At 45.1% G+C, this 576,716-nt stretch overlaps 1 protein-coding gene across 1 annotated transcript; it reads right to left on the reverse strand.

The window, feature by feature from the left end:
* Positions 1 to 172,016: 172,016 nt before the first annotated feature.
* Positions 172,017 to 465,270, reverse strand: GAB3 (GRB2 associated binding protein 3). Its single transcript, XM_069211804.1, has 10 exons — positions 464,998 to 465,270; positions 282,398 to 282,701; positions 239,520 to 239,736; positions 228,505 to 228,971; positions 227,046 to 227,101; positions 222,352 to 222,604; positions 222,010 to 222,091; positions 216,674 to 216,776; positions 198,233 to 198,343; positions 172,017 to 176,191 (listed from the first exon to the last, which is right to left on the reverse strand). Exons 1-10 carry the CDS (start codon positions 465,067 to 465,069, stop codon positions 176,075 to 176,077), a joined length of 1,782 nt encoding a protein of 593 aa, XP_069067905.1. The 5' UTR covers positions 465,070 to 465,270; the 3' UTR covers positions 172,017 to 176,074.
* Between the last annotated feature and the right edge of the window lie 111,446 nt (positions 465,271 to 576,716).

The raw sequence follows: 576,716 nt of genomic DNA on the forward strand, positions 1-576,716 counted from the left end.
ACCCTACACACAGAAATGACAGTCTCACAGTTGCAAAACTACTCTTGAGAGAACTAATACCACGTTTCGGATTCCCGATCTCTTTAGAATCAGATAGGGGAAGTCACTTCAATAACGAAGTAATCAAATTACAGTGTGCAGCACTGAACATTGAGCAAAAATTGCATTGTAGCTACCGCAGGAAGACGCAGTCGATCCTTTTGAGGACAACAGAGAAGAAGCCTCAGGAAGCGACAAAGATCCTGAAGGCGACAAATATCCTGTCACAGGTGAAGAAGCAGGAGAGCCTAATAAGAGGAGGGCTTTCCCAGAAGCAGACGATACAGGCAAAGAAAAGGAAAACCTGATTGACCTCCTAGGTGAAGGAAACAAAACAGAACAGAGTGAAATCGTTCAAATTCTTCCAGAACCGGTTGCAGGTCCATCAGGTGAAAGCAGCGCGAAACGAAGACAAAGCATATCGCCAGTGAAATCAAAGACTAAAGAAATATTACAAGAAAGTGAAGGGCCAAAGTTGAAGGAGAAAAGAAAAGAAGTGTCTATCGTAATAACATCACCGAGTGAAGAAAAAGACACAGCCAAAGAACAAGACATCAGCGAGAGAGAGTCAAAAGGAGATGCAAAATTGCAAAGGAAAAGAACACCGAGCAGAAGATATTCTGGTCTAGAGTGGGCATACACAGCCACTAACGATTGGTCAGACTAATTTCTATCTCTCAGTCTTGAAAACGAAGAAGCAGAACGACACTTTGGTACTTGAAAAGTGAAATTTCATGAACATTACCGAATAAGACATTGATAACCTGATTGACTTTTAAACTGAATAAGACATTGCTAACTTGATTGACTTTGAAACCAATTTTGAGACAAAGCTGCTAAACCGATAAGAGACTAAGCTGCTAAAGAAAACTGAGTGAACATTTAACTCGTTTAGCTATGTGTATATATATATGCAAATTTGATTTGATAGAGTATCTTCAACTTTCTGATTCTATATAGATCATGACAGGCTACACTACAAAAGGACACAAAATGAAATGTTGTAAATACATTTGTATAGGTCTAATAACTGCATGTGTACTAATAATTATAGCAATAGTTCTTGGAATGCATGGAGAGAATGAAAGAGATGCGAATGATGCTTCTACTTCTAAACCTACTACTGAATTAACTCCTTTGCAGAAGCTCGAACAAGACGAGAAATATTTACACAACAAGAAAGAATTATCTTCGAACGTCTTCTATCGCTTGCTGAATGAGTATGTTGAGACAATGGATGCGAAAGATTGTTATGTGTGCACACAAATACCTACCTCAGTAATAGAAGGAGTGACATATTATAGCATGCCTCTCACGTATGGAATTTCATGTAGTTTGTTACTAACCAGATTTTATGGCCAGGAGTCTATTCAATACTTCTATTCCAATCATGATGTCATGTTTTCATATGTCCCCATAATAGAGTACTTGAGAAAAGTAGCAAGAAATTATGATATAAAAATAGTTAGGGGTTTCTTTGAACCATTATCACCTTTTTCCACAGCTCAAGCTCATAGAGAAAACCTTACATGCTTGCTTTCACCTGTAGAGAAAAGCTTTTTAGATCACACTGAAGATAGAAGGAAAGTGGGGAAGGAGAAATTAGAAAGGGAATTACACAAAAGGACATCTGTAGATAACTATGCTTTTGCCGCGATAAGGACACAAGGGAAATTAGCTTTAGATGCAGTACATCTAGGAAAGCTTTGCATATATAGACCTAAATCATATTATGACACAATCTTTGTGGGAACGAGTGAATGTAAACACGCGTTTTTGTTTCAGGCTAAATGGACGTTCATGTTAAATGGCCTAGATCCAGCTACTCCAGGAGTATACTATATTTGTGTACTCAATGCCTATTATCGTCTTCCAAAAGGATGGTATGGGAGATGTTATTTGGGAATAGTATTTCCCAAGATTTTCCAACTAGACAATTTAAAGACATTTCCAAAGCTGTCTGAATTACATCGTATTCAGAAGAGGGAGACAGCTTCTGGTGTGGTAGGAGATATATTTGGAGCGATGATTCCTTCAGTAGGAGTCATATTGAATCCAATCAAAATACGAAAGTTGTCTACTATTGTGGATACCATGCTGACAAAATTCTCAGGAGCCATGATCCTGATTGATGCTGAACTTGCTGCAGAAAGAGCTATGACTCTTCAAAATCGGCTTGCTTTAGACATTGTTTTAGCAAAGAATGGAGGCGTTTGCAAAATGCTTAGTGCACGTCACTGTTGTTCTTATATTCCAGACAACAGTGGGCAAATTAGAAAAATGCTTACAAATTTAACTAACGAGAGTGCAGATTTGAAAGAATTGAAAGAACCAGGAGTATGGGAAAAGGTTGGAAAAGGATTTGCTTCCGTGGGAAATTGGCTCAGCAACATTTGGAACGGACTATTATTGAAAATAGTAAAAGGAATAGTAATATTATTAATCTGCTTATTAGGTATTTGGGGAATATGGAAAGATATTAAAATATTGAAATCAAGAAGCAAGAGGAGAAGAGAAGAGAAAGAACAAAATAAAATAGTAGAAATATACAGAGAAAAATCAAAGGGAACAAAAAGGAAGAGGGAATTGACTGAAGTGCCAAATTACTAAAACAGAATTTTAATTAAATAAAATTTGTGGTGGAAGATTTGATGTGATGACATAATTAGTCATCAGAGGAGGGATTGATGACGCAGAAAAAGAAAGGCTAACAAATATTCATATATCATGTAAAAAAATCGTATAAGGTAGTGTGATTTTAGCAAAGAAAAATAATGTACGTGGGAAATTGTGCCCACGAGGTAGTTCGCCATTATTATAAACAAGCTTAATTAATCATGAAGAATTGACAAATGTAGTAAATCCGTCATAATTGCAAATGTATTCTATGATTTTCTTGTTGGAACTGTTATATGCTTCGCTTAAATTTTGCAGAGGCTTTGGCCTAGTTTCCTGGTTTCAAATTTAACTGCGTGGTTTTCACTTGTATTAACAAAGACATATTCTTTTACTTTAAGGTTGTATTTTTCCAGAAGAAATGACTAATACACTTATCTCAAGGTTTCGTGCTAGGCTAGTTTCATCCTCTTTGAAGCAAGGTCAGTTTCTGCAGGTGCAGACAATAAAAGCTCTGATATAGAATTAATTGGCAAATTTTGTTGCAACTTGTGTTCCAAGGCTCCAAGGACACCTTATGCATAAATGAGTACTAGGAGAAAGACACTATTCATTGGTCAAAAGGAAGCCACCCTATGAACCCTCCAATGGAAGACCCTGAAGAATTTGGAACGTTTCTTACTTAAACCCACCGGACAAAGAGAAGTCAGCCATTTTCTACGATGCCATTTTGAAGCCTGATTCAAGACGCCATTTTGGAACGAACCCTTTGATGCCTTTTCTCTGTCGCAGAGAAAGAGACTTTAAGAATTCTCACCCTAGAGACTTTAACTTTATTTTTGCCCCGTCCTGCCCATGCAGTAACTTTTGCCCTATTCTCCTTGCTGCTGCAAGGAAAACTTGCTTTAACTTTGCCCCTTTGAAATCTGCCCAAGCTGACCGAACCGATACCTGAAGGACGAAGACTTTTCTTGAATGCTGATTGAATTTGGTAATTATAAAAGGATAATTGTATTATGCATTGTGTTTTTCTTCTTAGGTACAAACTGCTTATTTTGATAGGGCCCAAGCTAGAAGTTTTCTAAATTTGTGTTAACTAAATTTGTTTTGCATGAAGTCCCACATGCCAATGCTAATTAGAGGTTATTTGAGGTATTCACTTGATGCACCATGCTACATTGAAATCTTGTTATGCTGACCGATGTATGCAATTAGTCAAATTCAGTTGCTTGTACTAGTGATTTGTATTGCTATAACCGAGTGCATTATAATCCAGATTTTGCGTAGATTGCATTTCTTCCGTCGCTATGGACAGCTAGTAATGTTCGTATATGTATATCATTTGATTTTGAGACTTACTTATATCGTGCTAGCTTTGTTAATATAGGGAAATAAACTCATTAACTTTTAATAAACTGGTGTGGTTATTCATGACTGAAAGGTCATGGTGCGTCAAAATACTGATTGTTATTGATTCTTAAATGTGTTGTTTGATCTATAAATTGAGTATTGGGTATTGATTATAATGGTTATTGATTATTGATTCAAGTGATCCGACTATTCTTGGATGAGGAGAAACCCAACTCGGTTAAAAGGTTCACCGACCTGCGGCGTGTCCAAATATAAGTAATTTATAAAGACTGGACGCGCTATCACAAGCTACTCTATGAGGATCGGATGCAATGCTAAGGTCCAATTGCCTCTCATCATTCATGCTGGGAAGGTTGCAACTTATCCATATTGACTCCTCCGGTTATTCCTTCCTTCTCTTCTGATTTTTTGTCCCTAGGTTTGAACACATTGCAAATGCAATGTAATAACTACATGAAATCACTGGGTGTCTTGGTATTCGAGTTGGATGTTGAAATCCAGCATTTTGTTCGTTGTTGCTAGACATGTTCCTGTGCCAGGTGGCTCCCTTGGTAAAAACTAATTGTTTTGGCTCTGATTTTCTCTTTTCTTACAGTGAGTAAACCCTTTATGTAATTGAATGACATGGGTTCTGGTCCCATGGCAAGTGGACTATGTGCTATGTGTAAGGAGGAGACATGGAGGGCAGGATTAAATTTGCTTTGGATCTTCTCCCCGCATTCCTCCTGTCTCTTACATATTGATGAATCAAGTAGTCCTCCCATCACCTTCTCATGCTCTTCTGATTGGGGTTTGGTCATCAAAACATGTCCTTTGCATGTTTAAGAAAGGGCATTTCTTCATATAGCAATCATGCCTTCAAACTCATTCACAAACACTACAATCCGGCAATATGTAGTCATTACTGCTGGCAAAGGCGTAGTCCAGGCTAATTGTTTGTTTAAGCATTCCTACAGAGAAAAACACTGTATACTCCCTGAGACTGATTCATTTACCAAAGGTCTGGAAAACGTTTTAGAGAGAATTCTCTAGTGTCTCCAAAGTGTGTGTTGACTCCTTGGATAGACCACTCTGGCCCTATTCAAAGGTCGATTGACTAATCGAAAAAGGCATAGATGAATGGGCACTGAAATCGTGGGTGAGTCAGCTATGGGTTTCAACCCTTTGACAGATAAAGTGATTCTTGTGGCAAAAAAGCAGCTGTTTCTACCCATGATGTCTGCACTGGGATGACTAACTCTTCGATTGCAATCTCCATAGTGTTAGAGGGCTTTGAACTGACCAGACCATATACCCGAGCTGTATAAATATTTATTAATTCCATTCCAAAGTAATTTGATTCCTTCCTTCAGTTGTCCAGGACCTACTATATCTAAAAAGTGAAGTGAACTGGGGAACATTTCAAACATCACCGCTTAAGAGAAATTCCACTCTGAGGTCAAGGAGTAACGACAGTAGAAGAGTACAGGAGCTGAAACAGAACAATCAATGCGACGAGTGCCACTCCAAGGGCGCTGAGCTGGGGAGTTCTGCATTTTTAAATATCTTATGGGTTAAAAACACCTGCTGTAGAGTTACTTGTGTGTCCACCAGTTTGCAGGTAAATTTAAAAATGTCAAGCTAACTCTAGTAATTACTGTACCTACTGGAGAGAACTGAGTGATGTCTTTTTGCAGTTTTGGCTCATCTTAAAGTATTGCTGAAGAATAGTGTGCCTGCTGCAAAACGTGTAACATGCAGATCACAGAATTTTATTTTATGTATGTAGCTCAGTGGGATACTGCTTTTGTCACAAAGACCCTTTTGTAACTAGCAGTTCATAAGTAAAATACCTTCTACTATTGCCAAGTGATCTCTGAGCTAGCATGAAAGAGTTGCAAGCAAACTGCAAGGCACAGATTTATATATGTTGTATAAAGGTTGCTAATTTGGGTAGAATTATTTGGGTAGAAATACATTCTTATTAGTAAACCCAACCCTAACCATGTTGTTATGTTTTAAATCCCTAGTTTGTGCTTCTCCAGACCAAACATTCTTACGACATACTGCCTACCAGTATCGATGTCAGGTGTCACCTTCAAAATGTAGTCCTCATTGTCTTATGTAATATTTCCTATACATTGATTTGCACACTTGTATGAGCTCAGCTTTGGTCCCAGTTCTAGCGCAAGCTCAGTTTGTAATGATCTAATTAATCCGATGGATTTACCTGTTGTTGACTTTTCACCTCCAGCACTGGCAGTCAAAAGGGAAAAAGAGAAGCATGGTTGAGGGGCCCAGATAAAAGAAATTATATTCGGGCAGCCACCTCTTGACAAGGCAGGGCAGATGGCGAGGCGGATTCTCGACTGCTTGAGCAACACTGTAGCAAGTTTAATGTGATTCTTCAAGCACAGCTACAGCCTACTATCCCCAAATTAGAGCATATTGTCATTAGTGAACCCTACCTGTTCATGGCTGATTGAAACTTGTTCTTCTCCACCTCACCTTGCCCCAACCCCCTCTTGGCTCAGGTACTTTCAGTATAGCAGCTGCAGCTTCCTCTAGTGGCCTACAGTCTTCATCACCTGACTTTTTCCTTATGGATATGGCAGCTTCTGTGGGTTCACAGTGACTGACTTGTAATGATTGCAGGCCTGATTCCAGAGCAACTGGTATTTACTGACCCATATCTGGCTCAGGATCAGTGCCAGTGGCCGGCGCCCAGACTATAACGGGCTCTGATGCAACGCCCAATACTATGCTGAATCTCCCACCATCTGCATGTCCATACGTCTTGGTCCTGGAGGGAGTCCAATGAGATTCTATTGATTAGGTGGGTTGGCTAGTTTGGCACAGGGATACACCCAGACAGGGTCCCACAAAGTAGCCCCTGGCTCAACTCCTGGAAGCTTAGCGACGAGCAGTTAGGCTTAACTCAGGAGACAGGTATGTAAAGCATTTAAATACACCAATACAGTAACTAAGTCAGACACAACACAGAATAAAAATCAAACACCAATTGATAAAGATAGGAAATATTTCTATCTTCAAAATGACACCAATATGATAAAAATCCAATGTAGGGAACCAGAGATAGGTATTTTTAAAGATTAAAAGTCAACTAGCGCTTAAAACCAAATAGCACTCAAAGGGAGGAATGCACTGGACCAGGACACAGTCAAGAGTTCCAGCCGTCCATATTATAACACTTTTACACTTACTTCCAGAAGTGTTTCTTGATGCAGGAAAGTGATCCACAACCCCAATCCAAAGTTCCATAATCTCTGAGTTGCTCCTTTGGACGTTGGGACTACAATCTCTACAATGCACCTCGCCAAATCCTTGCAAGTCCACTGAACACGCTCCAGGCTGGGGACTTTTGTGGAAGTTTGATACAGGAAAGTGATCCACAACCCCAATCCAAAGTTCCAGCATCCCTGAGTGGCTCCTTGGGATGTTGGGACTACAAGTCCCACAATGCATCTGGTCAAATCCTTGAATGTGAACAGGACGCATTCCAGGCTGGGGACTTTTGTGGAACTTGCTGCAGGGAAGCTCTTTTAACCTGTTGCTTCAGTGGGTCCACTCCTGAGTACTTTTTGAAGCAAGGGAAAGTCCTTTGGGCTCTAGTTCCAGTGTGCAACAGGCAGTCCTTAAGTGAACAGGGCCCTGGGTTGCAAAACAGGGTTTCAGCAGGGCAGTCCTTCTTCTTGTGGTTTCAGGCACCAGTTCTGAATTCCAATGCAGATCAGCCACCTTTATTTCATCATCTTGGGGGATAATCAGTGGGCACTCCTGTCCAATGAGCTACTGGCTGCTACCCAGGGGTGTGACAACTTCCTCCACAGTGTGGCATCTTCTTGTCGCATAAAACACTGCCCTTTAACATTCCAAGATGGTAGATTTCTCTCTAGAGGAACAAGACCTGTCTGAACCAACCTCAGGTGTAGCTTATTTCCATCAACTCCTCCTCTGGACATCTGGAAATTCCTTTCTTAAGCCTATCGTATATCTATGGAGTACAGGGGTGAGAGGGCAGGCGTGGTTACATTACTTTCTGACTGGTATCCTTTTGAAGCTTCATCTTGCTTCACCCCGCCCCTTTCCTTGCCTGGTTCACCATCTGCCTACCACCCCCTATCAGATAACCTCTGCTCAGAGCAGGCCACTTATCACCTAAGCCTGGCTAATCCGGTTAGGGCTACCCAATCAGGTGAGACCCCTAGCAGGCTGGAATGTGGCTTACAGAAAATAAAGTCTTATAACTTCTTTTCAGTATATGCTATGATAAATTCAACAATGGTAAATTGTTGCATTTATCATTACCATTCATTTGAGTCCACTCATGACACTTTTATGTTTTTCCTAGCTATACTTAGGCTTATGAAACATATTTCAATTACAGCCTATGGAGCTGACTGTCTACAATGGAGGGAAATCAAAAGGCACAGTTTTCCCTCATCAGAGCATTGAAAACAACATATTTTATAATGGTCCTGCTTATAGTTACATGGCGGCCCACCCCTGGGTCACCTAGGGGAGACCTTGGGGTGATATATGTAAAAATAAGGTAGATTAATACTGTGGAAGTATCTTTAATTTCAAAGTCGAATTTGCATATATTTTACTTTTTAAAGACAGTCTGCAAAGCAGTGCTGCCTCTACAAAGGACAGCAGGCACACAGCAGCGCACTCTCCAGTGAAGAAAATCTAATGGGCCTCTAAACCTCCAGGCCCTATTATATACTAAGGACTTATAGGTAGTTTGAATCCCCTGTAACTTATTGTCTACTAGGGACATACAGGGTCTGTCACTGCCAATAGGAATTATAACATTATCATTTGACCATATACCGTTTATTCAGAGCACTGGGCCTGTTAAGCAGAGCCAACGGCACAGTCAGGGTCAGTTACCATCAGTATCAGTCATAAATATTGGGGTGACCATGCTAAAAGGATGACTTCCTCACAGGCCCAGTTGTTAAGGCTCAAACTGATGACTTTATTGTTGTGAACTTCAGGAACTTTTATCGTTCCCCTGGACTTTTGCTATAAAAAAAAAAAAAGAAGTATTACCACTTTAATCCTTGGCTATTTTTTACTCATCATTCAAGGTCAATAGGTAACTTTCCACTCAGGAATAGATTTGAAGTTCTGTATATCCTAGAATTGAATGACTGACTTCACCAAACCATGATGGTTGGTGTAATGGAAGCTGGATCTTAACATGTCCCTACCTACTGTCATTTTAAAACCCAGGTCAAGGACAATTATTTTCCATCCCTTTCCTCCTTAATGAGCTGGAACATTGCACGGATCAGAACTATGTTGTCATTGCGGACTGGAACATTTTGAATAAAAAATATGATATTATCCTTTTTCAGGAAACCTGGGCTCTTTCACCATTATACTATGATGACCGTGCATGTTACTCCGTTCCCGCTATTTCATCCCAGCACGGTCATGCCAAAGGGGGCTTGATGTTATGGATTAAATTTACCCTGAAAGTGGGATTTGAGTTTATGGAAATAAGTAGTAACGAAATCCAGGTTGTTCTTGTTAAAGGAATGTGTAACTTTAAACTATACCTAATCAATTTTGAGAACAATGAGTTTGTAAGCTCAGCTCCTGTTAACCTTTCCGAATTATACAACCTTGTTGGAAATATAAAAAGGATGCATGGCTGCTCTGTGGGGGGAATGAGGTATAATTATTCCTGCGGATTTTAATGTCAAACTGTCAGAAAAAACTGTTAATGCAAACAAATTGGTTACTTCCTTTCCTGACCACACAGGTGCAGGTAAGGGTATTCAGCTGGGCACGCACTTATCTTAGCATGCAACCTTGTTCATCTACAAGAGCGTGTGGGGACAATTCTATACCACTTTCCATTGGGGAAGATGTGCCTCGGTGATTGACTGTATCTTTCTGATGAAAGGCTTATTAAAATGTTTAAAGTGCAGTGCAGTCTTGGAGTTGTTTCTATTTAAAATCTTTATTTGGTTTTGATATAAAACCATTAAAGAGCAAATAACAGTTCACAAGGTACTAAGGCCCTGATTTATACTTTTTGAAGCAAACCTGTGTTAGCGCAGGTTTGCATCAGAAATTATAGCGCCGGCTAGCACCATTCCAGATCTCCACCTGGGTGACATATTTAGGTATGGCGCAAGCCGACACTAAGACCCGGTTAGCGTCAAAATACATGACGCTAACCGGGTGGGGGAGGCATAGGGAAAACTGGAGGTTGTGCGTGAAAGAATGGCAGTAGACTTAAGTCCCCTGGGCATAGCCATTGGGCACAGTGCCATGTAAGGGGGCCTAAGTTAGGCCCCCTTATGGCACTTAAAAAAATAAAAAGGTCAATACTTATCTCTAGTTACCTGTACTTACCTGGGATGGGTTCTCCCATCCTCCGCTGTCCCTGGGGCCTGGGGAGGGCACCTGTGGACTTATTCCAGGGTGTCCACCATGGAAATGGGCCCACAGGTCATCTAAACCCTGCCCTGACCCAGGCTTTAAATAATGGTGCTAAGCAAGCTTAGTGCCATTATTTATGCCCGCCTCCCTCCTGTTTTTGTACAGGGGGGATAACTGAGGCGCTAGGGCCTTTGAGTCAGTTTTAGCCCGGGAACGCCTACCTTACATCTCATTGATGCAAGGTAGTTTTCCGCAGGCAAATAATGATTTTAACTCCAATAATTTGGCGCTAGACATATCTAGCGCCAAATTATAAATATGGAGTTAAGTTTGCTCTGAATTAGTGTAAAAAAAATTACGTTAGTTCAGCGCAAACAGGGTATAAATATGCCCCTAAAAAGATTCCTTGCCAGATCAGTGTTACATCTGACATGAAGAATACCAAATATGACATGGTGTATTTGAATATTTTGAAACTCTTAGTCTAAGGATGACAACATATAAAATACAAAATGTACAGTGCAGAGTATAAGGCAAGGAGGCAAAGTGAAAACAGTTAAAAACAAAATAAAAACAAAATATCACACAAGTCGTAACATGTTCCTATACTCATCGGCTGTAACAAAACAACGATAAACTAGCATTTGAAAAATGTGAAGCCAGGCAAATCCTTGTAAAGTGCAAATGCAATCTGTTGAGTTTAGATTGAACCTATAAGGTTGCAAAGTGCTTATGCTGCTTAGTGCATTGATATAGGGCTGATTAAAACCTGACAGCAGGTAATAAGTTCCTGTGTTGAGGTGACCCCTGGTTTGCCACTGACCTCTATAAAGACAAAGGCCCTCATTATGACATTGGTGGTATGTCCCACTTACCACCATGCTGACTGCCGCCAACATACCGCCGGCGTGGTGGATTACCGCTTTCCATATTATGACACACATATAGCAATCCATCACTATACAGCCACACACACAAATCCGCCAGCCCAAAGGTTAGTGATAAACTGGCGGTACAAAAACCCACACCGTTACGCCAACAGAACTACGCCCACAGCATTATGACCCACGAATCACTGTGGCAGACTTTCAACCGCGGTAAACCATTGGCGGTACATACTGCCGCGCTCAAAATACACATACTCAAACAAAACAACACTTCATTGGACAATTCAAACTACACACACCTGACACACATACACACACCACACCCACGCCCCTTACAGCACACACCCCAACACATCACCCCACACACCCTCACACACACCACTCACACTACACCCATGGCACCACAAAGACACCCCAGGTTCAGAGGATGAGCTAAGGGTCATGGTGGAGGAAATCATCCACGTAGAGCCACAGCTATTCGGATCACAGGTGCAGCAGACATCCATCGCTAGGAAGATGGAGCTATGGCGGAGAATCGTGGACAGGGTCAACGCCGTGGGACAGCACCCAAGAACAAGGGATGACATCAGGAAGAGGTGGAACGACCTACAGGGGAAGGTGCGTTCCGTGGTAGCAAGACACCAAGGGGGTCATTCTGACCCCTGCCGGCGGCGGAAGCCGCCCGCCTGGCGGGAACCGCCAGAAGACCGTACCGCGGTCAAAAGACCGCGGCGGTCATTCTGACTTTCCCGCTGGGCTGGCGGGCGACCACCAAAAGGCCGCCCGCCCGCCCAGCGGGAAAGCACCAGCAACGAGGAAGCCGGCTCCGAATGGAGCCGGCGGAGTTGCTGGTGTGCGACGGGTGCAGTTGCACCCGGCGCGATTTTCAGTGTCTGCTAGGCAGACACTGAAAATCAATGTGGGGCCCTGTTAGGGGGCCCCTACAACACCTATTCCCGCCAGCCTGGTTCTGGCGGTGAAAACCGCCAGAACCAGGCTGGCGGGAAGGGGGTCGGAATCCCCATGGCGGCGCTGCTTGCAGCGCCGCCGAGGAGGATTCACAGGGGCAGGGGAAAACGGCGGGAAACCGCCGTTTTCCCTTTTCTGACCGTGGCCAGAATTGCCCTTGATGCACCGCCAGCCTGTTGGCGGTGCATCCTCCAACCCCGGCCCTGGCGGTCCATGACCGCCAGGGTCGGAATGACCCCCCAAATAGCAATACAGAGGATTGGCGGTGGACCCCCACCGCCGCCCCCACAACTAGCAACATGGGAGGAGCAAGTCTTGGCAGTCATGCACCCTGAGGGCCTGGCAGGAGTAGCAGGAGGACTGGACTCTGGTAAGTCAAATCTTTATTACTAACACTCCCCCACCTGCATGCCATCACATACCCCCGCCCCTACCCTCACCCCCATCACTCCACAACCTCACATACACCCCACCATCACAACCCACCCATCCCAATACCAAGCCCTGCACGTAACACCAATGCACAGTCCCCCATCACAGACCTGTATGGACACCCTTCACTAAAGCATGCACACTAGAGACAATCACCTAGCCCACCAAATGACTACTCACACAAGTCAAAGCTTCTAGGGCAATCACAACCATAGAGGGCAACACACCCACGCACAAGATGTCACATGCAGAAACAATAACACTGCATTTACATCCCCACAGGTCCCCCACCCAACGTCATCAGAGAGGAGGTGCCAGCATCATCCAGCCCCCCTCCCCCCCACAGAAGAGGCCCACAGTGATGACAGCAGCTCTGGACGCTTGGATCTGGATGGCCAACCTGGCCCATCAGGGACCTCCGGACAGTCGGTTACCCAGCCACAGTCCCATACAACCACAGAGCCTCCCCCCTCAGGACACCAGCACAGCACCCACCCAGCGGGCCCATACCTCTGTCCCCAGGACATGTCAATCAGCAGTGTGTCCACCACTACAGGGACTCCAGGACACCCCACAAACACAGGACAATCAGGGACCTGGGGTCAGTGGCAGTGGGCACACAGTTCAGGGGACAGAGGCACAGGACAACAGGGAGGACTGCTGTGCGACAGGGGGAGGACAGGCCCAGGGAACCGACTCTCCAGGAGGCACTTGCAGGGATCCTGGGAGCATACCCCCATTCCCAGGAGACGATGGGCCAGATACTGAGTTGCAGGAGACCCAGCGGCTGCAGGAGGGACAGTACCTGGGGATCAGGGAGGACCTGAAGGACATCAACACCACCCTGGTCACCATTACAGGGGTGCTGGCAGACATGGCCAACACCATGAGGGAGGCAGTGGTACACCACCGGGCACCTGACACTAGCCACACCGATGAACAGCCCTCCACCTCTGCTGCCGTAAGTGAACAGGAGTCCCCGCCACAGGAACAACAGGCCACCAGCACTTCACCCCCAACAGAAGGAGAACCACCCCGCAAACGGTCCCTGCGATCCAGGCAGAAGCCAGAGAACATTGCCAAGACCCCCACCAGGAAATAGGACTCTCCTGATTGTCACCCTTGTGTCCCACTCTGTCACCCTGTCCACCTTGAACTGCCATTTCTCCACTTCCTATGCCCCCTTGGACAATGCACCTGAAATACAAATAGACTGGACTCTATCCTGGACTTTCCTCCACCATCACCCCAGCCCATTGCACATACCCCTCTACTTATTGGCATTTAAATAAACACCATTTAAAAACATACAAGTATGGAGTCTGGCAAATGATTGAACTATGTATTTGTTTAACAAGCGTTAAACACTGCAATACAACTGTACATGAATGTATACATAGGAATGACCTGTAGTAGGCTGCAGTCAACACACCAGGAGCCAGAGTGGGGCACAGATATCTGAAAATAGAGATGCCAAAGGGTACAGTAAGTGGCCATAGAATTGGGAGAATCTGCCTGCCATGTACAATGTCAAACACAAAACTGTCAATGTAAAGTGAAGTTACAGTGTCTTACCTGTGTGTCACTGGAAGTACTGTCGTATTATTGCTGTTCTGTTGACGTCATCCTCGGCCTCCTCATCTTCACTGTCCACAGGGTCCACTGCTGCCACACATCAATCTCCAGCCTCATCCTCCTGCAGAAAAGGCACCTGGCGTCTCAAGGCAAGGTTATGCAACATGCAGCATGCCATGATGATCTAGCAGACCTTCTTGGGTGAGTAGTATAGGGATCCACCAGTTAGATGGAGGCAATGAAACCTGGCCTTCAGGAGGCCAAAGGTACTCTTGATAATCCTTCTTGTCCGCCCATGTGCCTCATTGTAACGTTCCTCTGCCCTTGTCCTGGCATTCCTCACTGGGGTCAGTAGCCATGAGAGGTTGAGGTAACCAGAGTCACTTGCAAATATCGAGGGACACCTGTTAGACACACACACTAACCCTTAGGACCCACATCATAACCATACACCAACATCCACTGGGTGGGAACCAGGGCTCACCTATTAGCCACACCCGGTGCCTCTGGAGTTGAGCCATCACATTTGGGATGCTGCTATTCCGCAGGATAAAGGCATCATGCACAGACCCAGGATACTTTGCATTGACATGGGAGATGTACTGGTCTGCCAGGCACACTATCTGCACATTCATGGAGTGAAAGCTCTTTCGATATCTGAACACCTGTTCATTTCTCTAAGGGGGGACAAATGCAATATGTGTACCATCAGTAGCCCCAATTATTTTGGGGATATGTCCCATTGCATAGAAGTCAGCTTTCACTGTGGCCAAATCCTCCACCTGGGGGAAGACGATGTAGCTGCGCATGTGTTTAATCAGGGCAGACAACACTCTGGTCAGCACTATTGAGAACATTGGCTGTGACATTTCTTCTGTCAAGCCCACTGTCACTTGGAAGGAGCCAGTTGCCAAGAAATGGAGCACAGATAGGACTTGCACAAGAGGGGGGATCCCGGTGGGGTGACGGATAGCAGATATCAGGTCAGGCTCCAACTGGGCAAACAGCTCTGTGATTGTGGCCCTGTCAAGTCTATAGGTGAGAATAATGTGCCTGTCCTCCACTGTTGCCAAGTCCACCAGGGGTCTGTACACGGGGGGATGTCTCCATCTCCTATTCATCCACAGCGGTTGTAATCTAGGGGGCAAAACAAGGAGCAGCTGATCAGTATTCCACATTTCCAAACACTACACTGCATTGCATGTTGTGACTGTAACACAATATTGTTGGATAGGCCCAAATGGTGCATATGTGTACTGTGACGCAGTTAGGTGCCATGGCCTGCCCCCCCCTCCCTGAAATGGCGTCCGCCTGTCCTGTGTGGATGGACATGTAGATATGAGGTAATTCCGCTGACGTTGTGCGCCGTTGCATAAGGCGGTTGAGTTCCGCCGAGCAACTCCTCATTGGTTGTCATTGGGCCCTATGGGTTACAAGTGGCCAATGGTGATGTACACCAGCAGTGAAGGTACGCACTGCCGCGGATGTGACCGCCATTTTCTATCTGTTCACTCACTTGCTACCTGACCTTCAACAGGAGAGGACCTACACTGCAAGTGCTGCTGTGACCTGTGTCTGGAAGCGACCATGGCTCGTGTCACTGGAGAAAGGGCCCTTGCCTTCACCGCTACAGAGTTGGAGAGACTGGTGGGTGGAGTCCTACCCCAATACCGAAAGCTGTATGGGCCTCCAGACCAACAGGTGAGTGCACTGTGAGCACGATGCATGGGGCATGAATGCATGGAGTGCTGTGTGTGAGGGCCTCGTGTAAGTGGGGGGGTTGGTGGAAGGGTCCTGGGCAGCGTGCTACATGTATGGTGGGCAATGTCTGTGCGTAAGAGGATGTGAGGGCTATGGTTGGACATGAGTGTAACAGGCCAGACAGTCTGACTGATACCTTTTTCTATGTGTATTTTTCTGCAGTCAGTGCCCATCAGAAAAAGGGTATATGGCATACCATCAGCAAGGAGGTGCGGACCCTGGGGGTCTACGGCAGGCCTGAGCACCCACTGTCGCAAACAGTGGGAGGACCTGAGGCACTGGGCAAGGAAGACGGCAGAGGCCCAGCTGGGGATGGCCTCCCAACGAGGAAGGGGTGCCCGTCGAACCCTGACCCCCCCCCGATGGCCCGCATACTGGCGGTGGCCTATCAGGAGCTGGATGGGCGCTTGAGGGCATCACAGCAGCCACAAGGGGGTGAGTACGGTTTCCCAATAGACTGCTTGCGCATGGTAAGGTGGTCTCCGGGTGGGGGATGTGGGCCTGTGGGTGCCCCCAGGCCAGGCCGGACATTCCAGGGTAGGTCCCATGTTGGGCAGGGTATGATGTAAACCACCTCCAACCAAGCTAGTAGGCATCTACTACTGGGCAGGGGTCTGTGGGTCTCATGTATGCTGCTATTGGCATAAGGTATTCCTTTCCATGGCCTGGTGACTAACATTGTGACTGGTAGTGCATTGCCTAGTGCGTAGGGCTGTTCCCTGTGTGTGTGTGTGTGTGTGTGTGTCGTGTACGCCAACGGTGGTGTTGGAGCAGACATTGACCAAGTGTATCCTTTGTCTCTTCCCCCACCCCCGTTTTGTTTTGTCACCCTGTCCTTCTGTGCATTAGCATCATCTGGCGGAGAAGCAGAGGCACCGGCGATGGGGGGAGCTGCATCCCACATGGCCCTGGAGGCTGAACCAACCGACGGTGAGGGCACCAGTGGGACGGAGGGTGAGGTGAGCACCACACCCAACTACAGGTACAGCCGCCACCCCCGTACCAGCACTGCCCTCCCAGCAGCCCCTCAGCGTGTTTCCCGTGCCCCCTCACCCAGGAGGGTGGGCATCTCCTTCGCCCCAGGCACCTCAGGCCCTGCCCCAGTCTTCACTCTGGCATAGTGGCCCAACAGAGATCAATCCAGGCTCTGGCCTCCTCTCTGATGGCAGTCATTGTCCCTGTTACTAGCCTCCCCCCTCCAACTTCCTCTACCCAGTCCCATTCCCCTCAACCTCAACCTATCCCAAGCTCACGGGCAGACCAGCAGGCACCCAGGACAACACACAGGAGTGGCTCAGGCAAACACAAGCACCACATATCATCCCACAGGCGCTCACACAAACAGGCAGGAAGGACAGGAGGCCTGGTGCTGGGACTCATTCAGAGCCCCTACCACCAACCATGGCGGTTCAGCCGTCCGAGGCTGCAGGGGATGGGTTGGAGCCTCCCCCCACCACTGGCAGCACTGCCAGCAGCACCGCCAGCAGCAGCAGCCCCAGTGGGCAGCCGTCCGAGGCTGCAGGGGAAGGGCTGGAGCCTCCCCCCGTGACTGCCAGCACCGCCACCAGCACCACTGCCAGCAGCAGCAGACCCAGTGGGCAGCCGTCCGAGGCTGCAGGGGATGGGCTGGAGCCTCCCCCCACCACTGCCAGCCCTGACACCAGCCCCGCCACTGCCACCACTGAGCAGCCGTCACCGCCGGCGCACAGTGTGTAGTCCTGCCTCCATGGGCTGTAGTGCGTCCTGGACCCTGCAAATCCTGTAGGTGTGACACCCAGGTGAGAGACTGGGACCTTGCACTCCCCAAGATTTGCATCACAGGGCACAATGCCCCCTCCAGAACCAGTGGAAGAAGCCATCCATTCACCCCATCCTTTCCAGGATGAAGCACACTGGGCACAAGGCCCCCTCCGGAGCCAGTGGAAAAAGCCATCCACTCACCCCATCCTTCCCAGGATGAAGCACACTGGGCACAAGGCCCCCTCCAGAACTAGTAGAGAAGCCATCCACTAGAGAGACTGTGGCCTTGCACTCCCCAGGACCAAGGAGTGGGCAAACCACCCACTTGAGAGACTGTGGCCTTGCACTTCCCAGGACCAAGCAGTGGGCAAACCACCCACTTGAGAGACTGTGGCCTTGCACTCCCCAGGACCAAACAGTGACTGTGGCCTTGCACTCCCCCAGACCAAGCAGTGGGCAAACCACCCACTAGAGAGACTGTGGCCTTACACTTCCCAGGACCAAGCAGTGGGCAAACCACCCACTTGAGAGACTGTGGCCTTGCACTCCCCAGGACCAAGCACAGGGCATGTTGCCCCCTCCAGGACCAGTGGCGTTGTATCATCTTCCGGCTGAGGTGGCCCCCCCCCATTCCCCGTCCCCCTGAGGTGCCTGTGTTTTTTCGACCTGATGCCCCTGCAGTGTTCTCTCCATGTTGTTGCAGGAGTGAGGTGGGGCCTTGGCCTATGTGTTGTGGCCCTTTGGCCCATGGACATTGAGGACTGGGCAGAGTCCCTCCATTTGTAAATATGTAAATGCATTTGAATATTGATGCACTTATTCATGTTCTTAAATGGTATTACACTCACTTTCTTCCTATCGTTTTGTCCTTGCATTATTCCTGAAGGAAACGGGTGGATATGTAATGTTAGTGCATCTGGTTGTGTGTATGGTGTTGGGGGTGGGGGTTTGCGTGTGTGTGTCACTCTCTTTTTCCTCCCCACCCCTGTAGGCAGCAGTACTCACTGTGGTTGTCTTCAAAGGCGTTGATGTTCGTAACGCAGGAAAAGGTAGACAAGCATGGGGAAAATGTGCAAATTGGGCTCCATGGTGTTTTGGTTGTTCCCCGAGTCTCCAGAGGTGAGTCCTTTGACTTCTGTGTTCTGTTTCCTCTGTGCTTTTGATGTCGTGGGTACCGCCCCGGAAAAGGTAGCGGATAGGTGTGTCGTAATAGTGTGGGCGGTACATTGTCTTCCGCCTGGCTGTTGCCGGTTACCACCGTAGTGCTTGTTGCTTCCGCCGTGGCGGTAGGTGTGTTAAATTGGCTGTCTGACTGAGAGGTTTCCGCCGTATTCATAATTCCATTTTTGTTACCGCCGGCCTGTTGGAGGTATTACTGCTGTTACATCACCGACCGCCAGGGTTGTAATGAGGGCCAAAATCCTCTCTCCATGGTCTGCTATGTTAATATAAAAAAAGGTGCAAATTTACTGAAGCATCACTTTCAAACCATCACTGCAGCACTATGAGCCTTGAGTCCCACTACCTCATGCTGGTGCCTTGGAGTCAACATTTGGGGATCACAAACACACTAGAGTCTAGAGTTAACAGTCCCACCAAGCTTGTAGCACAGCCCCAACCAAAACATAATGGTGTCAGGTTGTTCTGGAATACTCCGAATCCTAATCAGTTTTTGGTTTTCTAGCTTATGAAAAATCTTGATCTTTTTAATAACCGTTTTTCTGAACGAGGAAGGGATGAACTAATAGTGCAATAATTTGTGGGTTTATCTAATTGTAAAATAACCGCGTTGCTAAAGTCTGTGAAGAAATTCCCAGATACTCCTCGTTGGTTTGATTCAGGATGCTCTTTAACAAATAGGCAGTTACGAGGAGCATTAACAGCTACCCCTAGATATCCAAATGAGGTGGTCTTGTCCCAACACATGTACAAAGTGGCACTAAAGCAAAGGAAGAGGGAGGTGAATAGTGACAACTGGGACAGGCTAGTTTTAGCCCCTACCCATAAGAGCACTAAGGTTTTGGAGTCACGGTAAACTCGATTAAGGCATGTGGTAACTGCACTTCATTGATGACTAGTCACATCACTGGTGACCAATGGGTTTCTTATTTCTCAGCCTTCCATTGTGACCTCGCTTCGAGCCTCCCACCAATTGAATTAGAGTCTTACTTTAAGTTGGGAATAAAGCTAGCTTTTTCATTAGAGGAGGTAACCAAAGCAATAAGTCAGAGGGCGGCAGGTAAGGCTCCTGACCTAGACGGGCTTCCAATTGGTTTGGTAAAATGTAATCTGCATTTGTGGGCATCACTGCTATTTAATGCTTTCAATAATGTGGCTAGTAGGGGGGTCCTGGCTTGGTGCCTAGAAGGATGGCCACTTAGTGACGAGGTTCCGTGGCAGCCAAGGACAGTTGTCAGTTTTCCGTCAGACTTCTCAGCCTTACGGCACGTTTCTCCAGCACCTGTTGTTAAAGAACCTCCATATTCCCTAATAAAAGGCTTCCTGACACCAGGTGAGCGGTGATAGTCCACATTTCATATTCTTCAGCGGGCACGCTGCATGCCAGAAATGGCACCCATCATTTTGTTTTTGTTTTCTCTTGCCAATATTTTTAATGACTGCCTGCCTTTTACAGACCCTGCATTTTGTTCTCCCTGGTGAGCAGCTTGTTGAGTATTGGTTGTGTGATTAGCTCTACACAAGGATCACTCACTCGTCTTATAAGCTTTGAAACTATACTTTTTGTCTGAATTCGACAACAATAACAATGTAAAATAATTCTGCATGTCAATATTTTTTTTTTTATGGAGAAAACTCAGAATTTTTAATTCGATTCTCCTTCCACAGTGTTGCAACACAAACCGCTCACTTTCATAGATCCTAATCCTTTCTCCATTCAAATGGACAACATGGAGGACTCATGTAACACACTTTAAGCCTCTCAACAACTACCATCGACTTTGTCAAATATACCTTATTTCCAAAGCAAGTTCTTTCAAGCCTCCCTTGAAATCCAGTAGCAACTCCACTCATAAAAGGGTGAAAAAAGACCCTACTCAGGCTGTGAAATATGCTCCTCCCATTTCTATGGAACTTGCTCTCCACAAAATACATGCTCTTAGACCAGATGTAGAGGAGACAAATAGAAACATGCAAAGCCTGGATGACAAGTGGTTCATCGTAGAAAACAGAGTTGTACTGATGGAACAAAAGATTGACACAATGGAGGTTGTTTCACAGCTGTAACTGTTTACTAACTCAGGGTTGTCAACTCAAAAAACAAGTGTAAGACCTTACGAGAATCGTAGTCAACAAAACAATCTTCAAGCCTATGGCCTAGTAGAAGGTCTGGAAGGACCCAACCCTATTGCCTTTTTTCAAACCTTCTTTCCTAAGGTTCTTGGTTTGCCCAAAACAACTTACTTAAATATTCACAGAGCTCACAGACTTGGTCATAATTCTCATACTGTTTCTTCCTCATAAAAACCTAGAGGTGTTATTATGATCTTTTTGAAATACACTGAAATTATGAAGCTCCAGCTCTCCTTCAGAAATTTTTGGATAGTTGCAGCGAACAAACAATAGATATGACTAGATTTTCTACTACTTGTATATTCTGTTACACACTTGTATTGCTAAGTTATGTACTTTTAATGTGCTATAACATAATTCATTGGTGCTTCTAAACTGATTTTGGTTTTCATATTCTTTTTCCCATGTTGGATATTGTGTCATAATTCCCCGCATTGTTCCAATGTCCGGCTGGATGGCCGCCATCCTCGTCTTCCTCATGTGGCTTCACCGTCCTCGATATTATGTTTGTCTATCAGGTATGTAATTTCTGTGATTCTATATATGTACTCTTTCTATCTCTATTTTCTTGTCTCCTTTTCTTTCTCTTTTCTCTATATTCTTTCCCTTATGCAGTGGCCATTTTTCGACAACTATCCAGGAGTGATTTCTTTTGTTTCCATATTGTATTTGCTGAAAGGCTAGGCTTGCCTATTAAAAGACAATTGGGTATACTTATACTTGTTTTGCGCCGAATTTGCGTCATTTTTGTAACGCAAATTCAGTGCAAAACTAACTCCATATTTATACTTTGGCGCTAGACCCGTCTAACACCAAATTTATGGAGTTAAAGTCATTTTTGGGACGTGGAAACCTAGGGGCATAATCATAGGACCTAGCGCCACCTTGCGCCACATTAACGTCATTTATTTTGACGTTAATGTGGCCCAGTGAGGCTAAAATCCTCGCACAATATTTACATCGTGGCGCAATGCATGCATTTCGCTACCCTGTAACCCTTTGCGCTACATTGTGCCTGCGCCAGGCTTAATGTGTGCAAAGGGGGCATTCCACCACTAGGGGAGCTGCTAAAATGGTGCAAGGAAATCTATGGGATTTTCTTGAGCAATTTATTACGGCACTTTTAACGCCTGCTCAAGAGCAGGCATTAAAATGGGGCTTCCATTCTTTAGAATGGGCCCCTCTGTACTCGACACAACAGTTTGGCGCTACTCCTGCAGAGTACATCAAGAGAGTCATTAAAAATGACTCTATTGCCCCTTATCCTGTGCCATAGTGCGCCATATTATAAATATGGCGCACACATGGTGGCGGTAGGGAGGGTGCTAAGGGGCGCTGCACTCGGTGCAGTGGCACTTTCCATAAATCTGCCCCCTACTTTGTGTTAATTAGATGCAAAGTAGGAGTTCCCATGCAAAAAACAATTCTATGGCCTTAGCGCCGTATTTATCCCCTGTGCTAAAATCACACACGGAGGGAGGGGGCAAATAATGGTGAAAAGCTTGCTTTGCACCATTATTTAACACCTGGGTCAGGACAGACGTTAGGGGACCTGTGGGCCTATTTCTGTGGTGGAACACTATGAAATAAGCCCACAAGTGCCCTCCTCAGGCCCCAGGGTCACCCCCACCCACACTAGAGGGACAGCGGAGGATGGGGGACCCCATCCCAGATAAGTATAGGTAAATATTTTGTTTTTTTAAAGTGCCATTGGGGGCCCTGAAGTGGACCACCTACATGGCACTGGGTGCAATGGCCATGCCCAGGGGACCATGGTCTCCTGTGCTGGCCATTGGGGTGGTGGGCATGATTCCTGTCTATCTGGTATGGATGGTTTTGCGTCAGAAAATGACCCTAGGCTGGTTAGAGTCATTTTTATTTAACTCAAACTGCCTAACATCATTTTTTGGTGCAAAACCCCCTTCTTCCATACCACCAGCCCCACCTGGCTACCGTCATTTTTTTTAAAGCTAGCCTACCCTTTGCACCGGCTTGCAACATTCCATAAATATGGTGCCTGGCTGGTGCTCACAAATGGTGCAAGCCGGTGCTAAACTTTGTGGTGCAAAACTGCGTTAGTGCAGTTTTGCACCAAAAAGTATAAATCAGGACCAATCAGTTCTCACCCACTTGTCAAAAGTAACATAAGAAACACATGTTATTGCTTCAGAGGTTCAAAAACTTAAACAACACATGCTGGGTAATGTATTGTCTTCCTCAGGTTCAGGGAATAGGTATGGAGTCATCATACCATGGCCCTCATCACGACTTCAGACCGCCGAAGCTGCCGGCACCAAAATACCGCCAGTGCTGGCGGTCTTAAGACCGCCCTAATTCTGCCTGAAATTGGGTGGAATTCCGTATCCAATTGTGCTGGCAGTGCAGAGGCTGTACCCCCACTGTTACCGCCATGCCAGAAAGAGGCCACACACCATATTACAACCCGCAATACAGTGTGGGCGTGTCCAGATGGCGAGGTGCTGCAGGTTGTGGAAGTGCCAGGACCAGAAACCTCCAGGATGACCTCCTCGACTGTCAAGGTAAGTGGGTCATCTGACAGGGGAGGTATGTGTGTGTGCGTGTCTGCATGTGCGAGTGCGTTTGTGAATGTTGTGAAAGGAGGGGGAGGGTGTGTGTGTGTCTGCGTGTGTGAGTGCGTGTGTCAATGTTGTGAAAGCAGGGAAGTGGGGATATTTGTGGGTTCGTGTCTGCGTGATTGTGGATGGGGTGGGGGTAAGTGAGTGTTTGTGGATGAGGTGAGTGAATGTTTGTGGATGGGGTGGGGGTTAGTGAGTGTTTGTGGATGGGGTGGGGGTGAGTGAGTGTTTGTGGATGGGGTGTGGGTGAATGAATGTTTGTGGATGGGGTGGGGATGAGTGAGTGTGGATGGGGTGGGGTGGGGTGAGTGAGTGTAGATAGGGGTAGGTGCATGAGTTCATGGGTGCGGGTATGAGTGCTTGGGTGCATGACTTTGTGTGAGCGATTGGGTGCCTGAGTTCATGAGTGTGTGTGTGTGTGCGGATGTGAACGATTGAGTGCGTGAGTGCTATTGAGCAGATGGAAGGGGTGAGGTCATGTATGCATGTGCATGTGTTTGTAAGTGGACGAGGAGGGGTTGAGTGTTTGTGTAAGTGGACTGGGATGGAGTTGAGTGTTGTAAGTGGACAGGGAAGGGGTTAAGTGTGTGAGTGGGCGGGGGAGGGGGCTGTGTCTTTGTGTGAGTGGATGGGGAGGAGGGTGTTTGTGTGAGTGGACGTGGGAGGGGGTGAGTGTTTGTGTAAGTGGACGGGTAGGGGGGTGAGTGTGTGAGTGGACAAGGGGAGGGGGGTGCGTGTTTGTGTGAGTGAACAGGGAGAGCAGGTGAGTGTATGTATGCAGTGCAGGGTGCGTGAATGTATGTATGCGGTGCAGGGGGAGTGAATGTATGTGGTGCGTGGGAGTGGGGAGTGAATGTATGTATGCGGTGCGGGGAGAGTGAATGTATGTAGTGCAAGGGGCAGGGGGATGTGAATGTATGTATGCGGTGCAGGGGGTAGAGAGGTGGGGGAGTGAATGTATGTATGCCGTGCAGGGGGAAAGGGGGAGTGAGTGTATGAATGTGGTGCAGGGGGAGTGAATGTATGTATGTGCTTGGGAGGGGGAAGGGGGAGTGAATGCATGCATGAGTGTGGTGTTTGTGTATGTATGTTAGTGTGAATGGGGGTGTATGACAAGAGTGCGTGGGTGAGTGAGGGTGTGTTTGTGTATGGGGGTATGTGAGTGTGTGTGTACGGGTATGTGGATTTGTGGGCGAGTGTTTCCTGGCAGCAGGAATGCTATTCCTGTCACCAGGGTGCAAGACTGCCAGCTTTTTCTGGCAGTGTGACCGGCAGTAAAATGCTGGTGGTCTTCCGCCTCGTGATTCCACTAGCGGTATCACGCCTTTCACCAAGGTGGAGGTGCTCACCTCCAGCCCGGTGGAATGCTGTAATGTGGCAGGACAGGTGGAGGCTCTGCGGTTTGGCTTTGGCCAAACTCCTAATTTGGCAGTATTCACTGCTGGCCCATCGACGGTGACACCGCCACTGTGGCCCTGGCGGTCTCATGACTGCCAGGGTCGTAATGAGGCCCTATGTCATAAAGCTTTGGATAGTATATTAGTTTCACAAAATTCTGACACAGAGGGTAGATGGGTGGAAATAAAAATTGCATATTAACAAAATACCTATCATTTTATTCAACATTTATGCTTCTACCAAGCCAGACACTGCTTTCTGGCCTCACCTTTCTTGTAAATTGATGTCTATATCAGATGATTGCATTATTTTGGGAGTGACTGGAACCTAGTTATGGATCCTTACGTCGATGGAAATTCTAAAGTTAATTTTATTCCTTCCTCCATGCACAAGCAATTTACTACAGCTATAATACAATGCTCCCTTGTTGATGTTTGGAAACTCTGTAATCCATTATTAAGAGAATACACCTTTTTCTCCCCAGCACTTTTCTCTCAATCCAGAGTTGATTACTTTTTTGTCTCCAAACCCTAAAACATCATACTGTACATGCTGATAATGGTTCCATTTTGATCGCTGATCACACTCCTGTTATTTTAGATTTGGATTACTTTCCTGCCAATCCACAGAACGTTTGCAACATATCAAGACTTTAGAAAATCTATATTTCAATACCAAATTTAAAATTTATTTAGATAACTTAATTCAAGAAAAAATTCAATATAATAAACGCTCTACAGAACATGCTGCTGCATATTTACTTAAAGCTAGTGCTAAGTACTCTGGAGGAAAAAATAAATCGGACGAGTGACAAGCTAATTACCTCAGAATTAAAAAAGAACAAATTTAAGTTAATTCTATTTTATGAGCAAATTACTCACCCGTTCTCAAAGATTTTGAAATATTAGATGGATTTACAAATTGTTATCACAATGTCTACAGTCCTGAACAGATTTCTTCTTCAGAAGATATACCTCCATACTTATCATCCATTCCTAAAGGCTTTGATGCTCATATTGATTTTACCTCATTAGAAGTAGATGTCACCCCTAAAGTTATTATTTCAACAATAAGACTGATTCAAACAGGGAAAGCCTCGGTCCAGATGGTTCTCCAAATGAATTTTGTCTTAATTTTTCCAAGCTTCTGCTCTCTGCATTCATTAATTGTTTTCATATTCTATCATAAACAAATCAGCTAACCATATGTATCAGGAGGCATTGATGTGTCTCATACCTAAAGATAGTCAAGATCCCAAGCTCTGTTCAAATTATAAATTGATTTCTCTGGTTAATACTGATTACAAAATCTTTGCCGAAATAATTTCCCTTTGTCTTGATTCCTTTCTCCTAGATATCATAGGTAAGGAACAATCAGGTTTTATCAAGGGTAGACAGATTTCTGATAATACTAGAACATCCTTCAATATTTTAAGTAAGTCCAAAAGATATAAATACTCATTGGCTGTTGTTTCTCTTGATGCATAGGAAAACATTTGACCGCATAGCTTGGAACTTTACTTTTCACACTCTTTCCTGGTTTTGTTTTTATTAACTTGATTTTTTTACTTTATTTGGCACCTACAGATTCCATTTTTGGTAATTGACTAATTTCATCTCCCTTTTCCTTACCTAGAGGTGTTAGACAAGGTAGTCCTCTTTCCCCTTTACCTTTTATTCCTGCATTGAAACCCTTTCTCACAAAAATATGACAAAATTCTGAAATATTTCATTGTTGCTATGGAGATAAACAAGTTAAGCTTTCTGTTCATGCGGAGGTCACTCTTCTATATTTAGCTAAGCCAGACTACTGACTTCCAACATTTTCTTTCAGAAGTTGCTTCTTTCGCTGCCCTTTCCGGTTATAAACTGAATCCAGACAATGTGAAATCCTTCCTCTGAATCTTTTATGCTTCAGACAAGATTTTGCCCAATCTAACTTTTCATGGAGCCCAGTGCAGTGAACTACTTCAACACCCCTACCTGGCTGCAGAGTGAATTTACAGTACACCAAGACCGCATAGAAGACCGTACAAACTATACTTGAAGAGCCATGACAACAACTATCCTTACTATAAGCCGTGAGATGTCCTCGGACGTATGGTAACACAGGGCGAAACACATGTTGGCCTGGTTCTCAACAGCGCTCATCACGTAATATTCTTGCGTGAAAGAAATAACTAAAGTTCAGATCAAGTCATAAATAATTGTTTTTGTACATAATAATCACTTTTGAACTTTTTTTGTACACCTTTGTTACTTTTGTACATATTAATCATATAAATTATGTGCCCTTTGTGCTCAAGCACAGCTCTGAATGTACCATTTCCAACTTATAACATATGAAGCTATACCCGTATCTTCTGGAGTCAAGACATTTTACCCTAGCTAGACATTCCTGAATTACCAGTAATTGAACAGAGGTTGTATGTTTTGGGGCCCATCACACTCTTTATGCTATGTTTGCACATAGAACTCACAATGGCACGTTCGCCACAGCAGCCACAGACAATGGCATGTGGGTGTCTACTTGCGAAACCAGATCTTGGTGTGACTCACTAGGTCCTCCGTAGAACATCATGTCATCAATATGTACAGCACGGTGCTACACATGGGACTCAACAGTTTAAAATGATTAAGTCAGCATCTGTAGACTGCATGCAGATGCTAGCGGTAGGTCTGTGGGAATAGAGCGGCTGCTTTCAGCCCACACTCCCTGCACTCTGGAAAAGGTGACACATCACCAACCTCATGCTTACAGCTGCAATTGCTATGTGTCTTGAAATATTAAGCATTCTTCTTCCAGTTAAACACTACCCAAGTTAGATGTGAGAAGTTTTACTGTCCATTGAGAGTAAAATTAGAATCAATATCCAATACTGTGGGGGGTTCTTTGTAATTTTTCCATGAAAAGAGCACATATCCAATGAAACATGGATGTGTAACTTACGTTTTTTTTCTTCTTTTAGGATTTGAGCTTTCTACCTGTCCATTTTGCTGTTCCTTTTATTTTAATGAGTTTCTTATTACTCCTTTCTCTTTTTTAATTTTTTTTATTTTAGCACCTCTAAACTTAATCCAATTCTCCCTGTTTACTTTTTGCTCATGTTGAATTATTCCATTTTGTGTTCTTCGAAAAGGAGGCACTGTAACTCTACATGCATTGTGTTTTTTGTGTGTTGATGGAGTGTTTTTAGTGCTACCCAGACCTACATCCACCTTATTAGGGCGGTGCTTAATAATAATAATAATAATAATAATGTTTATTATATTTGTATTATTTTTATTCTTATTGTTATTATCATCATTATTTACACTTATAATACCTAATTTGATAATATATTGTTGAAGTGGCAAACCGAGCAAGATTGACTGATCTTAATTGCATTATTCATTGAACCTCTTTCGATGCTAGTCTTTCACCCCAGTAAGGTATATGCCTCCCAGTACACCTGAGGCAGAAGACTTGCCCTCTTCCTGAAGGCCGACCACTGACCATTCGACATTTGATTTTGTACAATAATTTATCAATTTTTGCTGGAAATGGAAGATCATGTTATTTAATACATAGATGAACCTCTGTCTCACCCCATCTCTGAAACTTAAGTAGGATCAGCATCCAAAGAGATATTGAGGTGTTTACCTTTTTGAAGACCCAGCTGATACGCATGCATCTAATCACACCCCCTTAAATTGAAAGGCGAATATGTTGGATTGTTTGAACTCTATAACTCGTTCCATATTAGGTCTCATAGACCTTGTCAAGATTTATCATTTTACTGCTTTTCTGCTTTTCTTTTGTCCCTCTCTTTGGTGTTCATCATCGAACTTCTTCCAGAAGGTGGAGAGCCCAGAAACCAGTTTGATGTCAGCAACTAGACAACAGTGACTCAGCCTGCAAAGAATAACAAACATTGCCAAAGCCAATATGTCTGACAGTATCTGCCAGCCTTTTACCTATGTCAATGCATGTTTTGTTATATCACGTTTTTTGCAAAATGTTATTGTTAGTGGAGATGCTGACCTTCAACAATATAAAAAAATATATTGGCTAAAAGCACAAATATTGATGGTCACAAAAATCTCTGGAAATAAATGAACTGCTTTACATGTGGTTGTGGTCCTTGTAAAAAAGTGGAGTGCTGTCACTCACATCGAAGGTAACCAGTTACCGAAGTGGGTTGACCCACTGCGCCATGCTGTATGTTGGGCAGAAGTAACATGTGAATGACACGACAACAGACCAATGGATCAAGAGAAATGGCTGAAATCCACTATACACAAGCATAATACAACACAATTTTAGTAAAATCAAATGGTCTTGGCTAAATCCAGTCCTAAAAACGCCCGCCCTAGAGGCCTATTTGGGATTTCCTGATTAAAACTTAGGTTACAGTAATTCTTTTTTTTTGCCATTTGTATGTCTTACAGATACCGAAAGCTGTTTTGACAATGAGCCAGTCAAGACAATGCTGACATTTGTATCCACTTCATACCTTCCGTTTTCCTTGCTATTCCTCGCACAGTTAAAACTGTTCATTTTAAGAGCTTGGGCCATTTAGTGAAACAATGAACCATGCCCATTAGTCACATTCCAAAACCATGCATCTGGACTGCGTTACTCTGGACATGTTCCCAGGTCTTTGTCCATTAGACGTGCAATTCTTCCTGTTAGAAAGGTTGGGGATTTCTTTTATTTCGGTCGCTGAAGGTTTTTTAGAAGCTGAGAGCTACTGATCCTGTGGACAAAATGTGTTTTTTTTGTTTTCGTACTGTCATTCCAGGGTATACCTTGCTCTCGCTCAGGCCCGAAATCGTTTGCTCTTATGGAAGCTGCAGTAAATTATTTTGGCCAGATTGGTTAATTGGGTCTTGGCTACAGGATCACAACTTAAATCTGGAATTCCAGACATTATTTAACTGGCAAGAGGAATGCAGGATTGCCATTACGTAAGAGACTTTTTTCCTTAATTTCACCTACATTCTGGGAAGTAATGTGTAGAGAATGAATTTTTACAGGATGTGGCTGATTTATTACACTCACCTTATTCAAATAAAGTTAATGACAGCCCTTTACATACGGTACTTGTCCTAGATGTTGTGGCAAGCAGGCCCGATACTGGATGCATATGTGTTGGCCCTGTGGCCATCTGCTGAACTATTGGCAGGAGCACCCCAGAGTTACCGATTTTCCCCACGGAAAAACAGACTGTTGGGTTTAGGTGCATCTTAAACACCACTGTCAAGTTTTCCATCAGACTTTCAAGTTTGGTGACACCACTGTCAAGTTTTCCACCAGACTTTCAAGTTTGGTGAAACAAGCTTAAAAAATATAAACTTTGGAGCATATATAGCTCTCCCGGAATTTATTGTTAAGAAATTTACACAAATACGGTATCTATAAGATGATTATGCTGAGCAGGAATCAAGTGTAAAATTGACTGGTAATTTATGAATATTCGGTCTCTGTTATGTTTATTTTGAATTTATTTTAGATTTGTTGTTTATATACATAGCAGGGGCGGCTCTTACATTAGGGTGGAGGAGCATTGCCCCACCACCAGCAACGGCAGCTGCAAAACTTTTACCAAAAAACGATAATAAACTATGGGGCCATATTTAAGAAAAGTGGCGCTGCACTGTGTGCAGCAACACTTTTTTTGCGCCCTTTATCGTCCCGCTACCACCACCATGTGTGTGCCTTATTCAAAATATGGTGCAGCATGGCGCAGGGTAGGGGGCAATAGTGTAATTTTTCATGACGCTATTGATTAACTCTGCAGGAGTAGTGGCAAAATATTGCAGAGTACATAGGGGCCCATTGTAAATAATGGAAGCCCCCTTTTAATGCCTTCTCTGAGCACGCAATAGAAGTGCTGTAAAAAATGCTGCAAGGAAAACTGTGAGATTTCCTTGTGCCATTTTCTCAGCCCCCTAATGTGGGAACGCCCCGTTTGAATACATTATGCCTGGCACACGTATAACGTAGCGCAAAGTGTTACAAAGTAGCGTAAGGCATGCATTGCACCACTTTGTAAATATGGTGTGAGGGTTTTGCCTCGTTGGGTCACATTAGCAAAATAAAAATGACGCTCATGTGGCATAAGGTGGCACTAGGGGCTAATAAATATGCCCCCATGTTTATTAGTGTGTTTTGGTAAAAGGAGTGGGCCACAGGCTGTGACGTGCATTGAGGCGGAGTGCACTGCGCATGTATGTTTAGCCGGCTGTCTCGGGCCGGCCAAACACACATATTCAATGGGCTCTCTCCAAGCCGGCACTGTGTTGCCGGGCTGAAGAGAGCATGCACAGCCTCTCAGTCTGCCTGGGAGCGCCCTGGCTGGGCGCTTCTAGCCAATCCTAACGCTGCTCCAAACAGCGAGCAGGGCAGGCTGGGAGCCTGTGTCTGCTGAGGAGAAGCAGAGTGGTGGGGTGCCGGTGAGCAAGGTAAGTGTTTATTTTTTAATTTAATTTTTATTCACCCCACCACCCCTTCCCATGCACCACCCCGCCCCTGCCATTCTCCACGAGCCGCGACTGAAACATGGTGGTATTTGTTCCTAGGTAATCTTTTTTTCACCTTTTAAAAGGAGTAAGGCGAGGCATAAGGGATTGATTTTTATGTTGTCATTTCATTAATGTTCTTCTTTGAAGTAATTTATCTCATAAAGGTTGTATTGTATCAATTTTATAATTCTGCCTCTTAAATGGACAATGGGGGGGAGAAGAAATCACCTATCAGTGGTCTACAGACAAACCGAAGGACCTTTAAGAAGAGAGATTTTTAAAGTAATGTCTGAGAGCTCCCATCCAGACTGTCTCTCTCCCAAATCCCAGCATCAACATCAGTCTGCGAGGATCTCACCAACTTCTTCTTTAAAATAGAAACATGTGACATTATCTGTGCAATTTGCACAGCAACTTGTTTGCGAATAGGAATGCAAAATGCAAAGGGACCTCTGTACTAATTCATCACACTGTAAATTACCAATCTGCAGGGGGTTGCAAAACAAGCTCCTTAATGATTAGTGATTAGGCAGGTGGCAATTTGTAACCCCATGTAATTGAGTGTGAATGCTTGGATGGAGACCTCAAGGGACAGCAGACCTTCGTCCCTGCGTTTGCTTTCCCAAATTTAAAACATTTTTAAAGCAGCCGGTGTCCATTATAGGTACAGGTTCAAATTAAAAAAAAATAATAATTAATGTTTCCATGTGTGGGAAGACTAAGGCCCATATTTATACTTTTTTTGCGCTGCATTTGCGTCATTGTTTGACACAAAAGCGGCACAAACTTACAAAATATAATTGTATTTTGTAAGTTTGCACCACTTTTGCGTCAAAACGTGACGCAAATGCGGTGCAAAAAAAGTATAAATATGGGCCTAAGATGGCAGAAAGCAGTGATCCCCTGGCCCATTGCCTACTCCGTGTGATGTCACTGACATGATTACCAAAGTGAAAGCTATCTCACGGGACAACTTTGTGACTCAGTTACCACAAGCGGGTCCTGCCCATACGACCCCACTGCACCCCCATTTGCGATTTCTAAAGGTTCAAAAAAGCATTTTGACAAGTCAGAAAGACATTTCGGACTCAAAAAAGGGCTTTTGTACATTGTGAAAAGTATTTTTTGCCAGTGCAAATCCTATGATTGGTACATGGTAAAGTTTTTGACTGCAAAACGATTTTGTAGTCTTGGCCATGGATGGTTAAGGGGGGGGGGGGTGGCCATGTCTAGCGGAAAGCAAGATCTACACTTACATAGAGCGCCACAAGCCGGAGGAGCAGGTTTCCCCTACAAGCAACAAATATAACCAGTTGAAGGGGACCATGGTGACCGAGTATCACTTCATATAGTGCAGCAAGGACACCATCCCAGAATCTGCAAAATATATCTTAACACTTAAATATTCAAAGGTGGGACAGTTTAGATCCAGAAATGTAGAATGACCCTACCCTATTGAAAGGCAGTACAGTGGTCATCATTTAGGGGTAGTAGGGATAGCAGCCTCTACACTCGTTCTAACCCTGGTGCCAGGGTCCATGAGGGCAGTGGCAGGAAACAAATAGAAAAGAGGGCTCTTGGACTAAAGGACCAAAGAAAGTAAACAAGGATCTTAGCAGGAAATGAGAGGTATTGATTGGCTGTGATGTCATTGAAGGTCAAAGGGCGTGTGATGTCACGTCTGCTGTCCATGGTACTTTAGCAAATCAAAGTGCTTGGGTAACAGGGGGATTCGATCTTAAAAGCATCCCAGCAAGACATGGCAAGTGCACAAAAGGGGATTGTTTTTTATAGAGTCTGAGTTAAGTAGCAAAAAAGTCGTCTCAAATGGACGTATTCCATGTCGTGTGCCACTTCCAGTTGTAGGCTGAAGCCTGCACACAGTTCTAGTTTCATCACTGCCAGAGGGTTGACGTGTATACATCTGTGGTCCAGTTTGGGCTCGAGACCCAAGAAAAATGCCCATCCTTTGAGGCTTCCTGGGCCCACACCAAAAGGAATGTCATTACAACGTGGCATTGTCCGAACACCAGTGATGCTCGGACGCCCCTGCAGTGTGGCCGCTGCGCCAGAGATCTCCGGCGTTAGCAGGCAGGTACGATTAAGAATGTATCCGAGCATTTACAGGCGTGTTGTTTTACATTATTAAAGGTCTCACAGCTGCGTCATCCAATCGAGGTCATTATAGGTCATCAGTTGAATTATTTATGCCTCTGAGCGAACAGTCAAGGACCGTAGTCCCGTCTGTCCTTGGCAATCCAGATGGACCCAGCTTTCATGTGCTTTCATTTTCATGGAAGACATGGGGCCGTTTTCAGAAAGAGAGAACCTCCCTATCTCATGTTGGCCTCTTCTCTCTATTTGTTTTTAATTAGAGTTAAACATATTTTAAAAGGAAAGTAGAGAATGAAAACTGAAAATAAACTTCGCCTTTCAGGCGGACTTCTGTAAAGAGTGACTGATTGTCACGGGGAGAGGGAGAGACATCCTGTCACACGCGGGTCCGAAGTGGCAGAGAGAAGGAACCGCTGTGGCACTGTGTTCCTGCAGAGGCAGAGTGAAGGACATGCTGTGGCACCCCCCCCCCCTTCTTTGTGCGACATAGAGAACATGATTCCGCACACTGTCCGGCAGCAGCAGAGAGAAAGATATGCTGTGGCACCTTGCACCTGGAGAGGCAAAATGAAGGACATGCTGTAGCTCCCTGCTTCTGGCGAGGTAGAGTGAAGGACATGCTGTGGCACGCTGCCTCCGCAGCATCAGAGTAAAGCACGTGTGGCACTCTGCCTCTAGGGAGACAGGGTGAAGGACACTGTGACACGTTGCCTCTGGAGAGGCGGAGTGACGGACATGCTGTGCCACATTGCCCCTGATGTGACAGAGAGGCAAAGTGAAGAGCATGCTGTGGCACCCCACCCCGCACCTCCCCCACCTTGTGTGGCAGAGAACATGATTTAGCACACTGCCTCTAGGGCAGCAGTGAGAAAGACATGCTGTGGAACACTATCCCTGGTGGGGCAGAGAAAAGGACCTGCTGTGGCACACTGCCTCCGATGTAGCAAAGAGAAGACATGTTGTAGCACACTGTCCCTGGTGTGGGCGAGAGAAGAACATGCGGTAGCACACTGTCCCTGGTGTGGCAGAGAGAAGGGCATGCTGTGGCTCACTGTCCCTGGTGTGGGCGAGAGAAGAACGTGCGGTAGCACACTGTCCCTGGTGTGGCAGAGAGAAGGGCATGCTGTGGCTCACTGTCTCTGGTGTGGCAGAGAGAAGGACATGCTGTAGCACACTGTCCCTGTTGTGGCAGAGAGAAGGACATGCTGTGGCACACTGTCTCTGGTGTGGAAGAGAGAAGGACATGCGGTAGCACACTGTCCCTGGTGTGGCAGAGAGAAGGGCATGCTGTGGCACGTTGCCTCTGGTGTGGCAGAGAGAAGGACATGCTGTAGCACACTGTCCCTGGTGTGGCAGAGAGAAGGACATGCTGTGGCACACTGTCTCTGGTGTGGAAGAGAGAAGGACATGCGGTAGCACACTGTCCCTGGTGTGGCAGAGAGAAGGGCATGCTGTGGCACGTTGCCTCTGGTGTGGCAGAGAGAAGGGCATGCAGCAGCACACTGTCCCTGGTGTGGCAAACAGAAGGGCATGCTGTGGCACACTGTCTCTGGTGTGGCAGAGAGAAGGACATGCTGTGGCACACTACCTTTGGTGTGGCAGAGAGAAACACATGTTGTATCACACTGCCCCTGGAGTAGCAGATAGTAGGATATACTGTGGCACACTACCTCTGGTGTGGCAGAGAGTAGGACATGCTGTGGCACACTGCCTCTGGTGTGGCGGAGAGAAAGACATGCTGTGGCACACTGCCTCTGGTATGGCAGATAGAAAGACATGCTGTGGCACACTGCCTCTGGGGTGGCAGAGAGAAGGAAATGCTGTGGCACGTTGCCTCTGGTGTGTCAGAGAGAGGGACATGCTGCGGCGCACTGCCTCTGGTGTGGCAGAGGGAAAGACATGCTGTGGCACACTGCCTCTGGTGTGGCAGAGAGAAAGACATGTTGTAGGACACTGCCCCTAGAGTAGAAGAGAGTAGGACATACTGTGGCACACTACCTCTAGTATGACACAGGGGCAGACTGAAGGACGTGCTGTGGCACACTGCCTCTGGAGTAGCTGAGAGGCAAAGAGAAGGGCATGCAGTAGCACACTGCCCTTGGCGTAGCGGAGTGCTGTGGCACACTGCCCCTGGGGCAGAAGACAGCAGGATATACTGTGGCATGCTGTTCCTTAGCAGGGGAGACAGAGCAGGGCTTAGTGGAAGGATATTTTCATTGTAACCGACCTGCTGTCAAGAATACTTGTTATACAGTTATTTCAAAGCATAATCTCACTAAACCGGTGTCCAGATACCATCAGTCACCCAAAGCATCGTCCCAACAGGCCAGTGATATCCAGTGCTTAACTCATAAAAAATAAAATAAAAGTTAAGTTCAGCACTCACGTCTTATTTAGGAGCCGCTGACGGTGTTGCTGAATGACAGACTGAGGAATGCCAAGGTGCAACATCACAAACTCCTTTAAGCCAAGCTCCTCCAGTGAAGCAGGAGCTGCGAATGTGATAAAGAACAATTAAGTAGGTGAACTCAGTTGATGATGACTACATTGACCATAATAAAACTGGAGATGCGAATGCAGAAGAGGTCAGTTAGGAACAGGCTCACTGGAGGCTCATGCCTGAAACCCTTTGGGGTTGCTGGTTTCTGTGAGTGCGGTTGTGCTCTCTCTGTGTTTTATTTAATCAGTTGGGTATTCTCATTTCTAAGGCTGAGCACCAGAGGAGATGTTCTTTGCATGCAAAGAGGTTAAAGCAGCAGATCTAGATCAAATCACACTTGTGAATAATTGAGCACCACTTTCGGCGACAATTCCAGAGAACATTTTGGTCACCCTTTTTATGTATAGGGACAATGAAGGTTTCCAAAGAAGTCTCTTTTTCCGTGAACACAAGATAGCCTGAAAAAGAATCAGTAAAACTGGGTTCCTTATCTGACAATTGGCCCAAAAGTTGATGGGGCACAGTCCAAGCCGGGTGCTGTGTTGGGCTTCTGGGCAGTTCAAGCTTCTAAAATCTCTACAAGTGTGAGTTACCTCTTCAAAGGTAAGATCCAGAAACACGTCCACATAAATGCACTGGAGACTCAAAACTTCCCTTCCCTTGTCCTAGCAACGTATACCCATCAAATGGATAGTAATGGAGGTCACATTTACTCATCTTCTTGTTCCAATTGGTGGCAACATCTGTCAAGCAGAAAGGAAGTTTTCCTTGTTTTAGAGCCTGAGAGTGGAGCAGCAAAAAGTGTATGATACTTTGCCATTCGCGGTACGGTTAAAAGAAGCTGAGAAAATTCAGAGGAGTCCTTTAACTTACTCTTGTGTTCTGTTCACAGCTACTTACATCAAAATCTGAATCAGGCCCTTTGTGCTGAATCTAAATTAACGATTTTAAAAGCATGATCAGCAGATGTATAAACCAAATTAGACTTAGTTGCTAGACTTACTTTACTCCTGTATTTGGATCTATGGCTTTGTTTGAAGCGGGTAAACCAACAAGTTCAGTCCGATCAACAGTTCAACATCAGCTGCTGCCTCTCAGCAATGGTTTGCTGGTTGTCTCTGATTCTTTTTGTGAAAAGTTCAGAAAATGTTTTTAAGTGTCCAGTCTTGCAATCTTGTAGTGGATACCCAAGGATCCAGGATGTTTTGCGCACCACTTGGGGGTTAAGACTCCTTCTCCCCAAAGCCACTAGCAGAGTCGAGGGCAAATCCAGTTGGAATTGCTCAGCTCACCAGTCTTGTGCTTCTTGCAGCTTTAGTGATCCTGGAGTTTCACAGGAGGGTAGCCAACTAGCCCTTGGAGTCTACTCTTCTGTCCTTGGTTCAAGTGGGAACTGGTCCTGCCCCTGAAGTTTCTCACCACAGGTTACAATAGGAGCAGTCGTCTTTCTGAAGTCCTCGGAGTTCAGCAGGTGTAGTCCTTCTTCTGTCCAGCAGTGTTCTGAAGAGGGTATCCCGAGATGCCACTTTTATTCTTGGTAGTAGCTTGTGGATGAAGGAAAATCCCTGTCTACTAGGGAAAAAGTTTTCAGGGGTAACTCTCCCCACTTGAACATCACTTCCTTGGCAGGGAGGGGGTGTTGCCCTAAACAAATCCCACAGTGTCCCTCTGTTCCAAAATCCAACATGGCAGAATCTTTCATCTCTTGGTGAATGCTCTGGGCACACCACTGAGGAGGTGAGAAGGAAATTAAGCAAATCAGTTCTGCAACAGGTTGTCCCTCCACTGGGATTGTTGCCACTCTGGCTACTTAAACAGTGACAGGAGCAGGCCTAGGTGTGAGCTATATTTGCAGATGGTGGGCTCATTCCCTTCGCCAGCCTCTCAGGAGGAGGTTACACCACCTCCCAACCAAGGCCCTTTTGTTCCCTTTCCTAGGATCCATTCACAACTCCCAGCAGACTGCAAGGTAACTCTGAAAAAGCTACTGGACACTTTAAGTAGGAAAATTCCAACTTTCTAAAAGTGACATTTTCAAAATAGTAATTAAAAATCTGACTTGATTATCAGATTGGATTGTAAATGTCTAACCGTGGGTCTAGCTGTTCAGAAACTGGAGTTATGCATTTTAAGATGTTATAATATAACCTATTGCTTTTTCTATTGGAGAGCCAACCTTGCCACTTTGAAAAACAACTTTGGAGGTTTTTCATTCACAGGATATGTAAAGTTTAAGAACACATATTCTACTTTCTAAATACCATGGACCCTGCCCTACGTGCATTTAGAGCTTAAGTTCGGAGAGACTTACCAGTATTAAAATAGCGCAGGCCTAGCAAAAGGTTGATTTATCAGGTTGAATTTGCAGTTTCAAAACTGCACACTCAGGCTGCAGAGGCAAGCCTGAAAACATGTTTTACTTTAATACTTTAGTAGTGGCAAAATAGGTGCTGCAGTCTACTAGTGATATTTATCTTACAGGCCTTTGGAACCCAAGGTACCATATACTAGGGGCTTACAGGTAAGTTAAATATGCCAATCACGGGTTAGAGCACCTGCACTGGGGCCTGGTTAGCATGCCCCCAGCGCAGAACAGTCAAAAACCAGCAGCATCAGTCCAAAGACTGGCAATGGGAGAGGGGTGGGGGTATCCATGAAAAAGGGTCTTTCCCTATAAATAGAATATCAAGATGATATCCTTGTCTGTGGTGGTAAGACAGAACAGGCAATGGAAGTATTTTCTTGTGTGATAAACGTACACTGAAGGAGAATATTGAGATGAACCCCAATCATGTGACTGCCCTTACGAAAACACCATGATTGAATGGCAGTTAGGAACCTGCTTCATTTTCAGAAAGAGCTGAGTATTATCTAAAGGTTTTACCAGCTGTTGCCATAGAAACGGAACCCAATCAAAATTGCTTCAGAAGTAGGTGCTGGTTTGTGGCAAGAACATTGGCAAGAGCTTAGCTAGTAAAGTTTTGATCGTGTGAAGAAATACATTTTGCCAGCACAAGGTCTTCAATAATTTCATTTGGCCTTGACATGTGGTTATTGTTGATTCAAGTGCATGTTTTCTCTGTGTTGTTCTTACTCAGGTGATGGTGAAGGTAAATATACTGTACCTTTTATGTCACGTCCTCTGCCTATGCTTGGGGTGCAGAACATTGTAATGCCTCTGGTATTAGAGTGTGTTGGGGCTGCTGAAATGACTGCTGGTTCACTGAGGGTGCCAGTGTGTGCCAGGGCTACTTCCTCCTGAATATGTTCCAGATTGTTGCATTTTTCTTGCAGTTTGATTATCCATATTGCCTCTCGAGGCACAAGAGAATGTCAGGGATGAGAATAATTTTCTGTTCATGTTGTCTGGTGGGGACTGGGAATGCATCACTGATGTCTTTGTGATAGCAAGTGCACGAGGGAAGTGGTGGATCAGGTAAAGGTTTCTTCAAGTTATGTGACTTTGTGATGTCTTGGCTGTTCAAGGAATAATCGTTGGCTGGGGATTTGCAGGTTTTTTAATGTTATGGAAGAACTCGTCACTAAGGAAGTTTGGTTGAGTAGAACACATAAGTTGGTAGCACAACATAAAGTATATGCTGTGCTGTGGAAATGTCCTACAACGGCCATAAAGGCATGACTGACAAAGAAAAAGTTCAAAGAGTGGTTTAGCAGCTTGGCACGAAGGCATCATCAAAACTGAGCCTCACTGAGGGTTGCCCTGTGTGTTGCTTGGTGCAAACATTGTTCAGTGCAGATGTTAACCCACTTACAATTGTGGAGGCTCACGATGGTGTCTGGAGGCACTGGCCAGTGACTCCTTGGGTCTGTTTGATGCTTTGCCAGCCAGATACCATGCCACCATTGTGCCATCACAATGAAGAATTATTTCTCCAAAGGAATAGAAATCCGCATTCTAGACCACCCTACTGCTGCTAGTGTTTTCAAGTTCCTACAAGTTTTGGAAGGCAAAGCTTTCTAGCAGTGCAAATAGGTGACATTGGCATGGAATTTAGTTCTTTGGAGATGGTGACACTTCTACGTAAGGTTGTCACGGTGCACCACTGCACAGCTTTACCTTCTTTAACGGCAACAGCCATCCAGCGAGAAACAAATATTGTTAAGGAGAGTGTACAATTGGCCCTGGAGTGATATAGTAGTTCTACTTATATTGTACCCCCACATTATAACCGTGAATTACTCTATTTAGGTGATAACACGCTTCATCGATTTAATGTGCCGCATGGATTTAAAATAAATAAGTCAGTATCTACCCCCTGCAAGCTTCTGCTCAGTACCATAAGTCATTGGAGACTGTAACATCCAGCTAAATAGCCTTCACGTTTACACTTAATCCTCTTAAAATCCCTTTCCACACAACTGGTCAGTGGCCTCAGGAAGTTTGACCATAAAATCCCCATCATATGATACCTACACTAGATATTCTTCACAGCGCTCACAAAACTAAAAGTTTGCAATGGCATCTATAAAGCTCACGGTACCCCCGAGCCTGATTATTGTGCCTGCCAGGTCACTATATTTTAGTTCACAGAACCCTTTTGTATTCCAGAAGGTAAAAGAATCAGGGACAAAGCAGAAACAAAACTGGCTAGCAAGATCTGCAATAGATTTACATACACCACGTGGAACTACGAGATCCAGAGGATTAGTTGGTGATCTGTTCTTTAATTTGTATTTGGGACAGTTGTTTCAGGGCGAGTAAAGTACTGATTTACCTTGAACATGGCTCAACATTTAGGGCCATATTTATACTTTTTGATGCAAAACTGCGCTAACGCAGTTTTGCATCAAAAAAATTTGCGCCGGCTAACGCCATTCTGAAGCACCATGCGGGCGCCGTATTTATTAAATGACGTTAGCCGGCGTTAGCCGCCGGCGCTGCCTGGTGTGCGTGAAAAAAAACGACGTACACCAGGCAGCGCCGGCGTAGGGGGATATGGAGCTTGGGCGCCAAAAAATGGGGCAAGTCAGGCTGAGGCAAATTTTTCGCCTTAACCCAATTTGCGCCATTTTTTTCGACTCCCAACCCCCATAGAAATGACTCCTGTCTTAGTCAATTTTTTAGACGGGAACGCCTACCTTGCATATCATTAACGCAAAGTAGGTGTCCACGCTAAAAAATTATGCAAACTCCATGGACTTTGGCGCTAGACGCGTCTAACGCCAAAGTATAAATATGGAGTTAGTTTTGCGTCGGAATTGCGTCAAAAAAAACGACGCAATTCCGGCGCAAACAGAGTATAAATATGCCCCTTAGTGTCTTCTTTCTGCTGCTCTCCACCTACCAGTGGCTGGAACTAATGGACCGTGACCGGCCCAATAAAGAACCCGCATAGGTGAGCAATGACTGTGCATATCTATTTAGGCCTGTCAGCCATGGGAAGGTATGATGTTACCAGGCCAGCCATTTGAATGTTTTTTATTATATATAATTCTTTCATGATGCCTTTTTTGCTCTTCGTCTAAAGACATTTTGGACCTGATTTGCCCTAACAATTGTTTTCTTGCTGGTCCACGGGCCGTTTTTTGTCACAAGTTCAGAGTGACTTATAATGGATACACTCACCAGCATTTAGGTTAATCTTGGCTAAAAAGATAGACCCGGGCTTACAAATACGTTGTGTGGAGTTTGCATTACCTTTTTAACACATACCTTATCCAAAGTGTTGGGTTGGTATTTACAATTTAGTGCAAATCACGATTTGTGTTGGAGTGTAATCCAAAGTAACGTAAAATAGCACAATGTGCTGCCAGGCATCACTTTGCATCAATGAGGTGTTCCATGACTGGTGCATGGGACTTGAGGGGCTTATTTTTAAATTTCCAATTAAAGAAGCTGTCAGTGACATTTGACTGGTTACAATGAAGGTGACTCAGAATGGAAAGTGTCCGTAGTGGACAAAATTGGGTGGCTATAATTCAGAATCTTTTTTTGGATGACTGCAGCATTTCCCTTGACCCTCAATAGGCGAAGGTGCACAAAGCAGTCCTTGCATTGCAAGTAGAACTCTGACTGGCCCTTAGAAATAGCGAGTTATCTCAGGAATTGGTGCTATTGCACATGATTGCTGCACAAATCTGTCATTTTCAGCACATTTCAGTTGAACGTATGGCGGGATCACTGGCAATTCAATATTTATGAATCTCTTGCAATTTCAGATCTTGACAGTAACTTGGTTACCAGCCGAATTGACAATTCCTTGGGGCGAGGGCCTAAGAGATAATGGGCCTGATTACAACTTTGGAGGACGGTGTTAAACCGTCCCAAAAGTGGCGGATATACCACCTACCGTATTACGAGTCCATTATATCCTATGGAACTCGTAATACGGTAGGTGGTATATCCGTCACTTTTGGGACGGTTTAACACCGTCCTCCAAAGTTGTAATCAGGCCCAATGTCTTAGTCTGACCTCTACTACCCAAAAAGCAAGTATCATATGGAAGACGTGTCCACTACAGTTCCTGTGAACCAGAACGTTGTCTTTAGATAGTGGGGAGGTGGACTTTGTATTTATCTGCAAAATGTTATTTGACTCCAGCCAGTTTCTATGGATGATGGTCAAAGTCATCCTCATGATGGATGGTCTCTACAACATAGTCCCAGAGAACTACATCTTAGGAGCTGTAGGCATTACTCTACCAATAGTGGTAAGCTCCTAGCTGAGGTGCAATTGCAGATCAAAGATAAGGTATTAATTGTAGTGATTGAGATACTTAGTAGAAATTGTAGTAATTGAGATACTTAGTTATTGCAGCCACACCTTATTTGACAGGAGATTTGAAGTAATTTTGCTAACATCTAGAGTTATCAAAGACTTATTGTACACAGAGAAGTATTCTGGGATAAACCTATAGAACAAGGATCGTATTTCGAACTACAAACTTTAATTTGCACTTATTAAGAGGAATTCTCAGCTTATAAGACTTTGTGGTTATTATCACCCCGGCGGTAGGTGATAATGTGACGGTAGTACCGCCAACAGGCTGGCGGTACATACCACCAAATTATGACATTGGCCGGTTGGCTGCAGCCAACTCGCCAATTTACCGGTCCTACCGCCATGGCAGTTCGCAACGCCAGGAAAACCATGGCGGTAGGCCCTACCAGTGACAGGGAATTCCTTCCCTGTCACTGGTAGGATGCTCAATCACACCCCAAACACTCCCCAGACACCCCCCACTTCCCCTGCATCCACACTGCCCCATTCTCATCCCCCACCCCTCCATTCACGCACACTCACAAACATGCACCACGCATACACACACTCACACTCACACTCACACTGGCATACACGCATTCATTCATGCATGCATCCATTCATTCTGGCACACATCCGTACACACATTCACACTGACACGCAGACATATATTCACATTTCCATTCATACATACATTCACACACATGCATACACCCATGCAAACAACACTACACACACAGATGCATTCCGGAACACACTCACAAATTCAAGTACACAACACCCCCTGCCCTGTCGGAAGCCCAGGTTACCTGCATCCAGGGGTTCTTCCAGCAGGGAACGGGACGAGGCGCTGCTGCTGCCAGCAGCGCCCCCCAGCAGACCACTGCCAGGCCGTACTATTTGTCATAATACGGCTGGCGGTGGTCTACTGGCATAGTGCTGCTGGTGGTAGCAGCGGCACCTTACCACCATCCGCCAGTATGGCCACAGCCAGATTTCTGCCCTTCTTGTGGCGGAAGTCCGGCTGTGGTCATAATTTGGCGGACGGATGGTAGCCACGGCGACGATCTTTTGACGGCCGTCGCCGCGGTGGTAGGCGGCTTTTACCGCCAATGTTAATACGAGGGCCTTTGTTACTGTGTGTCACCTATGGCATTAAAGTGGAGGGAAAGCAAATATATATGGTAAGGAAGAAAAGTACAACGCTAATGTGTACTGATTATGCTATGTCTAATGAACTTGGTAACCCCTTCGCTGCTAGGCCTTTTCCCCTCCTGTGGCGAGCCTTATTTTGGCTAATTGGGAAAGTTCGCGCTGAGGCCCTCATAACTTTTTGTCCACATAAGCTATCCACACCAAATTTGCATCCTTTTTTCCAAAATCCTAGGAATTCTAAAGGTATCCAGAGTTTGTGGGTTCCCATGGAGGAGACCAAGAAATTTGCCAAAATACTGCTAACATTTCATTTAAAAAAACAAAATGGGACAAAAGGGCTGCAGAAGAAAGCATGTGTTTTTTTCCACTGAAAATTGCATCAACAAAGGGTTTGCAGTGCTAAAATCACCATCTTCCCAGCTTTCAGGAACAGATAGACTTGAATCAGAAAACCACATTTTTCAACACAATTTGGGCATTTTACTGGGACATAAGCCATTTTTACTAATTTTTTTTGCAATCACCCTCCTTCCAGTTAGTGACAGAAATCGGTGTGAAGCCAATGCTGGGTCCCTGACAGCTAAAAATATCTGAAAAGTAGACAAAATTCTGAATTCAGAAAGGGGTCATTTGTGTAGATCCTTCAAGGTTTCCCTAAGAAAGTAACAGCTAAAATAAAAATAAATTGAAATTGAGGTGAAAAAAGAGCCATTTCTGTCCATGTTTTCTTCTATAACTTTTTCCAGCTATGGAAGATTTTTTAAAGCAATATACCATTACTTCTGCTAGACTCTTCTGGTTGCGGGGATATATAGGGCTTGTAGGATCATCAAGAACCCTCGGTACCCAGAGCCAATAAATGAGCTGCACCTTGCAGTGGGTTTTCATTGTATACCGGGTATACAGCAATTCATTTGGTGAAATATAAAGAGTGAACAATAGGTATCAATAAAACCTTTGTATTTCCGAAATGGGCACAAGACAAGGTGTTGAGAAGCAGTGGTTATTTGCACATCTCTGAACTCCTGGGTCCCCTTACTAGCATGTGAATTACAGGGCATTTCTGAAAAAGACGTCTTTTTCACACACTGTCTTACATTTGGAAGAAAAATATGTAGAGAAAGACAAGGGCAGTAACACTTGTTCTTCTATTCTGTGTTCCCCCAAGTCTCCTGATAAAAATGGTACCCCACTTGTGTGGGTAGGCCTAGTGCTGGCAACAGGAAATGCAACATGGACACATCACATTTTTACATTGAAATCTGATGTGTTTTTTTGGAAAGTGCCTAGCTGTGGATTTTGGCCTCTAGCTCAGCCGGCACCTGGGGAAACCTACCAAATCTGTGCATTCATTTTTAAAATCTAGACACCCAGGGGAATCTAGGATGGGTGACTTGTGGGGCTCTCACCAGGTTCTGTTACCCAGAATCCTTTGCAAAAAAAAAAACTTTTCCCTCACATTTCGGTGATAGAAAGTTCTGGAATCTGAGAGGAGCCACAAATTTCCTCCCACTCAGCATTCCCCAAAGTGTCCCGATAAAAATGGTACCTCACTTGTGTGGGTAGTCCTAGTGCTCGCAACAGGAAATGCTCCAAAACACTACAAAGACACATCAACATTTTCAATTACAAAACTACCTGTTTTTGCAGGGAGGGGGATCCTGTGTTTTTGGTCTTGGGCTTATCAGCCATCTAGGGAAACCTACCAAACCCAGACATTTCTGAAAACTAGACACCCGAGGGAGTCCAGGGAGATGTGACTTGTGTGGATCCCCAGTGTTTTCTTACCCATGACAGGGAAGAACCACAAACATGTCTAAATTGAGGGGGAACCAAAGCGGGTCCAAAAGGGCAGTTTGAAAAAAAAAAATTTTTAGGCTGACAAGTGGGGCAGAATTTTTATCGGTGTATCTGCAACAATGCTGCGTGGTAGGTATTTTGTGGATTTCTGCAGATTCCGGAAGATTCCATCACAAAACTGTGGGGAAAATGTGCGATTTCAAGTAAAATTGGAGGTTTGCAGGGCATTGTGGGTATGAAAATGGTGTGGGGTGCATGTGAAGCACACCACCCTGGATTCACCCAGATGTTTAGTTTTCAGATGTGTCTAGATCTTGTAGATTTTTCTAGATGGCAGCGTCCCAAAGTCCAAAAAGTGCAGCCCTCACCATTCCAAGTGGGGCGATTTTGAGAGTTAACCAAGCTCTCGTGGCCCAAATGTAAAACCACAACCCAAAATAATCAAATGTCCTCTTGCTTGCCATTAGGATTAGGATTTAGTGTGGGGGGAGAGCTGAAAAGTACCCCCTTCAGTTTGGGGTGGGGGCATACCCATGCCCACCCCACTATTTTCATTTTGTTTTAATTCCCTGGCATCTAGTAGGCTTTCTGCCCCCACCCGCAGAGTGGATCGGGGGTAATTGCCCCATCTGCCCCCCCCGGTGGGAAGAACAACTTTGCCCACATTTATTTGGGGTGGGGGTGTGGCCATACTACACCCTCTTTTTAAAATAAAAAAAATATTCCCTGGTATTTAGTGGGATTTCTGCCCCCCCACCCCTTGGCTGCAGATGAGCCTTACAAAAATAGACCGATCTGCCCCCAAGGGGGACAGAAATGGCCAAGAATAATGTGACCCATGGGGATCGACCCTTGCCCAAGGGGCTGCCCCCCAAATAAAACACGCACACCAATTCCTGGTGCCTTAGTGGTTTCTGCCCCCCTTTGGGGCAGATGGGCCTAATTGAAATAGCTACCAAAACAATAATAGACTCAAAATGCCAAGGAATAAGACTCCTGAATTGATTTATAATAAAAATGAGTAAAAGTTAGTAAACAAATGCCACCAAAATGAAAACAACTCAATAAAGGTAATCAAAGATTTGACTTTTCAAAGATTTAAGTAAAAATAGTGCACAAAAGCACAAAGCACCAATGATAATCAATGGTTGCAGTGGACTGGGGTCTAGCAACGATTTGAGACCAACCGTGAGGGAGTGCGGGTGGGATACACCAACCAGGTTTGTCCTGGTCGAAGATTTTACTTTTGGATTCAGTCTTTTAGGTCCCAATCAACAACAGAAATACACTTCTAAGGCCACTGTGCCCTCAGGGGAGGCACTTTGAGACTCGCACAGTGTCAAGCAGAGATCAACACAAGTGTTCAGTCCAGTTCCAGTTGGTAGCTGAGTAGCTGCAGGAAAATGACTCTTGCTGCTTGTTGTGCTCCTATAGATTATACAGGAGGTCAGCCTTATGAACCTTGGAGTCCACTTCTTTGTCCTGGGTACAAGAGGGAGAGCAGGTCCAGTTTTCTTAGGTCGCAGACAGCAGGTTCAGTCTTCTTCTGATTTTCCACAGGTCCAGTAGTGTTCTGAAGTGGGTACCTGGAGGTGCCGGATTTATTCCGGGCTTGGGCTGGTGGGTGGGAATGACTCCTGAGTGCGTCTTAAGCAATGGGGTACAGGTTCCCAGGGCCAACCTTATACACTTTGGGCATTTTCACGTTTTAAAAGGGGGAGCTCAGGCACTTTACTACTGGTTACCAGAGATAAAGAGGTCTAAAGCTTGCAAAAAATATAGGGTCCAGTAAAAAGCAAAAAATCCAGGTTGACCACGCAGAAAAGGCAGATTTCCTTCAGGAGTGGGATAAGCAAGCGAAACAGCCCCTTGACTTCTTCACTGTGCCTGTTTTTACTGTTGGGTTCAATCTGCTGGCAAAAGCACTGATATTTAAATTAAGAAATCATTCTTTAAGTATTTCACCTTTTACGTTATAAATCCTTGACCCTAATATGACATATGATACAGCAGGTGACAGTGTCTGTTTTCCTGACTTTCTGTAGGAGGTCTCTGGGACTTTGCAGAGCTGAAGCATATATAGATTCTCTATCACAGATGCAAAATAATTCTAGCACTACAATACTTGTTTCTATGTCGATAATTACCTTCTTTGATTGGAAAGTGAATGTGTTTTCTGAATGGTTCTTTAGGTAACCAGTTTCATCATCTGTAATACAAGGAATATGCATTCTTTATGAACATTCACTGGTAACCATCATTTTCCCGTCGTTGTCAATACTGTAATACCATAATGTGACTAAAGCTAAAGGAAATATAAGCAGGTCTCTACAATTGAGGATCCTTCTTGCTCCTCCTATTGATGGCTGGTTAGAGGTAATATCTTGGGAAATGATGATTCACAAAAAAATTTGATAACATCAGAGTCTAAATCCATGAAACCACTGCTATTACAGAATACCTCTTTAAGTGTGAAACTCTACGATAACTCTAGGCATAGCATTTGTATTCCAACTAAGTATCTTGATTGCCTATTAAAGAAAGCTCTGAAAAATAGATCCAAGTTGGCTGCCATAGTTGCAAGCCTTTTGAGATGTGTGTGGTGCACTGGGACTTGAAGTCTGTTCTGATCCTATCCATGTTTCTCTGCAGTACATGTGTCACACATGAGAAGCCTCTCACCAAGCGGCTCTGACTCATTGCAAGCACTACTGAACTCTCCTGCCTCCGAAGAACTGTGCACTCTTGAAGTTCATCAAAGTGTATTTACGTGCCTGTCCTGTTATCACAGGGTGTTATTACTTGACGTAAACTAAAATGCCATCTTTTACTTAGTCATTTTTGTTTTTATGGGTGTGTTAAAGGCTGTATGATGGTGATAATAATTTATTGAAGTTATGTTATATGTTGTTATGTTATGTTATGCTATTCTATGCTATGTTAACTATGCTTGTATTGTGCAATGTCACACTCCCAGAGGAGTATCCTGGCGCTAATTCCACAGACTCTAAAAAGGCAGCTGCTGAAATTTAGAAGAGCCATCTTTTCAGCGATTACCTAACCCTACTGAAATCTTGAAAGGATCGAATTTGAGGGGGTAGCTGTTCCAGTGATGAGGGGCTAGGTAAGAAAACGAGCAGCCCCCATTTCAGGTTATACATACGTGTTGTGGGGTTAGCAGTACCTATCCTTAGACCTCAGGTTTCTACCCGGGTGCTACCATGAGAGACTTGCGCATAAGTAGGCAGGGCTATTGTCAAAAAATTCTCTATTTGTGAGGCACATGAATTTAAACAAATTGCATTTCCTTACGGGTAGCCAGTGCAAGGCTCTTAAGTTGTGTTCAGAGGGAGAACTGCAAGTGAGTTTACAGACCGAACAGGCTGCTGCATTTGGTGGCACCTGTATTTTTGACAGGAGAGTTTTGTTTACCAATACCGTAAGTGTGTTACCTTAGTCCAGGCGACTTATTGTGAGGGGCTGGACCATCATTTTCCTTGAGCTGATAGAAAGCCAAGGGAACACTCCCCTGAGTAGTCGCAGGGTGCCAAAACAGATACCACAGATGGAATTCACATATTCCTTCAAGAGGAACTTGTTGTCTACCAGAAAACCCAGATTTGTAACCACTCCCTTAGGACAAGGGTGAGTGCCAAGCTCTTTTGACCACCAGTCGTCTGACTGCCTTACTGAACAGGAGGATTTCAGTCCCTTCCTCAAGTTGAAGGTAGCTCAGATTCATCAATAAGCAACTTTCCTCATGTAATCAATAAATCTGGCTTTGGAGGCTTCTGGGTCTTGTTCTTTTGAGATCATGAATTAGGTGTCGTCCACATCGGATATTTTTTAAAACCTGCAGGATTTAACAATGTTCGCAAGTGGGGCTGCATACATATTAAAAGGCGTAGGGCTAAGGGAAGACCCTTACGGGAACACCTACCCCCCTCCAGTTATTAGTGACTGTCCTGGATATTAAAGGATAGACCCAGACCACGTGTTCTCTCTTCCAGGTAGTCCCTGAATCACAATAGGTCTTTCCACGCACACCTATATCGTACAGTCTCTGAATGAGGATGGGATGGATGGGAGGCTATATCAAAGGCAGATGACAGATTTAAGTGACATTCTAGAGCACTGTTAAATAATGGCTGTGTTGATGCATGAGATTTGATTTGGCATATTATAGTGGTGGTGTGCATGTATAATGGTAGATGTGTGTTTGTGTGTGCTGTTGCATGTTTGTGCAATGGTGTGAGTTTGTATGTTGGTTGTTGAGTCATATAAGTGTATAAATTAGTTTCTGTGTGTATACGTTGATGCCTGTGTCACCCCTATTATTACTTGACTAAGGTTATTCTATGAAGCCTTAGAAGAAATTATTCATTATGTTTTTTCATTATGGGTAGCTATATTTTTGTAGAGACACAGTTTTGGATTGTTAAATGCTTGCAATTGTGGCAGCCAACTTGGATTGTTAAAAAGGTGCTTATGTTGGTGAATCATGGTTATTGTGTTCACATTGATATTGGATGTGTTGGTGTATTATGGCTATTGTAAGTGTGGACTATAGTTTGTGCTTGACTGCAGCAGGTGGGTGTGTTGACATACGATTGTCCTTGTGCAGGTGTAGGATGATGGTGTGTGTGTGGAAATTTGATGGTTGGTGCAGAGACTTATATTGTTGGTTGTGAGTGAATGAACATGACTGCGAGGTTGTGTTAGGCAGTGTGTGGTTTACAGTGCTTGTGTAGGTATATAATAGTAGTTGTCCTCTCATATATGTTGTTGGGTGGATGGCTCTATGATGTGGGTGTGTTGGGATTTGATGTTGGGTGGATACACATGTTAAGGTGGGTGTGTTTGCACCTTATAGTGTGTTTCTTGATGTATGATATGTATTATGCAGATGTATACGTGATCATTTCCTGTGTATTGTAATTTTAACATGAAATCTGTGAAGCTGTAAACAATGTTTTTCTTCTGATATTTTGCTCTCCTGTATTTAGTGAATGTGTGCTTAACAATGCACATGTTCTAAACAACATGCACTATTTTTTTGCACGCGCATTTACACACACACATATATATGTATATATATTATCCAGTGGTAGTCGCAATAACTGGATAGTTATAGTTAGATCTGCGTTGTTCCTTAGGAAAAGCATTTTTTGTTTTCCAAATAACTTTGGCTCCACTTGATGAATATTCATGAAACTTTCCACCAAAAATTATCATTCACCTCAGCTCCTTCCTGGAAAGGTTTGGGGTGATAAGTCAAGCGGGGCAGAGAAAAGGAAGGGTCCCAAATTGTGTTTTCCCTATTCATTTTTCCATAGGAAAATTGAATATGAATACCGCAAAAACCACAGGCCGAAACAGAATTACACAAATTTGGCAGAAAGCGAGATCTCCCTCCTGACAACATGTTTTTTGTGATTTAAAAAAAAAAATATTTCATTTTATTAACAATAAATATGAATACTCAGGCCCTTCGCCAAACCTCCTATGGGGGACAATCTTGGTGCATGCAGCCCTTGGCTAGGCACCGCACTGCCACAGACTGCCAACCTCCACTCACATTTCCTTTTGGACTTGTGCAGAGAGTTAAGCGCAGGGCCAGACATGAGACTGATGCACGAGAAGTGGCTTTTGGGATGCCTTTAATTTTTTTACATTTTGTTTTCCGATTTAAGGATCCTAACTAGGATTCAGGAATCCAATGCAAGCTACAGCTTCTCAAGTTCTGAGGTAAGAATCCTTTCTTTTCCATCACAGGATAACCTTAACTTTAAACAACAAACCTAGTTTAAGTTAAATGTTTAAGAATAGTGCAAGTGCATTTTCCTAAGAGGACTCAACCTTGGAAATACTTTTTTTTCCTCTGTTTCAAATGTTATTTTATCAATACCAAAAGAAAGCAACAGATCTTTGTGAGAAAGTCCTTGATCTATATTTGCAAGATTCCGGCTGCAGCAACACAATATCACGATTGGCTAGCAAAGATGCTGAGAGCCACAAGGAAAGTTCTACCCAGAAATTCAAAATGGCATTCACATCGCCAGAATATGTGGGAGTCAATGGACTGCTGCAAAAAAGGTAGTTTGTCAACGCAGAACTGTCACATAGTGCCTTCTCCAGGCATGCATAGCCTCTTTCCAAACATCGTAGAACTCCAAAAATGACTGCCTGCCTTTCCTTCCATAAGATGGTTTGAGTAGTAATCCATATCTGCGGCCATGCTTCTTGACAGTATGATCCCAGCTCTTTTCTTTTACCAACTGATTCCAGGAATATATGAGATAATAAGCATTGCATTTTCAAGTCATATATATATATATATATATATATATATATATATATTTTGTTTTTGTTTTTTTCACACCAACTTGACACTTCTGTTAACAACGCGGCACTCACAGGATTTCACAAATCTTCATTTAATAAATGGAAGTGATACCAGACAAACAAACACCAACGCGTTTCGACCTTCACGGTCTTGATCACGGTAATTATCCAATCCATTAAGTGCCCTATTTATACTCTCCTTCTCACTATGCCTTTATGTGGCATTATGGGATATGTAGTTTTAAAAGTGTATATACAACATTTAAATACAATCAATCAGATTTAACTCACCAAATACCACAAATTATTTTAACCCCACCACATTACCATACCAACAGAAACATAGAAAAATACACAACAATCAATAATTAAAAATAAGATCACAAATAACTCTACACATTTCTCAGATTGTTCACAATTATCAATGTCACCCATATCTGAATTCAAATCCACAAGTATATATATATGGTTGTATCTTTATCAATTTCTGAATCCACAAGGGCTTTTTTTGCTGCAAAAAGTGCAAAGCATGTAAAATTGGTTGCAACAAAAAGGCAATAACAGATTTTCAGGGTAAAGAGATTGTGATTAGAGATAGAATCACATGTGAAACAACTTTTGTGGTTTATGTCATAGAATGTCGGTGTGGTCTCAGATACGTTGGCAGTACTATATGCCCTCTAAAAAAGCGTATTCTAGAACACATTAGAGCAGTGCAAAATGATGACAATACCTATGTCATGACTAAACATTTAAAGACCCATCCAGAATCAAACTGGTTATATATGAAGTATTATGGCATTGCGACAATAGTAAAACATGAACGAGGAGGTGATAGAGGTAAAAAATTGAGACGCTTAGAGTCCATATATATCATCAGATTAAAAACTAAGATTACATTTGGGATTACCTGTGACGAGGAATTATATTGTCATCTGTAAATATGAATTCATCAAATGAATTGAGATTTATTATTAGAAAGAAAAAAAGAAAAAAGGAAATGTAAATACTACATGTAGAAAATTGGATAATAATAAGTGTAAGAAACTGGGGCACTAGACCCACAAAGAGGTATAAACACACAATCCAAAATTATATATGTGGATTTAGAAATTGATAAAGATACAACCATATATATATATACTTGTGGAATTGGAATTCAGATAAGGGTGACATTGATAATTGTGAACAATCTGAGAAATGTGTAGAGTTATTTGTGATTTTATTTTTAATTATTGATTGTTGTGTATTTTTCTATGTTTCTGTTGGTATGGTAATGTGGTGGGGTTAAAATAATTTGTGGTATTTGGTGAGTTACATCTGAATGATTGTATTTAAATGTTGTATATACACTTTTAAAACTACATATCCCATAATGCCACATAAAGGCATGGTGAGATGGAGATTATAAATAGGGCACTTATTGGATTGGATAATTACCGTGATCAAGACCGTGAAGGTTGAAACACGTTGGTGTTTGTTTGTCTGGTATCACTTTCATTTATTAAATGAAGATTTGTGAAATCCTGTGAGGGCCGCGTCGTTGACAGAAGTGTCAAGTTGGTGTGGAAATAAATTAATGGAAAGGTCCTTCCCTGGCGCAGGCACCGACATTAAGGATGCACAACCTAATTGGACCTTTTGGAACTAATGTATATATATTTATATATTATTTATATATATATTTATATATATATATATATATACACACACACAACGGGTGCAACACCAATATGGTGAACACCCAAAAATTGCACTCCTCCCCTCAGTTCATAAAAAATGCTTTATTGGCAACGCGTTTGGATCAACAAGATCTTCATTTGCAATGTTGCAAGCCTGTGCCCAGTCTCCTTTAAACAAATGCTTCCTTGCACCAAAGATGGAAAGGGACAACAGACTACTAAGTTCCATACTGTGAAAAACAGACCATTCACATTTCATGTTCAAAACATACATAATATTAAATTCCTATCACACCAAAAAATGTTTGTCTGTTTACAACAAATATACACATAACATATACGTTTATTCTTCTAAAAAAAAAAAAAAAAAATTATTTAAAGGCTGAGTGGCCCTACTTCATGGTCCTGACTCTCACTTACATCCCATATACAAGCCAAATGGCTTTTTTTAGTCCCCTATTCTGTTCAAATTGCCATGTCTGAGTTCAAGATATTATCAAGAAAGAGAATAAAGGAATTGGAGAAATCTCTACTATAGCAATGATCATGAATCCTTATTAAATTTTTCAAGTCTCCCTATATACATAATCTCACCAAAAGTTTAAATATGTACAAAAAGTTCTTCATCCAAATTCAAACCTCCTGGAACACGGCTATCAGACGGATAATATATTCGGACTCCATAATTCTGAGTCTCCTCTTTCTGTTTCCACCTCTCCTGTTCAAAATAACCTTGTCAATTTCATAAAAAGAAGGCATATCAACATTACAGCCATGTACCTGAGACCAATGTCGTGCCACAGCATAATTCGTATCTAGATTTCTGATGGTTCTCATATGTTCTAAAATTCGTTTCTTCACGGAAAAATGGTACTCCCTACATATATTAATCCACAAGGACAATTCAATACATCCACACAATAGTCACTGTTGGATGTTATGAGCTTGTTTATGCTCCCTTTTCTCCCATTGGGCAGATAAAAACTATTTACATTATTGCTGGTTTTAAAGACCTTACAGTGTCCACATTTATAAAACCCTTTTTGATCTTTCAACCAACCTCCAAGTTCCCTTTGTGTCGTAAAGTAACTGTGTACCAGTCTGTCCTTCAGGGGTAATGGCTTCCTATAAGTTATTAAAGTTATTAAAGGTCATATATTTATATATATAGTCGCTGAAAAAACAAAGGTTCAAAGTTAGTTATAGTTAGGTGAAGTTGTTGAAACATACCTTTTTAAACAAACAAAGCCATTGAAATTCACCAGTTATAGTTATCTCAAATATCTAGAACTTGTGCCCTAAAGTAACTACAACTCATGCCCTGCCATGTGTTGTCATCAATTATGTCATTTCAAATGCTGCAATTATGTTATCAATGATGTCATAGAAGATGCCATGAGTGATGTAATATGTGAGGTAATTAGCAGTCTATAATAAGGGTGGGGGTTAGTTACATTAGGGCACAAGGGGGCACACAAACCCCACCGCACATAGCCTTTGGCACGAGGGGCCACTCAACACCCCGCAGGTGATAAATGGTTTAATTTTGAGAAAGGCAGACCTACTGGCTTTGCAAAAGGGTCAAACCACCAAAGTATAAAAAGCAGGGGCCTATTGGCTGTATCAAGGGGTCAGTACATCATCATATATAAAGGAGACCTATTGGCTTTGTCAAAAAATCATCAATCACTATAAGAAAATGTATATTTGCACAAACTGTGATGCTAGAGCAGCAAAGCACAGGGAGGCCCATAGGTTACTATGGGTGTGTTACTTTAACATTAAAAATGACTGAAAAAATGGTGCAGTGAAATGTTGTAAATTTCATTGCAGGCATATTGTGGAGCAAGGGGTTGCAAAGTGGCGCAATGCAAGCATTGTGCCACTTTGTAAATCTGGCAAGGTGAAAAGACCATCTTATTGAAAAAAAAAATTAAGCTAGGGCGACGCAAGGTGGCGCAAGGGGCTTGTAAATATTCCCCTAACATTCATTGTCCATGCTCTTGGTACAGAGGCTGTTGTCTATGGGGGGGCCATTTTGTGTTTTTCGAGTCCGACCCCATCACATAGACATTTGTTTTTTAACTATTAATGTTTTGGATGTGCTTTTGAGGGCCCCACAACCTGGGAGTCAGAAGATGTACACCCTCCCCTTTATGTGGCCATCAATTATTTATTTCTTTGGCGGGATGCTGTTTGTGTACAATGCAGTGCTTAATTTGTAAATAAAAAGGTGCCGGTGCTCAAAGCCCTCCTCTTAAACACGCGGCTGCTGCAACTAAATGTGGGAACACGGAATACTGAGGCGGCATAATCCTGGCCCCATCTCGGGCCTGTTTAATCCATATAAAGCTGCTCCCTGCCCCTTCAACCCACTCTTGCACTCCTCCCCTCAGTTCACTCTTGCAGCTTTCTACTTTCTCCCTTTGTAACACTTTTTCGTTTTTCCCTTCCTCCATCTTTCCCATATGTGTCTTTTGCTCGCAGCAAATGCTTGAGGCAGAAGAATAAGCCCCGGCCCTCCAAAATAAGTGCTGGTGCTCAGCACCGGAAACAACAAGCACAAATTAAGCACTGGTACAATGCCAGTCCTTCCGATTTTAATATTCTTCCAAAAAGCATTCAAAGGGGTAAGAAAGTGGCACTCAATGTCAACATAAGTTGCTCCACCCAGATAATTATTATGAAAGTTGGTACAAAATTCATTAAAAAAAAACATGAGTTTACACTCTCACATCTTCATTTCCTCTGACAGCGTGATCTTCGCTATGAAGGTTGTGCTGCGGAGTTTCCAGCTGTCTCTGTACTTGTACGTGAAACCAGCGGAAACATTACCTTCATTGACACATTCCTGTCACCAGTGAACTAAGGGCGCCTTTGTCACAGCAGCGCAGATGCAGCACGTCCCGCTCCACGCTGCTAAGAGACCAGACACGTCCTTGTAGCTGTTTATGAAAAGCATAGTTGTGTGGACTGTTCAGTCAGACAGACACCTCATGGCCTATGAAAATGAGCAAATAATTGAGTGTTGCTTTCATGTCTTTCAGATTAAGGAAACATAATGGTAAGGCTGCCAACTGCAGATTTACGAACTACAAAGAATATATTGTACTCCTGCATGTGTTAAAAAACTTACGAATTTTGGCTGGTGAATAAAATATCAATAAAGGTTTCACAAGGGCGTTCCATTTTATAGTTGTACTGTGTTTTTATTGGCTACATTAGAATATTGCCCCAGGTTTAAGGCATTTAGGGCCTCATTTACAAGGCCACTGCACCACCGTTGCATAATTGTTTTTATGCAACGGTGGCGCAAGCAGTACTCTACACTGCTCCACATTTACAAACTGACGCATTGGGCCCCGTGCGTCAGTTTGTAAACCCCTGCGTCGCATTATACCTACTCCACGGTATAATGCGACGCAAGATAGGCTTTCCCATGGGAAAATCCACGCAGAAGTGACGCAGTGACATTTACATTTCACTGCATCATTCTGAGACTTCACTGCGTCAGAATTTTACCACCTGTTCAGATCAGGTGTAAAACGGACGTAGGGCTTTTCTCGAAGGGGGTCTCCTGGTATTGCTTGAGCAGCACAATTTTTTTGATGTTAGTCCAGTAATGCGTGAATTTAGCGCCACAGATGTGTAAGAATTTCTGATGCATATGTGAAAACTTGTGCAATGAGCTCTGTATTGTAAATACAGCGCATCCATGGCATCGTTAGGGGATGGTGGTGATAACGCGTCCAGCCCTTATAAATTTACCTTTATCTGGACACGTTGGAGGTCGGTGAATCTTTTAACTGAGTCGGGCTCTCCTCATCCTCAATAGTCGAGTCACTCAGATCAATAATCAATGACTATTGTAATCGGTAATCAATACTCAATTAATAGGTCAATATAGCACATCAGAAATCAATAACAGTTGGTATTTCGGTGCACCATGACCTTTCAGTCATGAATAACCACACCAGTTTATTAAAAGTTAGTGAATTTATTTCCCTATATTAACAAAGCTAGCACGATATATATATGTCTCAAAACCAATTGATATATGTATATGAACATTACTAGCTGTCCATAACGGCGGAAGAAACGCAATCTACGCAAAATCTGAATGATGATACACTCTGTTATAGCGATGCAAATTACCAATGTGACTAACTGTATTTGACTAATTGCATACATTCGGTCAGCATAACAAGATTTCAATTCTTCATGATACATTGAATGAATACCTCAACTAACCTCTAATTAGCATTGGCATGTGGGACTTCATGCAAAACGAATTTAGTCAACACAAATTTGGAAAAGTTCTAGCTAGGACCCTATCAAAATAGCAGTTGGTACCTAAAAGGAAAAACACAATGCATAATACATTTATCCTTTCATATTTACCAAATACAATCAGCATTCAAGAAAAGTCTTCGTCCTTCAGGTACCGGTTCGATCAGCATGGGGCAAGTTCAAAGGGGCAAAGTTAAGGGCAAGCTTCCTTGCAACGGCAAGGAGAATAGGGCAAAGTTATTGCATGGGCAAGACGGGGGCAAATCAAAGTTAAAGTCTCTAGGGTGAGAATTGTCAAAGTCTCTTTCTCTCGGATAGAGAAAAGGGCATCAGGGTGTCGTCCCAAAATGGAGTCTGGCATCAGGCTTCAAACTGGCATCGAGGAAAATGGCTGATTTCTCTTTGTCCGGTGGGTTTAAGTAAGAAACATTCCGAATTCTGCAGGGTCCTCCATTGGAGGGTTCATAGGTTGGCTTCAAATTGTACAATAAAAATTGTCTTTCACTAGAACTTATTTGTGCATACATTAGCCTTGGAACACAAGTTGTATCATGGTTTGCCAATTATTTTTGGTATCTGTACCTTCATTGTCCGCACCTGCAGAGACTGACCTTGTATCAAAGGGGATGTAACCGGCCTAGCACGAAACCTTGGAGATAAGTGTACCAGCCAGTTTCTACTGGAAAAATACAACTTCAAGCAAGAATATATGTTTCATTAGTTCAAGGAAAAAAGAATCACGCAGTTAGAATTTGAAGCCAGGCAACTAGGCCAAAGCCTGTACTAAATTTAAGCTAAGCAAAACAGTTTTCAAACAAGAAATCATGGCATACATTTGCGATTATGACGGATTACTACAATTTTAATACTTCGTGATTAATAACGCTCGTTTATAATGATGGCGAACTAACCTGAGGGCACAATTCCCCTCGTACATTATTTCTTTTACTAAAATCATACTACATTACACGTATTAATCACACGGTATACATGAATATATGTCGGACCTTCTTTTTCTGCGTCATCAATCCCTCCTCTGATGACTAATTATGTCATCACATCAAATCCACCCACAAATTTTATTCCATTAAAATTCTGTATAGTAATTTGGCACTTCAGTCAATTCCCTTTTTCTTTTAGTCCCTTTTGATTTTTCTCTATATATTTCCACCATTTTGTTTTCTATTTTCTCCTCTCTCTTTCTTTTGTTCCTTGCTTTTATTATTTTAATAGTTTTCCATATTCCCCAAGGACCTAATAAACAAATTAACACTATTAATATTCCCTTTATTATCTTTAATAACAATCCGTTCCAAACGTTGCTGAGCCAATTTCCCACGGAAGCAAATCCCTTTCCAACCTTCTCCCAAACTCCGGGCTCTTTCAATTCCTTCAAATCTACACTTTCTTTGGGTAAGTTCATAAGCATTGTTCTAATCTTTCCACTATTATCTGGTATATAGGTACAGCAGTGACGTGTACCAAGCATTTTGCAAACTCCGCCATCCTTTGCTAAAAGAATGTCTAAGGCAAGCCGATTTTGAAGAGTCATAGCTCTTTCTGCAGCAAGTTCAGCATCCATCAGGATTATAGCTCCTGAAAACTTTGTCAGCATGTTATCCACAATAGTAGACAACTTTCGTATTTTGATTGAATTCAATATGACTCCTACTGAAGGAATCAATGCTCCAAATATGTCTCCTACCACACCAGAAGCTGTCTCCCTTTTCTGAACACGGTGTGATTCAGACAGCTTTGGAAATTTCTTTAAGTCATCTAGTTGATAAACTTTTGGGAACACTATTCCCAAATAACACCTCCCATACCATCCTTTGGGAAGACGATAATAGGCGTTGAGTCCACAAATATAATATACTCCAGGAATAACTGGATCTTGTCCATTCAGCATGAACGTCCACTTAGATTTAAATGCATATGTATGTTTACACTCACTCGTTCCCACAAAAACTGTGTCATAATATGATGGAAATCTATGTATACAAAATCTGCCTACATGCAATGTATCTAAAGCTATTTTCCCTTGTGTCTTTATTGCAGCAAAAGCATAATTATCTACAGACGTCCTTTCGTGTAATTCCCTCTCTAATTTCTCCTTCATTTCATTCTTCCTATCATCAGTGCGATCTAAAAATTCTATTTCTACTGGTGAAAGCAAGCATGTAAGGTTCTCCCTATGTGCGTGAGCTGTGTGAAAAGGTGACATTGGTTCAAAGAATTCCCTCATTAATTTGGCATAACAATCTCGAGCTATCTTACTTAGGTGCCCTATTATGGGGACATATGCAAAAGTAACATCATAATTAGTATAGAAATAGTGAATGTCCTTTTGAGCATAAAATCTGGAAGCTACTATACTACATGTAATTCCATATGTAAGAGGCATGCTGTGATACGTTACCCCCTCCACTACTGAGGTAGGTATTTGTGTACACACATAACAATCTTTCGCATCCATGGTCTCAACATACTCACTCAGTAAGCGATAGAAAACGTTAGATGAAAGTTCCTTCTTATCATGCAAGTGTCTCTCGTCTTGCTCGAGTCTCTTGAGAGCTGTTAGTTCAGTAACGATAATAGGTTTAGAAGTGGAAGCATCATTCGTCTCACTCTCACTTTTACCATGCATTCCAAGAATTATTGCTACAATTATTAGTACGCATGCGGTTAGTAACCCTATACACATGTATTTACAATACTTCATTCTACGCCCCTGTGTAGTGAAACTAGTCATGATCTGTATAGAATCAGAAAGTTGAAGACACTCTATCAAAGCGGTTTTGCAAGTATTTACAAAGCTGAACGAGTTCAATGTTCACACAGTTTTCTTTAGCAGCTCAGTCTCTTATCGGTTAGCAGCGTTGTCTCAAAATCGGTTTCAAAGTCAATCAAGTTAGCAATGTCTTAGCCGGTTGAAAAGTCAATCAGGTTATCAATGTTTCAATCAACAGAGTCCATAGAACTTTTATTTCCAAAGTGTAGCTCTGCTTCTTCGTTCTCGAGACTGAGGGATACAAATTCGTCTGACCAGTCGTTATTGGCTATGTATGCCCACTCCGGACCGGAATACCTTCTGCTTGGTATCCTTTTTCTTTTCAATTTTGCATCTCTCTTTGATTCTTTCTCACTCGTACTTTCTTCTTTGGCCAAGTCTTTTTCTTCACTTGGTGTTGGTACTATGACAGACACTTCCTTTCTTTTCTCTTTCACTCTTGGCCCTTCACTGTCATTCAACGTTTCTCTAGTTCTTAGTTTTACTGGTGATATGCTTTGTCTACGTTTTGCACTGGGTCCACTTGACGGACCTGCAACCTCTTCCGAAGGAGTTTGAACAGTTTCACTCTGTCTGGTTTTGTCTTCTCCTTCTGGGAAATCAATCAGGTTCTCCTGTTCCCTTCCTGTATCGTCTGCTTCTGGGAAAGCCCTCCTCTGATCAGACTTTCCTGCTTCTTCACCTGTCTCGAGCCCTTTGTCACCGTTACTTTCTTCAGGCTCTTTGTCACTCTCAGCTGCTTCAGGCTCTTTGTTACCTTCAGCTGCTTCGTCGCTGTCTGAGGCTTCTCCTTGGTCTTCCCCAAGTGAATCAGTTGCTTCGTCCTCAGAGAATATTTCTCCCTCCTCTATTTCTGCCTGTTCGCTTCTAGTCCTTGTTCGCTCTGTCTCAGCGCTTGGCACTTTGTTATCAGGTACTGTTAATTTCAGCGCTTCAACTTCCTCATCTGTGGGACACAACACCCTCTTTGTGTGACTGGCGTGAATCCAGTTGGGAACTCCCGCACACTTCACAGCAGTGGTAGTCGTCAGAATCACTTGGAAAGGTCCTTTCCAACGGGGTTCCAGACATGACTTCCTCACGTGCTTCTTTATCACGACCCAGTCACCTGCTTTCAGGGTGTGTCCTGGACCTTGGATCGGTGGCAAGGTGGTTGCCTCCACCTGGTGAGAGAAAGAGCGAACCACATCAGCTAGACCTTTGCAGTAGTCTAACACCATATCATCTGTAATATTCAAAAGTGCATTTGCAGGAACTGCTGGAAGTCTCATAGCTCTGCCCATGAGAATCTCGTGTGGAGACAGTCCAGTCTTTCGGTCAGGGGTGTTTCTCATTGACATTAACACCAAAGGCAATGCGTCGGGCCATTTCAAGTTTGTTGATGCGCATATTTTCGCCATTCTTGATTTCAATGTGCCATTCATTTGTTCCACTAAACCTGATGCTTCAGGGCGGTAGCTACAATGCAGCTTTTGCTCAATGTTCAGTGCTGCACAAAGCAATTTTATCACTTCATTATTGAAGTGACTTCCCCTATCTGATTCTAAAGAGATCGGGAATCCGAAACGTGGTATTAACTCTCTCAAGAGTAGTTTTGCAACTGTGAGACTGTCATTTCTGCGTGTAGGGCATGCTTCAATCCAGTGACTAAAAATGCACACAATCACCAACACATATTTCAAGCCTCCATGCACAGGCATCTCAATGAAATCCATTTGCATCCTGCTGAATGGACCCCCTGCTCTTCCAATGTGGCTCAAGTTTACTACGGTTCCCTTCCCTGCGTTCATCTGTTGGCAAATGACGCAACAGTGGCAAACTGCTTCAGCAACCTGACGGAATTTGGGGTTAAACCAATCAGTTTTAAATAACCTAATCATGGCATCCCTCCCAAGATGAGCTTGTCCATGGTAAAATCTGGCTATCTGTGTCAAAAGGCTATTTGGAAGAACGAATTTCCCTTCACTTGAAACCCATAATTCATCTAGTCTCTTTACACATTGTGATTTAGTCCACGAGAGTTTTTCATCCTCACTGACACCATTCTGTAGGGATTTCAATTTGTCCATTGTATCTATAACTTTTAGAGCAAATATTTCGCTTTGTTCAAGTTCTGGTTCACTTATCAAATTCCATTCATCCCTGAGCAATATACAGTTCAATGCGCAAAACCTTGCGACTTGATCCACATATCCATTTCCTAGGGAAACAGAGTCTTGTCCCTTCGAGTGTGCACTGCACTTCACCACTGCTACTTCCCCTGGTAACTGAATGGCATGTAACAATTCTCTTATTCTTTCACCATTTTTCACTGGTGATCCTGAAGAGGTCATGAAGCCTCTCTGTGACCACAATTGTCCAAAATCATGCACTATTCCAAACCCGTATTGGCTGTCAGTGTAAATGGTAACTTTCATTAGTGCAGAAAGTTGGCATGCTCTAGTAAGAGCTACCAATTCTGCTACTTGTGCAGAGTAAACCCCTTGAAGCCAAGAGGCTTCCAGAACACCTGTTACAGTACATACAGCATACCCTGCTTTCAATACACCCAGTGCATCTCTTAAACATGAACCATCAACAAAAATGATTTGATCATTTTCTTCTAATTTGGTATCTTTGATATCAGGCCTTGGTTTGGTGCAAAATTCAGTCACCTGAAGACAGTCGTGCTCAATGTCTTCAGCGTTCTCAATTTCAGCATTTTCACTGGGAAACAAGGTTGCTGGATTCAACGTAGTGCACCTTTTCAGCTGCACATTAGGTGATCCCAGAATTATTGTTTCGTACCTTGTGAGTCTAGCACCAGTCATGTGCTGTGTTCGGGAACGTGTCAAAAGTATCTCGACTGAGTGAGGGACCATGACTGTTAATGGGTGTCCCATCACTATTCCTTCACTCTGAGTGAGGCTGATACCAACTGCGGCTACGGCGCGCAAGCACCCTGGCAGTGCTGCTGCGACCGGATCCAAAGTAGCTGAAAAATACGCTACTGGTCTGTTTATGCCACCATGGGCTTGGGTCAAGACAGACAAGGAACATGCATCACGTTCATGACAAAACAATGTGAAAGGCTTTGTGTAATCAGGCATACCTAAAGCTGGAGCCCTGCACATGCATTCTTTCAATTCAATAAAATCATCCATCTCATCTCCTTTCAGCTCAATTTCATCCAATGCATCCTTCTGGGTCAGTTTCAGTAAAGGTTTTGCGAGGGTGGAGAAGTTGGGAATCCATTGGCGACAGTAGCTCACCATTCCCAAAAACTTCCTCACTTCCCTCCTCGTCTTTGGGGGACATATTTGAAGTACACTTGTTATTCTTTCCTTCATTATCCTCCGTGACCCTTTCTCTATTTGGTGACCCAAATATTTCACTTTCTTCTGGCAGAATTGTAATTTTGAAGGAGACACTTTGGGCCTGATTCTAACTTTGGAGGACGGTGTTAAACCGTCCCAAAAGTGGCGGATATACCACCTACCCTATTACGAGTTCCATAGGATATAATGGACTCGTAATACGGTAGGTGGTATATCCGCCACTTTTGGGACGGTTTAACACCGTCCTCCAAAGTTAGAATCAGGCCCTTTGTGTCCATTTCTTCCCAAATGGTTCAATAGAGCAATGGTGTCAGCTGTGCAGTCACTTTCTGTCTTGGATGCAATCAGTAAGTCATCAATGTACTGTACAAGGGTTGACTCGAACGGCAACTCTAACGCTTCCAAGTCTTTCTTTAGAATCTGATTGAAAATTGACGGTGACTCCGAAAACCCTTGAGGAATTCGACACCAACTGTAAACTCTGTCTAAGAATTTGAAACAAAAGAGAAATTGGCTGTCCTCATGAAGAGGCACCGAAAAGAATGCTTGTGACAAATCGATGACTGAGAACCACTCGGCATCGCAAGGGACTTGAAACATTATCACAGCTGGATTTGGTACTACAGGGCAACATTTAATTATTATGTCATTTATTTTCCTCAAGTCCTGCACAATTCGGACCTTTCCACTTGGCTTTATTAGCCCCATAATTGGTGAATTACATGGACTGCTTATCACTTCTTTCAGTACTCCCTGCTTTACAAACTCATCAATGAGTTGGGCGACTTTCATGAGGGTGTCTTGTGCCATATGGTACTGTGGAGTCTGGGGAAAGGTTACATTGGGTTTTACAGTCACTTTCACTGGTTCCACTCCTTTCACCAGTCCCACCTCTTTTCCTGTCATATCCCACACTTCTTTTCCGACTGTTTCCTGTAACTCAGCTGGAATATCTGCTTCAGTGATCATCGGAAAAAGGGTAATCAGAGGATACTCTTCATCGACAGTCTCCATCTCATCCCCTTCTACACTGTCCTCTTCTTCCCCATCACTGCTCGTCTGAATTCTAATTCCATTGTTCGAACACATGATCGAACATCCCAATTTGCACAATAGGTCTCTCCCTAACAGTGATATCGGGCTTGAGTCACATACCACAAAATTATGTGACCCTTGATAGTTACCAATTCTGACTTGTACTGGATCTGTGATTGGGTTCGTCAGGTACCTGTTTGCTACTCCCACTACTTGAACTGTTCTCCCTGAGAGTGGCAAATTTGGTACTTCAATGCTCCTAACAGTGGAACGTGTAGCTCCTGTGTCAACCAAGAATGAAACACGATGACCCATAACTCTTTCCTCCACATACGGACCCTTTTGATCAACTTCCAAGGATGCTGCAAGCACACAATTTCCCTCCTCATCTGAACTTCCACTCTCCCATACATCGTTTATTCCATTCTCGCTGTGTAGTGGGAATTGGTGTACTGTGTCATTTTGACTCATTCCCTGACCCGTGACCTGTTGAGGAAGCATTGCTTGCTGCTGATTCATTGGTGCTAAGGGTATTTGCATTTGCTGATTAGGTACCATGGGAAACTGCTGTTGCATTGGCTGCAATTGTGTCATTTGCACACAGGGCATTTGCACCTGTTGCGGTTGCATGGGTTGTAGACCCTGCATCTGATTCATATTGTTTTGAAAATTTGGGTTCGGACCTCTCAGTTTCGGTCCTCTCATAGTTTGAAATGCATTGACATCATTGTTTTGCTGACCTACACCTTCCTGCACCATCATTGGGCACTCCCGTTTCCAATGCCCGACAATTCCGCACGTGTGACATGGCATCACCTTCTTCATTGCCTGTACACCATTTGGAATCATAACGGTATTTAAATCAGGACCATTATTCACAAAACCTCCTTGGCCTCTGCCTCTCATCTGCGGCTGAAACATAGCATTTCCCTGTTGCTGCGGCATCTGTTGTTGAAAACCTTGCAAACCTTGTAAACCTGTCTGAGCTGCTCTGAGCTGCATCACCATCACCTTTTCCTTCAATCTTTTCTGCTTTGTCTCAATCTCATCACTGCAGTATTTTGCATAGTTCAACACTTCATCGATCGACTTTGACTGCCAACAAATCAAATGCTATTTAATCATCTGGCTAATTTCAGGTCTCAGCCCTTCCACAAACCTGAACACAAAATGAAGCATGTCCTTTGGCTCAATCGTTTCTGTGCCACTGTAATTTTTAAACGCCTTCAACAATCTCTCGTAGTACGCATGTATAGACTCTTTAACCTCTTGGGCTGTTCTGTCAATTCTCTGCCAATCCACATTTTTCGACGCAACCTTGGTTTTCAAGTGCTCGATCACCTTGTGGTACAAACTCATTACCGTAGGTGATGGCGCACCTGTGTCCCTATCTCTCTCTGGTTCACTCGTCGGCCAACCTACAGCCCTTTTACAATCTTCCCACAAATCAGCCGGAACCACAATCTCAAATAAGGTATTCAGGTCTTCCCAGAGACACTTCGCGAGTTTCACAAATCTATCTGTTTGTTGATACCACTCGATCGGTTTTTCTCTCAATTTGGGAAAGTCGTCCGTAAAGGATTGAATATCGCACCTGTGCCATGGTACATGCACAAGTTTTCCCCCTGCTGTCTCTCTCATTGGTAACATGGTTATCAGATCGTCATTCTGTTTTTTTTTCTCACTTCGTTCTGAAGTATTTTCCTTCTTTTTATCCTTTTTCTTGACCCACCTGCTTTCCCACTTGTCTAAACATCTCCAGACCTGTGCACTCTGCAGTATCTCTTTAAGGTGTGTTTTCATCCCTGCGGATCTCATGTGTTCGAAGTCTTTTGTGTCGAAATCTAACCTGTAACTTCTACTCAGGTGTTTAGTCTTACCTATATCAATCTCGTGTCTGTCTGCAATTTCTTGTAATTTCTTATGTATGCTGCTCACTTCTCTTGTAATCCTAGGGCACATGTATCTTAGTTCTTCCTCCGTGTATGATTCTAATCTGTTCAAACCCATTGTTCCCTCAACCAGTTCATCTGCCTCCATACCCAACCTTATTTTATTCAGGTATTCTTCTCCCTTTCCGCTAGATACACTCTGTGGGGAGTTCAGGCTGTTGAACCATTGTGTTAGCTGTTGCGCGTTCAGTCCCATCAATGTAGCAGTTACGTCAACTGCCATTGACGGTTTCTGTAATGTTTCAGTCTGTGATGTTAACGGTACTAATAGTGGTGGATGTGACCTTACCACGGTTGACGGAGCACAAATTGGAATTGGACTAAATTCCGACAAGGACCCAGATCCATTTGGCAGTGCCGCTATCGGAGTTGTCTCTGGAGTGGTTTCTATGCATCTTCTCCCTGTCCCATTCTGTATCATTAACCCTTGGTCGCTGGTGCTTGAATTTGCCTGTATGTACAGTGGTACTGGTGGACCTACAGTGATAGGTAGAGATATCGCATCTGGATTCTGTCTGTTCCCCGAATTCTGTGGCATATTAATCCCCACATTGTGGTTCATCATTGCTGGCATACCTAACTGGCTTTCTACTACTCGCACTTCTTGTGTCTGCTGTGGGGGCATCGAGAACTGTGTTGATTCCGCTTGAATCAAGGTCGGTCTTTGATAGTTTTGTCCTCCCTGCGCCATTGAATCGGAAGTCATTCCCACATTATGCTCATCACAACAATGCCTTTAAACCTGTGGCTGATAGTTATCAGCAGGTTTCAATGTTGGCATGTCTGGGTACATCCTCTGAACCCGCGGTATTCGTGGTGAGAAAAGCATGTCAGAACTGCTCGGCCTCTGAGATCTTCTCAAATTTGGCGTCACATTACCCTGTATTGGTTCTGGAGGGGCAGTACTAATGCTTGAGCCTTTTTCGCTTTCCACATATGGTGGTGGGCGATCATTCAGTAATTGTATAATGAACTCCTCATCATCTGACTCGTCTCCCCTTTTCGAGTTTCTATTGCTCTCTCCCTCCCTGGACTGACTCCTGTTTGTCTTACAGGTGGCTTTCCTTCCTTCCGTCTCCTCTTCCTCGGCAATCGCTGGAAACAATTTAATTCCCTGCAATACGTCTGATCTCCAAACCTTTTGTGTGCTGTCCCATCTAGCATCCGCTAGGGTCTTTTCTACTTTCCTTATTCTTGTCTCAAATTTCTTTTGTTGTTGATTTCTAGCTATTAGCTCCCAAATTGCCAATGCCTCAAACTGTGCTGGCCTTGGGGGTACTTTCATGTCGTATAGCGCAAACCTCAGATTTTCTAAAACCCTTAGGTTAAACAACCCGTGGATAGGGAACGCTACACTTCCATGTTTTTCTGTTAATTTGCACCATTGCTTTAGCCAAAGACACAGCGCTACACCCTTTTCTTCAATGACGATGTAAGCTGGTGTACCCTCAGGCGGTGTTTCTTCTCCTACATTTGCTTTAATTTAAACATCTCCCCTCATGGCACTCTTAAATGCTTTGAAAAATTTCATCTTTCCGTCTTTTGTTTTTCTAAAAATATGTAATCAATAAGTGACTTTAATTCCCGGAATACTCTTCGCTGGCCTTTCCCCTTCCACTTGCGCTTCACGGACTGCGTCCAATCCGTGCGCGACCCTTCTCACCAACCGACCTATCCCAGCGCGGCTCCTAGTGACGTCACACTCACACACTGCGGCTGACAAAGTCCTGCGGCTTGTCCTCTTTTCATTCGGCTTCACTCATAAACTAATTTCTGCAATATAACGCGAGCACTTAACCAAAAGAATAAAACATATCTGTCGGTTTACTACAGGAAAGGTAATACAATCGCTTCAGAAACCTTAGGGATTTTTCACTAGCCTCGGCAGTTATTCCATCTTTCTCGGTTTCCCACTTTCGCAAGCAAAATTTGACCTGCAAACTTTACTCTCGACTGATCAATGAACTATTCTAGTGCACTTTAGAATTCGTCAAATCTCAAAGTCGAAGTTTTCTTTCACTCTGCAACATTCATACCGACTTGTTGACCACGCCCGATCAACCTATTAAACCTGACCAGATCACAACATCAAATAAGTGTCACATACACTTTTCAACATACTCCGGAGTCTCTTGACCTCGCAGGGCCCGTCTCAACATCAACAACCACGTGGACAATTTTTCTGCTCAAAGCGCTACACACACATGAAGTTCGACGACTTCCCTACTCTCACACCTTTGGAGGAACACTCCTCTAATATCTTTTAACTCCTTAAATCCTCACAGACTTCTCAATTAATCTGTGTCGATAAGCTGTGCAAGGGCGAAACCCTAACTTCACTCATACCGTCACTAGAAATGCTGAGACCATTCTCATACCTTCATGTTCCTCATTCGCAAGCTCCGAGATCCCGGGAAAGTCATTGGGGACTTAGGGCATCATCATCTCTCCGACTTGTTTTATCAAAGAAAATTCTAACCTGACTCTGTCTATTGTTCGGATGGGGTCCCAAAGGGCTAAACCATCCTCTGCTACCATCTACTGATAACGCGTCCAGCCCTTATAAATTTACCTTTATCTGGACACGTTGGAGGTCGGTGAATCTTTTAACCGAGTCGGGCTCTCCTCATCCTCAATAGTCGAGTCACTCAGATCAATAATCAATGACTATTGTAATCGGTAATCAATACTCAATTAATAGGTCAATATAGCACATCAGAAATCAATAACAGTTGGTATTTCGGCGCACCATGACCTTTCAGTCATGAATAACCACACCAGTTTATTAAAAGTTAGTGAATTTATTTCCCTATATTAACAAAGCTAGCACGATATATATATGTCTCAAAACCAATTGATATATGTATATGAACATTACTAGCTGTCCATAACGGCGGAAGAAACGCAATCTACGCAAAATCTGAATGATGATACACTCTGTTATAGCGATGCAAATTACCAATGTGACTAACTGTATTTGACTAATTGCATTCATTCGGTCAGCATAACAAGATTTAAATTCTTCATGATACATTGAATGAATACCTCAACTAACCTCTAATTAGCATTGGCATGTGGGACTTCATGCAAAACGAATTTAGTCAACACAAATTTGGAAAAGTTCTAGCTAGGACCCTATCAAAATAGCAGTTGGTACCTAAAAGGAAAAACACAATGCATAATACATTTATCCTTTCAAATTTACCAAATACAATCAGCATTCAAGAAAAGTCTTCGTCCTTCAGGTACCGGTTCGATCAGCATGGGGCAAGTTCAAAGGGGCAAAGTTAAGGGCAAGCTTCCTTGCAACGGCAAGGAGAATAGGGCAAAGTTATTGCATGGGCAAGACGGGGGCAAATCAAAGTTAAAGTCTCTAGGGTGAGAATTGTCAAAGTCTCTTTCTCTCGGATAGAGAAAAGGGCATCAGGGTGTCGTCCCAAAATGGAGTCTGGCATCAGGCTTCAAACTGGCATCGAGGAAAATGGCTGATTTCTCTTTGTCCGGTGGGTTAAAGTAAGAAACATTCCGAATTCTGCAGGGTCCTCCATTGGAGGGTTCATAGGTTGGCTTCAAATTGTCCAATAAAAATTGTCTTTCACTAGAACTTATTTGTGCATACATTAGCCTTGGAGCCTTGGAACACAAGTTGTATCATGGTTTGCCAATTATTTTTGGTATCTGTACCTTCATTGTCCGCACCTGCAGAGACTGACCTTGTATCAAAGGGGATGTAACCGGCCTAGCACGAAACCTTGGAGATAAGTGTACCAGTCAGTTTCTACTGGAAAAATACAACTTCAAGCAAGAATATATGTTTCATTGGTTCAAGGAAAAAAGAATCACGCAGTTAGAATTTGAAGCCAGGCAACTAGGCCAAAGCCTGTACTACATTTAAGCTAAGCAAAACAGTTTTCAAACAAGAAATCATGGCATACATTTGCGATTATGACGGATTACTACAATTTTAATACTTCGTGATTAATAACGCTCGTTTATAATGATGGCGAACTAACCTGAGGGCACAATTCCCCTCGTACATTATTTCTTTTACTAAAATCATACTACATTACACGTATTAATCACACGGTATACATGAATATATGTCGGACCTTCTTTTTCTGCGTCATCAGTGGTTCAGCGCAAGAAATGCTTGTAAATGTTTTGACATTGCCGTTTGTTGTCTGTATTTATTTATTGTTTTCATTATATTGCCCCTTAATTAGGAAATCTTATCGATTTTTGTTACCCCCTATGTTGTCAATACACAAAGCTACTGGCCTGGCAGCATTGAGTGGCAGTATAGATAAACAATCTTGTGAGCACTATTCTAATTTCTGTATTTTACATTTTCTTTGTTAAAGTAGACAGGAATATATGCAGCCTTATTTTTAGGATAATTTAAGCGGTATGGGAATATAATAAAGTGTGTAATCTTTAACGTCATCACAAATAATTTTGTTTGTTTTACAATGTGTATGTTTACAGCATGTTTAGAGTATAAAGCCTGGTGAGACTGCAGGATGTCAAGGAATCTTTAAATCTTTTTAATGACGTCCATCAAAAAGATGACTACAAAAAACAAGTTTTTGGTGAGTTTGGGAAAAATATCCCACCACTAGGATGGCAGCCACCAGGGAGCTGACTCACCTTGAAAATATAGTGATGGAAAATGGACAGCTGCAAGTGAGAGGTACCTAAATACAATATAAAAGTGGACTTATATGAAGAAGTGGAAGAAAATGACAGATACGCCCACATGAGGCAGGGCATCAATATACATTTGGAAGGACATAACATTGATTAATAAACATATTCTCCATATGGAATCCACTGTTAGAATAATTAAGAATTGGTACTTAACCCAGATAAACTTAGCAAAATGTAGAAGGGAGTGAGAAATAGTTGCTGGAGGGACTATGGTGCAAGAGGGGCCCCACTACGTATATGGTGGGAATGCCCAAGTTATATATGGTTTGGAATGAGGTGCTAGCAGCAATACAAGAAGTAACAGGATTCCTGAAACCAATGGATCCAGTTGCTTTGGATATTAAGCTAGAGGGATAGGAGGGCCTGAGGAGAAGCATGGCAGTAAAAATAGTCATAGCCAGCTTTGGAAACAGAGAACATCGCCTTCCCTGAAATTGGTGTAAATTTATGTATGGGACATCATGATGATGGAACACCTATTGGGACATCTAACATAGGACAGGGGTGGCTTTATCTAAGACTGGCAACCAATGCTTGAATACATGGACAATGACTTCCGAGAAGTCACATGCCTCCCAAGATGTAAGAACTGTGCTTGTTGGACTGATTTCTAACTTAGCAACTAGTTAATGAATGAAAGGAAACCTCTTGATAATGACTTAGAAGGAGACCACTATGGCCTCCTTGATAGACAATGTCAAGTCTTCTGACTTCAAGATCCTGTCAAATGCGCACAACACTCAAATTGTCGTTACCATTGCCAACTACTACGAGGCTACTAAACTGGCTTTTGTTCAATGAATATCAGCAATTGCACACTGTATTTGTGACAATCGTCTGCAACTTAATACCTACATGACAAAAATCTTACTATACAGGGAACAATCAGCTAATTGTTCTTCCCAGTGGTGGCTTGAAGAATTAAGGGCACTCTCCATTCCGGTGTTCTCTGCCAAGAATCTTGGGGCGTGATTTAAGAAAAGTGGCGCTGTACCCAGTGCAGAGCCACTTTTCTTGCGTCCCTTAGCACCCCACCAACGCCACCACGTGTGTGCTGTATCTAAAATTTTTGACATTAGTTCTGAGCTTTGCAGGATTAGCATAAATAATTGTACGCTTATCCTGCAAAGCCCATTGAGGCCCATTGTAAATAATGGTGTGCCTCCTTTTAACACCTGCTATGAGCAGGCGTTAAAAGTGCCGTAAAAAATGACGCTGAGAAATCTCTTAGATTTCTTTCTGCTATTGTTTCAGCCCACCAATGGTGGAACGTCCCCTTTGCATACATAAATCCTGGTGCAGGCATAATGTAGCACAAGGGGTTACAAAGTGGCGCAATACATGCATTGCGCCACTTTGTAAATATGGCATGGCGTTTTGGCCATCTAATGCCACATTAGCATAAGAAGTAGTTATCTTTTGACACCTATAATGATAAGACCTCTGCCACATGCTTCCTGATTATAAGGATGCTGCAAAAATATTTTCTTTAGTCCATTTGAACTCTCCTAAAACGGTAGCGCAAGTCCTCATTATGTCCCCACCCCCCCTTATTCCTGGGAGTACAACAATATTTTATCCAACGTCTGCATATTATCCGGAACTCTTCAGCTCGGCTTGTTCTTAATATTCCTCGAGTAGAGTTTGTCTCCAGACATTGAAAGGGCCTACACTGGGTAGCTTTTACCAAACGAATTATCTTTAAAACAGTCTGTCTGTCGGTCTTACTCATAGAGGAGTTTGGAAGACATTTCCTATGCATATCAGGAAAAAATCATTTGCTACACTCTGGGGCGTGCTTTGCATCTGTCTGCCTTCTAAAACATAACAGTACTCAAAATCAAGTGATTGATTTTTAATCACTGCATAGTATGTAAGGGTAATTGTAATCACTACATGCACTGATAAAAAATACATACAATCACTGCAGAGTATGCAAGGGTGCCCAGTGGTATGCACTGGTTTCTAAACTTTAGAAACCACCTCATAATTTGATTCCGCCAGCGGAGTAGCAGTATTTGAAGTACTCACTAATTCCGTGTTACAAGAGTAACAAGGAATTACCCAAATTCCTCTGATACCGCAAGTGGAACTGAAACCTCTGCCCTGGCCTACACTCTATGCCAAGGGACTCTCCAGGAGAGAGCATGCTTGTCGGAACCATACAAGCTACAATGACCTAAGGCTACTGTAGCATTAAAATCTTGAAAAAGTATAAATAATGCCTACTTTAACTGCCCATTCCTCATATCTGGTGGTAAAAATATGGTCCAAAAAACAGATCCACCAGATACCATGCGATAATTCCTCAAGTTCTGTATAAGGATATTGCAAGTTACTAAGAAGTTCTGTGACAATAGAGAAGAATGAGGCCAAAACCAAGTTCATTTATAAGCCCATGGAACTTCAAGTTGACTTGCAACATCCTTAAAAAGTACAGAAGAGAGTATTTATCCCTAAAATAATTGGTCACACAATCACCTTTCCTGCAAAGCATTTAAATCCTTGGTGTCTTTCTTCTTCATATGAACGGGGTAGTATGGTTGAAGACATGAAGAATAAAAGTGTACTACGATGTCAAATTAAGCACATCAGGAAAGTATTTAGTAATTTGTTGCAAATCCATCTTAAAATAAGTTTAATGTAAATCACATTTAAAAAGTGCTGATACTCAGAATGTGAAGAAAAAGACAGAGACAGTCAGTTTTTCTTATAATGATCTTGGGTGTGCAAAATATAAATATGTTGCTATAAATATCTTCTTTCTGGTCATCGCTGTTTGTTTTAGAAAAACAGACCATAAGAATGCAAAGCCACTTTTTGTTTAAACTGCAGTTGCAATTATGCTGCATGGTCTGTGTAGGAAAATGCCACTGGCGGCATGGTTACCCCATAACTCTTTGCCTTTTGTTGATCCAGCTTAGATCGAAAGTGTGCTGGGACCCTGCCGACCAGGCCCAAACACCAGTGTTCTTTCCCTAAAACTGTACCTTTGTCCCCACAATTGGCACAGCCCTGGCACACAGTTAAGTCCCTTGTAAAATGTACCCCTGGTACCAAGGTCCCTGTGGCCATGGAAGGTCTCTAAGGGCTGCAGCATGTATTGTGCCACCCTGGGGACCCCTCACTCAGCACATGCACACTGCCTCATAGCTTGTGTGTGCTGGTGGGGAGAAAAAGACTAAGTTGACATGACACTCCCCTCAGAGTGCCATGCCCACACCCCACTGCCTGTGACATAGGTAAGTCACCCCTCTAACAGGTCTTACAGCCCTAAGGCAGGGTGCACTATACCACAGGTGAGAGTATAGCTGCATAAGCACTATGCCCTTACAGTGTCTAAGTCAATTCTTAGACATTGTAGGTGCAGGGTAGCCACACTGAGTATATGGTCTGGGAGTTTGTAAAAAACGAACTCCACAGTTCTAGGACAGAAACAAAGCCTGTCCTGGGTGGAGGTGTTTCACACCTCTCCCTGCAAGAACTGTAACACCTGGCAGTGAGCCTCAAAGGCTCAAGCCTGGTGTTACAATGTCCCAGGGCACTCCAGCTAGTGGAGGTGCCTGCCCCCCCCCCCGGATGCAGCCCCCACTTTTGGCGAGTCCGGGGAGATAATAAGAAAAACAAGGAGGAGTCACCTCCTCAGCCAGGTCCATCCCTAAGGTGACCAGAGCTGAAGTGACCACCTCCTTGGAAAATCCTCCTTGTTATGGAGGGTTTAGCCCAATAGGGATAGGGATGTGCTCCCCTGCCCAAAGGGAGGAAGCACAAGGAGGGTGTAGCCACCCTCAAGGACAGTAGCCATTGGCCACTGTCCTGTGACCCTAACACACCCCTAAATTCAGTATTCAGGGGTGACCCTGACCCCAGGATTTTAGATTCCTGATGACCTACAAAGAAGAAGGACTGCTTAGCTGAAAAACCCAGCAGAGAAGAAGGGAGGCGACAACTGCTTTGGCCCCAGCCCTACCAGCCTGTCTCCTGCTTCAGAGAACCTGCACCAGTGACGCATCCTGCGGGCCCAGCGACCTCTGCCAACTCAAAGGACTGCCCTGCAACTACAAAGGATCAAGAACTCCTGTGGACAGCGGACCTGTCTAACTAAAGGAAGAAGAAACCATCTTTAAAGGGACTCACCTCACTCCAGAAGCGTGAGCCCACCACTCTGCACCTGACGCCCCTGGCCCGTGTCCAGAGAATCCAACGACCCAGAGAGGATCCCCATGTGACTCTGATGACGTGTCCACCCTGGGCTGACCTCTATGCACCCCCACGACGACGCCTGCAGAGGGAATCCTGAGGACCCCCCTGACCGCGACTGCCCGGGACGAAGATATCTGACGCCTGGAGAAGCACTGCACCCGCAGCCCCCAGGCCTGTGAGAAACCGACCACCAGTGCAGCAGTGACCAGCAGGCAGCCCTCACCCTTGCCCAGTCAGTAGCTGGCCCGAGAAGCCCCCCTGTGCCCTGCCTGCAACGTCTGAATGACCCCCGGGTCCCTCCATTGAATCCTACTGAAAACCCGACTCCCAGTTTGCCCACAGCACCCGGCCGCCCCTGTGCCGCTGAGGGTGTGTTTTGTGTGCCTACTTGAGCCCCCCACCAGTGCTCTACTAAACACCCCTGGTCTGCCCCCCGAGGACACGGGTACTTACCTGCCAGCAGACCGTGACCGGAGCACCCCCTGTCTCCATAGGCACCCTTATTATTTTGGCTCCTCTTTGATCTCTGCACCTGAACAGCCCTATGTTGCTGGTGCTGGGTGTTTGGGGATGACTTGAACCCCCAACGGTGGGCTACCTATGCCCCGGAGACTGTACTTAGCGTATTAACTAAACTGCACATACCTCCCCCAGGAACTGTTGAATATTGAAGTGTCCACTTTTAAAATAGCTTATGGCCATTTATGAAAAACTGTGCACATTCCTGTTTTGGGTCAAAGTTCTAACTATACCAATGCAAAGTACCTTACATTTAATGTACTTACCTGTAATCTGAATCTTGTGGTTCTAAAAATAAATTAACAAAAGAATATTATTCCATATAAAAACCTATTGGTCTGGAGGTAAGTCATTGAGTGAGTGTTTTTACTTATTGCTTGTGTGTGTACACAAATGCTTAACACTACCCTCTGATAAGCCTAACTGCTCAACCACACTACCACAAATAGAGCATTAGTATTATCTATTATTGCCTCTGTCAAGCCTCTCGGGGAACCCCTGGACTCTGTGCACACTATGGGGGTTATTCTAACTTTGGAGGAGTGTTAATCCGTCCCAAAAGTGACGGTAAAGTGACGGATATACCACCAGCCGTATTACGAGTTCCATAGGATATAATGGACTCGTAATACGGCTGGTGGTAAATCCATCACTTTTCCGTCACTTTTGGGACGGATTAACACCTCCTCCAAAGTTAGAATAACCCCCTATATCTCATTTTGATATAGTGTATACAGAGACAGCTTCCTACAGTCTAACTTTCACTTTGGCTGTTGGCCCTTATAGGAGGTATTGTGATAGCAGAATTCAACAATATTAAGTTATTACAGTTGAGTACCTATATTATTTCATTACTACAGGCAAGTAGAGATGCCAGAAGTTGCCTGTAATCAGAAAATTAGAGACAGGATTTTATGTAGATATTGCAGGCTATGATAGGCAATAATAGTTTATTTTAAAAAGTGGAGCCTCATTATAGAACTTCAGTGGCTATTGACTATTTGTTGTCGTTTTTTGAGTAGCGTGTACATGGTAAATTGACTGATAGTAGCCACCTGATGGGTGAGCCACAATCATCTATAATAGCAGGACGGAAAAAAGGAACAATTGCCATCTATGTTGCAGAGTTCTGTTAACCTGGTCTCTTGCAAATTATTGGCATCAAGTAGTTGCACGTAAGGGACCCAATCATCATCTACATTTTGTCTTTAATATCTGCAATGTGTCACGGGTCATCAGAAATGTGCATGGGGACTCTCTAATATCATGAGTTAGTGCTGGCTCACCATCATTGTCTTCTCCACATTTTCCCTAAAGTACCAAGTAGTCTTTCAGAGTTAAAGCCAGCAACTGTCTTCTCCAACACATTCCATATGCCTTGTACCATCCTGAAGCTAGAACACTGAAATCACACTAACCTTAGATATGTTGTAACATTTTCATCTTTCACAAGAATCAATGCTCAACGAGTCTGATGGATCTTTTGACCCAGCTATAGAGTGTAGGAGAACCATTAAACAATATTCATTTTCATTTTCATTCTTCGCAGGAATCAATGGGCAACGAGATGGCTGGACCTTTTGACCCAGCAATAGAGTGTAGTAGAACCAGTAAACAAAATACAATTTCAATGCAATAAACCTAAACGGTATAACCCATTTGGCCACAGAAGGAAAACTCCATTCAGGAATAAAGTTAAGGGGATTGATTACAAACTCAGGATTAAGATGATGTAGATTATTCTCAATACGAAATTATAAACATACAGTATCATAAAGGGTTGCCCAAGGTGATGAAAGAAATTTAGTTGAACTAACAACACCAAAACTAAACATTTGATAACCAAAATACAAAACACTGACATAATCAAATGCTACAGGGATAATAAGTGTTGCTCAGGTTGGGCAAACATGAATCACCTTCAATAGCCATTTACAACTTTCAATGATTCAAAGAGAAAACTCTAAAATGGCTGAATCTGGGACTAACGTGTGGGACAAGAACACATGCGGGCAAAAGGCAAAAGGAACAAAACGGAAAAAAAGGATTTAGAAAAAAAAAATCAGACAACTACAATCTAACTAAAGTGGGCAAAAGATAAGTAAAAGGGGAAAGTATCAGCATGTCAGTCGCTCAATTAAGAGTCACCTGAAAGGGCTTTCAACAGAAAATTCTAAGTCTCAATAGGGCATCTCAAATGGGCAGGGGCAAAGCACAGAGGAATATACTCCTCGAAAGGGCTCAGCATACAGGTGTTCTTCAGCAGCAAAGGTTCAGATTGAAAGGCACCCGGGAATCTACAGCATCTTCTGTCTCATCTCTGACATCTGATATCTGACCAAAGTCCCACTGAACTCTGCAATATTAAAGTTTCTAAAATGATTTGATTCGACAGGGGAATCAGTCCAAGTTATGTTAGAGGGGCATCATCCAATAATAATTGATCATGGGAACATTTTCCATCAATGAGACTCCATGCAGGTTTGAAACATTAGTATAAAATGGCAGTCCATGTTCAACAATGTTCCAGTTCCAATGCCACTGAAATACAACTTCTCTACATTTACACAATGAGTCTATAACCAAAAGAAAGGTGTCTCAAGGAAACAAAATCTAAAAGAACAACTTGTGTTATCCAAAAAATAATTCAGCATTCCTGCACAGTCATGAAATACAACTTACAGTACTCAGAGCTAACACAAAAAAAATCCAACAATACATTTAATTGATAAGATTTAACAAAGCACATTTACTATCACACTCATAAATTCATCATTAATAATGCTTCAATAATGCACATGTCACATCCAGGATAAATGTGCAAGAGTTCTGTTAATACATTTCAATAGATATGACAGAATAATACATTTCTTCTATTTTTCACACTTATTTTAATCAATAATCATTAGAAATTCAATATTGTTTCAATATATTCTATTACTCTAGAGTCTAAATTACATTTTAATACCACTTTAGTCTTATAAACATTTGATTTAATACAGATACCACCTAAGTCGAACTCTGCATTACACAGAAAAGCACATTCATAAACGTGTCAGTGCATTTCTCTACGTTTTCACCTGTTAGTGCTCAGTCTTAAGACATAACTGTTACATTCTGAAGATTTCGTGACATGAAGGGCACCACTAAATTTCAGGCTTTATCACCTTGAAGCCCAATCACTGGCTCTCATTTCAGGAAAGAAAGCAGTTCAGTTCTGGTTAATCTGCACTATCACCTTAAGAAGATTGTCATTCCATCTGTAGGGATAAAGGTCCAGGTGTCGTTCCCACTATTTGTTCATTGGCCTCGAATTTATACTTTTTGATGCAATTTGTGTGGATCCCAGTCCGTAGGTGCTTCTCAGGGGCATCCTAGGGTATTCTCTGAGAATTAACCAATGCTATATTGGTCTGCTGGCTTTGTATTCTTAAAGGGACCAGCCCCCTTGAACTGCTCTGAACAAGTTCTGGCCGGTGGCAGTTGAATGTAGTTTTAGAAGACCCTGAGTGAGTTGTCTACTGGCCTCCCCGTGTAAATTGAAGCCTGGAGGCAGACATGGTCCCCTTCCAGCTTACGTTTTTTTGGTCATAATAAGTTAAGTTTTATTATGTTTTATTTATCAGCGCAGGTTCACCAAGATTTCTTGGCACAACAGAAGAGATAGGTTAAATTTGGAAAGACATGATAGCAAAAAGAACGTTGTTTAAATGTGTACTTAAACTGATGGGTTTTCATGGAATTAATTAACTCGTGTTTGTGTTTTAATTTAATGGATGTAATGGCTGTGAACGTTGCACAAAGCTATTGCCAGCACAAGCCCTTCATGAACATTAGAGTGAGTGAGCAAAGATAGAAGGCTTTGCAAACCTTACTGGTGCACCTGTCCTTGGAGTTACCCATAAACATGTGTGATGGATTACATTAGGGTACACATGGCGTTTGCAAACATGGAGGGTCAGTGCTGGTTGCTTACAGGGAGCAACCCCATTGCACACTTTCTCTTTCTGTTCTTCTTTGTTTAGATGCTGCAGTACATGGCGGAAAACTGTCCTGACCTGGACTCCTCTCTGAGGGGGTAGACTGTGTCTTAGTGTGATGCTCTCAAAGTTTGACCTGCAAGGATGCATTGTACAGTGATTGGAAGGGAGCCTCTGCCCAACTTACTGGCTTTATATGTCCTGCCGTTCATTGAACATATTCAGGACATGGACCTTTGTGATCATGTGCTACTGGTGAATTCTAAATGTAGACATGCAGACGCCCACTTCATCCTAGAAGAAACAAAATTATAGGCTCTGTCCTGCTGCTGTTGCCTTTCCTGCCTGGAGCTCCCAAACAGCCGAAGGAGATGAGTGAACTAACCCTGCACCTTTAAATCTGCTCTACCCCTCACCACAAGAAGAGCCAGGCTGCTAAGAATTGACTTAATTGACAACAAATGTTCATCAGCATCTGCTAAGCCCTTAAATGCATCACCAGAGATTGAGTCGGATTACCTAAGGGATTGACTGCACCCTGAGCAGGTCAGATGGACTGTGACCTTGCCTGGTGAGCACTCCCCTTTCTGCAATGAAATGTGGTATTTTAATCCTTTTCTTTACTCCATTGATCCATTAAGGGCTCTTAGTCGGCTAGCCAGCCTAAACATGCAGTTAGATCCAGAAAACACTTCTAGTCTTTTGGAGCCCTATTCTTTCTGACCTTGTAGCCTGTGTCCATTTCGCCGCCACCCCGATGTTGGCATACTACCATAGTGTCCCTAGCAAACAAAGTCTGTGATACTGTGACCCTTCTCTACTGGTACCTTTGCCATGGTATGGAGCCTTTTTTGCAGTTTTACAATGCAGTACTTTACCATGCAGGTAAGTCACTTTTTTAATGGCTTTAAGTTACTCTATCTATCTATCTATCTATCTATCTATCTATCTATCTATCTATCTATCTATCTATCTATCTATCTATCTATCTGATATAAACATATATTTCCATGTATTATACTTTTATAGGTTAGCATATATGTATGAGGAAGTGTGTAGCCGATATATTTTATTTAAAAAAATCAATGTAATTTCTTGTTGATCTCTCGTATCCTCGTTTTCAGTCCTATCAACTTGAAGTAAAGTTTTGGGAGAATAATGAGCTCAATACTGTTTTGTTGAATTACATCTTCCCTTCAAAGAAATGTGACGTGGCCAACCAATGCAAGACGGCGGATGTGGTCTAGAGTTGCTTCGCTCCTCTGACCCACGATCCTGAGCCATCCACCCACCATCCTGCATCACTGAGCCCCACAGATGCCTGCAAGGGAAGCCGAGGTGCCCGTCAGCCCCTGTGCCTGTCCGGGCTGACCAGAACGGTGGTGCAGTACTTGGGTTGGCTTTGGAGCGGCAGGGTCGAGGCGACCGTCACAACATATGCGGACCGTTGTACCCACATCCTGAAGGCAGAGGACTATTCTCCCCCTTCTCTCTCGCTGACTGGGGATGGTGACCGGCGTGGGACAGGTGACTGACCCCACCTACTCCCCCCTCCTGGTGACCAGATAGGGTACGAAGCCCTGAGGTGAGCGGGCCTGTGGCGGCAGCTGCGCCGGGGGATGCAATGTAGTTAGGCCCATGAAGTGCTAAGGCCTTGTAAACAGAGACCTTCATGAGGTCCGTCCACAAAAATTGCGGCCTGCGTCACTCTTAGAGCTGAGAGGTGCGGGGCAACATGCCAGTGAGCTTTCTTCCCACCCCCTCCTTCGACTGACCACTCCACGCCAGCCCAAGGCCAGGTCACGGTAGCACTCACAGCTGAAACCCACTGAAGACCAGAGGGACAGAAACATATGGAGGAAGCATGCAATGGCCGGTGAGACAGCGGGGAGTCCTCTGGCCCTGTTGCTAGATTGCCGCTAGGTATGAGCCTTGCGCTGGGACATTTGGCTTCAATGAAGGAAGACAGAGAGTGTGTGATCTGTAAGTGGCAGCAAGGGTTTCCCCGCCTTCCCCTCCATAACACTATGGACTGCTTGTGTCCACTGCATTAGCATTACTGGCTTCACTGATGGGTGGTGATGCCAGTCCGCACCAAAGACACAAGGGCAGGGGGAATCTACTACCCTCACCGAGCTTGAGGGCCCAGAATAATGCTGCACTCCTGTGGGATAGCCCTAATGTGTATAGTGATTAGATATTCGCTTGGCACCCTTTGAAGGTCCGACACACTACGTGAGGCATTATTTGATTCCAATGCAGCCAAACTGGGAGCCTACTGACACAAGTATAAAGAGCCCAGCAGCACGACTAGGCCTAATGCTTACACTGGGCTGCGAAACAGTGTGGGGAGCGAGGCACTCCCACCATACCAGTGGCCACAGTGCTCACCATGGCCTGGACTGCTCGTGCCACCCTGGTGAACAGTGAGCTGCATTAAGCCCCGGGGCAATGCGAGTCCATGCACGACTCCAAACACTTGCCCTTCCCCAATAAACTATCACCCACTGCGGACCGCGCCAGAGAAAGTCTCTGACACTTACAATGGGGAAGTGAGAGGGCACTCAACCAGCCAAATGCTCGAGCACGGGACACCAAAATCCAGAGTGCACCAGGGAAATTCAGACTGGCTGCGGACATCAAACTGGACCAAGTCCTAACTGCGCTCTCAGACACCATGCAAGACCTTGGAGGTAGAATAGAGACCTTCGCAGTGGAGCTCAGCTTGCTCCGAGATGTCAGAAGAAGCTGGCTGCATGGGTAACACAGACTGAGACCACAAAGCGAGTGTTCCAACCAATAGTGAAGGAGCATGAAGGTAAAATCAAGGATCTAGCATCAAAGGTGCAGAAGCTGGAGCGCAGAGCGGAAGCCTCAGAGCGGAGAGCGCAGCATAAAAATAGGAGGTTTCCCTGAGGTTGGGAAGGAAGCGGTTCTAGTGACATTTGTTTAAATATGGTTGGCACACAAGGTATCAGGCTGAACTGTCGGCTCACTATTTGGTTGAACAGGCGCATCGACCGTAGGGCAAAGCTGTATAGAAACGGCTGCAAACTGTTAGCCTCACATATTCTTTACTATTTCCAGCTAAAGGTCATTGCAAACCACACCAGCTACTTCTTCAAAGAGCCTGTGGACCCCTGGGGCTGAGTGGAACAGTGCAGATATGAGACCTCGGAGGCACCCTCACCATAGGCACGGATATGATTGCAGAAAACACAGCGGAACTCATAACGATGTGGATGAGGAGGCAAAACTGCAGCCATTCCTGGAGCCCCTACCCCAGCACAGGCTCGAGAAGAAGAGTTGCAGGCGATGTTTACTGCTAACAATATTTGGCTGGAGCGGAGATTCTCTCTGGAGCACACTCAGGACGATACGCCATCTGCTGCAAGCTCCAATGTGTCTGATGTCTTAAGGGACATATCAATGATCAAAACGCAGACAGCAGATACTACAATCTGACTTCCTGCTTGGAAAGACACCAGTAGCATGTATGAAGTGGTTACAGATGGGGAACTGTGACGAATGGGATCTCTTCCAGCTCAACCTCACCATGAAACCAGTGGTAACCTAACGGTAACAATGGGATGAAGACGATGCAGGCTGGTTCGGATGGCCCGAGATATTCTTATGTGCACAAAGTTAAGGAGGGTCAGTAACCCAGTAATTGTCCAATCTCATTTTCTTTTTTCTTTTTCTTTTCTATTTACATCTTGGAACATAATGCCCGTCAGCCCTGAGCGAGTTGGAAATGGTAGAATGGCAGCCACACCCTCCATACTCCAGTCGGGACACACCGCACTGTAATGTACAGACTGGAGGGCCCTCCACTTGGGACTGATTGTTCTTTGTTTGGACGGTCAGATGTTACACTGCCACCCTGATTAAGGGAGTTGGGTGTTCTGTTTTTAGACTGAGTTTAATCAAGCTGCACATCAAGGTTTTTGCCTACTCCTTACCCTTGCGCATTACACCGCAACTAATGGGTAGGCTGTTGGCCCCTTAGCCTCTCACTCTAGAGTACAGTGCAAATGACTAGACTAAATGTTGTCACCTGGAACGTCTGGGGCATGGCCCATAAACAGCATGCAGTGCAACAATACCTCAAACGACGTCACGTTCAGATAGCAATTATCCAAGAAGCACACCTGTTTAAAGGGGAAGATGTGCACTTGCAAAAACGGTGGAGAGGTCAGTGCTACGCTACTACATTATCAGGATATGCCCGTGGGGTCCTTATGTAGGTAAGGCCAATGGTGCCCTTTAAAAGCATAGCCACAGAGATAGACCCTGAAGGGAGATACGTATTTGTAGTGGGGCAATTGGATGAACGACCTCTATTATTGGGCTGCGTTTATGCTTCAAATGTAGCACAGCAACCGTACTGGGCAAACACTTTCTACCTTGTTGACCAGATGGGCATACATACCGTGGGTAGTAGGAGTTAATTTTAATTGTGTATTGAATCCTCTCCTGGACCGGTCACACCTGCCCCTGTCCTCCCCAGTGCTCACAGCGACGACCCACCTGACCCAATGGCTGAAACCCTAGTCATTAGTGGACAGTTGGGGCGTATTGTACGTGCATGTTAAAGGCTATTCTTACTACTCGCCACCGCACGATGTTAATGTGCGGCTTGATCGTATTGTTTGCCATCATACAATACATCTACAGGTAATGGGAGCTGAACATGTAGGAAGAACTCTATCAGACCATAATCCTTTACTACTCCACATGACATGGGGCACGCAGATTCCGCCCCAATGCCAACATGGCGGATGTTAGAAATGGGGTTTTTGGTTGGCAGTCAGGTTACCCTCTGTCCAAGCAAAAGCCCTCACTCTAGTCAGGGTAAGTCACACACTATCCAAGATTATCCTGTGCCCACCCTCTGGTAGCTTGGCACGAGCAGTCAGGCTTAACTTAGAAGGCAATGTGTAAAGTATTTGTGCAATAAATCATACAATACCACCATATAGCACCACAAAAATACACCACACAGTGTTTAGAAAAATATATAATATTTATCAGGATAATTGTAGGTCAAAAAGAATAAAGTTGCAATGGGAAATTGTAGTAATATCACAGGGAAGTGATATAAAGTGTCTTAAGTCTTTAGAATGCAATAAAGTGTCTTTCAAGCACAAAGTACCTGGTTTCTGGTGGAAAATCTCCTCAGAGGGCCACAGGAAAAGAGATGCGTGGAAAAAGGGTGTGTGCGTCGATTTCTCCTCAGCACACAAAGACTTGCGTCGTTCTTTTCCACGCGGGGAAGTCGGGCGTCGTTTTCCGGCGCGCAGACAGTCTCTTTTCGTGGATCGTGGGGATTACCAGATGTCCCGGGTCTGTGCGTGGATTCTCCTACTTGTTTTCCGGCTGCGCGTCGTTCTGCGGGACTGCGCGTCGAAGTTTCGATCTCACGGTAGGCGTCGCGTCGATTTCTCCTTGGAAGTCGGGTGGCGTTGTCCTTGCGAGGCCGTGCGTCAAAGTTTCGCACTCACGGTAGGCGTCGCGTCGATTTCTCCTGGAAAGTCGGGCGGCTTTGTCCTTGCGAGGTTGTGCGTCGAAGTCTCGATCGTCCCGAGGGCGTCGCGTCGATCAGCGTCGGTGTGCGGCGTTTTTCTCGCCGCGAAACAAGCTGTGCACGGAGCGTCCAAGTGAAAGGAAGAAGTCTTTTTGGTCCTGAGACTTCAAGGAACAGGAGGCAAGCTCTATCCAAGCCCTTGGAGAGCACTTTCACAGCCAGACAAGAGTTCAGCAAGGCAGCAGGGCAACAGCAAGACAGCAGTCCTTTGTAGAAAGCAGACAGGTGAGTCCTTTGAGCAGCCAGGCAGTTCTTCTTGGCAGGATGTAGTTTCTGGTTCAGGTTTCTTCTCCAGCAAGTGTCTGATGAGGTAGGGCAGAGGCCCTGTTTTATACCCAAATGTGCCTTTGAAGTGGGGGAGACTTCAAAGAGTGGCTAAGAAGTGCACCAGGTCCCCTTTCAGTTTACTCCTGTCTGCCAGGGTCCCAGTAGGGGGTGTGGCAGTCCTTTGTGTGAGAGCAGACCCTCCACCCTCCCAGCCCAGGAAGACCCATTCAAAATGCAGATGTATGCAAGTGAGGCTGAGTACCCTGTGTTTGGGGTGTGTCTGAGTGAATGCACAAGGAGCTGTCAACCAAGCACAGCCAGACGTGGATTGTAAGGCACAGAAGGATTTAAGTGCAAAGAAATGCTCACTTTCTAAAAGTGGCATTTCTAGAATAGTAATATTAAATCCGACTTCACCAGTCAGTAGGACTTTGTATTACCATTCTGGCCATACTAAATATGACCTCCCTGCTCCTTTCAGATCAGCAGCTGCCACTTCAACAGTGTATGAGGGCAGCCCTAATGTTAGCCTATGAAGGGAGCAGGCCCCTCAGTAGTGTGAAAACGAATTTAGGAGTTTTACACTACCAGGACATATAACTACACAGGTACATGTCCTGCCTTTTACCTACACAGCACCCTGCCCTAGGGGTTACCTAGGGCACACCTTAAGGGTGACTTATATGTAGAAAAAGGGGAGTTCTAGGCTTGGCAAGTACTTTTAAATGCCAAGTCGAGGTGGCAGTGAAACTGCACACACAGGCCTTGCAATGGCAGGCCTGAGACAAGGAAAAAGGGGCTACTTAAGTGGGTGGCACAACCAGTGCTGCAGGCCCACTAGTAGCATTTAATTTACCAGCCCTATGCACATAAAGTGCACCTTACTAGGGACTTATAAGTAAATTAATAGTCCAATCAGGTAGGATTCCAGGTTACCATGTTTTAAGGGAGAGAGCATATGCACTTTAGCACTGGTTAGCAGTGGTAAAGTGCGCAGAGTCTATAAACCAGCAAAAACAGTGTCCAAAAAAATGGAGGGAGGCAGGCAAAAAGTTAGGGGTGACTACCCTAAGGCTGTCAGGTCTAACATGTGTCCCCCCCAGCTGAAAGTGGGGAGAGCTACCCGACCTCCTGGGAGCTCTCATCGCTAAGGCGGAAGTACCTGGAGAGACCATCAGCATTGGCGTGGTCAACCCCTGGGCGATGTTCCACCGTAAAGTCCATCCCCTGTAGGGAAATGGACCACCTCAAGAGTTTTGGATTCTCACCCCTCATCTGCATGAGCCATCTGAGGGGCCTGTGGTCTGTCTGAACCAGGAAGTGAGTCCCAAACAGGTAGGGTCTTAGCTTCTTCAGTGCCCAGACCACAGCAAAAGCTTCTTGTTCAATAGCACTCCACCTCTGTTCCCGTGGTAATAGCCTTCTGCTAATAAAGACTACCGGTTGATCTCTGCCCTCCTCATTCAGCTGTGCTAGGACTGCCCCTATGCCATGCTCTGAAGCGTCTGTCTGCACGATAAATTCCTGGGAGTAGTCAGGGGCCATGAGTACGGGGGCCGTGCACATGGCTTCCTTCAGGGCGTCAAAGGCTTTCTGACAAGCCTCTGTCCAATTCACCAACTTAGGTTGCTTCTTGGAAGTGAGTTCTGTCAAGGGTGTTACAATGGTACCATAGCCCTTGACAAATCGGCGGTAGTATCCTGTGAGGCCTAGAAAGGCTCTCACCTCCGTCTGTGTTCGGGGTGGTTGCCAGGCCTTGATAGTTTCAATCTTGGCCTGGAGTGGCTGCACCTTGCCACCACCCACTAGGTGTCCTAAGTACACCACGGAACCCTGCCCAATCTGGCACTTACTGGCCTTGATGGTCAGGCCTGCCTGTTGCAGGGCCTGAAGCACCTCCTTGAGGTGAAGCAGGTGTTCCTCCCAGCTGGAACTGTAGACAGCTATGTCATCCAGGTAGGCTGCACAGAAGGCATCCTTGCCAGCTAGGACCCCGTTAACCAACCGTTGGAAGGTAGCGGGGGCATTTTTCAACCCAAACGGCATCACCCGGAACTGGTAATGGCCATCCGGGGTTGAAAATGCGGATCTTTCCTTGGCCCCCTCAGTTAGGCCGATCTGCCAGTACCCTGAAGTAAGATCAAACGTACTCAGGAACTTGGCAGCGCCTAGCCTGTCCACGAGCTCATCAGCTCGGGGGATGGGGTGAGCATCAGTCCGTGTGACTGAGTTGAGACCCCGGTAGTCCACACAGAACCGGAGTTCTGGCTTTGCACCTGGGGCAGTAGCCTTAGGGACCAATACCACTGGGCTGGCCCAGGGACTACTGGATTTCTCAATGACCCCTAGAGTCAACATCTTGGAGACCTCCTCCTTGATGCTGGCCTTCACCTTATCCGACAACCTGTAAATTTTGTTTTTCACAGGGAGACTGTCACCGGTGTCAATATCATGAACACAGAGGTGGGTCAGCCCAGGAGTAAGGGAGAACAGGGGGGAGAACTGCTCCAACAGCTCATAACAGTCTCCTTTCTGATTTAGAGTCAGGGAGTCAGACAGAATGACCCCGCTTACTGACCCATCACCTTCTTGGGCAGAGAGGAGGTCGGGGAGAGGTTCACTCTCCTCTTCCGTTCCTTCATCTGTGACCAGAAGCATGTTGATCTCCGACCTCTCAAAATGAGCTTTTAGTCGGTTCACATGGAGCACCCTTAGGGGATTCCTAGGGGTTTTGAGGTCCACTAGGTAAGTGGCCTCCCCTTTCCGCTCCTTTATTTCAAATGGGCCAGACCAGCGGTCCTGGAGAGCTCTGGGCTCTACTGGCTCCATTACCCACACTTTGTCTCCAGGTTGAAACTCTACCAGGGTGGCCTTCTGGTCATACCATTGTTTCATCACCTCTTGACTGGCCTCAAGGTTATCTTGGGCTTCTTTCCAGAAGCGGGTCATCTGGTTGCGGAGGGCCAACATATAGCTGACCACATCCTGAGGGGGTGTCTTTGGAGCTTTCTCCAATCCCTCCTGGACAATGCTTAAGGGTCCCCTGACAGGGTACCCATAGAGAAGTTCAAAGGGACTGAACCCTACCCCTCTCTGGGGGACCTCTCTGTAAGCAAAGAGAAGGCATGGTAAGAGGACGTCCCACTTACGCCTCATGGCCTCAGGGAGGCCACCAATCATGCCTTTCAGGGTCTTGTTGAATCTCTCCACAAGACCGTTCGTCTGGGGGTGATAGGGTGTGGTGAACTTGTAAGTTACACCACACGCATCCCACAGAGACTTCATGTATGCAGACATGAAGTTAGTGCCTCTGTCAGACACTATTTCCTTGGGGAATCCCACACGGGTAAATATCCCCATCAGGGTTCTGGCCACCACCGGTGCAGTTACTGTCCTTAGAGGGATTGCCTCTGGGTAACGGGTGGCATGGTCCACCAAAACTAGGATGAACCTGTTGCCTAAGGCAGTTTTGGGGTCCAAGGGACCAACAATGTCGATGCCCACCCTTTCAAAGGGGGTGCCAACGACAGGAAGTGGAATCAGGGGGGTTTTAACCCTTTTTCCTGCTTTACCACTGGCCTGGCAGGTAGGACAGGATCTGCAGAACTTGTCTGAGTGTGTCCTCATTTTGGGCCAATAAAAGTGGGTGACAAGCCTTTCCTGCCCCAAATGTCCTGCCAGGGGAATGTTGTGAGCCAGACCCAGTAGGAAGGTTCGGTAACATTGGGGGACCACCAGCATACGTGCTGCCCCAAAGCCCGGAACCTTAGGCTCACTGTAGAGGAGATCATTCTCCCAATATAGGTGGTGATCGCCAGAGGCGTCGCCGGCTGCCTGGTTTGAGGCTTGTTTCCTCAAACCTTCTAGAGTGGGACATTCTTTCTGCGCCTTGCAGAATTCCTCCCTGGTGGGTCCACCCTCAACTTGCCAGCCAGCAAGCTCAGGTAAGTCACCTAGGGCGGCGATGTCTTCCCCAGTTGGCTCGGAAGCCTCCTCCTCAGGAGCCCCGTCAGCCACTGTGGGAACAGCGGGGGCCGGTTTCCCGCACCCCTGGTCCCTCCTCCTGGCAGCGCTCTGGGCCATCGTTCCAGGCTCCAGATGCCCTTGACTTCCCTCTCGGTCAGCCATGGACCGTGTGGTCATGCAGACCCACTCAGGTAACCCTAACATCTCCAGGTGAGACCTGAGCTCCACTTCTTTCCAAGCCGTGTGCTCAAGGTCATTGCCTAACAGACAATCTACAGGCATGGCAGGACTCACAGCTACTTTCAGAGTACCAGAGACCCCCCCCCACTCAAAGGGAACCAGAGCCACCGGTAGGTGACTCTCGCGATTGTCAGCGACTCTGACCTGGTGGAATGTATTAGGTACTATCTGCTCTGCTGACACCAGCTGACTCTTGATAGTAGTCATACTGGCTCCTGTGTCACGCAGAGCCTCCACCCTCTGCCCATCAATGGTGACCCACTGCCGGTACTTGGAAGTATTTCTGGGCATGTGGGCCTTGGGCACCATTTCTCCTTCTCCCAGGGACACTAGGGAAATCTCTACCTGCTCCCCAAAGCTAGTTGGATCCATCTCCCCCCGAGTGCTACACTAGTCAACCCAGGTGCCTGTCCGGTATTGGACGGTGCCCTCTTGGGGCACTGTGGATCGCCTTTGTAGTGACCATATTGGTAACACTCCATGCATTTGGGGCTAGATTTTCCTGACCTGTCAAATGTCCCTGGCTTTTTCCCAAATTTGGAAAAGGAAGGGTTGCCACCCCCTCCCTGGGAATTCTTTTGGGGGCCTTTAGAGAGTTCCTTATCTGTAAGTTTATCTCCCCCCTCTTTCTTCTGTTGGGAACCCTGACCACCTTTGTGGGAGTCCCCCCCAGGTACCTTTTTGGACACTCTGGTGCTAACCCAGAGGTCCGCCTCCTCAGCAAGCTTCCTGGGATCAGTCAGCTTACTATCCACTAGGTGCTGGCGCAAATCGGTATAAGTAACATTAAGCATATGCTCTCTCAGGATCAAGTCATATAACCCTTTATAATCTGCTACTTTGTTGCCCCGCACCCATCCATTCAGTGCCTTACTAGAGAAATCAAAGAAATCTACCCATGTTTGTGTGGTTTGTTTGGTGCTGTCCCTGAACCTCTGACGGTATCCCTCAGGGGTCAGCCCAAACTTGGCAAGTAAAGTGGCTTTCTGGAGTGGGTATGTGTTTTGATCCGGTGGATCCAATGTGAGAAGTGTGTCCCTCCCCAATGGCGGCACATAACCCCACATAGCTACCCCCCATTGCCCTTCAGGAACCTCATGAGCCCTTAGTGCAACTTCATAAGCAGCTAACCATTTATCTATGTCATCTCCCACCACAAAACTGGGCACCACATTTTTGGGTATACGAACCTTCTTTTCTCCAGCAGGTCCTGTCTGTATGCTGCCACCATTATTGCTGGATTCAGACTGTCTTGCCTTGATCTCCAGCTCCTTGAGACTCAGTTCATGAGCCAACAATAGTTTCTTTTCAGCCAAAGCTCTTTCAGCTTCCACTTGTTTGGCTGCTCTTTCAGCTTCTGCTTGTTTGGCTGCCCTTTCAGCTTCTGCTTGAATCTGTTTGGCTGTTCTTTCAGCTTCAATCTGTTTGGCTGCTCTTTCAGCCTCAGCTTGTTTGGCTTCTCTTTCTGCCCTCCTCTCCTCCTGTTGCGCCTCAATTTTCAGTTTTGCCATTTGCAATTGGAACTCCCTTTCCTCTCTCCTTTCCTCTGCGGTCAGGCTTTGCATGGAGACACTGCTCCCTGGTCTGGAAGGGTGCACAATTGCAGTGGTAACACCATCCATAGATAGTGAAAATCCTTCTGATGGGCCATTTTATGGCTCCTCTTCCTCATCATCCTCTAAATGGGCTTCTGCCCAGGCCCTCAGCGCCACTTGAAAGTCCTCCTTTCTGGAGGCCCCTTGGGTGGGTACCCTTAATGCCCTGCAGAATCCTCTTAGTTGTTTGACCGTGTATGTATCCAACTGGACTAGGTCAAAGTCCCCTGTCTGAGACCCAGTCAGAGACATGTTGAGTGAGGATTTAGTTTTTGAAAATTGTCAGGAAAAAACGGATTTTCAAAAAGAGATAAAAACCAAGTTGACCTTCAACTGTGGGTAGGTAGTGAAATACTTAGCTACTGTATGTCACTGCACAAATACAAGTCCTATCCTCACCGCTGATCACCAATGTTAGAAATGGGGTTTTTGGTTGGCAGTCAGGTTACCCTCTGTCCAAGCAAAAGCCCTCACTCTAGTCAGGGTAAGTCACACACTATCCAAGATTATCCTGTGCCCACCCTCTGGTAGCTTGGCACGAGCAGTCAGGCTTAACTTAGAAGGCAATGTGTAAAGTATTTGTGCAATAAATCATACAATACCACCATATAGCACCACAAAAATACACCACACAGTGTTTAGAAAAATATATAATATTTATCAGGATAATTGTAGGTCAAAAAGAATAAAGTTGCAATGGGAAATTGTAGTAATATCACAGGGAAGTGATATGAAGTGTCTTAAGTCTTTAGAATGCAATAAAGTGTCTTTCAAGCACAAAGTACCTGGTTTCTGGTGGAAAATCTCCTCAGAGGGCCACAGGAAAAGAGATGCGTGGAAAAAGGGTGTGTGCGTCGATTTCTCCTCAGCACACAAAGACTTGCGTCGTTCTTTTCCACGCGGGGAAGTCGGGCGTCGTTTTCCGGCGCGCAGACAGTCTCTTTTCGTGGATCGCGGGGATTACCAGATGTCCCGGGTCTGTGCGTGGATTCTCCTACTTGTTTTCCGGCTGCGCGTCGTTCTGCGGGACTGCGCGTCGAAGTTTCGATCTCACGGTAGGCGTCGCGTCGATTTCTCCTTGGAAGTCGGGCGGCGTTGTCCTTGCGAGGCCGTGCGTCGAAATCTTGGTCTCACGGCAGGCGTCGCGTCGATTTCTCCTGGAAAGTCGGGCGGCTTTGTCCTTGCGAGGTTGTGCGTCGAAGTCTCGATCGTCCCGAGGGCGTCGCGTCGATCAGCGTCGGTGTGCGGCGTTTTTCTCGCCGCGAAACAAGCTGTGCGTCGAAATTTTTCGGCGCACGGAGCGTCCAAGTGAAAGGAAGAAGTCTTTTTGGTCCTGAGACTTCAAGGAACAGGAGGCAAGCTCTATCCAAGCCCTTGGAGAGCACTTTCACAGCCAGACAAGAGTTCAGCAAGGCAGCAGGGCAACAGCAAGACAGCAGTCCTTTGTAGAAAGCAGACAGGTGAGTCCTTTGAGCAGCCAGGCAGTTCTTCTTGGCAGGATGTAGTTTCTGGTTCAGGTTTCTTCTCCAGCAAGTGTCTGATGAGGTAGGGCAGAGGCCCTGTTTTATACCCAAATGTGCCTTTGAAGTGGGGGAGACTTCAAAGAGTGGCTAAGAAGTGCACCAGGTCCCCTTTCAGTTTACTCCTGTCTGCCAGGGTCCCAGTAGGGGGTGTGGCAGTCCTTTGTGTGAGAGCAGACCCTCCACCCTCCCAGCCCAGGAAGACCCATTCAAAATGCAGATGTATGCAAGTGAGGCTGAGTACCCTGTGTTTGGGGTGTGTCTGAGTGAATGCACAAGGAGCTGTCAACCAAGCCCAGCCAGACGTGGATTGTAAGGCACAGAAGGATTTAAGTGCAAAGAAATGCTCACTTTCTAAAAGTGGCATTTCTAGAATAGTAATATTAAATCCGACTTCACCAGTCAGTAGGACTTTGTATTACCATTCTGGCCATACTAAATATGACCTCCCTGCTCCTTTCAGATCAGCAGCTGCCACTTCAACAGTGTATGAGGGCAGCCCTAATGTTAGCCTGTGAAGGGAGCAGGCCCCTCAGTAGTGTGAAAACGAATTTAGGAGTTTTACACTACCAGGACATATAACTACACAGGTACATGTCCTGCCTTTTACCTACACAGCACCCTGCCCTAGGGGTTACCTAGGGCACACCTTAAGGGTGACTTATATGTAGAAAAAGGGGAGTTCTAGGCTTGGCAAGTACTTTTAAATGCCAAGTCGAGGTGGCAGTGAAACTGCACACACAGGCCTTGCAATGGCAGGCCTGAGACAAGGAAAAAGGGGCTACTTAAGTGGGTGGCACAACCAGTGCTGCAGGCCCACTAGTAGCATTTAATTTACCAGCCCTATGCACATAAAGTGCACCTTACTAGGGACTTATAAGTAAATTAATAGTCCAATCAGGTAGGATTCCAGGTTACCATGTTTTAAGGGAGAGAGCATATGCACTTTAGCACTGGTTAGCAGTGGTAAAGTGCGCAGAGTCTATAAACCAGCAAAAACAGTGTCCAAAAAAATGGAGGGAGGCAGGCAAAAAGTTAGGGGTGACTACCCTAAGGCTGTCAGGTCTAACAGGCGGTTACAACCAGTCACGCTGGAGGATTCAGCATTTCAAGATTTGACTCATACTGCACTCATGCACGACTTCACAGAAAAATGGGGGACTGCTGATTCCACACTAATGGAATGGGATGCCATGAAGGTGGTTATACGTGGCCACTGCATTCATGTCGGGGTGGGCGCAAAGGCTTCATTGCAGTGAGACTTGCTTAAGCTGGAGGCCTCACTTGGAGCCCTAGAGCCTGCCCTATGTACGGCACGTCTCACCCTCATGTAGTCGTGATGCCTTGACTATAGGCCATCCCATGCCAGAATGCATAAGGAGGGCAATAAACCAGGTCGATTGCTAGCAGGGTTATTGAGGAACCTAGCCCCATCACCACCATGCTAGTGTCCCCTACACAATTAGCTGTTAACCAGGTAGACATCCATGCGCCGTTCACTGCCCACTATTGGTCGCTATTTGACCCTCCTGCTTGCTAGTTCATCAAAAACCAATCCACAGTTTTCTCAGTGCTGTCACCCTTCCTACTGTGGCATTGCTGGCGAGGGAGGAGCTCAGCTTGACTGTCACAGAGCAAGAGGTTAGGGGAGCTATTAGGGGAGCTGAGACATGTAAGACCCTAGGGCTCAATGGCCTACCGGTATACTTTCACAAGGCATGTGAGCAGTGGTGACTACCACTGAATGGGGTGACAGGGCAGGACGGGGCGAGAGTTAAAAAAAAAAAAAAAAAACATCTTCTTGGGGAGACGTGTTTGTCTCCCCTCTGTCCTCTTTCTGGCTGCACACAGGATCCCAGCCAATCACGGGCCTGCTGTCACCAGCATGACAGCAGCAGCATGATTGGTCTGAATGGCCTGCTTCGCCGCTCAGACTGGAAGTGGGAGCCTGTGCATGTTCTCCACTCGTATGTGCAATACAGACGGGTAGAGAACATGCAAATTGCGCACATCTGTTTGGCTGCCCAACATGGCCGGCCAAACAGACATGCGCACTTTGTGGTGCACATACCCCTCCTCCAGCCCTCTTCCAGCCCACTCCAGCCCAGCCCCGCCCGCCCCGCCCCTTACTCACAGGAAAAATAAAATTATAAAAACATAGGGGGTCATTCTGACCTCGGCGGTAAAAGGCGCCTACCGCCGGTCAGAAATCCTCCATAATCCCGCCGCGGTCGCGGAAACCCGCCACGGTCATTCTGACCCGCAGAAGGCAAACCTCCGAAAATCCGACCGCCACAACAGACCGCCAGACCAGCGGTCGGCGGAAAGGTGGAGGTGACCAAACCTCCACCGCCACGCCAACAGAAATACGCCCATGCCATTACGACCCACGAATCCACGCGGCGGTCATTCAAACGCGGTATTCCATTGGCGGGACACACCGGCGCGGTCAGAATACACACAAACGAACAAAACTCAGCCACATTGGACGATTTGAATCCCACACAACTGATACACATACACACACCACTCCCACACACACAATACAATATAAAACACACACCCACATCACCCACAAACCCCTACGCTTAAAAATTCGTAAAGAAGACAAGAGCGAGACACCAGCATCCAAAACATAACAGCCACAGCCACTCAACACCATCACCCACACACTATCCACACACAAAACAACACACACCACCACACTCAACTCACTTAAATACACATACTCCACCCCACACATCATACACACCACCCCATGGCACCCCAAAGACAACCCCGCTTCACAGACGAAGAACTCAGGGTCATGGTGGAGGAAATCGTTCGGGTAGAGCCCCAGCTGTTCGGCACACAGATACAATACACCAGTATTGCCCGGAGGACGGAGCTATGGCAGAGGATTGTCGACAGGGTGAACGCAGTGGGACAGCACCCCAGAAATCGGGAAGACATCAGGAAGCGATGGAACGACCTACGGGGGAAGGTGCGTTCCATGGTATCCAGGCACAACATCGCCGTGCAGAAGACTGGCGGAGGACCCCCACCTCAACCCCCACAATTCACATCATGGGAGGAGGAAGTCTTGAACATCCTGCATCCTGACGGCCTCGCAGGAGTCGGCGGAGGAATGGATACTGGTAAGTTGAAGCTTCAATACTGCTTCCCCCCCACCTGCATGACAAATCAGACCCCAACCCTCACCCCCATCCTCGAACCCCACCCTCACCCCCACCCCCATCCTCACACCCACCCTCACCCCCACCACCATCCTCACCCCCACCACCATCCTCACCCCCACCACCATCCTCACCCCCACCACCATCCTCACCCCCACCCCCAGCACACCTATTCCCCGCCAATGTCTCACCATCACAACCCACACATCCCAAAACCTAGGCCTGCATGCGTCCACTAAGCATGGACACCCATCACCAAAGCATGCCCAATGCATATACACATCCCCCCCACAAGCCACCCTCACCAAAGCCCCCACACACGAATGCCAGCACTTGGGGACACGAGAACCCACAGATACACCCATATGCCACACATTGAAACTATAACCATACCTCTATACCCCTGCAGGACCCGACCGTCAACACACCGCGGCGGAGGGGCCAGAATTATCCACACCCCCCACCCAAGAGGCCGTCAGCGATGACAGCAGCTCTGTCGATCTGGACACCGATGACCAGCCCGGACCATCGGGGACCTCTGGACAGTCGGTTCCCCTCACACAGGCACAGGCCACTACAGACCCTAACCCCTCTGGGAACACCAGCACAGCTCCCACCCAGCGGGCCCATGCCTCTGTCTCCAGGGCGCGTCAATCTGCGGTGTGTCTACCACTACAGGGCACCCAGGATAACCCACCACCCCAACAACAACAGGGACCTGGGGGCAGTGGTAGTGGGCACACCGGCCAGGGGGCAGAGGCCCAGGGAAACAGGGCAACTCGGCGGGCAGCTGTGCGACAGGGGGGGGAGGAGAGGCCCAGGGAACCCACTCTCCACGAGGTCCTCACCACCATCATGGGAGCATACAACCGCTCCCAGGAGACGATGGCGACGGTACTGGCCCGGTTCCAGGAGATCCAGGTGCTGCAGGAGGAACACTATCGGGGGTACAGGGAGGACATCAGAGCCATCAACACCACCCTGGTTACCATGGTAGGGCTGCTGCAGGACCTCGTAAACAGCAGGGCGGACACTGAATAACACCCAAGGGCCCCTGCCACTAGCCTGGACCAAGAACAGCCATCCACCTCCGCCGGCGCTAGTGGACAGGAGGCCCCCGCACAGCAGCAGCCCACCAGACCCCCACCTCCTGCAGGAGAAGAACCACCCCGCAAGAGGGCCCTGAGATCTCGCAAGAAGACAGAGTAGGATGTCAAGACCCCCGCCAGCAATGGATACCACCTGATGTCATCCCACTGTCCCACATTGTCACCCTGTCCATCCTTGAACTGCCCATGCTCCATCTCTCCACAGGCCTCTGGACAATGCACCTGTGTGACTGTTACTCTGGACTCTGCCATGGACATTCCTTCACTATAGCCCCCACCCACTTGAAACCACCCATCCCATTTTGAGCACTTCAATAAACACCTATTTTGCACCAAAATATCAGGAGTCTGGCTGTGATTTCAATAGATTGTAATTGACATGACAGTGCAAATATGTCCTTGTACATGGTGAAGTCAACAAACAGCTGCCACAAAGCTGTAGTCCATGGGGAAACGAAGCACAGGACTCGTAGTGGGGACCCCAGATCTGAAATAGGGAGGGAAAAGCCAAAACTCAGTCATCATACACTGGGGCAAATAGACAGGCAGCAGAGATGCTGCAGAGTAGTTAACATTTACTAAATTATCTTTGAAATGTTACCTGTGTCCTATTGGAAGTACTGTTCAATGATTCTGTCCCTGTTGTCTGTTTCAGCCCCGTCGTCTTCCTCCTCGTCACTCTCCTCAGGTTCCACCGCTGCCACAACACCACCGTCTCGACCATCCTCCTGCAGGAAAGGCACCTGGCGGCGCAAAGCCAGGTTGTGAAGCATGCAGCAGGCCACGATGATGTGACACACCTTCTTAGGTGAGTACATTAGGGATCCACCGGTCATATGCAGGCACCTAAACCTGGCCTTTAGGAGGCCAAAGGTGCGTTCGATCACCCTCCTAGTACGCCCATGGGCCTCATTGTACCGTTCCTCTGCCCTGGTCCGGGGATTCCTTACTGGGGTCAGTAGCCACGACAGGTTGGGGTACCCAGAGTCCCCCACTAGCCATACACGGTGTCTCTGTAGCTGTTCCATCACGTAAGGGATGCTGCTATTCCTGAGGATGTAGGCGTCATGCACTGACCCTGGGAATTTGGCATTTACATGCGAGATGTACTGGTCAGCCAAACACACCACCTGGATGTTCATTGAATGGTAATTTTTTCTGTTCCTGTACACCTGCTCCCTGTCTCTTGGGGGAACCAAAGCCACATGGGTCCCATCAATGGCACCAATTACGTTGGGAATATGTCCAAGGGCGTAGAAATCACCCTTCACTGTAGCCAATTCGCCCACCTCAGGGAAAATGATGTAGTTCCTCACGGATTTCATCAGGGCAGACAACACTCTGGATAACACCTTCGAAAACATGGGCTGAGACATCCCGGAAGCAATTCCCACGGTTGTCTGAAATGACCCACTTGCCAAGAAAGAAGTACTGACATGACCTGCACCAGAGGGGGAATCCCTGTGGGTTGGCGGATGGGGGACATCAGGTCGGGCTCCAGCTGGGCACACAGTTCATGGATAGTGGCACGGTTAAGACGGTAGGTCAGGATAATGTGGCGTTCTTCCATTGTCGACAGGTCCACCAGCGGTCGGTACACGGGAGGATTCATCCGTCTCCTCGCCCAACCCAGCGGACGGTGCCTAGGAAGGACAACATGGAGCACACAGTCAAGCAACCCACAGGTACGTACTCACAGCTAGCACAGTATACGATTCTCTATGCAGTGAATGGCGTGTCTGAGTGGCTATGCAAGGCCTAGGCCTGTGTGACGCAGTTGAAATTGAGCCATGTGGGCCCTGGAAATGACGGCTGCCTGACCTGTGAAGTGTGACAATGGGATGTGAGGTCAATGCGCTGGCGTGGCACACCGCGGCGGGCGGCGGGCGAAGACCGCGGCGCGAAGCCGCATTGGTTAACATTGAAGCCTATGGGTTTCAGGAGCCAATGGCGAAGGGCGCCGGCGGTGGCGGGACGCACCGCCGCGGTACGCACCGCCGCGGACGTGACCGCCATTTTCTATCTACTTATCCACTTGCGACTTGAACTTTCACAGGAGAGGACCTATACTGCAAGTGTTGCTGTGACCTCGGTCTGGAAGGGACAATGGCTGCTGCGACTGGGGAAAGGGCCCCTGCCTTCACTGGAGAGGAGTTGGAGAAACTTGTGGATGGGGTCCTCCCCCAGTATGCGCTACTCTACGGTCCTCCAGACCAACAAGTGAGTTTAATTCAATATGGATTTGGGGCCACTGGCTGGCTTGGGGGCCTGGCGGGGATGGGGGGCATGTTGGGCATGGCGGGGGGCCTGGCGGGGATGGGGGGCATGTTGGGCATGGCGGGGGGCCTGGCGGGGATGGGGGGCATGTTGGGCATGGCGGGGGGCCTGGCGGGGGGCCTGGCGGGGATGGGGGGCATGTTGGGCATGGCGGGGGGCATGGCGGGGATGGGGGGCATGTTGGGCATGGCGGGGGGCCTGGCGGGGATGGGGGGCAAGTTGGGCATGGCGGGGGGCATGGCGGGGATGGGGGGCATGTTGGGCATGGCGGGGGGCATGGCGGGGGGCCTGGCGGGGATGGGGGGCATGTTGGGCATGGCGGGGGGCCTGGCGGGGATGGGGGGCATGTTGGGCATGGCGGGGGGCCTGGCGGGGATGGGGGGCATGTTGGGCATGGCGGGGGGCATGGCGGGGGGCCTGGCGGGGATGGGGGGCGTTGGGCCACTGGAAAGGAAAATGCTGAGAAACTTGAACGTGGTATTTCTCCCTCCCTGTACGTGTCACATAGGTCCGCGCCCATGAGAAGATCGGGATTTGGCGTGCCATCGCCAAGGAAGTCCGGGCCCTGGGGGTCCACCATCGACGGGGCACCCACTGCCGCAAGAGGTGGGAGGACATCCGCCGCGGGACCAAGAAGACCGCCGAGTCTCTGCTGGGGATGGCCTCCCAACGTAGGCGGGGTGCCTGCCGTCAACTGAGCCCCCTGATGTTCCGGATCCTGGCAGTGGCCTACCCTGAATTGGATGGGCGCGTGAGGGCAGCACAGCAGACACAAGGGGGTGAGTACAAGCATTATCTACTCTGTTGTCGCGCAGTGGAGGTGTCTGGGTGGGGGAGGAGGGCTGGGGGTCCCCCTAGGCCAGGGCGATATCTGTAGGCTGGGCACCCCCGTAAGCCCCTGTGTCCCCAGCCACCACCCTCAGTAGTTTGTCAGTACAGCCATCCCTGGGCCGTGTCATCCATGGGTGCAGTTGTCAACTCTAGGCGTGTAGGCCATGTTCCACGGAATGCGTAGCGTACCCCAAGTGCGCAACTTAGTGCAGGGGGCATCTGTGTCTGTCATGTCCGCTAACTGTACCGGAGATCCATGTACTCAATATCCCTTTATTTCTCTCTCCCCCCCCCTTTTTGTTTGTCTTTCTGTGCTTGTGTGCATCAGCATCATCAGGCGGAGGAGAAGTGGCATCGGGGCAGGAGGGAGCTGCATCTCACATGGCCCAGGAGGGCCATGCCACAGAGTCAGACTGGACCAGTGAGACGGAGGGCGAGGGGAGCTCCACGACGGGGACGACTGGAGCCTGCAGCGACACGGACACGTCCTCGGAAGGGGGCTCCCTTGCGGGGGTGGCACCATCCGTGCCCCCCGCCATTACAGGTACAGCCGCCACCCAGCGCACCATCTCCGCCCTCCCAGCAGCCCCTCCGCGTTCGCCCCGTGCCCGCTCTGCCAGGAAGCCGGGCATCTCCTTCGCCCCAGGCACCTCAGGCCCTGCCCCTGTTACCCCCGCTGCCCTCAGTGAGGAGGTCATTGACCTCCTCCGAACGCTCATTGTTGGGCAGACTACCCTTTTGAATGCCATCCAGGGGGTGGAGAGGGAGGTTCATCGCAGCAATGCGTACCTGGAGGGCATTCATTCGGGTCAGGCTGCCCATCAGCGATCGTTCCAGGCTCTGGCCTCAGCACTGACGGCAGCCATTGTCCCTGTCTCCTGCCTGCCTCTACTAACTCCCTCCTCCCAGTCTCCTGTTCCTCTGCCTGTCCCACCCACACCATCAGACCAGCCTGCACACACCTCAACACCCAAAAGAAGCTCATCCAAACATAAGCACCACAGATCACGCAGACATTCACACACGCAACATTCCGATGCAGACATGCCAACAGTCACTACCACCTCTGTGACCCCCACCTCCTCGTCTCCCTCCTCCCTCCCTGTGACGTCTACACTCACACCTCCATTCACCTCACCATCAGCCAGTGTTTCCATCACCAGCACACCCTCCACTCCAGTCCGCACACGTGCAGTCACCACCCCCACTGCCATTTACACGTCCCCTGTGTCCTCTCCCACTGTGTCTGTCACCCCCTCTTCCACACCACACAAACGCAGCCACCCACCCACCCAACAGCCATCCACCTCACGACAGCCTATCCCTCCTGCACCTGCACCCAAAGACAGCAAACGTGACTCACCTACAACCACATCCTCTCCCTCCACTCCCATTCCCACTGTACCTACCACTCTCCATTGTCCCAAGAAGCTCTTCCTCGCCACTACTAACTTCTTTCCTGACCCTGAGCCCCCCCCTCCTTCTCGTCGGGGTAAGAAGAGCACCTCAGCCACCACCAGCCCTGCAGCCCCCTTGACAAGGGTGCAGGGGTATTGGAGCCCGCCAGCCCGCATGTCTGGATCTTCGCCCAGCAGCAAGGGGACAGCCAGCCCACCCCCTGGGAAGAGGAGCAGAAGGCGGAAGGGGCGCCGCAGGAGCCCGCCTTCTACATCCCCCCCGGACACCACCCAGAGACAGTCACCAGCCACAGCTCCAAAGGGAGGAAAGGGCCACAGGCCGACGACTAAGGAGGGCAAGGGCAGCAAGTTGGAGAGGTCAGGCAGCAGGCCTGCTGCCCAGGAGGAGCCCACAACCCCCATAGCCGCTGCCCCGGGAGGAACCGGCACAGCTGCCCCGGGAGAGCCCACCACCCCCATAGCCGCTGCCCAGGGAGGACCCAGCCCAGCTGGCCAGGAGGGCCCCACCACCCACAGCCCAGGTGGGCAGTGAAGGAGCACCATCCCCGCTACCCAGGAGGGCACCACCAGGCAATTAGCAGTTGGCCATAGACCGTCCGCCGTCTCAAGAACCGCTGAACTGGGCCCTTCAAGGCAAGGACCGCTGAACTGGGCCCCGCCGTCTCAAGAACCGCTGAACTGGGCCCTTCAAGGCAAGGAGCGCTGAACTGGGCCCCGCCGTCTCAAGAACCGCTGAACTGGGCCCCGCCGTCTCAAGAACCGCTGAACTGGGCCCTTCAAGGCAAGGAGCGCTGAACTGGGCCCCGCCGTCTCAAGAACCGCTGAACTGGGCCCCGCCGTCTCAAGAACCGCTGAACTGGGCCCCGCCGTCTCAAGAACCGCTGAACTGGGCCCTTCAAGGCAAGAAGCGCTGAACTGGGCCCCGCCGTCTCAAGAACCGCTGAACTGGGCCCTTCAAGGCAAGAACCGCTGAACTGGGCCCCGCCGTCTCAAGAACCGCTGAACTGGGCCCCGCCGTCTCAAGAACCGCTGAACTGGGCCCTTCAAGGCAAGAAGCGCTGAACTGGGCCCCGCCGTCTCAAGAACCGCTGAACTGGGCCCTTCAAGGCAAGAAGCGCTGAACTGGGCCCCGCCGTCTCAAGAACCGCTGAACTGGGCCCTTCAAGCCAAGAAGCGCTGAACTGGGCCCCGCCGTCTCAAGAACCGCTGAACTGGGCCCTTCAAGGCAAGGAGCGCTGAACTGGGCCCCGCCGTCTCAAGAACCGCTGAACTGGGCCCCGCCGTCTCAAGAACCGCTGAACTGGGCCCTTCAAGGCAAGGAGCGCTGAACTGGGCCCCGCCGTCTCAAGAACCGCTGAACTGGGCCCCGCCGTCTCAAGAACCGCTGAACTGGGCCCTTCAAGGCAAGGAGCGCTGAACTGGGCCCCGCCGTCTCAAGAACCGCTGAACTGGGCCCTTCAGGGCAAGAACCGCTGGCCCTTTGGCAGACGTGGCAGGGCAGGATCTATCTCGGGCAGGGCTGCAGGATGTCCTCTGGCCAACTTGCCTCCTCCAGTGGCAGTGGGGTCTGTTATGGACTGTATGGACTGTGGCTTTGCTCTCCCCAGGATGGCCCAGTGGGCAGGCCACCCACTGTATGGACTGTATGGACTGTGGCTTTGCTCTCCCCAGGATGGCCCAGTGGGCAGGCCACCCACTGTATGGACTGTATGGACTGTGGCTTTGCTCTCCCCAGGATGGCCCAGTGGGCAGGCCACCCACTGTATGGACTGTATGGACTGTGGCTTTGCTCTCCCCAGGATGGCCCAGTGGGCAGGCCACCCACTGTATGGACTGTTTGGACTGTGGCTTTGCTCTCCCCAGGATGGGCCAGTGGTCATGGAGTCCCCTCGTGGATCTGGCGTCGTGTACTCAAGTGGCTGAGGTGCCCCCCCTTCCCTTCCCCCTGAGGTGCCTGTCCTATGTTCTTTCTGATGCCCCTGCAGTGTTCTCTCCGTGGAGTTCTTGTCGGGGACTGGGCCTTGCCCCTTTGCACAGGACCCCTGTGATCCACGGACAGTGGTTGGACTACATTTAGTAGCTGTATATATTTTGTACATAGTTTATTTATTTATTGGGATTAATGGTGTACATATTTCAATATATCTGCCCGTTTATGATCTCTTCTTTTGGTCTTTGCATTATTTCGGAGGGGGGTGGTTTGTGGGTTGTGACAGTGATCTGTGGGAATGCATTGATGTGTGTGTTGTAGTGGGTGTGGGTGGGTGGGTGTGTGCCGGTAATCTTTTCCCTCCCCTGTGTCGTAGGTGCCGTACTCACCGATGTCTTCCGCGCCGCCGGGCGTGCTCCTGGTATATGAGGAGGAATAGGAGTGCGGGGATGACCTGCAACTCTGGCTCCATACTGCCGGAATCTCGCGTGGAGTGCGTAGAGGTGAGCGTTTTCCCGTTCGTAGTCTGTTTCCGCCGTGTTCTTATCGGCGGTGCTCCCGCCCCGGAAAAGGTGGCAGATTGGTGGGTCGTAATAGGGTGGGCGGTACTTTGTCTGCCGCCGGGCTGTTGGCGGGAACCGCCGCGCTGTTTGTTTGTACCGCTGTGGCGGTCGGAGTGTTAAGTTGGCGGGCTGTGTTGGTGGTTCCCGCCAGGGTCAGAATTGCATATTTTAGACCGCCGGCCTGTTGGCGGCTTGGCCGCCGCTTTATCACCGACCGCCAGGGTCAGAATGAGGGCCATAGTCTTAATATAATTTTATTTTTCCTTTTTTTACAATCCAGTGGGGCGAAGCTCCTTCACCTTAGAGGAGGAGCCGCCCCTGCATATGAGGCCCTACAAACTAATAGCGGTGTACAATGCTGCCATCAGCTTTTTACTTTTTGAGCGTGCGCAGTGGTGCCTGTGACCTCAATTCCAAGAGAATCTAGCCTGACACCATACTAGCCTACCAGGCACCTAATGTTGGCAGCCAGTAACCTTTTTCCTATTTGATTCACAAGTTACTGACTTATTGTTCCACAAACACTGCCCATTCCGCTTCATTTCCCTTCTTCTCCGACTTGAGGAAACCTCCTGCGTTTTAGGACAGAAAACTTTCTGTGTGCTCCGGAAAGAAGTTCTCCTCTGCCTATGACCTGTGTGATCAAGACAGAATATGGTGGACCCATAAAAAGGAACCTATGGCATTGCTTCCTGCAAGCATCTAAGAGACATATGGCCTCATTACGACCCTGTCGGTCTAATGACTGGCAGGATCGCGGTGGTGGTCAGACTGTCGCCAATGCGGCGGTCCGAGCACCATATTACCACTGCGGTGGTAGCGCTGGGGTCAGACCGCCAGCACCGCCAGATTTTGACTACACTGCTGTCTGGTGGTCCTAATCCACCAGGGCAGCGCTGACCTGGGGATTACAACCCCCTTCTCCACCAGCAATTTCATGGCAGTAACCCCGCCATGAAAAGGCTGGCGGGAGGCAGGGGCCCCCCAGGCAAGCCCCATTGCAATACTGCGACTGGTGCTGGTGCATCCTATGCACTACAACATTGCCGCCGGCTCTATTATGAGCCGGAGACAATGCTGTAGGCCATTTTCCACTGGGAAGGCGGAAGGAAACTAAAGTTATGCCCGCTGACCCAGTAATGGGCCAAGCGGAGAGGCTGCCACACTGATGGCAACCTACCCGTCTGGACTTCGGCAGACAGGCTTTTCCATCCGCCAAAGTCACAGTAAGCCCCATAGTAAGCCGCAAACAAAACCCTAAATACAATAATAAAAATCTATCAACCAGAGAAAAAACACTCCATATTAGTCCACCCGTTTATATATCAATGCAGGGTCATAGCCATGAGAGGACGAGAGCAGGTCCAAGCCAACCTATTTTTGTAGCTTGCCAGGGCCGTAGCTTCTGGGAGGGTGTTTGGGTGGTACACCCCCCAATAAATGTATTTTCTGATGAAAAGTCGGGTACAGGTGCTTTCAGTCGGGTATGGTGAGGTGTCTGTCCGATTTCACCTGTGGTTTTGCCTTGCTTACACTGACAATAACACACCCACACACTCACTCGTCTCTGTTTTGAAAGTCCTAAAAAATGCTGATTATTTAACAAAATATTGTGTTTCTCTCACTTAATAGTCCTACAAATCTGCATTCCTCTCTCTTTCCACTGCCCCTTAGGCACCTTTCATGCACCCTGCTTGTCGTGTAATAGATTTAAAATTATGTTCCAGGCTGATTGTCTGGATATCTGAAGCTCACACCCCCAACCTTACTGACAAAGCTACGCCCCTGTAGCTGGCCCATGTAAATGAAAGCCTTCAGAAATTGTGTAATGTTGTTTATTTTGTGACTTTTTTTTCATAGCCACCCTAGGGCCTGCGTTTGTTGCCTGCTGCTGCAGACTGCTGTTTGAACTGGGTGAGGTAGGTGTCGGTAGCATTAGGGTGACCAGGGTCATATGTGAGGTGATAGCCGAACAGGGGCACATGTACAGGGCGGGGTCCTCGTCTTGATGCCTCTCTGGAACCCAAAACTGGCAGAAGGGAGGAAGGAGGGAGCTGAGACAAGGAGAAGTCTGCACATTACTGAATTGCTTGATGAGTCATCATTCAGGAATGGGACAGTCACTACTTAGCTGGACTAGTGCAATTTTAAGTGTACACTACAAGGGGAGACTGAAGCAGGGATGGACTGGGAGCCTACTGAAGCCCTGGCAAAAAGTTCAAACTGGCTCAGCTCCATTCATCCTCTTTCTCTCACTCTCCAAAAGCTTGTGTTGTGCTTGCTGTGATTAACCAGGGGTAGCTGGGGATGTGGCAGAGGTTCAGCAACAGCTCTCTGCCTTCAAACACCGACCTGCAATGGCTCCAGCCCACGAAGAAATACCCGATGGAAGAAATGGTTAGTCCCGCCCTGCAAAGAAGGGCCTCCTCTGATTGACAGGACACCCCACTGGTACTACCTTTGTGAGTGGCACTTGAACCTGGCAGGTGAGGTGACTGGGTGCAACCAGGTTTGCTAAAGTGGCTAGAGCAAAGATGACCAGCTCTGCGCTGCCATCAGAGTGGTTAGGGCATAAAAGGCCAATGCCACACTACCATCAGACGGCCAGCTGGAGCCGGACTGAGAGCCAAAACAGCCATGGCAAAAGTGTTCTAACCAGCCTCTCTCTCTCTCCGTCTCCTTCTCTCTCCTTTATATTTTCTCTCTCTTTCCACTGTCTTCCTAAAGCACGTGTTCTGCTAGCTGCCATTAACCTAGGGGGAACTGGGTAAAGTAGAAGAAGTGCCAGCAGCAGTCAAAAAGATTCAAAATCTAGCATCCAAAAGCTCCAACCTACCGAGAAAATCTCCTGTGGAAACAAGCATTGGCAAAGCCAATAGGACTCGCCTATGCAAGAGCTATTGGCTTTGCCAATATGTTTTAGCCATTTTGTACACCAGTGTGACTGCTGTTCAGCAAGGCTAAATTTAAGTGGGGTAAAGAAAAGTGGTGTGGAGTGACATAAAGTGGAGTAGAGTGGAGTGTAATGGAGTAGCTTGGAGTGGCATAGAGTGGTGTAGAATATAAATGAATGTAGTGACATGTCACAGAGTGGCGTGGAGTGGTGTAGAGTGTTATGGAGTGTTGTGGAGGGAGTAGAGTGTCGTAGAGTGGAAGGGCATAGAGTGGATTAGAGTTGAATGGAGTTGAATGTCAGAGTGGAATAGAATGTGGTAGAGTGGAGTGGCATAGAGTGTTGTGGAGTGGGGTAGGGCAGAGCAAGTGGCGCAAAGAGTTGCATACATTTTAGTAGAGTGTTGTAGGGTGGTGTAGAGCAGAGTAGATTGCATAGAGTAGAGTGCATAGAGTGGATTAGTGTAGGCGAGTGGAATGGCATAGAGTGGGGCAGAATGTTGTAGAGTGGAGTGGCCTAGAGTGGAGTAGCATAGAATGTCATATAGTGGAGTGGCATAGAGTGGAGTGGCATAGAGTGGAGGAGTGGAGGAGTGTGTTGTAGCGGTGTAGAATACAGTGGAGTAAGGTAGAATGGAGTGGCATAGAGGGAGTTGCGTAGAGCATAATAGAGTAGAGCGGCATAGAGTAGAGTTTAATGGAGTAGAGCATCACTGAGTGGAGTATCATAGAGTGTAGAGTTGAGTGTCATAGAGTGGCCTAGAGTGAAGTGGCATAAAGTAGATTGACGTAGAGTGCAGTGGCACAGAATGCACTGGTTTTCCGTAAAATGTGTAGAGTGTGGTGGAGTAGCACGCAGTAACATATAGTGGCATAGAGTGCAGTGGCATAGAGTACAGTGGTGCAGAGTAGCTTGTGGTGGCGTACAGTGCAGTGGTGTAGAGTAGTTTGTTTTAGAGTACAGTGAAGTGGTATAGAGTGGAGTAGTGCACGGTAGAGTGGAGTGGTGCATGATAGAGTGCAGAGGTACAAAGTGAAGTGATGCAGAGTGTAGTAGCGCCGAGTATGGTGGTGTAGAGTGTATTGGAGTAGAGTGCAGGAGAGTGGCATTGAGCTGAGTAGTGCAGAGTAGAGTGCAGTGGCATAGAGTACATTGCTGTAGGGAGGTACAGAGTAGAGTGGCATAGAGTACAATGGTGCAGAATAGAATAGAGTGGCATATAGTGCATTGACATGGAGTGCAATGGTGTACAGTGGTGTAGCATGCAGTGGCAGAGTGCAGTGGTACAGAGTAGAGTGGCAATGAGTTCAGTAGTGAGGAGTGCAGTATTGCAGAGTAGAGAGTCAGTGTCATAGAAAGCAGTGGCGTAGAGTGCAGTGGCATAGAGTTCAGAATAGAGTAGTGCAGAGTACAGTGATGCAGAGAGTAGTGGTATGGAGTACAGTGCGCAGAGAAAAACAGAGTGGAGTAGAGCGCAGTGATGTAGACCACAATGGTGTAGGGTGCGGTAACGTAGAGTGTTGCAGAGTAGAGTATAGTGGTATAGAGTGCAGCTGTGCAGAGTAGTTGGCAGACAGTGCAGTGTGCAGTATAGAGTGCTGTACAGCACAGTAGCATAGATGAGAGTGGAGTAGAGTGGCACAGTGTAGGGTGCAGTGGCATAGTATGCAGTGGCATACAGTGGAGTGGCACAGAGTGGAGTGAAGTGGCATAGAGTGCAGTGGCATAGAGTAGATTATTTCAGAGTAGAGTGAGGTGGGGTAGTGTGGAGTGGTGCAGGGTAGAGTGCAGTGGCATAGAGTGGTGCAAAGTAGAGTAGAGTGGGGTAGAGGTAAATGGTGTAAAGTAGAATGGCATAAAGTGTTGCAGAGTATAGTGACGTGCAGTGCAGTGATACAGAGTAGATTGGCATAGAGTGTGCTGGCGTAGAATTTACAGGTTTTGAGTAGTGGTGTAGAGTGCACTGGCATTGTGTGCCATGGTGTAGAGTGCAGTGACATAGAATATAGTGGTGTGGAGTGGTGTAGGGTAGATTGTAGAGACGTGGAGTGGCATAGAGTGGAATAGAGAAGAGTACAGTGGCGTAGATTGTTTGAGAGTAGAGTGCAGTGGTGTAGAGTGCAGTGTTGTACAATTAAGTGTTGTAGGGTGCAGTGTCAGAGTGCAGTGGTGCAGAGTAGATTACAGTGGCTTAGAGTGTATCGGCGTAGAGTGCAGTGGCATAGAGCAAAGTGGAGTACAGTGCATTGACATAGAGTGCAGTAGAGTGGCATAGAGTAGAGTGATGCAGAGTAGAGTGCAGTGGCATAGAGTGCAGTGGTGCAAAGAGGAGTAGCAGAGTTCAAGGGTGGAGAGAGCAGTTTTACAGAGTAGAGTGGTTTAGAGTGAAATGGCATAGAGTGGAGTAGTGTAGAGTGGAGTGGTGTAAGGTAGAGTGCAGAGGCATAAAGTGGAGTGATGCAGAGTGGAGTGGCATAGAGTGTAGTGGCATAGAGTGCATTGGCATAGAGTAGCATAGAGTACAGTGGTGCTGAGTAGAGTGCAGTGGCGTAGAGTGCAGTGTTGCAGAGTAGACTGTCAGTGTGCAGTGGTGTATAGTAGAGTGGCATAGAGTGCAATGGTGTGGATTGCAGTGGCATAGAGTTGTGCAGAGTAGAGTGGAGTGGAGTAAAGAACAACAGCGTTGAGTACAGTGGTGCACAGTAGAATAGAGTGGTGTAGAGTGCAGAGGCATAGGGTACAATGGCATAGATTGCAGTGGTGTGTAGTGCAGTGCAGTAAAGTGTTTCAAAGTAGAGTATAGTCGCATAAAGTGCAATGTTGCAGAGTAGATTGGCATAGAGTGTAGTGGCATAGAGTGCCTGGGTTTTGAGTAAAGTTGTGTAGATTACATTGGCGTAGAGTGCAGTGATACAGAATAGAGTGGAGTGGCACACAGTGCAGTGGCGCCGAGTGCTGTAACGCTGACTGTGCTATCACTAAGTGCAGTAGTGCCGAGTGCAGTGACGTGGAGTAGATTGTCTCAGAGCAGTAGTGCACTGTAGAGTACATTGACGTAGACTTTAGTGGTATAGAGTGCAGAGTAGATTAGTGGCAAAAAGTGGATTGGCATAGAGTGCACTAGTGTAGAGTATAGTGGCACAGATTAGAATGCAATGGCGTAACGTGCAGTGTTACAGAGTGGATTGGTGTTGAGTGCAGTAGCAAAGAGTGCAATGCTGGATAGTAGAGTAGTGCTAAGTACAATGCAGTGGCATAGCGTAGAGTGATTCAGAGCAGTGATCCATAGAGTGAAGTGGCATGGAGTGGAGTGACGCAGAGTAGAATGCAGTGACACAGTGCGGAGTGACATGGAGTGGCATAGTGGTGCACCATAGACTGCAGTGGTGTGGAGTGGTGCAAAGTAATGTCGTCGTCGGTGTACTAGAAAAATACTGGAGAAAGCAATCAGCGCACAGCTACGGAATTTCATCGAGGCCAACAACTCCCTGGACAGCTCCCAGTCTGGTTTCGGCAGTAACCACAGCACTTACACAGCCCTCCTGGCAGCCACCAATAACATCTGATTATTTCTAGACTGCGGTAACACCGCAGCGCTCATACTCCTCGACCTCTCAGCAGTCTTCGACACGGTCTCCCACAGCACTCTACGCACCAGACCCGACGACATAGGAATCCGTGGAAGAGCCCTGGAATGGATCCACTCCTTCTTCTCCAGGAGGACTCAGAGGGTCAGACTCCCGCCCTACACATCCAGACTCACAGGAGTCAACTGCGGAGTTCCTCAAGGATCCTCACTGAGTCCCACACTGTTCAACATATACATGGCCCCTCTCACAGCCATCGTCAGAAGCCATGGTATGAATATGCCAATGCCACACAACTCATCATTTCCCTCACTGAAGACTAGGACACAGCCAAAAGGAACTTCCACTCAGGAATGGAAGCCATTGCCACTTGGATGGGAGAAAGCTGCCTCAAGCTCACCTCCAACAAGACTGAGCTCATCATCTTCAGAAACGCCACCTCTGCTTGGGACGACTCCTGGTGGCCCACATCCCTCAGTGCCCCCCTTGCACCGACGAAGCATGCCCGCAACCTAGGCATCATCCTCGACTCCTCCCTATCCATGACCCGCCAGGTAAACTCAGTTGCCTCCTCCTGCTGGCACACACTCCGCAAACTTCAGAAGATCTTAAGATGGATCCCAGCAGACTGACGCAGGACAGTCACCCATGCCTTAGTCACAAGCAAGCTCCACTATGGCAACTCCCTCTAAGCCGGCACCTCAACTAGAAACATAAAAAAACTACAACTCATCCAGAACGCCGCAGCCAGACTCATCCTGGACCTCCCACGCTGAGAACATATCTCCCAACACATGAGGACCCTCCACTGGCTCCCTGTCGAGAAAAAATCACCTTCAAGCTACTTACCCACACGTACAAAGCCATACACAATGCAGGACCAGCCAACCTGAACCACAGCGTCTCCTTCTACACCCCCACCAGATCCCTCTGCTCCGCCCAGCTGGCCCTGGCCACCATTCCTTGCATTCATAAAACCACCACCGGAGGACGATCCTTCACCTACATTGCAGCAAAGATCTGGAACAAACTCCCCCTGCACCTCAGACAAAGCCCTCACCATCTTCAGGAAGAACCTCAAAACGTGGCTGTTCGGATGAGGCCCATCCCCTCCTCTCTAGTGCCTTGAGACCCTCACGGGTGAATAGCCACGCTTTATAAAAACTGATTGATTGATTGAAAGTACAGTTGAGTGGGGTAAAGTGAAGTATGCATGGTGTTATAGTGTACTGCCATTACAGACAAAACATCTTCAATTGAAATTACCATTACATTTGCACAGACATAGGCCCTCATTACGACCCTGGCAGTCGGTGATAAAGTGGCGGTAATACAGCCAACAGGTTGGCGGTAAGTACCGCCAAATTATGACCATGGCGGTGATATCTCCACAAGACAGCCAATGTACCACACCGACCGCCAGGGAGGAAACAACAGGTACCAGAATGGTAGCCACCTACAGCCAGTTGAAAGTCAGAGCTCCGCCCACCATATTATGACATGCCAAACCGCCACCTTTTCCGGGTTGGTACCAATGCCTTCAAAAACCTGGCGGAAACAGAGCTCAGAAATCAAAGGACTCACTATCGGAGACACAGAACCATGCCGCAATGGAACCAGAAATGCAAGTCTTTCCGATGATCTTCCACGTTATGCTCCACCACGAACACCAACGCGGTGAAGACGACAACGGTGAGTACAGCCGCCTAGCACACAAGGGAGGGGGGGAGGAAAACGAGACACACACACGTGCACCACTCACACCATACACACATCCAGCTGCACCAAAAAAACAATTGATCCCTGTAAATCGGCTGAATAATGCAAGGACAACAGGAAATGACTAAAGTGATTGTAATAAGATCAACATCAAAAATAATAAGTCGATGTGGCAATGCAACAGATATGTACAAATGTATAAAAAGGGGACACTGCCCCATCCACAGTTCACAGGGGCCACATGGCCACAGGGCAAAGTCAAAGGCCCCACTCGATCCCTGCACCAATACGGAGAGAACGCTGCAAGGGCATCAGTTGACAAATAGGCAGGCACCTCAGGGGGAGGGGAGGGCACCTCAGCCAGATGCGGAAACAAGACCACTGGTTATGGAGGGGGCAACATGCCCATTACTCTGTCCTGGAGAGTGCAAGGCCACAGTCTCTCAGGTGGGTGACTTGCCCACTGGTTCTGGAAGGGGCAACATGCCATGTGCTTGGTCCTGGGGAGTGCAAGGCCACAGTTTCTGGAGTGGGTGGCTTGCCCAGTGGTTCTGGAGGGGGCAACATGCCCTGTGCTTGCTCCTGGGGAGTGCAAGACCATAGTCTCTGGAGTGGGTGACTTGCCCACTGGTTCTGGTGGGGGCAACATGCCCTGTGCTTGGTCCTGGGGAGTGCAAGGTCACAGTCTCTCTGGTGGGTGACTTGCCCACTGGTTCTGGAGGGGGCAACATGCCCTGTGCTTGGTCCTGGGGAGTGATGGGCCACAGTTTCTAGAGTGGGTGACTTGCCCAGTAGTCCTGGTGGGGGCAACATGCCCTTTGCTTGGTCCTGGGGAGTGCAAGGCCACAGTCTCTCGAGTGAGTGACTTGCCCACTGGTTATGGTGGGGGCAACATGCCCTGTGCTTGGCCCTGGGGAGTGCAAGGCCACAGTCTCAGGTGGGTGACTTGCCCACTGGTTATGGTGGGGGCAACATGCCCTGTGCTTGGCCCTGGGGAGTGCAAGGCCACAGTCTCAGGTGGGTGACTTGCCCACTGGTTCTGGAGAGGGCAACATCCCCTGTGCTTGATCCTGGGGAGTGATGGGCCACAGTTTCTGGAGTGGGTGGCTTGCCCACTGGTTATGCAGAGGGCAATATGCCCTGTGCTTGGTCCTGGGGAGTGCAAGGCCACAGTCTCTCAGGTGGGTGACTTGCCCACTGGTTCTGAAGGGGGGGCAACATGCCCTGTGCTTGGTCCTGGGGAGTGATGGGCCACAGTTTCTGGAGTGGGTGACTTGCCCACTGGTTCTGGAAGAGGCAATTTGCCCTGTGCTGGGTCCTGGGGAGTGCAAGGCCACTGTCTCTCGAGTGGATGACTTGCCCACTAGTTCTGGTGGGCGCAGGGTGCACAGCAGCCCATGGAGACTGGATCATATGGCGTCCGCCGGCGGTGACGGCTGCACTGTTATGGTGGTAGCGGGAGGCTCCTGCTCATCCCCTGCACCCTCCGATGGCTGTACTGTGGTGGTGGTGGTAGTGGGGGGCTCCTGCTCAGCCCCTGTACCCTCTAATGGCTGCACTGTGATGGTGGTGGTTGTGGGAGGCTCCTGCTCAGTCCCTCTACCCCCCAAATGGCTGCACTGTTGTGGTGGTAGTGGGAGGCTCCTGCTCAGCCCCTGCACCCTCCGATGGCTGCACTGTGGTGGTGGTAGTGGGAGGCTCCTGCACAGCCCTTGCACCCTGTGATGGCTGCATTGTGGTGGTGGTGGTTGTGGGAGGCTCCTGCTCAGCTCCTGCACTCACTGATGGGTGCACAACCACGGCTGGCTTTGGGGGCTCTGTGACAGCTGCTGGTGCAGGCTCCTTCCCCTTTTTGCTGGCTGGTGCAGGCTCCTTCCCCTTCTTGCTGGTTGGTGCAGGCTCCTTCCCCTTCTTGCTGGCTGGTGCAAGCTCCTTCCCCTTCTTGCTGGCTGGTGCAAGCTCCTTCCCCTTTTTGCTGGCTGGTGCAGGCTCCTTCCTCTTTTTGCTGGCTGGTGCAGGCTCTTTCCCCTTTTTTTTTTATGGCTGGTGCAGGCTCATTCCCCTTTTTGCTGGCAGGCTCCTTCCGCTACAGTGTTTGTGGCCTGGAATAATTTCTGCTACGAGTAGGTGCTGATGAAACTGGGCCGGTGGACTGTTTGGCTGAGGTGCTTGGCTGGGTTCTTGATACCCTGGCCATATGTGCAGGACATGGGTGGGGGGGAGAAAGGGGTAGGGAAGAGGTCAATGGTGGAAAAGAAAAGCTTTTTAGGGACTTTGGGGCGGGAAGAGGTAATGGGAGGCGAGGGTGATGGAGTGGTTGTTTGAGGTGTTTGCTGGATTTGGGTGCAGGTGTTGTGAGGTGGATGGCCGTTGGGTGTCTGAGTGCATGTGTTTGTGTACTTTAGGGGGGGGACAGACACAGTGGGAGAGGCCACAGGGAATGTGTGCATGGATGTAGTGGAGGTGTCTGCCAGTGAGGTGTGTATTCTGCTTGGTGTGGTGATGATGCAGGTAGTGGATGATGATGTAGTGCATGCATGTGTGAGTGTAGACGTAACTGCCTGGGAGGTGGAGGAGGAGGAGGGGTGAGACAGTGGAAATAGTGGATGTTGTGTCTGCAACTGGATGGTGTTTGGGTGAGTGCCTGTGGGATGAAGTGTGTTGCTTGTGTTTGCCTGTGACATTCTTGGGTGTTGTCTTGTGTGCATGCTCATCTGGCTGTGTGCTTGGGATGGGTTGGGGTTGAGGAGAATGGGACTGGGAAGTGGGAGTTGGAGGGGGGACGGTTGAAACAGGGACAATGGCTGCCATCAGAGAGGAGGCCAGAGCCTGGATCGATCTCTATTGGGCCGCCAATCCACTGTGAATGCCCTCTAGGAATGCATTAGATTGCTGCATCTGGGCTGCCAGCCCCTGGATGGCATTCACAATAGTTGATTGCACTACAGAGATGGATTTCAGGAGGTCAATAGCCTCCTCACTCAGGGCAGCAGGGTTCACTGGGGCAGGGTCTGAGGTGCCTGGGGCGAAGGAGATGCCCCCCTTCCTGGGTAAGCGGGCATGGGCAACTCCCTTAGGGGCTGCTGGGAGGGCGGTGCTGGCACGGGGTGGGGGCTGTACCTGTAGGTGGGGTGGTCACAGAGGTGTCTGCCACCACCAGGGAGCTCCCATCAGAGGAGGTATTAGAGTCTGGATTGTCCCCTCCAGTCTCTGCCGTGGTGCTCCCCTTGCCATCCGTCCCACTGGTGCCCTCAGCATCGGTGGGCTCTGCCTCCAGGGTCCTGTGAGATGCAGCTCCCCACATCGCCGGTCCCTCTGCTCCTCCACCAGATTTTTTTTTTTTAAATCTGTTTATTAAGCATAACATTCACATACCGGTACATTGGCTGTTAATAATTTATCGAATTATTTGCTTACATATGTAACCTTGCACAGCCTCGTTGCATATTAACTGGTATGAAGGGGAGAGAACAGAAATCAAATTATAGACAAACATAAGATATTGCTAACAGAGCAGAAAAAAAAGAAACATACAGCTTAAATACTGTGCGACAACTACTTGCCGAATAACAATGCAGCTAAGCACGACTAATGTCATTGATAATATTTGCTGCCTCAGACAGAGGTAAGGAGTGGTTAGAGGAAGGAATGCAGCTTATATATGTAAGTATGTGTAGAACGGGGGACAGAAGTGGGGCAAGGATTTATGTTTTGCGGTGTTCAACGGGATGCTGAGCAGAATTGGCATTGAACGAGCTGGGTTTGACCTGCGTAAAGTCTTGTACGCAGTGAAAACAGCCTGGTATGTTAGGTTAATACTTTGAGGATAATAATGAGAATGTCAGCAATGTCAATAAATGAGATTGAGGCAGTACGAGTATCCTGCTGACCGTATCCACCTGGCTGTAAGAGTTGTGTATGGTGCGCTATTCACGGGGGGTGTAAGTCATCGCGCGCTTCTATTGCCACCACAAAGGTGTTCCAGACTTCGGGGCCCACCTCAATGAGACCTTTGCGTTGCAATAGGTTGAGTGTCTGCGCCTCAGCCTGTGAGCGACTATGTAAGTCACGTAGCCAAACCAAGTGGGATGGAACATGTGGAGCCTTCCAATGTGTTGCGATCAGACGTTTAAAGACAGCAAACGCTAAGTCTATGAATCTGTGTGTCTGTTTATCTCCCTTAGTACGGTGACGTATGCCTAATAAGCAGGATTCTGGTGTGGGGGATAATGCGAGGGATGAGATGTCTGCTGTGACGTCTGTGACTCGGTGCCAGGCTGAGTTTATTGAGTGACAACTCCAAACCATGTGGTAAAAGTCGGCTGCCGGGATAGCACATCTTGGGCATGACGGAGTTGTGTTCGGGTAAATTCTTAGAATGCGGGCTGGGGATAAATAAGACTGGTGAATATAATTGAATTGGGTGTAGCGTAGGCGAGGATTTCGGGATATTGATTTGATCGTTGCAAGAGCTGCGGTCCAGGTTTTTTGTGGTAATGGTGTAGGAAGGACCATGTCCCAACGTGCCTTAGCATGCGGCAGGGTGGTACAGACTGCTGCTAATAGTATATTGTATATTTTGGTTATGGTTCCTTTTGCGCTACCTATTGTAAGGATAGTAGTGAGCAATGGGGACTCAGGAGGTTCGTCATTGCCGAGGCCCCAAATCTTGTTTAGTAGCCGTTTAATGGCGCTGTATGTCAAAAAGGCCCCCTTGTGCATCACCCCGGCAGACACCAGTTCCGTAAAGGGGTACAACGCGGAATTGGAGTATAGATCACCCACCTTCAGTGTATTTATGTCACGTGTATTATGATGTGTTGAAATAATTTGGGTGCCCGGTAATTGAAACAGTGGTAGCAAGGGTGAGTAAGGGGGGAAGGTGGTCCTGCCATGGACATATCTATGCCAACAAAAGCGAGCTGCCTCCATCAGTATGTGTTTCGAGGGTAGGGAATGAGGGGTAGATAACAATGTGAGCAGCAGCCCCTTTGGGGCCATACATGACCGCAGCATTACACCCTCGGTGGAAGGGGCATCACGCAGCCATGCAGTCAGCCACGACAATTGAGCGGCCGCGTAGTATCTTTCGAGGTTAGGCATGCCCAGCCCGCCCATTTCCTGCGGATGTTGTGTTATGGTCAACGCTACTCTGCGTCTATCTTTGCCCCAGAGTAGGTCGGTCAATATTGAATGTAATTTACTAAAGAAGGAGCGTGGCAGGCATACTGGAAGGGCAGAGAAATAATATAGGAACCTTGGGAGGATAAGCATCTTGGCAATTGCTACCCGGCCCATTGGGGATAAGGGGAGTGAGCTCCAGAATGGTATCGAGCTGCGAGTGGATCTCACTACTCTGTCAATGTTGCCCTCTTTTAGATCTATAACAGAGTGGTAAATCTGCACCCCGAGGTATTTAATGGTTGTATGTGACCACGGTGGTTTATACTGCGGTAGTGTTGTATGTGTATCAGCCGGGATGGGGACAAGAGGGAAGATACTGGACTTGGACCAGTTGACGTGTAGACCAGAGGCGAGGGCAAAGGAGTCCAGCAATTTCAGCACCTCTGACATGGAGGTAGAATGATTACTCAGATAAATCAGGGCATCATCTGCATATAGAGATATGATATGATAGGTGTTAGATTCCGGGATGCCCCACATATGCGCGCAGCTACGTAGTTTGATCGCCAGTGGCTCCATGGCAATAGCAAACAGCAAGGGGGACAATGGGCAGCCTTGTCTGGTGCCTCTGCTTATGGAAAATGCTTCGGAGATAATGCGACCATTTTTTACCCGTGCTGTGGGCCTAGAGTACAGCGTTTTGATCCAGTTTATGAAGCCAGGTCCAAAACCGAACGCCCTGAGTGTGCAAAGAAGATAATTCCAGCTTAGTGTGTCAAACGCTTTTTCAATATCTAAGGAGAGGGCGACCGCTTCGGTGTTTGTGCATTATATGGAGCAGCCTCCTAATATTTAGGAAGGTGCTCCTACCAGGAATAAAGCCGGACTGGTCTTGATGTATCAGACTCGGTAGGTAGGGGAGGAGCCTATTCGCCTGCTCCTCCACCAGATGATGCTAATACACATAAGGACAGGATGACAAAACAAGAAAGGGGGGGGGAGAGAGACAAAGGATACACTGGGTCAATGACTGCACCAACACCACAGTTGGTGTACACAGCACCCTAACACACAGGGTGCAGGCCTATGCACTATGCCTTGCACTACCAGTGATATTGCTAGCCACCAAGACATGAGGAGCAGCACACACCACCAACTGCAGCACACCTGGGACCCAGGCAGCCTTGACCAGTAGTGGAAGCTAACAAGCTAGGTTGGCAGTATTTCCCCTTAGCCACCACAGGACCTACGCTGCTATGTCTGGCCTGGCCTAGGGGCACCCACTTACACACACCCATCACCCGGATACCACCCCTCCAGCCGTGAGCTTCAATAATGGCCACTGTACTCACCCCCTTGTGGCTGCTGTGATGCCCTCAAGCGCCCATCCAGCTCTGGATAGGCCACCGCCAGTATGTGGGCCATCAGGGGGGCCAGGGTTCAATGGGCACCCATTCCTTGTTGCGAGGCCATCACCAGCTGGGCATCCGCGGTCTTCCATGCCCAGCGTCTCAGGTCCTCCCACCGTTTCCGTCAGTTGGTGCTCCACCTGCCATAGACCCCCAGGACCCGCACTTCCTTGGCGATGGCACACTTTATACCCTTCTTTTGATAGGCGCTGACCTGCAGAGGCAATGCAGACAGGAGAACACCATTAGCCAAACAGTCCAGCCTGTAGCACGAATGACCCACCATACCTGTTTCCATCACTATTGGCACACACATAGCCCAGCACTCAACGTGTACCCAGCCAAGAGAACATCCCTCCACTTTACACGATGCCTTCACACACACCTCCTTACATTCATGCCACATGCATCGTGCCCACAGTGTACTCACCTGTTGGTCTGGAGGCCCATACAGCAGTCCGTACTGGGGTCTGACCCCATCCACCAGTCTCTCCAATTCCTCTGAAGTGAAGGCTGGGTCCCTTTCCACGATCACACGGGCCATGGTAGGTTCCAGACACAGGTCACAGCAGCACATGCAGTGTAGGTCCTCTCCTATGGCAAGTCAGGAAGCAAGTGAGGAATCAGATCGAAAATGGCGGTCACGTCCGAGGCGGTGCATACCGTCCCCACTGGCATAGATCACCATTGGCCAGTGTACCCCATAGGGCCCAATATTAACCAATTAGGAATGGCACAGCGGTTCTCGACGCCTCCCGCCACGGCGCACAACATCAGCGCCATTACCTCACTTCCATCTGTCCCTCCACACAGGCGGATGCCATTTCAGGGAGGGGCAGGCCTATGGAATAATGTTACGTCACAGGATAAATAGGCACATACTTGACAAATCACTCTGTCCCATAACATGTTTACAGATACAGACTAGTGTTGTGGCTCCATTGTTCAGTTTGTGACAGCCTCCTCAGTCTTTTGTTCCTTAGATTCCCACCGCTGCGGATGAATTGGAGATGGAGACATATCCCTGTGTACAGACCCCTAGTGGACTTGGCTACACTGGAGGACAGGCACATTATCCTCACCTATAGACTGGACAGGACCACAATCACAGAGCTGTGTGCCCAATTGGAGCCTGACCTGATATCTGCTATCTGTCATCCTCCTGGGATTCCCCCACTCTTGTGCAAGTGCTATAAGTACTCCATTTCCTGGCAACTGATTCTTTCCAAGTGACAGTGGGCTTGGCAGCAGGAATGTCACAGCCAATGTTCTCAATAGTGCTGGCAAGAGTCTTGTCCGCCCTGATAAAACACATGTGCAGCTACATTGCATTCCCCCAGGTTGAGGATTTGGCCACTGTGAAGGCCGAGTTTTATGCAATGGGGCATATCCCCAATATAATTGGGGCGACTGACAGAACACATATTACATTTGTTCCCCCCCCCCCAGAATGAACAGGTGTTCAGGAATCGTAAGAGTTTCCACTCTGTGAATGTGAAGATGGTGTGCCTGGCGGACCAGTATATCTCCCACGTCAGTGTTAAGTATCCTGGCTCGGTGCATGATGCCTTTGTCCTAAGGAATAGCAGCATCCCAAATGTGATGGCCCAACTACAGAGGCACAGGGTGTGGCTAATAGGTGAGCCCTGGTTCCCACCCAGTATATGTTGGTGTATGGCTATGGTGTTGGCCATATGGGATAGTGTGGGGCTAAATGTTGTCCCTCAATATTTGCAGGTGACTGGTTTGCCAACCTTATCATGGCTGCTGACCCCTGTGAGGAATGCCAGAACAAGGGCAGAAGAACATTATAATGAGGCACAAGGGCGAACCAGAAGGATCATTCAAAGGACCTTTGGCCTCCTGAAGGCCAGGTTCCAGTGCCTCCATCTAACAGGTGGATCCCTGTGCTACTCACCCAAGATGGTCTGCCAGATAGTGGTGGCATGCTGCCTGTTGCACAACCTGGCCCTGAGATGCCATGTCCCTTTTCTGCAGGAGGAGGAGACTGGAGATGCCCCTGTGGCAGCAGTGGACCCTGTGGACAGTGAGGATGAGGAGGAAGAGGATGAGGACAACAGAACATCTGTAATCCATCAGTACTTCCAATGACACAGGTGAGACAGTGCAACTTTACATTTCAATTACTTTGATTGTATTCTGTGTGTCATTGGCATGCTGGTATTTCCCACTTCTATGCCCACTTGATGTTACCTCTGGATATTCATTTTGCAGATGTTGGTGATTTGACAAATACTCCTGGTGTGTTCACAACAGCCAGCTACAGGTCTTTAATTCTATGCTCATTCTATGTATAGTTCATTTGCAATGGTTGTGCCTGTTTCAATTAGTACATTTTTGAAATACATGATATACTCAAAATCGACTTTTATCAAAGAGTGTTTATTATAGTGCTAGTATATAGAGGGGAAATTGCAATGGAATGGGGTGATGATGGAGGGAGGTCCAGGGTATTGTTCCAGTCTGTTTGTAGCACAGGTGCATTGTCCATGGGGACATAGGAAGGGGACCAATGGCAGTTCAAGGTGGACAAGGTGACTAAGTGGGACACAAGGGGGACAATCAGGAGAGTTTCATTTCCCGGCAGGGTCTTGGCAAGTGTCTCTGGCTTCTGTCTGGTTCACAGGGAACGTTTGCGGGGTGGTTCACCTTCTGCAGGGGGAGGGGTGCTGGTGGCCTGTGAGTCCTGTGGCGGGGCCTCCTGGCTACTAGCGGCAGCGGAAGCGGAGGGCTGTTCAGATGACTGGCTAGTGGCAGGGGCCCGCTGGTATGACACTGCCTCCCTCATAATGTTGGCCATGTCTGTCAGCACCCCTGCTATGGAAGTCAGGGTGTTGTTGATGGCCTGCAAGTCCTCCCTGATCCTCTGGTACTGTCCCTCCTGCAGCCGCCTGTTCTCCTGCACGTTGTCTAGGATCTGGCCCATCGTGTCCTGGGAATGTTGATAGGCTCCCAGGATCTCGGAGAGTGCCTCCTGGAGAGTTGGTTCCCTGGTCCTGTCCTCCCCATGGCGCACAGCAGCCCTCCCAGTTTCCCTGTTGCCCTGTGCCTCTGTCCCCTGAACGGTGTGCCCATTGCCACCGACCCCAGGTCCCTGATTGTCTTGTGTGTGAGGTGTGGCCTGGGGTCACTGTACAGGTGGGCACACTGCTGATTGACGTGTCCTGGGGACAAAGGTATGGGGATGCTGGGTGGGTGCTGTGGTGTTGTTTCCTGATGGGGAGGCTCTGTGACTGGGCTTGGGTAACCGGCTGTCCAGTGGTTCCTGATGGGCCAGGTAGATCGTCCAGCTCCTGAAGTCAAGAGTTACTGTCATCACTGTGGGCCTCCTCATTTGACGGACTGGATAGTGCTGGCACCTCCTCTCCGGTGACATTGGCTGGGGTACCTGTGGGGATGTAAATGATGTGTTATAGCTAATGTGTATGACATATTGTACATCCCTGGCTTCCCCTCTATGGTTGGTGTTGCCCTGCCAGCTTTTACTTGTGTATGTTGGTGTATGGTGGGATTGTTAGTTCTCTATGCTGTGCGTGCTTTAGTGATGAGTGTCCATGCAGGGCTGTGAGTGTCCATGCATTGGTACAGCATGCAGGGCTTGGCATTGGGATTGAAGAGATGTGATGGTGGAGTGTGTGGGATGTGGTGGAGTGATGGGAGTGAGGTTGAGGGTATGTGATGGCATGCAGGTAGGGGGATGATAATAGTAGAGAGTTGACTTACCAGAGTCCAGCCCTCCTTCGACTCCGGCCCTCAGGATGCTGTATTGCCAAGACTTGCTCCTCCCATGCTGTGAGTTGTGGGGGAGGATGTAGGGGTCCACCGCCAGTTCTCTGTATAGAAAGCTGGTGTCTTGCTGCTATGGAAAGTACCTTCCCCCGTAGGTCATTCCACCTCTTCCTGATGTCGTCCCTTGTTCTGGGGTGCTGTCCCATGGCGTTGACCCTGTCCACGATTCTCCGCCATAGCTCCATCTTCCTGGCTATTGATATCTGCTGCACCTGTGCTCCAACTAGCTGTGGCTCTACCCTGACGATTTCCTCCACCATGACCCTTATCTCCTCCTCAGTGAAACGGGGGTGCCTTTGTGGTGCTATGGGTGTTATGTGATGTGTTTTGGTGAGGGTGTGTTGGGTAATGTGTTGGGGTGTGTGAAGTGGGTGCGTGGGGGATGTATGGGTGTATGTGGTGTGCGTATGTAGTTGTGTCAGTGGTCTTGGTGTCAGTCTTGTACCAATGATTTGTAATTGTAAAGGGTTGTGGGTAATGCGGGTGTGTGTTTTATAGTGGTGTGGGTGTGGTGTGTATGGGTGTCAGGTGTGTGTTGTTTGACTTGTCCACTGTGGTGTTGTTTTGTCTGTGGGTGTCCATTGTGAGCGCGGTGGTATGTACCGCCAATGGTTTACCACCGTTGTATGTCCGCCGTGGTGATTCGTAGGTCATAATGTGGTGGGCGTTGTTCTGTCGGAGTAACGGTGTGGGTTTTGATACCACCAGTTTATCACTGACCTTTGGGCTGGCGGATTTGTGTATGTGACAGTATTCTGTCGGATTGGTGTGTGTGTGTGTCATAATATGGTGAACGGATATCCGGTGCTGCAGTGGTAAGTTGGCGGCCATCAGCGTGGCGGTAAGCGGGATTTACCACCAGGGTCATAATGAGGACCATAGTGTTTTACTGATAAAAGTATCCAGCGCACAAACGATAATGTGCGGAAAGGCCATCAGCTAGTGTATTGATTTGTTTTGTTCGTATTCAAATATTTGTTTCCACCACACTTCAGAATTACCCAAAATGTACTTCATTTGTGTTTTTCTAATTCTGCTATATTCTGAAATATCTGCACAGTTCAGTTACAGACATTTAAATGTTGTGGTGTGCTAGAGAAAAATAACATTGTACAGCCTTCCTCAAGCACAACCCCACTAGCCAGCATGATTGTAACATAAATCTGCTCACATAGAAGTCAGAAAAAAAAAGTAACCACCAAGCTCCCTGAAAGACACAACCTGACATTAAACATCTATCTTTGAATACACAGCAAATTTAAAGGCCTGTTTGCAGAAATCGAGCACTGGTGGAAGAATACAGTAAATAGGATTTGAGCAATGGAAGGGACAAGCTCAAGCTGGACAGCCTAAAACCAATAGAGACAGGAAATAGAAAGCAAATAAATGTGAGTTACAAACCACAAGGCCAATGGTAAGCAATGGGCGGAATCCATTCCCAGAGAAGCTTTTCAGATGTCCCCAAGATGTCATTAGCTGTGCTGTTTGGTAGACCTCAACCTAAAAAGGGCATTCTGGTCCTGCAGCCAGACATCCAGCTGTGTCAGTAACTGTAGCTGGATGATACTAAATACCAATGCCCATATTGATACTTTTTAGCGCTGCATTTGTGCCGCTTTTTGGCACAAAAGCGGCGCAAACTTACAAAATGCATTTTCTAAGTTTGCACCGCTTTTGCGTCAAAAAGTGGCGCAAATGCAGCGCTAAAAAAGTATAAATATGGGCCCAAGTAAGACAGAAGATCTTCTCATGGTGCACTGAGAGTGTGGCATGCAAACAGTTCCCCCAAAAAATTCACTTAACTTAAAAATGCATTATGCTCCACATGCTGCCTTCACTACAGTTTTTGTGCAGTTGTAGATCTAAAGGGCCAGGGTAGCCCTACAGTTGCATTATCATGCACTATTTCGAAGGATGCTTTTCGTTAGGTATTCTGAAGGCCACATACTTAAAGTCATAGCGCCTTTCATGCCTATACACCCCGTAGATGATGGGGTTGAAATATCAGGGTCCTGCAGGTATGTAGTATGAGAGGTGACGTCTGGGTGTGACATCCAAGTTGGATTAAATGTAAATAGGATCTGTGACACAACATACATCAACGCATCTAATTTACTCTCACCTCTCCATAGTAATTGGATTGTGATGTCTCCTGTGCACAGATTCATCAAAAAATGAGACAAAATGTAATGGAAGAGAGTTTATGCCAGGAGCTTTAAATTATACATACTGTATTTGAGCAGACCATCCCCGAGGAAGTCAGTCTCATGACTTTGTTTTCCTGTCTGTAAAGACTGTGAGCTATCTCGAATTTGCTATACCCATACACATCACAAGTTGAAATCAGTGGCAGCCTTTCATCCTTCTAAGGTTGAGCACTGAAGCATCATTAAATTGGGAAACAGGAACATCAATTATTTCTAGCACTTTTTATCTACCTTTTTTGGTGGGCTTTAAAAAAAGCATTATTAAAAAAGTTATTATCCCGGTTGCGAAATCTGAAATCACCCTGCTTGTTAAGGAATTTCAATATGTTCATTCCCTATGGCGTCATGCAGGTGTTTTGGGTCAATATACAGTAGGAGCCTGTATTGACCCATAACATATTGTGTATCAGTAAATCATTCAGCACAATGGTCATCGGTGCAACGTAATAGGTGTTTACTGCTACCCATCTCAATGGCAGTCATTCTGTTGATAAAGAGAGGTAGAGTGGAATTGCTTGAGTTGGAACCTATGACATGGAAGTCAATCACAAATGCCAGGCGTTGATGCATTAATCTACTGGGGCATCAGACACAGATGTGTTTTAGGGCCACATATACAAAGCTTTTTAGCACCCTCCAAAGGTCCAATTCGCAGAATCGGACCATTTGCAACCCCTAAAAAGGATTTTGATATGTACCACCGCCAAAATGCAATTCGGTAACCTGTTCAGTAACTATCATTACTGTGATTTTTGTGATTACCAATGGGTTGCAAAGCAAGACCTACCTCATGAATATTAATGAGGTACGTCTAGTTGCGACCCACTGGGAATCGCAAATAAAACTCAAAAGAGTTTCATACATTGTGATATTCTAATTGCAATTTGCATTAAATCGCAATTAGGAACTCCCAATTTCAAAATTTCGTACTTGTGGCCCTTGGTTACATGTTTGAATTCAGTAAGGTCAACCCAGCCTTTTGTTCTTCCAGGTATGATAAAATGAGCCCAGATGGGTTGGGTAACAATACACATCTGTCATCATCATCAAGATACAAGTTTGGTTGTCAACGAGTACTTTGTAAATAGGAGTTACGCTCCACAGCCCTCAGCCTAATTTCTTGATTGTATTGACAGAAGCCTCAAAGCCTCAATGCTAAAATCATTTGTTTAGACATTTGCAGTTTTTATTGCTCTCGTTAAAATAATTTCTCTTCCCACAGTAGACAAAAACGAGCACGCTAAACCAGTGGTTTAGTGGACCTACTTGCTGCTAATTTCCTCATAAATTTCATGAGAAGAACCCAACCCATGACCTCCTGTAAAAATTTACTTAACGTGGGCCTAGTTTTCACAAGATTTACAGGTGCAATGTTTTCCATACATATGTAGTATTTGTTACTAATTTGCTACAGTTTTTCTTGCGGAAGAACTCTCATTTTATCTTTTAGTCCTATATGCCACCCTTGTTTGGCTTCCTTAGCCTTAAAATCTACCATTACCATTAAATTGTATCAGAGCCACATGTAAAAAAAAAAATCAAAATGTTTTAGGTTTTTTCCCATGTTTACACCTTACCATAATCTTTTTGCTATTTTTGCTAGAAAGGTCATTTCAAACATGGAGAATGTGGAGGGGAGTGCCCTTTCGAAACATAGGTAAAATAGGTATTTGAGCTCATCTCCTAATGCGAGCTTGAGCAACAAACCGTGCCGCGTCACTTTGTGTCTACTTCAGAATGAGGTCACCCTTAAGGGAACCTGAAATTTCTTCTGGTGAGAAATTATGTGGGTTCACAATGTCCACCCAATTCTGAGTGGTAAAACTTTCACTATGGGGTTACATGCAAATTGTACACTTACTCCCAAGTCCAAAGTGCACAAAAGGAGAATTTGCAATGCTTTTCTAAACATTTTAACAGATTTTGCTTGACACAAATCTTGTAGGTAAGTAGCATGGTTGCACAAATTTTGTGTGCTCAGTTACTTGCAGTCCCATTTGGGGCACAAAAAAGAACTTATGCCCAAAATGGTGCTGTCAAAAATCATGATCCTACAAACTCACTGAATAAAAAATTATTCCTAACATTGGCTTTTGCATATCGCTCTGTGTGTAAGATGCTGCGGAATCCGCAGACCTCAAGCATGACATCAACACACAGCACTCACTGTCGGGACCGCAACCAACAGATTTACTCAACCATGTGCATCAAAACACTTAGGGCCAGATTTATGCTGGCCTTGCGCCGTTCCAACACCACATTAGCGTCAAATTTTTGATGCTAATGTGGCATTGAAAGGGGAAAAACACTGCGCCATATTAACAAAGTGGAACAATGCTTGCATTGCGCCACTTTGTAACCCCTTGCGCCAGATTATGTCTGCACCAGGCATAATGTATGCAAGGGGGGCGTTCCGGCGTTAAACAGAGGGTCCCATTGATTACAATGGGCCTCTGGGTGCTTTGCAGGATGAGCATCATAATTTTTTACGTTAATCCTGCAAAGCACCGGACTAGCGTACAAAATTATGACACTAACTACCGCCATGGTGCGCCGTATTTTAAAAATTGCACTACGATGGTGGCATTGGGGGGGACGATAAGAAGCGCAAGAAAAGTGGCGCTGCACTAGGTGGAGCGCTACTTTTCTTGAATATGCCCCTTATTTACTCAATCATCTGTAAAGTGCTTTGAGCCCCCACCCTCACAAGCAGTAGGAAGGTGATATAAAAATTCTGCAATACAATATATTGTGTGCTTTAAAGTCTCACTAATATTGCATATTGTTTTAGATGACCTCTTGCCCCGGGGACTACACCTTCTCTTCAGTTTGGAATTGCAGGATGCATCCTTCTCATCCGCTCAAATACGCCCCCCCCTCCAAAAACAAAAACAATAAAACTCCTGGATACAGGTCTGTATTAATGTTGTGCAACAAGGTGTGAGACTATAACCTCAAGAGGTCTGCCGTGATTCTGCCACAACGCTCTACCTGGTGGCAGCATGATGTTGAGCCAATCTGCTTGTTTCTTCCCACAATTCCTGTGAGAATTACAAAAGCGAGCACTTTCCTGAAGTTGTGAAGACAGAAATAGTTAATCAATGATCTGCTGTGCAGTGGGCCGTGGCATCCAATTAACAGCCTTAAAACAGGCTGAGTAAACAAATAATCATCTGCTCTCCTTATGCGCCATCGACTTGAAAGCTAATTACACACTGGCCACCGCCGCCGAACGCGCCAACACAGAGGAGCTCTGTGTTTCATTTTACGTCCTTCACGTTCGCCACATAAAATGGCGGCAACAGCAGGCAGACCAAATAAAGCTCCACATGGCAGAAGGGCCTATTCAAATATAGTTTATTGTATTCCCCGGGGTGCTGACAAACTCGGGATGTCTGAAGGACGTGTCTGCCAATAGCTAAAATAGACACTTCCAGGAAGAGAGGCGCTCACCAGCAAGAGGAATGTGTAAGTTGACTGTGAGACCCTATTTGTCGAGGATTTGTTGGTTGGGTTCGTGGTAATTTTATTGCAGGTAGAAGTTATGTCGAAGTGTTCATACGGTAAACAATTCACTTTTTAAGATTGCTGTAGAAAAGAAAGTAATGTGAAAAGGCATTTGGTGCAATGCATGGTCATTGGTTCCCAACACAATACATCTTAAACAAAATCTTTAGGAGACAAGTGATTAGCATCCCTCGGGTAACTGTTATGCTTGGTACAACGATTGATTGTGGGTAGTGCTCTCTTTCATCCCACCATGTGTTTGAGTGTAACTTTTATATTATTTTTTTGATTTCTATGCAGCTCAGGGTTAACACAGACAAAACAGAAGTGGTGATCTTTGGGAACAACACCTCCCCCGTGGACCCCTGGAGGCTTTCCAGACTAGGACCCCCCACACCCTGACATATTATTCCCACAACCTTGGCATTATTCAGGACAGGAGGCTCACCATGAAAATCCAGATCAAAGCCTGCTTCCTCACTCTTCACACGTTCTGTAAGATCTTCTAGAATTCAGGAGAGGACTCAAGATCTGGTTTTCAACTGAACCCACAGTAGGCAGCAAGGTTCTCAGTGCCTGGATACCCTTGCAGGTAATTAGCTGCGTTATACAAATCCCTATTGATTAATTGATTGTATGCTTCGCCATGTTATGCAAAAAAAAAGTATCATGAGACTTGGCTGATGCTGCAGCCAAAGGTTCATGGAACTTTTCCATCCAGTTTTTACAGCCAGAAAAATCCACTCAGATTCTTCCACTACCAGAAAACCCAGGTGCAGAAAATCGTAATTGCTAATAAATAGGTGTCCATTAATTTCTTTCCGTCTGACTTGTAAATAGGCCCACAGAGTGGGCTTGGGCTACAATCAGAGAAGTATTTCTTTCTAATCTTCCACTATTGGTTGTTTGGAGTATCATTCTACCTCCTCTGGAGTGAGAGCATTGCAATGCAAGAGAGACTATTTCAAATCTTAAAACTACACTGAAGTAAGACAAATTAACTTCTTTATCACATTGCTGAATTGCATATATAAAATAATCGTTTTTGTTTTGTTTTTTCAATACTGAAGTTTAAAAAAAATATATTTTAGCCAGCACTCAAAATACAAACCCGACCTATTGGCCTTACCAGTGTTTGTTCAGTGTGATCTTGGGTATGCACAGGTACAGCTGGACAGGCAGCAATTCCTAGATCTGTAGTGCAGGTTAGAAGATTGTCAAAAGAGCGCTCACTGCTTTTTGAAGCTGGGAACTCCAAGATGGAGGATATTTTTGCTGTGCGATGCTCGTTCTCCCTCCAACATGTTGATAGGCTGGCTAGGTAATCAGGCATATTGTGGTGGATTGCGTTATTAACCATATATGATGATTTGAAAAAAATTATCTGCTTTCTATGGGGCCAGTTCAATGGTTTGAGGATTGGTGTTATGTGGTCATAGTAAGTGAACTGTTCTGCCAAGAGCTTGCTATCAGCTGGGATGATATATGTGATATTACCTTAAGAGGAGGATAACAGAGGTTTTAATGTCTACCACCAAGCATTAAGAGGTGGGGGAAACACTAGGGCTAGTTTAGTTTGCATGTCTTTGAGTCCCTATCAATGAGGGCTAAACCACCATGTTTTCTTTCATTGTACTGTAATTATAGTACAAAGATACTCTGAGGGGGGAGGAAGTTCATGGTGGAATGGAAGGGTTTATTTTGCCGCACCTACGAGTTAATCAAGCTTTTAAGACCATGGTGCTTGATTTTATCATGAGTTCCGACCTGATTTTCTAAGGCAGGTGTTGGAATTGTTCTGGAGTGTCCAGGGCATTTATGGCAAGGTGGTTGAGGGTGTGTTACAATATGTCCTGTCCTCACTTTTTCCGGTTACTGAAAACGGGGAACCAAGTACACCCTTTAGGCATGTTGTGAGGGAAACACTCCAAAACATTTCAAGGGGAAGTCATCTGGAACAGAAAAATTGCATGAAAGAACGCAGTAATGACTGCCCGGCTGAGCGCTTTAGCTTTATGAGAAAGTATGTTGTTACACCAGCTACACAATACAAGACAAAATATGCAGGCGAACCCCAGTATTCTCACAAGGTGCTACATATAAGGCAATAGCTATTTATGAAGGTAAATTGCAGGTGCATGCTCACAGTGGGAAGTGTGAGCAGGTTAATGTATCTGCTAACGCGCCTGGTTCTTAGTAAGTAAACTTACAAGGGGACGCGTATAGGTTGATGAATCTTTTGAATCGCATGGAGTATCCTAGTCTTGCGGTGACCATTGAATCAATAGCTAACATCAATAATCAGGAAAACACTCTATGAAAACACAACGTTAAACCATAGTAATCAAGAAAAACCACTACTAAAAAAAGGGTTAACAAGTTTTATTTCCCTATTGCTTACAATTCTAAATCGTCTGTTAGTTCAACCTTTATTTAAATCAACTCTTTATTAATTCATTAGTTAAAGACATTATTTCTTAAAGAAAACATATGCGACAATGCAATACCTTAAGCTATGAATACCAGCATTAATAATGTCAATCAGCAATTAGGTTTGTCAGTCATTTGTCACCGTCAACGTCACCCCAACAGCCTACCTAACCAAGATTAGCATTAGCATGTGGGCCTTCATGCGAAAACAATTTAGAGAAAACATTAATTTGGAAAAATCTACCTAAGTAAGAATCTCTATAAACAGCGCAGTTGGTATCTGGAAGAAAAGGTATAAAAATCATCAGTCACATTTTCATAGCTACCTATCCAGGATGGATCAGCAACAAGTCAGTCTTCGTCTTCAGGTCATCCATCAGTCAGCTACGAATCAGGCTCACAGGGTATGAACCCAATATCAGCACCTCGTACAGCGTCTCCTGACGTCATCAATTTTCTCCCCGCAATTCTGAATTCTCGCCCCTTGTCATGACTTTTTATTAGGGTCTCCAGTCCACCCCCCTAATTGCTAATTGGCCAGTCAGTCAGTAGATATGATTTTAACCTATAGTTTTTGTTTACCGAATCTACTAATTTTCATAAATTCCAAGTCACAAGTAACGGTTTGGTTCTTCATGCGATGCCCTCATCATCCGGCCCTTCAGGTATCAAAATTATTGCATATGGTTCTCCAGTCAGTAGCTCTATTGTTCAAGTCCTGGGAAAGTACATTTAGCCTGCTCTAAACATAATTGTATCAAATTGTCTTCACCATCTCCTATCTGCTGGTACATTGTAGAAAATTCTAGCTAAGTAACTTGAACTTCGAACGGGTCAAGGCTGCAGTCCACGTTTTCCAGTGCTTTGGAAGGCGTCCGGTTTCTCCATGTTCAGAATATGCAAGGCCCAGTGGATAGGCCGTTAGTTCAGCTAACTTAATAATACAAAACAGAGGTTATGCGTCTCATTATGACATATTACTACATTTTTCTTATATAGTTTCATTATTTTGCAAATTTTCAGTCGTTTTAGTACACATGGTGACCATACCCTGAGGGCACATTTTTCAAACATGTACATTATTTTTCTACGATTAATATCTCTATGCATTTTCTCATTAGTAACAACATACAAATCATTAATAATTTTCTTAATTAGCATATCTGCTTCAACATATCTATCACCCACAAGCGAGTCTCCTACCTCTACCCGGTTTCTAAGCAGTTAGAAATGAGGCCCACAATTTCATTTCCTAGCCCAGCATGCTTCTAAGACAGTGTTCAGTTAATGCTGACTTTATCTGATGCAGCAGAACCCCAGTGTGAGGACCTTGCTGGATGTGATGCTTGCGTGTAGTCCATGCCTTCTCACATGTCTCTTGGCACTGCTGGTGGAGAAACAGATGCACAGGCATGTAGCAGGGGCAGCTACAATTTCTGATTATGGAATTCAGGTTCAAACACAAACTTTCACACAGACACTGATGAGAGCCCAGTCACAGATCACTGATGAATTTGTTGGGGGACTGGGTGGGTCAGAGATTACAGGTGGTGCCAACATGTTCTTGATGGTATAGAACGAGGAGGAGGCAGTCTTGCTTTTTTAATCGGCACAAGTCAACAGGGTCACAAGGGGCAACAGGGAAACCAGATCCAGCACTTGGGTCCTCCTTCTCAGGTGTGACCACATACAGCAGTCACTCTTAGGATCTTCCGTGCATCGCTCCAGGCTCAAACGGGGGGCATTAGGGAGACCTATTTCAACACTTAGATCTGCTCCTGCGTTATCCTTCCAGCCAGTCCTTTTCCTAAAAGGTTCCCTGTTCTTTGTGAATTCATCTGAATGTCTCCTTGAGACAGACGTCCTCCTATAGCAGTGCCCTCTATTCTCCCCTGAGAGGTGGTTTCCCTACCTCATAACTGTGCCTTGCTTTACCGGGGGAAATCCAAAACGCATCCTACTGGTGTCATGACACACACTTGAGTGCCATACAGATTCATAATACCAGTCACCAGGTCCTCATTTCACAAATACTATACATTCAGGATGTCAGCAAATGGCCCAGGGCATGACACTTTAGCAGGCAATTGGGGAGCTTAGGCATTAGGATTCTTGTTTGCTACCAGGGGCAGGGAAAGAAGACTGCATGGCAATGGATTTGATGTGCTTTTGAGTGGTAGCTTAGACTTGTTGTACTTAATCTGATATGAACTCCGAACATCGTCTCCAATTTGTAGCCATGATTTCCATTGACTACACTGTATAAAGTGACTCCATGCTGCATTTTTGACTCCTTGTATCCTTGGACTAATCTCTGCACCAATGCATACCATGATAGCAGAGGAAAATCAGGTAGCTTTCTCCCTGCACCATATCTAGTAGGACATACAATTCTAACTTTGGCAGTGTGTCATGTTGATGAATGGAAGGCCATCCCATCACCGAAAAAGACTCAGATCAAAATGTCCCTTCCTGGGGCAATGATGATGAATTTCCCAGAGGAAAATCAATCCTAAAGTGTCTCATTGTTACCAGCAAACACATGATTTCTGGACAGCCTTCAGGTTAGGTCGGATTGGTTCTTTATCTCTTGGAAATGCACACTGGATAAATGAATTCTGATTATAAAAGTAAAAGAAATGTATGCTATGAATTTGGACAATGTTTTGGTGCAGAATACAATATCATATGGGACTAAACATTTTAGGGTTTTGACAGATGTGAACAGCTAAAAGAAGCAGTCCTGGGATCCTATGGTCTCAATCATTACCTCTATTGTGTTTCTTGCAGATAAAGGTACTGCAGCAAACTGAATTTTCAAACAAGAAGTTGAGTTATTGAAAATGACAATCCCAGAAACCCATACTTTTATTTCTTTCCTAAGTACAGAAGAAAGGTCAACGTCCCTTGGCACTGTCTCTTTTTTGGAACCATTATACCAGTTAGTTGATTTTTCCTATGCGTGGAGTGTATACCCTCCTTTCTTAAGGAAACTAAGGGAACCCTTAAACTACATTAGCTTTGACTCTATCATACAGATTCTGGTTATCATGGATTTGGAGGGTATCTATATGAGTATTGTACAATAAGATATGCTATTGGAAAGATGCTAAATCAAGAAAATGGATTTAGCATATGCCAATTCAATTTGTGATGTCATGTGCATAGTCAGCATTAACTAAAAACTTTTTAAGTTTGAAAACATTCTACCTCCAGGTTGGCTGGTCATCCATGGACAGTTTTATGGCACATAGCATGGAGAACCTGTATGTTCATTTCTTTGGAAATATTACTATTTTTTCTGATACTAATCTTTACTGATAAAATCTATTAAGAAAAGATATAGTTATGCTATATTAATCATTTGGACAGGAAATAAGATCTAGGTTAAGGAATGTATGAACTGGAGCCATAGAAAAAATTAACACCAACTCTACACCATCACCATGAAGAGACGTAGTCTATCGTTTTTAGATACATCAGTCACCACACAAGAAAAGTTACTCAAAACCAACAGATAAAAATGAACTGGTGAGTATTGAAAACCACCTTCTAAGATTATTTGGAGAGAACCTTTCTTTTGGGCAGCTTCTAAGAATCAGGAAGAACTATTCAGACACAGACACTATAAAAAAGCAAGCAGGTTATTTTAGTACTAGATTCCAACAAAAACTTATTCTACAAATTTGATTCACAGAGTTAAAAAAACAAGCACTTAACAGCAAAAGGGAAACCCAAAAGACAAAATAATAGACTCACTTGTGTAACAACAGTATCCATTCTTTCAATCACATAAAACACAATAATAAACGGAATTCAAGATTCTTACAATTAGGGCCTAACACCGCTGAAAAACATTTATTTGGCTTTAAAAGAGAAACAAGTGTTTGTGACAAAGTAATTCATAGCATACCTAGACCATCCACCAATCCACAGGCAGAGATGACCCTGTGTAACCCCTCTTAAGTAAGTTGTCATTTTTCCTGTAGACAATGTAATGCCTGTAACCAGAGCAAACCAATTATAACTATTGATCTAGGACTAGGTACCTCTGTGAAAATTGAAAACACACTATCCATAGTAGAACTAATTTAGTTTACACATTCAGTAAGCTGTATGTAGGGATGACATCAACGAAAATGAAGCTAAGAATTCAAGAGCACATGAGCAGCATAGTCTGTGCAAGGCTGACAACTAAACTAGTCACCCAACTCACGTTAAGCCTTCCACCAAACTTCCATCCATTCCCATCCCCTGGTTTGTTGGTCACATCATGATCTTCCTTTCAAGTGGAGTACCCTTACACTAGACACCTTTTTACGCTAAAGGGTACCACATAGTCTTCTGGGCCCCTCTGCATCATATTAAGCGTCCCTACCCTAATCTTTTTTCCCACGAAGAGAGCTCCCTGGGCTCCCTCAGAGATGGTCCAGAAGGACATACTCATTTTCTAACCTGCCTTTTTGGAAAAAAAGAAGAAAAGATTCTGTGCACGCAACCAATGATTAATTTACTAATTCTTTGAGAAGAAAGATATCCATATTTTAAGAGACAACCTGACACTGGGCAAATGTATAGCCAGGCTAGACTTGAAGAACAGTTATTTTCGCATTCCTATATTTGAAGGTCACCAATGATGTCTAAAATTTTAATGTCAGGGAGAGATGTTGCATTTTTGCTGCCTTCCTTTTCTTCTACCCCTTGACGTTCATCAAGGTTCACTGGTAGCTCACTCACCATCTCAAAATGTCTGCCTCATGACTTACCTGGGCAATATTCTTCCATTACATCATCATCTTGTCCTGCTTTTGACCTGACAAGCTGTGTCTTATACAACCTAAGAGACCCACCTCCTTGTCTTCAATGAGGTCTCATATTTTCTCTGCTTGGACATTCATCATTATAGGTGGAGGATGCAACAGCAATTACCCAGATTGAAGAATGTATCTTTATTCTTAGGCTGGGGTATTTCTTTTCCCAACCTACCCTTATAATTAATTTAAGCATTGGCTCGATATTCATAAGGCAAGGTTGGCACCTTAAATAATAGTTAAAAATATGAAATGTATGTTTTTGCTATATAATATAAAACAAGTGTGTAGACCTAAAGAGGGTTTTAGGAAACTATTTTATAGAACTAGTATGTAAACAATTCTGGTCTGTAATACCTTCCTAAACATCACAAAGGTTGAAATTCCGCTCAGTAGTAAAATGTTCACAAGAAGACTCTAACATTGCATCAAAAGCATATTTTGAGGCTTTTATTACAGAAATGTTGCAAACATCACTGTTACAGGAGGCAAGAAGAAGCATTACATGCACCATATCTGACCACATTGTAGACCTGTGCTCTGCGCCGGGGTGAATGTTTTCATCATTCTATTATTTTCACCTGAATGAAAGTACTTAGTGGCTAGAGCTGATGACCTTGGAACTTGGGGATCCAGGTTCGAATCCCAGCCTGTGCCGTTGACTTACTATTGTGTGATCTTAGGAAATCACTTAATCCCCCTATGTCTAAAAAAGAAATGTAATGTAATTCTCACGTGCTGTAACTGGTATGGTATTGATCATCACCCAACCCCCTACATGTTGTGCAGTGCTCCATTACCCCCAGCTAGGTTTGAGCTATACAAATACATATACACACATCGAACAATTGTAACTAAAAGAACAGCTTTGGGGGAGCAGTTGTGTTGAAATGTATCTCCATAACATAAAATAGGTTAGTTGTTTGGACATTTGTATTTAAGAACAACTGTTCTAAAAATCCCAGAGGAGGCACCTAAGAAAATCGAGAATGAAATTCCATATTCTTAAAATTAATTTTATTAGTTACAATATGTCAGTCTCATTAATACCATAACAATGTTTGTGTAGTCATCATGCACTAAATATTTGATTCACATTTATCATTATTCTTTGAATAGCATTATTTGTATTGATTTGTATAAGAAAGAAACAATAAACCATGAAATGAACAAACAGAAAAATACTGCCAACACATGTTTTGCGACACCCGTTGCTTTTTATAAATAAAAAATAAAAAAATAAAGGTATAATTGCAAGAAAATTCACTTTTCTCCACAAACATATACCACGGTCAAACAAAGTGATCAGACCTAACAAAACACTAGTATGTATAACAGAAATAGGAAACACAAAAAGAACTGTTCAGAGTTTTTCAAAAGACTCTTCAGAGTTTTTAAATACCATTCCTTTGGGTTTCTAGGCATATAAATTCTTACTATATAGCACAATACATATAAAAACTTGAAGAGATAGCAGTTTTACCAACTAGTCGGAAAAACAGCACTATTTCATTACAAAATGGTCAGTTATATGATTCACATAAGTGTTCAAAAGGTTTCCAGGCAAACTGAAGGTCCGAAAAAGGATTTCTTAGAAAACATATTTAATGTTTAGGAATTGTATTAACATATCTACATTGCTATTTCATAATGATATAAATAATAGGTATATATTTATACAAGTAATATGTAATTCATGTAAATGAAAACAACAGGTGTATTTCAACGATTACATTATTTATAGTCATGTGTACAACTGACTACCATAATACAATCAGAAAGAAACGCAAAGAAACAAGAATGGAGAAAGGGGAAAAGAGAGAACAGAAAAGAAAAAAATATGTACTACACTTCCAATTCTTAAATTGAAATTCAAAAACTCCAACTACAAAAGAGTGACAAGAAAAACAAATGTGTAACACTAGATCAGATATCGATTCACACCAAACAATGTTGCTAAAGTTACTCAATAATTCCCAAAACAATCAAATACTTACAGATTATCTGCAATGTCTTTGATAATTACTGAATTACACCGTTCAAATCAGATACACACTTTATTTTCATTAGAAACGTTATGATTTATATCCCCACATGTAGGTAGTCATATTTAAATCACAATCGAGGAAATTATAAAAGCTGTAAGAACCAAGGGAATAAATATCTATGGTAATAAAGTAGTCTAAAACCTAAACCACATATATGAAAGGTAAGGAGTACTCACATCTTATGGAGCAGATATTTCTTCATCCATGGAACAAACATTCAATTTTTACCAAAGTGATCAATTGACCCAAAATATGTTCTGAAACAACATATGTACAGCCTTTAGCCCAAGTTGATTACATTTAAATTTTGAACTAATTATGGAATACCCCCACTGTTAAAAATCACCTAAAACAATGATAGTTGTACAAAACCTTACATGCATTCCAATTACAGCTTTAGTATATTTGAAAAACTCATATTAAGGTCTGAAAGAAAGCACCAAACAGCGACCATCAAATTCACTAAGCTCTAACAACAATTACAGTTCCATCCTCATGGTTTTTGTACAGGAAATTACCAGAAAGATGACCAGTTGAACATCACACAAAAAGCAGCAACCATAGTGATTCATAGGTCTTCATTTTATAAAACATGCTAATTGAAAAAATGCACTGAATTACAACTAGACCGCTAAGTGCTTTCACCATGTAGGTGTAACAGCAAAAAAAATTGCAGTTCTAAAATTAAAAAATTAAGGAAACATAAAACCATATGACAATTGTACTGATATGGAAAAAACTAAAAATTGTAGTGAATATAGTAAAACAGTAATTTAATTTAAAAATTGTTCAATTTCAAACCCTAATCCCTGCCAGTTCAAGACTTTAAACAAAATCCAAAGATACCATCAGCTATCTTAATAACAAAGAAAAGTAGTAGGCAAGTTATCCACTGTTTTTCTAAGATGTTGCCTACGACTTGAGTAAAGAGTGACTGGCGTAAGGAATGCCAATCATATCTTAATGTAACCCAAGTAGTGGATAAATGGAAATTAAAGAGTACTCATTACGTACAGAAACAAATGAATAATTTTTACCAAAGTGATCAATAGGACCAGAATTCATTCTAAAACAACATATGTAGAGCCATTAGCCCACATTACTTATATTTCAATTATGAAGGTCTGATTATTAGGTGTGAAAGAAAACACAGAATAACCCCCATCAACATCCCAAAATTTTAACAGCAGTTAAGGTCTCATTTTGAAGGTTGTTCCTGTCTACTAATTTTATCACATTGAACTTTGGCTTCTTACAAAATCTTATCTAGATGTCCTCTTTCTTTGAATCTCATCAGGGTTTTATTTGACTCCTCCTGATATGTTTCGGTGGAACTACAATTTATTTTTTCCCTCAATAGTTCTCCAAAGGGAATGTTATTAAGTTGATGCCTGTGGCGACATGATGTGGAATGTAATAAACTATTACCCACTGATGCTTTTCTATGAATTCTTCTCTGTGACCTGTCCTCACTGATATATACTGTAATATCCAAAAAGAGCATTTCATCAGGATGATATACAAAGGTTAGGCTTATATTATACTCATTCTAAAAATGTATGGTACTCCATGAGTTCATCACGGTGCCATTCCAAATCATCAAGATATTGTTGACGTATCTTCCTCAAAAGACAATGTTATCTTCCGTGTCATACAGAGCCTAATTCAAAGGATATGTGTTTTTTCAACCCACTTCATGAAAATATTTCCATATGAAGGCGCACATTAAGAATGCATTGCAATTCCTTTCTTTAGGTACTACAGCTGGTCTTGATAGAATTTTTTTTTTCATAATACAAATTTTATCAAATCTATAAGCAACTGTGTATGTTCCTAATGACTGGCTGATCTCTTACACAAAAATCTTGTTAATAATTTGATTCCCTCATCATGATCAGTAATCACATCTAGACTCTGCACATCCATGGTAACCACAATGTAATTTGGAGTCCATAGAATTTAATACATTTTCTGAAGTAGATCATTTGTGTCTTTAAGGTACTGAAAATGTTGAAATATGTATATCTATGTGTTCTGAAACCTTTTCTGTTTCCGAAACAATCCCTAAATCATCAGCGGCAAAGAAGAAACCTCCCATTGTTATGTACATTTGGTGAAAAATAAAGGTTTGGAATTTTAGGGCTAGTAACACATGGATATTTGTATGCATCATCATCTAATAGATCTTTATCATGGTATCTCTTTGATGTGCTCAATAGTACACTCTGAGAATCAGAAATCACATGTCTACATACTGCCTTCCTATCAGTATATGCGTGTAACAGTTTCAGCACTTCCCATTATAATCCTCAAAATCCACCACCACAGCATTTCTTCCCTTATCAGCTTTCCTGATAATTATATCTTTATTAATCCTCAATTCCATCAAAGTTTTCATTTCTGCTTCTTTTAAATGTTTTCTCTTATGTGACAGAGTGACATTTTCAATATCATTAAGCATACCTTAAAAAACATATTAATAATTAAAATATCTATTATAGGTTGATTACGAGACAAACATTGGTTTAGTAATGGTACTCGAAGAATAATGTAAAGGTTTACTACATGTTGATGTTTGCATAAACATTCGTTTTCTGTTATTGACAATGATATTTTGTAACTAATACAATTAATTTTGAGAATACGGAATTGCATTCTCGATTTTCTTAGGTGCCTCTTACGGAATTTTGGTAATAGCTACATGTGTCATTATAAGAGGGTAAGTATTAGTTAGAGAGCACCTAGTGCCGGACATAAGTTCTTTACCCCTTTATCCTTGCTATATCAACAGATAACAATAACCATGCTTATATTTGTATGGACACAGTATCCTACACATCTTTTATCTGCTGTTACCCACAGAAGAACAGGATCAAAATCTGTTGAAAGCATATGGTCATCTTGATCGTCATAGTAAAACCAAAAATGACTTACGGTTTATTCATAACCATAAATCTTTATACAATAATCTTCTACTGATCACATTTAAGGTCTCGAAACGATGGGTTGTAAGGTGCCTATGGCATTATAAGGCAGGGTGTAGTAATGAACCCCTTATATTTTTGCTAAGTGTTCAAATCTTGTTGTTTTTCTGGAATCATTTATCTTGGACCACAATGGCCATGGGCTTTATTAATTGGGAAGAGAAAGGGCCCATTTTTCTTTAGCACCTACAATATCCAAGAAAAAGTAGCACGAAGTTGCATGTGTAGCCAATAGATGCTATGTTATTTGCATTTATAACGCTAACCATAGTTGTAATTGCATAAAAGCACATTATCTGGGTATGATTGTTGGTTCGGCCTGATGTGTGGTCAAACTACTGGAAAAAAGTTGGTACTAATTCCATACGTTTGAATGCAGAAAACATCTATTTCTCTGTCACTCTCCAGTCCAAGCTAAATGTGTTGTAACATTGAAGTGACCGAAAATGCAATTATGGGCATCATAGCATTACCACAAAAGACCTAACTTTCTTTAAATGGAGGCCTACATCTTGAAATAATTCATCATATATTTTATGGTGCAGGTAAATCCTATAAGTATATGTACAATATAATTTACAGTTTTACAGTCAAAAATATGATTTCCTTTGTATTACATGAAATCAGATCCTAGCTCCTTCTTTAGCTATAGAAAGCTTTAGTTGTGTGCCGAGCTCATGTCAACACAACAACAACAATATACGAAGCGGGACTTTGGTTAGCCCACATCAGCCATTGGTTGCTTCGGGTCGGCCTCATCAACTATTTAGATTTTGTGAAATTATGTTTGCATTTTGTATCAGCTCACATTTTGTGGATGAATATATTTTCTGTATTTACATTTTGCTTGTTGATTAACAGCAAAGAATTAATTTTTCAAGCTGCCCTGGAGGGATGATGCACCACTGGGGGTGTTATATCTTCTGCATGCTTCGCAGCAGATGAACAGGATTACCCCTCCACAGAGATTTATTTCTGTTCTGAATTTGCCAATGAGCATTTGATGAGCGCCTGCTGCCCCATCCCCATGCCAAGCCTTGCTCTCTTTAGAGCTCCTCCCCCCAACCCCTCATGAACAGCCTGGACTTCTTTGCTTAGCTTGAAATGTTGTGTCATCAAAGAGCTGGACACCCTAAGTGAGCCGGACACCTGAGAGTTTCACCAAGTCTAATGCTTTACTGCTGTTTGTCTGAGGGGCCTGCGAGAAACAGAGGTGAATTCGGGGCCTAACAATGGAAAACTATATAACTTAATGACTATTGACAAAATACATTTGGGTCTAGTGGCTGTAGTTCTATGGTGAAGTGCTTGATCTGCATATCTGAAGCACTTAGCCCAGTGTTTTCTTCTTTACCATTATTATTTTTTTTTTTTTAAACACAGTTTTATATATTTGATGCTTCTTAGTATATTATCCTGGAAAGAATTACATTTGGACCAATGGGCAGTGCCTTGAAATTGTGCCTTTGCATCTCTTTCATTGATATTCATCTAAGTAGGCTTGTACAACAGAAACAGCCAACAGGACTGATTTGAAGTCTGGCCAAACAAAACAAATGTCAAAAAGTTGGCGGACGGTCTTGAAAACTGAAGGCGGCCATAAATCAGACTTATAGTACATTGAAAGGAACCGCCTTGGCGGTGATTCCCTTCAATATACAGAAATGACCACTAGTGGCCGAAGTGCTGCTGAGGCGGAGGAGGTAATGTCTTCCGCCAACCATACGGGCACTACTTTGTCTGTCAAACATTAAATCATGCTTCTGCTCCTCTCTTCTGGCTCAGCCTGTCTTAATACAGTCACTACAATTCTGTCAATGTCAAATGTATGTGGGCAAACAATCACACAAGCTTTTGGGGAGCTAGAAGTTTCTGAATCTCTTCTCACTATATTTTTTTGTTACCAGCGTTGTGGTGTATTTGGGTAAATGCTCATCGGAGTACAAATACAATGCAGTCGGTCTCTGTTTCAAAATAATAATCTTCGACATGTGTCTGCTGCTATCTGATACATATAGCACAGGCTGTTTTTGTAATTTACAGTAAAAATTAGCAAAAGCGATAAGTCTGACTTTAATGTGCTAAAGCATGTAAACACCACTATGCACAAATGCACACTTCTGACGCCTGTGTTTGGTGCTTTAGCCAAAAACCTTAAGTCATGTGTATGTCATTGCACGCCTAATCACACCCATCAATGGAGAGGAACTTTCAATTATATGCCAGGCCTATTGGCTTTGCCTGTGCTTAGTCTGTCAGTAGTTCATGCACAAAGCGAACTTTTATTTAGCGACAAGTGACCTAGAATAAAAAGGGGTTTCGATGTGTGCATAAGGGTCCCCCTTTCAGGAAAGTAGCATTATTCGAGGAGAAAATATGTAAACCAATTCCTCGATTAGTCTTACGAATGGAAAACCGTGGAGCAGAATCATTATACTGGAGAACCTCTGCAGCTGTTCTTGTTGATGTCAGCACACACCGCGGTGTCACTGCTGCTGAGCGCGGGAAAGGGATGTGGGAAAGCCCTCGCTCAGCAGTAAGCGTCGAGCTGATAATTCATAGTGATGCCGGGACAGTTCCCCCGAGGGCACCTTGTCCTAACGCGGGGCACGTGCAGGATGAGCTAAAAACGAGCACCACTAATAGAGGCAGAAATCACATTCCTGCTAACTTATCCTGACCCTGCATGATTTCTTTGAAACAACTGAAAGGCAATATTCCTTGATCTATGTCACTCAGAATACTATTAAAGTGGATAATGGAAACCCCTATTATTGAAAGCTCTTAGAAGAGGCAGAAGACAGGTTTCTAGCGCTATACAAAAACATAGATTATCATAATTACTAATATTATTATGTAGAAGATAGAGATATCACATTATGGATAGTTTACATGTGGCTCAAATTAATAGTATGGCTTGACATAGCGGTAGAAATAAGTCAGTATCTACCTTAAACATCTTCTAAAGAGAAGCTGTAAGGCACACAATGATGACATTTGTAGAGTGTCCACTACAAGAATGTTTCTTGGCGCTGTGGTAGTATACCGCCCAGATGAGAAGGCTGGCTGGGTGCTGAGGGGACCCCGTAAGAATGTAAGTGGACCTAAAGACTGTTACTAGAAAAGGAGAGTTCTAATCAGGAGAGGAACCATAGGTGGTTATCTTCAAGACTAAATCCTTCCAAGTGTGCATTCCAGAACTCATGTTCCAGGTAAGAGATGCTACTGACTCTCTAGTCATTGTTTTTGGTGTCTGTTGGTAATAAGACGTCTTTTACCTACAGTTCTTTATGGTCTCTGGTGAACCAGGTGCAGGACTATGAAGCCAACCCGATCCTCCATTTTGGGCCAGTGGATGGATTGACATCTGTCCACTACATAGTGGTACTGCCACTGGTAATCGTGGTGTAAGTCTTGATGCTCACACAGTCTGTTTGGGCTGTGGGTGTGTGTGTGTGTGTGTAAAAATCCAATCCAATCATATATTAAGCTCAACTGTAATTATTCTGCAGATGTGGTAAAGCTGATGATTCCATAAAAATGTATTTAATGCCTGTCTGTGATGGGTTTGACAAACCCACATGGACTAAGCCACAAGCCTATAAATATGCACACTTTAATGAGGTGCAGCATATACACATGTTCTGCCTGTGCCGGAAATGTAGCTTGACTCCTCTTGCTAAAGCTTTTGGGTGGTGAGTGGGTTCTTGCGCCTTTCCCTCCATCGCTTTTAGGTGCAATATCTGTGACATGCTTATATACACAGTGTGAAGCCTGGTCCTGCCTCAAGCTGCCTATGACGTGGCACAGCCTCAGTGTCCAGGAGTAGGTGTGGACCTCGCTGCAAGGGGCAGCTCCACATCTGAGGCCATGTTTGCCATAACCAAGGCCAGTGGAATTATGTGGCAATGATGGACCAAATGTGCAACTAGCTTGATTAAATTATATGGCAAGAAGAGGCACATTATGCTGCATATTGCAACACATTCTATGGCAGTATTATTTCACTAATTTGTTATTTTAACAAACATCAGCACCGTCTAAGCAAAAGGTAACCACGTAAGTGTTAGTTTAATATCTGAATCCAGCAACAGGAACTAAAAGGTGACTAGAACCTTTGTAAAGCGTTTCCCACTAGATGCTGTAGTGCAGGCCGAATAACCATGCATGCACCCTGGTGAGGTGTGATAAATCTGTTTTATTGTCCTCCGTAACACCCTGTCTTACTGATCCCCCTCCCACTTCTGTCCGTTCAGTTATCACCTATGATAACGCGTCCCCATGGGCGCAGCATCAGGAGAAAGCCACAGGGGGTTTGGCTCACTCCCCTGCAGGCATCCTCACAAACGATGGCGTTCTCGAATGATGATACTACAGGTTCCACAATGGGTAGAGGATGTGGTCTAACGACCTGAGCTGCGTACTTGGAGCTGGTGAACTCTGTTCCAGTCTCGGCATCGGCTCAACATCCTGTGATACTGGGCAAATCGCTCAATCTCCCTGAACCTACCAAAAATGAATGTGTCCTTGTGTAATGTAACTGGTGCTCATGTAAAGCACTCCAATACATTTGGGTCGAGTTTGCGCTATATAATACTGGAAAACAAAAAAAAAAACAGGTGGTAATTTTGAAGCAGATTTTGATATTTTTTAGCTGAAAACACATTTTTGTGGAACTCTTCCAATTACAATGCAGGCAGTGGATTATTGTGTCAAGTGCAGGAGGAGCAGGGAGTCAATACCCCCTAAATGACTCCTGCCACTCTGTGACCGCCTATAGCAAACCCACTTCCTGCCCCCAGTGCAGTAGTGTGAGCTGGAGTACCTTAGGCTAGGCCCAAGGAGCATGGGCTTGGCAGCTGCAAAGACCAGTATTTTCTGCACAACATAGTGGAGCTGAGAGCTCCAGGCAGGAGGAAACATGCTGAAAGCAATCAATGGATCTCGAGTTAGTAAATATTAAAAAGACTCAAATATCCGTCATATTACTGAAAACAAATAAATAATGTTACTTAGAGGAAGAGTTGTGAAGACATTTCCACACATTTTTGTAACTAATGTGAACAGATCTAGCACAAAAGATGCATTTTCTAGAAGACCGCCAGATTGCTCAGTGGGTCAAACCCTCTACGATCATCCGGGTAGTATTCTGTACAAAAAGTGGATGCTATTTGGAGTGGGCAACACTAAAACCTGTTGTTCGCAGCTCATTGTAGCTAAACACCCCTAGAGGAGGCAATCTGTAGATAATGAATGCATATTATATGGCAGGGGAATTTTGGAAGGATCCTAGGGTATGAGGTGGTTTGAGGCATGGTGTGTGGCACAGATTAATTGGAGTAGAAACCTATGAGGAGCCAGTATAGCGTGGGCTACAGATCTCTCTTTTTTTTACCATTTCATGTATGACTAGCACATCCAATACAGTTTTTGTTAAAAAAAAAGAAATTGGGATTTGTAGCCCTATTTATTTAATTGTTAGATGAGGACTAGAAGAATACAAAGAAAATATTGCCCTGCATAAGCCTGTAATGCATCAAACTCACACTTGAGAGCTCTGGGGTGCAAAATGACCCCATGTCACCATGTCTCAACTTTTCCAAGCCTGGGCTTTCCTTTCACATGTCATTGTTTCCAGGTGTCCCAGACCAAGTGCTTTGATAGAACTGAATCAAAACTACAACTCCCACTAAGCAATGATTTCTTAGCTAAAAAGCCCAAGACTGAAAACGGCGTATCCTGGTGTCATTGAGTCATCTATTGACATTAATGACCATACTTATGACCCCAGTTGTGCCGCATTAGCACCACGCAACATGGTGCATGTGTGACGCAATTCAAAAATGAGATTTATGAAGCTACGCAAGGCCACCTTGCGTGGCCCTAAGTACCTTCATAAATCTCAAAGCAACACAGCACAAATCGCTGCCTTGCCTTACTCTGCGCTAGGGAGGCGTTTCATGGGTGTTGTGTGGGTGTTCCCCTGCAACATCCATAGATTTTGACACATTCCTAGATTTACCAGAAGTGGTAGACCTGGTAATGTGCAAAAAACCTACGTCTCCCCAGGTGAGGCGTAACATGGAGAAATATCTTTATTTCGCCCGCTTTTTTTCCTCTTTCTGTGTGTGCAGCATTCTGCAGCACACATAGAAAGTGGAAAAAAACATCAGGGAATTGTTTTTGTGCAGGCAGGGCCCCTTCCTACACAAAAACAATCCTACATGCTAGGCAGCCAATTGTGTGCCAGCACTGCGATCTGTGACTGGCCATAAGTATCCCACATTTAGACATCACAGTCACAGATGGGTTAGTGTGAATGCATCACGCCCCTGGACCTCTGTCTTTTTTAACAAACTTTGCTTAAGGTATCTGAATGACTAAGCGGTCCCAGTTTTGAATTTTCAGAATAAATATGGCGGGAAGTGCTGAGGCAGTGATATAATTATGGCAGCCCTATTGCTTAAATTTAAACTGGGGAAACTCATTTGAGGACTAGCTTGTGGAAAAAAATTGTTTTCGCCTGTAATTGTGAAACCTTTCTCTAGCAGCAAAAACATCTAGAATAATATCCTTCAATTGCTGAAAGATGCACTTAACATGATGGCTCGTGGTATTACTACTGCAACTCGTGGAAATATCAAAGATATTTTCAAAATGATGCCCACCCTAAGCAAAATGTTGGAAAGGGTATATTGGTGGCAGTTCTTGTAATTGGCAAACACTGCACGATGGTGCCCATTTCTGGTACTGATGGTCATGGCATATTCGTTGTAGATCTTGGCATACTGGGTTCAGTGGTAAGCACGTGCCCCTCTTGTCCTTGCCACCAGTGAGTTTAGTTTATCAAACAGTTTGAGCACTAATGTGTCTGTTGGAAAGGGCCTTTTGCGTGGTCATCCCCAAATTTTTTAATTCTTCCTCATATTTTTTTCAGATCTGTTTTTGCTGGTTTATTGTCTCTGCACACTTTACCATTGCAGATCAGAGCTAAAGTGCAAGTGCTCTCTGTAAACTGTATCGGTGATTGGTTTATCCATGATTGGCATATTTGATCTACTAATAAGTCCCTAGTAAAGTGCACTAGAGGTGTCCAGGGCCTGTAAATCAGATGCTACTAGTGGGCCTGCAGCACTGATTGTGCCACCCACATGAGTAGCCCTGTAAACATGTCTAAGACCTCCCACAGCAGTGTCTGTGTGTGCAGTTTTAAACTGCCAGGTCGACCTGGTAAGTGCACCCACTTGCCAGGACAAAACCTTCGATTTTACTACATGTAAGTCACCCCTAACGTAGGCCCAAGGAAGCCCCATGGGCAGGGTGCCATGTACTTAAAAGGCAGGACATGCACTGGTGTGTTTTACCTGTCCTGACAGTGAAATACTGCCAATTTCCATTTTCACCATTGCAAGACCTATCTCTTCCATGGGGTGACATGGGGACTACCTTTAAATATCTTTTAAGTGCAGTTTCCCATTGGGAGCAGATAGAGATTAGGAGTTTGGGGTCTCTGAACTCATAATGTGAGAATACATCTTTTGTTAGAGTTAGTTTTTAGACTGTTTTTTAAATGCCACTTTTAGAAAGTGGGCATTTTCTTGCTTAACCATTCTGTGGCTCTGCCTGCCTGTGAACTCCATGTCTGGGTCAGACTGACAGTTGGGCTGCTTGTGAATTCCCTCTAGAAAGTGACACAAAGGGAGCTGAGGAGTGTCCTGCATATCCTGATGAGTCTTCTTAAGCTAGAGTGGGAGGGAGGAGCTGACACCTGCACCTGAAAGGGCTGTGTCTGTTCTCACACAATGGAGTCTCTAACTCCTTGGAGTGTGCCTGGTGCCAGGCCTGGGCAAGGCAGGATCTTGTGAACAACAGAGACTTTCCTTTGAAGTTTGCTTACTTCAAATGCAGAAATGAGTATAAATAGAGGACCCAAAACACCAGACTTTTAGAACACTTCTGGATCAAGAGGGCTGCTGCCAAGGACAAGAGTTTAAGGAGTACTGCCCTTTTGCTGTGTGTGCTTTGTTGGGTTGGCCTGCAGTTGTTGCTTCTGTCTTAAAGCGGACAAAGACTGGACTTCACTGTGTATCCTGCTTGTGAAGTTTCTCCAAGGGTTTGAAGTACAGCTTGCCTACTGTTGACAGTCTCAAAGATATCAAAGGCTTCAGATTAATCTGCCTACATCACCGGGAACTGTGTGTTTTGTGCTGCAACAGAAGAAAAACCACCACAATGCCGTAAACGATGCCGCTGCCTCCACCGTGACCGGATGATGCTGCATGGAGTCGTACCCTGCTTTGCACCACAACAATGGTCCAACCGACGACGCCACCTGACGCCGTCACCGAGCGCTGCTTGCATTGTGACCTGTCGGCCCTGCACTCCACATCGCCTTGCTCACACCGCAGCCTTGGTATACCTGACGCCAACGCTCTACGCTGATACCAACGCTGCTGCATGCACCATGGCCTGCGGACCTCGCTAGTGAGATACACAAAGCACCATCTCGTACCACACTGCAGTCCCAGTCCACCAAAGCCAACGCCATGGACTTCAGCATCGTCAAAAGATGTCCCTGTATTCACCGTGACCCGTGGGTGCTGTACCGAGCCTGCCCCACGTCATACCATCATCTTTGGCCTGTCGAGGACAGCGCTTCAGGTAGGACAACAACGTTGCCTTCACCGCGACCTGGAGTCACCACACGTCACAACTCCCCACTTCATACCAAGCCCTGGTCTCACCGATACCACAGGATGCCATCACTGAGCCATTGCCTGCACCGTGACCTGTGGGCAGCGCATGTCGCATCGTACTGCTTCGCACCACAGCACCGACATCATCAACATCAGCGCTCCTGACTTTGTCATCAGCCCGGAGTTCGATCTGCAATGTGAGTGACTTGAAGGGCCCGACGACCCCTGTATGACCTCCGAAACCGACACCCGCCTACGCCTGCCAACGCCAGTGCCGACACATTCGGGATCTCAGTGCGAGGAGCCCTACATTTCTAAGATACTGCTTGCAGGTCTTACCAACACTGTAGCTGCCCTGCAAACTTTTTCTTAAACTGGTGAGGTGTCCTTTTGTAGTGTTTTCACTGTATTACTGTGTATTATGTGCAAATGCTTTACACATTGCTTCTGAGATAAGCCTGACTGCTTGTGCCAAGCTACCAAGGGGGTGAGCAGGGATTATCTCAGCTGGGCATCTCCCTTACAATAACTAGGGTCCCTACATGGACACAGTGTAAACTGACTGCCAACTAGAGACCCCATTTCTAACCGTGTCCCGCAATGTGATTGAGGCAGATCCCCTCCCCCCCGGTATCCTGCAGTCGCGTGACATGGTGTCCGCTTCCACTAAGGCCCTTGTGTGGGTCACTTTAAGCCAGCACTCCAGCATGGGTGGCTGAGCAGCTTTCCATGCCGTAGCGATGAGTCTCCTGAAAAGGACCAGCACAAAGTCTGTCAGTTTCGTGTGGTACTTGTTGTGTTTGGTCCATTTTCGCATACTGGGTATCAGTGGTAAGCACGTGCCCCTCTTGTCCTTGCCACCAGTGAGTTTAGTTTATCAAACAGTTTGAGCACTAATGTGTCTGTTGGAAAGGGCCTTTTGCGTGGTCATCCCCAAATTTTTGAATTCTTCCTCATATTTTTTTCAGATCTGTTTTTGCTGGTTTATTGTCTCTGCACACTTTACCATTGCAGATCAGAGCTAAAGTGCAAGTGCTCTCTGTAAACTGTATTGGTGATTGGTTTATCCATGATTGGCATATTTGATCTACTAATAAGTCCCTAGTAAAGTGCACTAGAGGTGTCCAGGGCCTGTAAATCAGATGCTACTAGTGGGCCTGCAGCACTGATTGTGCCACCCACATGAGTAGCCCTGTAAACATGTCTAAGACCTCCCACAGCAGTGTCTGTGTGTGCAGTTTTAAAACTGCCAATTCGACCTGGTAAGTGCACCCACTTGCCAGGGCAAAACCTTCGATTTTACTACATGTAAGTCACCCCTAACGTAGGCCCAAGGAAGCCCCATGCGCAGGGTGCCATGTACTTAAAAGGTAGGACATGCACTGGTGTGTTTTACATGTCCTGACAGTGAAATACTGCCAATTTCCATTTTCACTATTGCAAGACCTATCTCTTCCATGGGGTGACATGGGGACTACCTTTAAATATCTTTTAAGTGCAGTTTCCCATTGGGAGCAGATAGAGATTAGGAGTTTGGGGTCTCTGAACTCATAATGTGAGAATACATCTTTTGTTAGAGTTAGTTTTTAGATTGTTTTTTAAATGCCACTTTTAGAAAGTGGGCATTTTCTTTCTTAACCATTCTGTGGCTCTGCCTGCCTGTGAACTCCATGTCTGGGTCAGACTGACAGTTGGGCTGCTTGTGAATTCCCTCTAGAAAGTGACACAAAGGGAGCTGAGGCGTGTCCTGCATATCCTGATGAGTCTTCCTAAGCTAGAGTTGGAGGGAGGAGCTGACACCTGCACCTGAAAGGGCTGTGTCTGTTCTCACACAATGGAGTCTCTAACTCCCTGGAGTGTGCCTGGTGCCAGGCCTGGGCAAGGCAGGATCTTGTGAACAACAGAGACTTTCCTTTGAAGTTTGCTTACTTAAAATGCAGAAATGAGTATAAATAGAGGACCCAAAACACCAGACTTTTAGAACACTTCTGGATCAAGAGGGCTGCTGCCAAGGACAAGAGTTTAAGGAGTACTGCCCTTTTGCTGTGTGTGCTTTGTTGGGTTGGCCTGCAGTTGTTGCTTCTGTCTTAAAGCGGACAAAGACTGGACTTCACTGTGTATCCTGCTTGTGAAGTTTCTCCAAGGGTTTGAAGTACAGCTTGCCTACTGTTGACAGTCTCAGAGATATCAAAGGCTTCAGATTAATCTGCCTACATCACCGGGAACTGTGTGTTTTGTGCTACAACAGAAGAAAAACCACCACAATGCCGTAAACGATGCCGCTGCCTCCACCGTGAACGGATGATGCTGCATGGAGTCGTACCCTGCTTTGCACCACAACAATGGTCCAACCGACGACGCCACCTGACGCCGTCACCGAGCCGCTGCTTGCATTGTGACCTGTCGGCCCTGCACTCCGCATCGCCTTGCTCACACCGCAGCCTTGGTATACCTGACGCCACCGCTCTACGCTGATACCAACGCTGCTGCATGCACCATGGCCTGCGGACCTCGCTAGTGAGATACACGAAGCACCATCTCGTCCCACACTGCAGTCCCAGTCCACCGAAGCCAACGCCATGGACTTCAGCATCGTCAACAGATGTCCCTGTATTCACCGTGACCCGTGGGTGCTGTACGGAGCCTGCCCCACGTCATACCATCATCTTTGGCCTGTCGAGGACAGCGCTTCAGGTAGGACGACAACGTTGCCTTCACCGCGACCTTGAGTCACCACACGTCACAACTCCCCACTTCATACCACAGCCCTGGTCTCACCGATGCCACAGGATGCCATCACTGAGCCATTGCCTGCACCGTGACCTGTGGGCAGCGCATGTCGCATCGTACTGCTTCGCACCACAGCACCGACATCATCAACATCAGCGCTCCTGACTTTGTCATCAGCCCGGAGTTCGATCTGCAATGTGAGTGACTTGAAGGGCCCGACGACCCCTGTATGACCTCCGGAACCGACACCCGCCTACGCCTGCCAACGCTAGTGCCGACACATTCGGGATCTCAGTGCGAGGAGCCCTACATTTCTAAGATATTGCTTGCGGGTCTTACCAACACTGTAGCTGCCCTGCAAACTATTTTTCTTAAACTGGTGAGGTGTCCTTTTGTAGTGTTTTCACTGTATTACTGTGTATTATGTGCAAATGCTTTACACATTGCTTCTGAGATAAGCCTGACTGCTTGTGCCAAGCTACCAAGGGGGTGAGCAGGGGTTATCTCAACTGGGCATCTCCCTTACAATAACTAGGGTCCCTACATGGACACAGTGTAAACTGACTGCCAACTAGAGACCCCATTTCTAACCGTGTCCCGCAATGTGATTGAGGCAGATCCCCCCCCCCCGGTATCCTGCAGTCACGTGACATGGTGTCCGCTTCCACTAAGGCCCTTGTGTGGGTCACTTTAAGCCAGCACTCCAGCATGGGTGGCTGAGCAGCTTTCCATGCCGTAGCGATGAGTCTCCTGAAAAGGACCAGCACAAAGTCTGTCAGTTTTGTGTGGTACTTGTTGTGTTTGGTCCATTTCGTGATCCCTAAGAGGCAGAGGAGAGGATCTGGGGAGAGCCTGACATCAGTAATTTCAGTAAGATTCCATCACCCGGTTCCAAGTGTGCACTAATGGGAGACATTCCCAGACCACATGGTGGAATGTGGCATCAGCGTGACCGCATCTGGGACATGCTACAGATGCTGTTGGAAACATCTTATGCAAGCGGTCTAGTGTATGATAAGTCTGGTGCATATGGTTAAATTGTGTAAACTTTAGTCGTGCGTTTCTGGAAATCTGCTTCACCCTTTCTAATGCCATGGTCCACTGCTTGACAGTTAGTGCTGTATTCAAGCAGGTGCCCCATTTGCATTTGCTGCGGACCGACACTTCATTATCCCCTCCCTGCAGTGCTGCATAGAGGACTGAGACTGTTCGTCGGCCCATCCCGTGTGTCAAAACACATTGCAGGCCAAGATTCACTGGTGGTTCGGTCTGTTCCGACACCCATACCCTTCCCATCGCCTCCCTAATTGCAGTGTACCACAAAAAAGGCCTGGACCAAGTCAGAAAGCTCCTGCAATCCCTGAAAGGGGATTAGTGTTCTGTCAGTGGAAAGATTGCCTAATTGGGCGACACAAGCTTCCCACCAGTGAAATGGGTTGTATGTGGTTAGCAGTTGTTTCATGGTTGGTGCACACCACAGGGGCAATTGTGAGCATAGGTAGTCAGTTCCCGTCTGGGTTGAGTGTGGCAGTTCCAGACTAGTCCATCAGCCAGCTTCCCCAGTGTGAACAACCATTCGAATATATTCATGTCTCCCAAGTCTGCCCGAACCAGATCACCTTTTGTCCTGTCGCCGGCTAGCCACTACATGGGCCACTGCAGCTGAGCTGCAGCAAGTTCCAGGTTTGGGACTGCAATACTCCCCTCTAGCTTAGGGCGCTGAAGCACGTTGATTGTGACCCACTTCCTTGCAGGTCCCTAAACTAGCTCTGATTCCAGACTCCGCAGAGTCTTAAAGTATGACCCAGCTGGTATTACTGGTAAGGGTGGAAAGAAGTAGAGAAGTCACCCATAGACAAGAGAGGGAGCCGGGGCCAGAAGCCCATGGATCGCCAAATTGATGTCAAGGCCTTGCCATGGTTAACGTCAAGCAGATCCTCGTCAGTGTGGTAGATATTAATGCTGAGGTACAGGAAAGTATCTAAGGACCAGGGAGGTCGCCCCCGTTTCCTGCGTTTCTGCATCAAGCCGGCATAAGGGAAAGATACAAGATTTACCCCAGTTGACCTTAAGACCGGGTAACTCTTGAAACGGTCTAGTACATTACAGAGAGCTGGTAACGTAGCAGTCTGACCTCGTAGGTACACAAGCATATCGTGGGCATATAGGGACATGGTGTGCCCCAAGCAGGTCCTCTGGCATGCAATAGGGCAGACAATGGTTCTATGGCTAGTGCGAAAATTACTGGTGATACGGAGCACCTCTGGCGGGTACCTTCGCCAATGGGGAATGAGCGTGAGATCTGATGGCCAGTGTGGACCGACACCTGTGGAGCTGCATAGAGTAGTTTAACCCAACGTGGAAAGTTAGGGCCCATCCCGAACTCCTCAAAGACTTGCATTAGATAGGGCCAGCTGAGCATGTCGAACGATTTCTCAACATCTAAGGAGACCGCCACTGATAGATCAGTCTCCTCAGTCATCGTGTCTATGATGTGACAGAGATGCCGGATGTTGTAGTGCGTTGCCCTATAGGATACAAATTCACATTGGTCTGTGTGGACAAGGGAGTTAAGGATCGGGAGCAGCCTATTTGTGAGAATCTTACTTAATATTTTCTAATCAATGTTCAACATTGAAAGTGGCCGCTAGGGCCAACCTCTAGGGGGGTCCCTTCTTGGTTTCGGAAGCACTACTATGAGCTCCTCACCCAGGGAGCTTGGCAGGATACTGTGCTAATGTGCTTCCTGGAGTACCTCAAGTAACTGCAGGGCCAGGGTGGCTCAGAAGGTAGTATAAAACTCAACAGGGAGCTCGTTGGTACAGGGGTCTTCCCACACGCCATCTGGCAGTCGGCAAGCTTGATCTCCTCAATTTGGAGGGGCTGTTCTAAATCCAATAATTGTAGTGGCATCACGCAGGGAAGTGGCACTGCTCTCAAATACTCAACGTATTTGTCCCAGGTGGGCTCCGAGGTAATTCTTTTATTAATGTCCACTTGAGTGTTTATGTGCCCTTCCCTATCACATATGGCTACGAGTAGTGTCCTTGGGGGGGTCTCTGTTCATAGCAACCATGCCAGAGTAAGTCCCGGCTTGTCAGCATCGGCATGTTGGCGTGCCAGGAATGACTTGTAGTCCAAGGTACATAGCCGCTGCACCTCTTCCCGGTGTTGGCGATGCAAGTTTGCCAAACCATGGCGTGCGTCAGCCACCTCTAACTCTGTGGTCCGTTTCCATCTCTAGCACAGTCGGATTAGAGCCATTGTAGCTTCCTAGGTCATGGAAATGCAGTGGCCCCATATGACCACTTTCATGGTGTCTCATTCAAGCCCACGGGATCCTGCCGAACCCATGTTCTCCCCGATGTACCCGCATAAGTGTTCAGCTACGGTATCTTTGTAGGCCATGTAGTTATTTTGTGAAATCAGGATTGATTCTCCTCCTTACCTTACTTCAACAGTCACTATTGTGCCAGGATAGGATACCAGCTTATGGTCACAGATGCACTTTACAAATGCTATAAATAAAAAGAAATAAAAAAATTTATGCAAGGCAAGGTCACCGCTTTCGGAGGCGATGGCCGAGCCGCTGCCTCTACGTGTGTTCACTTGCGCTTTGGCCAAGGAGGTGGCAGAGGCAGGCTGATGGGTCCGGGAGTGCCCTGGGGACTGGTTTCTTCCTCTCCCCTAGATAGCACCGCTTACCACCAGGCATCCAATCCTCCCAGTCATAGGTTCAAGGCCGCACACTAGGCCTGTTGAGCCCACGGCTCCGCGCAGTCTCCCTCAGTGCAGGCGGTGGCACAAAAACATGACAGATCATGACCAAGCAGTGCAGAAGGGGTTCTAATACATAGTCCAGCGTGTACAGCACTGGATGTATTGCGGAAGAGTAGGATGATTTACGGACCGGACGTGGAGCTAACGATAAGGTGTCTTAAGCGGCCACCATATTGGCCACGCCCCCCTCAACTCTCATTCATGGACTTGTTGATGTGTCCTGCTTAGAAGGTCTGCAAAGTCATTTTTCACCCCCAGCAAATATTCTGCTAAGAGTTTAATAATGTTGTGGATAGTCCAATGCCAAATCTCCAGCAAAAGTGTATGCAGCTGGGGAAATGGGTTACCCCTTGTTTGTAGATGCAATACATAGCGGTCATGTTGTCTGTCTTTAGGAGGACTGGTTTTATATTGCCAAAATTAATTTGGGAGTTTAAAAGAGAATGCACCAGAGTCCAATTGGCTTTGGAATCTAGCCTACATCATTTCTTTGCTTCCCACATCTTGTTCTCTCTCTATGCAGCTCCCGCTAAATACTAAAAAAGCATATAGTGGGAGCCGTGTAGAGAAAGAATGAGAGGCAGAAAGCAAAGGACCTACACTAGATTTCACAACTTTTTGAACCCCCAAACAAATTGGTGGGCAACATGTGGATGCCTGTTGGGATTTCTGCTGTAAGGGTGTGACCCTAAATTTATAGCTAGAAAGCAAGTAATAAAATATAGTTGTCTGGTTTTGACAAATGAGATACATACATATAAAGTGAATGACCTAAATAAAATGAAGATACTGATGGGTATCGTGGTTGCATTCTGAAATGGAGACCGCTCTGAACACTTTTCAGTGTTAAGTAACTTAACCAGATACTGGTCCGTAAAAAGGTGGTCTTATGTGAACAAAAGGAACCAAAATGTACATCAACCATCTGTGTTTTTAGGCTCCCCAGACACAAACCATCAGTAAGGAAAGAATTGAAGCAATATGATGTCAACTGTACTCTGGGGAATGTTGACGCTGTCTGGAACTCATTGTTTTTATTTACAAGCGTGTGTGAGGATGCATTTTTTGAATGAGTTGATTCAAGGGGCCTGGGGCACTTTATGATAATTACTTTTATACAGTAATGTTGGTATTGAAGTATTTTTTCAATACTCAGTAAATAGATATGTAAATAAAAATATTGAAAAGGGATGTAAAGAAGAATAAATAATATGAAATGTGTTATTACAGATCTTGTGATTTTATGTAAGTATAGAAGCAATATAATTCTAGCAGCCTGTGTAATACTGCCACCCTCTCTTGGTTGGGGTATGCCTTCTCTGTAACAAATTTAATGATCATCCCTGAGAGAGCGTAGTTTAAATATTATATATCTAGATGTGAAATGCTTACAATTAACAAAGCTGCATTAATAGTTATAAAATATTATTCATTTGAAATGTTTTCTAACATACCTATAAACGTGAAGAATTATTGTATGCATAAACTAATGTCGACTGTAAGAAATAATTGCTTGTACTATGATTAATTGAATACGTTAACATCTACGAAGATTGCATTTATTAGCATCCATAAGTCTTAAGTTAGCGTGAGTCGAAAACTAGCTGTGTAACTCTCATATTAAAGCATATTTTTCTGTTTCTTCAGTGTGCTGACTCGCAAAAGGCCATGACCCAGCAATTGTTCTTTTCTCCGTTTTATGTAACATTGCTAGTTTTTCTCATCCGCATGCTAGCTGCTTTAGTATAAAATTTATACGCTTTGCAACAAAATATGGAAACTTTCAAGGATATTCAACCACGGAAAAGAGAACTTTTGACCCGAAGAACGTGGCAGAGAATGAAGTAACCCCGGATGTGCCACCTACGAAAAACGTCAATTATGAAGACCAATCAAAATGTTATAAACTATCGTGAAATGACAAGTGCATTACTTAATGTATAATTTGATAGGTTACAGATAGTGGGGTGTAGTGACTATCCAATAGAATTTTGGGGTAATGTATTATGAAAAAGGGATAAAAACCCATGACACAGGAGACTCGAGAGAACTAGGTAGGGAATGATATTGATTGCATCCAGAAACTCTGTCACTTTGTTTGGTAACTTGAGACTTAATAAAACCATCCTCACCCTTAGTCGCCCCATTACACTTTCTTCCTTATGAGGGAAGTGTCCCCTGCCCTTAGACTAGATAGACTGACAGCTATTCAACTGATGTCCTGAAGACGAAGACTGATCCTGTATTCTGACTCATTCCGAGGAGGGTAATTATGACAGTTGCTCTTGTAATTTGTCTATTCGCTTTTCCTTTCTAGGTACCAACTGCTGTATTTTTGATTAGAAACCTTAGTTAGATGTTTTCCAAATTGATGTTCTAAATTGTTTTGCATGAAGCCCAACATGCTGATGCTAATTAGTGGCTAGATGAGGCATTCACCTTGACTGACGTAACTGACGTGACTGACGTGGTGCTATGCTGAACTAAGACATATATGAGGTTCTATGCATTTTGATTTGTTTACCTTCATATTGCTATCTTATGTTTGTGATCTTTGCATTGTTGAAACCTTATCATAGTTGCCGCATTGTGACTATGCTCTTATGCTTCTTGGTTTTGAGATTAATACATCTGCTATTAGATTGTAATCAATAGGGAATAAAATTCACAAAACTTCAATAAGGTGTGGTTATTCATTACTGAAAGGTCATGGTTGCGTTAACGATCTTAACTAATGTCTAAATTGAGATATATTGTGGTGATATATGTTGACAATATTATTGATATATTGCTTGATATATTGATCAGTTACCTCGTCTTATGGTGTCTCACCACTGGGTCCAAAGATTCATCGGCCTAAAACGAGTCCTAAAATGTATAAATTAACATAGAAGGACGCGTTATCATCCCTAAACCTGGTTAGATCTTTCTGGTCTGGAGATGGGATTTCCACACATCAATGGTGAACCTTAGCCTATGGAGTAAGAGCACTGCTTTTCAAGTGCGTGCTAGGCATTGTAACCTCCAGAAGCTCTTAACAGGCCAGTTGTCTAAATAGGTAACAATGTAAATGACGTTACTCCACAGATGCACGGCCACCTCCACCCAGATGCTTGGGGCTGTGGTGACTCCAAAGTGGAGTACTTTGGATTCATAGTGTTGTTCACTTAGCAGAAAGTGGAGGCACTGATGATGAGCTTAATGGATGGGAGTGTGGATGTAGGTGTATTTTAGGCTTAACGCTGGCTCGAAAAAGGTGTTTAAGCGTCCTGAAGATGTCCTGTAGAGTGGTCTTATGGAAAATGTTGGATGTACGCATTGAGAGGCCTTAGGTCGAGAGTTTTTCTGAGGGAGCTGTCTTTTTTGAAGTTAAGAAAGTATAGGGAGAGCACTCCTTTACCATTACCTTTCAGTAATAGAGCATTTTATGCAGTGGAAAGCATGACAGGCGTCACAGAGGTTCTTACATTTAGTATTCAGACAAAGATTGCAAACTGTGCTGTTCAGACCGGGCATTCTTGGACATGCAGGCCACATCATTCCCCTACAGTAATTCTCCAAGATATGGCCTGAGATTTCAAGTCATAGACCAACAGGAGTCCCCAGTTGAAATGCATCATGAAAGGGCAGTGCATCATACAGAAGTTCTCTTGGCCGGTGAAGTAGGCACAGTGTTGTAATTCACTGTAGAATAATTTTGAAGAATTACCGGAAAATTATGTGAGATTCTATGTCATTATGCAGGAAGAGTAATTCTTCATTTAGCTCTATTTTCTTGGTGTAAAAAAGCACCTTTGCATCCTAAATGGACAAAAAGACCTAGGGATGCATTTTCTGCTATGAAATACTAAATGAAGCAGAACATGAATAGCAGCATGATTTTTCTGCCTAACTTACTACTGCCATTTAGTGCTATTTTCTTAGTTCATAATCCCCCTCACATCCAAAATCGCTGTGAGGGTGCCTTTTGCACTAAAAACTCAATCGGCAGTGTGAACAGCTGCTCGCGCTTGCTAAATTCATTGTTAGTATGCTTATATTCCCCCCAAATTACGCAAGCAGGCATAATTGCGTAATTGTTGGTAATTCTGCATTAAAGAGTAACGCAGAATTATCGAAATTGTGCTGATTACTCCAGCATAATTTAAATTACTCCCAAGTGTACTTAAAATCACGGAGTACAAAAATGAATATGCTGGTTTGAAGAATCCAGAAAGGAACACATCAGTCCCGGAGCTGGACCTCAAATGTCTGAACCCAAAAGTGGAAGAAAACAATGTGAGGTGAAGCCATTGTACTGGTGTAGTGGGGACCAAGGCAGGAGTGGTAACAAATGAAGTGACTAAAGACTTCTTTGAAGGAAAACAAATTGCAAACGTTTGGGCCCAACATTAGATGACAAGAGTATGCAGAGCATTGGTACTGACAGCCACACATGCGTCAAACATATAAAAACCACATATGTCTATATATATTCACTGAAAAAATAAAGGTTAAAGCGACATTGTATTTACGTGTGGTAATAAGGTAGTTGATCATGTTAAAAAAAAAAGCCATAAACGCACTAAAGCTGGGAAAAGAAGCAGTGTCCCAGGTCTATGAAAGGTTAAAGTGACATTATAGTTAGGTGTTAAAATGAGATAAAAACTAATGCAAAGACAAAAACTCCATTACATTGAACAGTTATAGGTTATTGAGCTAAGTATAACTTGTGCAACCTGTAGGAGTCCGGCCTGGTTTGTAGTGGGTACCAAAGGTACTTACACCTTATACCAGGTTCAGTTATCCCTTATTAGTGAAATGTAGTCAGTGTCAAGAAGCCAGGCTGTCTAGGGGGTAGCTGTAGCTGAGCGGCCAAGGCTTATCTAGGAAACATGCAAAGCTCTTGCAATACCACTGTAGTCACACAGTACTGACAAACATAAAATAAAATACTCAGTGTTACAAAAATAAAGGTACTTTATTTTTAGTGACACAATGCCAAAAATACCTTGGAGACCATACTCCCTTAGGAGGTAAGTAGTATACACTGTATATACACTAGAATGTAGAAATAGCTGTAAAAACAGTTAGAAAACAGTGCAAATAGTGAAAATCACAACAGGTTGCAATGGGCCTGGGGGGGGGAACACAAACCATATACCAAAATAGTGGAATTCGAAAGTCGGTCTCCCACCTAGGCAAGTGTAGTGTGTAGAGGGGCACTGGGAGTGTAAGAAAACACCAAAGGTAAGTCATAGAACCCATCCCAGAGCCCAGGAAAACAGGAGTAAATTACAGTAAGTTTCCTGAAACACACAAGAAGTTGTGCTAGAACATTATGCAAGAACCAGAAGAGACTGCACGACACCAACAATGGATTCCTGGACCTAAAGACCTGTGGAAGAAGGGGGACCAAGTCCAAGAAGCACTGAAGAGTCCAGGGAGAACAGGAGCCCCTGCTAACCCGGATGAAGGTGCAAAATAAGAACCACTGGTGAGAAGACAAAGTCAGTTATGCACCCAAGAAGAAAGATGTGGGTTCCTGGTTGGTGCAGAAGATGTCCCACGCAGAATGAATGATTGCAGTCTGGTTTGGGTCGCTGGATTCCGCCAACAAGCCTTGGCACATGCAATGCTCCTGCTTAGCGGAAAATGGCGCTGCCCGGGACCAGGAGGGACCTGGTAGCCCGTACCCAGGAGGGGGAGAAATAGGGGGATGTCAGCAACTCAGAGAGCTCTCAGAAGACCAGGCAGCGCACACAGGAGTCCCACAGCACAGGGACAAAGAAGGTGCAAATGGAGGCCCACACACCACGACACAAAGGGATCCCACGCCGCCGGAGAACCACTCTGGAAGCTGTGTGGCGAGGCAAGCCCTTACCTCCACCAAAGTTGGATAGCTGGACCTTGGGACTGTCAGTGTCACTTTAGTCCACCATCTGTGTTGCTGGATCCACGTTCATCGTCTGGAGAGGGGACCCACATCACCGGTCGTTGCTGCAGAGAGGTGCCTGCTGAAGCAGGGAAGTGACTACGTCACTCCACGGGAGATTCCTTTGGTTCTTCTGGGGCAGGCTGAAGACAGGCAGTCCTCAAGAGGATCCACGACCTGGAAACAGTTCTAGTTGCCAGCAGAAGCTGAAGATATAATGTTGCAGAAGTTGTCTTGGCTTCTTTGTTGCAGTTTGTAGATTTCCTGTTGGGTTCAGCTGCGGTTCTGTCGGTAGAAGATGAAGTAAAGGATACAGAGGATTCCTGCTGGAGTCTTGCAATCCGAATCTGAGGAACACCCAGAAGAGAGACCCTAAATAGCCCTGAAAGGGGGATTGGGTAGCTATACAGGTAAGCACCTATCAGGTGAGGGCTCCGACGTCACCTGCTGGCACTGGCGAGTCATGCTCCAACAATGCCCCACCACCTTGGACTCCAAGATAGCAAAACCAAGGGACACTCTGAAGAAGCTCTGGGCACCAACCCTGGGGTGGTGATGGACAGGGGAGTGGTCACTCCCTTTCCTTTGTCCAGTTTCACGCCAGAGCAGGGACTGGGGGTCCCTTAACCGGTGTGGGTCGCTTTATGCCTGCTGGGAGAGCCTCTGTAGTGAACGTCAACACCCCATCCTAGACAATATCCCACTGGCATCACTTTCCCGGGCAGACAGCATATCCCATGACAGTTCAATCACAAAGGAAGAAATAAGCGATGCGATACACACATTAAACTCCGGCAGGACACCATGTCCTGATGGCTTCCTTCGCAGAAAACTGTCACAGATCCTCCCCCAGTTAAACCCCTATCTCCTCTACCTTTACTAAGAAGCAGCCAACAGGGTTACATTTTCCCCAGACATCGACACAGCCACCATAGAGGTCTTGCCTAAACCCCGGGGACCAGTGTGCCTACATCTTACGCAGACAATACCCAGCTCCTTCTTTCAATGGACAATGATACCTCAGAGTCCTGTGAAGCTTTTAAGAATTTTTTGGAAGCTGTTTTTAAGTGGAATGGGGCCAGCAATTTTTAGTTCAATACTGGAAAAACAAAAATTATGCTATTTGGGTCTCCTGTGCCAAGTTCGGACAAGGAATGCTTACCCCTCCTACTACCATTCTGGCACGAAACCTAGAGGTTAAGTTTGATTCTAACTTGTCCATGCGCTTTTAATTCTTTACTGTAGGTGGGTCATGTTTTGCCATACTAGGATTGTTGAAAACGTTTTGAGACTGCTTCCTTTCCAGGCACAGAGGACAGTGATCCATGCTGTAATCCCGTCACTGATAGATTATGCTAATATCCTGTACTATCTGTTCAAGCGATTGCAGATTGTTCAGAACACGGCAGCTGAATTACTCTTGAAAATGTGCCTACATGTCTGCCAATTGCTCCTCATCTGAAGGAGCTACACTGGCTTCTTGTTAAGGAGAGAATCCAATTTAAGACCTTAATCTTGGCTCACAGAGCTTTCTATAGCACAGGCTAAACAGCATTATCACCCATCGAGAGCCATCCGTTAGTCTGATGCCAACTATCGGTGCCAAAGATCACAAAAAAAGAAAAGGGGAGGGGTGTCATTCTCCTACCTTAAAACTTAAGCATGAAACCAACTCCTGCTCCACTGCCGCAAGATCAGGAGGAAATATCTCTTTAGGAAATCTGAGAAAAAATGGTTATTCAACCGGGCCTTTTGAGGGCTTTACTCTGTGGATGGGGTGAATTGTTGCAGTTTATTTAGCGTTGGGACACTACGTCCATATTGTTTATAAGTGATTGCCTTGGGAACACGTTTTCTGATAATGGCCAATCAGGAGGCCATACTATGTGAATTTTTGGTACCACAGGAATCCCGAGGGACCAACCATCCATATATACCTAACTTGTTACCCCTTTATGCCCATCCCTAGAATCTCTTCCAATGTTTTCTTGGAATTGTCTCAACATAATTATACCAAATCACAAAAAGCACAATTTCTGAGTAAAGTTCTAACTTTCTGGCAAATTTGATGTAATTTCACTCAGCCATTTTTAGGGTCGAGCCTGCGTTGCATGCGCTCGCGCATGCGTATCGCAGCGAGACGCTTTAGTATTTAGAAAAGGGCTCGGAGCCCTGTCAACTTCACGTCAGTTTTTTTTTATTGGTTCGTGGGCTTGCCGAATAAACTCTGCTTGCTTTGATTAGTTGAAGGCACGCATATGTCATGCCTTTTCCGGTAGCTAGCCCTCCTTGAGCGCAGCGACCAAGTACAGAAAACATGCGAGGCTCGTTGTTTTACATCGGGCTTGTGGACTTCTTTTTCTCTAATTTACGAGCGCGATCTCGCTTGGCAGAAGTCGAGTGCATTACATAGTTAATTTCACTTTTTGGGTTATGTACATAAATGCACTTTTGCCCGATAGGTGAAAAGTCGGGTTAGGAGTTTACAACGCGATCAGCTCTAACATGAGCAAACGCGAGACCCGTTGCATTGTAAATGCTTGTTTTCTTTATAGGTGATTAAAGTTTCCTGTGGGAATTCACATGGGAGATAAATGTTTTGGATTCCCTTCCCCATCCCATTTTTCTTTTTCTCTGCTGATTTCATTGAGTGATCATCACCGGTGCTGTCTGAATCCCAAATCTTTGAGATTAGTGCAGCCTGCCTGACCATTGAAAATGAAAAGCCACTGTCTGTAGATGGATGCACGTCATTTGAGCCAGTAGAATCTGCTGGAGGATGTTGGTTTTGCTCACTTATTTCCTGAATTCAGGGACAGGTAATACACCTGCCACATTTACAGATCAACAGTAAATGTAAAATTACCATTGAATATGGTTAAAATCAGCTCAACTAATCAAATTATTTATTTTAAAATAATATATTTAATAGAAAAACACTAAAACATGTTTTTGGTACCAGATAGTGTTGAGGGTCATAGACAAAATAGTGCATTTTATCTTTATTTTATAAAACACTCTTAAATTAAAACACATTCATATTTAAAAAGGGTAGGGTTAGTTTGGGGGTCAAAGCTATGGTTAGCACAAGGGTGAGGGTAGGGTATCTTTTTTTTATTTAACTGATTAAATATATATTAACAACTATTACAATGGCTTGTAAAGACGAAACTTAAGACTTGAGTATTAATAAAGAGGTTACGTTTTTGTAACAAGAAAGTAGGGAAGGTACATGTTAAATGTAGGCTTACAAGGCAATGGAAGACAGTGCAAACTTGCCTCAGTGTTTGTAGGCGTGGTCTTAGGAGGAGAGGAAATGGGATGAATCTCTGCATCCATCCACCCCAAGGAGCACTGGGACAGAGCGCCTCAAGGACAGGAACTCCTTTGAGACTGTGAGCCATGGAACAGGGAGTCTAGGAAACAGGATTTCACGTGGTCATCAACTCTAGTGAGATAAGGATAACAAGGGGTTGCGGATCATTGAGTACAAGGAACTCCGAAAAGAGAGAATATCACACGGAGTACAATTGAGCTGGTAAATTCCAGACAAAGGGACAGCAGACAAGAGAACAAGAAAAACAGGGCAAACAAGGGGAATATATACACAGCTACAAGGAGTCAGTGAATCAAGAAATCACAGGGACTGCACCCATTAGAATCCAGCTATCAAAACATAGTAATAGTATTTATAGGGCTCATGTTCATTCTGCTGGGTCTCTTATCACTACTGACAGATATTGGATGCTTACTCAATGGTACACAATATATTGTCCTCAATGGAATGAAAGGCGAAGTAGATCTTCTGGGATTTGAACCAATGACCAGGGTGTTAAACACAAATCACTGCAGCACATTAATTAGTTAATTGAAGAGCATAAAATCCATTGTCCGTATGAGAAAAACACTGGAACAGCTGACATTGGTTAGATGGAAGGCCGTAAGACCTAAGCGCCTGACCTGCATAGCAGCTCATGGGGTGACCACAGGCACAATTTTCATTCAGATGGTTTGGATTAGACAGACACAAGATCAGATGCACCTACAAAACACCACCATGGGGGAAACCTGACTCACTATTCCTCAAGCCAGCGAAGAGCGCATGTGCTCACTATACCCACCTTAGGATAAACTCATAGCAGCAGACCTCGGTTTGCCTAGGGGCAGGGGAATTAGTGAATGCTGTATTGCACAAAGACCATGCAAAAAACAAATGTACGTTGTTATATCAATATACATGATGGAATGTGCAATGCATCAATCTATACAAAAACAGGAAAATCAAATCACAGTTCATCAAATTTATTAGAAAAAAAATGACATAATACAATGTGCAAATATATACAGTAACATTATATTACTACAGTGAATAAGCGGCTCTAATCGGCTGACATGTACAAATTCATTAAAGATCAGAGATGAATATTTAATAAAATTCCAGTGCTCTATATACAACGAAGTGTTGTTGACAATATACAAGAAAAAGGCATAATAAAACATTTCTTTTAAAAACAGGTACTTCTAAAAATGACAAATTAGTATCCTGGCTTGTGGTTTTTTGCTATGAACCTGAGTATTTCTGCAGATCAGTGCAACTAGGAGGCTTCACGCGCCCCATCTCACCTGAAGCACACAAGAGAGCTAGATTCCACTGAATTATTTAAAGGGGTAATAAAAATGCACTTGCACTTATTGCATAGCTGAGAAAGATCTGCTCTCCTGCGGGAAAAGCTTGTTCTAAAATTGCACGTCTGCACGTGTTGGTCAGCTGAGCACAAACTATCCACATGGTTTCCGGTGTTTTTATTTTACTGCGCCTGTTGTTGGCAATCAGGGATTCGGGGTATTTCTTTGAGTATATGACTTGTTGACAGCTTCTTAGGGAAGAGGAAATAATGCCACAATGTTTGATTTTAGCATGATGTGTGGTAACTAATGCTATATTATTTGGGGTGGATGTAGGTACCCCTTCATTATTCCCGAAGCCTCGCCCCCTCTTCACTGTTTTATCAATACCCTTCTAACCTCCATGGGAAAACTTATTGTGAAAATAGTCATCATGCTCTCCGTGTGACAAAAAGAGGATCAACAATTTTAACAAGTGTTTATGACATTCTTTTTTAACGTTAATAATTACAGCTAGTAATAAAAACAAAAAAATAGAATTATTTTATAAATTAAATGTTCGAAATCACAAGGTTTACCGAGGGGTTTCGCATTCTACCAGGACAGCAGATGCAAGCACATCATGTCATCAGTACTATTCCCAGGGGGCCTCATTAGTGAGCGTTGTGCACAAATGACATATGGTGTGTGTTTGTCACCATCAGAAGATGATCTTTTATTGGTGGAATATAAGAGGACACCATTGAAAAACTATACGCCTTCTGCCCGTGTTTCATCAAGAAAAGGAATCGCGCTGACCTGGACCCTGGATTAGCAGGGGGAGCATATGAATTGCAATAAAACTGGCTGATTGCTCAACGCAGAGAACGTGCTCTTGGTTTGTAGTGTCCAGGTTAAACTTCCTGTATTTTGAATGGTCGTAATATATTCCAACTGGATTCTACATTTGGCAGGCTGACAACCACATTATGGACTTCCATTTATGGCTCATGAGCGAGGTTCAACTGAACATTTGTTTCACAGCGCAAAATATCACACATTGTCCAATATTACTTGGGTTATGAGGTACACCTCGCGTGCCAGACACATCCTCAAACACAAGTACCGCAGCTATCCTCTTAAACCGGAAGTCACTGTGTAGATTCAGAATGTCTTGACTAAGTGGAAAAGGGCAAAAGGCTGTTTTTCCTGTAATGTTTCATTCCAGTTCTCTGCTGCTTTAGGCAGTTGCAGCTCACAGGAGGAAAAAGAGGTGGGAGGGGGGGACACACACAAAAAATTAATAATAATAAATTTTTTTTTTAACTTACCTTTCTCGCCACGCAATTCCGATGCTCCTCTGGCTGGCAGAAGTTGCAGGCACAGGCTCCCAGCCTGCCCTGCGGCCAATCCTAAAGCTGCTTTCATTCATGAAAGCAGCTTTAGGATTGGACGGAGCGCCCTGACTGGGGCACAGTGGAAGTCTTTGCCTACTGCCTCCAACCCGGCAACACAGTGACGGGCTGGAGAAAGCCTAGTGCGCATGTCTGTTTGGGCAGCACGAGACGGCCGGCCAAACATACATGCGCACTGAGGGGAGTGCTGTGCACTCCCCCTAGCTCCCTGTCATGACCCATTGCCCTGCCCCTTTTAACAACAAAATCATAATAAACATAGTTTTTTATGATTTTGTTGTAAAAGTTTTGCAGCTGCTGCTGTTGGCACGAGGGGAGGGGGTGACGCTCCTCCCCTATAGTGGAGGATCCGCCCTTGGCTTTAGGGGTCCAATATTTGCTCTGTTTCAAGTAGTGGCTGGAGAAATCTAAATCAGAGGTTGTCCAGTAGAAGTACAATACTGCACATAGTGGTGCACAAACCCACTAAAGGGGGATGAGTCCACATATGTGAACAGTGACAACAGGAGAAGATGGTGGTAGGAGAAATGAGTTTGGATGTAATGCAAACCAAACCATCCTGATAATCTACCTTAAAGCCACACATTTTCCAAGGCTCTTATACATTCCTGAAAAGTTAATAAAGGATATCCCTTTGACCGATTTAGATCCTAGGTGCCCTTCCCTGTCGCTTGCAGTACCTACCCTACAGTGGTAAGTAACATTAGACATTATTGACTTTTCTGGTTAGCATGATGTTACTGGTGACCTCGTATGATTATTCACAGATCCTTTTTAGGGGTGTCGGGTCACCTCACTAAAATCTTCACACTAATGAGACCGTCTGACTGCACAAAGTTGAGTCAAATTAGACATCACATGTATGAAAAGCTGCTTTAGTTGCAGTCTAGAAATGTACATTGAAAATGTTTTTTTTTTTTAATGTGTTATAATCTCTCCAGCCCAAAATCAATAAAATCAATATGCACATTCCTGAGAGTCCCTCAATTCTTCTGTGGTAAATGTATCTTTGGCCACTGCAGTGAGAGGGAATCCTTTTGTAAGCATTATTCACTGGAACATTTCCAGCACGCTGCAGTATAATTACTAGATCTTAAGTATACATGTAGCATATTTATCTTCAACCTACTGCACATCCACTCAATGTGCAGTCTGACGGCGAATGGGTTTTAAGAAGGCACAGTTTTCTCTTTTACTAAGGTAGCTTTGATTGTATTTTCAATTAAAGCTGAAAAGTAAGTCTTCAGAAGCAAGAAGAAACCTTCCAATACCCAGATCACACACCACTCCACACTGTGTTTTGGGCTGGAAGGTGTGTCCCGTTTAATCTATTCAAGTTAACACAGTTGTTGCATGAAGAAGCATTCAACTGATCAGCCATCTGCCACAGTACACCCACCCATGCAGTGTGCTATGCACGTCATAGTGGGCATAAATATATCAGACTCATTTTGGAACTTTTTCCACACACTAGAAATAAAGTTGACTCCTTCTCTGAAGTTATCGCCTAGCTCTAGACATAGAACTGCTAGCACACGTACCCTGTTCCAAGCCCTCTTTAGAAAGCAATGACAATCATGAAAAATAAAGTGACCCCACTTTTGCCCATCTCATTGGGTGATATACATGCAGACTCAGGTAATCTCTGGCTGGTTAAAGCGTCTGTATGCCCAAATTGAAGTGGGGAGGTTGGAGGCACTGTGGCAATGCTGGGACTGACGTCAGTTTGCCCTACGCTATTGAAAAAATGATAGAATCCTGTATAGCGCTCAGCAACCCGGGAGAGCTTCCCGCCGCTGGATCCCCATCTTAGTAAAGAAGCAGTTCAACTTATTGTGGAAGAGCAGAAGAGTCAGGTCTTCAGAAGCTTATGGAACAAGTTGTGGTTGGTCGGGGAGTGAAGCAAGAGAGGCTTCACTTAAGGGTAAGGAAAGAAGAGTGTCTATCACTCAGTCTTGAGCGGCATCTGGTTTTCCAGAAGATAGCTGTCAGAGCATCGAAGTCGGCTTTCCATGCGCCATATGGGTGTAATCGTCTAGGCATCTTTACCTCCATTTATCTTTTTTAAAGTTTTATTGTCACTATCAACCTGCAATCATTTTGAGGCACCCTTGACATAGGCAAGAACAACTTTTCAATTTTCCCTTTCCAAAATCTTCATATCGAATTGAATATAAATTGGCTGATGGACAATTAATTATTATAAACATGAAACTCTTGCTTTTCTTAGACTAATGCTAAGACCTGGTGGTAGAATGCCTTGACTGCAGCGTGTGGAATGTATAGATAAGGCGTTTGATCGTTCACCTCAATAAAGAGTTCCCATGTTTAAAAAAAAGAAAAGTGCTCTAGCTACTCTGGACCTGTTACATTGCACGGTGCGCTAAAGTGGGAGAGAGAGGAGAATCTATCCAAGGATGAAGCCAGGTTGGGGACATTCTCCCATATAGTTCTATCCTCTCTCCCTCTCTTTGCAGTCCATTTCCTGCTAGCTTGGGTAAAACCTGTATTCACCTGAAGGGGTGGGGGGGTAGAAGGATAATCAAAAAGGCCGCGGCCACTCATTTTAAGGTACTGCTGACCTTGTGGTAGTCTTTGCCTAGTCTTCCTTCCAGAGCACTGAGTGGAAGCGAAGGGCATGCTGGATAGTAAACGCAGAAACAACTAGTCTTAAGTAGGGGGCTTCTTTTGAGCTGTCAATAGGTATTGTCTTGCAAGCTTTGTGTACAGCGTATTTTATGGTTTTAAAGTTTGCATGATTTTAAATATTTTGGTATTTTTTTAAGGTTTTACATTGTAATGTAGATTTATTTTATGATTGTTCTTTGTGTTTACTAACCATGATAGACTTAACATTGCAGGGGAGAAAAAGAACTTCCAAAAGTCAGGTTATCTCTGCTTCATAGGGCCAGTCTGCTTAATGCTAGTCCTGCCTTAACTACGCTTAAAGTAAAACGTGGGGCAGAAGGGGCGGGTTCAGAATATCACACGCCCAGCCCTGTCCATTACTGACGTGATCAGTGGTCGGCATGACTAAAGCAAGTTGATGTCAGTCTGGCCGCACACACCTTCCACAACTACTCCTGGACGGCCATACACAAGGGTTTGTGTGTTGGCTAGTCTCCTAACTGAGTTCTCAGGCAACGTCACTACAGGATGCACAGACACTGGGAACATGTGGCCTTAAAATTATTTATTTTGTTTCTGTTTTGATATTTGACTAATCTGGAGACGGGTATTACAACAGCATATGTCAAAGCCAGATAAGGCAATGATCTGCTGAAATATTCTCTATTATGTAGAATTAAGGGCCCACATAAAGCGTAAAGGTTTTTTTTGTTACCACTTAACGAGTTAATAAAATGTGTATTCAGTTTAGGAACTATCACAGTTTGCATAAACATTTTTCAAGAATATAATTTTCTAGTCCAACAGAGCACAACGTATATTACTTTCACAATAAATATCGATTTAAAGTCACAGGCAAAACTGGCAAAAAGATGTATTCACATACAGTTTCTGGTGTGCTCAGGCCCCTTTACAGGAATATAATAGCGGACTGCACGAATCAATTTTGGCTTTGCATTACTAGGTTCATTGTGTAAATGGGAGTAAATCATTATCGGTTTGATTAAATGTCACAACCGTGATATGCACATTACACCTCGGTTTTTCCGCTCTTGGTTACTACTGGTTTATTAAGGTTTATAGAAAAGGCCTTCGTTGCCACCGACGAGAATCACACTCACCCAGTAAGGCACATATCACATGCCTGGTACTGCAGGCGTGTAACAGTCTAACTATTACTTAAATTTAAAATGAAACAAGACCCACTTGTACAAGCATGTGTAGTGAAATGGGTAATAAATGCAGTAGTCACAAATACTGCACTTAATTGCAGTATTCCCGGAAAGGCAACGCAGTACCATTAAAGCCATCTCTTTGCCTCTGCAAGGAACCCAAAATGAAACTTTTTTCCTAGTTTGAAGAACACATTTATACATGCGATGAAGTTGTTCCTTCTCATTCCTGTAGAGCTCTCTAAATTCAATCTACTTTCATCCTCAAATTAAATAATTGTTTAAAATGTCTCTTAATTGGTGTCTGCGGATGAGATAATTAACTGTTGCTGCTCACACTCTAATCATCATTGCAGTAGGTGATTGGTGTTCTGTGCTACACCTAAGCCATAAACAATAAAGACTGAAGATAACATTCTAATGTTTCTTGGGTTCTCAGAACCAAAAGGGGTGTGATCCACCTAAAATAACCTTACTGGGGTTTCTGGCAAGTCTGCGCAGTCTCCAAACTGACCTTCTCCTGCAATCACCCATAAGTGGGTCAGTGAGACCCCTGTCGGTTCTCTCTGCTGTTACCTGTTCCCTGGCGGCCAGCTACCCAAGTTCTGGAATCAAGAGAGATCTATGGAAAGGCCAGAAATCCCCAGCTTACATCACCCCAATAGCACATGGACAGCATCCTCCATCTCCCTAATGTCATCCACAACTGGTAGAAAAAAAGCCAAGCTGTCTCTTGCTATGTCTGTTTTTGCTTCTCACTCTCACTGAACCTAAAGTTAAGGTAAACAGCATCACGGGATCATGGCTGAGTCATTATTCCACATAGAGTGATAATAAGCACTATGTTCTGGATCTGTGCTGGTCAGGATGCCCAAACATGTTAAAAATAAAAAATCCAGGACAATCGGGCATTCGACTAATGTACGGCACCTACAGCTCTTTCAGTTGAAGATGTTGTACTTGCAATAACCAGAGGACAGAGGGTACCGCTATTCCAGGGAGGCTTGGCCAGCATTCTACAGCCAAGAAAATAAACTGAATTTTCTGGACTTAGAGAAGAGTAATGAAATGATCGAGCCTGTTAAATCTCACGGATTCTCAGTAGACAGAGTATCAGGAACATCTTGTGCATGAGTTGCCTGTGGTCCGGCTGAGATCGAGCTATCCAAACCAGAAGGTGAGTGGCAAAGGTGGAAACATGTAACGTGGACAGTACTCGATAACACACTGTACAGTTAGTCTATACATATTTACAGTCGAATTATTTTCAAACTACTTATGAAGCAACTCGAAGAACTAAATTGCTCAGTGCGCAGGGCTACTTAGTGCAGATGACACACTGTCTTAGCTTGAAAACTCAGTCAATGCCAAAAAGCACATTAAAATTAAATATACAATGTAAATACGTAGAACAACCACTGAGAAAGTACGAAAGAGATTATATTCCTCCTGTCTACCATAAAAGTGTGACAGAGTCACAAACATAATCTGGAATCACATTCCTAACACCAGAACATCATGCAATAACTTTAAAACTTGTCTACACAATGTGTGGATGAACCCAAGATCACGCTGAGTGTCGACAGAGGGGTCGCATAAGCATCGCTGGTGGTTTTTCAAGGAGCAAACACCGGAGGAGTTGACTGAGTGGCAATGCCCAAGGCATCACAAATATAGGTTGTGAGGAATAACCCCTTAGCACAAATGTCAAAAAACATTTTCATTGGGGTTTGCTTACGACGCAGGGAAGCTAACTAAACCCCGTGAACAATTTAAGATGAAGGGAATGTGCATCGTCGGCTCACAGTGTAGGCAGGGAGCAGGCTCGGGCTCCTTTACGGTGCAGTGGTTGCTAACACAGATGTGATGAAGGATACAGCTTGCTGTCTGTGCGGCAGCACCTATGCAGCAACGCCAATGGCCACTGGTAAGAGGATGGGGTGCTGGCCAGGAGCTACACATCCGGTCGGAAGGCTGATAGGCACAAGAGCACATTTCACAGTCTGAGCACAGCTCTGCGGGAACCAGTTCCTGTATGTCAGACCAAGGAAGGGGTGTTTCAGCCACCGTGCCATGCAGAGGGGTGAACTAGTCTCCCATTTTAGAACAGACTTTCCTGCTTCAAGATGGTGATAGTTCAAAATCCGGAAATAACAGACAAGGATGCAGGAAGAATTTAACTTAAAAAATCACATGTACAGAAGAATCATTAAAGAAAAACATGTTAATCTTGTATTTTATGTTTCGTGAGTTGGTTGGTCAGACTTTAATGAATTATATTAAGTGGAAAAACTATATTGTCAGGTGTTTCAAGAAAAAAACACAATGGTATATAGTCCATCAGGTCTGTTGTATTCCAGAAGCCAACATCTCGCTTTGTTCCGGGTTCGTTCGATTTGTACCACTGAGATACATGTGCTGATTAAGAAAACTTATGTGCACAGTTTACATAGGTAACACTGGTCCACCTTAATAAATTATTCACTTAGTCACCAGGTATCATAAACACCGCCAGTTTGTGTTAAGGCTTTTTACTTATAGCCTACAAATGTCATTCAATAATCAACATACAGTAAGTAATAACAACGTTATGACTCTTGGCTGCTAGAAGATGTCCCCTTTTGCTTGATAAGAGGTTATGTCTACTGATCATGACTACAATTGCCAGTCTCAGTCTGAAGAATAAACTTCCAGCTGGCCACTGATCATTAGTTATCAGGATGACTATTTTAGGAGAATTCTGAGTAACAAACATTGCCCCATACTAAAATATATACAGCATACCAGATTATTTTAGACCAACGTGGGGGTCTCTCCTCGATTATTAGGAAGCTGATTAGGGAATATGTAGTAAAAAAAAAGTAAATTATTGTGGTGGAGCTTTAACAGCGGTAACTTTGCCCATAGCTGCGCACCATATCAGCCACTGAACAGTCACCAAATACCAACGCCTTAAAACCACTGCTGACCTGAGATAAATTCAGCCAGGTACACTAGTAACAGTCGATTAAAGGTTACATTGTGGAGCTTCTGTGCAGTGTAAGCCCTGACTTCTTCGCTTGCTGTTGAGTATAAAATAATCAATAGATTGCCATTCAAAACGTATCAATATTTAGTGCAGCCTGTTCTCAGGATCTTAAAAATGTTGCCTGTCCAGTGGGATGCACATCCTGTACACAAGTACAAATTTTGCCATAAATATCTGTGTGGTCATTTCCTTTTATATACACATATATTACATACTTGTAAAGCACACCGAGGCGGTATCAGCTCTCCTAAAACTGATGAGAACACATTTGCTATGCAGGTGGGATGAGCCGGACCTGGGGCTGTTTCTGCAGCTCATCGGAAGCTCACATCCTGCTCAGATGTTCCAAAAGTCGTGTTCTGTTTTAGCTGCATCATGAGTAGTTCTGTCCTAGTGCAAAAAATTCATAGTGACGCAAGGTTAACTGCTCGCGTCGGCTGGTCACACTTTCCACTGGCGCTCGTCCGTCCACTCCTGCTTAGTGCTCTGGAGGGCCTGGGTCTTCTGCTCGTCCACCTGGACATAGTCCACTCTCTGCTCCTCAGAGAAGAAGGGCTTCTGCAAAGAGGAACAGCATATCTCAGTGATAAAGACAACAACTCCCTTATTATGGAATGACTGCAGCTGCAAGGGGTTCGAATCCTGGTCCATCCCCACCACACACTGGAGTAAAAGTTATGACACACAAGTATTAACCAGAGGTCTGCTGTAGAGGGTCTTCTGAGGAGAAACCAAGTGCCAAGGGCTAACAGACAACTGTAAGTAAAGAATATCTCACTTCAACGTGGAACAGCATTGAAAAGTTACAGTAGGCCGTGGGTTTCAAAATGCTGCACAGTCAGACAGGGAGGCAAAGAGGAAGTTGGCACAGACCCAATAGGATAAAAGCAAGCATGTACATCCTGGCCACAGCGGCAAGGTAATGACTTCCATTCAGTTCGCTTTCTCTTAGCATAAAGGAAAAGGAAGGAAAATGCCATAAACTGGGTAATGATAACATCCGTTACGAGAAATGCAATATATTGCACTATATAAGTCTATTATTTAAAAAAGGCGTAATACACAGAGGATAACTATGTGTCAGAGATTAAGTGTAAACTGGGGGTCACCAGTTGAAACTCTGAAAAGACTGCTCAGTAGGTTCTGGTCTCCTGCAAACTGCAAAAAACATCCCAGTATTCCTAAGGGCATAATTTTGAATTCTCGTAGTTCCAGCTCAAACTTTCACTCTTCTGAGGGTTACAAAATGAGCACTCCTTGGTGCATGATGTTCAACTTGTCAGTTTGAATACAACTTGCTTTCACGCTTATGATTGCTTCCAGTGTCTTAAAGCGCTCTGCATCGGCTATAAGGTAACATGTAAGCGCTATAGGAAACAAATATGGAACACAAAATGTTTCTCCGCAGCCTCACCGGAAAGACATATTGTTGTATGCAACACACCAAACTTAAAATACATTTGTGAAAATAATAAAGACATCTGATGTGATTACAAATACAAAAACAGCTATTCTGATGTGGTTTCATAATGGGAAGAAAAATATCGTTTAGTTATATTTGTTTATTGCTCACTCTCCATATTCTATTCACTACATATAACAGTTTCATATTTGATATATATTTGCCATTGTACTATATCACAATATATTATGTATGTGACTAAATTATGCCTTCCAGAGTATGTACAATACTGCTTCTTGTAAAGCACCGGTCTCCCCAGTGACTAAAGAGAAGTACGTGTTTGTGATGCGCATACAATGTGATACAAGAAAGAGCATTTACAAGAATACTAGTGGCTGAAAGACCAGCTGGAGATCCGATTTTCCATCTCGACTCTCGCGCGCCACCTAAAGGCTGGGTTTGTGCTGACAAGTTACTCAATTAAAACATATCGATGGCACCATGAATCTATTGGAAATCCGAATGCCAAGAGATCACTCCTTCTGATCTTAGCAGCAACTCAACACACGTGTCCATCACTACTGACAGGATCTAGGGATTTGGCGCTGCCACAAAAGCAGTGGCTGCAAAAAAACATGCTTTTGGAAATGATTTGTGGCAAACCACTTTCAGATGTCCAAAGTGAACCCCTAACTGCTTACTACACACTGGCCTCAGCCCCTCACAGTGTACCGTACTCACAGCAGAACAAAAACCGCAGACGGAAGCCTGCACTTTGAGGATGAGTTCATTGGAGTGTTTAAACGGTGGGTAATGTTGGTGACCGAAGTAAAATAAGTTGTCACTTAGTGTAATTAATTAGGGGTTCTGTTAAATGATGTATTTCTGTAGCGGCGGGGACACATGAAGTCACAGTAAGTCCTGGTGTCTTGATGATGGTCTCAAGCACTAAAGGCATAGGCGAGACTGAAGCATCCTGTATCCCAGTTGTTCTTTGCTTAGACTAATGTCACATTTTATCTAGTGGTCCAGTAGACTCAGGATTCTATGCACACTGGTATTTTTCAGGAGTACATAGATTCTTATGACTTATTTGTTGTGTTGATGTGCATATGGTGTTGTGAATGGTTTCAATTAATCTGTCCTCACAGATTTCTTTACCAGATTTTTAAAGTTTTCAAACAATGTTCTTATTTATTTTTTCATACTAATTTGTTACCATCTAATTGTTTCAAATCTATCGCTTCAGTTACTGGATTTTTTTTTTTTTCATATTTATAAGACAGGTGGCACTAGTTTTGTTTTGCCTTCTTTTTCTAGTAGCAAAAATTAATGCCATGACTATTACGGAGCAAAAAGTATATCAGTGATAACATTATCTTTAGGAAGTAAGTCATCTAGGAGTTCTATTGGGTGGTGTCATATTTACCTATGCTGCTCGATGGTGATCGGGTGGCCATGTCTCTAGAAAACTGTCCCCACCAAGGGGTCATATTGCTCATCATATGTTAGGCAGAACAGTAGCACTGCAAATGAGTTTGACTAGTTGAAGCACTATGCCGGTATATGCCACCCAGACTGTGGGCACATGCTCTAGCACAACGGGCCTTAGTAGGATGGCATGAAGAATGGGCATGAACTCACCACATCCACTGAGTGGGCATATGGTATCAGCAGGTTGGCATATGATACCTGACTACACACCACATGTCACTATCCTGATGCTCTTATTAAAGGTGGGTTACCAGGCAACTGGCCTTCTACTTGAAGGTCTACTTTGCTTCCAGCACCAATTTCCAATGCCTTAGACACTGACTGCACATCATCCAGAACTGAATCTCAGGTACCCAGCTGAAGCTCACCCCAACCAAGATAGAATTCCTGTTAGTTGCCAAGAGCAACAAACACAAAACAGTACAAACCTGACTCAATATTAACGTTGACAGCTTCTACTTCACTTCAACTGGACACCAACCCCACCCACAAGGAATACATTGTTGAAAATAAGGTGTCCTGGTACCAGCTTTGTTGTCGTAAGAAAGAAACACTGTTTCTTCCAGAAAGTGACGTCAGAAGTGTCGATCGAGACCTTATATTCTCATGTCTGACCTACTCCATGGCCTCCCAGCCTCCACATTGGCACACCCTAAAGTCATCCTACACACATCAGCACCACTCGTACTGGGCCTGAAGAAATGTGATCAGATCAGCCTCATCCTGATTAAACTCTATTGGCTCCCCTTATAGCCCACACCATCTTCGAAACCAGCAGCATAATTCCAAAGTGATTATGACCAGCACACCTGCTTGTCTTGTAGACAAGCTCACCATCTCTGGTGATTCTCGACACACCAGCAGCCAGGACACCATCGGACTGCAGACTGAGAATTATACAAAAGAAAAGAGAAGACAGCAGGCCTTTTCAATCTATGTGCCCTGGATCTAAAACAATATCCCTGTATCCATCGGGACCACCCCAACGTGGCTCCAATTTAGGAAAAAGTTGAAGACTCACTTCTTTAAAGAACACTACGTCACAATGCATTAACTAACCACAACCCAGCTACCTTTCCTAACACTTGTTAAATCTATGCCGGTCTTTGAACTGCACACCACCCGAATCCTTCTGGCTATGTCTGTGCTATAGAAATACCATAAACATATACATACATAATATACATAAATGTATATAGAGCCCGATGAGAGTTATGACAGAACATGGAATCCCACCCATACCCCAGAGAGGAGTGGTAACCTAAGTAGTGGCCATAGTTTTTTAACCAACCAGAAAGTGGTTTGCAGAGGCAGGCTGGCAGACAGTATCAGTCTGGCACCTTGTGGCACAAATGACTATCCATGTTGCAACAAATTAAATAGATGCTCTCAGTTTGATACAGAAGGGGGTCAGAGTGCAGATCCTAACTGGACAGCTAGTAGCAGATTTCAGGGACAAGGTAATTAATTTAATGTGGCATAAACATCTTTTCCACATAAGGGCGTAGTACAAATGCCATGGAGCCACTTTCACAGCTCTAAGCACTGTCCTACCAGGCTCCACCCCTCCCTGTGGTATTGAACTAAGCCTGGAGCAGCAAAGTTACAGCAGAAATCACATGGCGTCTGTTACACTCTCGCTTTTAAAAAGGAAACAGAGAAAGGTAATTGGAAGTCAAGTTACAGCCAAGCTACTGACACATGCCCAGATTATGAAGGGAGGGGGCACTTTCTAAGGGTTTAAGGGCCAGATGTATCAAAGGGTTTTACCTATTCTATGTCTATGGGAAAATGTGTTCGTACATATACCCTAAGTACTGTAAGTGTACCATGGTTGTCAGGTCCTAGCAAATGAATGGAGGAAGAGGCCTGTACCGTGACAGGTCAGCCTGTCCCAAAAATGCTCTGCATAATGCTGTGCCAGTATCTCCGCGAACATCTTGGTACATGACTGGAAATACAGACTGATACCTTATGTGGAGCAAACTGAGCCTATCTTCAGCAATGCTAACAAACTCTGATGCTGATAAACCAAAAGGAAGCAAAAAAAGTTGGACGAAGGAATCGGGAAAGACTCTGAAAAGGAGTCTCAGTTTGATCTGACAACAGCAATAATATCAGCTAACAGATATCTGCACCATGCTGCAATGAGACATAAAGGTAACAAGGCACAGAATAGGCTGGTGTTGGCTTTTTTTAATCATTCACTGAGGATGACGCACTTTTTAGGTCTGGTGTTAGCCAAGACCTGTGTTAATTAAAATTGCTTGTATAACATTTTTACTAATAATGGTTTAGCCAGTCCTTTTCATCCACTGTTTAGCTGTGTCCTTCACATTTTAGTTCTGCCCACTACTGCATACAGCACAAAGCCAAAGGCCAGCCAACGTCAGCCACTGACTGTCTTCACTGGTGACAGCATTCTGCTCTTTCACAACAGCACACCCACACATAAAGTAGTTCCCTTCAGAGCTAGGGATTACTAAAGCACTGTGCGCTTTTTGAGAACAAAAAAATATTTTTGCTTTTAGCCAATGGTTTCGTCAATATTGGTGAGAATTCAGAAAATCCCTCCAAAATAAAGTTTTACTAATACCAAGATATAGGTATGAACGTGTGCACCAAGTTCTTGTTTGTAGGGAGACACCTCAGTACAAATTTCATCTCAGTGAAGTTATGCAGTTTGTCATTGTTTGAATTTCCTGCTCTTTGTTCTGCTTCTTCATCCTCCTCGCTTCACTGCTGAGGATGTGCACCTGGCTTCATTACATTTCTATAAGATACAGCTCCTCTCCAGTGAGCGATAGTGTGGCCATAATTCGTGGTTTTGTACCTCCGTGCAGGTGTAGGGTGTATCATGGTGGGTGTACATGCAGTGCTACCTGGTTAAATACATTTGGGTTTTTGCAGTTATAGATAGCCAACATATAATGACAAGCTCAGGAGAATTTTTTCTTTGGGTTTTACGTCCTCAATGCAAACCACCCAGAGCATGTGCTGTGCACGGGGATGATAGTTTCTCCTAAGTGGGCAGGAACGTTTTCTAAATTGTTTAGCAGTGAATTGAATGCCTGAAGAAATTCCATCATTGTATTAGCTTGAAAAAATGCATTACCCAAAGAGCAAAAAAGTAAGTTATGTCTCAGCATTTAGAGCAGTGCTAAGGCACAAGTTAGAGAGTTTGTGCAAGAGCAGTGTCATTGAGCCAACTGAAGCATTCCTGAGGAAGTGTTGACACACGGTTCCTAGCAATGTGTGTCAATGAAATTTGAAACATTTTGAAACACTTTGCGTCAGGAAGGCATAAAACAATATAGGATGGCCTTGTACCACCCCTGTGAAAATGGTCTGGTAGAATGCTTCAATTGAGTGTCAAGCTAATTTGTGCAGTTGGCTGTGCATAGAGTGTTAGAGTGGAGGGGACAAAGAAAGTAAATTGCAATGGAGCTACCAGGCTACATCCAGCAGCCAGAAGACCCAAGATTATGTGTGTGCAATGCATTTTGTAGTTGCTGTGCTGCATGCCTTGTGGCATTATACGTTCTTTTCGTATTTTTCCTATTTCACCATTTTTGTCCACCCCTGTACGCCATGTTATTAACAGTCCCATTACAGTTAGGGTACTTTAGATACCCGGATGAGCCTTGAATGAGGTATTTAATCCACATTTTTATTATTACTGATTCTTCTGATTTTTCATGCGATTACCTTGGCATTTCTGTGGATGTGGTTTTTTTTTTAAAGAAATGAAAATGTTGGAACGCTGTGTTTTGAGGATATAGAAGGGAGTCCTGTCCACAGCTGAAATGCTTGTCTCTGAAAGGTGTTGGATTGTGCAGTCCTCTCTGTCCTGCCTTTAATTTCCCCGGATGGGATTCATGTATTTCCGTAGGATGGTGAGGTTTCTCATATGCCCCATTGCTGTAAATGCTAGCAGATGTAGATATGGTCATACAAAAGTGCCATCACTCACTGAGCACAGCCTCCAAGTGATTTCTGTAGAATTATCTTCTTGTTGTCAGTCGGCCTGATGCAATCTTTGCATGAAGTGGTGATTATGTACATTTGCTGGCTTATGTTCCATTAGGTGAAATCATAATTTCATTTTGCCGTTCTTCATGCTTTAATGCTCAGTCAGCCCCCACATCTGTATCACTTCCGGGGTTGGGAATTGTTTTAGCTGAACCCAAACCAAAGTGTCTTGGCTTTAAGTTTAATATTTGAATGATGAAGTACGGAAACATTGTAAGTCTCTTCATAGATGTTACAAAGACTTTCTAGAGGCAGACACACAATGGGGACACAATATCTTACCCTACTTATGTGACATGCTACTACTTCATTAGAGCATCACTTGCTCTTTCAGAGCCTACAATGGAAGGAGGGAGAGGGGAAAGGGAATGGTGGAGCCCCTCACATGGCTGCATTACCATGGATATAACTTGTCATTCATCATTGGGGGTTTAGTAAAGGAACTTAGCCAAACAATGCACTATTGTGTTTAGTCCGGACCCCCTTCACAGCTGCCTTACAGTTACGACAATTTAGAGAATTTAAATATTTTTTTAAATGATCAGTACCCTATCATTTAGCAGTTTGTGACGATTTGTGCCAGAAGTTGCAGGCAGAGAGAGCCAGGACTTCTGTTTTTTTGCCGTCACACTGACCAAGAGAAAGAGAAAAGCAGAAAAGGGAGTAAGGAGCGGAGTGAGAGAAAGATATGAAAACTGCGATCAATGGAGAACGCAGGGATGGAAAGGAATCTGCAAGAGTGAGATGAACAGAAAGTGCTGGGAAGACGAAGAAAGAGGCATGAGGTGGATCCACGATTGTGCAGCCTGAGTATTCAGCAACCCTGGAATTTTTCAGCACAAGCAGCGCAGAAAAACGCTGGGCCCCAGCAAACTTTTTATTTTAACACATTAAGCACTGTTGGCTGATAGCTTCATGTTGGCCAACTTCACCAAAACCCACAACTGCTACGGCCTGGATTGTTTGCCAAAACCTTTTCACTTTTGAGGGATCAATACTAATAAAACCATATTGAGTACTGTATGTTCTTATCACATATGTTTTCTATTGATCATACTGTGCTTTATTTTCTAGAAGGCTGTACACAATTTCAGGCTTTTCAGTTTCAAATTCCTCTGGATACTACAGCAAAATTAAAAGGCTAGGTAAAATTTAACACCATGGTCCCCTCCAAAAGACGCTGCATCAAGGCTATTTAATATAAGTTGTTATGTAAAGGTTGCTGCAGGGAACATTTGTGAATATATACTCTATTATTCATTGTGCAAAGGATTTACTTAAACATGTTTTATTTTTAGTGGATTTTGAATAGTTCAATGTGAGCTGATAATTAATGTAATCAGTGCTTCCAGTATGGTACAAGCAAACATGGCGAAGAGCAAATTGAACTTTGCGAGTCGTGAGTTGCTGTTTAATTGAATAAATGAATTAGCTGTTTGGATTTTATAATTTCACTGCAGAATAAAACTGATATTTCATTTATAGCATGAGCTTTGAGAGTCCCTAATTGACCCTTATGGACAGCCTTGTCGAAGCACAATCTGACTGAAACCCCGATTCTCCGTTTTGATCTTCTATGTTTGTTGCCATAAGGACTAGGCTGATTCAGCCTTTGGGATGGGGGCTCTGTTTAATCGGAAATACAAAAAACAGCAAACATTTAGGATATCAGCTTTGTCCACTTTTCCACTCTGTGGACGCCTAGAAATAAGAACATCACATAAGAAATAGCTACCCGGAGTCTGGTGTGACTTCAATCTGTCCTATTTTGCCATTAGCCCTGTCCAGGCTGAGCACCAACTATGGTCCCTGGGTGCACACAAACTCAAGCAAAGCTATATCTGCTGGTGCTCACTGGTGGCGTCAGTGGTATGTCTGTTGGAACATGGGTATTCTCGGATTAACTGTGGCGCTTGGGGGTTTCTGTCATGTGCCACTGCGCGCCTGCCATCTCGAGAGACGGTCTTCGCTTCCATCACAGTACTGAGTCTTGAACAAGGCACCAAGCAGCAGCACAGTATATCTTCTGGTGGTACAACTCGGGAGACAAACCATTACATTTGTGTTTCATAGATGGCTTTAGGTTTTGGGTCTCTTCTTGTACAATATGTTGCAGCGCCATTACCTTCAGTGGTCCAGCTCATTTTTTCCTAACCACACCGCTTGGGTTCTTAAGCTGCATTTTAAGGTGGCTCAATTAAGGTTGCATGGTTTTTAAGAAAGAGGCGAGATTCCAGGCCTACAGCATTCCCACTCCACACCTTTTGGAAACATCCGAGGTGGTGGCAGCGTGCGAGAACTCAAAGACAGCAGATGCCGTGGCTAGAAGGCCCACTGGGTGCAGTGCAAGAACCATTCGCGCCAGATGAAGTATTCCATCAGAGGGTGTCTTTCTCTTTCCTCTGTCGAGAACAATTGACTTTATTTCAAATAAATCTTAGCCTGTGTAACGGGAATTGTGAGTGGATGGGGTAAAAGAAGCTTTTATCGGAGCACAGGGAAAAAAAACACACAGGCGTCATTCAGCGGGTGAATATCTTTACATTCTCTCAGCGCATCTATGTCTCTTCCACTCTGCGCCTTATAGATCATTAAAGGCTCTGGAAATGACTCGCCTTCCAGGAGTCCATGTTTATAGATTCGAGAAACTACATGAAGATCTCTGGATTCATGCACGCGCAACAATATTTTCAGCATAAGGACACCAGAAAAGGGGCATCATATTTGGTGGCAAAATACCTGAAGTATACATAAGCTAGTGGACTGACATGATGAGCTCAGAGAGGCACAGAAGAAGTGCCCAGAGGGCCTAAGGATACGGGCTACTCTGCAACGAATTTGTTTTTTTATTATTGAATACAACTTTACATATGACTAGCGAATGACCAACCCTATCGCAGCACGGATACAATATCCAGGCGTAGCCTTTCAAGAACTTTTGGAAGCAGTTTTGCCAGACTGAATAGTAACTTGTTTTCATAGCGCTCAGCGTGGCACTTGTGCTGAATCTAGGTATGTAAGCAACACAACCTAAAACGAGATTTACGGCCTCAGAAGGATGAAGGGCTGAAGCAGCTTGTCTTGGTTTCCAACTCGAGACCTGCAGATGACAAGGATTAACTCACTGAGTTATCTGCAAGAGATAAAGGGAGTTTTAATTGTGCTGCCTCTTAATTCAGCTGCTTCTGGGGCGTTCACATTCATTTTCCTAGTGAGAAGTACCACCAGGCCTAGAGAGCACAAGAAGGGCAGCTTTGCCGGATGAGGGCTGCCAGCATCGATTGTTTTCCCTATGACAGGGAACCTTCTCTACTTTGGCGGTGGTGGCTGCAACAGGGAGCCGTCCCTACTCTGGTGATGCTGGTTAGATGTCAAAGAATGTTCATTTGGATGCAGATAAACTCAGCAGTCGCCGTGTATCATCTTGGGGGAAACTTACTGAGAAACCTGTAGCGCTCCAGCAACGAGCCCACACTGCTGGCAAGATGGCTTGGTGAGTTAATCATTCACTACTGGTATCTGCTGTGGTCAGCAGGTCACATGCTCGGATTCAGGCAAGGCCAATTCACTCTACCAGACTTCCAAAGCCGGTAATTTGAGTACCATTAAACTTGATGATTTCCTGCATTCAGTTTTGTAACAATCACCTATTCTAATGCGCTAATTATTATCAAATAGAGCAGTGTCCAGTAAGTATTTGTAACTACACTGCTGTGGTGCGCTTTGGTTTCTCAGGACTAAGTCAGGGACTAACTTCAACAGATAACCAAGCTGAGGTCTCTACCAAGCCTGGCGCAGTCGTCATGCTGAGCAGTACCTGTGACCAGGGTCGGCTTTAGCATTGGTGGTTCCCGTGTGTTAGACTTTTCATCCTTGGCGTGGTCTCCCTTAACTTTTTGCCTCTGTTCCCCAGGTTGTTGATGTGTGCTGGACTCTGATTTTGCTGTTTTTGTTACTCTGGGCACTTTACCACTGCTATCCAGTGCTAAAGTGCAAGTGCTCCTGTTTAAATTATATGTAAGTGGTTCATCCATGATTGGCATATTTGAATTACTAGTAAGTCCCTAGTAATGTGCACTAGAGGTGCCAGGGCCTGTAAATCAAATGCTACTAGTGGGCCTGCAGCACTGGTTGTGCCACCCACATAAGTAGCTCTGTAATCATGTCTCAGACCTGCCACTGCAGTGTCTGTGTGTGTATTCTTACACTGTAAATTCGACTTGGCAAGTGTACCCACTTGCCAGGCCTAAACCTTCCCCTTCCTTACATGTAAGGCACCCCTAAGGTAGGCCCTAGGTAGCCCCAAGGGCAGGGTGCAGTGTATGGATAAGGTAGGACATATAGTAATGTGGTTTATATGTCCTGACAGTGAAATACTGCCAATTTCGTTTTCACTGTTGCAAGGTCTGTCTCTCTCTCATAGGATAATATGGGGGCTACCTTTAAATATGATTAAAGTGTAGATTCCCCTAGAGAGTAGATGGACATGTGGAGTTTGGGATCCCTGAACTCACAATTTAAAAATACATCTTTTAGTAAAGTTGATTTTAAGATTGTGAGTTTGGAAATGCCACTTTTAGAAAGTGAGCATTTTCTTGCTTAAACCATTCTGTGACTCTGCCTTGTTTGAGGATTCCCTGTCTGGGTCAGTTTGACAGTTGGGTTGTTTTTCACCTCACACCAGACAGTGACACAAAGGGAGCTGGGGTGTGATCTGCATTTCCTGATTAGCCATCTCTGCTAGGAGGGAGGGGTGGAGTGGTCACTCTCATCTGAAAGGACTGTGCCTGCCTCTGACAATGCTGTCTCCAGCCCCCTGGTGTGTGTCTGAGGCCTTGCCTGGGCAAGGCAGGATTTCACAAGAAGGTGTGAGTCCCCTTTGAAGGAAGGTGACTTCAAAGACTAAAATGGGTATAAGAAGGGCACCCAAACTTACAAACTGTAGAAACACTTCTGGAATCAAGGGGAACCTCTGCCTGGAGAAGAGCTGATCGCTGAGGAACAAGTGCTGCCCTGCCTGTGACTGTGCTTTGTGGAGCTTTCCTGCAGTGCTGCTTCTGCCAGAGTAAGAGGGCAAAGACTGGACTTTGTGTGCCTTCCATCTTGAAGAAGAAATCTCCAAGGGCTTGATGTAGAGCTTGCCTCCTGTTATTGAAGTCTCAGGGATAGCAAAGACTTCTTCCTGCCAGCACCTGGAGTCTCTGGAGAGACCCCTACTCTGCTCTGTGGTGCCCTTCCAGTTCCTGGGACCCTGAAAGGAGAGGCTGGCAGCCTAAGGACAAAAATACACGCACCGAGCGCCGTGCGGAGAAAAGATCGACGCGAATCCGATGGCGGCTGAGAAAACGACGCGACGCCGGCTCCGCAGCTGAGAAACGACGCCGCAGGAAACGCGACCGGAGAATCGACGCCCGGAGCAGGAGAAACGACGCGCAGCATCGCTGCCGAAGGCTGAGAGATCGCAACCAGCGCCGCGGGACTTTCGGACCGTCGCGTGGCTGGCTTTTTCGACGCGCCTCGCCGTGCCGAGCTGTTTTCGACGCATACGCCCGTGCAGGGTTATTTTCGACGCACACCGCCCGTGCGGGGTTATTTTTGCCGCAAACCAGGTACATTTTCACGCTAGCAGCGCTAGTGTGTTGTTACAACTACCTAAAGACTCTTTTTATTTTAAACCTTTAAAAAATCATAACTTGACTTGTGTATGTTGGATTTTTGTCGTTTTGGTCTTGTTTTGTCTAGATAAATATTTCCTATTTTTCTAAACTGGTGTTGTGTCATTTTGTAGTGTTTTCATTAAGTTACTGTGTGTGTTGGTACAAATACTTTACGCCCAGCACTCTGAGGTTAAGCCTACTGCTCTGCCAAGCTACCAAGGGGGTAAGCAGGGGTTAGCTGAGGGTGATTCTCTTTTATCCTAACTAGAGTGAGGGTCCTTGCTTGAACAGGGGGTAACCTGACTGTCAACCAAAGACCCCATTTCTAACATTGGTGACCAGCGGTCGGGATTTGGACTTGTATTTGTACTTGACATACAGTAATTAAGTGTACACTACTGTTTTGATCTCAGACCACTACGTGACCACATACTACTAGTCTTGTGATTTTTGTTTTTTACTTGGACTGTTTTTCTCTGCATTCAGTTTCTTTTTTTTCGCTGATCCCGGGATTGACTTTGCTGAAACTTCATTTGAGAACTTGCTTTTCTGTTTTTGGAACTGTGCATATTTTTTTTAACCTCTCATCATGTCTCAGTCTGGAGATGCCCTAGCTGAAGCTGCTTTTGACTTGGAGAAATTGGAGAGCTACAAGGTGGCTCAGTTGAAGCAGTTTTGTAGTAATGTTGGCTGTCCCATTAAGAGCTCATCCAAGAAGGATGAGCTGCAAAAGGCGCTGAGGGCCTGGGTGACAGCCAAAGCAGCTGAGGGGCACACAGATGAGGAGCCAGAGGGGGAAGAGGAGTTGCAAGTCACTCACACTGATGTAGTGGGTGGGCCTGCTATGTCTCAGGGGAGAATCTCTAGGGCAAGTAGCAGTGTATCCTCCAAGGGTCTGACACCTGAAGAGTTACAGGACAGACAGGCAGAAAGGGAGTACCAATTGGAGCAGAGAAGGCTAGCCCTTGAGGAGAAGAAGATAACAATGGCTCATGAGCTTAGCTTGAAAGAGATAGATCATAGAAACCAGTCCAGTAGGGATGGTGGCAGCAATTCTACAGTGCAGCCTGAGAGAAGGGTACACATCCCAAAAGACCTTGTGAGGGATTATAAGAGGGAGGATGATATCTACTTGTGGTTCAAGGGTTATGAGTCAGCTCTCCACATGAACCTGGTCCCTGAAGCTCATTGGGGGGCAGCCCTGTGGAAGCATTTTGAGGCAGAGGGGAGGGACACACTGACGGCCTTAGGGGATGCTCAGAGTCTCACCTACCCTGCCATGAAGGAGGCCTTACTTACCAGGTATGGTCTCACCCCTGAGCAGTACAAAGAGAAGTTTAGATCCTACAAGAGAAAGGAATCCCAAACATGGTTGGAATGTGTTGATTCTTGTTGCAGGTCACTGGATGGTTGGGTGAAGGGCAGTAAGGTAAACACGTATGAGGGGCTTTACAATTTAATTGCTTGGGAGCACTTGTACAGTTTATGTTTTCCAGAGCTGCGCCAGCACCTCATTGACAGCAAGCTGACTGACCCCAGGAAGCTTGCACAGGAAGCGGACCGCTGGGAGAGCACCAGGGTCCAAAAGAGGTATGGGGGAGACCACGCCAAGGGTGGGCAGGGTCCCTCTCAGAAGAAAGGGGGGGGTAAGGGCAAACAGGATGAGTTCTCTAAAGGGCCCCAAACTGATTCCCAGGGTAAGGATTCCCAACCCCCCAGTGAAAAGAGGCCATGGTTCTCCAAAGGGAAGCCAATGGCAGGTGGTCCCCTACGTAAGTGCTATTCATGTGACCAGGTGGGTCATGTGAGGGGGGACCCCAAATGCCCCAAAAGTACACCGGCACCCACTGGTGCACCGTCCCAGGGTTTGGCCAGTGTAGCGCTTGGGGAGGAGTTGGTTTCAGGTGGGTGGGAACCAGCAGAAATGACCCTTGTCTCACTAGGGGACAGTGAGATGGTCCAGAGAAACCTAGTGCCTGATAACACTAAGAAGTACAGGCAATGGGTGACCATCAATGGACAGAGGGTGGAGGCTCTAAGAGACACTGGAGCCAGTGTGACTACAGTGAGGAGTCACCTGGTGTCTGAAGAGCAGATTGATCCCCGGGTACTTCACCAAGTAGTTGCAGTAGACAACTCTGAGCGCCTCTGCAGAGTGGCGCAGGTTCCCTTTGAATGGGGGGGGGTCTCAGGTTCCTGGAAAGTAGCTGTGAGTCCAACCATGCCTGTTGATTGTTTGCTAGGCAACGACCTGGAGGATTCCCCTTGGAAGGAGGTGGAACACAGGTCTCACTTGGAGATGTTGGGTCTGCCTGGGTGGGTATGCGTATCCACCCGGTCTATGGCAGCCAATCAGGGTAGTCAAGAGCCCCTGGAGCCTGAAACAGTGGCCCAGGGGACCGCCAAGAAGAGGAAAGGCAGGAGGCGCGGGAAACCCGCCCCAGAAGTTCCCACGGTCCGGGAGGAGGCAGAGCCTGAGGGTGATGCCCCGGAACCTACAGGGGAACAGGTGGCTGAACTGGGGGAGGTCCCTGAGCTGTCGCAGTGGCAGCAGGAAGGGGGACCCACCAGGGAAGTATTCTGCACAGCGCAGAAGGAATGCCCTACTCTTGAGGGACTGCGGCAGCAGGCTGCAGCCCAGGCGGCTGGCGGGGCGCCAGGTACTCACCTGATTTATTGGGAGGATGGCCTCCTGTATAGTGAGCCTAAGGTTCCTGAGCCGGGGTCAGCTCGTATGCTGGTGGTACCCCAGGGCTTCAGGACCTTCCTACTGGGTTTGGCTCATGATGTGCCTTTGGCAGGACATCTAGGGCAGGACAAGACCTATAAGAGGCTTGTCTCCCACTTTTACTGGCCCTTGATGAACAAGCAGTCAGCTGCTTATTGTAGATCTTGTCAGACTTGTCAGGCAAGTGGCAAGAGTGGGGGGAAATGCAAAGCTCCCCTCCAACCGTTACCGGTAGTCAGTACTCCCTTTGAAAGGGTAGGAATTGACATTGTGGGGCCTCTGGATCCCAAGACAGCCATGGGCAACAGGTTCATCCTGGTCTTGGTGGACCATGCCACACGGTACCCAGAAGCTATTCCTCTAAGGACGGTCACCGCCCCCGTGGTGGGACGTGCCTTGATGGGGGTTTTTACCCGCATGGGGTTCCCCAAGGAGGTAGTATCTGATAGGGGTACAAACTTCATATCCACTTATATGAAGTCTCTGTGGAAGGTGTGTGGGGTAACCTACAAGTTCACCACCCCTTACCACCCCCAAAGTAATGGTCTGGTTGAGAGATTCAACCGCACCTTGAAAGGCATGATTCAGGGCCTGTCAGAGCCCTTGAGGCGTAAGTGGGACGTCCTCTTGCCATGCCTTCTGTTCGCTTACAGGGAGGTGCCTCAAAAGGGACTTGGCTTTAGCCCCTTTGAGCTCATCTATGGCCACCCTGTGAGGGGACCGCTCAGTCTGGTGAAGGAGGCTTTGGAGAAAGCTCCTAGTAAACCACCCCAGGATGTATTTAGCTACATGCTGGCACTAAGAAACCAGACTGGCCGCTTCAGGCGTCTCGCTCAGGAGAACCTGGAAGCAAGCCAGGAGGACATGAAACGGTGGTACGACCAGAATGCCACTCTGGTTGAGTTTCAGCCTGGACAAAAAGTGTGGGTCATGGCACCAGTAGAGCCTAGGGCTCTCCAAGATAAGTGGACTGGGCCTTTTGAGGTGGTGGAAAGAAAGAGCGAGGTCACCTATCTGGTAGACTTGCAATCCCCCAGGAACCCCTTGAGGGTCCTACATGTCAACCGCCTCAAACCACACTTTGAGCGAACTGAGCTATCCATGCTCCTAGCGACAGATGACGGGGTGGAGGAAGAGAGTGAGCCTCTTCCTGACCTCCTGTCTGCAGGAGAGAAAGATGGGTCTGTGGAGGGAGTGATCCTCTCCCCCTCCCTGACTGAGGAACAGCAGAGGGACTGTCGCCACGTGCTGGGACAGTTCGCCTCACTGTTTTCCCTGATCCCAGGAGTCCCACACCTGTGCACACATGATGTGGACACTGGGGACAGTACACCTGTTAAACATAAGGTTTACAGGGTGACTGACAGGGTGAGGGCTTGCATTAAGGAGGAAGTCTCCAAAATGTTAGCCCTAAGGGTTATTGAGCACTCCAGCAGTCCTTGGGCCAGCCCAGTGGTCTTGGTCCCAAAGGCTACTGCTCCTGGTGCCACTCCAGAACTTAGGTTCTGTGTGGACTACCGGGGTCTCAATGCGGTCAGCAAGACTGACGCACACCCCATCCCCCGAGCTGATGAGCTCATTGATCGGTTAGGAGCTGCCCAGTACCTCAGTACGTTTGATTTAACATCTGGGTACTGGCAGATTGCCTTAACTGAAGGGGCAAAGGAGAGGTCAGCATTCTCTACCCCCGATGGGCACTTCCACTTCAATGTGATGCCCTTTGGAATGAAGAATGCCCCTGCCACCTTTCAGAGGTTGGTCAACCAGGTGTTGGCAGGACTGGATGAGTTCAGTGCCGCCTACCTGGATGACATTGCTGTGTTTAGTTCCACATGGGAGGAACACCTGCAACACCTCTGGAGAGTGTTAGAGGCCCTGCAGAAGGCAGGCCTCACTATTAAGGCGAGCAAGTGCCAAATAGGGCAGGGTTCTGTTGTGTACTTAGGACACCAGGTGGGGAGTGGCCAGGTGGCACCCCTACAGCCTAAGATTGACACGATTCTGGCTTGGGAGCCTCCCAAGACCCAGACTGAAGTGAGAGCCTTTTTAGGTCTCACAGGATACTATCGGAGGTTCGTTAAGGGATATGGTACCATTGTTACCCCCTTAACTGAGTTGACTTCTAAGAAGCAACCCAAGAAAGTGATCTGGACAGAGGCTTGCCAGAACGCTTTTGATGCCCTGAAGGCTGCCATGTGCACAGCACCGGTGCTGAAGGCACCTGACTACTCCACGGAGTTTGTTGTACAGACAGACGCCTCAGAGCATGGTATTGGAGCAGTACTCTCACAGCTGAATGAAGAGGGCCTAGATCAACCCGTAGCCTTCATTAGCAGAAGGTTACTACCCAGGGAACGTAGGTGGAGTGCCATAGAACGTGAAGCGTTTGCTGTGGTCTGGGCACTGAAGAAGCTAAGACCCTACTTGTTTGGGACTCACTTCCGAGTTCAGACCGACCACAGACCCCTCAGATGGTTAATGCAGATGAGGGGTGAGAACCCAAAACTGTTGAGGTGGTCCATTTCCCTACAGGGGATGGACTTTACGGTGGAACATCGACCCGGTACAGAGCACGCCAATGCTGATGGTCTGTCCAGGTTCTTCCGCCTTAGTGATGAGAACTCCCATGAGGTTGGGTAGTTGCTCCCCACTTTTAGCTGGGGGGGACACGTGTTAGACTTTTCATCCTTGGCGTGGTCTCCCTTAACTTTTTGCCTCTGTTCCCCAGGTTGTTGATGTGTGCTGGACTCTGATTTTGCTGTTTTTGTTACTCTGGGCACTTTACCACTGCTATCCAGTGCTAAAGTGCAAGTGCTCCTGTTTAAATTATATGTAAGTGGTTCATCCATGATTGGCATATTTGAATTACTAGTAAGTCCCTAGTAATGTGCACTAGAGGTGCCAGGGCCTGTAAATCAAATGCTACTAGTGGGCCTGCAGCACTGGTTGTGCCACCCACATAAGTAGCTCTGTAATCATGTCTCAGACCTGCCACTGCAGTGTCTGTGTGTGTATTCTTACACTGTAAATTCGACTTGGCAAGTGTACCCACTTGCCAGGCCTAAACCTTCCCCTTCCTTACATGTAAGGCACCCCTAAGGTAGGCCCTAGGTAGCCCCAAGGGCAGGGTGCAGTGTATGGATAAGGTAGGACATATAGTAATGTGGTTTATATGTCCTGACAGTGAAATACTGCCAATTTCGTTTTCACTGTTGCAAGGTCTGTCTCTCTCTCATAGGATAATATGGGGGCTACCTTTAAATATGATTAAAGTGTAGATTCCCCTAGAGAGTAGATGGACATGTGGAGTTTGGGATCCCTGAACTCACAATTTAAAAATACATCTTTTAGTAAAGTTGATTTTAAGATTGTGAGTTTGGAAATGCCACTTTTAGAAAGTGAGCATTTTCTTGCTTAAACCATTCTGTGACTCTGCCTTGTTTGTGGATTCCCTGTCTGGGTCAGTTTGACAGTTGGGTTGTTTTTCACCTCACACCAGACAGTGACACAAAGGGAGCTGGGGTGTGATCTGCATTTCCTGATTAGCCATCTCTGCTAGGAGGGAGGGGTGGAGTGGTCACTCTCATCTGAAAGGACTGTGCCTGCCTCTGACAATGCTGTCTCCAGCCCCCTGGTGTGTGTCTGAGGCCTTGCCTGGGCAAGGCAGGATTTCACAAGAAGGTGTGAGTCCCCTTTGAAGGAAGGTGACTTCAAAGACTAAAATGGGTATAAGAAGGGCACCCAAACTTACAAACTGTAGAAACACTTCTGGAATCAAGGGGAACCTCTGCCTGGAGAAGAGCTGATCGCTGAGGAACAAGTGCTGCCCTGCCTGTGACTGTGCTTTGTGGAGCTTTCCTGCAGTGCTGCTTCTGCCAGAGTAAGAGGGCAAAGACTGGACTTTGTGTGCCTTCCATCTTGAAGAAGAAATCTCCAAGGGCTTGATGTAGAGCTTGCCTCCTGTTATTGAAGTCTCAGGGATAGCAAAGACTTCTTCCTGCCAGCACCTGGAGTCTCTGGAGAGACCCCTACTCTGCTCTGTGGTGCCCTTCCAGTTCCTGGGACCCTGAAAGGAGAGGCTGGCAGCCTAAGGACAAAAATACACGCACCGAGCGCCGTGCGGAGAAAAGATCGACGCGAATCCGATCGCGGCTGAGAAAACGACGCGACGCCGGCTCCGCAGCTGAGAAACGACGCCGCAGGAAACGCGACCGGAGAATCGACGCCCGGAGCAGGAGAAACGACGCGCAGCATCGCTGACGAAGGCTGAGAGATCGCAACCAGCGCCGCGGGACTTTCGGACCGTCGCGTGGCTGGCTTTTTCGACGCGCCTCGCCGTGCCGAGCTGTTTTCGACGCATACGCCCGTGCAGGGTTATTTTCGACGCACACCGCCCGTGCGGGGTTATTTTTGCCGCAAACCAGGTACATTTTCACGCTAGCAGCGCTAGTGTGTTGTTACAACTACCTAAAGACTCTTTTTATTTTAAACCTTTAAAAAATCATAACTTGACTTGTGTATGTTGGATTTTTGTCGTTTTGGTCTTGTTTTGTCTAGATAAATATTTCCTATTTTTCTAAACTGGTGTTGTGTCATTTTGTAGTGTTTTCATTAAGTTACTGTGTGTGTTGGTACAAATACTTTACGCCCAGCACTCTGAGGTTAAGCCTACTGCTCTGCCAAGCTACCAAGGGGGTAAGCAGGGGTTAGCTGAGGGTGATTCTCTTTTATCCTAACTAGAGTGAGGGTCCTTGCTTGAACAGGGGGTAACCTGACTGTCAACCAAAGACCCCATTTCTAACACCGTGCAACAATCTTTTTTGGCGCCCGCCTCCCCCTGACCCCCTCCTCGGATTCCCTCACTACCACCTGGCAAAAGTGCCCCTCATTTCTCCACAGCCGTCCCTCACATACATTTGTTTTAAAGCGCTGGTAAAGTCTGGCTATACTAATTAACCCAGTTTCCACATAAAATACAGGTCTGTTTTTTTGCAGCAGGGATATTAACCCTCTGCGCTACTTTATAGGGAGTCAAAGCTGTCACTACACAAAATTTCAATCTCTGTCTCTAGGAGGAACATTAATCACAAGAGTTATTTTGACATTTTTATTGCTGCCTGAAAGTTGGATGCACAAGGAACTGCAGCAGGTGCTTTTAAATCATATGGTATTGCTCGATACAGCGCCCCCACTGGGTCCGTGCCCCCCTCCAGGTCAGCACCCAGTGTGGCCACACCAGTCGCTCCACCCTAAAGCCAGCCCTGCCTGTGACGTAGCCCACCGTTGGCCCTTTGAGAGCCCTGGCTCTTCCCACTCTGCAGGTCCACTGTCCACCCATACAGGTTTGGCTGCTAAGGGACTGGAGCTAGCGATAAATTCGGGTGCACTACTTGGGCCATTGACACCACTTTGTTGTTCTGGCGCTGGCCGCGATCCTCCTCTTCTTTTCAGGCTAACATTAGCATGAAGAAAAAAAAATAAGTTATGTGTTGTAGTTGCATGAAGTTGGATATATGGCTTTCTTTTCCTGCTACATGTCTTTTCCTACTATAAGGTGGAGAGCACAAAAGGCCATACTTTTAGTAGAGTCCAGGCTTCTTTTACTCACAATACAGCCTGAATCTCTAGGAATGGGCTTCATTGTATGACTGTATGTGGTACATACCAGATTCCCCTTTGGGTCAGGCTCGGATAGAACAAACTGAGTCTACATAGATCAAGTGAGAACTGTTTCCTGCATGTTTGAACCGCTCAGATACAACAAACAAGGCACACCTTACAGCTAAAGACAAGAGATCCCAAGCACTCCGCGAGTGTTTCACAGAAGATACTGTTATGTGTTCTTCAAATGTTGTTTTATTCTTGCGTCACAAGGTTAATATCATTCTCTGTACTGGTTCCTTCACAAGAGTAGCATCAACAGCCAACACGTTTTGTCCGCATTGCTGGTGTAGAAAGTAGACGTCATCATGGCTGCAATATCAAAGAACACTTCATCAGGAACACTCCATAAGGCAGAATCCATACCGTCACTAAAAGCTGACATGTTGGCTATTGATGCCATTCTTGTGCCCCTAGCATGTTGCCACTGCTGCCAGAGATGCAGAAGACCGCACCTGGCACTGTTTGTTAAGTTTTCAGCCTCCCCACTAGGTTGTGGGTTGCATGGCTGTTCCCCTGAGCTCAACTGGTCTAGCAAAGTTAACCAGATGTTCTCACTGTGTTTATCAAGTTTGTTTCCCAGCGTGACCAATGCTGTATTATGCAGTCAGGCCGGATTTGAGAAGTCTTAGCGAGCAGAGTTTCAATTTTGAGAGTTTTTCTGTATGCATTCTGTGTTTGTGTCCACTACGATCTCGAAAGCTCTTGTTCCTGTCTGAGAAGATTTCCGTGTACATTTGAATTATGTTTATGTTAACTCTAGATCCCAAAAGCCAATGGCGCTTTCTGAAAGATTTCCTTTGTGCATTCTGCCTGTGGCTATATTCTCCACACACCTCTAGAATCCACTGGTCCTTAGATTTTGCTTGCCTGTCCCTCGGTTACTGAAGCATCAATGCATTCAAAGACTGAACCTCAAAAGAGTTTTTTATTTTATTGTGACTCTTTGTGCTACCTCACAGTCCAGTGATGATATGAGTGTACTTTTTTGTATGGCGTTCAAAGTGTCCGTTTCTAAGCACCTTAAATGCATCAATGGGAATCTTTAGATGCAATTTTATCTGTCTTATACAGTCCTGTTCCACAGTCTGCTAAACACTAAGTGCATGATTACGACTTTGGCGGACGGGATTGCTCCATCCCAAATGTGACAGATATCCCACCCGCCATATTACAAGTTCCATTATATCCTATGGAACTTGTCACACTGCGGACAGGATATCCGTCACATTCAGGACGGAGTAATGCCCTCAGTCAAAGTTGTAATCAGGCCAGAGACTCCAAGATGTATGTGATTGGAAAGTATTGGCTCCTCAGCCCCTGAACTCCTTAACAATGTGTACATATCAGTTAAGGTTTGTGGTCAATGCTCCCCTACAGATGTTTCCTTAGTTCTCCTTGCTGTCGCTATGTTCTGCTTCTGCTGAAGTTTTGTCTGTGTTCTTACTGCTGCTTATCCAGACCTGAGCCTCCATAACTGGCATACATTTTAATTCTCAGCAGGTCACCTCTATTCCTCATAACCTCAATCCTCTTAATGGCAATTTCCAGAAAAGTAGTTCTGAAGGACATGTCCTCAAGGAAATCTGAAAGTAACTAGCAACACCTTCATAAATAGCTCTTACCTTCTGTACAGGTGATGGTGACGCTGAGTTGAAAACCAGTGCTAAATAGTCGAGGTTAAACTTCCGCTGCCAGGGATGAGTTTCCCCGGTCGGTGAATCCTGCTTCTGCACCTGGTGAAACATGGCAAGTTGGAGATACATTAGTGAGACGCTTAAAGCGGGAATGCTTTAAATCTCGTTGTTAGCAACATTAATACTCAGGTACATTAGTAATAGCTTATTTTTATATAAAGCGTCATACCAAACTTTTGTAGTTTCTAAGCACTGTAAATATTAGATGTTAATATTACCCGCTCATGGTACTCAGTCTACCAACCTCTAGCAGGCAACTAATATTTAATATAAATGGGTAATGTTTACAAAGAATATAGAAGGATTCCCTAGACTTTGCAATAACTCAAAAGAGAATCTAAGAGTCATTTGCTCCATAATGTGGGTCACAGCCATTTCATACCCTGGACTAATCCAAGGAACGATTCATAAGCATTTAAAATTAGGAGAGTTAATGCTAATTTATTACATTCATTGCTGAAGAACAGTAGTATAGTAGTGGTATGCAATACATGTGTTCTTTGCTTTCATGACAACTAACCAGTCTCGGTCAGCATGAAAACTAACTAGCGTTAGTTATCTAGCGTCAGAGATTTCATGATAACTGCTTTCATGATAATTAACCAGCACTCTAGCATCACTGCTTTCATGATAATTAACTACTGCTCTAACATCACTACTTTCATGATCACTAACCATCGCTCTAGCATCACTGCTTTAATGCTAATTAACCAGCGCTCTTGCATCAGTGCTTTCATGATCACTAACCACCGCTCTAGCACCACTGCTTTCATAATTAACTACTGCTCTAACATCACTACTTTCATGTTCAATAACCACCGCTTTAGCATCAGTTCTTTCATGATAACTACCTAATTCTCTAGCATCTATGCCTTCATGATCACTAACCGGCGCTCTAGCATCAGTGCTTTCATAATCACTAACCAGCGCTCTAGCATCAGTGCTTTCATGATCACTAACTAGTGCTCTAGCATCGCTGCTTTCATGATCACCAACCAGCACTCTAGCATCACTGCTTTCATGATACCTAACCAATGCTCTAGCATAACTGCCTATATTGATTCAAATACGTTTCTTGCATGTCTCCCACAGATGATGAAATAGGCGCTACTTTACTATACTCCAGTGACCTTGCCAGTGAATATGGGTTTTCTAAACAAATGGATGATTCAACAGCGATCAAGTCACCGAAAAAGACAGATGATCCCAGAAATACATTGAACACAAGCACGAGCCTGGAACAATAAGATAACTACTAGTAAACCTATGTGCATCTACTCAGACCTCACAGCTTCTGGTAAACCACTGCGCTTTTACTCAAACCTCACAGCTACTAGTAAACCTATGTGCATCTACTCAGACCTCACAGCTTTTAGTAAACTACTGCGCTTCTATTCAAACCTCACAGCTACTAGTAAACCACTGTGCCTCTACTCAAACCTCACAGTTTCTAGTAAACCAATGCGCTTCTACTTGAACCTCACAGCTACTAGTAAACCACAATGCTTCTACTCAAACCTCTCAGCTTCTAATTAACCACTGCGCTTCTATTTAAACGTCCACAGGTGATAGTTTCATCAACATGACTTAAACTGAGGAATGCCATACTCAGACCTAAACATAGCTCATGCTATCAATTTAAAACTTTTGTCTTAAACCATCAGAACTTTCCAATTACTGCAAAATATCCAACAGCTCCTGAAGTACTTGCCTCTTTGTAGAAAATGCCCATGGAACAACACCAGGCTCTTCTAGAGGAAGACTACTCTCTGTGTTTGGCAGTCAGGCCTTAGACGGGGTGTGCTCATGCATAGGTCTTACTGCAGGTGTTGAGGGACCTTTTACTGCTGGTAAGGTAGCCCAGAGAGTTAGGCTGTCGCTACCACCATCTGTCTACAACCTGCAGTCACCGGGACAAATTCCAACGAGACCAACCCAGCCCTTCATCTTCAGGGGGGTTGATGTACTCAATAAAGGTGATTAATCAACATTCTTTTTTACAGTGTTTCCCAACAGGTGCAATGACTAAAACCCAAGTCAACTGCAACACCTCTGCCACCATCGCACTGACTGTCATATAAGAACGTTCACACTTTCACGCAAAAACTGAATAAACAAATGTCTTCAATCCCATCTTGTAAACTGTGATCAAGAGGCAAAATTAGGACTGTTCTAAAGGCAACTGAGCCTTCACTAAATTCTTCCTTAGTTGTTTTTTTCTGGCATTAATGTGCTTAAGGTGCACGTTGTACTCAGACCTACTGGCTTTGCCAATGACTGTTTAGAAAAGCAATTAAAACGAGACACAGGGCGAGCAGGGCTGCTCCTGTGCTGAGTCCCAGAAAGGCTCCATTAAGAGGGACCAAAGGGCTGTTGCAGGAATTGGGAATGCCCCAAATAACCAATCACTATTAGGGAAAAGGCTTGGATCGGGTAATAATCCCAAGTTTCCCATGGAGGGTCAGTAGGATGCGAAACCCAGGTTCTTTCAGCTTGCCAACAGCAGTAGCAATCTCAATATAAAATACAAATTGCTATTGGTTTTTTTTTTTTAAAAAGCCGTTTTCGACACCACTTATCCTGTAGAAATAGCTGCTGTTTTTGCTCACACTAGAGACCGCGCTACACTTCAGAGTGCGTGAACCCGTTATACAGGTATCAAGTCTCACGCCACCATTGTCACACATGACGCATACCAGTGTCATTCCATGCTTCCTCTAATTTACTTGTGTTTAGACATGAAGAAGAGGTGGTCAAGCTGAGGATCATCAGGGTTTGACCCTTTGGTTTTTTTTTTTTCGATTGTCCAAAATGCTAATACATTTTTTTGGGGAGATAAAACAAAATGCTAATAAAAAACTTTCTGTATAATTAAAAAAAACTCAAGCTTTGTATCCACCGTAATTCCATACTTGAACATCACACTGCTACCTAAATCAGGTTCAGTGACCAGGCCATTTTTCCGAACCCAGCCCTGTTCTCGTAAACCGAGAAGAAGGTAGTTGAGGGCCGCAGCTGAACACCATGAATCGTGACTACCTTCCCATGTGGGAAGAACGGGCAGGCATGGAATACGAGCAAGAATCCAAAGCATGCAGGAAATGCGAATACATCGAGTTTGTTTAGATGCACCCCGAAATCTTGAGTACAGAATGTGCAATTAAACTTGTTGTGTTTAAAAATAATGGCCTGATTTATTAAAGCTTTTCAGACAAGTGTTAAGGCTGTTGTAAACCAGAAAATGTAGACTCCAGATTGACTTTGCCAAGAAAGATAGTCGTAATCCTGTCTGAAGCAAAAACCAAACCCGGCATAAATCAGAGATGTACTTCTTGGCTCAGGACCCGTACTCAGCAGCCCAGGACCCGAGTCCTTTACTACACCAAAACACATTGCTTTCTGGTTGATCAACTTAGCTTCTGTACGCCTAATGCTGGAATTTATCACAATTTACCTGAAAGGCAAATAGCAACTAAAAATCACTCACAATCTAGCCTCAAAGGTCTCACACAGAACAGTTCAAACAGCCTTTAATGTTAAATAAATCCAAACACAAAAATGCATGAATTTATATGTGTGTATATCAAACGTGTCATTTTACTAGAAATTATCTCTGATTTAGATTTAGTGATAGAGACATTTAGCAGAGAAAGACTATGCTTTCCCTTTTGGCCAAAACAGTCAATATTTTTATACTGTAAATAGCTAATGCAATCGGATAAAGAGACCTGGGTGACAGCTATCTAAAATCCACCGACCTTCTCTTTGTAAAAGTATATTATTCATTAATTATTAATAACCGAGTCCTATCTCTCAATGCTTTAAACCGCACATAAAACTACATCCCACCCCCATCTCACACATACGAATTATGAAGTACAGATGCATATAAATGCATGGGGTGTGGACAATATGTTTCGTTTGTTTATAGAAAACAAAATTATAGAAATACATACTCAGTATATGGTATTACGGCAAATTAGCCTTAGACTGCATAATTGTTCTCAGTTTTTGAGCATGACACTGCTAACAATTTACCTTCACTCTGTATAGATACTTATATTTTACTCAGATATGCCGTTTACTCCTAGAGTTGGCCTGCTACATTTGTTGACTATTAATATACGCGCGATCCCACAACTAGAAGCACTTTTTCAAAAAACATATTTTGCCCAGACGTTATTTGCTAATGCAGCAAATTTGTTAACAAATACAGGAAACCTTGGACCGCTCAAAAAGGTTAAAAGGAAATTGTTTGAGGAAATGTTTTCTAATTCAGGAATCTCTACTATGAAAAAACATGTTCTACTGAACTATTGATCCTAAAGCTAAAAAAGCTGAATCAAAAAATATATTCAGCTGCAAGAGTGCCACCTTTTGTAGTACACAGACGGAAGTCTACCTGGGGCCGGTGAAGCATGCCCCTGCAGGCCATAACCAGGCAGTTCACTGCCACCACCTAGCTGTTCACAGCTCATCTTAGAATGGGGAACCAGATGCACTGTGATCAGCCCCTCCACAGGCCACTCACATCCATTCTTCCCCGCAAAGAGTGGGGAGGTCACGTCTGGCTAGTGAACCCTGTCAGCCTTGCCCGCAGCAGGCGGACAATGTCCCATCCCAAAATAGGTACATCGCTCCTCCTTTGCCGTACATTGGCAGAAAACATACGTAGACCAAGAAAACATCTGTCAATGGTCTGGCTCCCAGCCCCGACAGGTTGTGGCCTCTGCAGTCAGTCTATTTGAATCAGAGGTGTCCAGGGAGTACAGCGGGAGCCAGTGGCATAACAAAACTTAAAGGGGACCCCCTGCAAGTTATATGGAGCCCCCCCCCCTTTTGACTCAATCAGGAGTTCTAAGGCTAGGAGATTGTGTTGAGGGGGCCCCCTGGAGCTCGTGGACCCCGCACACCAAGGAGCATGGGAGGGCCTATGTTACGCCACTGGTGGGAGCTACTAGTATCTCACCAGCACCCTCAAGTAGCCTCAGTTGTGAAACTAAGTCCAGTACCTCATTCAGAGAGTCTATGTATATTAAAGAAGCAGCACTGCTCATCTCAAGATCTTATAGAGCTAGGCGGCCAAACAAATTAGCTGGACCTCATGATAACACATCTCTATGGGTCTGCTACATCACCATCTGTCTCCACTCTCAATCTAGGTAAGTAAGAAGGAGATTGCCCATTTTGTAGGGCCTGCTCTATCCGTTGCACAATAAGTGTGTGAACAATGGGCCATGAAAGAAGAGTGCTGTTAGTAGCCTGAGCAACAACTAGTGGCAGCCACAGAAGTGTGGGACTGCAGAAATCAAAATCAAAATGTGTTGGATGCATGATCAGCCTGAGAGCTGTGTGTGAATCCAGAGCTGAGACAATTCATGTCTCATGTGCATTCATCTGTGTATATGTATATGTATATATATATATATATATATATATATATATATGGCAAATGTCACTTACCTAGTGTACATCTGTTCGTGGCATAATACGCTGCAGATTCACATGCTGTGCACTGTTCCTGCCATCTAGTGTTGGGCTCGGAGTGTTACAAGTTGTTTTTCTTCGAAGAAGTCTTTTCGAGTCACGGGACCGAGTGACTCCTCCCTTTCAGCGCCATTGTGCATGGGCGTCGACTCCATCTTAGATTGTTTTCCCCGCAAAGGGTGAGGTAGGAGTTGGTAGAGTAAGGATACTAGAGGTGCCCATGCAATGGAGTAGAAATGTATGTACATAGTGTGTAGTAAAAGAATATTTATTTACATATTTACAATTTACATGCAAATAAAACGGCTGCAGGCTCCCGGGGAGGTGGGAGGGCGCATGTGAATCTGCAGCGTATCATGCCACGAACAGATGTACACTGGGTAAGTGACATTTTCCGTTCTATGGCATGTGTAGCTGCAGATACACATGCTGTGCATAGACTACAAAGCAGTAATCTCCCCAAAAGCGGTGGTCAGCCTGTAGGACTTGAAGTTGTCTGAAATAATGTTCTTAATACAGCCTGTCCTACTGTGGCTTGTTGTGTTGCTAACACATCTACACAGTAATGCTTAGTGAATGTATGGGGCGTAGACCAGCTGGCTGCCTTACAAATTTCTCTCATTGGTATATTACCAAGAAAAGCCACTGTGGCGCTTTTCTTTCTAGTGGAGTGTGCCCTTGGTGTAATGGGTAATTCACTTTTAGCTTTAAGGTAACAAGTTTGAATGCATTTAACTATCCATCTGGAAATGCCCTGTTTGGATATAGGGTTACCTGCATGAGGATTTTGGAAAGCTATGAACGATTGTTTAGTTTTACAAAATTGTTTAGTTCTGTCAATGTAATACATTAGCGCTCTTTTAATGTTTAATGTATGCAATGCTCTTTTAGCTACTGAGTCTGGTTGTGGAAAGAAGATTGGGAGTTCCACCGTTTGGTTTAGATAGAATGGTGATATGACTTTTGGTAAAATTTTTGGATTTGTACAGAAAACCACTTTATGTTTATGTATTTGTATAAAGGGTTCTTGAATAGTAAATACCTGTATCTCACTAACTCTTCGAAGTGATGTGATGGCTATTAGAAAGGCTACTTTCCAAGTTAGAAATTGGATTTGACAAGAATGTATGGGTTCAAATGGTGGGCCCATGAGTCGTGTTAATACAATATTAAGATTCCACAAAGGTACTGGTGGTGTCCTTGGGGGTATGATTCTTTTTAGTCCTTCCATAAAGGCTTTAATAACTGGGATTCTAAAAAGTGATTTTGTATGTTTAATCTGCAGATATTGAAGTGAGATGGATTTTAACGGCAGAAAAAGCTAGATTTGACTTTTGTAAGTGTAGTAAATAACTTACAATGTTTTGTGTGGAGGCTTCTAGTGGCATAATTTGATTAGCCTGGCAGTAGCAAACAAATATTTTCCATTTGTTCGCGTAACAATGTCTTGTTGTGGGTTTTCTTGCTTGTTTAATGACCTCCATACACTCTTTTGAAAAGTTTAAATATCCGAATTCCAAGTCTTCAGGAGCCAGATTGCTAGGTTGAACGATGCTGGATACGGGTGTCTGATCTGTTGTTTGTGTTGTGTCAACAGATCCGGTTTGTTTGGTAGTTTGATGTGGGGTACTACTGATAAGTCCAACAGTGTGGTGTACCACGGTTGGCGAGCCCACGTTGGTGCTATAAGTATTAGTTTGAGTTTGTTTTGACTTAGTTTGCTGACCAGATAAGGAATGAGCGGGAGAGGGGGAAAAGCGTAAGCAAATATCCCTGACCAGCTGATCCATAGAATATTGCCCTTGGACTGAGGGTGGGGGTACCTGGACGCAAAGTTTTGGCATTTTGCATTTTGTTTTGTTGAAAATAGATCTATGTTTAGTGTCCCCCAGCGGTAGAAGTGATCCTGTAGAATCTGGGGATGTATTTCCCATTTGTGAGTTTGCTGTTGCTCTCGACTGAGATTGTCAGCTAACTGATTTTGAATGCCTGGTATGTATTGTGCTATCAGGCGAATGTTGTTGTGAATTGCCCAATGCCAATTTTTTTGTGCTAAGAGACACAGCTGTGACAAGTGTGTCCCCCCCTGTTTGTTTAGATAATACATTGTTGTCATATTGTCTGTCTTGACAAGAATGGGTTTGTGGGTTAGCAGTGGTTGAGACGCTTTTAATGCTAGAAATACCGCTAGCAGTTCCAAGTGATTTATGTGAAGTAGTTTTTGTTGATTGTCCCATTGACCTTGTATGCTGTGATTGTTGAGGTGTGCTCCCCACCCAACCATGGAAGCGTCTGTTGTGATAATGGCGTGAGGCACTGGGTCTTGAAAAGGCCGCCCTTTGTTTAAATTTACAGGGTTCCACCATTGAAGCGAAGAGTGTGTTTGGCGGTCTATCAACACTAGATCTTGGAGTTAACCCTGTGCCTGCGTCCATTGTTTTGCTAGGCACTGCTGTAAGGGCAGCATGTGTAGTCTTGCGTTTGGGACAATAGCTATGCATGAGGACATCATGCCTAGTAGTTTCCTCACAAACCTTACTGTGTATTGTTGGTTTGGTTGCATGCTTGATTTTACAATTTGGAACGACTGAATTCTTTGTGGACTTGGAGTGGCAAAAGCTTTTTGTGTGTTGAGTGTTGCTCCCAAGTATTGTTGTATTTGGGATGGTTGTAGATGTGATTTTTGGTCATTTATATAAAACCCTAGTTTGTGTAGAGCATCTATGACGTATTGCGTTTGAAATTGACATTGTTGCTGAGTGTTGGCTTTTATTAGCCAATCGTCCAAATATGGGAATACGTGCATGTGCTGTCTCCTTATGTGCGCTGCCACTACGGCTAGGCATTTTGTAAATACTCTGGGGGCTGTTGTTATTTCGAACGGTAGCACTTTGAATTGATAATGTTTGCCTTGTATTACAAACCTTAGGTATTTCCTGTGAGATGGGTGGACGGGTATATGGAAATACGCATCCTTGAGATCCAGTGTTGTCATGTATTCCCCTTTTTTTTAGTAAGGGAACTACGTCCGTAAGTGTTATCATGTGGAAATGATCTGATTTGATGAAGAGATTCAGTGTTCTGAGATCTAAGATAGGCCTTAATGTTTTGTCCTTTTTTGGAATAAGGAAATACAGGGAGTAAACGCTTGTTCCCTTTTGGTGATAAGGTACTAGCTCTATGGCTTGTTTTTGTAGCAGTGCTTGGACCTCTATATGTAATAGGTCTAAGTGTTGTGGAGAAAATCTGCGCGGTTTTGGTGGAACATCTGGAGGGGATGTTGTGAATTCTATGCAATAACCATGTTGGATAATTGATAGGACCCACGTGTCTGTGGTAATGTGTGTCCAATTGTGGTAGTATTTGGTTAGCCCCCCCCCCCCACTGGTGACAAGTGTTGGGGTAGTGTGACATTGAAGTCACTGTTTGCTAGGGCTTGGTTTGGCGGGCTGGAATTTCCCTCTTCCTCTTGGGAATTGTCCTCTATAGGAACCACGAAACCCCCCCCCCCTTAGGTATTGTGACTGGTAGGTGGGTTGTGTTTGGGAGGTGGATGGTTCAGATGTCTGTTGCCGAAACCCCCCTCTAAATTGTGGTTTCCTAAAAGTGCCTCTGAATTGTGGGGAGTAGAGCGCGCCCATGGCTTTGGCTGTGTCTGTGTCTTTTTTCATCTTCTCGATCACTGTATCGACTTCCGGCCCAACAACTGATGTTGGTTAAACGGCATATTTAGTACCGCTTGTTGTATTTCTGGTTTGAATCCAGAACTTCGCAGCCATGCATGCCTTCGAATGGTTACAGCCATGTTGACAGCTCGTGCTGCTGTATCTGCAGAGTCTAATGCAGACCTTATCTGATTGTTTGATATGGCCTGTCCCTCTTTAACTACTTGCTGGGCATGTTTTTGGTGTTCCTTGGGCAAGTGCTGGATGATGTCTTGCAACTCGTCCCAGTGTGCTCTGTCGTAGCGTGCAAGTAGGGCTTGAGAATTTGCAATTCGCCATTGATTGGCTGCTTGTGATGCCACTCTCTTGCCCCGCTTCGTCGAACTTTCGACTTTCTTTGTCAGGTGGTGGGGCATCTCCTGATGATTGTGAGTTTGCCCTTTTTCTTGCAGCCCCCACAACCACTGAGTCCGGGGTGAGCTGTTGTGTCATAAACACTGGGTGGTTTATATTTCTTTTTGACCCTCGGCGTGATAGCTCTTCCCTTTACAGGCTCTTGAAGACCTGTTGTGTGTGCTTGAGCATGCCTGGTAGCATTGGCAGGCTTTGATAGGATGCGTGGGTGGATGCCAGAGTGTTGAAAAGGAAGTCATCCTCCACTGGTTCAGAGTGCATTGTTACGTTGTGGAACGTAGCTGCCCTGGCTAGTACTTGCGTATATGCTGTACTGTCCTCTGGTGGTGAAGGCTTGGTTGGATAACACTCTGGGCTGTTGTCCGATATAGGTGGATCGTATCGATCCCATGCATCAGCATCATCTTGGGTCATCCCAGTATGTGTGGGTGACTGCGTTATCGGTGTACCCACTGGTGACAATTGTGGTGAATGCAGAAGGGATAGTTGTGGTGAGACCTGTGGTGATGGTGACTTGTCTCTAACCACTTTGGCTTTTGGTTGCATTTCTGATTCTTGAAAGGCTAGTTTTCTTTTAGATCTGAGTGGAGGGATGGTCTGTATCTTCCCTGTATCCTTCTGTATTTGTAACCTTTGTTGCGTTTGGTCAGGTTCTTCTACATCCATATCTTGCTCAAATCTATGCCTTTCTTTGAGTTGCATCGAAAGCCCTTGCTCCTCAGTGTATGATGATCGTTTCGGCTCCGAAGCCGTTTTTTTCGGTGCCGAAATTCCTAATGTAATTGTCTTTTTCGGTTCCGAGGAGCTCTTTCGAGGCTTGCTTGATTCGACAACTCGATGCTGAAATTTTTCGGTGCCGGAATCTCGACCGGAGTCGGAAGTCTACGGCAACTCTTTGGCCTTTTTCAGTGCCGATGTAATCTGGTCACCTTCCCTTCTGTGGGTTGAGCCATGGCCTGCTGGCGGTGGCGTCCCCGTGGCCTTGAATTTTTTGGTGTGACCCTGGGTTTTGGTCGGGCAGGTTTACTCACAGTTTGTTGCACCGTTGAGGGTCGTTCACCTTCGGATTCATCCGGCTTCACAAGTATCCTCTCTGTGTTCGGGCGACAAACACAGGTTACAGACCCGGTGCTGGTCTGTAAAAGGATACTTTGCGTGACACTTAGGACAGAAACGGAAGGGGGTCCGGTCCATTAGACTTGGACGACCGGTGTGGTCGGGCCGACCCGGCCTCAATGAAAAGTGGAAGCCCCGAAGCGGTCTTGATGTCGGTGCCGATACCCTAGAACTAAACGGTAACGAACAAGAACAATACCGACGAATTTTCGATACTTAGCTACCTTTCCCGATTCGAAATACTGAGCGAAGAGGAACATGTCCGAACCCGATGGCGGAAAGAAAACAATCTAAGATGGAGTCGACGCCCATGGAGCCGAAAGGGAGGAGTCAATGGGTCCCGTGACTCGAAAAGACTTCTTCGAAGAAAAACAACTTGTAACAGTCCGAGCCCAACACTAGATGGCAGGAACAGTGCACAGCATGTGTATCTGCAGCTACACATGCCATCGAACATATATATATATATATATATATATATATATATATATATATATATATATATATTCTCCTTTATCTGTGTCTTTGACATTACGTCCCTCCCTAACAAACAGTGTCGCTCCCTGGAAACGATATCTGGTCTCAGGAACCACCAAAAGTGTTTGCTACTCCTCATCAAAGGGGTTATTCTCTGGCACAATTCTGTCTGTTCCTGACTTAATATTGCCAATAGCGTAATAATGGTCATCCTTGACTATTTTGGGCACACTTAGTTTAGTTGTGGTATAATGTCAGCCATCACTGACATATTAAGATCATCAATGGCCTACTTTTAGCTATCTGTGACATAACGGTGAGCGCTTCTCGCATAATAATGGCCATGACTGCTATACAGTGCCATCTTTGGTGTTATGGTATATAACCTTGAAAAATGGGGGTGATGACATAAAGGTGGGCCTTATTGTTATATCACAGGCATCCTTTGTGTTATGGTGAGGATTCACAGATTATGATTGTAACACCTGAGAAGTTTAAGCAGAAACTGGCCATACGAGGCATTTGTGCATATGAGTACTTGATGAAAATGATTAGCTGATATTTCAGGATCATGCATTTTCTACAATAAAAACTGATATTTTGAAGGCAACACTTATGTTTTTTAAGAAAATGATTTTCTTCTGAAAACTTAGCTTGTTTGTCCTAAATGGAAAGGGGTATTTGAAATGTGTATATTCAGAAACCTAGATGCTGGTGAAGGCAAAAGGCTGCAATTCCAAAACTCATGTAAAGCCGATATTTGAATGATAATTCAAAATGTGTTGGGGAGACTTACTGCTGTGGTTATGTCCCTTGTGCCAGAAGGCAAGTGATGATTTACCTCCTATTTCATTGGGCGGATGGGGGCATTTAATATAAATAAGCTTTTTCCCTGGCATTTCTGCGGGTAAACTCTCCAAAAATGATTGGGTGGCGGCTACTGACAATTCTGCTTAGGGTGCTTGCAGTGTAAAGTTACATACGTTGTCACTATTTTACCATGATACAATTTGCTAGTAGCTCAGGAGGACTTTGCTTGAGCAGAAGTAGGCCCCACTATGGAAAAAGTCAGAGACCCCTGAATCTTAAATACCGAAACCTCCTCTGTCCCAGCACATTGCTAGGGAGGTAGGAAAGAGTGATTCAGTGGTCCTTGGCAGGTCATTTGGAAGCAGAGACCCCAGCCAGTGGACTCAGCCATGGACCTTATCCAGATGGTACTGTGCTCCCCCAGCTACTGATCCACATACAGGATTTGTAAATCATGGCAAATCACGAGTAAGGGTCTTAAGGTGCTGAATCGTAGGCACAGGGTAGACTAAGTGATTTGCCCAGAATCACAGGATGTTGATCTGACTACGAGACTCAAACCTGGGTCCCCCAGCTCCGAAATCAGCAGCTCAGGGTGTTACGCCACATCCTCTCTCTGCACACAGGCGTCATTTCACCCATGCTTAGGATGGATACCAGGTAGATCAATTTCAAGTGTATCTAGTTATCACTAAGGTAAATATACTGCAATGTAGAGCCCTACTGGATGGATTAATTGTGCACTTAATCGTTTTTCACAGCAAATTTTCTCCACCTGCCCGGCAATAGTTCTATCTAGATCCCAAATACTCAGCAACAAATATAGCCACCTTCCATATACCCAATAACCAGGACAGAAAGCTTCAACATGACAAGTGACTGGTATAGTAAGTTTTCTAATGTCAAGCTGTGATAGGCAGAAATGCATGCCAACTATAATTACATAGAAGGAAAACTCATGGTCGTCAATTAGGGGTCGCCAGGGGTCACAGTTGGAACCCCTTGCTTGCATCTTGCAATCCCTGGCACTGCCTTTGCAACCCCTGGCCTCAGCGGTGGCAAAATCAGTTCCAGGAACAAATAGGCAGCTCGTGCTTATAGACTTCCTGTGGAGCTCTACTTTCCTTGTGTGTTTGTCATTTTTTTTGCACTAATAGTAAATAATGCTACATTATTCACGATTAGTGTAATAAAGAATGGAGTACAATTCGCTGGAACATGACCATCCCTGGCAGCTCAGGCGAGTAAAAAATGCGTGCTTGTGGGTGAGTGTGCTTTTATGTGAGTGACAGTGTACGTATGTGTGGATGCTTGGGTATATGTAAAGTTGTGTCCGCATGAAAGTAAAGGTCAAGTGGTGTGAAATGTCGCTTCCGCTACCCCTGGCATTTTGGTGAATTGATGTTCATGGGCAAACTGAGAATTCCATTTTCATTTTTACCTCCCTCTTCACATATCATTTACTCTGGTGCAAATTACCAACAAACAGAATTCTCTGTCTCTTGCAAAATGTCCTACTTAGATGTTCCTAAATGGTGTCATCTAAGGGTAATCACCTTCTGCATGCCCTGGCCAAGCAGGTAGTGATTCATACCTTACCTGTTTCGGTCTGTCGTAGGGAGATCGATGGGCTGGGTGGCGTTAGAGTGGGTATGCAGTGGCAATGTGCTTGCTGACCTTTGCGGACACCAACTTGTTCTTGGATGGAGCATAGGTTTACAGCTTGCTGGTTTACAGCTGCATCCACCACTGAGCTTTTAATTTACAGGCCTTGGGTACCTGTAGTGCTATTTTACTAGGGACTTACAGGCAAATTATATGTGCCAATCGAGTGTAAGCAAATGTTGCCATGTTTAAAGGAGGGAGTAAAAGCACCTTAGCACTGGTTAGCAGTGGTAACGTGCCCAGTCCTAAAAGCCAACAAACACGGGTGAAGGAGGGTGAAGGCAAAACGTTTGGGGATGACTCTGCGAGAAGGCCAAGTCCAATATTAACATTTTATGGATGTATGATGGACCAACGCATCCATTTATCACGCATGCCTTTTCAATGCAGCCTCTACAACGACCGCATCTTTAACATGCATAATGCCTTTCCAGAAAATTTGCTGTAAAAGCATGTTTGGTAAAGGAACATGCATGGCAAATTCTCCCCCGCACTCCCCCTTACACCTGACACCATACTCTATCCGCCCAAGCCCTTAAAACTGCCCCGTTGCACCCCCTGCCCTGAGCCCTGCCCTGTTCTAAAAACCTACCCCACCCTGTCCTAAAATCCACCTCAACCCCCCACCCTGCCCTAAACCCTAAAACCTACTCTGTTCTAAGAACTACCCTGACCCACCTACCCAACCCTAAATCCTAAAAGCTACCCTGCCCTGTCCTAAAAACTACCCTGAACCCCCGCCATTAACCGTAAAACCTACCATGTCCTAAAAACTACCCCTCCCTGTCCTAAAAACTACCCCGATCCCTGCCCTGAAACCTAAAACCTACCCTGCCCTGTCTTAAAAACTACTCCAACACCCAGCCCTAAACCCTAAAAGCTACCATGCCATCTCCTAAAACCTACCCCACCCTTTCCTAAAAAACTACCCAACCGCTCGCCCTAAACCCTATAACCTACCCTGTCCTAAAAACTACCGCACCCGCTCCTAAAAACTACCCCAACACCCCGGGCCTAAACCCTAAAACATACCCTGCCATAAAAACTATCCCGACCCTCCGCCCCCACCCTAAACCCTAAAAGCGACCCTGTTTTGTCCTAAAACCTACCACGCCCTGTATTGTCCTAAAACCTACCACGCCCTGTATTGTCCTAAAACCTACCACGCCCTGTCCTAAAAACTACCTTGACCCCTGCCCTAAACCATAAACCATACCCTGTCCTAAAAACTACAAACTACCCCTCCCTGTCCTAAAAACTACCCTGACGCCCGCCCTGAAACCTAAAACCTACCCCACCCTGTCCTAAAAATTAACCCGACCCCCAACCTAAACCCTAAAAGCTACACTGCCCTGTCCTAAAACCTACCCCGCCCTGACTTAAAAAAAGCCCAACCCCCCCAACCACACCCTCAACCCTAAAATCTACCCTGCCCTGTCCTAAAAACTACGCAAACAGCCCTAAACCTTAAAAGCTACCCTGTCTTAAAACCTACCCTGCCCTGTCCTAAAAATTACCCCCTGCCCCCAACCTAAACCCTAAAAGCTACCCTGTCCTAAAAACTACCCCGAACCCCCGTCCCCATCCTGAACCCTTAAATCTACCCCACCTTTCCTAAAAACTACCCCGACCCCCAGTCTTTGCCCTAAACACTAAAAGCTACCCTGCCCTGTCCTAAAACCTACCCTGCCCTGTCCTAAAAACTACCCTGACCCCACCCAGTAAATCCTAAAAACTACCCTGCCTGGTCCTAAAAACTACCCCGACCCCCGCCAAAAATCCTAAAAGCTACTCTGCCCTGTCCTAAAACCTACCCCAATCTCCTGCCCCACCAAACCAGGCCCCACTTACCTCTCTTTCCTCTGGTCGCTGCTCCTTCCTGTTCCGCCCGGAATGCTCTCTTTTGTGTTACCACGCATATGCATGGTAAAGGCATGCGTGCTAAACGCATGCGTATTAATAGCAGCGTGGTGAATGCATAGCATTGCATTGACCGTGTTGTTTGTGATGATTCCCACATTTTACTTACACGTAACATTGCTGACAGACTTGTCATTGGGTTTTTGAATACTTTTAAGAAGAGTGTCTGCAGTTTCCTTTTTTCGTGTCCCTTCGTCCCTGTATCCCTTCGGTGCATTAGATGCACCTCTTCGTAGTATCTTGGTGCTGGTATTTGAGGCTCTGGGGAGAAAGTGGACTGGCTGCTGCCCCATTATAGGCTAGGATAGTGAAATGCGTGTTTTGTGCACTATCAAAGGTGGAAAGGTGCAAAAAATGCTTCAATGTCTTGGTCCCAATACTTCCTAGGCCTCGCAAGGTAACAAGAATTAGCAGGACCATGGTGTAAGGGGAGGGCTGAGAGTATTCCTAGACACACCAGCACCGAGCAGCAGCACAGCGCTCCCAGGGAGTGCAAGAGTTGTCCACAGTGCTTAATTTGTAAACAAAAAGGTGCCGGTGCCCAAAGCCTTCCTCTTAAACACGCAGCTGGTGCATTTAAATGTGCGAGCACGGAATACTGAGACAGCGTAATCCTGAAGCCGTCTCGGGCCTCTTCAATCCATTTAAAGCTACTCCCTGTCCCTTCAGCTCACTATGGCAGCTTTCTGCTTTCTCCCTTTGTGACGCTTTTCTCTTCCTCCGTCTTTTCCGTATGTCTTTTGCTCGCAGCAAATGCTCGAGGCAGAAGAATAAACTCCGGCCCTCAAAAACAAGTGCCGGTGCGCAGCACCGGAAACAATAAGCACAAATTAAGCACGTCCCTGCTGCTCAATATCTCACCGTTTCAGATGCATGGCCTGGTTTTCAGAGGCAAGTGTTCTATCAGGCAGTGCTGGTAGTACCGGTGAACGCTGCACTTAGGCGAGCACCTACTTTGCTTAGTGCATGTCCCACACCCAGGACTACTAAATACGCGCACAGCCCCAGGCGGAGCAGGCTGCATGTGCGATAAGTACGAAGAACCTCCCCACGTATCCATGCGCGCTCAGCCCTGCCTGCAATTCGAAAAATGTGTGCACCTGACGTGCAGCTGCTCCGCAAGGGCTCACTGTGCACAGCCTGTTCCACGGAGCAGATCAGACATTAAAGGCCTCCTTTGGAGTTTGGCGGACTTGATACGACATCACAAACGTGGGCGATAATCTGCGCGCCGTTTCACGTGTGCATTATAGACTACGGCCCTTGTAGTACAGTAGACAGGATATGCGCCATGTTTTGACTGAGTAGCCTGTCTGCCAAACTGTAAATACGGCCAAAAGTCTTTTAAATCTGTCATTTCAGTGTTTAGAGCAGAGATCTTCAAACTACGGAGCTGGCATCCCATAGGACATGGTTGGAATCAATTGGGGAACCGTGGTTTTCCAAACAGGAGCATTTTCTTGCGGCCGACGAACGCGGACAAACATTATGCAGAAAAAAAAACAATACTGACAATTTCACACCGAACATTCCCTTTGAACTTACCTTTTAAACTGCCCCTCAACCCGATGATTACACTTGTAGTGTGTGGCCTGCTTGCTTTACAATGTGTGTAGATATATTGTGGCACATTTAAAAGCAAATCAGTCTGTCGGTATTTACTGCAGGTTGTATGTATACCTTTGGGCCCCACATCAATTCTTTAGATTGCTTACGGTATTTAACATTTTAAAGAGTAAACCTTTGTGGGGCGGAGGAGGGTACCACGAAATTATTTTATATGCATGCCTGTCAACCTCATGCCTCAAAAACGTGAGTGAAATCAGGCATTTAAGATGGTGATCCCTTAAGGTCATTTAGAGGGTATATTAACTTGGTCGGTGTTTTATGTATATCTGTGGCCGGCTGGAAGTGAGTTGGAAGACGCTGTTAGAGTCAGTGCAGATGATGGTGTCAGCATCTCCTGGTCCTCTGGATGACGTAACCTATGATGCTTCATGGGGGACTGACAGCCTGCGGCGCACCCCCGGGCTACGAGCAGCCCCCAGTATTTTCCCTGGAGTCACAGGCTCAGCGCTCAACCTGTCAAGGCTCTGACGGGGGCCACAAGACGCAGGAATACGACTCCATCTTATCCTCACCATTGGGATCCATATTTCAGTCTCTAATTGCCTGAGGTGATTTCGTTCTCGACTGCTGCTCCAGCGAGACGACAGACAGACATTGCAAATAATGGCCCAGAGCGGACAAATGAGACTCCTAATGACCGTCATAAACCATCGCCGGGGGCGTAGCTTCTTTTATAGTGCAGCAGGTGCAGTGGCGCCGCGGTCCCACAGCCCCCTGAACCCTGATTATTTCGGTACTGCACAGTTGAAACAGCGGTCAAGGGGGTCGCTTTCTGTCTTGCACTAGGTCCCAGGTGGCCCACTGGCGAAGCCACTGACTTCCCAATGAGAGTCAGTGAATCTTACACTGTCTGACCTCAAAGTCATCGGCCGGCGTGACCCCAGGCTGAGGTAAACAAATTGCTTCTTTTCTTAGCTGTTGTTTTAGTCTCCTCAAGTGCTGTGACATGACTCCCCACTCCCAACACGAGCCTCGCTTTCATCTTTCCAGGAAAAAGGGATTCGTTTTGTTGAATGTATTTTTATCCTTGGCGAGCGTCCCTGACTCGAAACATCTCTGAATTCGGTATGAGACAAAGAAAGTGTACACCCCATAAAACACCATCCCCTGAAAACGCAATTCTATAGTCTTTGCTGCTTGAAGGATTGCGTGTGCGCGCGCAGGTGATGTAGGACTCAAACATTACCATCTGAATGTAGCTCTCGTCCTCCTCTCCAAGGCATGAGTTGGCAAATATTCTGGCAGAGTTCATGCAGTCCCTCTCTGGCGCCATGAAGCTGGTTCGATTGCTAGACACGCACAAAACAGAAAAGACAAACCACTGTGAAGGCTGCATGTTAAGGAATGCGCGGTGATAAGGCCTGGCTCTACCTATAGGCATACACAAATGTTTTTTTTTTTATTGACTGGGGTTATTTAGTCAGCACTGCAGTAGATCACGTCACACAGCATAGGGATTTATGAGCCTGACCGTGTCCGTGGGCACACCACCTTGTTAAAGGTCTAACACGGGTCATACATAAGTCATTTGGCCAACATTGCATGTTTATGTTTGCTGAGCGAGCACTGGTGCATGGGAACCTAATAAGAGTCGGACTGGGACACAAAATAGGACGGGGCAACAAAATAAAAGTGTTCTCCATTAAAGAACCAGGTAGCTAAACAAGCATTTGCAATGCAATGAGTCTCACGTTTGCTCGAGTTAGAGCTATTGGCGGGGTAAATTCCTAACTGGACTTTTCTTGCCACATAAATTGAAAATGAAAAGTAAAACAGTTGACATAAGGGAGCCAATTCAAAGCACCAGGGCGCCATGAGCATGAGCGCAAAGGAGAGACACAAAAGGAAAAAGAAGTTTGCTTGCAGTCAAACGTATCGGCAACCGTGCAATTATCCATGTAACAGGGTCTATGGTCAAGGAGATAAGAAAACTGCCTCAAAGAGGGACAAACGTAAAGCATTTACCAATGACAACAAAGGATTTTTGAAAGGCAAGCCTGGGAACGAGTGACAGTGATTGGTGCGAAGTGGGGGTGGTTGATTACAACAGGCCAGAGCTCTTGCGTGCTCGACCTAAAAAGTATCCCACATTTGCAAATCAGTTTTGAACTTGTACGACATGCTGTATGGGTATTTCGTAATGACTTGGAGACTGCATGCACTTGTGTTTGCTGCAGGCAATATTTGTGGTAAAATCAGGTAAATCAACAGTAAAACCGGCCCAGTAGACCACAAAACAGGCACACAAACAGCCAGAAACCTGGACCACACACTGCCCAGCCCATCGGACACTGTCTAATTGCCCTATATACCAGCCCAACTCTGAACCTAATTGTTCTAGGTGTTCCAGAGTGTGGGCGCAGGTTACATTTGTGAAGAGCCTGGACCCCAGTGACATATACTTTTCCCTGTGGTAGCAGAAGTAAAAGAATACAGGCATGTATGCAGCAACACCTGTATACACATGGCATCCTAGAAGCACCACATCACAGCTGGAAGGGGGATGCGTGGATTGCAGGGATGGATTAATTTACTTAGGGCCCTGTGCTGTGCGAGACTGGAGGGTATTGATGTCCAAGGGGGAGGTTGTTCTTATTTGGTGGGCGTTGGCAGAGAAGGGTCTCTCTCCTCCACTCCTGGATTTAGTTCTGGCCACTGCTAGTAGATTAGCCTGGGTGGAGGGCTGGTGGAGAGGGGTGTGGTATCCCTGGATCTTAACACAGTGCTGTTTGGTGGCAGTGCCTTCCAGGCATTTGGAGGTGTGGAGCAATGGTTTAGAGGCCATTCTGTTCTACCAAAGAATGCCAGCAGAGACAGAGCTCCAAGCTGGAGATGAGAAGGATATATGTTATTTTCAACATGAAGATGGGGCAACCTGCTGCGAACAATTACCAACTGGTAATCTTGCATGCCAGGGGTGATGGAATTGCTAAATTAGAGTAACAACTTAATGTCACTGACTAATGATGGGTGAGGGCAGAAGTTTGGGGCCCTGTATGTAAAAGAAAGACAGGGTTTTTAAAAACACTTGAACTGGTAGGAGTAGTATACATTTACGTCTCCTAGCTAGGCGCATGGAGGTTTAGGACCGCATCGCATACGACACCTAGTTTTATCTCAAGTTCTGATGGGAAACATTCTGCCAGAGGAGGGGGCACAGTATGTGGGTCTGGTGCAAACGCTTTGGAGTTCCTTGAAGGAAAAAATATATTGTTTTATAAGGACAGCAATTATTTCCGGAACTGCTGAATGTTCGGGAATTTTGGAACATTTATACACTTTCTTGCTTACATTACGAACCGACATGCGACACCACCATAGCACTTTAATGGAGGATCTAACACTTATAAACACACCTCGAATATAAACAAATGTCGAGGGACTTAATGAAAAAGTTTGATGCAGTTTAATTCAGGTCACACTACAACAAGCAATACCTGTCTCTTTAACATGGCAACTGGAGATGCAAGTAGACAAAGAAAAATGGAGCACACACATCCTCTATTCAACACTTCAAGAAAATCTATCATACTTGTCATAACAATCTTTTCACATTGCTATCTCCACCAACGTGGGAGCAAAAGGGCCTCTGTAGATTTGACGACTGATTCACTGCCATTTCTGGCAGACTTAGCACAGCACACTAGATCCAGACGGCGGAGCCTGAGAAGTTTCCATTGCCGTAACTCCAAATTATCAGATTCAACCCTTGGAAGCGCAGCAGGGGAAGCTATCTCCAAAGGTGCCCTACTCTTAACAAGGCCTTTAGATAAAAAGGCTAAACAGAGGTGCTAAATGTTCTTCACAAATGCTATGTTTATATGAAGACCGAAAGCTGGTGTTGCCAACAAAGGCTTAGTTATACTAACAGGCCATTTCTCATATTAGGTTTATATTTGTTGAACAAAACATGGCATGTCTGCTAAAAGAAACTGGTATTGTGATAAATTCACATTAACGGCCATAGTTCAATTTCTGTATAATACGAAATATGTCTTTTTTAAAACAGGTCATATTAAAGAAACCCTCAACATCATTCTTTCTCTAGAAATATAATGAAGGAGTGGAAATAAAATAAAAAAAGAGTAGCAAAAAGACAACAAAAAATATCAGGGGAAGTGTTTACTCGTCGTGTTGGCAACCAAGCGTAAATATCCCCCGCAAATCATGGCGGGGTGGGTGGAAACAGGCGGATCAGGTGAAGACTTGACAAACTGTTATGGAGGGCACCCAGGTTTGCTTTATGACAAGGCAACAAATGTTGTATTTCCTACTCATAATCTAGTTTCTTTCTTCTTCCTAATATTTTCTTTACCCGCTTTGGTCCTTTACGTCTGCCCCTAACACCCCTCGCTGTACCACTCCCTTACTTTGATCCTTGGAATGTTCCCAGCTGTGGGTTGACCAGATGAGCAGTGGCTGTTCACAATTCATGATGCACGAGTCTGACAATGAGTCTTAACTGTTTATTCACAAGGAGTTCTTGATTATCAAAAAGACAAAGAGCAATTATCAACACCCAAGAAAGGCCTTGTAGGCTTCTCTTGCATTAAGAGAAATGAATTACCACATGTGATACTTCAAACTGAGCATGGTAGCTAACAGAGGAACGTATCTTCAGACTACTGAACTCTTTCTTGACGCGCAGTGGTGCTCTCCTTCTCTTTAATATCACAGATCAGTAACATATACATCCAGTGTCTGGCATATTTCAATTTCCCCCACTTTGCTAGAGCTCTGTGATTCAGGTTCCTGTGTACAAGCATTTTCAGGACCAGTATCACTATGCCACCACCTTTGTCTCTGACATTGGGTGTTTTTTGTGGGAATGTTACTTCCCTGTAACAGTTTGCAGTCTTTTAGAATCACATACTCTGCACACTCCTGCCATCTAGTGTCCGGCACAGATTCTAGGACACTGCATATTTCTGGCTCTAGAGGTAACCCCACTAGGTTGACCTATGACCCTTGGAGGGTGTTCACTAGAGTTCAAGCTATGTCCCCAGATTTATTGTGGTGTGGACTGTGCAGTCTCTGGCGTCATTCAGTTATTCATAAGCGGGCTCAATCTTGCTGCAGGAGATCTCGAGTGCCAATATGCTCCCCCATTTTGTGTACAGTGTGACCCAAGGACAGCTCTTTGTCAACCCACTTCAGATGGGCTACTGATCCAACTGGCCTCCCACCGAACCCTGCCTCTCAATAAGACACTGAGTTCTTGGATGCAGATAAAAGGCCACAGTTGTATTAGCTGTCAGTCATACACCACAGGGTGGGTTGTAATTCAACAGGACCTGACATAGTTCATGGATAGAAAAACAATAACAGTTCCATGTAGTAAAAAATATGTTCTTTTAACAGATTTCAACAAAGATTAATAGGTAAGATTGTTTTTGAAAATTCCAAAATGTGGCCGCCACAACTGCAGCTTCCTGCCATCTGGACACAGTCACTCTGCGGAGGTGCGCCCGGGGGCTCTGAACCGCCACTTCGTGAGAGTGGTAATAGCCATGCTCTAGAGAACTTGTTCGGATTGACACACTCCAGCGCGGGCACTTGGGACCTATGCAAAGAGCCCTCGTAGAGCTTCTAAGGCTTGAAAGCATTAGTGGGGCCTAGTTTGGATGTCGCCACACATTAATGGGGAATAACCATCGGGCATAAATTTGGAAGTGGGACTGGAAAGCTGACCCGGACAACGTTAGTGGTTAGTGGGCTTGCCTCAAGAAGACTGTCTATATTATTTGCTGTGTGTTGTACTGTACTTTGAGTGAGTAGAAAAAATTCTCCTTTTTACAGAAATCATTTATTTGGGTTGCTGTATGTATTTTGAGTTGTGAGTCTTTACCCGCTTTACATCTCCCTCCTCCCAAGAAGTCTTGGACTGCTCAACCTGCGCTACCACTGAGAGTCCAGTGCTGATGTGGCACTATGGGTCCAAAGCCCTTAGTAGGCCGGGTCCCTGGACATCTGGAGTGAAAAGCCTCAACTGCCACAGTTGGGCGCAGTAACTCCTGCTTGCTCCATGGCCGCGTTGAAGGGATTTTGACACCATGTTAGTTTATAATATCAAAACTGCCAATAGGAGGACAGTCAGAGGATCCATATGTCAACCTCGGATTAAAGTCAAACTCGGATTAGGCGAGCAGGACATCCTGCTCCAGGAAAGGAGCAAAATCTTGATGCATCCAACAGCAGAATATTTATTGCTGGTTCTGTTCAACATGTGCCTTGAGTGATTCCCTTCAGGATAATGCTGACTATCTCAATGTGCAGCTGGTCAAAAATGGTGAACAGCAGGTTAAAGTAAAAGTAACTAAAGTAATATTGGCACATCTAATTTCAGGCATTCTGCACTTTTCCAACACTCACTCGACATACAACATCTCAAATATACTATAGCAGGGTTGCCAGTGTGTGATTCTATAGCCCGATTCATTTAAATCCTCTTTGCTTTTGCAATGCTGGTTTTCCCAAGCAAGCATTTTCAAAACATCGAATTCAGAAAACTTCTACACTTACTAAGGCACAGTCCATGTCCTTGTCAACACAGGGTGTTCTTGAATCGCTGTAAGGTTTCTCAGGTCCAATGGGGGTGGTCGTGCTGCATAGAGAACAGCACAATAGCATTTAGGCACTAAACTGACATAACCTTGCAGATCAAACAAATCAGTATCATGGAATGGTAAATTTAATTCAAAAGATTTTGTGGGATCTAAACTAAAAAAAAAGTGTTAGGGAATTCAAACGAAACACAGAGAAGTAATATGTAGGACTCCTACAGAGTAGAACAGAATGTATCTGTTGAGACAGTTTTAAGATATTTCTGGTATTTCATTTACTACCAGTTTTTCCAGTTCTTACATTTTCTCCGAGGCTTCAAATCACGATTCACTGGAGGCGGTTCAAGTTCAGCTGGCAGTTCTGGTAGTGGACTTGAGACTTTTGAAGTGTTAGCTGCAGGAAGGGCAAATGGTGGTGAAACAGGACTCATGGGAATGTAGCCGTCGGGGGTACAGTCTGATTCAGAAACAGGCGGAGAAGCATTGGACTTCATGGGGACATAACTATCCTCGGAAGGTTCCGTCGTGCATGAGTACAGTGGTGCAAACCTGGGCTAGAATATAAAAGAAGAGTGAGGGACACACTGTGAACAAATGTTAGTGTTACTGCAACCGCAACTGCTACTGTTACACCACACTAAACCCAGTGGACATTGAAGCAGAAGACAGAATCTGGTTAACAGAGCATACATAGAAAAGTCATTTCAAGACTTCACAAAAAGTCAATCAAGTCTTAAAAACAAAAGGAGAAAAGAAAACCATTGAATTTGATTTCTATTAAGCACACCATTCTTCATCTTTTATTATCACTGTTGTAACATCTTTCTGCTTTCTTCTCACAACAGGAATATTTCTAATTGCATAACACTGTAAAATCATACATATCTTAGATGATATTTGACCTTGAAACTTAAATTAATTCAATGTGGTCAAAATGGAAGGGGCAAATATACTGTTGACAAATCTGTGTATTTTTTATTTACAAGTAATGATATTAGATTAAACAACTCCATTATCTGGCTAAATGAGCTTATTGAATTGTTGATGATTAATTGCTTCACATAAGTAATGTCTCTCAAATCCCAATCCTGCCAATAGATCTGCAACAGGTTGTGATTGCTTAACACCTCTGCAAAGACATTTCCGAAACCTCAATAATGCTTTAATATTTGACAAAATTATTGAATCATTTGTCAAGGACCTGAATACTTTCATAGTCAACAGATATTGTAAAAAGAATGGATACAATTTACTGCTTCTTTATTTTGTAACAATGTAACACATCAATCATGGTGGTCATGCTTAGATGATTTTGTCAAAACTGTCGGAGGACTATTTACAAATTCATTTAGTAATACATAAGGTAGTACTGCAGAAAATCTACTCACGTACTACAAAATGTTGTTCACAAACTTGTGTGAGGAGACCTCCACCGCTTCTTTCTTTTGTGTATAGGGACCTCCGCTGCAGTGGAGATCTCTGCACACATAGGTATATGTTTCAGTAGTAAATGTGAGAGGGACAAGGAGGAGTGGCTGGAAAATAGGGAATATGTACGACTAAATGGGGAAAAAGAAATGATGGAGGGGTTTAAGGACACATGCTAATACACACACACACCCACAGAATATTATGATCATTGCTATTCTCAAACAAGATTTCTAAAGTTACAACAGCCAAGAAAGTGTCAAACAAGTGTAAATGTACTCTACATCAGCCTTGTGGTAAGTCAGGCACCACACATAGCCACTCAGTTACTGCAACACAATCTCACAGAAAACAAAAGAGGCAAGGAAATAAAATAATACCCTTCAGGAACTAATGATAAAGGCATAAAAAAGATGTTGGCAATTAAATTATATATTCATACATATAAATATATTTAATGTTAACAATATGTGGAATTATTAAATACTTATTTTACTATTTGTAAAGCTAGTAATAAACCTAATTTTAAAGAAATTAATCTGTTAGACTTATTAAAAATCGAAAATGTAAGCTAATTTCAAATAAACATTTTCTACAGTATGTAATTTATATAAACTAATAATAAAACTGTTAAAATGTTAGTGATATTAGGACATTTTTTAAAGTATTGTTTAAAAATATTATGTATTCATTAAAATATTATATATAAATTAATTATTAATTAATTAATTAATTAATTAATTATTACCTAAATTAATACACCTAAAATGTGTTGAGGTAATGTGCTGTAACACTTTCTTTCATTAGACCTATGTTCAAAAGTGTATTGTTAATTTACATTTTATTGTACAATGAACCTTTTTTTTATTTTTTAAATAATACTAACCGTTAGTAATTTTTCCAACATTTTTCTGTAGGGCACTCTCCACCACAGCAAGGGAGATGTCTACCTAAATGTGCAAAGTTACTGATAGTAACTTTCCATTCGTAAATCCTGTTGTGGGAGACTGCAGCCCCTGATGTTGGGAGCCATAGGCATTTTAAGTCTACGCGCAGATGTAAATACACTCTGGGAAATGGTAAATAAAGGTAACGTAGTAACTGTACACGAGTAAATATACACCTGTATATTTACCTGTGTGAATAGGCCGTGTTGTGATCTTGTTTGTAAATCAGTTTATTAAGCACAGTGTTATGCATCTTGTCAACATTGTTCTTTTCTTTTACTCATCTCTACATATTTTTTCAAAACATAACCTTTTTTCTCATTTTGTTTGCATTTTAGTATGTCATAATAAATCATCCAACGTCATTAAAATACTTTCACAAGAAACTAACAAAAAATGTAGGGTGCTAACACAGTAAAATGCCCTCAGGGTGCAATTGTTCTCTGAGAAGCAGCTTTGCTGCATGAATTATTTCAATCCCACACATAGGAGATGTCTGCACAGGAAAATCAAGGTTTCACTCAAGAACAAATACTTTGTATCACCATGTTAATACAAGCTCTGACAAATGACAATGTAAAGACAGTTTAACTTTAAACATGACTTTTCAGCCGAAGACAAAGGAATGAATTCACAAAGCCATGTGCACTTGTTATGTAGTTTTATAAGAACAAATGGCAAGGTGACTGGTGCTAGGAATTCAAAAAAGTAATTAGCAGCAATAAACCCACTTATTTTCAACTTAATATTAAGTCAAGACAGAACAATATAACGCAGGAGTAAATCCCAAGTAAGAGATGGTCAGTAAAGGTTTCAGGCATGTTCATGTGTACAAGTGGAGTATACAGTTCCTAGAAGAATCAGAACAGGAAACAGGCAGTAGGTCGGGGTAGGTCTGGGCAAGCAGGTTGGGGAGATCTGATTGCTCAGAAGCAAGAGCCCTCACACATCCAGATGGGTGTCATGCTTCATCATTGGGCAGCTCTTCGTAGGGCCGACGCTGCAATGTGCAACGGACCCCTCGAGGGGACTCTTTGCCAGAGGTCTTTTAAAATAAGACGCCTCGATGAAGTGTAAGTAAAGGTGCTGTGTGAGTAGATGGTGTAAATGTGGTATAAAAATAACTAAGAGAGACCCTGAAATGCTAGTACATGGGACCTTTTGTTATAAATAAAAACAAAGGGTGTCTGTGCTGGAGACAATGATCCATTTTACTGCTTCTTATATCATAAGGTATTCCCTACACTTTGAGGGTGACTTTTTAAAATTGGGTATTGTTGCTAACTATTACTATAACCACAATCATTGGTAGATTAGGTGACATGGTCCTGATGAAGTGTTCAGATCCGCAGGGACTTTACATGGCATGAAACATGTTGACTGATGTTCTCGCTTTCCTGTGAGCTGTACCAGATCATAGTCTCTAACACAGCCACCCTCTGTTTTTTATTTATAACAAGAGGTCCCCCATAATAAAACTTTCAGGCTCTCTATTAGATATTATTATGCCACACTTACACAAATATACACTCAAAGCACCTTTACTTAAGCTTCATCACAGGACTTATTTTAAAAGACCTACGGCAAAGAGCCCCCTCAAGAGGTCCACTGAGCACACAGTGCCGGCCCAACGAGGAGCTGCTCAGTGATGAAGCATGACACCCATCTGGGTGTGTGAGGGCTCTTGCTTCTGAGCAATCAGATACCCAGCTTGCCCAGACCCATTCTGACCTACTGCAAATTCTATTTCTTTTCCTGATTCTCTTAGTAACTGCATACGCCACTTGTATACATGTATATTCAAGGAGCTTGAATACTGGACCTAGACGCGTTCCCAGTCCCCCCATTATTGTGCTGTGATTCAAGGTGTGGTCAGCCTTTACAGTTTATCAATGCTCACAAATATGAGAGTACTTTTTCCACTCAAAGACCTCCACAAACAGTTTCTACCCTGGATAAAAATGTACTCTTGGCAAGAGCTGGTTCCAATCCCTTTCCAGGGCAGGAAGGGGTATCCAGGATCCCTAAATGTCATCACAGTTTAGAGAAAGAGGTTTTTATTTTCCACATTGAAAAAAAGATTAATAAACAAATCTGTCATTGCACAGAGAAATGGCTTTTACCACTGTGCAAATGCACCACAATTCTGAACAGGGCAAACAGCAATGGAAAAAAATAAAATACATTACTTTTTCAGGAATATGCTTAAAAACCTGCGACTGGTGCAGCTTTCAATGCTTACTCCTGGAAAAGTTTCTGAATTGCACAAAGTTATAAATCTGCACCCATGCGGTCACATGGAGCGCAGATTTAGAACATTTTCATTAATCACCCCCAAAGTCCGTAGAAGATACTAATTGACAGATGCATTTCTCCAGCTACAAATACAAATGGAAAAAGTATTCAGCGGTATGTATGACGATCTTTTGGCTACATCCTTTATCAAGGCTGGACTCAAAGATTCAAAGGCCAAATACAATCAGCGGGTATGCAAATTGTCTATGAAAAACATCCACTTTTTAGCTTCTGGAACTCATTTAAAAGCAATTGGCAGAGCAAATTCTTGTCTGTCCATCCCTACATTTAACAAGTGATAAAAGGGGGAATAGAGAGCACCTACCAAGTTTAAACTGAGTCTCTTATCCCTGCTTCTTAATGTGCTTCTGTCCAAATCAACTGCAAGAAAAAGCAGTGAACTGATGAGAAAGAACATTGAACAACAGAACAAGCATGGCTGTGGAAAACTCACCTTTACAAGACAAGATGTCAGATTCCCGCACATTTAATGTTATCATCCTCTAAACTATCCCACCACACTTGCATTCCACACAATTGTTTAATTGAATAATTACATTAAGATTAAGGCTTGTCCTGTTTTTCTATAAAGCACCACTAAACATTTAATAAGAGGATTAGATAATGTGCACCCACTTCTTAACACAGAAATACCATGTATAAATGGCTGCTATCTCTGGCTTCTCGCTGCAGTAATGACAGGGGCCACTAAGCCGGAAACAAATAGGAATAGCTTGCCAGCACTGCACCTAAGCAGTTCTTAGCCGAAGGACACATGAGCAACATGTCATTGGCTGGAGGATGCAGAGACATAACATAATATATTAATTTTTTGTGGCTAAGGTCGAGCTTAGAGTGAACATTCGCCCAGCAGAGGTAGCAAAATAAAAATTGTAAATTAATTAAAAAAGTTAAGAGAAAGACACGTTAAGCGCTGGGTACACAAAGTATTTTCATCCTAAGCCTCAGCACTTGATGTCTAAACGAGGCACTGCACCGGGGTTACAGCATGGAAGTCAACACCTTTTATTTGTCATTCTACAACCAAACAACATTCTGTTTCAACACATCATTTGAATGGGCTGCATGGGATCCTGACATCTTTCTGTTCACAGTCAACATTATTTTAAACGAATGTATATTTTACGCTCTATTGTTTTCTTAGACCATATCATCAGTGAGTGAAAAATTGAAACAGACTTTAAAAGTTACTGAACTGCCATCAGTTATGCGTCATGTCTGGCATGACACTTCCCTTGTGCTAGATTGCCATTCCCATACAATATACAGATGTCGTTAGTCAGAGGTGCTTCTTTTGTGAACTACGTGATGTGTCTTATTCTTTGATTGCCTTCGTCCCATCATCCAAGTTTTCCAAAATCATCATCTTGTCACAACTTCGACATCGAAACAGATTATTTTTACCAACCATAGACGTGTACATAATGTTGCACTACAGACCAGGAATAAGACAGAGACAGTATTAGTCTGAGAGAGTGCCCCGCCAGTGGAAACCCCTGCTAGACGAAAATATCAAAAAAGACACCACATAAAGTAAAAAATCTAAACAGAACGTTTAGAGTACATGTGCAAAAATAAGTCACAATGCAGGAAAGCAGAGTAAAGCAATATGAATGTAATAAACAGGAAGCAAATTTAACAGACGGTAAAATGGCAAAAACCTGTAATTGTCATTTAAACGATATAGCATTGTGATTGGAAAAGTTTCTGGAGTTTGTTTCAGTGTTTCATCACCAAGAGAATTTGAAAGTTTAAAAGATTACCTTTCCAGTTCCGTACATTGTCCAGACCAGACAGGGAGATTCTTCGTGGCACAGTTCCAGCTTGAAGCCCACAAGCCCCCATCGAGTTTGGAAAGATTCCACTCGCCTGCAGTTCCGACCTCGCTTCCGAGAAGTGACTAGGCTTGGGTGGCCTGGGTGGTGGAGTGTCCAAGAAAACATCACATTCAGAAACTCCATGTGACTGCCTCTTGTCAGCGAGGAAGGTTCCGGTGAGGTAGGGCCCTAACAAAGGAGAGGACGAAGAGAATCCATCTGCTATCCCATTCACAGGCAGATCCTTGGGCAGGATGGCATTGCTCAAAGATTGGAGAAGGTCCTGGCGCTCATTCCAGCCATAGGAGGATGTTAGCACATTAAGGGACGCCTGGGATTGGACAGCATCGACAAAGACATCATCCGATGATGTCTGCTCCAGCGATTTATCAGAAATTGATAAGCTGTCGCTCCTGGATAACAGATGAGAAAAGCAAATTCTACAGTCATTTAATGTTTCCTCCACTAGACGCGTCATAATCACCCCCTTGTACAATATGGTACCTCATAATTAAACTATGGAAGCTCAATGCTAATTTTGCACAAAATCGGTAATGCATTTCTACTACAACCAACATGTCTAATGTGGTATGCAGCCCTTAAAAAATACATGCCTGATGAGAAGATAAGTTAATGCATCTTTTGTACCAACTGATAAGACACTTGACACACCTAGAACAGTTAAAAAATATACAAACCATGATTCAGTCATCCACTTACCAAAGGTCCTCTAATACTGGGCACACAAGACAGAACTTGGGGTAGTCAAAGTCAAACTTAATTGGCAGAATTAGTATTGGAACCTGGCTAGCATACAGTGGGTACATTGTCAATTTGTTGACAAACAAACATACATGTGCCTCTTAAATATACAGCTAGATAGGTAAAATGACCCTCTTGTGATAATCCTGGTGGAAAATGTCTCGGAATAAATATGAACTTACACGAGACGTTTCTAAATGCAAAAAGATAAGAAAAATAAATGGGAACCGTGTATACCGTGTCAATCAAAACATGTTCAAGTTCATCAGTTACAACTAACCATATCTGCAACAGAAAAATTTTGATTTGCAGTCAATGGGTGTCGCCTCTCAATTTATGCTGTTCTTCTTGGGCCCTTTATCTGGCTATTACAACAAGCCTGGTCCTAGGGCTGCATTGATGGCAAATCCAACCGAGAAGCGAATACACATCTTTCATTTGGTAACAGGTCTCATGCTGTGGGGTCTCCATTCACAGATGGCCTGGCCAATTATTGTGCCTGCTCCAGACATAGAGGAGGGTCACTGACTTTGAGTCTGACGACAGCCGCAGTACTGTCCGCTAACACAAGAAGTGCATTTAAATTAAAGATACACCTTGATGTCAGAGGCGGAGGAGAAAGTGACAGGAAACACAGCATCTGAAAACAGTCTGCAAAAGCCTGGACTGCAAAAGCTAAGCCCCTAAAATATAAACTACCAGACCTTAAACATAAATAGTTCCCTTTGCAAATTTCAGCCTGCACTTAAAGCCAATATCAAACACTAGTCCCCACATATGCGAGCACTGGATGAATACTTGGGTTTTGAGAAACAAGACATACACAAAGGTTAACACTTGATCGAATGACTTTACGAGTCTTGCAATCATAGAAAGAGTTTTTCGCCAGTTGTAACTTGACTCTAAACACGGTAAATGTGTAGCGGTCTGGTTTAGGGAGTGTCACTCACGGCCAAATGTCATGTTTTATGTTTTTTAACATCAAGTGCTGAGCAAATAATAAGCAAATATATGTCCTTTGGTTTTTTGGTTTGGTTTGACTAGGGTGGGTATGATAATTGTTTTATTATTCCCATTGTTCATTAAGAAATATAGAAGGTTCCTTCATAGGTCATTACTAACATGCATTTTAAAATAAGATTAGATTAGAGCTGTCATTTGGATGTACTGATCACTACCATGGGGTAAGTTTCTGCTATTCTGCAATGGCTTCTGTAAGCTTTGTTTCTGTACCCCAAATGTATGCAAATGAAACTATATAATAAAAAGGAAGGAATTAAGAGAACTTGGTTCAATACCAGGGTCGTCCAGTTAGGTGCGTTGTCTTGCGGAAATGTTATTATTATTTTTTTTTAGTGTTACTCGTTTTTGTTTTTTACCTGTCCAACTGATGAGGATATCATATGGATTCAGGTTTTCGTAATACAAACCAGGATGTTTACTAAAATGGAATTTCACCGCAGGTGCACACCCAGCCTGGTGTCAGCGAAACTGCCAACACACAAGGCGCCACTGCGCGTCACTCGATATTGGCTCCGATGACACACACTCCCAGAGAAGAGAGAAAACTTACAAATTGTCAGTAACATCGTTAAGTCAGTAACACCGTGAAGCAGAAAGATCAGCAACCCGGAGCACACAACAATATTTTTTAAACATATTTTATTGGGAGCACATAACAATATTTGTGCCATAGAATATAGAAAAGGCGGCCTCTTCTCAATGTGGACAGCGTGAATTACAGCTTAATAGTTCGACGTCGCGTGTTCTTACTGTAACGCAACTGTTTTGTGTAGCGCCAGCACTATAAAGGACAAGTCATACTGTCTTACCGCATTTGTATATCCAACACACACATTCCAATAATGTTAAGCTATCCAGGCTGCAGTCAGAAACCTGCTTTCACAACGGTACATTTGATATGGCTTTGGTGCCACCTCCTGGTCACTCTATAGATTGCACTCTTTCCACTTCATAATGTTCATTCCTCACCATATTTTCACGGCACGGTGTCCTTGCTTTGCTATGCTGTTTTACAAAGCACGTGGAGGTTATCAGAGCGCCTTACACGTGAACGGTTTTAGAGAGAACAAAATCAAACCACCCAAGAGCAGTTAACATTATACATCTTACAGCGAGGACTCACAAAAAATAAAACGAGGAAAGTTTGTACGAATTTGTACTGATATCTGTAAAACAAAAAAGTGCCAGCTTTACCTTAATAAGTAAGACTTTTTTGGGTGAGGGACTATTGCGGGTGTCCCTGCAGAACATTAGAATACTCTTCCAATTTGGGAAAATGTAGCTCCCAGGAAGGAAAAGTGCCGACCCAGACTTTTATCTCTTTCTGTGGATGAGAGTAATCCAGTCTGATGACCACAAAACATGTATTCTGCATCTCTGTCTTAAATCTACGGAAATTGACTCATATCTCCTTGGAATAGAGAATACATTTGAAACTTCTCTGTACCATTTTAAAGGTACAAGAAAGTGAGCATTGCAGAGAGGGGCGGCTCCTCTGTTAGGGCGGAGGAGTGGCGCACCCCTGCCAGCAGCAGCAAAACCTTTACAAGAAAACAATAATAAACTGCGTTTATTATTGTTTTCTTGTAATGGGGTGAAGCCACGGGGGTGACGAGCAGTGCACAGCACTCCCCCTCAGTGTGCATATATGCTTGGACGGCCATCCGGGGCCAGCCAAACACACAAGTGCAGTGTGCTCTCTCCAGCCCGGCAACACAGGCTCTTACCTGAAAAGCAGAATCTGCTAGCTTGGAAGTGTGGATTGTGCCTTTCTGTATCCAAGGAGATTCTAACTAGAGGAATAGAGGAACAATTACCTCCTCCCTTCCACAGGGGCCTGGGCTTAAGGTAACATGCTCCTTATATAAGTTTCTATTCGTTGTTGCATTTGTTGTTGTGGTTGGTTGTTGAGGCTAGTATTTCCAGTGGCTTAAGCGCTTAGGGTTTGTATGTTGATTGGTTCTAGAGCTATGGTTTCCTACTGAAGTAATATTCTAGGGTTTGTATTGTAATTAGTACTGGGGCTAGGGTTCCTATTGGACAAAGGGTTTAGGGTTACTGTTTTGACTGGCTGTCAGGGCTCTGATTGGTTAGTGGGGCTAGGGATCTTATTGGACTGAGGGTTTAGGGCTACTGGTTTGATTGGCTGCTAGGGCTCTGATTGGTTAGTGGGGCTATTGATCCTATTGGACTGAGGGTTTAGGGTTACAGTTCTTATTGGCTGTTAGGGCTAGGGTTGTGATTGGTTAATATGGCCAGATCTCCTATTGGCTCAAGGGTTTATGGTTAGGATTCTGATTGGTTAGGGCTTAGGTTCCATTGGCGAATAGGGCTACTTAAGCTAGAATTCAGGATTTCACAGCCCGGGCATCAAAGCTAAGGGCAGAGAGGACAAGGGCAGCTGCCTGTTTGGGCCAGGTCAGGCCTAGGGCCAATAATGCTGGCCAATTTTCCTTTTTTAAGCAACCACCTTAATCCTTCCAACACCCAAACACAATATCAGCAAAGGCATTCTACTTACGTACCACAAACAAACCTCATACAGATTTCAATGTCTCAACAACCACTACAAAACCTCACAAACCACACCTATACACCATTCTACCCCAACTACAACACTATGGCACCTTCATTCTCACACAAAACACAACTTTATCCCGTACCACTAACACATACACTCATTACGAACACAATGCAAAGCCATATTACACAAAACTCTAATGCATCCAGACACACGCTCCCTGTTCATACAAAACACCAGCTCTTTCCTCTACTTACTCCTGACAGACCCCTTTTTATCATGACAAAACCTATACTCAGCCTTTCATCACACCATCCTCATTTATCTCTCCTTTGACTCATCCCAAACCCCATTTAACTACTATGAACTCCCTAATCCCTTTCTACAGACTCTTCCATTCTCCACACCTCCTTTACTCATCCCAAACCTCATCTTACTAAAAAGATCTCACAATTAACACTTCTGGATTCTTCAGTCCTCTATCCCTCCATTATTCTATTCAAACCAACAAACAGACTCACATGTACTCCGCTCAAATTAATTTATACCTCCCTATTCTTATACTAATATTGTACTCATATTTCCCTATACTAATCCACCACTAATCCATTTGAGATCTGGAGTAGCTTGCTACTCACCAAAAAGCACTTCAACGCCTCGTCAGGGGTAGTAAGAGCTATATAAATACAATTACAGTACAAAAGGTAACTGTGTATAGTTGTTCACTGGTGGTTAGCGGGTAACTCATCTGACTGCGTGGCATTCAACAGTCAATGTTACAGTGATACATACACTTGGAAAAGATTGATGGATTCTGTACCACAAACCTTTCTATATGCCGCTGTTAATTGTTTCTGACGCCCCATCAGCACACTAAATATTTGGTCAGTTATATATGTCTGACATTTCTGCCCGTCAGTGTGAATGTATTAATTTGGGCACATATTTAAACATTTTATATGCAATGTTGCATTTATTGCTATTTGTTTGTGTTTTTGTGCATTTTAGCATTTTGGTGTGGATTGTAATAATAATAATTTTGTTCATGTCCAATATGAAGCAAGTAAGTGCACCCCAAACCATCCTAAGATGTCTAGATTCTCAGTAACAGTGAAGGAAGCAGAGAGAATAATTTCTAACTTGGAGGTTAGCATGAGCCTGTGGTGGGTAAACTATCAACTTGAGAGTAGCAGTGGGAATGGAAGTGCAGGTAGTAAGGATGTACCACATGTGGATAATAGTCAGAGATGTACAAAAAAATAATTAACACACAGTATGATAAGAGAAGAAGGGTACTGGAGAACAAGTGTTGAACCGGTGACTGCCGCTCCTTTGGTTGCCGGGTTTTTAAAAAAAAAAGATAGTGTAGACTTGAGTCATCCAGCGAAATGATGACATGGGATAGCAATCGGATTGTGCCTTGTTATTGGAGGTTGCAGAGCAAGAAAAATGTGTTCAGTCCTGCAGATTTGCAGGATGACCTCTCTGAAAGGCAAGATGTGTCTCAGAGTGGTTGCAGCAAATAGGAAGTGAGAGAGGGCAAAATGCTTGTAGCCAAGGTGCAAGTGATTTACCACTTTTGGGTGGAGTGGCATATCGGATGTATGGGATGGGAAGAGTTAGAGATGATAGAGGAGTTTCATGAGTGTCCGATGAAGCGTGGTTTTGTTTGGGAATTGCTTGTATCTGGCTTTTGGCAGGCTATTTTTTGGGGAGTGTTTTTTGTCCTCCTATCCATAACTAATCTGTGTGTAGCCAAAACACTACACCATCTGTTTTTTTATGTGTCAAAACATTAAAGGTCCTAAAAGCATAATCACAACAGTGGCCCTAAAATTACAATAGGAGTCGGTCTAGACAAAAACTCAACATTAGTGGAATAATTAGCTCACCCATTAGTATATAAACTAAATTCCACATTTTGTTGCCACTGCAAGCCTGGTGTGGTGCCCATATCTTACTGTTTTGAATCACTGTTTTGTGCACTCAGTACATTAAAATACAAGACACATTCAAGGCAACCATTATACCCCTCAAGTGATGTGCTACCCAATTAATGCAAATTGGGACTAGAGCCAAAAGGGCCATGAAAATATTATAACAGCCCATATTCTTTTTGGTGTCAAATCGGAGAACCAGGGAGTTATTAAATGGGATTTGACTGCCAATAACCTCCCTGGCTGTGCTTCACACTGCTTTCCAGTACTCCAGTAAGACCGGGCAGCTGAAAAGCGTATGGAAATGGTCATGTATGCATCAGGTACATGGTGCACAATTCCCAGAAAAAACAGAGTTGAACCCACTTCTCACGTCTGCTATAGGCTGTTGATAGGGTAGAAATGGTTGTTTTAAATGAGTCGACTGAGTGAAAACATGTATGAGAGAGAGAGAGAGTGTGTGTCTGTGTGTCTGTTTGTGTGTGTGTGTGTCTGTCTGTCTGACTTCCCAGAAATCAGCCAGCTCTTCATCAGAGAACGGGGAGGATCTATAAGTGATTCTTAGACCTTAAACTGTTCCTTCTTGGAGCCAATACCGGAGTAAAGACGTTCTTGTAAACACAGGGTGGCGTTCAACTCCTTCCCCGCCTATAACATCATAATTCAGGATGCTAAATGAATACATTTTAACCTGGAGAGGAGCTCCCGCCGTAGACTATCAAGCAGGTTCACAAAGAGCAGAATTCCTGCATCCTGTAGTGGCCTTGATGGCGGGTTCTTTAAGGAACGAGGAATCCAGAGAGTAACAATTCGTCTGAGACTGCAAATGCTAAGGAAGTGACCATTTCCTGTGTGCATCGTAAGTGCTAAGACAAGAACGAAAGGTCAGAAACGTAATATTCCTAAAGAATGTTATGTTGGCATATTTCTATATGACCCAGCCTTTCTTTACTTGAAATCATGATTTGAAATAACTCATCTCAAGATGCTAGGGAGCCTAATAAAGGAACTAACCAGTTAAGCTGAAGTGCCCAAAAATATATCTGTGAGTCCGGAAAGGTCCGCCCTCCCTTCAGAAAGTTTCTTTTAAACATTCTCCAGGTCATTCTTATTATTTTGTGAGCCAAGATGACCCTAACCAGCATTGATTCTGTTTTTTTAAATCATGGCTTCAACATAAAGAGGGACGTTGTTAAACAAAATGCTGGTGGAGAAAAGGAGATTTTCGAACACGTTAATTCTTGCTATTAGTGTTAACAGGATTGTATTCCATCAATCAACCATCGTCTTCAGATACAGAAGAACAGTTCCTAAACTGTACTGCTCTAATGTGTGGTTACTATAGATACACAGACATTTAAGAGGAAGGTTAATATAACGGGCCACAGCCTGCGCTTCAACAAACTTTCATTTTTAACATTCACAAAGGAAGACCTTTTGGAAAAGTATTACCACCTCTTTTGAAAGGTCAGTAAAACATCAATGTTGTGCAACAGAATTTCGGTCAGAAAACAATGATACATAGGATACCAAGTCAGTATTTGGAAGAAACGCCTACAATACACCACTTCCGGGTGGAGAATCGGTGCTCCATCAGAATCCCATTTCAGGAGTCAGGAAAAACGAATCTGACTCCTTGAATGGGATTAGCACATCAGAAAAAGGATTTGGACAGTCACAAATGCCAAGCTGGTGTGTCTGCTACTGTTAAAACGCTTTGTACATCTGGTCCTAAGTGCCTCAGACGAGTTGGCTGTGTCTATTATCATACTGCCGGCACGGGATGCCCTCTTGCTGTTCCAGTTATTGAAGCACAATGGGTGAGATCCACATGTTGCATAATACTCTGTGCTAACATTTCAATTTACGTAAGTGAAATACCACCTGGGAAAGGGAACACAACTGCCTTGTTACCATTTGAATATGGATTTTATTATTGTGAGGTCTTGCAAGCAGAATGGTGAGTAGTTTATGAGTAACTGCAAAAAACTTTACTGCTGAACCAAAATGTTATCAGTATCTTCCACCAATGCATCCAGTAGACCCTATCTAAAGACTTGGTAGCATCAATTGTCATAACCGCCAGGATCACTCCTTTTTATAAACTAATGCTGTTTGCTCATGTCAAATCAAGGGCAAGATCCATCATACGATGGCTACTGACGGAATCTTTCCGATTCTCGTTAATCAAGGCATAAAAGCAATTAATTAATATGACTAAAATGGCGCTCATGATGAGTTTGATGGCAGAGTTTAATATCAAAATATGTCTGCCGATCTCACGACAAGTGAGATTTTTACTGGGCTGAAAATTTAACAAAATAGTGGCTTCAGCTGAGCGATTGGCTGTTGCCCCCATGCATGGCACCATAAAATAATAAACTCCCTAGCACTTCCTACACAAGGAAATAATATCTGATATCTCTCAGCCGGCATGCGGCATACCGCCGGTACCTGCATCCTTTTTTTGAGGTATTAATGGCTTCATCAATTTCTGGTTCTGCAGTGACATAAACCAATTTCAGGATTTGTTCTGATGCGACCAGTAGGAAAACGTATTATGTAGGCAAAATCATGAGAAATTTGAGTGTTTTACATTACACAAATTTTGCATTTTTTACAATTTAGAGTCACCAGGCTGATTCGAGGGCAGAGTGCCTTTCAAAATTGTAAAAATTATGAATGATGTGAATGAGAAATATTTTCTGCTTGAACCAGTCCCTGCGGGTATCTTGTACGCCTTTGTAAGTAAGCTAGGCATGCCATTTCACTCATTTTTCATGGGAGGTCAAGTACATTTCAGGTAGTACATGTAACTTTCACAAAAATTAAACATATTTAGTTTTTTGAAGGTTCTGCAATTTTGCCCTCTCCAAGTTCTGCAGCGATTGTTAGTATGTGTAACCCGGAAGGCTAGATATCTATACCTGGGCGTAAATACTCCTGTGATTTAGCCTGATAAAAGCCAAAAGTTTTTCAGGATTACAGACCCTGAATCTATTAATAGGTGAGAGAAAATATTTTTTTCAATTGAGTTGCTATTATGTTTACGTATTACCTTACAAACCGGTATATACAGGATTTTCTTTCCTTGCTCCCCTAGCCCTGATGTGTCCCCCTCTATAGAGATATCTGCTGAAAGCATAGTGTGAAACTTTTTTCTCAAGATGAATCCTAATAGGTACCTGGGATTGAATTACTTCAGATAGACTCTCTCTATGCATTAGCTCCTTAATTGCATTTAAGTCTTCTTTCAATTAATATAACCCCTTCTCTGTAATACTAGCAAGTCTCCAAAAAAGGTCATGCGAAAGAAGGATTTAAATGACTGCTTGAAATTTTGACAGTTCTTTCTTTGTGGGAAATGTGTTACAATATTGTACGGGTATGCGTGTAGATGGATTGTGGATGCATGGAATGGAATGTTCTGAGATGAATCAGGATAAAGATCTGATGGTGTCTAGCGAGGATGTAAAGTGGTGTGATGTAATGTGGCCCACCCCCCTGTTCCCAATTTCCCTCTTCTCTTTATGGGCATCTTCACTCCGCCTGATATCTTCTCACAATCCAGTATCATTTCATTGCATTGTTCGCCTATTATGTTAGTGTGTTCCCATACTCCCTTCCCTCCGTCTTCTAGATCTCTTATACTCCCATACCGTTTTTCTGCCCTTACAACCTGCCTTTCAACTCTTATACGTTACTCCAAACTGTCTATTTTGTTCTACTCGTCTGTTCTAACACTCCACTCCTCTACAACTTCGCTTTTTGGTAGTATCTGGTTGTATGGTCTTTGTTCAGCATCTTTGTAAGGAGGGGTCCTGCTCTCCAATGTTATTTTGCTTGTAAACAACCCAGATACCCAGTCTACGTTGAGTTGTGCTATATAACATAATAAATAAATAAACGTAGTGATGATTAGGGACGAGTGTTGGAGCTTCCCTGTGACACAGGAAGTGGACCTTGCTTGTATGACTAGGACCCTGATTACATGTTGGCCGAAATGTTCCGAACTATGCATAAATCCCTGTTTGCATAGGGATCAGAATTCCCAGTTGGGTGGTATTTACCACATCCAGTATTTACAGTGTGTGTTAAATATTGTGACCTTTGTTAAACTTCAGCCGGTCAAGCCTGCCGGAATTTAACAGGGGAAAAATGTTGACTGGTTCTTATACAACCAAGCTGGCCAGTTGGCTTTATGTAAGAAAGTCTTCTACTTGGAAGACACTTAGTGGTAAGAAAAGTAGTACATGTTAACTCTTGCTCGGATTATGGTAAACCGCGGACCGCCCCTAATGCACCTGGGCTTTGGGCCATGAAAACAGTGGCATGAAAAGAAAGCTAGCAGGGCTCCAGGTTCCCTGCATTCTTTCTGTAGTTTTCATGACTTGCCCATCTCCTGGCTCCTCAGCAGCAGACACGTGTATGCTGAAGGGCTAAGGTAGTAAGAAGGAGTCAACCCTGTGATGTCATCAGTTGTCAAAAGGTGAGTGATGTCACTTCTGCCATGGCCTAATGACCATTGTAAAGCAGATCCCAGCACCACATGTCCCTTGACACAGCAGGAATTCTCTCTCTTTGGCCACGAGCTACATTGGCACTTTTGCACTCACAGCTGCTGACATCAGTCACACATGCTGCCCTTTTCGCTTCAGCAGAGGCACTCTTTACCTAAAACCAAGCATTCACCAAAGCCTGCTCCAAAGACGGCATACCTGTTGGTATTGAGTTTGCCGGTCTCACAGTTCGAGAGGAAGAGATAGTCCGGAAGGAAGATGGAGTCCGACTCGCTGGTGTTTTCTTCTGTGGTTGGCGTGCCAGTCGCCGAACTGTCGGTCGAGTAGGAAGGGTCAGCCGTTCTCGACGTGTGGATGGAGACTGCCGGCGACGGCTGAAGAGAGGAGGTGGTATTGGAGACACTGTCAACTGAATCTGGTACAAAAGTGAAAAAAAAGCACTGTTAACATTCTCAGTGTTTGGAATCGCAGCACACACCGTTAATAAAAGTGCAGGGCGAGTGAGCACAAAGTTCCATACTAGGTGTTTACATTTAGCAAGAACACTGTTTCCTCAACTTGATAAACAGAGCTTGGGAAAAAGGGCCAGGAATGTATCCCAAGAAATGCCCTGAAATCTGAAGTGTATACATTAAAGTGTTTCATGGTCAAATGGGCTGACCCCAAAACCCTGCATGCCGCTCTCAGGTTTAAGACATTTCCCAGGGCATACATCTGACGAGGAATAGTAGAGAGCATGGGAGAAGTTTGGCTCACAAAACAAGCACTGTCCAAGCCAACAGGTATTGCTTTAATGTGGTAAAAGGCATTGGCAAATTGTGCCATATCTCTGCTCTGCCTTTCTCTTTTGCTGCTTCTAATGACTGTGTAATGTGTTATCCTTATGTGCAAAATCACAGTTAGGTGTAAAATCACTTCAGATACAAAATACCTTTACATACAAAATCAACCACTGTGCAAAGTAAGCAAGGTTGCTGTATCACATTTAGGAATATAATTAATATTCAGTGAAAATCATAATTAGGTGAAAAATCACACTTAGTGCTATATTAGCATTTATGTGGCAACTCTTTGAGGATCACATTAAGGAGAACATCACACTTATGTACAAAGCTATTCTGGGTGCAACATCGGCAGGGGAGTGGACACACTGATCAGGACAAAATTACATTATGGTGCAAAGTCACATTTTGTTTCAAAATTACACTCAAGTGTAAAATCACCCTTGGTGCAACATCAGTAGTGGAAACTCATGTACTAAAAACGTTCAGGTGTAACAACACCTTCAGGTGCTAAATCCCAAGTAGATGGTATGATATCAACAGGAGTGGGGAACAAAATGTTTAGCACCTAAAAGCCCATTAGAGGCATTGAAACCTGTTTGCGAAATCACCCTTAGTGCAAAGTCAGCAAGACTATACTATCATATCTAGGTGCAAACTCATGTAATAAGGAGAGAAAATGTGAAAGATGTCACATTAATTTAAAAAGGTGTGTATTTGCATGATATAGATTGTTGACAGCACCTTGAGGTGTAAAAATCACCTGGGGCGAAACATCGGCAGGAGTGCTGAAAACCTTGAGAAACATAAATCATATTTAGGAGCTAAATCAAATGTAGGTGCAAAATCACAAAACGTGTATAGCTAGCGTGGTGCAACATCAGCAGAAGTGTGGAATCACTTTTGAAACACAAACCACTTTTAGGAGCAAAAACACACTTAGACATAAAAAATATCCATTCACAAATAATCAATAGGAGTGGAGAAACAGTTTTTGGAGCACACATGCACCGCCATTGCTATGCATGAACAATTCACTTTCCCTTCCAAACAATGGGAAACACTCTCCAGGAAGAGGGACTAACCCACCTAACATTCCATAGGTGAAAAGGGTACTAAAGGGGTGAGACTCTTTCCCCAACAGTGTCTTGAATCTAACAGGTGTTTTCTAGTGAGACCTCCTACATTACACTTATGTATTGCACAAAACTATTGTGCGGCGCTGTTTCTTACAGGAAACAAGCGCACTTAAGTCATTCAGTGTGGACACAGAATAAACCACAAAATGAAAACCAGTTAAAATACATAACAGTCAGTTAAGTCAAGAGAGACAAAGCACATGCCACATTTAGTAAGATCCTTTAACTTAATCTGTAATTGTGGAAACCCCCTAGGAAAATTCTATTTCTGTGCATGTTTTTTTCCTTTCAGAAAGGCCAGCAATCCTATCACAATTGTTGAGGTCAGACAAATGTTCTTGTTCGTCAACAAGATGAAAGAATTTAGGCACCAAGGGAGATTCCCAGGGCTAGAGAAGGCTCCGCTCCTGGTTTAATTGATTACATTTCATGTATAATTCTCTCATGTCCTGCAAAGACATGTTTGTTAAGAGCAGAGAGCAAACAAGTGAGCCAAAGGGAGAGGATGTAGTGCAGTGGTCAGAGCGACCGCCTCAGGAGTTGGAGATCCGGGTCCTGTGATTCTGGGCAAATCACTTAATCTCCCCGTGCCCATGGACAGCGCCTTGAGACCCTCACGGGTGATAAGTCGCGCTATAAAAATCTACATTTGACGTTTCGCAAAGGGATATCACTCTCAAGGTAGAGTGGAAGTGTGCTTAGCCCTCCATTTTTGACGGCTATGGAGGGTAAAGTGCAAAGGCTGCACCAGGTTGAAGAAATCCCAAAAGGGTTCCCTCCTATGGACCTGGGAAGGTGACTTGGACACTAGGTAGCAATGTGAATGTGATTTCAAGTACAGAGGCTCAGTGGAAGATACCTGTATCCTCTTGAAAGACCCATTTATGATAAACTAACATTGTCAACATTCTGGAACAGACAAGAGGAAGACTTAGGAAAAAAGAGGATTTTAAGTACCTTATTTATATGTCATCTAATGGAGAAAGCAAGCATTGTGCAGGAAAAGCTCAAATTAAGCTATTTTGACTTCCAAAAATAGGAAGCGTTTGCAGGTATGCCCTAACTGCAAGCAAAGTGTGCTTCAGGTGGAGGAGATGAAGGAAGGTGCGCGAGATAAGCAGGTGGACAAGACATTGAGGAGAAAGGTGAGAGAGGAGCAGAGGTGCAGGAGGGACACCAGAGAGTAAGAGACAAGAGGTCACCATATCATAACCATGCACAATTCTTTGGCAAGGGTGTGTGATAGCTCTCAGGGTGTCTAAAGTAAAGAAGAAGGTAAACAAGGGCCTTTGAGGAAATAAGCAGGGGACATCATAAACTCCTTGGTAGTTGCCCCACTAGGCTATTGGATTGGCGGAGGCAATTAACTCCAGCTGATCAACCACCACGCCGTAGTGAGACTCACACCCACATTGTGGGCACCTATCTGACGTAAGTACCAACTGATGCAGCAAATGCATTTTCATCACAACTAAATGCATTCTCTGTTGTTTCGAAATCAAACCCCAATGCATGAGGTTGCTTCTGAAAACCAATGAAAAACTTCCCATACACGCATAATTTCTCTCTTTTTCTGCGCTGGTACACCTTGACTCACATGGTCCTCCTGGCCAGGAAAAATCAGTGGCAGGCGCCATGCTATAAACAGGAAGGAGCATCTGCCACTGTGACCATGTGGACCTTGGCACACAGGGCACCAGGCCAATGGCTTTCAATGGCGCTTCCACAGGAGGCTACGCCCTTGGGAACTGTATTATCCCTCCACATCTCAATGAGGTGAGGGAAGCATGGGTTTGACAAAGTGGGAGCTCTGTCAATTTATTATGCTGTTCCTGGTCCTCCAAACCCTTAATGGTCCCCCCGCCCCCTAATGTGTCTGGAACAGACGCAAAACTTAATTGCATTGTGGTGCTGGGGCACCGGGTGGAATATAAATTAAACTGCTGAAGACTACAAGGGGAGGTTACAATTTCTGCAGGTAGGGTGCAGGTGTGAAATGGGTTTCTAGGTTCGGGGACAAGCAGTTATGCAGGACACATCTTTAATGCATGGTGAGTTTGTGAAATATTTAGTGCATTTTCGAAAATATTTCACGATTAACAGGCCACACATTACAGGACGAGCAGAGGCATGACACGTGAGAGGTCACATTTCAAACAACTTGAAATATGTACATGATTGTCAGTCTGACCATCGTCAGTCTCGACAACCGCAGCTCTGTGCTTACTATGAGTGTGTTCGCCTCACTCTCTGAGTGATGGAGGAAAGGCACATTCTGAGCCTCGTAACATAGAGCAGTCTCAGATGCCAAATAGGCTTTAAAGCGGATAAAGAATAAACATGCAGCAGAAAAAGTTGTGCTTAAAAATATTAACGAGTATCCCCACAGCAGAACAACGGGCACTTTCCAGCAATTCGTTTTCTTTTATTTGGTGCTTAGTGCTGATGGTTAAGCATTTATCCAAACACCTCCAAATTTAGCACGTGATGGAGATGAGGCACAGGGTAGAAGCGATCAGCCCACGTTTCTGGTGAAGTGGGGGGGGGGGGGGGGGGAAGGTCAAAAGTTCCAAAGTCTCACTGCAGCACATTTTCATTTTCTTTTATCTCCTGTCCTCCTGTCATCTTTCTTTCTTTCTCTCTTCCAGCTGTCCACTCCAGTATTCTCTTTCCTGGAGGTGATTAAAACTAGACTTTAGCCTGTTCCTAGGGACTCCCACATTACATTTATACAGTGTGTTGCCCAGGATCGCACAGTTTAACCATCTGGGTTGAGGGGATAACAGACCAGCTGTTGTTGTTCCAATGTAACCGCCTTAGAAAAACCAACGGCCCCAGGTAATTACTTTACCCTTCAACTATGCCCTTCGGGTCACACCTACCTCAGTACTCCTTCTAGCTTTTTCATGCACCTAGCCTTATCTCCCCCCTTTTGTGTTGTCTATACTGTCTTTATCTCCCTGCTTTCTCTTATTCTTGCAATATTCTACCACTTTGCATACCTATTGCGTGCACACAGCACTATATAGTGCCTACAATTTTAACTTTCTAAATACTTATGTCTTTTAGACATTATTCACATTACCACGGGGTATTACTTAGTATTTTCATGTTGCCTAATTGGGTTCCCGTCACTACTCACCTTTATAGCCGTGTTTTTCTATTGCTCACCTACACAAACTCGCACCTAATAGTTACGTTCTCTGGTTTTTACACTGAAGTACAATACACAGATATGTATCCAATACTTGTTGTCATTACTGTATTACAGCCTTGATAAAGTCACCTGTGTGACGAAACATGTGTTGTCTGTATCTCCACGATGATTTAATGCTTTCTAAGCATCTACAAATAAAGACAACATCTACAAACCGGATTTGAGACTCATTTCAACACAATTCCTCTCCGAACCTACAGTACCACACCAGCAATATCTTTGCTGGTTTCATTGTTGGACATTACTCTCTGTGTGCTGTGGCCGTTTTTTCCCATCGCCTTAGATACTTGACTAAGTCTCCTGCGTTATCCCATCTCACATTTTCCGCTTTCCCGTTACCTTTATTCCCTTCTGCCTCAACTCTCTTCCCATCGCTTCTCTTTCCTTTCATACCCCTGGATGGATGGTCTGGATGTACCAGTGAAGGCACGGATGGAGGGCTCTGCTACACCTGTGTGCAGGTTGAGGCGTTTACAGTGGGTGTGCTTGTGGTAGGTGACGTCTGGACAGGGGCACGCAGGTCGTGAATTGTAGATGACAAGTGAAGAGGAATTTACTGTGTGGTGAAGGGGCGTAAGCAAGGTGGTATGTAGCTGTGAGGGTCTTCCAGATGAACCAAGCATGATCTTCTCCTACTCCTTCAGGCCTGCCCTACTCAGAACCTGGATACCCTCACAGGTCCACACAGCAGGATGCAGAGTGACGGTGGAGCAGTGCCTTTGATGTAGGATGGGCGTATACATGCGCAAAGCTGAGCAGGGACCTGAGAAACTGACTGCACCTATGGGGAATTGGTGTATAGGGTGGATGGAGGCATCCAAGGATGGATATCACAGAGGTTCCTTTTCAGCCTACTGGATAATAAAGTAGCTATTCCTCCAAAAGAGAGTTTTTATTTATTGAGAGGGTACAGTTGTTGTAAGAAAACAGTGTAAAACCACTCTCTGCAGGGTCAGTATTTCTAATCCTGCATGATGGTCACGAGTGCTAATTCTCTCTGAGGTTGTTATAGCTAAACCTCCCTGAAAGTCTTTGCAGCTGAAAGGCCCGGGGGCTATAGTACCAATCCTGGCCCGCTGTGGCCCGCTGTCATTATCATTCCAGATAATGCACTGCTTGCGGGGCATTACTGTTGAACGTGCTCGAAGATCTCTCTACCTTACCTTGCCAGACTTCATTACTCTCTGTGAGGAGCACAAATGTGAAACTTATTAGCCAACGCAGTAAAGAAGAAACACTGGCAGAGTCAAGGCCCTGGTCTGCCTTTAATACACAAAGTAGGCACCCAGAGGCGTCATTATTCTATGCACGAACATTAAGAAGTTAAATGCATAATGTGTCTGCATCATAAGTGATGTGATCTTGATGTTGATGTTGTCAGTGTCACAGCGTAATGTCCTGCAGGGTGCCTGGGCACTGTACTAGAAAATCCATGTAATTAGAGCTCGCGCAGACAAGAGCTGTATAAGCCACACACTAAAAATGCATTATACAAAAAGAGAGATCTGTGACTTTTGAGTGAGAAATATTCCTAGGTGAGGACTGTGCCTGAGTACAGAGGCAACTGAAAACCTGGTACCAGCCACGTTATGTGCTGCTCACTTTTATGAGACCACTCCTCTTAGATAAAGAATTATAGCCTCACTGGTGCGGTGCAATAGGCTTGGGTCTTTCTCTGAGGTACACGATGTCAAGACAAATGTTGGAGAAAACGCTGTAGTTTCCCCGTGACTCTTGATGAAATACCGGTAACTACAGCAGGAAAAGGAGAGAATGCGGGAATGACAGACCAAAAGTCAGTGGGGGCACGTGACAAATGCTGGTGGGCTTGGGTCAGATACCCAGAGGGTTCTTGGGAGTACTGAGTTAGACTTTTCAAAGTATGGGTTCTCTGAAGTTGCCTTACTTGACTACTGAGTTTATCTTTGGTCATGGGTAAGAGGATTTCACAATTTCTTTAGGCTGGAACAGCTTCCAGGTTTATGGGCAAATGCATGGGATTATATTATCCCTGGAACACTCTTGTGCAGCTGGGCCCAACAATGTTGTACTGGCCTTACTCCCAGTCCTGTTGAACTGTAAGGAATATTTCCTTACCTGGTTACCGCAAGCGTGCAGTGCCACAGCGATTCCCTCTGATGGCTCTGTGCTGCAGGGTACCCTCCTTTTTACGCAGACGCGACAGGGTCCTCGCCCAGCGCCATTTTTCCTCCAGTGTGTCGGGATTTCCGACCACCGCTCACAGGAGTGTGGGGCAGTTTCCTGCATGCAGTTCTTGGCACACAGCACATGCAGGAAAACAATAAAGAATTCAAAATCAGTGTATTATTCACTACACCTTTATATTGGGCATTTTTCTCCTGAGTAGCTGCATTTATATTTTGTAAATGTATGGTTATGATAATTTTGACCTTTTCTTGTCAATTTAAGATGGATCCACCTTATTTTTAGAACGAAGTCATATCCTGTTTCTCCACTATAAAGAGGAGCTCCATTGTGAAGACCACTTGAGAAGATGCTCTCCAGTTCCTCTAGTTTATATCCCGCTCGTCACTCTGCTGCTTGGCCTGGTCAGCAAGAAGGTATTTTCTGGTCTCCAGTTTTTTCCTTCTTGTTGGTTATTTTCTGTCGCAGTCCCAGGCTTCCTGTTCAGCCTAGTGCCTCTGGAAGTAAACAGCCGTTTCTACAAAGTAGACATTGCTTGCATTGCCCAGAAGACCACTGCGATCAGGCTTTTTTTACGTTTTGTGATGCGCTTCTGTTTCATTACATACAGGTTCCACTGTTCACCTGTACATGTTAATAGGAAGGCGCGGAGGTAAGGTCCCTTGGCACACCATAGGGTACACTTTTTCTGGTGAACTTGACTGATCCAGTTTGTTGGCTGTGTTGTGGAAGAAGACTTGGAACAAATGCACTGTAGTCGTTGGGATTTCCATCCATTTCAACCATATAAATAAAGCCATGATGAGGATGAAAGTGGTTTATAAGCACACCGCTCCTTGCAATAAATTATCCACCATTGGAAGGGAAGATAACCAGTGCTGACAGAGACACACAGTTACTTCTTAGCAAATAAAACGTCATCGGCAGAATTCTAAATTATAACCGGCTCATGTGTTATTCTAGGATAAAAGGAAGATTATATCATTTGTTATGTGCCGTGAATACAAAGGATCATCCCCAGTGCGAGCTCACTGTAACCTTGAGCATTAGAAGATGCAGGCCTGAAGAAGGCAGTCAGGCAGTCTTCTCTGGTGGTTGCTAGGGCAGTATTGGTTTATTGCAAATGTCTGAAACCAGCCTTCTGGTTGTGGAACACGCTTTGTAATTCACATACTCCTGCAGTAGTTCCATTACTTGCTTTCTACGATGTTGTAAACGTGTGGTGCGATTGGGGCCTAAATGGAGGACTCAACCGAAACAAGCATTGGTAATGCCAAAATTGGTCTTGTTCACTTCCGCATACAAGAAAGCCCAACTGGCATTGTAAATGCTGCTTGATAGTATTCTTCAGTGTCTCAAGTTTTATGTTGTATCTTCCATATTTCTGCTGTAGTTTTTATATTGACCACTAGGTGGCACTGAAATTCAGTAAATTGGTGTTTCAACTTGGTTTTTTTTTCTTACACGCAATGCTGCGTTCTGAGCAGAACAAGAGACAACTCTACCGATAAAAAAACAAAAAAGCTCCTGTGGGTGAGTCAAACACAGAAAGAGAGGATAGTAACAAATAAGAGCAAAGCAACTGAGTATGACAATCTTGAGCAAGGATTGGCTCTGTGGAGTAATGCTTACAGTGGTGTCTCTGACAGACAGCTGGAGCTGTCTGCAGCTAAACAGCAAAAAGGAGGCTGTGGTTTACTCCAACCATAACCACAAGACAGTGGTAGTTGTTAACAGCTGAAAGTGGTGGGTTAGGCAAATGGGTGAACAAAGTGCTGTGCGACCAGTGGCGGCTGGCAAGTACAGTAACTGTAGCGGGTGGGCAAATGGGTAGGTACTTAAAATAAATAAATAAAATAAATACATAAATGAAATAAATAAAAAAATACTCGCCATGATTGCTGCAGCCATGTCCTCCTCTTTTCGTCACATCACGCCCAAGGCCCCAGCTAACTCCCTTTAACAATCCTGATGCTGCTCTCAGTAAACAGCATGAGAGCAGTGGCAGGATTGGATGGAGCGATCTCTCTCGATGCTCCCAAGGACACTGGAGGCCTGTGCAGGCTCTCAAACCAGCTGGGTTGAGAGGTTTGTAGTGCGCATGCCAGGCTGGCCGTCACAAAACAGCTGGCCAAAGTGACATGCGCACTATAAACTAGTGCACAGGCAGCCCACCAATGCTGCCACTCAGCAGGCCCCACCACCGTCCTGACACTTGATTCAGGATGGGTTGACAAGAAATAAAATGGTAATGAATAAACTTCATTACCATTTTATTTTTCGTCTCTGGGGCTTTTCTGGGGGCATTTAAGTGGGGCGACGCTCCTCCACTCTAATGGAGGAGCCACCCCTGGTGCCGAAAGGGAAAATAAAACTTGGCATGTATGCAATAATTACTAACTAAATTGCCAACATGCATTACATTATTATTTTAAAGTTAAAATGTTTAACTTTAAAACGTTAATGTAATGGATTTCAGCGATTTAGTTTTCCTTGGGAAAAAAAAGTAAAATGAAAAACATGCACTTACCTTGCTGCATGTCCTCCGGTCCTGGTGTTTTCCTCTAGTCATCCACTGGGGGCAACAGCCGCCTCCCCTAACCAGTCCAGACACTGCTCTCATGAGCCGGGATTGGTTGCAGCAGGCTGTTTCAGCACTCCCGAAGGCACTGGAGGCCTGTGCTTGCTCTTGACCCAGCAAAGACAGCTTGGGTTGGAGAGGTTTAAAGTGTGAATGTCTGGCTGGCCATCGCAAGACACCGGCCAAAGTGATATGCACATTTTAAACTTAGGTGCCCACCACTCCTCCCTGCTGCTGCCATTCAGCAGCAATGGCCGACAGAGTAGTGAAAAATAAAATGGTAATAAGTTAACTTTAGAACCATTTTATATTTTCATCCTTGCAGGATTTTATCTAGTGGGGTGGTGCTAGTTTGCCTTCATGGAGGAGCTGTGACTGCCACAAGAATGAGGCAAAGCTTTTTATATCTACCAGATGACAAATCAAAATAAAACAGCACTGTATTTTGTTTGTGGTGTCAACCAACCTTACAACTGCAAGCTACGAGCGTATGCTTTCCTTCTCACCTGGCATGTTTTGATGGTTAAGAATGAGTATATTAATTGTAATAATTGGCTGCATCAGGTTACTCGCAGTACACTCTGCAGTGCACTATGCTGGATGGAAGGTCAGAAAGTATGTGTACAGAAATCCAGCGCTACATCAGCCCGTATGAAAAATGCACTGTATGTGCTACTGAAGGCAGCTAGTCCACCAGCTCCAAAGTCCCTCGCTGGGTGGAGGGGACCGACCGCCTGCACCTATCAAATGGGGAGATTACATTCGGGTTGATTAATATTGAGATCCTACTTTTATTATTGTTTTCACTTTTAGAATATTAATAATAAATCTTTAAATCTTATAGTAATATAATTGGTTTCTTTCAGTTCTTTCACTGTAGTGTGTGTGTGTGTGTGTATATATATATATATATATATATATAATCCACCATCAACCGGTCCACTTTTTGGCACGCAGATTTACGGGTGCATACGTGAGGAAAGGACCATTCCTCCACAATCTCCAACCCAAGCAATTGTCCGGGAGAGTTTATTACTTTATCCAAGGAATATGAAACGACACCACCAACGCGTTTTAACCTCTGGATATATATCTTGTAAAGACTCAGCATCCATTTTGCTTGTTGATTTTCCTCTTATTTTTTGTGACATTTTTAATTACTTATTTATTTATTTAAGACAGGGTTCCGCGAGGTACTCCCTTCCCCCAAACGTACCTTTTTATGATTGCTCCACTCTCTGTCCATTATCTCTACGCTTCCCTCGTACCATCCCTCACCTTTTACCCATTGTATTTACCTGTGTTCTCCTTCCATTTTTTGTTACCTAAGTTTCCGTCTTCACGGTGTTTTATTCCAATATTTTGTGGTTCCCAATTCAACTTAATGCCACCATCCAATATAACCTGAGATTCATACCGCCTGCAACCCAACAGATGTGTGGCAGTCCAATACGTGAATCAGATGTTAGATACTTTGCTGACACACCTGTCAAATGCCACTTACACTGATATATAATCTTCTCTGGCCCACCATACAGCAGCAGATGGGAAACACGGGTTCCAACTACTTCTGGGAAAGGAGAACTGCGCTGTATAATCAGAAACAGTCAAAGAAACAGAGCAGCGAACAATAAGGCATGACAATCACACACGATGAGCGGGAAGAGAAACCATTAAAGCAGCGACAAACGAACAAAGACGAACTAACAAAAAGACAACTTTCTGAAGAGAGCCGAGCGCGCCTAAGGTGAGCACGGTTACGACCTGTTTTTTCTGTTTTCATTATTTTATTTTCTGTGTGCTTTACTCTCTGATTGCACGCTGCCCCTCCGTTTTGTCTCAGTTACATCGTCTGTCTCTAACACTGAACTGTTTGTTCCTAAATCTTCCTTTTAACACTCTTTTAACAGGCAAATAGGAAAGTTAACATGTCGAAAAGAAGGCGGGAAGTTCTTGGCAGCATTCCTCCGTGCCTCCGCATATATTTTCAAAGAAAAGTCTCTGAAGACAGGGTATTTTTCGATTTAGGGGGAAGAATAAATAAAATAATTTTCATACAGAAACACAATAAGAAAGATTGCAAGGCAGGATTTATAAAGCATCCGAGGAGCCTCTATACAAATACATGATCGACACTGCCCAACACTAAACATTATATCTGGGAGAAATTATCCGGGTGTTGGATGTAAACCTCCCTGTAAGCCCCCCAGCAAAGGGCAGCGCGTAAGTCAGACATGTGTAATGTGTTTTACTTAGATTTCTAGAAACAGCATCTGGAGCATTTGGTCCAGGACACAAAGTAATCATCACCCGCCAAGGAAAAGTTTACAGATTGCACTGCATGAGTTCTGTCTCCATAAATGCAGAAAGGGGAAGGCACTAATCTGAAACAAACTATTGAACTGTGGCAGGCTAGTGCACCCACCAGTTGGAGTACATCCTACCACCAGCTGGGTTGGTTTGGCCTCGCCATCCACTCCAAACAGAACAGCTTCTTTTTTAGGTGGAATGTTGCAAACTATTGAGCAAGCCCTGAATTCGAATTTAACACCTGACATTTTTTTCATCCCTATTTTTAACATCTTTATACAGCATCCCTGCCCCAAAGCAGTATTAGGACGTTTAACATTTGAGCAAAACCAAAATACATATTGAGGTAATAACAGAGAACAGGTACTCTGCGGTAGAACCAGGGGTGTACCACAGCCCCCAGCTGGGCAAGGCGACACCCACCACGTTATCCCTCCCCCTTGAAACCCAACCCTTAAGGGGCCACCATTCAAGCCAAGGTCAATGAATATCTGTGAGGTACGAGAGAATCAGGGATCCCTCATTACATTCTGCAGGAGGGCTCCATCCCTCTCAATCAATCAGTCATAGCATTTGTAAAGCGCACTATTCACCCGTGAGGGTCTCAAGGCGCTGAGTGGGTGGGGGTGCTGCTACTGCTCGAACAGCTAGGTCTTGAGGTGTCTCCTGAAGGTTAGCAGGTCCTGTGCCTGTCGCCGGTGGATAGGAAGAGTGTTCCACGTCTTGGCGGCGAGGTGGGAGAATGATCTGCCACCGGCAGTCGTTCTGTGGACTTTGTGTGATGCCACTGGTTATCAGGGCTGGTTTTGTCAGAAATTTCAAGAGCCATCTAGAATAGGACCATATACTCAGGGGTCTGGAAAGGCATATGCAATCCACAGTGCCGGCAGTTGCAATGTGCTCTCTGAACCGCTTACCTTGTTTTGATAATTACACTGCAGAGTCCAGGGAAGGGGATCACACATAGTTACTGGGCAGCAATGGCACGGAAGGGGAACACAACTCCTGGGCAGCAATGACACCAGTATGGCAGGGAAGGGCAACACCCGGGCAGCAATAGCGCCAGCACAGCAGGGAAGGACAACGTTTGACCACCAATGGTGCCAGCGCCAGCAAGGCAGGGGAAGGCAACTCCTGTACAGCAACGGCACCTGCATGGGAGGACAATTCCTGGGCAGCAATGGCGCCAGCACTGCAGGGGAGTTCAGCTCCACAGCTGGGGAGAACCACTCCTGGACAGCAACGACACCCGCACTGCAGGGGAGGATCACTCCTGGACAGCAATCATGCCAACAGAGGAGGAAACGTCTGGACAGCAATGGTGCCACCATCGCATTGGAGGACAACTCCTGGGCAGCAATGACACCAGCAGTAATGGTACAAGCACTATCCAAGAGGAAAACTCCTGGACAGTAATGGTGCAAGCACGGCAGGGGAGGACAACTCTTGGGGAACAATGGCACCAGCAAGAATAGCACTACCACTGCACTAGAGGAAAACTCCTGGACAGCAATGGTGCAAGCACAGCAGGGGAGGACAATTCCTGGACAGCAATGGCACCAGCAGCAATAGCACAAGCACTGCACTAAAGGAAAACTCCCGGGCAGCAATGGTGCAAGCACGGCAGGGGAGGACAACTTCTTGGCAGCAAAGGTGCCAGCAAAGCCGGGGAGAACACCACCTGGGCAGCAATGGTGTTAGCACTGCAGGGGATTTCCGCTCCTGGGCAGCAATGGCACCAGGATGGCAAAGGAGGACAACGTCTGAGCAGCAATGTTGTCAGGACTGCAGTCTCCTGATGCTAAAAACCAATAACTGATGTTTATGCTTACCCGACTCAATGCTACTTATTTTATCAACCTCAAAATGATGAAACACTGAGGTGATCTCAGAATGATGAAAGGCTGGGTTGACATTCCAGGATTTGAACCTGTGTCCTTTGGGTCGAATAGAGAGCGTTGGAATGATTACATTAGTCCACTGAGCCACCAGATATCTTACAGACAACAGGATCCAACAATTATTTGTGGGACCAATTGGGGACTCCAAATCTCTTTAAAATAAATGCTTGGGTGCAAGGCATGATCTATGATATGTCCATAATAGAATGACCCATGTATTATATAAATTGTAAGGTATTCAATTATTCTCTCCATCTACGGCAGGAGATTATGCACAGGATAGATGCCCCTTTTGCCTGTGGATTTCAAGGATCATTGGTGAAATCACATCAAAAGTGAAGTTACTTCTTTATGGTACCGTTCAGTATTTATAGGTAGGTACAGGCCACAGAACCTTTACTGTCTCTCCAGACCAGTTCCAAAATAAGTCTGCTTCCAAAACCTGCCAGTGGATGCGTGCCTGCTCCAAGCTGGCGCACAAAATATTAATATTATCTGTAGCAACATCTCAAAGCTCATTTTAAACTTTTTTAAGAAGGGATTGCATGGTTTGTGCTTACCAGTGCTGCATGCTCACAATTTACCTGGTAGTCATTTGTTTCAGGGTCATTCTTGGTGCCATCTTTGTGAGCATGTGTGTTTTGCAGTTACATACCAACAGGCAGAAATGACAATTTTTAAAACTTTTGACTGAAAACACAACATGGTCATGCCATGGACACCAGATGACAGTTGAAATTGATGTTTCTGGATCACAGAGATTTGTGAATGGCTTCTCGCAGGCAAATTATCAAAGAAAATAATAGTATCTTGGTCAGTAAAATGATAAAAGCTTCATTATCTTAATGGCATGGAGGTTCTCATTGGGCCCGAGTGCCAATTAAGTTGTTCCAATGGGTTTGTATCATTCAAATGTATACAGAGCACATCATGTACACAATCACAGTCTGACCTCAGGAACCTTATCCATGTACAACACACTGTACAAGGGGCTCAGGGCCTGATTTAGATCTTGGCGGATGGAATACTGTGTCACGAAGGAGATGGATACCCCACCCACCGTATTTTGATCTCCATATGATGTAATGGGATCATAATACAGCAGACGGGATATCTGTCACGTTTTTGACAAAGGACTGTCCTTCGCATAGGCCTAAATCAGGCCGTGAATCCTGCTCATTCATGTTATGCTATATTGATTTGTATAGCGCACTAATCACCCAAGAGGGTATCCAGGCGCCTGGGCTCTCCAGCCGCAGGCTAAAATGTGGCATTTCACCCAGTCTAGTACTTAAATAAATTGAAATACACCATCTCAGCTTCGAAACAACTTTATGGATCATCAGTGTGTTGGAGGGAAGCCATTTTATAACATTTCTGGTTCTCCTATCAGGGCATCGTACGCTACCATCCTAAAGATCATGGTGAGAACTATTTATCTCAGATCTGGGCAACTACTCTAGAGCCTGGTCCGGTGGAATGAAAAGCCTTGACTACTAGGATGGTGTGAGTGCTCTGTAATTTAGGCGAGTTCTGACAATGTGGTGGTGTCAGAATCCCATTCCACAGTGAGGAGAGAGCCCCACCTTTCCAACTTTTTTTTTAAAGTCATATAAGTGAGAGCTTGGATTGCTGGTTGAGGGTTGCAGGAGTGAGGGGTGTGAGGCCTTCTCAAGCAGACAAAATCCCTTTTGTCCGAGTGAGCCACAAACGCCAATAAATTAACCTGGGCTTAACCTTTTGGCACTTGGCACAAACTACGTCAGGCTTAACTTAGAGGCAAAGTGTAAAGTATTTTTGCTGCACTTAAAAAGCAATAAATTTAAAACCCAACAGAAGAAAAATCCCACACCAATTTAGAACAAGCATTTGCAATGCAACGGATCTCACATTACGTTAAGTTAGAGCTATTAGCGCTGTAAACTCCTAATCGGACTTTTCTGCCACATGAAATGAAGAAAAAAAACATTAGTGCGATCGCGCTGCGTGTTGCGATATAAAGAGAAAACGTAGTCCAGAAACCATACGGAAAACAAGGAGCCTCGAATGTTTCCAGTAATTTACCTGTGCTCTTGAGGAGGGCTAACACCGGAAAAGGCATGGCGGATGCATGCCTTTCACGAATTAAAAGAAGCAGATTTTAAAAGGCAAGCCCACAAACCAATGAAAGTGACTGAGGCGTGGTTAAAATCCCCCTAAGGAGAGATTAGAAGAGGGACGGAGCGCTTTGTGCTGACCCCTAAAAATGGAGTACATTTTAATGAATTATTTGACACCAAAGCAACAATCCAATCAGTAGAACCGGAGATATGCAATTTTAAAGACTTAAGGTAAGTATAGCACCTAAAAGCATAAAGTGCCACTTGAGGTTATCTGGTTGTGCAAGACCGGAGGAAAGTCACAAGTTCAAGCTGACTGCAATGGAGCATAGGACTGATACAGGGACCTGTTAAGTCCTGCTGAAAAAGTTACCTTCTAAAGTCAAGGGCGAAGAGTCAATTTCGTAATGGAGGAGGCTGTGAGGTGCAGAGAGAGCACTGCAAATGGTCGTTGCTGTGGTGCAAAGATCAGACTGGGCATCACTGTAGTGTAAAGATCCTGTCAGTTTTCACAGATCGTCGTTGCTGGAAGTTCAAGTTGCTGGTCACTGTAGGCTGTTGATGCTGTAGTGTGAAATGCAGATCTCGGTTTTCTGCCGTCGCTGGAAGTCATTGTAGTGCTAAGAGTTGGCTTCACCAGAGCTTCACGTTGGCAGTCAGCACGGGCATAAAGATCTTGGTGCAAACTAATCTGTTTGTGGTTGCAATGAGTCCAAAACTTCAGGATTTCTCCTTCTCTTCTAAGAGGAGCTCAACTGATGCCACAGCAGAGCTCTAAGACCTGAGAGGCACCTCTTGGAGATCAAGAACTCACTGCAGCAGAGACCAGCAGCGCTCAGGTAAGTCCAGTTGCAGGTCCGGTGCAGTAGGTCAGCTGGGCAGTTGCAGAGAGGCCTCTAGACTTACTGTAGCTCCTGTATTGTTCCTGTAGCTCAGAACAGGTGGTCAGTCTTCTGATCTTTGGAGTCACTTAAGTCTGGGATGAAGGGTGCAGGTCCATTGTTCCTTCTCAGACAGAAGGACACAGCAGGGCAGTCCTCTGGCAGCAGGGCAGTCTATAGTATCCAAGGTACAGTAGTGCACTGAAGAGTGGGCATGGGAACCCTATTTGTATACCTGGTGCCCCCTTTGAAGTGGGAGAAACTTCTGGAGTTATCCCCCTACAGAAGTTATTGTAATTTCCTGCCTCACTTCCCTGGTCCCAGTCTGCCTGCAGGCACAATAAGCTAGTGTGAAGTTCTTTGTAGGGGAGCTGAAGCAGAGGATTTTGGGGGGGGGGGGGGCAAGTGGGGCTGTGCACAGCCCCACCCCCAACATGCCTTGGATGGCACATCCCTCCAACACCAAGGCTCTCTATTGTGCGGCTGTCTGGGGGGAACATACAGAGGCCAACTGGTAAATACACCTACTCATGTGACCCAACTTTCGTAAGTGGCATTTTCAGAATTGTGACTTAAATCTGACTTTGTCATTAAAGAGGATTTTAAATTACAATTCCTTCAACACCAAACATGACATTTCTACTCTGAAGAACCGAAGAAGGGTCATGTGATCTTCAAGGGGCAAGAATGTGGCATTATGGGATAGTCAGATGCCACACATCACAGGAGCTTCATCACTAAGTAAGAGGGAACCCAGTAGCCAATTGGCTAATGACCATATAGTACAATCAGAACACGTTCCAGGGATAAATATGGCACCCCTGGCACATTTACCCCGAGTACTCGCTGGACTTGGAAGGACGAGAAGAAGACCACTTTGCACTCGTTGGACGTGCACAGAGAGAGGCTGCGAAGTCAGAGCATATGCACTTGCTGCACTTGTCTAGCAGAATTTGGACCCTACTCTGCATGATTGGCTTAGGCAAAAGCTGATTCCTGGTCCCAGTTCAAAGCTTAGACTTTAAGGATCAGTTGGCTGGCACACCCGAACAGGACTAGGGACATCAAAGCTGAAAGAGCCTAAGATGCACCTCTGGTAGCCAACGCATATGTTTCGCCACTGCTGGATGCCGGGCACCACAAAGGACAATTTGGAGATAGCTAAAGGGTGCAACCATGTCTGCTGGACCCATGGGTATTGGCTGGGACTGGATTTGTCACCCAAGAGGGGCACCAGCCTCCAACAAAGATTTGCAAAAATGACCGCCATGTTGAAAAAGCGCATAGACTGCATCAGCAGCCCCTGGAACCCTCCCCAGAAGACTTCTCAGGACTTCAGAGGACTTAATCTGCATCAACTGCACAACATCAGGAGTATCCTTGAGCATCTTTGAGCCTGCATCCCTCAGCATCAGGACCACACCATTGCCATCCTGTAAAGTTTGGATCTTGCTCTAAAAATGCTCTTTATTATTTTTAAATTCTGTATCTAAGGAACCCTCCAGTAAATTTTGAAGATTAAGATCTCTAAAACTTTATTAAAGTTTGATCATGGTTTGTAAACCAGTGTCTTGTTTCTTAAGTGTCGTGAGACTTTCGTATTCTGTTGTTTGGTGCTGTTAAATACTATACAAATAGTTCCTTTGCTAATCCCTACTGCTTAAAGCTACAGCCACCCAGGGTTGAGCTTAAGGTTAAGCAAACATACCTGACTGGACCCAAGACATTATTTGTGAGTGTACTGCACGGTAAGGCTTCCCAGCCATACCATATAGTACACCCAAATTCCTCATAGTGTGCATGCCGAAAAAGCTTAAATGACAAGGTCTTATTTACTCAGTCATGATTTTGCTGTAGATCACTGTACTGAAAACAGCTCACACAGCAGTTGCCACTATTATCCAAATGCACAAAAGGTGCAAAAAGTGTAATTAACACCTATTGCCAGTGCCTAGAGACAAGACAAATAGTAATAATAGTAATAGTAATAATTATTATTATTCTTTTTCATAGTGGTAGTAGTAGTATTTACAATCTACTATCTGATTGTTGTAAGAGCACAAAAAAGAGACGTCTCCTTCTCCTAAATCCATCCAAGGCGCTGGATTGCCAAGAACATTTACCAATGTTGTTTGATGCCTACTGTTGGGATTTATTCACACAAAACGTCCTAAGAAAATTGTTAGTATAAAAGGAGCAATAATAAATATGGTACAGCACAGAAGTATTAAATAGAAAGAGATTATTGTCTTCCTTGCCAAATAAGATGCCTTGCTTGCCTGAGATCATCAGACAGAAACAAAGCTACTGTGCGACTTCAAAGGATAATCATGGGGCGGTTTTTACCATGATCCTACAGTCATTCTATGCCCCAGGCTCCTGTTTAGTATACAAATTTTGACACTATCATGCACTTGAACAAACATACCCTGCTTGTCCATGTGCACAAGGTCATACACTGTAAGAGGTGGGTAAGGGATTTAAGGCCAGAGAAGGTGACCCTGCGAAAGATAGGATACTGACTTATTGTACTTATGTGCGTGTAGGAAAGACTGCCCACGCAGATATATCTAAATATTTTATAGAGTCATTATCTCTTAACAATCGGTGCCCTAATGGACCCTGTTTCCATTGGGGAAAATTGAAAACAAAATACAAATAAAATATGTATTGACAGATTTTTTTTAATCTAATCTAGTGGTGCAATGATGTTACATCAAAGTGCTAGATGCAACACAGAAGCAAGGGTGAGTACCATTAGATAATCATTGCAAGTTGGAATAGTTTCGTTTTCAAGTTGTCGTGTGTTTCAGCCCTGAGGTCTGGGCTCAGTGAGTCCTTCTGACCCAGGTCTCCCAGAGAGATGTGCTCTTGCAGTACTCAGACTTTTGTTGGTCTAGTGGGTGGCTAGTGTTTTGCAGGTATGGCCTCTACTATGATACCATTGTTTAAACCATACATAAGGCTTGACTTTCAGTCGGATGCATTCAGGGACAGTTTTACGTGGTTACGCTGGCACAGGGTCAGACACATTTTGCCCACTTGGTCCTGCATCCCTTATTGTCTGACAATGGGCATCTTTGGGAGCCTAACATACATGTTGGTAGGGGATGACACGGGCTCCTTTCAGGCTAGGGTGGTAGTCAGCTCAGAGGAGTGGAACGATCTTCCATCCTCCAGAGGGCCCATCAAGGCACCACCTTCTACAGACTCATAGATCGATTCTTAGTCATAAAGTAAGCCAGGACAAGTGATATCTCACAAAATACAGGGCCGACTGTTGCAGGTAACCCTTGTGTTCCATATTCCGTTTAGGATGTGCATTGCATTTCTTTCGGGAATGGAGATATCTGCACTTTATTCACTGTTCTCAGCCCCCTGCAGCCGGTCTTGACTTTGGAAGGAGATGTGGACTGGTGGCTAAATTGCTCACTTACATACATTTAGACCTCGGATCTAAACCTGAATTTGACACTTTGCCATAAAATTCAGTGGTAATGGGGGGAGGCACTGCCCCTAACTCTAAACTGTCAATCTGTATACATTCAAAAAAGTAAAGAAAAAGGAAATATATTTAAGTGAATTGTACAATGTGCTGCCTTCTACCGGCCCAGCATATCCTGATTTTAAGGGTCGAGCGTGCAAGCTCTCTGTGGGCTTTTAACCACGCCCACTCTTCATTGTTCGTGTGCTTGTCTTAAATGCTTCATTTTTATTGGTGCATTTTGTGAAATGTCCCTCCTTTGTGTGCTGAGTACCCTCCCATGCGATTTCACTAAGTGAACATTTTTGTTGGCCATCACACTACGTCACGCTTCTTCCTATTCCAGTGTGTGATGGCCCCTCCTCCGGTTTCAGTTTGCCTTTCATCCCAGCCGCAATCCTTTCTATACATTCACGCAGGGAGCCAATAACTCTCGCGCTCAGGCTCATGACGGCAGTGGCACTTTGAATTGACTTACTTCTGTCAACTGTTTTACTTTTCATTTTCAATTTATGTGGCAAGAAAAGTCCAGTTATGAATTTACAGCGCTAATAGCTCTAACTCGAGCAACGCACGACCCATTGCATTGCAAATGCTTGTTGTTATCTGGTCTCAATCGACCCCACAGTTTATAGTGTTCCACTTAAACTCCCACGTGATCGCAAAACAAATCTTCTTTTGTAAAATGCTCCTCTTCTCATTCGAGCTGGTTCCAGTTATCAAGAAATACTTTAAATAAATACATTGACTGCTTGAGCTCAGAGACCTGTATCAACCTGACAACTAGTCCCACACCAGCCGACAGATATTTTGCATGGGTTTTGGACCAGATACAAAATATACTGCAGCTTGAGAGCAAAAAAGAGTAAAACTAGATGCATATGAATAAACTTTTTTGTGGACGTGCCACATTCCAAAGAGCAGCAGGCTGAAATCTATGAGATTATTACATTTCTGAGCACATAGTCTACTAACACTCACCTCCCTAACCCCAATCGGTTTTGGCACAGCGTTCAGATTGGATTTTACACTTTCCTGTAAGCCTGTTTTAATGTCTGGTATAGGCATATATAATTGTCTCGCCAGGATCATGTATTCCAAAACTTCACAAACAAAAATACTTATGTATTTACCTACACAGAAGTCTTTTCAGCTGGTACTTACATGATGCTTCCACCCACCATAGTATGCAACGACGGGCAAAGAGCAAGACGACTTTGGTCCTTGGCTGTCTTGCACTGGGAATGACGGCATTTTACTGATCACATGTACACATCCACTTACAAAGAAGTGCACTTCTGTATGAGGGCTAATACATTTGTTTGACTATACTTTTTATTTCCATTCTTTGTCCTTCCATTATTTTTTTGTAGTCGTCCTTGTGTTTTTAAGTGATGCCTTCAGATAACAGTAACCAAAAGCTAACAGTAACTTTTCTGTGCCCCAATGGAAATCATGTTTTGCTGTCACGTGGGGAAAAAAAAGAGGTTTCTCCACCTGTCCGAAGTACACCTCCCTGCTCAGCAGCTTTTGTACTGTTCTATTAAAATGATATGCAATTGCATTTACATTTAGAATTTTCATTGCAAGCAAATATATGCCACCTTTAGACTGCAACATATTTGTTGGGCTACATGCCTGCAATATAAGTATTATTGTTAAATATAACAGTTACAGCAGCTGCCTTTGTCAAAGCTTGTTTTCTCTGATGGGATACTAGTGTTTCCTGGCGACCAACACCTTCCCCAGTGCTCTCATTAAATATGGTGGGTCCCCCCCCCCACCCAGGAAGCAAGGGGTATCGTATTGAAGCACCGCTATATCAGTTTAAGTGGGGGTGTCATGGGGCAAATTAAAGTATCTCGTGGCCCTTTCTAACTTTGATCTGTGGCTCGCAGGTCATCAGAAAAAAGAAGAAGAAACTAATAAACAACAATCGTCATAATTCAGCTGTGGAGAGGGGGGCAAAGGGTGCTGACGTAGCCAAAAGCAGCATAAGAAAGCAAAATTATTAAAATGGTAAACCAAAAACAAATTTGAGGCAAATGGAGTGAGAAAGCAAAGGAAGAAAGGAGAATAGGATGCAAACAATGAAAGAAAGCTTAAAAGACAAGAGAAAGATTTAACAACAGCAGGAAGGAAAAGAGGATGATGAAAAGAAAGAAAGGAACAAAAAAGTGTGAAAGAATGGCGTGTGAAAATATGAAAACAACAGAAACGGATCAAACCAAGGGCATTGGAAGAGTTTGCGTGGAGACTCCTATTGACCTCAGTTGGACCCGTTCCTGTCGTTGGCACAAGCCCAGCCACACAAGTGGGGCAGAGTTTTTATCTGCACAGGTGGGGCAATGTTGGGTGGTAGGTTATTTTGTGCATTCCAGCAGATTCCGGAAGTCTCCATCACAGAAATGCAGGGAAAGATTAATGACTTCAGGGAAAGTTTACCCAAGCCCAAAAGGTGCAGCCACTCACCAGTGCAAGTAGGGTGATAATGGGAGTTAGCCCATATGTGAAATCAACACCCAAAAGAGTCAAATTTCCTTTTTCTTGCTATTGGGATGAGATGCGATAGTTAGCGGGGGCAGAAAGACTGTGCCCATTTAGGTGGATGGGGGCATTACCATGACCATTGTGGGCAGCCCCCAACTCAATAGTCCTTGGTGCCTAATAGGCTTTCTGCCCCCTCAGGGGGCAAATGATGGGCTATTGCCCCCATCTACTCCCAAGGGGTGGGGCAGAAAGACTGTGCCCATTTTTTAGAGGATAGGTGGTGCCCTGTGGGGGGGGGGGCATACTGGGAAATATTGCCCCCATCTGCCACCTGGAGGGTGGCAGAGAGACTGTGTCCATTATTTTTGGGGTGGGGCATTGACAGGACCATCATGGCCTGCCCCATTCCTACACTCACTAAATAAAAAAATCCCTGGTGTCCTACAGGCTTTCTGCACCCCTGGGGGTGGGGGAAGGGACAAATCAAGGGCTCTTGCTCCCAACAAAAAAGACTGTATCCAATTTTTTGGGGGGTGGGGGCATTGAAAAGGCCATCCCTACACTAATTATAAAAACAATTCTAGTGGGCTTTCTGCCTCCCCCTGCGAGAAGGGGGGGGGGGAGGTGGCAGAAAAACTGTGCTCACTTTTTTTGGAGTTGGGGCATTGATAGGGCCATCATGGCTTACCTCTACACTGACTAAATAAAAACATTCCTGGTGTATCAGTGAGCTTCCTGACTCCCATGGGGGAGGCTGATCTGGGTCTATTGCCCCCACTTGCCCACCGGGGGGGGGGCAGAAAGACTAAATTGTGCCCTAATAATAATGGGGAGCAAAAGCCATTGCCCAATAAACTGCTCCTCCTCCCTGGGATCTAGTGAGTGGATCCCTGCTTGGCGCTCCCCAGGCATGTATCCATTTGGGGAAAGGTAACAATGGAAATAATTAGATTCTCATGAGATTCTCTCCTTTCTAACTATACCTTTCCCGTCTGGATCGGTGCTCGGTGGCTGAGATAGCCCCATGAGCACCGGTGTGGAGAAAGTGAAATAAGCTGATTGGCTCATTTCACTTTCAGGGCCATTACATCAGCGTGCTGCACATGCTGATGTAATTTCCCTGAAAAGACAAAGGAACAGCATAGAGAGGAAGGAAAGCTGTCTCCCACTTCCAGAGGCTGTTTCTTTTTACAGGAAATCCCTCTGGTGCCTGCACCAGAGGCATTTCTAGTGCTGTGTATGTCAGACGGATGGGAGCCGTCTGATGCACATAAGCACCGATGCATCAAACGGCTCCCGGCAATCCGACGCATCAACGGGGTTAACCAACTGGCCCTTGGACTCCACTTCCTTGTCCTGGGTATGAGAGGGAGCAGGTTCAGTCCTTCAGGGATCCTTTCAGGACACAGACAGCAGTTGTGGTCCTCTTTCAATCTTGTGGAGGTCCAGAAAGTGTTCTGAGGATGTTTCCTTAGGCTGCTATATTTATGATTAGCACTAGCCAGTGGGTGGGGGTGACTCCTGGACATTCCCTAACCAACAGAAAAAAGTTTCTGGGGGCACGCTACCCACTTGTTCAGTAGTTCCTGTTTCCCATACTGCAAACAATCCCCACAGTGCCCCCTGCCTCCTACAATCCAAGATGGAGAAAAGCTTTCTAAACTGTGCAGAGCTTTTGTGTCCACCAAGGGGTGTGGCCGGGGAAATAAGAAGTTCCCTCCTCTATGTCCACTCCCAACCAGTTCTGGGGGTAGCTTCCCTTCCACTGACCTTGGTGCCATCCTAACTAGTGTAGACCTTTGGGTTCAAGGGTTTCCCTTTTTTAGCTCTCCGTTCACACGAAATTATGAATCAGCAGGGCTCAACTCTATCCCTTTTAAGTTGATGAAGGTCCTGAGCCCAGCCCTTACTGTCCTTCCTGAGCTGATAAGGATTAAATGCCCCAGACTCAGTCCATCCTGTCATAAGGCCTAAGCCATTGTCACTTTTGAAACAGTTTTTACACCTCATTTAAGTCAAGCACTTGGCCAAGCAGCTGATGAATAGCTAATATACGTTAGTCTCCAGGAGCTTGAGACAGGGAAAAGTCAAGTCTACAGCTTACTTTTCCTAAATATTTATTCAAAATCCAACGAATTGGACTTTTAGTAAATTGGAAAAATAGTCTTTGAATTACTATTTTAGCTGTTTCCTGTCAAATGTACTCTGGCAATTTTCTAGGATCCAACCACATCCCCGCTAGTGAAAATAATTTTGGGGATCTACTCATTGGCAAAACATACTAACTTTAATTCCACACATGTCCTACTTTTAAATATCAGTAGCTGTACCTTCTTAGCGACAAGGTGTACTTAGGGGTGATTTACTAATATTTAAAAGAAAGGTTTCCCATTTGACAGCAAGTTTTAAGCTGTTGCGGTCAGGTTACACAGGGTAGGCCATGTTTTACATACTCACTCTGTGGATAGGTGGCATTTCACTTTCAGGCATTGGGTGTATTTATTTTACCATTCACTATGGACTTATAGGCAAGTTAAACATGTCAATCAAGGGTACACCAGTTTCACGATGTCTAAAGGGGGAGCACTTTCTTCCTATTTAGCAGGGGTAAAGGGTATAGGGTAAAAAAACAGCAAAAACAGACTGCGGAAAAGGCAAACACTTTGGGGTGACTATGCAGAAATGGCTTATTTGCTACGCTGGGTGAGGTAAGAATATACTCCCAGTATTACCAACACAGCATCATTTAAATGTTTTTAGAAAACATGCTCATGAGATGCAATGGTTTGGGAAAAACTGAAACTTACCAGCAATGCCAAGTACATTTAGTCTCCGTGTTGGAAAATGATTTATGCTGCTAGTAAAGGCTTTTAGTTGCAGAATGTACTGTATTATTCAGATTCACATTAAAGTCTTACGGGCGGTGAAAGCACGAGAGTGCATGCGCGCGGATGCCCTTCCCAACCCTCTAGGTGGTGCGAATGTCTGCGGTGCTCCCCCGGGTGCTGGGCGGCACACACCGAGTCTGCGTAGATGCTGGTAATAGAGTCGGGTGCATTTATGCTAGAGTGCGCCAGCTGGTGCAATAAATAATGCACGAATATATTCCAAAGTGGCGCTAAGGTTTTATTTACTTGCCATGTAGTATGAGTTCACGGCGGATTATTCGCCAGGCAGAATGTAACCCTAACCTTTCATGCTTTCTGTGCAATTTGTGGAAAACAATACAACACAATCATCATAACGTAGATGGTTAAAAGTGAAATGCTGCATACACAATTTTGTTAAAAGTGAGTTCACACAGGGCTTGTAAACAAGCACTAAATAAATAACCTTTTGAGAGAGTGGGAGAAGGGGGCGTTCACGTCTTTTCATATTGCATTGTTTAAATCCTGGAATTACTTGCATTGTTCTGGAAAAGGGATACTTGCACATCTCCAAGAGGAATGTCCGGCTGGTGAACGCACAGACCAGCAGCAGGGTAAAATGAACTATAAAGATGCAGAGACAAGTCCCCAGGGGTGTCAAACTTTACTTTCGGAAACGCCCTCAACTCATCCACAAAGCAAGCAGCCTAACTACTCCGTAAACTGTCAGAGTGGACTTGTGGAATGAAGCTTACGTGGCCACAAGAGATGGCAGCCAAGAAACAGGGTGTGGACTTGTTCCAACTTTTGTCTCACAATCTACTGTTTTCCCTGGTCTGCACAAACACCCTTTCTTAGTTCCCTCGCTTGTTTCTCCTCATCCCACACTTATACCCTCCACGGAAATGTCAAAATATTCTGACCAACCCACATGTGGGGCTGACAATGGCAAACACGACTGTCTAAAATATGAGAGCAGGCCCCCAAGCAAGCTTGGCTGTGTCTCCCACACATCCCGCCTCCTTCCTGCCTCACTGCCGAGGTCCTTTCACACAGCTGGCAGATCACCTGCAGCCACCACGACAGGTGATGCGGGTAATAGACCAGATTGAACAGGCCACGAGAACTGGAGTTATTAGCGAGGAGCTGTTTTCTTTCTCAGACGTCTAGATCTCGCCTACTGTGAACTACTGGGAATTAATTAACATACAGAAAAACAGAACGGCGATGAAAACTTTTACTTAAAACAGCCTTGAAGTGAAATGCTCATGACGAAAAAAACAGCTTGAACAATCTCATCTGGCATCCAGAGAAAATGTTCACAGAAGGCATGTTGAGTAGACCAAATGGCTGCTCTGAATATATCTCCTTAGTTTAGTTTAGTAAAGCCCTACTGCCTGCCTCTGCTCTGTTGAGATAAGCATGAGCATATGGCCCCTTAACATTTCAGACAAACAAAATAAGTGCCAGCTCAAGTTAGCTAATCAGACTTGGATAGAGGTGTTCTTTAATTAAACAAAACGTTGATAGTTATATCATGATCCTTGCTATTGATATTATGTTTGCTTTCCTTTTGTTGTTATTAAAGGAACGGCTGTTATTATCCTCAACCATCATCACTGTTGGTATTACCTTAGTGTTCATTTAGTAGCCTCCCAAGCAGTTAGCTGCTCAGTGTCTCAAAGCCCAGTCCTGCTATTTTAGTCAACATTACCTTTCAAACAGTGACTAGTTAGCCCATGTTTACAATGGGGAATGCATAAAAAAAAGTCTTAACATGTACTATCAGCTGTGCCGTTAGCTAAAGCACCATAGTAGATTTTGGGATCACTTTGAAGCTACACAGTGAAAAAAAATCAGTGACAGTAAAAAATAATCGAGTGAATAAAACAATTCATAAGAAGTACCAAAATTCAGCAGTCCATTAAGGATTAAAGTGACCTAAATGGGCAAAGGTCAGAGATCCTGCCTGTGGATCTACCTCCCCTCAACCCTTTACCTGGCCTGACATCTCAGGTTCATATGCACTCTTCAACAAGGACCTCCTATTCACCTCACAAGAGGTTAGTCACTAGCAATACTTTCCATCACCCAAGTTTGCTACGAGAATAATAACCTTCCTGCTTCTTCTTGATTCTTGCAGTGGTGATTTCCCGCACAACAAATACTGTGACAGTATCGGGACTCCAAGAAAGGTTTTCGCAAGTTGCAAGAGTCGAGAATCATGCAGCTCAGCATATATTCAGTCTACGACACAATGATAACATCAAGCAGGCCCTTGGAATGTTCCACTGAGACAACATGCAAGGCTCTGTGCCTTGTCTCAAGACCTTCCTACAAGACTGTGCTCCTGTCCAACCAGCACACCGTGGGGCGGTTCACAAACTTCACTTTGTAGTAAGTTACGTGGTACTACTCAGCGTACTACAAAATGTAATTCACAAACTACACTTTTATATAAGCTTACACTTTTGAGAAAGTTTACTACTTTTCTGTTTTCACAAACTGCACTTTGTAGTAACTAACACTTTTGTACTAAGTTGTTACCTTCATTATTTTCTTTGGCAGGGCATTGTAGTACCAGTGGTTGGCCTTATGCAGCGTTGGACTTACTACTACAAATGTGCAGTTTGTGAAATTACTCAAAAGTGTAACTGTACTCAAAATTGGAAGTAAACTTTGTAAATCAGGTCCCTAAGTGTCTACGTCTGGCTTCCTTGAAACCAACAACCACCTGGCTGCTCAGGCTAAAATCTCAGTGACACATATTTATATGCAGGGAACTTCTCTGTCAAACTCCCTTCTTGCCTCTCCCAGACTAGATGAAGACTTTCTAAAGTCCAGAGGGGCCTGAATACATACTTCTCCCATCCAACCTTCAGCTTGGTCATATCAGATCAACAGACCCCACACTGTGCTTCACACACACCCTTCTGTCACCCACAGCTCTAACTCATGGCTGATGAGATGCATAAAACTGGTTCACTATACCTTTGCCACAACATTGAAATATGTTGCATTTAACCGTCAACTACAAGTAAACGTATAAAGGAGTAAAAATGGACACTGCAACATTAAATGAAACGCAGCCTAACCCCCAATACCTATAAAGTGTACAAGACACTGGGCCACCTTAGGTACCGTGTACCTTGTCATCAACGTAGTGCTCTGAGGCAGCATAGACGGTCCTGTGTCACTATTCGAAAAATACCCGATGCCTGCGTTGTTGGTGGTAAGTGTGCGCTCAGATCTGTAGAGTTTGAAGCTATTTGCTCTCTTAATTTAATAGAAGTATAAAGTAAAACTATTAAAACTTTTTATACAGATTCCGGAAAGAACTTTTTGTGTCAGACACACAGACCTTGTTGAACATCAGGTCAGGAGTGTGATCAGTGACTCTCCCGTTATCCTAGGTTAGTCAAGCGCAGTACCATACCACATTCGCTAGATGCTTCCCTTGGAGCCGGACTGTCCTTGTTGTTGTTTTTCTAAAACGCATTGGAGGCATTCACAGCAACAATCAAGACTTACTACACTAAAGATCTCCCAGGGACAATGTTATTCAGGGAAATCTCACAGTCCCTTGTGGGCCTGAGACGGAATAAAGATGGTGAACAGCAGCAGGCAGATGGCATTTGCCGTGGCATGATGCAAAATAATGGGGCCCTCCTGCAGAATGTGATGAGGGGGCCCTGAGTCACCCATTATCTCACAGATATACACTGGCCTTGGGCTGAATGCCCCCCCTCGAAAGTTTGGGGGCCCCTTGCAGGTTTGGGAGTGTCCATGCACCCCAGAGGCTGCAGTGATCTGTTACACGTCTCTCTCAGGAGTACAAGGCCTAACATTTTAAAGTGTTTTTTGTTTACACTGGATTCGGATGCCTTTCTGTAAGTGTTAAAATGCATGAGATTGCAGATAAATAGATTCCATGGCTGTTAAACATAGATAAGGATGGCCTTGTCTGTTAAAGACCGATTCTTGGAAGCGTGGTGGTTACCAAACCACCAATATGCTGCAAATAGGGACAGATGTAAGCGCTCATGTGACTTAAAAACAGAGAGCAAACAACCTAACATAGCAGTGAAAGTACTGCAAAAACATTAGGATTGAATTATTTTACATAGATGATGTGCCCATTTTCGCATGATGCTGCAGAGATAAAAACACCACAAAGGTCATGTGCTCCTAGCAAAACAAGATGTTTGTATCTGGAGATGGTGATATTATTTTTGCATGTGTTTGCTGCATGATGGGTAAAGTGATGGATGGCCCATTAGGCACAGCCTCATCACATCTGAGAGTGTGGATGTCACAAACAGTAAGCTGGTTACCAGCTTCCTGTTATTCGGCCTTTCACGTTAATTCACATGCATGTATGGGGTGTACCAAACGCCCTCTTTCCTTCCACATGAAGTTGAGACATAAGGCAGGGGGAGACGTTCTACCAAGAGTGAGGGCGCTGAATGTCCTCATCCTCATCATACCCAAAGCTGTCCCAGATTTCTGCCTCCTCCCTCCACTGAATGGCTCAGTCTGACAGCACACAGTGAGGAAGAGGCATGGACCTGGGAGGAAATCGGCAGAAGGTGTTAATCAGTCGACGCCTGTCCCTTCTGTCTTTTCCTGCACTCCATGGTTGCAGCCAGCTGCCATGCAATGACCAGGAGTTACTCAAAAAGGAAACCTGTACTATATGAAACGATAGTCGCAAATCAATGTTAGTCTACCGGATGTGGCAGACAGAGGCTTAGGTACTCTCTGTTACTGATTAGGGACAGAACAAAGATAAGTAAAGTTCTGTAGTTTGCGATCTGAATTAGAAAAATTATGGAAGTCATAAATCCTCAGCTAGCGAGGCAAAGGTGCTAGCCATAAGGACTCCAAAAAGCTGGATACTTCATTTCCACAGTCCTACTAAAGCCTCAATCTTCAGAGCAACAGCTCAGAGATGGACACTTTGCTAACGTGGCCAGGAAGGATGCACCTTTTACAGGTAAACTTGGGACCTTTCCCCAGTATAAACAGCTCTGTACTTTCTGTCATGCCGCTTCAGTGGTTCCCAAACTTTCAGGAAAGGCCACCTTGACATCAGCCTTTGGGTTAAGTTGCAAGAAGGCTCTATAATGTTGCAGTTCATCTTCACAGCAAAAGGCTTCCTGGCTTCAGTGAGACCACTATGTCCCGGATGTTAGACGAGAGCCTATCACCACTAGCCAGAGAAAAGTTCTCAAAGCAGAGACTCGAAAAATTAAGGCACTCACTTCAATACTCAAGCAGGCGGGTAGTAACAACACTCAAGGGCAGACTATAGGAAAAAACTGATCACCTTCATCCATGCCGGGCTGTTTGCTCCTGAGAGTGGGTAAGTTAAGGTTTTTAAAAGGTGAAACCAGCTGATGATCCGTGTTTTGTTTTCTTTTAGTGGCTGGGAGGTAGGCAGGGAGTGCTGATAGGACAAGCCTACTAACTAGGAGTAAACATGAAGGTAACTTTCTCCTTCTGCTACATCCTGGCTGCTTTCTGCTCTCAGCTTGTGGTTCCACAGCACTGAAAACAAACAGGGATGAGAAGAAGGACGCATAGGACAGTTTCTAGTTCAGTGAAGAGGTTCTGTAACATCTAGCGGCTGTATTGTGCATCCCTTCGAGAGGAATCCTCAAGAGTGTAAACTTCAAGAATGCGTACACACTTGCCAACATAGCTGCCCTTTATTTCTTCAACCCATACATGTCTGGAGAACGTCACCGAAGCTGCCCTTTCTCTCTTGAAATTTGAAAAACGACTATAGCAGTGGAAAGTTTTAGATTTAATACAACTGCAGGCTGGTCTGTATCTGGCTGTGGTGGTGTTAGCAGCTCTCCCATCATCACTGTCTTCCGAGCTCATAAGGAGTGGGTTCAATACTAGTAAAATCAGGGCTGACCTGTGATGAGCTACACAACACACTTTCTGTTGATGTGACAGGCTTTACAGCTGAGAGGCACATGTGGCACCAAGCTCACTAACATGCCTGGACACAGTTATGGAGATAAAGAAGGAAGGCTGACAGAAGAAGAGTGCCTCCACACAAGCACATGGACTCAAAGGGTATGTGCATCTATGTAGCCAAAACTACTTCAGAAAAGTCCATACATACATTCTTCATCCAAACGATTATCATCATAAAGTTTGTGACACATGATAATTAGTTCATTTTATTAGTTAATTCTGTGCTATTATCTGCACACACTTTCATTCCACACAGCATACAGCAATCTGCTCCAGAGGTGTTCTGGGCGCACGCTCACCAGGGAGAGTACACTATGGCATTCCCAGAAACAACAAAGGGACTGTACGTAGGTGATTGATATTTCTGGCTTCTTCCAGACTACCGGGCATGCTTGGGAATCTGGGGCTTTGGTGGGAAAGCCGAGTCTGTCACCGAACATAGATGCTCTTATGCTTTGGCCGGGGCACCAAGGTTTTTATATATAGAGCTTCAAGGGGTTTGGCTAGTACTCAATAGTCCTACCTGTTTGAGTGCACATCCCGGTGCTCACAATTCTCTCCTTTGTGTTAGTATCCAGGTCAGATTCTCATTTGCAGGGACAAGATCTCAGAATATTGTTGGTGCTTCAACACACTCTAACATCAGTCACCATCACTCAGCACCTCAGGTCAACGCAAGCTGTGGATTCCCTTGAGAAATGCTTAAAATATTAGAAAAAGTACTAAATAGCTATGGGAAAGGGTGCTGATTTGTGGCATTAACTAACTTGATTTCCTTGCATTTACTCACACTAAGCTATCTTTTTACATTTCTTTATAAGAGCAATCCATACCCATTAGTTTTCGACCTCCTTTGGGAGTTTGGCTCGATAAGACCGAGTAAACAAAGTACTCATCCTTCAATCCTCAAGGACGCGGCAAAGGTCTGCAGGACCTACATAGCTCATTTTCTTTTCTGTGCGTCCCAAACTCTTTAAAACCACAACCCAATTTTTAGAATGATAAACTTTTGTGGCCCACCTAGCTTTAATGGACATGAGACAGGCAATTTTTTAAAGTAACTAAAGTATTGTGTGATAGCATACTGTCATTTACAGAAAGCATATTTTCCATTGAACTGTCCACTAAATTTGTACAGACATACTGTTTTCCTGATAAAAACTATACTGCACATAAATAATAATGTGTAGAAATCGGGCTTGATTGAATATTTATCATTTGAGCACCATCAAGTAAAGTGGCTTGATTTGTGTTGATCCTATTAAAATCTTTGCTTCCATCATATTTCAGAATTATAAACAAAATAATAACTTTGCTTTTGCTTTCCTAACTGCTGAATGTGCACAGTCCAGATTTTACAGGTATTTACATTTTGTTGCGTGTTGCACAAAAATGACACCCTGCAGCCTTACCTTCATTCTCCTATACCCCAGAAATATTGTCACATAATTCACTTTACTTTTCTTTCTCTGACTGCAATGTGAGTGGAGTACTAAACCCCAATCCCCGTGTCAAAAACATAAGCAGCAATTTGTCAGAAGACACAACCTGGCATTTGACCTCGGTCTTTGAAGCACAGCAAATGCCATTTATTGCTTGGGCTTTTACGACCCGATCGACCAAAAATCAGCTGACGACCCAATAGTGGATTCTCGACCCACAGTTCGGAAAACACTGCCCTATTTCCTTGTTACTAGGTATTTGGTGAACCAAGGTTTCTTGCACTAGGTAACACAATTTCACTCTGAAGAGCAGCACTTTTCTAGAAAACTAAGGGAGATTCTGACCTGGATACAAGCAGCCACGTGGCCCCCGATGAGAGCTGAGGAGCAAACTCTGCATCTGGCATTACAATAAGTGACCAGGCTGACACAGACCTAAATGGATGAGATCAGCCAGTCAACAGAAACTCAGTAAGATCTGAATGAGCTGGATTTAGGTTAATGCAGTTTGCAGACAAAGCTCTGCAGCAGAGTGCTTTTCACAAGGCTCAGAGAGATGCCCTCTAGAGTTTCATGTCCGAGGGACACTGCAACCTGATGGAGAGGCACAGCAAGTATTTCATCAGGTGAGCACAGGTTAAAAGCCTGACTAGCAACAGGAGCTGCATTCTGAAACAGCCGTGCTCATGAGAGCTTTTAAGAAAAGATGCTGGGTCAAGGTATTCTGTAGAGTAACGCCACAGCTAATGCTGCATTATTATCTAAGTTATATATTGTGCATGAAAGCAAGTTTAAACGTAGGAACTGCATTTGCATGGTATGTTGTTATGTACATTGTATCACTTCAGTACCAGGCTCCCATACTTGTTCAAATCGAATCAAATTGTTTGACAGAAACCCAGTTTTAGTACAAAGAGAAGGAATGTCATCCCCAAATTTCTGCCAATAAACCATAGAGATGTGGTTACCAAAACTATGTTGTCCAGGGGTGACTGGAACCCTTCGAAAGTGGTGGGGCGAGTGAAGTGCCCCACTACTTCCCAAAAAAACAAAATAAAACACCCCCTCCCTCTAAAACCCAAAAGTAAATCACCACTCCCCCCAAAAGCCCCAAATAAAATACCCACTTTCTCCAAAAGTCCAAATAAAAACGAAACATTAACTAAAAAATAAAACACAACCACTACACTTACATGCATTACACGTTTCAAATCAACTAAAATAAAATAGCACTTACTCACGGTCTGTGCGTCCTCCTCACTGTTCTTCTGCTGTCTCTGCTGTCCAATGTAAGAAGAGCTCCCCTGACCAATCCAGTCACTTCTCATGCAAAGTGCCTGGATTGGATGGAGAGGGCTGGCTGGATGCTCCTGCAGGTCAGGGAGGCCTGTGCTTGGTCTCCACCCAGCTGTCTAAAGACAACTGGGTGGAGAGCTTCAAAGTGTGCATGTCACTTTGGCTGTTGCAAAACAGCCAGCCAAAGTGACATGCGCACTTTGGAGCGCCCAATCAGCCCTGATTCAGTCCTCACTACTGCCAATCGCAAGAAGAGGACACGCCCAGCATGTTTCTGGACTCAGGGTGGGCATTGCCACAGTGCACACTGCACCAGTAAAAATAAAAAGGTATTGAAATCTTTTCATTGCTATTTTATTTTTTTTCTTCATGGCTTGCAGTGTGTGTGGGGAGGGAGGGAGGTTGGGAGAGGAGGGGAAGGGGTGACGCCCCCCACCCTGGATAAGAAACATCCGCTGATGTTGCCACTTTCTCATACATCCAACTGGGTTTGAACCCACATCCTCAGGTTTTGCATAAATAGTGGAGATGAGACCCTTAGGGTTCACATTTGTAAAAGGCTTCTTAATACTGTTAGAGGCCTAGATGCTGCCTCTTTATTATCAGGGTATACGGTCCAATGCATTAACTGGAAACAACAAACTGCATTGGTTAACCATAGTCCATATTATTGCTTATACTTATTAAAGGATTTGATTTCACCCCTCGGATAATATCTCTTAGCTTTCTGCACCTTCCTTCTAACCATCTCTCAAAGTCACCCTTCACAGTTCCTGGCAAAAACTGTGAATTGTCCATAGGTGGAATGAAGGAAGCTGGCACAATGGTCAATTTCTGTTTTTTGTGACTGAGTCCCATACCTCTAAACTAAACCTCAAAACCTTAGATGAGTAAGGGGCTGAGGTCTAATATTCGAATTAAATCAAAATGTAGGTAAGCCCATAAAAAAGATAGTTAGATCATATCTTGCTTTTCACAGTTCAAATCTAGAATAACGCATCCAATCAGTTTGTGACATCCAGTGGGGGTTTATTTTGATTATAAGGAGAGTAAGGATTCATGTGAGATACAAGGGAGGTGAACAAGCGCCAAAGAAGAGCAAACACCGACACGTGTTTCACCCCCTAGTGGTAGCTGTACCTGGGGCTTTCTCAAGGCTTTCCAAATATTCTTAAGAACAGTTCATATAGAGTCTCATTATCCTTGTTGCTTTCAAAGAAATTATGGCACTGCAACGCAGGATTTATCCCGGATACTCCGAGCCCGATTAACTTGTTAACTGATTGAACAAGGATAATGAGTCTTATCTTGTGGTGTTTAACTGGGGAGTTCAGGCCCCTTGTGTTCCATGTTATAATTTTACCATAAGCTTCACAATTTGTAATGGTGTCGTGGGCTGTTGATGGGTATGGGGCTTTTCCTGATAAGTAAACTTAAAAAAATAACTAAAAAAGCCCATGACTTAAGGCTTTCTCTTGTCGTTCATAGAATTTCCTGAGGTCCATTCAGTGTGCATACCCTGTGGGGCACTGGGCATATCTGAAACTACAGAACAAAGAGAAATGTTCATCTATAACAAATACGCCTCTCAGTCAGTGATGCCAAGGTGTGTCACTTATTCAGGATGTCTTCCAAAAATATCTTAAAATAGGTTGATTGATTGTTCCTGGAAAGTTAAATGCTCAATTTTCCTGGCTTCCCTCATTATTTTGCCTTTTAACTGAGAAGAACCCAACATGGCTATGATATCTCTTGATAATGCATTAGGTGGATTGCTCGCAGTCCCTCTCTATGCTCCAGAACAATGGGCATCTCATAGGTTTGACTTTCCTTAAGCACAAATCAGACCTAAGATTTTCGAAACATCTCCTTCTTCGTCTTCCTGAACATTATAGATTGGCACATTGTCTTGTCTTGATCTATCCGCCAGGCCTATGCATTTCTCCCAGAGCGCCTTGATTTCTTATTGTATTTTCTCAAAGCCCTGACTCATGTTGACGATACCATCTTCATTGGTTTCAACGTGATCCCCAGAGCTTGAAGTTCCTTGGTTACTTCAGACATGCCAAATGCTATATCAGCCTTAAGAGCCTGTATTTGAGATTTTAACATATAATTTCCCCCAAGCAGGTTGGCAAATCTTCCCTTGTAATGTATGCCCTAGTGTCTCCTTTTTTAGGGGTCCCTGTTGTTTGCTTCAGTGCATAAGTCATTGTTTTAGGCGGCGTTGTTGTCAGAGTGCACATTTGTCTGCAAAAGTGACCATTCTTTTGAGCATTTACTCATTAACAAATTATGGTGAAGCCAGAGTACACTTCAGCTTAAAATTAGCTATCCCAAAAGATCCGATTCAATCGGACTATTACAGGGATAAAATTTGGGGTTGACCACCATCTTATTAGCCTCTTTGCTAACAACATAATCTTAGGCATTTCGCACCCACTGTGTCAGGAATAAGGCTGTGCGCGGTCCAGGTCCCGCCCGAAACTCCGCTGCGCGTATTTGCGGTGCTTCATGCGCACCACTTGTCATCCCCTCTTGTTCTAGAAGTGGTTATCAGAGTCGCCTGCCCTGTGGTAAAGCTCATGTAGCTGCAGGGTCAGGACATTGGTGGACAAGAGGCACTTATCAGTGCTATTCTATGAATGGACTACAATTCCCAGTTTTCTAGAGGCAGCAGCCATCTTGGGGTGGGGCAGGCCTATAAAGTCCAGCCACACCCAAGCACATTGCTCACTATTTAGAAGACTTCGATGCAGTCAGACCTCGTGGGGGTTCCTCTGAAGAAAAGCAGATTTCCTGCATGGCAGATTGACAGCAAATCGGAGTATCCTTGTTTCCATGGCGAATTCAGATACGAGCAGGTCGTACTCGTAGAGGTAAGGTCTTGATGAGCCCAATCTTGAAGGGAGTTGTTACTTCCAAAAGTAAAGCGCCCCTTAGCACAACGAGCAACGCGCTTTCAGTACAAAGAGTAAAGCGCTCCTGGCATGACGATAAAATCGCTTTTGACCACATGAGTAAAGCGCCCCTTAGCACAACGAGCAAAGCGCTTCAGGCCACACGTGTAAAGCACCCTTGGCACGATAATCAAAACGCTTAAGTCCACACGAGTAAAGCGTCCTTGGCAAGACAATAAAAAGAGCTTTAGGCCACACGAGTAAAGCGCCCATGGCAGAACAATCAAAAGCGTTTCAGGCCACACAAGTAAAGCGACCTTGGCACGGCGGTCAAAGCGCTTCATGCCACATGAGTAAAGCGCCCTTGGCACAACAATCAAAGTGTTTCAGGCCACATGAGTAAAGCGCCCTTGGCACGACAATCAAAGTGTTTCAGGCCACATGAGTAAAGCGCCCTTGGCACGACAATCAAAGCGTTTCAGGCCACATGAGTAAAGCGGTCTTGGCATGAGGATCAAAACGCTTCAGGCCACCTGAGTAAAATGCCCCTTAGCACAACGAGCGTAGTGCTTCAGACAAAGCAAGTAAAAGCGCTCTCTGGCATAATGAACAAAGCGTTTCATGTATGATGATCAAAGCGCTTCATGAACAACAAACAAGGCACTTCTGCCCACCGAACAAAGCGCTTCAATTTCAATGAGTAAAACTTTCAGGCCTTAGTAGTAAATGTGAAAACGTTCTGGAGATAAGCAAATTATAGTTTCATTGTTTTTTGAGAAGCATAATATGTGAGATATATATTTAAGTCTTTGAGAATTTCTAGGCTGAGATCAAACGTTTATGTTATGAATGCCTAGTTGTTACATGATTGATATTCCGAGTATGGCCATAGTCCAAAGCTCTTGCCATCTCTAGGTTCAGAGGTTGCAGTTTGTTCTTGTTCCAAGATTCAAAGAAGGGGCTACGCCCAATTCACAAAGAGTCTCAATCTGATACCACGGAGACGCCTTTATTCAGGAGTCTATTGGTGAGTTTATACTGTTATGAATGAGTAGATGCATATTTGTTCTAACCGTTTCTTTTTAGATCTCTCTCCCTGCTGTTCCCTACCTTAATTCCCTTCCCCCCGCCTGGCTTCATCATAACTCTGTGCTCTCATAGCTTTCTGAGTTGGTGACGCCAGGAGGTGGGCCTTTTGGTCAGCAGCGTGCAGATCCAGAGGAAAGGGCACTGTGACACACTGTTACCTCTTTCCGCCCTCGTAACAGAACTCCAGGCCTTCTTGGACATATCGGCCCTCAAGGTGAATAGCAAAAATCTATTTTTTTTTACCTTTCGTGCCACCACCCCATGAAGAGACCCTATGCTCTCTGTTCCTGTTTTGAATGGGCGCCAGACTTTATACCTTGCCTGGGGTTCAGCTTTACCTAATCCATATCCCGAAATATCATTCTGAACTACGCAGACCTTACTGCATGGACATTGGCTGATTTGTGTACCTGGCACTGACTTGCTGAGCAGGGTAGTGGTCATTAAAATGACCATACTACCTTGCATCCTGTATCTGTTTCATAGCCTTCTGCTGACCACACCTTCCCCAAAGACAATCTGGGATGGGAAAAAAACTCCACCTCTCGAAACACCTGCTCTAATACCTGACAAGGGAGGGAGAGCTGGCAGTACCCTGCCTACTTTTCTCTTTCCAGTTATTCCAGCTTTGCTTTTAGGCTGAATGGAGCTGGCTGTTCTCGGAGAAACACTGGTGCTTCACGGACCAAGCCGTGGCAGTCTCCCACATCTGGAAAGAACCTTTGATGCAAACATCTGGCATGGGAGCTCTATTCCTCTCCAGTTACTGGCATGGTTTTTCGAGTATGATATGGAGTGGCAACCAGAACGGTTCATTCTTTCACATCCCATATGACTCCAATCCTCTCTAACCCAGACTTTACTCCGGGAATGTAGCAAAACCAGTTCCATTGATGTCAGGTGAGGGGTTGCAAACGGGTTAGGTGCTTGTTTGATACTTAAGGGATTATATTGTTTGAACAACTGAAAGCGAATTATGGGCTGCTGGAAGCTGACCGATTGCAATACCTTCAGGTCCGTCACTCGGTGATGCAATACTCTCTTACGCCTCATGCAGAGAGACCACTTACGCTATTAAAAAAAAGGGTGATCTTAAAAAAGATGACAAACATCTTAGCACTGAGTTGTACATCTTACTAGGTAAAGGAGCTCCATCATTCAGAACAACCGGTCAAGCCAGATGGGAAGCTGAACTAGGGGGGACGTTATCTGACAAAGAGTGGGAAGACATTTATTATAGAACACATCATTCCGCCCACAATATGGCGAGCATTGAACCAGCCTACAAATTAGTATCCTACTGGTATCTAACACCAGCACGGCTCCAGATGTGGAATCAGGCCCATTCCAGAGAGTATTGGAGAGGCTGCAGTGGCACTGGCACCCTGATGATTCAGATCACACTTTTAACACTACAATTCAATGGGTTCCGGCCTATACTAATTTAGGGTTGCCTAACCAATTATCCTTCCCACTCCGCTCCTTGAGAGGGAAACACATGACTCTGGAGTTGGGAATTGTCCACAAAGTGATACTGTCTTTATGGGGCACTGAGAGGATACAGGAATACACCACCTGGCTACACAAGTTGTGGTTTAAACTGGGGATGGACAAATTGTCCTTCGCTGTTGACCACCATAGCAACACTTACCCTGAGATGTGGACTCCTTTAATATGTATACTATCATCCGTACTCAACGGGCTCACCTCCCCCACATACCTTGAAGTGCTTTGTTTGCTTCACCCACCTGATCCTACTAACGACTAACTCCCACCATAAATTTCATGATCAATACATTTTCTCTTAGCTGCTTTGTGCCTACATATATTTCCAATACAGACCACTTATACATCACACAAGAAGTAATCAGAGGGGTGGGTGGTGGTTGTGGGTTATTGTTGTTAATTGCTTCTTTCACCAAATCTTCTCAGCAACGCTGCCAGCCCAAGGATTGTAGACATAAAGCTGTGTTAATCTGACTCTTGAAAATAACTTGATGCTGCCAACCCTATGGGTTGTAGGCAACTAGCTGTGCATCTTTGCAACTTGCTAAGGTTATACAATGAAAATAATTGATCCATAAAATTGGCTATCCTGGGTTAAAAAGAGATGTCAACAGCCAGAGAGGACATCAACATTAGTTTCATGCACCAGTAGAAAGCAATAGCTAATCAATTGTAGGAATCCCCCATGTTGTATGGTGCGCATGGAGAGCGTTTGCTAATCAGGTGGTGCAAAACGTTTGAGCCACTGTCATAGGATGTCACTTCCAATTATATTAATTGGCCCAACACCCTCCTTCTAGGCACTGGCTCAGGACATCCTCATCCTGTGTCTTCCTGTGGAATGAGAGTCAATTTTAAGCCGGGCCTAGTATTTCAATCAACTACCTTCCTACTCATTCTGGAGGTTTCTTATCTCTCTGTCTTTAAAAAGTCTATGGGATGTCCTCAGCACCAACCACTGTACCCTGTCTGCTCAATAGTGATGCTCAGTGTGTCTGCCTACCACCTCCACCCTTGCCAGTCTGTCGACTGTACGCGGTCACCTTCATATCCAGTTTTACGTTCTGTCTGCAGGTCCCAAAATGGTGGCCATTGTCCATCTGCTCACAATTGAATGCAATCCTGGGGGTCCAGCTACTTCTCAGGGGCTGATACCTACACCACTATGGGTCTCTGTAGGTGCTTTGTACGACCCGTGTTTGGAGCTAATCTGTCAGATGCTTTATTTGTTGGGCAACAGTCACACCCCCTTGAGAGTCCCCCCTGTCTGTTTGAATACAAGCAAGCTCCTTATTGTCACGAAGAATCACAACACCTTCTGTCCTTCGTTCTGTTCCATAGTCTCACAATTCATTTTTGACAACAGAAACCTAGTTGCAATGTTGGATTTGTTGCGACTGCAGATGCCCTTTTTAATGTACATTTTGAAGTAGAATTCTATATGTAATGAAGGCAACACACTTGTTGAACCAAATAAAAATACTGGTACATTGAGAGCAAATTCTGAGTATCTAGCAACTGAAATGCTAGAGTAAAGCATGCAAGCTAGTCACACCTTTAGTTTTCTTTTGAAGGCGAGGAGCTCTCACAAGATAAGGGGAAGAGCGGATGATAGTGGGTTCTATATTCTCGGATATATTTTAGGAGAAGGCTTTGCCTCCTATTCAGATGAGTGTGAGGATAGATTATTTGAGCAGGTCAGTGAGGAGGCTACTATTGTAGTCATCTTACTTGAAGTGGCACATTATCTAGAAATACCATCTATGGTTTGAAAATTAGGCACACTACTCTGACAAATGAGAGCGATATGGTTAAAATCAGAAGATGGTACTTTGCACAAGAGACGCAAAAATCAGACGGTGTCTGAGAAGATTACTCACAGGAAACGGTTTGTTACTGACACAGAAAGATAAGAGTAAGATAGTAGTTTTGCTTCAGGTGGTTAGTGTCTATCATGAGGAACTTGGGGCCTGATTTAGAACTTTGCAGAGGGGAATACTCCATCACAAATGTTACGGATTACAATTACAATCCAATTATATCCTATCGAGATTGTGACACGGCAGACGGGCTATCTGTCACCTTTGTGATGGAGTTTCCCATGCTCTAAGTTCTAAATCAGGCCCTTAGTTTTTGTCTACAGTGCGGAAGAACAGTCCATTGATTACAGAAATATTTAGGAAGGGAATTGAGAGAGAGGTGGTATAAATAGAACTGTCAAAACATCTGACATTGCCAGATACAAATAACAATGTGTAGTGTACCGAAAAGGCGCTAATAGGCTGAAGATGGATGTTGCTGCTGGTACTACAGTTCAGAGGGGAGCTGACCTGGCAGTTTGGGATGGACTGGTTCTATTGGAATAGGACCAAGGCTGATTTGCATATGGCTAGTTATTGTCTGAGGCAGCCTGGTGGGCAAAAAAACAATAAACTGGATTGTGGCTCAAAGTAATTGCCATCTGGTGGATGTTAATTCACAGAATCCATTCATGACTTTCTGTTTCCCTTAGTGCAACACCCTATGTGTGATTGGTACACTCAGAGGTGGGTCCCAAGCTCATTATGTCATAGGACTCCATCTGCACTCTACTGACGAGGACCAAATAGGCTGAAAGCAGCCTGGGTTTGCTTTTGATCCTGTTCAGAGGTCCTTTATGGAAGTGATTCCAGGTGTTTACCAAAGCTTCCTTTGTCTGTGTCCTGACCAAAGTCATGGGCGGACAGGTCCAAGAGACTTAGTGACGGGACAAGTAGAAAGGAGAATGTTTGTAAGAGTTCATGCCATTCTGATTTTAACCAAAATATTTGCACTTATTAACTTCAGTCCACTTCTAATCCAAAAATAAAAACACATTTTCAAGTTTAACACCATTTTCAACCAGAAGTTCTATTCAAAGACACTTGTTCAGCACATTGAACCGCTTTTTTAATACCTGTGCCATCCTTAAGGTGTTCAAAGTTGCAGATCTTACTGATGCTGAGAACCCAGTTCTGCATTTCTTCTTCTGTTTTTGCCACAAGATAAAATGTGCGGAACGTCGTTTTCACAACAAAGACATAGTGGTTTTGAAATTCTTTCTTCACAATGTTGAGACCAGTATGCGTCTGCACTTCGCACTCGTTGAGATCTATCACCCGAATGGGCTTCTTTGCGCTGTTGGTTTTGTAGTACTCCAAGACATCTGGGTTCCCGCTCATCCGACCTCTCCGCAACACAAACCAACGTTTTCGCCAAGCCTATAGGATATAAAAATACACACACATTACACACACATTACAGAGAGACTGTTACTTTACATCCTTTATTCACATTTCACTGACCTGCCAAAGAGAAGAACATTTGTATTCTAGAATATTTCGGACCTCGACTTTGAAAATCCAACTACATTTTTGTGCAAAAGGAGCAAATACAGGAGCAATGTGAACCTAGAACCACATGCAAAGAGAAAAAGGTTGACTTTATATTCATTCATGCTGATTGTTATAGACCATTTGAGTAATCATCAGCGATTGGTTGTAGATTAGCCTGCAACAGTCATGACCTTGTGCTGATCAAGAAGGCGTATTTAGTCTCTGGGTCTGATTCAGAGCTTGGCAGAAAGGGTTATTCCATTACAAACGTGACAGATAACCCACCGGCTGCATTTCAATTCTATTACAGCCTATGGAACTTGTAGTACGGCAGACGGGATAACCATCATGCTTGTGAAGGAGTAACCCCTTCAATGAACTCTAAATAAGGTCCCTTATCTTATTAACCACTGATGTCAAATGTCACTGCATCCTTTCAGCACATGTTCTTCTCAGGTTCTGCTAGCATGTGACCATCCAGAAGCAAGGCATGTGCAGTGAATGTTTATGGACTTCAATTAGTACCTCCGAAATTGGATTTTATTCTTGAAATATTCCTCATTATGTGAATCATACACAATTCTAAAATATCACATCAGCTCTTTCTAAGAGAGGACTTCGTTTCAAATACTAGGTCTGGTGTCTATGTGAATTAACACATCTATGTCAGGAGTCTGTGTTTCAACTCATGGTCACAGGTTTCCAACCTAGCGGGTCCACTCAGCCTCTCATTTTTCTTTGGGCAATGACTACCTTGTGTTTGGTAACAATAAACATCTTAGTCTGCACTAATATGCCCTATGTTTTTGATCGTGCTTTATAAATACAAATGCAAATGTTATTTGAAGAACTGCTAGATTTATGCATTCACTGCAAATATGGCTGTGTAACCTGAAAAGCGCAGGTTTGAACACCAGTGTGTCTGCTCAGTGTTTCATCCTGCTAAAGAGGATACAAATTAGTCCTATTTCTACCTTGAGGCCAATTCATTAAAAAAAATTAAAACCTGAAATCTACAAATCTTAGATTAAAGTTTCCTGCAAATTTTGGCTTTCTGGGGCTTTGCTAAAAAAAAAAAAACAATCACACTATCTAGGGAGGTCAAGGCAAATTTTGGAATTTCCTGCAGACGACTCCTCCACTAGATTTACACATGTAGGTCGCCCACTATGTTGGCAATCTGCAAGAACATAGGTAGCAGATTTTGTACATTTTTAAAATCTTCCCATACTTACAGAGAAAATCCTCTGACCACCAAAAAATATGATTTATCTCTTTTTTTTGTGCCCTGAAAAAGAACTTACTCTTGCCTCTTGAAAAACAGTTTTGCTCGTGTTTCCACATTCGCTGCCCTCTGAAGGGTTGGGTGCGATGCACGGGGTGAAGGGTGGGTGGGGTAACACTTAATAAAAATTAAAATAAATAAATAAAAACTTACCTCCACTGCTGCCACCGTGCACTCCTCTGTCCCTCGTTGCTCTAGGCTGCAGGCACAGGCTCCCAGCCTGCCCTGCGGCCAATCCTGACGCTGCGCAAAGCAGCATCAGTATTGGCTGGGAGAGCCCAGCCAGGGCGCTCCCAGGCTAACTGGGAGCCTGTGCAGGCTCTCTGCAGCCCGGCAACTGTGTTGCTGGGCTGGAGAGAGCCTACTGTGCATGTATGTTTGGCTGGCCCGAGACGGCCGACCAAACATACATATGCAGTGAGGGGAGTGCACAGTGCACTCCCCTCATCGTCGTCATCCCCAATGCCCCGACCCATTAGCAAATGAAACAATACTAAACATGGTTTATTATCGTTTTGTTAAAGGTGAGTTGCAACGGCTGCTGCTGGCGGGGAACCGAGGCTCCTCTGCCCTAACGGAGGAGCCACCCCTATTGTGCACCCGCAACTATTCCCATTATTATCAGTAGAAAAGAACTGGGTGCACCAACAATTCTACTACGACATTAAAGAAGGATATTGCTATGCTCTAAGTGTCTTTTTAGGTCTCACCTAGTGACTGCTTTTAGCTATTTATTGTAAAAAGACCTATTATGTAAAATACAGCTACCTAGCGTGGCTTTTGTTCAGTCCAATGCTCACAACTGTTTGGCTTTCTTCTCCAACTCATTTGCTTAGTTCTTCTTCAATGGTTTTCATTTCTCCTTTTCAGTTTCTTCCTCCCCAGGTATACAGTTTCTTTACCATTCTGTTCACTGGATGATTTTTATCCTGATATGGCAGACATCCGGGAACTATGTTATCCTTTGTCTTGCAACACTCCATGATAGTGCATGTGTTTCCATGCTCTCTTCTCCGTGTGCTGCTTTACCCTTCATATCTCTACACCTTCATGCTCTATGTATTTGTTGTCCTCCTCCTCCGTCAGCCTGTCCGTTAATTTCCCCATCTCTTGTGGTTTGTTTTTCTGCCTTTTTTTTAAAGTCTTCTCCCTTCAGTTCCTCTATGGACTGGAGCAGTAAGCTTAAAAACGCAAAAATGGCTGCAGCGGCATCATGGCGTATGCATGCACATACACAGTGACTCAGCCTCACATACACCGTCATGCTCGGGCTCGCTGTTTTAGCTTTTTTGCTTTACAATGTTGTTCAGAATCCATAAGACGCCTCTTTTCCGTTTATTGATGCTTTTCAGTATTTACAATAAGCAGTGGCAAAGTCAAATGGTTATTGGCCAATCCCTTTTAAAGATGCTCACTATGTGCTTAACCAATGTTGTTGCTAGAGAGTGGCCAAAAACCACACTTCAGCCCACACTTTCACATATTGGCCGAAAGCCTTACTTAGCTGAGAACTGTGAATTTGTGGATTTTCTCCACCCAAACTCTCCGTGCTATACCACGTTAGACAGCCTCCTCAAATGTTTTTTAATTGGATTTAGCTGCAATATTTACACTGAAATCATGTCAGCTAAATATTCTTCCTATCGGAAGGGCTCTAAACACCCAAACAAATCTACATGTGTTAGGCTGGAAAGCAAAATATCAACTCTGTACTTAAGTCGATCACTAACGTTTCTTGGAAGTATTTTTTAAATGTGTTGGTTGATTCGCTGACCAGGAAGAGTCCCGTCGTCTGCAGAGGGGCTTAGGGCTTTGAATTTCTGGCTGTCCTGATTTTCTGTGGGTGCATCACAGAATAATTGATTAAAAAAACAAGTCTAATAGAGTGCTGTGCATTACCAAGCAAAATAGCATCTTTCGCCATTACTGGGTGGCACAGTCAAGAAATGAATCAGCCATTTAAACACGAGGCACCTTAAGGGGTTACTGTAAACTTTGAAAAGCCTTGTGGCACAGTCCGATTTCACTATGCAGTGAACATCTTTTTCATGCAAGTGTGGAAGACGCTCTACGGACTTCTCATTGGACCATGCCTTTAACAGTGCTTTCAAGTCTCAGGCTAACGACTAGCAGTGATGGATTAGGAACTGAGAGCAGCTACGAGAAATAAAGGTTCTTACTAGCCCCGTGGGGCACAGAGCTAGGGCAGGAAGTAAGCTCAAAGGGACAGGGCAGAAGTGTACGCAGTAGACAACTGTGTGTCACCTATGTGCCACCAAAGCACCACACCATAAGTACACGTGGCACATATCCCTGCCACAGAAGATGCGGTGCGCATCCGACACGCTGGAAAGATATTACAGAAACCATACACTAAACAATTTAAAATCCGAGCCGCGCGCGGTTCCCGTGTCGTTCAATAGCTTAAAGTACTTTCGTGCTAGAAAAGAAAATACCATCAGAAATGATTCTTCATGTTTGCCAGGTGTTCCTGTTTTATGCTGGATGACTTCTGATATTTTGCTGAGTGTTACTCAAATATCATACGATGTAGATTCTGAGGGTGGTGCGGATGTCATATTAAAGGCAGACTTGTATTTCAGAATACTGCGGATCCTCTAAAGCTCAGTGTGTAAACCGGCTACGCTTCGGCTACACTGGGATTGTGGCCCTGATGTCAGGGTGGGTGAACGTTATGTACTATCCTCAGGTCACAGATGCAACTGACTCAGCCCTCAGACCATGACTATACATCAAGATTGATCATTCTCGGGAGTTCTGCATCATGTTAGAGCTATTGCCATGATGCCAGCGTCCACATCACCCCAGTGAGCGAAGCACACATTACCGGGCCAGTTTTCTCGCCGATCAGCACTATGTATACAAGAATCTGCATGGCATTTAGCATAAGGAAGTTAAAAACCTAGGAATCACCATGGATTCCAAGTTAACTATGAATGCCCAAGTGGACAAATTAGCATGAACAAGCTTCATCACCTTGAAGACTTTACGACGCATCTTCCCCCACCTCGGATTTCCACACAAGGTGCAAGCTACTATCTCGCTTGTACTATCCAAACTGGATTATGCCAATGGCCTCTACCATGGATCATCTCTATCTGTTATGAAAAAACTACAACGTATCCAGAATTCCGCAGCCAGGCTACTATTACATGTAAAGCCGCAAGCCCACATCTCCCCTGTCTTACGAGCACTACACTGGTTACCAGTTGCCAGAAGATGTACTTTCAAGCTGCTTTGTATCACCCACAAAGCTATACATGGAACAGGACCGCTTTTTATCAGAAACAAAATAACCAAATACATCCAACAAAGAAACCTCAGCTCAAGATTGGCACCATACAAGAAAAGGACTATAGGTGGTATATCCTTCTCCGTTCAAGCAGCCAAACTATGGAATTCATTACCCCCAACTATAAGAGCCACAGATAACTTTCTTGTCTTCAGAAAACTACTCAAAAGTTGGCTCTTTCCTTCATAGCCACCATATTCAAACAACTATGGACTGCATATTCCTATGTTGATAAATATTATTTCAGATTATGTGTATATTTCTAGTTATGTATAGTTCTTTAGAAAATATGTATCGCTACTATGTCATAACAATAAAATACACACACGCACACTCTTTAAACCTGTTTGACTAAGTATATTTTACCCATGATTCTAATTATGTATTGTATGTGCATATGTGTGTGTATTCATGTGTGTTTGTATGTGTATGTGTGTATGTATATATATATGTATGTATGTGTGTTTATATGTTGTTTCTGTGCTTGGCATGTTCGTAGGTCATTGCATGGCTCCTGGGTGGGTTGTTATACTAGATATCTATGAATTCCTGCTCTCATCTTCTCACACTTATCTACCCATCATCATATGTCATGTCTCTATCAAACTATCCTCCATTCTCATTCTGACTCATCCCAAGTCCTTTCTACTACTTTAATCTCCTAAATAACTCTGCCTAAGCTCCTCCCTCCGCTTCCACATCTAACTCACCAAACCTCACTCTACTACTGTGACCTCCCACACAACCCTACTAAATTCTCCTGCATTTATCTCACCCTGCTACTATGCTCTCCCTAACCCTTCCACATACTCTTCCCTCCCCCATCCCCCTTTACTCATCCCAAACCTTTGGGTTGAGTAAATTAAGGATATACTCCCAATTAACACTTCTGGATTTCTTTCCTCCTCCACCCCTCCATTACTCCAGTCAATCTAACTAACAAACTCTCATATCCGCGGCTCAATCATTATAATACTAAAACTGTACTCATTACTTCCCGATTCTAATCCATCACTAATTCTTGTTGGGTTCCAGAGTAGCATGCTACTCACCGAAAATCGCTTAGACGCCTCGCCAGGGGTAGTAAGCGCTATATAAATACGATTACAATACAATACAATATGACACAGCATTGCCACTCCAGTAAGAATACACAAACTCACATTGGCTACAAACATGCAAAGCTGCGATTTTGCTAACTACAGTGTTATCATTCAGATATGCATTTCAAGTGTGATTGCCACATCAGTTCTCACAAGGTTCCTGCAGCATTTAAAGGACTTTGGGCCAGATGTACCAAAGGATTTTACCCATTCTGTGTCTATGGGAAAATGCTTTAGTACATATGGCTCTTTATAACAGTATGTTAACTCTCAGCATATAAATCGCCAATGCCATTCAAATACCCGCCTGTGCTAAATTTAAGGTAAGACATAATATCAATTCAATTTTTAGCCATTCCTATTTAAAAGGTATTTTTTTCACAATTACTCCAAATGTCAGATTTTCTGGTAACCCTTAGGGATCTGTACAAACTAAAAAAAAAAGGCCAGAAGGTGTGTTTTTGAAGACCTAATGAACTTTGCTTTAGCAAATATAGTGTTAAGCATCGAAGGTGAAAACCCGGTTCATTGTGTTAATTCGTTTAACAGTAATGCAGTGACCCTTCTTGAGCAGCACGCATTGAGGTTGATCAAGTAGGAAATACCACTGGCTAAAAAAAACTACCTTACAGCAGATCGTGCCACAGAAGAAGTTACAACTAGGCAGTATGAACCAGGCTGGCAATTGTCTTATAAGCAAGGACATCACTCACATGCAATTCCAGTTCTAAATGAGCTGGTTACTTTCTGAGCCTCAAACTCAATTAATGAGGTATTTTGATTAGTAGAGGAATCAGCAGATCCAGGATCCCTTTCAAATACTATTCAAAGTTCTTAATACACATAAATTGCTGGATTTCCAAGTGCTGAAATTTTGATTTCTAGGAACGAAATCTCTCTTCATTGTAAGGCACAGGAAATCTGAGGAAATTATGTCAGTTAGCTTTCTGCTATTGAGGTCTTGTCAAGGATCCTATTACTTTCCAAGGCATACGTTTCTTTATTGATGGATAATTTGAAATCAGAGTCTACAGTGGATCCTTTCCCTGTTTTCATTCTTCTTTCTTTGGAGCAGGCTAGTCATAACCGCCTTGATTAAATACATAACACCTTCAGCTAAAAGTGGAACAGTGCCCCAGGCAAGAGAAGAAAGTACTTCCAGTTCTAAAAATACCTTTCTTTCTTTCTGCAAATCATCCCAACTTTAAACCCATACCTTAACTTCCTACTGGAGATTAACTTGCAAACAATAGCTCTCATTGGCTATCTGAGGGACCACACTGAATTCTTTGGCTTTCTTGAATCAGCATAGGTTCTGCTGGAGGCAATACTATATTATCTCTCTAGGACTGGTAATGTAGGAGATGCTCACCTCTAACACCTCTTACTGACCTTCTACAGATTCAACTGTAGATTATAAACTGAGCATCTAGCAAAAGTGTGTGTGTGAAAGGAAATGCTTTGCGTTGGTTCTGCTCTTTTTGATTGACAATTCCTGACCTTCTTTCTCTACCTTTTACAGCCAAGATTTGTCCCATCATCCGCAGTTAATTAAAAAAAATCTAATCAAATCAAAACATCATGGGAGAGGGAAAATTACACAAGGCCCTTTCACTCTGCAATCTTGGCAATATCTAAGGCATCAGCATAGTTTTCTGTTGTTGTCTCTTGCTATCTTATGCATTCTCCCCACTACTTTAATGTTCCCTGCTGCTCAGCCAGTGAGTGAGGTCATTGTATGGTTGGAACGTTTACAGTGTTTGTAATTGGGTGAGTGGACAATTGGAGTGAGAAGGGCTGAGCGGCAGGGTGCTGCTCCTGGTGGGGCCCTATCTGTAACCTACAACTAAGCTAGTAAATCTACTTCTTTTAAAACCTACGAGCATCCATCATTGATTGAAACAGTTTCACTCAGAAACCAGACTCAAATTATTTTTGTTTATTTTCATATGGAATGAAGAATACATACCTAAGTTAAAAAATCTTCTGTGAATTTCTTTTGCTGAAAATTATGATTAACAGAATTAGGATCTGTAGACAAACATGTTCCATCATTGGACACTCATGTCAGCAGATTACATTTAGTACAGAGGAATATCTGCTAGTATGTCTGAATGATTTCCTGTAGTACTAAGGATAGCAATTGAACAGGAAGATGCCAATTGGGAAGGCAGCGAACACTCACTAAGTCGAAAGTTTAAAGATTGTAACAAAACTTCACAAATCTCTACACCTACTTTAGGTGCATAAAGTTAATGCCATCAACGTCTGGTTTAAATGTGTTAATGCACCATGAAAGGCATATGAACACCCTTCATACTTTATTGGGCTTTTGGAGAGGAAGTTTTTCATTGTCAAAACCTTTTTTTCATTTGGAGGGAAAAATAGAATAACTCTGTACTTCAAAAGCAATAGTAATCATTTACTTTTATATTGGTAGAACATCTACAGCTGTAGAGTTATGCACATGAATATAATTATATTATTTGCATGTGATTTCCCTGTGCAGTGTTTCACATTTTTATACAATTCATGACAAGAGTTGATAAAAAAACTAACTTGGAGTAAAAAACTAACAATTCAGCTCAGAGAAGCAAACTATAAAAAATGAGTAGATTTCTAGACTGAAAATAGAAAACATGCCTAAGCTCAAGCTAAACCGTCCCCCTGTACCTCAAAATATGGTCTAGGGATGAATGGACTGCCTACTGTGATTGATTGTGACTGACTACCATCAACCAATTACAACGGTTCTAACAAGAGGATCCTTTCTGAATAAAGCCATGCCTCAGAACCATTCTGACTGCAGCCAATCGGAACAGCCCATACACTAATCACTGACAAAGCCAATACGTTTTTCCTATGTGAGACCTACTGGGGTTGTCAATCTTTTTTTAAAGATGTTGCACGGCAGCTCAGGCTACTGTGCAACATGGCTAAAAGTAAATAAAAACAAAGCATTATGGCCAGCCCGGGGTTGGCCGCATCATAGCGCTTTTTTTGCTTACTTTACTTACTTTAAGCCATGTTGCACAGCAGCCTTCGCCTAACACAGCCAAATAGTTCTGCACAAACTAGTTGGCTTTGTTAATGCTTCTTTAAAGATGTTGCATAGCAGAGCAGTATGCTATGACACGGGCAGCGCTCGCCACAATATAACTTTTTTTGTTGTTTATTCAGCCAACATAGCTCAAAGAAAATAAAAACAATGCACTATGGTACAGCCAGCGTTGACCACAACACCACGCTTTGTTTTTGTTTACTCTAAAACATGTGCAATATGCCCTAAAGCAGCGCAGGGGATTAGGGTTGGCAACCAACCCTCTCCTCTGTGGAAAGAATGCAGCTGTATGGCCAGAGCTACCGACTGGTAGTGGGGAAAGGATGTGATAGGTGGGTAGGGGTAGGAGGGAAAGGATGTACTAGATGAGCAGGCGTTAGGAGGGAAAGGATGTGATAGGTGGGTAGGGGTGGAGGGAAGGATGAGATAGGTGGGTAGGGGTGGAGGGAAGGATGAGATAGGTGGGTAGGGGTGGGGGGAGGATGTGATAGGTCGGTAGGGGTGGGGGAGGATGTGATAGGTGGGTAGGGGTGGGGGGGAAGGATGTGATAGGTGGGTAGGGATAGGAGTGAAAGGATGTACTGGGTGAGCAGGAGTTAGGAGGGAAAGGATGCGATAGGTGGGTGGGGGAGGATGTGATAGGTGGGTAGGGGTAGGAGGGAAAGGATGTACTAGATGAGCAGGCATTAAAAGGGAAAGGATGTGATAGGCTGGTATGGGTGGGGGGAAGGATGTTATAGGTGGGTAGGGGTGGGGGAGAGATTTGATAGGTGGGCAGGGGTGGGGGGAAGGGTGTGGTAGGTGGGTAGGGGTGAGGGGAGGATGTGATAGGTGGGCAGGGGTGGGGGGGAGGATGTGATAGGTGGGCAGGGGTGGGGGGAAGGATGTGATAGGTGGGCAGGGGTGGGGGGAAGGATGTGATAGGTGGGCAGGAGTTAGGAGGGAAAGGATGTGATTGGTGGGTAGGGGTGGGAGGAGGATGTGATAGGTGGGCAGGGGTGGGGGAAGGATGTGATAGGTGGGCAGGGGTGGGGGAAGGATGTGATAGGTGGGCAGGAGTTAGGAGGGAAAGGATGTGATAGTTGGGTAGGAATGGGGGAAAGGATGTGATAGGCGAGTCTTTGTGAGAGGTGAGGCTGCGTGAGAGGAGTTAAAGCAAAAATGGCGTAAGAGTATGTAAAAAGTAAAATATAAACCCAAGTTTCAGTTTGTAATATTTAGCCTTCAGACTGGGAGCCAATCAAAGATTAAGCTGTGCAGTGGTAAAAGGGCACAGATTATGGGGGTTATTCTAACTTTGGAGGAGTGTTAATCCGTCCCAAAAGTGACGGTAAAGTGACGGATATACCACCAGCCGTATTACGAGTTCCATAGGATATAATGGACTCGTAATACGGCTGGTGGTAAATCCGTCACTTTTCCGTCACTTTTGGGACGGATTAACACCTCCTCCAAAGTTAGAATAACCCCCTATATTTCGTGCAGATGCTGGAGCGCCACCCTGCACTGTATTGTCTTTTTGTATGCCTCTTGAGACGCTGTTGCACACTTTGAATACCAGCGGGTAAGAGAAGTTGAAGTAAAAACAAGCAGATGAAAACTGATCAGTCCATCCCTGAAGGAAGATTGACACACTGCCCCAGCGATGTATGCAATACGTTTTCAATGGGTCACTTCGTTTCAGGATTTAGTGATATGTTTGAAACAATGCAAAAAAATTATCATAAATCCCTGCAGGTAGTCCTCATTACTGTAATGTGATAAAGTATTACATTTGTGTCATTCACTCTTCCAAATGTGTGCACTATAATGACTTACCAATCAGAGTAAAAAATAACAATTACATTTGAAGCATTAAAAGTGCTTCCGCCGACCACTAATTTTCTAGCTGTACCGAAAGCAAGTTTTTAACAATTTTATACCTTGTAACCACTGATTGCGCATTCACACACCTTTAAAGCAATTGGGTCTGTTGAAAACCTTAAGTTTCAGCTCAGTGGAAGATCCATATGGTGTGAGACCTAGCCCTATTGAGGAGATCTGGAGTTACGACCAGAGCAGCCAGCTTTGGAGCTGGGTGACCAGGTACGAGACCCGGTGTCGCCTCAACATCCTGTAATTCTGGGCAAATGACTTAATCCTTCCATGCCTAAAAGAAAAACAAAAATTAATGTGTCCGAGTGTAATGTTATTGGAACTCACGTAAAGCACTCCAATACCTTCGGGTCGAGTTCACGCTATATAAATGTGCAAAAAAAAAGCAACAAGAGGGAGGATGGTGGGAAACAAAAAATGTGTAGCAGCGGGGTGGGTTCAAGAGAAGGACAGCAGGGGGTAATGTTCTAAAAAGAATGGGAAATAAAGAAGGTGTAGTGGGCTTGGCAGGCTAAAAAACAGGATAGGATGGGGGTGGTTTAGTGTTAAAGTAGAGGGACTGCAGAGGCACACACTTTCTGTGTCGGCCGAAAAATTTAAAAAAAGAGTACCTGAAGAAGTCTGCAGCCAGTGGAAGCAAACTGGCCACAGGAAGCAGTACTTGGTGCATGCTCCATGGTGGGGACTAAGACTGAAGCCTAGAAGGAAGCCCAATGCGAGTAGGAGGCACCAACCCACAGGAAGAAAGAAAATGAAAATGAGGGTGAGCTAACCAGTGGTAAGTATAAGTAATGGGTGGGCTCTAAGCCCTTTGAAAGTTTTTTTTTTCCTCACTATAGATTTCACATCGCTGTGCAGGCGAAACCATAAAACTGCCTGCAAATTACCTGGATCATTAATTTCCCTTACCGGATTAGCAAACAAAAAAAGGAGGCTTTCGGCTGGTATTCGCAATTGTTAAGGCAGGCTACAATGAAAAAATCCATAATTGCTAGTCCTCCTTAAGACACAAATCATAGACGATGTGTTAGATTTTCACATGTGATGTGAGCCTTACTCTTTTTTAATAAAACCAATCAAATTTAGCCATTCACATACTGCGTGCGCCTTTGCTTAAATCATAATATGCACGCTGAAATGTAAAAAAACCTTTACATTATCATAGTCAAATGGTGATTATTGCATTATAAAGACATGTTCCTCATCCAGAGAACATAGTGGGTTTTGCAGTCCTCAGACATCTGCTCTGCGATGAGTCAGTGGTATTTATTTAACATGCAGATGTTCTGCATACTGTCGAAGAGAAGTGCAGTCATTATGTGGACGTAAACCAAATTGAACAAGCACTGACAGAGCCAAGAGATCTGCTCTTGTACTGATATAATATAAATACATTGCTCTTTTGGTATCTACACGGAGCATTTTTCATGGCTAGATGTAGGCATCGATGTGGAGATCTTGGCCTTGTGCGAGATCCCCAACTAGTCAGCTTCCTGACCTCCACCCATTTATCCTAAGCCCACTGCACCCCACAACCCACATACACAGCGCTCCCAGGTCTGTTAGCTAGTACAGCTAAATGAAAAAAAAAATCCAATACCATCTATATGGAGACAAGTTGTTTCCAATGGTGCTGCTGAAATCTTTACGGGAAGCTTTAGGGATCTGGGGGCTGGGTTGAAGACATTCTGTTGTACATTCCATGAGGGGGTGTGAAGAATACTGCATAGTCTACGTGTATGTTTTTAGTGGAAAGACATTCTGAACTTGGTTATTGTTTTAGAGACAGCGGGCACAATTGGCAAAGTTTATACAAAGTGACTGAGTCTTGGGGTAGGGGAGCTCCTGGTGATCCTTGTTCCTTACATGAAGGAGGAGGAACCCTTTCATGAGAAGATGTGCAAGTCTACGTCTGTAAGAAGGATAATGGGGCGGAAGCCAATAAGATGGATATGTCTCATGCTAAGCAGGAAATGTCTAATGAAAGACAATAGTTATAGACGTATGCTAGAAGGTGCACTGCTGTGATAAGTAATAACGCGGCGAGGGAGGTGGCACTAGGAGACTAGGCACTAGGAGGGAGTTGAGCTAGCATTTATCTCAGCTAAACTGTAACTCTGCAGTCTCATCCACACCGATTGTGGAAACTGTAACCAGTGAATCTTAGTATTTTGTCCTATTTAAAACACTAGTTTTATATTAATATAAGGCTAAACTGTAGCATTACTTTATCCTTTGTTTTTTTCAGTAAATTTTTTGTTTTTCTTTGTATCTAACCTAATTTCTTAGGAGCTCACCAACTATAATGAACCTTTGTTTTTTTCAGTGAATTTCTGAGGTTTGTTTTTTAACATAAAATAAGATAATATTCTCAGACCTAACTATAATGTCACTTTGACATTTGGGTTATTCAGTGAATTTCAGTTTATTTATTTTTTACGTAAAATAAGATCATATTTCCTTACCATTCTATAACGTCACTTTAAACTTTGTTTTTTTCTCAGTGATTTCATGTTTTTTTCATCATATTTACTCACCTCACTCACTGACCATACCTTTTATCTGTGCACACTATGGAGCTGTAAGGAGCACCTGGCCGTAGGGCTTGGCCCAATCCTCTATAGATGGCCCACCTCCCTCCCAGCCCTGCAGCATACTCCCACACACGTGGCGAATCCGTGTGCAGCATGGGTATGGTAGCATGTTGTTTTTTTTTTTAAATGTCCCCAGTCCTGCATTACTCCCACCAAAGTACAATGGCGGGCCACTCTGGGTCCTTTGGGGTTTCTGCAGGACCTCGCCTGTGAGTACTGAAAGAGGACTGCAAGACTGAAATATAAAATAGTTATTTTGCCTCAGGGGACGGGGCTATAGGGCCCCCACTCAAGGGCCATAGGTGGGGGTCAGCATACACTTAACCTTCCCCCCTTATACCTTATTTTTTGTTTTCAAGACGGGGGACTGTGTCCTGTAATGACAACCACAACATTGCTCTAAAAGTTGAGGCTAGACAATCAGACCACTCGGTACTGTGGGACCAACTTCCAGATATCTCTATTTTGTACCCTAATTTCTTAAAAGGCTGCACAGATTTACATTAAAATAATAAAAAGCACCCTTTCTGGCTAAAGATCTAGCTTTCTATGCGAAACTGCATCAGGAAAATATGTTTTGGGACATCCCACATCCCCATTTCCTCAGCCTCTGCTTGACAGGTCACCTCAACTCTTTCAAAAAAGGAGCCGAGGTCGATAAACTTTTTTTGGTTAAGTTTTGTGAAGATTTTTCAAATGGTGCCAAAGTTATTTGCAAAACAAATAATGTTTTTCTTACTTATACTCTCATCTAACTATAGCTATTAAGTGGTGGTCCATGGGGGCACTTTAGGACAACATCCACCAAATGTGGGTGACTTAACAGATATGCTAGGTGAGGTCATAAGCAATGGATGACGGAGATACCAGTTATAGTTAGTTCACTCAATTTATCTGGGAAGTTGAAGTGGTTTTTCAGTATTTAAAATGTAGTTCTTCCCTCTTTTCAGCACCTAACTATAACATCACTTTAACAATTGTTTCTTCTGTGATTTTTTTTTATGGACGCCTATAATGTCACTTTAACCTCTGATTTTCTCAGTGATAGATAGATAGATAGATAGATAGATAGATAGATAGATAGATAGATAGATAGATAGATAGATAGATGCCACGTGTCCAACTTGATATCACTCTGTTTGTCTTTAACTCTTTAGCCTTCAATCCATCCATTACAAGAAGTGCCCTGGTAACTGGGATGCTCCAGACAGGCAGGCTACAACTCACAGCAGGAGCTTTGATACATGCTGTCCCTTATCTGCAAGCACAGCAGATGGCATCAAGCTCATACCATGTGCAACTCTCAAAAATATGCAGAACTACAGAGAAAGTCTGCACAAGAAAACATGCTTGCAGATTTATAACTGGAAAAACGCATACATCTTGTGAGAATTTGCGAACATGAAGCCAAAATCTTTGTCCTTTGCCAGATGGAAATTAACAAACATTTTTAAGTTTATTGTGTGGTATAAATCAGCATGAAACAACGCAGTCTAATCCTTCGTGCTTTAGATTGATGCTCAGACACGACCTAAATAAAAAAGATACGTTCCGTTATTCTTCATGTTACACAGTGCAGTTACAAAAGCCAGGATTGAGAGTTCTGTAGAACAGGGGAGGTATTTACTGCACTAGGTTAATACCGTCAGCCAGGGAGCGGTATTTCACGTGTGTGATAAATACATGCAAAATGAGGCATAGTAGCCAGAATCGGTATTTGCCGTACTGAATTGGGAATAGTTTGGTTTTTTGAGCGTTTTGCAGTGAGAGGAAGTTATTTAGAAATGGGGAAATTACCTCAGAGTGAGACAGTTATTAAAAGGAGCGTTAATTATTCTATGTGATAAATACCACTCAAGAGAACTCCAACGTATGTGTTGTACCTGGACATTAAGCTGATGAAATCATTTTTTTTGCAAACGTCCAGGCTGTGAACAAGGCTTTGAAAAAAATCTTGCCCTACCTCAACACTGAAAAATCTCATCTCCGCTTCTCCGTGCCCTGTGATGTACTGGGAGAAATTCCAGCCAGTCAGGCTGCTTTCATGTCATACTTTTTATCCCCTTGCACCCCTCGCCCCACCCTAGAACTGGAGGAACGAATGCAAAGAAAGGATGCGTTGTCCTCAAGAGAGAGCCATGCCTGCTCTATTATCCCAGTTTTTATGTTCAGCTGGAACAAATTCTGATGCCCAGGTTTTGCACAGAAGAGCTATGTATACCACACATTGTATGAAATGAAGACGTTCTTTGTTACCGCCTCTGATGTAGTGTAACACTGCAGGCTGCATAGTAGAGTGGGTCTATTTAGAACAGCATGGCAGCAGTGTGGCATATAGCCATGCACGACATGACGCTGATATGGGTTCTTATTATAACATAGCTATAGGACGTGTGAAAATAGATCCCAGCATGCAATGCAGTTTTGGACTTTAAATCTACATATTATGACAGTGAAGCAGATCCTGCATCTGCAGAATTCAGTGATGTTCTTACAGCCTCATACATGTGCCTCTTCAATCAGCATCTGGTGTTGTACACCGCTACTAAGTAACTCTATAGTTCGGTAAACACGCTGTGTAGAACACAGAGTCCTACAGTGTCATGAGGATGTTTAAGTATTGATTCCTGGCCAAGTATAGTATTTCATACCATGTGATACTTGTGGGAGAAACAGAGAGCCAGAAGGAGGAACCAGGAAGGTTTCTGTGCGAGCTGAAGGTAGGGAGGCCTCGGGCGACAGGCAATAGTGGCTGGGCTCCTGGGAGCTGGTCAAGGTGGCCGTGCTGGGAATAGATTTGTTGGTCTCGCGTGTTGCCTGTTCTGCTTCTTTCAGAAAGCGTAAAGATCAGAAACAATTCTGGAGTGAGCGGCAGCAAACAACCACCATAAAGAACTGAAGAAGTATTGTGCAGATCCAGTTAGGTTGCGCGTTAACACAATATGGAAAGACCTAATAGGAAGCCAATGAAGCTGGTGATGCGCGTGAGATGTGCGTAGGTGGGCCACCAGCTTCAAGAGGTGGCTCTGAGTAGCAAATTACTAGCGGAGAGCTGCGTTTAAGATAAAATATTCTAAACACATCTTCTAAAGTAAAGGAAAGCAGTTAAAATGTGATACTTGGTTGACATCTAATTGTGGATATCTTTAAGATTATCACAAGTCAATAACGCTATTTAAAATGTTTTGTTTAATTTATTTTGAAAGTTGATAAATTATTCCCATTCTTATTGTGATGTTTGCCAACATTAGGATGAAGCAAGCTGTATTACACCCATCATGGGTTTAAGGCAGTGGGCCACCGTCTCAAAAGTTTGATTCTTCTTCTGTCCATAAAACATGTGTTTCTGAGGACAATGACTTAGCAAATAAAATAATATATTTTTAGTTGTACTAACAGGAGTTCTATAAATATTGATATGAAAGGACAGCACAAGAGAGTTGTGCCTCTTCTGAGATAAAACAATTCTTGCTGTAAGATGAATTACTCGACCTGACAATCCTTACAGGCTAAAACTATCAGCATTCTGATCAGGGGAGACTTCTATGTGTTCATCGACAGGACAGAATCAGATTCTGCTATTGTGCTCCACCAGAACATGCATGCCCTTTATTTCAAAGAGAAGGTAAGGATCTCGGCTGGTCATCCGGTTGACTTAACATTATCTCACAGATTGCATTCAAAACCATCGCATGTAACATCAGCATTATTCCCGTAACCCGCGTAGGCATATCAGAAATGTAAGCAATGACAAGTTTGTGCCAGCTCATCATATGTTAAAATCAACCTTGTTGACTCAACAGATGCTGAAACCTTTCTCCTTAATCTCTTTCAGGGACTGACATAATTTCATGACAACTGCAAAAAGAACAGATGATGGATGGAATGCGGAACAAATCATTCACCCCCAGTCACAGATCTGGGTTTAATCCATCTGTTATTTTGCTCGCCATGCCCTTCCGGTTTGAACCCAGCCATATGCAAATCAGTCTTGACCCTGCTCCCCATGGGAACAGTCCATCCCGAACTGCCAGGCCAGGTCTTCCCTGGACTTGAAACAAGCATCCTTGAACCAGTTTCATGGTATCACCATCATCAACCAGGATTGCTTGAATTTGTTGGCATAACCAGCGCAGGGCCCACATCTGGGAATACCCTTCCTACTTAGGGTGACAAAAACAAAAAGAACAGATGACGGACAGAATACATAACAAACCAAACATTCACCCTCAGTCACAGATCTGGGTTTAATCCTAGCAGTTCAGGATGGACTGTTCTCATGGGGAGTAGGATGAAGACTGATTTGCATATGGCTGGGTCCAAACTGGGGTGGGCATGGTGATCAAAAGAACGATGGATTCAACCCACTTCTGTGACTGGGGTGAGTGTTTGAAAGGTTTCATCACTCTGTCCATCATCTTTTTGTGTTGCTGAAGCCACACTAAGTGGCCAGGGTATGCCCAGACGTGGGTCGCTTGCTCACTGTGACACTGGATTTATGCTAGCCTGGTTGGGTGATACCCTGAACCTGGTCCCAGGAGGATTGTATCTGGTCCAGGGAGGACCTATCCTGGTAGTTCCAGCAGGACTGTTAACATGGGGAGCAGGGTCAAGACTGATTTGCATATGGCTAGGTCCATACTGGGGTGGCATGGTGAGCAAAAGAACAATTAATTCAACCTAGATCTGTGACAAGTCATGAGTGTTTGAAAATTTTCAGCACTCCATCCATCATCCTTTTGTGTTGATAATTTCATGACATCCTGGACCAAGTTACATTTTGAATACCCAATATAGCTGTCAAAGCAGTCATCAAGGGGCTCAACTGAGACCTAACAGTTCAAACATGCTAACTTAACCTTGAACAATGGTACAAGTCTCAGGCTACAAAATATGAAACCCCATAGAACATACATACAAAAAGTTAGTCACAACAAAACAATTGATAGAACCAGATAAGGCATTATACACTAAATACATCTTTGAGAAACCCAATGAAAATAAGGGCATTTTTAACATCTGCCATGACTTATCCAAATATGAGGCTGTGACAAATAGCCCCTGTGTCAAATAGCACCCCAAAAACCTAGCCAATTTCTTTGAAGAAACAAATCAGCAAGATCTATCGCCAGCTCTGAGAACCATTCTCCCAACCTTCCTATCCCACCACAACAGCTACAGTCAGCTTTCATCTCATTCAGCCTGTTGAGATTGACGAGTTGCCTAGCGTGCCAACAAGATAAAAGCATCCAATGCACATGTGTATCCTTACTCAGGCTCATGCATCAAACAACGGGTTCCCCACCATCGTGGTGAATATATAAAAAATTATTAACTTCACCTTCTGACTTAAGTTGTGCCACGCCCTCTGCAACTCGCTATGATCAACCCCCTCCTGGAAAAATATCCACAGACTGACAACCTGAGGTAACTACTGAGCCTTCCCTTCCTCAGCAGGATCATGTAAAGGGAAATGACTAGCTACTCCCAGGAATATGAGGAATTCAACCACCTTCTCCAGGAAACATTCGACTGAGGCGCTGATCACAAGCTTTCCTAACCAAGGTCAAGGCGAACGGTAACACTTCAGAACATCAAGCAGTACAGTATTGGACACTTCAGAAGAGATTGTGACCCTTAGACTGTATTGTTGAGATAACAAATGTTCAAATCACTGTTTTCTCCGGCATCCTCTGCTAGCACAAACACATACAAGCAATCACATTTACGCAAGTCACTTTAACATCCCACAAAATAGAGTTTCTGTTCTATCCTTCTTTGGTTTCTCCTATATGCTATCCAGGCTCTTGGACCATTGATGTAGGTCTTTGCCAGTGCATTTTTTTACACAACTTGATTTTTGTAAAGTTTAAGATTCAAAAGACATTCTTACACACCTGGGTGCACCTTCCAGTTTTTTTTTTGCAAAAACCTCCAAAGTTATTCTTGCTGTCAACCTGTTACTTTTGAATCGAGGATTGATGAATGGTTCTCGATTGATGCCACTGCTGTTGTACTGTCCAAAGACCAGAGAGAAAGAAAGCAGTCACAGCGCAACTCATGATCATCCACCGGCATCTTCAGTGATGTCATTACCAGATGATACCAGCCCAGCCAGATCATCTGGTCATGAGTGTCACTCGTCTGCAGGCCCCAAAATACCACCCAACTGCCCTTAAATATTGCAAGTGATAAAGAGATTAAAAAATTTAATTGTCCACTGGACAGACATAAAACGAATAAAGGATGGGAAAGATCCACTTGTTTTATGTCCCTAGGTAGGATGTGGCTACAGATATAAAAAGGAGGTAAAGACAAAAGTGAATTGTATGGTCCAAAGATATAGTTTGAGTTAGTCAACCCAAGCCAAAATGATCCATTTCTCAAAGTTTTAATTCCCTGGGCTACTCTGTGAGAGGCATAAGTATCTTATTACAGTCCATGTGAGTTTAGACACTTCCCTGGACCATGATGCAGATAAAGTATACCTGGCTGAGTGTCAAATACGTTTTGGAACAGTCTGCACAGACTTGTGATGGACTCCAGGGTTGCTCCACCCATAACACAGCCATGCAGCCAACAGTCATAATCTTACAACCCTATTATGCATATGCAGTGGCTAGTCCATCATAAGGGGATGAAGCGATGTATAGGAATGCTAAAGATTGCCCCAACCTGTTCACAATAGAGATGAGAAAGGAGAAAAGGAGGCAGACTGGAGCAACCTGGTTAGTCCTGGGCTGACCATGAAGGAAGCAATATTTACTTAACTGCCTTCCTTTCTTTTCCACAGGCAAGTGGAATGAGTTCTTAAAAGAGAGTGACATGGGAGCTGGGCATAGCAGGTGAGGGGCATATTCGACAACCTTCTTTTTTCCATGGCAAGGATTGTCAAGGGTGCTGACAGCTTAGGTCTGATTTAATAAGTTAAATCAGAAGAAATCTATTGATTATGGGCGTTCTTAGACGCAAACTGCTAAAATGGAGGAGAGGAACTATTAGGTAATCGGATATTTATCTGCATAATCTACTTATTCATTAACGTATTTTGCAGTCCTAGCTCCACACTTAGGTTATTTCTATCAGCGTGCCAGAAAAACATCTAAAACATTTTTGACTGGCATATTACATGTCCTTTGTGGTAAGGAAGTCCTCGGTGCAAACACGTTTTCCCACTGCATTATGAAAGCAGGATTGTGGTGGTGGTGGTAATAAACAGAAAGGATATTTGATGTGTTACATTTTGTTGCGACAGTCATGCATTGTTTCTTGTACTTATGTATTTTTGTACTGCAATACAGCACTTTGTTATTGCTGTGTTGTATTGTAGTTGCTCTGTGTTACTTTGACTGTTGTTGCGTTGTGCCCCATTATGTTTCTGTGGTGCTGTTATTTTGCGTTGTGTCATATTAATGTGTTGTGTCCTATGCTACTCTGTAATTACTTTAGAGTTGTCAACAAATGCTACTACATTTCCAGCCAACAGCAGCACATTACTTTAAAACTCTATAACAAACAACCATTTACCACTGTCCAAGGAGGTAAGCTAGCAGTGTTCCAGCTCCTCAATTATTTAAGATAATTTAAGATACCAGTCAGCCCAAAACTGTGGCAGACACCAGTCTTATTTTAGCAATGCTAGCATCCCACGAACAACTCATACATGACCTACAGGATAGAACAGATGTGTTCTTACAAACCTGGTCGCCCTTTCTCTCCGGATCAACGAACTGAGTCCCCCCACGAGAGACCACAACCAACTAACACAGATGAGGATCCCCCTCCCTGAATAAGTCAATGTCGCTCCTTACTGAATTATATCCCCTCCGACACAGTATTGACCTCTACTGAATGCTAACATACAGTCTAATGTGGCTGTGTCGTCCCCCGTCACTACCATTTTCTCTTTCTTCTTCACCCTCACTCTCATTAACCTCTCCCCTCTTACGTGCTACCATCGCTCCGCCTGCCCTACGACCCCAGTTCTACCACTACCTATCCCTCTTTATGTGACTCTTTCCTTCCCCCTCAGTCACTACTACCACTATTACTACTACTAACGCTATTACTACCATCACTCCTATCAATATTAACCTCTCCCTCATATGCATCCCCGCCTTTGTATATGCTCCCCCCTTCTCTCTTTCCTCTATTCTTATTCTTCATCTCTTCCCTTCCTCCCTTATCTTTTCCGCTTTTACATACTTACAGCCTCACTCTTCTCTGTTTACTAGTCTGGTTTGAAAACCCCTCCTACTTTGGATAATACCCGCTCCCCGCCTCTGATTACTCCATATCTGCTCTTCGTAGCATTCCGGGTTGTCCATCCTCATTATTTATACTACTATTACTGAGGAGTTCTTACACGTATGCGCCCCATATCCCTATGTCCCTATATTAAAGTCCTCTCTCAGGCCTCCTCTCCCCATATCAAGGGCAGGACACTACTCCCTTCCACACCATGCTGGAATGTCATCCTTACTCCCCAGCTCATACCCCCTAGCTGGAGGTCATTCGAAATTACCTTCTCCTCACCACCACTCGTCGTCCTCCTATAACATTTAATTGGGACCTGCCCCCACCCCCCGCTTACTTCGCTTATCTAGAGGAGGATTATTTTATTAGTTTATTATTTAATTCTAGAAGGAAACAACTACCTGGTTCCCTTTTGGAGATCTGGGGCAGAGCAGAGAGAGACTATTAGCACGCTATTGAACTCTACAGCTAGTATAACAATAATACACTACAGCTATATCTTAGAGCGGGTGTGCTCTCCCTTCATAGTTCTACTATAATACGTTATTGTCTGAGAATCCTCTTGTACTATTGTACTGTAACTATTTTTCTACTTTTAAAAATATGCTGGTAATAATTGTATGCCATGAACGTAAATATTTGCTTAAATCTGTTTATTAATCTGACTTGTGTACATACGGTAGACCACAGACTGTATATGTCAAGTAAGCCTTGAAGGGCAAATGCTTGTATCTTTATGTACTGTCTAAAGTTATGAAAACAATAAAAAAGTAAAACACAATTTTTTTTTAGCAATTCTAGTGCTCACTTGATGTGACACAATCCTAAGTGTGGTGAATGTCCATTTACCATTTCACAACGGGTGTTAGCAAACAACTGTAAGTGGATTTTACATACTTTTCAGTACAACTATGTGCTCGCATGAACATGTTATCGCTAGTGGTGCGTAGGAAAAATATTTGAAAAGAGAATTCAAGTAAGAGCAATTATATCTGTTTGATGAATCATAGCTGTATCTACTGACTACATACAGCCTTACCCCAGCAACAACCTACATTAAACCTATTTTATTTCCAAGTCACATATGACGTAAGCAATTCTTTTATTTTTTCCTATGTTTAGCTAAAGGTGCTAGGAAAAATCCCTTTTCATAAAATATGTTTGTATATGCTGCACAATGTTAATAAACACATATTTCATGCACTGTCCATTCTGAAAGGGAATTTCAAACGTAGATCATGGTTTGTCACCACTCATTAAACTGACATGGTCTGAGCATTTCTTTGTCTAGTTGGAACAGTTGGTTGAGTATAATAAAAACAACAGGCTTGTGCATCAATTGCTTTTTCCAAAACATGTGCACATAAAAATTGCACCCATAATAAAGTTAGTGAAATGTTTCAACACTTCTTTGGTTGATATCAAAATGCATATTACTCTGTAAACTCCTTGGACAGTTTCTAAACAAACAACTCGAACCAAATTTGGGAACCAAATAATTCAGTAACCCCTGTTCTTTTAAACTATGTGGACTACAGTATCAGTAAACCATTTTGTACTCCCGCCTCACCTGTACTGACAAAGAGCCTGAGTTAGATCTTGGCAGAGGGTCAAAACTGCCCTTAGAAACATGATGGTTATCCCATCCCCGGTATTACGATCCCATTATACCCTATGGAGCAGGGGATAACCATCATGTTTGTGACAGATTATTCCATCCACTGAGATCTAAATCAGGCCCTAGGCCTGCATGCGAGTTAACATTTTGCAATACAGAGGACTAAATTTGGGTTAAAGTGTGAGAATAGCCCTAATAATTAGGATATAGCTACAATTTAAAGATTTCCGACTTACAAAATCTAGGACAAATCAGCCTGTTATTTATGTTTTTCTAGTTGTTTTGGCGTGAAGTGATACAAGTAATTGTTTTAAAACAGGGAAAATATAGTAAGCAGCTTTCTTGTATCCTCAAAATAAAGTTGGGATATCCCAAAAGAATAAGTGAGAAATCCTAAATAACGTGGGGAGGTCAAACATCGCACCTTCCTTCATCAGTCCCAAAACAGTCTTGCCTAGTTTTTAGTAACTAAAAACAACATCTCTCACTTTATTCTCATGACATTTACTGGAAAATCAAAACATTTCTCTTACTTTCCTGCGCAAAAAGACACATTTTGTACAAATGATTTAAAATTCTGAATCCCACGTCATCAAAATACCTACATTTTGATATTTAGGACTTAACCCAGGTGGTGGCATGTGATGATCCTATGTAAATTTAGGAGGTCGCATATTTTTTTCGGAAGAACAATAATAACTAGTTTCTGCCACTCACCGTACTGTGTGGGGGCATTATGAGACTAACTTCACCGAAAATTCTCTTAAAATGTTGATGTTGATTAGATGGTGCAGCCTACATTGCAACGTGTGAAAAGTTTGATTACATTTTAGTGGGGACTATTTTTACATAAAAAAATATTATTAAAGGTGGAATTTTGAGCACCGGCTGAGGCAAGAAAAATGGCAGTAAAATGTATTTCTCCATGTCACAATTGTATATGGCAGTGTAACCCCATGTTAGTGTTAGGAAGCTCACAGAAGGCTAGCGATTCACCAGATCTACTATTCTCTACGTCACTGTAAGTCCCACTGTAGGTCTCATTACTATCCTTCCTTTTGCTTGCGTCCTACATACTTGATGTTCTCTTGAGCTTATGTGCAACATGATCTTTTCATTGTTTGTAGTATTTCCAAGTCAACAGCAAACAAAATGATTTCTTTGATTAAACTGACAACAATCAACCACCAACTTTATGAGAAGTAAAACAAATGGAGTTTCTTAATGGCCAACTTCAATCTGAAAAGCACATTCTTGACCATGGCATTCAATGATTTTCAGTACTTGTTTGAAAAAAAAGTCTCTACTGAAAATTATACCGATTGTCTTTCTCCACTTTCCACACTTCACTTAGCCAAGCTGTTAAACTTTTTTGTGGGTGTATTTCCATCCTTGATGTGAGCTACTTTCATCTAAAAAATCTGAGGTGTTTGGATATGCTCCAAAGATGTTTATATTGCACTTTTATCAGTGGCAGCAGGCGCAAATCTCAAGGGGAGGGGTGGGTGGTGCGGTGGGACGTGGGGGAGCATAAAAAAAATAATTAAAAACAAAAACAAAACGTACCTCTTCCTGTCACCCCCAACTCCTGCCGCCTCGCTCCTCTTCTTCTGGTGTCCCAGCATTCACTGCGACACCAGCACAGGCTCCCCAGCAATCCTGGTGCTGCTTTCATGCTAAAGCTACCATGAAACCAGCGTCAGGATTGGATTGGACAGGATTTGGCCTAAGACGGCCGACCAAACACACATGCGCACTAAGGTGCACTCTCCCCTCCTCCTCTCCATCCCACCTCTCATGGCCCAGCCTCGCCCTTCACATGCCTCTAGCTGAGCCAACAGCTGAAAGATAAAACAATAAAGAAATATTGTTTTATTTTTCAGCTACTGGCTAACCCAGGGGTGACGCTCCTTCGTCATTGCGAAGGAGCTGGCCCTGACTTTTATAAAGGTTTTTTTAAACTTTCAAATCTTCATGAACTTTAGAAAGCGTGGAAAGTTTTGAGAAAACAAATAAACGGAAAACTCTTTGGCTAAAATTGAGCAATGATGTCCCATTTCTCCCATAAAGATCAGTGTTGTCATTTAACACGCCTTGGATGATATATATGATGTCATAAGCAATAGATAGCAGAGGCACAAGCTATAGTTAGCTCAGTAAATTCTACCAGGTGAAATTCAGAGGTTTTTAGGTTGTAAATGTTCGTTTTTTCCTTATTTTAATACCAACTGTAATGCTACAACTGGGGCCGTTGTCTGGTCCATTCTATATTTTATGGTTGAGATGACCCGGCAACTTTATCAATACATTTTTTAAACTCAGTTATGAATAAAAGCATGTTTAAGTTAAAGCAAGATTTAACTTTCAATGACACCTCTGCTCTTTTACACTGGAGGGTAAAAGATAAAAATCATATAAGGGGCAGACTGAGGTCTGACTAGGAAGCATGTGCCAAGTTGCTTCCAGAGTCATGTAAGGCATTGGGACCATCTGAAGATGACAGGAATAGGGATTCCCAAAGGTTTTCATGAAGAGTTATCACCTGCCTCAATGGATGTCTGGGGAAAGGGAGGAGAAAGAGTCAGTGTACCATGTATTCGGGCACCGCCGTGAATGAGCGAGGTTTTGTATCAGCAAAACAAAATTACCTGCGCCCAGGTGGCTGGTAATGCAGCGCCTTCTGGCTGGGTAGGGAGCTACCCTGAAAATCAGGTAAAATGAAAAACAAAGACCTCTCAAAGACCACCAATTCCCTCATGACCGAGACTTCGGGAAGAAAGGAGGCAGGGTCGCTGCATGTAGGAAGGAGGACCCAGTGGGACTTATGCTCTGCCTAAGGCTCACAGGCAGACCGGTAGGCTGGGCCATCCAGCCCTCACATGCCATAACCATCAGGTTGGGATTAAACTCCTTAGTCCTCCCTTGAAGCCAAGGAGACAAATCAGCCAGTAGAGAACAAGCACCTGACTTGATGGACACAGTCCCTCTCTTCTGAATGCAGGCTAGTGAGGAGACTGATCTCTACTAAGTGGAATATTAACAAATGGGATCCAGGAAACTATAAAGGATTCTACGTAGAGCAAGGGGCATGAGGACCATCTGAAGAGGAACTGAAAGTCCCCATATTATAGATAGGGATTTGAAATAATATCCCTTAAGAGCATGTATGAAAGGAAAGTATTTAATTAAAAAAAACAATTATCCCAATAAGCGCATATCTCTCCTGCCTTAAACTGTAACAAATAAATTCAACATTTGTAATATTTTGTGGTAAAATCACTTACAATCACACCTGCCTAGAAGACAGAGATTCCAATGGTATTCCTTCATGTGTTTAGTTTATAGAGCTGCAGAAGTAAAAATACAAATATGTTCTCATTCGTGTTAATTACTTGATTGCTCTCACAGCACTTCGGAGTGTAAAAGATGAGGGTTTGGGTGAACATATTGTTCTACATGTGACACTCCAATTTACATGGTGCTAAAACGAACATTGACCTGAATCAGTCTAATTACACTAAACTCCTGGCTGGTACTATTACAGGGATAAACAATACTTACACCCATTTTCGTACCATGACTGATCTATCAATGTTTTTTTTTCAATATATGTCTGATTTAAATGCACCCCTTGCTCGTTCTAAAAAGCGTCCCCTGTGCTATGCTGAAGCATGTCCAATATGTCGAAATAAATCTGCATTAAATCAGAAATATTTTAGAGCAAGACTTCATTTGAGACTAATTGGATGTTTTCACTGAGTATTTCTATCATTTCATGACCTTTTCAATGAAAGCATTTGATACACCACGACGATATTTATAACCACATTAGTACTTGAAGCAGATATTTTGAGCACCAGAACAGGGTTCTCACACACGAGATGAATATACTGAAGTTAAGACACAGAAGGGAAGTTTGGAATGGCAATGTCTGTCATACAGGGAGACCAGAATAAAAATCTTAGCCACACAAGTGACAACTTCAGAATCTCGGAAACAGAATATTATTAGCTTATGCAGGGCTTGAAAAACACGACGTGTTAGGTGGGAGAGAGACTTCCAATACAAAACAAACATTGGCAAAACAAAGCGTTCTCGCCTTTGGGACCTATTGTCTTTGCCAATGCCGTACAAAAATGGCAAGATGCTGTGCAATATGGCCACATGTAAACAAAAAAAGCAAAAAGTAAAGGTTCAATGACACAGCCGTCTTGTCATTTTGTATGCAAGTACATACGTGATTATGTGTGTGCGTGCACACATAGTAACATGGGTGCTCTTTTTTCGTTTACCGATCCAAGCTGATCTGTAAATTTTTATGTAAATTAAAAAATTAGTGGAAAAGCTTCTTTTTTTTAATTAATGGCAGAGGGGTCAGCAGCAATTTTTTGCCTGATTCCTCCCCCAATTCAGAAAAATAGATAAAGTATTTAACAGAACAAAAGATGGTGGATTTTGAGGCAATGAAGGAGCTGGTGCAGGGAAGCAATGGGGAAGGAGTTGGGGGAGGGAATAGCAGCAAACGAGGGAGAGAAACATGGGGCAGTGAAAGGAGCATATGAGCGAAAAAAGCAACATGGAGCACTGGGAGGTAGAGAATTTGGGGGTGTAGAAGCACAAAAGAGCTTGCAACACGAGGCAGAAAGCAACATGGGAAGTGGGAGCAGGGAGCAAGAGAAACACACAAGGGAGAGGGCTGAAAAACACATGCACTTCTATGGAGCACTTAAGGACAAAGAAAAAATTAGCTCCCTCAAAGTGTTCAATGCTAGAAGCTTGTCTAATATGCAAGACCTGAAAACGTGTTACACTGTAAAACTGCGGAGCTCTTAGACTCCAATATAAAACTTGTGGAGCAGAAAGAACAAGCAGATGCTCCGCTCCTCAGCAGCACTCACTCAGCAGAGTCTCTGGAAGGGCACAAGCGCAGCTCTGCTGCTTGTCTCATATGCAAGACCTGGAAAAGCATGATACTGTAGAACTGTGGAGCTCTTAGACTCAAATATAAAACTTGAGGAGCAGAAAGAACAAGTGCTCAGCACTCACTCGGCAGAGTCTCTGGAAGGCACAAGCACAGCTGTTGTTGCGAGTCAGAGGAGGGAGTCATGCATTTAATTGAGAAGATAGCAGAGGCACTGTGACACCCCAGGTCATGATTGCTGGTCCCAGGGCTCCTGGTGCCACCGCACCCCTTAAGCTGGAACTTTTGCATTTTTTTCCCCCTGTGAACTTGAGTTAAAAGTTGTGCCAGTCATTTAATCCAAATATCCTCAGCTTCCCTGGTAGTCAGATGTCATGTACCTATCTTAAACTTCCCTAGATGTGAAGAGGTAGGCACGGCAGACAAAATATGTGCAAAGCTGACAAGGTCTTGAGAATACCAAGCACATGCTCTGCCACCATGCTACATGCTCTATGCTGAGTTCAGGCTCTCAAAGGGCATCTTTAAAGTAAAAAGATGGCTGAATTTCAGAGAAGGTGAAAGGAACATGTTCTTCTTTAGCAAGCCTGTGCTGTGCATCAGCTAGGCTAGGAGTTGCTTGCTGTCAGCTTTCTAGAACTCATGGTCACAGGCAGCCAGGTATGCACTTACAATGGATGCATGCCTTGCTTAAGAGCGCTCTTGTTAAAGCTTCATAAGAAACCAGAGACAGAGTGTACTACACCAGACAGGCAGTCAGACATCTGACATGTCTCAGAGCACACCTCTTGACAAAAGGTAAAGCCATTATGTCAAGTGATGCTTCAAGGTATGCTCCACTTACTTCATTGTCTTTCAGTCACAAGCTGCCTTGAATTTTTGCAGCTAAATGATTTGTTGAGGTCCCAAGGGGCAACTAAATATAGGCCGAAAACATGAAACCAGCTTTCAACTTTTTGTCCTCCAGTGCAAAAAGAAGAAATTGGGCATTTGTTGACTGACTGCTGATGTTAGCTGGTGCTGTTTTTATGGAAAGATGATCCTGTGTCTTTGAGGGATACATACAATATTTTCAGTTTCTGTTGTGGTCCCCACCAACCCGCCACCGCTGGGATCCGAATAAATATTTTCATTATTCTGTATGTAGGAATACCTCTATACTCCTACACGGAGCACATCACATGCTTTTGGATACTACTGAAATTCACTGTTTACCTGAACGTTTTTCAAAGTATAGCATAATATATCCACAGCAGTATGACGGCTGTGCAGTAAAAGGGAAAAAGCCCACCATGAAAGATACCTATAGAACACCACCTCTTCATTGCAGCAGAGGGAAGAAGAGCTCCAGCTCAAAAAATGTACACCTGGGGGTAGCAGATCTTGCACCGGCTATGAATGCTCAAGTAACCAATGAAGAGTTACTTTGCTTTCCCATGTCGTGGAAAACATTAAGGGAGATAAAATGCATGATGGAGGGACCACTGCCCCATTCTATAGATATGAGCATTTATTCAACAGTGTTGCACGTGCTTACGATAGAACACAGGCCTTTTCTTTTCCTTTTTATATAATGACCCGAGATGAATATATACTTTTAAAAAATTAGTGTGAAAGCTCTTATTTAAATTCTAGCCCGAAATGCTTTTAATTTAAAAAAGAAAATAGTACCCATAACAGATGAGCAGATTGCCGGAGCGGGTTGTGGAGGCGGTAAGGGGTAAAGCAAGACTGACGGCGGGTATGGGAAAAGCAACATGAGGGCGAGAACACATGGGCAAAGAGAGAGAAACAGTTGAAAGTGACCAATGTGGCATGTGAGGGGTAGAAGCATACGAGTCAGAGACAGCAATGCAGATGGTAGAGAGAAGCACATGGCATGGGTGAGAGAGAGCAACGTGGGAGTTTGGGGAAAGCACATGAGGGAGACAGCCAGAAAACACATGCACTCTTTTGGAGCGCTAAAAGAAAAAGGGGAAAAAAGTAGAAAACGAGCAGAGGAAGCATAGACGCCAGAGAATCAAAGAGATGTTAAAGAGGCTATGCTACACTGGAAGGACAAACCCAAGAAGAGGAAGGCAAGCCATCGTTTAAATGCTTCAGAAAATGTGGAAGGTGGGCAAGACGATGCTGATAGAACAATAGTTGGTTTAGCGGAAGCAGTACATATGTGCAAGTAGAGAATGGTCTTGTACCATGCTAGCTATATGGAAGCTAATCACACTACTGCTGTCTATATGTCAACTAGCATTGTCTATATCCTGGCTTATGGACATTGGGCATATGGTTTTTAGGGGCTTATACCATTTGTTTGCATCCATTTAATTGTCATGCCATTTTCTCATGGGTATTTCTGTGAGGACTACACTTTAATCGCAGACCATCTAATCGATTGACATTTCATTGTAAGTAATTAAATGAAATAAAAATATATAAAATGCAAAGGCTTAATGATAAGGGGTTAAATGTCAGAGTAAAGGGCAGGGGAAAAGGGGTAATGGTAAGTGGTTAAGGAAATGGGGCAAGGTGATAAGAGTAAGGGGTTAGTGAGATAAATATTTAAAATATTAGATGCTAACGAGTTTAAAGTAAATAGCAAGGCTAAGTGATTAAGGGTGCAAAGGTAAGGGATTAAGGGTAAACTATGAGCTTAAGGGTCTGGGCATCAGGGGTAAAGATTAGGAATAAGAGCCAAGTGCAGAAGTGTGTAAAGGTAAGGGGTTGAGTATAAGGAAGTACGCTTGAGGGAAGTTAGTACGGTTAAGGCTAACCGTTTAGGAAAAGGGCTTAGGGCAAGGGTAAAAGATTAAGGGCAAAAGGGTAAGAGGTTAAGAATGTAAAGGGGGAATGAGTGTCAATTATGAGTAAGGGATTAGTAGTAAAGGCTTATGGGTTGGGGACAAAGAGGTGAGAGGTTAAGCGAGTAAAATGAAAGGGGTTAAGCATGTACAGGTAAGGGTTTACGGTTGGTTTTAGAGTCACAATGTAAACAAACAATGAATAGACTGGGCGACCTCTTCTCGCGAGAGCAGCTGTGCTCGTTTGGCGAGCTGCAGCAGGACTTCAGGTTGGAGACATGGACGTCCTTAAATATCTGAAGATCAGAGAATCTATGAACAAGTCAATGGGGGAAACTTTTCCGACAGATAGAATTCCCCTTTTAGACACAATCCAGTGCGACACAGTCCAGTGCCAAAGAAGCAAGATTTGCCAGATCTATACATTTCTGATGAATATGATCCCAGGTGATTTAGAATCACAAGAGGCAAGATGGGAAAGTAGGCGGGGGTATAGCTCTGCAGGTTTCAATTAAGTTCAATTGAGATGTGGGAGGCTACAGACACTCAAAGAAGGGATCAATGCCTTTTGGAAGAAGCGGTTTGCAAATGAGGCTCAAGTAAGTCCAGCTATGATGTTGTTTGGTATCAACCAGGGTCTCTCAGGAGAATTGGGGCAGTTGTATTTTGTTTGTAACTCTTAGGTGGAAGCACGCATCCGAATAGCAACAGCGTGAAAAAGTGCCGAACCACCCACTGTACAACAATGGTTTGAATGTCTTCTCAGTATGTATAATCTAGAGCAGTTGTTGCATAACTGTACGGGAAGGGGGCTAGGAAGTGAGGGAGAAGGATCTGGTTACTATTGTTAGATTGGATATCAGGTAATTTGGGCCTTGGTGACTGGGTAGCTCTAGATCCGGGTGGTGTGGGCGATTAGAGGGTGTATTTGCCGGCCCACACTGCTTGTTCATATGACTGTGGGCAAAAGGAAGACATATATAGCCTCCCCCAGGCCTGAGCAAGGAATCATGTGTTCGGCGGGAGGCTGAAACCTTACTTTTACTAACTCAAGAATAGAGATATATTGGTATCTTATATATGATGGATCCATTTTATGAATTTATTAATTACCAATGTCCATGGTCCCTAAATGTCTCAATCTTTGTCACTTGATAATGGACTGTCTGGAATGCCTTATTATAATGATGAGATGGATTTTCTTATGTAGTTCTTCTATTTCTCCTTTTTTGGAAATAAACTGTTTTTTAAAAAAAGGAAATAAAGATGAGATGGTGAAAAATAAAATTGTAAAGAAAGGGGGTATCTACACAATGACGAGGAAATGGTAAACAATGAAAAACCTGCAATTATATGGTAGACAAACAAGCAATTAAACAGTATTTATCTATTTATAGGCATCTGAACACGGGTGTTTCATGCTTTTACTAATGACCTTACACAATGAGTTTCAAAACGCACTGTCTGGCTTTATTTGTCCCCGGCAATCTTGGGAGAGAACCCCCAGGCCACCATGAAGCAGTTTTTAAATTCTGTCATGTTTTATCAGTGTTTGGGGTCCCATATCTATTTTAAAATACATCATTTGGCACTACTAAACTTACAGATGGTTTGAGACACGTGGCCCCCAAAGACCCTATACACTGGACAATTCTTTTGAGGTGGAGCCAGCATAGCCACCAGTGAATAGTGCAGCCCAAACAACCAACCATGTTGGCTCTCAAGCCTTTATTTGTGAGTAGTTCTGTCTTAGGGAAACTATGCCTGTGTCTCGAGAGCTTAGGGTGGCAGTTCACTGCAGAAGTGTTTTGCCTCTGTCCCAGTTTGGCCAACCTGGCATGTTAAGCACTTCTGATTACAAGACCTTAGTAGGCCTCTTGAAGGAAATCAAGAAGGGAGACTTTAGGGGTGAATGTAGAGTTTGGTGGATGCAGGACATTGCCAAAAAGTGACAGCTGTCCAATTCACCCTGGTAAGAGTGCATATAGACTGGTGAAGTTGCTTTTTGGAGGGTGTCCTGTATCTAAAATAAAGTTGCATCACTGACCACTATTTGTAAGGGCTGACCCAATGACACTTTTGTTGTTCACACTGTGCACTGGCTGATCACAAGCTTTGAAATAATCAACATGCTTCAAGGGGATATTAGCAACTAAAGTCATCAAAACAGCTCCAATATGCCCAACAACTGAAGCCTACGAAGCTACCCAAGTTCTTTAGGCACACCTTACAGAGGTCAGATCGGCTGGAGGTGGTTGATAATCTGGAAGGAGGTTTAGCCTGTTCCACATTAAGTTGATGCACTGAGATTTAAAGATGTTTTGTTTTCATTGGGTAACAGTATGTTGGATCCCCTGCGTTTTCCAATCTAGTCTCTTCGCAGAAAACACAAGCAGAAAACCAATCGTTTATTGAGAGTCAGAAAGCCCAATGGCTGTGGCTAGATGTCCTGTTCACCTGCAAGCTTTAACTTTTTTAAATGACACAAATTCCTTATATACCAAAAATTCAGACCGAAATTCTGAGAGCAATTATCCTTTGTAATCCATTGCAGAGAATTGGAACGCTAAAAGAAAAAGCACATTTATTACTTTGCAGGCCTGTTTGGACGATCTTACAAATGTATGACATCTGATGGAAAAGTTCCAACAGAAAGTTGAGACAGCTTGACCCTTCCCGACTGTGTAGAATAGAGCAAACCCCTTATCTTGCAGTCCACGGGACGCAGTGTAAATAAAGATGAGTACAGCATTCATGTCTAAAAAATGTGCAGGTGGCTCGAGGATAGGGAGCATGTTTTGTCTGCAAGACTCTAGTGTCGCTTTATCTATTTTTCTTGGATCAAACAACTGCTGATGATGGTTTGAGCACAAACACTGTCTTTTTTGGCCGGCCCACCTCGCTTGCAAAGCATGCAGTGGAGGGTTAATAGGAGTCATGCAAACTCCTTAACCGATATGTTCACATGATGCAAAGCTCTGCGGAGAAGGAACATAAACAGGAAATTGGGCAAAGTGAATCTGTTAGCAGCGTGCAAGCATAACTGCCTCTGAAGGGTCCAAAGGCTGGAGATGATCACTCCTGCCAACGTGCTTACGCGCACTCTGCGACCGCCTGTAGAACTTTTTTACTTGTAACAATACCATGATTTCCACATAATACTTATAACCCTGATTAGCACAGAAAATGGAACCTTCCAGATAAGTATTTGAGCAAACGCAAACCCTTGTTCTGCAAAACACTTTGAGAAAGTGGGAAGCGATAGTCAGATGGGACTTAATTTTACTCTATTGCAAAAACAAACTGATTAACTTGATGTTTGCAGTGTTCCACCAAAACCGGTTTGCTCTTTACTCTGCAGGCAGCAAAACGGAGAAAAAGAGGTCTCCCAAACTGGTGAAGCTTTCCCTAAGTCCAGCTAGTGTCCCAAAAATGTGTATCACATGATATCAAGGTTGACAATATCGACCAACAAAAATATAGGACCCACTAGATCAGTGGTTCCCAACCTGTGGTCCTGGGAACCCTGGGGGTCCGCGAAGCCTCCTCAGGGGGTCCGCGACTGCTTAGAAAGTTAAATAATATTAACAGATTAAGTCCCCAGCTTTTAGTAATGACTCAGTGGGGGGGGTCCCGGATTCCAATAATAATTCATTGGGGGTCCTTAGGTTCCAGTAATGATAAAGTGGGGGTCCACAGAAGTCAAAAGGTTGGGAACCACTGCACTAGATGACAGGTAAGTATGTTTACAACTCTTAACTGCAGATCGACTTCCCTAGACTTAGCATGCAATGCACTGGTAAGGTGGAGATGTAACAGATGCAATATTTTTCTCATGCGATGTAGTGAGCCTGCACTGCCCCAAATCTCCATGAAAAAGATACATGTACTCCAATTTTCACCTTGCTAGATCAGTGAGTGAGTGCGCAAGTGAACTTATATTGTGTACATAACAGAATTACTTGTCTATGGGTGCCTGGAGGCTTGTCTCCTAGCAGACAAAGATCTTAAAATAAGTGAGAACTGTTTCTGAAATGTTCTGAACAATGTTCAGCACAACTAACAAGGATTTGTCAGATGTTTGTAAAGATCTTGTAGGGACACAATTTATAATTTTCTTCTACTTGTCTTCAAGGCACAGTAGATTTTGGATCTTACAGAGCAGACAGGCCAATCTGGCGGATGCCTCTTTACTGAGCTGTCACTGGAGGATTTTCCAGGCTTCATAACATCAACCCACTTCAAGCTCGTTGCTAGTGCCACTAGAATGGAATATAGGCGATGATAGGCAGGGAAAATGCAGTGTTGTGAATAGCTTAGTTAATAGCCGTTTTCTTTGCTTAACTAGGTGCTTTACAATTATAAAACAAAGTGATATCATTTTCCCCAGTCAGAGAGCTATTCATCTCGATATGAACGAAGGACACAAACGAAATACATATCATTTTGAAATCACTTAATCATGGGACAATATTGAAAAATAAACAAGTGAAACTTTAAAATAAATTGAAACGAAACTCAAGACTTATAAAGGTGTGATTATTACTCATGTTAAAGAGTTCGTGACTCACAGGGAAGAGAAGGGCCTAAAGCTTGCATATATGGTGTCAGTGCATGGTCCCATTTCAAGCTTGCGGCTACTCCAACCGCTGCCGATCTGTGCCACCAACATGTCCTGCTTGACATGGCGATCTCGGAATCAGCACCCAAGACACAGAGAGTTGAATGTCACTGCAAGGGTGATCTTTATTCCAGGGGTAAGTTAAACGTCAAGGGAGGTGAACAGCAGAATAAAATGGATGATGGCTCAAAAGATCAGTCTGGGGCCCCCACAGAAGGCTCTACAAGGTCTGGATTAAAACAGGAAAACTCCTTCCATGGTTTAGCAGAAGGGACACTGCCATTAGGTGGGCTTCTCAAATAGTAGATAAGAACAAGGAGCATTTTACAACTTTGAGTCTTGAGAGTAAAGTCCTAACTCTCAGTCAATCACTGAACTCTCAGTTTCAGCAACTGGTAGCTTTGGGAATGAAGGCTGCCCCTTTTCCTAGTAATGAAGAACGCAAATAGTGAGATGGAGGTGAAAGTAGATGAAGCCACTTCAGTCACTGCTTAACTCCGTACGTACTAAAACTCCTGAGCTAATTGGATTACCAGGTGTGCTCTATAAAAAGCTGACCAATGGTAGAGCAGGACATATGCGTGTAATTTTCTGATGGGCACGGCTAAGGAAAGTCTGGTGTTTGAGCAATGGATGGCCAAATTTGTTCTAATGCAAAAAGAACAGATGATGGACGGAATGCTCACCAATGTCAAACATTCACCCCAGGCACACATTAGACCTAAATCCATTGTTCTTTTGTTCACCACTCATTCCAGTTCCAACCCAGCCACATGTAAATCAGTCCTGACCCTGCTCCCCATGGGAACAGTACAAATTGATTCTAATACCAGTTATGGCAAACTAACGGTTAAGAGTGATTCCTATTGTCCCATATCTCGTTTGAATGTTGAAACGGAGATCCTGTTGAAGGTTGACAGTCGACTTCTGTAGGCCATTACCTGGTTTATATATCCAGATCAGCCTGGCTTTATGTACAACGCATCTATGTGATAGAAACTTAGACTTCTCTAAAATTGTCTCAACTTAACCAGTGTTGTTTCCTAATCGACAGCAGAATTCTTCTCAAATGCTCTCAAACAGTGGAATGTCTGTTTATTTTTAGGGTTTCGGAGAGAAGAGTATTTAGCCCAGATCTCCTGCCTTGGGTCACAATCCAATCCTTTTGGGTCGGTCAATACAACTGATGTGTCAACCAACTTCTGCCAAATTAACAGGGGTACAGGACAGAGATGCCTTTTCTCCCCCCTGTTTTTACCTTGACTTTTGAATTTTTCTGTGACACTTTAATTATGGGATTTCAGTGCAATGGCAACTGAAATGACAGAATATCATTATACACTGATAATAAGCTGCTGTACATGGCTGATCATGATAACACAATACATAGGCTTTTAATGAATTGAAGCTTATTGAGTTTTTCGATCAGCTGGTCCAAGTTGGAGTTGTTCTCGCCCAATGAATTGTGCCATGATGCTAATCATCAGTCTCCCTTTCTTGCACCCAGGGTTTAAGTACCTGGTATAGTTGAAGAAAACCACGGCACATCTCAAGGTCAAAGTATAAGCCATTTATTCCTTGGTGCTTATAACAGGAGAGTTGGTGACCTGATCCAATGAAGTACACTAGGTAAGTGATTTCTGGGCCAATACAATTTTTGGGCTTCAGATGCGACGCGATCCGTAAATAGAAAGGACGGGAGACCGGCAGCAGACGTATCATGGTCTCTGGACTCCCTTTTGACTCATGCTATACTTTGCATACTTGTTCTATATCCGTGATAACTGGAATCTCATTTTATACATAATACCTCCATTTTGTGAAAGCCTTGAAAAAGTCCAGTGTGACGAAACACGTGTCGGCTGTTTTCTTTCAACTACAAAAAATTGTATTGGCCCAGAAATCACTTACCTAGTGTACTTCATTGGATCAGGTCACCAGCTCTCCTGTTATAAGCACCAAGGAATAAATGCCTTATACTTTGACCTTGAGATGTGCCGTGGTTTTCTTCATTTCATAGATGGACTGTGACCTACATAGGAAACAACCCTCTACACCCTGTGGCTAGGTGTTTTACCACTGGAGCACTCTTCTTCACAAATACAGGGAGTGCAGAATTATTAGGCAAGTTGTATTTTTGAGGATTAATTTGATTATTGAACAACAACCATGTTCTCAATGAACCCAAAAAACTCATTAATATCAAAGCTGAATATTTTTGGAAGTAGTTTTTAGTTTGTTTTTAGTTTTAGCTATGTTAGGGGGATATCTGTGTGTGCAGGTGACTATTACTGTGCATAATTATTAGGCAACTTAACAAAAAAAAATATATACCCATTTCAATTATTTATTATTACCAGTGAAACCAATATAACATCTCAACATTCACAAATATACATTTCTGACATTCAAAAACAAAACAAAAACAAATCAGTGACCAATATAGCCACCTTTCTTTGCAAGGACACTCAAAAGCCTGCCATCCATGGATTCTGTCAGTGTTTTGATCTGTTCACCATCAACATTGCGTGCAGCAGCAACCACAGCCTCCCAGACACTGTTCAGAGAGGTGTACTTTTTTCCCTCCTTGTAAATCTCACATTTGATGATGGACCACAGGTTCTCAATGGGGTTCAGATCAGGTGAACAAGGAGGCCATGTCATTAGATTTCCTTCTTTTATACCCTTTCTTGCCAGCCACGCTGTGGAATACTTGGACGCGTGTGATGGAGCATTGTCCTGCATGAAAACCATGTTTTTCTTGAAGGATGCAGACTTCTTCCTGTACCACTGCTTGAAGAAGGTGTCTTCCAGGAACTGGCAGTAGGACTGGGAGTTGAGCTTGACTCCATCCTCAACCCGAAAAGGCCCCACAAGCTCATCTTTGATGATACCAGCCCAAACCAGTACTCCACCTCCACCTTGCTGGCGTCTGAGTCGGACTGGAGCTCTCTGCCCTTTATCAATCCAGCCACAGGCCCATCCATCTGGCCCATCAAGACTCACTCTCATTTCATCAGTCCATAAAACCTTAGAAAAATCAGTCTTGAGATATTTCTTGGCCCAGTCTTGACGTTTCAGCTTGTGTGTCTTGTTCAGTGGTGGTCGTCTTTCAGCCTTTCTTACCTTGGCCATGTCTCTGAGTATTGCACACCTTGTGCTTTTGGGCACTCCAGTGATGTTGCAGCTCTGAAATATGGCCAAACTGGTGGCAAGTGGCATCGTGGCAGCTGCACGCTTGACTTTTCTCAGTTCATGGGCAGTTATTTTGCGCCTTGGTTTTTCCACACGCTTCTTGCGACCCTGTTGACTATTTTGAATGAAACGCTTGATTGTTCGATGATCACGCTTCAGAAGCTTTGCAATTTTAAGAGTGCTGCATCCCTCTGCAAGATATCTCACTATTTTTGACTTTTCTGAGCCTGTCAAGTCCTTCTTTTGACCCATTTTGCCAAAGGAAAGGAAGTTGCCTAATAATTATGCACACCTGATATAGGGTGTTAATGTCATTAGACCACACCCCTTCTCATTACAGAGATGCACATCACCTAATATGCTTAATTGGTAGTAGGCTTTCGAGCCTATACAGCTTGGAGTAAGACAACATGCATAAAGAGGATGATGTGGTCAAAATACTCATTTGCCTAATAATTCTGCACTCCCTGTAATGACTTTTTCATCATAAACTTCAATTTTTGATTGCGGCAGACATATTGGAAGTGCGCACCATTCTTACACAGCCACAATTGTTGACCTTTCTGTTGTTGATATACCTGGTATAGTTATTATGCAAGGCTATTCTAGGTCTATGACCTTAACCTAAGAAGTCTGTTCTCACATTTTCAAGCAGATGTGCAAGCTGCATTATTTAAAATTATCGTGCTGCCCAAACTGTTATACAGGCAGCAAAACTGTCTGTTTTGGGCCCTGGACTTTTATCTAAACAGCTCATGGAGTTCTCTGTTCACCAATCTGGGATTTCCATATCACCCAGATCTCCTTCAAAACATTGTGCAGGGGATATATTTTGGAGGGGGGGTTTCTTCTCTGCATTTGATAATACTTCTCAGCTTCCCACCTGACCACAATTAGCAGCTGGATATTTTCCCAGCACGAAACCTCTCTGTGGATAGCTAGGATTCCTATGGGTGAACAGGGCTATCTGCATTCGTTTGAGGAAGGTTCTCTCTAGGCACACCCTCCAGACAGAAGATGCAGCAGAGTCACAATAGTCTCTTCAAGGAAGGGGAATATATGTGTGATGTCAAAACCTAAACTAGTCTACACTTCGGGATTGAAATGGCTTTTCAAAGGCTGGAGATGTGTGGGAAATCACTCCTGCAAAATCATCTGACCAACTGTGCAAAGAAATTGACTTGTGTAAAGTTTTCAGATACTTACAAGTTTGCCATGCAGTAGGCAAATATATTGCTTTTAAAAGAGGAGAGCTGGATAAGTTACAAAGAGAGAACTGGACCCTATCTGAACTAATGAAGGCTATCTCCATCACACAGAAGACACTGGTGAACAACACTATTTATTTGGCAGGTTTGAGGACGAAATGGGACAGTGTCCGTGGCCAACTTGATGACTTTGACAGGTCAAAGTTATTCATAAGTGTCAATAAGGACTGACTTCAGGTTGGTCCAATTAAAGATCTTGCACATGATAGACAATAGTAGTGTTCGGCTGCATATCGTCATTTTGTCCTTCACTGCCCTATGTGCTAGAAGCCGTAGTCAGTTATGGCCCTTCCTTTCATACACACTGACAATGATGCACAACACAGATGTCCTGGAATCATTCTTCTGCTATTCTCGATACTAAAGAATTCTCTTGCACTACTGGCTTAGGGATATGGGGGTGCGGGATTTTGCTCTGCATCATGGGTCATTGGATGACTTACATGTTGCAGCAGCTCTTAGAGATATAGAACAGAAACTGGGTAACCCACCGCTGCCTACTTTCAGAACATGCTGTAATAAAACGGATTGTTGTATGGCAGCTGAAATGATGACATGTACTTGTATTGGGTGCATAATTGTTACAGAAGCTATAGGGACCATGGGGTGAAGACTTTGGTCCTTATTAACTCCTGGAAATAGTAAACCAGACCGAAAGGGGTTCCCGTAAATAAAAATAAAAAATATACTAAAGGTCAGAAGAGGCATTCCCCATATGAAAAAAGATCACGGGGTCCAAACCTCAGTTTAAAGACAAAACGGTGGCCCGAGACAACTTGCATTTAATAGTGGCTCACGGTGCATCACAATAAAACTTTCACCGCTTACCCAAATAAATAAATAAAAAAACAGGGAAGAACGGCACAGAAAAGAAAAAAAGAATGCTGTGGGGGAGGATGCACACAAAAAAACCAACACGGATATACCACCGCAGGGCACACACCGACATACTGAGAACGTACGTCAGCATATGCCCGCAAACCCCTTAAAATAAGAGTAGATAACTAGGGCGCCCTTCAGAGCAACAAACAGGCACGTTAAAGAGCCAATGTATATGGGCAATAAATACAGCCTATGCAACCCCAATGCAGTAGTGAAATATAGATTATTAAAGTATGCAAAATTGTGGCGAGTACACACTACTTAAGACGGCTATTTTAAATACAAAGAGGCCAATTTGTAAAGGCATTTATGAGTACAGGAAATGGTAACACAGGAGTACTCTTTTACGTTCTCTTACATGCCTTTGTGAATTCGGTCAGAAACGTCCAACTCCATATTACTAAACGTGTCAATAGAGCACGGGCTTTTCTGTTTGTACTAACTATTGCCTGAACATTTGTATTTTTGTTCCATTTTAGACGTTTTGAGGCCAATTCACAGTGGCATATGAGAGTACGTAAAATAGTACTAGAGGAGTATTACTTCACATACTCGAAAATGCCTTTGTAAACAGTCTATTACATAGATCACACTTGTGAAATTTTGCTAAAACATTCCAAGAGTGCACCAGTAGTGTCAGTGCAAAAATACTTCAACAAATCCATCCTGTGACACGTGTAAAAAACATGTGCACCAACTAACAAGTGAAAAAATCCAATACAAGTAATCGGGACATTTTGGTACAAAATGAACAGCAAAGGTGTTAGCAACATAATCCAGTCTGAAATGTTTTCTCACAAACAGACTGTGTAGTATGTAAACGACCTGTGAGTAGTGCATTCCTCGAGAGAACTTTACGGTCGTCTGACATAATAACCAGTTTAAGAAACTTTAAACTCTGAGATGAGAACATTTGTTCGGGGAGTACCCTGGACCTGTGTGGTAACAGTTGCAATGGCGCAGGCACGCTCCTTCGTCTCAGTGAGGAGGCAGAGAGCCAGTACCTACTGCCATCCCAGGCCCTCCTGCTGCTCAGCGTAGGTCATGAAAAATATGGTGCAAATCCCAATTTTTCATTTATTTTCACGACTTCGCAACCAGAACCTGGTTCTGTTCTCATTTCCAGAAAGCATTTCAACCTTGAACACCTGATACCCGAGTAATTCCGAACACAAGACTCTCCAGCCCCAGCGCCAACCTTTCACATTCTTAGCACTCTTTACCAGTGATGTGAAATTTCACAACCATGTGCTTGTTTGTGCAGCATCTCTGGCCCCACAGACTGTGCGTCATGGACAGCAGAGTGTACATTAAACAGCATGTAACCTGTGACATGGACAACGGATTCTAAGTATTGAAGAGGCATGACTACCCAAGTGCTTCACAAAATGTACTTAGAATGCTAAGTTTGTATTTACATCCGAAATACTGTAAAATACCGTTAAAAAAGTGATATAACACAGTGCCCTCTAGCCACTGCTTAAGGGTATTTCATAACTAAGAAGGAATAGTTTGTAACCTGTAACCCCAATTCTCTTGTAGGGGAATCTCCATTAAAGTCAGAAGCACTGAATAGTCCCACCCACATGCGGGGACTCCGGAGCACTTTTTCCAAATATCTCTTAAGTGTAGATGTTCACCTTTCTTCGGGAAGGCCTGCAGAGTCACTTAAGAAAGAAAAATATTACACAGCCTACAGGAGTAGGCTACAGTGGCCCAAAATTTCATCTTGTAGTTAAAAAATGGGCCAGGATAAGTGTATATGCATATAAATGGATGATGCTTCTGTATAACAGCATAAATCTATTCCACAAGCCCTTTTTAAATAATGTATTTAGATGAAGTAGAGCCAGACAGAGTAGCCCCATAGGCTGTCATTATAAGAGTTAAAAATTGAGGCTGTGCCTTTAAGAACCTAAGGACCCTCAATATCCCATCATGCTCAGCAGGTGATAGTTGCTTCAGTTCTTTTTGAGGCGATGTGTGGATGATGTATAGGTCTCATGGTTATCTCTGTCCAGTTCATTGGGGAGGAGGGAGGATTGCTTATGACTTCAATGGACATTGCCCCAAGAGAGAACTGGAGTTACAGGTAAGAAACTATTTTTTCTCTCGGAATAGATCTCCATTTATAGTCATACGCACTGAATAGAATCTCAAGTCCATCCATATTGAAAGCAATGGAAAAGAGGCAGAGAAAGAAGGAGAAAACCATCTAGGCAAATAGATTTCTGAGGGAGGCCTGTCCTAATTGAGCATCTGCCCTAGCAACAGAGTCCAGGCAGTAACGCTTGGTGAATGTGCTAACTGACCTCCATATAACTGCTTTGCAAATCCCCGGAATAGGGATATTCCTCATTAAAGCAGCAGAAGCTGCTTTACCGCTAGTGGAGAGTGCTTTAGGTCTGGCTGACAGTGTCATATTATCTTTCTGATACAGGAGGCAAGATGCAATCCATCTTGAAATGGACTGTTTGGTTGTGGCTAGCTCTGTAGGGACCAGGCCATGATTGATAAATTGGTCCAATATGCAAATGTCTTATGTTTTATCAAGATACACATTTTAAAACCCTCCTTACATCTAGAGAATGAAGTGATCTCTCGACTGGAATAGAGGAAATCTGAAAGAATGTTGGTAATGAAATTGTTTGGTTAAAATGGAAATTTGAAATAACCTTCAGTAGGAATTTCAGCCAAGTCCTCATGACCACTTTGTTAGACTGAAATACTGTATACGGTTCGTGAGAACAAAGTGCTTGTATGTTGCTAACTCTGTGGCTGATGTTATCACTACAAGGAAAGCAGTTTTGCAAGAGAAATGTAGCGATGCCTTATGAATGGGCTCGATTGGATCTTGCTTGAGGCGTGAAATAACTATATTGAGCTTCCCAAAGAGGTGAAGGACGTCTAACTGGAGGGAAAAACTTATTTAACCCTTCTTTTTGCCAGCTGTAATAAGTATGGAAGAATGACATCTGCTTGTCAAGATGCAGGGTCCACGTTCTTGTAGGAACACCAGATGCAAAATCTCTTCCACTTCAAGGCATAAGCTGACAAGGTTGATGACGCTTAGCCTCCTTAAGGATCTCCATGCAGTCTGGTGGCAGGTATAAATGTCCATACTAGCTCAGGAGTCATGCAGCCAAATTCAAAGAGGAGAGATTAAGGTGAACTATCTGATCTCCAAACTTAGCAGGTCTAGTCTGCATGGCAGCTTGAGATGTGGATGCTGTGACCGATGGCTGAGGTATGTGAACCACCACTGACATGGCCACTCCAGGCCTATGAGGATCATCTTGCATCTCGAGTGGGACAGCTTGATGAGGACTGCCGGTACCAGGGGAATCGGCGTAAAAGCAAAAATAAATTTGCCAGACCAATAGATCCATGGGCACTTCCCAGTGTCCCTGGTTGGTAGTGCCTTGAGGCGAAGCTGCAACCTTTTTTTGTTTACTGCAGTTGTGAGTAAGTCAATGGTTGGAGAGCCCCACAATTTGAAGATGTGCTGAACGAAGTCATCGTTCAAGACCCTTTCGTGGTTTTATTGCAGAACCCTGCTGAAGGCCTCTGCTTGTGCATTCTGTACACTTGGCAGGTGAGTCGCCGTGATTCAAAGATTTTGGGTGATCAACCATGACCATATTGCCTGGGTGTCTAGTGACAATGGTCTGGATCTTGTCCCTCTGTGGTTGTTAAGGTAGCACATGGTGGTCATATTGTTCACCTGAACAAGCAAGGTCTGTGACCTGAATGATGGGCAGAAGGCTTTGAGAGCTATATGAACTGCCCGTAGCTCGAGAAGGTTGATGTGATATGTCATCTCCTTTGGAGACCACACCTCTTGGATTTGCAGATAATCCATCTGAGAAGAAACCTGTTAAAGAACAGCATTGGTAGTGGAGTACCACCATTTCAGGGAATGTTTCCCAGAAGAGACAGTTCGATCCTGTCCTTCCAATTGCTTGTTTGATGATACCAATGGTACTCAAGGAATTCTTGGAGCGGTTGTATGTGGAGACAGGCATTTGACGTGAGGAAGATCTATGATGCCATTGAGCCGAGGAGGGATGAGAGGCTTTGTGAGAAAAATACATTAATGAAGGATCTATAAGCGTCTCTCCTACGGAGGACACACTTTTGCTTGAACGGTGTCAATGGAGGCTCCTAATTAATGAAAGGTATAAAGTTGGGTTGGTTGGGACTTGTAGTGGTTGGCATTAAGTCCCAATCGTTGTAAGAGGTAGCATGTCCAATTGAAATGAAGCTGGGCTTAATGGAAGGTTGACGCCTGTATTAGCCAATCGTCTAGGTTTGCGAAATACTTCCCCCTCCTAGGGAGGGGGAAGGAAACATTAAAGATTTTGTGCTTACTGTAGGCTTTCCTCCTTGTGCTGGCTGTTGTGAGGCTCTTCCTCTAGGCTACCTTTGTTGCTGCGTATTGGGTTGTTGCTGGTCTTCTAAGTTCTTTGGGCCTTTCCAGGCCAACCGCTTCAAGGGTGTCAATTTCGGATTTCATCCAAACCATTTTGTCATCTATATCTGCCAAGAAGGACAGCTTCACTTAGTGCTTTCCTGGAAGTTGCAGCAGTATCACACACTTTACGGCTCACAGAATCCAACTTCTTGCTCTCTATCTAGTGGCACCAAGGAGGCAGGAGTAGTTCTGCAGTGCTTCTTTGCTGTCAGAATGACTACTCTGTGGCTCCCAAAGAGGACAGAACCTGAAAAGGACAGATTTATAATCTGTTGCTGTGACTCCAGTTTCAGAAATGTGACAGGGAGCCAAGCATGTACTCGGGGGGGCCACACCATGTTAGTATTCGTGAGCCGCTAACTCAGAGGAATCTGCAATGGCACTTATTTGTTTTGAGACCATCAAACCCCTGTTTACTAGTTCCAGGAAATCCTCTTGTTTGCAGACAAAAACCCTGTGTTTCTTGAGGTGTGCAGCCATGACTGACATGCACTTTGAGAAAGAACCAGCTGGTGACCTTAGGCTAAATGGAAGTATTCTTGCTCCTCCACAAACCTCAAGAACGTCTGATCGTGGAGGTGGATGGAGCAGAGTCAATCCCCCTGGTATAGTTGGGGATAGATTTGATCTAAGGCAAGCATCTAGAACTTTTCTAGTCAAATCTATTTGTTGGCGAATTTCAGGTCGAGAATGAGTCTGAATTAGTTGTTGCCTTTTTCTGTAATATAAATGATTCAGAATAGATGCCTGTTCCTCTTTGATGGAGAGGAATGGCCTCCCCCACTTGTTTCTGAAACAAGATGTTGACTTCTGACCTCACCATCTTCAGATGTTGATTGGATGGTTTTGGTGGCACAGTCAGAGGAGGATTTGTGAACCTGAGACAGTATCAATGCTGAAAATTATTCAGTACTCGGACGTCTTTTGTTATTTATTGCTACAGTACCCGAAATCCCTGGGCAGATCTTTGGTAAACTTCTGGACAGATTACCCTATTGAGTTTGGGGGAGGGTCTGAATGAAGGAAGAGTAGATACTGCTCAGGAGATCTAGTTCTTTTGCAGCATCGACAGAGCAGATTTGGTTGAGGCTGGCGTCAAAAAAGTTCCATTGCCAGTTCCAGTAGGCTTGGAACTAAAGGAAGGAGTGGTCTGAACACTATGCATTGGTAAAGTGTATCAAATATCACTGATATGGATGATGTAGGTACTGACATCTGTATATTAAAAACTCTGCCGGTCCTTTCGCTAAGAGCTCTTGAAAAGTGGTAATATCAACCAAAGGGGAGACTCTAGGTGTTGGAGAGTCTTGCAAGGGTAGGTGAATAGGGTTCCTGACCTTGTTCCTGATCTATGTGATCAACGGCAATGAAATTGTGTTGACGACAAATGCTGCGATCTCTGGCACCTGTGTGAACAATAGTGTATTCTGGAACGTGATCTTGTTTTGGTTGAGGCGGTTTCAAAGGACGCGTTGGTGCCCGTGAGATTGGTGCTGAAGGCACTGGAGGTGGTGATGATGGTGGAGGTGGTGATGGAGGAGGTGGAGGCAGAGGAGGAATGTCTGGCAAGACTATAGGCTGAGATGGAGATTATACCATAGAAAACTCAGATCCTGGTGACAAAAATATGCATCTGCGCTTCCTCTGACATGTCAACACCAATATGCTCCTCAATGTTGATCTCCCGTCGTCTCCTCGATGTTGAACCACTCCTCAGCATCGATAAAACTGTATGTGTCTTGACAGTGACCTGCTCCTTGACGTTGAACCACTCCTCAATGTCAATAGTCTCAACATCAAACTACTCCTCAATGTCAATAGTCCCAACATCGAATCACTCCTCAACCTCAATAGTCTCAATGTCAAACTACGCCTCAACATCAATAGTCTTGACGTCAATCTTCTCTTTCTCGATGTCGATGCAGCTCTTCATTGCGAGCAAGTCGGTGCTCTCGACGTCGATGGGGAATGACGCTGTTTTTTCAGCTGAAAACCTTTTTTTTTTACCTTCCATGTCCACCAGAGAAAGATGACAGAGCACTGGTAGAGGACTGTCCCTATACTTGCTCTGAAGGCCCATCTTCAGACTGTGTCTGCTGCTTGCTCTGTTCTTCCACGCCATGGAGGTGAATCTTTTCCCTTTCCCTCAGCGTTCTCCTGGAAAACTTCCTGCAGTGATGACAATGTTCAGGAACATGACTTGCTGAAAAAGAAATAATACATACATACTTTTTCACAGGAAGGGCATTTGTCAAATAAAGATGGCATTTCTAATGACAAAATACCACAAATTCCTGTTGGACAATTGCAGAAAATGCAAGGGAGAGATGAAAAACGTCAAATTAAGTAGTTGTCACTAAAATTCATTGTTGAACTTTGAACTGCAAAAGCCTAAAAAAGCCGAGTTCAGTGCTCCAAGGTCCTGTCAGCAAGAGCCGGAAAAAAGAACTGAAGCTCTGGGGTCCCGGCATGTGGGCGGGACTATTCAGTGCTTATGACTTCAATGGAGATTCCCCTATGAGATAAGTCACTGTAGCATTCAAGTGTTGCTTATAGAACTTCACTCATACACAATATCCTGTATGTATTCAGGAGCATGTGCATCAGAGAGAAGGGCATCTATCCATGACACTGTTACAATTCATTATTCATATCTCAGTATCTCCTCCTCCCATTGGCTGAGCATTTATGAGGCTTAGCCACGAGTGGATGCAAGAGTGACCAAGAAACTAGTTTGCAAGATCTCCATTCTTCTGTATAGTTTTATCTATTACAAGACTAAATGATACTGAAGAGTAGTCACTTGGGGCCATATGTTTCAAAGGATTTTACCCCTTGTATGTCTATGGGAAAATATGTTCGGACATACGGCCCTTTGACTTCAGCTCAGAATCGCTTCCTGGATAAATGCATAGAGATTTCTAAAGGAGCAACCTACGAGTCAAAATTATACTGGTGCTTTGGAACCCAACACCTTCAATCAGACACTAGGTCAGCTAGTGTAAAACAAGGACTGACCCTCATGCTCCATCCCACTATATCCGCTCCCTTAGGTTCAATGTATCCATTTCAGTCAGTTTTTAGACAACCCAATCACAGCTGCAAGCCCCCCCAGAGGGGCTGATTTATATGTTGGCAGTAAGGATACTCTGTCACAATGGCGAGGGATTGTCTTTACTTACAACATAATGGTCAGCCTGCCCGATTTAAATGCGGGCAGACCTTTGGTGTAACCACACTGGAGACTACTAAATGCCTGCCATGGTTAGAAACGCTCCCCCCCACCCACCGATGTAGAAAGGGCCATCGGAGGTTGACCTCTATATCTGACCCCTTAATTTAGATGGGCTGACACATAGGTCAGTTTTCACTACTAGGCAGGAAGGGGCAGTGTAAACAGTCTAAACGTCATGGGAAATAACTCCTGCTGTGGTGAGGAGTAGGAGCATTGTTTTCTTTTTATTTACAAAAAGAAAATCCCACTTTGGGGGTTTGTATTTGAAATTTTAAAAAATGAACTTTCCCCTGCAGCATCATCATGTTTGAAAGAGCCCTACGGCAAAGTTACAATGTACGCATAGGAGCTGCCTTGATGGCAGTTATTCTAAATACATTAAATGTCCACAAGCCCGACGGACATTTATAAATTTGGTCGTCAGGACCTCTGCCAGGAGGACTAAGTAATTTATACTGTCACCTTAATAGAGGACGGCCGATCCCCAAAATATAAACTTAGCCCAGAATTACTAAATATTCAGATGTTCGTATATCAAGAGTGAACAGGTTTATTAAAAGGTACAAATAGACTTTTAGGGTCACCATTTAAATTACTTTGCTTTTACATGGCTTAGATTTCAACTCTTGCTTTAAATGTTTAACATTTTTATTCTGGGGTGCTAACATATGCCTTATTTTAACTGCCTTCTGACTCAAGGCTGTGGTATATTGTTGCAGAGGGAATTACTGTCATCAGATGAAGACTCACGGAAACAAATAGACCATTGAGAGCACCACAATTCTTGCATCAAGACTAGATATCGGATTCTACCAACTTCCAGGCAGTTGTCTCAGACACCATTAGCCATGTACCATGTTCATGTTAAACTACACCCACAAAAGACCAGAAGGGGGAGGTTGGGTGAAAATGAGAGCTTACAAACTTCAGATGTAGGCAGATTCAGTGGTCATGAACTGCTCAATGGTTACTAGACCTCAGTGAACCTCGGCTACTCAAAAGTGGAACAGGCCAATTTTGGGAAACTATTTTCAAAAGTCATCAGAACTACTAATATTTGTACTATGAGTAGCTGGCAAATGTGCAATGCTTAATCTCCAATCTAAAAACGACTTTTCAAGTAAGAATACATTAAGAACATAAATCAATAAAAAAAATCCTACCAAGTTAGTGACTACACCCAACATGAATTCTAAAGAACATAGTTTTAACATGTGGGTACGCATTTTAAATGGGGCACTAAATATATCACAGAATATTACTGGGAACTGTGTGGTTTTGGCAGATGAGAGTGTTACAAATAACCGAGTTCTCAAAAATGTTGCACTGCAGGAACTTTTTCTTTCCAGAATGTTTCTGAATTGATGAGAACTGTCTAAGGCCTCTAGGCGATTGATCGAGGCATTCAGAAACATAACTGGCAGTGAAAATAAATGTGGCCCGAGAACACACAGTATTTAGGGCAAAGGTGCTAATGAGGACACTTTCAAACATTAACTTCTACAGTGCAAAAGTCAAATTCAATCTTTTAACTACAGTACATCAAAACCCACGTTAAAAAGACTTTACACAAGGAAACAACTCTCCTGAGAGTCAGGGGGCCTCTTCCATGTCCTTTTACCTAACTGCACACATTTTACCAGTTGCATCCAGGCTTTGGTTAAATACCTTTATCAAAATAAATATACTTTACTAAATAAAATTTATGTGCGGTGTAATATGCTAATATTACAATTACTGAAGGAGAGAAGCGGGCATCATGATCCCCCCTCAATGCATCGCTTCTTGTGAACCATAAGCCCCCTCTACACTCAAAAACATAAAACATTACACTTTGTACATCTGCATATTGCACTTGAGTGAAAACTGTGAAAGAAAGTCTGTAAATAGTGTCCATTCAATGAGTTAATTCAAGGAGTTGCAGAAAAAAATTATTGTGAGCTTTAAGGCACAGTACCCTCTCAATTGACAAAAACAAACAAGAGATGAATCTGACCAACATTTTCACTTTGTGTGATTTTAAAGCTTTTTACAGCTGTATGGCAAATTGTAGTGAAAATCACAGTGTTGAGGTTTCAGAGCAGTTACAACAGCAGATTAACTTTTGCAAACAGACTGAGAGGGGGAATCAATAATATTCATCTATTGAATATTTTATTTTGGGATTTTGATGCTGGTGTATATGGTATAGTGCAACTAACTAAAATATCAGGGCTTAAGGGAGCGTGGCCCATCAGTCCGAACTTGAGGACCAGGTAAACCATGAACTGTACTGTGTTGTTGTTAGCAGGGACCTTCATGGAGAACCGTCTGCACTAGAAAAGTTTGGAAAATGTCTGTTTCGCCCTATTCTACAGAAGAATGTAATTCTCCCTGCTAAGGCAACTTCACAGAAGTGAAGGAAGATATAACAAACAGTACTGTGCAAGCAGATGAAGGTGAGCACACCCTTTCTGAAAGGTTACAAGAGGCTTTGACCCTCAAGTCTCTCAATGGACTGTGCTAGGCAGGAATACAAACAGATTATACTAGAACTGAAACTGATACCTCTCCTAGAACTAGGTCAGGGTTCTGCAAAGTCGGTCCTGGAGAGCTGGGTCCATGACAGATTTTTAGCATATCCACATTTAGAAATATGTAGATTTCTGAAATAACATTTTTCTAAATGTGGAGATGCTAAAAATCTGGCATGGACCCGGCTCCCCAGGACTGACTTTGCAGGACCCTGAACTAGGTGAACAAAAGCACGGAGACACAGTGGAGCTCCTGTACAAAAAGAGAAAAATAAATCTTCTTGTGAGATACAGAATTTTCAAATAACCCTCAAGTTCACAGAAATAAGGAATGGCTCTATTCATGTTTCTGATTTTCTCTAACAATATCAGTAAGTGTTCTCTGGTCGCAGAAGCTCGTGGTGACTTGGTATTAGCAGAGAGGCGAGGTCGTAATGACCCTGTTCGTTCATGAAGATGATTGTGCCAGTAGACTCTATGAACGATTCACAAAAAAAAAAATATTGTCAGCCGACCAGTGTGATTTGGGAAACGTGTGACCCTTAGCGAAATGTAAAGAAGACATTTTAACAACCAGTAAGTGAATACCACTTCTTTTCTAAACACATATCTATTACGGAACCAGCTGCTGTTGGCTTGATACAGGCTACTGCGCTCATTTTTGTGGTGGACTGCAACTCTGCAAGACGAAAAATATACAAAAACTGTAGCTGACTAATTCACTTGTTTCTAGCAAATAGGCTACAAGCCACATTTTTAAACACATGACGCTACATACACGTCACAAATATATTCTTTGGAAAGCTTACCCTTTATTTCCAAAGTTCACTCAAGTTCAAGGAAAAGTCAAAAGATTTGATTCGAATGTGTATTTGCTCCCGTATTGTCCCATGCATCACTACAGATAATGTTTAAAAATAAACAACATGAAATCTAAAGTTAGAAATGCAATTACACATAAAGCGCAAAAGCAGACAGTGCCAGCTTTTCATAATAAAAATTGGTCAGGGTCATATTATTTGAAGGTGCAAAGAACAAAAAACAGTTTAAAAGTTTTTTTTTTTTTTTATAAATCCTCATGGCATGGGCCTTTGACAATAACGCCGTAGAGAGGAAGAGAAAAAGCAATATTAAGTGCGTGTAAAACATGCCTGCGAAAGTGCCCTGACTGTCAGCCAGACGGCCTCCTCACACCTTCTGCAGGAAACACTTCGATAGTAACTGCATTGAGTACATTTGGGGGCAATGCTCCTCCGACTCACTCACAGCATGCCCCAACATCACTAGTATGAGTGGCCATTGCAGTCAGCGGTGTCCAAGAGGTTGGACAGATGAGGCCACGTAGGTGTTATGTAGTGGTTGGGTACTGATAGCACTTTAAAAGAAATAAAGCACTAGCACTTTTCTTAAAAGGCAAAACCTTAGGCGCCAGCCAAAACAAAGTAAATGTCCACATTCCTTGTTAATTTACACCCAAATCTGAGATAATTAAAAAAGTTATCCAACCTAAAGTGAAAAAATAAACATCTGCTCTGAATGCACCATGATAAACCTGTTCTTGAGTGGATATTGCAGGGTTGCTCCTTATGTACACAATGGCAACTTTTACATTTCAGGATAGAAGAGGCATGGGTGCACAACATGACAAGAAGGGATTAATCATACCAGTGACACCATGGTATTTGCTTCTCAACTTTTCATAAGGAGCCAGTAGCATAACGCAACATGGACCCCCGCAACCTGCAGAATGTGATGAAATGAGTCTGAGTCCCTCATGTCTCTTCAATATTCATTCACCTTGGGGAGAATGGGGGCCCTCTGAAAGGTTAGAGGCCCCCTGAAAGGATGGCAGTCTACCGACACCACTGGACCTGCAACAAGCCTGGAGAAAGATTGACATCAGGTCTTAGGAGCACTAAAAAGCATAACACACATTGTTTGGTCTAGAATCTATAGCTAGGAGTCTCTATCAGATGAACAAGTTACTTACCTTCTGTAACGCCATCCCTCCTCAGAGAGGTCTAGTCACAAACGTAGCCATTGAAAACTCCTCACACACACATATGAAGCCGCACACAACACTGGCCCACCATACCTCAACAAGTGCTTACACTTTCATTAGCCTGACAGACACCTAAGTTCAGCCTCACTTTCACTCGCACATATCCCACACTTTCACAAGAGCAGCACAGAAGGTTGTTAGTTACTATACACTTCACCAAAGACATGGAACAGCCTCCCACAACACATCAGAGGCTCCTTTTTACTTTATGAGTTCGACAAGAATCTGAAGACCTGGCTCTTCCAATTATTCTAAGACAACATTCACATACGCACCTGCTTGAGCACCTGGACATCCTCACAAGGGATTAGTCCGCAATATAAATAGACATAGCTCTTTAATGCTTCTCCTCTGCAGCACTTTAAAGAACATTAACAAGTTCAATAGTCTGAACACAACTAGAATGACCAAATCACCCGTTATATACAGGCATCCCCTAACAGTCCTCCTCTTTGTGATGCTGCCCCTTTTAAGATTTAAGTATTGTATTATTATTCAATTGAATGTTCGTTTTTGCAAAAGAAAGCCCGAGGAATGGTGAAAACATTAAACTTTACATTTCAACGTTTAAGCATTTCGAATTTATGGAAGCGTTCGGTTTGGTTAGGGCTTAGGATTTCAATTTTCTTAGGCTGAGATGGACTTTTCTAGGCTCCGGCTGTTTTTTTTGCTGCTTCAAAAATTAGATGGCAGATTTTCTCTGTACAAAGTTCGTGCTTATTATATGGTTTGGGTGCGTGCACTGAAAAGTGAGATGGTCGAGCTTTGGTACTCAATGCGTTAGAGGAGCAAGAGCAAGCAAGAGATAATTTGGTTATTGATGTTCTGAGTTGTTCATAAGAACGTTTAACATAAGGATGCTGCCTGACATCAGTGGCTTCATGTAAATCCTGCATTGTGACAGCATGTAAATCCTGCATTGTGACAGCATGTAAATCCTGCATTGTAATAGTTTGCCACCATTTTGGAAAGAAATAACTGTTTTTTCAAAACGTTCATATACAAGGCCGTAATGACATTTTGTATGCGTTCAAATACGTCAGCTAAGCATGGCGACGAGAAGGGTGAATGAAAGGGCAGGTTTATATCAGTTTAGCAATTTCAGACTGTTAAGGAAGGAAAAAAACAAAACCTAACCTTGAAGCAACAGGCAGTGAGTGCTCTGATCAAGAGGATATTTTGAAGACCTTGATGCAGAAGGAGAATAAGGATATCTTAGGTGGAACAATGGAAGAGATTTTAGATAAAAAGGGCAGGCATGGAAAGTCTGAGAAGGAGTACTGGTCTTTGATGACATTGAAGTAGAAAGGAGGATTAAAAGTGTTTGTTGCACCAAGAAAGGGTGTAATTAGTGATGCAAAAGGAGTAAATCCTGAAGTAGGAGAAAACATTGATAAAATTAAGTTGTATGAGGATTTTAGATATGATAAATGTATTTTAGATCTGAAAGCTGATAGTTGTCAGTTTAAGGACCTAAATGTAAACACTTTGGATGGAGAGCAAAGGAGTTTTCAAAGATACAGAAGGACATTTAATATTTAGTCCTACGGGCATCTGAGAAAGGCTCACAGGTGGCCTATAGATCACATCAAAGAATAGATTATCAAACCGTTGGACAAGGAAGTCAGTGGGATTAGGAAGCCGAGCTTTCACAATACATTGTAGAGGAGAAGGTGTGTACATCACCAAATTTGGGTCCTGAAATCATAACTTTCCTGTTCAAGACAAGACAGGGGGAGTTCCTAGGAAAGGTCTGGAGGTGTTATTAAAGCAGTGTCGAGATAAGATCCTTGATGTTTTGGTACCATTAGGACGTATATTTGAAATGGCACAAGAAGGTTACTCTAAATGTAGTGGGATTGGCACTGAGTTTTTGAGAATTTGGACCCAAAGGGCAATATCCTTCTGAGGGAACAGTAATGCAGGGCCAGTGACAAAGTAGGAAGGCAATTTTAATGAAGATATGTCCTAAGATAGGGAATTAAAAAGCAAATAAAAAGGTTAGCACAAAGGGAAAGGGTTTGAGGAGAGTTTATGGAGATTAAATTGTTATCACACAGGTTGAGAGAAGGGGACAGGTTTCCGGTCAGGCTTTTTCAAAGTCCCATGATTAAAATCAGGAAGGAGAATATTTCTGTGGATTTCAAGACACACATATTTTTTTCCTAAGGCGGGGAAGAGGAGTTAGAGGTGGACACCTTATAAATAAAGGACAGGATTATGGTATGGACGAAAGGGTGGAGTTGTCAGAAAAAGCAAGGACATAGTTAGTTTGGTGGTTGGGGAATCAGGAGGCACTGCATGGGCACAGGTTTTTGTCATAAGGCCCAACCTTGCTCTGGAATCCAATACAAGCAATGTAGGATTGGATGCCTGGTTAGGGTCTCAGAAGACAGAATTAAGGTGGTAGTTGAGGGCAGAAGCAGGAACACAAATTGTTTGGAAATGTAAGCAGGTTTGTTTGCCTTGAAAAGTTTCAGGGAGACGTTGAAGAGTTGTATGGTTCTGTTCAGGGTGGACAATGTTTCAGCTATGAGTTACATAAGCAGATTAGGAGGAACAGGATCAAGGCAGTTGCTGGTTTCGGCAAAGGCGCTATGGACATCTTGTCTGGAACACAAGATTTCTTTACATGCAGAAAATTTACCAGACTGGCAGAATGGTGTCAAAGATTTAAGGGATTGGAGGGTAAACAAAGTAGTGTTCAGAAGGGTCAAGAGATATGGGGTGCAATATAACTGTATTTGCTTGTGAGCAAATAAGCATTACAGCTGGAGACCAGATCTGGAGGCTTCTGCAGATGATGCATTTTAATGCTATTCCTCTTTTTATGATGATTCAAAGAGTGTTGATGAAGGTGAAGAGTCTGGGAAAGGCCACCATGGACCACACACTCAATCTAGGCATCATCCTGGACTCCTCACTATCTATGACCAGCCAAGTCAACGCCATCTCTTCATCAGCCTTCCACACCCTCCAAATCCTTCGAAAGATCTTCAAGTGGATCACCTTCGACACAAGGAAGACAGGAGCTTGACAAGTTTGGGTTTTTTGGTGCACAGGAAGGCACTGTACCCCATGAAGAGATTTGATGTAGAGGTAGTAGATATTTTGGCGAAGCAGTTTGAGAGAGATTTGTGTTACAGAACAGTAAATTGTAATACATGGGTTATAATAACATGTCATGCTTTGTTTAAGGATAGATCTGTCGTACGAGATGCTTTGTTGTGTAGTCATGAAGGGTATACATTTAAGAGACCACCAGAGACCAGGTATGATTGTGTGGAATGCCAGCTTGGTGTTTTGTCTGCCCTAGAGGTGGCCAATACATAGAAATCTAGCTTTAAGAGAAATATCCTGGTATTAGTTTATGTTTGTTTTTATTCAGGGGAGTCTCTCCTTGGACTTGGGTAGTAGGTTCCATTACCCAAACAGAGTGAATTTTGATGCCTGGAGGCCAAAAAACTATGTCTGAGCAATATTTTATCTTAGCTTTTAGAAATATGCTATATTTTGTGTGGTTTAATGTACGCAGGGTTATAAATTAGGGACTTTGGAGCACAGAAGTGATGGGCTTAAACAGCCCTTAATATCTTTTGTCAAACAGTATAAGTTAGTGTCTTCAGCAACTATTGCAATATGGGTTACGGTGATGATGCAGGAAGCACGTGGGCCTCTTGAGGTTTAAAGCACTTCAGCGAGAGCAACAATTGCTAGCAAGGCTTTCCTTTCAGTGAGAAGCTTGCAGGAGAATCTAAAGGCCACAGATCGGGGTGTGATTTCTAAGTGTTGCATAAAACCAGTGAAGCATGTTGCATGTACTGCTTAGAGCCTTTGAGCATGCAAAATAATAGCATCTGTCTTTTCTCAGTGCGGTGTGTCTAGGGAATCTAGATTTTGTTGAAAACAAGAAGGTTATCATTCCTCTATAGCCTTGAGGTCAAGTGTTGAGGGTTTTTCGGGTGTCAGAGACCTCAGTAGTTATTTGGATGTGTCTGATTTATTGATTAAGATATGGTTCATCAATTGTACAAGGGAGTAAAAAAGGGAATATAAAGATAAAAGAAAGTTAAGGGATGAGATTGTGGAAGGGGGTATTGTTTATTTGTGTGTTTCAGATGGACAACTACTGTAAATACATCTTAAGGAAGGAGCCACGTATGTGCTGTAGTGCACAATATATGCAGAAAAAGTTTGGAAATGTAAGGGTCAAGGAGGGTTTGCAGCATCCAAAGAGGGAAAATTTTATAGGGCGCCTATATTTCATGGGTGGTTTTGATTCTGAGATTACAGCAGTTGATCTTGTTAAAGTACATCAGAGGAGTATCATTAAAGAGTTACTCCGTAATGCAGCTAGTATCAATGGGGAAGCTCACAAGTACTTGCCTATACATCATGATACCGGGTAGCATCCAAAAAGCAGACCTCATATATCTGTAGGTGATTTGCACAATAAACGACAAGCTTCTGCAGGCAACATCACTACGGCATGCTCAATACTAATCAATGCTAGGAAAAGTCAATGATCACCAACAAAGAGAATATTTTTCAAGACGTGGAATATCCAGATCTGAAAATGCACATCTAAGAGTGACACAGAAATACAAACATGTGTCAACCTATTTGCTGAGAGATGATTATGACAACCCAATAGCCCTATGTTAATAAGAGTAGCGAACACAATGCAATGCTGGCCGATAAAAGTGGTATTACAAACTACAAATGGGCTTACTGCCAATGTACTTTAAATTATAACCATTCCTAGTACTCCAACCAAAAAAGAATCACCCACCACTTCCTCACATACTTTCCATATAAACACATCAACATGTTTCTGTTGCATCACAAAGGAATAGTCTCTCAAATAGACATGACATCCATACTCTCTCCCACCCAAAACAAAATCAAAGCCCCATACACCTACCCACTATTCAATTTTTTTGTGTTAGTTTTTTTTTTTTTTTACATTTGCAAATACCTTTTGCTTTTGAGTGAGCGAGTGTGTGTGTTTTTATGTGTGCGTGTCAGTTAGTTCTCTTCAGCAACTGATCAGCACACAGGGCAGTGGATCAGACAACATCTCAGTAAGTTACAGCAATCTTCCAAAGCACAATCTCACCACCCACAGAGAAAGTAGTTCTTTTCAGTGCCATTATTTTTTGGGGGAGGAGGGGTCACAGCTCTCTAAGGAGTGTTCAGCCTTTGACAGAAGTGGCTAGATGATGTGAAGCCTCTTTCTGAAGCCTGCTGTTTTTGGCTACTAACTGGGTGGGGTGTCACTGTCAATGTATGATGTAGGCATTTTTAGATGCACTTAAACATGCTTTCCCAAGACGGCGCTCAACACTGATGTGTGGTCAGAATCCACACTGCGTGTTCTGCAGCTCTTTGTTCGGGAGAACTTATTTGTCCACCCATACTTCAAAATCCCAGTTCAACACAGTGCCAGGAGACACTTATGTAATTCGGTCTGTTCCCATTTATCCCCTACATCTACCAGGATGTTATTTCATATTATGGAGGTCTCATCAGACTCTTTGTAGGTGGGCTTTTACCCCTCAATCCCTCCATTCAATCCTCCTACCCAATACCCTGCAAGTGTCCCGGCCTAGGTCTGTGTGTCTTTCTTGGTTCAAAGCTGACCCGTTTGTCTCATGTCTTTGCCATGTTTTTGGTCATACAATTGTGTTATGTTTCAGTGCTATGATGTGTTTTAGGGCATCTTTTTAGATGCAGTTGGGCATGTTGAAAGTACTCTTTATTTAGTTTTATATAAAATGTCACAGTCTGTGTATTTTTGGGAATCTTTTTACATGAAGTTGGGCATGTTTCATAAAATGTATCCCTTGTTTATAGTATAGTGAAAACATGCTAGCCAGAGGTAGCTGAAGGTCTTGGTGACCCGAGTGCACACAAATAACTTGAATGAGACAGCCTTAACCTAGACAAGAACCTACTGGTGCTACTTTTCTTCAGCCACTACAGTGATTCCTCATCAATAAGCTGCTGGTCATCATCTTCTTCAGGGACCTGCTGGACTACATTTTCTGGGAACCTTGTCAGCTTTGCCTCCAGCTCCCAGGGGACACTGGTTGCTCGGATAAACTGGCTCTATGTCATAAGGCTTCAACAACACATTTTTTGGTCTGTACTTCACCATACCAATAATGTAAACTCTGTCTTACATGTAACATCCCTTGTAGTTCTGGTGCTAAGATGCTGTACAAGCATCTCGGTCCCTCATTCATATACCAATTGCTGTGGCTTTCTGGCAAAGGCATTGTGCAATGAAAACTCAATTAGTTATTATAGTTAAGTAGCTACATAATTTATTGCATGTGTCTGGAGACGTCACCAACTCAAATGTAATTAGGAAATTAGAGACAGGGTTTTGTACAGGAATTGCAGGCTACCATTTATTATAACTCGATGAGGTACAGTTAAGGATATATGGTCTTAGACAGTACCACACAATTGTGTGCTTGCACACACAACGTGCAGACTCTGGTAATATTCTTGCTTGTATTACCCAAGATAGTGAACACCTTTTCAAAACACACTATCTAAAAGGAGGGCCAATGCAATACTAGTTTTATTTCCAATCTTTCAGATATATACAGAAGTTGATTACATTAAAATGTTGGAGTTCCAATAATTCTTTACAAACAATAGATGCGACTAGACTTAAACTAGGATACTGTCTCCAATATCGTAAGACAAAATTGAAGACATTTTTGGGGTTAGACAAGAAAGAGCTTTAGCTGTCTCACCAGTTGATATTTTCAAACACATTTCTTATAAATGTTCATACATATCTGTATACATACAGCGACCTTTTGACATCACTCTTCATCTATTGGTCTATGCAAGTGTCATACCCATTTTGCTTCTGCCCAAACTAGCATAAAGCATGGGCAAGTGGTTAAGCTCACTTCTGCCACTGGCACTCTTCACTGGGTGACAGCATTTTGATTGTGTACATGTGCCTGACAAGTAGTCCAATTCAGTGCCAAAACTAATGTGCCACTGTCTACTTTGATTTCAATTTATTTTTGTAATAGGTCTTTTTTTTTTTTTTTTTACTTTTTATTTATTTTGTTTGTAAACATCTGAACGCCACCTTTACATGACATCATTTTACACGTTTAATAACTATTGAATATGTTTGCAAAAAAGCATTAAAAACACTGCAGTCCCCCCCCCCCTTAATGGCTTTGCCAAATGCTTGTTTCATCTTTTAAAGCTTCTTTGTGGACTGCGTTAGAACGTCTTTAAAGAATTTAAACATTTTTATTTGTTATAGAAACGTTTCTTATTAACACCTTTTGGCTTATTTTTTATATTTCATTCCGGAACCTGTCTGTCAGATTGTTCTGTGTCTTTTTTTTTGCCTTGCGACCCAAGACCACTAATCAAATAATGAACTTTCCGCATACAAATAGTTTTATTGTTGTGTTTACATAAACATTGTGATACATTAATTTTCTAATTTTATGTTCAGCAGATTTAAAAAAAATATTATACATGTGCCTGGCTTACATGCCCAACAGCCTTAGGACGGCATTCTTGACTTACACTATTGCAGAAAATTTGAAATGTGTGTCACATGATTTAGTTTCGGTTCATATACATGTGCAGAGTAAAACAGTGCAAACTACCAGAATCTTATGGCGTGGAGGCTTTGTGTTAACTAGGTTTATGTATTATTTATCTCTTGTAACGGTAAACCTGAGACATGAGAGAGAAATTATTTTCTGATTCATTAGATTTCTGATAAGCCCTATGAGCCCATAGATAATAATTTGTGATCCTTCGCTGAATTCATCATCTCTCTGCCATAGTCACTTTCCTTTTCTTGGTAGAACTTTGTTTTATGTTACTAAGCAGCAGCTCTACTCGTGATATTCTCTGTTACTGTGGTCAGTCTTTATTTTGGCTTCTTTGGAGAAAAATAGCTTCTATAATGCTTTTTGCTTTCAAGGCACTTTACTATTTCTATAAGGTATTTAGTTTCCCGAATAAATGAGGTATCGCCTTTAGTTAAGTTGAAATCAATGATGATGACTGCTATTTACATGTCTGTCATTCCTGGTCTTAAACTGGGCTTCGCATAATTTAAATTAGAAAACACTCTTGGATTGTCATTGGGCAATACTAAGGCTCAATAGCCTCTAATATTTGCTTTACCCATTCAGAAGTCCTCAAAGAACCCCAAAAAGCTATAGCTGTCTACATACGGGCGATAAGATTTCTTCAGTCTACAGTATAATGACTGTATACAATAAAGGTGTTAGGAAGAGTAGAATAGTAAACAGTATCTAAAGAAAAAGAAAAAGAAATCGAGGCTCATACCTTAACCAACCAAAAATATAACATAGCTTCATTGAATGTCTCTTTTATGTTTAAATTCTCTTTTATTAAATTTAGGGTGCAACAATACAACATCTCCCACAGACAACCACTGGCCGGTGGGAAGGGCCAACTAGGAAGGAGAGGTAAGGGGGGTTCAGAGAGGGGGAAAGTAGAGGGGGAACGGGGAGGCTCATTGTTTACATAAACATTGCTTCCTCAGTCCGTGGGTGTGCCCTGGGTGTATGTTATTGACTGGGGCTCTCATGTCAGTGGAGTGTCTACTAGTTTGATCGGGAGGGGTCCGTAGGGTTTGTCCGTCGGAGGATGCGGAGGGACGTCGGGCATGTTATTCCCTGAATTCCTCTGACATGTATCAGATATATGGGACCCACGTTTTATCAAAGAGGGGCAGTGAGCCAGTTGTTGCTGCTGCTGTCAATTTTTCCATACCCATAAGGGCCCACAACTTATGTAACCAGTCAGTATGAGCAGGAATGGTCTCCGACCACCAGCAGGAGAGTAGTAAGATTTTTGCCACTCTTAATGCCAAAGTCATAGCCCGGCCATTAGGCGTGCAAAGCGGATATGTGGGGGGTTGGGAAGGCCCAATAAGACAGCTGGGGAACTGTGGTATGTTAGTATCATGGATTTCGCCAATCGCTTGGAGGATTGTGCACCAGAAAGAGGTGATTTTCAGGCATTGCCACACTATGTGAGTAAGTGTGCCCTCTTGTCCGCACCCACGCCAGCACCTGCCATCTCTGCGCACCCCCCCACTTGACCATCCGCGGTGGTGTATAATACATGTAATGGGCTACTTGCAAGAACATTTCCTTGGTGTTTGTGGCACACGCTGTAATTCATGCCCAGTGAAGTACACCTCGCCACTCCCAATCTGTAAAAGCGCATTCGCATTGTAATTCCTATCTGCACCTCGCCGGTGTTGCAGGGAGCACAATTGGCACCACAAGGAAGATGTAGATGTTGGACAAAAGTCATTTGCCTGTTTCTCTAGTTAATAACCACTGTTCAAAGTGTGTGAGGGGTCGACTTGCATATGGGCGTATCATGGGGGAAGTTACCCAATGATGGACAGCTAGATACTGCCAGTATGTGGTTGGTGGGAGACCATATTCTGTTAGGAGATAGTTGAAGTCCATGACTCCGTCCTCATCAAAGAGATCACCTTTCCTTTTGCAGTTTGATTCCTGCAAGGGGGTGAAGGTGGAATTGCCCATCGCCGGAGGAAAGTCTGGGTTACTGATGAGCGGCATCTGTGGGGAGACTGGCGTGGACAGCCCTTTCATGACCTGTACCTTGTCCCATGCTCCCAACGTAGCCCGCAGGATAGGGAAACATACTCCCTCCAGCCGATGTTTCTTTTGCAGCCAAGGCACTTTCCAGATATGGACTCCTGCCACTGCTTGGTCAATAAAGCACCAGTATTTCTCAGTGAGAAGTCGGGCCTATTCAACCATGTACTGCAACTGGGCCGCATGGTAATAGCTCAACAGATGCAGGACTCAAAGGCCCCCCTCTGTTTGTGGCAGGTATGCCTGGCTCTTCGACATTCTAGCCCTCTTGCCGAGCCCCCGGTTGGTCCAGGCGCCTTAGCCCCTATAAGTGTCCGGGGAAGGACACCCCTCTATACAGAGAATCTTCCGGTGGACCACGGCACGTGGGACAGGAAACCTGCCTTTTCTTGTTGTCACTGAGGTAGGGAGCTCTCGCTGGGCCAAGTAGTCTTACTTCAATACCTGCTAGAGTCTTGCTCGTTGGGCGCCAGCCTATCCTTTCCTGCCTCTAGGCCTGCAAATCTCCAGCGCTTAACGTCTAAGGCGGTAATCCTACCAGCTTCCCCCAGCAGTCCCTCTAAGAGCCTTGTTCTTATTTCCTTTCGGCTTCTTCTCCTTCTGCCACGTGTTCCAGTCTCCGCGCCACCTCTAATGCTTGTCCTCTAGTGCCCAGGCATCTAGTCAGCTCCCTTTGGGGGTCGCACAGGAGTCCGCCAAGACCGGTACCGCAGGGACGAGGCCGTCTATCCCCGGGTCCCCCAAGCGGATGCCTGCTCCTGGCCACCCCCCATGCACCCCTGTGTGGCTCTGTACCCGCGGAGTTCCCGGGTCTGCTTCTTGCGCAGGGCAGGTTATCCTGTATCACGCGCAGGCAGGCCAGAGTCGTCGCCTTCACTTCAGGGGCAGCTGTAGTTGCGGCCTTGCCCAGCGCCAGGTAATAACACCATGTGGCCAGGGCTCCCCTTCTGTGCCTCCTCCGCTCTTCACCCTCCTCTGGCCCTGGCAGCCACTCCGCACCACTCCGGCACCATCCTGGGCCCCCGCGGCTCCTGTCCATGCGCGCTTAGGCCCACCGCTCAATCGGGCCCTCCTGCTCATCGCAGCAGCCACTGTGTGTCTGCCCCATTCTGGCGCTCAGCAAGCTAATTTCTCCTCGCAGTCTCCCGCCGACAGGGGAGGGGGGCACGGTCTCACCTCTCCTCCCTGTCCGACAGGCCTCCTTCTCTGTTAGCGATGCTTGCGGCCCCGTGCGGTCTAGTCACCGCACTCCCCTGGGCTCCATCTCGGGACCGCGGCACCCAGCCTCCAGTTGATCCCTGGGAGAATCAACGTGCACCACTGAGACTCCGGATTTCAATTATGGGTGCCCGATACGGCCATTTCCAACGGCGGAGCTCCGAGAAGACATTTCTACACGGCGACCATCTTAGTCATGCCTCCGAATGTCTCTTTTAAAATAGAAAAATATCTGCAAAATGTTCCTAGAACTAAGCACCTCAGATTGTCTGACTCTGTCCAGTGGTTCGTCTTTGCCTAATGAAACTGGCTTATTCCCAGGGTGTTCCTGGTGCCAGACCATAACTTCGTACTGATTCTCTTCACAGCCACCCCTAGGAGGGACAGTCTGATTGGTCCAGTGGTCAGGAAATTAGGCATAAACCAAATAGGTCTGGTGGTCTACCATCTAGTGAGTGTCTGAAGTAGATAGCTTGGAGAACTGGGAAGAATTTAATACATGGAAATGCTGGTAGGTGGTTCTAGAGGTTGCTTGTCCTTGCCACTGCTACACACACGCACACTATGCATGATAATTTGGGGGGAAATTGAAAGCATTCCCTTTCACGTTTATTTGTGCATGTCTGTAAAGATAGTCTACCATATAGAAACAGGCTCGGTCCTCATAGTAATAGTAAAGTCGGACTGAGGCAGACAAACTATCAGTGTGAGGACCAATGGGCTGTTGGAAAGGTCCCTGTAAGGTTCGTAAGTATTTTACCTAACATGTTCTTTTTTAGTTCCATAGTATTTATTTTAGTCTGAAAATCATACCAATGTAGCCTAATGCTTGAGCAGGTAGAATGGTGAGTAAAAACTTCATTGAAGTCAATAGAAGGTTTTTGTAATGAATGTCTATCTGCAGCCCCCCTGTGGCTAGCCACACCTAAGTCCGGCAGCCACACTATCAGCTTCATTGCCTGATTACTCTGGATGATATCCAGTAAGTGGTGCACAAGCACTCCTTCATGGCATACACCAAAATCTATTACACTACACCTTGATTAAGTGACAGGTCTTGGGTTCCTAACTGCCACACTTCTCAACAGGAGGTGAATTAAGAAACAAAACAAGCATTTGCAATGCAATGGGTCTCACATTTGCTCAAGTTTGAGCTATTAGCGTTGCAAACTCCTAACCTGACTTTTCTTGCCACATAACTTGAAAATCAAAAGTAAAACCGTTTCACATATGCGAGCCGATTCACAGCGCCATGGCCGCCATGAGCATCAGCGATAAGGAGAGACACAAAAGAAAAAATAAGTTCACTTGCAGTCAAACTTATCGGCAAAAGTGCAATTGGCCATGTAACAGGGGCGATAGCCAAGGCGGTAACAAAACCTCCCCAAGGAGGGAAAAATGTAAACCATTTACCAATGTCATCAAAGAATTTTTGAAGGGCAAACCCACGAGTGATAGTGATGGGCGTGTGCTGGGCGTTTTTAAAAGCCCAAATACATATCAACACATCGGAAAAGCAGCGCATGCGCACTGCTATGCTCGACCTAATAAACTGCACGCCCAGACACTAATTGCTCACATTTCCCAGCCCTTGTTGTCCCACTTCAGCATATCCAGATGACACTCATTCACTGCCGCTGCAGGTGAGAACTGAGTACCGTGTGGAGACTTAGGGCCTGATTTAGATCCTGGCGGACAGGTTACTCCATCACAAAGGTGACGGACATACTGTCCACTGAAACATACTCATCGAAAAGCGCTTCGACGCCTCGTCAGGGGTAGTAAGCGCTATATAAATACGATTACAATACAATACAATACAATATTTCGGCGTACGCAATATCAGTCACCGTTGTGACGGAGCAACCCGTCTTCTGAGATCTAAAACAGGCCCTAATTTTCACAGGGTAGGACAGCCATAGATCACACCGGAACCTACAGATATCACACCACCACCTTGTGCTTTCACAAACAGCACTAGAGTTCCACACTTAGCCGGGTTGGTACTTTAGGGTTATCATTTTAACTCTACTGCTTCCGATCACATCTGCCACTATGTGTGCTCTTGGACAGGTATGGAGCCTTCGAATGTGGCAAAATAACAAGCCTTTCTGGGGCCTCTCAGACCACGATGACTCAGAACCCTGTTGAAAAGGTATAAAACATTGAACCGAAGAAAGCAGAAAGTCACACAGGATAAACTTGCCCTAAAAAACATAGAAGAGATAGACCTTCTCAGCCCTGAAAATGCCGAGCAGAAACCACATATCACGTGCTACAAATATGCCAAGTGTTTACTGACAGACTAAAGTGCCTCCTTTTGTTTTTTTTGGCTGGTCAACCTATACACCAGGCGCTAATACTCAATAGGTTCGATCATGTTCACAGTCCCCTATGGCTCTATAATTCATCCTTGAGTCCAGTGAAATTATTGTAGACAGATCCACGCGAATTCGCTGTTTTAGTTTTTTCCTTAAATGTAAAAAAGGGGGGAGAAGGCTCGACAATATTTATGTGTTTATTTAGAAACAGAAAACCTTCCATGGCTCTCCCTCCGGGATAAGGTCCAGTTCACAAAGTGGGCAGAGACAATTTACTGTGGTTTTGCCCAGCTGTTCCAGAGACCTTTCTAATCCCAAGAAAGGCGCGTAAATATTTATGCTATTAATGGAACCATGGGACGAGATTCAGCCTCACGGGAAAAATATATTTTCCACTGGGAGAACGCCCCTTGGAGGAGACAGATGTGCGCCTTATTCCTTTTTTGGCGGAGTTTTCACCTCCGGTAATACCCATGTATACCTTCGTAATAAGGCTTTCCCAATAATTCATCACATTTTGGCTGAGGTTTTACTTTCAACATTACAGATAAATCTATTTTACAAACCCCGATCCCCATAATAAGCCTCACTCCTTTATGGCTACAAATAAATGACCTCCTTACAAACTCTTTCCATACATTTGTTTGCTTTGATTCTTTTTGGTGATATTTTATTATTTCATCTTCTACTCTACAGATAAATACCTTGTAACAATCCCTTTTTTTTTTTTACAATTTGCCTTAATACATTTTTGGCTGAGGGTTCACCTTCAATGCTATAGATAAATATCTTATTACTAACCCTTTACCTCCAATTTGCCTTCTTTCTTTTTGGCTCATGTTTCACCTGCAACGCTACAGATAAATACCTTCTTACAAAAGCTTTCGCTATACTTAGCCCGGTTCCCTTTTGGGCTAGCTTTTATCTTCAACATCACTGATGCATACCACCTACCACTTTCCCACATAGTTTGTTGTGTTCTTTCTTTGTTCAAATATCACCTTCAATATGGCTACAGACCCTCTTAAGAACATTTTCGTCTCTGTAGTTGCCCTTCTGTGGAAAGGTTTTAATTGGTACTTCAAGTGAATGTTACGTAAATATTATGCATATGCTAGAATGATATGTTTGACTGACATAGTCCTCTACTGAATGAGTTACGCGTTTTGAAGCTCTGGCACTCCAGCAATATATATTCATCCCCATTCAATTTCAAGCTGTATTGTAATGCAGTAATGTTTCTCAACCCCTTATGCTTAAGTCTGTCTGCATTAAGTAGGTAAACGTTATTGTTTCATCTTCAGTAAATTCTTAGCTAATATCATTCTTAACTCTTCCAGCCCCACAGTCCCTCTAGTCCACTGTCAGAAATTATGTGCATCATATTTTCTTGCATCTCTTTACAGCAAACACATATTGAAATGAATTGAGAGGTAGGGAGCGAGAGAGGGATGGAGTAAAAGAGACGAGGTGGTGACAGATGTGTGAGAGAGAAAATGAGTTAGAGCGGGAAGGTAGAGTTTGGTAAAGTAGCGAGAGGGGTGAAAGAAATAAAGATGTACAGTATAGAAACAGGTAAATTAGATGGAAGAGATTGGAAAGGTGAGATGGAAACAGATCGGTGAGGTGCAGAAGGAGTTATGTGACGAGGAAAGCTGGGTTAGAGGGGCTATCAAACGTCAGAGACCTAGAAGTGGACAGAGAGTGGCGGAGAGGAGAGGTCTTGAGAGCGAGGTGGAGTGTACTGAGAGAAGGAGGAGTCAGTCATAGGTGAGGCAGAGATGACACTTGAGCTAAAGAAAGAGAAGGATGTCAAGGTAGAGGGGTGAGGTAGACACTGTTGAAGTAAAGAGAGACAGACTTGTTGGAAAGGTTATTTTTAATTGTCATCAACTGCCAGAGAGCACAAGTGTTAAGGCTGAGAAGGATGAACATGCACACTACACTTCGGTGAAGCATGTATGCCCAGCTGACAAATTAATAAAAGAATGTCCCTTAGGCAAGTTTTTATGACAGTCTTTATCAAGGGCCTCTTTGGATAGTAAGTAGGGCCCTGTGCAATCGTCCACTTTGTCTAGGTCTTAAAACATCTCTGAGGCCCACTACCCATCACACGACACTGGAACACTTTCTTTCTTTCCACACAGCTCCAACTCACAATCATACACAACAGTGCAAAACGTAAGCACCGTACCGCTCACTGTTCTTTAATAGCAGCGAGAGACAATGGGGCGAGATCACCACTCTGGCTATCACACAAGACAACAAAACACTTCGCACATAAACAGCTCTGCAGGGCAACATCTTTTCAACCAGGCATACACTAAGCTGTGTCAACTGTGTCTGGCGACTCCTTAGGGTAACGTAGTACTAGATAAATGCCTACACAATACAATATTTTCACAATACAAACTGCCAATTAACTGCTTTTTCATCAGAAGATCTAAATTATTTTTAATATTTGTGTAGATATCATTTGCAGATTCTGCCTGTTCAGATACTGATGATGGCCAGGCTTCTTTTTTTTATATATTTTAATGAGGTACAAGGCAATACTCACAATACAGGGGTATGCACACATCAGAATTATATCAACATGTCTCATCATAATGGCCAGGATTGTTGGCTTGTACAATGTTAATGCTAAATACAAATCACCCCTTAAATAAGGCAAGAAAAGCACAAGGTAGCATAAGCTATGGAGGTGACTGGTGGCCACTGCAGGCAGAGTCTGTTGCGACCTGGGCTGCGGTTCCTCGTAAACAGGAGGTGTGCGGAAATGTCTCAGGCGCAGCTTTTGTTTACAAGGTGACTACGATGCAAGTGCTTCAGCTCGAAAAAGCCCTGAACTGTGCAGCGCTTCCAACACTATCACCTCTAGAAAAGCTAGAATGGCGAAATGCGAACACCCGCGGTGAAGCGGCTCGAAACCAGCGGGGGCGAACCGCAAGGGATTTAATGCAGCCGCCCTCCAGCCATTAGCCATATTCAGTTCGAGGTCACCCATGCGGATACAAGTTACGTGTCCACCCTCTTGTTTTGAGAACTCTTTTGCTTATTAAAGTGGTTTAATTTTCTGCACCCTTGCCAAGTCATGTATCCAACAGGGCTCCGGTTCCTACGCACTTTCCCTCCCATCAGCGTCGTAGGAATTTGCAGGGTCAGAGGCCGGCGAGCGACACCCACAGACGACGCTGCGTCATTGGTGTAGCGCCTATACACACAGGGAGTAGCACGTGTGCGCTGCGCTACAAACTGTTTACCGCTGCGCGCCAACCCCAACAAGGCCTTTCTCTGCTAAAACCACATGAAAAGGGAAATGGGTAGCGTGGGAAGAGCCTCGGGGCGCTGAATGCACGACGCTGGAACCACCGTGCCAAGGGGCGAATGATTAAAAAACATGACACCCTGTGTGTGTAGCTTCAACAGAATGACTTGGCTTGGCGGCACTTCAGAAAGGCTGCAAACGGGTGTAAAAACCGAGCACAGGGCATTAGAGCCCATGTTGTGTTTGGTTGTGTACATTACTTGACCTCAGAAATCTTTAAACCCTTCACTGCCAGGCCTTTTCACCCTCTGGTGCCAGTTGTTTTTTTTTTGGGCTATTTGGAGCAATTTGCGTCCTTTGACCCTAGGGTAGGTCGCTTCCCCCGCCCCTGCAGCTCCACCTGGCCAGGCCCCTGCCACCTCCAGCAGACCGCAAGTGCTCCTTTGCGCACTCTCCTGTCCAGCTCCTCGTTTTTCTCCTCTCCTCTTGGCACTCTCCTGTCCAGCTCCTTGTCTTTTCTCCTCTCCTCTTGGCTCTCCCTTGTCCAGTTTCCCGTTTTTCTCCTCTCCTCTGTGCTCTCTCTTTGTCCAGTTCCTCGTCCTTTCTCCTCTCCTCTTGGCTCTCCCTTGTCCAGTTTCCCGTTTTTCTCCTCTCCTCTGTGCTCTCTCTTTGTCCAGCTCCTCGTCCTTTCTCCTCTCCTCCTGGCTCCCCCCTCGTGAATTTCCCCTTCTACACTCTGCCACTGCGCCTTTCTACTCCTGTGTATCTCGCCCCTCTTTTTCCACTGCGCTTTCTTTACCCCTCTGACTCTTTCTACTTTTTGATTTTTCCTGCCATCTTCGCCTTTCTTCTGTGAATTTCCCCTTTTCTTCCCACTTTTTTCTCTTTTTTCAGCCTCCCGCTCTCTGCTTTCCCGCCACTGCCACCCGTGCGGCCCGCCCCCCCCCTGCTCCCATTCGTCGCCCTCCCTCCCGCCTCCCGCCCCCAGCTGACCCCTCCTTCCCCCTCTCCCCCCTCTCCCTCTTATGGCGGCCGCTGTGCGGCCGCGCCGCTGGCGCGCCTAAGGCACGCCAAAGACAAGCCTGTCTGCGCCTGGACCGCGCCCAGCGCCAGAACCCCTGGCCCCCAGCGCTCCGAAAACCCCCAGCACTGCTACGACGCCGCCTCCCACCACGCACTCAACCCGGGACGTACTACCACCTGCTACCAAGCCAGCCCGAAACACACTCATGAACCCTTCGCCTGCCACACCTGCAAGCATTCCTTCCACCGCGACTGCATCCCGTCCACCAGCCCACGCTCCAACAACCACCTCAAGTGCATCCTCATCAACGCACGCTCCGTCCACAAGCACGCCATTGAACTATGGGACCTCCTGGACTCTACCGCACCGGACGTCGCCTTCATCACTGAGACCTGGATGAACGCTTCATCGGCCCCCGACATCGCCATAGCCATCCCCGACGGCTACAAGATCACCAGGAAAGACCGCACCAACCAAGTCGGAGGAGGAATCGCCATCATATACAAGAGCTCCATCAACATCACCACCTCCACCGAAGACACCCTCCTCGCCGCCGAACACATGCACTTCCAGATCCACACCGACCCCAGGACCACTCTCGTCTACAGGCCCCCTGGACCACGCGCCCTAATCAGCGAATCCATCACAGACTTCATCTCCCCGCACGCCCTAGCCTCACCTGACTACATCCTCCTCGGAGACCTGAACTTCCACCTGAAACAGATCAACGACACCAACACCACCACCCTGCTCGACAACCTCGCCAACCTCGGTCTCAAGCAACTGGTGAACACGCCCACCCACATCGCTGGACACACGCTCGACCCCATCTTCTCCGCCAGCAGCCACGTATCCTTCAGCCACTCTACCGAGATACACTGGATCGACCACAGATGTGTCCACTTCACCTTCAGACGCAAGACTCACCACCCGCGCACACAACCCATCGCCCGCAGACCTTGGAACAAAATCTCAGCAGAACAGTTACTCTCCACCCTCAACCACAACCAACCTGCCATCACCTCCGACGCCAACAACGCGGCCCTCAGGCTCACACAATGGATCACCAACTGCGCAGACAACCTCGCCCGCTCAGACGCCACCCTAGTCAAACCAACGCAAGAAAACCCCAATGGTTCACAGACGCTCTCAAAAACTCCAAGAGAACCTGCCGGACCCTCGAAAAAACCTGGCGCAAAGATCACACCGCAGAAAATATGTCAGCCCTCAAAAACGCCACCCGCGAACACCACCAACTGATCCGCACCACCAAAAGAGCATCCTTCAAAGAAAGACTGGATAAGAACACCCACAACAGCAAAGAACTCTTCAACATCGTCAAAGAGCTCTCCAATCCCAACGCCAGCTCCAACTCCATCACGCCCTCACAAGAACTCTGCAACTCCCTCGCTACCTTTTTCCATCGAAAGATCACCGAACTACACGACAGCTTCGGTCCACAGATCCCGCCGACCACCACGGAACTCACAGCCCCAGCCGTCACCCTCAACGCCTGGACACCCATCAGCGCCAAAGAGACCAAAACTACCATGAACACCATCCACTCCGGTGCCCCATCGGACCCCTGCCCACACTACATCTTCAACAAAGCTGACGCCAGCATCGCCCCCTATCTCCAGACCATCATCAACAGCTCGTTTGCATCTGCCACCTTCCCCGAGAGCTGGAAACACACGGAAGTCAACGCCCTCCTGAAAAAACCTACAGCGGACCCAAACGACCTGAAGAACTTCCGCCCCATCTCGCTCCTCCCCTTCCAAAGTCATCGAGAAGACCGTCAACAAACAACTGACCAACTTCCTCGAAGACAATAACCTGCTGGACCCCTCCCAGTCCGGTTTTCGGGCCAACCACAGCACGGAAACCGCCCTCATCGCAGTCACCGACGATATCCGAACCCTACTGGACAACGGAGAAACAACCGCCCTCATCCTCCTCGACCTCTCGGCTGCTTTCGACACGTCTGCCACTGCACCCTAATAACCCGCCTCCGTTCCACCGGTATCCTAGGACAGGCCCTGGACTGGATCATCTCTTTCCTCTCGGACCTTTCTCAAAGAGTCTACCTCCCGCCTTTCCGCTCGGAACTCACAGAGATCATCTGCGGCGTCCCACAAGGCTCCTCGCTCAGCCCTACTCTCTTCAATGTCTACATGAGCCCCCTTGCCAACATCGCCCGCAAACACAACATCAACATCATCTCCTACGCCACCCAACTGATACTCTCCCTCACCAAAGACCCAGCCACCGCCAAAACCAACCTGCATGACGGAATGAAAGACGTCGCAGAATGGATGAAACTCAGCCGTCTGAAGCTGAACTCGGACAAGAAGGAAATCCTCATCCTCGGTAACTCCCCGTCCGCCTGGGACGATTCCTGGTGGCCCTGGGCACCGCACCGACCCCCTCAGCCAACGCACGCAACCTCGGATTCATCCTGGACCCCCTTCTCACCATGACCAAGCAAGTCAACGCCGTCTCGTCCTCTTGCTTCCTCACACTTCGCATGCTCCGAAAGATCTTCCGCTGGATCCCCACCGACACCAGAAGAACTGTGACCCACGCCCTCGTCACAAGCCGCCTGGACTACGGAAACACCCTATACGCAGGAACCACTGCAAAACTTCAGAAACGTCTTCAGCGCATACAAAACGCCTCGGCACGCCTCATCCTCGACATACCCCGCCACAGCCACATCTCCGCCCACCTGAGACACCTGCACTGGCTACCCGTCAACAAAAGGATCACCTTCAGGCTCCTCACCCACGCACACAAAGCCCTCCACAACAAGGGACCCAAATTCCTCAACCGTCGCCACACCTTCTACACGCCCACCCGCCAGCTTCGCTCCAACAGCCTCGCTCTCGCCACCGTCCCTCGCATCCGCTGAACCAACGCAGGGGGGAAATCCTTCTCCTACCTGGCGGCCAAGACGTGGAATTCCTTCCCCGCCCACCTCAGGACCACCCAGGACCACCTCGCCTTCCGGAGGCATCTCAAGACCTGGCTCTTCGAGCAGCAGTGAACCCCCCCCCAGCACCTTGAGACCCTCACGGGTGAGTAGCGCGCTGTATAAATACCGTGATTGATTGATTGATTTTTTCCCAACATCCTAGGGATTCTAGAGGTACCCAGAGTTTGTGGGTTCCCCTGGAGGACAGCAAGAAATTAGAAAAAATACAGCTAAAACCTTGTGTTTAAAAAAAGAAAATGGGAAAAAAAGGCAGCAAAAGAAGGCTTCTATTTTTTTCCCTGAAAATGGCATTAACAAAGGGTTTGTGGTGCTGAAATCACCATCTTCCAGGAACAAGCAGACTTGAATCAGAAAACCACAATTTTCAACAGAATTTTGGCATTTTTACTATTTTTTGTGCTTTTAGCCTCCTCCCAGTTAGTGACAGAAATGGGTGTGACACCAATGATGGATCCCGGATAGCTAAACATTTCTGAAAAGTAGACAAAATTCTGAATTCAGCAAGGGGTCATTTGCGTAGATCCTACAAGGTTTTCCTACAGAAAATAACAGCTGAAATACAACAATATGGAAATTGAGGTTAAAAAAACAGCAATTTTTCTCTTCGTTTTACTCTGTAACTTTTTCCTGCGATGTCCGATTTCCAAAAGCAATATACTGTTACCTCTGCTGGACTCTTCTGGTTGAGGGGCTATATAGGGCTTGTAGGTTCATCAAGAACCCTAGGAACCCAGAGCCAATAAACAAGCTGCACCTTGGAATGGGTTTTCATTGTATACTGTGTATACACAATTCATTTAGTGAAATATAATGACTGAAAAATAGGTATCAAGGAAACCTTTGTATTTCCAAAATGGGCACAAGATAAGGTGTTGAGAAGCAGTGGTTATTTCCACATCTCTGAATTCCGGGGCCCCCCTACTAGCATGTGGTAACAGGGCATTTCTCAAATAGACCTCTTTTTCACACACTGTCTTACATTTGGAAGGAAAAAATGTAGAGAAAGAGAAGGGGCAATAACACTTGTTCTTCTATTCTGTGTTCCCCCAAGTCTCCCGATAAAAATGGTACCTCACTTGCATGGGTAGGCCTATTGTCCGCAACAGGGAACACAACATAGACACATCACATTTTTACATTGAAATCTGACGTGTTGTTTGGAAAGTGCCTAGCTGTGGATTTTGGCCTCTAGCTCAGTCGGCACCTCGGGAAACCTACTAAACCTGTTCATTTTTCAAAACTAGACACCTAGGAGAATCTAAGATGGGGTGACTTGTGGGGCTCTCACCAGGTTCTGTTTCCCAGAATCCTGTGCAAACCTCAAAATTTGGCAAAAAAACACTTTTTCCTCACATTTCGGTGACAGAAAGTTCTGGAATCTGAAAGGAGCCACAAATTTCCTTCCACCCAACATTCCCCCAAGTCTCCCGATAAAAATGGTACCTCACTTGTGTGGGTAGGCCTAGTGCCCACAACAGGAAACGCCCCAAAACACAACATGGACACATCACTTTTTCCCAAAGAAAACAGACCTGTTTTTTTGCAAAGTGCCTGGCCTCTAGCCCGCCCGGCACCTGGGGAAACCTACCAAACCAGTGCATTTTTGAAAACTAGACACCTAGGGGAACCCAGGAATGGGTAACTTGTGATGCTCTCACCAGGTTCTATTACCCAGAATCCTTAGCAAACCCTTAAAATTCGGCAAAAAAACACTTTTTCCTTACATTTTGGTGACAGAAAGTTCTGGAATCTGAGGGGAGCCACAAACTTCCTTCCACCTAGCATTTCCCCACATCTCCTGATAAACATGGTACATCACTTATGTGGGTAGGCCTAGTGCCCGCAACAGGAAATGCCCCAAAAAACTACGTGAACACATCAAAATATCAACTACAAAATTACCTATTTTTGCAAGGGGGGGAGAAACACACCTCCGTTTTTGGTCCTGGGCTCAGCATCCATCTAGGGAAACGTACCAAACCCAGACATTTCCGAAAACTAGACACCCAAAGGAGTCCAGGGAGGTGTGACTTGCATGGATCCCCCAGTGTTTTCTTACCCAGAATCCTCAGCAAACCTCAAATTTTGCTAAAGAAATCAAATTTTTTCCACATTTCTATGTGGGATCACCACACTAGCACACATTTCCTACCACCCAACATTCCCCTCAATCTCCTGATAAAAGTGATACCTCACTTGTGTAGGTGGGCCAAGTGCCTGTGACAGGGAAGAGCCAAAAACATGTCAAAATTGAGGGGGAACCAAAGCGGGTCCAAAAGGGCTGTTTGAAAAAAATCTTTTTTAGGCTGACAAGTGGGGTGGAAATTTTATCTCTATAGATGCGACAATGCAAGGTGGTAAGAATTTTGTGGATTCCTGCAGATTCCGGAAGGTTCTATCACAAAAATTTGGGAAAAATGTGTAATTTCAAGCAAAGTTGGGGGTTTGCAGGGCATTGTGGGTAAGAAAATGATGTGATGTGCATGTGAAGCACACCACCCTGGACTCACCCAGATGTTTAGTTTTCAGATGTGTCTAGGTCTCGTAGATTTTTCTAGATGGCAGCGTAGCAAAGTCCAGAAAGTACAGTCCTCACCATTCCAAATGGGACGATTTTGAGAGTTAGACAAGCTCTCATGGTCCAAAAGTAAAACCAAAAGCAAAAATAATCAAATGTCCTATTGCTTGCCGTGGCATAAGATCTTTTAGTGTGCGGCGGCAGAGCTGAAAGACTGCTACCCCCTTCAGTTAGGGTGGGGGCATAACCATGCCCATACTGGTTGGTAGCCACCATCCCGCTATTTTTTATTTTTTTTAAATCCCCTGGCATCTTGTAGGCTTTCTCCTCCACCCCACGGGAGAGTGTATCAGGGGTAATTGCCCAATCTGCCCACTGGTGGGCAGAACAACTTTGCCCCCATTTATTTGGGGGTGGGGGTATGGCCATTCCCCCATCCTCTTTTTTTGAAAACAAATCTTCCCTGGTCTCTGGTGGGCTTTCTGCCCCCCCTTGGGGGTAGATGGGCCTCACATAAATAAGCAGATCTGCCCCCAAGGAAGCCAGAAATGGGCTAAAATAAATTTGTGCATCAGGGGAACAACCCTTGCCTAAGGGGTCACTCCCCATCTGTAAAATGTTTTTAAAAAATCAAATCCCTGGTGCCTAGTGCTTTCTGCCCCTTGCCTAAGGGGTCGCTCCCCATCTGTAAAAAAAATAATTAAAAATCAAATCCCTGGTGCCTATTGCTTTCTGCCCTTCGTCCTAATAAAATAGGCCAATCTGCCCCCAAGGGCGGCAGAAATGGCCTAAAACAAATTTGCCGCCCAGGGGAGTGACCCTTGCTTAAGTGGTCGCTCCCCTTGCGTGAACTTTTCGCGGAAAAAAAATCCCTGGTGTCTAGTGGTTTCTTCCCCCCATGGAGGCAGATTGTCCCAAGAAAAATAGGCCGATCTGCGCCCTAGGGGGAGCAAAAATGGGCTAAAATAAAATTGCTCCCCCCCCCGGGAAGAGACCCTTGCCTAAAGGGTCGCTCCCCACATGCATAAAAACAAACAAAAAATGATCCCTTGTGTCTAGTGGGTCCTGCTCCCCCTGGGGGCAGATCTGCCTAATTAAAATAGGCAGAAAACGCCTACAAATTAATTGCCCCAGGGGAGCAGCTCTTGCCAAGGGGCCACTGCTTATTCATAAACACAAACACAAATCCCTGGTGTCTAGTGGGCATTTCTTCAGCCCAATCGCTTCACGATTCCCCTTCCATCCCTGCCCTTTGACTCATGGGGGGAGCGCTAGCACTCCCCCCATGAGCCAGTCCCAGGATGTAATAGTTACGTCCTTGGTGCCTCAGGACGTAACCGTTACGTCCTTGGCGGGGAAGGGGTTAAGGATTAGCAGCTGAAAACCACGCGCCTAGAACATGATCCACGTAAAAATAAGCATTTGCAATTCAATAGGTCTCGCGTTTGCTCGAGTCAGAGCTATTAGCGTTGTAAATTCCTATCTGGACTTTTCTTGCCACATAAATTGAAAATGAAAAGTAAAACAGTTGACATAAGCAAGTCAATTCAAAGCGCCATGAGCATGAACGCGAAGGAGAGACACAAAAGGAAAAAGAAGCTCACTCACAGTCAAACATACCGGCAATAGTGCAATTATCTTTGTGACAGGGTTAATGGCCAAAGCGGTAACAAAACCTACCCAAGGAGGGACAAACGTAAAGCATTTACTAAAGATGACAAAGGATTTTTGAAAGGAAAGCCCACGAATGAGTGTGATGGGAGTGCAGTGGGTGTGGTTAAAAGCCCACAAGACTTACAACAGGTTAAAGCGGTTGGGTGCTCAACCTAAAAAGTAGAGAGAAGGTAAAGAAGGTTTGAGCCTCAAAATAAATTGTAAAATTACACCCGGCTTGCCCCCTCTTTCGGGTGCAAATGTATACAGTATTGAGTTTGCCAAGGTTTCCAAAAGAAGGACGAGTGGCTGCGAGCTGCTTAGTTTGTGCGTTTGTTGTCCATTAGAAGTGTCACAGCCTGCTGTGGGCCTCAGCCAAGAAGTGTGCGAGAGCAAAATTCATGCCTTTAAAGAGAAAGTGGCAAAGAAACTAATGGAAACCGCAGCTGGTTTTGCAAGAAAAACGAACACACATTAAAGATAAAAGGCAGAGGATGGAGGGTCAGTCTGTATGGAATGCTTTCGTTAAAGTTTCCAGAGTATGAACATTTGCAAGAAGTTGACACCTAAATGGCTAGGGGCCCATTTTCAATTGGATTAAAGAATGGAATAGCCAATGTCTCCACACAGCTACGATATGGACGCTTTGATTCGAGTGCAGGCCTGACACCAGAATGTCCACGTTACTGTGAGCCCTGTCAAAGCAGCTTTGAAATTCCTGTCAGAGCAGGTCGGTGGAGACCCACTCTGCTAGGAGATTGTGGCGTTTGGTGACGTCACTGCCGTGACGTAGTAGCGGCGAAAAACGTGATTCAAAATCCAATATTCACACTGCTTCCTATCTATCAGAGCCGTACCTAGCAAATACACTCAAAGAAACTCAGTATCACACAAAGCGCACGGATTTGGACCAAACCTTTACACAGGCTTCAAAGGTAAGAAAATCCATAAAATGTACATGATGGGGATGCATTATCCTAAAACTGTAGCCTGCTTTCCTAACAGTTATCTCAGTTGAAGTTCAGAAACATTTCAAAGACTTTAGGAAAACGGCCTTTTGTTTATATAACTATGGCTTGTTTGTGAGTTACCATAATAGGCCTGCTGGTTATTTTTCATGAGTGATAGCTTGAATAGTTTTTTTTCATATGCAACCCATTAGCAGGGCATAGAGTTGGAAACTGGAAGAAGACATTTGGTGTCGGGGAAGTAATGGTGTAAAATTCATGTGTAAAATTGAAAATGGGCCCACTGTCATTCGAAATTACTCGTTACCCAAAAAGCTAACAGGAAAAGCATACGTTTTTGACTAGCCCACTCTGTAGTGGATTATATCTTGCATCCGTAGTAAGAAACTGAGGAATAAAGACAGACTTTGTGAAGCAAGGTGGAGGAAACATCAGCAGGGGTGGTTGAGCCAGCCATAGCTATGAGAAAAGAAGCAGAGGAAAATATGGAAAGGAGAGAGTTTGCCTGGGGCCTGTGAGAAACGAGTGAGTGGAGAGGCAAAATCCAGGGTGCAAAGATCTAAGAGGCGAGAACTGGATTGCTGAGAAAGGATTTTTGTATACTATCTCCTACCCATCTTTTTTTGGCTGGCTGGTGAGGAATACTCCCCCTCCTTCAGTTTTGTTCATCACTTTCTCTGTTAGAAAATGAATGGTGAGTGGAGAAGCCCAACCCCTGGGAGCACCATTGTGGGTATTTTGCTCAAAGCCCTGTGTCAGGATCGTATTGTGTTCTTATTCACCCTCTTATATCTTTACAGTGGGCTTTTTGTGCAGTGTGATCTATGTTTTGCGTGGGCACATCCTGACTGCATGTATCAAAGAGGTGTGAAAAGAGTTGGGCTAAGCTATTTTATCCCTCCCTCTCAGGACTTCTCTTACGAGATAGGTCTGATGCACTTGTAAACTGGTATATTAGGAGTGGCCTACGTGGATGTAACAATGGAACTGAAAGGGCTTGAATTGTTTGTTCTAATTTCTGAGAAAGCTGTGATAAAAATGAAGATCTTTGGTTAAAGTGATATGCATGAGTTCCTTGGTTTTCAAAAGGGTCAGGAAATATGCTCTATGTAACTGTGTGCATTCCCATCACCCTCACTCAACCAAGATTATTTTCTGTTCTAGGCATAGCCCTGAATCTGCAGAAGGGTCTAGGTTGCAGAGCACCCAAGGATGAAAGAGGCACAGTTACAACCAACCCTCTACTGAGCGCTGATCCCTCTCCTTTTCCTCTCCCCCACTCAGCCAGGGCACTGACAAAACACAGTAGGAAACCGGGGAGGAAAAACTAAGCTGAAAATGGAAGACAACATAGGTAATCCAAAGGAAGGCTAACAGATTCACTGCCTATAGGTCTAGGTGGAGGGGTCAGCATGGGTAGGTGCTTTGAGCTCCTGTCGATAAACTAGTGGAGGAAAAGTACACGCGGGCAGTAACAAGGACCTGAATGTTGGTCAAGCAGGAAGTGTTCCAAGGCAATCAAAGCAAGCAGTCTGATGGAAGAAAAATGGACTGAAGCAGGAGACACTAGCACTGCTTGAAAGTGGACACCCTAAATGAAAAGAGGCAGAAAAAATGGACAAGGAGAATCTGAAGCACCAGTTTGAGCATAGTTGGAGTCAATAAGTGCTCATTCGCAAAGCCATACACACAGTAATAGGACAGAGGAATGAGGGTGGGGCCAAGCAATGGAGGGAGAACAGAAAGTCAAGATACCTTCATAGCACGAGGTGGAACAAGGGAGTTAAGGATGGTGAAAAGAAGGTAGGGCAGCAGAAGCTGTGGTTCAGCAGAGGGAATGCCAGTAAGGGGTGGGAGGGGATGTCAGTAAGGAGTGAGAGGGAATAAGTAAGCTTGATAGTGGGCCCAGAGAGGCAGTGACTTGGGTAATGTGGCCTGTGTACCACAGTGGGGGTAAGGTAGCTGAAGCTGTATTGCTAGAAGAGGTGGATGACCTTTGAAAAGCAGGACCAACAAAATCAGCAACAAAGGTGTATCAATCACAGTAGAAGCCGAGGCAGGAGTCGAGGCCCAGCAGATCTAAGGTGGAGCATGGCAAGACAAGCCCAGAGTAGAAGGGAAGCTTGTTGCCACCCCTGAACTCCGTGATCAGCAAATGTCTCAGGTGTAGTCAGCAGTAGCTGACAATACAGCCCACCCCTTTGACCTCTTCCCAAATAGATTCATCTTGGTCTCACAGCAGTTCCTTGTCCAGAGAGTCCCAGATGTCAATGCTTGTGCCACACACCTTGCAGGGCAGGGTTTGCATGTGCCTTATCTCTGCCACTGCCAAGTGAACTATCTTCCTCTCACTAAGTGTCAACACCAGCCTCTACACCAGTGGTCACCAAACCTTTTAAGCCGCGACCCCCAGTTGAAAAATAAAAATCATTGGGCCTCACCTCAGAATTTTTCACAATTACTTTATAAAGATGGCAATGTTTAAATATATCTAGACCTATTAAACATTGCAGTTAAGTAATGTTACCTTTTTAAAAATGCAATAACATGCTTCTGCTTAAAACAGAGGCCTGTTATCTGTATAATGCTGCTTTTGGCCAGAGTCTGACGCCCACCCTGGAATCACTTGAGGCCCTCCAGTTTGAAGACCTCTGCTCTACACAGTCAGCCAACCTGAAATGCATCCTGGAAGTTCTGTGGATGTCTTGGCAGGTGAGACTTATTTGGACTCGTAGCCTAGTAGCATTGATGGCTTGAAAAGCTTTGAAACATTCAGATCTCCCTGCAGGCACTGTATGCCACAACTGCCAAGTCTAAGATGATACACTTTTTCACGCAAAACTGTGCTAACGCAGTTTTGTGTGAAAGAGTTTACTGTGGGCTAGCGCCATTCAAGACACCGGCCAGGGTCTTATTTATGGAATGGCAAAATCCGGCGCAAAGGGTGGGCTAACGTCATGGAAAATGACGTTAGCCGGGTGGAGGTGGTGGTATGGGAGAAGGGGGTATTGCACCAAAAAATGACATTAGGCTGGTTAGAGTAAAAAAAAGATGACTCTAACCAGCCTATCGTCATTTCTTGATGCTTAACCTACCATACCACATGACTCCTGTCTTCTAAAGGCAGGAGTCACGCCCACCACCCAATAGCCAGCACGGGGGAAAAGGGTCTCCTGGGCATGGCCATTGCACCCAGTGCCATGTATGGAGGCCCATCTCCCTACTTCCATTTCCTACGAAAGTCATAGAAAAAGCAGTCAACAGCCAACTCACCATGTTTTTAGAAAGCCACAACATCCTCGACATCTCCCAATCCGGATTACGGTCAAACCACAGCACCAAAACGACCCTCCTGTCCGCAAAAGACAACATCCGCGCCCTACTGGACAAGGGAGAGACTGCGGCACTCATCCTACTTGACCTCTCGGCATCATTCGTGTCCCATCACACCCTGATGAGAAGGCTCCACAAAGCCAGAATTAGAGACAAGGCCCTCGACTGGATCCAATCCTTCTTATCCAGCAGAACGCAACAAGTGAGACTCGCTTCCTTCCTCGCAGAACCCACGCCAATCACCTGCGGAGTGTTGCAAGGATCCTCCCTCAGCCCCACGCTGGTCAACGTCATCTCCTACGCCGACGACACCCAACTCATCCTCACCCTCTCCAACGAACCAGACAAGGCCAGACCCAACTTCCACGAGGGCATGAAAGCAGTCACCAACTGGATGAGAGATAGTTGCCTTCAACTTAACACAAACAAGACCGAGGTACTCATCCTGGACCCCCACCCCAACACATGGAGTGACTCCTGGTGCCCACCCACCCTCAGAAACCCACCCGCCAACCATGCCCGCAACCTCGGAATCATCCTGGACCCGACCTCAGCATGAGCCATCAGATCAACGCAGTCACCTTCGCCTGCTTTCGCACCCTCTGCTTCCTACCCAAGACCTTCAAATGGATCCCCCTCGAGCATAGAAAGACCATCACACACGCCCTCATCACCAGCAGACTGGACTACGGCAAAGCACTCTACTACGGGGTCAACAAAAAACTCACCCGCAAATTGAAAAATAACCAGAACGCTGCCGCCAGATTGATCCTCAACCTACCCCGACACTGCTACATCTCACAACACCTACACACACTGCACTGGCTCCCCATTGAGAAAATAATCACTTTCAAAACCCTCACCTAGGCACACAAAGTCCTCCACAACATCGGACCTGTCTACCTTAACCAGCGACTCAACTTACACGTACCCCACAGGACCCTACGCTCAGCCTAGCTCTCTCTCGCAGAAGTATCCCTCATCAGGAAAACCAGAACAGGAGGACGCTCCTTCTTCTACCTCGCCATCACCACCTGGAACACCCTACCCATCCACATCAGACAAACCACCTCCCTCCCCAACTTCACGAAGGACCTGAAGGCCTGGATTTTTTAATCCACCTCCGGTACACGGTACACGCTAGACACACCCGCGCCTTGAGACCCTAACAGGTGAGTAGCTGCGCTCTATAAACCCTGATTGATTGATGCATTGCAATGGAATCAGTTCACAGGCGGATTGATACACCTAACCCCTTAATAAAATGCCTGGAGTTACCTCAGTGGGAGAAAATGCATGGAGGCTAATGAGAAATCAAAGGGAAAAGCGCCCCCGCCAAAGTGGGGGGGCGCGGCCCGTTAGGAGCCGGGGGCTACGAGGCCTGGCACTCCTCTCAGGTGCACACCTGTGGTGCGCAGGTGGCCGGGCGGACTTCCGCCCCCAGGCCTCACGAGGCCTGGGGGCGGAAGTCTTCCCCGGAAGGAATGTTGGGTCCGCGTTGGGCCCTGACTGGTTCCGGCTGCCGCGAACTGGTGGGGGGCTATTTAATGGCCCCCCCCAAGAAGGCAAGCCCTTCTTTACTATTTCGCGGTGGCTGGACGGGAGCGGGGTCCCGCGTTTGCAGTTTGTTGTTCGAGCCTCACCTGGAGCAAGCTGTTTCTTCCTGGTTCCTCGGCGGTCCCGTGTCTGCTGTTTCCTGGTTCCTCGGGCTTGGATCTTCGTCGCATCCCGGTCACGTAAGTGGATTCCTCGCCGCGTAGGGCTAACGAGCGCGCCGTAACCGGGGTAATTTTTCTAATTTTTGCACGCAGGACAGCGCGTAATAGGCGCTATAGTGGGTCCTGGGCCTTGAAGTGCCGCGCTTAGGCAGGGGGAGGAGGGCACTGCAGTGTATGGAACAGTGCCTGGGTCGTTCCTAAAAAACAACCGAGCAGCGCGTAGGGGGGCGCAATTTTTAAAGGGGGACCAGTTCCTCGCCTGCAACAGGGTGGCATTGTAGTGGGTGTCCACGTGGGGGAAAAGAGTCCATTCTTGCACTGGGTTGCTGTGATTCCGGTCGAGCCTGCATACTCACTGGGGTCGGGCAGCGCGTCAAAGGCAGGTTGTTTTTTCCTTGTTGCGTATTTTCTCCCAATTGTGTGGTTTTTTTTTTACATTTTTGAATCACTGCTTTTACAGCACTAACAATTTACCAATGCCACATTGTTGATTGTCCAATTTTGCACGCTGGTAGTCTTGTTGGTCGGGCATCTCTGTTCTGCCTTGTAGAATTGTGTTTGCAATCCTCCTGTTGAATGGTAACTCCTATCTGTGTGGGTCTATCTTGAAGCGACATAGGGTTTTCAGCAAATAGTGAGGGTGGCCGCTGCATTCCCACTTCATTGCCTGGCTGGTCTTAGCTGGGTCAAGTTGGTCCTTGATTCATTGGTTAACTGTGTTTGTATTCATTTTGTTGCAGGTTCATCAATAACAAAAAAAAAAAAAAAAGGAATATACGTGTGTGTATATGTAAGTGTAGATATATATATAAAAAGGTATTTTCTTGTCATTAGGAGGGATCCTTGTATACATTTGATCATGGCCCCTAAGAAGGCGAGTGCCTCTAAAAGTAAGGGAAAGGATCCGAAATTATCACAGTTGTTGAGATTGGTCCTAGAGAAATTAGGGAGAGAGGAGGCAGGCAAGGTCATGGGTTCTCCCGTTCGTGGTGCTGGTGGGAATACGAGCAGCCGCCCTAAGCGGTCACACGTAGCTCCGAGCGCGGCTTTTCCCCCAGTCAAGCGCACAAGGAAGGGTAGAACGCAGGCTCCAGCCCCACCCCCCTCACAGCCACTTACTATAGCTGCCACTACTGCTGTAGCCAATACACCTGTTGTTATTGACCTACTAGAACCTCCCCCCCCAGTTGCTGCCCCTTCCCCCGTGACCCAGGGCATAACACCAGTACCAGGTTTAGAAGGGGTCTTGGCGGATATTCGGAAATCCTTGGCCTCTTTGGCACCCGCAGCACAGTCAGGGGCCCCTCCCGCCCCCTTAACAGGGGTAGCTTTGCCCGCAGCAATACCTGCAGCACTGCCTGTACCCCCCCCCCCCCCGCTCCTAAGGCTCCTGAGCATCTTGCACCGGTACAGGACCCATCCAGGCAAACATTGCTTGAAGTATCCAGGTTGTTAGCCAGTATTAGTACACCACCTGTTAACTCGCCCCCTCCTACAACGCCGTGGGTGGCGGATGATTCTTTGCAGAACACACTAAATGAACTAAAGCGTCAAGTGGATGCGCTATCGGCTGCACATACAACGAACCTACAGGCATCTGTTCTCAGCCCGAGTGTCACCCTGACACCGGGCGCTGTTGTCGCCTCACCTCCCATAGTTCAAAATGTCCAGCCTGGGCCCAGCAAGGTTCCGGTTCAGGATAACTCTACAAAGGAAGGGACAACAGATGCGTTGCTATCCTGACCAGGTAAGCTGACAGCACACGTTGCTGCAGAGGTTAAGGAGAAGATCTGGAAAGGGGAATTTGTGGATATCTTTTCCTTGATAAGGGCAAAAAGGAGGGAGGCCGAGTCTAAAGATAAAGAACCCAAGTCTTCATTCTTTGGGGATAGTAAACCCAAGGTGGAAGACAGTATTACTAATTGGTTATTGGGTTTTAATGTATTCATGTCAGTCTTGTTGGAGAAAAAACTGGAGTTGGCCTCCTCTTTGATATACTACGCAAATAAAATATTGAAGGCCCAGCACACTTATGGGGGGTACGCTTGGTTAGAATATGACCGGGACTTCCGCTGGGCTAGGGTGGAGGATCCATCCATCGGTTGGGATCAAACTGAGGTTGATGTGTGGCTGGAATGCGTTAACAACAAGGTTTCTGGGAGGCAGCCCTTTCGGACTCAGGCCCATAGTGAGAGGAAGGGCTCTTGCTGGGCATTCAACCGAAACGGGTGTTCACGTCCCGCAGGGTCTTGCAAGTTCAGGCATAACTGTTCCTTCTGCGGGCACCCCTCCCACCCTGAATCTAAGTGTATCAAGAAGTCTAAAGAGAGGGGCAGGGATTCAAGTAAGCCAGCAAATTGACCACCCTCTGCCTTCTCCTATTAGACGAAACACATTGCTCCCATGGTTACAGGCTTACCCTGCATTAGATTCCGCAAAGTTACCTTTTCACGGGTTTTCCTACGGGTTCAGGATCCCCGCCTCAAATGTTACACCAGTAAATCACTGTAAAAACTTAGTCTCAGCGTCACAGAACTCTTGCGTGGTGACCAGGAAGCTGGCAAAGGAGCGAGCCCTGGGGAGGCTGGCGGGCCCCTTTGAAAGACCACCTTTATTTGGCTTTGTGTGCTCCCCTTTGGGAGTGGTGCCCAAGAGGGAACCAGGGCAGTTCAGGCTGATTCACAATTTGTCTGACCCCCGGGGGTCATCGGTTAACGATGCCATTGACCCCCAACTTTGCTCTGTCCGATATGCATCAGTCGACAACGCATTAGAAAAGGTAAGGGCACTGGGCCAAGGGGCCCTGTTAGCGAAGACCGACATTGAGTCAGCTTTCCGTCTTCTCCCAGTCCATCCAGACGATTATCATCTCTTGGATTTTCAGTTCCATGGGGAATACTTCTATGATAAATGCATGCCCATGGGTTGTAGTATATCGTGTAGTTATTTTGAACAATTCAGCGCCTTTCTCCAGTGGGCTTTCTCACTTCGCACTGGTCACCGCGATGTCATTCATTATTTGGATGATTTCCTAATCTTGGGTCCCCCGGGGTCTGACAATTGCGGGTGGGCTCTCCAGGCCTTGATTGAAATGTTTGAGGAATTCGGGGTTCCTTTGGCCCCCGAGAAGACAGCCGGTCCCACTACGTGCATCACTTTCCTGGGAACTGAAATTGATTCGGTGGCCGGGGAGTGTCGCTTGCCTCAGGAGAAGTTGCTGTCTTTCAAGGAATCCATTCATGTAATGTTATCTCAGGAGAGAGTTACCCTACACCAGCTTCAGGTGCTGGTAGGCCAACTAAATTTCGCATTGAGAATCATCCCCATGGCCCGCCCCTTTTCTAGATCTATCGCTGGTTGAAAAACATCACCACACTCGGCTATCTGTGGAGGTTAGGGGAGACCTAAGGTTGTGGGAGTTTTTTTCTGCAAAATTTCAATGGTGCGGTCATTTGGCCCAAAAAGGCAATCTCCAGCCCAACACTGGGTTTGTATACTGATTCGGCTGGTAGCGTAGGTTTTGGAGCCATATTGGGCCCCCGGTGGTGCAGAGCTGACTGGCCCGTGGAGTGGGTAAGCAAGGGTTGGACCAAGAACATAGCTTTCTTGGAGTTATTCCCTATCGTGGTAGCAGTAAATATCTGGGCGGAGATATTGAAGAACAGGGTGGTAATCTTTTGGTCTGACAACATGGCAGTAGTAGAAGTCATTAACCGCCAAGGGGCTTCATGCCCGCTGGTCCTACGCCTGTTGAAGCACCTGATCTTGACATGCTTGCAACACAACATTACTTTCAGGGCTAAACATGTGCCGGGGGTTCATAACAACGCAGCTGACGCTCTGTCTCGCTCATTAATGCAGGAATTTCTGCGGTATCACCCCCAGGCGATGGAGAAGATGTCGGAGTTCCCAGAGTCTCTGTGGAGAATTGGTGCCCGCCATCCCCAATTTAGTAGCAACATCTCTAGCACCACGTACTAAGAAAGCTTACGAGAATGATTTTTATAATTACAGGCGGTTCTTACAGTCACAGCAGATCTCGGAACCATTCACTGAGTTTGCGGTTTGTGCTTTCCTGGCGCATCTAAAAACCCAAGGGTGCCCAGTGTTGTGCGCAAAGGCTTATTTGGCGGCGATACGTTTCTTCGCAAAGATCAGAAAACTCGAGGCACCCTTGAATACATTTATTATAAATAGGGCCTTAACAGGTTGGGCCAGGGTGGCTCGTGTTCAAGCAGATACTAGGCGCCCCATTACCGCACCCCTGCTTGGGAACATACTGGGCGCACTTCCAGGCATCTGCTCGTCCCCAACTGAGGCTGCTTTATTCTCCGCAGCTTTTGCGGTGGCCTTTTACGGGGCCTTCCGAATCAGTGAATTGGTGGGCGCATCCAAGGGCGATCATGCGGGGGGGCTACAGTGGGGCGACATTACGTCCGGCGCTGGGTTCCTTTCGATAGTCTTGCGCAAATCAAAAACGGACCAGCTTCAGAGGGGGGCGCGTATCTCACTCAGGGCCGCACCCGGTTCACCATTATGCCCAGTACTGTTTACGAATATTTACCTCCAGGTCCGCCCCCGGGCTGGCTCGTCCGCTTTGTTCTTACACCTTAACGGGAATTGCTTATCGCGTTACCAATTCTTGATGATCTTCAAGTTGGCCTTGAGGGCATTAGGCGTGGAACAATCAGGTTACTCCTACCATTCTTTTAGAATAGGGGCAGCCACACTAGCGGCAGGTGCTGGCTTGTCGGCCACCACAGTGAAAGGCATCGGCCGGTGGTCATCGGAGTGTTACAGACGGTACCTTAGGCCTGAATTGGTGTAAAGGTAGCACTGTGCTAGTATATGAACGCCTCACGCTCTTTTCTTTTCATTTTAGTACAATGTCTCAACGTGTAGTTTGGGTTCTGGGGCATTCATTTGTTCGTCGGGCGGCGTACCGGGTGCAACAGCCCCGTGGGTCGAATCCGGCGATGGTTCAAGGTGTGGCGTTCCGCTGGTGTGGAATTGGCGGTGCGGGCGTCACTCAGCTACGGCATTTGGTCAATATGGCGAAGGGATGTGAGGGGCTTCAGTCCCCGGATCTTGTCATTATTCACTTAGGAGGCAACGACTTGGTGCATTTGGGCCGCAAGACTCTAAGAGAAACAGTATTTTTAGAGATTACTAAATTGTCAAAGCAATTTTCAAATGCTGCGATTGCATGGTCCCACATGGTGCCACGTCGAAAATGGGGTGCTGGGATCAGGTCAAGGACTATCAATGTTTCGGTACGACGGCTGAACGCCGAGATGGCAAAACTTTGCCCGGGCCCAGGGCGGCTATGGAACATCCCCCACAAACTATTAAAGGGCTCACACATGTTCCACAAGGACCAGGTGCACCTATCTGATACAGGGACCGATCAATTCATTCATGACATATGAGCCTTTGCGCGTAGTTTGTTTTCTGGTGGGGAGGGCGAAGGACCTTTCGGGCCCTGGTCGCCCTTGTGGCGGAAATTGAGATATAAATGTGACTAGAAGCAACAGGGGGGGTCCCCAAGGTGGGGCCCCCGGGAGGACACCTGGGATAGGATCCTGAAGTTCTGAGCCAACCAACGGATGTACACACCAGATCAAGGGGTAAGGGAGCTCAGATCGCTAGGGGGGGAACATGGGGCTCCAGCCCTTGGCCGCCCCGTTACACCCCGAGTCTGATTGATGTTTGGAGGAGGGGGCGGAACCCGAAGCATGAGGACAAGGTACAGTGTAGTCAGGGTAACCGCCCCTCCTAGGGATACAGGTGATAGATGGGTCACCTGTGTGGTCCAATGGTGGTTCAGGACAGGAAGGGATCCTGTCAGAATTGATTTATGGTCACATAAATGCTCATGACATGTAGATAAAGAGATGTAAATATATAATATGCTTGAAAAGTTATGAGATGTTTGATGTTTGAATAAACCACTTCCAACGTTTAAAAGTTGTCGGTTTGTGTATTTCTGGTGGGGAGTGGGGGTCGTATGGAGGCCTCCGGGTCCTAACACCACTGGGTGGACCCAAAATAAGAATTGCACTTTCCACAACAATGGGAGAAAGAAGTTGACCCAATGCAAGCATTGGCTGAAGGGGGCTGACCCAAAGCTTCCCTCTGAGTATGTTCATGGCATCACCTCTGGCAACAGCTAAAGCTGACAGCCTCCTACAACAGATGCCACATCATAGGGTACCTATTATATGTATATTTTAAAAGTTGGTGTTACATTATAATACACATACAAGAAAGCAGTAACTTGTTAAAGCGGACATCTTGCATAGGCTGGCTCTTTAAACGCTGTGAGCTCTATGAAAACGAGAAACCGCCAAGAACTTTTCTTTATCTGCCACTGCCCATGGGGCCCGCCTTTGACTTCTTGGGGAATGCGGCCTGAGTGGGCGCTATTTGCATGCAGAGCGCCCCGGCATGTCCATCCGGAGCAGCGTGAGAAGAAGCCTGTGAAAGTGCCGCTTGTTTGAGGGAAGAGATTCCTGTGAGCTCTACTGTTGAGAGGCTCAGGCTGGGCCTAGCCGTGCCCAGCCCCCCCAGCCCTGACCTTTTACTCTGCACTAGATAGAAATGGGATTTGCTGCCAGCTTGAAATAACTTCCTGCAATTGTTCAGGGGGCCCTCTGGTCCGAGCGGCAGTGAAGCTGTGTCTGTGCAGAGAGAAGGGGTGGGAGCAGAGAAATCTTGAACATAACAAATGCATTTCTGAGATAACAGGTCGCCATATCCTGACAGACATTCACTGCAGCAACATGGTTTTAAACATCATTTATCAACTCAGCCACCAAACTACTAATTCAAAACAAATTCAGTAAGCTTCTTCAGGGTGGAGGTGGTACAACACTGGTTTTAAATGGCCATGGAGTGTTATGTATATGTTATATTATTCACATTTGAATAGCGCTTATAGCCAGGGCCACTGGAATTATGCAAAGGGGAGGGCCAAATCATGCGGGAAGGTTGACTAAATTATGTGTCAAGACTAGACAAATTATGTGGTGAAATGATGCACATTTTGGCGCAGTATTACTGATTATTTCGTCTTTTTTGCACGTTAACAGTCTAGGCAAAGCTCTCCCCTTGTTAGTAACAATTGAGCACTCAGATTCAGCTATAGGCAAGTGAAAAGTGAGTAGTCCACTATTGTGAATGGCAGTTCACTGCGTGGAAACACTGATCATCATGGTTTCAGAAACGTCTGATCCGTTTGAGCTAATAACAATTGTTTTGGTAAATTCTGCAATTTGTGTAGCAGATGATGGATTACGTGGCAAATGCCATAAAGCCGTAATTACGCAGAAAACGTGGAGGCTGCAGAATCGCATGATTCCAGTGGCCCCGCTCCTAACCATTACTATGGCATCTTAGTTTACACGTTTTGGGCACCAGTTGTGCTATGGATTGATACTAGTTGTTTGTTAGTGCACAGGTGGAAGAATCTTTCTATGGTTGTTAAAAGTTCGGTTGTGAACCCAAGGAGAAACTCTACCACATGGAACACCTTTAAGTGTTGGACAAAGGAACTCAGTAATATAAAACGATACACACACTCTGTATAAGGTTCCCCTTGAAGGAAAAAAAAAAAAAAAAAGAATCACACCATTGAACATCCACACAAAGACTCTTCCTCATAAGTAGACATGACTGGCCTAAAGAAGGTCCTCGTGAAATTGCACAATAAAGATGGCCAAAAGCACTTCCTTTAACGTTAATATTCTGTAACTGGGGGTCATGCAAGATTGGTTTCTTCGTAGTGAAGAGGATGTCATGATAAACATGTGCATAATGCAAACAGCAATGCTTTTTTTGCTGAATTTATTAAAATATTTTCGAATCCAAACACGTATGTGCCAAACATGACTTCCATCCGACCAATGGAAGTGGGACTATTTGGGAAGATGTTCTTACCACGAAGTGAGTCATTCTAGGTCAAATGACTCACAAAGCATCTGCCTCATGGCCAAAGGTGGGCGATTTCATGATTACAGTTGCCTTTTTTTACAACACTGATAGCAATTTGGTGCCAACGCCTTTTTGTGCCTAAATGTTACAACAACCAAATAATAACGTCATAGAACGTGCTTCAGAAATTGCAAGTGCTTGCACAGCATGCCACATAATATACCTTTTTAATTGTGCACAATCTGCTGCATAATTTGGTCACATCTTGACACATTATTCTACTCACCATACTGTGCCCACAACATAGTAAGGAATCTTCCAAATGTTACTTTTACAGCATTTGGGTGGATACCGCGAGCAGTAATTCTCTTTTAAGCGCCTTTAGCTTCAAGCAGCTGCCTTAGATCCAGTTTACAATTTCTGATAAACATTTATTTAGTTTCTGCATTACCACAGCTTCATTGTTTTGATAATCATGTATAGATGCACCGCATATAATCCCCAGGCACAGCTCCTCCCACGTGACTCAGCGGTTATGCTGCGCCTCATTGTGTCTGGTGGCTCTTCACGTTTGGTGATCACTCCCCGGTGGGGTACCTCTTACTTCTTGAGTCTGAAGGCATCTGCAAAAATGTCAATGGCATGCACACTTTGTGCATAAAGATCATGTATGTATTTTAGCTCTTAACAAGCTACAAATTGACATAGCCTGTCATGCACCATTTAATTCCTGTAGCAAGTCAAACTGGAAATGTTGCCTCCTAAGATTTTTTGAACTCAGCAGCATCAGGATGTGACTTCTTACTTTTCGTTGAGATTCCAGTTTTTAAGTCCAAGAAGAGTGGAAAGCTCCTCTTCTGAGACGAGCAGAAGGGATACATTCACTTTCCTAGAAGTAATATCCTAGAACCTAGACAGATGCATATTGTGGTCCTAAAAAAATAATAATAACGTGTTGCACCTGGAAATCAACTGAGCTTTGTCCAACTGGTAGCTTTACGGACCAAGCCAGAATGAACACATTTCATTGGTGAGGGATGGAATGGACACCCCTATCAAGGTGCACTGAATGGTGTGTACAGATCCCATCAGGGTTTGCCTAGGATTTTGAATGAAGTTTCACACTGAGAGCCACTGAACTCCTCAGGAAGGCACTTTGGGGGCTCATTGCAATTAAACTAAATTGATGGATGAACGTGTAGCGCAGGCATAAGTCGGACCCTTAGTTGTGCATGGAATAGCCTGAGAAGTTTTTAGTGGTACCACGAGCTTCACGATTGGGACGGACATGCCTATATACCACTCTGGCACTTTCCCATGTGGCTGAAGGCTAGGGGGACTGCTTTCAGGAGTGGACAGGCTGCCATGATTTATCAATGCCCCAAGGCCATATCACGGCCTTTGCAGGGGGCTGGCGTGAACATTTTTGCCAGTATTCATTTTGATTTTCGTCCAACTCCGTTTGTGGATTGAACACACTGCTTGTGAGCAGCTGGCTTAAGTTAATACTGCCAGACTATGGACCTGGTGGCCACAAGAGGCCTGGACGATTAGGGGTGGGATATGAAATTCTTCTCAGTTTCATATGATGCATTGTTATAAGTACAAAGAAGTCACTTCAGAGCATTTCTCAAGCGAAAGAGGCTACAGGGGCGCACCGTGGACGGATTTTTTTTAATCAGTCGCACAATGTCTATGTGAACAAACTACACAAAAATCAAGTTCTAAGAATTTGTTTAGGCCGTCCCATCCGCTTTAACCTCGGATGCGTGGACCGTGGGGGGAGCCCTATCCTCCAGAGGACGGCTCCACCGAGGGATGGATTCACAGCCCCGGCTGCTTGGGCTCCAGGAAGCCGCGCTGCTCGGCGGGATGGCTGCCGGGTTGCTAGGAGTAACAAGGGGAGGGAGGGTGAAGCGAGCAGCTGGTGTGTAGGTGTGACAGAGGACAGACAGTGGCTCTTCTGTCGCAGCCACTCTCTTGCTGCTGAGAATTGTAAGGACTGCAGACTACTGTTTGGATTTCACTGGGACGAAACGCAATCTACGTGAAACCGCGTGCGTTCCACGGATCTTTGTAAGCGAAGTATTTGCAGCGTTCATCGAGTGACGCTGTGTGTGGAGTCCACGTGAGCTAACGGGCTCAGACAAGGAATGGCACAAAACACACAGCTGTCAGTGCAGTTACTTTCTAAAATGTTTGTTGGTGTTGAATACCGGCGAACACAGCGTGAACCCAAAGACCAGTCCAAATATAATTTCGATGTCAGCGGTAAAACTTTATGCTTTGAAGTTTGATTAGTGCAGTCCTAAAATAACGCACAGGAGCAAGGGAGCGCCCCACGACAGGCCAATAAAATCAATAATAAAATAACAGCACTAAAAAGGAAAAAAATGGCCAGACCTAGCAAAAAATTCAAATTTAGGACAATTCCATCCCGAATAAAAGAAGGGCACAACCTTCACTTCCCAAGCCACCAGGGGCCTGGCTATCCTTAGTCCAGCAGGTGCAGTGACGCTGGGGCTCAGTGGTATGAGGGACCCACTGCCCCCCGAATGTGGTTGTCTTTTAGTAGCCAACCGTGAGAAGGGGGCATTTTCCTCGCCTTCATTACGATCCAGGACACCCCTGCTATTCCAGTGCAACCCACCTCTGTCGGGTCGCGCATTCTAAACCACGCACAAGGAAACCATCCCACCTAATGAGGCTGCTTAGCTCCTCATAAAGAATATCCAACGTTCCAGCACCGAAGCAGAAATTCAAGCACAACGTTACTAGATGTATGCAAGAATACAGCACCATACGAAATATTACAAAGCTGGCACACATTTTAGAAGATCTTCAACATTCCATAGCCCTAGTGCCTGTCAGGCAGTTCCCACGCCCTGTCAGCAGCATTTACCATTAAATAGACTTCGTGTAGTGAGTCCAAATAAATCTTTGTTCAAGACACCAATCTCAACAGCCACTTTACCCAATTTACAGGATTCTCAAAATGTCAGGGTTTGCAGCTGCAAAATACCTTTCTACTATTTACAAAAGCCTTTTTATGAGTCTTCTCGACTCATGAAAGAGGTTTTGTAACCCTGTCCGAATTGTAAAAAGGAAGGCATCTTTCTCATTCGGGAACTGGAATGTGGCATTGGCGGAATCAGACAGTGGTTCATAGTGTTCTGTCCCATCCAGGCTTCCGTCACTGCAAACATCTGCAGCCAATCACAGGGGATCGCAAACTGCAAGCTGCCTAATTAATATTCACCGGGCAGGTCATTTTAAGAACCCCCCAACAATTGTGATGCAGGCTAGTAGCACACAGGTTGCATCACAAATTGTATTACCATTTACAAACCCGTCAGTGTTGAAATGCACGTCCTTGGTTTGGAATAATTAATCAGATCCTTTGTGCTTATCTATCGTGGGAATGTGAAGGAAAAATCATATTTAAGGGAGGTGCAGGAACAGGGGTTCCTTTGTGGGGAAGCAAATGCACCTGGAACACAAAATAATGTTTTTATTAAATGTATGCATATGGGAATTCCTTCCGGTGGAAATCCTGCATGGGTAAAATGTGTGCACGTGAGTACTTCTAGAAATCCAACTCTGGCATAGATTTCCAGTAGTCTCCTAGGGATCACTTTCTGGAAAACCGCTACAAACATAGAAGTAATCCTGTGGCAGAAAATGTCTGACTTTTTTTTTATCATGCCATTTATGAACCGTTCCAAAAATGATATACTGTCAACTTAATATACTAGTCACCCAGTACCACTCACACCACATTAAACCACTCTACCAATTTCAACACTAAAGGCCTTATTTAGAGTTTGGGGGAAGGGGTTACTCCATCACAAACGTGACAGATATTCTGTCCACCATATTACGATCCCATAATAGCCTATGGAGATCGTAACTTGGCAGACGGGAAAAAACTGAGCACTAAAATGTCTTAACTCGTGTCCTCTTGTCAGCTCTTCCTGTGCCCAAACACCTCGATAAGCACAATGCTACCATCTCATACACTCTTTAGCTGACTTGAATGTGTCGCTCTTAAAACATCAACCCATGCACATTTCACTTTGCCCCATCTCGTTCCCGTTTTTCCGTAACTGCTAGTACAGCAGAACTATGATCACATGGCATCCGCTTCACAACACCCAACTCATGAGACCCTACGTAGGTTACAATGAATCACCCTAATAAAAGCACATGCCTTCTACCAGCTGAGCTGTAACAGCACATTCTTTGCTGACCCATACTCTTCCCCTTTTCTAATTGCTTATTTTGCAATCAGCCTTTGTCACTGATACTGCTATGTGAAGTAGGACTAAGGGTGCTAAGAACTAGTCGAAAGAGTCAGAGTGACCCATAAACGTGAAACACATCTAGCATGAAAGAACTGGTGATGATGAAGAACGAGACGGCTCCGGAAAAGGCAAGGGATTCTGCCATAGTGTTACAGTTAGAAATCAACTCTAAAATAGGCGAAATAGGATCCACTGATCAACATATACTTTATTTTAAGCAACCTACCAACAAAAGTAAGGTTACATTGGAAGTATTTTATCTACGTATCTTTTAATAAAGTCAACATAATTGTCTTGAGCAGCCAGTGTTGCATACAGCCAACAATGGCGGGCATGTTGGTACTATTTACCAGGCGGAAAGATGCAGTACTTAATTTGACTCAGTGGTTTCTGTTGCTCGGCACTGGTACTTAATTTTCAACACCAACAATGAAAGTCTGCCATGTGGTGGTGCTGTTTGTCCAATTCCGAGAGGACCACAACAACAGTTGTTCATTAGTTCAAAATATATTACAAATGGCTAATGCCAAGTCAGTCTAATAGCATTGGGGGCCGGGAATAGTCAGAACTGTCACACTTGGAGGAGTGATTGATACGGTTATTGGCAGTGCATACAGCAGCAATGGACAGTGCAAGGTGCAATGGTGTCCTGGCGAGGGCCCTGGCACTTATTTCTATATATTTTACTTCAATTAAGCACTGAGAAGAATAAACTGGAAGACATCTGATCCAGCATCTGCTAAAGAACATTTAAAGACGCGAAGGCATGGTAAGATTCATGGCAGAAAATGTATGTAGGAAACTGCATTATTATAAGGTGTCTCATGAGGATGGCACCAGTTCCGGTTTGAGCCAGACAACACATTTTCCGGACACTCTTGTGTAGGTCAAAATGTATTTGTACAGCACACAACTGTGCAAAGGTAGTGATTCAATGTTATATCAAAATTTCATGAAGGGGTTCAAATTAGATGTTTTCTTAATTATATTTGTTCGTCTAGCCGAAAATTTCCATAGTAGTCCTATTTCATTCTTTATGGTCCTCGTGTAAGGTTGACCCAGTTGCCATACTCCTGTGGATCAGGCCCATAGTAGGTCGACGCAGCTGACCTCTTCTGGTTTTATATTTCTAAAGTCACTGTAGGTCCTCCCACAGGCAGTTGACACAAATACTTATTTTGGTTTTGTACAGCATAGCACCATGGGAGGTCGACAGAACTATCCTTTTTATGTCTGGCTTGACAGCCTGGCTCAGCCGTCTGCTAGATTTACTATTATCCATTCTTAAAAACTACATTGGGTAAGCCAAGGTTCTGCCTAGACAATTATTGCTCTCTAACCTCATGCTGCTGGCTGTGTGCCGTATCATTCCGTCTCCTTTTGAGTGCCTGCACTGCAGTGCCTTTGGGACTATTTTGCATTCCAAAAGTAGTCTGGATCATCACACATGAAATTAATTACATCATATTTGCATTTTATGCAGCAATCAATCGGGTTTCTGTTGTTTTTACACAACAACAAGCTTTTTAAAGATTTACTATGGATTGGGTGCTTGCTTATCTCATATTCCTTAGACTTAAGTAGCTCAGGCCTATGTCTGGATGATGCAACTGACCTGTTTGATTCTATATCCTTATACTACTATAACTTAGGCCCGGAGAGGTTACAATTCAGTTGCTCATGTACAAGAGAGGAAGACAGTTTCTCTTTTTTGATTCTATTTTCCTTAGACCATTACGTCTCTGGGCAATGGAACGTTACAATAGATGACCTTTTTCTATACTTCCTTAGCTGAGCCCCAGGGGACAAAGATGCCGTATTGGGCTTCTAAGATGCTTATGGATCAGACAGCCTGCCTGTTTTCTTACCTATTGTAGCACAAAGCAAATTTATAGCAGGTAGAAGGGTCAGACTGGGACAGAAAAAGGGGCAGGGCACCAAAATCGAAGTAGTCACCATTAGCGAGTCTAAAAGCGAAACAAAGTGGCTCACATTTGTAAATCAGGGCAGTTTTAAACTCGTAAGGACACCCTATGAATATTTTACAAAGTATAGGAAAATGCATGCATTTTTTTTGTTGATAAATACATTTTATTAATTTTCGGGAAAAACAAAAAAAACAAAAAAAAAAAATTGGGCAATGGTACAAACATTTTAACAAGGAGCCAACGTGGCGCCTAACATTAGTCAGTCCCGATTCCCAGATCCCAGGCAACACAATATAAGTAAGGTCAAACACTACCTAGGCATCTGCTGCGGCCTCCCACTTCCCCCATATCCTGTCATATTTATTCGGGCATCCTCTGGCCTCGTATACCAGTTTTTCACGTTGTGCACACAAGTCCATCCCCCGCCTCCATTTAGCCAGTGCTGGGGCACCTCTGGTTTTCCAATCCGCCATTATATCCCTCTTAGCCACCAGGCATGCCACCCCAAGGAAGGTTCGGTCTGATCTTCTCAGCCCAATGTCTCCCATGATCCCCAATAGGAGGGGCAGTGGGTCCCTTTCTATGTTTTCCTGTAGGGCTCCCGAGATCTCCTGTAGGACCGCTCCCCAGTAGGTCACTATGACTGGACACGTCCATACCATGTGAAAGAAGTCGGCTGCGGGGTTCATGCATCGCGGGCACTCCGCTGTGGGTTGGAGGCCCGCCCGGTGTAGTTTGGAGGGAGTGAGGTAGGCTGTGTGGAGGTAAAAGGTCTGTATTAACCGGAAGCGGGAGGCCATTGTTAGGGTACGGGGGGCCATCAGTGCTTCGCTCCAATCCATCTCTTCCATAGGGCCCACCCATCCCTCCCATCTCTGGCGGAGCCCCCCTAGGGAGCAGGCAGTGTGAGCGATCAAAGTACGGTATATCTGGGAAACACCTCCCCTACCCAGATTCCCCATCAGTACCTTCGCTTCCATGGGGCTATATTCGGGTATGCTATCTCCTACCTGCATATGTACTAGTAGGGCGTGGCGGAGCTGGAGATACTTATGAAATTGTGTCTTATTTAGGGAGAAGAGTCTCTGGAGGTCCCCAAATGATCGCATATGTGACCCTTCCCAAACATCGCCCATAGTGGAGATGCCTATATTGTCCCATTTCTGGAAACCCTCCAGGTTCACCACTTCCGTTAGGTGCTTCCCATGCCATAGTGGGGTCCGCTGGGTAAGGCGCCCCCACCACCCCAACAGTTTCTGGGCCACTCGCCAACCCAATAAAATCAATTTAGTCACTTCTGGGATGTCCCGGGAGATCGGGCCCCCGTATAGGGTATCAAAGATCCACGAGTAGCCCAGCGATCGGAGTTCCAACCGACACGCCGGGTCCGACCACCCGCCCCCCACCCAGTCATTGATCACGAGCAGGTGCATCGCAAGGAGATAGTAATGGATGTTGGACATGCCCAGTCCCCCGTCGTAAACATCTCTTTGACAGGTTTTGAGCGCTAGGCGTGGGCGGGTGTCGTTCCACATGAATTGACGCGCCAGTGAGTCCATCTCTCTAAACCATTTCTTAGGGATGGGGTGTGGGAAGTTTTGCAATAAATATAGGACTCTGGGGAGGATCATCATCTTGTAGAGTGCTATTCTGCCAAGCAGGTTTAAGGGGAGAGTCCTCCAGCGCTGTAGGTCAGTTCTAATTCTTTTAGTTAGCGGCGTCATGTTGAGCTCCCATGTCAGCTCAGGGAGTAGTGAGATATGTATTCCCAAATACTTAAAACTGTTCCTTCGCACTGGGATGTTGCGCTGCCAGTCCACACAGTCCCGGGAACGATGTAGGGGGACCAAAAGGGACTTATTGGGGTTTAGAATCAGACCTGAGGCCTCTGCGAAGAGGCTCAGAATTTGTAGGACGCGGGGACCGCTTTTAGCAGGGTTGGAAATGTACAGTAGGACGTCGTCTGCGTATAGCGCTATTCGGTCCTCCGGGCAGGCGGGCCAGGGCCAACCTTCGATCAAAGGGTCTTCTCGTAGCAGTATCGCCAGGGGCTCTATTGTTAGTGCGAAGAGCAGTGGGGATAGCGGGCATCCATGTCGGGTGCCACGACCAATGGGAAACGAGTCGGAGACCACTCCATTCACTTGTAACCGGGCCGTCGGGTTAGAATAGAGGAGCCTCACCAGGCCTCGGAATTTAGGCCCGAGCCCATTTCCTTGCAGCACTTGATCTAGGAAGGACCAGTCCACCGTGTCAAAGGCTTTTTCAAAGTCGAGCAGGAGTAGCACCAGGGGGGTGTGTGACAAGGTCTTGCGATGTGCTAAAGCCAGATGTAATCGTCTAATGCAATGTCGGGTACTGTGGGTAGGCATAAAGCCGCATTGGTCAGGGTGAACCAGGGTGGGCATCACCTCCCTCAGTCTGGATGCAAGGATCACGGACAGCACTTTGATCTCTGTGTTCAGAAGTGAGATGGGCCGGTATGCCGAGCAGTGTCGCGACGGGGGTTGGGTCTTGGGGATCACTACAATTGTGGCTTGGTCGATCTCAGTGGGGAAGCAACCCTGTCTTTCGGCTTCTTCGTACATATTGAGCAAGTGGGGACCCAGAATGTCGCCGCATCTGTTGTATAGCTCCGCAGGGAATCCATCCGGTCCCGGGGTCCTACCCGGCGCCAGGCTGGCGATCGCGTTTGTGACCTCCGCGAGGCCGATAAAATGCATGCATTTTAAACACATTAACTGTTAAACCATCCCGCCAAACAGACCGAAACAGCCAAAAACAGTGCATTCTCTGATCAGAGAGACCAGCCCTTTGGGCACTGCCAAGTTGCCCTACAGGCCAGTCTAACCCTTGTTGCTACGACTTTGTATAAGACTAACATCTTATTCACTGTGGTAAAGGCATGTTCTCTTGCTTTCTTTGACCACCAAGCATTTTAGGGGATTATAGTGCATTTGGTACTAGCAGCAGCTAAATGATCAAGGAGCAGGATTTTGCATTGCCCATCTTTTCACAGGCAATATTTATTTTTCTCTTCTTCACCCCATGACATGATACTCTGGCCAATTTCAAGCAGTTTTTATTGTCAAAACCCTTGTCATGGCTCACATGAGCCCTCATGGAGTTCCTGTCCAACACTAAAGTTGTCTTGCACCTCCATAAATGTCGAGCTAAGTGGTAGGCACACTTTTTCCCCTGAAAAAAGGCCGGTTGATAAAACTATCCAGAGAGTGTCTATCCAGACTACTCTATCTCACATCTTCTTCAAGATTCAAAGTCTTTCTAGGATTATAACCCTCTAATATCTCTTGAGAAAGTGAAGTAACACGGAATGATAAAACAAACAGCCAGTAGCGTGAGGTCTCTCGTTCTTCTCCTTCCTGCCTTGGCACTTTCACTTGTGGGTAAACCATTATATTTCATAAGAAACCCTCATCTTCCTGTGTTGACAATTTAATCAATGGTGTGGCTGTTCCCTCTTTGAACATATTTATGGCTAGAAAAGTGTATTTCAGAGCCCCAAACCAGGTATCCAAAGACCAGAATGTCTAAGAGACCAGAGAAATGAGAATGAAGTTTAGGTCTAAAAGGCAAGGTTTTGATGTAAAAGAAATGATTTTCTACTGCGAGAATGACTCAATAAAAATCAAATGGAGACGCAGGACACTGTCAAGTTAGAACATGCTCCAGTATGACACTCACACCCAGTGAGTGAGAGATGAGAAGTATGTGTGGTCTTTTTGGCTGTATCTAAAATGTGTCCAACTTTCAGACGCACTGTTTCCTAAGAGATGGTGTATTTATAAAACAGGCATGACAGACAGACATAAAGGAAATGGGTTTTTTTCCAGTCAAGTTAATTTTAGCCTGATCTATCTGAAATGTCTGAACCCTGCAACTGGCTTTTCAAGCTTCCCTTCCGATTCGCTGAAAGGAAGTCATTTCAGGCTCCCTTCACTCCCCCACAGCTGTCACAACCAACGAACATAGAGCTATCCTCCCTCACCAACAGTCATAAAAGAGTTGGATTTAATTCCCAAGCCATCTTTGGGGGAGTTGCCAATAGCTCCTAAATTGACCTCTCTTTAAATTCCCAATGTTAATTTTGTCTTCCATTTAGTTACATATGATAGGCTTGGAGCTGTGACCACCCAAAGCAATGACTCAGCACTATGCTTTTCAACTGTAAATTCAAGTTCAACCATAGCTGCTTTTGTTTGGCACTCTTTGAGCAATACCTCATGTTTGAGCGACAATTCTGGAACAAATGAAAGCAATGACACTAAGGGCCAGATGTAGCAAAAGATTTTGCATTCGCAAACTGTGCAAATCACAAAAACAGGTCGTTTGCTAATGCAAAATAACCTTTCACAATGTATGAAAGGCATTCACAGGCAATTTTAAGGAATCACAAAATTAGAGATTCCCTAAAATTGCGACTTGATTTTGCGAATTGCAAATTGCGATTCGCAAATAGGTAATTGCAAATTCAATATATGAACCATTCGCAAATTGCAAATGGTCGCAAAATGGAGGTTTTGCATGTTCAATTTACCACCAACTCAAATCAGGTGCAAACTATATAAACAGGCCCAGAGTGCATCAGCTCTTTTTAACAATGACTGCACTCTACGTCATGGCGAGAAGAATGAGGATCCTGACAGGTTTGATGATATGGCCAAACAGAGGAGTTGATTTATGACATGTATAGGTTCAATTCTGCCATGATATTAGACCTAATAGCAAATTTGCAACCACAATTGCAGTGACACACACACACAGAGAACCAATGCAGTACCCACTCATGTGCACCTCTTAGCCTCAGGAAGCTATCAGGGGGTAATAGCAGAAGCTGGAGATGTGTCCTAAAGCGTGCTCTCACGCTTCTTCTATGCATTTCTGAATGCAATGTTAAACAAAATCAGTGAGCACATCAAATTCCCCAACACCCCACAGGACTTGTATCTCACAAAATTATTACAATTCTTCCAGGCAGCCCAATTCCCACACTTCATTGGTTGCATTGACAGGACACATGCCCCAATCTGTCTAGCATCAGCCAATGAATACATATACAGAAATCAGAAATGTAGTCACTCCACAGTAGCCTCACACATCATCAGAGATTTAGTGGCCAGATTCCCTGTTAGCACACATGAACACATATATTCAGGGATACTGGAATCTGCACACAGCTACTTGGTGGAGAGTTTAGAGAAGGATACCTACTTGGTAAATAATCACAGAACAATGTAGCACAGTGTATAGATGAGGTTAGAGATGACACTGACCCAAAATGTGCTCCTGTCATTGTGGGAGACAGTGCATATGCAATGAGGTCCTTCATCTTCACCCCATACCTCAATACAGGTACACCAAGTGAAAGCCATTACAGTGCTGCACATAGGAGGACACAAAGTGTGATTAAGAGGAGCTTTAACCGCTTTCGATGCTTACACAAAAGTGGCAGGGAACTACAATACAGTCCTGAGACCTGCTACCAGATTGTGGCTACATGTGCTATGTTGTACAACATCGCAACATTGAGAGGCATACATCTGGAATCCTCAGATACGGAGTCTGATGAGGATGACAACCCATTACCACCCCATCACCCAGCAGATGGCTCAAGAGCAGCAAAAGGCAGACAAGATGTGCAGAAATTATGCACAGTTATTTTTTTGATGTAAGTAATAAAGAGGCCACGTATTGTTTCTTATTGCTACAGGTATCACACTTATTGCCTTAACTTCAGGTCAAATTTGTCAGCATTCAACATAGGGAGTCCAAAAGCACTATCTGTACTTAAATCAAATGCTTTACTATGAACATGATATCAGTAGTGCAATGTCACAAAACAACAAGCCCCACAACATGTCCCCATTAAACACAGTCCACTGGAACAGTCAGTGGGCTCAGCTGCATCTCTTGTTCAGGCTTCTGAAACATCATTGTCTCTGGAACTGCAACACCTATACTCCATCACATGGGTAGTCACACTGCTGAGGCTAGAGAGCACCTCACTATCGTCACCACCTAGGTCGCTGTTCCCATCAATCCAAGCTGTTTGCATGTTCTCCAATGCATTGGTAACCTGCACCAATCCCAGTGCAATGTCTCCACTGCAATGTGCCATCTTCACTTGCAGGCGCACAGCAGATTGTGACAGTAAAGCAGCTGCATTTGTGAGGCGATTGGCAGATCTGCTAAACTCATCAACTCTACCCATCAATTGGTTATGGTGACTACGGTGGGTGACATGGTCCTGCTGCATTACTGTGCAGAGTTCCTTAATGGCATTCATCATCTCAATTAAATTGTCTGCTGTTGCTTTCTGTCCTTGTAACACTGTTGCATTCAGCTGGCACATGTTGTGATTCAGAAAAACCAACTGCCTGTGCATTGATTTCATGTGCTTACATTGCAGGCGCTGCACCTTCAACACTGATGCCTCCAAACATAGATGGGCACTCACCTTCCTCTGAGCTCTACCTGACACCTGCTGTACGTCTCCTGAGGGAAGTGTATTGGAGCTGGAAAAGAGACTGACGTCTGTGGGTGCATCTATCCTCTGAAAGTGGTGTATGCACATCTTATGTCAAGTCATCGGACTCCAGGTTGAACTCAGGAAGTAGTTCCACTGTTGCACTGCATCTGGGTTGTGCAGGTGTTGTGTGTGGTATGGACATGACGTTTTCGACCTCAGACCGTGCCTGGCTTTTCTCATTCCCCACAGTTTCTGTTTCTGCTGCATATGGTGCAGGGACATATGCAATATCAATGAGCAGTACTTCAGTTACAAATTGCTTTTGTATCTCTCAGTTCAAAGTTTAATTTTGAAGTAAACAGTCTCCCTGACATAGTGTTCCTGCTTGTCATTTGTCTTGTCTATCGGTGTGGGGTTGCACAATGCTGCAATGATTGATCTTGGTTAACTGTTGGAGTATGAACTACCACTCCCATAAGGCATTTTTGGGTTGCATGGAATGTGTGGTATGGACTATTTTTATCAGTGAGTTTTAACACTGATTTCCTCTAGGGGACAATTTTCCCTGCACATATGGTAATAATAAAAACAACTGTTGTCTTTACCTTTGCTGGCTGAGGCGTCTATGTCAGTGACTCCAATGAGGGTTTCAGGCTGCAGAGTTGCGTCCATCATGTCCCCGAAGGAAGTGCATGGTGTCTGGGTGGATGGTCCTCCGCCAGTGCTCTTTGCCTCCATAAGCCTGGTTGCTACCCTCTCCTTCACACGTGTACGTAAATCGTACCAATGCTTGCTTATCTCCTCAATGGAGTGCTGCACCACACCCACCATGCTGATCTTTGCCTGGATGTCAGTCCATATTTTTCGCTTGTCATGGCTTTTTATCGCCTCTTCAGTGAGCACCTGCAGTTCCTGCTCACTAAGCTTCAGTTTCCTTTTTCTGCCTCCAGCATCCTTTGCATTCCCCTCAGTAGCCATGGGATTGTTTTGGTCCTGGGTGACACTCCAAACTGGCTCCCTAGTGCTTAGCTCACTAAGAGGGTCATTCTGACCCTGGCGGCCGGTGGCCGCCAGGGCCACCGACCACGGGAGCACCGCCAACAGGCTGGCGGTGCTCCAACGAGCATTCTGACCGCGGCGGTTCAGCCGCGGTCAGAAGCGGAAAGTCAGCGGTCTCCCGCTGACTTTCCGCTGCTCGTGTGAATCCTCCATGGCTGCGGAGTGCGCTCCGCAGCCATGAGGATTCTGACCCCCCTACCGCCATCCTGTTCATGGCGGGAAAGCCGCCATGAACAGGATGGTGGTAGGGGGGGTCGCGGGGCCCCTGGGGGCCCCGCAAAGTATTTCAGTGTCTGCCTTGCAGACACTGAAATAAGCGACGGGTGCCACTGCACCCGTCGCACCTTCCCACTCCGCCGGCTCGATTACGAGCCGGCATCCTCGTGGGAAGGTCGTTTTCCCCTGGGCTGGCGGGCGGTTTTTCAGCAACCGCCCGCCAGCCCAGGGGAAAACTTGTAATACCCGCCGCGGTTTTTTGACCGCGGCGCGGTATTTTGGAGGGCGGCATCCTGGCGGGCGGCCTCCGCCGCCCGCCAGGGTCATAATGAGGCCCTAAGTCTGCCTCCTGTGGCTCAGGCTTCTGGAAACAGCATGGACTGCCCCACTTCCTGGCTGTGAGGTCATCAAGCTGCTCCAGAATACAAAAATCACAAATTGCTATTCACAAATAGCATTTCGCTATTTTACCTAATTTGGTAATTGCTATATGCAATTACGAATTTTAGGTAATCGCAAAACATTTTGGAAACCTTATGTTACATCGCATTTAGCAATTTCTAAATAGCTATTCAATAAAAATCACTATTTGGTAATCGCTACTGCAGCGCTTCATACATATGGCCCTAAGTGATTTAGGCATTCCATACTAGGAATCTGAGGTACTGACATGCTGTAGCCCAGTAAAACCAGGTACCTTTCTGGGAAACAAAACAAAAAAATAATAATATATAAATAAATAAAAAACACGGACAGAAAAATTCTATCAATCTGAGTTCACAAAATATAAATACAATACTCAATCACATCCTTTGGAAATTGTGATATAAACTACACCCCAGGGACTTAAATAAATTACAACAATATCCAAGACCAAGAAGTAACATATGACAGGGTGACCTACAGAATCCAGCAACTTATAATAAGAAGGTTCATTGCAAGGGGGGCTCCATATGGACTTTCAGGCTTGTGGGGAAGGATGGAAAGCAATCAAGATCTGATAAAAGTACACCACTAGCATGTCTCTTGGGAGTTATCAACACTTCCTTGCCAAGCTGGTCTACTGTGAGCACAAGCAAGCATATGGAAGTGTTTGTCAAGAGCAGGGCTCTGTTGTGGGTTCTCAGTAATCAAAGTTTTCATGTCCTTCCAGGGATCATTTATTCCAAAGCAAGCTTGACAGTTAAAACTACACAGCATGAATGACCATGTATGTCTAACATCAACAATTCTTATCAGTATGTTTTTAGGAACCAGGTGTGCCAGAGACTAAAGATCTCCAGATTTTTTCAGCCACGGACGGACGCAGCAGCCAGCCTGGTACTGTTTCAGTGTTTTTTTCTTCAAAGGGGCAATACTACTCAAAACAGTGGCACAACACCTTCAACACAACACTAAAAATCTGGGTAAACTAAAAAGTAGTACTCAACCCTTATCATTCCTGCATCTAACCAATCATATTTTATTTCTATCGTCAATAGATATAACTTTTTTTCTATTCTCTATCCTTTATAATAAAGTATTTATCTTAATTTGTCCAGCCCTCTGTTTCAGTACTTTATAGGGCCCCACCAAGTTGTAGAAAGTAATCTTCTCCAAAGAAAAAGACCGTATTACTTTACCATGCAGGTCCAGTTTCTAGCACCACTTAGTACTGTAGCTGCCATTAGCTGCCTTCTCATACATTAACTGGCCATACTTTCTTTTTTATAATATAAACACATTTTGTGGGAGGGGCGTGGAGTCATAAAAAGTGCAGGGCTGAGGGCAAAGAGCTCCCTCAGACCGTCTCTTTTGACAGCTCTGGCAGAGTAACTTTAAAGCTAGTCCCAAGTTCTGATTTAATGCAACTTGCAGCTACTCCCAATACTCTAGACTGAGAGCGTCCTTTTGATATTAAGTCAAATAAGTAAAACACACAGTAAAGCTGTTAAACCGTAGTTAGGGTGAAAATAATCACTTGCATACTCTATTCAGATATGTAATATTTGTACCAGGGGAATTTATCTATATTATTATTAATAGAGGTGGAGTGCCCTTTAGTGAGGATTGCTATTTTACAGTAACTCACAAGACTATTTATACAACTCTTGTGGGCAGTATGTAAAGGCGTGAAAGTGGTTAACTTGCTCTACTACTCACTTTCAGCATTGCCTATTGAGTGCTGACACTTGTTTAGGTCTGCAGGACTGCATCGGCTGCCCAAAACCTCTGTTACAGACATTTTGCAGGGAGAGACTTGAGAGAGGTTGTCGTCTTGCCTGGCGTATGGTTCTGTCTACTGTCTTTCATCCTAAACTGTGAAGCTATAGAATATAATTCCAGCAAAGTGGGCGCCTGTGAAAATTTAGTAAATGTAGGTAAAGTTACTTGTTATGCCTCTTTCGTCATCTACCACGTCATGTACCACATATGTAAATAGTCATGTACCACAATAGGGATTTACTTAAACAGAGGAAAATCCATCTGTTTATTGAGGAGTAGATTGTGGATTTCAGGTTGCTGTGACTTTTGAATGGTACAGGAATCAAAGGATCACAGAGATTAGCAAAGACACCCAATGATCACTTCACCACTTTGTCTCATGCTGCTGTCAGCCATCAGCTGGCTTGGTCCCATGGGGGTCAAGGTCCTGCGGGACCATGCGAACTGACTGGCTAGCTGGGACATGAAAGAAAATGATGCACCGCCATTACAGGAAACGGTGCACAGTGAGGAGTTGTCCGCAAACGTATTATAATACAATACTACTTTACATCCCTTTGACTTTAGTGCTGTATGATTCCACCTCAATAGGACTTCCCTTATTAGTGGTCTTAAACTCTCCTTTGACATATGCAGACTTAACTCTCTGAATAAGTGTAAGCAATTGTGGGGCTACATAATACAAAATGACCCCGATGTGGTCTTCCTTCAGGAGACCCACTTTAGAGGGGTCAACCGACATAGAATGACACACCCCAAATATCTTATACGCCACTAAGCCTATACCGACTCTAAAACTCTGGGGGTGGGCATACTTTGCAAGGCAGCCCTGGGACACCACATCATCAAAGCCACAAGAGATAAGGGGGGGGGGGGGCGATACCTTACATTACACTGTTGGAAAGAGAAGACAAACCTTGCCATGTTTAACATCTTTGCTCCAAATACCACACAGAACTCTTACATCCAGCGCGTCCTCCCAGAGCAACAACATGGGGTTGAGGGGGATATAATAGGTGGGGGGGGGGGGGGGGATTTCAACATGGTCTGTGACCCAAGGATGAATCACCACACTGCAACATATCAGGGAGCGGGGCTATATCTTTACGGCTAAGAGGGGGATCACTGACCTGGGTTTGGCCGATGCATGGCACAATTTACACCCTGACGCGAGAGATTATTAATTGTACTCACATGTCCACAGCACATACTGTAGCATTGTTTACCTTTTTGTTTCCCACTCCTTCCTCTGCTTTCTGGATGCTGCAGAAATCTCAGAGATCTTTATCTCAGACCATGCCCATGTTGAACTTAGGTGATCCAGAGTACACTCCACTTCCTAGCCCCCCCACACGCTGGTGCTTACCACCGTATCTACTTAGAGACCCTGCAGATGTTGTAGAGATCCAGGCTGGGATTGCCGACTGTTTCGCACACAATACCCAACATGATGTCCCCCTTCACACTATTTTGGATGGTTTAAGACCCATATCCGGGGACTCCTATCCTCCTTGGCCATAGCTCAGAGTAGGGAATTTCGATTAGTGGAAACTAATTTGACCTCTGACTTCAGAAACATGGAAGAGACGGATAAGACCAATCCTACATGACGGAACAAACAACAGTTAGCCATCCTCAGGGGCCAGCTTTGTACCTATAGAACAAACAAGGCTGAATGGTCCTTACTAGCACTCAAGCAGTGGTATTATGAAGGGGGCGTGGAGGATAGGCTCATTGGTGGCTCACAGTCTGCATCAGGAACACGCCAAAGTACACTCGGTAGGCCTGATGGGAGCTGGGCAGTAACGGAGCAGGATAAGCAGCACAAAGTCCAAACCTACTATGAAGCCATCTATGGGCGAGAAGCGACCCCCAAGATCTTAATGACACTTACCTAGCAACATGCGACTGGCCTCTGCTCCACCCTGGGCATGCGGTAGAGCTTGATGCCACAATCACACTAGAAGAGGTCCCCTTTGCCCTTCTGGCACTTCCACTGGGGAAGTCACTCGGCCCAGACTGCCTCCCTGTCAGCTTATACAGATTCTTCTTCTTAGATCTTGAAGAGCATCTAACACAACTATACAACTCCTTTACTTCTGACACAGGTCTCACACCCACCATGGCGGCAGCAGATATCACTCTCACCCATAAACCGGGCAAAGACCCCACACTCTGCTCTTCATATCGACCCATTGCACTTTTTAATACGGACACAAAGATATATACCAAAATATTAGATACTAGGCTGGAATGCTTCCTACCAGGCCTCGTGGACCATGACCAGGTAAGATTTATACGCAACCACCAGGGGGATAACAACGTATGTGGGACTGCCCGCTTAGTAGAAAAGCCACACCGCCACCAAATCCTTGCATGTCTTTTATCACTTGACACAGAAAAAGTGTTCGACATAATAGACTGGTCCTTTCTGCATTCTGTTTTGAAAAAAGTCAGACTGGGCCCCAGCATGATTACCAACATAATGGCCTCTTGTACTGCTCCACCAGCAACAATTAGGATTAATGGTTGTGTTACAGAATCTATGGCTGCCCCCTGTCCATGCTCTTGTTCGCTTTGGCAGTCGAGCCCCTAGCGAGCACGATCCGCCATACCAAAGAGATCAAAGGTATCTCCTTCAGAGGAAGGATGCATAAGGTTAACCTTTTTGCGAACAATTTGCTTCTCACCCTGGTGCACCTTGCCACATCATTCCTGGCTGTGGTGTCCTGCATAGACACTTTTGAGGCAGTCTCATGCTTTAAAATGAATACGTCAAAATCCAGTATATTGAACCTGACCATCCCAGTTGCTGACATACCAGCACTCCAGCGAATGGCGCCCTTTGCTTTGTACCCCACCACACTCAAGTACCTAGGTCTGAATCGGCCCCCTCGCTTACCACGTGGGCGGCAACAAAATGGCCGCAGCTGCATCGTGCAATAGTGGAAGACCTTAGATGCTGGAAAACCCTCTATATTTTGTGGCTAATGAGAATTAACATGATCAAAATAAACATCCTCCTCTGTGTCCTGTATCTCTTCCAGACCCTCTCTCACATCAGTGCTTCAGGGTGACATTCTTCGGCTGCAACAGAAGCTGTGCTTATTCATACGTGGAGGAGAAAAACAAGAACCGTCCAATTTATGCAACCCTGTGACAGAGGGGGCCTGGCATGCCCCAACCTATTGGAATATTATTGGGCAGCACATCTGCGATACGCCTTGGCATGGGTGGCCCGTGAAACCAAAGCCCATTGGTTTCACATGGACAGGGCGGTGGCATGTCGACCCCTTTGGGATTTAGCATGGCTCCCCAGACAAACTTGCCCTCGAAGAGCATACATGCCCACCCCCACCAGAACATTCTTAGATATATGGGACAAACTAGCAACATCAAGAAGCTTGACCTCCTTCCCCTCCCCAAACATATCAAGCTCCCATAACCCAAACTTCACTCGTGCATGATCCCCACAGGCCTTTCGTGCCTGAATGGATCAGGACTGCAGGACCCTACAAGACATTTTCCAAGGTCCTCAGATTAAGTATTTTGAAGAATGAAGGTCTGAATTTCACCTACCTGCGACAGCTCAATTACAGTACCTTCAACTGCAACATTGAGCGCTTCACTCTGTCTACTCAGCAATCACCCAGCCCTACACTGCATTTAAATGTTTAGTACGGACATATGATGGCATTAAAGAACTAATATCCATCACATACCGCACTCTCCAACGAGCCACTTGACCAGTTGCTTGACCAGTTTACCAAACACTCTGGTACAAAAACATGCCAGAGAAGATCACACCCAAAAAGTGGGGCACTCTCTGGCTGGATATCCCCAAAACATATTGCAGTCTCCCACTGAGGGAAACAGCATATAAACTCATGTACCAATGGTACTATGCGCCATCTTGTTTGGCCGCTATATATCTTGGTGCATCAACGCTATGCTGGAGATGTAAACTTGAGGTGGGCAACTTTGTCCATATAAGGCGGACCTGCCCTCCTAGGATCCCACACTACACACATTCATGCATTAACTGGAGCCCCAAGAGCGAAGGGCCACTTCTGATTACAACATGGCCAGCACTGAGCTTTACATGATAATGACCTGAATAATATTAATTCTTCTTCCTTGTTGTTATAATATAACATTTCCCCTCCCCCCTTCTTTTTTGCCCCCCTTTCACCTCCCCCTCCCATTTTTCTGTAGCCCAGGACTGTCACATTATAAGCTAATTATACTGTTGATCTAATTTACGCACTGTTTTGCCATACATTCCTCTTCCCTACTTATAGCTTAGCAATGTCTTCTAGCCTTCTTCTAGAAGGGAAGTGATTCTACAACGGTATTGCCATACCCACTTTTCTTTTGCATAGGTAAGGTCCCGGTATCTCTGCTTTTGTTGTATATTTGCAAACATAAACAGATTTCAAAAGAAAAAGAAAATGGCTGGTTACTGCCAGCACCCGAAAGTAGGTGCTGGCTGGAGAGCTGGCAGGGGCGGCAGAGGCCTTTGGCCTACCGCCCCTAAGGCCCCAACAATGCCAATGTTGTGGGTGCCAGGTGTGGGCACTGGAGTAACCACTGTAAAAAAAATGTAATTGCTGGTTCCTGCTGGCAGCCAGATGTGTGTCAAGCCCGCAGGGGCTGCAAAGGCTTTAGGGCTCCCCCGGGGGCCCCAAATGATGGCAATGGCGTGGGTGCCTCAGGTTGACAGGGTACCGGGGCACCCATAAACAATAAAAAGCAACAAAAAAAAGAATAAATGAGCGTCAAGAATATAGATTATTCACTGCTCTGTGCAAACAGCACCCCATATTGCCCTGCAAAGCGAGTTTTAAATTACATTCTTCTTCCTGGTGGTGACCCCTAGAAGGGCGAGGGTCACCACCAACAATTTTTTTGTCTTGTCGAGGGGCAGCAGCTCCCCAGCAACATTAAAAAAAATACAGTAAGTCTCCTGGGTCATTAAAACCATGACCCCAGGATAGCTTACCATATTGTTAAAGCACTCTGAGCTGCAGCTGGAGTGCAGGAATCTATTGTGGTTGGCCCTATGGCTGTGCTTTGTGGCCTGGAAAACGTTTTTAAAAAAAGACTCAAAGACATGTTTAACGTTTTTATTTTATTTTATTTTTGTTGAAAATATATTATGACAATCACTATTATAAAACATTGCAATGTGTGAATTTATGAAATATACATTTGATTATCGTTATTGGTGACTTCTTGACAGAGACAGTAGGTTTCCTTTATAGATGTCGATGTGCTGATCCATCGATAAAGCCAACAGGCCCGAAGTAGGGGATGGCGTAAGGCCATGCCGCACACATTGATGGACATTTTACTTTACATTAAAAAAAAACATAGTAATTCACTAAAAAATAAAAAAAATAAAGGTTATACTGACATTAAGGCAACTATAACTTGTGTCACTGCCAGGCACTGGTCATTTTCACTTAAGTAGAATGATCCTTTAACCTTTATTTTTTTCAGTGAATATTTCACAATCCCCGGTCATCTAAAATAAAAAGACAGTACTCCAGGCAGCATTTCTTCCGTTTATTTTCAATTTCTCAGCACTTAGGCAGATTAGGGGATCTGTACTGAGAAATTGAAAACAAAAAAATAACCAGAAGAAACGCTGACCGGAGTGCCGTCTCTTTTTGTTACAGACAGCAGAGAATCGTGGTTAAATACGCTCAGGCGCGAGCGTGCTACAACCACCTTGTTGGCCCTCTGTGCAATGTGCAAAACCAAGCACACTATGCAGAGGGTTCAGGCAACCACACATTGGTTTCCAGAGGTAAAAAATAGACCACCTAATGCTCCAATTTTTAAGGTAGCTGGTCAAGCAGTTACGATAATCCAGTAGATGTGCTAAGCATTTGCTGTAGTAACAAATCCAATCATGCACCACACACTCAATGAACAACTCGAGACCAGATTTTATAAAAATACTTCAGACTTTTATATAAATTTTAAGACCAAGATCTTTAAAATACTTTAAGTACTTTTCAAGTTATGACTTTGTGAAGTTTTAGCAAAGTTAGTCTTTCTGTGCGTCATTACGCACCATTGGAATCAATGCACAGTCACCTTTAAAAATGCAGTAAAAATCACACAGTTGATTTACCAGTCTCTTCTCTAGAAGGGTGGCCGGAGTGGTCGGTGGGCACACTGTGCCAGCTGGAGAGTCTCAGGCAGCTCCCGGTTCCAGCGGGAAAAGCACTGTAGAGGTTCTTGGCACAGGGCCATCTGGTGGAGCCACTTGGAAAAGGAGCTGGTTTGCAGATTTAAAGATGGTGCATTGGGGTCGCCTTGGGCTGTTGAGGTCGCAAGTGGTTAGGGACCCAGGACACACAGCAGATCCTGTTAGACAAGGCCCAGGCCGGCCAGGTGGAGAGAGAGTTGGAGGTCCAGGAACTGTGTGCAACGGAGTCCTTTGGAGCTGGAGGTGAGTCACTTTGAGGGCTCCTTACAGGACAACGGGGGCACTCTGGTCAGAGATCCAGGGTGTTCTTTAGGTCCCTCGACTAGGGCTTCCTCCTGATCCTTGTATTTTGCTTGTCTAACGTCAGCTGACCAGTACCCAGGGTATTGGCATAACTCGGCCACTAGAAGGTGCAGTGCCACCAAACTTGGCACAGTTGTAGGTCACATCCGGGCGGTTGTCGGTGAGTCATCAAGTCTGGCTGTGACTCCCGGTCATGGAGATATTGGCGATTCAATGAATTCAGTTTGTTGGTCCTTTGCAGGTTTCTTGATTTTCTTAAGTGGTGCCTCCACTCAGGAGGAAGATCTGGGATGATTCTTGAAGCCTGGAGGTCCCCTGAGTTTCTTGGGGTCGGTCCAGTGTCCAGCTCCTCCACATCAGCAATTTTCGGGTCCTGGGTGCAGCAGGCAAGGTTTGGCGCTTTTTCAAATCCTTTTAAAATCGAATTTCTTGGTCTAGGGGAGCCCACTAAATACTGAGTTTAGTGGGTGTTTTAGGAGGGAACCTGGTAGTGTCCCATGGGACCTTACCCTTGGGTGGCTACACCCACTACACTGACCACTTCCTGTGGGAAGGGTCACTTCCCTAAACCTGATTGGCTATTTTCCTCCATTCCAAGATGGAGAAAAATGAAATGAAGGGTCCACTTTGCCTGCAAGCCCCTAGGGGTGGTGCATGCTCAGTGAGGCCACTCCTCCTACCCTTTGTGTGGTTTCCCGCCTTTTCTCCCTAAAGAAGTAGGGGTTTGCAAAGGGGAAGACCATCTGCTGCTAGCAGCAGGCCTGGGGGAATGAGTTTCAAGTGTGGTAGCCCTTTGAAGCTCACTGCCAGGGCAGTGCACATTCCTGATGGAGGGGGAGTTAGCTCCTCCACCCAGGAAGGGCTTTGTTTCACAAACCAGAGAGACAGGGTTCTCCTCAAGGGTTTGTGTATTGGCTGTCTGGATGTGGCAGGCTTGCTGGAACCAGTCAGCAACCATGCCAGGATAGTTGGCTTTTTCAGGGGGCATCTCTAAGGTGACCCCTGGGTACTTTTTTTATAATAAATCCAGTACTGGTACCAGTTTGGATTTATCATTCTGAGTTGTTTGATACCAAACAACCCAGGGTTCAGAGTAGCCATTATGTAGCTGGGAAACGCGTATTGACCAGTGTCCAGCACATATATTAAAATGGCTGCTCTGTTCACTCACTATATCACAGGTTTGACAAGGACACAGTGGGGGCATATTGCTCATGCAATTATGCCCTTACATATAGTATGGTGCACCCTGCCTTCGGGCTGGAAGGCCTGCTAGAGGGGTGACTTATCCATAACATATGCAGTGTAGGGTGGACAGGGCACACAGGGAGTGTGCCATGTTGAGTTTCTATTTTAGGTTTGCACCAGGACACTCAGCCTGCTATGGCAGTGCTGGGTGCATCTGGATGCATGGCTCTTGAGGTGACACAATCAGTGCTGCTGCCCTCAGCGGCTTACCCATATTAATCCATGCCCTGTGTAGCTAAGTACCTTTTACTAGGGACTTACAGTGGTAGCTAAAGGTGTATCCAATCACTTTTACCATATTCTAGGGAAAGAAAACTGTTGCTGGGAACGTGGTTAGCAGGATCACAGTGCACTCCAGTCCAAGTTGCATTCAGAAACCAGGCAAAAAGTGGGGGGTACTGCAACAAGGAGCCAGTCTCTCACACACCCCCAGCGTTTTAGCAGCCTGACGGTTGTACGCAACAATCTGGAAGTTATATTTATTTAGATAGATAGATAAGATTATGGTAGACTGAGATTTACATGCAGTAAACAATCATTTGAGATTAGTAGCATTTTCCTAATAAGAGGGAATTATGAAAACATTGGGATTATGAAAAATGATCAAGTATATCCCTCAACCTGAGACTACCTGTTGGCATAGTGGGTCTTGGGCTACTTAAAAAGGACACAGGATGGTGCATGGCAGAAATACAACGTTCAGACTATAAAACAACTCTTTTTGGCATCCTACTTCCTACTGCAATACTTTGAGTAGTCTATACTTTCTAGTTCACCAATCCATCAGAGAAAGATGTTCACTTCCAGTGTTGGTGGTTTATGGCAATGTGCAGTAATCTGTAATGGGGGGGAATAAGGGCATCCAAACATCTAGGCTGAGCCAACAGCTAGACACTATTACCCATCACGCAAAGCCTTGACATTCTTCGCCCCAACTCACTACATCCCTTAAATCTAAGTGTGATCAAACAGGCAGAGCCATGCTCAGTTGTTTCCCTGTCCTCCAGGACTCTCATTAGGACTTGTGGCAGGGTGGGCAGGTGAGGAGCTGAAAGAGTAGAACTGGACAGACCTGCCTGCTGCAACGGATGTCTCCCAGACATGCTGGCAGCCGTCCACCCTTCAGGAAGCAATTAAAGTGTCAAGATATCTCTTGTGATTAATGTTCCTGCTAAGGAGAGAGATGGGAGTTTTGTCTAGTGACAGCTTTGACCCGCCATAAAGTAGCATAGAGGGTTAGGATGCCTGCTGCAAAGAACAGAACTATATTTTATGTGGACAGCTGAGTGGATTAGTAAAGCCAGTCTTTACAAGCGCTTTAAAACAAATTAATGTATGTGGAAGGGGTGCTATGGAGAGATGAGGGGCACATTTGCCGGGTGGAACTGAAGGAATCCGAGGAGGTGGTCATGGGAGGGTTGCCAAAAAAGACTGTAGCACAGGGCTCCACCAGCAATAAAAACGGCCCTGTGTGAGAGACAGACATGCAGTTTTATGGTTTTCAGTATGCTGGTAGCTTTGAATAGCTCTGCAGGTACCGTTAGACGCTAGCCTGTGGTGACGCTAGCCTGTGGATTGCATGGCAAGTGCGTCAAATCTACTCCTACAGAGAAAACGGATTTATCTCAGAAGGTAAAGTATACTAAAGTAGAATTATATAAAAAAAAAGGTGAAAGTGTCATGCTAGTCTCGTTGTTGGCTTGTGAAAGTCACTTTACTTTGGGTAAAAGCACTGCATTACGAACATAATTACGAGATGTTTCACACAGAAACCACCCACTTCATTTCATGAGTTTGTTTTTGCACCTCGTTAAGAACTGCATGTCAGTAACTACTGCTTTGTAAGTCAAGAAGCAGGCGACCTCTAGGAGTTAAAAACCGAATGCTGCATTATCAGGGCTGCTGAACTAGAGGGCCCCTTACATGCATAAGCTGAATTTCAAAAGATTTCCCCAGTTAGCAAGAGAACTTCTCATATAAATTGCTAACTTCCATGTGCAAGTTGAAGATCATGGGCCAATTCGGCCTTTCATCCAGGGATTTAAGTGGTCCAGGTCCTAGATCGGGTATTAATTAAAAATGAACGTTAAAACAGGTCCATATCGGCCACTATATTCGTGTCCCTAACTTTACTGGTGACTTAAATTGATCGATTTCTGCACAAATAACGTAAAAAAACACAAAACTTTAAGGTAATGCGTCAGCCATTTAGTTGGGTTATATTTGACATTTCCTAATCTTGCATTAAGAGTTTTAGTTATTTCCCAAATGTTGTGTTGCTGTTTTTGTATATTGTATAGGGGTATTTTGAATGGAGTCGCCACCAAGTGTTTTAAAAGGACTAAGATTGAGAGCTATGGAGTTGAGGCTGAAGCCAGTGCCTGTCAGTGGGTCAAAAAGGTGTTCTCAATACATGATCATCCATTCCATGGCCTCTCTGCAATGGCCATGTATTCGGGTTGCAATTGTGATTCTGTGCAAATGTGTGTGTGAAGGAGGTACCCAGTTGTCATAATACTGACAAGGTGGAAGCAAAGGGAAATACAGTGCATACAAGTAAATGGGTGTGTTGTGTATTTGGGGGACGGTGAAGTGAAGGAGATGAGAGGGCGTGCATTCAGAAGACAGTTAAAAGAGGGTGCTGAAGAGGAAAGAGATAATGTTTAAGATATGACGATGAACAAAATGTGGAAAGAAAAGGGGCACAAGTCTAACATAGCCTGAGCACAGTGGGAATGACGGAGGCGCTCTGAAGACCACTACTCTTTCCAAAGGCCTAGTGAGGTTGAATTCAGTCTCATAATTTTAACATTGAAACATTTTCAATATTAATTATTTAAAACAAAATTGTTGTTTGTTGCTCATTTATCTTAAACAGCTAACAACCATTGACAAAGCCAATAGTCGAGGATGATTTTAGGTTTAGGCGAGTTGTTTTGTTAGACATCTGGAAAAATAACAGAAAGCTTAGAAAGGAACCAAAATACCGGTCGGATAGCACACTACTGGAATCACAGAAATGTAGTTGATGTATTCAAGTCACGCCCATAATTACACAGACATATCCCTGTAAGAGACACCACACTTTTTGCATCTCGCTTAAAGCCCTGCTTTCATCCCTCTATGGGCGACAAGAAGCGGACATTCGTCATGCAAGCCGATGAACATTAGTTGGTGCATCAGCATCAGTTACAGTGCACAAGAAGGACATTGCAAAAAAAGGCATTTTGATAAAGATTTGCCATAAACGTTCAGCTTATGATTTTTGCATGACGTCAGAAGATCTTACGTTTACCCTTTTAAAATTGTATTTAAATACGTACGATGTATACATTTGCAGCTGAAAAAAGAGGACCGGAGAAAAATAGTCTGAAACCAGCCTCTTTCACACTAGGCCCGGGATAAATGTTCGTTGTGCTGTCTTAATCTCACCTAATTTCCAGCCTTTTGTGTTGCGCTTATTACACAAAAATGCCCGAAATCACACCATTACGTCACATCCTATCATTTTCCATCCATTCAGGGAGAAATCCTAGCATGGCAGTAAAATGAATGACCAGAACGTGATCAGCTGCAGTTCATTTCATGGTCATTTAGCACTATTTATTAGCGCAAAATATATCCTTGCCTCCAAAATGGATGCGGGAACACATTTCAAGCTAGAAAATAGTCCTAAATGCCAGTTTTTCTGTTCGCATGATTAGCCCAAAAATGTTGCACACTTATAAAGGGAAATCGTATGAATTTGACTCACCCCTATTTCACAACCCTTGTAAAAGTGCATGTAAAGGGCTATCACCTTTTCAAGAGAAAATATCACCTATTAGTGACAAGAGCGGTCACTTAAAAATATTTTGTGTAAAAGTATTTGGATTCTATATTAACTTTTAAACGTGCCTCTGTTATAACCATCATTTGAGAATGGATTACTCAGGTCAAATGTGATTTTGCATTTTATTTGCTGTTTTAAATTGACATTTAAATGGGTGGCAGAAGCTCTCTGAGCACCACAGGGCAAGCGGGAGTTACTGGGACACTACCCAGGTTGTTGTTACCTTGCCTGGCCTACTGGGGCACTAAAAACTCAACGCCAAGTATACCCTTTGAGCATTTGACCCTCAGGGTGGGGGCAGCACAGTCTAAGGCTTTTCAGGGAACTAGAGTGCAGGAACAGACTCTAAACTCAACAGTTACCAAACAACATGTATAATTATTGTCCAATCCAGTGCTTATCTCTTATAAAAAATATTTTATTATGCCAAAACAAAAAACAAAAAGCAATATGCCTATTGTCAAAGGACAGTCTGTGATATCTGAAAGTGGTGGGGTGAAATACTTCTAGTTCTTATTCTAGTAGTCCAACTTCTTCACCTATGCTCACTCACACTCATTCAAATGCAAATTCCCTCACATGTTCATTCTCACTCACTCAATTTCAAACTCATTCTAACTTAGTCTCAATTATTGTTTCTCTGACTTTCACCCACACATACATTGTCATGTATACTTACGCACACACACATTTTCATTTGTTATTTTTTGAGTTTTCCTAAAACTCCTCCAGACTATGGTTTGCATTTGGAAAAAACAGCAATATCTCTGATGCACTAAAAGTTTGTGGGTGACAATGTAAACTTTAAAAACCTGCTATCCCTCATTTCACACAATGACTGTATCTTTACCTTTGACTATGGACAGCAGTCTCCTGCCTGTCAGCTAGTTCTGCCCTTTACAGATACCACATATGTACATGTATGTATGAATATTTTTCCCCGTCTGGTATTGTGGATGTTGCCGGTGAATAAAATACATCTGGCATTGTGTTGAAAGATGTACACTCAATAGTGCAGGCCTCCTGACGCAAAGTTAGGTTGCACAGGAGGGGGGCGTCCAATAGAGGAGGTGGCTGCGTCTTTACTGTCACAAAGCATTGTTTAATAAGCTCTAAATGAAGTGGAGGAACCGTGGTTTGGACAGACAGGACATCAGTTGACTACTGGTGGATGTTCCATTAGGGCTAAACCAACCCCACACAAGGCCTTTTGCCATCATTGTCTAGTGCGGCCCTTCAAATATGGCTTAGAGCAGTGGTCTCCAAACTTTTTAATGCCGCGCTCCTCCCTCCCCCCAAGTTGAAAAATTAAAATCATTGGGCCCCCCCCACAGAATTTTTCACAAATATTTTTATAAATATGGCAATGTTTAAATATGTCTAGACCTATTTAAACATTGCAGTTAAGTACTGTTACCTTTTTAAAAATGCAATAACATGCTTCTGCTTAAAGCAAAGGCCTGTTATCTGTATAATGCTGCTTTTGGCCAGAGTCTGGCATCCCCCCTAGGATCACGTGAGGCCCCCCAGGGGGCCCGCCCCCCAGTTTGAAGACCTCTGGCTTAGAGGCTACACTAAAACTCCGATTTGGCAGATCAGCTACCCCAGAATATCCTACTACCCAGTGGAAAATTTCCAGGGAGGGACTGCTTAGATTATTACTCCACTGAAGAGAAGCAAGCTGGGATTCAGTAAAATATGAATTACTGCTGATTAAATATAACAGTTCCCCATATGTTGGGTTAGCTGGCACATGAACATGCTTTACACCGAGATAGAGAAATCTACCACATTCTAAGCGATTGAAACAGAATCAGTTTTTTTAAGGCAAACACTGAAATGCAAGCGACGTCAAATGGTGATGAGAGCAAAATAAGTTGTCCAGAGTGCTCAGCAAGTGAACTCTCGCAGCTGATGGCTGCAGTAATCTTAAGATTTTGAGTTTTGGATTCCCTGGCAAGGAAGAATCAGCTTTCTGAGGCTGGTGAACCAGGTACTATTAAATTGGGTAACCATAACAGCCTCTTATTTTCATAGCTGCATGAAGCAATATATAGAAAACTAGTAAAAAATAATCTGACCTTGTGTAATGTAATTGGTGCTCATGTAAAGCGCCCCAGTGCTCTTGACTGAGTTTACGCTATATAAAAATGCAGCAAATAACACCACTTCTATGCTGTATGTTTGTGAAAGAGTATGGCATCCTCTCCAGCAGGGCCCGGTGGAGTCCAACCACATTATTGTGTTGGCCGAAGCAGGTGATGAATGTTTAAACACACTCTAGCCACAGTGCGTCTACATTGTAATGTAGCCCCGACCAAGCAAACCTACACCGATTCCTTTTGCATAGATGTCAACATTTCAAAAGCGGGCAGTGGTAGATTAAAAAAAAAAGAGAATATATTCCCCCATGGGCTTCAATTGAACCAGATTTAACTTCAGGCGGGAGACAGCCAAAATAAAGCCTTTTTGGCTTAAAAAAGCGGGAGTCTCCTGCCTCAATCGGGTGCATTGTCATGCGTGCTTTTGAAGCAATTACTCCTTTTCCAAATCTGTACATGAGGACGTTACTATTTATGCTTCTCTCTCGAACGCCAGGGCGGGCAATAGCGTCCATAGTTCCCTCTCACCTGAGCAGGATACCTGCAATCAAACAGAGACCACTTCAATACTAGGCCCCTGCAAAACATGTTGTCAGTTTTTCCTCTATTCGCTAAGTACGTGATGGTCTAATGAACAAATAAACACTGGGGCATGTTGGCTTTGAAAAGCAAATTCACCCACTGGTGAACGTCTTGGCAGTTAGACGCGGGCTGCGTAAGTTGTTTGTTGCCGCAGTAATGTATATCTAAATTTGAACTGCTCCTCGCTCGCCTCCCACGCACGCGCGCGCTTCTGGAGGCGACACGCGACAGCGTTCAGCGCGCGCAGATGCACGCCATATCGCCTCGCGCGCCTCCTGGGCGGGAGTATGCTGGGAAGGGAAAACGTCACCCTGTGCAGGAACCAGCGCTTTTAAAACTCGCACCCACCACACTGTAGGCCACCACGGTGCTCCGTGGTAAGGCCGGGTTTCAAAATCTTGTACAATCCCCTTTACACAGAGGCCAACTGCCTGATGTACAAACATTTTTATGCATCCAAATGCAACTTGGGAGCAAAATGGGCATCCACACTTCTACATTCCACACACCGTGAGCATATTACCGTCGTGCCCCATTTTTGCCTAGTGCGGAATGGAGCAAACACGTTTATCCCCTTCTGGTGTTACAGAAAGGATGTCGTACCGCGGCTAAAATGAGACAGTGGATCGTGGTACCCTTCTTAAACGTTTATAACGTATGTTTGGTTATTTATCACGTTATGTATGACAGAGATTTTACCACTGGAAACCACGTCCAGCCTTTAAAATGTAAGCCAAGCTTGCGTCAAACATCCAGTGCGCCATTTGTCAAAAGTATAGAAGAATGTTTCCACTTAACGCTACAAAAACAATGATAAATTAGCATGGGCTATGCTCCATGTCGCAAACATTTACGGTCCCATGACACTCCCCTCTCTTTACGCCTCAATTCTATGCAGCAGGCAGCCTGCAGCATCTGTTTCCTGAGTTTAGCCTATATGTATCAAGCATAGACAGAGCAATAAACGGTATTTTTTGCAGTTGTTGGTAAGCTTGAACAAGTGCTGTTATCAGATGGATCTTTACATTCAAGGTAGCAAACCTGGAGACCTTAGCACAAACTTGTCACTTTTGGCTCAGAATCAGAACTTCCACGGTGGATCTCAATGGCAAACTTTAAGCCTTTTACATATTTTTTTAACATAGCTTTGCATTATGATAACCTTAAGTCAACCTGTTTACCGTGTGTCATGCCTGCACAATAATAGTTCCACTGCCTGTATCAAGGCAACCGCTTTCGAAATTATCCGACTCAGCGTAGCGTAAGAATTTCAATAGTGTTAAATTTAGCAGATGTCGGAAAGAAAGCCAAATATAACTGACACAAACGTGGTTTCTTTTTAAAGAGATGGATGGCAGATACAATGCACTCTGTGAAGTAAATGCATTGCCTCTAGTCTGATGCAAGGATGTGAGGGGGCAGCACAATGACAGAAGAAGAGGATCCCGCCCACTGCATAGTAAGCCCTTTGGACCCACCAAACACTTACTGAAAAATTAAACCCCGCCCCTGTAAGAGATCACATATTCACTAAAGTTGGTCAAGAGAGAGAGAGAGAGGGACAGAATGGGCCCTCTAATGATTACACGGGAAGAGAGGCGACCAAATGATGAAATTGCTGGCTATGAAATTTGGGTGATGTTCCAGGCTGTGGCATATGACAAAAAAATAAATTGTTTTTTTTTTCTGGCATTTTATCTCCTTGTATCGGAAATGTAAGGACTGCATGTGGTCTATGATGATCCTATGCCCTACTACGCCTACGTTTCTAAAAGGCAAATCACTACACTGTAAAGCTAGATCCGCTCTACACCAAATATAGAATGAAAAATAGATTCACAAAACACATCAATCCACAAATATGGCGGGTCTGCGGTGCCTTCCTATGCACTAATAATCCCTGAGCGTGCCCATTTACTCTCTTCATCATAAGCAGTCCATGGCTTACAGTGGCTGAAAGGGAAATTTAGAAGTGCAGGTACTCACTATCCCACAAAGTACCCATTTGCAACTGAGAAGTGCTGGTACTCTTCAATTAATTGCACTCTCGATGATAAGTGCTTTTTTAACTGAAGGTGTATGGCACTATGGGGCATATTCAAGAGCCCCTAATACCATTATAACGCCACATTAGCTTAATTTTTTGACACTAATGTGGCATTAGAAGGCCAAAAATGCTTCACTATATTTACAAAGTGGTGCAATGCATGCATTGTGCCAATTTTGTAACCCTTTGCGCCTCATTATGCCTGCGCCAGGCTAGGGGGGGCCGAAAAAAATGTCGCAAGGAAATCTAACTAATTTCCTTGCGTCATTTTTTTGTCACTTTTTACGTCTGCTCAGAGCAGGCGTTAAAAGGGGGCATGCCATTGCATACAATAGGCCCCTATGTACTCTGCAGGAGTAGCGCCAATATTTTGGTGCTACTCCTGCAGAACACATCAATAGAGTAAAAAAAAAAAAAAAAATACGCTATTGCCCCCTACCCTGCACCATGGTGCGGCGTATTCTAAATACAGTGCACACATGGTGGCGGTGGGGGGGCGCTAAAGGGCGCAAGAAAAGTGGCACTGCATTGCGCTGCAGCGCAACTTTTCTTAAATATGCCCCAAAGTGCCTAACAGTACCAGCCCCCTTAAAGCCATGGTGGCTCCCGGGAAATCAAGCAAATGTCCCTGACTGGCAAGAAATCAGCCTGCTCTAGAGGAAGATGCCTCATCTATTGGACACTGATAATCTGTATATCGTTTGTTAACACAGAGATCTCCAAATGAGCAAGATGTTACGAACGCGGAGATTTAAAGTCCCATTAATCTCAAGGCAGAAATACTGCCATTTCCTCAAAACCAATTTGGAAAATATAGGTGGCTAAAATGATTGATTTAGCCCAAAAAAGAACCCTAGTCCAGGTAACTGACAGATGAGGAACATGCAATCATCATTATACAACAGCATAAACTGATTAAAAATAAATGTCAGTCTTCAAAATCATTTTGGAGGCGGTGGAGACAAGTGGAATGGCCCTTCTGTGCTGTGCACCCATAAAACACTTCTCGATACAAAGACTTACCGTTGTTAGGTACCTAGAATGAGTACTGCAGTCAATCACTTAGTTGTATAGTGAAACAAACATGAAAAGAATGGCATCTATGAACTGCTGCTGATAAAGAGAGATCAAATGAATACATGAAGGTTTCCAAGGCCTTCCTGAATTCAAAAGTTGTTCAATATTTCTAAGAACAGCTCTAGCTTTTGAATTTTGCAGAACTCCCAGTTCTCATGCATAGGCCGAGTATGTGCCATCCCGTAGTGCATCACCATAAACCCCCCGGCACCTATAACAACTCTTGCTGCAGTTGCATTATCCATCTCAGGTGGTACCTCATTTTCCCTCACAACCTAAATCAGAAATTAGATGCAGAAATCATGTAATTTGTGTAGTCCATTGTCATCCATGAGTCAAAACATTACTCGAAAAGCTTTAACCTTATTGCTCACAGATATGTGCTAGCACCATTTTTCTTCAAAAATAAGTCGGCACCAGCTAGCGCAATCTTAGATGCATAATGCAGGGCAGATGTTGTCAATCAGGCTCCGCGTTTTGGAAAACACCTGAACAACATGTGCGATCTTTTATTGGATAGCGGATAGAGATGAAGTACCACTTTGGTGTCATCGGCATAGCTCTGGAACCCAATTCCAATATCCCCAAAAAGATGATGTAAAGACTCAATAGAAGGTCTCAATACTAAAGGGGATATTCAAAAGCACTAAGCAAACTCCATTACAAAATCAGCTAAATCCGTGCATCTCGGTCACCCTGAGGGTGAAGAAAGACTCTGTGCTCACAGATAGCAACCTCCAGGGGGCACACACCGCGCGCACTATGCCATGATTTGTAAATAGTTCCATTGCTAAATATCAGCAGGAGGCCTGTCCAGTGGCTAACAGTGCTGGTGAAAACAATAACTGACGTGCAATTAGTGCAGGTACAAACCACGGTAATAAATCAAAAACCACGAGAGAACACTCGAGACCTTGCTGGAAAATGCAGCTGATATACCGTAGGACCTAAGGGCTGGAACAGTAGGACAAGTCGGTCTGTTTGAGAGATAATTTGTTCTGTTTACAGGGCCAGCAACAATCATGGGTCTTCCCTTTTGGCATTGCCAATGCTTTTTTGAAATTGCTGTTCAGCTTTGGCAAAAAGGAAAATGTAATGTTAATTGCTGATGCTGATTAGCATGAGTAAAAAAACAACAAAATTCCCCCAAACGATAATGTGTACACATGCATGCGTTATCATAAAAGTACACCGCTGCCTCATAATGGTATGGGGGGAGCGGCATGATGACCTATAAGTGTGCATGCATCACATATGCACTCGCATATGACACACAGGCCATTTTGACTTTTCTTAACTTACCATTCCAAGATGGAGAACAAATGGCGGGGTGAATAAAAAAAAAAAGTTGTGCATAAGTCAATTTACACAAAGGATAGTCCAGATAGCAAATTGCAGCTGCTGGCTAATTCTAAAATGTTTGTTTTTTTAATTAAAAAATGGCACAGACTTACAAAGCAACAAATGAGCAGGTATTGGGCAAGCAAGTAAATGTGTGGCAGCAGTGGGCTGATGTGTGACAGCCGTAAGCTGGGAAGGAGGGGGGCGAAGGTGGAAAGGTTATTCAAAATAAGTAGAGTGGCATAAAAAAAGGTTGTAGAAGCAATGGATGAGCTGGGGATGCAAAAGCAAACTGTAGAGCATGACGGCGGGTGTATGGAGGGGGAAGTAGGCATAGAGGGGAGAAGTTGAGTGAGCAAGAAAACAGATGCTTTACCACCGAGTGCTCATAGCACAAGACAAAAGTAGTTTCCTGCGCGTAAGTAGTACAAGGATACAATGCATTCAATCAAAAGGATATTAGGCTAAAGATGAGAAAGGAAACCCACCAAATAAGAAGCAAATTAAATTTACAAGTAAGGAAACCAATGCTAAGCAAGTGGTGAACCACTTGATCTTTTGACAACAGACAGCTAAAGCTGTCTTTAAGCGAGACCTACAAATGCTATCTCAGAAATCACAGGCATGGTGGTACGGCACAATCTAGATATTCACTCTGAAGTACATCTGTAAGGAGTAACTAGTGAGAATACTAAATCATACATTGAACAGCTTGCTAGCTCCTTGATCAGTAGAAGTTGTACAGGTTAAATATTTCATGCGAAGCTGTTCCCTTCTGGCTGTTCTTTAAAGCATGGAAAACTACGAGCTGCCTTTGCCAGGATATGCGCCAGCGAAAACAGGTCATGCAGTCTTTATTCATTTACGTTTCATGTAGGTGGGGTTTGGGCATCCTGCACAGTGCAAACACTCGAGACAACAACAACAAGAGGGGAAAACAGGCACTGGGCCTGAGAGACCAGTGCAGGAATGGCACACAGCACAGACCTTGTGGCCAAGTTCTAACAGGGAGAACAGCAGCAGGAGGAATGCCTAAGAGCAGAACCTGGCAAAGAAATAGAAATGGAGACACGTTTTGGATCCAGGAGAACAATATGCCAGGAAAGAAAACGCTGCAACAATAAGAGTATCCGAAAAAATCATGCGATTTAGTACCTGAATTGGGGTGCTGGCGAGTTTTCCTTTTTTTGGACAACTCCCTCTGTAGCGCCTATCTGGATGAATTTCCGGTGACTGCATCGGAATGCTGATGCTGGTGGACTCCACAGTGATGCCAGTCTCATTCAGCTGGAATAGGATTTCACAGCAGCATTGGATTTGCATTTCTCCAGGGATGTGTTTACTGTTTAGTTTATGCGTGCTGCAGGTTTGTATTTGTGCTGCTGTGCGTGATCATTCAGGGCCAGCCACAGCTGAGGACTCCTGCAATGCTGGAGCTGTTTCCGAGATGAGGAGGATGCACTTGAGTTAGGACCAGGAGCGAGGGATAGTAAAAGTGGACAGCTGAAGAGGGCAAAAGGTAAACGTCAGATGCCACAACCTTTACACCAGTAACCAGGGAGAAGCCTTCCTACTGGGAACCTTTGACCGGTTCTTATTAGAGCTACCCGAGGCATCTCTCGGGTTTATCCTGCGAGAGAAATCCCTGGCTCATGAAAACCATAAATGGCGTCTATTAGACACACGATTCATCCCTGCACCGCTGCTGGAAGACAGGTGGATAATGAACCCAGTGGTAGTCAGGGTAATTTCCAGGAGTCCATAGTTTAGCAGCCGTGAGGTAATATAGTCTTTCCCCAGATTTTCTGACTGCTCAGTGAACTGTCAGGTGGCACTGTCAGAGATCGAATAATTCATTTGGCAGACGGTGCACAGGGTTCACTTTAAAATGCAAATAAATGTACAGGAGTCAGGAGAGGCACTGCTGAAGGCTTAGAGCTAACTTGCTCCCAAAAAGAATAGTTAACACTCACATACATATATCCACAACAGACCATTGTGGAATACAGCTAGTAAATCCCGAATGAGGTATTCTCACAGTGCGTATGTGAGGTAGATTTATTTGTGTCTTAACTCAAATCCAGCTCACCACCACACGTGTGTTTAATGGTTTTTACAAATGGAATCAGGAACCTCAACAGGGCTTTAGATAAGATGTACTAACCAAAGGAGAGATACAAGTACAGACGGGCTTGCCTGGTTTCAAGTTAAAAAAATGATGTTTTGCAAACAAGAGAGGACAGCATTTAATTTCTTATTAACTGAGCACACAGGACATGTTTACTGCAATGGTATATTTTTCCACCCGGGACTGTGAAGTGTTAGAAGCGTTAACCTTGTACTGTCAAGAACTAAAACAGCAAGGTCCTTACCTGTCCTGACATGACAACTGTATTGGTGGTGTGGGTCAGCTAAAAGCAGGGGTGATGTACTGATGTATTCTAGTGCTTCGAAGTAAAGAGAACCGCTGCACCAGCATCTATCCATTTCTATTAAAGTTGGGAAACTGTCATAGGCCTTAAGAAGCAGCAAGGCCTACATCATGACTGTCTCTACTAAAACCTTCCCAAAAGAGCGACTAACAATATCGAGAACAGCTGTCGAGGAAATTCCTTGGGTCTCCCAGTACAAGGTATGCTAGGCTTCATAGGTTCCATGGCTGTAGCAAGCATTAAGAGTTGTAAGGTGCACCACATGCTAATGTTTTGGGAGTTAAACCAGCATATTTTCAATCCAGTTTCTTCCTTAAGAATCGTCAAGTATTGGAGTAGGTGGAGGTTATACATATTAGTGAAACAAAGTAGTGATTACGAAATATGAAAATGTGTTTTAGACTATATGCTGCAGATCCTATGGCACCGGGGGTAGCAAAAACGTGTACATCAATGCAAGTGAAACTCCATTGAATCCCTAGGATTTAAACCTTAAGTTAACACTACGTCTCCCAGGATTCCTTTTGGTTAGAATTTGTAATGTACTGCATTGCAGCATTTATATAGCGCTTAATCCCCTATTTGGGATCCTCAAGCGCTTACCTACACGGGTAGCCCAGCTGAAATCATCTTCTATGATGATTTAAGTAAGCCCAGGTATGTGTGAGGTTCTCTTGGTTGGAGGAATGCAGGAACATAATATAAAATGCTAAAACATCCTTTTTTGTTTGTGATTAATTTCCTTATAACTTTATTGACATATATAGACATATATGAACGTTTTTCTCACAATTGCATCATAATCTCATTACATGTATTTACAGTTTTGGGATGTGTGTATGTGACCCATTCTTGAACTCACAATTCTTTCTTTTTCCTGTTAGCTAAATTATTTAGTAGGCATTCCTGTCATAAAGTAAATGAAATTGCACTGATGTGATCTTACTATCTGTAGTGTATTCTGAGACCTCATGTGTGAGACCATGATTTACGCAAGTGTGGGGAGGGGGTGTTATGGGTGAGTGGATAACTGGTGATACATTCAGATTAACTGTGTTTTCTTCAGCCAACTTTAATATTTTTTAAACGCCCATTACTATCTTATCAGCAAAAGAAAATGCAAGTTAACCTTTAGAGCTATTTTTGCATAATTTCCCATAATTTTATACTCCACTGTTCCCAACCCTCAGTCCGGTGAGCCTCTATTGGCCTGCATCCAGTCCCTTCACTCCACCTAGAGTGCAGTTAATAAGTTACGCCTCTTCTGCAGTCTCATCCTTCTTGCACTTTTGTCATACGGCACCAAAGTTAGGACCAAAACAAAGCTTTTTGACCTGCTTTTAACTTGGCCTCTCCCTTCGACAGAGCAATACAAAATTTGAGATCAACTTACAAACTGCTTTCCAATTTCATACAGATTAATCGAATAGCACCAACAAAATTATGCCCTTTTTTAAACTTTGCCCAGCTGCAACAATCACACAGTAATGTAATCATGCTAAATGTAAGCCAAATCAAATGCAGATTTTTTCAAACAGCGCCAAAATAAGAAAATTAGAAATGAACTGCCATCAAAAGATCTTAGTTTATATCAAAAAGCATTTCATGCCTAAAGGGACTCCCGTCTCTCTCTCTTACCTCCAACATTGCTCACCATGCCCCCCATCCTCCTACAAAATTTCTCTCCGCTATGGATGTGCATGTGACTTGACTTATCTAATCGGAGCTAGCTCAACCAAGCAAGGACCAAATGTAATGCAGATATGTCAAACAGCACCATAGCCATTTGCAAGCCAAACCCGACTTTTCGATAGAAAATAAATCTTAACCATTACTGCAGAGCCACTATAGCCAACTGTGTAATATGCATACTTATAGGTAACGGTTAGCCTAGTATCCCTAAAATTCTGGGAAACAAAGTCAAGCATTTTGGGGAGATTAGGTATGTTTGAACCGACCATGAACTCCAACTTACATTTCAAGGGCCCATATTTTGAGGCAAAAATTCCACTATCCAAAATAGGTATTTGTGAAGATTTTGCTGATGATCTTTTGAACATTTTGCTACCCCTCCTATGGCAAACACCACTGTTTATGGATATAAGAACTAACCTTTTGATATTTTCCCCCACCACCTTGAGGTAGCACCAAAATCTGCAACAATGGCAGATCGAAAATGCACCAGAGGCAGAGAGAATTCAGTGGCATTTGTGAGATGATAATTCAGTTTGCTTGCTAGGCATTCATTTTAAACCCTTTTGTAATATTTTTTTCAACATGTTTGCAATGTTTTTGTTTATTTAAGCATGCAGAGAATAACTGTTTTGTTTCTTTGAAAAATCTTTTAAGAACACAAGTTCATATTAGGCTACAGCAACTGTTTTTCCACTCGATTGTCATGGAAGGAATAATTCTTAGATGAAAGAACATTTGCAAAATGCAGCTAGATTGGCTTGTTTGTTTAAATGGGATCATCCCGTCCCGTTCTCAGCTTATGAGCTCGTTGTACTGTGCTATGCTGACTCTGAGGTCGGCTGTAAATAGATGTGTCCTCTTCAAAAGGACTTAATGCTCCGAGCCAAAATCATTTTGCTTTGGACGTTGTCAAATGCACAATCATCTTGTTGCATGCCGTATGAGACTCCCCTTCCCTGAATGCCCAATTTCGAGCATCTGGCATCCTGGATTTGGATTTTAGCCCCAGCCTCACATTAATCCAGCATGTTTCTGAAGGCATTTGCGTATCCTTTGACTTGTGAGAGGTTCTGGACCCTGAGAAGTGCACAAAGCGTGCCTCATTGGTTAGACAGTGCACTATGATCCCTGTCATGGGTTTAGTGTGTAGCACGGTGGTGGTAGCGTACCGTGTTTTGTGTATCTGTAGCTGTGACCAGCCCTTTTTATATGGGTTACAGAAGTGGAGTTATGTGTAACGTTCCTCGGCTACACACAGGTCCTGGCCCTACATCCCCATTGATGTTTGTGTGAACGTCTATGTATACTGGATATTGTTTAACCAGCCCCTCGAGAGGGCTCTGCCCTCCGTGATAACACCCCCATCAGCATCCTAACACTGAGCCGATCATGCTGCAAATTCATTGTGGGGTTTGGGTTTTGCATCGCGTTTCCATGGACTCTGAGTTCGCGTGATCCCCACGCACTCCGGCTGGCCCAGAATTTAGCCTAATTATGTTTCTTCATGTTGAACGAGGTGGGAGACAGCCATTTTGGACCCTTTAGTTGAGGACTAACAGTAAAAAACCTATGGAATGTGGAACATATCGAACTTCATTCATGCGGGAGGAGGACTATTCTTAAGCAGTTGGCCCGGGCAGGAAGAGGGTGTTGAGGAGTAAGCCCTGCCCCCATTTTCCTCCAGACTCCAGACATGAAAGGTAGCCCTGTTCCCATGTGTAGGGACTGGTTCTTATTATCCCATCACTGCAGCTGTGCCCTCGTGAAATTACTGTAGAAAGTCCTGAGGCTCCCTCCTGATTGTCCATACTGGGGTGTGGTGCGGTGCCAGGAGGCGCCGATCAACTCTCACCAGTACCCTGTGTCAATCCTACTAGAGCAGCGGCATTTAACACGCTACCTGCACTACAGTGCCAAGCTACTTCTATGGGTTGACTTCCTGCCTGCACCAAGCAATTATCCAGCCAGCCTTTTGTCTTTTGTGTTGTTACAGTAGGAAGGTGATGGAGGTACTTACAGAATGTCATTCCAACTCCACAGTGATTTACCTTTGAAGTGGCTCCAGATCCATACGCTCAGTGCCTGTATTGATGGTGGCACCGCGTGGAGCCTTTGGAGATGTACACCGTGTCTGTTTCGTTGTTGTTTTTTGTTTCCTGATCTTCATGGGGATGACTAACAGATCTGTTGTGCCTACTTTAATCACTTTGTGTCCAGATGTCTTCCACTGTGTCCCCCTGATGGACCACACATCACTTGTTTGCGGTGGGTTTTGTGAGTACTGGACTTGGATCCGAGCGGGCCCAAACTGTTTGAACAACGCTCCTCGCTATTAGGAGTATACCATATTAGTATTCATTAGCTGTCCCAGCGAAGTTCCAATTGATTCACCAAAAGAGTTACAACATTTCCAACAGCAACAGTGGAAAACCCATTCCAAGTGGAAAAACCCTCTACAAGATGGGCGACAGAATCTACCGCTCCACGTGGCCAAGCACTCCTGCGACCTGCCACAAGTCCGGTCACCGATCTAGATGATCCCCCAAGCAACAACTGAGGGTTTACCTTCTCTGTTTCACCGCGTGAGCCTGCAGCTTCCATGGGTTCAGCTTGTTTCCTCGATCCCAGTGTGCTCCGCAAGGTTGTGGACGACCAACCTTAACCTCGTAAAGGTCTACACTTATAACTTCCCAACTGCCATCAGCCCCCAACATGTCGTCAGCACCCTTTGCCACCAGCTTCCCTCAGGGCCCCTTTCCAAATCCAGAGCAAATGCTTTCAAGATCAAATCCCCCCAAATCTTTTCAAACACACTATGAAAAACTTGGAACATAGGACCTTGAGAGAATTCCCGGAAACTCTCTTTGCAGACCAATACCACTGCCAACGCAAGGGCACCCTCAAAACCGACCTCCTCCTCTTCACACACAACACTGACCTATGGATCAGATCCTCATGCAGTATTCTCCCATCCCCTTCCCACTTTAACATCCCCTTTGGACGCAACCTCAAATGCTGCTCCCCCTTTGGCCTCTCGGGCAACCTATCTATATCAATTTACAACAATGGGAAGATAATGTTCCAAACCAACAACACAATCCTGGATACAACCAAGTTACTTTATCTCAGCCTCAGGCCCTTCTATGATCTCCAATGACCCCCTCTCCATCCTCCTATAACACACCCCATCCACTCTCCCCTCTTTTCCAGGCCACCTAGACAACCTCTCTCACCCTGGACTCTCCTACAATCTGATACTCCCCCACAACCCACAGCTCACCGCCAATTCCAGACCTTGCTCTTTCCATCCACAAACTATCTCTGCACCATTCCTCTTCCACAAACCATTGTCTCCCACTTCGGTGGCCATTGCCACTCTCTTTTCATCCCCAGTCGGCCCTTACGTCCCCCCCCCTCCTCCCTGCCTTTTTTGCCTCCTCCCTCAGCATCTCCTAACACCAGACACTAACAACCACCACCCCCCTGCTCTTGCACCACAACCCGTCAGAGTCCATTTCTGACAGGCCACCCCAATACTCCCACAATTAATGAAAATAACTGGCTTCTATTCAACAAGCTCTTTTCCTCGTTCTGACACCCTTCTCAAAGAATGGACATCCTCACGTCAGCTATAATCCAACTTAGTGACTCTCTCTTTTCTCGTCACTCCTATCCTCATCACCCCCTGCCGACTCTCCCCCCAACACCTTGCCAGCATACAAAGAGACAACCACCTACCCAGACCCAAACGGACACACCTTCCCCTTGACAACTCATACCTACTCCATCATATAAAGAGTTACGCAGCTTCAAATTCCGTTACCCCCAGATATTACACCACTCGTGACATCGTGTATAACATCATTGGTAATATCACTGCAACATTTGCAGTAACACGATTGATGTTAAAACTGTGCGTGGCACAAATTATAGTTACCTTGGAGCATAAGTTATAGTTACTTGAAATATCTCTAACAGCAAAATTTCTATGGTTTTGTACTTTGAAATGTTAGCCTCACTATAAAGTCCCCGTAACCTTTGGATTTTTAAGTGAATTTCAATGCATGCACAGTGACGGGGTAAACCGGATACATCAAAAGTGAGGTTGTCGTATCTCAATACAGTTACAGCGGTAGTATATGCAAAAGCAAGAGTCCTGCCTGCAGGAAAGTCAACTTTTCGGACCTGGGGGGCACACCAAAGCAGGTCTCATAGTAGGGCGCTATATGGCTGTAGAATGAAAGATGCAGACAAAGACAAAATAACCTATTTTCAGTCCATATCCCACTTTCCCAACATCCTGAAGTGAAAAATCAGTAAGGAAAAAAATCAGTCACAGGCCATGTAGACCGTATGGGCAAAGGAAGAACAAGCTTCTTTTAATGTTAAGTTACGCTCTCAGCATTGTCTATCATTAGTATGGCATTGCTGCACTATCTTAATCTGGGCTCCTTTTCCGTTAGCATCCATCGATTGAGTATGGTTGTTTCATGGTGTTTGTATATGGTTACATGGCTAGGTTAGTAATTGTTCAAGTTGAAAATTACACAAGCTTGATTCCACTCAAAGGAGGCGCGTTTTTCATTGGCCTGGATCATCGGTTGTCCACTGTCAAGATTAAACAGATTATTGTCTAAATAACATCAATAGCCAGGTAAATAGTTATGGTATTTTGTTGTTCAGGTGGGTATGTGCTGTTTAAGCAAATGTTGTCAGAATATTTTACATGCACATATAAACATGGAACAGCCTGGGTAGCAGCAGCGCATGCTTCCTTTACTAAGTGACAGCACTAACCATACATTCACACTTTTATGGGGGAGAAAAGCATGTACAGTAGCTATGTGAATGCTCCCCACACACAGTTGCCACAGTTGTTACAGCAGCACTGCTTTTCATGAACATTCTTCTGCCACCCTAAGGTACTAGTGAAGGTGGGTGGTCTTTGGCTATAGATGTATCTGTCAGGACGACATGTCATCAATTCTTTAAAAATAAAAGTGAAAAAGATGTACGGATAGATAGTGGGCTGTGGATCAGTTCCCCATACCCATTGGTTTTCATGTGTTTTTCATTATTTGCCATTGCCTGGATGGTCTGCCCACCAATGCCTTGGCATTTCATGAATGGTTACGTTGTGCCACCTGAGTCCAAATTATGCTTAAATGGGGAATCATGTAGTCCTGGACATATTGTTTTGGGTCAAGGGCAACAAATTCTCATGTTTATTTTGTCCTTAGGACAAGTAGGCCCAACCCCCTGCTGCACAAACCCTTTGGCTGCCAGTTTACGGAGAAAGGAATTGTCTGCAATTGAGGTAATTTTTGTGCCCAAACATTACAGTTGTTAGAACTTGCATTTATGGTTCATTAATTAAAAACCTTCAATATTAGGGTGAGCGCTGTAAATAAACGTTTTAAGGTCACACTGCACTACTGGCAGTCTCTACAGTAAAAAAAAAGAAAAAGTGTACACACTTGTTTGAAAAGTTTACCACTCTGAGACTAAGTATAATGCTCCCAGAATGCTCTCTGATTAGATGCAAATGTTTGCAGCAGCTTGTAAGCAAGAGTGATTTTTTGCTTTAAAAATTCAATGTTCTGAAAAAAATGCACGTAGGAAAAAAAATGTTTTGGTTCTATGAAAGATGCTATTTCTTTGAAGCGTAATATAGTAGAATGTGTTTGTGCATGCTAGTATTTCCCAAAAATATTCCTAATGGAAAGTCAGGGTAACCATTTTCAACAAGATTATAAGAAGCATAGAAATAAACAAGCACTGGCAAAGCCAACCGATCTGACATTTATTTTTTGTGTGAGCCTTTTGGTTTTGTCAATGCGTGCCTTTTTTTGACATGGCTTTTATAACACTTTATTGTTGTGGGAGCTGCCAGGCACATACAATTTTAACAAACACTAGCAAAAAGAAAAAAAAAACACGTTTTGGTCTCAAAAAGCACACATTGCCACTAGTGGCATAACAAAGGCCCCACAGCCCCCTTCCAGTTGGCCCCCTCAGCACAGCACCTGCCCTGAGTTAGTCTGAAGGGAGGGGCCCTTCATATTCTTTGCAGGGGGGCCCCCTCCAGTTTCATTACGACACTGATTGCCACAGTGGTTCCTGGCACTGCACAAAACTACTTTGTGTGCCAATATGCTCCTTGTGGAAGAGCAGAATGCAATCGCTCACAGTAAAGCCAGCCAATAGATAGAGAAATAGATGTTTATTAAAATCAAAGGCCCAAATTAAAGGATGGACTTAGGCCATCTAACGCCACATTAGCGTCATTTTTCTGATGTTAATGTGGCATTAGTTTGCCAAAAACTGCATCATATTTACAAAGTGGCACAATGCATGCACTGCACCACTTTGTGACCATTTGTGCCACAATATGTGTGCACCATGCATAACTTATGCAAAGGGGTGTTCTGACACAAGGAGGCCCACAAAAATGGCACAATGAAGTCTACAAGATTTCATTGTGCCATTTTTGGTGTCATTTTTAACGCCTGCTTAAAGCAGGCATTAAAAGGACGCACCCTTTGGAATCAATAGGCCTCCTTGCAATTTGTTCCACTAGCGTCAGAGGTTTTGACGCTAGTGGAGCAAAGCGCCACAATAGTATAAAAAGTTTGACACTATTGTACCTAATTCTGCCATGGTGCGACATATCTTAAATAGTAACATGAAGCACCACTTTTCTTCAATCTGGGACAAAATGTATTTGTTAACGCCAGACCTAATTAGGGACCCAATTCTTAAAGGATGTCACTAAAGTACACCCATGGTCTATGTCTTTGAATTAGTGGCTTTCATGAATTCACAAGAACTTACAGAAGTAGACCAGGAAATCTTACTCCTAGAAAATATTTGTGAACTGTATTATAGCACGAGCAAATATGCATGTATAGATTTGTTCATGTGAAAATCTATGGAGCGTTTACAAGTTCACTTTCCCTCCAACCTGGAAGAACTTCTACTTCTGCCCTTGTCAGGAGTAAATTTCCAACCTTTCTCATTATGGAAAAAGATTAGAGGAGAGCTGGTGAAAATCTTTAAAACATGCAGGTTAGTAGGTTTACAGACTCAAAGGCATTCCAGCTCTGGAACTATTGCTTACTGCTTCCTCCAGCACCAGTATGTAGCCCTGTGGGAAGGAGGCAAAATAAGGAAATTGCTATAGTAGGGATTGAAATTGCAAGTATTCAAGCCCTACTATAGTAGTAGCCCTGACATAATCAGAGAGGCTATTATCAGAGCTCTTCCATAATGAGATTGCTGCCATAATTTGTCATCTCAATACATGGCACCAAAGGGACAAGTAGATTTTTTTTACAGGACAAGTAGATTTAAGAAGTAACCTGTCCCATGGACAAGTAGATATTTTAATAAATTCCACACCCCTGAGTCCTTTTCTGCAGTCTCATTACAGGCAGCATCAGCTGTCTGTCGTGGACAGTTTTGTATACAATACTCCACAGAGCTAATCCCTGCTCAAGATTATTCAGCTTTCTTGGCACTCTCAGTTGTCTTGCTCTTATTTGTTGCTTTCCTCCCTTTCTGTGTTTGACCTACCCACAGGGGCCTTTTGATTACATCATCGGTAGATTAGTCCTTTGTCCTTGTCTGAAACAAAGCCACATTTAAACACCAGTTGTGCTGCATTTCAATGCCACCTAGTGATCACTAGAAAAAGTGCAACAGAAATGTGGAATACACATCAATCTTTACAAGCATTGAATACTATAATAAACAGGGATTGAGAATGCCAATTCGTATCACTGTTATGTAAATTTAAGTGAGACCGACATGCAGGCATTGCCAATGCTTGTTTAAGACTGCAAATGCAACATGACGTGTTGCTTGAAATTGAGTTAGTGTATGTTCCTTGATGTATTTACTCATTTACTTTGCTGGCATTTTATTGGCAACTGTATAGTTTGTTTGCTATGAAAGTGCTTGCTGCTTGTATGTTTTCGGCTGTCGTAAAGACATGGTGCTATTCCCTAATCTGCTTTGCGTGTTCCTTTGTTTCGCTTTACTGTCATATTTACGTTGTTGATTTTACAGCTCTTTTGCTCACAAAGTAAACGTGCACATATAGTAATTCTTAATGATGCAACAAAAACACTGACTTTTTCTCAAAAGTATCTATTAACTAGTATTTTGTTATATGTGCACTTTAACTTCACCGCTTACAATCTAAAGTTCATATGTTGACACCTTTTCAGAGTACTCTTTGAGTGCATAGCTTGACTCTTCTAATACAGTCTGTTCAGAAGAGGTAATACCATACTCCAAGCTTCCATACTCGTGTGTCCCCGGATGTTGCTTTGTTATTAGTTTGTCTTTCTGTGACAGCTGGGTAGGGGGCAACACGTTCAAAGTCGTCCAGCTATCACCAAACACCTACTTTAAAAAGCCGACCTACTGGCAGACTATACCTTGCCAATGTTTCCATTTTCATGACTAATCCACTTTGATGCTTCACCGTGCACTGCTGTGTAACACTGAGTTCCATAAGGCACAGTATGCCCAATAAAAGGATGTCTTTTGCCAAAAATGCATGCAGCTAAACTAAAAGTATTTACTTAATCCAGACATACCCTGCAGGTACTGGAATAATACCTGCGGCCCACATTAATTTGTCCAATCGGATTTAATTCTCCTGGTTTTCCATGCAGTGTTTTAATGAAAAGTACTGATGTTATATATAAGTTATGATATCTGTATTTTTTAGCACATTAATCACTTGCGAGGTTATTCATCATGTCAATTTTAATGACGGCTTCTGTGCAGAAATACTGCACGTAGGACTAAATGACTGACTTTACCAAACTGTAAATGAACGGATATGGAATTGTTTAACAGTGACAACACTTTAACTGTTTGCGCTCATGGTTTCATTTGAAGGCAGAGTTGTATTCATCCTAATTTAATAGAGGACATCTGTCCTCAGTTTATTTTCTACTTTTGAAATCCGGAATCTGCAGGGCCACTGTGACTGCTGTGGTGCTGGGTTTGTGTTGACGTAGCATAGTCTGTGGAAATAACTCAGTCCCAACTTCTGGCTGGAACACGAGGACAACGTTCTTTTTTAACTCAATAGTCACTGGATTAAACCAAAATCAGACGTGGATGGGGGAACTATCGCCAGCCCCATTCGAGGCAATGCAGCAAATGTGCGACTTTACAGTGACGAGTATGGAAACTCATAAAAGGGTGTGTTTGGGTGCATTAAAGCATCCTATCTCAGCAAAGATACCAGGCTGCATTTCTCATATGACGATGGGTGATGATGAAGCAATCCATAGCTTCCAAGCAGCTTGGTGGGTGCATAAGAACCAATCACTAGCTTTCAAACAGGACCCCAAAAGGGGGAGTGCATAGGAAGCAATCACTAGCTTGCAAACAGGAACCCAAAATTGTGGCTGCATATCAGCCACTAGCTTGCGAGAAGGAACCATTGGGAACAGGAACCCAGAATGGTGGGAACAGGGACCCAGAATGTTGGGTGCATGAGAACCAATCACTAGCTTTTAAACAGGAACCCATAATAGTGGGTGCGTAACAACCAATCACTACTTTGCAAGCATGAAGCCAAAGTAATGGGTGCATATGAACGATTCACTAACTTGCCAAAACAACCCTTTTTGTTGTTCTGATATAAATCACTAGCTTGATACAATAAGAATAAGTCATCCAAGTGACATGTTGCATAACTATAGTGCAGAAATTTTGCAATGGTGCAGTAGACAGGCCAACGTTATTTGTCGTGGACCTAAATTAGGGTAAAATGAAATATTAAAATAAGCTATAATTGCTTCAATAGACACCTGTGAGGCAAGAATATCTAACAAAAGTACACCTGACTTACATTTCAAATGAAAATACTCTCTGGGGGACATGCTTTTATCTCCTGCACTCTGTATGCCCTTGGTGATGCCTTTATGATTCTTTCCCGTGCAAGAAGTTTCACTGCTGCCAACCATCAAGCAAGGACTAATGTGTGCCCTCACTGGCTAAGAAAGTCTCTGGGAAATCTCTCTATTATATGGTACTACACATAAAGTGTACCTCACCAGCAAAGTGCATGCTTGGCTGAAAGCAGAATCACCCATTACCCAGATCTGGAGAAAATGCCATTAACGGCTTTGGGTTACCGAACACTGTATTCACTTCTCAAAGGACAAGGGATGAAAATGAGCTGCGGCCAACATTCCCCAAGGTCAAAGCAAGGTCTCCATGCAGTACGCGCGACATATCTCTCCATAACTTTCACTTTACTTTTAGGGCTGCGTGTTGACAAAACAAGCAGGAACACTCTTGATTGCTCGTCAATTTACGCTTTTTTCTCGAGCTCCTTTCCTTTATTCAGCTTCTTGTTCTTGCCAGCCTTGACGGCCTTGGAAACAACAGCACGGCTGTGTGTTTCTCGCGCAGAGCAGGCAGTCCGGCTGGGGCGAACAGGAGCGTCTCGGTTCTTACTGGTTATTTTACATGGTGAGGTCAGATAAGGTCTGAGGCCCCGTCCTCACCTCACGAGGCACCGGCTGCGAGACTTCCTAGAAAGGGAGGGTCGGTCGCGCCACCTAGGGGGTGCAGCGCACAATGCCGTGCTTGTAACCAGCAACAATACAACATGGCTTCCAGGCACCCATTTATTTATAAATAAACAGCACCCAGAAACAGAGGGTTCTGTAAAGGCTCACGAAACACCACACACACGGAGGTTTGACAATGTGGTGAAAGCATAGAATTACAAGACCATGCAAACACTCAAGGTACAGAAGGCACATTAATCACGACGAAGTAATAATTATAAATAGCAAATCGAGATAAAATACCCAATTTAGATAAATTGGGTAAAGTTTGCAAACATTTTGGGTATCACATCATCACTTTGGCGCACAAAGAGCAAAAGTGCCCGTAAACTGTACATTTTTATGCAAGAAATGTACAAACTGAAAATGTCACTTTCAGCTGGGTAAAATCTGCAACGAAAGAGCATATTCCGTGGTCCTACGTTTGAGTGAAGGAGGAAAGATGGAGGTTGGGGGAAAGTTGAAGGGGAGGTCCCATGAAAATGCTAGAGCGCTCGTAATCTTACCATCTACTCCTGAAAAAGTTAGGCATAAGTGTGTTTCTAAGGCAGGAATTACACAGCAGTCGCAAAGTCCCTTTTTGCACTGTGGCGCTCCGTGAGCTAGGTGCGTCCGGGGCAGTGAACCTAATTACACAACAAGCATTTGCAATGCAATGGGTCTCGCATTTGCTCGAGTTAGAGTTATTAGCATTGTAAATTCCTAACTGGACTCTTCTTGCGCCATACATTGAAAATTAAAAGTAAATCAGTTGACATAAGCAAGCCGATTCAAAGCGCCATAGCCCCCATGAGCACGAGGGAGAGACACAAAAGGAAATGAAGTTCACTTGCTGTCAAACGTATCGGCAAACGTGCACTTATCCATGTAACAGGGTTGATGGCCAAGGCGGTAACAAATCTACCCCAAGGAGGGACAAACAAACAAGTTACTTATCTTCGGTAATGATATTTATGGTAGAGACAAATTCTAGTTGCGGATTCCTTAGAATTTCCCCTAGGTGTCAGACTGGATCTGGAGATTTTTCTTCAAGCAGTATCCCTGTGCGCCGTCAGGTGGCGTCGGTCGATTCAGCGGGTGTTGTTGGCTTCGTGGTCGGGTGATAACGTCGTGTTCATATGTAGGTGCCACCCTGGCACGATGACGTCAGTTTCTTTTCATGACTTTCCATGCCAGTAGCACAGAGCCATGAAGAACACTGAGAATGGTTCGCAGAAAGGAGAGGATGGGCGGGTCAATATATATATATATATATATATATATATATATATATATATTTGTAACTTCTTCATCTGATGAGACTTCTAGTTGCAGATTCCTTACCTTAGAATAGATACCCGAGCAATACCATCCCGGGTGGTGAGCTGCAAACTAAGATCACACCAAAAAGTCCTAAAGGACCAAACAGCCGAAGTAGCCATCTCTGCGGACCTGACTATCCAGGCAGTAATGTTTAGTGAATGTGTGCAGGGATGCCCACGTCGCTGCCTGGCAGATATCCAGGACTGGAACTCCGTGTGCTAACGCTGTGGTAGCAGCAGTTGCTCTGGAAGAATGAACACGCAAACCCTCAGGGGGCTGCTTTTTCGCCAAAGCGTAGCACATTTTGATGCAGAGGACTACCCATCGTAAGATGGTCCTCTTCTGCACCGCCCTTCCTTTCTTCACACCCACACAACCCACAAAAAGGTGATTGTCCTCCCAGAAATCTTTCGTACGATTATGGTAGCACGCCAACACTCTTTTTGGATCCAGACACTGGAGTCTCTCCTCCTCGTGAGAGGGATGTGAGGATGCGTAAAAAAATAGGCAAGGTGATTGATTGGCCTACATGAAAAGGAGTCACCACTTTGGGAAGGAAGGAAGCCCTGGTACGAAGCACCACCATGTCTGGATGGACAGCCAGAAATGGTGGCTTCAAAGAGATAGCCTGGAGCTCACTCACTCTGCCAGCAGAGGTGATGGCGATCAATAAGGCAATTTTAAGAGTCAAGAGCCGCAGGGGACAGTTGTGGAGTGGTTTGAAAGGAGCGCACATGAGATATGTGAGGACCAAGCTCAAATCCAACTGGGGCATTATGAACGGGATAGGAGGGAACATGTGGGTGAGTCCATTAAGAAACCTCTCAACAATAGGAGATTTGAACAAAGAAGGTTGGTCTGGCAGCCTTAAAAAGGCAGAGATGGCAGAAAAATAACCCTTGAGGGTACCCAGAGCAGAGCCCTGCCGGGCAAGAGAAAGAATGAAGAGGAGAACCTCAGAGAGAGGTGCAAAAAGGGGGATCAACAGACTTGCTGATACCACCATGCCACAAATTTGTTTGGCGGGAAGGCATAAAGGAGGCCTGAGCTCCACTCGTGATGAAAAGCAGAGGGAGTCGGGTGTGACTTTGACACATTTATAGAGAACCCCAGTGAATGCAGGAGGTTCATCATAGTCTGGAGGTGGGAGATGACAGCCTGGGGTGAGTTTGCCTTTAACAGCCAGTTGTCAAAGTAGGGGAAGACTGAAACCCCTAACCTGCACAGATGAGCTACAACCACTACCATCACTTTTATGAACACCCGAAGGGCACTGGTAAGACCGAAGGGGACCCCGGTGACCTGAAAGTGCTCGTGACCTATCACGAATCGCAAGTAACATCTGTGGGCCTGCAGGACGGGAATGAGGAAATAGGCGTCCTGCAAGTCTAGCGCTATCATCCAGTCTTTAGAGTCAAGGGCAGGCAAGTCCTGAGCTAGAGTTAGCATTTTGAACTTCTCCTTCTTGAGGAAGAGATTGAGGGTCCGGAGATCTAGGATAGGGCGAAGGCGCTTATCCCTTTTGGGCACCAGAAAGTAGTGGGAAAAACAACCACAACCTACTTCTGGCACAGAGACCTTCTCTATGGCTCCCTTGGCCAAGAGAGCCTTGACTTCCTCGTGGAGAAGTGCCAAATGATCCTCTGACAAATGATCGAATGATGGTGGCATGGTCAGAGGGGAAGTCTCGAAAGTGAGGAAGTAGCCCCTTCGGACAATTTGCTGCACTCACCTGTCCCTGGTGATAAATTCCCAGTAGAGCAGGTGATGGTGAATCCTGCCGGCAACCGGCCCAGGATTTTCCAACGGACTAGGAAGGCTTGGAGGTAGTGGACGAGGCAGTGATGGACTGGGTGGACCACTGGTTCCCTGACCACGAACACATAGGATCCTGCGCCCACGCAGAGGCTGTGAAGCATGCATGGGTTGGTGGCCGGGTGGAAATGAACAAGGCTGGGTGTCCCTTCCTTAGCCACAAAAGGGGCGAAAAACAGACTGTTGGGGTTAGGAGCGGCTACAAAGCCAAGGGACTGAGCCGTAGCCCGGGAGTCCTTGAAGCGCTCGAGCGCCGAGTCCGCTTTGTCTTAGAAGAGACGGGTGCCATCAAAGGACATGCCCATCAGAGATTGCTGGACATCCCCTGAAAAGTCAGATGTCCTCAACCAGGTGTGGCGACTGTTGATGCAACCGATCTACCAAACGAGTCAGTCGTATCCAGTCCACAATAAATCATGAACTTTGCTGCATCTCTCCTATCAGTAACTGCTTGGAAGAGAACTGCCCGGGCCTCCTCCAGGGCTCGAGGCAGCACCTGTGTGACCGTATCCCAGAGAGTATGGGAGTATCAGCGCAAAAGGCATGCAGTGTTCACAGACCACAGCACTAGACTGGCGAAAGAAAACATTTTCTTCCCAAGGTTATCTAATCTCTTTGATTCCCTACTTGAGAGAGCGTAAAGGAATGCACCAGAAGATGAAGAGGCCTGGATCACAAGGCTCTCAGACGTAGGATGCTGGGTCAGGAATTCTTTGTCAGTCGGTGCAGGCCGATGGTGATGGGCAATCGTCTTATTCACAGGAGCCCCTGTGCTGGGTTTGGACCAGGTACCCACTAGGACATCTGTAAGGGCTTCATTAAAGGGAAAGAGGGGTCCCAAACTGGAAGTCCCAGGCTGAAGCACCTTGGTCAGGAGGTTAATCCAAACCTCCACAGAAGGAACCTTGAGGTCCAGAACCTCAGCAGCCTTTCTTACCACCATGGAGTATGAAGCTCCTTCCTCCGTAGCCACGGTAGGGGGAGAAAGCACGCCAGCATCAGGAGAAGTATCATGTCCGCTAGCATCGCCCAAATCCTGAACCCAGTCCATGTCAGGGTCAAGCTGTTATTCTAAAGGGTCCAGCAACCCCTCTATGCTATTCCTATATCCATACCCATAGAAAGAAGGGTCTGGATGTGCCCTGGGCCCAGGAGAGCCCATGGAAAACGGAATCGGCGTCGAGCAATGCCGTTCCAGCTCCGGGTAGTCAGGGATAAGTATAGGATCGACATTGATTGGGGGCCCAACCGACATCGGAAGCGCCGACGTCTGTCCCGATGCCGGGGAAGGTTTCATTGGCACGACCAGCATTGGTACAGATCCGAATGCAGATCCAGAGGTGCCCCCAGGACCGAAGCCGCCAACGTGGAACCCAAGGGAGCCCTCACCTACTCTCCTGGGCCCAAAGGCGCTGAGGACAGGTCGGTCTGCCCAAAGATGAGGCACATACCCTCATAGAACTCTTTCAACAGGGCAGGGGTGGCACCCGCTCTCGGAAAGTCGGAAGGCGCGGAGTCAACCCTGATGCTGGCTCCGAAGGCGGAGGCCCAGAGCGTTGAAGCTCTGCCCACGCCACGTCATCTGAGCGCCGGGTTGAAGTCGAAAAACGTTTGGCCCTCTTCTACTTCTTGTGACCCGATCATCCTAATGACTTGGGCAAAGAAGAGTGGTGATGGCTCCACAAGCGATCTGGTGACCTTCCTCTCTAACAAGACTGGGAGTGACACAGAGTCTGGTGCCGGGTCGCAAGGAACTTCAGCGACCGCTCCCTCAAAGCCTTCGATTTCATGGCCCAACAGTTGGAGCACAACTTTGGGTCGTGGTCGCGCTCAGGTCACCAAAGGCAGACAAGATGCGGATCCGTCACGAACATCATTCAGTGACAGGAGTCAGAGGGTTTAAAACTGGTCTTCTGGGACATCCCTCGATGCATCCAAAACTCATCAAAAAGTATTCAACAAAAGAGTTGCAGTTAGTCAAAAAATGACTAAGGGGAGCTCTTCGGATCTGCGCGTAGGCTGGCGCGGAAAGAAAAGAACTGATGTCAGCGCGCCGGGGAGGCACTTATATACAACTGCAACATCATCACAGCGACCATGATGCCAACGACGCCCGCAGAGTCAACTAACGCCACTTGAGGGCGCGCAGGGGTACTGCTCGAAGAAAAATCTCCGGGTCCAGTCTGATGCATGGGAGAAATTCTGAAGTAAGAAATCTGCAACTAGAAGTCTTTTTCAGATGTAAAGCATTTACCAATTGATAAAGGATTTTTAAAAGGCAAGCCCATGTATGAATAGGGTGATGCCTTGGGTATGCCTGTAACCCAACTCACCCCTGCATAAGGGTTCCCTTAGGGGGCACAATCTCTAAGTGGTGTCCAGTCAATAAATCTCCCAAGAGCTTCTTTACCTCTGTGTTCACGTCTGTAATATGGTGCAAGCTTAAAAGCATACATGCCAATATACCCGATTCAGGTGGGAGACTTCTGATTTTCAAAGCAAGAAATGGCTTAATTTTGTCTGTCTCCCGTCTGAAATTGTCTTCGCTGCAACAGACGTCAACGGGGAAAATATATTATCCTGCTTATTTTTTTTTTTATTTCACACTTTTAACTTCTTAAATGTTATCATGTATTGAAAGGCCAAGTGCTCCCTCATTTGCCAGGGATTACACCCCCATGCAAATAAGAGAACGCCTCGCTGTGATCATGCTGGCACAATCCATGCTATTGGGGTTACACCAGCATCTGCAGCCCTTTCTACAATACCAAAGTACCCCAACGGTGCAAAAAGCGGGTGCAAACATCCATTTACTCTGAGGCACAATCTGCAATTCGGCCCCAGGATGGGAAAGGGCATGACAACTTTCATAAGAAAGAGAGATATATGGGAGGGGTTTTCTTTGCCTGCAAAAGTATGAGAAGGATAAAGTACCAGAGGAGAATCAGAGAAATAAAGAAATGAAAATTAGCAAAGAAAAGGGTAAACTTGAGAAAAGATAGATGATAATAAAATAGGGCAGAAAAGGAAGCTGATGGGAGGACAGGCGAGAAAGGCAAACTGCGGCAAAAGGTGGAAAGAAAAATGGATCACAAGAAGTAAATGAAATAATCCAAAGTGAACAGGAGAGGCAGGAGGAAATGAGAAAGACCTGCTAAGAAAGCTACAGCAGAAGGAAGGCTATTTAACAGAGAAAGAAGTTGACGAAGAAAGAGGAAAACAAGAAACAGCAGATTTGCGAGGACAGGAGAAAGAGTAACGAATCAGAATGTGTGAGCAGAGAGGAGTAGATAAGAGGAGCAGCAGAGGGTAAGGCAGGGACAAAAGAGGAGAAAATGCAGGAAATGGGGGTAAAGATCGTGTGAACCAGCAAGTAGAAAAGTTAAAAGAGAAAGGGCAATGAAAGAAATAAAGCGTAGCGTTAGAATCGGAGGAAGAATAAAGAAGCAAAAAAAACAAGCAAGAAAACGAAGGACAGGGGAGTAAGAAAGCAACAGTAATGAAGAGCAGAGTTAGGAAAGAGCAAAGGACAGATGAAGAGAGGGTCAGAAAGTACTCTGCTCTCTCGATCTGTTTCTGCCCCTCTGGAAGGAGACAACACAGAGGATATGGGAGGGCTTCAGAGAATGAAAGACAACAAAGTGAGAGTAAAGGGCAAAAGAAAGGGGGGCAGATACAGAACGCAGAGAGAAGACGATCAGAGGGTAATAGAGAATGAGAGACCCACAAGGGAGAGAGAAAGAGACAGAAGAGAGAAGGAGAAAATGAACGAGAGAAGACAGATGAAGAGAGCAGAGAGAAGATACTCATAGAGCAACGGAGAATGAAAGACACACAAAACAGAACAAGAGAAACACGATGGGAGGAAGGGAATACACGATTGAGGGGGATATGAAGCGTGCAGACAGAAGGCGATGAAAGGCATGAGAGTGAGAGGGCACCAGAGAATGAGAGATGCCAAGATGAGAGTAAAAATGGCAGAGGAGGGAAGAGAGGAGCAGATCTGGAGTGCACAGAGAAGACAATCAAAGGGCAGTAGAAAATGAGAGACGCACGGAAGACAGCAAGAGAGAAGAGGGGACGAGAGGTATGAGTGAGAGGGGCACATGACGAGTGCAGAGAGTAAGCCGTGAGAGGCACAGGAGAATGAGAGGACATGCTGAAAGAGTGGGCGGGGCAGGAAGAGAACAAAGGCATTAGAGAATGAGACAAGGGTAGGAAACAGTAAGAGTGGTGGGAACGAGTAAAAGAGGAGTATGAGTGGATGAGAGAGGACTGATGAAGTGTCCAGAGAGAAGACAAAGGCATTAGAGAATGAGACAAGGGTAGGAAACAGTAAGAGTGGTGGGAACGAGTGAAAGAGGAGTATGAGTGGATGAGAGAGGACTGATGAAGTGTCCAGAGAGAAGACAAAGGCAATAGAGAATGAAAGGTGCTCAGGATAGAGCAAGAGACATGAGAGAAAAATGGAAATGAATGAGAATATTATGAAGAGTGCAGGCATAAAACAGAGATTGAGAGGACATAATCTGAGAGTTAGAGGGATGAAGAGACCAGGAGAGGGACACATAAATGGGAGAGGCAGAAAAGTGTTAAGGAAAGACAATCAGAAAGCATCAGACAATGAGAGACGAAAGTTGAGAGTAAAAATGGCAGAGGACAGAAGGAGACGGCCAGGTGCACAGAAAAGACCATCAAAGGGCAGAAGAGAATGATGGACGCAAAGAAGAAAAGAGAAACAAGAGTGATAGAGGGGTAAGAATGAAAGGGGCACATGAAGACTGCAGAGAGTAGACAATGAAGAACATAAGGAAACGAGAGGACATAAGCTATGTGAGTAAAAGAGGAAAACATAAATGAGATGGGCAGATACGTGTATACAAAAGACAATGAGAAGATATTAGAGAATGAGACGAGGGAAGGAGAGGGTACAAGTGGGAGGAGAGGATAAAAGAGCAACAGTTGAGTGTAGAGATAAGACAACGAGAGGGCCATAGAGAATGGGATACGGGTAGGAGACAGTCATTAGCAAGGGATCGAGTTGTCAAGTTAGTGATTCTCCTCGGAGTCATGATACATAGGCTTGATCATTATCTCAGCATTGGGTCCACTCATCCCTTAGTCCGGGAGTATCCAATTTAGCTCCTCAAAGCCGGGCCTGCTTCTGGTTTTACTGAACATATGCTAGGCACTCCAACCTTTGGGGGTCTCAGGCACGACCCCACCGGGGAGACAGTCTGCGGTGCTACGACTACTCACTTGGGACGCACCGACGTAATTAGGTCCTTGGTTGCTCATGCATATAAGATTACAATTGGTGGCGGGGGGAAGGGAGGTGCGGGGTGGGGGGTCTACAAAATGACACTGCAGATTATACCCTCTGCACAATAATCCCACACTGAGGCCTTCATGACATTATGTTCAGCTGTACAACTCAATGGTTACCGTCTCGGTTTTTTAATTTACCTCAAAAAGGCAGAAGAGGAAAACACACTCATTTTAAAAACAAAACGTTCCCTTGGGGTGAAGTAACACCCTCGAGGCACACTTGGGATAGGATGACGTAAGCGTTTTCTAGGTAAGGCCCGATCCGTAGTGGTGCACCCTTCCAGTTCCTGGTACACGCGTGCCTTGCTCAGCAGATTCCAAACATGAATCAGCGAAAAACACGCAGCGTTGTGCAACCCACCCCTGCCCACATTTCCCTGCACAACTGCCGGGGTTCTCTGAAAAGTAAGATAGCAGCAGAAACACACCAAGAAGGAGTCCCCTGCACTTGCGGTCCATCTTCAATGTTAACACTTCTGTTTAAAGCGCGCAATGAGTACTGGAGTGCAGCCGTTTCTCTAAAGCGTCCACACGCACAGAAAATACATCAAACAGAGTCTGTTTTATCCTTGACTCTTTTCGTTTTGGAAAATACGAATTTCAAGCAGTGTAAGGGAAAGTAAGTGCACAGAGTCTTATTGAAAATTCTGCACGTGCCGCCAGATCCCTCTGCACGAGGTGCACTGGTTTAGAAAAGAGAGAGATTAATTTGTTCACTGTCAAGAGATTCTTTATACGGAAGTGCAAGAATCTCTAATGCTCTAAATCGAAATAGTTTGTCCCTCAACAACCGCAGCTTTCTGCGTCATGTGTAGCAGCTTCGGGGAGCTTGGGGAGTGCCTGGGAAGATGCGATGTACCAAACCCCCCCATTTGCTAATACCTTCATCCTGTATGAATCTTACCAATTTGATAAAAAAAAAAAAAAAGACATGAATTTCACGAAAAATGTAGGAAATAAGGGCTATCCTAAGTCTTTTAGTCTGTAAAGAAGGCTACCGTGCTTTGAAGGTTGAAGGAGAAACATAAGTCTGACATGCTCGTGGGCATCCGGAGTACAGCAAGTGACAGAAGAGACTGCCAACGAAGAAGTGGTAAAGCAAAGTCTGCAAGGTGTGGGAACAGAGAAGAAAAGCACTACCGGGCTTGCACTGAGTGAACCTGGAGGAGGCCATGCTGGTAGGGAAATCCAAAGGACCAGCCAGGAGAGCGCAGAGGAAACAGAAGGCGGAAGGAGTATCGCCTAGCGGTCTCCACTTAAAACTGAGCACCCCTATGGGCCACAAAGATACCTATGGCGATGCCCCATGAGTGCGCCACATTTGAGGGTTGGTAGCATGGCCATCAGGGTGGCCAGACTCTGCGTCAAATAAAGACAAGGCAAATGAAGCAAGAAGGTAAAGCATCAGTGCACCTTCTGGTTATTCTCTCGGAGTCCTCACCATCAGGGGAGAGCAACACCTGCTGTTTAGGAAAACACCATGTGGAGTGTCGCTTCAAAGTCTTGAGTAAGGCCACACTTGTGGGGTGACCATCTGAAAGAGAGCAGCTTATGATGACACATGCACACAGCATCAGCAAGGGAATCCCAAGCATTCCCCTTTAGTTTGAGGGGATTGCGCCATCATACAGAAGATATTCCTAAGGATTACCACTCAGAGTTAAGGAGTGGTGGTGGCAGCAGCTGTTTTCACCTTCCTGGTATTCTGGGAATGGAGTATTCCCAAGGTATTCCTCTCCAGCTTCCACACATGGGCAGAAGGATTGAGGTATGCCCATTCTTCCCAGCTGTCTAGCCGTGTAAAAAATGAGTGGTGAATACTGAGACCCAGTTCTTATGATGGGGGGTTTGTGTACCATTGCTATATGACTGGCGTTATGCATGGCTCCGCACCACTGCCTTGTAATTGGCCACAGGTTGGCCTGTAGCAGAACTTGAGTGAAGTGAGAACTTAAAGAGATTGTGGATATAAAATCAGAGGAGATATTGAGGGTGTTACTGCACACTGGCATTTATCTTGGCTAACTGATGAGGCAGACTAAGTGGCTTAATTGCCTATTAGGACACCCAGTGACACAGTAGCCTAGACACAAATTCCCTTTAATGACATATTCTCTGTACATTACAAGGAGCTACATCCTAGCTTCTGCTGTCTTTCATAGAACAGATGAAGAAAGTACTAGATGAACGTTCTGGGACTCTCTGAGGACAACAGGGCTTAGATGAAGCTCTTGCACTGCAGGAAAATATGGCAAGATTTTGTGTTAAGGCAAGGTGAAAACCCAGGGTGTGGGCAAACCCTGCTAGAAATGTGCCAGGAATGTATGCAGTCACTAGCTGATTTGCTACTAAAAGTACTAGACAGAGAGGAGCCACTTCATAATCCGTTCACAGCTAGTCCAACTGCTGAAGGAGAACAGAAATCATAGAACTGTGTAGCCTACAGACCTCTTCTGCCAGTGAAACGGAGTTAAATTATTTATTAGAACATTGGAATGCTGGGGGCCCCATTGAAAACAATGGAGTGCTGCGGGCTTTTACTGGCCGGTAAAAGCCCGCAGCGCCAACATTCCAATGTTCGCTTTGTTCACAGCAACAGCTGTGAACAAAGCCTCACGGAGCCCGAGGGGATTCTAATCCCCTCGGGCTCCGTGAACATTTTTTTAAAAATAGAACATTCTGCCCTAAGTGGCAGAATGTTCTAATAGCCTTAGAACCCGCCGTAGCGGGCTCTACCGGCTATTAAAGTCCCTCTCCCTTGTTAAATGCCCTCGCCTTCGGCTCGGGCATTTAACACGGGGAGCGGGCCTTTAATAGCCGGTAGAGCCCGCTACGGCGGGTTCTAAGGCTATAGTAACACCTTGGCCACCAGATTCGAGTAAGTGGTTACTGGTTTGATGCACAATGACCAGTCTGGATTCACATCCAGTCATACCATGACAATCAGCCTCCAAAACATGGACTACATTATCTGAGAAACAGAGAACAAGCCCTTGAAACATACAGTGGCATTGCTAGATACAAAGAACGATTTTGACTCCCTTGGATTAAAGTGCATATTCTCAGAGTTGAGTTATACGAACTTTGGACCTACATTTATTGCGTGATTAATGTGAGCATGAAATACTGGTAACCCCATGCAAACCTTATGCAAACTACATTGTCATGACTATAATAATACCTTACTTCCTTATGCATGTTATTGTGATATACTAGTAGCATTGTAATTTGGGGAACAATAAAAAAGAATTCTAAAACAACGGTGCATTGCGTGGCACGCCTGCTGTATACTTGCAGGTTTTTGAGAGCTGAAAGGGAGGAGGTAATGTGGCACAATTGCCCAATTTCACATACATATGCTCCATTTATGAGTGGCCCATTTTTACATTCACATCATAAGGAGGAAGCAGTCGTGCTCATGCTAGAGGAAATAGAAAGATATGTACTGATCTCAGCGTTAAAGATCAATTGCAATAAATCTCATATTCCTGTTGGAAACACTAGTGGGCAAATATCTGTCTAAGCTAGCAAAGCTGCCACTGTCCTTGGAGACAACTAGGTTCACCTACCTGGGATAAGACTATCACCCTGTAGAAGAAAAAAGAAAAACTGCATGATGTGGAGTAGGGAGGTGAAGAGGTCCAAGAAGTGAGGATGCAGGCGAGTGTCAAGATTAGATTTAGTTCCAAGCACAGAAGTTAAGACTGATGGAGCAGGGACACAGGCAAGAACTGCTGGTACAGTTCCTAAAATAATAGTCTCCCCATTGCTGATTTGCAGATTGCCATCATTCCACCTATCAAATCCACAATACACCCAAGAAAGACTACACCCAACAGAAGGCTTAAAGCAATCCATGCACTTATGATCGCCTTGGTGGTCCTGAGCAGCGTGGCCTTAACAGAAATGGTGGTTCCATTGAGTTTTTTGTATGTCTTTCAGGGCATTCTAGATCTTGGCATATTAAATATGTACTTAAATATTCACTCGTGTGTTTCTTTTTTTTTGGTAAAACTTTTTTATTTATTTAAAAAAATTCTCAGTCACCCCACATGAGATACACATTAGGCACTGTAAAGCTTATACAATAAGACTTTGCAGGGTATCATAATCCACATTGATTGGTTCACGGCTGGATCAGTTAACCCCGCCACCATCAAAAGGGTCCAAAGAACAGTGTAAACATGACATTCATCCGCTTCCCTCCCTGTGCGTTTGTGAATGGCCGTCTAAGGTCTAGGGCGGGGCCGGGCAGGGATACAGGGTAATGCTTCTAAAGTCAGCCCACCCCTGCCACATTTTTAGATGTTTTTTCGGGCATCCCCATGCATGGTAGATCGTTTTCTCCAGGGCCATACAACAGGTACATGCATTTGGCTAATTTATTAGTGGTTGGGGCCAACACCCATACCTGGGCAATGTCCAGTTTCGCTATCACTAATCCCAGCCACAGCAAAGCTCTATGATATCTGCTTGCCTCAATGCCCTCCGTAACATACAATAGTATCAGTTTGGGGTCTCTGAGGACAGGCCACCCCAGTACCTCTCCCTGGGTATGTAAGACATATGTCCAGTAAGTTGTGATGGCAAGACACTGTCAGAAAGTATGTAGTATATCTCCCTCTGGCACTACTGTGCATCTTGATACTAGGATTCACTACTAGAGGAGCAAGCCTACCAGTTGCAGCAGAGAAGAGGCAGGAATCAAGAAGAGAATGAGCACGCCTACCAGGTATTGGATGCCCTTTGTTGTGATCTTATATAAAGCAAAGACAAAGGGGATCACATTAAAAAGTTTATTCCCTAGTGGACAAACCGCGACCAATCTCCACCAATCTCAGGGGTCCAAAAGGTGTTTGTGGGGTCAGAAGCTTTCTACAAAGGACCAGCCTGATCCTATAGTATGACTCATTCATAATACACACAGAGTTTAAGTGTATCTATTGCAGTATCTAGTCTGTGTAACATGGCCAAACTTGTGGAGCTTGCAAGCCTGTCTAACTGCCATGTTTTGGATCTTCTGGTGACTTTTGATCGGATGTTTGGGGAAATCCAGAAAAGTTGTAATTTAACTAGGAGGAGCGCAGCCACTAAAGATTGCTGTAGACAGCCCTGGCGGGCTAACAGGAAGAACCTTATGAAAAATATGTTAACTGTAAAAACTAGGTGGAACAGTCCCTTTCAATTTGGGCATCTGACTAATACTAAAAATGTGGAGCCAAGCAATGCACTTAAGCATCTTTATAATAGAAGATGGAGGCAAGGTCTCTTGGTTTTGGAATGTAGTAAATATGTATTCTCCACAAAATGGCTGATGGAGGGTTCCACTTCGGAGCCTGGGATTGGTAATGAACTGACTTATCACACATAAAACACCGAAAGACCAGCGGAATTAAAGAGGGCATGGTTTCTGCAGAATCCCCAAATAGATAGTGTTGTAAGAATGGTATGGAAACTTGCATGTAAATGATATGAGGAATCCCATCTTATTAATACCCCGTCTTGTACAAAAAAACAGATGTCTGTTACAATAATATAATGGATAAATCATACCACTGGTACACTTGTCAGAATGTTGACAGTGTTTCAACCCAGAAAGGTAAACGGGTCATCATCAGGAAGGCGACTTGGGAAGCCCAAACGGCTTACTGCAGGAAAATGATAGGGGGCTGTTGATGCCTTGTAAGAGACAACAGGTAGGGCAGGACAGTAGAAAATATAGGGGGCACTTACAAAGGTAAAGCGTGTCCCATATGGAGCAGACCAGGGGTCCTAGGTCCAAAACGGAAGGATAGAGTCTAACTAATTGATTCAGATTTAATTATGAAAGCACACAAGTGAGTAGTGCCAAGAGTGTAGGGTTCTATGTACTTGCTGGCTGTTTCACTCCCCTAAGGAACAACATACGTCATTAGCTGAGCATTTGTGAGGACACCGAGACGAACATAATGGTGTGGAGCGGGAACAAAAAACAAGGAAGAAAAATCACTGATCATGGAGTGAAAAGGCTCAGCTGCTCGCAAGAGGTACAGATTGTGAGAAAGCCACTTGTCGGTGGCCAAGGGCTCACAGAAGCTCGCTGGATGTAAAGCACCACCAAAGAATTACTGTTCCAAGGAAGCCACTATTTACGAATGCAGCGTTTCTAATAGATGTGCTGGAGACAGTCAGACGACTCATTTAGGACACTGCATAAAAGTTTAATCGAAAGGTAGTGAGGGTAATTGGTGATGAATGGAACATTGCCTTTTATAAAGCAGTACAGTGCAATTATTTGCACTTTTTACAATGTACACATTTTGTACAATTTAGGGCACCTGTATGCTTATTTTTAACATTCAAGGCCCAAAGAGGACACAAGAAGCCTACACCTCCTCAACTCACACGCAACTAGCACTTCAGTGGAAGGGTGGGAGACTTTTACACGGCTGTTGCAATGATCTCCTTGAAACAGGTTCAGCCAAGAGGCACACACCAAAACAGAGGTCATGAGACCTAGTCGAGCAGTAAGGCATAACAGTGCAGCGAGAATACTGCAGAGGACAGCAATTATGGGATATTGATAGTAAACAAAGTTGTATCCCTCCCACATACCAGGCTCCTTTGAGATAAATACTTCACTTAGGCATTACTGCAGAATTGACCTATAAAGATTTAACTGGCACATTAACAACCGATTTAGATTTGCCCTTTACTGCTGTTTCCCGAACTTCTGTTGCTTTCTCTTTCAATACACAATTAGTTCACGTGACTGTTGTTTGAAAAACTCAGTAAACTATTTGAAATTGAAACATACAAAATCTTAAGTAGCTTCTCTGCCCACAGCTGCCATCTTTGACGTGTTTGCTTGAAAAAAATATGACTTCGAGAGACCTTCCTATGCCCTGGGATTTTTGCAAATAAAAAAATGAAAATGTGTGACCTTAAGGAAATCATCGGAGAGGGACTACAACACCTGGGTTGGCTGGTTTGTCTGTGAATCAGGTCCTCACTTGGGCTCCTTGAGTTAGTGCGGATGCTGGTGCAGACGAAAGGGGTATTTTTCTCCTCTTAATGCCATTAATAGGAAAATACTTTTGTAAAGGTCTTCTTAATGGAAGGCACAGACCACTTTAAAATGCAAAGTCAGCCACACAATTGAGAAGAAAAAGTCGTGTCAAGGTAGAAAGGCTCAATTCCAAACTTTGCAACGCCACAGTAGGCCTGGAATTTTTCAGCTAAAAATTAAAATCTGCCCTCATAACAGAGAAAATACAAGCAGGAAGCAAAAGCAGTGTGGCATGAAAGAAAAGAAAGGGAGAAGTGACTTAATAGGTATGCACGAATTACCGCCCAACAAAATAATAGCATCCTTCTTTATTGCATCAATGTGGACACACAGGCATAAACAATGCAAAGGGGATGCATTTTAAGTAAATGTTTAATCTGTTTAAACGTGGATGCAACAAACTGCAGCATCAGTACTAGTTGGTCGATGGAAAGGGGCAATGTGATTTTTGTACTTTAAACCTCTAAAATAGATTGTATACGTTGATATGTTGCTTCTCCTGGGACTGACCAAGTGCTCACATGAACTCACTCCTAGCAGAAGAGGGGTCAGTGGAAGAACCTCTACCAGAACTTCCCCTCAGTCTGGGATTGCCAGTGGCAAGAAGGGCCTTTATGTTAGTGCTCCTTGTATTCCTTACAGACCACAGTGGGTAGCAAAGTTGGTGTCCTTCTGCATGGAGTGTGCACAGTGCAAGTACCTTATAAAGAAGAACCACATGTGGTGGATAACACCAAGATACAGGGCACTCCATGATTCTAACACGAGACCGGTTTCTCCATCGGTAGTGCACCATTCCACTGCATATGCCTTATCTCAACGTGTGAACTGTCATGGTTTGATTAACTCAAACAACTCTACTCTTGACATGAGGATACCGACCTCAACTTGTGGAACAATTTACTGATGTATACTATACTTTACAGAAAATGGCCCTGAGGAAGTCACTGTCAATTCCCAGATGATAAAACAAGTGCTGGTTGACTAATATGTACCGTAAGAAAATCCGAAAATACTATGTGCACAAAACAACAGATGACTTGTGCTCACAATTATAATTGTAACATATGTGGTGATAATTCTAAGTAGAACATTTCCTTATGAGAACAGAGGAGAAATCTATTTGTAAAAGTTCCTAAAATGTAAATCAAAATTCACGTTCTTGTTCTGAGCTTCGCTTCGCTACTCTCAAACTAGGTTTGCGTTCCCCAAACTCTGTTACATACATATATGGGATTGTATGACACAACTGCACGTGCCTAAGCAACACATGCCTGAACAACGCAGTCGGAACCACGACCACGCCTTTACCACTCATGCCTTTTGCAACGAACTTTGTTGCAAAAGCATATGTGGTAAGCAATATGCATGGTAAATTCCACCCTGCCCTGCACCCTAACAGCAGACACCCCTGCCCTGCAATCCACCCCCTCTTTAAAACTACCCTGATCCCCGCCCTGAGACCTAAATCCAGAAAATTACCCTGTCCCCTTGCCCTTAAAACTTCCCAGCCCCGCCTGAACCCTAAATCCCCAAAACTACCCGACCCCCCTGCCCGGAGCCCAAACTGCCCACTCACCCCTAAAAACACCCCCTCCCCAAACTACCCCAACCCCTCGTTCTGAGCCCTAAATCCAAAAACGTATCCCAACACCCCTGCCCTGGGCTCTCAATCCAAAAAAGGTCCCCCACCCCTCTCCCTTGGCCCCCTGCCCTTAAAACCACCCGATCTCCCCTCACCCTGAGCCCCAAATCAAAAAAAAAAACGATCCCCCTGCTCTGAGCCCTAAGACTGCCCATTCACCCCTAAAATCAATCCCCCACCCCAAACCCGGCCCCAGCCCGATTTAACTCTCCCGATCCTTCTTTTTTCGGCTCCTGATCTGTGCCCGCCAATCCGCACAGTCAGACCTCTGCCTCAACCACGCATATGCGTGGTTAAGGCATATGCGTGGTTCAGGCTGGCTCCACACATATGCGTGGTTCAGGCAAGCGTTGTTCTGCTTGTGTACAAACAGCACACATGACTAAGCCTGCGTAGTTTAGGCCGTTTCCCATATATGGTACAAATTTAAAGAATTTTCCTTGATTATGTCCCTGCAGACTATCCTGATCACAACACCTGTGCGAAAACTCAAACAAACAAACACACTCTGGGAAATCACAGTCCCTCTCCTGTTTTTAACCACTGATAATTCCTTACCCACGTCAGAGGAGAACTCATTAACCTCCATCCAGACAGTTCTACCTCAAAGAGAGGTCACACATCGGTGGCAACAATGTCTTACAGAGGAGCGTTGGCCCTCAGAATGTCAACCATGCAGGCACAATGTAGGATCCCAGGTGATACACATTTACTCAATTAGGTTTTTTGTAAAGCTCTGCAGTCAGCAATGGGGGGCAGTAGGGTAGTAATTTGCAGAGACTAATGGTGAAGATCCAGGATGTCTATCAGGAAGGGTGGGGTGCTCCGGGACACGACCACCAACATGTTTGAAAAGACAACAAAGCCTCAGAGTACAGAGCCCTGAAGACGATCATGAAGAACATGCTGGTATGAGATGTCTGAATGGACATGCATGGAAATAGTTCACCCCAGATGAATTCGCATTAATTGCCAGGATGGCATGCTTCCATTCCTGGGACATTCCCTAAAAAAAAGTTTTTGTTTTAAGTTGAGATAGTGGGCTTGATAAATTGGAGTAAATAACACCACAAATACAAGTTGGTTTTAGGTTGTCAAATGAAAAACCAAGACTGGGTATATCGTTCACTGCCAAGATTTGGTGACCAGGCCACACCGAGGTTAGAGTTTAACAAGTTAATATGCACAAGGGATGTCTACCATTCACAGACCTGTCTAGTTATGCCGAATTTGCTCAGATCACATAGTTCTGCCAGTTCAAAATGGCTATCTCTACATAAAAGGGTTTCGCCTCTCCAACCAGGACTTTTAAACTTTAATTTCTTCTCAGGTCCCACTTCGCCTTGTTATCCGGGTTCACATACCACCTCTTCATGTCTGCACAGCACTCGAGCTCTGTTACCACAGATCAGGCTTTGCATTGTAACCCAGGAGCTGGTAGCCTCATATAAAGGCTCCTAAGTATCTTTCACCTGGGAGTTGACCTAGCTCTCTCATTCCCATCATAGCTGGGACTGATTCTTGCTTCTGCTGCTTGTGTTGACAATATTCGAATCAGACAGCGACGGTCTCTAAGAGCCTGGAGCTTTCTGGAGGGTTGGATACAATTCTATCCTGTTCAGATGTGCAAACAAAGTTACCATCAAATAAGTCAAAGAAATGGCCACAAGAGTAACTCCTGTAACCCTTTCGGACATAGTAACCTCACCATTAAGTTGTTAAAGAATTAAAATAATATATATATACGTATTTAAATAATTGCCAAGCATTTGGCATACATTATTTACATAGATTCAAATACTGTGACAGTAAAACTAAAGGGGGCAATCTAGAGTTAAGGCACATTTTTAAGCCCAAACAGTTGTCGTCAAATGAAAAGTTTATCTGTAGAAAGGGATGCTCAACTCTCGAGCCAATCAATTCCTAACCTTTTTTTTACGCTTCTAAACAACAACATCTTTCCTTCCGTGTGCGAAATGGTGATTCACCAAATCGAGTTGTCTGGGTGGAGGTCCACTACTGAAGTGGAAAAGTCCACCTTCCTGATGGAATTCTGTGCTTCAGTAAGTTTAGGAAAGCATGAGGACAGAGGAGAGAATGGGAATGGCTATGACTGTGGCCTTGCAGGCAAGGAAAGGGATAACCCGCACATTTTATGGGGTGCCCGACAATGGCAAAGCCAACAATGAAAACTGTTTTGTCTGATGAGAAGACAAGCAAGCAGCACACGGGACAAACGCCCTGTTCTTACAAACTCTAAACAGGTGGAAAGTGCTCGGCTGTAACTCTAAGAGAGGCATAGTGGCCTTCAAATACCAATTAGGCGCCTCGAAAAATCGTAGTGGTTCACAACGTTTAAACAATTTTGTACCTAAGACAGGAGACGCTTGTTGAATTAGAATTAGGATACTTCCAATTTCGTTAATTAGCGCAACATTTGCCCAAGGGGTAAGGAATTTCTCCGAGCACACCCAGAAGCTGAGAACCGGTCTGTCAGAACGCGACAGGTGGCAACCGTAGCCACGGGGTCTCCATCTCCAGCCTGCACTTTGACTACAACAAAACAATGACAGCTCAGTTTACAAGCCGACTCTTCCGTTTTTTTTCCCTTTACCATTCATGTTTTTGTTTGTCTGTTTCAGGTATCCTTAGTGTTCAGCTCTCTCTCCAATCCATACATTTCCTTTAAACCTCTTTAGAGCTATGCCTTTTCTCAGACACAAATTCTGCCCATTTCGTCACGTTTTAATATTGTGGATGGGCCAGGACTCACTGCTGAAACTTGGTTTTAAAGTTGTGTAAAATCTTCTGTATTTGTTTTTTTTAAATGGCAATTCGGCCTCTGTTTACTTTAGTAATAATTTAGGAATTGCTTACACGGTTATACTTTTTTCCCAGGCGGGTTCTTATTGTACTTACTGTTTTAAGTTCTTATGTGAAAGTGGAAAAAGAAAAAATATCAGTGTCTCAATTGTTTCACTGACCCTGGCATAAGTTGACTAAATCACAAAGCAGAAGGTAGCAAAGCTGGTGGGGTAGTGTTAAGTGCCAGGTCTGTCCCCACACTACCCAAATTTGTACTTATGCATACACACAAAGTCTGAAAATCAGGGTATGAGAATGAGCACAAGTAAACAACAAACTTTTTTTTTTAACCTAGCACGTTTTGATGGCCAAGGGTATTTTTTATTTTTACTTTTGAGGGTGGGTTTGCCTTGTGTTTTATACAGAAGCAATTCGTTTAGACACCGTCCACTGTTCCTTACTCTACACATTCTTCCTGTGGTTGTTGTTTACGAATCTGTTTTTGTCATTGGTGGTCTCCATAAAAACTATGTGCCCGCTGAGGACGTCAATGATGTCACATAGTAGTAAGACGGTGCACTCTTTGGAATCACCACCAATACCCTTGTCCTCCCTGGTCTCAGGGGTCTCTGAAGGTATTAGCAGGAAAAAACTGAAAGTTAAGGATACTTCATAACGCCTAGTTTACTTTCTGTTGTTTTTACTCCTTGTTCTTCCTCTAACCAGTTAGTGGCAATACTGGGGTACTAAGGGCAAGTGGTCAAGTCTATGATGTCATCAGAGGTCAAAGGGCTGTGATGTTTCATCAATACCCCTTGCACGCTGGAGAATCATCGTCCAGGTTACTGCTGTCCAGGCGCAGCTTGCGGGAGGAAAACGGGGCGGCGCGGCGTGTGGCAGGTTGGGGGGAGGGAGGGGAAAATCTTACCTTTTTTCCGCGCCATAGCTGCCGCACCACTCCATCCATTCTGTCTTGCATTTGCAGGCACAGGCTCCCAGCGGTCAATCCTGGCCCTGCGGTCAATCCTGGCCCTGCTCAGAGCAGCGTTAGGATAGGCTGGGAGCACCTAGCCAGGGTGTTCACAGGCAAAGTGGGAGCCTGTGCCTGCTCTCTCCAGCCCGGCAACACAGTGCCGGGCTGGAGAGACCATGTGCACATGAGTGCTTGTCCGGCCCAAGATGGCTGGCCAAACACACATGCGCATTGAGGGGGAGAGGGATGCTGTGCACTCCCGCTCGCCTCCGTCACAGCCCCGTAGCCCTGCCCCTTTTACAAAAAAACGATAATAAACATCGTCTCCCCCCCACCCAGAGAGAAGAAGCAGTTGCAAAACGTTTACAAGAAAACAATAATGAACTATACAATCCCTATTTTGCGAGTCGGTAACTGGATACCGACTTGCAAAATAGGGATGGTACATTGTAACAAGGTCCTTTTACAGTCCAAAAAGGCAAAATTTGCCTTCTGCGACCACAAAATTGCTTTGAACATCGGGCCCTAAGTTCTTACTTAGGGTAGCACAGCCTTTCATCCTGTTAAGGATGATAAATTAAAGTACCACAACGTAAAAAAAAACCAGTACAAATGCGTTATTGCTGCTAATGGCAGAGGACAAGAAACTGCTAAACAGCGTGCAGCCAGGGTCAGTGTGAAAGAAAACATGGCCCGAGCACATTAACTGAGGCACCGAGGCGGCTCGGATAAAATTCCAGCCCCACCCGAAACGCCACAGTCCAGGGGAAATGATTGTTCTCGGCCTAACCTAAGATGCAGTTGCCAAGAAAAGCAACCTTTTTTTTCTTTGCCTATAGTTCTGCCCCGATTTTCAACAACAGCTCAAGCACAACGTTATCACTTGAAGTTTAAATATTTCCTTAAAGATGATTTTTCGTCGCTCATTTGAGCACGATTTTTGAGATAGGAAATACCATGATCTTGATGATACTGTGTGCGGCCCGTCACCACACAACGCAGAGATGGGAGCGGGATATTTGAAGGATGCATGTGAAACCCTGACAACATCTCCGCCCAAGGAGGAAGCGCCGCCCGCAGTCACGCACGCGCTTAAAACTTCGAGCCCCTTCTGGCACTGGACAACCCCAGGATCAGTGGTGTTTGTAGGGACTTCGGAGAAAGACTTAAAAACAGGTCTGCGTAGAGGGACAAGTCATGTTTCTGTCTGGAACCAACATGGTTTTCATTACGGTAACAGATAGAAGGGCCTCACAGGGGAATGACACGAGTCTTAACTGGGTTAATGGATGTCACAGATGTTTGCTAAAAGGATGCACCTATCAAAAGTTCGCATTCAGGAAGTCACAGGTCACAGAAAAGTTCGTATTATTTATTTCGTAATGAGACATACACGTGTTGGATCATCAATCTTTACCATGTCTAGCTTACACATTATTAGAAAGGTTTCTCAGTTACATAACTTAGGCCAACTACAACTTGTCAAGCTCTCCAATATACACGCAGACCCACAAAGACATCAAATAGTAATCACAAAACCTCTGCAATGGGTCAAGATATAAGGCTCCTCATGCCTCGTGTCAAAGAAACAAGAAAACTGGGTTGCGATTACCAAGGCACATGCCCCAAAACCAGGGTCAGGCTAGGACAGAAAATGTGGCCTTGATTACTGAATTGGGGAGCTAAAAGGCTTGGCCATGTTTACAATTTGGGGAAGTTTTGAACTTGTAAAGAGGCGCTCTATGAGTGTTTTGCATAAAATGGAAGACTGCATGGATTTGAGTTTGCTACAGGCAATGTTTATTTTGATATCAGGGAAAGGAACAGTAAATGCTATCTCACCAGACTATAAAACAGGCCCACAAGCAGCCCAAAAATTATTGACACAACAATCAAAAACTAGAGCAGCCCAGCAATACAACCACTGACTTCGGGTCAGGTCAGCAAAAAAAGGCAGTCACCTACAACACAACAGAGCTACATCAAACACTACCTTTCAACACGAATACTCACCGACTCCATTATATGCAATCTGCAATAAAACCAACCTCAAGACAATTGCAACTGTACTCTCTTCCTATACCAGACTATACAGAAAGACTACTGATACAGATACTAGAGAACACTCAGTTGAAACTCGTGGCTATCACCCACAACACCACAGGGAACTACACTTCCCCACATTTCACTCTGCAGGGTACTTTCCTTTGTATCCTCTCACAACATGGTACTTCTTTTCCCCCGGCACCTGGGTTACCCCCCTATGTAATTTCTCACAACAGGGAAATTTATTGTCCAACTTAGCACACTAAAGGGGTACTGCCTCAAGCAACTTTACACAACAAGTTATTAAACTTCCATCTTTGCATTCTACAGGGTGCTCCCCACATACAGCCTTTAGCAGCAGGGCGCTACTCTTTACCAAATGTACATACCATGAGGTGTTTCCCCAAACAGTTAGTTTATCCCAACACACACAAACACAAGTATACTATCCTTGTATCTATGGCGACGGAATACAACTACCCTACATCTGCAACACTTGGCCATGCAAAACCAGCACATATCTACAAAAAGCGCTTGGATGGGTACTACGCTCACTTCCCAAACTGCCAATTTGACTCCATATGGCGTTGAAAGTAAATGCTCACACTGTATTCCCAAAACAACATACAGGTATACAGTGTAATCTTCCCAACCTGTCTTGCACTACTAAGCATTCAGCACAATTCTACCATTAACATAAACTGTAATTCCCAAACAACAGAAGTCAACTTACATGGAAACTTATTAACACAGTGCACGGCTTACCAATAAGATGTATATGGCATTTGTCAATACTTTACAACTAAACTGTTCCCAAACCTAAAAAACCTCCCAGTTACGGGAAACAGGCACATTTCTTAACAGAACTACATAGAATATTACAAACGCCATGAATCTCAAACAACCCAGCTGATTAATTAACCAAATGTTATATTTTAACATTGCAATTAGACAAATGCACAGGCAGACAATGTTTCAACTTCCCATGACTTTAGGACACAGTATGTCCTCATAGTGCATAGCCTCATATATATGTACAATGTTGTCAGAGAGAGCCCTACCTCGCTTTCTAAATTTAACTAGTAGGCCTTGGATAGTCTTTCCTCATGGTCTCCACACTGGTCTTAATTAAGCATCAGATTACTACCCTCCTTGGTCATATCAACGTTTACTCAGCCAGTGCCTCCTCTTCAATAAGCTTGTCTGGAATCCAAGACATTGGTGAAGCTCTCTCACAAGCAGGGTGCACTGTGATGCCACTAAGTACTACACTGTCTTTTTCAAGCCTTGACTGATTTTTGTCAGAGAGTGAAGTTCCAATTTACTTGGTGTTGGGCATTGTTGCAAAACCTCTGTTCATCATCTCAAGCTCGGTCAGGCCCCCTGCGCTGACCAGGGCTCTTGCATATCAAACATCACACACCCCTTTAGTGAAGCAGGCAGAACTTGTTCCTCTTGGCAGAGTACTGGCCGGCTTGTGAGTGACTTATGAGCCCAGCATTTCTGGTGCTTGAATTCAAATAGAACACCAACTAGCATAAAGGACACTCCAAAGGTGTGGACTAGCCTATACATCAGTCACCTTAAATGGCAAATCATACTGCACACTCACCTACACGTCTCCTTATATCACCATCACAGTTAAATCTGTATTACTTTGTGAAGCTTCATAGGTCAGAGTCGTGCTTACCCTAAAGGAAACTTGCTGCCTTTCCCATTGTCTCAAGAGTACTGCCTCCACATCACTGTCTCCATAGCGCTGTCCTTACAACATTGACTCCAAAGCCTTTTCCATTAGCTTAGCACTATAGACTGGGGAACATCACCTCAGTTTCTAACTCCCCTCAGCTGTCTCCTGGGTTCCCTCACAAGCAGTCCTATATCACCTTGTATGTTCCTATATTTCTTCTCTTTTCTTTTCATTTCCAGATTTTTGATAACAGTTATTACACTTATTTTAAATGTATTAATCCATGTCGATGTACTGTCACAATTAGTGATGTTATACCCGGACGCTTATATGGACTGTTGTGTGAAATTACTTAATAAACAGATTAAAAAAAATAAAATAAAAAAAAACAGCCTCCTCACATGGCAGAAAATGACTCCCAACTGCAATATATATATATATATATATATATATATATATATATATATATATATATATATATATATATATATATATAGTGTTGAAGTTAGGAATAAGTCCTGCCACATTTCATGTTCTATAGGAGAGGTCCCATGGTTCCTCTCATGATGTGGAAAGCTGAACGCTTGACATGGTAGGCACGATAAGAAAAAAACCTAAATATAATAAATTAACAAAATAAAAGTAGTCACTGTTGTAGTTTCAAGGATGAGTGCCGCAATTAAGAGTAATATTAAATAAATACAATGTAATGTCCATGGAAACAAGACATATACCTACATGTTGGTGGTCCCTGCCTTATTAATAGTCATCCACAAATAACAGATAACTAATGGTACAATGGCACCAAGGTAAAGTGGCACAATTACACCATCTTGGTGTGTGTATCACCGCTTCAGTTTTGACACGCAACTTCATCAGGCATCAGAACACCACTTCACTGACTCAACTGCACACTTTTGGTGTGCATATCACAATTTCAGTATCCACTTGCGAGCTCGTTATGCATGTAACTCATCTTCACTGGCTTGATTGTAGTCTCATGGTTCGGTGAACACTTCTTCAGTGGTGACACACAAGTTTGTCTTGCATTATGGATGCTCACATCACTGTTGTAGAAAAGCTACTTCACCAAAATGGCAGCACAGACAGTGGTCACATATGTCATGACATGCCCTGCAACTCCATACTCCCGCTGTGCTTTGCTTGCCACATCTAAAATGGTGGTCTGCAATGTTGTGAAGTTGGCTGCATTGTGACATCGTCCTCCACCTCTTTGCAGCTGGTATGCGTATGTGTTCCATTCTGACTGTCGTTGTGGGTTGGTTCCCGATAGTACTCCCCTCAAAGCACAGGCACAACATAGACTTTCACACGGGCAAGGCATTCAGTAGTGGTAACTTGTACCTCTTGTAGCTTGCGCTTTTCATTCACAGCATCATAGGAACATCTAGTATCCAACACTACTCTCCCAGACAGCTCTCACTCGGGCCATTGCTAAGTTCACATTAGGAGATCACAGGACACAGTAAAGTTCTCACTCTTTATTTCAGAATCTGAGCTGTACAGAATACTGGAAGCAATGCAGGGAACCAACATCCAGGCTACTAGCACCCCTCATTGTCAACCTTCCACCTTATATCACACACCATGGAATCCATACTGCTAGCGCAGGTGTTCTAATTTGAAATTTTTAATGAGTGTTTATGTATTTTGAATAATGAAATAATGAACTTTGTAGAGAATGAATAATGTGGAAAAATAATGCATATATTTGGAAATATGACCTCGAAGAATGGCTACCAGTGTTCACGAAATGTACTAATTAATGATTAATACTTATGAAATATTGAAAATGTATTATACTGATGTAGTAATATGTCATATTAAGGCTTTTGAAGTATGCTCTAGCTTTATTAATTGTAGGCCTTAACTTAGCGAGTGTCTTGGCCTAGTTTTGCCAGGCCTCGGGTAGAAGCTGTATTTCTTAGCGTTTAATAAAAAATGCTGACAGAGTGAATGAACTGTGAAATGACCATTGTCTTGTTAAAAGTGCTTAACAGAAGCTTTTCGTGAGAAGCGACTGCTAGAAGAAGATGCTCCTGTTAGTGTAACAATTTTTGTGTAATGTGTGTGAGATGTACTTTCCCAGGACGAGAACAATGAAGACACTGATTGGAGCTGAAGATGCAACAATATTGTTACCTGATGAGCCGGATGATGAGGACATCGTAAAGTGAACCAATCAACTTCATGTGAAGAATGAAATATTAGAGTACATAGATTTGGTATAGATATATTAATGGATAAAGTATAACCATACGATTGACTGACCAATAGGGAATTAGGGGATAGTTTAGGTGACTTTGATACAACAACGTGACAGAAGAGAATTATTCAGATTTGAGAATTCAAGACTTGAGATGCAGAGATTTAGAGAAGAGATACAAGATTAATTCTGCCATTGGGCTCATACTCTCTGACTGAGAGCCTGATGCTTTGCTGATCGACTGATGACGAAGACTGATTCTGCTTGCTGACCCATAGCGTTGATAGGTAGATATGACGAAGTATGACTTTTATGCCTTTTCTTTCTAGGTGCCAACTGCGCGTTTTGACAGATCCATAGTTAGATGTTTTTCCTAAATTTGTGTTCTAACTTGTTTGCATGAAGCCCAACATGCTTATGCTAATCTGACGTTAGTTAAGGGCCCTCAAAAATGACTAACAAAAACAGGGACAAATGATTGATGAATTCATTTACTGAGTTTTCATGTATGTTATATTTTTGTCACAGCTGATTCTGCTATTGATTTGCACTGTAGCTCTGAAATGTGTTGTGGTTAAAGCTTTGATTAGATTGCGTTTCTTCCGCCGCTTTGGGCAACCAGTATTGTTCATAAATGTGTTTCATTGATATTGAGATTGATCTACATGACTTTAGCATTGTTAATATAAGGGAAATAAACGTACCAAACTTTTATTAAAAGCGTGGTTATTCATGGCTGAAAGGTCATGGTGTGTGACATTTACTGACTCCATTGATTGTTGATTTTATTGATCACTAATGATTATTGAGTACTGATTATGTACTGGAGCTATGGTAAGAACTTCATAATACGAGTCATAAGGTTCATCGACCTATTCGCGTCCCCTTGTAAGTTTACTTATTAAGGTCTGACACGCTATACTAATACTACCTCACCACATTCCACACTCTGACTTCCGAATTCCATCTTTGTCAGCTCGCTCATGCAACCACACTAACACACACACAACACTATAAATACCAAAGTCTTATCGATGACAGAGGCAACAGTGGCTCGACCATGTAGAACAAATGTCTTACCCATAGCAAAACACAGAAATGGGTGAAGGGGAAATCACCCTTTTTGTAGCTATCTCATTACCGCCCACTTCTACATGACTGCCTTGGCCCAGAAAGTATAATTGCTTGTATTTCAGAAATTGTGTTATGAAATGACAGTCTGAACAAAAGATGCTTAACCACCTAAAAAGGATTCTCTTATGCCATCACAAGAGCAGCTGTTGACATTGATGACACCACAGCACATTATACCACATCTCCATCCTCTAACAAATGTACTGAAGCCTCCCTGAATACAGAAATAAAGGCAGGCAAGAAAGAGTGGCACGGTTGAGCTCATAACATAATCCTTAAGCATAACAGGAATAGTCTGGTACTGATGTAATGTTTCTCTGCTCACTCCACCCTTCCTTATGAACAATGCTCTCCTACTACAAGCACAGCACACAATGCAGATTAAGACTTCTTGTACCGTGCTGCACATTTCATATCCTTCAGACACATAGGCAGCAGTAAAACTTTCTATACTTGCGCTGCTTAGTCCACGCACCTTCTCATCATCGACAGACCCACAATCCCTACACTATGGCTGCTCTGTGACCTTCAGCTCTCTACAGTAGCGCACAGGCACATTTCAGTCGCAAACTCCCAATAATATACTGGTCATTTCACCATGGACATCTGCCTCATAGTATAATGCTAGACGCTTGCGCCTCACGGCTATTTCTGTTAGGCAACCTTTCATTCAAAAGAACAAAACAGCACTTCATCACCAATCTCCTATTTGGCAGGAAGTCCACCTTACTTAAATGAATGGACAAGAACTCAGTGCCCCCCGCCCCCCTCATTGTCCCCTCCCTCACTAACCTAATCTGAACATTCTCACTGAAAATCCAAAAAGGACCCAATCGTGCTTCAAAGCACTTCTGGGTTCCCAGTAGTATGAATATCTTATAATAATAATACAGGTATAGTGTTGTTACTCCTCGATCACCATCTCTGCAGCTCAATACATCTTGGGCCTCCATAACTTTCTTTCCCTTCTTTCGTATGCTACACTATTATAACTAACTGGTCCTTGTACTAAACCAGTTTTACCAGATCTCAAAATCCTGATCAGAACTGCCTTGCCTCCATGCATCAAACTGAATGGGCCAACACTAAGTTCATCCTGGATTACTCAATAACATCCAAATTAACCAACGTCTCACGTCCACATGTACACCAAAAACACCCTAACCAGCTCATTGGCTGATCATTATGTGACTCACTCATCTACCCCTCTTCATTCATAATTCACAGTTGTCACCCACTTCTCTTCTTTAAACTTTCCATTCACAATCACCTCCTCCTACTGCCTCAAAGTGCACTAACTTAACTTTTGATAACCAGTCTACCCAACAATTACGGCTTCCGGATATGTACTTCACTGAATGATTTTACTTACTTCTTTTCAAAATCTTTGTTTGAAAACATTTTCTTATGAATGTGTTTGTCTCCCTATCATTGAAATGTGATTTAAAACAAATTATCTAAATCCTGGCTTTCAGCGTGCTAGAACATTCTTAGCGTGCTAGAACATCCTGCAAGGTGGAGCAGAGAGCATGGTGAAAGCAGACGGCCAAAGGGAGAATATTAAACCAATGCTAAGTTGGTTTTGCATTTTTTCTTTACGATAATAAACGGGATTATCCTCCAAACTTTGCACCACTCAAAACTGCAGGGATGCCTTTGAGGGATCTGGGTCATATAAATCTCAAGGGCATCCCCTACCACATGCAAATATGGTTTAGCGTCCTGTCCTCTGCAGCCCTTTTAGCCATGTTTAGACACTAATCAGCCCTTTTCCATTAGAATCCATCGATCCCTTGTCTGAGAACACATTAGTCACTGAGAGGGCCTTTCCCCCAGGGTTCTCCACGTTAGCACAAGTGGATTATAACTGAGCAGCCTGCGCGGTACAGCCCATTAATCAGCTCGCGCCATAGATTACTGGGTCGATACCATGTTTATAGGATGGTGCATAGTTCACAAATCAAAAAGCATGCTGTATGCAAAGGAACCAACTCGGCACTCCTATGCTGTGCTAGTCCTTGGAAGCAATACATGATGATTACCACCATATATGCAACACTCTTCAAACACCCTGTCAACTAATCAGTGTATGCCAATTTTCAAAGAGACAGAGCCATCATATGTGTCTTAAATATGTTTGATAGTTTTTTCACATTTGTGTTTTCACTCAGACAGTCGCAGGAACAAGCTTACCGTCTGTGGCCCTTACGTAGCCGGATTCTTCGCTTGCTCTGTTCTATTAGTGATGTGCTGCCAAGATCCCTGAGGTGATGTGCATTGTGGAGGAGAACGTGAAGCCTCACAGTTAAGAGCTACTGTAATGATGATGGTCTTCTCCTCTTGCAGGAGAAGAAAATGTATCTCTTACTAGTAAGTTACAGATAAATATGGGATACCCCATGCACACACGCCCTACTGGTGTTAGCTACCTCACACTCCCTGCTCTGCCTTCAGGTGTTCACACTTTGAAGGCACACAGGAGCTTCTCGTTCACTCACACAATCCAAACTGGGGCGCGCACTCATCATGAATACATCTCAAACACGTGGAGCGCAGGAAACCATTTGCCTCCTTTAATACTATGTGGATAAAATGGAAAACACCCTCTTTCCGCCCTGATTCTCATATGTCACACACCGATCACACGTGACTTTCCACTACATCAGGGCTAAACACAGCAACTTAGCTTCAGAAGGAATTCAAATTATACATTAAAAAAAAAAAAAACACAAAAAAACACTCGAGAGATTTCAAAATATCTGAGTAAAATTTCACAGTGGACATTTCTGTCCTAAAATTTTACAGGTATGGCTGAAAATGGCACATCCACACCACCCAGCAATAAATTTTGTCAAGGCATTACACACCTCTAAATTAAAGATGGCTTTGGACACCCAACACCCCATCTCGTAAATACAGTGCTACAGCAAGTTCCTATGCTAACCAGTTTGAATACCACGAAACAATACCAAAGCCATACTTCAGCATTAGCCCAAATGAATATGTACACAAGCTACTGTCCTCAATTGAATGCAGCAGGACTTAACAACTTCTCCAATGTCACCTCGTGTACTGGTCTACCCTTCGGACTGCTGCATTTTACAGGAGGTTGTGGTGCCTACTTTGGAGGTCTTTGTTGCATTTTCACTTGTTACTGATTACTAGTCAGATCACAGTCTAGTGGAGCAATACCTAGCTGTGGTACCATTTACTGCCTCACATATTCTATCTTCCCGTCTGCATGTGAGCTTAGAGGGAAAAGGACGGACCAGTTAGAGGGTTGGTTAAAGAACAGGGGACATGAAGTAGCAGCTGGTCCTAAAACTTTTCTGTTGTGAGCTATCATCACCAATGGAGACTTCAGACAGGGTGATCAATTTATCGTAGGCAACACCAACACACCCACTAACAGTCAGAACCAAGAGCTAACTGAAAATAGATCACGCGCCACAATATCCTAGCTATATCACTCTATGGACAAGCTAGGATAAAGGAAGAAAAAATACTCAGTAAATAAAATGCATCATGACACATTTCTATACCTAGTCACGGCCCTTTTGTGCCTTCTCGCTAACAGTGTGGGAAGGCCAAAGGTCTCAATGCAACAAATAGGGGGTACTAACGCCCCAATAAATGTGTCCGGGGGAGCATCAGCTCCAACGAACATGTGTGGGGTTAACCACTGTCTTCAAACAGATGATGTGAAATGGATTATCAGTTGTGTGTAATTGATTCCTCGCGATACAGTGCTTTAACACAGGATAATGGCCCTGCTGCGTTTACCCATCGCTTCTGTCGTTTGTAGTCATCAGTAAACCACAGCACAGCTTGTATTTCCTCCATACTACATACACAGTGGTCTGTATGGAGCACTAGGCAGGAGGGGCTGGTGCTTCAGTGCGACACGCTACATGTCTGGGAGCCACAGTTGCCAGCTTTCTATGTGCACAAAGGGTATATCCCCCCCTGTTTACAGACAGAAAAATAAGACAACGCCGAAACACGTTGAAATAACAAATAACCACGGCCGTCACATGACAAAGCAATAACAATGTTTATTCTGCTCCCCCAAGTTGAACGGCTAAGACTGCGGACCATGTATCAGTCAATGATCAACAGAGAATCAATTCAAAACGAGTTCAAGTAAGCCCTATGCTGGGCATAGCTGGTGAGCCCTGCACCAGGTGAATGCCTAAGAAGAGTTACTTACACAATATATTTAATAAATGCATTTTTTAAACAATTCTATTTGAGCCGTACTTCTTTTAGACATAAGGGAATTATTACCCCTGCCACCATTTCTAGAACGCATACCCCTGAGTTCCAGTATTTACTGAGATATACAGGCACTCTGTGCTACCAGAGCTCAAACACAATGCTTTTAAAACCACCGAGTACTGGCACAGATTTAGTCTTGTCAATCATTATGAATATTTTAGCTATTTTGGTTACCCATGAGTGCATTATTTCCTTGGAGACGGAAGGCACAATGATACATCTCGTTTCAATGCAGCACAACAATAGGGGACCTCCAGTTAATGTTTGTTTTTCTTCCCTTGGAGTCTGCCCCATTGCTCGCCTCTTATAACATTAGCAAAAGCCATAAACCTGTTTACTGAATTTGGTCGTGCCTACTTAAGGGACTTGTACGAGACAGCTCATGATCAAAGACAAAGGCTAGCCACCATTCTCACAGTATTTAGGGGCGGACCAAACTCTAATATGGGGGCAAAGCGCCATCATATAGAAAAGTCGCCTACAAATGCGGTGGCCTCCATGCAGGCCAAGTCATCAAAGATACATGCTACTGCTGGACCACCGAGCATTGGTACCTCAGTTACTGACTGCAAAGTCCTTTCCATTCTAGTAGCAAAGATTCTACCGCTGCGTTACCATCAGAAGCTGAGATCCTCGATCATAGGGGTCGGAGAACATTCCATAGTGCTAAAAAGATTATACCCCATTTGTAGCACCAGAAGTCAAACCCCTCAGTCGTAGGAGTACTTTCCACGGCCCTAAAAAAGATTATACTTTAGCTGTAGTGCCAGATGCCGAACCCTCAATCATAGGGGTGGGAGACCTTTCGATGGTCCTTACAAAGATTGTATCCCAGCTGCAGCACCAGAAGTTGACCCCTTCAATCATAGCACATGAGAGAACTTTCCACTGTGCTAACAAGTATTTTACACCAGATGTAGCACCAGAAGTCAAACCCCTCAATCGCAGGAGTGGGAGAACTTTCCACAGTCCTAAAGAGATTATACTTCACCAGTAGCATCACATGGCGATCCGTAGGCACGGGAGGCCTTTCCACGGTTCTATCATAGATTATACTCCAGCTTGAAGCACCAGAAATTTAACCCCCCGATCGTATGAATGTGGGAACTTTTCACTGTGCTAACAAAGATTATACTCCAGCTGTAGCACCAGAAGTTGAACCCCTCAATTGCAGGAGTGGGAGAACTTACCACTGTCCTAAAAAAGATTATACTCCAGCTGTAGCACCTTAAATCGAACCCCTCAAATCGTAGGAGTGTGGAAACTTTCCACTGTGCTAACCAACATCATACGCCAGCTGGAGTGCCAGAAGGCAAATACCTCAATCATAGGAGAGGAAGAACTTTCCATGGTTTCAACAAAGATTATGCCCCAGCTGTATCAGTGGAAGCCACGGTCCTCAATGATCGAGGTTGGAGAACTTTCCACTGTTTCTTTGTGTGTAGCACGAATTTTCCTGCCAGCTTGCCAGGATTAGTGAGAGCATGCCTTTTTCCTTTGCCCATCTCACTCAACAGCATCTGCCTATTTATACAAACATCACAACTCATCAAGGTCTAATTTGCAGGTGCCAATGCCTGGGAAGCGAGTGATTATAGTAATGTGCATTATGCACACTTCAAAACAAATTAGTCATGAGGATTGAATCAGCAAACCCTCACTCATCAGTGGCTATGTTTCCAACCTCTCCCTCTCCCTCCATCAAGGATTCATTTTTAATACCAATAAATATATGTTTCCTTCCATTTGGAAGGTATGCGGTATTGTCCAGGCTATACATTCAATGTATTCTTTTCCACAGGGGTGGCTCCTCCACTAAGGAGGAGCGTTGCCCCCTGCTTTCAGCAAAAGAAAAATAAAAGGATAATACCAATCCGTTATCATTTTATTTTTGGCTGAGCCAGGATAGTGGGGGATGGAGGGGACTGAAGAGAGTAGTGGTATGTGCACCTTAAGTGCGCACGTCTGTTTGGCCGGCCGTGTTGGGCCAGGCAAACAGACATGCGCACTTTGCATTTCTCCACCGGCTGTATTTCACAGCCTGGAGGAGAAAGTGCACAGAGTGCCACTCCCCCTGTGAGCGCCGAACCAGGCCACTCACACCAATCATGACGCTGCCGTCATGCTGGTGAAAGCAGCATGGTGATTGGCTGAGGAAAGCCTGGAAGCCTATATGCTTCCGAACCAACAGGAGGATAGAGATGAACAGGTTTGCCGATCTGACCAGGTAAGTATTTTTTTCTTTTTTACATTTTTTTTAATCCCTGCCCCACCACCCCTGTTCAGTGGCAGCTGCCTCTGCTTTTCCAGTAGATATGTTCTTCCTATTTATTCCTACGCACTTCTTTCTCTAACCTCACTAAAATAAATGACTGTTTAGTTTTAAAGCGAGAAGGTTATGGTGCTTATGTTATATCAACACGGTGTTTGAGATTTCTGTTCTAAAATGAATCACGTGGGGAAGAGAGGGCACAGCTGCCGAACAGCTTCAGGCCCTAGCGCTCAGCAGGCGGCTTCCAATCAAGACATTCTTCTAACTCCAGACAGTCTAGAACCAGCTGTTGTGCGTAACTCTATGACCATACTAGGCTTTCATGTAGAACTCTGCGCTGACTGCTGAATCAAGAAAGATTACACTTCAAAACTCCCTAGACCGGTGGTTGTTGCTTGAATAATTGATGTTAGCTGGTGTCCATTCATTAGGACCCTCACGAGTTTGGTGACTTTGCAGATAGTGACAGACGTCTGTGCTGCGGGAGGAAACTGCATGGGTGTGAGTCCCTTGTTGCAGAGAGATATCTTTTAACAGGCCTGCTCACATGTTTGGGGACCATAACATTGACTGTATGGGACACTGAGGCCCCTTACATCTATCACACACACAAAAGAACTAAATGAATTGAACATTGACAGCAAGGCATCTACAGGAAGTGGCTGGGAGGATATGCGAGAAAGGGAAACATGGGGTGGGGTGGTCTGTGCACAGCTGGCCCAAAGCCAATGCCCGAGCAACTAGCCGCATGAGGTTTGTGTTTCCACAATGAGACCATAAGGCCAGTGCAATTTAACATACTGGCTTGCACTGAAGGAAAAATGGTGAAATAAGGTAACCTGCTGCCCACACTAACATTTATTTATGTTCATGTTTCGCATGGCTTACCAAATGAGTGTCTTTTTGCTAGCAAGTTAACTAGAGAGAGCCCTCACCATGCTGCCAAACAATTCACCTGGCTCTCATGTTCCTTGCTGTAGAGCTTAATTTTGGTACAACCTGAGATCATAGGAGCCTGGTACTTGATCTATCAGTTAGGCACGAGCGTACCAAGAATTACAGAGGCACCTGCAAGCCTCATTCATACATTTCAAATGGCGTGCACTTCTATAAACGGCCCATATATAAAGTACACATCCATGAATTTGCCTCTGGACTACCCAAGGGACGACCCTAAAGCATGAGTTCTAGTGGGTCCCAGAATTATGCTGGAATCTCAAGACACGCATTGGTGCAGATGCAACCCTTCCTCTTCCTCTTTGGCAGCAGGTTCAGTGGAACTGTCATGGCACAGGATGGTCTGCAGGGTTCTTCAAGCCTGCCTCTGTTTCAACGCATATGTTCGTCTGCTGGTTCAATTCCCACAGCAATTTTGAGTGAACCTGCAAAATCATCGGACGACACTCAAATGTACTTCCAATCCAAACAAGCATTGGCAGAGCCAACACTTCTGGGTCTGATGTGCCAAAACATGGAGTGCTAGCATAAAAGAGAAACGCACATGGGAGGGAGCCAGCAAGAGCAGACACGTCTGCTTATAGCTGTAAACGTAGCTTCTCCCTATAGCTAGTTCTGTGTGGTATCAAAAAAGTATACAAATATATTAAAATAACTAAATGTCACCAAACCTTGAAGACATCTTTCTTTATTTTTTTTGGATCACAGAAAAAAAAACTTGGTTGACAGCTGTAATTCACAGAAAATATGTCATGCTTGTAAATAATGACAAGTAATCTCTAGGTATGACATCGGTCCAGTGAACTATGTTTTTCGAAACCAATGCATTGCCAATGGTCAAAACGAAGTATTGAAGCAGCCTTGGTGGAAATTCCAGCTGAATAGTTACAACAGGTTTCTACTGGATCCACTTACAGTTTTGCTGGCCATTAATTTACAATTTTATGCGGCGAAGGAAATACTGTGTGGTAATACCACACAGTGTATTACAATCGCTGTACGGTACTACCCTCACCACTGCTATACCATTACAAGTCTCTGGCCTGGAATGGGAAGTGACACCCTAGATGTGATCTTACTGCACATGTAACCACAAGTTTTTGAATATCCCCAAGTCCTTTTCTGGGCACATGTTCCAACTACTTTTAGCACGTGGACAAGTGTCCAAAAATATAGGCCATACGTCCTAAAGTAGAGTACCGGTCACTTGTAAATGGGCCCTAACCTGAAGCTCATGGCCACTTTGACTGCTCCTGGAGTGTAAAATACTGCATTGTGACGGTTTAATGGGCTCCATGTTGCTCTGGTGCCACTGCACAAGCTGCACCAATTATAGTTACGCACCTGGGTGGAGAAGTGTGGCTCAATGGTTAGAGCGGCAGACCCTGATGCAGAAATCTAGCCTGGGACCAGGGTTCAATTCCCGCCTCTGCGGGTCTTGGGCTCAAGTTCCTCGGACCTGATAATTCTCGCATCGGTGCCTAATATAATCATGGGTCCCACACTGTAACTCTGGGCAATAGCTTGCTTAATCTCCACAATGGACCCAACAGCGCTGGGATGCCTGGCTTCACCTTGGAGGTTGCCCAGGAGTGGACACCTCACAGGGAAAAGCCAGGAGGGGTTCCACAGCAGTATGCGTACAGCGCCTTGAGACCCTAATGGGTGAGTAGTGTGCTATACAAGTACGAAGTTTACCTGGAACTAACTGGTGCAGGAAAAATTCCATTGATCTCAGTTGCATGTTTGACCTGGTCATTGACGTCCCATGACGCCTGTTGGTGTTTAGTTGGGATCTGATTTAACCAGTAGAATTGCCATTGTTGCTTCACGGAGTACATTTAGTCCAATGGTCAAAACCCCAAAGGCGTAACCTGATCCAGCTGGAAATATGTATAACCGATGAACGGGAATCTTCTGCAGGGATGCTAATGGATGCCATTGTCATATCTGACAACTTTCATTAAGGAAAAAAGCAAAGGGCTCGGGCAGAACAGATAACCTGCTTCTATAAGATACATTTTCGGGTCGTGCCGAGGGTTGCCTGACACCAAGGGCGTAGTATCAATTGGTGCAGCAGGTGCAGCGGCACCGGGGCAGCGAGGCCTGAGCGGCCCATTCATCCCCGCTAATTGATTTATTTTACAATCCAGACAGTAGCGAGTGGGTCCATTTCTTTCCTTGCTCCAGGGCCCAGGCGCGCCGGGGCTCCTTGCCAGGGCTCCTGGTCTCTGTGATGGGGACTATCACAGGACGGAGTTGTCCTCTCACGCTGGCGTCGAGGCAGAAGGAGGAACTTCGCGCCTGCACAGTGTTGTCAGTTAAACCGACAATGCTGGTCCAGGGGGCTGCGCCTCTGCGCCGTCATCCGTTAGTTACGCACCAGCGTCGGCCGCTGGCTGAAAGGAGTCGCTTCCTCATACTTACTGGCAAAGGACGGCAAAAAAAAGCCAGCATCAGCAACCACAAATGCGAACAACAACAGTATGGACGAAGACAAACGAGGCAGCGTGTGCAGGGCTAGCTGCTGAGCTGTGCGTGAGTAACATATGGCAGGATCCTAATGCAGCCCTCTGGGGAAAATCAGACAGAAAGTGCATTACGTCGACAGTTCCAGAAGAGTGAACAATAACCCCTACGCCTGAATAGCATTTACCATAAATGTGCAATCCCATTATCGGGTTACCGTCTAACTCTATGGGGAGCTGCCGTGTGCCCCATTTCACAAGGTCTCCTGCAAGCCTGGCTTTTTAGCCAACAACATTTTATATTCTGGGCAGAGAGGCGTAACTCATAAGTGTAAACCGTGGGAGCGCAATTCGTTTAAAGTAGCGCAGAACCAATGTTACACGTGCACCGAAGGCTTTGGTTGGACTGCATCACGAAAGGGGCTGTACAGGGGCAGGCTTCAGTGGGAGGGGGTGGGGGTCCTCGCCACGCGTGCACCACAGGCAGGAGCAAGGAACAGTACAGCAGGGGCAATTTCTAACTTTGCATGGACACTCCAGCTCTGGTCTGTTGAGCTGTTAGCCCTGGGCATGTTTACCACTTTCTTACTTTCTCACACTTCATGATCCAACACACTTCTAAGCGCTGTGTCCCATAACACGATAACCGCACCTCTGTGGTCATGACGCACGGCATGGAAGAACTTCACACATAGGTTCAAAACACAGACAACATTCTTCCAACTACACACCCCACATGGAGTGCTGTGCTACTCGTGTATGCAATAGCTTCAGCACCCTACTTATGGACAGTAAGTGCTACATAAATACTGCACTGCCTTGCCACGGAACCCCAAAACACCTGCAGTAATTGGATAACCACTTATGATGCTGGGAGTTGTGCGGTGGCACTGACAAAGGGGAACATTAAAGCGCAACATGAAAAGTGTTAGTCAAAAACCCAGGACTGGTTGAAGGTGACACTCTTGAGGTGGTGCCAGTTGACAGATATGTCCTATTTCCAGTAGTACGGCAAGGGTGCCCTGGGCCTCGGAGCAAGCAAAACGGCCTCGTGGACTGCTGCTGGGGTAGTAAAATACAGCAAGTATGGGGGTTCAATGGGCTCCTCTAGGCTCCGGTGCCACTGCACATGATCCATCAATGGTAGGGACACCCCTACAGGTCATGTCACTGCCAGTCCTGGGCTTTCCTTCCACACACGTTTAAAATATTGTTTTTAAAAAACACTTCCCATAGTAGAGTTAATATTATATAGCTATGCAAGCACAGATGTTATAGTCACCCCGTGGTACTCAATTTCACAAAACTGACTGTCCTCACAAGAATGAAGGGCTAAGTCGGCCTTGCCTGAATTACATCCTGCGACATGCATGGCTGGTGGAGACACACAAACACCTCTCAGAGATACCATGTACACAATTGAACTATTTTGCATGTGGCTATCACCATTGCTCAAGTGAAGTACAGACCACTATTATAACTGCTAGAAAGCATTATGTTGTTAAATGTCATCATCAATAACATGGGCCTTCAAGTAACTTAATATCATAGCTACCAAGAGGGGCTCTGAACTTCACGAGGCACCAGGAAGATGCAGGGTGTTCATTCCTGGGTGGAGTGCCTTCTTTGCTGGTCTGATATGAGGTCCTTTTCGGGTGCGTTTTCGAACACACGCACATTGTTTTGGTGACAGACAAAATGACTCTGACTCTTTGTGGTCAAAAACAAGAGGCTTTGGGAGCACTTCTCGTTAATGCTGTGCTTTTCTACACTCGTTGGCCTGTCGTCCTCCATTTTGCCAGTGATTAATTTGCATTTTTAACAGGATGTTCAAATACCTCTTCCAGTCTTCTTGCTTATTGTGCCTAAGGAAACCGAAGATCTGTCATCCAAACTAATTCGACAATATTGTGTGAAGCTAGACAGACGGGTTCGCCTTAAATTCTCAATTATAACTGTGCGAGTCAAGTGTTCACCGCTGCGCTTCAGAGATCGGAGTGCTGACTCAGCCTTTCTTTCTCACGAGATCGATAGATAGAGCATACTAAAATAGTAACAACACCTGCTATTTACCATGCTACAGAATGTGAAACTGTAGACTAGATAACAATGAGTTTCTAATACAAAACAAAGCGCCTAGAAATAACCGATGTTAAGCACTACGGTCATAGACGCGCCTATGTACGCCTTGCCAACGTTCACTTAGTTACTGAAAACACCACAACGTGAAAGCAAAACAACTAGAAAAGGAGAAACGTGGGACTTTCAGTGGTAGTCTGCTAATTTGCATTACAAAACACCGACAATTATACGTTGTACAACTGAATGCGACGGGAGGGGGTGGGGGGGGGGGGTTGGGGCGAGGCGATTCATAAGACTTATTATAATGAAATTTGAAAAACAAAACTTCCCAAATCGTAAAATGCATTGACTAACATGAAAACGGCTTTCTGGCACCTAAAAAGAAACGATTACGACCTGACCAGTCCCTAGGCAGCATAAACAAGAGTGTGAAACAACAGGTGAACTCCCTGCAGCCCTCGCCTGTGTCCACCACCGAGCAAACTCTGCAGTTAGGATCTACATACGCGCATTTCCGTTCCTGTAGCGCTAACAAGCCGTCTTCTGGGCGCCTGAGTTGAATGAAATGCGCTGTTTAAAGTAGCAAAGAGGTATGAAAATATTCACTGCTAATTATTTCAACAATCGTTCAAGGCAGCCTCCGCCACCCCCACCAAAAAAGCTACACCGCCCTTCATCCTTGCAGCGCTGTCACACATTGCGCGCGGAACCCGAAAGGAGCAAAGCTGCACCCTACTCACGTATCTCTTCAGCTTCTTCTCCGGGGGGGATTTGATGAGCCAGCCCGTGCAAACCACGTCCCCAGCGCTCATTTTCCCCCCTGAGAACGAGGGGCGGCAGATCCAGTGTGTGGAGAGAGTCGGTCCTGGCTTAATTTTTTGAAACCCAGCAGCAATCGGCTTCCTCCAGCTGTGCGCGAGCGCTGCCGCTGTGCCGCCGGGAGGAAGTCCTCGCTGACATTGATGGCTGACACGCCGAGCTCCCCCTCCCACCCAGCCCACAGCGCGAGGCACGTGACGCGCCCGGGACCGCTTGTAAACAAAACGCAGCACGTGCACGATTACCTCAGCGCTGCCATGTGGGGGCCGGGGTTCTTGCAAGGCGCTCTGCCCCTCTTGGGCCATTGGCACTCTCAGTCCTCTGTACCTGCGTCTTCTCACAAACCCGAGGGACTCAACTGCTGGGGTTAATACGAGCAAGTTTACTTAATAGCAAAACACGGTACAGTTATGATAATTAGAAATGCACGATTTGTAAATACAGAAAACATACCTGAATCGCTGTGAGGCAAACTAAATCGACTGTGATACAACACTATTTTCTATACCTGCGTTCTCTGCTTTAGTCGTAAATCAGATTGTGGCATTTTGCGCCGCTGGTCGTATGTACCTTTAGGGATCAGTTGAATGTGTATACTGGGAGCTAACATCAGTACAAGTCAAGCTTCGGTGAAACCAGTGCTTTAAATGGGCCGGCACTGTCCGGTACGGAGTACCGGCACTTTTTTGTTTTTAGAGTGAGAGTACCTGCTCTTACGAAGAAAAACGTAATACTTTTAATTGGAGAGTACCGGCATTTCTCTGAAATAAGCAGGTACTCTGGCACAGAGTACCTGTACTTTTTTCCATTTCAAGCACTGGGTGAAACCCATTTGGCTCCACAAGAACGACAGAGAGGGTGGTTTCCAAACCATGAAGGTTTATTAAAAGATCAGAGTTTCAGCCTTTATTCATTTATTTAGTAAATCATTTGAAAACCAAGAATACAATCTATCATTAATCAATCCAGCAATATAATATCAGGAAGTGTTAACATAAATTGGTTAAAGAGTGCAAAATGCAAAGCAGAGAAAGGATCAATTCCACAAAGGAACTCTCTTAAACTAAATTAAGTATCTAAAGATGAAAAGGGGACATTCTGAGCAGAAGGTATCAGTCCGAAGTGAACTAAGTTAAGGTTCAGGGTAAATATGTGGCATACGAGTTCAAGAATCTAACTCAAGAACTGGGAATATAAAATCTCAGGAAAGTTAGGGAAAGTTATTTTCTCCCCAAAGTCAGTACAGGATCACCTAACTACTGTTCTACTACATGCAGTTAAAACATCTCACTCCCTCTTTGGAACTTCTTCCCACCAACTCCTCCAAACTCGGGTCAACCAGGCTGTGCTGTCTCCTGGGAACAGGCAAACTCCTCTCATTCACAAACCAAATCCCTCTTGGTCTCGATATGCGGTTACTTGGCCTCAGCTACATGGTAAGGCGATATACTGAAAAATTTCTTAGCTTCAGATACCTGGGAATCCTGATAGTTCTCGAACCAGAGCTCACACGGAGCCTAAATCTCAAACCACAAGTCCCCATGATGAAAAAACACCTCTCAAGATGGGCATCCCTGCCACTCTATATATTAGGGTGTATCGCCCTATTTAAAATGATGATTCTCCCTCGGTTCCTATATGCCCCCTGAAATGTCCTGTGAAGGATCCCCAACACCTGGGTCACTACCCTCCTTCGTATGGGCTGAAACCCCCCCTCGTATAGCCATGACTAAATGCCAACTTCCAAACTATGATGGGAGTATTGGGGTGGCTGACATACAACAGTACCGAGCTGACCACTTCCTGGTAATTAATGAATGGACATGAGAGGGATGGAGTGATCCAGCATACCATACAGAACCTTCTCTGCTAGGACTGAGCAGAGTGAAGGGAATATTGTATGGGGACCCGATCCCCAAAGACCTCCCCGACATCACACAGCTGGCGTTCTTTACCTGGAGAGTGTAGGAGGCTGGCCTGGCTTGTACTGGGTACCAGAGGTACTTACACCTTGTGCCAGGTCCAGTTATCCCTTATTAGTGTAGAAGAGGTGTTTCTAGCAGCTGAGGCTGATAGAAGGTAGCTATGGCAAAGCAGCTTAGGCTGAACTAGGAGACATGTAAAGCTCCTACTATACCACTGGTGTCATATGTACAATATCATAAGAAAACACAATACACAGATATACTAAAAATAAAGGTACTTTATTTTTATGACAATATGCCAAAAATATCTCAGTGAGTACCCTCAGTATGAGGATGAGAAATATACACAAGATATATGTACACAAACCAAAATTATGCAAGTAATAGCAAAGGGAAGTAATGCAAGCAATGTAAAGTTACAGTAGATTGCAATAGGAGAACATAGGTATAGGGGCAACACAAACCATATACTCCAAAAGTGGAATGTGAACCACGAATGGACCCCAAATCTATGTGGGCTTGTAGAGGGTCGCCGGGACTGTAAGAAAACAGTGAGGGTTAGAAAAATAACCCACCCCAAGACCCTGAAAGGTAGGTGTAAAGTGCACCTACTACCCCCAGAGAGCACAGAAGTCGTGATAGGGGGATTCTGCAAGTAGAACAAACACCAGCAATGCAACAGCAGTGGATTTCCGGACCTGAGTACCTGTAAGACAAGGGGACCAAGTCCAAGAGTCGCGACAGTGTCGAGAGTGGGCAGGGGCCCAGGAAATGCCAGCTGAGGGTGCAATGAAGCTGCCACCGGATGGAAGAAGCTTGGTGTTCTGCAAGAACAAAGAGGACCAGGAACTTCCCCTTTGGAGGATGGATGTCCCACATCGTGAAGAAGCTTGCAGAGGTGTTCCCATGCAGAAAGACCACAAACAAGCCTTGCTAGCTGCAAGGGTCGCGGTTAGGTTTTTGGATGCTGCTGTGGCCCAGGAGGGACCAGGATGTCGCCACTTGGATGAGGAGACAGAGGGGGCACCCAGCAAGTCAGGGAGCCCTCACAGAAGCAGGCAGCACCCGCAGAAGTACCGGAACAGGCACTTGGAAGAAGAGTGAACCGGAGTCCACCCGAAGTCACAAAAGGGAGTCCCACGATGCAGGAGGACAACTAAGAAGGTTGTGCACTGCAGGTTAGAGTGTCGGGGACCCAGGCTTGGCTGTGCACGAAGGAAATCCTGGAAGAGTGCACAGGAGCCGGAGCAGCTGCAAATCACGCGGTACCCAGCAATGCAGTCTAGCGTGGGGAGGCAAGGACTTACCTCCACCAAACTTGGACTGAAGAGTCACTGGACTGTGGGAGTCACTTGGACAGAGTTGCTGAGTTCCAGGGACCACGCTCGTCGTGCTGAGAGGGGACCCAGAGGACCGGTGATGCAGTCTTTTGTTGCCTGCGGTTGCAGGGGGAAGATTCCGTCGACCCACGGGATATTTTTTCAGAGCTCCTGGTGCAAGAAGGAGGCAGGCTACCCCCTGAGCATGCACCACCTGGAAACAGTCGAGAAAGCCGGCAGGATGAAGCGATACAAGGTTGCTAGTAGTCGTCTTGCTACTTTGTTGCGGTTTTGCAGGCGTCAGTGGTCGATCCTTTGGCAGAAGGTGAAGCGGGAGATCCAGAGGAACTCTGGTGAGCTCTTGCATTCATTATCCAATGAGATTCCCAAAGCAGAGACCCTAAATAGCCAGAAAAGGAGGTTTGGCTACCTAGGAAGGAGGATTGGCTACTAAGAGAGGTAAGAACCTATCAGAAGGAGTCTCTGACGTCAACTGCTGGCACCGGCCACTCAGAGCAGTCCAGTGTGCCAGCAACACCTCTGTTTCCAAGATGGCGGAGGTCTGGGGCACACTGGAGGAGCTCTGGGCACCTCCCCTGGGATGCCAGGTCAGGGGAGTGGTCACTCCCCTTTCCTTTGTCCAGTTTCGCACCAGAGCAGGGCTGGGGGATCCCTGAACCGGTGTAGACTGGCTTATGCAGAGATGGGCATCATCTGTGCCCATCAAAGCATTTCCAGAGGCTGGGGGAGGCTACTCCTCCCCAGCCTTCACACCAATTTCCAAAGGGAGAGGGTGTTACACCCTCTCTCAGAGGAAATCCTTTGTTCTGCCTTCCTGGGCCAGCTATGCCTGGACCCCAGGAGGGCAGAAACCTGTCTGAGGGGTTGGCAGCAGCAGCAGCTGCAGTGGAGACCCCAGAAAGTCAGTTTGGCAGTACCCGGGTTCTGTGCTAGAGACCCGGGGGATCATGGAATTGTCTCCCCAATGCCAGAATGGCATTGGGGTGACAATTCCATGATCTTAGACATGTTACATGGCCATGTTCGGAGTTACCATTGTGACGCTACACATAGGTAGTGACCTATGTATAGTGCACACGTGTAATGGTGTCCCCGCACTCACAACGTCTGGGGAATTTGCCCTGAACGATGTGGGGGCAGCTTGGCTAGTGCCAGGGTGCCCTCACACTAAGTAACTTTGCACCCAACCTTCACTAGGTGAAGGTTAGACATATAGGTGACTTATAAGTTACTTAAGTGCAGTGGTAAATGGCTGTGAAATAACGTGGACGTTATTTCACTCAGGCTGCACTGGCAGGCCTGTGTAAGAATTGTCAGATCTCCCTATGGGTGGCAAAAGAAATGCTGCAGCCCATAGGGATCGCCTGGAACCCCAATACCCTGGGTACCTCAGTACCATATACTAGGGAATTTTATGGGTGTACCAGTATGCCAATGTGAATTGGTGAAATTGGTCACTAGCCTGTTAGTGACAATTTGGAAAGCAGAGAGAGCATAACCACTGAGGTTCTGGTTAGCAGAGCCTCAGTGAGACAGTTAGGCATCACACAGGGAACACATACATATAGGCCACAAACTTATGAGCACTGGAGTCCTGGCTAGCAGGGTCCCAGTGACACATAACAAACATACTGACGACATAGGGTTTTCACTATGAGCACTGGGCCCTGGCTAGCAGGCTCTTAGTGAGACAGTGAAAACACCCTGACATATACTCACAAACAGGCCCAAAGTGGGGGTAACAAGGCTAGAAAGAGGCTTCTTTCTCACAGAGAGCGTCAATGTGTTCAATGGGATGGTTTGGCAACCTGACTTGTCAGACAGTTCTGTGGCATGGACTCCTTCTCCGTCATACCGCCCAAGCAGAGGAGTAATCTCTCTGTTGTCTTATTGACCACTGAGTCACTGCACCAGCAAACCTTCACTGCCCCTTCATATGAAAAATATATTAGATGCAGGGATGGCACCCACCAAAAAGAAGCTGTTAGTGGGACAGGTGGTGTGGGGCACTACAGCCTTAAGGCTCCTACACCAAATGTGATCTGACATATTACTCAAAACAGCTGGACTTCCATCCCTTGATGGCCTTAATAGCCTCTGGCGACATTCCTATGTCTGCTGTTGTCATAGCTACACCAATATGAAGGAGTGCAACATAAAATACTCAAAAGGAACCATATTGGCTCTAATGCCCTCTGGCATATACAAGGAAACTGGGCTCATGCCAGAGGTGCACCATTCACATGCACAAGGAAATTTGAAATTAGGGTGTAGCCTGACCCACAAGTAATCCCTGACGGGAGTCACCAGGCCACAGCCATAAATTGTGCCTCACCTAGGCACACTCACCTTCTGCTTCCTTCTTTGTCTGTTCTGGATCTTCTAGCCAAAAAGCTCAAGTAATTTAGCCCCAGCACAACATCCTTCCACCCAGTCGTGTAAAGAAACTGGAGTGTGCCCCACTGCAAAGAACATGGAGGGGCCACCCTCTGGATTCACTCAGGAGCTCTCAGGCAAGGGTGCTGTGCTGAGGGCCACCCTAGAGTTCGGGCCCTCCCGCCAGCGGGGACTGCGGGGGCCTTTGTTATGCCACTGCTTCCACCTAATACTCACACGAGTGCCCAAGACTGACCTCTCCACCAACTCAGAGATCCTGAATGTCCCAAAGAAAGCCAAAGAGTATGATAAACTGAACAGTAGAACCTGAAATGGCACTGCCACTAGCAACCTAGAAGTCTGGCTAAGAAAATAGCCTCCTGCTGTCCCTGCCAACTGGCTCTTTTTGTTCCCACCACTTGAGAACCTTCTTCATTCTAAAATCCTTCATGGAGTCTGTCCCTCTCCACAGGTGCACAAAAATGTAAATTGCTAAGAGCTGTCACTTTACGAATGGCACTGACTTATGTTAATGCTGAATTTTTACTAATAAATATTCTGTATTTTGAATGTTGACTCTGCATAGAAAATCAATGAATATAGAAAATAATTCGCAACTTTGAAAATGTGCCTACTTAAGTGGCCATCAGTCAGTCACGAAGAGTCCTTATTAATAGCTTATTAATATGAAATGTCATGCTCATGTTTAGAATAATGTAGTAGTATGTTATATTAATGATTACATATTTGCTTTATTTATTATAGGCCTTAAGTTAGCGAGGTCTTGGGCCTAGTTGCACAGCCCCATGTTAAGTTGCACTGTTTAAATAATTCACATACAATGGCTGTTTAGAGAAGTGAATACTTAAATTTTTCCACTGCGTTGACCAAACACTAGTAAGTGTTTTCTTTCCCATGAGAACTGCTTGCTAGAAAATTCTGCATTAGCTGTCGATACATTGTAGAGTTAGTGTGTGTGAAAGCAATGTTCCAGAAGGTAACAATGGATGCACTGACTGAAGGATAGAGAGATACAAAATTGTTACGTAACAAGCCCGACAATGGGAACAGGAGAAGAGGATCCAATCATCGACGTGTGTAGGAAAGTACCCTTTTTTGGCATGTTACCCCCAATTTCTGCTTGATGTCAGTGTGTTTGACTGTGTCACTGGGATCCTCCTAACCAAGACCCCAGTGCTTATGCTCTCTCTCCTTTAAATTTTGTCACTGCATACTGGTAACCCAGTATTTCATCCCAAATTGGCATACTGGCCACCCCTTATAAGTCCCTAGTATATGGTACTTAGGCACCCAGGGCATCCCTATGGGCTGCAGCATTTCTTTTACCACCCATAGGGAGCCCATACCAAGGCTTCTACAGCAATGCCATTGCAGCCCGTGTGAAAAGGTGCATGCACCCTTTCATTGCCATTTACACTGCACCAGGTCACTTATAAGTCACCCACATACCAGGCCTTCCAACCCTAAAGGCTGGGTGCAAAGTACCTGTGTGTGAGGGCACCCGTGCATTAGCAGGGGTGCCCCCACGTCGTCCAGGACCATTTTCCCAGACTTCGTGAGTGCAGGGATGCCATTTTACACGTGCACTATACATATCATATGTCACTACCTATGTAGAGCTTCACAATGGTAACTCCGAATATGGCCATGTTTGGTATCAAACATGTTGGAATCATAACCCAAGGCTTTTGCAAGCATTGATTGTATGATTCCATGCACACTGGGGGCTCCTTAGAGGACACTCAGTACTGCCATTACAGCCAGGATTTCCATGCAGCCCCAGCTGCTTCCACCTCACAAACAGGTTTCTGCCCTCCTGTTGCTCAAGCAGCTCGAGCCCAGGAAGGCAGAACTATGCATTTCCTTTGGTAGAGGGGTGTTATGCCCTCTCCCCTTGGAAGGTGTTACAGGCATGGGCAGGGTAGCCTCCCAGACCCTCTGGAAATGCTTTGAAGGGCACATATGGTGCCCTCCTTGCATAAGCCATGCTACACCGGTTGAGGGACCCCCAGTCCCTGCTCTGGCACGAAACTGGACAATGGAAAGAAGAGTGACCACTCCCCCGTCCATCACCAACCCACGGGTGGTGCCCAAAGCTCCTCCAGAGTGTCCCTGGGTTTTGCCATCTTGGATTCCAAGGTGGTGGGGCATTCTGGGAGCATCTGAGTGGCCAGTGCCAGCAGGTGATGTCAGAGCCCTCCCCTGATAGGTGCTTACCTGTGTAGCTGACCAATGCCCCTTTAAGGGCTATTTAGTGTCTCTCTCTTGGGTGGTTCTTCAGATTCGGATTGCAAGACTCCAGCAGGAATCCTCTGCATCCTTTACTTCACCTTCGTACTGAAGAAACTGCATCTGGACCCTTCAGTAACTCTACAACTGCAACAAAAAAGCAAAGATGACTTCTGCAACATTGTATCTTCAGCTCCTGCCAGCAACTGCAACTGTTTCCCGGTCGTGCATCCTCAGAGGACAGCCGGTCTTCAGCCTGCACAAGAAAAACAAAGGCATCTCCCTTGAAGTGGAGTCTCTTCCCTGCTTTATCAGGCACCCCTCTGCAGCGACAACCATTGGTTTGGGTCCCCTCTCCTGAAGAAGTGCGTGGATCCAGCAACACTGGTTGGTCCTGAAGTCCAGCTGTCCAACTTTGGTGGAGGTAAGAGCTTGCCTTCCCACGCAAGACAGTACCCCGGTGCACCACGTCTTTTGCAGTTGCCAAGGCTGGTTGGCATCCTTCCACGAAGTTCTTTGTGGACCGTGCAGCTCCGGCCCCCAGCACTCCTTCCTGCATTGCAAAGCCTCCTGCATGGTTCTCCTTTTTCACCTCCTTTGTCCCCGTGCTGTGTGACTCCTGGGCGTGCTGCCTGGTCTTCTGAGGGCTCTCTGAGTTGCTGAGAGCCCCCTCTGTCTCACCCTCCTGGGTAGAGGCCACCAGGTCCCTCCTTGTCTCGGGCAGTGCCATTTGCTGCTAACTTCGAGCTTTGTGTTTGCCAAGGCTTGTTAGCTGAATCCATCGACACAAACCAGACTGCAATCATCCATCCAGCATGGGACATCATCTGCACCAACCAGGAACCCAAATCCATCTTCTTGGGTTCAGTACTGACTGTTCTTCTTCACCAGTGGGACTTCTTTTGCACTTTCTCCTGGGTTATCAGGGCTCCTGTTCTCCCTGAACTCTTCAGTGCTTTTTGGACTTGGTCCCCTTCTTCCACATGTCTTCAGGTCCATGAAACCATCATTGATGTCTTGCAGTTTCTTCTGGTTCTTGCAAAATCTTCTATCATGTGTTCTTGTGTGTTCTAGGAAAGTTACTGTGATTTACTCCTGCTCTCCTGGGCTCTGGGGTGGGTTCTATTACTTACCTTTGGTGTTTTCTTACACTCCCAGTGTCCCTCTACACATTACACTTGCCTAAGTCGGAAACCGGCTTTTGCATTCCACTATTTTAGTATATGGTTTGTGTTCCCCCAGGCCCATTTCTAACTATTGTGATTTTCACTATTTGTACTGTGTTCTAACTGTTTTACAGCTATTTCTGCATTCTAGTGTATATACTGAGTATATTACTTACCTCCTAAGGGAGTATTGTCTCTAAAGTATTTTTGGCATTTGTGTCACCAAAATAACAGTAAAACTACCTTTATTTTTGTAACACTGAGCATTCTCTTTCATGTGTGTGAGTATGGTGTGACTACAGTGGTATTGCATGAGCTTTGCATGTCTCCTAGTTACGCCTTGGCTGCTCATCCACATTACCCTTAGAGAGCCTGGCTTCTAGACACTGCCTACATTTCACTAATAAGGGATAACTGGACCTGGTACAAGATGTAAGTACCTTAGGTACCCACTACAAACCAGGCCAGCCTCCTACAATGTAAAAGACAGTTTAGATATATCCTAGATTTGAAATTCCACTTCCATTGGACTAAATGTAAATGTGGGAAGAGTTCTGGAGAATTTTAACTTAACCCGACTGCACAGGGAGAGGGGAGTTCAATTTGTTCCTTAATCCTTTGCTGAGAAGAGCCATCCCTCTTATCCCCAACCTTGAGACACTTTTCTATTTCTTTCTTCAACGATGAGGTGTACTCACCTTGATTTATTTACTTAGAGAAATTCTATCTTGAACTTTATTGCTTAGACTTTATGCTGAATGCTGATCCTTAGACTTTGCTTTTGTAAATGGCTGGCATAGTTAGAGTCCCCTGGTCTGAACCATTCTCTTTCCTAGTCTGATGCTGATGCTGACAGAACAGATGTCCAATTGACGAAGACAGCCGCAGATTAATGTTATTAATGATGTAATTTGTCTTTTGTTCCTAGGTACCAACCGCTAATTTTGATAGAGCCATAGTTAGATCTTTTCCAAATTTGTATTTACTAAATTGTGTTGCATGAAGCCCAAACATGCTATTCTAATCAGAAGGTTAGCTAGGGGGCTCACAGAAGATGTTTGCTAATTATGAACAACAATTGATGCCCTTTCGTTGTTGAATCTAAGTGTATGCTATTTCTATTGCGCAGTTGTTCTTGCTATTGAGTTGTACTGTAATCCTAGGATGTGTAACTATCCATGCTTTGATTAAGTTGGGATTCTTTAGGAGAACTGGTCAACCAGTAATGTTGCTGTATGTTTATCATCTGATTTTGAGATTAAGGGCCAGATGTAGCAAAGGGTTTGCGCCTCGCAAACAGCGAAAATCGCCGTTTGCGAGGCGCAAAAGCCTCTTTGCTATGCAGAAATGCATATTGCGAGTCGGTACCGACTCGCAATATGCATTTCAGAATCGCAAATAGGAAGGGGTGTTCCCTTCCTATTTGCGATTCGGAGTGGAATGCAATTCCATTTGCGACCGCATATGCGGTCGCAAATGGAGTCGCAGTTACCATCCACTTGAAGTGGATGGTAACCCACTCGCAAATTGGAAGGGGTCCCTATGGGACCCCTTCCACTTTGTGAATGGACCCACTAATATTTTTTCATGGCAGGGAGTGGTCCAAGGGACCACTACCTGCCCTGAAAAAAAAACGAAACTAAAGGTTTCGTTTTTTTTTTAAGTGCAGCTCGTTTTCCTTTAAGGAAAACGGGCTACACTTAAAAAACAAAAAAAACTGCTTTATTGAAAGCAGTCACGAACAGGGAGGTCTGCTGATGACAGCAAGCCTCCATGTTTGCGAGTGCCTATACTCGCTATGGGGCCGCAATTTGCGACCCACCTCATGAATATTGATGAGGTGAGTCATTGCGACCCCATAGCGAGTTGCAGTCGGTGTCTGAGACACCGTACTGCATACCAATTTGCGAGTTGCAAATTGCAAGTCACATGGACTCCCACTTTGCAACTCGCAAATTTTGTATTTGCTACATCTGGCCCTTAGTGACTTGATATTAGCATTGTTAATATAGGGAACAAAACATTCTAACTTTTACATAAAGGTGTGGTTATTTATGGCCAAAGAGGTCATGGTATGTGGAAATTACTGACTCTCAAGATTATTGATTCTATTGATTGATATTGTTATTGATTGATATTGAATTTTTAGTCCTATGGTGGGACTTACTTTAAGCGCAGTCAAAAGGTCCATTGAAGCTCTAACGCTTCCCCTTATAAATCAAAGATAAGAAGCCAAAAAAGGCCAGATGCGCTAACACGTTCCAGCCTCCCTGTGCATCACCACAGATGTCAGAAAAATAGCTATTTGAAACAGGACCTATTTACCATACACTGGAAGATAAGCCTAATATGTCTGCCAGGCGATATCATGGGTCTGCTTCGTTGCAGGAGCCAATGGTGATGTGGTTATTTACAGGATGATAGAACATCAAGGTTCCATACACTTTCAGGGAAGGGCCTCAGATCCTTGTCTGCCTCTGAGAGCTTCTGAAATCTGACAAATAAAAATGAGACAAGGCACCAGCTACTGTGTTCTGCACTCCCGCAACGTGCCTAGCAGTGAAATGGACATTCTCCACTTCAGAAACCAAAATCAATGAGTTAAACAGACACAACATCATGGGGCAGTGAGTCCTATGGTTATTGACTGTGGAGAAGACTGATACTTTATCAGACCAGAACATGATTCTCCTTCTTGACAGGCGTGCTCCCCATGCAAGCAATGCCACAATAATATGAAAAAGGAAATGTAAATTACCTCTGAGACCAATCCTCTCACCAGTATTGTATACACCATTTATTTGCCAGTATTGCTTCAAAGCTCATACTTCCTGCTTCATCTGTGGACAGCACCCGTTCTGCATTATTCAACGCCAGTTGTGAAAAGATCACCGAAGCTGCATAAATTAAGCCCAGATGTGGAGGTTCTTTGTTGCCTCTCTGGAGAGTCATGCGTGATGGTGCGTAGTTTTCAAGCTACAACCTAAATAGCTCTGGTGGTGTTCTTAGAGAACACTCTCCCATGGGAATGACTCTGAGCGAGAGTTGAGATGACTGACCAGCACCTGCAGCTGATGGAGGATCACTTTGGGTACTGCAGGCAAACAGTCAAAGATGCCCGAAATTTCTCCACATTGTTTGGTGGGAGACTACACACTCCCTCTTGCAAATCGATTTCAGTGCCTAGGAGTTACAGCCTTGTCCCCCTGGTCCTCACGCCCCCCGCATCACCCGCGTCCGCTACTCAACCAACGAACTCCGCGCACTCAACCCCGGCCCCTCCGCAGAGTGCTTCCTTGCAACCCCGAAGAACACAAAAGGACCTTTCTCCTGCCGCACCTGCAACTTCTCCTGCGACAGAACGGCGAAGCCAACAACAAGAACTTCCAACACCAACCACCTGAACTGCATCCTCATCAACACACGCTCCGCACGAAAACACGCCATCGAACTCTGGGACTTACTCGACACCACCGCCCCTGACGTGGCCTTCCTGACCGAAACCTGGTGGAACGACTCCTCGGCCCCGCACATCGCAATCGCCATACCGGAGGGATACAAAATCACCAGAAGAGATCGAACCAACGGAATCGGCGGCGGAATAGCCATCGCCCACAAATCTACCCTCAAAATCCACACCCACACGGACAACACCCTCAAGACAGCCGAACACCTCCACTTCCAGATCCACACGGACCCCAACACGACCCTCAGAGGAACCCTCATATACCGCCCTCCAGGACCAAGAGCCCCCTTCAGCGACACCGTCGCCGACCTCGCGAGCACCCACGCCCTCGCGTCCCCAGACTACATCCTCCTGGGAGATCTAAACTACCACCTGGAAAATAACAACGACGTCAACACCGCATCTCTGACCTCCAACCTCCTCAACCTCGGACTCCGTCAACTGGTCAACACTCCCACCCACATCGCCGGACACACTCTTGACCCCCTCTTCACCTCAAGCAACCACATCTCTTTCAGCCACACCTCCGAACTCCACTGGACCGACCATCACTGTGTCCACTTCTCTTATACGAAAATCACCGAACACCACCGCATCCCTCGACCTCCTCACCGCCGCTGGGGAAAAATCACCCAAGACCAACTAACCAGCACCCTCGTCAAAGACCCTCCACCCGGCTCAACCGACCCAAGCACTGCCGCCATCACCCTCCATCAATGGATCCTCGACTGCGCCAACACCTTAGCCCCACTCAAGAAACCCACCGCCAACCAAGGAAAGAAAAAACCAGCCTGGTTCACAGACGAACTGACCGCCTCCAAAAGCCTCTGCCAGAAGCTCAAGAAGAAGTGGATCTTAGAGCGCACACCCGACAACCTCGCCTCCCTCAAAAACGCCAACCGTGAACACCACCAACGGATCCGAGTCGCCAAGCGCGCCCACTTCACTGAACGCATCAACAACAACGCCCACGACTGCAAAGAACTCTTCGGCATCGTGAAGGAACTCTCAAACCCCAACGCCAACTCCAACGACATCCCGCCCTCCCAGAAACTCTGCGACGACCTCTCCACCTTCTTCCACCAGAAAATCACAACCATCCACGACAGCTTCAACGCCACTCCACCACCAGACCCCACCCCTGACATCTCCACAGACGCCTGCCGCCTCACCGCCTGGACCCACGTGGACGACACCGAAACAATAACAACCATGAACACCATCCACTCAGGCTCCCCCACGGACCCATGCCCTCATCACGTGTTCAACAAAGCCAACGCCATCATCGCCCCCAAACTCCGCGAGATCATCAACCTCTCCTTCGACTCCGCCACCTTCCCAGACAACTGGAAACACGCAGAAATCCAACCCCTCCTCAAGAAACCCAAGGCTGACCCCAACGTCTTAAAAAACTTCCGACCGATCTCTCTCCTCCCTTTTCCAGCAAAAGTCATCGAGAAGATCGTCAACACACAACTCGCCCACTTCCTCGAAGACAACTCCATCCTAGACCCCTCTCAATCCGGCTTCAGACGAAACCACAGCACCGAGACTGCTCTCCTCGCCGCCACAGATGACATCAGAACCCAAATGGACAACGGCGAAACCTCGGCCCTCACCCTCCTCGACCTATCAGCCGCTTTTGACACAGTCTGCCACCGCACCCTACTGACCCGCCTCCATGGAGCCGGCATCCAGGATAAAGCCCTCAACTGGATCTCATCCTTCCTCTCCGACAGAACCCAGAGAGTCCGACTCTCCCCTTTCCGCTCCAAAGCCACCAACCTCATCTGCGGCATCCCCCAAGGATCCTCCCTCAGCCCTACGTTGTTCAACGTCTACATGGCCCCCCTCGCCAAACTGGCCCGCCACCATCACCTCAACATCATCTCCTACGCCGACGACACCCAGCTCGTCCTCTCCCTGACCAAAGACCCACTCACCGCCAAAACCAACCTCCACGAGAGACTAAAAGCCATCGCCGAGTGGATGAACGACAGCCGCCTGAAGCTCAACTCCGACAAGACGGAAGTCCTCATCCTCGGGCGCACCCCTTCAGCCTGGAATGACTCCTGGTGGCCCACCGATTTCGGACCCCCACCCACCCCAGCCAGCCACGCAAGAAACCTCGGCTTCATCCTGGACTCAGCCCTCACCATGTCCAAACAGGTCAGCGCCGTCTCCTCTTCCTGCTTCAACACCCTTCGAATGCTCCGCAGAATTTTCAAGTGGATCCCAACAGGAACCAGAAAGACGGTGACCCAAGCCCTCGTCAGTAGCAGACTTGACTACGGCAACGCACTCTACACAGGCATCCCAACAAAAGACATCAAACGACTCCAGCGTATCCAAAATGCATCCGCCCGCCTGATCCTTGACATACTCCGCCGATGTCACATCTCCCCTCACCTGAAGGACCTCCACTGGCTCCCCGTGGACAAGAGGATCACCTTTAAACTCCTCACCCACGCTCACAAGGCTCTACACAACACCGGACCTACCTACCTCAACTCCAGACTCAACTTTTACGCCCCCACTCGTCAACTCCGCTCTGCCAATCTCGCCCTCGCCATCGTCCCCAGGATCCAGCGCAAGACCGCCGGCGGCAGATCCTTCTCCTTCCTCGCCGCCAAGACCTGGAACTCTCTCCCCACCTCACTGCGCCAGACCCAGGACCTCCTCGCCTTCAGGAGACTCCTCAAGACCTGGCTCTTCGACCGCTAACAGCTCCCCCCCCCTCCCCCCCCTCCCCCCCCTCCCCCCCAGCGCCTCGAAACCCTGACGGGTACATAGTGCGCTTTACAAATGTTATGATTGATTGATTGATTGATTGATTGTTGTGAGACCTTTGCTTTTCTCCTGGGCCAGGGAACTCTAACTGTATTTGCCAACTCTTGGAAGCCATCAGGGCATGCCTGCAGGCATCAGGCCCTGGAGGTTTTTAAAAAAAAGGGAGTCATCCAAGTAGTCGACTATGATCCCATAGGGCCCATTCCAGGAATCAACTAAATACCTTGAGGTGTATACAGGTAACAGTGGAAGTTAATGTAAATACTACTTACCCTCAAACATGAACCTAACCGGTGGAAATCATATGGGTGAACCGGAAGCCATCAGAATACATACTCTATGCCAGACTCAGCCATTGAAGCCTCTCTGCCTAGGGTCTGCAGATATCAGTGGAATGGGCTGGGAGGAAAGGGTAGCTCTGTCCTGGCTGAAAATATTAGACTGACTCCTACTTTCCTTGGTGGAGTGACTAATGGCACCTTTCCGCTACTTGCAGCATGCTTGTCCAAGGAACTACTCAGCAAGTTATTGTGCATTAATGGCACTGCTAGTTTATTGTGCTGGAGCATTAGGACTGAATTTTACGAGAATGTATACTATTTGGGGAAATGATGGCAAGAGTGGTGCAGTGTACTTCTTATATGTAATTAGGATAATTCCTATATGTATTTAATTGCTAGTGCTGCTGAATTTATATGTAACAAGGTGGTAAAGCATCATTATCATAATGGAGTTGAAGTGCAATTATTAGCAAAGTAGAGGAATTGCATGCAGTCCTGTTTTTAGTCTTTGTATCCTGGTGCTTGTATTTTCGACATATAAAAATAACAAATATGCAATAACTCTGCTGTAGATACTATTGAGGCGGCCAGCCAGGAAAACTAATGGATGTTCAAGAGATAAACAAACCTTCTGTGTTAGACACTTGCTTGTCGCTCTTGGAGTCTAGCAGTAGTACCTTCAATTGGCCATCCCCTAAAGACAAAACGTGTTCTGTTTGCCCAAACGTGTACCTCAATCACCCACAGTAGGCTTTATCTCCTCGTCTCCATCTTCATCCCATTCAGTACTTGGATTTGATTTAGTCTTGTTCCCTCAATTGTCACCACCTCCAAAGCTGTTTTTTTCTCAATACCACAGTATGACCCTCTTATAAAAGATTCACACTTCCTCTTCCTCTGCACTTAGCTATTGCTGAAGCACTTGTCTGCATGGTCAGCATGCCACACTGTCTAGGGTGTATAGTCTGTAAAGGCGTTGTCTTTGTTTTGGTCCTATGTTGGAAGTGTTTCCATGTTGTGCTTGAGGACCACCAAGGTGCGGTTATCATGTAATGGGAATGCCGCTTTTAACTGTGTTGTAGGCGCAATTTCTAATAGTCTGACATGTTGTAAATATATAACCTATTGCAGGGTCGGTATGGTTTTATCCTCAAGAATAGATGAGGAAATGTGTTCCTAAGATAAGTTTCAAAATAGCATTTTCAATAGCAGTCAATAAGAATTAGCCTTGACTCAAAAAGTCTTGAGAACTTTAATTTAGTAACCATGAAGGTTTATTAAAATATTAAGTTGCAATACAATATATATAACTTTGTGTAAATACAATAGTCTCAAATCAGTTAGATGGATACTATTCTAGTCATAAGTATAAGTCTCAGAATTAATTTAAAGTAAATATAGCATGAGGAAAGTCTGGAAAAATCAATAGAAAATCGGGCCTAGAGGCTCAGGGGAGAGACCAAAATATCTTCTGGCTCACCCCAAAACATATATTTTTATAGAGGAATTTACCATAATGTTAGAAATTGGTTCTCTAGTTGGCAGAGGAATGCATCCTGTCCAAGTAGGGATCACAATCCTACTCAGGGTAAGCCAGATACACACCCTAAATTACCCTGTGCTCACCCTCTAGTAGCTTGGCACAGAGCAGTCAGGCTTAACTTAAGAGGTAATGTGTAAAGTATTTGTGCAGTACTTCAAACAGTAACACAGTGAACACTCCACAAAAAGAAACCACACCAGTTTAGGAGTATATAGTATGATTTTATAAATAAAACAAGACCAAACTGAAAAAAATCCAATAAGTAGATCCTGAGATGTGCAATTTTAAAGATTTAGGTGAAAATAGCTCAAAGTCACAAGTTCAGGCCGACCACAATGGAGCGCGGGCCAGCTACAGGGACCCACTTGGGCCTGCTGAACATAGTACTTTAAATCCTGGTGTGATCTACACAGCTTTGCTTTGAGAAGCTTCGCGTATCTGGTTGTCGGTTCCGGGAAATTGTGCAGCAAGGCTTTGTGGTTCTTTGTGTCACTTTACATTGATCCCGGGGGACTGTGCGATGAAGCTTTGCGGGGCTTGGCATCACTTTGCATCCATCCCAGAGAGTTGTGCATTGACGCTTTGCAGGGCTTGGTGTTGCTGCATGTCAGTTATGATGGGCAGGCAGCTACAAGGCTTTGCAGGGCTTCACATCGCTAAGCATTCAATCTAGGGAAGCGGGCAGCTGCACAGCGAAGCTTTGCAAGGCTTTGCAGCAGTCCCGATGAAAACCACATAAGGCAGAACACCTTAGGCCCATTTCTAAGGGTCCAGGACTGTAGTGGCAGCACTTGGCGAGGTAGCCTCACAGATGGCAGAGACCAGGTGCTGTAGCAGGTGAGTTGCAGACAGTCTTTGATGTCCCTGAGAATGCAGAAGAACAGGGGGCAATCCAGCAAGCCCTTGGAGATTCTTGTGTTCAAGGATGTAGAGAGCAAGTCCACTCCCTTTCACTGCAGGCAAGAAGCAGTAGGCCAACACAACAAAGCTAGTAGCATAGTGGCAGTCCCACCTACAGCACAGGAAGGATTAGGCCAACACAGCAATGCAGTTGCAGAGTGATAGTTTCTCCTGGCAGTACAGCAGTTCTTCTTCCTGGCAGTGTGTCATTGGTTCCAGTAGAGATCTGATTTGCTGGGGTTTGGGGTCCAGTACCTATACCCAAAAATGCCTTTGATGTCGGGGAGTGTCATGTGTCTGTGGCTGTCTAGAATGAATTTGCAAAGTGTAGTTGTCACTCAGCTCTGCCCAGACGTATATTCAGAGAGAGGCAAAGAGGGGCACAGAAGGGTTAAATGATGCCAACTTTCTAAATGTGGCATTTTCAGACTTACAATTGAAAATTCAAATTCACCAAATTGTGATTTTAAATTGTGAGTCCAGAGACACCAAACTCCACATCTTTATCTCTTCCAATTTGGAAAGTGCAGTTAAAACATGTTTTAAGGTAATCCCAGTGCTATCCTATCGGAGAGATAGTCCTTGCAATAGTGAAAAAACAAATTTAAGAGTTTTTCCACTATCTGGACATGTTAAACTTAAAAGAACATGTCCAACCTTTTAAATACACTGCAACCTGTCCTTGGGGCTAACTAGGGCCAACCTAAAGGGTGACTTGCATGTAATAAAAAGGACGGTTTAGGCCGGGTACACTTGCCACTTGCCAGGTACACTTGCCAGGTCAAAATGGCAGTTTGAAACTTCCTACAGGCTCTGCAGTGGCAGGGTTGAGACATGTTTGAAACGGGTACTGTAGTGGATGGCACAATCAATGCTGCAGGCCCACTGGTAGCACTTAATTTACAGACCCTGGGCACATATACTGCAATTTACTGGGGACTTAAAGGTAAATTAAATATGCCAATTGTAGAGAAGCCAATGTTACCATGTTTTAGAGTATAGACACATGCACTTTAGCACTGGTCAGCAGTGGTAAAGTGCCCAGAATCCTAAGAGTCAGCAAAAAAAAAAGTCAGAAAACTGGATGTCAGAGGCCTATAAGTTAGGGGAACCACACCACAGATGCCATGTCTAACACATAGGGAGCAATGGAAATAACAATACAGCATTATAAAATGACATATGCCACTATTCTAGCACTATCCCCCAAAATCAATAACAATGAGTCTAATCTGACCTAATGTCGTCAGACGTGTTAGCACAAATCCGGTTGTATAAACAATAAAAGTCTTGTGAATGAATAGGCCTACAGTGAACAGAGTAAGAAGAGACATTGGAGAGCAACAACTTAACTAAAGAACTTTCTCCCAGGCTGTCCAACAAAAGCATGTCAATACAAAGCATCAGTGCACATTTTACCGCATGCAGTGTAAAAAAGAAAATCAAATCTGGCTAGTTTTTCCAAGATGGAGTTGAGGATTAATTCAGGCATAGTTCAGCCTATGTCAAGAAAACACAGTTCTCTACATCACAGCACTATCATTTCAATTGCAACATTTCCATATTACTAAGCAAATATTATTTAAAACAAAAATAACACAAATCCCCTCTCTGATTATTGTAATCATCACTAATATCCCACTACTACATTTATAATACAGTCTTCATCACTTTTAGTTTCTTGCAAATCTATTCTTCTAGCATATTTATATTGTGGGAGCAAAAATGCACCCCACAATTCAGACATCCCAAAATTTAGACACCCCAAAATTCCCATCTCATTTACATTGCACTTCCTCTTATCCACAGATGCTGCAGACACCTTCTATTCACACCCAGAATGTAGTCTCACTTTGAAAAAGCAAAATAATAAGACCAATTACACAAACAAACACAATAAATAATGTAATTAGTAATGCACAAAATATACTTCCATCTATATTATCAATCCACTCACCAACGTTTGCAAATCTCTTGCCAATTTCGTTAAAGCATGAGCCAGCTGATTCCCACAAACCATACTCTCCAAGAGCCTTTACCTCACATGAAACATTAGTAATATTGCTTATAAATTAATTATTACACCTCCTTTTATCAGAGACAGCACTGTTGTACTTTCAATTCATGGCAGACTCCGCCACCTTTCACAAGCAAAATGTCTAAAACAAGACGATTTTGCATAATCATAGTACTCATAGTCATTAATTCCTCATTTATATGAGTTAATGTTTCATCAGTGTTAGAAGCAAGGCAATCTACAAGTGTAGATACCTTCCTAATTTTTACATCGTTCAAAGCCATACCAACAGATAGAATCATAGCACCAAGCACATCTAATACAATTTGTACAAAACCATGTTACACTCTTTTCAAACCAACAGCGTTATTCATTTGATCCACATGGTAAACCTGAAGGGCTCCCAAAGCAAGATAGCAGCTTCTCATCTAATTAAGTGGAAGATTAAAATAGCCAGTCTTACCTCAAACATAATAAATTCCTTTCAATAGTAGTTCTTCATCAATCAAATATTGATTATCGGCCGCGTAACTCCTTTCACACTCACTCTTTCTAACTAGTTCTATTGAACTACTAGTTTGAGATCTTTGTCACACCATGCGCGCAACACTCCTTTCTCGTTTGCTGCATCCTCAACCTAGGATGTACATTTGAGTTTCTAAATTTCTCTACAGCCTCTATTTGCACCTTAATCTCTGTCACATTTTCCCAATTTCTCATAATTTTCACCTTTCATTAAATTTCTTAATAAACTCATGCTATTCTTCACTCAAACTATAGGCAAACTGGTTTTTAGTAATAATAAAATTTCAGTTAAGTTGCATAACAGCTGTTACATTTTTATAACTAGTTTCACAGTTCCCAGGATCTTTAGTTTCAGGTAGTTATTCGAGAGAAAAATTGAAGTCTGAAGGAATTGGAGATAAAAACTCTTTACCACAAAATATATTGACTAGAGCATTACATTAAAGCGAGTAATTTGAACCCTCAGAAACGAATGTAGGTAAAGAAGTACAGATATAGCAATCTTTTAAATGCATGATGTCTTTATACTCCGCAAATAACTTTGAATAAATGCTTTTTCTAAAGTTACCCACAGACCTATCTTTATTTGTTAATTTCACATTTACTGGTATCATTGTGTGCAGTAGTTAAATCAGCTTGTGTTTAATGCAGCTTACATATGTATCAGACACACATCTAGCCTGCCAGTTCTTCAAATCTTGCATGTACATCAGATACACATCTAGCTGTTTTCTTACTCAGAAATCTCTTTCCATCTATGTTATATGAAATCAATTTCTTTGTATCCTGTCTTCAAATTTGTTTATCGGTTTAAAGACATCTGTTTCCCTCCTCTCTACTTCAACTGGTTGAACTATAGTTCAAGTTGACAAATATCCAACTGGAGAAACAAAGTACAACAAGCCAACAAAAATTGTTATCATTGTCAACAAAAATACACTAAAATTGTCCAGTGTCTTTGCTTAATCACTGTGTGCCTTTTACTAAACAAAACTAAAAAATACAAATAGAAACCTAATTTCAAAGGTAGAAAGTTCTTAGAGCTCAAGAAACCCTACTATCTTCAACAGGATACCTAAGATGAAAAACAAAAATAAGCTCAAACTATGAAGTTCTTGTGTGCACACCTCAAAATTTCAGCTTGTTCAGCTCGGTCAAAAACTCTTTTGTTTCAGGGTTGTTCTTCGTCAAAAAACAATTTGGAAACAATTTATCAAATCATAGACTTCCACATCTGAATCTTCATCTGCAGAGGGTGTTGTCAAGTAAGTCCATCCAGGAAATCTATAGTTTCCATTTGGCACTCTTATGCTTGTTGGTCTTTTTGCTGCAGGCAGTTTACTTTCACGATTACCAGAGTCTAATTCTATTGTTTCTGTCTGTTTACTTATTTTCTTTAGCTTTTGCGTTTTCCTTTACAGTCGTTTGTTTCTTCTCACAGATTCAGAGCAAGTGACCTTGTCTTTCTAATTCACGTTCTCACTTTCAGGTTTGTTTGTGACTACTGCTGAATCATCTTCCTCTTCACTTCCAACTTGATTTGTGCTCTCATATGCATCAGCAGCTTATAACCACTCTCACTTAGGGATTCTTCTCATGTACTGGAGTCTCTGTCTCTAGTTCTTCTTCTTGTTCTTCCTGTTTGTGATTTTCTGATTCTTCTCTTTGATTTTCCTCCCCCTCATATCTTCGAGATCTTCACCTCCTTCTGTATCCATGTAGTACATTTGAGCTTGACACTGTGAATTAGTGGTTGTTGTCATCACTTTCATTCTCTCTGGTGCGCTCATTAACACAAGTGGAAGTGTGGCTGGCCATTTCAAGGAAGTTGAGGCACACACATTAGCCAGTTTGGATTTTATAGTGCAATTCATTAGTTTTATCCCTCCTGATTGTTGTGCTCTGGGCACAGCAACCTACGTACCTCATTTTTAAAATGTGTTCCTTTGTCTGTCTCAATAGAAGTAGGCATACCAAATCGAGCAATCGATTCCCTCAGTAATAGTTTGGCCACTGTCATGTTGTTACATCTCCTAGATGGAATGACTTCCACCCACTTCAAGGATAAACAGGCAGTTACTAAGATGTACCTAAGACCATTGTGAACAGGCAGCTTTACATAATCTGCCATTATTCTGGTGAATGGTCCTTTTACTTTCCTATGTGACTCAGTCACTATCGTTCATTTTCATTAATTTGTCTGTTGACAGGTAATACATCTCAGGCATACATTTTCTGCTGTGGACCTGAAGTGATGATTATATCAGTATTTTGTAAAGATTTTCGCCATCATATCGCTATTCAAATCTGTTGGGCCATGAATCAACCTATCCATAGCTGGTAACATTGAATTAGGGAGAAGATATGTATTATCAGCTGTTATCTAGAGATGATTAAAATCTTTCTTACAACCTGTTGTTTCCCATTTTTTCTTTTAATCTTCCGGTTCCCCAGCTTGAAGCTATTGAAGCTGACTCAATGTTGTCTGTACAAGAGTCAGTAAAAAATAATTTACATTGTTTGGTTCATCAGTTTTGGTTTCAGTTTTGCAATGTTCTTGCTCTTTTGAATTGAGTGTTACTGTTTCAAAAGCAAATTCTTAGCAATCTTTCAGCATAGCAAGTGCCCAAGGGCATCAATGCTATCACCACTGTTATGAGCAATACATTTTACACTTGATATTTCTTTAGGTTGCTGCAAACCACTCAACAAGCTCAAAATGTATATCCCATTTCCGATGAGGGTACAAGAAGATGTTAAAAAAAATCCCCATGTGACCACAATATCCTAATAGATTGTCAAACTTAGTTATTTTGACAGATACAATGCTCTTGTAAAGACAATCAATTCCACTACTTGTGTTGAAGTTACATTATACATCTATGATTCTTCTACAGTTTATGAAACAGACTACATATGCTTCTCTCAAAATGATGTGATGGTCTCTTAGACAAGAACTATCCACTAACAGTGTTAGATCAGCTACTGATGTATCATTTATGTCTGATCTTGGTTTGGTCCCTAATTTAGTCACTCCTTTACAGACATGGTTACAGTCATACACATTAGCCTCATCTTTGAAATCAATGTTGCAGGATTTAAAGTATTGTACCTTCTGACTGAAATGCTGTCAGCTGGCAATATTGTTTGCTTATGTTTTTTCAGGTGAATGTTTGTCATGTGGTGAGTTTGTGCACAAGTCAGTAGAATAGCAAACACATGAAAGGCTATCACAATAAGGGGCAGGTTTAAGAGCTCCTAGTGCCATCTTGCACCAGATTAGCATAATTTTTTTACACCAATGTGGCCCACAAGTCCAATATCGCTGCACCAAATTTACAAAGTGATACAATGCATGCATTGTGCAACTTTGTAACCCTATGCGCTACATTATGCCTGCGCCAGGGGGCTGAAAAATTGGTGCAAAGAAAGAGATTTATTTGCATCATTTTTTTCAGCACTTTTAACGCCTGCTCAAAGCAGGCGTTAAAAGGAGGCACACCGTTAGTCATAATAGGCCTCAATGATGTTTGCAGGATTAGCATCAACATTTGTGATGCTAATCCTGCAAAGCTCCGAAATAGCATCACAGATTTTGGTGCTAGTTCCCTAACTACCACCATGGCACACACATGGTGGCGTTAGGGGTGCAGCTCCACTTTCCTTAAATCAGGCTGTAGGTTTGTTACCACCACAATCCCTTCACTCTGTCATTCTCAAGGGAAACCACTGCTACAGACTTAAAAAAAAATGAAAAAACGACTGTATCTAATGTAGCGGAGAAATTAGCCATGGGCCTTTTGACTTCACCATGTTTCTTTATCCACATAGAGAGTGCACGGCTTTCCCTCTCATGACAGTACAGGTAAAATCCTTCTCGTGATTCCGGATTCCTAGAGCGACTGTGCAGTAGGATTTGTTTAGTGGCTTTAGGAAGGCACTCATATATTCATCATTAAATGGGACCGGATCCTCTGTGTTGCTGTGAATAAGCCTCAATAAAAACTTTGCCATCAGAGACAAGTTTGGAATCCACCTTCAACAGTAGTCAACCATTCCTAAAAACATCCTCACTTCCCTCCGGGTAGTTAAAGGATTTATTCTCAGGATTTCAAAAATGTGTTCTTTGAAAACTTTCTTTGCTCCTTTCTAAATGTGGTGTCCTAAGTAGATAACTTTTTTTCACACAGCACTCTATTTTTGTGGGTGACACCTTATGCCTATTATCTGCAAAAGGGTTTCAGAGCACAATTAACTACAATTGTATTAATCTTTATGTGGTTTTGGATCACCCTCCATTTGCCACTGTTTCTCTATACCCATTTCACGTGAATTGCAAGGGCTACTTAGCACTTCTTTTAGAATGCCTTGCTCTATCATCTTTTCAATCAGGGGCTTTATTCCCTCTTCTATTTCTCGTGTAAGCCTGCATTGAGACGTTCAAGGGTAGACTACACCCGGTTTTACTGTAATCTTCACTGGCTCTGCAGTTTTAATTAGCCACTTCTTTACCTGTAAAATTCAATGCCTCCTCTTTTACTGTATGTCTTAAATCAAGGGGCAGGTCAACTTTTGTAAGGACTGGAACAGCTGAACTTTTCACTCTTGTGATTTTATGTTGAACTCTAAATCATCATTCTGAGTTTGAATTGCAACACCATCCAGTGTACAGTAAAACATGCATTTCATCTTGCAAAGCAAGTATGTACCTAGCAAATAAACAGGACTCAAATCACACAATATGAATTTGATCCTTATTTTCAACTAATTTGATTTTAACAGGAACTTTTGCTAAAACATGCTTATTTGTCTGCTTATTATTGATTCCTACAACTTGGAGTCATTTTCCCAAGCGTGTTAGGTTTGGGACTTTCATGGAACAAACCGTGGAGTGGGTAGTACCAGCATCAATCAAGAATGATACTGGGTTGTCATTCACCTTACCATCTTGTTTTGGGCCACTGTGGTCTACCTCCAAGACTATACCAAGCATACAATTCTACTCCCCCCCGGGTACTGTCATTGTGAATAATTCACATTTGATGAAAACTGTGGGAATTCAGTATTTACAATCAGAAGGTTTTGCTAAAAACCTGAACTCTGATGGAAATGAGTCATTCTATTTCTCATGTTTTACTTCATCACTGGGCCTACAAGTACATTCATATGAAATTGCTCTTGATTTTCCACATGTTGCATAGAAGTCTGTTAGGCTGGTGTGTTCGACTGTGTCATCTGATTCATATTTTATGTCTTTTGAGGAACAACAATCATTTTGAATTCAATCTGGATTTGAGTTGCCTTCCTGCTTCCAGTGGCCAGTGTTCCTGCAAAAATGACTGGGGGTAGTCTTCTTTAACCTGTTAATGTTCACATTCATTCCATTTGAACATTCACAAAACCCCTTGAACAACCTGTGCATTCTCAGCACCACTTCTACATTTTAGAATTTACATCAGCAATTCTACCACCAACATAACCTTTATCAAAATCCACATTTATTTGTTGGTCTTTAGCACCTCTTTGAAAACGTGTCACCTTCATAACCATCAGTTTCTCTTTGAGGTTCAGCTGCTTCACATCGAAACAGTCACTGCAGCATTTTGCATACTTTAGTATTTTATCAATGCCTACCAACACATTACACTCTGCTGCAGATGAGAACTAATATCCAGCCGCATGCCCAAGACAAAACCTGACACAAAACTGTTGCTTTCTTTTGTGGGGTCTTCGACGCGACTGAGCTTTCCATAGTTCTGCATAAGCCTGTCATAATATGTGTTGGACTTTTGCTTATGCAGGGTCATCCCCAGTCTTTTTGCCTCCTGCCTCCTATTTTTTTCTGACCTGTTGCTGTTGGCTTTTCAACTCTGAGCAATTTACCACTGCTAACCAGTGCTAAAGTGCATATGCTCTCCGTGTAAATTGTATGTAATTGGTTTATCCATGATTGGCCTATTTGATTTACTAGTAAGTCCCTAGTAAGGTGCACTAGAGGTGCCAGGGCCTGTAAATCAAATGCTACTAGTGGGCCTGCAGCACTGGTTGTGCCACCCACATAAGTAGCTCTGTAATCATGTCTCAGACCTGCCACTGCAGTGTCTGTGTGTGTATTTTTACACTGTAAATTCGACTTGGCAAGTGTACCCACTTGCCAGACCTAAACCTTCCCTTTTCTTACATGTAAGGCACCCCTAAGGTAGGCCCTAGGTAGCCCCAAGGGCAGGGTGCAGTGTATGGATAAGGCAGGACATATAGTAATGTGGTTTATATGTCCTGACAGTGAAATACTGCCAATTTCATTTTTCACTGTTGCAAGGCCTGTCTCTCTCATAGGATAATATGGGGGCTACCTTTAAATATGATTAAAGTGTAGATTCCCCTAGAGAGTAGATGGACATGTGGAGTTTGGGGTCCCCGAACTCACAATTAAAAAATACATCTTTTAGTAAAGTTGATTTTAAGATTGTGCGTTTGAAAATGCCACTTTTAGAAAGTGAGCATTTTCTTGCTTAAACCATTCTGTGGCTCTGCCTTGTTTGTGGATTCCCTGTCTGGGTCAGTTTGACAGTTGGGTTGTTTTTCACCCTGCACTAGACAGTGACACCTGCATTTCCTGATTAGCCATCTCTGCTAGGAGGGAGGGGTGGAGTGGTCACTCTCATCTGAAAGGACTGTGCCTGCCTCTGACAATGCCGGCTCCAACCCCCTGGTGTGTGTCTGAGGCCTTGCCTGGGCAAGGCAGGATTTCACAAGTAGGTGTGAGTCCCCTTTGAAGAAAGGTGACTTCAAAGACTAAAATGGGTATAAGAAGGGCACCCAAATCTACAGACTTTAGAAACACTTCTGGAACCAAGAGGAACCTCTGCCTGGAGAAGAGCTGATAGCTGAGGAAGAAGTGCTGCTCTGCCTGTGACTGTGCTTTGTGGAGCTTTCCTGCAGCGCTGCTTCTGCCAGAGTAAGAGGGCAAAGACTGGACTTTGTGTGCCTTCCATCTTGGGAAGAAATCTCCAAAGGCTTGAGTTAGAGCTTGCCTCCTGTTGTTTGAAGTCTCAGGGACAGCAAAGACTTCTCTCTGCCAGCACCTTGAGTCTCTGGAGAGACTCCTGCCCCGACAAGTGGTGCCCTATCCAGTCCCTGGGCCCTTCAAAAGGAAAGCTGGTGGAATCCAAGGAAATCGACTTCGGACGACTTCGGACCGACGCCACTGCCGAATCCGGTAACGCCACCTGCACCTGACGCCGTGACCTTCGCTGGAACGCAACGCTCTTTGCAGGCCCGACGCCGCAGCAGCCCCGCTGAAGTCCGCGACTCTGTGGAAGTCGCCGCACCACGTCGTGACCGATGCCGCTCGAAGTGCACGGATTCAACATTTCACACAGACGCCGCGATTCCCGACTTCGCGCATCACTTGTTTTCACTCTTCACCAAAGGTACTGTACTTGGGGGTCTACACGACTCTGTGTCCGGCGCCGCTGGTGTCGGCTTGTTGGGAACGACTCCGCCACGACGCCGTGTTAACATCTAATCGAAGCATTTTTGTTTCTAAGCGCTATTTTTGAGTTTAATCTTTAAAAATTCATAACTTAACTTGTGTATGTCGGATTTTTGTCGTTTTGGTCTTGTTTTGTTTAGATAAATATTTCCTATGTTTCTAAACCGGTGTTGTGTCATTTTGTAGTGTTTTCATGAAGTTACTGTGTGTGTTGGTACAAATACTTTACACCTAGCGCTCTGAAGTTAAGCCTACTGCTCTGCCAAGCTACCAAGGGGGTAAGCAGGGGTTAGCTGAGGGTGATTCTCTTTTACCCTGAATAGAGTGAGGGTCCTTGCTCGAACAGGGGGTAACCTGACTGTCAACCAAAGACCCCATTTCTAACAATATGCATGCTCTGACTAGCTCTCATTATCTTTGACCAGTTCAGTTCTTTCTCAGGAACCAAATGAACTATCACTTGTTTGTATTTACCCATACCTAAAGTATCTGGAGTATTATGAGGGAGTACCACTGGAGGCTCTACTGTTAGCCAATTTACAGCTGCTTTACAATCTGCTCACAAATCGTTTGTAATCACAATTTTAAATAATGTATTGAAATGAAGCCCAAGCACTTTTGAGATTGTCACTAGTCTATCAACTTCTCTATGACACTTTTCTGGATCCTCTCCAAGAGTTGGAATGTTGGTTGTAAATATGAGGAGATCACATCTCTGCCAAGGAACATGCACGTAATAACCTCCATGCACTTCTCACAAAGGATGTTCACCCACCACTAATCCCATTCAGGCTCACCCATTCTCACTTTTGCTTCTTTCTCTGCTTCAGCTTTTTTCCTCTTTACTCTGCCACTTCTTTTCTGGCTCCATTTTTCTCTAAAGCTTTAAATTATTATTTTGGGGAAATCTTTTTGTTAGAAATGGGGTTTCTGGTTGGCTAGGGTATGCACCTCAGCCAGGCAGAACTTACCCACTCTAGTCAGGGCAAGGGAGTTACACGTTCAAGATAACCCCTGCTCACCCCCTTGGTAGCTTGGCACGAGCAGTCAGGCTTAACCCGGTTGCAATGTGTAAAGCGTTTGCACAACACACACAACACATGTGACGCAATATCCCCACCACAAAGGAAACACAACACCAGATTATATGAAAATATACTGTATTGTACACAATGCAATTATCAGACCAAACATCACATATCAGTACTATCCTGCTACCTTAGCAGTTGTCAGAACGTTACACATTAGTTACTCTGCAACCTAGCAGTAGTCACACATAACACACAGGTTACTCAGTATTCTGCAACATAAGCAGTAGTCAGGAAAAAACGTTATTACATCACAGCACTTGTCATAAGAATATCATAAAATGCCCATAGTAGGAACATTAGAAAACATATGGCAAGTTAGAAAAACATATTAGCAAGCATGTCCATAAAAGGAGCATTTGCATACACATATGTAAAAACATCAAACGCAGGTAGGTAATATATGAATCAAACAAAAGTCTGTAGAAAGAACTTTGGATTGCAACTATATTGGTCCTTTAAACAGTACCTGGTTGGATGAAGGCACCTCCAGTGCCTAGAAGGTGAACAATGGGACCCCCGGCGCTCATATGCACAAAACGGGGGCTTCCCTTATACTCTGGGGTCAGAGGAGGGCGACATGCACCTCCTCTTTTTTATAGACAGGCCCCTCCAGGGACCGTGATTACTGGGGGCCCCCCAGGGCCTCAACCGGCCCTCACGAGGGGGGCCAAAGCCAGCAAAAACAACTTAGGGCAGGAGGGGGGCACCACGCACCCCCTCCGGTTTAATGACAGGCCCCTCCCGGGACCCGTGATCTCTGGGGGCCCCCCCGGGCCTCCACTGGCCCTTCCACCAAGGGGGGGGCCCACAATAATGCCCGTTTTACCTAACAGCAGAAAAGGAGCGTCCTGCTCCTAACTCAGAGGCCAGGGGGAAGGGGGCACTCCCCGTGCCTTCCCCTGGTCCCGCAGTGAAGCCCCAAGAAGATCAGACCCCTCCTGGGGCCCGAGTAGACCCTCGCCTGCACCCGATGCGGTGCGCGAGTGTTCTTCCAGCTTCCTGGGCCGCTGCGGTGATCTTATTTAAAGGGGCACAATGCAGCAAGGAGCCTATGAGCTCCCAAGGCTCCCTAAGCGCGCTGCAATCAGCGCTATGGCAGCCGCATCCACGGAGAAGCAAGCCATGTGAAGAAATGGATGCAGGGGTCAGGGGCCACAGCACCCTGCCCCTGGGAGCAGAATCTTAAGACAAGGTCCTCAGGTGGAGGGCCCAGCTACAGGCCAGCACAAGGAAAAAGCAGCAAGTGGCAAGTCCTTCACAGTGACCAGGCAGGTCACAGGTCAGCACAGCAGCAGCAGTCCATGGCGGTTCCTGGTGAGTCCTCTCAGCCTTTGGTGTCCAGTTCCAAGGTGATTCCAAGAGTCTCCAAATTGTAGGGAAAATTCCCCTGTACTTATAGTCAGTTCTTACAGTGTTTTACAATGGTAGGGAGAGGAGGTTCCAGCCAGTTACAACTGGTTCTGGGAGTGCCCCCTCTCTCCTTTCAGCACAGGCTCCAAATATCAGTGGGGGGTTAACGACCCTATTGTGTGAGGCCAGGGCACAGTCTTTACAAATGCAGGTGTGCCCCGCCTCTCCCTTCTCTCAGCCCAGGAAGACTATTCAGTATGCAGATGCACCTCTGTGACACCTCCACCCTCCCTGTGTACAGGCTGTCTGAAAAGTATGCACAAAGCCCCAACTGTCACTCTGCCCAGACGTGGATTGGAGTCAAGCTGCAAAACACCAGAGTCATAAGCACAGATAAATGCGCACTTTCTAGAAGTGGCATTTCTGTGATACTAATAAAAAATACACCCACACCAGTAAGCAGCATTTATTATCACCATCACAACCATACCAAACACGCCTACGCTACCCCTCATAAATCAGACAATACCCCTTACACATAAGGCAGGGCATTTCTAATGCAATCCTATGAGAAGGCAGCACTCACAGCAGTAGGACACCAAGTTAGGCTGTTTATCACTACTAGGACAGGCCATGCAATATGGCACATGTCCTGCCTTTCTACATACATGGCACCCTGCCCATAGGGCTAGCTAGGGCGTACCTTAGGGTTGACTTACATGTAGTAAAAGGGGAGTTCTGGGCCTTGCAAGTAAATTTAGATGCCAGGTCCCTGTGGCAGAAAACTGTGCACACAGGCCCTGCGCTAGCAGGCCTGAGACAGGTTTGAAAGTCTACTTCAGTGGGTGGCGCAAGCAGCGCTGCAGGCCCACTAGTAGTATTTAATTTACAGGCCCTGGGTATAGAGATACCACTGTACAAGGGACTTATAGGTAAATTAAATATGCCAATTAGGTATAAGCCAATCATACCAACTTTAGATGGGAGAGCACCTGCACTTTAGCACTGGTCAGCAGTGATAAAGTGCTCAGAGTCCTAGAGCCAACAGCGAGAGGTCAGAAAAACCAGGAGGAAGGAGGCAAAAAGATTGGGGATGACCCTGCGTAAGGCAAAAAGTCCAACACTTTTTATTACACAAAACCCAAGCTCAGTGTACAAAAATAGCAATGGTAGCAATAACTGCATATTAGACTTATATCAGAGAGCAAAGGCAATCTTAAACACAGAGACAATCCATGGATATAATTCAAAGACTTCAAGTGATACAAGATGAAGTTATAGGTCACTTCACAACCGTCCCCTACCTTCCATTTACTCCATCCAAACGCTAAAGTCGTGCCAATAGCCCCAAACTTTGGCCCATTTCTTGAGGCATCCCCTACTTTGATAAACCACTTGTTCCACCCTTTAGCACCTGTCGATATCCATCACCCTTTCCTCTGCAGGGAGGGGCCGCTTCCCTGCATGCTTGTGCTATATTGCATTTGGCTACTATAGCTGCCAATTGGCAACCAGGTCCTTTGGTACCTGTTCCAAGACTCCTCTCCCATTATGTTAAAGCTTTTTAAATTCAAACAAAAATTGAAAATATAAGTTCTCTAAGGTGTGCATTAATAGCAATCAAACCCATTTCATTCACACCATCATCATCCAGATGAATTCTGTAGTTTCTGCGCCATTCTTTTATGAATAGATAACATCAAACTTCTCAGGCAATTCTTCAAATCTTGCATGTGCATAAGACACACATCCGGCCTGCCAATTCTTCAAATCTTGCATGTGCAACAGACAAATATCTAGCCACTTACCTACTTAGAAATCTCTATTCTTATATATTATATGAAATCAAGTTCTCTAGGCTCTTTGTACCCAGAAAAATGTCTTCGAATTCATTTTTCAGTTTGGGGATATCAGTTTCTCTCCTTTCTTTTTCAACTGGTTGACCTATAGTCACAAAAGTAACTGAACCAGGAGCAACCATAACAGCAGTAATTCTACTCAGACACACTACATTTTCTGGTGGAGCACTAGGCTTTGGAAATGTACTCACTTGAATCTCCCACTCCCATATCTTCGCTCCCATATCTTGAGGTGGTCTGGGTGTTTGCAAGTCATATAGGTGGTCATTCTGACCTCGGCGGTAAAAGGCGCCTACCGCCGGTCAGAAATCCTCCATAATCCCGCCGCGGTCGCGGAAACCCGCCACGGTCATTCTGACCCGCAGAAGGCAAACCTCCGAAAATCCGACCGCCACAACAGACCGCCAGACCAGCGGTCGGCGGAAAGGTGGAGGTGACCAAACCTCCACCGCCACGCCAACAGAAATACGCCCATGCCATTACGACCCACGAATCCACGCGGCGGTCATTCAAACGCGGTATTCCATTGGCGGGACACACCGGCGCGGTCAGAATACACACAAACGAACAAAACTCACCCACATTGGACGATTTGAATCCCACACACCTGATACACATACACACACCACTCCCACACACACAATACAATATAAAACACCCACCCACATCACCCACAAACCCCTACGCTTAAAAATTCGTAAAGAAGACAAGAGCGAGACACCAGCATCCAAAACATAACAGCCACAGCCACTCAACACCATCACCCACACACTATCCACACACAAAACAACACACACCACCACACTCAACTCACTTAAATACACATACTCCACCCCACACATCATACACACCACCCCATGGCACCCCAAACACAACCCCGCTTCACAGACGAAGAACTCAGGGTCATGGTGGAGGAAATCGTTCGGGTAGAGCCCCAGCTGTTCGGCACACAGATACAATACACCAGCATTGCCCGGAGGACGGAGCTATGGCAGAGGATTGTCGACAGGGTGAACGCAGTGGGACAGCACCCCAGAAATCGGGAAGACATCAGGAAGCGATGGAACGACCTACGGGGGAAGGTGCGTTCCATGGTATCCAGGCACAACATCGCCGTGCAGAAGACTGGCGGAGGACCCCCACCTCAACCCCCACAATTCACATCATGGGAGGAGGAAGTCTTGAACATCCTGCATCCTGACGGCCTCGCAGGAGTCGGCGGAGGAATGGATACTGGTAAGTTGAAGCTTCAATACTGCTTCCCCCCCACCTGCATGCCAAATCAGACCCCAACCCTCACCCCCATCCTCGAACCCCACCCTCACCCCCACCCCCATCCTCACCCCCACCCTCACCCCCACCACCATCCTCACCCCCACCACCATCCTCACCCCCACCACCATCCTCACCCCCACCCCCAGCACACCTATTCCCCGCCAATGTCTCACCATCACAACCCACACATCCCAAAACCTAGGCCTGCATGCGTCCACTAAGCATGGACACCCATCACCAAAGCATGCCCAATGCATATACACATCCCCCTCACAAGCCACCCTCACCAAAGCCCCCACACACGAATGCCAGCACTTGGGGACACGAGAACCCACAGATACACCCATATGCCACACATTGAAACTATAACCATACCTCTATACCCCTGCAGGACCCGACCGTCAACACACCGCGGCGGAGGGGCCAGAATTCTCCACACCCCCCACCCAAGAGGCCGTCAGCGATGACAGCAGCTCTGTCGACCTGGACACCGATGACCAGCCCGGACCATCGGGGACCTCTGGACAGTCGGTTCCCCTCACACAGGCCCAGGCCACTACAGACCCTAACCCCTCTGGGAACACCAGCACAGCTCCCACCCAGCGGGCCCATGCCTCTGTCTCCAGGGCGCGTCAATCTGCGGTGTGTCTACCACTACAGGGCACCCAGGATAACCCACCACCCCAACAACAACAGGGACCTGGGGGCAGTGGTAGTGGGCACACCGGCCAGGGGGCAGAGGCCCAGGGAAACAGGGCAACTCGGCGGGCAGCTGTGCGACAGGGGGGGGAGGAGAGGCCCAGGGAACCCACTCTCCACGAGGTCCTCACCACCATCATGGGAGCATACAACCGCTCCCAGGAGACGATGGCGACGGTACTGGCCCGGTTCCAGGAGATCCAGGTGCTGCAGGAGGAACACTATCGGGGGTACAGGGAGGACATCAGAGCCATCAACACCACCCTGGTTACCATGGTAGGGCTGCTGCAGGACCTCGTAAACAGCAGGGCGGACACTGAACAACACCCAAGGGCCCCTGCCACTAGCCTGGACCAAGAACAGCCATCCACCTCCGCCGGCGCTAGTGGACAGGAGGCCCCCGCACAGCAGCAGCCCACCAGACCCCCACCTCCTGCAGGAGAAGAACCACCCCGCAAGAGGGCCCTGAGATCTCGCAAGAAGACAGAGTAGGATGTCAAGACCCCCGCCAGCAATGGATACCACCTGATGTCATCCCACTGTCCCACATTGTCACCCTGTCCATCCTTGAACTGCCCATGCTCCATCTCTCCACAGGCCTCTGGACAATGCACCTGTGTGACTGTTACTCTGGACTCTGCCATGGACATTCCTTCACCATAGCCCCCACCCACTTGAAACCACCCATCCCATTTTGAGCACTTCAATAAACACCTATTTTGCACCAAAATATCAGGAGTCTGGCTGTGATTTCAATAGATTGTAATTGACATGACAGTGCAAATATGTCCTTGTACATGGTGAAGTCAACAAACAGCTGCCACAAAGCTGTAGTCCATGGGGAAACGAAGCACAGGACTCGTAGTGGGGACCCTAGATCTGAAATAGGGAGGGAAAAGCCAAAACTCAGTCATCATACACTGGGGCAAATAGACAGGCAGCAGAGATGCAGCAGAGTAGTTAACATTTACTAAATTATCTTTGAAATGTTACCTGTGTCCTATTGGAAGTACTGTTCAATGATTCTGTCCCTGTTGTCTGTTTCAGCCCCGTCGTCTTCCTCCTCGTCACTCTCCTCAGGTTCCACCGCTGCCACAACACCACCGTCTCGACCATCCTCCTGCAGGAAAGGCACCTGGCGGCGCAAAGCCAGGTTGTGAAGCATGCAGCAGGCCACGATGATGTGACACACCTTCTTAGGTGAGTACATTAGGGATCCACCTGTCATATGCAGGCACCTAAACCTGGCCTTCAGGAGGCCAAAGGTGCGTTCGATCACCCTCCTAGTACGCCCATGGGCCTCATTGTACCGTTCCTCTGCCCTGGTCCGGGGATTCCTTACTGGGGTCAGTAGCCACGACAGGTTGGGGTACCCAGAGTCCCCCACTAGCCAGACACGGTGTCTCTGTAGCTGTTCCATCACGTAAGGGATGCTGCTATTCCTGAGGATGTAGGCGTCATGCACTGACCCTGGGAATTTGGCATTTACATGCGAGATGTACTGGTCAGCCAAACACACCACCTGGATGTTCATTGAATGGTAATTTTTTCTGTTCCTGTACACCTGCTCCCTGTCTCTTGGGGGAACCAAAGCCACATGGGTCCCATCAATGGCACCAATTACGTTGGGAATATGTCCAAGGGCGTAGAAATCACCCTTCACTGTAGCCAATTCGCCCACCTCAGGGAAAATGATGTAGTTCCTCACGGATTTCATCAGGGCAGACAACACTCTGGATAACACCTTCGAAAACATGGGCTGAGACATCCCAGAAGCAATTCCCACGGTTGTCTGAAATGACCCACTTGCCAAGAAATGTAGTACTGACATGACCTGCACCAGAGGGGGAATCCCTGTGGGTTGGCGGATGGGGGACATCAGGTCGGGCTCCAGCCGGGCACACAGTTCATGGATAGTGGCACGGTTAAGACGGTAGGTCAGGATAATGTGGCGTTCTTCCATTGTCGACAGGTCCACCAGCGGTCGGTACACGGGAGGATTCATCCGTCTCCTCGCCCAACCCAGCGGACGGTGCCTAGGAAGGACAACATGGAGCACACAGTCAAGCAACCCACAGGTACGTACTCACAGCTAGCACAGTATACGATTCTCTATGCAGTGAATGGCGTGTCTGAGTGGCTATGCAAGGCCTAGGCCTGTGTGACGCAGTTGAAATTGAGCCATGTGGGCCCTGGAAATGGCGGCTGCCTGACCTGTGAAGTGTGACAATGGGATGTGAGGTCAATGCGCTGGCGTGGCACACCGCGGCGGGCGGCGGGCCAAGACCGCGGCGCGAAGCCGCATTGGTTAACATTGAAGCCTATGGGTTTCAGGAGCCAATGGCGAAGGGCGCCGGCGGTGGCGGGACGCACCGCCGCGATACGCACCGCCGCGGACGTGACCGCCATTTTCTATCTACTTATCCACTTGCGACTTGAACTTTCACAGGAGAGGACCTATACTGCAAGTGTTGCTGTGACCTCGGTCTGGAAGGGACAATGGCTGCTGCGACTGGGGAAAGGGCCCCTGCCTTCACTGGAGAGGAGTTGGAGAAACTTGTGGATGGGGTCCTCCCCCAGTATGCGCTACTCTACGGTCCTCCAGACCAACAAGTGAGTTTAATTCAATATGGATTTGGGGCCACTGGCTGGCTTGGGGGCCTGGCGGGGATGGGGGGCATGTTGGGGCTGGCGGGGGGCCTGGCGGGGGCCTGGCGGGGATGGGGGGCATGTTGGGCATGGCGGGGGGCATGGAGGGGGGCCTGGCGGGGATGGGGGGCATGTTGGGCCTGGCGGGGGGCCTGGCGGGGATGGGGGGCATGTTGGGCATGGCGGGGGGCATGGCGGGGGGCCTGGCGGGGATGGGGGGCATGTTGGGCATGGCGGGGGGCCTGGCGGGGATGGGGGGCATGTTGGGCATGGCGGGGGGCATGGCGGGGGGCCTGGCGCGGATGGGGGGCATGTTGGGCCTGGCGGGGGGGATGGGGGGCATGTTGGGCCTGGCGGGGGGCCTGGCGGGGATGGGGGGCATGTTGGGCATGGCGGGGGGCCTGGCGGGGATGGGGGGCATGTTGGGCATGGCGGGGGGCATGGCAGGGGGCCTGGTGGGGATGGGGGGCATGTTGGGCATGGCGGGGGGCCTGGCGGGGGGCCTGGCGGGGATGGGGGGCGTTGGGCCACTGGAAAGGAAAATGCTGAGTAACTTGAACGTGGTATTTCTCCCTCCCTGTACGTGTCACATAGGTCCGCGCCCATGAGAAGATCGGGATTTGGCGTGCCATCGCCAAGGAAGTCCGGGCCCTGGGGGTCCACCATCGACGGGGCACCCACTGCCGCAAGAGGTGGGAGGACATCCGCCGCGGGACCAAGAAGACCGCCGAGTCTCTGCTGGGGATGGCCTCCCAACGTAGGCGGGGTGCCTGCCGTCAACTGAGCCCCCTGATGTTCCGGATCCTGGCGGTGGCCTACCCTGATTTGGATGGGCGCGTGAGGGCAGCACAGCAGACACAAGGGGGTGAGTACAAGCATTATCTACTCTGTTGTCGCGCAGTGGAGGTGTCTGGGTGGGGGAGGAGGGCTGGGGGTCCCCCTAGGCCAGGGCGATATCTGTAGGCTGGGCACCCCCGTAAGCCCCTGTGTCCCCAGCCACCACCCTCAGTAGTTTGTCAGTACAGCCATCCCTGGGCCGTGTCATCCATGGGTGCAGTTGTCAACTCTAGGCGTGTAGGGCATGTTCCACGGAATGCGTAGCGTACCCCAAGTGCGCAACTTAGTGCAGGGGGCATCTGTGTCTGTCATGTCCGCTAACTGTACCGGAGATCCATGTACTCAATATCCCTTTATTTCTCTCTCCCCCCCCCTTTTTGTTTGTCTTTCTGTGCTTGTGTGCATCAGCATCATCAGGCGGAGGAGAAGTGGCATCGGGGCAGGAGGGAGCTGCATCTCACATGGCCCAGGAGGGCCATGCCACAGAGTCAGACTGGACCAGTGAGACGGAGGGCGAGGGGAGCTCCACAACGGGGACGACTGGAGCCTGCAGCGACACGGACACGTCCTCGGAAGGGGGCTCCCTTGCGGGGGTGGCACCATCCGTGCCCCCCGCCATTACAGGTACAGCCGCCACCCAGCGCACCATCTCCGCCCTCCCAGCAGCCCCTCCGCGTTCGCCCCGTGCCCGCTCTGCCAGGAAGCCTGGCATCTCCTTCGCCCCAGGCACCTCAGGCCCTGCCCCTGTTACCCCCGCTGCCCTCAGTGAGGAGGTCATTGACCTCCTCCGAACGCTCATTGTTGGGCAGACTACCCTTTTGAATGCCATCCAGGGGGTGGAGAGGGAGGTTCATCGCAGCAATGCGTACCTGGAGGGCATTCATTCGGGTCAGGCTGCCCATCAGCGATCGTTCCAGGCTCTGGCCTCAGCACTGACGGCAGCCATTGTCCCTGTCTCCTGCCTGCCTCTACTAACTCCCTCCTCCCAGTCTCCTGTTCCTCTGCCTGTCCCACCCACACCATCAGACCAGCCTGCACACACCTCAACACCCAAGAGAAGCTCATCCAAACATAAGCACCACAGATCACGCAGACATTCACACACGCAACATTCCGATGCAGACATGCCAACAGTCACTACCACCTCTGTGACCCCCACCTCCTCGTCTCCCTCCTCCCTCCCTGTGACGTCTACACTCACACCTCCATTCACCTCACCATCAGCCAGTGTTTCCATCACCAGCACACCCTCCACTCCAGTCCGCACACGTGCAGTCACCACCCCCACTGCCATTTACACGTCCCCTGTGTCCTCTCCCACTGTGTCTGTCACCCCCTCTTCCACACCACACAAACGCAGCCACCCACCCACCCACCAGCCATCCACCTCACGACAGCCTATCCCTCCTGCACCTGCACCCAAAGACAGCAAACGTGACTCACCTACAACCACATCCTCTCCCTCCACTCCCATTCCCACTGTACCTACCACTCTCCATTGTCCCAAGAAGCTCTTCCTCGCCACTACTAACTTCTTTCCTGACCCTGAGCCCCCCCCTCCTTCTCGTCGGGGTAAGAAGAGCACCTCAGCCACCACCAGCCCTGCAGCCCCCTTGACAAGGGTGCAGGGGTATTGGAGCCCGCCAGCCCGCATGTCTGGATCTTCGCCCAGCAGCAAGGGGACAGCCAGCCCACCCCCTGGGAAGAGGAGCAGAAGGCGGAAGGGGCGCCGCAGGAGCCCGCCTTCTACATCCCCCCCGGACACCACCCAGAGACAGTCACCAGCCACAGCTCCAAAGGGAGGAAAGGGCCACAGGCCGACGACTAAGGAGGGCAAGGGCAGCAAGTTGGAGAGGTCAGGCAGCAGGCCTGCTGCCCAGGAGGAGCCCACAACCCCCATAGCCGCTGCCCCGGGAGGAACGGGCACAGCTGCCCCGGGAGAGCCCACCAGCCCCATAGCCGCTGCCCAGGGAGGACCCAGCCCAGCTGGCCAGGAGGGCCCCACCACCCACAGCCCAGGTGGGCAGTGAAGGAGCACCATCCCCGCTGCCCAGGAGGGCACCACCAGGCATTTAGCAGTTGGCCATAGACCGTCCGCCGTCTCAAGAACCGCTGAACTGGGCCCTTCAAGGCAAGAACCGCTGAACTGGGCCCTTCAAGGCAAGAACCGCTGAACTGGGCCTCGCCGTCTCAAGAACCGCTGAACTGGGCCCTTCAAGGCAAGAACCGCTGAACTGGGCCCCGCCGTCTCAAGAACCGCTGAACTGGGCCCTTCAAGGCAAGAACCGCTGAACTGGGCCCTTCAAGGCAAGAACCGCTGAACTGGGCCCCGCCGTCTCAAGAACCGCTGAACTGGGCCCCGCCGTCTCAAGAACCGCTGAACTGGGCCCCGCCGTCTCAAGAACCGCTGAACTGGGCCCCGCCGTCTCAAGAACCGCTGAACTGGGCCCTTCAAGGCAAGAACCGCTGAACTGGGCCCTTCAAGGCAAGAACCGCTGAACTGGGCCCCGCCGTCTCAAGAACCGCTGAACTGGGCCCCGCCGTCTCAAGAACCGCTGAACTGGGCCCGCCGTCTCAAGAACCGCTGAACTGGGCCCCGCCGTCTCAAGAACCGCTGAACTGGGCCCCGCCGTCTCAAGAACCGCTGAACTGGGCCCTTCAAGGCAAGAACCGCTGAACTGGGCCCCGCCGTCTCAAGAACCGCTGAACTGGGCCCTTCAAGGCAAGAACCGCTGAACTGGGCCCCGCCGTCTCAAGAACCGCTGAACTGGGCCCTTCAAGGCAAGAACCGCTGAACTGGGCCCTTCAAGGCAAGAACCGCTGAACTGGGCCCCGCCGTCTCAAGAACCGCTGAACTGGGCCCTTCAAGGCAAGAACCGCTGAACTGGGCCCTTCAAGGCAAGAACCGCTGAACTGGGCCCCGCCGTCTCAAGAACCGCTGAACTGGGCCCCGCCGTCTCAAGAACCGCTGAACTGGGCCCCGCCGTCTCAAGAACCGCTGAACTGGGCCCTTCAAGGCAAGAACCGCTGAACTGGGCCCCGCCGTCTCAAGAACCGCTGAACTGGGCCCTTCAAGGCAAGAACCGCTGAACTGGGCCCCGCCGTCTCAAGAACCGCTGAACTGGGCCCTTCAAGGCAAGAACCGCTGAACTGGGCCCTTCAAGGCAAGAACCGCTGAACTGGGCCCCGCCGTCTCAAGAACCGCTGAACTGGGCCCTTCAAGGCAAGAACCGCTGAACTGGGCCCTTCAAGGCAAGAACCGCTGAACTGGGCCCCGCCGTCTCAAGAACCGCTGAACTGGGCCCCGCCGTCTCAAGAACCGCTGAACTGGGCCCCGCCGTCTCAAGAACCGCTGAACTGGGCCCTTCAAGGCAAGAACCGCTGAACTGGGCCCCGCCGTCTCAAGAACCGCTGAACTGGGCCCCGCCGTCTCAAGAACCGCTGAACTGGGCCCCGCCGTCTCATGAACCGCTGAACTGGGCCCTTCAGGGCAAGAACCGCTGGCCCTTTGGCAGACGTGGCAGGGCAGGATCTATCTCGGGCAGGGCTGCAGGATGTCCTCTGGCCAACTTGCCTCCTCCAGTGGCAGTGGGGTCTGTTATGGACTGTATGGACTGTGGCTTTGCTCTCCCCAGGATGGCCCAGTGGGCAGGCCACCCACTGTATGGACTGTTTGGACTGTGGCTTTGCTCTCCCCAGGATGGCCCAGTGGGCAGGCCACCCACTGTATGGACTGTATGGACTGTGGCTTTGCTCTCCCCAGGATGGGCCAGTGGGCAGGCCACCCACTGTATGGACTGTTTGGACTGTGGCTTTGCTCTCCCCAGGATGGCCCAGTGGGCAGGCCACCCACTGTATGGACTGTTTGGACTGTGGCTTTGCTCTCCCCAGGATGGCCCAGTGGGCAGGCCACCCACTGTATGGACTGTATGGACTGTGGCTTTGCTCTCCCCAGGATGGCCCAGTGGGCAGGCCACCCACTGTATGGACTGTATGGACTGTGGCTTTGCTCTCCCCAGGATGGCCCAGTGGGCAGGCCACCCACTGTATGGACTGTTTGGACTGTGGCTTTGCTCTCCCCAGGATGGCCCAGTGGGCAGGCCACCCACTGTATGGACTGTATGGACTGTGGCTTTGCTCTCCCCAGGATGGCCCAGTGGGCAGGCCACCCACTGTATGGACTGTATGGACTGTGGCTTTGCTCTCCCCAGGATGGCCCAGTGGTCATGGAGTCCCCCCCCTTCCCTTCCCCCTGAGGTGCCTGTCCTATTTTCTTTCTGATGCCCCTGCAGTGTTCTCTCCGTGGAGTTCTTGTCGTGGGACTGGGCCTTGCCCCTTTGCACAGGACCCCTGTGATCCACGGACAGTGGTTGGACTACATTTAGTAGCTGTATATATTTTGTACATAGTTTATTTATTTATTGGGATTAATGGCGTACATATTTCAATATATCTGCCCGTTTATGATCTCTTCTTTTGGTCTTTGCATTATTTCGGAGGGGGGTGGTTTGTGGGTTGTGACAGTGATCTGTGGGAATGCATTGATGTGTGTGTTGTAGTGGGTGTGGGTGGGTGGGTGTGTGCCGGTAATCTTTTCCCTCCCCTGTGTCGTAGGTGCAGTACTCACCGATGTCTTCCGCGCCGCCGGGCGTGCTCCTGGTATATGAGGAGGAATAGGAGTGCGGGGATGACCTGTAACTCTGGCTCCATACTGCCGGAATCTCGCGTGGAGTGCGTAGAGGTGAGCGTTTTCCCGTTCGTAGTCTGTTTCCGCCGTGTTCTTATCGGCGGTGCTCCCGCCCCGGAAAAGGTGGCAGATTGGTGGGTCGTAATAGGGTGGGCGGTACTTTGTCTGCCGCCGGGCTGTTGGCGGGAACCGCCGCGCTGTTTGTTTGTACCGCTGTGGCGGTCGGAGTGTTAAGTTGGCGGGCTGTGTTGGCGGTTCCCGCCAGGGTCAGAATTGCATATTTTAGACCGCCGGCCTGTTGGCGGCTTGGCCGCCGCTTTATCACCGACCGCCAGGGTCAGAATGAGGGCCATAGAGTTTAGTAAGTCATCTAAAAGTTATCCTCCTCATCTGAACTATTTTCTTTATTTTTCTTTTCTCTTTCATTTTCATTCTCATAATTGTTGTCATTAATTTTCTTTTGATCCAATTCATTAATAATTGCAGAAACAACACCCACACTCAGCATTGTGTCCTCTCTCCATGCTCTTTTCTGCATGTCCCATCTTGACTCTGACCAATGGCTCACAACATTTTTGACCCGACCCTTTATTCTTTTATGGTCATTTTTCATTGCAACACAATCCCATTTGTTCAAGGCCTCAAGCTGTACAGGTCTAGGCTGTGGTTTGTTTTCAAGCATTTTCCATCCTCAAATATTGAAACTTTCACACATTCAAAGTACCCTGTAAAGGAAATTGCATGTTCTTGTCATCATACCTCCAGATCCAACTTCGCCAACTACATGACCATGAAACCATAATGGATGAGGACCAACTGCTTGAAGATCAACTCCGACTAAACATTCGTCTTCGGAAACAAGACCTTTCATGGGATGTCAACTGGTGTCTCACAGAGCTATGACCAACACTAACACCTACGAGCCACGCCAGAAATCTGAGAATAATCCTGGACTGCTAGCTCAACATGGCAGCACAAGTCAACATAGTAAGCATGGCCTGCTTTTACATCCTACGTATGCTATGAAAAATCTTTACGTGGCTGCATCAGAACACCAGATGTACCATCATGCAAACACTCATCACTAGCAGGCTCCACTATGGCAACAAACTCTGTGCTGGAATCTCCAAGCACCTTCTAGAGAGACTTCAGACCACCAAGAAAGCTGCTGCAAGACTCATACTCGAACCCCATGCTCCACTGACATCTCACCCCACCTCAGATAGTTCCACTGACTCTCCATTCACAAACACAGCCAATTCAAACTCCTCATGAAGATATACAAAGCCCTACACAACACTGGCCCAATATAGCTCAACAAACGCGTACACTTCCAGCCTGACAGACACCTATGCTTAACCTCACTTTCACTTGTACACATCCCCTGCATTCACAAGAGCAGAACAAGAGCTTGTTCATTCTCATACCTTGCACCCAAAACATGGAACTGCTTCCCAAAACACATCACAGCCTCCTCCTTACTTCTTGAGTTATGGAAGAAGCTGAAGATTTGGGTCAGAGAATTACTCTAAGGAGACACACACTTGCTTAGGCGCCTGGATACCCTCAAGGATGATTTGTGCTATACAAATATAACATAACATTTCATTGCATTCCATTCTTTTAAACATAGACCCTTATGAAAACCAAAACTTCGCATTATTTAATAGGCAGGAGAATCTTTTCTCTCTTAATCTCAGAAAACTTTAGGCTTTTTAAGAGCAGCACCCATTTTTGTTCAAACCAGTTATAAGCAAACCACGCAAAACAAACAACAATCAGCCTATTACTCTGCAGCTATGGGAAAGGTTAACCAGTCACAGCACAAACTACAACAGCAATTAACCAATACCAGTACAATTTGCAGTGACGATTACCTATCCTAGTGGGGCTTCTCAGTGACAGGTAACCAACTGCAGCATAGCGTAGCAACTGACCATAGCAACTGACCATTCACAGAGCAATTCACTTCAACTCAGTGATTTTCTAAACTGCAAACAAAAGTACACAAACAAACAAAATAACTTCAGCTAAATATTAATAGGGAAAGGAAGGTACGTCAATTTCATTCAGAGAGAGAGAATAATGCCTTTCAGCACTATCACCCACACTAAGGAAAGTTCTTGATCAACTGCAAAGAAATGAACAAACACTAATCCAGGTTAATACACATTCAACAAAAGCTTTCAATAATTCAGAAATGTCCTCATCTCTATGTGTATGTGGTGCCTCACATAACACACTGCTACTAAGTTCAACAATAACCCTCGAGATCTTGGATTTTAACAAATCCGTTTACCTTGAACTGGACACAACAATAAACACAAAACTTCAGTATTTTCGCACTATAACACCTAAATATCTCCAGCTTACAAATATGTCAAAACCATCAAGATACCAGTGATGAAATTGCCTAAGGTCTCAGAAATCAAAAGCGCATAGCCAAGGAGCTCACATGCAATATAATTCATGTAATCACACTAATTCACACACACACAAAGTACACATCCTACAATACACTTCTGGTGGTACAATAGTCACAACTCATTCGGCCCTAATAATACTCATACACCTTTGTTCGGGAGCAGGCCTTGAACACACTGCAAATAATACAATTTGGCCATATCAGCAAAATCAAGGGATTTCTGTTTCACCAAGAATGGCAAAAATTAATCTCTAGATAGATGTTATCTTCACTTCCTCCTACCAGCCCCCAAAAAGGTAGGCGATATTCCTGATAGTCTGGCATGTTAGACATAAAGCACCTAATGTGGGTCCCGACGGTTTTGTCCTCAAGAATAAATGAGGAAATGTGTTCCTAAAATAAGATTCAAAATCGCATTTCAAATAGCTGTAATTAAGAATTAAGCCTTGACTCAAAAAGGTTCAAGATGAGTAATCTAGAAACTATGGAGGTTTATTAAAATATTAAAGTGCAGTACAGCAGTCAACAATATAATTGTCTCCAAACAATTAGGTGCATAATATTTTAGTCATAAAAATAAATCTTAGAAATCATTTAAAGCTCAAATGCAGCATGATAGACTTAGTCCAGAATATACAGCAGATCAACAGAAAATCGGACAGCATCCATAGAACCTCATGGAAGAGACCAGAGGACCTTTTGGCTCACCCCTGAAAACATATCTTTTTATAGAGAATCTTACCATAGAAGGCAATGGAAACCGCAAGGACAGCACAGGGTGAACAAATATATGAACATATCATCAAATCATAGTACAGCATTATAAAATATCATATAATACTACCATCCTAGCACTGCCCCCTAAATGAATAATAATGAGTCTCATCTGACCTAATGTCATGGGATGTGTTAGCACAAATCTGGTTAAATGAACAATAAAAGCATTGTAAATGAATAGGCCTGCAGTGAAGAGAGCAGAAAGAGACCTTGGCGAGCAACAGTTTAACAAAGCACTTCTTCCGAAGCTCTCCTAGAACGGTGTCAACACAGACGATCAGTGCACATTCTACTGGGCCTGATGTCAATGAGAAATGTAAATATGGCTATTTCTGAATTCAAGCATGATTTAGGCCTATTTCAGCCAATATCAAGGAAACACAGTTCTGTACATTACAACATTCTTGTTTCAATGGCAAAACACCGTGATGGATGAAGAATTGTGAGAGACAGGCATCAGTTTATGGTCTTCAGTAAGCTGGCAGCTTTGAGCAGATCTGTTATGTTATATAGGTCTTGGTATAGCGGATGACTAATCCCTATGGGGACATCTCAGTGCTGTGCGGGGTAGACAGCTGATTTTTTTATTTATTTATTTTAAAAGCAGCATTAAGGCAGCCATATTTTCAAGGGCCTCTTCAAGCTAGAGAAACTAGCACATGCAAGTATGTAGAGAGGAAGCTTATTCCAGTGATAAGGTCCAAGGTAGGAAAAGGCTCAGCCCCCATATTTGGCTGCACAAATACGCCAAGGGCATAAAATAAATTGATTGCTGGATCTTAAGTACCTGTTTGGAAGGTACCAGGTAACTCTGTCCTGAAGGTATCTTTAGCCAGAACCTGCCAGCGCTTTGTGGGTCGAGTAGAACAGTTTGAATAATGCTCTCTTGCGAATAGGAAACCAGTGTAAGGCTCTGAGCTTTGGAACTGACAGTGTCTTTGAAGGTAGGGTGTTTACTATGTGCGATGCAGTGTTTTGGACAACCTGCAATTCTGATTGATAGAAGAGCTTCATTTGAGGCAAGTATTAGGGCATTGCCGTAGTCCAAATAACTGATTATTAGTGCCTGGGTAAGCGTCTTCCGTGAGCTCAATGGTAATCACTGAAAGATTTTCCTAAGTAGATACATAATGCCAAACCAAGTACCACAGACCAAGGTAATCTGGTCGCTTATAGATACGTTATCATCTAGGAGTATGCCCAGATTCTTGGCCTTACTACTAGGCAAAGGGGCAGGACATAGTTCTGCCAGCCACCAATCTTCCACCCAATACAGCTCGGCTTTCCCGAACTGCAAAATCTCTGTTTTTCCTCCATCGAGTTGGAAACAATTGAGGGACATCCAAATAGCAATTTTTCTCATGCATTCAACAAATCGCTGTTTAACATTCTGAGTGTTGTACCCAAGCGCAGGTCTATTTATGGTATTTCTTATGATCATAGTACACTTAGCTAGTTATTGCACTGGGTTTATTGTCCTGAGCAGGCATAGGTTGAAGGGAGAATGATGGAGAGATCTGCTGGGATCCCAAATCTGACTGTCATTGTGGAATGATCAGAAGTCGTCATAGTATGTAGCTTGTTGGTACCTACAGTGGTGGACTAAATTAAAGTCTTCTGTTGGCCAGTGGCATGTGGTAGTTATCTTCAATTATTCCATTCCTGTTCAAGTTATTAATGTGTGGTTTATTGTTGTGGACTGATACAAAACTGGGTGAATGACATAACCTGTAATAGTTTTGTCTTATGTTGGTGTAAGATGGTCAAGCAGAATAGGCAAATCAATTGATGTTACCATATGCTACCCCAGCAAGACTTAGATCTGCCCTTCCTAACTTCCCTGGACATAGAAAAAAGAGTGTTGGTTGGGCTGTTCCATATCTGGGCACTGTAAACTGTACTTCAAGAAATTATTATTGTGGTTTTATCCTAGGGTTGTAGGATGATGTAGTTATCGAAAGTGCCAAGTTTTCAACTTTCTTAAGTGTATATAAACTCCTGAATGTATCAAATCCAGACCTTGGTGGCTTGTACCAAGAGAGTTTTGTCTCCTATGAATTCCTGATTGTAGGATGGCATGGTGATCCATGGTTCAAGCCTAGAGTGCAGTGCTCTTTTTTGTTTGTAAACGTGAATTTAGCCTGTAGGTATAGTGGCCTGTTTCCTTGGGCTGCTTGAAAGACATGGCAGAATGCCTTGTACATTGCTTTTCTAGCTATAGACACTGGAGTGATTTCAGGACTTGAATCATTTGTTCTCTTGGGTGAAGGCAGAGAAGGAGCCTTGCAGCAGCATTTTTGCTAAGTGATATTTTGCATATTATGAAAATGCCTGTGCGAAGGTAGAAGCTGTTGGCATAGTGAAGCTTGGAAATTGCAAGTGTGATGAAATCTTGTGGCTTTTTGTATCCAAGATATGGCAAGATGTGATGCAGTGTTTTTGTGACCTAACTGACCTGGTATCAAGGATATGTCTGAATCCATGGTGACCCCAAGTCTTCTGACTTTACATGTTTTTTGGAGGGCCTCGAGTTTTTGTGCCACACTGCAGTAGGGGTTGTATTATTGCCACTGCTTGCAGATCATGATCTCTGTCTATGTGCTGTTGAGATTTAAATGATTACTTATCATCCATGCATTTATGCTTAGAAGTTAGCTGTCAATGATTAAGATGTAGAGCTGTTCTGAACCATCCATTTTTAGAGTAATTTGTTTCTCATCTGCATAGCTGTAACTAGTGAGGTTGAATAATGTAATCAGGTCATGTAAGGGGATTAGCTAAATGTAGAATAATACAGTGTATAAGATGTGCACCTGTGGCTAGGGGTGGCAACTCACATGAGTGTGGATTGCATGCCTGAGGCGCTGCAGCGGGCTCACCAAGGATCAATGATTAGCTGTTTACAAGCAGTCAGAATTCTTACCAGAAATAATTTCAGGTTTTTAAAAAAGTACAAATTCCAGACTTTACCTTTTAAAGGTTGTATGAACCCTTAAAATATACCTCAACAGTATAAACAAATGTGAGCAGCCTCTTAGTCTATTTGTACATTTTAAGATTTTAAGAGCAGTTAGTAAGGGGCGAAAATCTGCTAAGGTTCCACTTAAGTCAGTCATTTCTTTAACTAATTACATACTGGCAAGGATTTTACCAGATTTGTTTAGGCATGTTTCTACCAGTGGTATTGCAGCTTCATGGGGAGAGCTGGTTGTAGGTTTTTCATTGGTATGTGCTTTTCACGGTTTATCAGGCTGTGAAGAAGGCAGACTGCTTGGTTATACCCTCATTCAAGTAATGAGTGTGACGAGGATTGAGAGGAGGATGTAATATCTGGATCACTTACCAGTAATCTTCATTACTCTAAACCTTCCTTCCTCATCCCAGTACTTATAAATTGCAGTCTCTCCCTTCCTGGGCCTTCACAGCAATCTAAAACTATGTTTGAATGTCCAGGAAGAGGAGATGGAAATGTTTTATAGGAAGGTTATCCTGGAGTCAGAGAAATAAAAGACACGTTTGAGAAGTGCTGACAATTGAAGGCAATAAGATTAAATCCCATTCAAGTAAGTGCTGGTATGTAAGTAACAATAATTACTAGTAAGTAATGGAGGCATTCTTGAGTGTTGATTTGATGATATCAGCTGGGAACTTGGGATCTTCTGGACCATTGGAGGGGAGGGGAGTCCACTGACCTAAAGATATTACAATAGATCTCAAAACCCCAGCTGATATCATAAGACAAATATGGTAGCCTGGCAAGGGGGCTGTACTTATCTTCGGCCTTCGCCCGTCGCCCTCTGCACCCCATAAAACAATGGGAGTTCATAATGGCCCTGATCTAACCCTTTGTTCATTGATTAGCACTCACTAACCTTGCCTTTTTCTGCTCGATGATTCTCCAAAGGTTCTTTAAGTTCTAACTTTTCCCATCAAAGTTCACTCAGTACTTGTCATAGTAAAGTATTACATAGTTTATCCAAGTCTTAGCTACCATGGCCTTCTGAATGATGCTACAGTGACTTCAGTGACTGCGAAATGCTACTGACTAAATAGTTTTACAACTCTTCCAGAAAGTATATCTTACTCCTTCTGGGAGTCTTTAACACTAGTTTCACACTTGATACCGAGTAACGATCATCTTCTCTTACTATAGCTCACAGGGCAGTTAACAGCTGTTCCCCCTCTTTTCTCTTCTTTAACTTGAGCATTGCAATTGGTATATTAGTTTACATCCTCACCAGATTCCCTGCTTAGAGTCTCCAGGTATCAGAGCTAGAGAATAGGTTGCAGATTATTTTTATTTCAGAAACAGATTGCCACAAGGCTCATCAAAGATCACCATCTATTTATTTGTTTAGTCTATAGAAGAACCACTTATTCACTGCTTTCCCACCTACTCACATTTTATATTCTTGATGTTATGGCATGGTCTCCACACAACAGTAGGGTGTTCCCCACTCAGAAGAGCAAGATGCAACCTCATCAGGCCCCTGGACCACCAAGTAGTTTATAGTATTAAAGAAAGCTAACACTTTACATCAGAGAAAGAAACACACTGATGGGGCTGAAATAACACCTGGAGTGCAGTTTTGTTAATATAAAAAGCCATTGGCAAAAACAAGAGTGCTTCTGGCAAAACTGTCGAAAATAATGTTATTCACTTGCATAATTTGTTTGTGATAGAAGTTTTTCATACTCAAATGCCCAGCATGCATCCAAGCCCAGTCTTAAACAGTCCATTAGGCCTCGGTCAACATTTAAGGTCACCATTAGGCCTCGATCAACATTTAATGTCACCAATAAAAGAACTGTCTGAACAGTCAGCTAAGCTCGATGCCAGCTCATGTGTGCCATTCTGATTTTCCTTTCACTATTACCTCCTCATGGTGCTTCTAACCTCCCTTGATGCCCCAGTGAGGCTTGCCCTCTGTAGACACAAGGCTTTGGATTAACTGCTGGGCAAGCAAGATTGTGCAAGCCTACATTTGTGGCCTTACCTCCTACTGAACTTATGTTGGAGGCATTTGGTAACAACAGAAGTGACTCACTCATTAGTGGGTTTGTATAACTTAACTTTAAAGTTAGCCTGGTTAAACCCCAATTGAAAAGCCAATAAGGACCTGGGGTCTAGGCAAATTATTTCACAACAGCAGAAAACTTGGCAGACCATGAACCTCAGGATGCACTGAAGTCCTATTTCTGCAAAGGGCACAGAATGGAAACTACTATAATACAAGTCTGGGATCAGTACAGATACATTCTGCCGAGTTTTTCTGTTGAGCCTGTCTGCAGCCTTTTACACAGAGCATATTAAAAGAGAGAAACACTTCCTAAATTCTAATTTACTTTACTAAAAATTTAACCAAATTCAGGAGCCATTTGGTCTTCTGCAGTAACCCAGGGAGCAGATTTAAAAGAAATCTCCTTTCAAGACATACTAGGTACACCTTCTGCCTCAAACTCCAGCTGTGTCCTGCAGGTAGCCCTTTCCCCCATCGGCAGAAAAGCTTTTGTGTGCCAAGGCCTGTGCTTAATGCAATCTATGGAATGCAGGAGATAATAAAATACTTTAAAGTCTGCTCTTCAGTCATAACACGAAAAACAGTCCTCTTTTTCTGTGCTTTTAGAGATAGGCTGGGAAGGGTAGAGAGCAACACTGAGAGAGCAGGTGGGTGTTTGGGCAGGAAGCAGCACACGAGGGAGAGTGCTAGTAACAAACAAAAGAAATAAGCATTTGCAATGCACTAGGGTCTCGCATTTGTCGGAGTTACAACTGTTCACAGTTGTAAACTCCCAACAGGATTTTCCCTGCATTAAAATAAAAAAACAGCGCGATCGCACTGTACAGTTCACACAAAGTACAATTATGATTGTAACCGGCAAAAGTGCAATTAACTAAGCGCTCGACTTTTGCCCAGCGAGATCGCGCTCCAAAAACAGAGAAAAAGTAGTCCACAACCCCAGCGAGCCTCGCATGTTTTCTGTACTTGGTCGCTGCGCTCGAGGAGGGCTAACCACAGAAAAGGCATGACGTATGCGAGCCTTCCACTAATCAAAAGAAGTGGATTCTAACAGGCAAGCCAACTTGCCAATGAAAGACACTGATGTGACGTTGACGGGGCTCTGAGCCCTTTTCTAATACCTAAAGCGTCTCGCTAGCGATACGCATGCACGAGCGCATGCGACGCAGGCTCGACCCTAAAAAGTTGTTCCCTTAATTTAGGCAGTGGAAGAATACAAGAAAGCATGTCAAAAGGATGGTAAACAGGCTGTGCTCCTGGAAAAATACAAACACAATAACAGGAAGACAAGCCATCAAATAAGAATGAAGAACATCAAAGTGACAACAGAACCAACCAACAGTACTCAATGTGAGGAACCAAAACCCTCGGCAAGTTTTTGTTATGGCCCACAAGGGGTCTTCAACTATCAAAAAGCTAAAAGTTGTCTTGTAGGTGAGACCTAAAAAGAACGAAACTCTACTAGCTAAATAAAAATTCCAGAACTGATAGACACCTTTATGCACGAATAAACCAGTTCTAAGATGCAAATGGAATAAAGTGGAATTTTCTCCATATCATTTTACAATATGTCCAGAAAGTCACATGCTAATAGCTGGATTCATTGGAAACCATTTGCAATTCTTTAACTGGAGTTTTTACCGGCGTTGATAAATGTACACTATTTTGTTATTGTGCGGCACTGAGCATGCAAGATGCATGTTTTTAAAGGGTTGAAGTCGATTACGAGTTTTGTGGGGACAGTGTATTGGACACTTTGCGTGTTCTGTGAGAGAAGAATGTGGTTCCACGTTTGTGGATGATATTTTGCTGGCAAGTGGAGGTAGGCAGGTGAAGCAATGGGTGCTCAAAGGAAAATAAAACAGGTGGAATTGTCTTCCTGTGGCTCCACTGACAAACAGACCAGCTTGTGCTCAGAATAGTCACAAAGCGCGAGCACCCAGACGCCAACTGTTTCTGCGGCATATTATTATCCCACAGGTCACCATGGCCGCCTTGCTTCAGCCTCGAGCCATTGGAAGAGGCCTCCCTGTCGCAACGCCAGGGCATTGTTGGGGTTTCAGTTGATTTCAACTGAACGAAACGCCCTATCTCAACTTTGTAAACACGCGCTGAGGTCAAAAAAGGGTTAAAAAAAAGTACAGTAACAAGAAGAGAGGCTAAAAACAAGATGCTTAACGGACAAAAACCGAACCAGTCTTGGCGTCACCAGGAACAACAGTGTTATACAGGATAAGCAACACATCCATCCTGAATATGAAAGAACTGTGTGGCCAGGTGTGGTGAAGTTTTGATCTTGCCGCACATATTATTTATCCGTGAATGTACTTTTCAACTGGGCGGTAGTTGTTGCTACCCCTTAGCTACAGATATGTTCCTTGGAGAGCCAGGTTCACCTAAATATTTGTGGGGTCCATGCAACTTCGTATGAGCTACAGGGAGGCCAGAAGTCCTGTGGGGGCCGTGGGCCCACTTTTCCAAATTAAAGCATCTGGGAGTGACCAAGGTCCTCTGAAGGATAAACCATTGCTTAGCTTTTGCCTTGTGGCAGCTTTAGCAGTATAGCCAGCCCCGGGTAATAAAAAAAATGGAATAAATAAAAAAATGCATACATTGCTACATAAGAAAGCTTTGGGTCAGCCCTGTTCATCCATTTGTCTCTTTAGCTGTCATTCTCATGTTTTTTCCACCCTGCCTAAGCAATGAATGAGCGCACTGAAATCACTGTCTCTCTTGCATTTAAAAAGATGATATTTTTCTTAGTCACATGCGCACGTCCATTTTTAGTGCTAGGGCTTCTTGTTCAGTATTTTACTTTGCCAAAGCTTTCTTGTATTCAGTCTTTATTTTTGCATTTTTTGTACTCGTCGTGTGTTTAAACTATGTATTCAAGTCAATAAAGTAATTCAGTCAGTAGTTCCTCTTATTTGTGTTAATACAAACAATATTTTCCAGTAATGCTCATAAAAACTAAAAAGCATTTATACAAGTTCTAAGTACGCCTATCTATTAGGTGCAGTTGCTCTCTACTATTAAAATCATATGCATTGGTTAATTTTTTAATTAATATTTTATTGCAAGCATGTGGCTGCCACATTTAGGCAGCGATAAATTTACTTTTTCATGCTGTTTCGTGGCATATGTTTGCAATGAAAAATAAAAAAGAAACGCTAACTAGCTCAACAGCTGGCCAAAGGCATAACTATTGGTTTTCCAGTGCATATTTAATAATTGTATATAGTACCCCCTCCAACCAGATTCAGCTACTCACGTAGCCCTACCTTGAACCCAGAAAGCAGGAAACTGGCCCTAAAACATGCAAAACTGGGAAACGAACTCCAAGTAAAACATGACAGTGCATCACCGATTGTCTAGTCCACAGAAAGCTGTCCAAGGAGTGCATCTTAATGAGAATGGCATAGGAAGACATATACAAAGGGTTAAAAAAAATCACGAGGGCAACTCCCTTAGGTATATGTGGCATCCTGGAAGAATTTGTAGAGGAGAAACTCTGATTTGTTATTTGAAAGCTGCAAAGGAGGCTGACCTCCAGGTTTATAGGGTTGCGGGGATATGTGTGAACATATTTCCAGTTGTGGGAGTGCAGCCAGAAAAGGACTGTTTTAATATATATTGTTTCTTTAAGGCTGGGGTTTCAAGTGTAATCAAGTCAAAATTCTGTATTTGACGTGGTCCCACACAGAGTTTCAGTTTCTTGGCTATGTAATTCGATTGGTCAGAGTGGATAAGGTTGAGAACTTATCTACCTGAATGGAAAGCCAAAGCCAAGGTGCAAACTTTGTTACATACATTATATATGAATCTAAAAACGTAAATAGCGTACAACGTACCTGTCTACATATATACTACACTTTCAAGTCTATCAACTTTTTTTGCCTGTTACTACGACGCGGCAGTGACGTTTGAAGCAATGAATGTGCCCAAATTAAAAAAAACGTAGGCATGCATTTGTAAATATTCAGTCATATCTGCCATACAATGAAACAGACATTACGGAATGCAACGAATGCTTTCAGAAGCTTCGCACTCTGATGGCTATCCTTTATTGTATATGGCCTCCATCAGAATGATATTAATGATGACTCACCATGTCAAACGTATACATTCGTGATACGCTAAATACGTGTGCCAGAGAGATATTTTCTACGCAGGGTCCTCAGAGGTTTGTGGTTATATTCTGTTTTTAGTAGCTCTGTGAAGCGCCTCTCGAGTGAATGAGTGCTTTGTAAAATGAGCAAAAAATCAAGATAGGCCCACATAAAAATGTGAAAAAAAAATTCAAAAGTAAGTTAACCAATTGTAAATTCAATGTATCTTTTTTCACATACTGTGGGGTATTCAGTTCTAAAGTGACACAAAGTTACACGATTTTAAAACAAAAGGGTGGTTAAATGTTTTGAGCGTACTTGTTTACAGTAATTATACCAACATTTAGATAACGGTCAGATATGGGTGTTCTTTGAAAGGGCCTTCCAATGTCTCCTGAACTGTCCCAGCACGTTCTTTCTCCTCAGCCCGCAATGCAAAGGGACAACGTTGTCGCCTTACCTTCCAGTCTCCAGCAGGCCAAACAGGATTTAAGTAGAGCTTACTCATGAATTAGTGGTGCAACGTGGGCTTGATGGGCCAACATAATCTGGCACCTGAAATTGTTTATGGTTAGATAAATGTAATTATATTTTTTACTTATCTCTGGTCTTTATATGGGCTGGTGAGAATGAGATTCCAACCCATATGTGCGATAAAAGGGTCAGAGCGCCTAAGTGAGGAGATCAAGTTTCACAAGTCCACATGTACACAATTCAGCAGTGCCACGAAGAGGTCCCTAGTAGCGCAGGGTCGTGTCCTTGCCAGGGCAAACTTCATTGCTTTATTGGCACACTGAAGCACCCCGAGGTGTGCCTACATAACAGGAGCAACAGGGAGGTGCATGTGGAACGGATAGTGAACCACCAGTGCAGATAAGTATGGGTAATTTCAGCCAGCCCATACCTTTATTGTAGAGGAGAAGCACCACTGGTCTGTGAGTAGTGGAAGGAGAAGTTCAAAGCTTATCTGGAATCCATTGCCGAAGACATATGATCAATGGAAAATCTACATTAATAAGACAGTATTGGTGCAGAGTGTCAGGCTTGTACCTTTTGCACTGGAGTGAAATGGACACAACGTAGTTCCCAGCTTCCCTGCAAAAAAAAGCAGACCCCTAAAAGGAATCACGCCTGTCCCACCAGGACAAAGGGGCGATCCTTGACCAGGACCAGCACAGGATTCCACTAGGTAATGTTGGGTGCCTTTTTCTAGAAATAGAAGCAGCAACTTTTAGTATTTTTTGAATTCACAATTCACTCCTTTCTATTTTATATAATCCAACTTTGAATACCCTATGTCCCTTCTCCCTTTCTTTTTAAGGGCTGGTGCCTGAGGTGGAAAGGCTACCGGTGACAGGAATTTGCATTCCTGTCACCGGTAGACGACTCCTCCACCCTCAACCCCTCACCATCTACCGAAGAGCCCCCCACCCACCCTTCCCTGACAACATTCCCACCCCCTACCTCCCCGAAGCTCCCAGCAGCCCATTACCCCCAGTAGTGAACCCCGATCCCCGTACTTACCCCCCGCATACATGCACGCACCCACAGACATGCACACGCTGCACTCACTCACTCGCACTCAAAACACCCTTACACTCACGCACACACACACACATACACACGCAACACCCCCCAAATCCATACACACATAGATGCTCACACGCACAACACCCCCACTCACACACGCACTCAGTACATTCACCCCCATTGACACGAATACATACTCCATCCCCTACCCCCTCCTTTTCTCAACATACATACACACACAACCTCCACACCTGTCCACAGACACACACTGACGCACGCACAAACATTCCCCTCCCTCCCTCCCATTCATTACACGCATAGACACATACACAGAGGACACTTACCTCATCTGATGAGGTGCTCCTCCCTGAGGGGACGAGTTCCGGCGCTCCTTCCGCCGGCAGTGCCCCACCATCAGGACACTGCCAGGCCATATTACAGGTTGTAATTTGTCGGGAAGTGTCCTACTGATGGGACAGTCCGGTGGTGGAACCGCCTTTGCTCCTCCGACCGCAAGCATGACTACTGGAGGTTTTCCGCCCAAATTGTGGCAGAACTCCTTCAGTACTCATAATATGGCAGTGGCAAGACCGCCAGCACTCATGGTCTTCTGGCGCCCGCGACTTCGGAGGTCTAAGGAAAAGACGCCGAAGTCCTAATGACCACCTGAGTGTGGCTCATGTAATTCTTCTAGAAGACAAAACTTACAAGGATTACATTCACAGGTAACGTTAACAAACATATAGAAATGCTTGACAATTAGTACTACATCTCCCTAAGTACATAACTGTATCAATCTAGATGAGCAACATCAGTCCTTTACAATGTCAAAGTTCAAATATTGTTTTTCAGTTGTTCATCCCCTGAAATCACAATTAAATAATATGGTTTCATCCAGGCTTATTAATCACTTTGCAGTACGTCAATCAGGAATTGCATTAGACTACTGCCTCAATATGAATCTTTGATATACTGTAGACAAACGCTGCTTAAATACAATAATAAATGTCTTTGTTCTCTTTTTTTAGATGAAAAAGGTACACAAAGAAATGGTTAACTTCACCAGACTTTGCCACAAAGTTCCATCAGATAAGCAATCCGCTGATAACGAGGAGTCGTCACGATGCAGCATGTAGCTTTAAAGGCTACATGCTCCACCTTTAAGGGGCCGCCACGCTAGGCCTAACACAGAGGTGTGAGGGAATTAAGGCACTTGCCAGCACTCATGTTGCTTTTTATGTGTTTTTATAACGTTACATACAACGCAGGCCTAGCAGTATGTCAACATGGTCACTGTAAGTACAGTAAATGCCTCTGTGTGTGTAAGGAAAGGCCTAGATGTTCAGATTTTAGAAATTAATCAAATATGTACTTGTCTGTTACTTTTTTCAATCTCAGGTAAAAAGACCAGAAAAGGAAAAAATCCTTTCTATGAAGCTTTTTAATGAAAATGACAGCTGAAACGCCCCTAAGAGAAGATATGATTTTGCAAGTTTTGTCTTGAAAGAAAGAGAGGGGATTTTTTTAACATGGGGTTTCTGTGTACTTTCTTTATGTTCGACAAAAGTATTTTTAATTGTCCTGTGTAGTAACATAGGAACCAAGCAGAATCTGACCCCTCCACAATCCATAGAGTACAGTGCATTGGAAAAGGCATATATGATAGCAATGGGTTGAACAATGGAGATAGCAATGGGGCGAGGGTAGGCATATGGGTCTGTGGATGGAGGGATGCTGAAATACAGGGTTCCAGCTTCAGGGTTGAATAGCAGGAAAAGGTATGTAGGGAAGCTTTAATGCTTGACTTGGCTTATACAAACAAAGTAACACAGCTATAACTTAGGTAGGGAGTAGACTAATTGATTTGGAATATGTGTCCCACTGTGTATTATATTTGATGAGCTGTTCATAATGTTTACAATCATTCTTATTTACATTATGTGTAGACAAAGAATGTGTAAAAAAGAATCCTATAGTATAAATTGCCAATATGTGTGTATAGTGATTTCAGGGATTGTGGCAGTGATCCAGTGGATCATCTGCAGATAAAGAGATTTTATGACAGATTTTGTGTGACTCCTAACTTTCATACCGTATGAGCATAACCTCATAGAGAATGGTGAGAGGCATGTGACGGTTTTGCTTTTCTCTGAAAAAGACACAGGCGGTCATTCTGACCGCGGCGGGCGGCGGTCGCCGCCCACAATGCGGTTACCGCCGAATGACCGCCCCGTGGTCAAAAGACCGCGGCGGCCATTCCAACTTTCCCGCTGGGCCGGCGGGCGACCGCCAAAAGGCCACCCGCCGGCCCAGCGGGAAAGCCCCTGCAACGAGGAAGCCGGCTCCGAATGGAGCCGGCGGTGTTGCAGGGGTGCGACGGGTGCAGTGGCACCCGTCGCGATTTTCACTGTCTGCAAATCAGACAGTGAAAATCTGTATGGGGCCCTGTTAGGGGACCCCTGCACTGCCCATGCCAGTGGCATGGGCAGTGCAGGGGCCCCACAACACCCGTTCCCGCCATCCTGGTTCTGGCGGTGACAACGGCCAGAAACAGGCTGGCAGGAAGGAGGTCGGAATCCCCATGGCGGCGCTGCAAGCAGCGCCGCCATGGAGGATTCCCTGGGCCAGGGTAAAACCGGCGGGAAACCGCCGGTTCCCCTTTTCTGACCACGGCTTTACCGCCGCGGTCAGAATAGCCCAGGAAGCACCGCCAGCCTGTTGGCGGTGCTTCCGCTGCCCTCCGCCCTGGCGGTCACAGACCGCCAGGGTTGGAATGAGGGCCACAGTTTCCTTTCAGGGCTCTGGAAAACTACTCAGTGTGACCCTAATAATTTGGGGGTAACCCAACATTGTGCTTATTGTGGAGCCTCACCTCTAAAGACCCCTTATGATCTGAAGCACCAAAAAGTTGTTTCACACAAGTTAAACTTGCGACAGCTGCCAGTACTTTACAATCCTCCTCAGAACACAGAAAGGAGTCCTCTTGTCCAACTGAGATTTAATGAGCACTTAACAGTTACAAAGCGTATACCCAAATGGTTGGTACCATTTTCAGAGTCTTTTTAAACAGTTGCAGGAGAAATGAAGGATGTAGAACTAGTTCTAACACATGAGTCCCCCATCTCTTGTGCTCTGTTCAATGTCTGTGTGTTGTCCATGCCAAAAACTGTTCTGGAAACAATAGTGTCTGTGGATGCATTTTTCATCCTTCACGTAAATCAAATGCATAACGAGGTCAACGATGTGTGGTGAACCATCAACAATTACTTAACACCACCCCAATAATTTAGACACCATGGCCAATGTAGCCATGGAAGGAAAACTCCAATCAGGAATATAGTTCAATGCTTTATTACAAACACAAACTCAAAGTCATGTAGGCTATGCTCAAAACCAAGTTATAGAGATACTTAATCACCAAGGGTTGCCCAAGGCAACAAAATACATTCAAATGTACTAGCATCAGCAAAGCTAAGCATTCAATAAGAATAGTACAGAATGCACTATAAATATCTGTGGCACAGTAATAACACAATGCTCAGATTGCACGATCATTTAGTCAATTCAAATTCAATCAAGTCAATAATCTTTGGCTGGGTACAGGTCAACGCTACAGCTAACTAAATTATGGGAATACCAGTGTGGCACGTGTGGGCAAAATACAAAATTGCAAATAGGACAAAAATAAATTAGAGAAAGAGTAACCTGGTCTACTGGAGAGTAACCAAAAGAATAAATAAATAAGAAGCGTTAGCATGATGGAGTTCCTGATTAAAAAGGGTATTTTAAGGGGCAATGGCAAAAAGCAGAGAAGGAGATACCTCTCCAAGTGATACAGCATTCAGGGACTATTCATCAGCAAAGCATCTGGTCAGCAAGGCATCTGCAAGCATCAGGAAAGTGTCTGTCTCAGACCAAGATAGGACAGCTCTCTTCTGACAAAAGTTCAATCAACCAACACTATATTAATCCACAGGAAACACTCTGATTTGTCCATGGAGTCAATCCATTTTACATTGAAGGGACATGATCCAATTGGAATTAATCATCAGACTTCAGGTTGCAACAGTCTGACATTTTCACAGGAACACCTCCATTCCATGTGACTCTCAGCGGATTGAAACAATTGTATACAATCTCAGTCTATGTTCCTGCATTACAGGACTTTCCAAGGCCAAATGGATGAATTTCTCTACGGTTAAACAACAGATTTTTTACAAATAGGGCTTTGCTTGTAATGGAAACAAAATCTGAAAGAAGACTTCACGTTATGAAAACTGATTCATCCTTTTTAGATGACTGCAAAATGCAAGCCCTGTAGGCCTCAGTTATTACACAAAAATGTTTTAAATGCGTTTAAAAATACTTGTTAACAAAAGACATATAATATGCAAACTTATCAATTCATCATTAATAATATTTCGTCAGTACAAGTAAAACAATACATTTAAATTGAAAAGGCTTTGTTACTGCATTACATTAAGTAAAGCTGAGAAGTGTATTTTTCTCACTTGCACATAATTTCAGTCACCAATCTTTTGTAAAACACAAGAAATCTTATTTTTTTTACATAAGCTATTAGTTTAGAGTCTAAGTTACATTCTAACATCAACTCTAACCTTTCAGCATGTGAATTAATTGAAAAGGCATCTGTGTTGAACTGTGAAATACAAGCAAATTCCCCATTTAAAATGTGTCAGTACAGCTTTTTTTGCGTACGTTTTTCTCTCATTTAGGTTTGTAGGCTTAAGCTTGACACAGTCTAATGACTTTAGTGACACGAGGGGCACAGCTAAAATGTGTGCTCTATCATGTCTAATGCTGGAAACCAACCTAGAAAGCAAATGATGGAAGAGGCAGCCAGTGTGCAGTAATTGCAAAACTGAGGTTGGCAAGGAATAACCATGTGGCACTGAGGGGAGAAAGAAAGAAGAGGTAAACTGGGAAGTTAGAAATTCGGTCTCTGATTGTCAGAGGTATGTACCCTTTCAAGTAGTGACTACAATCCTAGTCAGGATAAGTCAGATACATGACCTAAATCACCCTGTGCTCACCCTCTGGTAGCTTGGCACAGAGCAAACAGATTTAACTTAGAAGGCAATGCATGAATTATTTGTGCAACACTTATTTACAGAAACACAGTGAAAAACACCACAAAACACTCAACACCGGTTTAGAAAAATAGATTATATTTATCTGAGTAAAACAAGACCACAAATGACAAAAAATCCAATCAGTTGAAGTTGAGATATGAATTTTTAAAGATTAAATGTGAAGATAGTGCTTCAAAGCCAATATCGGTAAAAAGGTAACTTGAGGTCATGAGGGACCATTGCAAATCCAAAATCTAGGTCGACCGTGATGGAGAGTAGGCCAGCTGCAGAACCCATGCAGGACTTACTGAACAGTACCTTTGTTGCAGCAATGCGTTGAAGGTGAGGACACAATGTGTCAGTATTTCTGCCGCATTTGGTGCAATGCATCACTTTTAGAAGTTTGTATCTGCAGAACCCACCTCTGAGGCCCAGGACTGGTGGGGGGCACATCAGGTAAGGGTAGAACTCACAGACGGCAGAGTCCAGCAGTACCAGGAGAGTTGCAAGCAATATTTGATGTTCCTGAGTCTGCAGAAGAATAGAGGGAAAGCCAGCAAGCCCTTGGAGACTCTTGGGTTCAAGGATGTAGAGAGCACATCCAATCCCTCTCACTGCAGGTCAGAAGCAGCAGGCAACAGGCCACACAGTAGAGCAAACAGCAGAGTGGCAGTCCCTCCTACAGCACAGCACACAGCAGTAGTAGGTCAACTCAGCAATGCAGTTACAGAGTGGTAGTCCCGCCTGGCAGCACAGCAGTCCTTTTTCCTCGCAAAATGTCCTTGGTTCCAGTAGAGTTCTGCTTTGGTGGGATTTGGGGTCCAGCATTTTTACTTTGGTGCCTTGGTTCTGGAATGTGGGAGAAGTCTCCAGAGGCAGGCCTTTGAAATGTGCAAATGCCCTGACTTCTCTGTCCTGGGTCCATGCTGGAAAGTGACATTGCAGGGTTGTTAAGCCCTATTGTGAGTGGACAGGGCAAGTATATTCAGTTGTAAGTGAGGCAGCACTAAGCTCTGCTCCCCATCAAGCCAGTTAATGGCCCATTAAGGCCAAATAAGGCCAATCATGTCAGACCTAATCTTCCATTGTATGTGGCTGTCTAGAGGGAATGCATAGAGCCCAGCAGTCATCCAACCCAGACTTGTACTCAGAGGCATGCAGAGGCACAAAATGGTTAAAATAAGAAATGGCATTTTCAGACTTTAATTTAAAATCCGACTTCACCATAAGATGTGATTTTAAATGGTGAGTCCAAAGACACCAAATTCCACATTTCTATCTTTTTCCAATTTGGAGCTACATTTAAAATATGTTTTAAGGTAATCCCAATGTTATCCTATGGGAGAGATAGGCATTTCAATAGTGAAAAATGAATTTAGCAGTGTTTCACTACCTTGGCATGGTACACTTAGAAGTGCATGTCCAACTTTTTAAATACACTGCACCCTGCCCTGGAGCCTACTTTAGGGAGTTACAGGTAATGCAATAGGTCTCGCATTTGTAAGAGTTAGAGCTATTCCCATTATAAGTTACAATGTTTTACCCATGGGTTTTGGTTTGGATTAGATTGAATGTATGTGGTGTGTTGTGTAATTGTGTTGTTGAGTTGAATTATATGGTTTGTTGTTGAACTATGTGGTGTGGAACGGAAATGTGTACAGTTGAATTGTGTGGCATCGAAGTATGTGGTGTTGACTGAAATTATGCTGATTGTTTCTAATATGGCAGGCAGATGCAATTATTAGGCATCAAACAGCCTGGGCACAGATGACGGAGTCTGCTGTTACATGTGTCCTGCCCATGTACATTAGCGTACTTGTGCATGTGTCTGCACGGCTGCATGTTTGTGTGTGTATGTCTGTCCATTGTATTTTAGGAGCGTTAGCTGACTGTACATTTGTAATTATAAGCGTAGTGTGCCCATCAGGTCCTGTGGAAAAAGGGGTAGTGGGTGAAATGCAAAAATATATATATATTAAACATGCTTTTTACTCTGACCTCCTTTGTACATGAAAGAGCACAGCTTCCATTACCACCCCCTTAGATACTGGCATACCCTTTCTCCATGCAAAAACACATTATTAGTTACAAGATTGCTTAGAAGGTGAAGGTGCAGGGGGGAGCCTTTATGAGCCTGCAGTACCAAAATGGATCTACGACAGCTCTGCGCTCCCCACTCCATGCCCAAAGTCTCCCAGGCACCCTTGCCACAGAAGGATGACAATGCAATAGACGAGCGGAAGATACTGCCTACCGGCTGCTGGGGGAGAGGGTGCTGCACCGCCCTGTCTACACCGTCCACAGTGCTGTGATCTCATGTCTACAGAGAAATAAAGACGTGGTGTGCGTGATCATGCCTGTTAAGGCAACTGCCTCATGACACGGGAGCGCCCAGAGAGATGTTGAGAGTGAGGGAGGGGAATCAAAGCCAGCACCATGCGTGAGGCACTGGGCAAGTAACTTGTGTTGCTTAACGGGGACAGCATACAGTGCTGGAGAACCCCTCTTCAACTTCCACCATGCATGGTGAATTACAATGAATGTTAGACGCGTATGTGCCTCCATTAGGATACTACTAACATCACTGTGGAGGTCTGAATGTACTGTGAAGGCAAATAGCACCCCTGGCATTGTGCACATTTAGAAATGCTGCATGCACAGCTTTTTACTTTTACTCCGAGCCGTGCATGTAAACACCAAAGAGCTAGGCAACACATGGAAGAAGTGATACTTTGCAAAATGATCATGCAGTTAACATAATAATGTGGCATGAGTGAAACAGCCCTTAGAACTTTTAAACTGTTACCCTGATCGGCGTCACCCAACAGAAGCTTTTTGCAGAAGCTGGTCCCCTCCGCCTCACCTACGAGACACATGTAATTGCTACATAAGCTTATTCAATGGCGTCTCTGATGTTTGCACAAATACTCCTGACAGAAACTGTTGAGAGGTATGTGGGCAATCGTAGACCTCATTCAACAATAAAAATTATAAAATCTTTACCTTAAATGCTTCAGCAAGTGTGTCCATCAACAAGATTAAACTTGACCCACTAACTACCCGGGCTGCTGACGGCTCATCCAGCAGGGCAGATGTCCCATTGAAGGGGGCAGGGGAAACACGGAAGGGAATTCCAGGAACCTAGGCGGTCAGTTCACTCAGTGGCCCGCACTAGGAGCCTCTAAGTGAACCATAGGGCCGGTGAGGCTGCCGACAGGACTTAGGGGGTCATTATGAACCTGGCGGGAAACACCGCACCGCCGGCAGTGCCGGTAACTACCACCAACAGGCTGGCGGTCTGAATTGCAAAATAATAAAGCACATGATAAACAGGCAGCGGGCCATCCACCCACCGCCATTTTGGTAGTCCCGCCGATGACCGCGGAGGCCATCTTCAGCCCGGCGGAAAGGCCAAACCCGCCCACCATATAATGAAACACCACACCGCCATCAATTCTGGGGCTGGAACCACTGCCACGCAAAGCTTGGCGGTAACGACCCTTATAAAGGGAAACACTCACCGGAGGCACACAGAACACGCCGACGCCAACATGGAGCAAAAGTTCGGAAATAATTCCAGTGCTTCTCCTAGCAATATTCCTCCAGGACCGTGACCGCTGATGAAGACGACGACGGTAAGTACCACAGCCTAGCATACATGGGAGGAAAGGGCACAATTACACACCCAACACCGCTATGCACACCCAACCCCTCCCACCACCCCAAGCCATACACACCCTAACAAAATGTACTTACCAGACACAAGCCAACAAATACCTGCATCAATGCACACCTCTGTGCATACCCCCCCCGAGTGAAATGCTGCACAACGGGCCTACATTGCACCAACATGTCTGCTGGGCACTAAATTTAATCTGAATAAATGAACAACAACGTCCAAACAAGGCCATAGGCCACTCCATATAGAACGCCCATTAGGGCAAACATAGCCCACACTTGACCCCTATGATGGAAAAGGAAACTCCACTGAGAAGGGGCATCTATGGGGCAGCCAGGCACCTCAGGGATCGGGGCAGAGGGTGGCGGGGGTGGGGACTCAGCTTTGGAAGGGGGGTTCTTGGGCTTAGGTTTAGAAGGTGGAGATGGTTTGGAAGGAGAAGAAGTGGGCCTGGACCAGGGCGTGGCAGAGGGACCAGGGCAACACGGGCCTTCTTCTTCCCTGGGGAAGGGGCACTGGAATAGGAAGGGTGGACTGGGGAGGACTTGGAAGAGGAAGGAGTGGACTTGGTGAGGGCAAGGGAACGTTTAGGAAAAAGGCTGGGTGAGCCAGTGGGTTCAAACAGGTCAACACAGGAGAGGAAAAGCTTTTTAGGTGCAGTTGGAGGGGTGTCGGAGACACGTTTGGGAGTGGAGGTTGAGGGAGTGGTGGTACGAGTTGTAGGTGTGCTGGACGTGGATGTAGGTGCCTGTTTAGTATGCTTATGTGTGGTGGATGTATGTTGAGTGGATGAGTGTGAGCATTTGCGTGTTTTGGGAGGAGGGGGGATGGACTCAGAGGGAGAAGACAGGCTGCCAGTGTAAATGGATGTTGTGTGGGTGTCTGCAGGTCCGGTGAGTGTGTTGCAAGTGTCTGTGAATGTAGTCGTGGTGAGTGCAGGTGTGGTGTCTGGGGTGCATGACTGTATGTCTGCTGTTGTGGTGACTGCAAGAATGGGGGCAGCAGCAGTGACTGAGGGTGCAGTGCATATGGGTGTGCATGGTGAGATGACAGACAGGGAGGAGGGGGATGGCGACACAGTGGGGGTGGTGGATGTTGGTGTGTCTGCTTTGGTGTGTTGGGTGTGTGCCTGCATGTGGTGGGACATGTGGTGCTTGTGTTTCTCTGTGTGCTTCTTGTGTGTTGATCTGTGTGCATGGCTGTCTGTATGTGTGCTTGGGATGGGTGAAGGGAGTGGGGTGCTGGAAGGGGTAGAGGTGGTAGGAGGGGGGGCGGAAAAACCAGGGACACTGGCTGCAGCCAAAGAGCCTGAAAAGATCTCTTTAGGCCAGACATGGCACTGTGAACGCCTTCCAGGTATGCATTGCATTGCTGCACCTGGGATGTTAGCCACTGGATGGCATTCACGATGGTTGTGTGCCCTACAGAGATGGTTCTCAGGAGGTCAATAGCCTCCTCCTTGAGGGCAGCAGGGCTGACTTGAGCAGGAGATGAGGTGCCTGGGGCGAAGGAGACGCCCACCCTCCTGGGCGAGCGGGCACGGGCAACTCAATGGGGAGCTACTGGGAGGGTGGTGATGGTATGGGGAGGTGACGGAAGATGGCAAAGAATCTGTGTGCCCAGTAGGGCCCGCCACCACTAGGGATGTGCCATTGGAGGAGGTGTCGGAGTCACTACCTCCAGTGGTAGTTTCCTCCTCCGTGGTACTCCCCTCGCCCTCCAACCCACTGGTCCCCTTGGTGTCGCTCGACTCTGCCTCCTGGGTCCTGTGGGCCTCAGCATCCCCACTCGCCGGTGCCTCAACTTCCTCGCCAGATGATGCTAAAGTACACAAGGACACAAGAGCACGGGGGGAACAACACAAGAAAGAAGTATGTCAATTCCAGGATAAATATACATGTTGGCACAAATACACTCACACCCTTCTCAGGCACCAATCCTCGGCAGACACAACATATGAAATTAATGTGCTCCTAACTGGTAGGCATGACCCCACAGTGCACTACATTCCCATCCTGGCGTCCTACTCCGATACACTTTGCAATGTGGAACAATGAGAGACGATGCCAAGACAACACATCTGCAAGTCCATGAGGCTACATTAAAAACAATGGCCCAGACAGGGAACCCCTCACAGGCCTACAGACCCTGCCAAAACTACCTAAGGCACTAACCCATGGACATAGAGGGGGGCAGGACTGCAGGGACACACTTGTCTATGTGTCTGGCACTACTATGCATGCACCCCATAGCACCTAACTACACTCATCATAGTAGCATCACAACAGTGTTGGTACTCACCCCCTGGTGGCTGCTGTGCTTCCTTCAAGCGCCCAACCAAATCCAGATAGGCCACTGCAGAATGCGGGCCAACAGGGGGGTCAGGTTTCGACAGGCACCCTTCCCTCGTTGGGAGGCTTTGCCCAGCTGGGCTTCTTTGGTCTTATTGGCCCAGTGCCTCATGTCCTCCCACCGCTTCCTGCAGTGGGTGCTCTGCCAGTTGTAGACCCCTAGGCTCCACACTTCCTTGGCGATGGCTTGCCACAGTCCCCTCTTCTGATGGGTGCTGACCTGCATGGGACACACAGAGTAAAGAAACAGATGTCCGTGTGGGTGCCCCATACACAAATGCCATGCCAGTTTAACTTGACATAGCCCAGGGAGGCATACATATAGACAATAGCCAAGACAAAAAATGCCAGACACACTACGGGTGAGCATTCACACAGCCAACAAAAAAGCCTGCAGGCATCCACTACTTTCACACACATTTAAGGAGGACATATAGCAACTCACCTACTCCTCTGGTCGCCAATACAGCTTTGCATACAGCGGTGGGATCCCCTCCACCAGCTTCTCCAGCTCTTCCGTGATGAAAGCAGGGGCCCGTTCTCCTGTAGCACGTGCCATCTCAGGGACCAGAGTCAGCACACAGAAGCACACGCAGCTAAGTTCTTCCCTACTCAAGGTGCAGGAGTCAAGTGCCAAGGACATGGCAAAATGGCGGTAGATACTGCGGGGGTGTGCACCGTCACTGTCGGCGGTGATCATGATTGGCCCTGCTTCCCAATTAACAACCATGTTATCCAATGATCGGGTGCACAGCGTTGAACACCGCCTACCGCCATGATGAATTACGCCAGCGGAATGAAGTCACTTCCACACTACACTACCTGTATGGCAGGGGGCTGCCACTTTGCATCCACCACGCCTTCATAGCTTGGTGCCTAATCCATGGTTCCATTCCCTCACCCATTCGTCAAGTACTATCATGATTAGTGGTCCTCCTCATGGAATCATGGTGGTAAGTGTGTCTACACTGTGATGCCATCAAAACTAAGACACCTCACCACACATTAGCCTGACAGGTTACCTTGTTCTTTGTGTCTGTGTGAGGTACAATTGTGTTGCATGTAAAACATGAATTGAGTTACCATGTCATGCAACTGTATGTCCCAGACTCAATGTGTCTCTCTTCCTTCACCATAGGTACAGACCCATGTGGGGAGGGATGGCCCCATCTGTTTACAGACCCCCAGTTAGATCTGGCCACCATGGAGGAACGTCACATCATCATAAATTACCGCCGGAATTGAGCAACAATACTTGAGCTCTGTGAAGAAATGGAGCCTATTCTGAGGCCAGCTAATAGGAATCCCCATGCCATACCTACAACTGTGTAGGTACTATCTGTGCTACATTTTTTGGCCACAGGCTCATTCTAAGTGACAGTGGGACATCCTGTCTAATTTCCGGAATGCATTCGTGCAACACCTGCAAAGTTATGTCCAATTTCCCCAAAGGGCTGATCTCCCCGGCATCAAATCTGGAGTCTATGCTTTTGCAAGTATCCCCCATGTGATAGGTGCCATTGATGGTACCCACATAGCCCTCATACTCCCAAGAGCAAATGAACAGGTGTTCAGGAATCGTAAAAACGTTCACTCCATGAATGTCCAATTGGTGTGTACTGCTGATCAGTACATATCACGTCAATGCAAGGTTCCCAGGATCAGACCATGATTCCTTTGTCCTGAGAAACAGCAGTCTGCCACACATGACGGGACAGCTACAGGGGGACAGGGCACGGCTTATAGGTGAGTGTGTATGACACTGTATTAGTGACATACCTGCCAGGCAGGCTGTATGCAAGTACAAAGTGTGTCTTCTGACTCTCTTTTACCCACTTTTCGAGGGGATTCTGGCTACCCAAACATGCAATGGCTCCTGACACCTGTGAGAAATCCCAGGACAGATGCAGAAAGGCATTATAATGAGGCACACGGTCGCACTAGAGGGTGATTGAGCCGACCATAGGACTTCTGAAGGCAAGATTCTGTTGCCTGCATCTCTCAGGGGGATCCCTGTTCTATGTCCCTGACAAGGTGTGTCAGATAGTGGTGACCTGCTGCATGCTGCACAACTTGGCTGTGAGGAAAGCTATTCCACTTCTGGAAGAGGAGGATGCTGTCCAACCACCCCTGCCACCTCAGAGGATGGATGAGAGTGATGGAGAAGAAGAGGGGGAAGATATAAACTCCAGGACCCAGCTAATCCGGCTATACTTCCAGTGACACTTAGGTATATTTGCTATTATGCCAATGGCTTTACTGCATTGTTTCAGGGTGCCTTATGAACTAAGGGCTAGATGTAGGAACATTCCGAATTGCGACCTGCAAATTGCGAGTCAGAGCGAGTCGCAATTTGCGAGTTGCAATTCGGAATGTTGGATGGTGTCCCTGACACCATCTGCGAATCGCAAGGGGGATGCAAAGGCCCACCTCATGAATAATCTTGAGGTGGGTCTCAATTTGCAACCCCCTTGCGAATGGTGGCCCTCACAGGGATGGTGGCTTGCTTCGGACAGCAGACCACTGTGTCTGTGACTGCTTTTTAATAAAGCAGTTTTTTTTTTGTAATGCAGCCCGTTTTCCTTAAAGGAAAACGAGATACATTACAAAAACGAAAAATGAAACATTTTCTTTTCATTTTTTCAGAGCAGGTAGGACCACTGCCTGCTCTGAAAAAATGTTTGCAGTGCCATTCTCAACGGGGAAGAGGTCCCATGGGGACCCCTTCCCTTTTGCGAATGGGTTACCACCCATTTCAAATGGGTGCAAACTGCGATTGGTTTGCGACCACGTTCGCGGTCATAAAGCAATTCTGCATTGCACTGCGACTCGCAATTTGGAAGGGAACACCCCTTCCTAATTGCGACTTGTAAACCCATTTTGCGGTTCGGTATCCAGAGGTTTGTGCATTGCAAAGTGATTTTTGCACGTCGCAAACAGCGAAGTCAGCAATTTCTGACTGACTTAGCCTCCCCCTGCCCCTGAGGAATGTGGTTTTCCTTAACATGCCTAGATACAAACTGCTGCAATGGTGCCAATATAGTGCCACTCGCGAGCACATCTCGAGCAGATTCTCTACTTGAGAAGCAGCAAAATCTACTCAAAAAGACATTTTCGAGTGGATTTTTGATTTTCTTTTCCAACAGACAATTTAAATCGTTTTTGTAGCACAAGAAGATTTTTTTTAAAAACTTTTTCTCAACAGGACGGAAGTGCCCTAGAGATTCCAACTTCCTGTTCCTATCCAGCAGGCCCGTCCAAGTGCTTTGTCCATCTCCTGATCTTTTTCACTTGGATTTCGAGGTGGAAGGATCACTCTCTTTGTCTGCTGGATATATAATGTTTGATTTAAGCACTTTGTTTTTGTGATATCACTCAAGTAAGTTAAAAGACTATTGTATAGGGGTGTGTTTGCTTGATAGGGCATGCACAGTATTTCTTTGTACTTTTAATTCATTTTTAAATGTCATTGTGGTGGGTGGCCTGGAGTTTAAGTGGGGCCTTGTTAATTTTTTGCATGTCATGTTTTACCTTTCGCAAAGAAAAAATGTTGCACTGTTCAGTACCTTTTATCCATGTTAGTTACATTTGCAATATTCATTTATTTTACTTTGTGGCTTAGTCTTCCAAACGGGCCAGAGCTAGTTATCAGTGCATGAAAGAAATGTTTCTGTGGTATATGTTTTTTAAAACATCATTTAGGGCAGGGATGGCATTAGATTAAATTAAAAATGTTGGCTATTGTTTGTATTTCATATTTTTCTGCATAAAGTGTCTATGTGGGGTGATATTTGATGCCATAGGAGGATGTGTGTTGTTGTAAACTTGTTATAGCTCAGTTAATGTTCAGGTTTGGCATTGTTAGTGTTTTCTTCAATGTTATCATGACTCCTGTTTTTTGGCCAGTATGTGTGTGAATGTGCCATCAGCCACCATTTGTCTTTGTTCTCCATGCTTTGTGGCCATGGGCCATTTTGTTTCAGCTGTATTCATAGGCCTGAAAGTGTTCTTTGTTCTTCATGCCTCCTTGCTCGTTGTTATTTTTGACCATGTGACTGGTGGGCAATTTGTGCAGCCAGCCAGTGTGCTTCTTACTATATGCTTGCATGTGTTCTTTGTTTTACATGCCTCCCTGCTCGCTGTTGTTGTTTGACCATGTGGCTGGTAGTCATTTTGTGCATCCAGCCAGTGTGTTTTTGCCATTGGCTTACATGTGTTCTTTGTTCCTTATGCCTCCTTGCTGGCTGTTGTTGTTTGACCATGTGCCTAGAGGCCATTTTGTGCATCCAGTCAGTGTGTTTTTGCTTTTGCCATAGGCTTTCATGTGTTCTTTGTTCCCTGTGCCTCTTTGTTCGCTGTTGGTGTTTGACTATGTGGCTGGCAGCCATTTTGTGCATCCAGCCAGTGTACTTTTGTCATAGGCTTGCATGTGCTCATTGTTCCCCATGTCTTCTTGCTTGCTGTTTTTGTTTCACCATATGGCTGCTGGACACTTTGTGCATCCAGCCAGTGTGTTTTTGCCACAGGCTTGCATGTGTTCTTTGTTCTCTGTGCCTTCTTGTTCGCTGTTGTAGTTTGACCATGTGGCTGGCAGCCTTTTAGTGCATCCATCAAGAGTGTTTTTGCATAGGCTTGCATGTGTTCTTTGTTCCCTGTGCCTCCTTGCTCACTGTTGTTGCTGGCAGCCAATTTGTGCATCCAGCCAGTTTACAGGCCTGAATGTGTTCTTTGTTCTCCAAGCCTCCTTTCTCGTTGTTGTTATTTGGCCATGTGGCTGGTGAGCATTTTGTGCAGCTAGCCAGTGTGCTTTTTGCCATATGCTTGTATCTGTTCTTTGTTGGTCATACCTCCATGCTCACTGTTGTTGTTTGACCTTTTGGCTGGCAGCCATTTTGGGCATCCAGCCAGTGTGATTTGGCCATAGACTTGCATGTGTTCTTTGTTTCCCATGCCTCCATGCTCACTGTTGTTGTTTGACTATGGGTGCTTTTGCCAAAGGGTTGCATGATGTGATAACAGTTTAATAATATGCTTGAGGATCATTATTGTATATGTGTATTATGAATATGATTATGATGAACAGTGCTTTATAATATATGCATTTTTTTTCATTTTTCATTTGTACCTCCTTGCCTCACAATAGATGTTTCATACTCCCTTACAAACACAACACCAGCAATTAATTATTGTTTTTTAAAAAAAAGTATGTTAATTTTTTATTGTATTTTTTATTGTTTTTTAATTTTATTCTAATTTCTTTAATTTTGTAGAGGAGTAGCTTAAACAAGAAAGAAAAAAAGAAAAAAGACAAGTTGTTAAGAATGCTTTATGCATTTCTTTTATTTTAATTATATAGTGGCACAGTATAAGTACATTGCTGGTCCCCTAGGGCCGTTGGAATTTTTTATGTGATTAGGAAAGTCACAGGAACATGATTTTATTGATATATGCCGAACAGAAAATCACTCACTGGCTAAGAGTAGGCAACATAAGATTTTAAAAGACAGTGATTTTGTTTTCTCGTAAAGAATTTCCTAAAATAAAAGTAAACCACACAGACACTTTGGGGTCAGGTACCGCCGCTGAATGACCGCACGGCCATTTAGACATTTCCTTTGGGCCGGCGGGCGCTCTCCAAAAGAGCGCCCGCCGGCCCAGAGGAAATGCCCCTGCAACGAGGACGCCGGCTCAGAATTGAGCCGGCGTAGTTGCAGGGGTGCGACGGGTGCAGTTGCACCCGTCGCGTATTTCAGTGTCTGCTTAGCAGACACTGAAATACTTTGCAGGGCCCTCTTACGGGGGCCCCTGCAGTGCCCATGCCATGGGCATGGGCACTGCAGGGGCCCCCAGGGGCCCCGCGGCACCCCCTACCGCCATCCTGTTCCTGGCGGGAGACCCGCCAGGAACAGGATGGCGGTAGGGGGTGTCAGAATCCCCATGGCTGCGGAGCGCGCTCCGCAGCCATGGAGGATTCTGTAGGGCAGTGGTAAACCGGCGGGAGACCGCCGGTTTACCCTTTCTGACCGCGGCTGAACCGCCGCGGTCAGAATGCCCTCGGGAGCACCGCCAGCCTGTTGGCGGTGCTCCCGTGGTCGGTGGCTCTGGCGGCCACCGGCCGCCAGGGTATCATCCACTATGGAGAATGAGTATTCTAATCTTGTTGTGCCAAATGACTGGAGGCGTTCTATCTAGGACATTGGGTACAAATTTGCTACTCTCTGCAGTCTGCAGCTGGGGCAGCTGCAATGGACAAAATTATCTTTTTGCCAATGTCCTTGCTCTTCTCCAAATGTCTTTCAATTCTACCCTGACTCTACCCTGACTCCAAAGAAGCAGATGATTAATATGTCACACATGTCATATATAAAATGCAGATAATAGATATCTTGGCGTTCTCTGAGCATTTGTATACAGATTGAACACAGTACTCAATGAGGGTTTCCTATATATCAGTGGTTGATTGTTAATGTGGAGTGTGCTAGCTGTAAAGTTCATGGTATAGGATCAATGTGCACATACTGCATGCTTTCTACACCTAAGGGAGTTGTATCTCTGATGACAGTAATAATGGCTGAAATTCTCCTGAGCTATTATATAGTTACTGGCAGGCCTCTAATGCCATAGTCATTTACAGACCAATATGTGTGAAAGCAAAGCTTGGATGATGTAATCAGTGATGTCATCAATTACGTCATTTGGGATGTCATCAGTGATGTCATAAATGATGTCATAGAACATGTCATTAGTGGTGTCATAAGTAAGGTCATAAGCCGTGCATGGTGGGGGCGCAAGTTATAGTTGATGCTGCTAAATATAACTGGTGTATTTCCTTTTTTTAAAACTTCAAAATGTAAATGTTGTCATTGACAAATTCACGTAACTATAATGTGAGTTTACCCTTTGAATATATGTGTATATACTACCTAGTGGTGATTGCCAATAGGTAGCTATAATTAGGACCTAGTTTCTATAGAAAAAGTATTTTTTTACTTGTCAATATCTTTGGTGCCGGTTGACGAATCTTCGCAAAATTTTCCAATACAATGTACCACTCACGTGAGCTGCTGTCTGGGAAGTTTCGGGGTGATCCATCAAGCAGGGTCCGAGAAAAAAGGGCTTCCCAAAACACTTTTTCCCAATTCATTTTTCCATAGGGATTTTAAACAGCCATAGCGCCCAAATTTGGAAGGAAGGTAGCTCTTACCCCAGAATGCAACCTTTTTGTTATTTGGTGTAAATCCTTTCAGCAGTTTTTTAGTACTTAGAGATAAAACAAATTTGTATACATATAGGGACACGAAGGATTCGCGAACCCTCCCGATGTTGTTCTGAGATCTGATTGGCTGCCAACACTTCAACAAGGAAGTGTTGGCAGCCATCTTGGGACTCAGCTTCAGCCAAGTCAGAGAAAAAAAGAAAAAAAAAAAAGAAAAGGGACCACAGTAGGGACACCCTGACCCCTTAGCTCTTGTGCTAGGGTCCCAGAGGGACAAACCCAGAGTAAAAAACATTTTTTGAAAACTTTTTGGCAGACGGCTTGGCAGATCCACTGAAAGGTAAAAAAAAAACACAAGGGAAGGCTCCCGTGCTTGTTTCTGTGAGGCCCCTGTGTGGGCCAAGTCCCGGGGAAATTTTCAGTGCACGGGGCCACAGCCCCTTACAGTCCCGGAGACTGCCACCTCCCTGGGGCTCTATTCCAGTACATTGTGGAGGGACCACCACTACAGCCCTGGGGACCGCCATCTCCCCGGGGGCATTGATGACAAACAGTGCCAGGGCCTTTTGCCCCCGCAGCTCGGGGGACCAACCCCTCTACGGGACACTAATCACAAACAGTGCAGATCAGCCCTGGGGACCACCACCTCCCTGGGGCTCCAATAAAAGAGTGAAGGGGGTCCATTTCAGACACCCGATCCCTGGGGACCACCACCTTTTTCGGACAATGCTCATTGGGGGTATGGGGGCCCGTGCCCCCCTTTTAAGGAGCTATTTATAGCCCTGGGTACCGCCACCCCACAGGGTCGGCTCCTGTTATGGCCCGGGGTGCCCAACCCCAGGACACAGCTGTTTGCTGTGACTTGGTGAGAGCTGACAGCTCCTACCAAGTCACAGCAAACACTCCGCTGGGATGACAGCTCTGACTTCATGCGAATGGAGGTTTCCTCTGTTTTCCTGCCCACGGAGATGTAGGCAGGGAAACAAAGGAAACATTGCTCTCACAGAGAGCAAGCTGCTCTAGCAGCTCCCTCCTTGTGAGAGCAATGCCGGCTCCAACAGGAGGTGGGGAGCTGGCTGTGACTGCAGCGGCTTTCAGGCTCCCCTGTGGCCCCAACATTGTTACTGGGTGCCCTGGGAGGCACCAAGGTCACATGGCAAGGCCCCGGGGGATGGGGTCCCTGGGCCCAAGCTCATCCTGGGGAGAGGGGCCACGCTGACCTCCTTACCCCCCCAAAAAATAACGATTTAGGCCAGGCCCAGGGGGGTGGAGTCCCCAGGTCCGAGACACGCCTAGGGAAGGGTCCCGCGTGGTGATAGCCAGTCGGTAGTTATAATTAAGACCATTTTTTCAATAGCATTTTATGTTTTGACAATAACTTTGGCGCCATTTGACGAATCTTCACAACAGTTTCAAAACTAATATGACACTCACTTTAGCTGGTGTCTTGAAAGTTTCAGGATGATCCGTCAATCAGGGGTCGAGGAAAATGGGCGGGTTCCAAAACACTTGTTCCCCATTCTATGTCCATTGGATTTTTCAAATTTTTAAGACGACTACAGCCCAAACCGCTGAACCGAATTCCACGAAATTTGGCAGATAGCTAGATCTTGGTCCAGAAAGCTTGCTTTTTATAATTTGATGTGAATCCGTTCTGCAATTTTTGAGTTATTTAATGTTAAAAAATATAGGTATATAGGTATGTGGATCCTCTGCAGATTCACCCAGGGTGGATCTGCGAATCTGGGGGAGAAGCAAGGTCCTGATTGGCAGGCAGCAACCTCACAGAAAAGTTGCTGATGCCATTTTGTTTGTCCCATCGGCTGGGGGGATTGGAAAAAACAGTGCAAAAACACATAAGGGGTCAGGATACAGATATCCTGACCCCATAGGTCATGTAGGGGTACCCCTGAGCGAACCCATATGAGCAAAAAAGTAGCCCAAATATTTTTGTCTGATCTTCAAATCCTCCGTGCAACTCACCTCAGCCCCCTGTATAAATCCGTGGTGGGTCTCCGGATCCAGAGAAAAAAAGAAAAAAAAAACACTCACTGCATTCAACCCCATAGGCCATGCGCAGCTTGGGTTTAGGTGCATGTGGGAGGGTTGGCCACAGAGCATGACCATAGGCCAGGCCATGCTGTCAACCCCCGTCGCGCAGGGCCAAAGGTTGTGCTTGTGCGCAACGCTGGTTATATTAACGTGTGTGTTAAAAAAACATAGAAATTCAATGAAAAAAACAGAGGTTAAGGGGAAGTAATAGCTAAGTTGATGTTTGACCCATAAAAAAAACATATAATTTCAGCAGTTAGAGTTATATTTACAGTTATACTTATCTGAAAAAACTATAATTTGTGCCGGAAAGTAACTTCTGGCAACGAGTGATAGTTTGTATGGGTAAAATGTCAGCTTAATTATAATGTCCCTATACCCTTTGTTTTTTTCAGTGAAAATATAAATATTTATATATATATATATATATATACACACACATATTTATTTATATATAGATATATATTTTACATAGTTGCCGTCACCACTAGGTAGTTATAGTTAGGACCTAGTTTCTATAGAAAAAGCTGTTTTTTGCTTGCCTATGTCTTTGGTGCCGCTTGAAGAATCTTCACTAAATTTTCCCCAAAAATCTGACTGTCACAGGAGCTGCTGTCTGTAAAGTTTCGGGGTGATCTGTCAAGCAGGGGCTGAGATAAAGGGGGAGTGAACTTTAGAGCATTTCCAATGTTAATTCCCATAGAAAAAATTGAGAAGGAAGTGTTGGCAGCCATCTTGGGACTCAGCTGAAGCCGAGTCCATGAAAAAAAAAAAAAAATACAAAAGGGGTGAGGGTATGAACACCCTGATCCCTTAGTTCTGATGCTGGGGTCTCAAAGGGACCTCCCCCAGGTTGCAAATGCGTGGTAACATTTATTTTAAAAAAATGCACAGGCTTCTGTGCTTGTTTTTTAAATAAGCCCCTGGGTGGGCCAGGTCCAGGGGCACTCTTTTCTTTTTAATTGGGAGGGCCCCCTGGCCCCTTCACAGCCCCAGGAACCACCACCTCTCTGGGGCGAATGAAGAAATATGAGCAGGATGGGGTGGCCCCCCACATCCCAGGGACCATCACCCCATGGGGCAAAAATGTTTTTAATATATGGGGGAGGCCCAATGGCTTCCCCCACAGCACCGGGACCACCACCTCCCCCTATAATGAAATATGAACGGGGGCCATCTGGCCCCCCCACACCCTGGGGACCACCACCTGAGGCGAAAATGCTTTTAATATGTGGGGGAGGCACGATGGCCTCCCCCAAAGTCCTGAGGAACACCACCTCCCCGGGGCACATACTAAATAATGTAAAGGGGTCTGTTTCAGACCCCCAGTAGCCCCAGGGACCACCACCTCCCTGGAGTTATGCCTATGTTGGAGAGGGGCTGTGCAGCCCCCCTCAAGGAGCCACTGAAGGCCCTGGGGACCGCCACACCCCAGGGCCAGCTCCTGCTATGTCCTAGGGTGCCCACCCGCAAAACACAGCAAACACTCCAGTTTCTGACAGCGGGACCTGTCAAGCAGATCCCGCTGTCAGAAAGTGAAGCTTTTATCTCTGTTCTGGAACAGATATGAAAGGTTTGCTTCAGCAACCATGGAGCTGCAACTTAAAGCAGCTCCTTGGTTGCTGAAACAATTGGACCGTGGGTGAGGCCTTGAGGCTTCCCCAGCAGTCCCGGATAGCCCGTAAAGGGCTTGTTATGAAATAAATGTAAAAATGAGTAAAAAAAAAGAAGTAGGGACCGTGGGGTAGCCCTTGCAGCCTTCCCCGCATTTCCAGATAGCCAATAATGGGCTAGAAAAAAGAGGGGGGAAGAAGAATAGCTCAGGGTGAAAGTTACAGACTTCAATCTTTCTCTCACTCACACGGCCACTCAGACACTCATGCACCCTCCCACAGACCCACTCAGACCCTTGTACGCCTATTCACAGCCCCAGTCAGACCCTCACACAGCCACTCACAAACTCATTGAGATAGTTACGCACCCGCTCACAGACCAACTCAGACTCTCACACACCCATTCACTGACCCACTGAACCCTCATACATCCACTCACAGACCCACGAACACACTGATGCATCCACTAAAACACAGATGTATGCACTCTCACACCCAGACAAACACCCTCACAGCGACTCTCACCCCCAGATACACTCTCTCACTCTTATTCTCACACCCAAATCGGCCACGACCAGCTGCCGCAGCGCATGCCCTAAGGGCTGTGCACAGCATGGGGTTGGGAGATTAGGGGGATGGCTGCAGGGTCTGGCTGCAGGCCAGGTCTTGCGGGCAACATCTGCTGCGCATGGGTGAAGGCTGTGCACAGTGCAAGGTTGGGTGCTTATAGGGGGTTGGCCCTATACGTTGAAAGAACCATAGAAATTCACTGAAAAAACAAAGGTTACAGGGATGTTAAAGTTAGAAAATAGAATTTGAAAAAATATAGAAATTCACTTAACTGCCTCTGTGCCTGGGATGTAATGATTACGACCCGCAGCACAGTGCTCCTGTCACTTGAGCATTGGGGGAGCACTAGTGCTCCCCCCGTGGGCCTTCCTCCCACTCCCTCTTCCACCCCTAACCTCCTGCATGTAGTGACCTCAATGTGCGATTGCACGCTGACATCATCAGAGGGTACCGGTTGCGCTGGAAGCCATTTGCTTCCAGCGAAACCTCAGAGAAGGAGGTGAGTTTCTTCTCCGGCAGGCGGGGGTTGCTATAAAAGAGGCTTTCCTCGGGCAGCGCAGCAGGAATGCCCACTAGGAACCAAGGATTTTCTTTTTTGTTTATTTCATTACGGGGGAAGCGGCCTTTTAGGCAAGGGTCGCTCCCTTTAGAGGCATATTATTTATGGCCATTTCTGCCCCTCTTGGGAGCAGATTGGGCTATTATTTTTAGGCAAATGTGCCCCCAAGAGGGGCAGAAGCCACTGGAAAGCCAGAGATTTTTTTTTTTTTTTTTCTGTGGGGGACGGCCCCTTTTGCAAGGGTCACCCCCTTAGGGGGGCATAGAACGGTTAGCCATTTCTGCCCCCCCCCTTAGGAGCAGATCGGCATAAGTGAGGAAAATATGCTTTTTGAAGCAAATTTTGAGGTTTGCAGAGGAGTCTGTTTAAGAAAATGTTGGGAGATCCACGCAAGCCACACCTCCCTGGACTCTACCGGTTATCTAGTTTTCAAAAATGTCTGGACTTGGTAGGTTTCCCTATTTAACCACCACACCCAGGACCAAAAACGCAGGTGCCCCCCACCCCTGCAAAAACAGTTAGTTTTGTGAGAAATCATTTTGATGTGTCACCATTGTGTTTTGGGGCATTTCCTGTCACGGGCACTAGGCCTACTCACACAAGTGAGGTACCATTTTTATCTGTAGTCCTGGGGGAACGCTGGATAGTAGGAACTTTGTGGCTCCCCTCAGATTCCAGAACTTTCCATCACCGAAATGTGAGAAAAAAGTGTTTTTTTTGCCAAAGTTTTAGATTTCCAAACTATTCTGGGTAAAGGAACCTGGTGAGAGCCCCACAAGTCACCCTATTCTGAATTCCCCTAGGTGTCTACATTTCAGAAATGTCCAGGTTTGCTAGATTTTCCTAGGTGCCGTATGAGCTAGAGGCAAAAATCCACAGCCAGGGACTTTGCAAAAACAGGCCAGTTTTCTTTAGGAAAATGTGATGTGTCCATGTTGTTTTTTGGGGCATTTCCTGTCGCGGGCACTAGGCCTACCCACACAAGTCAGGTACCATTTTTATCGGGAAATGTGGAGGAACGCTGGGTAGATAGAAGTTTGTGACTCATTATGCCAGTGCCAGGCATAATGTATGCAAAGGGGGCTTTCCCCCATTAGGGCGGCCAAAATAGAAAAGAAAAGGTATTTCCTTGCACCATTTCTTTCAGAACTTTTAAGGCCTGCTGAGAACAGGTGTTAAAAGGAGGCTTCTATTAGTTACAATCGGCCACTGGGTGCTTTGCAGGATTAGCATCAAAAATGTTTATGCTAAACCTGTAAAATGCCGGACTAGAGTAAAATAATTTTGACGTTAGTATCCTTACTACCACCATGGTGCATATGGTGCACACATGGTAGCATTAGGGGGGCGCTGAGGGGCGCAACAAAAGTGGCACTGCACTGTGTGCAGCACCACTGTTTGCAGCGCCACTTTTCTTAAATATGACTCTAGGGGTTCAGTCTTCACGCGTTTTACACTACCACACTTGGGGGCATATTTATACTCTGTTTGCGCCGGAATTGCGTCGTTTTTTTTAACGCAATTCCGACGCAAAACTAACTCCATATTTATACTTTGGCGTTAGACGCGTCTAGCGCCAAAGTCCATGGAGTTTGCGTCATTTTTTAGCGTGGACACCTACTTTGCGTTAATGAGATGCAAGGTAGGCGTTCCTGTCTAAAAAAGTGACTCCGAGGCATGTGCGCCGTATTTACACTCCCGGGCAAAATTCACGCCCGAGTGGGCGGGTAAAAAAAAATGACGTACGGCCGCTTTTGCGCCGTTTTTTAGCGCCTGGAAAAGGCAGGCGTTAAGGGACCTGTGGGCTCGGAAGGAGCCCAGAGGTGCCCTCCCATGCCCCCAGGGACACCCCCTGTCACCCTTGCCCACCCCAGGAGGACACCCAAGGCTGGAGGGACCCATCCCAGGGACATTAAGGTAAGTTCCGGTAAGTACTTATTTTTTTTTGTTTTTGTGGCATAGGGGGGCCTGATTAGTGCCCCCCTACATGCCACTATGCCCAATGACCATGCCAAGGGGACAGAAGTCCCCTGGGCATGGCCATTGGGCAAGGGGGCATGACTCCTGTCTTTGCTAAGACAGGAGTCATGTCAATGGGGGTTGGGAGTTTTAAAAAAAATGGCACAAATCGGGTTGCGGCGCAAATTTTGCCTCAGCCTGACTTGCCCCATTTTTTGGCGCCCAAGCTCCATTTTCCCCAACGCCAGCGCTGCCTGGTGTACGTCATTTGTTTTAACGCACACCAGACAGCGCCGGCGGCTAACGCCGGCTAACGTCATTGAATAAATATGGCGCCCGCATGGTGCTTCAGAATGGCGTTAGCCGGCGCTAATTTTTTTGACGCAAAACTGCGTTAGCGCAGTTTTGCGTCAAAAAGTATAAATATGGCCCTTGGTACCTTGACACTTGCCAATTTACCAGAAGTGTTAATACAAATTCAAAATGAACAGGGCAGCTCCAGCACTGGGTTTGGGGATGAAACTGATGTGCAATTTTGACATAGTGTCCTCAATTATTTTAAGCAACATTAAAGGGGAAGGAGCAGCGTTGGCCATTCGCCAGCGACTCCGGGAGATTCTTCAACCATAACAGGAGCACAAGCTGGCAAAAAGTATTTCTGAAACCTATACCAGTATTGGATGGGATAGTTTGGGGGCCAACTAAACCACAAATTCGGAGTACCACCCCTAAGGAAGGTACTAAACAAGCACAAGAGGGTTCTAAAAAATGCTGGGATAAACAAAAACAAAATAAAGACAGAGGAAGTCGGAGGAAGTCGGAGAGGAGAATCCCCGCAGCCAGACACCTCTGAGAAAAGATATAGGTGGTCATTATGACAATGGCGGGTTGTGTTAAAAAGGCGGTAATCTGGCGGTAGTTCCCGCTTAATTATGACCATGGCGGTGATAATTCCTATAGACAGCCAATGTACCACACCAACCGCCAGGGTGTTAACACCACTGACCATGGAAGCAGCCATCAACAGCCAGGGGGAAGCCAAGGTGACTCCCACCATATTATGACATAGCAAACCACCACGATTTCTGGGGCTGTTCCAACGCCTTCAAAAGCCTGGCGGAAACACTGCTCAGAAGACGAAAGACTCACCATCTGAGACACAGAGAAGATCAACGTCGCCATGAAACCGAAACTTCAAGTCTTCTTGATGCTCTTCTACGCCATGCTCCACCTGGAACACCAACGCCGACGAAGACGACGGTGAGTATAGCTGCCTAGCACACAAGGGAGTGAGGGAGGAAAAGGAGAGTGACATACACACGCACAACACACACCATTCACACACACACCATACACACAACCAGCTGCAGAAGAAAATCGTCACAGGACCCACGTCATAATAATGCAAGGACAACATATAGGTATAACTGATATTGTAATTTGATGCCAACAGCCACCATATATTGTCCATGAGATAAAATAAATTGGAGTACATTTTCAGAAAGGGCACAGTCCAAGCCCCAACTTGTTTCCTGACAATATCTGCACTTCACTATGCAGGGGCATCATGTTGAAATGGGCAGGCACCTCAGGGGGAAGGAGGGTGGGGGGCACCTCAGCTGAAGTGGGGAACTTGCCCACTGGTTCTGGAAGGGACTCCATGCCCATTTTCCTTTGCTCGGAAGTGCAAGGTCACAGTCTCTGAGGTGGGGAACTTGCCCACTAGTTCTGGAGGGGGCTCCATGCCCATTTTCCTTTGCTGGGGAGCGCAAGGTCACAGTCTCCGAGGTGGGGAACTTGCCCACTGGTTCTAGAGGGGGCTCCTTGTACAACAGTCCCTGGAGGGGGGCTACATGTCCTCTGCTGGAGGTGAGGGCTGCTGTGTCCCAGCTGGAGGTGAGGGCTCCTTGCCCACTGCTGTTGGAGGTGTTACCATGCCAACCTCTGCTAGAGGTGAAGGCTCCTTGCCCACTACTGTTGGAGGGGGCCTCTTGCCTCTCTTAGTTGGTGGAGCGGGAACCTTCCCTTAACTGGGTCATGGAGTGGGATCCTTCCCTTTCTTGGATAGTGGAGTGGGATCCTTCCCTTTCTTGCCTCCATGACTAGGAGGTGCCTCCACTGTCCCCGTGGACTGTTTGGCTGAGGTGCTGGGCTGGGTCGTTGGGACCCTGCTCTTATGGGCAGGATGGGGGGGTGGAGGGGCAGGGAAGAGGTCAAATTGGACAAGGAAAAGTTTCTTAGGGACAGTGGGGTGGGATGAGGGAGGAGGTTGAGGGAGTGGTTGTTGGAGGTGTACGTCTGCTGGACTTGGGTGCAGGTGCATGGGCAGTGTGCTGATGTGAGGTGGATGGCTGTTGTGAGTCTGAGTGTGTGCATTTGTGTCTCTTTGGAGAGGGGCAGACAGGGTGGGAGAGGACACAGGGGACACATGGATGGATTTTATGGAGGTGTCTGCAAGTGAGGTGTGTGTGCTGCTTGGTGTGGTGACGGTGGTGGTGGCTGTTGATGCAGTGCATGCAGGTGTGGTTGCGGATGTGACTGTGAGGGAGGAGGGGGAGACAGTGGAGGCAGTGGATGTTGTTGTGTGTGCAACTGTCTGTTGTTTGTGTAACTGCTTGTGGCCTGAAGTGTGCTTCCTGTGTCTGTGCCACTCTTGTGTGATGTTTTGTGTGCATGCTTGTCTGTATGTGTGCATGGGATGGGTTGGGGTTGAAGAGACTGGGACTGGGAAGTGATAGTTGGAGAGAGGATGGTAGGAACAGGGATGATGGCTGCCATCAGAGAGGAGGCCAGAGCCTGAAACGATCTCTGTTGGGCTGCCAATCCACTGTGAATGCCCTCCAGGAATGCACTGCATTGCTGCATCTGGGATACCAGCCCCTGGATGGCATTCACAAAGGGTGACTGCCCTATAGAGATGGATCTCAGGAGGTCAATAGCCTCCTCTGTGAGGGCAGCAGGGCTGACTGGGGCAGGGCTGACTGGGGCAGGGCCTGAGGTGCCTGGGGTGAAGGAGATGCCCACCCTCCTGGATGAGCAGGCACGGGCAACTCGGTGAGGGGCTACTGGGAGTGTGCGGTTCTGGTACAGGGGGTGGAGGCTGTACCTGTAGCTTGGGTGGTCCCAGAGGTGTCCGCCACCACCAGGGAGCTCCCATCGGAGGAGGAATCGTAGTCAGTGTTGTTACCTCCTGTCTCTGCCATGGTGCTCCCCTCACCCTCCGTCCCACTGGTTCCCTCGGCATCAGTGGACTATGCCTCCTGGGTCCTCCCAGTGTCCCTGTTCCCCTGTGCATGTGTCCCCTGAACGGTGTGCCCACTACCACTGACCCCATGTCTCTAATTGTCTTGGGAGTGAGGAGTGGACTGGGGTTCCTGTGCAGGTGAGCAGACTGCTGATTGACGTGTCCTGGGGACAGAGGTGTGGAGAAGTTGGGTGAGTGCTGTGGTATTGGATACTGATGGGGGAGACTCTGTGGTGGACTGTGAGTGGGCTGGGGTGGCCGACTGACCAGTGGTCCCTGATGGGTCAGGTAGTTCATCCAGATCCTGATGTCCAGAGTTACTATTTTCACTGGGGGCGTCTTCTGTTGGGGGACGGGATAGTCGTGACACCTACTCGCCGCTGGGATTGGCTGGGGCACTTGTGGTGATGTAAGTGATGTATTATGCTTCATGTCTGTGACATATTGTACATCCCTAGCTTCCCCTCTATTGTTGCTGTTGCCCTGCCACCTTTGTTTGTGTATGGTGATGTATTGTGTGATTGTTAGTTCTCCATGCTGTGCATGCTTTTGTGATGGGTGTACATGCAGGGCTGGGAGGGCTGTATATGCAGGTCTTGGCATTGGGGTTAGTCATATGTGTAGGTGCACTGTGTGGGATGGAGTGGAGTGATGGGAGCCAGGGTGAGAGGGTGAGATGGCATGCAGGTATGGGGGGTGACAAGTAGTAAATATTGACTCACCAGTGTCCAGTCCTCCGGCTACTCCAGTGAGTCTCTCAGGATGCAGGATTGCCAAGACTTTCTCCTCCCATGCTGTGAGCGGTGGGGGAGGAAGTAGGGGTCCACTGCCAGTCCTCTGGATGGCGAGCTGGTGCCTTGCTGCCACAGAACGTACCTTCCCCCGTAGGTCATTCTACCTCTTCCTGATGTCGTCCCTTGTTCTTGGATGCTGTCCCACGGCGTTCACCCTATCCACGATCCTCTGCCATAGCTTCAGCTTCCTGGCAATGGATATTTGCTGTACCTGTGCTCCAGACAGCTGTGGCTCTACCCTATTTCCTCCACCATGGCCCGCAACTCCTCATCGATGAAACGGGGGTACCTTAGTGGGGACATGGGTGTTGTGTGGTGTGTGTTGTGCAGATGGTGTTGAGTATTGTGGTGGGGTGTGGGATGTGGGGTGCGTGACGGATGAACGGGTGTTTGTGGTGTGTGTGTGTAGTTGTCTCTGTGATTTTCGTATCTATCTCGTAGCGATTTTTGGTGTTCGTAAAGGTTTGTGGGCAATGAGAGTGTGTGTTTTATAGTGCTGTGGGTGGGTGTGTGTGGTGTTTGTATGAATGCAGGTGTGTGATTTTCGTTTTGGCCAATGTTGTGTTGTTTTGTATTTGGATGGCCATTCTGAGCATGCTGGTGTTTACCGCCAATGGTTTACCACCATTGAATGTCCACTGTGGTGATTCGCGGGTCATAATGTGGTAGGCGTTGTTTTGTTGGCGTAACGCTATGGGTGTTCTTACTGACACTTTAAAACTGACCTTTGGGCATGCGGATTTGTGATTGTGGCAGTATTCTGTCGATTTGGTGTGTATGTGTCTCATAATATGGCAAACAGATGTTCGCCACTGCGACGGTATGTTGGTGGCTATCACTGCAGTGGTAAGTGGGATTTACCGTCAATGTCATGTTAAGGGCCATAATCTTTGAAATAGTGAAACTTAAAAAACTTCTGATAGGTACCAATATTCTGATACACGTCCCTCTTGTCCTTTGAGAACACCCCAGACAAATGGAATGAGCACGTGGTTCAGTCTGAAATGCGAAGTGACTATGTAAGGAAATGCCTCCTTGGCATGGTTACCCCCTGACTTCTTGCCTTTGCTGATGCCAAGTTATGATTTGAAAGTGTGCTGAGGCCTGCTAACCAGGCCCCAGCACCAGTGTTCTTTCCCTAAAACTGTACCTTTGTTTTCACAATTGGCACACCCTGGCATCCAGGTAAGCCCCTTGTAACTGGTACCCCTGGTACCAAGGGCCCTGATGCCAGGGAAGATCTCTAAGGGCTGCAGCATGTCTTATGCCACCCTGGGGACCCCTCACTCAGCACAGACACACTGCTTGCCAGCTTGTGTGTGCTGGTGGGGAGAAAATGACTAAGTCGACATGGCACTCCCCTCAGGGTGCCATGCCAACCTCACATTGCCCATGGTATAGATAAGTCACCCCTCTAGCAGGCCTTACAGCCCTAAGGCAGGGTGCACTATACCATAGGTGAGGGCATAGGTGCATGAGCACTATGCCCCTACAATGTCTAAGCAAAACATTAGACATTGTAAGTGCAGGGTAGCCATAAGAGTATATGGTCTGGGAGTCTGTCATACACGAACTCCACAGCACCATAATGGTTACACTGAAAACTGGGAAGTTTGGTATCAAACTTCTCAGCACAATAAATGCACACTGATGCCAGTGTACATTTTATTGTGAAATACACCCCAGAGGGCATCTTAGAGATGCCCCCTGAAAACATACCCGACTTCCAGTGTGGGCTGACTAGTTTTACCAGCCTGCCACACACCAGACATGTTGCTGGCCACATGGGGAGAGTGCCTTTGTCACTCTGTGGCTAGTAACAAAGCCTGTACTGGGTGGAGGTGCTTCTCACCTCCCCCTGCAGGAACTGTATCACACCTGGCGGTGAGCCTCAAAAGCTCACCCCCTTTGTTACAGCGCCACAGGGCATTCCAGCTAGTGGAGATGCCCGCCCCCTCCGGCCACGGCCCCACTTTTGGCGGCAAGGCCGAAGGAGATAATGAGAAAAACAAGGAGGAGTCACTGGCCAGTCAGTACAACCCCTAAGGTGTCCTGAGCTGAGGTGACTCTGACTTTTAGAAATCCTCCATCTTGCAGATGGAGGTTTCCCCCAAAAGGATTAGGGATGTGCCCCCCTCCCCTCAGGGAGGAGGCACAAAGAGGGTGTAGCCACCTTAAGGGCTAGTAGCCATTGGCTACTAACCCCCCAGACCTAAACACACCCCTAAATTGAGTATTTAGGGGCCCCCAGAACCTAGGAAAACAGATTCCTGCAACCTACGACGAAGAAGGACTGCTGACCTGAAGCCCTGCAGAGAAGACGGAGACACCAACTGCTTTGGCCCCAGCCCTACCGGCCTGTCTCCCCACTTCAAGAGAAACTGCAACAGCAACGCGCTCCCCAGGGTCCAGCGACCTCTGAAGCCTCAGAGGACTACCCTGCATCTAAAAGGACCAAGAACTCCCGAGGACAGCGGCCCTGTTCCAAAGAAACCAAAACTTGCAGCAAAGAAACAACTTTAAAAGGACTCCACGTTTCCCGCCGGAAGCGTGAGACTTTCCACTCTGCACCCAACGCCCCCGGCTCGACCTGCGGAGAAACAACACTACAGGGAGGACTCCCCAGTGACTGCAACCCTGTGAGTAGCCAGAGTTGACCCCCCTGAACCCCCCCAGCGACGCCTGCAGAGGGAATCCAGAGGCTCCCCCTGACCGCGACTGCTTGCTTCAAAGAACCCAACACCTGGTAAAGACACTGCACCCGCAGCCCCCAGGGCCTGAAGGATCCGACCTCCAGTGCAGGAGCAACCCCCAGGTGGCTCTCTCCCTTGCCCAGGTGGTGGCTACCCCGAGGAGCCCCCCCCTTGCCTGCCTGCTTCACTGAAGAGACCCCTGGGTCTCCCATTGAAACCTATTGCAAACCCGACGCCTGTTTGCACTCTGCACCCGGCCGCCCCCGTGCCGCTGAGGGTGTACTTTTTGTGCTGACTTGTGTCCCCCCCGGTGCCCTACAAAACCCCCCTGGTCTGCCCTACGAAGTCACGGGTACTTACCTGCTGGCAGACTGGAACCGGGGCACCCCCTTCTCCATTGAAGCCTATGCGTTTTGGCCACCGCTTTGACCTCTGCACCTGAGCTGCTGGTGTGGTAACTTTGGGGTTGCCCTGAACCCCCAACGGTGGGCTACCTTGGACCCAACTTTGAACCCTGTAGGTGGTTTACTTACCTGCAAAACTAACAAATACTTACCTCCCCCAGGAACTGTTGACATTTGCACTGTGTCTAGTTTTAAAATAGCTTATTGCCATTTTTGCCAGAACTGTACATGCTATTTTGCTGATTCAAAGTTCCTATGATACCTGAGTGAAGTACCTTTCATTTAAAGTATTGATTGTAAATCTTGAACCTGTGATTCTTAAAATAAACTAAGAAAATATATTTTTCTATATAAAAACCTATTGGCCTGGAATTGTCTTTGAGTGTGTGTTCCTCATTTATTGTCTGTGTGTATAGAACAAATGCTTAACACTACCCTCTGATAAGCCTACTGCTTGACCACACTACCACAAAATAGAGCATTAGAATTATCTCTTTTTGCCACTATCTTACCCCTAAGGGGAACCCTTGGACTCTGTGCATGCTATTTCTTACTTTGAAATAGTACATACAGAGCCAACTTCCTACAGACTACATGAAGCCGAAGAAGAACTTACAACGTTCCTCAGAAGCTTACGTTAAGTAAGAGGACAAAAGTCCTCAACAAAGCCCAACTTAAAAAGAAAAAGGTGACTGCAATTTCAATTAAAAATGCTAGCCATGCTGAGAACATAGTTGAAGAACAGGACGAGGGCAGCAACTCTGCTAGACAGCGTGGCAGAGGTCACGATTATTCACCAGAATCCTAAAGATCATACGGATCTGACAGCAACTATTGACTTTCTTGTCAATCACACAGGGGGCAAATATGTCTCCTCACCTGATAGGGTTTATGAATTAAATATCCAAATAGAGGGAGACATAGAGCGCACTATTGAAGGAATATTCTGGGAAAACGTGAACTGTGATATTCTATTGGTAGAAAAAGATTGGCCAACTGCAATTGTCTGCAAGCTCCCACATGGGGAAGATGTCATTTTGCCTTCATTCTCAGTCCTGGTTTCAGATGCCGTAAAGGAAGCCTATGCTACTGATTGGGCCCTGGCCCAGGATCACACGCTGTAAAACAACCACGTAGGGTGGGATAAAGAGTCTCCCTACCATGTAATACCCATTAAATCTTTACCACTGTCTCAACTGCAATATCCTTTTAAACATGAGGTGAAAGCTCCAGTGAGAGAGATTCTCACACAACATGGGTACCAGGGAGTAATTGAGCCCTGTGTCTCTGCAATGAATAACCGGCTGGCTGTATCTGTCTCCACTATTATGACATTGGCGGTTTGGCCAAATCCAAACCGCCAAGTCAGCACACCGACCTCCAGGGTGGTAATGACCCCAGGGCATTTTGACCCCACCCACCGCCATAGTTTCCGTGGTTTCTGTACCGCCACGGTAACCATGGCGGTAGGTACTATCAGTGCCAGGGAATTCCTTACTGCATACAATAAATAAGAAATTCTTCTAAGCATTTTCCAGCCTACCAAAACACACAGTTCATAAATCCTGATTAGCTTAACTATAATTAATATAAAGCGAGCCATCTTAAAAAAAAAACAAAAAAACTTGACAACCTGGAGGCCCACTAGAGAATCTATTTTTCCTATTTCAAGACCCCAGTACTGAGCTGTTGCTCCAATGCATCTCTGTCAACCAATCGCACAGGGTGGACCAAATCCTCAAGCCCCGCTTCCTTGCAGCTTTCTCTTTGCAATCATACAAAGCCTTCTTGGAATTATGCATATTAATTAATCTGGAAAGCCATTGTTGTATGCTCTGCGGTTCCTCATCCTCCCAAGTGGAGGCAATTAATAGACGTGCAACCTCCGTAAAGATAAACATAAAATAGGCAAAGCCTGTGTCCTCTGTAGCAGAAGGGTCCACCCTAGAGATCATCAGAGGCAGAGTAAGAGAAACCTTCATCTTGAACCACCTATTCCACCACGCCTTGGTACCCTCCCTCAGTGGGACCAGCTTAAAACATTTAAAAAAATATGCTCTAAATCACCGGCATCAAGGGCAATTAGTAACCGCCCTTCTGCCCCATCTATACAGTGTGTCATGTGTATAATTCAGCCTAAAGATTGTTTTATAATGCTAGGCACCTAAAGTTGGAGTCAGGAGCACTTTCCTTGCAATGCCTAAAGACGTCCCCACATCGAACTCCAGACCATTTTGTTGCCCATTTTTCCCCTTGACTGTCAAGATCATCTTTAGCCTGATTGTTTAAAATGTTAAATAACTAGCCAATCCTGGCCCTTGGGGACAAAATTCTATCAGTGTATTCTAATCAAGCACCACACAGTTGCCCAGGAGTTTCCTCAAACAGTCCCTAATCTGCAAATATTTAAAAATGATCCTTTCTCCAAGTCGTAATCCTGCTGTACATTAGCGAAGGAACACATCTGGCCATTGCTAAATAGATTGCCCAAGTGGGCTATCTGCTTCTTCTCCCATCCCTACACGTAGCATCATGGAAAACTGCTTGGAATAACAGGGAATGCCACTGAGAGGTTTATTTGATTATATTTAGTAATTTCAAACATATCTTAACCTTAAACCAGATCTTGGCTGCTGCACCAATCACCTTAAATCCCACCTTTTTAAAGTAGCTGGGCTCAATCTTCCGCAGCAAAAAACCTGCAGCTGCCTCACCCACACCATCTCATATATACTCAGAGGATTGTAATGGGGCCTATTTAAAGAGGCCAGCTCGTATATACTCAGAGGATTGTCATGGGACCTACGTAAAGTGGCCTGATCTCTAGGAGCCAGTAGGACTTCCATATGCTGTAATAGTGCAACCCAGTGGTAGATTCTAAAACATGGAACCATCCAGCCTCCCCGATCCCTTGGGAGAGCTATGTATCTAAGAGCCTGTCTGGCTCACGAATACTGCCATAAGAAGTTGGTGCACAAGGCATCCAGCTTCTTAACCCACTGCCCTTCCAACTCTAACATGATTGTTCTAAATAGGTAGAGAATTTTAGGCAACACACTCATCTTCAGCGTGTTACATTGGCCAACTTAAGGTAGATGTAACCCATGGATTCTTCCCAAATCCTGACCAATTTTCCCTAACAGGGGTTTGATGTTAAGTTTATAGATAGAATCCACTACCACTGAGATCCTAACCCCAAAATAAATGGCGCTATAAACCTGACGATTATCCACCAGTCCCACATTGCTTGTACAGATCAACTGCATCTTTTCCTTATTGAGAAGATACCATGACAGTACTCCAAACTCAAAAGCTAGTTTTCCCACTACCTTAAGTGTTGTCTGAGGCTCTGGTGTTAGCAGTTCAATATTGTATGCATATGCTAAGGTTTTTGTGTCATACCCACTCAAGCTAACTGGCAAGATCGCATGATTATTTATTATTTGCTTTATGAGAGGATCGATATACAAAGTGAATAGGATGGGGGAACAGGGACCGTCCTGCTGTGTACCTCGCTGAATCTCAACCCTTCCTCACTGCTGCCCCATAATGTGCAGCTGTGCATATGATATAATGTCTGCAGTGCTTCGACCAAACTGGGCCTAAATACCTGATACTCAAGAGCCCTCCAAAGATATTCCCAGGCCACCCGATTGAATGCCTTCTTGGCATCTAAAAGAATCATGGCCAGCTGCACTATCAAACAAGGCAATAGCACATTTCACATGCTCCACTGCTCCCACTTTTGGAATAAACCCATGCTGCCAGGGCGAGAAGAGTTTAGTGATGAGTTCCCCTAAACGTATTACAAAAACCTTGGGATATATTTTAGTATCTGCATTCATTAATGATATTGGCCGATAAGACCCAGGATTTTCTGGAGGTTTCCCTTTTTCCCTAAATATTTCAATATTGGTGCCCTGCCATGAGCCCGGAGGAACCCCTTCTTGTTGCAACCAACAAAACAGCTCCCATAAATCTTTGAGAAGCATAGATGAAAAGACTTTATAAAAGTCTACCAGGAGTTGGTCTGGTCCCAACCCCTTTCCAGAGGCTAAACTCTAAAGGCACTCTCTAACTCCTCCAATGTAATACCTCTTTCAAGGAGCTCTGACTCTTCGTCACCCAGGTACCCAAACTACACGTGTCTGGAAAAAAACTCTCATCAGCAAGTTGACAATCAGCCTTATAAAAGTTTTGATAATACTCCTTGTAGGAAAATGCCTATCATGGCATGGTTACCCCCTTACTTTTTGCCTTTTGTTGATGCTTGTTACGATTGGAAGTGTGCTGGGACCCTGCTAACCAGGCCCCAGCACCAGTGTTCTTTCCCTAAACTGTACCTTTGTCTCCACAATTGGCACAGCCCTGGCACACAGATAAGTACCTTGTAACTGGTACCCCTGGTACCAAGGGGCCCGTGGCCAAGGAAGGTCTCTAAGGGCTGCAGCATATATTATGCCACCCTGGGATCCCTCACTCAGCACATGCACACTGCCTCACAGCTTGTGTGTGCTGGTGGGGAGAAAATGACTAAGTCGACATGGCATTCCCTCAGAGTGCCATGCCCACAACCCATTGCTTGTGGCATAGGTAAGTCACCCCTCTAGCAGGCCTTACAGCCCTAAGGCAGGGTGCACTATACCACAGGTGAGGGCATAGTTGCATGAGCACTATGCCCCTACAGTGTCTAAGCCACTGAAGTGCAGGGTAGCCATAAAGAGTATATGGTCTGGGAGTTTGTCAAACACGGACTCCACAGTTCTATAATGGCTACACTGAATTCTGGGAAGTTTGGTATCAAACTTATCAGCACAATAAATCCACACTGATGCCAGTGTGGGATTTATTGAAAAATGCACACAAAGGGCATCTTAGAGATGCCCCCTGTATACCAGTCCAAATGCTAGTGTTAGGCTGACCAGTTACTGCCAGCCTGCCACATCCAGATGGGTTTCTGGCCACATGGGGTGAGCGCCTTTGTCACTCTGTGGCCAGGAACAAAGCCTGCACTGGGTGGAGGTGCTTCTCACCTCCCCCTGCAGGAACTGTAACACCTGGCGGTGAGCCTCAAAGGCTCAAGCCTGGTGTTACAGCACCCCAGGGCACTCCAGCTAGTGGAGATGCCCGCCCATCCGGACACAGCCCCCACTTTTGGTGGCAAGTCAGGGGGGGGTAATGAGAAAAACAAGGACGAGTCACCAACCAGTCAGGACAGCCCCTAAGGTGTCCTGAGCTGAGGTGACCCCTGCCTTAAGAAATCCTCCATCTTGTTTTGGAGGATTCCCGCAATAGGATTAGGGATGTGCCCCCCGCCCCTCAGGGAGGAGGAACAAAGAGGGTTTAGCCACTCTCCAGGACAGTAGCCATTGGCTACTGCCCCCAGACCTAAACACACCCCTAAATTGAGTATTTAGGGGCGACCCTGAACCCAGGAAATCAGATTCCTGCATCCTGAAGAAAGAAGGACTGCTGACTTGAAAGCCCCACAGAGACGACGGAGACGACAACTGCACAGCGATGCATCCAGTTGGACCAGCGACCTCTGAGGACTCAGAGGACTGACCTGCACCTAAAGGACCAAGAACCTCCAGAGGACAGCGGCTCTGTCCAAAAACAGCACCAAGAATTCCACTATAAAGAGACTCTCGCCTCACTCCAGAAGCATGAGTCTTCACACTCTGCACCAACGCCCCCAGCTCGAGTTCAGGAGAACCAATACCGCAAACACTGCCGCAAAGTATGCGCTCTGCCTGCGGCCAGAACGCAGTGTTCAGGATGACACGAACAGAGGAATTGATGTCTGCTCTTGAGTGGCTCCTCCATGCCTGGGTATTGTTTACCCACTTTTCCTCAGGCTATCTGCAGGAAGCTTGATTTTCGGTAGCAGATGGAGCCTAAATCAGAAAGCACGGGCGGCAGAGGCAAGTTGCTCTCTGCAACTACAGCCCTTTTAGTTTCGACCGGAGGGGGAACCAGTGACTTTAGCATTACTGTTACCGCCAGATCTAGTGGCACAACTAAACTGACTGGACACCGGGGACAGGCTGGTGCAAAGGCTGAAGCACTAAAGGAGGCTTTAAAAAAGAAGGTGCATGCGGAAAAAAGCTGAGGTACCGCTGCCTGCACCTCAGTGCCTCCTGATCCCTTCCGTTATGTATTTACTGCAGCAGTCTATGGGAGGAGGAGTCCAGAGGACACAGGCGTTAAAGAAGAGACCACAAATGTGGCTGTAGGGCCTTGAGGGCGCCTGGAAATACAGCGTGAGACCCAGTAGGTTGTGACCTCAATATCAGGCATCCTTTTTCTGCCAGCGGGATGGAGCAGGCTGGCTTTGGCCAGGAGGTAACACGCTCTCCCCTTGCAGTGACTTCTGAGATCCCCGGTGGTACTAACTGTGCAAGTACTGCTGGAGTTTGGTCGGGGTGATATGTCCATGGATCCTATACTAGTGAAGAGCTGGGATGCTTTGACGAACAGCGCTTCTAGTAAGGAGGCTCTTGTAGCTAAACAGGGTAAAGCTTACGTAGCTCTGGGAAATCTAGGGTGGCTAGAAGCTGAAGTTTTGGAACATTTCTTTTCACTCTTGGATAGATCAGGGGGAGACAAAAAGGGGTCTATGTCCGATTTGGTGCCGGAGCTGGAGGGCCCTGGGGAAGATTATTGTAGTGAGACATGTGAGAGCAGCAACTTCAGTAATTTTCCAGCAGCAAGCAAGGGGCAATCTTTGTCCAGCTCTCCTCGAAGGCATTTTAAAAAAAGAAAGCCAGGTTGGACGTAAAATGGAACTACAAGCATGGTACACCACCCTTCATGGGTGAAACTGTTGGTAACTCTGGGAGTCCTGGGGGAACTAAGGGTACAGGAACACCCACCCAGGAGCTAACTTATGAATCACTTCTGGCCCACAGGCAGGAATTGCACATGGAGAACCAGAAAGCCAGATTGGCGATTCGTAACCTCGAGAGCGTGGTGTGCACAATGTCTAAAGTGTGCTCCACTTTTGTGGATAGATTAACCAAATTAGAGTTGCGAGCAGAGACTCTGGAAACTGATGTAGGCACAGCCAAAGGGCTCTCGGAGGAGCATGGGTCTCAGCTCATGGACATCCAATGGAAGTTGGAGGACCAGTAAAAATCGGCATTGGAAGATTAACTTGTGGGTTTTTGATGTCCCGGCGGAAAAGAAGGCAAATGTCCAAGAGGTTTTGTTACTGACTTATTTCAGAAGACCTTTCCAGAGCTTCAGGGGTGGGACTGGTCCAGGGAAGTGCAGAGGGCCCACCAATTCCCCATGAAGCCCCAGCAATCCTGTCAGATACTGTTTTTTTTGGCAAATTTCTCTTGTGTTAGGCAATTTTTGAGAAAGCACACCCAGACTCTAAAAGAGCTGTGAGTGGTTGTTCTTCTTTTGTCAGACCTGACTTCTGTCATACAACTGTGAAGCAGAGGTGGTGTCTGTGGCAGTTAATACAGCCCTTTCAGGATCAAGGGGCAGAAGCTTTTTTGATTAATCCTGCAAGGCTGAGAGTCATTTGGAACAACGGAACCAGGGTGTTCACATACGAAATCAAAGCTACTTGGAAAGTCTGGGAAAATAAGCTGTGGATATTGAACAAAGGTTGCTGGGGGGATAAGTGGAGGGTGTGTGTCACATTATTGCGATGTAGGAAACTTTAGTCAAAGGAATATTTTGCCTGGAATTTCATAACTTTTTACGCAGAACTATCAGAGAACTGAAGCAAAGAACCTTGTTTGGGGATGATGTTATTTCACAACACCCTTGGATACTTCCAATGTTTTTCTACAAAAATCTAGCACCTTAAAGTTGGGATCTAAGGGCCCAATTTATACTTTTTTAGCACCTCATTTGTGTAATTTTTTAACGCAAAAGCGGTGCAAACTAACAAAATATAATTGCATTTTGTAAGTTTGAGCTGTTTTTGCGTAAAAAAATTACGCAACTGCGGTGCAAAAAAAGTATAAATCAGGCCCTTAGTGTCTTTAACTCATTAGGCTCACTGCAGCACTTTTGCTGTTTACCACAAGGATATAAGAACAGCCCTGTGTTGTTTTCGGCCTGATTAATATCAATACTACATGAGATAGATCCTGAGGCGTTGTCTTACGTGGATGATATTTACCTCACAGATGATGACCTCAACATACATCTGGCCAGGGTGGATCAGATCGTGTTAGGATTCAGGACTACAAATTCAAATTCAAGAAAACTAAAATTGCTTTCTTCAGTGTCCTATTTCTAGGATATGAGCCATCAGATGAAGGCAAGAGCCTGGCCCCACAATTTCTAGAAAAATGCGCTCAACTTCAGCCTCCAGACACCATTAAGAAACTGCAGTTATTGCTGGGTTTCTTAAACTTTGGCGGAACATATATACTTGATTATGCACAATGCATAAAGCCACTTTATGATCTAATTAGTTCAGATTTTTCAGGTAAACACTGGACAGCAGAACACACATGCATATTCAGGGAAATACAACAGGACACACTAAAAGCAAAACACTTGCACACACATATGACACCAAAACAAACTTGGTCCTCAGAATACTTGCTGTCATAGTATTCATCTATGTCACATTTAATGAAGGTGAATCAGTACCTATAGCAAAAAATCTCATTTGTACTCAAATGCAAAACAACATTTTGCAGAAAAAATACTGACTGCTGTACGGATGGCTGTCATTAAAGAGAGGGCATTTGCCCAATGGAAATGCATTATTGTCATTACCACAGTGCCTGCCCTTGAGGCAGTTGCTAAAGCTAGCGTCTCAAATGCCAAAGCATTACATATACGTGGGATTCAATGGGCAACCTCCCTGAGTGCCACTGATGTTGATTACATCTTTGACCGCAAGCTTCAGGCCCAAGTATTTCTCCAATACGAATAGGAGTACCCCGCTCCTACCAGCATACCACCACTTGATCAATATCAAACTATCATGTACACTGATGGTTCAGCAGAGCCAGCTGTAGTTACTTAACACCACTACTCAGCAGCTTGCACAGCTGTAAGCAAAGTGATGAAGGATGGTACATTCTACCCTCAAAACACCTACACGCAGACCCTAGAGGACTGCACCGCACAGTTTAAAGAGCTTAAGGCTCTTGTCCTGGCACTGGAACATGCATATTTGGACCTACCAACACTAATTGTGTGTGATTTGTATTATTGTGTCCAGCTCTACAATGATTATATGAATCACCGGAGCCTGAATTGCTTCAGAGAGTCCAAAGTAAACACTATCAAACACAGAAACCTGTGAGGGAGGGTAGCTGACCTTCGGAACAGACTACCAAAAGCACATGTAGTACATACATTAGACAATCAATGTGTAGGAATCCATGTTGTATGAAACACTTTGGCTGATGAAGCTGCCAAATCTGCAGTAGCTACAGCTTCTGTTGCTGTAATTACTAGTTCTCATACGAGGTTGGATAATAAGACACTAGCTGCTGTTAAAGCTTCAGCTGACGGCAAGCCTTTACCAAACGTATACCCTGCAAAATATTTCTACCATCTCAGTGCACAAAATATTGCATTTGCAAGCATTCCAGGAGTGGGAGATCGTGTGATCCGCAACCAAGACCAGAGATTAGATCTCATCAAAGCAGCAAATGAGGGTGTCAATCCTGCTCACGCAGGTGTGGCGGCTACAATATCTATATTAAAAAAATGCTTTTGGTGGCCAGGTCTTTGCAAACAGACCAAGCAATATGTCCTTTGCTGTGACATTTGCCAGCAAATTAAAGGATCCACCATCAAACGCCCACCGCATACCTCCCTCCGAATTTCAAACAACCCACTACAATGTGTGTGCCTGGACCACTGTGCTCTCTTACAACCTGTTGGTTTACACTAGATTTCTGTGGGTAGGGCCACAACGGTCGGCTGACGCTCGGACTGTTATTAAAGATTTGCACGTCTTTATCTGTACATATGCGGTTGCAGCATTCCACTCAGACCAGGGCCCTGCTTTTGCCTCTAGGGCAATCAGGGACACCATGGGAACGATAGGTGTTCAAGTCCATTATTCCTCACTCTATCATCCCAAGGGAAACAGCATTGTGGAGAGGAAGAATTGAGACTTAAAGCAAACCTTGACAGCAAGAGTTTTAGTTTCAGGCTGTAGATGCCTTCATCACCTATATGGGGTCCACAGAGCACTAAACAATCTACCCAGAAGATCCTGGGGGGGGGTAGCACTCCGTATGAGTTCCTCTTCAGCGTACCTATGTATGTCCCTGATCTTGATGGTCCAGGCGTGGTGGCGACAGACACCGCTTGACATAAATGAACGTGTTGCTGTTTTACAGGAGCTACAACAATTCTGTGATGAGAATGAATCTACCTGTGCCACCACCTTGGGAATAAGGGACTTGCCAACAACATCTACAGGCTGGATTCATAAAGTCAAGGATCTAGTGAGAGAAAAGATTGCTGTGAAAAAGGAGTATGGCCCATTCTACAAAGCAACGGTTCCAGTCCTGGGAATACACGGTACCAGGACTTTCATTATACCATTGCTGCCTGTTCCAGAGAGAAAAGATTTGTTTCAATTGATAATGTCAAATTGCTCCAAGTGACCAATACTGCGCAGTCGACCGGGAGGTTCTTTGGGTAGCACCCATTCCCCTCTCGCTACCCGACATGATATACCTCTACAAGCAGTTAACAACAATTCTGCAAGTACTGGTGCTACAATTGCTTCCTCGAGGATGGAGATTGAGCTTCTACTGATTCCTGTTAACACTTCATTGACGAGAAACATCTAAAATGTGAAACTTTATTATTCCAATTCAACACAGAGAGATTACATTGTCTACTATGAAACACCACAAATGGGTCCATTCACCAGTTATGCACTTGCTCCTGTGTTTGCACAGACTGCTTATTTCATCAACATTGATACATTTTCTTCTGACTCATCTGCTTCTGCAAGTGAGACTGTATCAAAGACACGTAAGCTGTCTATGTGGCGTAAAAACAATTACTTAACTTATCCATAGTAGTATCTGTGGATATTGTTGACATTGCTTGCCTTTCTTCTTTTGATGGTCATTATCTTCCTGGCCGTTCTGCCATCGTGCCAGTGGATGAGGTTTTGACACCTTATCTGTTTTCCCATGAGGTCCGAAGAGACTTGTCCCTTGTGAACATTTCAGCAGTTCTGATTCCAGATGAGATTGAGTAGGATAAAGTACCATTCGACATATATTGTTCTACTGAGGTCATTCAAAATCGGTACGTGTTTAAAATTTCCATGAGTGACGTTATTACACCTGGTATTGTTTCCGATGACTGGGATGTTAAAACAGTTGATTCTGTGCTTTCTGAGCTTGAATATTACACTGTATTTGAAAGTGAAGATGTGTATATGAACACAGCGAAGTATGGGGAAATATTCTGTTATCACCATTACGGACATTACTTTCTGCACCTTAGCTAGTACTATAATATCAATTTACAATTGACACAGTGGGAACATTGGCCAACACCACCTGTGGGGAGTCCCAAACCATACGTAGATGTCTACATATTTTACTGGGCATGACACTAGAAATGCTGAGTCATACTATTTCAGAATGAGGAAAATATTGCTAACCAACACAAAATTGATCTACTCAGATTCCTTTGTTTCCCAGCTGCTGTGCAAGGCTATGAATATTGGAAACACTCTATTGATTTGAAAAGTGTATGGGTAACAAAAGATTGGCAAACACAGGTAGGAAAGCTAGTAGGTAGGCCTACTTCAAAGGCAGAAAGGGGTATAAGAAGATGACCCAAAACCCCTGAAAATCAGGAGAAGAGCTGGAGAAGCTGGAGGAGGAGTACTGCCCATTTGCCTGTGACTATGCTTTGCTGGGTTGGCCTGCAGTAGCTGCTTCTGCCTGAAAGACAACAAAGACTAACTTTTGTGTGACTTCCCACTGGTGAAGAATCTCCGAGGGCTTGAACGGAGCTTGCCTCCTGTTGTTGAAGTCTCAGGGACAACAAAGACTTCTCTCTGCCAACACTTGGTCTTTCTGCTGAGAGTCATGCCTGCCAACTGGTGCCCTAACATGTCTCTGGGCCCTTGAAAGGTGCAGCTGGTGGAAAAGGACAGAAATCTGTGCAAAGACAGCCATGCAGGGAAACATTTGACGCACCACCCGCCCCGCGGCTGATAAACGACACAGCACTGGCCTCGTGGCTAAAATCAATGCTGAGAGATTGACGCAATGTGGATGCAGAAATGACGCACAACACCCACAGCGGCTCCTGTTAACAACGCAAGCCCCCACGCAGTGCAGTTTCTTGACACCGTGCAACCGGATTTCAATGCAACATCTCTGTGCGTGGAAAATCAACGCAAAGCCTGCCCAGACCCGCGGTGCCAGTCCTGGATAGACAAATCGCTCTCTTGCAGGAGAGAAGAAACGTCGTACGCCGACCTGACTGAATGAGGAACGACACACGGTCTTGCTTACGGGTGAGAAATCGACGCATCACTGGCCTCTTTCAACAAACACTCACCCGTGTGGTTTTATTTCGGCGCTACCCACGTACTTTGGTGCAATAACAGCGTTCTCACTGTTTTCTAAGGATTAAGGGCCAGATGTAGCAAAGTGTTTGCGCCTCGCAAACGGCGAAAATCGCCGTTTGCGAGGCGCAAAAGCCACTTTGCTATTCAGAAATGCATTTTGCGAGTCGGCTCCGACTCGCAAAATGCATTTCCGACTCGCAAATAGGAAGGGGTGTTCCCTTCCTATTTGCGACTCGCAGTGGGATGCAATTCCATTTGCGACCGCGTACGCGGTCGCAAATGGACTCGCAGTTACCATCCACTTCAAGTGGATGGTAACCCACTCGCAAATTAGAAGGGGTCCCCATGGGACCCCTTCCACTTTGTGAATGGACCCAAAAATATTTTTTCAGTGCAGGGAGTGGTCCAAGGGACCACTCCCTGCCCTGAAAAAATACTGAAACTAAAGGTTTCGGTTTGTTTTTTAAGTGCAGCTCGTTTTCCTTTAAGGAAAACGGGCTACACTTAAAATAAAAAAAGCTGCTTTATTTAAAGCAGTCACGAACACGGAGGTCTGCTGACTACAGCAGGCCTCCATGTTTGCGAGTGCCTATACTCGCAATGGGGCCGCAATTTGCGACCCACCTCATGAATATTGATGAGGTGGGTCATTGCGACCCCATTGTGAGTAGCAGTCGGTGTCTGAGACACCGTACTGCATAGCAAATTGCGACTTGCAATTTGCGAGTCGGATGGACTCGCAAATTGCAAGTCGCAATTTTGCATTTTGCTACATCTGGCCCTAAGACTGTTATTCTTTATAAAATTCATACCTTGACTTGTGTATGTTGGATTTTGGTCGTTTTGGTCTTCTTCTGTTTAGATAAATATCACCTGTTTTTCTAAACCTGTGTTGTGTCATTTTGTAGTGTTTTTACTGAGTTACTGTGTGTGTTGGTGCAAATACTTTACACATTGCTTCTGAAGTTAAGCCTGCCTGCGCGTGCCTACCAAAGGTGAGTGGGGGTTAACTGAGGGTGATTCACTTTTACCCTGACCAGAGTGAGAGTCCTTGCTTGAACAGGGGGTAACCTAAATGCCAACCAAAGACCCCATATCTAACAAGTGGCATACACTGAAGGTGCATAGAGTGGAGTGGCATACAGTGTGATAGCATAGAGTGGACTGGCGTAGAGTGGAGTTGTGTACAGTGTAATAGCGTAGAGTGGAGTGTTATATAGTGGAGTGGCCTAGAGTGTAATACTGTATAGCGTAGTAGTGTACAGTGGAGTGGTGTATAATAGCATGGTGTAGACCTGAGTGGCATACAGTGGCATGGGGTAGAATGTAATAGCATACAGGGGAGTGCCCTACTTTGGAGTGAGGTCTAATTGAACAGAGTAGAATGAAGTGGCATAGAGTGGAGTGGCACACAATGGAATAGCATAAAGTGGAATGGGGTACAGTAGAATAGTGTAGATTGGAGTATCATATACTGGAGCAGCATACAGTATAGTGGTATCCACTGAAGAGATGAAGAGGTGTAGAGGGGAGTCACATACAGTGTAATTGCATAGAGTGGACTGGTGTAGAGTGGAGTTGTGTACAGTGTAATAGTATAGAGTGGAGTAGCAGAGAGTTGTACAGTGGAGTAGCATAGAGTATAATAGTGTATAGTGGAGTAGTGTACAGGGCAGTGGCATATAATGGAGTGGTGTAGATTGGAGTGGTGTACATTGGCTTGGGGTAGAGTGTGATAGCATTTGGTGGAGTGGCGTCCACTGGAGTGAGGACCAATCGAATAGCATAGAATGAAGTGGTGTAGAGTGGAGTGCCATACACTGGAGTAGAATTCAGTAGCGTGGCATACAGTGGAACAGCGTACAGTGGAGTGTTGTGCATGGAGGGGCACACAGTGGTATAGAGTAGAGTGGAGTGGCATAAAGTAGGATGGCAGAGAGTGGAATAGCATATAGTGCAGTAGTATTCAGTGCAGTGGTGTGCAGAGGCACATAGAGTGGAGGCTCGTACAGTGGCAAGGCGTAGAGTGGAGTGGCGTGGAGTAGAATAACATATAGTGGAGTAGCTACAGTGGCATGGCATATATTGCATGTGAAATCTAGCATCAATGTAGAGTGTGGTGTGCAGAGTAACGCAAAACAGCAAATTGTGCTGTCTCGCATTCCTCCAGATTTACCAATCAACACAGAAATACATGGTGGCCTTGCCTTCCTTTGTAAATCCAACATAAGTATTGCATTGCGCATGTTGCAGCATGAGTGACACAAGGGTACTGCAATCCAATAATACAACTAGGCCTTAGTTATATTTTGGGCCATGGTGTACTGTGATAACTTTGCAGTATACCGTGCTCCACGGCAATGACAAGTCAGCATATAATTGGGTAATTACTGTTTTTAGAGAATGAAAAGGCAGTCATATTGGCTTTACTACACTTTGGCTGTGTTCAGTGTTAGGGCCTTAGATATTGGTAAGTAGTAGGCTCCTACCTTTAATCACTTTATTAAAGTGGTAATAGGTAGGGAAAGGTATATATATATATTTTTTTAATACATTTTAAATAAGTTTATGGCCAGGTACTGTCGTAGTTTAGCAACATTTTGTGAAATTCCACGGTGTCAGATAGCATTAAGTTTAAATGCCTTATAACTTAAAAAATACTTACCCTGCTTAACTGCAGTACCCAGTAAGCATCATCTCTGCACTATAATGCATAATCCTACCAAATGTCATGTACATCCATTGAGCCGTCTTCACGCTACGTCAAATACAATAGTTTTAGAAAATGCATTGGTGGAAAAACAAGTTTTGCAACCCCTTTCTTATCTTTGCGCAGCCTCTTCGAATCACTACAAAAATTTACATCATATCAAAATGTTGAAAATGATATAGGTTTGTGGTGATTCGTCAAACGAGTGGAAAGTTTTTTGTTCATTGGTTTACATTATCATGTGACCACTAATGTGTCTTATAGATGTTCATGTAGTAATTCTGAAACTTTACATATGCAGTCTAGTTTAGTTTTAGGCCAATCATTGTTGTAAAAATTAAGATTATGATTTTTTTCCTAATGGTTCATTACTATGTCCTCCATGTAGTAGTTTGTGTAGCTCACTGCAAGGTCATATTTCCATTTTGTTGCACAGGAGTACATAAGGAAGGTGGTTTTTGCTTGTCTTGTTGGGCACAGTTTTATTTTGTGAGTCAGAGAGCATGCAAAGAAAACCTATGTAGATTAACATGTATTTTATTTGCTATTTAGTTGTTTATAGATTTCTATCAGCATGTGACCATAAATTAGTTTTTCAGTTGTTTACGTAGTAAATCTGAAACTGTCCATATACAGTCTTGTTCATTTTTTTAACTTCCTTGCTACTTTAAGTAGATTTGTGCAACATATGAAGGCCAAAGTGAATACAAGGCAATGATTGTTATTGTTATAAAATTTGTGATTATTATTCTTTTCCTAGTGGCCAATACTCACACTGTCCAATAGTAATTTGTGTGGCCCACTGCTATGTCAATTTTTCATTTTGTTGCACAGGGACGTATAAGAAAGATGGTTGTTGTTTGATTTGTTGGACCAGATTTTTTTAAAACTGTTTTTATTTAGTTTTAATAACTGCAAACCAACAAAAACATACAGTACAGTGCAGGCTACAGCAAAGCAAGACGTCTTCATTACACAAGGGTGCCCGAGGGCATACACACAGGAGTTCCAGTCAATAGAGAGTCATAACCACTGCACCAATCTTATCCTCTATCCCACCATCCCGACCCATAGCCTTATGAGACCAGGCGCTAAACAACTTATGCATGTAGGAGTATATCGACCCCATAGTTGGTCACCACCCGTTCATGGAGGGAGGTGTGTGTCCCCATCCTCCACTATCACATGGCTGCTTACGGAGCTTACATCCTCCCCACCAGTGAACCGCTCCAGCAGTGCACCCCAAGCCACCACATCAACAAGTGCCCTCTCATCACTTCGTGTCAAGAGCATATGTTGCTCCTCCATTGCCCCCCACTCTAGCAGATCTCGCAGCCAGCTGGGAGTCGTCGGATTCTGCGTACTCATCCAACCAATTGCTACTCTACGCTTGGCCAGTACCAACGCTAGCTGCACCAATTTATACACAACTCCCCTACCCCGCAACTTACGCACCACTCCCAGGAGACAAGTCATCAGGGTTGCCTCCAATTCCAGTCCCGTAGCCTCCGCAATCACTATCACTTCCTGCCAGAAGACATAAACCACCCTACAGGTCCAGGCCAGGTGCAGGAATGAAGCACCAAACTCACCACAACGAAGGCAGCATGCTCTGCAGCTTGGGTCAATCTTACTTAGCCTACTGGGTGTTAGATATGTTCTGTGTACAAAGTTGAAATGCAACAGCTTGAACCTGTGATTACACGACACCGTTCGGACCAACGATATGGTCGCATCCTAATCAGCATCCTCTATGGGCAGCCCCAAGTCAGATTCCCACGCTTTACGTCCCTCACTTAGCACTTCTGGTTGATCCTCCCGTAGGGCTTTATAAAACCGAGTAATCAGGTGCGTCCCCTCGCCCCAGTTAATCAATCCATTTAATACCGATGATGCCCTAGGGGCGACCGGAAAACCGTCCCAGATTTCACGTGCCACGCTTTCAATTTTAGCATATTGCAGAAACTGGCCAGAACCCAACTCAAACAGATCCTGAGCATCAGTAAAAGATAAAAAATTCACCATTAGGGTATAGATCACCAGCCACCTCACAACCTCCGGGCCTCTACAGACATTGTCCTTGCCATATCCCGAAATGGGGCAAGATCCCATATATTTAACTCCCTGTCAATAGAGGCTCGTCTGAGCACCTGCTTCCAGATCCCAGCGGTAGTCCGTACTAGATATGGCGCAGAGGGATCAGACCTACCCCGACATCAGAATATGCACCGATGACCGCCCATCACTCATACCAGCATACAACCTCTTTTCCCAGCTATCAGCCTCTGACATCCATTTGGCTGCACACTGTAAGTGTGCTGCATAGTAGCAGTATCTAATGTTGGGGATCGCTGATCCTCCCCCCTCTAGATCCCCCTGCAGCACGGACAGCCCCACCCTGCTCTGCCGACTGGCCCTCACAAGGGAAATCAGCAGACTGTCCAAGCGACGAAAAAGCCACGCTGCCAGCAGATACAAGAGTTTTGTACCAGATATAGGCACCGGGGCAAGAACACCATCTTTGCCACTGCTGCCCAACCAATAACAGAGAGAGGCAACTTATTCCAAAAGGAAACCGAGTGTTCCAGGCCCGTCACTACTCGCTCAACATTGTGTTTATTATACGCATCCACTGAGTTAGTGACCCAGATACCCAAGTACCTAAAACTCTCAACTTCCCACCGAAGCCCAACCCCAGGAAGCTCAGCCTGTGGAACCCCAATGAGAGACCCCCAATGGGAAAAGGAGCAATTTTTTCATGTTAATCTTGAGACCAGAGACAGCCCCAAAAGCCTTCAACCTCTGCAGAAGCGCTGGCATCGAGATACGGGGATCCCGTACATACACCAATGCATCAACAGCATACATGGAAATTACATGTGTGGCCCGTCCCACCGGAATCCCCCACTGCACCATCTCCTCACGAAGCCAGATCGCCAGAGGCTCCACCGCTGGAGCAAACAGAAGAGGCGAGAGCGGGCATTCCTGTCGTGTACTCCTGCCTACCTCCCAGGTGTTCAATGTCTCTCCCCCCTCACGTACTTGTGCAGTTGGAGCAGTATACAGCAGTCGAACCCAAGCACAATAACCGGGGCCAAGCACCATGCCCTGCAATACCTCCAATAGATATCCCTACTCTACTGTGTCAAAGGCTTTTTCCAAGTCAAGAGACACCAGTGCCAATTTTTTCTCCATTCCTTTGGTCTCATGCAGGACATGTGCCAAGCGACGCAAATTATAGGATGTACTACGACCAGGGATGAACCCGCATTGGTCCTCATGTACCAGACCCTGAATCACACTCCGGAGCCGAGTGGTATTGACACCCGAATACAATGCACTAGATACCCCTAGGGATGCTGCAACCTTGCCCTGGCATGGGGCCAGCACACCCACATCTAAGATAGTGCTGCCTTCTGCCAATCTGTGCCATGTACCAAAGTGCAGAGTATCTTGACATCACTATTTAACATGGTCAGCGGGCGATACGAGGAGGGATCCATGGCATCCCCCTTCCCAGCTTAAGTAACATACACACTATACCCTGATGCAGGGTGTCCGGCAACATACGACGCCCTGTGCCTCCAGAAGCTTCTCCCGTAATGTGAAAGAAAATGCTTGATACAACTCAACAGGAAAACCGTCACTGCTGGGAGATTTGTATTTTGCCATTGCCGCCACTGCCTCTCCCACCTCCTCCACAGTGATTGGGAGTTCAAGAGCGTCCCTACTCTCCGGGTCCAAGCTCAGGATGGCATCTGCTGTAGAAACTTCCCCACTCCTTCCTCTGCCAATACAGCACCAGCCCTCGAAACCCTCTGGAAGTGGGACACTAATTCCCGTAGAATATCCATACGCCTCGTGAGCAGTTCACCCTCAGTGTTTCTAATATGCAATATAGACGGGCCCTCCACCTCACGTTTCAGGACCCACACTAAGAGTTTGCCAGATTTATCGCCCTCTCGATGCAACCGCTGCCTATACCCTCTCAGCGTTGTCTGGCTTAGTGTATCCCAACAAGCATTAACCTCCTTGTATAAACTGAGCTCCTCCCGCCTAGCTGTGCTCACTTCTGGTGGCTGCTGCTGCATTTCCCCCAGTTTCACCTCTAGGTCTGTAAGATCCCGCTCTAGTTGTCTGCGCACCCCACCCAGCATGCTTATGCACTCTCCCCGAATGACTGCATTCATAGCCTCGCACTCCAGGCCCTGAGACTCAGTTGTGTTCCAAATTCAAGCCCATATATTGTTTTATGGCTTCACCCACTCTCTCCCGACATCCCAGATCGGTCAATAAATCCGCAGGCATACGCCAACTTCGAGCTGTGCGAGTGACCATCCCTCCCCATTGTAATTGCAACCGCACTGGGGCATGATCAGACAGGAACCGACCCATATGAGTGACATCTAGGATATGTGAGCTATTGAGACCACCCATCAGAAACCTGTCTAGTTGAGTGTAAGTATCATGTGTTCTGGAGTGACAAGTATATTCCCTGCCCTCAGGGTGCAGTTCCCTCCAACCATCCCACAGTCCCAGGTGTGTCATCACGTCCCTAAGAGATTTTACCATCAGAGGTTTGATTCCCAGCTTCGGTGGAAGGCGGTCCAAATCCCCATGTAACACACAATTATAGTCCCCTGCTAAAACCAAAGGCCTATCCACACTATCCCCCAAAATCTCAGATATTCTGGCATGGAAGGAGTGATCCTCCGTATTAGGAGCACATATATTAAGGATAACAATGGGTAAACCATCTAACATGCCCTCCACCAGAACATATTGGCCCTCCACACATACCTCACTGTATACATGGGTGAAGGGAACCCCCTGGTGCCACCCACACAGACACCCCACGTGCATAAGAAGAGAAGGAGGATGAAAACATTTGTCCCTGCCATTTCTTAGCCACTTTGTGCACTTCCTCGTCACTCATGTGTGTCTCCTGAAGAAAAGCAATATGAACCTTATGTCTTCGTAGAAATTAGTGCACCCTGTAGCGTTTTGTGTAACTCTTCAAGCCGCTGACATTCCATGTCAGCATGTTAATATTACGACCCTTGGTGATACATTGTTGTCCCTCCACCTGAAGAACACGTCCCTCTGCGTGCTACCACCCGCAATAAGACAAGAAAAAGACACATTGCACATCTCGCCCTGACACTCGCACTGTTGAACAAACTTGAAACATTAACAAACCTCCCACACCCCCACCCCGGAAATACAGTAAAACAACCAGAACAGACCATACTGTAAGTCCATTTCATGAATGCTGCCAGGACCACAGCCTAAACCTTAACTTACCATATCAAAAGGCCTACCACAGTTGTGGAGTGACCCCCCCTGGCATCAGTCTACAAATGTATCTAGGACCAACCCAGACTTGAGTTCCCTAAGTGCTAGCGGCGCCCCGGAGGACCAGTCATAGTTCATTCTGCTCATAGAACCCCATCAGAACCGAGGCCAGGCAGCACTGCAGATCTCCCCCAGAAAAACACCCTCTCTGTTTGCTCCAACCCTACTAGAGGAGAGAGAGGGGGCACACCGACACCCAGAGGTGTGAGGTTAACAGCCAGGCCATTACGGAATCCCCACCCACTCCCAGCTCCTGCTCCAAAGCTGTACCCCCAACTGATTCAGCAGCCACCAATGCCATTGTTCCATCTTGCTGTATCTCCACTCTGTGATGAGAGTCCGCCAGCCGACCAGTGCCATGCGATCTCCAGTCCGGGCTTTCCGCTCCAGAAGCCCGATGGGTAATACCGCCAGGTGCCTCTGTCCTTCCAGGGGCCACCTTGTCCCACATCTCCAACCATAACCACACCTCCTCCGGACGATTGAAAAAAGTGTGATCTCCTACCCGATAGGACCTTTAAGCGTGCTGGATACAGGAGCATGTATCTAATGCTCATGGCTTGGAGTTTCGCTTTGACCTCCATGAACCTCTTACGAGAGCTCTGCACCTTGTTTGTGTAATCAGGATAGATAGATATCTTGCAGTTCTCGTACAGTGCCTTATCTGATTCACGTGCAGCACGTAGCACACAGTCCTGGTCCTTATAGTTTAGCAGGCCGGCAATAATAGCCCTAGGCAGCGCACCGGGCCGAGGAGGCACAACAAGGGCCCTATGCGCACGCTCCACCACAGAGACTCTAGCTAGCCCAGTTGGCTGCAGCACATCTCTGATCCAGTTCTCAACAAAGGATTCCGTGGCAGAGCCCTCTGCGCACTCCGGAAAGCCCAACAACCTGACATTGTTCCGCCGGGACCTTCCCTCCGTGTCCTCCAACCGCGCCTCCAGCCATCCGACCATGTATGTGGCCTGCACCATTTGTTTTCGCAGTGCCCCCACCTCAGTCTGTAGCTCCACTATGGAACCCTCTGCCACCTTAACCTTGTCGGATACCTTCCGGAGGTCCGCCTGCAGCAGATTGACATCCACCGCCACCATCTCTATCTTACCCGACAGAGCCACCCAGAAGCCCTGGATGACCGCAAGCAGGTCCGCGTGCGATGGCTCCTTGATGTTCAGCGGTGTTCTGACATCATCCCCACTCACCCCCAATCTGGCCACGTGCTGCGGGAGAGCCACCTGGGTAGTATACTGTTCCATTGTGTTGCCCTGTGATGCATTCATCAGCTTATGTCGCCCCATTTCTCCCCACGCCCGGACCCGGACCCGGGCTAGGGTGCAGACCCAGATGCAACAGGCAGCATCCAATAAAGTCACAATGACAAAGTACCACAGAAACAGTATCCGCTGTTCTTCTCTCCTTTAGGCACCACTGTTTCACCAAACGGCCAGATCAAGGGCTGCAAGCGTCTCCAGCAGCTGAGGGTCACCTAGCAGACAGTTACCAATAAGGCCAGAATAAGTTTGAAGATGCCGAAGAGTAGCAAGAAGAATAAAGGGGAGAAACAGTTCTATTTGAAAGTCCAGGGGCAACCATCGTACACTCTCACCCCAGCACACACCAACCAGTCGCGATGGTTCCGTGAGCCCCAATGGATGCCCCAGGATGCCGTCCAGCCGCTCTGGTTCCTCAGCAGGATGCCCGCCCCCCACCTCCTGTCCTGGGTGTTCTTCCCCTCAGGCCAGTGGCCACATAGGCCCACCGGGCGCAGCAGCGCAACAAACTGCCCGACCCCCAGGCCACTCCCGGCAGCAGGTCCAACGGGCGAGCCGCGCAGCTCCAGCAGAGGCCCTCTTAGCCGCCGTCACTCCCTGGAGGCCTTGCACCTTTCTTTAGGGTCCAGCTGGCCCATCCAGGCCCAGCTGAGGTGGCCGCTCTTCTCATGGCCCCAATACGGCCCTCCTGCAAGTCGGGGGGCGCCACACCACGCAAGCCCCCCTGGGTCTGCTCAGCCTCCCGTTGGCCACCCGCCTTCCTGCGCGAGCTCCGCGGCCCAGTCGCTGCTACCTCCAATGCAGCCCAGCAGAGGCACACGAGCGACACCACGATCTCAACTCCACAGGATCCCAAAACGGGATCCTACCAAGATCAGGTCCTCCGAGCGTCCTCCTGGCTCAGGAGAGCAGCCCCCACTATCTTAGGGTGCCCAAGGTCCGCTGCGGGATTTCACCGGTGGCGGGAGCACACTAGGAACGCGTCCCGTCACCCAGGTTTCCTGGCCACGCCCCTGTTGGACCCGGGCTAGGGTGCAGACCCAGATGCAACAGGCAGCCTCCAATAAAGTCACAATGACAAAGTACCACAGAAACAGTATCCGCTGTTGTCCTCTCCTTTAGGCACCACTGTCTCACCAAACGG

The sequence above is a fragment of the Pleurodeles waltl genome, chromosome 2_1 (assembly GCF_031143425.1).
Source record: "Pleurodeles waltl isolate 20211129_DDA chromosome 2_1, aPleWal1.hap1.20221129, whole genome shotgun sequence".
Taxonomy (NCBI): domain Eukaryota; kingdom Metazoa; phylum Chordata; class Amphibia; order Caudata; family Salamandridae; genus Pleurodeles; species Pleurodeles waltl.

Coding starts and splice junctions, on each gene's coding strand:
- GAB3 (XM_069211804.1), bottom strand. CDS start 465,069: ATGAGCGCTGGGGACGTGGTTTGCACGGGCTGGCTCATCAAATCCCCC. Junction 216,777..222,009: donor AGGACATGGACTGTGCCTTA/GTAAGTGTAGAA, acceptor GTGCGTGTCTAG/CAATCGAACCAGCTTCATGG. Junction 198,344..216,673: donor ACGAGAGCTACATTCAGATG/GTAATGTTTGAG, acceptor ATGTTTCACCAG/GTGCAGAAGCAGGATTCACC.